Genomic DNA, 438,155 nt, shown 5'->3' on the forward strand with positions numbered 1-438,155 from the left:
GTCTATAAATAGAACTGAATCCTAGTCGATTTTGCCCTTTAGATTCTGTTACCTTTTTCCCCCTGCTTTTGCTTTCAGCCAAGTGCCTGGGATCACTATAAATCAGATTATGAAAAACCTTCTTCTGAGAACTGTAAAGCTGTTTTAAAGTTGAAATGCACTGAAGTAGGAATAAGTAAAATTGTTGTTATTTCTGATATTCTTAGAGAAATCTCAGCTACTGTCTCTGCTGTAATGAAAAGAAACCTTGTTATTGGTAACATCTTTTCAAAATTCAGCTCTATACAAAAAGCACGTGGTTCTATATTTAAGGCTAAATTCAGCCTTAAGCCAAGCCATTAAGCTAAGTGGAATTATAGTAGGGATAAATATGGCCCATTAGGTCAAATTCTGTTTTAATTTACACCAATGGAAATTCAAACAATCCCAGTAACAGTAAATTATTAAGGGCATAAAAGAAAAGCAGAATGTGACCCATCTGTAGATATAAGACATTGTACATACCATAACAACATAGTCTCACAGTCAGAAAACATTCAAAAAAAAAAAGAAAATCTGTAATACTTGGTAGAAACATATACTCTCCACAAACAGGCCCTTTAACATTTAGTAAAGTGGAATTCATATTGGCAAAACCTTTGAAAACTCAGAAAAAAGGATCTGAATCAAAGCCATAAGAAGGAAATCATCATAATGCACAGATTTTGTTGCAAAGAGGATATTTTGATCATTATTATTTATTTCCTTGTTTGTTTCTTTTTCAATCACAAATATTTCAGTGGAAATATCTGCACAAATAGCTTTCTATCAACAAGTTGTCCTTTGGCATCAAAAAGCACTAAGATGCTATAGATATGGGCATGGCATGGAAATTTTAAAAAGTACAAAAAAGTATAATTTGATAAAACTTACTACTTTTCTCCCCCAAGCCTTACCATGTTAGTTATAAAGTTGAGAGTCAGAATACATAATGCATTCCTCTTTTGACATTATAGCAATTAGAGGAAGCCACATCTCAGAGATTATTTAATAGTGTTGTTTACTGTTGCAGGCCAGTGTTCTTTCCTCCAGCTCTCTCCTACACCATCTGTTTTGCACTGCATTATCACCAGAAGCTCAAAAACCTCTTTATAACTAAAGGATGATAGCCCATCCTCTGGGAATTGTCAGCCGTGTTTGCCACAACCAGGTACTCCGTGCCTGAAATCTTCTCCTCCTTGTATATCCACTGGATTCAGTGTCTGCACACTCCAATGCATGCATGAGCTGCCTCCTTTCTCTTCAGGTTCTCCTACAGAGGTGTCTCCTAGGTCCACTTATCTGCTTCTTTGCTTATCTCTAGCTAGCCTCAGCTACAAACACTAAATCAGCTGCAATTTCTGTGATGATAACTCAGGAACGAGCGTGGGGTTTGTGTATGTGTGTTTTTCTTTTTTAATTCAGTAAGCATTCAGGCTTAAAAGTATTATCTCTTCAAATAGTTCTGTTAGTTTGGAATGAAAAAATGAAGGTATAGTCTAAACCCTCCTGAAAATAAATTCTGAGTGATAGTTCACTATTTCCTGAGCCTGCCCAAACAGGCCAATTTCTTTGGGGCTTAAAAATTTAGAATGTTCTATTCATTATCCTGGTGTTTTCTGCAGCCTGTTTTGTCCCTTCTTCTATCTCTAGAATGGTGGGTAGTCTTCAGTGGTGACCCCAAATAACTTAATAAAATCTGCTGTCTCTTCTTACAGCTTCTTGCAATAACCCCACTTTGTTAGGGTCCTATTCAAAAGCTATAAAAAAATTGCAAAGAACATTGGCATGTTCAGGCACAATAACCTTTTAAAAATGTATATTTTGCTAACATTCAATTAAAATGTCATGTACTTTTGTGCATTTCCTCTTCCATTACTGGTGATGTTCACCACAGAGCTATATTAAGCTTCCCTTTGTTTAATCAGTTCATTCAACTTCATCAACTATTTTAGGTATTCAAGAACCTGAAATTGCTTAAGATATTATTATACTAATATAACACAGGAGAATTTCATAGCGTTTTCTTGCCAAAAATCTCAAAAGTACTTTGTAAACATTAATGAGTTTGTGAGCCTACCAACATACATAAAGGTCTGAGTAAGTTTACTCCTATTTAATACATGAATTTAAAAGGTTAAAGCCTTGTCCTAGAGTCAAATATTCACTTTCAGTGCCAGCAGTCAACACCAGCTTTCCTGATTTACAGCCATCTGGACCGTTTTAAGAATGTTCCAATGTAATGTTACAATTCATGTTGTGCATCCTGTTGTGATCAATTATGGGAGAATCTCTAAATGTTCAGAAGTTTGAGGTTGTATCAAAAAGATCCATAAGGGATCTTTTTAGATCTATAGAACAATTTATATCAAATCAGGACCTGATTCCAGTTCCTTATCAAAACTGATGTGAACTTTCCAAAGTTCAGACTGAGCTGGACTCACTGATCCAGTCCTCTAGGACTAAAGTTGGCAGAAACATCAGTAAAATAATCAGAAATATTTTTTCAGAGTGGTAGTAGCTTTGGGCCTTTGGCAATTGAACCGGATAGAGAGTGTTATGAAGGGACAGAAGTAAACAGAAGATTTTAACTATTATGCCATACCTACAGAGCCAAGCTTCAAAAGAAACCAAGTCTTCAATATTTGTATGTTCTGCATGCGAGAAAACTAATTTGGAGGGTACTCTGAAGGCAACCTGTAACATGGGGAAGAATATTTCCCTAAAAGATTTTACATGAGTCTTTAGCTAATACTGGGACATCAAAGTTGTTTAAGAGCGTGATCATAGCCCCACCAAACCCAAAGAGAAAGCAGACTCTCGAAAGGAATAATCTCTATAACCAGCTCAGGTACATCTTCATACTGATACAGATCTACTGGTGTTGACTAGTCCAAAAATGTTAGCTCTTGAACATTATTTTCTGTTTGAACAGGCAGTCCCATATACCCTGGATATACCAGAATTACTGCAAATGTAAATTGCAGCTTGGCGTGCACGGTAGTCCAGGACATGGCGGATGCCCTGAGTGCACACAGTAGAATTGCTCTGCGCATGTGCTACAGCCCTTGGCCTGGGACTTCCAGATGCCCAACGCTTGTCCAACTCAATGCAAGGTTCATTCCCCACTGGAAGCAGTAGTTTAATCCAGTAAGGCTGTTGAATGTCTGTGTAGGTACAGCGTAGCATATCATGTCCCCCAAAACCATACGACATGAATCAGCTTACCTTCACTGAAAAGAACACAGCCCATAATTCCATGGTAAGGTCCTATAACCCAAGGGTGGCAGCAAACTGGAAACAGAGGGTAGAACTGTGAGCGAGTAATCTTTATAGAGATACAACAGAGTGTCTCAAAAAGTGTTTTCAGCTTCATGGTATTCCCTAACTGGAGATATGCTGATTTGACTATCATCAGTCTGAATTCTAGATAATTTTCACATCTTCAAAAAAACTGCTGAAATGTTGTTTTCTGCCCAACTCTCCCACTCCATCCTACAACTTAGATTAACTAAACAGCTATGAGACCATTTAGAAATGTTCTTACCATAATATTAATTTACAAACACAGGCGCATATACACACTTAGGTACATGGAAGATTTATTCAGAAAGGTTTGACAGTATACCATGTGCTGAATCATAGAATTATACTCATCTCTGCCTCACGTGTTAGATATCCAGTGGACAAATTTCTGTACATCAGTTATTTGTAAAGGTGATTCTAATTGTGTTTGTAAAATTATATTTCTTACTGAAAAAGCAATAGAAAATATTCAACGACAAAAAATATGCACTTGCAGTCAGGGCCAGTGAAGTAGAGCACCAAAATCATGTTCACGATTTCAGAATTCAAGTCTTGGAAGTCTCATCTGAAAAGTTGCATGGTATTTAATTGATCTAACTTTCAGAGATAAAAGGTGTGTGTTCACTTTGCCAGCCTAGAAACTATAGTTTTAGGGTGTTCAAACCTGTTACCACTCTACCTTATATTCCAGCATTATACTTTCACATAAATTTATCTTTCATATAGCTAATAAATAGGTTTTTATTTCAACACAGCTTGAAAACAAAATATTTTCTCCCTCCCAAATTATCTCATAGAGCTGTTCTGAACTATTAAAATGACCTTTTAAAATGGATTATTTATTCATTCAATTCCTTGTCTTATTTGTTCACATTTAGTTTCAGTATTAATAATGCAGTCCACTGCACAATTTCATTTTAATGGAGATTTTTTTCATATGTCATGTTTAATAGTTAGCTTTAGCCTTAGGAGACAGCTCCCATTTTCCTTTATGGCATACGCAAAGGTCTGTTTCTATTCAATATTGTCTAGACTTGCCTTTTTAATATCATGCTTAAAATAGATATTAATGTAAAATATTCAGTTTCTGGATATCAAAAGAGGCCAGCTTATTTTCGAAAAGCTAAAAGGTAACCCAAGATGGCAGCTGTGGGGATCACACCCTGATTTAAATCACATTCTCATTAATTTCAGTGTGCTGCAGATCACACCCTAGAGAACTAGAATATGAATATCTGCTATGTTTGCAAACACTGAATTTTCTATATGTGGCTAAAATCCTTTCCATTGGAATCAAGTGGAATCTGTTCAAAAGGACTGAAACGACAAGCTGGTTATGGGATATTAACTGGAAAAAAAAAATCTGTGTCAACTGGCTGTTTTGGATTCTCCCGCTCTGGCCATTAAGACATGATAATGAAGTGTATCCCGAACATCAGCATTCCCTAACGACCACCAGCAGCCGCGAGATGCTCGGAGCTGTGCTCAGAGCCCACCTGCGCCCTGGCTGCCCTGAGGCCACCGGGCACGTGAAGGAGCTGGGGGGCCCCAGGTTCTGTCCTAAGCGCCAGACTGGTTCTGGGCACCAGCTGGCTCGTGTTTACTGGCTTTGATTTTTGAGTAGTGAAAAACAGCTCGCTGAAAACAATGTTTTGATTTAACTCTAGGGGAAATTCTGGTCTAACTTATCACCACATTGTGGATGCTAACCCAGCCCAAAAAGCATCTTTGCTACATAGCAGCAAAACCAGATTAGGCTTAAGTCCAAATGACTAGTTTTATCTTTTCAGGGCTGCTAAAGCAAAATCATTACTCAGTGAGTGGCTAAGAGACAGCTCCTACCATTTTATAGTACTGCATTTATAGTATTTATTGTTTGTATCATCTATAGCATTGGATTTCATAGTATTGAATTTTAACATAAGGCAGCTGCTATGGGACAAGGATTTATTCTGGATCCTGATGATACAGAATTGAATTGCCTTGCAAAGTGCAACAGCAACAATAACAATAAAAAACCACTGTCAGAACTGATGAGTAAACTATATGGCTTGGGGGTTAACTTGGTTATAAAAATTCTTCATAATTCATGTGTTCATATACATGAGCCAGTTTAATTTAAATTTAAATTAACAGTAAAATGAAATCTTTTTATGTTTATAGAATGTTAATTGAACCACATATGACTAGGATAAACACATGACACTATTGTGACACAAAGTAGTAATCAATATCAAGACTTCTGGAGGAAAATCAGCCATTGGACAGATTTCTAAACTTTCCAGTACTATTTATGTGAGGATGATGGAAAAATAATGAATGAATCTCTTAGGAACAGTTTTTGTTGAAAATTATTCCTGTTAGATCACATGGAAATGAAAAGACATATTCATTGAGAAATCAGATACTCATACTGTAATAATACTGAATTTATGGCAATGTTTTTCATAAATTTTGGAGCTAAAACTTCATGAAATTGTGTGAATACTTTCATCAGCATTGATCTATCAGTTTGGTCAGGAAAAATATAGAATTGTTTAAAAATAAATCACTTAAAGAACTCCTTAACAACAAATTAGTAAGATGTTTTTATTACTTTAAATCATCATCATAATGCATCTAGTTATGTAATATATCTAATTATATAAAATTTAATCTCTCCAATCACAACAATATTTCCAGCAAGGTAAAATTAAAGGTAATTGCCCCAGTAGCTGATGCTGGATTTAATGTGCCAATTGTAATGACTAGCGGAAGTATTTAGTATGTCAGGGATGAGAGACAGGACATAATTAACTCTCTCATAGTTTCCTCTGGTCATTGTTTCTAAATGTGACTGTCCAGCAATATAAATACATTTGAGCCAGCAAAACGATTAACCCACACTCAAGTACAATTCTCTAACAATGTACACTGAAGAGCTTGAGACTCTTTTAAATGACTTTAAAAGATTCCTTTTTTCCTTTAAAACAATTCACATTGCTAAATGGTGCTTTTCATAATTGTACACTGATCAGTCCTGACCCTTATATAAGAGCATATACAAGAGAAGACAGCCACTGAAATTGAAAAGAAATAGATTTTAAATGGATGAAAGTAAACTGTAGTTTATTCAATATGCAAAGCCATGTTCTCCTGACCCAGTCCAAGAAGCTCTAAGTTTTCATAACAGGCTGGATTAACTTGATAGCTTGTGGTTTGTGACCTGCGGGACACACTGTCGCAAGCTGACAATGAGTTCAAAGAGTAGAATTAGATAAGTATATAAATAAGAATGATCATGATTGCATTAGATGTTCCCAGGTGAAGGATCAAAACTTTATATTGCTAACAGCGGATCAGGAAAATATGCATACTGTTAATATGTTATTCTACAACCATTTGAAGCAGGTTATCCTGGTCAGTGTCAAAAAGCAAATAACAGAGCACTGTTATCTTTTTCAAATTACAATTTCCATGTCCTGCCTCATTATCAAAGCATTCCTGCTAAGATTATCAGTGCAGATGAAGAGAAATTCATATTTACTTTGGAAAAACGCATGGAGCAGGCTGTGTCTGTCCTCACCACTATCATTTTTGAATATGTTTTAATACTTGGTGTCAAGGGTACTAAGTGTCCCTTCCCCCATGAAAATCTACACTTGAAATAGTCTCAGTAGACTGCTAGATCAAGCCATTAAGAGGAGTAAACGTATCATTAGGAGAGAGGGATAGACAGATGAAAGCAGTGGAGGATACTGTAATATGGACATTCTGTGGTCAGAATTCATTCTAAGAAAATATATCAAATCTTTTGATAAAAATTGTTCCAATTAAGCTATAAAAATGGAAGGGTTTATACATCTAAAAAAACTTTATGCTTTTTTAAGCATTGCATAACCATCCACATTTTTTAATCTTGCCAAATCTTTGGCTTTAGTACTGCTCCAGTTTCTATTAGAAATGTGGGCTTTAGCAAGGACAAAATAAATTGATATATATGCCTAAATCTCATGTACCAGAGGGCATGAAAGGAAATATTCAACTAATAAATTTCCAAAACCTGATCATGTGAGTTATCATTCTCTTGTCTTGCACCTAAGACGTCATGCCTTTAAAATCACTATGTCTGAGAAGATACAATTACAGAGATAACCCAGAGAAAATCTTATATTTAATTTTCAGTGCTCTTAACAGCCTTCCAGAGACTATGATTAGTAGGGGACAGAAGCACTGACCCAGGGCAATTATTTCTTCTGTGTGTCTCATTTATCCAAAAGGCAACAGAAAGACAGAACAGAGTTTTTCTTTTAGCAGTCAAATGTTCATGATCTTTATATCGTACAATGAGATCTAAGCTGAAATGACAAGAATCAGAGGAATACTCAGAAATGAACCACAGGGGAAAGTGCCGGAGAAGCCAGTAAATGATTCCTTTGCTTATACGTTCTGCCTCCTCCTCAGTTGCTGCAAGCCCAATACCATAAACATCCAGCAAGCCTCTTGCTAATGCTCACTATTGGCTGGGATTTTTCATGACCTCAACTGAAATGCAGCTCACAGGGAAACCGACAAGCCTGCAGCCCTTACTGCAATCTATAAAAAAGTGACTCCTTTAGTTTAAACCTCAAAAGACTATTGACGAATTTTAACAGTAGCAGCCTGACAGTAAACAAATATTAGACAACTATCTCTTCCTTCTGGCCACATCATTCAGATTGTCCAAGACTCCCACTTTTGTTCTCACATATATGCACATGCACACATACACACGCCTATAGGCATGCACCCAACTCTGCTAATGCTTGAAATTTGTTAGATCCTTTCCCCCTTATAGCTAGACATTAAAAATCCTGTCTAGTAAATGTCTCACAGAAGATACTCAACCTTTCAGAAGGCAGGACCATATGATAATAATGGCACCCCCAGCCTTATTAAACTGGTAAGTTTTTAAAAATCAAATTTTATATCTCAGTTTCTGCTGCTTTTTTACTCTCTTGCTTTTCTCTTACTTTAGATCATTAAAATTAGGTAGACTAATTTAACTCTTTATAGTTAGTTTCACTTTCCTGCTGGCAGGTCCATAATGATTGGTTGCAAGTTTTGCAGAAAAGTGTTTTTTCTTCACAGTCACGTTATTTTTTAGAAATACCTTTTTTTTTCTATATATATGTGTGTGTGGATATATATATGTATATCCATATATACATATATATATATCCACACACACACACACACACACACACACACTGTCTATTTTGAATTGATAGTGTCCACCGGTAAAAGGAATGAGCTATTTTTCCAAAGGATTGGCAAGCTTAAAAGAGTCCTCTGGCTGTAAGTGGTAGATCCATTTCAAGCTTCAGCATATTCCACTATGTCTATAACATGAGTCGTAGTGAGAGACAGACCGAGATGAGAAAGTGAGGTTATTCTTGTGCCATTTTGCAACATCATATGATATTTTCCTTTTTTGGTTTGTTTTTAAGGACAGGCAGGCATTCCCTGTCAATCTCATGCAAATAACTCCAATGCATACATACATGAGCAATAATTTTGCTATTTTTGTCACTTGAGTAATGCCATCAATGTAACTGAGAACTGAAGTGGGGATGACACATTGCTAGAAACAAATCCCTATGGCCAAAGGTTCCAACAAAAGTTTGGTGCTGGGTGTCCTCATTAACATAAATATTAAGCAACTCCATTCATTTAATTTGCAATGACAAAAAAAAAGAAAAAAAGAAAAAAAACCTTCCTGTGCTGATAAGATCAGGGTGAATCTATAGAAGGATTAAATAAACCATGGTGGAGCTGTTTCCTTAAATAATTTTGGGAACATGTTTAGAAACTGTTGTGCTGCATGAACATAAATCTTCCCTGTACAGTTACCAGGTCAAGATCTCTGCTTAAAGATTCCAGACAAAAATGGTTTTTCAGATATTCTCTGCTTATTATTTCAAACATTTGTAGGACAGCCACCACAGTATTAGCTGAACATATTTAACATAGCAAACCAGTGCTAATCTTCCAAATTTTGGAGTAAAAGCAACATCTACTTTTACATTCTGATTACTTTTTATATACTTTTCCATTATCAGACTCCCACTTTGGGCAGGTCCTTGATTCAGATCTGCTTCCTAAAACCAAAATCAAGGAGGACTTCACTTTTAGCTTCCTGTTAAAGTCAATCACAGAACAGAAGCTGATAAAAGGTTTGATCTAGACACAAAATTGATTTTAAGTGCATAAGTATTATCATGCCTTGACAAACATTTAGTGAATCATTAAGGTGCCTGAGATGCCAGCTAGGCCACCATTCACGAAAATCTAGTTGTAGGAGGCTCAAACCACTAACTTGTGCTCAAGAGAGGGCCCTTCAGCAACTGGTTGCAGGGCAGCCAGAACAGGAGGGCTCTTTGAGCTTCGGGAGGCTGGAAGGGAAGCCAGCTGGGGACAGCCTGGCAATGAAAACGGAAAGCACTCAGAGGCAGGAAGGAATAATAGCATCCAAGACCCTCCTCTGTATTTCTTCTGAGTTTTATCCAGTTACTATCTACAATGAAATACATAGACAGGCCAGGGAAGGAGAAAACCAAGCTGAGAGAGCTAAACAGAGGTAATGAGCTCCTGTTTCAGCCTTGAGGTACATGCTTAAACTCGTGCCAAAGACAGTTTCAGAGTTATGCCTTTCTTTGGTGTTTCCTGTATGCTGGTTTAGGTACCATAACATCTAATGCTGTGGCTTTGCGGCCTGTGTCTCCCCAGCACAATGTATTCAAAAATTATCAGCTTAGCAGTATGAAAACCTTTCCTGGGGCTGGGGCCATCCTGGTAAGTACTGCAGAGCTGGATGGCACAAGCCCCGGGTCTCTGTTGAATGCCTACTGCTTTGCTGAAGAAGGATATAAGCACATAGTTAAGTACTTTCCAGAAATTTGTGTATGATTAGATTTCAGATACTGAATAATTTATTCCTCATCTTTGCATGTAAACATTCTTAAAAGCTTTTTGATTAGGTATTTGAGATATATTAATAAATGGGCCAGTCTGACAAATCTGGAAAATAATTGCAGAACAGACAGATATGGATCTTAACGAAATAAGCTGCTCCAGCTATGGTTTGAACAAGCACAAACTGTGCTCCCATGGCCATGAGTGAGAACCAGAAAGAATCCACTGTGAAGAAACATTTCCTGGGGGAACAGGATACTGTTTCTTCTTCCAGGCTTTGGCTTTTTTCTAATTATCACTAATTGTCCTAGTGATCCAATTTAGTGCCTTCTCTGCTAACAGCTGGACTTCATTCATCCTTCTAAAGCCTGAAGTTTCATAGATGAAATTAAAATATTGCTGGGCTGGCTATTTGCAGTTCATTCCCCAGTAACAAAGACAATTTGAAATCTACCACAGAACTAGGAAAGCCCTGGATTCTGCAGCTCATATGAAAATGTAGAATATGCTACTCGATGCAGACTTAAAAAATGAACTGCACAAGTCCAGAATTGCACGTCACTTTTGTAAAGGTATGGCAGCCTGTCTAGCACTCATTGTTTTCTTTCCTTCACCTGGGCCTTTGACACTTCTACCCACTGCATTAGTCTAAAATGATTCAACATAAGGCATCAGCCAAGAATAGCTTCAGATAAACAGCCATTTTTTGAAGTTATTTTAAGATTGCTTTGCAAACCCAAACACTTCAAAGGCAGCATAAACTGTGGTTGTCCTGCACATCGCTGAGAGAGAAAAAAAAAAAAGCATGCACTGATGCTTCCCTAAATAGAAGTATTTTTATGATGCTCCAACATTTTAGTTCCTACCTACATCCTTTTGTTTTCTACTTATTTTGTTTTTCATTTCAAATTCTAAGGATCGGTCTTTGAAAAATAATTTAAAACTAATTTTCTTTAAAAAAATTATTTGCTTTTCCTGTTTTCAGGGAAGAAATCCATTTTTGATATTATGATCTCTACTTTAAGCTCTTATTTTAGCTTTGGAACATGACACCCAGTGGACTACTATGTGGTAGAGCTCTCAGATTGCCTCTCCCAAGCAAAAAAATACCTTGAGTCTATCTTTGACATGAGAAGTTTCCATCATCATGTTTACCTATTACTTTTAAGGAAAGGCTGAGCCAAAGAAACAAGTCTTTGAACCCATTGAAAAAAAAGAAATGTAAGGCCTTCCTGATCTTTCCAAGAAATAGTTCTCTGTTTTGGCCAACTGAGTAGAAAGTAGATTGATGATCTCTCAGGAACCTTACTCTGTGACCAGCTTGAGAATTGCTGTGATGCTACAGTTCGCTTTTCCAAGGCTGTTTTATTGTGGAAATGCTGTACAATTTCTTCCCTATTTTTGGAAAAATTTCTTCCTCATAGACACACAAAAGTGGCAATTCTAGCAATTTCTCATATCAGAGACTGAAGGTCCTTCACCCTTAAAAGAGCATGTAAAAGGAAAATCCTGTTTTCCTCTCTCATGAACTGATACCAGGTCATGCTTATCTTTTCTTTCAATGTGGCAAAATCCATGGTGACCATCTTTATATCTGCTAGAAACTGATTTGGCATATGTTCATTTGCTGTTGTCACTTCCCTCTCCAACATACCATCCATTTGGTTACCAGGTAACACATATTGCTAGGCATTTGCATTAAGCATTGATGCTTGTCATATTTTTTTAACTGGGTTTTTAAAAATAGCCAAGGTTAAAATAGGATTGTGTTATGGCTGGGAATCTTCAGATCCATTCTAGTGGCTTGTCAGGATATCAGCAGCATAAAATCCATCTGGTGACAAAAATATTACCATTTAATAGCATTGGGGCAAATCCCTGTGGATGCAGCTGACCTCAGTGTTGATAGCTAGAAACAATTTGATATAATGCCATATCACAGCATAAGGCATTATTCTCTTCTTTACTTGGAAAGAATAATGAGCCAACTCCAAGTTTACTTTCAGTAAATGAAAATCTGAAGTTACTAGAATTGAATTTATATATTTTAGGGATGAATTATGTCCATTAGCTCAAAAAATTAATTATCTACCATCAGAAGAAGTAGTACTTTTTAGGTTCTCTCACAGAACATAATCCATGATAAGGTGAACATTAAAGTCAATCAGAAATTTCCATTGACAAGTTTAGAGAAAAAGTTTTTTTACTGAACTTCATCTTTCACGATTTTTTGGTGGAAAATTGGGACTTTTGGACAAAACCAGAACAATTCTAAACAAAAGTCAACAAGTCAATGTAAAACTTTATTTATAAATTTGACATCTCGTTTGTCTATTTTGTTGGAAAGTGAGGCAAACCAGCTGTCATGATGCACTGTGAAAACAGGCCTTCCGTAATTCACTCGAGTAATTCAGCAAGAGGGGAAACTGGACTCCTTTATGAGAAGTGCAGTGCATCAAGGGAGTCTCATTGCTATGGCAGAGAGTATAGGTATGAACCATTCATTTGAACTATAACTCCCCTATGGCTTCGTAGTAACATTTGCAAAATTAAGCATTTTTTTGTACATTTCAAAAAATTTTAAAATGCCAGAAAGTTGATATTGCCTCAAAAATGCTGTTAAAGATGTATTTGAGTTCTTACTTATTAAGAAATATCATGCATAGGATTTTCCATGTCTTCTGGTGTATGTATCAGCTTGTTAGGCATTGAATGGCTCTGAGAAGAATGTACAGATGGAGTGGCAAGCACTGGGATCATTTTCAGAACTAAAATCTTACTTATTCTGAAGGGAGACAGTAATCAGCTGTTTTTTTGAGTGTCTGAACTTCAGGAGGGACACAGATGAGCTCTTTTCTGGTAATGCAACGAAAGGTTGCAGAGCCCTGCTCACTAATTAAGAGACAGGGAATTATTATTATTATATTGATTAAAAATCAGTGCAGGATTGCTGCTTCTAAAACCTCCAGTCAAGTTGAACTTCTATGGTCTTTTTGTTTCTGAATCACATAACAAATTCTGCAGTGTCTTAATTCTCGCCTTGAGATCTGGAATTAAACAAAACACACTTAGAAACAAAGTGCTTCATAAAATACTTCTGTATCTTATATACATGTCATAGATAATATATTTACTTGCTATTCAAACTCATTAATTTTCAATATCTTTTCATTTCTTCTTCTGGGATTCTATTATTCATCATTAAGAACTAGGAATCTTCCGAATCTGCTAATCACTAGCACTTCTACCATTTCTTCTTCCCAGTGCCAACTGGAGGAATTTTTATATAACTAAGATGTCAGGTTTTTCCTTCTGAAGTAATATTTTAATCTCCCAGATGGTAATTTGGAGGGTCTGTTTACCCTCTCAGTGTTAATGGGCATATTAACAACGACTTCTGTACAAGCCAGATAAGTCCCTGAAAAACATAAACAGCAATGTGTAGCTGATGATGTTTTGCTACCGCCATGATATCCGGTGGTGATGAAATTACTTGGTGAGAGTTCATTTTCATAGTTGGTCCCCAGCTGTGCCTTCAAAATGCTTAAAGCATGCTTGTGTTAAAATAAGAAAACTATTTGTGGTAGTGACAACCATGAAAAGAAGAAACAGGTGTAAATAACAGTATTATTTAAGCTCATGGCCTGCTTGAGTAACAATAGGATGGAGCTATTTGTTACTAATCACAATGTGTGTGTGGTGGGGACGATGACTAAAGAAAATAGTTGAAATGCAGAAAGGCATTCAGCCCAAGAAAAATTCTTCCACAGCTAGAAATGCCCTTTCATTGCATTACGCCATCCACAGGGTCCAAATGGGTGGTGCAATGACATTTTCATTCTGTGGTTTCATTCATGGCTGCTGTTTAGTTGCATGTGGAAAATGGAGTGATTATTCCAATCCACGAATCACTCAAGGGCATGTCAGAAATCACAGGGTCTTAATTACTGTGCTGCTTCGATATAGATTTCTCTTGTTACTGGCTTGTTTAGATTGCTGTATCTCCCATGGTACTCCTTGTACTTCACTAACAGCAAGAGCCAGAGATGGTGTATCAAAGCTAGGTGCTAGGGAACTGCATTTGTCTCCAGACAAATATTTTCATGCAAATATTTGCATTTCTGATTTGCAAGAGGAAATCAAGTATTTTGAAGATCTGCAAGATCTTCCTTAGCAAACAGCTTTTCAGATTATACTAATAAACAGCAACACCTTTGTTGGTGAGCTATGCAAATGAGAAGATGATAAGGAGTGAGAAGGGTGAAAACAAAAATATGGCATTACTTGTCTAAGTGTTTTAGATATGGACTATCCCTAGAAAATACCAGTATTGTCAAACAGTTATTGAAAATATGTTCAGACATTCAAACTAAGTTTGGGGACCACCTGTGCTTGGCACTTCTACAGATTTATAAGGGACAGTTTCATCTCCAAGCAGCTTCAGACATACACAAACAAGGGAATCCTGTGTAGCTTATTTCTCCCACTGCGTGTAAGTTTTATTTAATCTATCACAAATTGCAATTAATAGAACATTTGGACCCTCCATGCAGTACTAGCAGGTGGGAAAGAAAGCTGCTACTCAAAACAGCTTTAAATTCAGTAACTATAAGAAGATAATTTAGTTTGCTTCATGTACAAAGAAGACTCATTATTTCATTTGGTTTATAATATGTTTTTCCCCAAAGGATTACAAATTCCAGAAAGTAGAAACAGAGTTGCATTTAATGGTAGCACTCTCCCCTGAGGGAAGCAAAATGCTTCTGAAGCCTGAAAACAGTATTTATTTATGAAATGAACAAATAGCTACCAAGAGGTATATGTTCTGGTCACATTAGACATACGGAATTTGTATATCTGACTTGCAAAACCAGATATATAAAAAACACGGTTATTGAATTTGGCATTCAGAAGTTACTGCGTTCTACATCACTGTTTTCAGCCACAAATAAGTAGCAGAAATGCATTAAATAATACAAAAAGGTCCAATCTGATTACCACAAGACTCATGGCAAAGTTATGCTTGTACCAACTGTAAAAGTTGGGGAGGAGAAATCCTTTCTGATTGGCTTGTGAAAGCATTGATTGTGAAAACATTATTACCGGGCCATTATTGATGGGATATCTGCCGGCAGATGCTGGATTGGCAAAACACTCCCAGGGCATAAGCACAGCCAGTAGATGGATCGTGATGGGGAGAAAGGCAGGGTGTCTATTCAGTGTCCTGGACACCCAAGCTGAATTTAAAGCTGACTTTTCTCTATGAGAACAACAAGGGAGGAAAGGTGGTGATAGTACAGCCTGTCATCCATCAGATAAATTCCCCCCCCAGCAGGGAAGCTGGCATTTTGTTGGCATCAGCATGAAGGGAATCTGACCCTGAACATTTGGCTTCTTAATGACTCAGTCAAGATTTACTACAAGGAGACACTTTGTGTAAAGGATTGCTTAAACAAGGTCTGCATGTTCAGGTCCCTGAACACAGTCTGAATTTATGAATCCATTTTTAGAAATTTAAGCTCAAAAATCTCTCACAGTTTGAAAGAAACTGAATTGTAATGTATTTATTTGTTTTTCTTCATATAAGGATACATAGTTAAACCACAAAATAGTCTGATGGTTCTCATGTTTAGATCCACTAATTGTTAGGTTTCTGGGATGCTTTAAAAGATAATAAAAAAAGCTGACAGATCAGCTAGTTTCTCTTAATATTTTAAAGTAAGCAACAAGTCTATTTCAAATTTGGTGTACTTCCATTGATAAGAATTGGATATATATCAACAAGAACATGGTCCTTTTGTGTCTATGTCTTCCAGTGAGGCTCTGATGACTGTCTGATTTCATGAACCATTAACATCACTATGGCATGAGATAAGGATAATGTTTATCTTGAACTAGCAAGTTTCACAAGTTTGACAGTGCTTCCTAGTACAGACCCACAGGGTATGTTTGATGTCTTGACCTAACGGGCAGTTTCAATCAATGCTGTGCCATGTTTCACTAAACAATGTCATTCACTTGATGTACTGAATTTTATTATAGGGACAACATACGTTTGTTCTTTGGAAAAGAACAAATATTCATTGTAACTAGGAGCAAGTCTAATTTATGAAACATTTCAAGTTCATCTTGTTTTCAAAGGGAAAAGTTGAAAAGCCCATGGCAAAATATCTTCTTTTCTGCAGCCTCCCTCCTAGGAATTACACAATTTTTGATTATTTTTTGATACAAAGAGACTGATTTCCAGACCTACTGTGCATCCATAATTCCCACAAATTTATGATATGATGTGAGTAACACAATAAATACATCTTGCATTTTGATATCCTTATGTCTCATACTTAGACAGCATCTTGGGTGCTATAAAGGGAACCTAAGAAGAACTTCTCCCATCATTAGAAGAAAATGAGCCATGAGCATATATGCACATGATTTTGGTCTGTGCAAATTCAGCTGACCATCTGCAATCTAATTTCAGGGTTTTAAATTGAGAGAGATGGAGAGAAAATGTGTGTAATTGTTCCCAAGGAATTGTGGAGTAAAATGTTTAACACATACACACACACAATGAACTCTAAGCTTTCGGCCTGCTGCAATGGTTATGGCATCTAGACAACACATGAAGGTAACAAGAACAGCATCAGAAAGGGCACAAGTATGATGGCCTCTGCTTTATGTAAAGCACTGATAAATCCCTCCACTCTCCAGCCCCAGTTCAAGCCAAAATAAAGCAACAAAGGAAATTCCCTAAGGACACGTAAGGAGACCACCTGACTCCTGTTAACATAGGCGAATGGGATGATTAGCAATGCCTCTTGCACATATCAGCGGGAAAAAGGGAACCTTCTGGAGATGCATGGAGGATTATTTGTTGTGACTCCTTTTTTATTTTAAGGACAGGCTAATTTCCTGCTAAACTCCAACAGGTGGATATGAAGGATGGTGGTAGAAATGATTCATTACTAGTCTTGAATTTTTAGATTCTGTTTCACTAATGAAGTTGACATCTTTATCAGCACCAGCCATTTGGCAGATTGCACTTATAGCTGTATGTAGATTGACATGTAGGACTGCAGCACTGAGAGCGGAGTTAACCAAATTATTCTGCTTTCAGGTTAGAAAGGTTCATTCCACAAATTAAACTTTCCGTAGTTAAGCCTCTTTTTCTCGTCTTGCTATTGTCCATTCATTTTTCAGGGAGTTAAATGCAATAGGAGGAACCAAGATCCAGATCTTATAAGAGGTCCAAAAATCCCCAAATTTTACGTGGCACTATTATAACTTCTTTCATGAACACAAAGGAATTTTAAAGCCCTAACAGTTTAGGACACACTTACAAATTACTTAGAAAGACGACAGGCCTGGATCAGTCCTTCCTATGATACCCAACCATTTTATATCTCATAAAGCATTTCATACATCAGCAGTTCATATTTATATATATCCATTTCATATACATATATATAACCATAACATATATATAACTATTTCATATATCAAAAAAACTCCAGAAAATAGGTGCCTACATGGACACTTTCTTCTAGTTTAGTACTCACAGAACAGCTTAATGTTTGCCCAGATACACAGCTAGACATATTGAGCTCAATTCTCAGTTGTGTCCATGGAGTACACTCTACAACTCCAGTATACGCACGTGTGAGCATGCCAGAGTGACTTCTAGTGGCAGAAACCTCCATGCCTCTGGTCTCTAGACTAAGCCAGAACTGGCAAAAAGTACCTGCATTTATGTAGCTTGTCCAAAAACTTCAAGGCACCTGTGACTCATCATGGTACACACATGTCCTCTGTCCTTCGGTGGTGTCTCTAATGCCTGTGACCATGTCCTGGGAGTCAAAATGACAGCTTTCCTTTGCTGGAAGCTGTCCCTGTACTGTGTCTGCCTGTATCATTCATGGAGTGGCTTTGAACTGGTAGCATCCATGATGTAAATCAGGCAGAGCACAGCCAACAGCTCAGGCCCCAGCTAATAAATTTTTGCACTAATTTAGCAGCACTTGAACCAATATTCTGGTATAGTTCATCAGAGTGATAATATAATAAGGAAGCTCAAAAGAGTCATAACATACGTGATCTAGGAGGAGTGCTAGGTTATGCAGAATTGCTTGTCTAAATATAGAAAAGTATAACACTGTTTTTTGTAGGTTGAAGTCCAGCACTGAGGCTGGGGCAACTCAAGAAGCCTATTAAATTAAATATACTGAAAAAATATTTACTACTGTAGTATAAGGGGGCTTTTTCTGTAAGAAAGCTGATACATATGTGTAACCATTAATAATTAAAGAACTAGAGAAATACGTACATGCCTAACAACTGGATATTTTTAATGAACATCTGCCAATATAGCGTATTCAGAAATCTTCTTGATTTAATATATGGCTATTGGGGCACTTTTGAATGCTTATAGAATCATTAGTCATGATGGAGAACTTTAGGGTCATTTAATTAAGGTATTCATTTGTTCTAGTTTACATGCTCTGTCATATATGTCTCTTTTATAAGCACTTTTCTTTGTAAAAACAATCAGTGTGGCCCAGAAACCTATTACAAATCACTTTCAGGAAAATGATATGTTTTCATCAAGGTTAAAACGCTGAGTTTGCAAAATCCATGTTAAAAGGAAGGAAGGCAGTAATGCTTCTTATTCAGGAGTTCAGTCACGCTCTGATAAATGGTTTGATAGCTCCAATCAGACTAGCATTGGTGGCAACCTCAGTTACAGTGCAACAGTATGTCTGGTAGATGAGCAGTAGTGTATTATGCTGAGGGCTCTCTTGCTCACTGAAAAGCAATTTATTTAATCAAAAGGTAAATGCACTATCATTTAAATGATGATTTGGTAAGATTATACCTTTAAGTCTCACACTTATCCTTAAGAAGTACCATACCCCAGAACCACCCTGGATTATAGCTACACAGTGTATAAAATACCAGAACCGTTCCTCATACTGAAAGCAGTCTAGCCATGCTAATGCACCCCTCAGCATTGTGGCTATAGTGCTGCTACTATTTTGCTGCACTATGTAGATATATTTCAAGTGGACTTGAGATGGTCTGTGCAATCAGAAAAGGAAAAACAATCCAGCCTCATCTTAGGTGGGCTGTAACAGGTACAGTGCAGGTTCTGTAACAGGTCTGGAGACATGACAGATCTCTCATGCTGGACCCCATCTTTGCAATGGCCCAGTCCAAGCTGTCTTGTAGGTCTCAGTCCAAACCTCCCCCCCCCCCCCACTGACCAAATCAGATACGCAATTGCTCTTCTAGAGACAACAGAATGCATTTCTGCCTTATATTAAAAAGAAAAGCAGAAGTGGTGGTGAATACATTTTTAGGTAGGGATAATGTAGCAAACAATTATTCAAACACCAGACCCAATGAAACCCAATATCCTACAGATCTGTGTCTGATAGTTAATATTGAATCTAAATTGTAAGGTTCATCATAAGAAGTTTTTTATGTGACTGGGATATTTATAAGGACTTCTCCAAGGTGAATTTTCTGGTGCCTAATAGCTCACACTGCAGCTTTTTTCACAGTTACAGAATTTTTTTCCACTACCTGATGAAAACCACAAGATTTTCTTATAAAATTGGACCTAGCTGCTGCCTTAGGGCTTTTCACTCACTAAAGGATTATTCTGCTAAAAGGAGCTAAATAGAATAATGCATATCTGCATTACTCTGAGTGAACCTGCTTAAAATATTCAGATGATAAGAACCATTAGGCATTTTCAATAGTAATAACTGAAAAAGATAAAGTAGTTTCTGGGAAGCATTCTCCTTTTAAAGAGGTTCAAATGTTGCTCATAGTCATACTAAATAACCAGGAACTCAGAGGAGAAAAGGACTTTGTACTCATTCAGGCATCCAACCACAAGTCTAGTATTGTAGATTCTGACTTCAGCTAATCCAACTCTGTTTTCAATAAGTATGGCCTTTAAAATTACCTCTGGCTTACAGTGGTATAAGTGAGAATTAGAAATAGATCTTACTGCTCTGCTCCTTGACCTGCTTGGATTTATCCTTTGATTCAGGGAAAGTCAGTCCCTCACATATGCAAAAGAAGAGATGAAAATACTTTCCTACCAGAGAAATGATGAAAATTATCAATTTGCCTTCAGTTTATGTGTAGTTTTAAGTTGCGAAGTAGACTTGAAAGCACAGCTGCCTGTGAACAGACACACGATCCTAAAATGGATGGTTGCACCTTTACATGATGGCAGGAAATCCTTTGAATAATGGTCAAATTATCTACATAAGTAATTCATTGAGAGATGAATGGCCATTTGAGAGTTTATGTTAGGGGCCTGCCCCAAATATCCTAGCTTAATTCCACAGGTTCATGACCTAATGGCTTCCTGGTTGGAGAGTCACAAACATTCAGTAGTCTGAAGATGACATATATCCAGTTTGCAGTATCCATAGCAAATCCATCTATTGTCAGAACTTTGCATTTGCCTGCGAAATTCAAGTCCAAGAGCATCTGTCTTTGAGAATATAAGAGAGAAAGTATTCATTATAACAGCCAGGAAATAATGATGACAAGAAAACAGAAAAAAGATCTCTCTCCCCCATGGCTTGTGTCTGTCACTCCACAACACATTCTGTGAGCAGATCAAGCCAGCAGTGGCTTGCCTTAAAAGGCTCCTCCTTCTCCACATCAGACCTCATGGCCTCCTTCTGCCTCAAGTGGACACACAGGTTTTTAGCCTTCTTTGTTCTGATGAGTGGATTCACTGGCATATCCTTCTTATTCAGATCTTCAGTCCAGGCCAATAACAAATCCTCCATTTTCTCTATCACAGGCTTACTTCATAATTTGCTTTGGCAGCAATGGTGTGGCACGTTTGGTGCTTCTATGAACTTGGTCATCACTCTTACAGATAGTGCATGTGGTAGCTACAGGTAAACTTATGTCAAACATGAACTTCATGCTCAACAGCAATACAACAAACTACATCTAATTAAACTTCTAAAACAAGTTTTATACGGCCTCTTAGCAACAGACTTATTAGAATCACTCAAAGAATGCCTTGAACTCATGATATGTCTTATTCATACAGATACTTTCAAAATTAAAATCACAAGTTGTGGTATCAGAAGTGAGTTCTCAATAGTGTGAATGCAGAACAAAGGTAAGAGGGATGGTGCTTCATGGCCACACACAAGATGCCCCATGCATTTCTACTTGCATGTGTGACATCTAAGTACTGTGATTTATTACTGAAAGATCATAGTATGATACTGCAGACTACTGTATCTGCATTTGCAGCAGTTATTTGTACAAAAATACTCTACTGGAAGAAAACATGCATCTGCTAAAATACATGGAAAAAAACATCATGTAGATATTCCATGTGTCATCCATAAATTAAAGCAGTTCCATGATGTAAGTTACAGCTGATTGTGCTCACTTTAGCAATATGACAGAATGGCTCAGCGGAGTTTTTGACAGAACATGTGTGGTGGAAAATTGATGGATGGAAAAACAGGGTAAAGACAATGGTGCACAAGGCAAAATATTGAATGATCAATAACAGAAATTCAAAACTATAGGTAGAAAAGTGGCAGAGAGCAAGGTGTTACTTGGCTGGGATCGTGGTACCAACTTGAGTCTTTGGATGGTTTGAGAATTGCCTGGCGAGGGAGTGAAATAACACCATACAACCTGGTGAACTACCATGATCTCAGAACACTATGCAAATAGCAAAATATGAATAATGAACACTTTAAAGCAAAAGCTGTGCACCAAGCAAACAATTCATAAGCTGGGATATTTGCCTAAGCCATTCACAAGTGAGTTCAAATAATAAGCAAATTAACAAAAATCACCCAAGCTTATTTGTAGATAAGTCACTAACAAAATGTGGGGTCTGATTTCCTGCTAGTTGCAGCTTAAGCAGTCATCTACAGCCCCGCAAAGTGACTATAATATTTTTCAAATGCAATTTTGTAGGACTGCCTACCTTATTCAAAGTTACTTTGCAGTGATACAAGTGAATATTCAGACAGCAATGACCAACAGGGTCCACTGAACTCTTTTGCTTGCTCAGGTCTGCATGACAGTTTAGCCTGGCTTTGTAAGGGAAAATCTATGCCTCTGCCTTTCGGGTCCATTTTCATCTCCACTATTTCTTATCATTTCTGAATCCATTAGCTAATTTCAAAACATCAAGTTGCATGCAAGTTAGTGGTAGGAGAGGAGAGGAACACACATCAGGGCCTCTGCTGAGGCCCTTTAACATTATTTTTTTGGTTTAGTAGAAACACTGGCCATTCAGTGTATATATTCAGAATCTCCCACAGCATGTGTTACTAGGAACAAGAGGACCTGAAACAATGAATAGTGGAAGATGCAGAGTATTTCGGGAAAGTGAAGTGACAGATTTTGTGGAAATACATTTCAAGCACAAGTGGCCTGACCACATAAAACAAGAGCTGCCCCTAAAACAGCCTGCTTAACGTAAAGAACATGACGTTCCATAACTCTGCTTCCCACCTTGATCAGCTTCCACGCTGAAGTCACCATATAAGTTCATAGTCCTCAAAAGAGTGTGTTTCTGTATGGTATCTATGCAGTATTTTCTGCATTCTACCACTGATTTTTTCATGGGACTTACATGAACAATTTAAGAATAAAGGGTTTTTATTTTTTTTTAATAGGAACAATGAGAAATGTGTCCTAGTCAATTTAAGAAAATGTGAATACATAAGTTTACTTCTCTAAGAAAGGGTTTCTTAAACTTAATGCCATTTATCCTATTGCATTGGAATTTACAGTACAGTAATCATAAAAAATGTCTAATGAAATATTTTAGAAGAGATGATAGCATAGATAGATGATACCTGCCAACTGAGATTTGATATACTGCAGGAAAGCTTGAGGACTCGACATGTAGTTTTAAACAAGTCAGACTTCCTTGACTTCAGTAGCACCCCAAGGTACTAATCAAACCCCAGAGAGCCATTACCTTCAGGTTTGCAGAATCAAAAGCAGAGCAGCAGTACGTATTCACACAATAAGAATCTTTAAATCATGCATTACTCTTATGAAATTATCTCCAAAAGTCAATCCCTTACTGGTTATTATTTCTGAAGCTAATTATGGATGTAGGACTGCCTGAAATGTTCCAGAAAAGCCACTTTTCATTGGAAAATGCCTGTATGTTAATATGAAGATGCTCATTTAAATTTACTCAGGTCTAATGAACTTGTCATTCCAAAGCCTTGCTCCAAACAAACTCCACCTCCTGACAGGCTGCCTTGGCATCAGGCACCTTCTTGGTCTTCAAGGACCACCTGATGAAAAGATCACTGAACATGCTCAAGAGCCTGCCTCTCCAGGGCTGCAGTCCGGAGGCAGTCCACCTGGTAGGTCTCCAGAGTTCCTCATGCTAGAGCAGACCACCGTATACCTTCAGATGTCCCAGAGGCAGGACCCCAGCAACTTGGGAACCTTTCGTGTGCTTAGAGCTTTGCTCCAGTTTGCTCCAGTGAGGTGGAAATCAGGGAGAGCCTGCACTCCCCACACATTCAAGCTTGCACAGTGACGACTTGAAGCTTGAAAAAACTGGCCCGGGCTCATAGTGCCTGTGTCTGGATAGGGCTCTCCCAGCACCCCGATTCTGGGGTGCCTCTGCAGCTTTCAAGGGAAGCTGACTTTTTTTGTTAGTTGAGCTACTTCCACTCCAGTTTGAAACAGCTGGAGTTCTCATGAAAAGGAAATTCTGCTTTTCAATCAGCTTTAAAAAAAATGTATGGTTCTTTCCCCAAAAGAGTTTGCAAGTTAAAACCATTACCTGGTAACAATCTCGTCATTGTTTGGCTTCAGTGAGGTTCCACTTGGGCTAAGTGCTCCATTTACACATCACTGCAGTATTGTGTTCAAGACATTACAAAAGATAAAAAGACTGTAGGGAACTGCTGGGTATGAAGGCCAAAGAAGAAAACAATTAAATTATCCTATTATTCAATCAGATTAATATATAATCCCACAGGAAAAAAAAAAAAAAAAGAACGGTCTGCATAGGTCCTAAAATAATAGTTCAAAATATTTTTCAGAGTTTTTTTAGATTACTAGTTGTGTTATAATGCAGACTGGGAGCAGAGCTATGTTCTGTGGAAAGTGTTACTTATAAATGAAGAAAAATGGGCTTAATTTAGGGTCAGAATTTGACAGTGGTATCAAAATATTTGTTAAAAAAAGTAATGTCCACAGGTTTTCTGCATCTCAATCTTGAGTTTTAATCCATAGGAGACAAATGGAAAGGGAAAATAATGATGTGAGTTAGAGTTCCAAGGCCTAACACTCCACTTGTGAATATAAAAAGTTTTAAACAAATTACCCACATTTATCAGCAGCATAAACTTATCAGATTTGTCAACAGCAGCTTCAGTCTTAATTTCTGGGAAGCTCAGTCACCATTCTGCTGTTTTCTCAATTCCCTTCTGTAATACCAGAGCAGGACTGCATTATTCATACATAGCTCAGTGCCCAGATACCTACAGAATTGCCCTGCACAGGGAAAGTGATAACCTGTGTTTTGAGAAAATTAATCTCCCCATAGTTCCCCAAAGAGCCTGCTAGGATGAGAAATATGGAGGCAGCTCTCCTCCCAGATGTCGAGCCCTGTCTTTCAGCTCTGTGTCTCTATCCTCTTCTGTCAGGCTGCAGGGGAGTAGCATGGGGATTGCCCTTATAATTAGAAGCTTCATACCTCTCAGAACTAATCACAGTCTGATCCTTCTCTCTCTGCAACTGGCATCTTCCTATTTCAAAATCCTCTACTCCCGCTAGCGCTGGATGTTTCATTCTCCCTTGCTAATAAAGAGAGTTATTTAGGCAGTAATTCTGAATGGCTGCTGAACATTCCCTCTTCAAATTCTTTTCCACAGCTTCTGTTTTTTCTTTAGCATCACATTGCACAGAGAATGTCTCCTGCTTCTGCATAAGTTATTGTGACAGATTAGTTTTAATTAATCTATCATTAAATCATATTTGACATAGAGCAGAAATAATCTGAAGCAAAAAGTCTAAAAATTCTGAATCTCATTTCTTCAGACTCGGGAAAGGCAGACAATGAGCTGTCTGTTACATAACCCCCCCGTCAGGTATGGCAAACACTAAAAGGAGCTCAAAAACAATGTCTTCTATGACAGCCTGCCTGGAAGCCAGTGAAGGAGCACTGCAGGCGGGAACGGAGAGTCCCTGCTTCTGCAGCGCTACCTCCAAGGCAGCACAAGAGCAAACAAACCCCCTCAGACCTGTTCGCTCAGTGCTACTCACTGCAGCAGTGAATGACTTTAAAAGAGGCAGTGGACATTTCCTAGGAACAAATGCAATGTTCTCAGAGATGGTATTTAAGGAAACATATTCTTGCATACTTGCAGAGTTCAAAGCTAGCAACATCAGATCATCTAGACAAGCCTCACGTTATGTATACCACTGGCCTAAAAGTATCCCCTGGTTCTCCCTATATAACGTAATCAGGAAATACCAGGTCTTTAGAATGACAGGACTGGGATTTATTAGACTGCTCTTTTGTCGTAAACTTGGACCAAGCCACTGCAACTTCTAGAAAGCAGTAGTGAGAGCAAGTTAAAACTTGGGATGTCCCCTACCCGGGGCTCATGATCAAAGCTGAATCATTTCCCAGGTTGTGGCCTGGCATGGGGCCAAAATTAGGGATCTCAGTTTAAAGGTCTGTGAATAACACTGGATAACATTTTAATTGGCTGAGAGGATTGACATGCAGCTCATGTTAAAAAAAAATCTGTTCAGATTACTTTAAAAAAGATAATCTTTTATCAAAACATAAGCAAAGAGTAACTCATTACAAATGGTTAGAAAAACACTTTTGAGTTCATGGAAATCATCACTATCTTATATTATACATAGGAGAACATTATATCCAAATCTTACAGATCGGAGCTCCAGGAGTCACTCAGCAGGCATCCTGCCTGCTTGACAAAAAAAAAAATGTAGCCAGTAAACCCTATCTGCTAGACTTTTACATAAAGGTGATGCCCAAATTTGAAATAAATCAGTTTCCACAACTCTGATTCAATTGAAATCATATTGCCTTTATTTTGTATAAATTTGTTTTCTGATTGTGTTTTGTGTCTACAATTGATTTTAGCCTTGACAGCAATCTCTATTTTCTTGTCCAGCTTTGTCCAGAGTTAAAAAAAAATAAAAAATAAATTTCCACATAGAGAAGAAAGGAACAAAGAATCAATTTTTACAAACAGACAAAAAAAAAAAAAACCTGAAAAACCATCCAAGTTGTGGCTAATTTGATGCTGGCATCTTGCCCATGATCTGTCCTTCCTAGCTATGCTCTTGTTCAGTTCTGTTGCTGTCTTTTGTGATACCCAGCCCTGTAAGTTTCCACTTACTGAGCTAGGGAGGAAAAAACTGCCTCTATTGCCTGTGTGTGCAACATACCAGCCTTAGGCATTTCTAAAAAATAGCCTTTAAACACCAGTGAGACAATGCTATCCCAGGGCATCCTATAGAAGAGTTAGAGCCCCTTCCAGGAGCCCCCTATAGCATATATGAGACCCAGAGAAAGTGTGTCGGACTCTGTTCCATGGCAAGAGGAATGTAAAACATGTTCTTCTGAGTTGGAAAAATCTGATGAAGGGAAACCAAAACCTGAAAAAGAGAAAAAAAAATGCCCATCGGGAAAGAAGGAAAGCTATTTCATGATTCAGGAAGTCCCTAATCCAGACCAGACTTGGTCTGAGCTGTGGTGGGCTATGCTATTGCCAGATGCTATTTCTGATGTGTTTTATTTTAAGAGAATATCAGACTTGGCCCAGAAGCTGCCTTTGTTTGACTTATTTTCTTCTGGAGGTCTTGGATGACAGAAAGGATACTGGGATGGGGTTTGCTTTCCTCGTAGAACAGAACCTTTTCCTTGTTTCCCTTTGTTGGACTCATCACTGTGAAATTAGGAGACATTTCCAGGTGACCTGGCATTACATTTTGGCATTGCAATAACTATGGTGATTACATTCAAGAAAACGAGGAACCATTCAGACAGATAAGCCAACTTTGATGCTGATGACAGCAGCTCTCCTATTGCCAGTGCTTCTATAATAATACCTGTTTGGACAAGTGAAAAATAACCATGAAGCCAGCCCATAGGAGGATCATTCCCTTCTCCACAGAGAAAGGTGCTCTTTTCCACAGTGAAGATAAGACTTTTGTTCCTGAAAGCTTCTGCATATGTGGAGGGTCTTTGCAATCATTCAGAGATTTCTACTGTCAGGAAGTGCAAATCCTGCTCCTGATGGATAGGTGAGCCGGGAGCCACTGGTGACAGCAGCACGGGCAGCGCCCTCACTGTTGGGTTACTGCTCCATTCCACGATCTGCTGGCAGAGTTGCATGCTGGTAGCAGGGTCCATCTACAGGCCAGACAAGGCAAGCGATGAACTAGGTCCGGGGTCCAAACAGGGGCTCCAGTCCCTGGAGACAAAGGAGACAGGGACAGAGATGAGACTGGAGATGAACTTCAGTGTGCATACATAGGGCCCACCCAGGAGATAAGCTACCTACAGTGCTGGTCCGAGGTACTTCCAGGCAGCAGGGCAGAGACAGGGGCTAGGAGGTCCCAGGTGAGGCTGGCTGGGGCCAATAAGGCCTGTTAGTGCCCTCAGCACTGACAGCCACACGTCCACTCTTATTTCTCCAAAAGGAAGCAAAACTGTGGGCCATATGAGTTCACTAGTGTGGTCAAGATGGTTACCAGTGAAGATAATGATCATTTCTTATAACAGTTAGGTTGTGATTTTGAATCATCCTACTGCTACATGTCAAGACTTAGCTATATCATTCCAAATGTCTGCCCATCTCCATCCATCCATGCCTTCCTCTGCTCCCCCTTTTCTCTCACTTCCAGAAGGAGTGTGGGAAGCATTGCCTCATAGAGCACTAGTGGGCTAGTCTATGCAAACCAAGATGTGACGAGGCCCAGCATGTTTATGAGACTAGTCTTTGATTAAAGACGTTTTGAAGAACATCAGGGATAAAAATCTTGCAATAGAAAACTTGGTAGGAAAGAGATTTCTCTTTCATGCAGGCTGTGTCTTTCTTCCCTTTATCTTATCAACAGAAATAAACCTTCTCTGAAGTAAATCTTTCTCACACTATTTGGAAGAGACTGATCATCAGCATGGCCATATATATTGCTCTTTTTTTTTGGTAAATAGAGGACCCTCAGAGATTTCTCTTCAGCTCCCAAACACATTGGTGTAAGAGCAGAAGATGAATGCGTGTGAACAGAAAAGTTCCAAGCCTAGAAAAGGAGTGAGCCAAGAACAGTTAATATTTGTTTATGAAGAAAGAAAATTGAATAATGTAGATTTATGAAATAAACATATGCATCTAGGTATGGTAATGCATTTTTATCTGAAAAATAATTTTCCAGAATAAAGTTATTTTTACTTTGGACTCACTATGCTCAATAAAGTAATTTTTATTCCAGAATAATTATTCCATTGTGAAAGCAGAGAAATTGCTTGTTTTGGAATCGTGTCTATACCTCATGCATACCAGCATATAAAACTATAGAAACTCTCCTATCGACTGCACTTTCTGTCAATTTTACCCATAAGCCCTTTCTATTAGTGTCTGGGGGTGTGCATGAGAGAAAAATAAGAGATAGTGTCCCTTTACCAAAAATACCAAAAATACCAAGACTAAAATCTCATGAAAATATAGTCTGCTTCTATAAAACACAGCCATCAAAATCACTCACTGTATTATGGAAAACAATAGAGAAGCACTGAAACTTCTGAGAAACAATTCTTTTGTGAGCATCCAAATGAACGAACCCTGGTTTCCTATGGATCTGTACTGTGTGCTTTTTGGACTGTGATGTCTAAGAAGATACACGCTGCAGCTGAAGCTTTCTCACTGACGCATTTATGTGTGGATTTTCAGGTATTTAACAACACACAAACTCTGAATGCAATCTTTGCCATAGTTAGGACACATAGGGATACATAAAAAGCCTCTCCACCTGACTGCCTTCTTTTCCCAAACTTGTAGGAATTTAATTGTCTTTGAGATTTTTACCCATATGTCATATTCAGTACAAACTGATCAGCAGGCTCAAAAATGAGTAATGAGGCACATACGGACATATAGACACACATATGCGAGAGGTGGAACATACAGAATATATAGACACCCACATTCTAAATGGTGCCTGGACTTTATTTGTAGTTGGGGAGAGAAATGGGCAATTATGGAGCTTTGTTTACTACATATAAGATAAAGAAGTGAATTTCTCTTATTGACTATAAAGAGAGACCAGGGTGACTAGTACAGGCATGGATGTCTACCTCACAGATGCCCAAATTTCAGGCAAAGTGCATTGTGCTGAAGGTTACAACATAAATGATTATCTCCACAGAAAACTAATCTCGAAATCAGCACCACTCAGGACTACCACTGATAGTCTGTCTCAAACTGTGGTGCTCATTCGGAAAATTTCAGAAGCAAGGCCTGAAAAGGATGGCTGATTTTTTTTAACAAATCACACATCTGTACATTCCCAAGCCTGTAGGCAAGGAAGCAAATAAAACAGGGGGGAAATAATGCAGTAAATGAGCATTCAGAGTTTAACCTAATTTTTAGCTGGTTGTAATGAAACCATGATGGTAATACTGCCCAGTCTGATTCTTGGATGGCTTTCAAAAGAATAGGAGGTCTTTGAATTAAAAAAAGAAAAAGAAAAAGAAAAAGAAGCTGTGAAACACTATGGTGGAAAGCCTTCATCCCAGCAGTAAAATGTGCAAAAACGAAGGAGAATGTCTGAGCTATGGGGAGAGATGAAACCTGAGCAACACAATGCAGAGGGCAAAGCTACAGAGGAACTGTTATGAAACCCAAGCAAGAGAGGAGAGCTTGGACAGAAGAACAGCTTTCTAATCCAATACCTAAAATATAGAGGGGCATCACTGAATGAGGGAGAGACTTCCTCCCATTATCAGGAATGATAAAGGACTTTCCATTAAAAAGCAATAAAAAGGAACTATTAAACCCTTCGGAAAGAAGAAGAGGCAGCAGCAGTTGCAGAAGTCTTGATAACAACCTGCTACACTAGCACGACTTGATGATAAAAGCTGAGGACAGTAGTGTGCGACTTCCTGCCCTGCAAGGGGTCCAGGCTCTCTGCACACTACTACTTGCGTGTGTGTGCATGTGTGTGTGTGCATTTCCTGTTGGGGGTTAGTGTGTGTGTGTGTGAGAGAGTGTTGGAGGTGCATTTCTTGTTGGGGGTTTAGTATTTGTGTGTGTGTGTGCATTTGCTGTTGGGGGGTTGGAGGTGTGCAGGAGGGGGGAGCGAGTGTGTGTACATTCCCTGCTGGGAAGAGAGGGTGTTGCGTGGAGAGCGCGGGGTGTGAGGGGGTGTGTGCACACTCCTTGTTTGGGGGTACAGGTGTGGGGCGCACCCCGGCCCCAGGTTCGCGCGGGGCGTGCGCGCGCGCGTGTGTGCGCCCCGCGCCTGGGAAGGGGGAGCGCGGAGCGCGCGCGTGCGGGCGCGGCGGTGCGCGGGGCGGCGCGGGGGGCGGCGCGGGGGGCGCCCCGCGTGCCCCGGCCCGGAGCGGCCATGCCCGCCGCCCCCCGCCGCCGCGCACAGCCGCAGACACGGGCGGCCGCGCCGCCACCTCGCACGCGGCCGCGGGGGATTACGGCGGGGCGAGGGCAGCGCGGGCCGCGCTCTTATCCCCCCGCCGCCGCCCCGGCCGCTCGCGGCGCCGCTCGCTTTGCGGGTTTGCAGTTTCGGGAGGTGGGAGGGAGATGCCTCCGGCGCGGCTTTTCCACCCCCAGCCCCTGCGCGCCGGGGAGGGCGGTGATGTGGAGCCGGGAATGTAGAGCAGAGCCCTCCCCGCGAGGCAGCGCGACCAAAACAAACCTCTGGCCGCGGCTTTGGCAGCAGCGCGGTGCGAGGGGACCCCGCGAGCAGCCGCGGGAGGAGGCGGGGAAACCCTGCCCGGCCCGTGCGGGCTCCCGCCGAGCAAGGTAAGCGGAGGGGCAGCCCTCCTTCCCCGGCGAGGCTCTCGTGCTTTCCCCTTTCTTTTCCACGACTGACTCATCCATGCCGCTCCCACTGATGGGAGTTGCAAAGGAGGCGAAAACTGCCTGCTGGCCCCTGGCGGGCTCCGGGGCGCCCGTGCCGGAGCGGAGCGCGGCTCCGCCGCGGCCGCCCCCGGGCGCGCAGCGCTGCGCAGCGCTGCGCTGCGCTGCGGCGGCTCCCGGCGCCGGGCGCGCCTCGGCTCGGGGGCTCCCGCGCAGCGGGGCATGGTCGCCCCGGCCCGGCGCATACACGCTTTTCTCCCCGGCTGGCTGGGTGAATGTGAGGGAGAATAGCGTAGCCCTCACGCTGGAGCACTTCGGAAATCGCGACTTGTATTTTTATACCTTCGGAGCTTTTAAAAGGGGGGGGAAAGATGACATTTTGTAGTATTCTACCTCCTGCGGTGGGTGAGCTATATGATAAAGGCTCATCATTCGTTTCCGATGCTCTAGCAGTGCTTGTGGGAACCTGATGATATAAAACCTCAGCGTTCTCGGTAGATATCTGTCATTTGAATTACCCCGTGTACCTACTGACTGAAAAATTCCCTCTAAAAAAGCCGAAAAACTGTGGCATTGTGTTAGTCTAAAATATGCTGGCATACATTCTCTCTATAGATACATAGCATACTGTCATTCCCACGGATTTAAATACTTAAGTGTCTTTGCAAATGGGCATGTTCACTGCATGGTTTCTATAAACCATTCAGTACGTTTCTTGTATCAGTGTTTCAGTGCCTGGGTGAAGGTAGACTTATGTTTATGCCCTATGTATGTACTGTCCATATTTATAGTAGGTCTTGGACTTCATTCAACTCAAGTTACATAATGATTAAGATATAAATAAGCAGTATATTTGCAGTTTCTTGGACCTTTTAATTCATCACAGATGAAACTATCTCTAGCATCACTGCCAAAATTATCACTTTTTAAATGTTTGTGTAAAAAAAAGGAGGTGTCAGTAGCATCAGATGGAGGCAACATTCCTCAGCAAATACAAAGTCATCAGGACCTTGTGACTGAAAGGACACCTAAGAGAAAGATTTCAGTCAATTATCCCATCCCGTAGCTCCGAAGAGCTGCCAGCGTTGGTTTAGAGGAGGAAGAATAGCAGCAAGGCTGAACAGGTTGGGGAATGGGAAAAGCCTGTCTGCTGAGGTTTTGCTTTAAAAACAGTAAGAGTTCTCCAACTTTGCTGAGCTGGAGAGTCTTATCCAAGTTAGTGCAGAACCAGCACCGAGCCGGAGAGGCTGGGCAGGAACTGGGAAAACTGAACATGCCAAGCCTGGAGTGTGATCCTCCTCCCGGGGCGTTTTACTAGAAACTTTCTTGATAGCAAGATAAGGTCAGTACTTGCTGCTTGTGAGATTTGTTTGCCGTATGATCACCTGAGATTTACTATCAAAGCTCTAGAAATCTTTGTCAGAGAAATCAGTGCTGTGCAGAAAAAGTTTATTGCTGGTTCTTCTGCTGCTGCCTTTTCCGTTCTAAGACAAGCTGATAACAGTCTTACTGGAACTTGCAGCTGCCTTGACTTTTGCTTTTTTAATGATGCTTCCACATGCAGCTTTTAAAACTGTGTTCAGATTGCTCTAGCCTCCTTCTTTCTCAGCTGGATGCTGTCACTGGGGCTCAGCAGGTTGGCCTTATTCAAACATATGCAGACAGTAAAAATGAAAACATCTTCAGCTCAAGATGAGGAGTAAGTGATGTTTGGAGCAGCACTCTTCATTTTGAGCATTTCCATTGGCTTCAGCATGTTGAAATGTCCTGTTGCCTTAACACTGTATTTATTTATTCATGCTCAGCCTTTTGTCTAAGTGCAAGTTAATTGGCAAATTCTGGCTTGCCATTCAGGGCAAGGCAAGGAGTCAAGGTGTGCAATAGCTTCCTTGCCAGCTTTTGGAATTTCGCCAAACAGCTTGCCGTTGTGATTTTTATAAGAAAATCTCAATCTTAGTTGATTCCTTGAGCTTCATGTCAGTAACATGTGCAGGTAACATATTTTTCCAGGCACTACTATTTTTAAAGCTATCTGTTGGAGGACCTTTCCATCACTGTTTTACTCTGTATTTTGTTCTTATATAAACAACATGCTGGGGAGGGGCTGTCTGGTCTCAACTCTGTATGGTTTAGAGGAAAGTAGACATAATGCCTGAGGCAGGAGGTATCTGGTAAAGCGGGCAGTGACTGAGAGTGCTGCAGTGTTGTGGGATCCCCCTCCAGACCCCTCTGAAGGTGTTTGGCGCTCCAAAGTACAGACCTGCTGCTCTTGACAGTCAGAATCCAGAAGAGAAATCAGGGAGCCAGAAAGGGAGCCACTTAAAGTTGCTAGCCACTTTAATTAGCTTTGTCAGTTTAGACATACGTGCATTCTAGAAATGTAATATTTGGATATTTTCAGGGGTAATTTTTATTAACTCATTATACTACTGCATAATACGTTTTGACCCAGCAACAGTATGCCCACAGCTCTGCAGAGTGAAATAATGGCATGTGATCTCCTCTGAGTGAACTTTTGTTTTTTCTATAATATAGTTATGGGAGATTTTTTTAATTTTTGGAGATAAGGTTTTTTTTACCTAGTAGGTGTTTGAATATAGTAAACCTAGATATACAGTAGAAATAGACTGTTTTTTACCTTTTGTTGGCTCACATTGTTTCTATTCTTATCAGGATGTGAGCAGCATGAGACAAAATATTTTTGATTTCTCGTAAGTAGCAGGTATCTTTCTCATATGCTTATTGCTGGGGTAATAGCACTGGGAATTTCATTTCTTGGATTTTACAGTAAAGCTTTGGGACATCTTGTTTTCAGCATTTCAGCAGGTAGAAATGGGTATCTGCTTTCTAACTATAACTGTAAATCAACTTAATCTTTCCATTTTTTAATTGCAGAGTCTGAGATCTCTGAAGGTGTACAACAATGTTCCATGGGAAGCTGTGAAAATATATTGCTTGGGACATTATAAGCTAGGTTTTTTTCCTATTGTAAATGTACATTTTTATTCAGTTCCTTGGATTTCTAGGTTTCTTCATCTATAATTCTCTGGCTATATAGAAAGGATTTGGAAGGAATTTCATTATCTTGAATTTTTTTCCTGTATGTTAAACATTTTTAGGTATAACACTTTGTGTTATAATAAATAGATTGTTTAGTGATGTTTAAATAAAATCTAAGTAAAAAGCATCTATATTAAACCATATGTTTAAATACAAAAAGCAAAGAAAGAAACCGAACAATTCAACTTTTTGTTGAACAAAACTTGTGATTTTCTTGTCTTGGGTAGATACAGGTAAGAACATAGTCCCAGTATTGCTTCTCAGGTCACCATAAACCATAAAAGCTTTAAATATAATATGCATCAGTCAAGACACTTAAAATTTTTTAAGCTTAAACTGACTACATTCTCCATTAAAGGTGGAAGGACAGCAAAGGCTATTCTGCTTTCTCACCTTGCTGATACTGAATGACAGCACTTACTAAAACTTCAGTGCGAGCCACACAGCAGTGTCCTCCCGAAGTTAGAGTTCTCTTGTTTACTGTGCAGTACATGCTTTCTTCCAAGGCAGGAGTGAACTGAAGAGTTGTATTGCTACCTTTTGTGACCAGCACTAAAAGTATGATGATTTTTCACTGCATAATCATTAATTAATGAACATTATTTTGAATGCACTGGTTCTGTGGATTACGGTGACCACATCAAGTGGCATCTTGGAAGCAGTAATGAAAATGTCTTAGGCCACTAAAATCTATGGGGATTTTAGTTTATTTGTGTCTAATGCGGGAAACCTATATTTAGCCATAATGGCAGATCAGCTGTGACTTGGATGTCTGGCTTCTATATGGCCTTATTCCTCCTCCTGATGGCTGTAAAGGGCAGTCAGTAGCATCACTGCTGGCAGCAGCAAGAGAATCAGAACCAACAGTCTATTAGCTAATAAATAATATATGTCATGCTGGCATAACGCCGCTCAGAGTATTCAGGAATAGGATGTCATAAGCAGCAGCTATAGTCATTACAAGGAACAATGGCAGTCTACCAGTTTGCCTCTCATAATACCGTGACAGACAGTGTGAAAATGCACAAGGGCAGATACAGTCTGCGTCTAGATGGAGGGGCTGAACAGTTCTGTAATCACAGCACTGACACACGATAGAGGAGAATCCTCTCCACTGGTCAGTGCTAGTCTCCCTGGTAAGTCCCGCCTGCTATTGCAGAATATTCTTCATGCTGCCACCGTATGCGGGTATTAGCTTGTTAGGAAATAAACACCAGCTCTTTAGGTAAAACCATGTAACGAGGAAATGAATGCAAAGCTGTGCTGATAATTAACTGAACAAAGCTCTCAAACGTAATCTTCTTTGATGACACTGGAGATGAGCTTCTCCCCCTGATTGCCTAACAAGTTAAGAAATAGAAATCAGTTATTGCAGTGCAGTCCAAATACAGAATAAATTTGCCTCAGAGCATTAATAAGACATCTCAAGGCAGTTCATAAAATAGAATTTCACAGTATCTCATCAATAGTCAGCTGTTAGAAAATTAGCCATATTTTAAATATATAAAGATAAAATAATAACCAAACTCAGCTGCTCAAAATGAGGCCATAGTGCTGTTTCCACAGAGATTTCAGTCATGCCTTTTGCTCCTTTAATGTGTGAGGTTTTGGGTTTATCTGCAAGGTTGATGACCTCACCATAACTAGGTGTATTCTCACATGACTGGATAATACCACCATAATTTGCAGCCATACTTTTAGTGTAGATATGAATGTAGCAGAGAGATCATGGGACAGTTTGCACAGAAAGTGTTGCCATTCTGCAGCAGCTGGAAAAATCCCACTTAACGTATTTAAGCAGACTCAAAACAGTGAGCTGGACTAATTAGCCTTGAAATCACAAAGCTGTGAGTGACACTATTGTACGTGCTTATCCAGTGGTTGCTGAGATTAATAGCATACAAAGTTGATCTACCTTGATAGTCATGCCATCTAGAAGGTCTTGCTATCTAGAATATTTCCATCTCATGCTTTTTCCATTCTAATTATTGCTGACATAGTGTAAACTTCTTAACTGGGTAGGCATTGTGCTCAAATTTGTTTTCAGGACAAGCCTGGCTACCTAAAGTTAGTCACTTCAATTCCCATTTAGGTATTTTGGTAAAAGTAGCTCTAGCAGTGTTTAATATCTTCTGTTCCCCTTGAAGAAGGAATGGGAATGTTTGGCAGCTCTGAAAGTGAGGACACTTTTATAGCTCACCTAGTAGTAGCAATGTAGCTTTTGTTCGGTAGCCTTGTGGTTAGGGAAAGCGTCAGAAGAGGGAAATCCAGATTTTAGGCCTTTCTTAGATTAATGTAATTCAAACAAATATTTCACCTCTCAGAATCTAAGATTTCCTGCAGCGAAAGGATTGCTCACACCCGTCTGCTTACAGACAGGTTCAGGTTTGCTCCCTTTCAAGCCCTGTTTCTCCTTCCCTTCTCTCTCAGTAGGAATGGGGAGTGTGACCTTCGTTCCTTCAGTCATCCTGGGGCTTACTGCTTGCAGCAAGAGTCTACAAAGTATAAACCACAGGTTTGACTCCACAGGGACTAATGTCCCAGGACAGGCCTAATATTCCCTGGGTGAGTGTTTAATAACTGTGCAATTACACAGAAAGGGTGTTACCCCATCTCCAGGTGCATTTTGAAAAGAGTGGACCTTGCTCAGTTCTTTTGAAGGACTCTTTTTAAATGCCTCTTTTAAGAAGAGTTTTCCAGGCAGGCGGGCAGAGTTGTCCCCCTTTTGGTCCTGACTGCACATTGGGCCTGAGTGGGAGTTCAAAGTGTCTCTGAGATGTTTCCTTCTGACCATGAAGAACCCTGTTGATAGTGACTTAGAGCTTCCCACACCCTTCTTTGAACATGGGTCTTGCATGTTTAATATTAGAAATCCCAAACTAATGGCTATGATCAAGCACATTTTTAAAGAGGATTTTATGGTTCTTAAAAAATACATTTTGGCTTGATATAGGTAAATAAATTAATTTGTAGTGGCAGTTTTATAAAAAAAGATTCCTTTCAGCCTATCTTAATTTCATAATGCCTTATAGCAATGGCAGTTTACTATTGTGCCTGAAAGAGAGTGCTCACTTTTTTTTTTAATTCCCAGGTCAATTTGGGGGTCAAAATATGAGTACCTCTTCTATCAGTTGCCTTTGAGACTGACGTTTTGCTTTCTAAAACTCATGCTGTCTCCACTTGTGGTAGGACTAAGCATCAGCATGAAAAAGAAGCAAAGCCTCTTCACTACAGTGTTGAACTGAATAGCATTTCACTATCTAATCCCCAAACCAACTGTACCTTTGTGCAGTATGTGGAGTCATACCACTGTAGATAAGGTTTGGAATCAAAGTTTTCTACTTTTTGGATGACCTTTTCTCTCAGATGGGCAAAGTAAAATGATAGGTTGTAATAGGCCCCACAGGAAAACTTTTAGGGCTAGGGCTGGGGATTTCTGAGACATGCCATAAGATATTTTAAGACATCAAAATGTTGAAGAGTTTGATTCCTCAGAATCAAGCCTATGCTGACATTTGTCTTAATTTTTAATGATAAAAGCTTTTTTTTGTGAAGACTTGCTGATGCTATGACCCTGTGGACATTTCCAGCTGTGTACAAAGGCACTTGTCAGAATTGAGTCACACAGAAATTAAGGCCTTGATTCATTCCTGCCAGCTTCAGTGCTCTGGTGGAGCACCAGAGATAGGAACTAAGGCTGTAGTGTCATTGGAGAATCACTGGATAGAGACTGGAAGAGATGGAAGCATCTCTTGAGTAAATCAACCCATCTCACACTGAAATCTTTGCCATGTCTCTGTTGACAATGTAGGTCTGGGACTACCATGTTCCTTGCATGAATTCAGGAACTGTCTGGTGAGGGACTCTTCCACATGAAATCTTTGGCAGAGACAGAAATTGAATCCAAATATTTAAAGTTCCCAAGAAGTCACTTGAGAATAATACCATGCTTTCCTTAATTGTAACCTTGGGATGGTGTGTTTGCATGTTAATCATCCATTAGCAAATTCAAACACTGTAATAGGTTTCAGATACAGGATCTGGGTGAAGTGGCACAGCCATAGTTTTAGATGTGGTTTCATTCAAAAAGGAATAAAATCTGAGACCCTTCTCAGGGTGGAAGATTGAAGGATTATGGAAGATAACATCTTTAGAATAGCCCCACTGTTTTAGGACAACTAGTTACAGTAGTGTCTCTTGAGAACAAACAGTGTGTTAAAAATCTCCAGCATTTTAGTGCACTGCAGTGGAATTATGGAAAAAAAATCAAGTAGTGGATGCATAAGTGTCAGTTCAAAGCTTTAGCATATTCATGTTAATGTGTTTACTAAAATTATTATTAGCCTGTATATCCTCAAAGAATTGTATGAAAACATGGACCAAAACTGTGGATCCAGTGTGCTAGGCAGGACATAAATATATAGTCTGATTTAGCCCTGGTCTTACATAATCACATTTCTATAATATCTGCTTGTTTGAAATTAAAGAAAATGATTTGCCATTCATCCTTGTACTTTTCTGTGGCAGCTCATCCACTCTGAAATTTCCAGGGAAGGCTAAATATGCAGTGAAAGACAGTATTTTTGGCAAAAGCAGTAACTCAGCCCTTAGCAACCAATTGTAAACATAAATAGTAAAGTGCAGACACCACAGACAATTGCACCCTAAACAAGAGATGCTTCAACCTGGCTGCAATGAAAATGCAAGTTTTAGTAAACTGAGCAGGAATGCATCAAGATTGCTTTGTAAGGACCATGAAGCCACACTTGTCAAAAGCACAAACAGCAAAGTATTGCTAGTAAGGAAAGACAGAGAACCAGTTAGTCTGGAACAGAAACTTGTGGTGATCTTGATTCAGCACCGGGACAGATTGTGCACTGCCATATTACAGTATATCAAATGCCCCAAGAGCACAAAGAGGGCACTGGCATTCCTGTGCACAACCTTCACTAGAATTTTTAATACGGTAGCAGAATGAGCCAAATGCCTAAGGAATCCATGAAAAGATGAGACCTGTTAGTGTATGTGTTTGTGGCCCCAGGGCTGAGAGAAAAAGGATAGAGTAAGGGTAGATGTGATATTTTTCAGTTGTGACAGCAAACATTCGTCAGTGATATGGTGTCTGAAAGTTCAGGGGAATCAAAGAGCAGCCCAAGGGGTTTAGGGACATATTCAGATTGCCTAATTTGCTCATCATAACTTCTTGTCTCTGTTGACTGTACAAGAAAGCGAAGCCTGGCAGCTCTGGATGATAGACTGCCAAGTCATTCATCATGCTCTTGAGACCTCAGTTAAGTATGTAACAGGGTGCTCCAACTCTCAACTTCAGAGTTACAGTGAGGTACTACTCAAAAAGGCCACTTGAGGCCCAAATTCCATAAAAATCTTGCAGTGAAATTAAACTGAATGCTGTCAAGAGAGTTCAGCCTTTTTGTTTAAAACTGTCCAAATCACCTGTAGTGGAGCCTAGGGACCATCTACAAAGCTTTACTGGAGGAAAATTTCAGTGAGTAATTGCAAGTGCTATTGGGGTATTTAGAAAACTCAGATAAGTCAAAATTTCCAAGCTTTTGTAATTGCAAAGTTTTACAAACTTTTTATCAATTATACTTTCCCTCTTTTCGTTGTCTTCTGGCTCCTTAACTATTTCTGTATGGCTTCTCTTATCCAAGGTTGCTAAGAAGTGTATAAAGCTTCTGAGTGTGCTGCCTTGTTGAAGTTCAGCACATCCATCTAAGAGACACTTCTGTGCTCAAGAGGGTGAGAACATGGTACTAGCAAACAGACTGATATAGCTGATATGAAAGATTTGTTTATAAAAGGACCTACTTTCTCAGGTGTTCCATGCAGACTTCAGGCAGTGATTGTTTGGATATCAGAAATAAATAATCTGTGAGATCAGTTATGAAGTGGAAATAATCATCATCTTAGGCTACCCATAATAATGTCCCAGAGCTGGTTTTGCAGAATTATTCTCAGAGTGAAGTCTTTCAGTCCACAGGTCATCCTATCAGTAGCCGTAAGCAGAGTTCTCAAGGCCACAGCTACAATTTTGTTGTAGCTCATGGAAGGAAGTCGCCTTGTGCCCCAGCTTCCTGCTTGCTTCCCATCCACCAGCAACGCTCTTGCCTGGGTTGTGGTCTAGCATGAGCCAGCCTATTTGCACAGGGAAACCCTGTCACAGGGGAGATGGGCTCGGACTCCAGTTTTGCTCCTTCAGGTCACACAGCTTCAAGTGGTTTGAGCCACTTGGTTGTGAGGGCTTAAGCCTAAGTGCAGACACTGCTATCAAAGGTAATTTAGACAATCAAGCCTTAACTGCTTTTTCTCTCCTGTGCCTGCTTGTGCATATTCCTGCATTTGGATGTGTATCTGTATCTGGGAAATATACATGATGCTTAAGATATTGTCTGTTCACATGTTTCCTGACGCTTTTCAGCCTTTAGCTGTTTACAACTTTGCCAAAATTTTAGCTGTATGAGATGTGACTTTTATAAGGATGGGAAATGGAAATAACAAATACCTCATTCTGGTGGGGTTTTTCTCTTCAGAGTTTTAGCTAAGTTAGCTCAGCCATTTTTTTAAAGATTGAAATTAAGGGAAACACTATTAATAAGGATCCCACAGCTGTTTCATTAAGAAATTGCAGCTCTTCATACTTGGAAGCAAAGAAGGGAAATCTGGTAGTTGTGATGTGGTCACAGAGCTATTACAGCAAAGCAGAAGTTGGAAAAAGCAGAATCCTCAAGATAATACAATCAAATATGCCTGCTTATAAGGCTCTAAAATTTGTTTGCACATGCTCATTAGAAATGTGTTAGTCATAACTAAGTTGCTCTTTCTTGTCTTCACTGATTTGTTCTATCCCAGATTACTGGCTCTGAGCAAATGTAATGGGGGTCAGACACTGAGATGGCTGTCTTGGTGAGGCACAGGCTTTTTAAGGCTTTTTAGAAAGTTAAAGCTAGTTGTTCCAGAAAGTGTTAATAATCCATATTATATACAAACTGCAGATCTGATTTGTATTAGACCTTAATAAGTAATTGTTCATAGCAGAACTACTCAAAGCAATGGTTATCTCCCCAGAATTTTCTGGATTTCAGTGTTCCTTTTTGCTTGGAGTCTGAACAAAATTTTAATCTCAGATTTTCCAGACCAGAAAAATAAATACAGTGAATAGGATCGATCAAAATGTTTTGTTTAATAATTTCAAAATGTCTCATTTTGATCCCAATCTTTCTTATCCTTTTAAAAATTGTAATTGTTATCAATATATTTAGACCCCCAAATCCAGATTTAATTTAAAAAACGTTGTAGGACTTTCAGCAAATTCTGAAAACTTTTTCCATTTTGTTTTCAAAACCAGGAAATGAATTAATCTGATCTTTCCTTGCAAACAGCTTGACAAATTTTGACTAATGGTGATTTTCTGACAAAAATTGGTAAGGATGGTTAAGATCAAAGAAGTCCATCTCTCAGAAGTTATAGCAAGGGAAATTTGCTCCCTTTCCCGGCAGCTTTATGATATAGCGTGTCGTTATCTACCACTTACTTTTTTCCTCAGAAGTTTCCTGATGCCTTAAGTGCTTGTGGAGGACGTGTTCCCAAGAGGATGCGTGCTTGAGAAGTGTAGCACCCTCCCCTTCTGCAGTGCGGGTCGTACGGCAGAGACTGAGAGAGAAGTTTATGGTTAAAGCATGCACAAGTTGCCTGGGGACCTGGATTCCAGCTGTACCTCTGTTACAGGGCTACTGCCCATTACTTGACAACTCAATTTTACCAAACTTCTTGGAAGTATTAACAAATTATTGTTCTCCTTATTCTGGGCACCAGGCTGTGAGCTGTATAGGGCTAGTTTTTTGGAGATATTGAATTCCTCTGACTGGAAGTGAGTGGGTTTGGAGCGATGCTCCACACCTGCGGGTCCACCTCCGCAGGTCCCTGGAAGGTGCCTGGCGCCGCTCGCTGCCGCTCAGGCCAGCTGGTACCGTGACCTCTGCCCGTGCTGTTAAAACCTCACAGCAGATGGCTGCATACAAACTGCTTATTGGGAACAGACCTTGAAGCATGCTCACGCTCCAGCTGTGCCTGCAAATTATTTGGTAGAGTCCTAATTGGGCCATGCAGGGCAATGCTCTAACGATTTTGCAGCAGAGGCAATTGAGTGCCACTGCCTGAGTGTGTTCCCTGGCAGTCTTTAGTCTGCTCGCAGGGATGTACCCATCAAATGTGACAAAAACACTAAGGACTGAAAAAAAAATCCAAAATCTCAATTTGAGTAGTCAAAATTATTGGATGCTTCTGGCATCTGTGATCTTCATTTCTCCATTATAAAATAATGGTAATAATATCCTCATACTGATGTTGAGAAGATAAATTCTCAGATACCCTGGAAGCACTTGGATAGGATAGTGAGAGCACCCTGAGGAAAATTCATCTCTTTGAATGTCGTTTTTGGTTTGCAGTGGGACATACTAAACATCAGAGGCTAAATACTGAAGGAGAAAGACAAAAAGAAATGGTAAAAAAATTACCCATTCACACCATTAAAAACTGCATGCATGTGGTGGAGGGGAGAAACCTAGCCTTCGTTCTGGCTTTTCTTAACTTTTGGACTAGTAGTCTTTACAGCTTTAATATTTATTTAATGCAAAGAATTGACTTTGGTTTTGGGAGGACTTTATTCAATATTACAGGTATTTTCCTGCAAAGGCATTTTATCATTACAAGGAAACAAAACTGTTCTGTTGAGAGTTGCTCTATATCTGTATTATATGTGGTTGGAATTTGTGTCTTTCTCTACTGATTGCTAAACAGTGCTGGAGAGCAATGGACTGGCATTGCCTTTCTGATGCAGGCCCTGATGAGGAATAACTGCATTTCTCACTTTCCCAAGTGTGAAAGTAGTACAGTGGAATCACACACAGCCAAAAGGTTGAGGCAATAAACTAAAAGGAAAAATATTTTAAACCTTTTCAGCACAAAAATTGCAGTATCTGAAGAATTTGGTTGCAGCAGCTGAAGGCCAGAACAGTCATTTAAGGAATTGAAAAGGTAACCTTGACTGCATAATTTTGTTATAATGAAAGATCTGTGGTGATTTTGTGTGAAATTTATAATGTGGATTATAAAGTTAAAAATGTTATGTAGTTAAAGTAGAGGCTATTGATTACCTTTGTGTTGTAGGCACAGTTAGAGATGGGAAAAAGCTGCACAGTAGGGTATTTAAAAAAAATAAGCAGAAAACAGAGGGTGTAAAGAAAGGGTCTCATGAAGCAGACTAAAAAGATTTTTTTAAACAGTACTTAGCTCATTGCTTATGTGTATTTCGGTGAAAGAAGTACTGTTAAAAAGGCAAATACAGCCCTCACTTCTCAGAATTTTTCCTTTGGGAAGATGCTTTTTATTTTTGATCTTTTCAAAGTGCCACATATTGTGAATGCTGGTACAAACAGTAGTATAGGTGGACTTTGTGCGTAGCATCTTGGACCCAGTCCTCCATACACTAAACTTAATGGTGTTTCACTGCTGACTTCAGCATGACCACAATTAACCAGGTTTTTTAAAGCTTTTTAGAAAAGCCACATTTCCTGAAGTAGGAGGATGCAACCAATAATTATACTGTCAAATCAAAAAATGTTTTATCAGCTTTAGGCCAGTATTGGTGACAGTATAATTTTGCATTGTTTAACGATTCTGTGTGGTAATTACACTGCATAAAAGCTAAAACAATGTGTAGTCTTGCATATATTTAGTTTTTGTAATCAGAAAAGCAAATGAGGGTGTGGTTAACCTAAGATTAATCAGATCAGCTGCTTGGTTTCTACTGTGTTTTACTCAACATTGCTAATACTAGGGAGCACATTAACAAGAAAAGAGAAGGAATCCCTGGAATTCAATAGTGAATAAACCAGTGAACCTGTGTAGATATTGCTTGAAGACATGATTGATTTCATGGAGAATGACAGAACCTCGCCACGAATTTCTTAAATCATGTGTTTTATTATGTAAGACGACTGTAAAAGAGAATCACTGTTGTGTATTCAAGTCTGAAAGGATTTTTTTCATAAAAGGTTGTAAATATTTCTTCTGAGGATAAATATCCACTTGTAACTGATTAGTATTTATGTGATTATCCCTATTTCAGAAGATTGATAAATGCATCCCAGAGGTTTAGGAGATGCTTAAGTAAACAGACCTTGCACCGAAGCCCCAAAGCACTGAGTCCTCCCTTCCACTGAGATGCACAAGGGCAGTTGCTACATTTTTCTTCTGAATGAACTCGCATGCAAGGATTGTGGGGTTAATTCATGCCAGCCAGCTTCATTGTGATGAGAGATTTATTTTTGCAAGTGAAGTTATCAGATTATCTTTTTCATGAGTGAAGGTAAATGTTACAGGCTTAAACTCTTATGTTAATAGGCACAGAACTGCTCTGAGTTGCACTGGGAGATGAGGAGTGAGATTCGCAGTGCAGGACTGGAGGCCAAATGAGAAGAGGCACAATTTTGGTCCCTGTATTTTTGAAATAGGTTGAGCTTGGCAGTGAAACTGCTAACAAGGTGGTGTTTTGGGTTGTTGCCAATATGGGGGTTAACAAGACAGTGACTTCTACACTTGATAAAAAAATCTGTAAATGTATATATAAATTAAATATTACTTTGATGGGTAATTTTATAGGGTCATTTCCTTTTCCCTGATGTTTTGGAAGTTTGTCAATACCTGTATCTTAGGGGAATGAGCTTTATTATTACTTCATCTGCGGTGGACGAAACCTTTTGAAGTTCAGGTATAATGAGGTCTAGTATTTTTAATTTTATACTAGGCAACCCTGTCATAAGCATGTCAGACTCTGTCTTGAAATAAATCTTTGTTTTACAGAATGACAGAATCACAGAATCGCTGAGGTTGGAAGGGACCTCTGGAGATCATCTAGTCCAACCCCCCTGCTCAAGCACGGTCACCTAGAGCACATTGCACAGGATTGCATCCAGAATATCTCCAGAGAAGGAGACTCCACAACCTCTCTGGGCAACCTGTTCCAGTGCTCTGTCACCCTCACAGTGAAAAAGTTTTTCCTCATGTTCAGATGGAAGTGTCTGTGTTTCAGTTTGTGCCCGTTGCCTCACGTCCTGTCGCTCGGCACCACTGAAAAGAGTCTGGTCCCATCCTCTCGACACCCTCCCTTCAGATACTTGTACACGTTGATAAGATCCCCCCTCAGCCTTCTCTTCTCCAGGCTAAACAGGCCCAGCTCTCTCAGCCTTTCCTCATAAGAGAGATGCTCCAGTCCCCTAATCATCTTTGTAGCCCTTCGCTGGACTTGCTCCAGTAGTGCCACATCCCTCTTGTACTGGGGAGCCCAGAACTGGACACAGTACTCCAGATGTGGCCTCCCCAGGGCTGAGTAGAGGGGCAGGATCACCTCCCTCGACCTGCTGGCAACACTTTTTCTGATGCAGCCCAGGATACCATTGGCCTTCTTGGCCACAAGGGCACATTGCTGCCTCATGCTTAACTTGGTGTCCACCAGCACTCCCAGGTCCTTCTCCACAGAGCTGCTTTCCAGCAGGTCAGCCCCCAACCTGTACTGGTGCATGGGGTTATTCCTCCCCAGGTGCAGGACCCTGCACTTGCCTTTGTTGAACTTCATGAGGTTCCTCTCCGCCCACCTCTCCATCCTGTCCAGGTCTCTCTGAATGGCAGCACAGCCCTCTGGTGTATCAGCCACTCCTCCCAGTTTTGTATCATCAGCAAACTTGCTGAGGGTGCACTCTGTCCCTTCATCCAGGCGAGTGATGAAGAAGCTGAACAAGACTGGACCCAGTACTGACCCCTGGGGGACACCGCTAGCTACAGGCCACCAACTAGACTCTGTGCCACTGATCACAACTCTCTGAGCTCTGCCATTCAGCCAGTTCTCAATCCACCTCACTGTCCACTCATCTAACCCACACTTCCTGAGCTTGTCTATGAGGATGTTAGGGGAGACAGTGTCAAAAGCCTTGCTGAAGTCAAGGTAGACAACATCCACTGCTCTCCCCTCATCTACCCAGCCAGTCATTCCATCAGAGAAGGCTATCAGATCGGTTAAGCATGATTTCCCCTTGGTGAAGCCATGCTGACTACTCCTGAGCACCTTCTTGTCCTCCACATGCTTGGAGATGGCCTCCAGGATGAGCTGCTCCATCACCTTTCCAGGGATGGAGGTGAGGCTGACTGGCCTGTAGTTCCCTGGGTCCTCCTTCTTGCCCTTTTTGAAGACTGGAGTGACACTGGCTTTCTTCCAGTCCTCAGGCACCTCTCCTGTTCTCCATGACCTTTCAAAGATGATGGAGAGTGGCTTAGCAATGACATCCGCCAGCTCCCTCGGCACTCGTGGGTGCATCCCATCAGGGCCCATGGATTTGTGGGTGTCAAGTTTGCTTAAATGATCTCTAACCCACTCCTCCTCCACCAAGGGAAAGTCTTCCTTCCTCCAGACTTTCTCTCTTGCCTCCAGGGTCTGGGGTTCCTGAGGGCTGGCCTGAGCAGTAAAGACTGAAGCAAAGAAGGCATTCAGGAACTCTGCCTTCTCTGCATCCTTCATCACCAGGGCACCCACCCCATTCAGCAAAGGCCCCACATTTTCCCTAGTCTTCCTCTTGCTACTGATGAATTTGAAGAAGCCCTTCTTGCTGTCCTTGACATCTCTCGCCAGATTTAATTCCAAACAGGCCTTAGCCTTCCTCGTCGCATCCCTGCATACTCTGACAACATTCCTATATTCCTCCCAAGTGGCCTGTCTCCCTTTCCACTTTCTGTAGACTTCCTTCTTCTGGTTGAGTTTTGCCAGGAGCTCCTTGCTCATCCATGCAGGTCTCCTGCCTCCTTTGCTTGACTTCCTACTCATAGGGATGCACCACTCTTGAGCCTGGAGGAGGTGATGTTTGAATATTAACCAACTCTCTTGAACGCCCCTTCCTTCTAGGGCCCTAACCCGTGGGATTCCTCCAAGTAGGTCCCTGAAGAGGCCAAAGTTTGCTCTCCTGAAGTCCAGGGTTGCGATCCTACTTGGTGCCCTGCTGCCTCCTCGCAGGATCCTGAACTCCACGATCTCATGGTCACTGCAGCCAAGGCTGCCCCTGACCTTCACATCTTCCACCAGTCCTTCTTTGTTTGTTAGTACGAGGTCCAGCAGCGCACCTCTCCTCGTTGGCTCCTCCACCACCTGTGTCAAGAAGTTGTCACCAGTGCTCTGCAGGAACCTCCAGCACTGTTTGTGCCTAGCTATGTTGTCTTTCCAGCAGATATCGGGGTGGTTGAAGTCCCCCATGAGAACCAGGGCCTGGAATCGTGAGGCTACTTCCAGCTGTCTGTAGAAAGCCTCATCGACTTCCTCTTCCTCATCAGGTGGCCTGTAGTAAACACCCACAACAGTGTCACCCATGCTAGCCTGCCCTTTAATCCTTACCCATAAGCTCTCGACTCACTCTTCGTCCGCCCCTAGGCACAGCTCAATACATTCCAGTTGCTCTCTCACATAAAGAGCAACTCCGCCACCTCGCTTTCCTGGCCTGTCTTTCCTAAAAAGCACGTAGCCATCCATGACAGCACTCCAGTCATGCGAGCTATCCCACCATGTCTCTTTTTCCTGCATACTTTTAGTAGAGGACTATTCTGGATCCTCACTGCTCTGGTAAGGATCTAGTCTTAGCGACCTTCTAATTCCCATCTGATATTTCCACCTTTCTTTCATGGTGGATTTATAGCCATTTGTTCTTGTGCCATCATGGTCTAATACAAATAGTTCTTCATCCCTGGCGTTTACCCTGATGTTTTTGTGGGTAACAATCCCGTCTTGTCACAACCTTCATGCTTACTCTGTGGACGGGATCATATTCTTGATCTTGTTCACAGCAAATGCTATTAAAAAAATTTGATTGAAGGTATTTCACTTCAAAAGAAAGTGTAGACTGTTGAATGTTTATTTACTGAGAATGGAATGAGGAGAAGGTCTGTACTCGAATGGTGGAAATTACTAAGGAGAACTTTACTATATCATAAGAGAAGCCTGTCTAAGCTTTCTTAATATTCCCCCCTTTGGATCCTTTTACTATTGCTAGGATATTATTTAAACACTGTGTCAAATAATTGACCATAGTAGGGATAGTGGGTGGGTTTCCTTCCTGTCTGATACTGGTATTCCAAATTTGATGATGAACAGCTGCACTTTAAGAGTTTATTGAAGCACGAGACACAGTGAGTGAGGATGATCTTGTGGATTATTAAAACTGAGATTGCTGGTTGCTGTCACGCAATCAAGTTCCTGCAGCAACTTAAGAGGTAAACAAATGGGACAGCAAAGAGCTTTTCTGAGGAGCCGGGGAATGGTATGCACAACCCTTGCTTATGTGACACATATGACTGTTCAGTTGGCTGCAGAAGGATTAGAATTCTTTTGACCTATTTGTAAAGAAATTAGCAGTGTCTGGTATTGGAAATTTGACTTGTCATGAAGACAAGTTGAATTGTTTGGTCAGCAATGTTTGTCTGTGAAATAATATAGTAAAACGAGATTTGGAATGGGAGGTGGAGGCAAGTAGCTTGGTTTCTTGGGAGATTTTGATATGCTGTAATTGTTTCATTCAGGTTCAGAGCAACTCTCCCAGATTTGAAGTTTTCAATAAATGGAAAGTAGCCCTGGTTGCACTTTGTCCTTGTGGATATCCCTACAATCTTCCATTAGTCTACCTCACAAATGAATTGGTAAGTAATAAGATTTAGCTGACACGGCTGTATTAGAAACTGATAAAAAAAGAACAAAAAATAACCAAAAAACAAGCCTTCTGTACAAACTGTCACATTCTATTTTCATGAATTCAGAAGTTCCAGTGATTTTGTTTCTTTGCTTAAACATATTGCTCCTAGTCGTACTAGTTGTTCCAATGGTTCCTTACACTACCACAAAAGAGTGTCACTTTAGAGTGAGCAAATTACCATCATTAGGTTTTCATCTGCATATGAAAGAGTGGATGTGGGGAGAGAGAATCTTACAAGAAAATAGTTTGGGGAATATGTTGTTTGTTGCAAGATTCTAATTTTTTGTCTTTTCCAGCTTCAGGAATGGGTCTGTCTATCTGAAGAGGACTCTTCCCAAGTATTTGTAGTTTCCGAGCTCATTCTCGTAAAGACTCTGGCTTTACAACTGCATCCTTTTCACAATGGCTGAGAAGGCTCCACCAGGGATGAACAAAAAGTCTTCAAGGTCCACCCTTTCTCTGCCTCCAGAACCAGTGGAGATCATTAGGAGCAAAGCCTGCTCACGGAGAGTTAAAATAAATGTAGGTGGACTTAACCACGAAGTGCTCTGGAGGACTTTGGACAGACTTCCAAGGACACGATTAGGAAAGCTCAGAGACTGCAATACTCATGAATCTCTGCTGGAAGTATGTGATGACTATAATCTAAATGAAAACGAATATTTTTTTGATCGACATCCAGGGGCTTTCACTTCCATTTTGAATTTCTACAGGACAGGGAAACTACATATGATGGAAGAAATGTGTGCTCTTTCTTTTGGCCAAGAGCTTGATTACTGGGGGATTGATGAGATATATCTAGAATCTTGCTGCCAGGCAAGATACCATCAAAAGAAAGAGCAGATGAATGAGGAGCTGAGGAGAGAGGCAGAGACCATGCGAGAGAGAGAAGGGGAAGAGTTTGATAATACCTGCTGCCCAGAGAAAAGGAAGAAACTCTGGGACTTGCTGGAGAAACCCAACTCATCTGTGGCAGCAAAGGTAGGGTGAACAGTATGTTTAACACAAAAACATTAGAAAGTGGTGTACATGATGCATATATTTGTCATACATGATTCAATCGCTTTCCCTGAAATAATTAGAAAACAGAAGAGTCTAAAATCTACCTGTCATGAAGTGAATATACCCAGTGGAATATCTAAAACTCGCTGAAATCAGCAGGAGGAAACCTGGTGATTTCAGTTGATTTTAGGCAAGCACTACCTTTCAGATTTGTTGTATATAAACAGAAACATATATATCTATGTGATTGTTAATGGACTTCATATTTAACTCTTTGACAAAAATATGGCTACAGAACACTACTTACTTCCTTGTTAGAAAGGCATTTGGTTATGAGAAATATTCTATTAAGTCCATGCATGTTTTGGAGTATCGCTATTGATCCTTGTTCTATTACAGGCATTGTATAGGTGTGATATCACTGTCTCATAAGATTTGCTGAATTAGTTATCAGATATTGTCAACAGCTGCTTCCTGTCATGGTTTTACCCTGGTCAAGGATTGCAATATGCTATCTTTTACAATATGCTTTTGCAATCATGAATTAGTGCTCTGTGTTAAAGTATTATATTTAGTATGAAGAAAATTGTTGAAGTTTTTCCCCAGTAAAAGTGCTCAGTATTCTGATGATCATGTTAAGCTTAACTGTGGCTTTATTTTCTTCTGTCGTTAATTTTTTTATTGGTTGCCACCCTTTTAAGGAGTAAGGTAGGTATTAATATATAATGGTGAAATTCATAAGTGTTCTGGACAAAAAAGAAATCCTGGTAAGAATTTTTCTTGCAATAACAATTTCTTATTATTGAGATGCTACAAAATATACAGCATTTTTTATTTTTGTTTTTCACTGTGGACTGCAAAACTGATTATGCAAGGACTGACTTTTGCCAGAATTTTATTTGTGGTGCCAGAATATAAGGTTCAGAACTGGAGTAAAAGCTGACAGGAAAAATAAAGGAGGGTATTCAGAATATTTTAGAAAACTATCTGAATACATTTTCTGTTTCTGAGATCCATATTCTGGGCCATATGTTCCTCTCCAGGAGAAGGAGCAGAGGGGAAGCAGATGGGCATTAAGTTGTGCCAAAAAGGGTTCAGGGAGGCTGTGTTAGACGCTATGATCCCCTGGTACAAGTTAGCATCCATCAGCCCCCCCTCCAAGCACTTTTGTGACACAGCTGCCACGCAGCCTGCAGAAGTCAGGGACCAGCTTCTCAGTCCTGCACATCCTCAGTACAACACTGTTTAAAACATTGGTGATGTGATCTGTAACGGACCTCACCTCCTCCCGGACACGGAAGTACAACTGTGGTACAAAACAGCAGCTCAGCAGTGAATCTGGCTTCCCTGCTCGCGGTGGGAGTGAGGGGCAGTGATTGAGCCCCTCGTGGAGCCACGTGGGTGAGACACGCCACGTGTGAACTAGGAGACTACCTGACAATACGCAGTTCCTCATCACATCCTATGCCATACTTGCTAAACGGATTTGAGGGGAGCGGCCATATGATTTGAGGGGAGTGAAAACTTGAATGTTTGCTTGTAGGATCTTTTCTTATTTTCTTTTTAGAAGTGAAGTCTGTTGCCCATAGGGCTTAAGATACATGTTTAATTAATGATTTTTAAATACTATTTTAAATTGGGAATCAAGACAACAACATGAAACAGATGTATAGGGCAAAACTAAAATACTAATTCTTAAGTTCTTTGACTGTGGCTCTGATCAGCATTTGATCATTCTTGTGCTTGGTAGATAAATGTGTAAATACAGAACAGCTAAACTTATATGAGTTCTTTCCATTGACCTAACTCTTTTCATGCATTGCATGGAAATCCCATCATGGATTTACTTGAAAATAGTTAGGCCAACTCTGAGCTTTTAAGAAAATGCCTGTTTGGCCACTCAGGCCAGATTTCTTCTCAGGTGTTGAAAATGAAGGTGGCTGTTTCTTTCACTTCATAAGATTTCTAAGTATTTATTTTGTACCTTTTTATTTCCCTTTTGCCTCCTCTCCTGGTTTGATGAAATGTTACAGGTCTATGCTTTCTTGCTACAGGAAATTCCATATTGCAATGGATAGATAGATTTTTATTATTTAAATTGCCTTCTGTCTAAATTATTGCCAGTTCATGTGATTTCTGTGATCCTAGCGGTAGGAAGTGACTATATTGTATGAACTCAGTTTCTATTTCTAATGATCCTCTAAATATACTTAGGGGCCAAAATTATGCCCATGGCATCTCAAAGAAGACAATAACATGGTTGTATAGCATAAAGGATGCATAACATAAAGGAGAGCAAAAATTGTTGCAGCACATTTAGACTTTTGGAATATAAGCAAACAAGCAGAGTTTCATATAAAGCCAAGTATACTGGGAATCAGTCTGATGTACTTTCAAACACTTTGGTGTCATCACAGAACGTGTTAGGTTTTGTGGCAAGTTTCTTATCTAAAGTGTTTGGATAATTCCATTTTCAGATTTCTGTCCTTTTGTTTCATTATGCAGCAAATGGGTAGTTTGTCCTGAAACAAGAGGCAGAACCTTCTTCTTTCCTCTGTAGAAATAGAAATGCTCCACTGCGTCACCGAGGTGGCATGCGGAGTCCCCAGGGATGAGGGGGCTAGTGCTGCCACTCCTGTGGCATTACCTGCCAGCTGATGTGCGCAGCTGTGGTGTCCGCTTGGCAAGGAGCAGCTTGTCTATCTTCTAGTTCAAGGGTGAAATGATTCCTAGGAGGGAAATAATGAAGGGATTTTTAGAATGGAAAGCTGAGAACAAAATAGGGAAATATGATCGTGAAGCCTGGAACTCTAACGTTGCGCTATCTTTCCAACTTCTAAAGAAATAGATGAAAACAGAGCAATGTACCCAACTACTCTGCAGATGCCTGTTCAGACACTTAGATACAACCTAGCACGTAAGCTGTTGGCAGGGACAGATTGCTTTTTAATCCCTTTCACGGAAAAGATTAGGAATGTGAGATAAATGTTTAGGTTTGGTTTTGGGGGATATGAATGTGTTTTGCTACTTACTGATCCTGTAAGATCCCTTCTAGGTCTGATCCAAAGTTTACTGAATTAAAGTGGGAGTCCCACTTTGGATTAAGTACCTCAAGACAGATCCTGCTCTTTTTGATGTCAGTGAAGGCCTGCCACTGACTTCATTTACAACAAGGTGGGACACTTGCAGAGCACATTGAACAGCAGGTATTTCACAGTATCTGTGACAATAAATAGGAAAGAACAAGACGTTAGTATGACATGGAATAAAAACTATGGTTAGCAAGTAAGAAGGCAATATGATATACCAAGTACTGCTGCACAATGCAGTGTAGCTGGGGTGCATTTCAGTATTTTTTTTTTTAATTTTAGCAAATGCAGATGTGCACTTCATCTTAGTCACCAGTTAATATCTTCTAGGTATGACAATTCTTGGTTAGTCTTCACTCCAGCAAATCTCTCTGTGAATTCAGTAGAGGTTTTAACTGAGAAATGCAGGATTTGCATCCATTTTCCCATGTTCTTATTAATAAACTTTTAAAATCTGATGAAGACAAAAAGTGTCCACAAGTTGGGTAAGTTCAGACATGCAAAGTGATATGAGATGGGAAACAGTGCTGTGAATCAGAAAGAGGAATTTTGTGTGTTGCACATCCTAGAGCAATTCCTTTACCAAACTGAAGAGTTTGGTAAAGTCCCTCTTACATTCTTTAATTCCAGAATGACATTAGAGTTTATAGACTAGGTATTTAATTGTACCTTTCATGTAACCAGTATTTTGTGAAAACTCCATTTGAAAGAAGTTATTATTTTACCAATGCACAGTGAAGCAAAACCAAAACAAAAACACATTTTGAAACTTTATGACAGAGAGGTCTGGAACAGAATAGACTTCCTCCAGAGTAGGGTCAGGATACATACAATTTTTTTTCCAGAAATGTCTTCTCTTTGATATTTTCTTTCTGAATCTTTTTTAGATTTTGTTTGGGAGGTAAAAAGGCATGACTTGGCCTTTTAATGACAATTTCTGGACGTCAGACAGCTTTCCTAGAGCAATAGCAGCGCTGACCAAGCTATCAGTAGTCTGAAAGTCCTCAACAAATACCGGTATGAGCAGTGAGTTCAATGTAAATAAGTTGACTTGAGTGGGATTGCATAGGTCCATACACAGGTCCGTACCTTGCTAAACTGGGATATTAAGTATGGAGTTAACTGAGCTGAGGCCTTGCTAACTACATGTGTTACGATGTTCTGTGCAGTGAAATTGAAAAAATCAGCAGAGCTCTACTTTGGAATCACTATGAATCAAATGAAACTATAATTTTAATTTTTCTCTCCAAGAGTTAATTCATGAGCTCCTGCATTTATAGTCATGTGTATAGAATTAAAGAGCTTGATTCTTTTATCACTCTTGCTGTATATTGATGAAACTCACTTGGACTAAATCCTAAATAAATATGGAATGTTTCAAGTGCAGATGAGCTACTATAAATATAGAATGAATGAGGACAGAAATAAGTGGAATATCTAGGAGAAATGGAGAGCCTGTTTCTGCCTAAAGAGATTTGAAATTGACTCAATCATCTTTCACTATTACTGGGACATATAAGAGTATATTAAATACCTTACAGTGAAGTTGTCAATAAATATCACTCAGATTTTCCATTTTCTGTGCTTTGGTATTTTATATCACAGGATTGTCCTTTGAAATTATCTGAAGACTAATTGTTTAGGACTTATTCTACAGATCTTTCATGTGCAAGTAGTTCTTTCTCACATGAATATTTCCTTCAAAGCCCAGTGTGAATATGATCAAATATAAAAGATAGTATAAATAATTAAGTCATTAAAAAATTGCTAGTCAGTCACACTTTATCCCTGATTTTTGCATAACCCCTGTTGATGTATATACACAGGGAAAATACTGGTCATTGTCACCTTGCAGCATGGAGTTTACCTTCTTTAAAGTCATCTGAGACCTGATGGAGTTGAAAGTGTTCTCTGTTAACTGTCTGTCTTGCTTAATGGCTCATCTGTCCTTATTTCATGGCTCATCTGTCCTTATATTATTTTGTGTTTTGTTGATTCCTTTTTTTTATTTACTTTGCCTTACTGACTGTAACATGAGTATTCCTCCTTTGTGAAAAGCACACTAATTTATCAGCTAACTAGTGGATCGTTGATTACAGAAAGTATATTTATCCTCAGCCAGCTGGAAACCATGAGGAGTTTTTGTGCTGCATTCAGTAACTAACCGTGTAGGTAAAAAAAGAAAATCTTAAAAAAAAAAAAAAAGAAATGAGAGGGGGATTCAGGTCACTGACATTTATCTAACTTCCATATGCATTATGGCTAGGCTTGCCACACTGACTTGCTAAGGGAGGATACAGCCGTTATACATTTGGGACCTGATTCGTATTTTCCACAAGTCTGTTTCACATATAATTTGCACAGACTCTTATTTCTATTCAGACTTCCTAGAGTAGCTGAAGGCTGATCTTAGGATAAGTGAGAATTAACAAACTCCTTATCCATGACTTGAGAACAGAGCTGAATGTCATATAAAACACTCCTGCATTCCTTTGCAAGGCATTATAAATTAACCCCTAGATTGCTGCACACAGAGTTAATTCAGTGGCCAGCCCTAATTAATGGTACACCACTGATTCTTCTTGGGTTGAAGACCATATATGCTCAGAGGACATTAGGAAAACTGTTAGCTGGTTGTATGTAGTGCAAAGAAGAGTTAGGACACATAAGAAAAGAGACTGCTGTGAAGCGAATGTTTCCACTAGGTATATCAGATGCAGTGTTCACATGAAAGAGATACTTTTTCTTATGATAACATCCTTTGTTATGTTACATGAACAAATCACATTTCCTGCTTCTGTCTTTACTTCTGCTTAGGCTTGCATGTTCTGTGTCGTCCTGGTTTTGTTACTTGTTTCTCCCCACAAAATATTATATTTTGTGTGCTTTCTGGTCTAATTGTAGACCAAGGATGAAGATGACAGAGAATTAAGATCATGCCTTTCTTAAAGTGTGAAGTATGGCTTTTGTACTATTTGAATTCCCACAAGTGTTTGTAAACCTCAGAGCCTGATCATTTGTTCAAAATAAGTGGTATTTTCTAGCTGATAGGTAGGTTGAACTTTTGTTGACCTCTGGTTTCAACTTAATTTTTGGAAAATCCGTTATTATCTGAATATACTACTAGGAATGTTATAGCTTGGGTACTCCCACTACTTTAAAGACAAACAGCTGATAGAACTGAAGTTATGGAAAAGCATAGAGGATGGTCACTAGTAAAAAACATGTATCTCCATCCCACCTTCATTTCTGGCCAGGAAAATTATTATCCTACTTTGCTCTTACAGAGAACTAATTTTTTGTGCCAACCTATAAAGTCAGTCAATGTGACTGTAAGACAAAGAGTTTGTATTTGATCCTGGTCATTCATATTTAATAACTAAAGTGTTTCAATGCCTTGAAAGATAAGTGAATATATTGTTTTTTCAATAGATATCGTATCAAGGAACACAGTAGGTTGGCAGTAGTTAATTGATTTTGTTTTAAGAGCTTGTGTATGCTGACTGTTGAGTTGGTCATTAAAAGATTATTTACCTTCTTTACTTCTTATATGAAGTATCTTATAACTCCTGTTTCAGCATTTTTGGTCAGCCTAAGTATCATGGGAATACAGCTACGATCTGATCTGTCTTGCTCCGGAGGCATTCAGTACCTCCATTACATAAGGGTTCCTTCCAGCCGTGTGATGTTATCTGCGGCGTGCTGAAAGGTCTGATGTTAAAGTAAAACTTATTAAAAACTATTACTGGAATAAAATAAGTGAAATGTCCTTAAACTAACCTGTTTATTATTGAAACTTAATTCTCTGTAAATCGAATGCTTAAATTAGGGAAGCAGTGCCAGAGGCAAAGATACAGTGAATCATATTCAGTCAGCCTATCACTGGCTTCAAAGCGTGGCGCCAGGGAATATCCCCATTCATTACATGAACAGAGAAGAAGGATCTTTCTTACCTGGAGCTGTGAGAAAGGGCTTCATTGACTCTTGTTTTATTGATACACTGAAGAAAATTAAAGAGTACTAATGAGGAAGCTTGTGAAAGGGGAAAAAAAAGGCAAGAATAATTATATTTAAATTGGGGGAAATCCATTCTCCATATTTGGAAGTAAGATATGATTGGTATTATTTTGTAAAACAAAGTTTTAAAGAAATGACTAGAGTGTGTTTGTACTGGTGTCACTATCACAGAATCAAACAGCAGCTTGCTGTAGCACAGATAAATGTGCTAGGATTTAGAATACACAAGAATACTGGAGAGTACAATCTGCATGAGAACAGCCTATTCTCCAAAACAGGCCCTTTTCTGTAATAGTTAGGTGACAGAGCATTATTCTGATTTACCCCAGCCCCATATGAGCGTCTTATGTTAAGAACAGAATTTAAACCTATGCTGATTGTTTTTTTTACCACTCTTTATAACCTGATACTCTGATATTTCTGATAGTTGTTGTGATAAATTGAGCAGAGTCCAGCATCAATTGCATATACCTTATAAAATATGTATTGCAATATTTCTGATTAGGATGGTAGTGTTCTGTGCACTATGACAAGCCCCCCAGTGAAGTCAGTGGCATCTAGTGAGCTGGCTTTTCATCTGTGACATGTCACTTAAGCTGTGTCCTGCTCAAGTGGACACAGCAGAGTGTTGTGCCTTTCACTTCACTGAGAGGCAGATCACATGTCCAGAAAACGCTGCATTTGCCTTGCATATTTTCATAAGCAGTTGCCGGTGTATTGTCTTCTTTCATGTAAAATACTTGGAAACAATCAGATGACAAGGAGATACACTAATTAATTAAATGGTATGAAGGTGATGTTATCTGAAGGCTTATTCAAACCAAACCTGTTGGAAGCACAGACCTGTATTTATTCTATGGGCAAACAGGCTCCATCCTGCTTTTGTAAAGCTGCAAGCGTAAGAAGTCCATGTGGTATCCTGCAGGCTGGCCTTTCTGTTTAGCTCTCTGGTTCTGTTGTAAGATGAAGAAGAGCAAACGACAGCTCCCAAGCGACCAGAAAGCCAAAGAGATTCTCGCATGTTACTTTTTTCAAAAAAAGCATGATATTTGTCATGACATATGGTAAACTCACGAGTCTTCTATTTGATGGAGTTATGTGAATATTTGACACATAAGATTGAACCCCAGCTCCTCTGAGGGAGTATTTACTCTCAGGAATATTGAAAACAGACATGTGACAGTGGCACAGCTGTTTCAAAGTGGAGTCCCAGTGGAGTCTTTTTATGAGGACACCACAGTCTGTTCTTCATATGCATTGGTAATCTGGCTTTGGAGATGCATACAATAAGGCCATGTTCTCAGGTGGAATAAGTCAGGGTAATTCCATTAAAGTGTATTTGATTTACACTGGCTGGGACCCAGACAAAAGCCCTTCTTTTGAAGTTGTTTGCTTAAGCGTACAGTATACTTTCCACATGTATATTATGACATTATGAGTGAGGGAATATATATACCTCAAATACCATACCTGAAGCATGTCTTCTGGTATTTGTGAGCAACAATGGAAAGGGGCAAGTTGACTTTGAAAAGCACACTTAAACTCTGTAACAATTAGGTCTACATATTAACAAACTAGCTCTCATTTCCCAGAAGTGTATTAGTGGTTACAGGAGCTTTTAGTCAGATATGTCCTATGTGTAATATATTATATTGACAAATTTGTTTGTCAAAATAAGTTTCAACCAAGATTTTTTTTAAACTCAAAATATTGCACAATGAGAAAATGTGTGAGGTGGCAGAGGCAAGCAGGGCAGTGAGTTCCTCTGGATACTAAAGCACCTACAAACTGCCTGAATCGTATTTGCTGATTATTCTAGTCATCTTGTAGCTAGCTGTTACAAATACTGATAGATGGCTTGTTCCAAAGGCTGAAAAAATGCAGGAGCCAGAACATGACATGCAAACCTGAAGTCTGAGGAAATTTTGATCTGAATTATAGAGTGAATCTCTGAAGTTGGGCCAATCCTATCTGATCTTTGAGGTTCAGATTAATTTCTCACTAATAACATTTTTTGCATGGTGCTTGTGGGAAATATGTTCCACTAAGCTCCTACCTAAAAACTGGCACTTGCCTGGGCTAAAATAAAAACCTTCTAGGATTATCTAAGCTTTTCTGTTCTAGCCTCTAAAAAGTAAGTTAAATAAAAGTCCAACAGCAGCAAAGTTTTCACAAAACAGCTCTTAAAAGAAGATCCTTTCTCTCCAAGGGAGTAATGAGTTTTGTTGCAGAATGCCGGAGAATATTTGTTACCCATCGTTCAGTGTTTTTACTCATCTTTCATTTATTCCTTCCTGATGCAAACAGAAGGGTGAGATGTCGCTTTAAATAGCTCAAGTATGGGTATGTGGCAGAAGTATCCCAAAGGCAGCCAAGTTGCAGTGATAGTTTCGGTGTCACTGGTCCCTTGCAGAACGCCCCATTGCAAGTGACGTACTTTGTGACAGCTCAGTCCAGCTTGACTTGATTCATTGTATTATTTGAGGTAGTATTTTCAGTGAACTTCTGACATGATGCCATTTTTTGGACTTCTTCAATCAGTCATCAGTGACGACAGTTTCACAGTGTCTGTCACAGTGTCTGTGAAAAACAACAAAGGCATTAAGTTTTGTTTAAAAACTGATGTTTTATTTCCCAAGCACTGTAATCTCCTTTAGGATTGCTTACTGAAGACTCTTCAGGTGATCCGTCTGTTCTGCTTTACTGAAGTAGGTAGCAGTGTGTTTGGCTTTTTGGGAGCTTTTGGGAGAATAATGGGTTTTTCTAAATTAAAGTAGTTACGGTAATTCTTTTACAGACTGCAACAGATCATCTAATATATATTACAGGTTTGTTCTCTGAACAAACTTTCCATTTCTATTGTTTTCACAGAGCATTTTCGTATGTTATCCTTTAAAATTTTTGGTATAAATTATTTTCTGAACTTCAATGCAATTTGAAAAAACTGTTCCAAAAGTGTCTTGGTTTAAATTCTGTGCAAATACAGAATTTGTCTGATTATAGCACATGAAGACTTGGCTACAGGCTCTGAATTTTGTCAAAAATTTGACATTGACTTCAAAGAGTTTTAGATCATTCCTAGTGAGTTTAACACCAAAGGGCAAAACCATCTAGTATAAAAAGGGTACCTAGGTATATGGCCAGTCCTGCTTGATTGAACCCTTGTTTAGAATTTAAATAAGAGGGACAAATAGCCATCATTTAGAAATGAGGCTGTAAATTCTGAATACATCTGGTCAAAAGTCTGTTCTGTGCTTAGCTAACCCTTGGACCAGCATGGTACAGTTTAGTCTCTTTACCAGCAACACATAAAGTAGTTGCAAGAATGGCAAGTACTTGCAATATTATGGCATGAGTTATAACTAGCCACTTTTGAATCTCCAACTCAAAAGGCTAGAAACCAACTTAAAACTCTGTGGAAGCAAAGGCACTGCTCGTGATCCAAAACAAGGACCAAAAACCTGGAGCCATTTTGAGACACCTTTAGTGTTTTCCACTGTGCCCTGGCAGAACCCTTAATAATTCTGAGCATGCAATAATGTAAGCATGTAAACATGTAATTATGGAATAATAATACTGAGCATGTGTTTCTTCTCATACCTTCCCTTTGGCATATTACATGTATATGCTTAGCATCTTCCCAGGTTAAGGCCTGGAGTAGTCTGTCTCTTTGATAATGTGTAACTACAGACATATAACCCAGGAGTTTGGTTTAGTTGTAGCTGCCCTACACTGAGAATGAATCTGGCATGATTATTATATTTTTAGTCATATTACAGAAGTTCTTATAGGTCCCGGTATGGCTTGGGGTCTCTTTGAGCTAACTACTGTACAGACAGACATTGTTTTATGGTAATTGTCACAAAGAAGTAATCAGAAATGGCCTGGAAGATCATGGAATTACTTTTGTATGGAAAATTAGGTACGGAAAATTAAGTATGTACAAAGGTAGGATGCAAGCAGTTTTTTCATCTTACAATTCAAGATTTTCTGGGTTATTTTATAATCTATTATGTACCCACACATCTTTGCGGTGTGGTCTGCTATGTTCGATTGTGTCTGGCTGACACCAGGAGATCTGCGGTACCAGCTCCAAGAACTTGTTCCTCGGAAGATAAGCTGTGAGGCTGAAGGTCCTACAGCTCAACTTGATGAACAGCTTGTGTGGTGGAAAGAATGAGAAGGCTTCTCCAGACAGGTTTAGAAATCTAGATTTGTTTTCTTTTACTTTAATAAATGATAAATGAAGGCTTGAAGAATGAGGACAGAATAAAAGAAAGATGTGTGTCTTTGTGCTAAGGTTGGGTTCATGGCGAAAGACATTATAACCTGAGAAAAGCCCAGTTTATTTTTGAGAGGAAAGAGAATGGGAGGTCAGTACATTTCTGTTGTTTATTCTGTCAAAGGTAAATAAATGATCTAAGAAACAGAGCTAAACAATCAATTCAGAAGGTATACAAACTGAATCCTGTGAACTGAATTCTAAGTAGTATATTTTCCTTGGGTCTTGAAAATGATTTTTAAGTTGACCTTAAAAAGTAAATTATTTAAAATAATAAAAGAAAAGATAAAATGTTTGCAAGTTGATTTAAAAGGCCACTGCAGTGGCCTGTTAGGAAATATTGGAGAGATTGGTGCAAATGTTTGCACTTTCTTTTCATGCGCCAGTTAATAGGTTTCGTGGTTAGGATGAGGATGAGATGCAGTTACTGGAGAAAAATATTCCCCCCGCCCCCTCCCTTAGCTGAATATTAGGACATTGTAGTGAGAACTCATAACTGAATTATTTTCACTAGAGGTATTTTCCCTCTGCCAGCTGTGGTAGTAGTGGGTGTGTGCCCTGCTCCCGTTTTAATCTGATGCACTGAGTTTCCTGGTTTTTCTCATTACCGTATTTTAGCAAGAGGAAGCAGATGCACTGCAAGAAATGAAGTGAGGAATCTCACCCCAAGAGGAAAGTGAAGATGTGAAGTTCTGACAAAACAGTAAATGAGGAAAAAATGATACTTTTCACAGAGAACAACTTGTTTAGCTAAAAAAAAAAAATCCAGTAGCAACTTTCAAGCAGCCCTAGGACTGTTCCCTTGCAATCTTGGTCAAATCACTTGCATTTATTGTGGTTTAGTTCTGCCATTTTTAAATGGGAAAATTCAGCCCTGTATCACAGACCTACAGCTAGTAATTTGTTAATTGCTAGTTGCATTTAGTTTCTTATTGCAAATATTGATCAGTATTTTTGCCAGTCAAATTTGACCATCAAGTCAGCTCTTATACTTGCTTCAGTGGACCTGGCGTTTGTTTGTTGTACTCTGAATTTTAGACCAGTATATTCTACTGCCTGATGATGAGGCTGAATTGCATGGATTTTGTTCTAAACTACATGTGGGGAATTAATCCAACATACTGTAGGTGCTACAATAAGAATGAGATGGTGTATAATTCCTCTTAGTTTTTCAGTAGCTTTTTCAATATGTTGAATTCAGGAAGAGTTAATGCAGTTTGTTATGTACTTGTATGTTTATTTTTGGATGAAATGAGTATGTTGAAGAGAAAGTCTTTGTGGAGAGTAGCTAATCAGATGGGAGAACTGGGACCAAAAGGTGTTGTGTTTAAGTGTGCTATAAACAGAAGAGGCAAGGTTTAGACTGCATTCTTCAGAAAGCGTTCTCAGTACTAACAGTAGCAGTGATATAATGGCAGGACAATTCTTGTTACAATATTATGTCACTCTTGTTAATGACATCTGTGTGAAGCATAAGCTCCCTGTAATATTTCTCGTCTCTTTTCTGAAAGCAAATCAGCTTCCTTTGAAGAGAGCTGATATGTTTGAATCAGCAGTTCCCTTTCCTCTTTGGCTGATTTCTGTCATTATTCGAAAATAAAGATTTTGGTTTATGAGGTATGAAATTGAAAACATAAAACTAATCTTGGAAATATCCATTACTGCATTGAATCCCTGATAATGTGTCTGATACTTACCTTCCAGCAATATGGTTTCACATTAATGTAACTTCAGTATTTATAACACAAGCATCATCTGTTTTCTTCCAGCAATATGGATTTACATTAATGTAACTTCAGTATTTATAACACTAGCATCATCTGTTTCTTTCCAGATTTGATTTAAAAACAAACACTAACCCTTACTTAAGCCAGGTTCCTGAAAAGGAGGCTGTTTGCAACAGGGAAGTGGTTAACAGAGCACAGTTGCTAATAGACTTTTTTTGCTGCCCATCTTTCATAGATGCATCCTCCCTCAGGGCTTCTCTGGCAGGGGACGTGCAGCTGCAAACCGTGCTGCTCAGGCACAGATGTCTTCTGCTTCTGAAATCAAGCTGAAAGGTGGCATGCAAGCTGAAGGAGAGTCCATGTTAGTCACCACAAGTGGGAGGCAGGATTGTAATTCTGTTCAATGCCCTTTTTCCCTCCCTTTTAAAAAGGAAAGATGAGAAGAAAACCTACAAAATCCTGAACCTTTCCCCATGTTCCAGTTATGTAAAAAGGAATATTATCCATGAGCAACTAGGCTGAATTTAAGAGTATTCTTTGCAGGAGGAAAAATCCTTCAAAAGTAGGCACTAACCAGGGAAACCTTGTGACAGACCAGTTTGCATACAGCAATATACATATTAATCATTTCTTATTCTAACTTGGTGACTATTGATTAAAGAAGCAGTTCTCTCCTGCACTCCTGCCACTGTTGTCTTAGGCAAACATGGGCACAGAAATGGCACTGAACCTATACAGACATATCTGAATAAAACTCAGAAAAAGGATGTAGATTTTTAACAAAACTTCCACTTTTCAATTTCCATTCCTGTATGAATAAAGTACAGTTTTCTTTTCCCAGTTATGCATATGTGAAGAAAGGAGTTGAGCAAAAACCCACAGTGCTGTCTTTCTGTTTTCTGAAGGTCTAAATAGAAAACTTTCACAATTGTTTTACTATTTTTGCTAAAATGTATATATTTTTTAATATTACTATGTAACTGTTGTTTTAAAATTTCTCTGAGGTGAAACCTTATGTACCAAAGGTCTCCCGAGGCATTTATAGCAGGAATGTTAACACTCATTAACTCTGGTGGGCACTGCTGTTAACATTGATCCAGTGCAAAAGGAGGAAAGCAGATACATTTTTTAGTGGATGAAAAAGCCTGATAATTTGTAAAATGATGTCAAATACTTTGACATTCATTGCTTTGTGGGTTGTCACAGATAAGGTAGATTTCCTAGACTTAAGGGTACTATTTTGAAACACAGTTGCTGTTAAAGGAGATTCACAGTACTCAAAAACAAAATGGAGTGAGATAATGGATCAAAAAGAAGTAAAACAAGGAGGCAGATTGTGTCTGAACAACAAAAGTAGTCTTTTCTTCCCCGTCCCCTCAAAATCTGTAGTAGTGGTTGTGCCAACGAGTATGCTTTCTTTTTCTCCACCCCAGCCCTCTGACCGTAGGCTGTGCTCGGGGTCTTGCTTTGGGGGCGGCTGAGCCGCAATCCGCTTCGGAGATGGGCTGCCAGGGACGGGGCAGTGCCAGCACCCTGCCTGGATTGCCTTGTGTCAAGGCAGAGAAGATTATATCTGCAGCAAGATGCATGTTGGTTGGGATAACATTTGTAATTTGTGTAACTATGGTTCCTGTATAAGTAACCTAATATTTGAACTGTAGGGCTGGCATTATTTCACATAATACGGGTTCAGGAAAAATGGAATGGACAGTCCAGGTCATCAGATAATTTCCCCAAGGCTAGAAGTGATCAGCAGATGAGAAGACCGAGGCCAAGGTAGGGAGCAAGAGAGAAATAGTGACCAGGTGTCTTTATATGCTGAAGTCCTGAGGCGTAGTAGGTTTTTAGCACCTGCCATTTTGCAATGGCGGTATTGCTCAATTCTTCTGAAAAAAAGCTTTACTTTACCTTTGCTGATTCCTGCAGATTGGGAAGTTAGTTAGCCTCTTAAGAAAGTTATAAAGCACCATATTTTTTGTTATGTTACCTTTTTTTGTTATGTTTACAAGTGTAAATCACATTGTATCTCCTTCTCTGGAGATATTCAAAACCCGCCTGGATGCGCTGTGCAACATGCTCTAGGTGACCCTGCTTGAGCAGGGGGGTTTGACTAGATGATCTCCAGAGGTCCCTTCCAACCTCAACCATTCCGTGATTCTGTGATACCTACCTTGACCAGGCAACCATTTATTGCCATCTTTCCCACGGACTCTTGCCTAATGCTTAGTTTCTCAGGGACAAGAGTAGGCCAGAAATGCAGTACAAGCTCTGTAAAACTTTGGGGCTATTGAAGAAACTGTGTCTTCTTATTTTGTGTAATAGTATACAGGGTTATACAAGCCAAAGTGCTTCTTTGGGGCTAGCAAAAGATGTAGTATCATATTTTAATGTAGTTTCCTCAATGGCAATAATCATTTGTATTCTGAAGTCATCATTTAGTTTTAATCTGTAATCCAGTATAATTCTAAATTGGAATCCTAATACATTTTTTTCTGAATTCATGGTATTTGAATCTGTTTCTTTGCTAGGGCTTTGTTGTAATGGTGTCTCCACTACAAAGCTACTTTATTTTATTTTACATTAAAGCCCCTCTTAATACCCTTGTTATAATTAAATCTCTTTATAAGAGTGTAAATTAAAGGATATCAACAATTGTGCTGTAAAATACTGCACTCCATCATCTTTCTGATGGGTTTTACAAGTAGACTGAGAATTCACAGCTAAAGGAAACACAAATGAACTCCAACTCTCACCCAGACTGCCAAGACCTGGTTTGTAAATTAGCCCAGTGGGCATTCATTCAGGTGTTGTGCAGATCTAATGGCTAGATTACTTTTCAAGGTAAACCTCAATGTTCTGTATAGCTCAAGCATTTCTGGGGAGTATTTTGGGGGGAATTACAATTATAACAAGCTTCTTATAGTTACCTAGCAGTTATTTAACTTCAGCTGGAATTGATTCATATGGCAGCATATACTTTGGAGGCATACTGTGCCACAGATGAAAACCCGCTTTTGCTTTGCTATTTTGTTGAATTTTCTTAAAAGCAAAACACCTCCCTTTGCCTAAAGGAAGAGCACTACTGAATTACTAGTGGTAAACCCTTAACTGTCTCTTCCTCTGACTAACCCTACTTTGCTATGTGCAGTAGCAATAAATGAAAGTTGGCAACAGCCAAAACTTGTGCTTCTGAGTGAAAGCAAACTGTATTGATTTCCTTAGCAACAAATGCATTACATGAAGGATCTTGGAATACAGAACATTTTAAGTAAATAATATAACTAGATATGTTATGCAACTTTTTGGTTCTATCGTCAGGCCATTTGGTCAAAAAGAGAAGGCAGTTGCCATGTGATGTCATCTGATGGTTCTTGGGTTTGCTTTGTCTTAATTCGTAGCACAAAATGTCAGGATAATGACAGCTATCTAATGAAAGAGAAGGTCTGATAAGCAGTCTCCTTGTGAGTAAAATCATTCTTTCCGTGAATCAGTGTTTTCCCCAACTTTGTAGGACAGAATTTTAAACTGAGTGGGGGACAGCTGCTCCCTTTTGTTTACTGACAGTTAATGTATAAACATGCATATAATAGTTATTGCACAAAGTGAAGTGTTTTGCAGCTGTGCTAGGTCATATAAGCATGCCACCAGACCAGCTCAAATCAAGAGTTCCCCACTGAGGAGTATACATTTTGCTTGAGGAAAGAATATTGTGATATTGTTAGTTATTCTGTTGTGTAAATCACTCCTTTCAAAGATTTACCATCACAAGCTCACCTCTGTGGTGAAAACACATCTATTAAAGAAAGCATCAACATTTTACAGTATTTGGGAATACAGCTAATGAGCTTTGCTTACAAATTAAATGCAGACAAGTAGATGTATGCTGTCATCTGTCCCTGTAGTCATTGTTTTAGTACTGTGTGCCTTTTAATATGAAGTGAATTGAGACTTACAGTAGTTTTACAGAGCAGAGAAGCTTTGTTATACAAATGTGGAACAGAAATACAGAGAAGCTACTCTGAGGTCATACAGAAGGTCCGTGACAAAGTAGAGACCTGGATCCAAATCTCTCATGTCCTACCCAGCCCCCAACACCTGGACCATCTTTCCTTTCTGTGGAAATCTGGAGTTTCATATTTCAGCCTTAAGACAGCCAGAATTTGTCCTTCCATATCATTACTAATTAAATAATGTTCTCATTTAATAATGTTGGCAGAGATTTTCAAGCTTACAAGCCTAAGGGACTCAGATGTCTTGTTTCTGTTCATTTTAATGGGAAATATGCTATTTTAGCCGTTATACTGTGGGTGTATATGTGTAATGGTGTGCATATCAGTTGATCCCAGTCTCTTCTGACATGTTTAGTTCAGTGACATTGTTTAAAAGAAAATATATAGATTACACTATACTTACGGAATTTAACTGCTGCTTATCATAGTAACCTTTTGCCTTTGATCAGGTTTCTACAGTGTAGCTTGAAAAGTGAATTAATATTTAATATAAAGTCAATAAAATACTTTGTGGGTGGGCAAAGAAAAAGCAGAGATTAAAGAGTGAAAATGTCTACAGGTGGATCAAGATTTTAGATATTTATCCATAGCCATTGATTTTTAATTCTGTCCTGGTCTTTGCACTTGAAAATTCCCTTTGTTCGGTAAGCAGATGTGAAGAATCTCCTCTGAGAGGCTGCAGCCTGAGTACTCTTCCACTATACTTTGGACACACTGAAGTTGTAATCAGTGCAGTCATCTGCTTTTGGATTCAGAAGAACAGTATGTCCCATAGTATTTTGAACAGTCTGAAACGAGTTACATGATAAAAGCCTTACAGGTCATCAGATGGAATCAAATAATTGCTAAACTGAGAGATGTATTTTACAATCAGACAGGACCACAGTGAAAATACTTCTACAGGAATGAGTTCACCTGGATTTGATGATGGGTATGTCTGGGCATCCTGGAAGGAAAATAAGAGGAAGGTAAATGGGAAAAAAATAGTAGTCAGTGATGGAAGAAGTACTTGAGAAATACTAAGCTGCCAAGGTAGGCTGAACCGTTGACTGAGAGGCATTGCAGTTCAGGAGCAGGCGATCAGAAGTCTCTAGTCCTCAGGCTGCTGCAGTTCACAGACCTTCACTCAGTTATCCTTTGTGTTAGGGTCAGTGCTTTGTTTTGGGCTTAAGTATTCTTTCTAGAAGGACACCAACCTTTTGGAATCTATGTTGGTGACCTGGCCTCCATTCATGGCAATTTTGAATTGCCTCCACGCAGAGACACCTATTTTAATGGGGCCTGGTCTGGGTTGGACAGTCTGTGGGGAGGACTCTTGAATGCTCCTTTCCTGAATGGAGGTCAGAGCCTCTGACAGTTTGTCTCTCCAGGGTGTCGTGAACTGAGTATTTTAAATGCCAGATTTGGCAGCGATGTAAGAATTTCCAGCATGAAGGTCTTTCTGTTGCTTTCTAGACACGTTACCGGACCCAAACTGTTACAGTCATATTTAGGTGTGACAGCTTGGTGGTGCCTATTTATTGAAATATAAAAACATATTTTTGTAGCAAAGCTGAAACTCATTCTGATGAGAGAGTGAAAGTAGCAAGATTATTTCAAGCTCTTCTTGCTTCCCCTGCTTCATCAAATATTTCCAGCAATGCTTCCTGTAACCTATGGTTCCAAATGGAAAGTTGAAATATTGTTATTGTCAGAACTACCCATCAGAAAGGCTCAGAACTGCCAGCTATTCCTTTTTACAGACGCATTGATAATAAAATATGAGCAATAAAGCTGGCCCTTTTGCCTACTGGTTTTGGAAGTGCAAATATGACTTGCTGGTGAAAGTGCAAGCTTTCAGGGTTTAACCAAGATCCAAGATGCATTTGCTGTGTTGTTGGGAATGTTTTTACTAACCAACGGACAGCTGTGAATACAGAAAATGATAAAGCAATTTAACATTCACTACAGAGGCTGATGTAGCTTCATTACACACAGAGTGAGTGCTGCGTAATGCCAGGTCAAGATGTGGGACTGTAAAATAAGGAAAACAAATTTGCCAAGCAGTGAGACTACAGCAGTAGCACAACTAGCATCATTTCCATGTGACTGACAGAGAGAAAAGCATTGAGATAAAACAATGAACAGTTTTCAACAGCATTTTTAGGGCATTTTTCCATTTTGAAATGGAATGTGGGACAAAAATTCCTAAGCTGATTCCAGCTGATCTAACTCTGTAAGTGGAAATAGTGTGTCACCATTTGGTACTACTCTCATGTTAACTCACCTTGGTAAGAAGCAAGGCTTATTAATTTGGATGCAGTGCCCTGCTAAGGCAGCCACAGCATTGCTGTGCCTTATGGACCTACCAGTATGTTCAGTGGTATTTTGGGGATTTCAGCACCAAGTTCTATTGTATTGGATCTGCATCTTCAAATTTTTTGTTCAACACTTTTTGAAAGAAAAGAAACCAAATTAACTGCGGATGGATTAGGGAAGAGCAGGACTTTTTCATATTCCCAAGTAAGACAGCGATCCTGAAATTCACAGCAGTAAGTCACTTGCCAGACCTATCCTACAACTGTGATCTGAAATGAGAACCTGGGCCATTTGTTTCCTTTTGGCTGCAACTCATGATTAATCTTCATTACAGCAGTTCCCAGTAACCCCAGAAGCCAGTAGAGAATCACAGTGTGCACCACACCTTTATCTGAAAACTGATAGTCTGAGTATATGATGGGAAGGAGGGAGGAAAAACAGGTGTATGCAGCAAATGGAGCTGAGCAGCACAAGGTGTCAGAGATATGATTACAATGATAAGCTGCTGTTACAGCACACCAGCTGGGCTTCTCTAGGGTCTGTAACACCTGATGTTCTCCTGAGTGAATACGTATCAGTCTTCAAAGCGGTTGTGAATGGAGTTAACTCTCCTTAGTTTTCTCTTTGCCTTGTTCCAATTTCTCACACTTCAATACAAGCTAAACAGCAATCTTCGAAACTTAGTGAAAAAAGTACATGAAATATGTGTGTTTCAACAGCTGCTACTTTTTGTTCTTTGCTTGTAATATAGGAAATGCCTGAACAGAAATGACCAATTTCCTTCCAACAAGTTGTCATCCTCTCGGAGAAAGTAAGTGCCACCCTGTTCGGCTTCTGAAAACAGAAGAGGCTAGCTAGTTGTTTAATTGCTCAGAGAGAGGCAAAGCTGGGCATACTCAGAAACAGAACTGGGAAGCAGATATCATAGGTAAACTTGGATGACATGTTCACCTAGTGTTGCATTTGCTCATTTCTTTATACCACAAACAAGTGAATTGAGGTCATTATAGAAAAAAATTTAAACAAAAAAATAGGGAAAATATGGCAGGTCGCACAGGATCACACAAAATCAGGGTGATCATCCATTAGAGAGAAAGCGAAAAAAGCTCTCTCTTTAGTTAAAAGTAAGGCAAAGGTAATCAAATTTAAAGAAATAACAAAAAACAGTGTTGACAAGGTCCTATTTAAGCAAGATGTGTAAAAAACAGACAGACCAATATACATAAAGGTCCTACATAGATTATATAAATAAAAAAAAAGTATGGCACATCAAGTGAAATGCCTAGTTTTATTTGAGGATATTAGCAGAGTAAGTATTTCAGAGACTTGATGGAAGGAAACTCATCAACCTTAATATCAGGCTACAAAGTATATATGAACAGCAGAGTAAGTCCCAGCATTGGAGGAAAGTTCCTCTACATTAAGAGTTCAGAGAGTTCACTCGACCCGAAGGAACCCAGAATCCCAGTGGACTGAAATCCCAGATATAAACAGAGAAAATGAAATCCTACAGCTGTACTACCCACTGCTTGATCTGGATGAGGACAGGGATTGTGAATAGCTGAAGGAAATCAAAGAGGAAGGAAATCAAAGAGGCTGCAAAGGCAAAAAACATATGATAAGGTGTGTTACAAAGAACAGATGTTTAGACCCCATAAATGCATGTTTCAAAATATAACCACAGCAAAGCTATTAATATTGTTTGGAAATTCATCATCATTTTAAGATCAAAAATAAAAAATATCTGCTAAAGAAATACTTAATTTCAAAATGGAAGATTGCTCAAAGCTGAGGCAATTTGCTGGAATCAACTCTAAAGGAGCAAATATGGTAGAAAAAAAAGACTTGGTGCAATTTTATTACCACTTATAAAACAATTAAACCTACAAGCTGGAATGGAAAATCAGCAAATTAAAGGTTTCTATTACAAATAAAATAGGATAGCCTTCAGAAAGTGGACTTATGCCCAAACAAATAGAAAAGAACATAAACACAAGGAAAGACCCATTGAATGTTGTTACACACAGCAAGGCAGATGTAACCTCCAGCTCTGGAGGTCTGCAGTTGCAGATTGCTGGAAGTTGGGTGTACATACTGAGGAAAATCTCTCTCTGACTTCTTCCTTTTTTTATACTCTTTCCCTGTCACTGAGCACTTTGAGGCACATGATAAAGGACAACCTGGGCCTTTGCTCTGTCCCGGTATGGCCATTCTCATGTATGTTCTTACAGGAACATTTATCCTCTTATTTCATGTACCCTACCTCAGCGTGCTAGAATTTTTCGGACCAAGAGGCCATTGCTGAGTGAGTTTTAGATACATCAAGGTCAAGCAGCCTCTGAGCTGAGTTTTGTGTGTGTTTGCTTGTTTCTGGATAACAGTGCTATTTTGGTTGCTTGAGTTTATTTATTGAATCTGAGTGCTTGTGCTGTTTGTACCCAAACAGTTGATCCACCAAAGTGCACTTGCACTTGCAGTAGGGGCTTTTTGTCGCTTTGCAATCAGAAGGGGAAGCAGTTGCCCTGCACAGCTCAGAGACAAAGGTAATTAACAGAAACGTAGTTAGAAAAAGACAACCAAGGGAAATGTGAAGAGAAACGCACCACCCCAGCAGATCGCAGTAGCTGTGCTCCTTCCTGGGCCAGTGATAAAGCACAGCTGGGGCTGCTTTTGAACAATGCGGGAGACAATACTGCTTTGCTCCCTGCCAGCTGGTTAGCATCTCCGCTACATCGCTGGAGCTACATGAGATATCATTGTTTTTATTTGGTAAAGCCAGGTTTTGATCATTTGAGTCTGTTGTGTTTTCATTTTTTGTGGCTTGAAAGCTTTTAGCTACTAGGCTTTCTCAGGGTCATAAAATGTTTGCATTGAGAAATAAAGGAGACTTTTTCTTTTGAATGCCAGTACAAATCATTGACAAATAGCAAAGAAAGGAGCCCTCATTAGTCATAACAGTCCTTGTGGAAAGAAAATATTGAGCATGCGCATGTTAGGAAGTGTCTTATGTCAGAGCTGCTTTCAGGAAAGGCTGATGGGGAAGTTTTCCTTGTCATACCATGCAGTAGCGCTCATCGTGTTCTGTGGATGCTGATTTCATTAGGAGTTAGCTAAAAAACAAGATTCATTTGGAAGGCAATTACCCTTTTGCTTCCATCCCTGCAGTTTCTCAGACAGATGGGTGACTGGATAAAAGTTGACAACCATAACAAATGAGTCCAAGACCAGAGAAAATATTACAGTCCAGTGATTCTTCCCTGCTCACTATGCCAGGAGGTAAACCCCACATTTTTTAAAACTGTTTCATCAATAAAATTTGTGTTTTTTTGTATTGGATGCAGAGTAGATTAAATCCTGTAAGTACAAATATGGCTATGCTTGAACATTGTGAGTTGAGCTTGTATTTTTTGCATCTGGACTTTTGAGTTTGAAATTGTCTTTCTTGCCACTGATTTCTTAAAAATTCTGTTCCAGCAGTGTAGAAATACTGAAATAGAGCAGTTGTTACAGGACATCATTATATACTAAGCTAGTGGAGTAGAGGTAGTGTATGACTGGGAAATCTGCTTAAGAAAAATAAACTTTCAGTTATTTGTGCTTTAGAATCTAATGTCTTTGGAGCAAATTTTAGTCCCTGTGTATCCATAGAGATTTTTAGAAGGGTTAGCAAAGGAATATTTATTACCCCATAGATGTAAGTGTTTTAGCACAATGAAATGAAACAGAGATCAAGGTAACAATCTAAAACATAAAAGAGCAGGCTTTTTTCTATGTCTTGTGGCATTTAAGAAATGTTGCTTGACATAATATGCAGTGTTTTGGTTTCTTTAACAAAAGGGGAGAAGGTGATTCGTGTGAGGGAAATGACATGGTATGTGGCTCTGTAGGCTAACAGACTTGTGCAAATAAGAGGGGAATCAAAAGAACATTTCAGGTGTAAGCAGGTCATGTGTTAGGAAGTAATCCCATTCACTAATATTTTACAATCTCACGATACCTAGAGAGATTATATAAAACCAAAAAAACCTTCGAGATTTTATATGTAATTTTCAGTAGACAAAAGAGCTATAGAAGGCATGAAAGGTTTTCTACAACTAACCCAGAAGCAGAGCAGCAACGTGGTCCCTGTTCTGCACCCCTGCTACTATGGGTGACCGAAGCAATGACCGGACCCACCTCTCACACGTGGCCCATGGAGCACCAGTCCAGGAGGGAAGTCTTGAAACAAGATGTGCGTTCCCACCAGGTCCTGCTGTCAAAGCAACCATACTGGAAAGCATTGCTCCTTCCCTGACATAAGACCATACTATACATTATGTGACCCTGCTTTCATATTGCCTTTTGCAGTGCCAGATTGCTCCAGAGAGGTCTGAGCAACAACAAGCGTCAGGCCTTTAGATGAGAAATTTTTGACGTATTTCTGATTGAATCCTGAGTACTCCATTCACAAAGTTAGGGATTTTTCTACTTTAAAATTGATTTCCTTTTGGGTCTTTACTGTGCTCTCTCTTTTTTATTTTTAAGGGGCCTTATCCTATATCCCATAGTCAGAAAAATAAGCCTTATAAATAAGCCTTATAAACTTATTTATAGCTGGATGTGAATGTATCCCTGTTCTTTTGCAAAGACTTCAAGAAGTCTTTTATACATATGTAAATGTATGTTTGTGTGTGCATATCTATATCTGTGTATTTAGATATTATCCCTGTCAGCAGAGTTTCCAGCACTTATTTTATGGAGAGTGAAAGAAAACAACAAAAAATAAGCACTTCCTTAAGAGACATTTTTGAAATAAGCTCCAGCGAGTCCTGTCTTGTAATATTTTTCCTTAAGTGCTTGGGAACTGGAAGTTGTTCTTGACTGAGATCCTGTTACTCCAGCTTTTCAGTTGCTGCTGAAACAGCAGTCGGTGGAAGGAATGTCTTTTTCAAGTTTAAAAACAAACCTCATAAAAAAAATGTAAAGAGTGGAAGAGCTGAACTGTTCTGTAATCTGAACTTGTCCCAAATTGCTTACATTAACTGAGTTTTATTTAGGTGTCTAAAACATTTAGATACTGTGCTTTAATTTTGAGGTGTGCCATTTATTTTTGAAAATATTGGCTTAGTAGGATTACTCTGCAACATTGTTAAAAGAAGAAAATCTGTAGAAGTCTGAGCTCAGTTCTTCTTTCTGTCAGCAGGAAGTTACTGTTACTGGGAGCTGAACAGACTCTGCTAATCCCAGTCCTCCAAAGAGCACTGCTGCAAGACAGCTAAAGATTCATCCCTCTGGCTTCAGCATCCAGACCGGGACACTTGAGTTGGGAATCTTCTTGTCTCCAGCTCCCTCCCATAGTAAAAACAGGAGGTCAGCAGGGGCTCAAGGCTCGCTTACACAGAATTTTATTTCTAATTATGGCTGTTCTCAAAGCTACCTGTCGCAGATGTTGCAGCACTCAAAATACTCAAAAGATTAGAATGAGGTCCTCTGTCTCCTTAGACAGCTGACTTTCATTCAGTGGTGCAAAATCTGGTCATATATGCATCACAAAATGCAGCTCTCAAAAGCATAACAGCAGCAGGCCTGTCTTTACCATAGGTAAGAGAAAGGGAGAACAAAGCAGGTCTCGGTGTCCTGCCCTATGGTCACTTCGGTAGTTCAGGAGACTGCGCAGCTCACTCATCTCATGAAGCTACAAGGTCAGCTGTCTGCATAGCTTCTCCTACCCTCTTCTGTTTGGAGAGAAGCTGCAAATTCCTCAAAATACTGCTAGGAAAGAGCTGAATTTGGCACAAAGCTTTGAGGATCCTTTGGAAACAGTATCCCCAATTAGTGCTGAAAGAAATGGGAGTTAAATTTGTCTCAGTGGATATCCATCGTGTAATGGGCTACCATGTTTTACTTGGTGTGCAGCAGAAAACCAAATGCATTCCACAGAAACTTAGCCAGATATTGAGGGGAGGGGGAAGCCTTATTATTTCATTTCATGTCCTTAGCCTCTCAAGAAGAGGTCTGCAGCTAATCACAAGTAGACATGCTCCTTCCATAGAGCTGCTCCATTGCAGTGTACCAACAAAGGAATAAATTTGGTGATGTGCATATAAAATATCACCTCTTGGAAACTGTCATAGTTATTGTCCTTGAAAATGCACGAGAGAATATTAAAACTCATCATGACGTGGTCTGTAGTAGGAATAGGGAATCTCTTGTTCTTTTCACCACATTATGTTACTTGTGGATTATATATTGTGCATATTACTTGGCTGGAACTTAAGCATGTACGTAACTAAGTCCTCTGTTCAAATACAACGTTTAAGAACACTGGTTTGGCGAAAAGGAGATGAGATACAGCACTTTTTTGTCTCATGATTGTCCCTTCTTAAATGAGCAAACAGTGAACCAACCTTTTTTCTAAGTCCTGGATACCTCACTCAGGTCAAACTCACTTCTGTTGGCAGGTTGATACAGTTCTGACAGATTTTGTAATTCATCTGTCTGTAAGATAAGTATGTTTGAAATTGCCAACAACTGAGTCAGAAGTAGAATAGTAATGTTAAATGATCTTCTATGTAATCACAGAAATGAAAAAGAAAAACAAGTCAAAAACTTTTATCAGACTGGGGAAAATTAGAACAGGTTCAAAGACACTGTGACAGAGTAGATCATAATGTAAATGTTCTGCTTAAGAAGAAAACTGCCCAAATGCATCCTCATATATGTGAATGGTCTGGGTCCTCTGGTAAGACTGGAGACCTTATTCTCTCATCATTTTTCCAATGCTTCATTTTCATCAGGAATGTAATATCCAAGCTTTACGTTGTGTGATCAACTTAGGAAATTAATCTGCCCTACCCAGAAGTAGCTAGTAGGCTATTTCTATAGATCAAAGCCTGAACTGGGAATGGAAATGAAAAAATGCTATTTTCTTCTCATTGCTTATTACCCAGAAGTTACACCATGCATACAACATGTAAGTGGCATACTTTGACAATGTTATTCCTAATTATGGCTGTTCTCAAAGCTGCCTGTCACCATTGGTGCAGCACTCTAAGTACTCAGAAGTCCTATGTCCCCTCAGATGGTTGACTTTGATTCAGTGATGCAGAATCTGGTCCTAAATGCTCAGCTTTTCTTAACCTTCATTTGTGCACTTTATCTGAAATTAAACTGCTGTATTTAATTGAGTTTTTTTGTTCAGTTTTGCTTTCTCTGAGTATCTCACTAGCAGTTGCCACAGCACTGGGAGGGGAGCAGAAGCTTTTGGCATTGCCCATATGAGAGCTTGCTGATAGGAATAATAAGATGGTTCAGAACCTGCTGAAATGCTAGTGGGACAGTCAGCAAATCACTTTGACTGTTTAGAGCTCAAGCCAAGTGTTTCATATTTACATCATATTCATCTGTGGAGAATTAAGCCAGTACTCCAGAAGGGTGAAAACTGCTTAAGAATCTGTTACACTGGGTCCCAAACTGCCAATACTGTGGATGTCACACTTCCAGGAATAAAAGCATATGTGCTCATTTTTAATTCAGAGTCTCTAAATATGTCTTCTGCTGTGAGAATAATTTGCTAGTCTGCATAAACTTTTCTATTACTGTTTCTATTGAGCAACATAGGAACAGACAGTGTTCTATATCTTTCTCAAATGAATCACATCATTGCTATAACTTTATTTTATTAGCCATGAGATAGTTTAGATTAGATGTATTCTCAGCACTTAACACATGTACCATATATTGAACTGGCAGTACAAGATGTATAGAAGAAACAGTCTACTCCAACTAGAAGACCTTGGTCTGCTTCTCATATTGAGTCCTAGACTGAGAAGCAAAAACATTTCTGTATGAGAAAAGGCAGAACAATGGACTAAGATTTAAGGACAGCTGGCATAAGGAAAGAATGGTAATTGTTTTAGCATCGGAAGTAGCCCAACAATGATAATCATGTTCATACTTCTGGGTAAATCTTACAAATTACTAAAGTTTGCAAGTTGTGTTATTCCTAGCTGCTTTGACTAGATAAGGATGGGCCATTGAACTGAAGCCGTCTGCTCTAATCTTGACCCAACCTCACCATCAAAGATGGGTCCGAGGCACTGAGGGAGCAAAGTACTCTTCCCTGTGGACTAGCATTCTTGTTAAGGCTGAAAACATTTAAGCTAGATTTTGAGTTGTACAGAAATGGAGCAAATTCAAGTTCAAACTGTTAAATGGGAGGAAATTGGAACAGTTTGCCAAGGTTTTGAGCAGTAAAAACTAATTAGCCCCTCAGGGCTTGCCTTGTTAATTTTACTGAAAAGCCATTGTCATGAGTGCATACACACACATTTACCCATGCACAAACATGCACACACATGATTGTAGAGATGATGCACAATTGTTGTTCTGCCTTTTTAGTTAATAATTTAAAAGAAAAACGAATAAGCAGTGATATCTGTGATCTACTCTGGCTTTATACTGACTGAAAGATAATGGAGAAATAACACAGGATAAGGAGAAACTAAGACTTTACAACTCCAAAACTGCCCTGATAATTGAGCTTTGTTGTACTCTGGATTTTAGATGAATGGTTTCTCTTTATATGTTATCTGGGATAATGGTTGCTTTTCCTTTTATAACACGTGATCCAGCCTCTCATGAATTTCTGAAATTTTTCTTATTCTCTCTTAAGAATTCAGCACAGAAGTTTCAGCAAATCAAAAGAGTAGGTATTTTTCAATGGGCTCCTTATTCACCAAGTCACTCATAAGGCCATTTGAGGGATATCCTCATCATGGCTTTGTGTTATGATCCAAAACAACAGCATGCTTCTGATTGATAGATCTGGAACATGAATATCAGATTTCTAGACAGACAGATATGTCAGATAAGTGAGGAAGTACTCTAATTTTTCAGATTGATGTGAAATAGGCATCTGAAGGAAATGGAAGTATTTTCCATTGCATTTTAATATTGTCTTGCACCCATTTTTATAACATAAGCTCAGTGTAAGAGCTCAGTTCTGGTAAGACACAATGCATCTGAGTATCGTGAAATAGGATGCAAAGAAAATAACAGTGATACTGGGGTTGGATTAGATATTTGCTTCTTGCCTCCTTGAGTTTGCATTATACTGTGGGAAGCAGAGACTATGCAGTATGTTGCAATATGCAAAGCCACCATGGACATACAGGTCTGAGGGGCTGGAAACTAAACCATCGTTGTCTGACAGCTACACAAATCATTGCTGAGAACTGGTGTCATTACTAAGAGCTGCTGTTGCCTTCCTCCCCTATGAGGAGTCTGCCCATGGTTGACCGCAAAGGCTCAGGGCTCTGAGCTCGCTTTGAAAAAATCCCCAACTCGTTCCATTTGTCAACACAGTGAAGCATTCAGAAGTTCAGGAAAATCAGAAAATCCATCAAAAATTGTTACATCTAGCAGTGTTTTTTTATCTGTTAACTAGCTGGCCGTCTGTAAAGTATGACTAGCTAGAGTTAAATCATGTCTCAGTGCTGCAGTGTACAAGGTAAACTGGAGTGCTGGGGCTTACTGCTACTGTATGTTTTTTAGTCCATCAGTGATGTCTGATAACCATGTTCACAAGTCTGCTTTAGCTAATAGTATTACAAGACTCCAGAGTGGTTAAACAGCAGATTGGCAGATGCGTTAAACACATATGGTTTACTTGGTTACTAGTCATTCCCCTCCTCCCCACTTTTGCTTTCCAGCACCCATGTTTTGAGTTCATTAAAAAATGAGTCAAATGCTAAGACCTGAATTTCTGAGGCTGTCGCATTTATTCAGAATAGACCTCATCCTTTCTCTGTATATGCAGAGATTATGGGTTTAAACTCCCACACCGTTCCCAGGATAATGACATAAACTCAAAGCATAAATGTGGACTATCTAATTTTAGTCAGGTGGCAGTAAATTTTCCTGCATAAATGCAGCATGTCATCTTTTTGTGAGGAGAAAACAAAACAACTAAATATACTGCTCATATTAACCTCTTTGCTAATGCAGAACATCAACTGCTGCTTAAAGAAGTTTTCATTTTCTTTAGCCTCAGCTTTTCTTCACAAGGATTGAGTGTTGGTTACATATTATTCATCCAGAGAAAAGATACATCCTAGCAAAATGGTTGAAAAAAAAAATTCTTGTATTCCACACCCCCTCCCCCCACCCTGCCCCATCTAATCCTGATCACATATTCTGAGCTAATCCTGAAGCAACAGTAGAGCATTGACTAGACTGCTAATTGATCACCTTTATGTATATATGTATTCCTGCTAACTTTTCTTCCCCAGCAAATCCTGCTGAAATCACGATTCCAATGGAAAAAGAAGTGGCTGTCTAAAATAAGACAAACATAACTGCATTGATCACTGCAAATTTTATCCCAGGCATAAGCATGCAAAGTCATTAAGAATTATGCCTGTCTGAGATCTATGTGTACCTGTGTTCACTGGGCTGAGTTTCTGTACATTAATATGTCATAATGCTTTGGAGCAATATTGCAAATGTGGGGCCTTAAACAAGAGCTATATAAGTAAAAGTGATATTCTGCCATCTGTATTCATATTTTACTCCTTTGACATCAGTGAGTTGCTCACAGAGCAGAATGAGGAAGGAGTAAAATCTGGCCCTTTATGCAAACAAGAACTAAAAAGATATGTAAAACAGACTGGGTAATTTATCCTTGAAAGTGGCTCCTTTCTTAGTCCATCTGAAGGATTATGATGTATTTTAGAGAGATTTTGGGGTACAGTGAATATCTGTCAGATAAGGTGATTTCCTTGCTGAATTAAACTGCGCAGAGGACTCAGAAGACATGAACACTATAAGCGACTGTAATCTGCTTTGATGGGTTTAGAAAGTCAACAGCCAAAAATAATATAAGAGGTCATTAAACAGCAGTGTGCAAGGTTTGGTGTCATCAAGATGTCTGATGCCATGTGCTGGATGTCCTGAAGTATTCACTGTACCTAGGTCGTGAAACCCATGGCGGGATATTGACAACAAAAGTAAAGCTTGTAAGATCTATCTGCAGAAGCTTAGTCACACTATAAGATTATGTTTGTCAGTTGAAAGAGCAATGTCAAAGCCCACAAAGGCAACATTAGACATTTTGAAACAGTATAGTAGTTTCACAGATTCTCAAAACAAAATTGAATATTGGCTTTTCTTCTTTACCCTGCACAATGGTTTTAGGACAAAACTGCAGGCTTGGAAGCTGTGTACTTGAAATTGAGCTGGAAACTTTCTTGGTGTTCCTGCAGACTTTTATCGTATCAGTGCTTTCAGATGGGTGACATAAACACAAACAGAGCCTTACAAAGAACATCAAATTTTGATGATGATTGTCAAATGAGTGACTACATTTTCTCCCCTGGATAAGTCTCTCAAGGAAAGGGGGTGGTGATCTGGTTCTGGATTTATTAAATACAATTTAAGATTTCTCAACAAATCTCTTTAATGTGCATTTTGAAGTGTGCTCTCTGCTCTGAGAAGGCAAAGTCCAGCCTTCACTTTTTCAGTTTTTCAGTCACAAAACCAACAATGAGTATTGCACAAGTAACATTTAGAATGAGACCTCCCATGAACCAGCATCTTCCTATGGCATAGTGGAAATGATTGCCCATTTGAGGGGCTTCTGAAAGGTGCCAGCACAAAAGAATTTTCGCAATTCTACTCCTGGGTTATATATTGCATATTTGTAAAGCAGGGGGTGTTAATACATCAATGCTGTGACAGTAATATTTATCTGGACTGGTAAAAGGCAATAGTGGGAAGAAATAACTAAAAAATTGCAAGAATTTTTTTAGTTGTTTAAACTTCATTTTTTTACTAAATTCCACTGTTGGCATATGCCACAGAAATAAAGTGGGGGGGTTGGTTGTTTTTTTTTGTGAATCTGTAAATTTTATAATGTGCCTGCTGTAGCTCAGATCACATTTTCTATAATGCCCTTTAGCTTATGTTTATCTGCCTGATTTCTTTTCTTTATTATTAATTTAGTGTTTAATAATGTTTTCATTTTAACTATTATTTGTACTGGATCTGAATATTTTAATTTAGTCTCTTTTGACTTTCTGGTCTTTTACACACTTTTTTTTCCTTTGATAACTTTGGAATGGTATGTCTAACAAGTGTGCTGAATTCAACTCTACTGTGGCTACCAGAAGTAGCATTTAAAATATAAAAATATCTTCAGCAGTTAATTAGGGCTATTTCAACAATAGCCTTTCTAGTGTGTTGCATGAATAGCTGATTAAAAGCTATTGCTTAATCTTGAGAAATGTCTTCTTTAAAGGACAACTTGATGTGACATTTGACCAGATCATATTGACTGGTAGTGCACATTAACACAGTATGGTTGCATGTGTCTCTACTCATCACCTAACACTTCACTTATATGGAGAGCAATTACTTAGATGTTATGAATGTGACATAAATTTCACTTCATTCTAATCAGTACATTATTTTCTTCATTTTGTAAATATGCTATTGTACTTTTAGAGAAGGCCATCAAACTATTATACAGAACTGTCATAATAATTATCTGTCAGTTATACATGGAGAAAAGAGCTTTAGATAAATGAATTTGTTAGTTGATTAGTGCCTTTAAGTCTGTGGATTTTAATCCGTGTAGAGTTGATGGACTAGAAATCCTATCATTCCAATTGTTTTATAATTTTTGACTGATTATCTTATCAAGTAGTATATTAACATATATCATCCGACCCCAGTGTTTTACTAGAAAATCTGTGGCAATGCAGAAAAGCCTAGGTGCCGTTTCAGGTGACAATAACCTGAGTCTTCAAAGCATAGCAAACAGTTGGCAGTTCATAGTAGAGATTCCAGACATCTTTTAAAGTACCAAATTATGATGTGATATTTAATTCTCAAATCCTATATCTGATATTAGAAGGATACAAGAATTATAGAGAAAAGTAGGCTATATGTTTTAAATGAGAGGAAAAGGGTCAAAACTGAAGTGTGAGATTTCTTCCAGCAAGTGGAAAAAGCAAGTGGAAAAGCTGATCCTGTTCAACACACAAGCCAAAGGAGATAGTGTGGAGGATGGGGTGAAATATTTTGTATTTTACAACATCAGACCACAGTATATCTTTGGTTGTTATCATTTCCTCAGTAGAATTATATTAATCTCCAAAAGACATGAGTAAACCAACATGGAGAAATACAGCAAGCCCCTTTCTCAATTAAAACTGTTGGTGCTCACGTAGTTTATTTCTTCTGAACTTTGTCGTATCTAACTGGCTGCAGTATACCTATTTCGTAATGTCTGTAGGCAGACATCACGAACATTACGAACACCCAGACATTCTGGGCTCCCCAGTACAAGAGGGATGTGGCACTACTGGAGCAAGTCCAACAAAGGGCTACAAAGATGATTAGGGGACTGGAGCATCTCTCTTACGAGGAAAGGCTGAGAGAGCTGGGCCTGTTTAGCCTGGAGGAGAGAAGGCTGAGAGGAGATCTTATCAACGTGTACAAGTATCTGAAGGGAGGGTGTCAAGAGGATGGGACCAGACTCTTTTCAGTGGTGCCGAGCGACAGGACGTGAGGCAACGGGCACAAACTGAAACACAGGCACTTCCATCTGAACATGAGGAAATACTTTTTCACTGTGAGGGTGACAGAGCACTGGAACAGGTTGCCCAGAGAGGTTGTGGAGTCTCCTTCTCTGGAGATATTCAAAAGCCGCCTGGAGGCGATCCTGTGCCACGTGCTCTAGGTGACCCTGCTTGAGCAGGGGGGTTGGACTAGGTGATCTGCAGAGGTCCCTTCCAACCTCAACCATTCTGTGATTCTGAATACTACAACAAAGTGCAGCTGCTCGTGCAAAGAGCATGCATAGCTTTTTTCCTGTATTACAGAAGAGTGTGTATAGGGGAAAGACAAAGGAGTGTTATGAGGTGAAGGCCCAAGACTAAAACCTGTTCTGCCACAAATACTCTGTGCCTTGACCATGTCAAGAATATATCCAAATAAATCAGTAACATACGTCCTCTTAAGTGCCCTATGTTTTATTTTTGTGTATTTTGGATAGCCACTCATCAAATGGAAGCTAAACATAAGCGTGTTTTCTATGCAAGTTCCTTAGCATTTGTGAGGAGCTCAGAGATTTGGGTGATAGAAGTCATGAAAGTAGATTCATTAGATGATAAACTACACCACGTTATAAGGAGAAGAGGTGGGCAACTGGATATTTTTCTGTTCCTGTCATTTTGACTGTTTGCTCGAGACTATTTATGTGAGTCCATGGTAGATATTTTCTTCATTATTTGCATATACACATTGAAGAGTTCTACATACAAGCTGGCTTAACAAAAAGATAAAAAAGAAGCAAGCATATAGGTGGAGCTCATCACAAAGTTAGAACAGAATCATTAAAAACTTTACAGGAGAAAGGCAGGAAGGATAGCTAGATTGATACAGTTTTCAAGTAAACTTCAAGCTACTAGATGAATCTTAAATTGCATATTTCCTTCCCAAGCTCCACATGTGTACAATACAATATGTGTTTTTTCTCCTCTTTGCTTGTGTATCCGTATAGACCTTATTTAAAAGCTGTGGTGATGGAAGTTAATGGAAATATTCTCTGAGTAAGGACTTCAAGGTTGTTGAGTTCTTTGGTACAGTAGAATAAATTACTCTGCCTATCCTTTTTTTTTTTTTCACATGCTTTAAGGAGATTGTAAATTCGTAGAGACCTCCTTGCAAGCCCAGACAAAAATGGTGATACTAACATCTCAGGTCCATTTATTTTACATATAGAAAGATGATGCCTGCAGCCCTAGACCTGCTGCTCTGCAGTATGGCTGACACTAGAGTTGTAAGGAGATTCACTCCAGAGTATACAGAAACCTCCCCTTTCTTTTCGTCACACTGCATGCAGATTGATGAGCCACTTGAAAGTAGCATCATTCCCAGTGATCCCTGGTTGTACATGACACTTTTGAGGATGCTGGCAGTCACTGAAATTTAAGGACTGTTCTCCAAGCTTTTCTAGGTTGCTCAAGGGACTGTCTTAGAAAACAGAATGGCCTGTGATCGGGGAAACACGTTTTTTCCAGCCTCATCTAGAGTTGCCCTTTACTTCCTTACTTATTATTATTATTATATTATGTTATGTATAATATAGTTATTATTGCTTTATAATGTGGACATGAGGATGTATGAAAGGCAAAAGTGTGATGAATGTAGGATCTCTGTGTAATCCACTGAATTTGGTCACACGTGGGATACATTTTGATAGGACTGAGGCACTGCTTTTCTCTTAGCAGGTGTAAACTGCTCCCAGAAAATATTTGCCTTCATTTTCACCTCTGAGAAATACACTGCAAATGAAAAATCACTCCCCTCTGTGTTTCTAACTGTATGATCCACACTCACCATCAGGAAATAGAGGCTTGAGTACCTACATTTCAATCTCAGCATTCAAATTTTTTAGGTATAAATTCTGCCTGCAAAGAGATGTCTTTCTTCTCTAAATTAAGCAGTATTTCAGGCTTCTAGAGCACTCACTCACAAGCGCCACAGATTTTATGCACGTTAGTTTTTGTTTACCGGCTGTAAATGACAGATTAGCATTAAATTGCTTTTGTAGCAGTTATATCTGTTTTGGATGTCAAACCAAACAAGCCATTATGTCTCCCTCAAAATAACACTCGCTGTTGTTCACAGTGATTTCCTGCCATTTCCCCCACTCTACAGGAATGGCTGAGTAGGGAACATTTCACAGTACATATTGAAATCTAAATTTCTTCTGATATCTATCGTTCATGGCAAATTATGTCTAGCACACACTCAGAAAGCAGTGGCATGTTGAGAAGGCATGAAGGCATGCTCTGAGTAGCAGGGATTTGTCACCGTAATTTTACCCTATCTTTTTCTCTTATTTCCTGTCTTACTCTATCTCCTGATGCTTCCATCTTTTTCTTCTTTCTTCAGATCGTACTCTCCATCGTCAGCCCAGTCTCTTGTCTTCTCTCCAACACTACAAGTCTTCCTCTCCTTGACTTTCTCCAAGAGCTTCCATACCCTTTTGTTTTCTTCTCCCAACCTTGTGCTCAGTTTGATTTATTCTTTCCATAATTTCCCTGCCATTTATATCTTGTCCCCCTCTTCCGTCTAGTTTTCTTTCCTCCTGTCTCCACAGTGCACAGCATCCTATCGTATCAGTAGATGAAGTTGGAGGCCATCCAGTGTCTCCATTTTCTGATTTCCAGCCTTTCCCTGGTGCAGGGGAAAGATTTGGTAGGATGTTTGAGGGAGGCAGAAGTCCTCAGAAGGATTCAGGTGTGTCCTGTCCCCATCATGCAGGTACCTGAAGAGTCTGTTGTTGCTGGTTACCCTACTGTTAGCTCCCAAAAATGGAATTTGTATGTATTAATTCAAAGAAGAAATGTTTCTTTGTATGCAGTAGACAATCTCACAAATTTCAGGAAGTACCTTGTACTCAGTGCAAGTAATTCTTGATAATTTTTACTTTTACATAAAGGGAATTATTGTCTCATCATGCAGCCATTCCTCTGGCAAGAGCATACAATTTTAAAACAACTACATGACGTTTTTAATCAGTTCACAGCATTTTAGATCTAAACTCCAGCAGGAGTTTGAGAAATGCTTCCTTAAAAAGAGTGTGTGGTGGAGATGTGTATTTAAAACTGGGAACAACAGAACTGTAAGGAACTCTGCAGCACCTCCTCACCAGGATCTGTGCAAGATTTGCCTGCGGTTGTGATCCTCATGGCTTGCTGGCCCTCCAGACATCCTGTAGTTTTAGGTTTGAAGGAACCATAAAAAATATCAGTGTGACATCAAAGTTGAAACTCCCAACTTCCATTTGATTTGGCAGCAAACAAGGGAGTACTGTGCTTTTCTCTTGTTTTAGAGATGTTTAATCATCTTGAGAAGAGCTTTCGGGGTTGTGTCAAAGAAGGACTTTATAAATGCACTTTTATTATTATTAGACAAAGGTATCAGATTTGATTAGGTAAATTAGAAATTCAGATACCATCTCAAACTGATTTTTAAAACCAGTTGCCTTCATTCATTTGTATGTGTTTTTCAGCCTATTCGGTTCCTGTATGCCAAGCACCCGCTCTCCTGAGCACAGCCTCGCATTTGCTGAACTGCTTCAAGCCTTTCCCTTGCCCAAGTCTGAATTTATAAATAGACTTCTATAGTGGGCAAGTGTATAGTGGGTGGTCACTGTGTCTGGTCTCATCTCTGGGCAAACCCTTTGCCCAGAGCCAGTCAGTTCAAGCTTGCAAGACTCTCTGTCGGCACCCCCTCCGCGGACTTGGGTTTCTGCTACAAGGTGATTGGCGCCTGCAGCAGAATATGTAGGGAGTACGGAGAACACTGCATAAATGAATAATAAAATACCAACCCAATTGTGGCACAACACATTAGGCACTGTGACTTGACAGTCTGAAAGTATTTCTGATGACTACGTCTTCCCTCTGAAGGAACTGTGCACATGCACCTCCCTCTACCCTGTGTTTTCCCTACTCCCTTTCTTTCCTTTGTCTCACAGGGTAAACGTGTATTCTCATGGAAACTTGTGGTATTTTTCAAGGAATCCTTTCAAATCCTGATAGTGGAGATGGAGTCAACAAATCCAGTTTAGCTATGAGACTCCCACCCCACCTGTTACTGATGACCTATCCAGGAGCTGTGAATATCCAGTTGTTCCCAAAACGATTCCAGAAATGAACCCTGCTGTGACAAAAATTAAGCAATAAAACACTAAGGCCTAGCTCAGCTAAACAATATAGATATCTAATTACCTCTGAAACCACTGAAAGGTAGTGTGTTTGTATCTTTGGGATTCTGGTCATAGCCGTACAAAAAGATATCTGTTTACATTCAAGCTTGGAAACTGAAATACTGACTTCAGCCTCTGAAATACTGGCCATTGGTATCACAACAGAGTACTGTTCATTGCTAGTTCAAGTAATGCATACTCAAGACTCCGGAAACTTTTCTTGACCCTTTCTTTGACTCATCGTTTGACTTTAGGAAATTGTTCACTCTGTCCATGACTTAGTTTCTGTGTTTGTAAATGTTCTCTGTAAAATTGCCCTCTTCATTACCTGGCACTTGGTATCTGAGATTTCCTTCCAGGTTTGCATTCTCACAATTTAATAACAGGCTGTTCACAGTGAATGAAGAGAGGAGATATCAGCTATGATTTTATTCATAGGTGTCAAGTAGCTGATATAATAAGAGTGTTATAAGTATGTGAGTTTGAAAACCTGAGATAAGAGGTGCTGGTACGGTACCAAATATTGTTAGGTTGCATTTGGGGCTGGATAATGTATCTCTGTTCTCACATGTGAACTCTTGCTCGCACAAGTAGTTCTGCTGAAGTCACCATCCTATTTATATGAGTATATGCTTGCCAGCATCGGCACTTAGTGCTTTCTAATGTATTCCAGCCACCTCGGGGATGAAAGGAAGCGTGGAGATTTCCTGCACCGCTGCCTGATGAGCTGTTTCCAGGCAGTTAACTGCCTGCTCTGCCCCAGGTGTCTGTGTGTGTGACATTCCCGAAGGGGTTTGATTCATTTCTGTTGGTGAGCCTGTTGAATTCCCAGTTTGGTTTGATCATTCATAGGGTACCCAGCTTTGCAAAAGGGTTTTTGCCCTATTTCAAAATACTCTAATCTGTTTAAGTCCGGTATTTTAATGAAAATTATATAAAAATGTGCTCTGAAAATGACAACCTTTGAGCTGTGACCCTTGTGCAAATTTCAGGAATAAATTTAAGTTGCCTTTTAGCTTTTAAGAAGCAGTGATATCTTCTTGCTCTTAAGCATTACTGTTTGTTTTACAGGTAAAGAATTTCTTGATATGACAGGTCTCAATATGAAGTAATCAGACTTGAAAATATTACAAATTAGAAGCTGTAGGAAAAACATATTTGCTAAGGAGAAATGTTGGCCAAAATAAAAAAAAAATAGCATCATTGCTTGCGTGTATTGCCAGCTCTTGCTTCATATCTTCTGACCTCATAATCCTTGTTTTTATTTGGTGCCTAAAGCACTGCGTAGGCTCAAATATAGTACAGAGAGAGACATAGCCTGTCAGGAATACATACTGTATTAGAGATTAGAAAAATCCTGGCAAAATACTCAATACCTTTTCCCCTTGACAGGAAGGCAGTATAACAAAATTTTATACACATAAAAATGAATGTTCATATACATGTATGTATGTGTATATAAAATATTTAATATATATATCCATGTGTTAGGCATTTAAAATATTTATTATTTTAAAAATTGTAAATTTAAATATGTAATATACGTGTGTGTGTGTGTGTGTGTGTGTGTGTGTATCTCCTTATTTTAGGAAACTATGTCCTTAAGCATATCCAACATGCACACAAATGCTCGTCCTTTCTGCTTTGGAACAAATGAGGCAAATGATGCAACAGTTCTTATTTTAGGGCCCAAAATGGAAGTTTAGTGCTCTTGAAGTCCGGAGAGCTGACCCTTCAACAACCACCTCACCCAGGAAGAGCATAAACTTATTCACTGCTTCCCTGTTTGTCCAGGTAGTCTTTGGGTGCCAAATCTTGAGCACCTCTGCATGGATGGAAATGCTCTGGCAGAGGGAGGTAGGCACATTGCTCCCCCCTCAGCTTTGCTGTTTTCCAGAGCATAAGGAGGCGCGTCTTCTGAGTGTGCTTATGGAAGCAGGGGGTCTGTCCAGCATATCTTCATTTCTTTATAGTGCATGGGGCATGCTCTTGAGATAAAAGCCTTGTGAGCTTGCATCTTCTCGACCTGGGCAGGGAAGTGAAACCCGTTGTGCTCTGAAAACTGGATACCAGTACTACCCCAGGGAGTATCGCTTAGTTAGGCAGTTTCCTTGATAAGATGACTTGCGTTATATGGTAAACATAACAATATAATTAAATGCCCATTGATTCTAGCACTACAACTACAGAGAGGAGCCTGAGTACAGACAAGTGTATATATATATCTCCAGTTGGCTGGCTCTGCATGTCTTCTCCTCAGCCTGCCTTTCAGGGGGTTTTCACCTCATCATGATGATGTGGCTGAGACGCCAAACCCCAGAACTGTGAAGCACCATGTTGGGACAAGATAACTCAGTTTCAGAGACTGGAGTACCCAATTGGGGGTGCTTAAATACATGCTGAGGAGCTCCAGTCCAATTCTGCTAGGATGTTTTCTATGTACACGGACTTCAGAGTAGTCACCATGACAAAAAGACAATAGGGAAGACTTCCTAGATGGGGATCCATCCATCTTTACCATTGATAAAGTGATTCTGATGTTAGAGCCAAATTAAGTTTGCAAGTTTTAAATATAATTCACACAAAAAGAGATTTGAGAATTTACAACCAGCCTAGTAAATAATGCAGTCAAAGTGAAAGATGTTTTAGGATAGTAGTTGCATAACGCCTATAAAAATTTTGCAATTTTCAGCATTTCTAAGTGCCATATACTTCTCTAGTCATAACTGAAATGTCTCTTCTAACTATCAGCTAAATTCTCTTGTTAAACTAAAGACCTATTGAATCCTCAGAAATCTTCTGTTTCCCTTAGCCTTCTTTCAACCTGCCTTACAAATGTGTTCATTTTCTCTTTATATACCACAGACAACTGCAATCCAATTTAGAAGGATAATTTCCATTAAGGAAAATAATCAAATATACATTTTAAGAAGTCTACAACCTGAGTAAATTTTTTAAACCTAATTAGACCAAATACACATGTGTATTTATAATTCATTTCCCCAATGTCTGCTCGAAGTATGTGACCCCCTTTAAAATACCATGTAAAACTGGCCTTTTTACACCTTAAAGAGAGCTGTATGGAAGAAATACAAGCCAAAACGGGCAATATAATGATAATAACTATACAAGTATAGCTATATGAGGGTATTATTTTTTAATTTATTTGTAATAAAAGTTTGAATTGCAACATGCAGCTATTCATCATTTTCTCATTATTCTAGATATATCATATCAAAGTCCAGAGGCACTGGGACATTAGCATGTCAAATTTATATGGACTCAATTTAGACATATTTTCAGGCAAGCATGGAAACAAGTAGCGTTGCAAAAGTGAGCTATTGCTAGCCAGTATTTTAACCAGCCAGTGAGCAGGCAGCAGCATGGAGACCTTTCCAGCTGGGCACAGATCTGGGGAGTGAAGAGCTTTTCTTCCTCACCTGCAGCCCGATGCATCGACCCTGGAGCATGAAGGTGACATGGCCATCAGCACACAGGAAGAGTGGGAGGTGGCAGCAGCTCCTGGCTGCATTTCAGCAGCCCTTGTCCATGCTGGGCATATTGCTACTGCTCAAATATTTTTTCCTCTTCAAGGGACCTGTGTGGGATCACCCCATGTCTGCAGGGTGTTTGCAGCTCATGGAGGGTGAATATTTTAACCTTCCTCCAGCCATCTCTGAATACGTCATTGAAGCCTTGGTGCTAAAAAGATTAAAACACTTTCTCTTCCAACTTATACAACTAGTGCTAAAAAATGTGGACCTGGCCCAGTCTGCATAGAAAGCATCTCAGGAAGTACAGCATCTTGTGATGTGACCTCACCAAATTTTTAAAAAGTGTAGAGTCTTGTTTTTGGACAGCTTCAGACACCTCTCTACAAAGAGACATACATATGCAACAGTCTTACAAAAGAGAGCCTCAAAAAACCTAAAGATTCAAAAAAGAGGTGAAAAAAGAATAGGGAGAAAGGAAATCATTGATATAACTTCTACATTTCAATTGTTGCACTTAATGTAATTCTTTGTATCCGGCCATATTAAAGCATTCATTAATGAATCTTTACAGTACTCAGTGACTTAAACACTATGTTAGAGCTAGCTGAACATTTATAAAGAACAAACAGGAAACACAAAATGTCAGAGCTCTTTCAGATTTTGTTTTTAGTAGCTCTTTAATAAAATTTTATTTAGAACTATTGCAGTCTTATTAAAAAGGTTGTTCATATTTTAAATAAAACTCTCAGATTCAATGGAAATCAGACTTTCTAACTTCTGTAAAAAAAGAAAATATTGAAGTACTGCTAAAAATTCTGCAAAAGCTGCAAAGAAGTTTGAAATTTACAAAATCTGGCAGAAGATTAAGAAAATAGAAAAACAGATTAATCTGCTTCCTGCAATTTTAAGAAAAGTCAGATCAGTTTCCAAAGCTGCTTAATGTTCTATGGAAAATAGCAAAATCCTTTCAACATCACATTTATATTTCCATGGTCCTACTGCCATCTTCCTGAGTACAGAACTCCTTTCTACTATATAAAAATCAATAGCAGGTTTTGGATGGCCCTGTAATGTCAAATTCAGCTGCTCTGTATTATAACTGGAAAGAAAACTCAATATTTACGACCCTTTTAATTTCAGTTTTTTAATAAACTCCTGCTATAGCCTCAGAAGATGACAGCTGTCAAAGGAAAAAAAGAACCTAGTAATACAGAGGGGGTGTTACAGAAGTGTGTAGAGGGGAAGAAAAAAGAAGAAAAGGAAAATATATCTTTTTCTTCCCATTTAACACATCTCATGCTCTTATTTCTAAAAGGCAGGATCTTACAGTATTTCAAAATTTGAAGCAAGCCTGCTCACTGCCACTTTGCCTCCAATGCAGCATCCGCATCGCGTCTATAATGCAAACATCAGTGTTGGCTTGAATCTGTGTTTGACACTGGGCTTCTCGGATGTCTCCTCCTTGGGTGCAAACTCATGCTTATGGAGGGAGCCGGGGGTGCGTGCTGGCAGTGTCAGGGAAGTGGGACGTGAGCCTGTGGTTTCCGTTTGCTGGGATTACGGGGCTGCCCTACATGTGGCAGGGATGGCCCAGCCATGGCTTGTCCAGCACATACTCTGCAGTGCCTCGAGGCAGGACTTTCTACCTGACTTCAGGCTGCCGGCTGCAAGTATTTCTTCCTAAAGTTGCACTGCTGAGGCTTTCCAAGCACAGGGAAAATACAAATGCTACGTGCATCCACGCAGCCATGCACTGACCTTGCTGCAATGCTGAAACAGAGGTTTCTGTCAATGAATGCTAAACTCCAGCCTCAGTCAGACCCATATGTTCAGAAACAGTGTATGCATGCCATAAAATCTGGTCCAAAGCTTCCTCAAGCCCAGTGGCAACATTTCCCTTGAGGCTGGCAAAATTTGCATCAAATCTATGGTCTCCTATGAACTTACTCTGACATGATATTTTATTGTCTTTAATAACCAAGAAGTAATATGACTGAATCTGCGAAGAAATTCGTTTCTGTAGTGGCTACTGTTTTTCCCCAAATGTACATGAATGGCAGTCCTCCAAGTATATATAAAAAGCTTAATTATCTCCTAAAAAAACATTTACTGGGTTCTGGGTTTCTCTTGCAATATATTATGACAGACAAAAATATTTCAAGTCAGTCATTTTGCATTGTTTTAGTGTAAATGGCAGCATCAGGTACTGTAGAAGAAAAACACAGTCAGTCCCTGAACTGAAGTCATGATAGATGAGTAAATAAAGTATTGATTTCCACATAGTTTGTTTTAACATACAAAATTGCAGGCTTAACTTTTCAGTTAAACATAGATACAATAACAAGGCTAGTTTATGATTATGATTATGTTGTATTCCTAATTACTGCAAATGTAAATGACCACATAGATTGTCATTTGATAGTCCAGTTATTATTGCTGTATATGAAATTGTGGCCATTATATAAAATTACACGTGTGCTCTTTAAAGTTGAGCTTTTAACCCCGCACGTATTCTCAGCTAATGTTTCTCTATGTGAAACATTTCTTACGAACTTTTTGACTAAAAACATTTAACTTCACCTTTAAATGATGTGCCTTTGCAAACTGACAGTGTTTGCTGAGGTAATTTTTTTTAAAATATATATTATATTGCATAGTGCAGAACTTCAGCAGTGGATTGTTCTCCCTTGCCTAATTTGCAGTTACGTTAGTCATTTCTTCTGCACACTTTACTGCCTCTCACCATGAAAGCATGCATTTTTGAAAGTGTAACTAGCTGTAATCAATATGCAGACCCTTGGAGTTCTTGCATATTATACATTTAAGGAATAAGCCCAGGCATCTATAGACTTATGAGGGGAGTTCAGGGAAATCCAGATGTCATGCTGTGTACAGAGCTGCCTTGTCTTCACAGTTTATTACAGACCCTATGAAACTCAATGTAAAAATTTCAGAAACAAGTGATAGTTAGAATGTCTCCTGCAATTTTTTAAGTGAATTTCTAGTTCTCATGTTTGTGGGAGAACCTTAAAAGCATGGCCCAAATGAACAGAAGTCAGAAGGCCAATCTATGCTTTTTGATATCTTGTTACTTTTTTTTTAACTGCATAGTGAATTTCTGGAACTCATCTTACATTTTTGGGGAGGATTTGAGGTCAACATGCAAGATGGTTTAATTAACTGGAAAAAAATATGTCTGTTTTAAAGCTAGATCTGAGCAGAATATTACAATACTGATGATACCAGACATATTTAAGTTCTGGTTTCTGTCCTACCTCCAGTATTTTAAGTGGAGATTATCTGCTCCTTAAGATAGGTTTCCTTTTCGACCGAAACAGGCTTGATCCTGGAATTATAGCTAATTATATTAGTTTCAGTGCAGTTCTCTCCCCAGTGGTTTCCAGGTTTGCTCTGAGTAACAGCCAGCGATGGAAACTCTGGGGGGAGAAGAGGTAGAGTTTTGTACAGTTTTCCCTCCGCAGCAGGACCTGAGGGACATCAGTTAAAGTTTCATGCAGGAATAATGGGAAGTGTGCACAGCTAGAAATAAAATGAATGTGATTTAAGATCCACTTAAATTCTTCAAGTCACTCTTCTCTGGTTAGCCATTTTAAAAAATGTTAGAGAGATTTTTCTGGAACTTGGTTTCCCTCTGATGTTAACCCCACTTTTCCTTTCCTCCAGGTTGCAGCTGCATTTGGTGAGCTGGAATAATTGCTTACCTTCTTGTTTCACATTTGGAGAGTGAGAACAACACAGGATTAGCCTAAAAGTCCCTGGCTTGCTTGTAAACCTTTCAGCCCAGATTCCAGTGGCAGTGTATTGGCTCATTTTTAGTGGCACACAGCAAGACCGACACAAGTGTGGTCCCTGGAGAAAGGCAAGTCTCCCTGCTCCAAGCTCCTGCTGAGTTACAAAATCCTCCAGATCTGACAGCTACTGCCTTTTACAGCTGTTCAGTCCTCCTAGATGTTCAGGGGCTCCTCAGAGCTTTTGGAGCCTTATCAGTTTCTAAACTGTACTTTTCATACTATCTCACAGGGTTTCTGATGCGTGGCTGGAGTTATAATTTGCATTTGTATATCCTACATCAGGACTCACTAGTCCTCTGAGATATTTTTACCAATAAATACTGTAAGCTGACTTTTCTCGAGAAGGATTCCTCTTCCCATCATTGAAGCCTGGCATTCCGTTCCTCTACCAATTTTACCTCCGTTTCCTTCTTTGGAACAGAAGTATTCATAAGTGCTGTACTGGGATATCCATTTTCTTGTCTGCTTTTCACTGAATGGATCTTACCAGGAATTTATGAACGTGGAAAAAGAAAGGAAGAAAATGAACATGATTTGCATTTACAGTGAGGCTGTTTTACCTGGCATCCCTGTGATAAGGGTGCCTCACAGTGCCTGGGAATGTAGTTTATAGTAATGCTAAGGAATCCTTATGCCAATATAGTGGCAGAAAGTGATGAGAATTAGATCTATTATGTTCAGATTACAATCTTGCTGAACCAAACTTTTTCTGAGCATTGTTTCTGCTTTCAGTGGTTTCCAAGCTTGGAAAAACCTCTTCTGGTATAAACCACTTAAAGCTTATTATTGTTCTGAAAAGCACTTGCAGTCTTTTGTGAATACTTTTGTATAATACTAGTTCAGAATGATTTGCATGACAAAAAATACTTTCACCCAGTAAATTTTTTGTAGAAAAGCCACAGCAAAAAGAGTTGATTGGTGCCATTAATTTAAATAGCAGTAACCTCCTCTTTCTTCCCCGTTTTTCTCCAATAATAAACTTCAGTTTATTGGAATATTTATTAATTAAAATGTAAATATTCTCTGACTGTTCCTATTAAGAATATTTTGGAGACAAGATGCAGCAAGCCTAAAACTGCTAACATCATGGGAAACAAAATCATGAAGTCAGTATAAATGCAAATACTTCTATTTTAAAAATGTTAGTGTTATGGTCAGAGAGGTAGTTGAAAGCCACTTCCTCCCAGATGTGCAATATGAATATGCATGATTCTTCTCATAGATAATACTATTATATTAGACTTTTTTGGGCTATACCTGTCTGACTCTGCAACACATCTGGAGCTGAGAGGGAACTTGGGGGAGTCTTATCTACAATACTGCACTAAGGTACTGTAATGATCAGGAAAAGGGTATTTTTAATCTGGGTTACTATTTAGGGGAACCACAAAAGGTAGAGTGCCTTATGGATCTTAAATTTGCATAGGTCTAAAGTGTGTTAAATGCACACCCAGGCTGGCTTTAAGTAACTAGTTTAGGAGCTGCAAGGAGTGAAGCAGCAGTTCAGTGGTCACATTCTCAGTACTCCAGTTTTATCCAGCTTCTTGAATGGTTTTGCAGCTGGTGCTGATTTTCATGCTGCCACAGCTACTCTGCAAAAACTCATTCAGGTTTATCCACACAATTTAACAGGGACTGCAGTGAAGCCACAATAAGAATTTCCAAAAATCTCTATGGATCTTCTTGGATTTTGGTCTGTACCATCAGGACTAAGGGGAACGATGTGCTTGCTTACTCCCTGCTGTACAGCAGGAGCAAAGAGGACTCTAGACTCTTTGGCTCCATTCCTTCTACTTTTCTGATAACTTGTGATATCAGAAAGGATTTCCCTGCAAAACAAGGTCTTTGGAGCCTAGAGCCCTTTGAACTCAGCACAACCCATTGAAATTACTGGCTTCAGGAGGCTATAGATCCAACTCACAGAGCAGGGAAGTCAAATGTATTTGTGGGGCTGACATGGTATTTTCAAAACCCAGGCTGGAGAAAGGGGAGAGGAGGAGAAGAGATGGAATTACTGTTTGCTTTTACTTTTGGTTTTCTTTCTAATGAAAGTATCTCTCCATGTGATTCTTCCTGTATTTTTGTTGTGGATATCCTCTTGCATTTCCCATTCTCCCCAACCAGCCAGTTAGAGCCCTCAGGACCAGGCTTTCTCACACACAGCCCACATCTCAAATGGCTTCTTTGCTTTTTTTTCAGGATAGGCTGAGAGAAAAAAAAATATTCTGAAATTTATTCCAGCTATCATGGTTCGCTTTTGCTGAGTGGATTTTTAATTTATTTTTTTTCCCTCCTTGATGTTGTGAGTAGTCTCACAGTCAGAGACAAGCTAGAATGGCTGCCAATAGTGTAAGAAACTCCTCCAGAGATAATGAGGCACCAGAAATATGAAAGGCCTGTAATGAAACTTCCCAAACACCAGCCAGATGGGAATTCTGAATTATCTGACCTAGGAGCATGGCAGATAGTGATTAGCAATAGATTTCTTTATTAATAGTAGGATACACTTGCTCTGAAGCAAGAGAGGACTCTTTGACCCATCTTTAATATTCTGATTGCTTTTTAGAAGGAAGAATTTATGGGTTAGTTTGATTTGTCTTTGCACTGAGACAATATGCAACTGTTTTTCACTCTCTTTTCTTCTGGATGGGCTGTTGTACAGGACATGCAGATAAACTTACATGGCAGAAGTAGAAGTGCTTGTGGGAGCTTATTGCAGCACAAAGACTGCTGGTACTACTGTTGTTTTAGCCAGTTGTATTGCTGTCAGTCACTTCACATCAAAATATATTGTGTTCAAAGCCAAAAGGAGTTTTCCAGTGATCTTCTTCTGCATAGAGACTGGCACTATAGTTAAGGATGAACTACTTAGCATTTTTTGATGTGTGTCTCCATGCTTCAGTATGCAGACAGTTAAAATGAGAAACAGTTCCAACAACTTAGAAAGATATGTGAAATATATGCTATTATTTCAGGAGTTTGCACTTAAAGCCATTCTTTTGGCTAATAAGTATATTCACTTTTCAGTTAACTTGATCAGGTTTTGTACCTCTCAGAATCAGCCTCCCTTGATCATTTTTTGAAAAGTTTAGCAGTCAATACTTAGAGCTTAGCAAAAGCAAGTTCCATTTTTGGAATAAAACTAAAAATAAAACCTTGGAATCATTTTTTATTTTTCTTTCAAAAAAATCTCAGGTGTAATTTGCCTTTCTTGAAGTTTCTTAAAGGGTGGATTTTGTTTTGCCTAAGTTTCTCTGAATACAAACCAGCAGAATCCTCTGTGAAATACCATTTTCTAGTATTACTCAAATTAGTGTTCACAAAGTAGAAAACCTCACTTTAAAGTAAATGGCATTTTTTGAGCATGATAGGACCTTTATTTCCATTTTCAGTCCAGCTATTTAAATCGCTTCTTGTCTGACTGGTGATAAATATGTCTGGCTTGAGTCTGTAGAAAGGCAGAGGTATTGGAAAAGGTGCAGTTTGGGAAACGCAGACATCATCCACATTGCACAGGAATCTCAGTGTAAACCATTTTAACACCCCACCCTTTCAGGTTTTTTTCTACAACACCCACATATTTTGCACAGATGGAGAGATATGACAGGTCATGGTATTAACAAACCGAAGGCTTTTTTGCTAATTTTTTAATCCACTCCTTCCACACCTCCATATTTCCTTAATTTACAGTTTTATTCAAAATGAATGAACTACCAGACTCTGCTAACAGGCATTTGTTCATAGGATATGATAGCTTCTAGCCATGTTTGACCCTCTACTATTTCTTTTATTGTTCTTTAAGCAGGCAGGCATACAGTAAGCAGTATTTATCACCAGACTATCGCATCTTCTGTTCATTACTCTAGAAGTGGGCTTTGGCTAACAATAGTCATGTTTCTTTAAATCACCAATAACACTATCTTTACTTGAAATAATCACTGTTTCCTAAAAAGCAAGGAATGCTCACTCAGAGAATGTCTTTGCTCATTTCGTGAAATGCCTAGAATAATGAAGACCACCATAATAAATAGGATGAAACAGTTAAAAATGATTATGAGAAAATACATTCAGCCACTTATAACTGACAAATAATTATAAGCCACACTGAGTTCTCATAGTCTGCAGGATTCACATCCCTTCTCTACCTCTGTCTGCTTTGCCTACACAAGAAAGGGACATTGTAGCATCCCTAGCTACTTCTCTCACACTAAAGCATGTTAACTTCAGTCACTTCTGACAGAAAATAACATACTGACTAAATAGAAAATGTCCATGATAGATGAAGTGGAGGAGAAAGGGTGATTCAGAGGAAAAATAAGTAACAGATTTCACCTAGTATTTTAAAGAGAAAAAAAGAAGAAAAATCTTGATTTCCTGACCAATTTTGTCAACTCCACTACTTTCATACGGGCTTGCAGAAGGCTCTTTTGGGCTTTTAGTTCTTCCTGCTGTTTCCCTCCTTTGCCTTAGCTGTGGAGATTCACCACCAGTAGGAGCTGGGGCAGGAAGGTCCTGACCAAGCTGCTTAACTGGTCTCTCAAACTCCATCCAGCACTTTGGAAAAAAGCATCATTAGCTGAATTATCTTATTGTAGGGAAGGACCTTTGTAATGAATTTCTGGACGTTGAATTCTAACAACAAATGTAATTTGTTTATTAGGGTATTTTTCTGTGTTAATACTTGATTTCTAGAATTAGAAACTTGTTTGTTTAAGAGTATACAAGATGTACACATTTCGCAAAACAAACCAGAAGTATCTGCTTGTTTGGATTTTCTTTTCTAGTTTATATTTCTCAGTGGTAGGGACATGAAGCACATACTTGAGCTATTGAGAAAAGTAGCTCCATTTTGGAATTGCTCCTTATTTTGTGAAATATGAAATGCAAATTAATATCTATTGAATCTCTCTCTGTCTTGTACACCTTTAATTTGCTGACTTCTTTATGACTTGTTGCTGAGCCCAGTTGCTGCTGTGTAGATCCAGAGTAACTCCTTTGAAGTAAGAGTGTTACGACTTCTCATTTACGCAGGTATCTCTGAGATTATAAACTACCAAAATCTGAGATTATAAACTACCAAAGAAGTATTTCTGTTCTGCAGAATTTAAGCCTAAAGGCAAGAACATTTCTCCTTGTAGAAATACCTGTAAACCCTGGGAGAATTTCAAAGCGTATGCTGTTCTGATCTGTGGGTATAAAGGGACCACTTTGTGATATAAAATGTGCGTGAAATGAACATGTGATATAAAACTTTATTTCTTTGCTCTTTCTGGTAGAGATTTTCCTAGTGATCTCTGTTGTGTTTGCTTTTGCTAAGATTTCAGCTAGCTGCTTGGGAAGGCTGGACCTAGAGCTTCCTTTTTGCTCACAGCGATATGAACTCTGATCTTTCAGAGCATATTTTGCTCCTTTTCCTCCAAGGTGCTAAGCTAAGATATGACGTGGCAAGAGAATTTAACAAACACTAGATAGATGCTGACAGGCAGGGCAGGATGCAGCTGAGACAGCTAAGCAAAAGGATTTAGAGGTGCCAGCTTGGAAGAGCAATACTAATGTATATCTAATCCACGCAAGCTGCTCCTTTATTAGTAATTCTCTGAATTTCTACAGGACAGCTGATATCTCCTTGTCCAGCTCATTGTAGTGAATGTGACAGCACAGCTAAGAGGTATTAGATAAATTATCAGCAAGTAAAGTAGCTTGGTTGCATTTAATCTGTACAGAAATTAGAAACCTATTTTGAGAACAGTTTCCGTGCTGCAATGTGAAATATTAACCAGACAAGTTGAGCAAAGTATCACTTTACCATCCAGGTAGATGTAATCCATTAGTTTTGCATCTGTCATAGCAAAGGGCTTCCCCCCTTTGCCCATCTGTCATATGTTAAGGCTGAGGAAAGGCAACAGGACTCCGTGCTCACAGTTTATCCTGTGACAGCAGCAATGCTGTCTTAAGGGTCAGCCTAACTTTTCAGTTAAGAAAGAGCTGTTAGTGTCTAAACTTTGGTTCTTTTTTATTGATTTAAACATCATAGAACTGTCTCTGCAATAGGTTGTCGACATTAAATAGTGTAAGGCAGAGGGAATTAAACTCCTTTGTATGATGTTTTCCTCCAGGACTATCATGCCCCCCTCAGGGGCATTTTTGCTGCTGTGGCCACATAACCGTTTGCATTTATGTAAATACATTCCCTGTATTTTGGCATTTCCTAGTCTTCCTCCTCTGTGGTCCCTTGGTTCTCTGCTGCCTTTGTGTGCTCCGTTTTCTGTTGTCTGGCTCACTTTCCTGGCCCCTTCAGAGCCCACACAGTAAGAGCTGAATATTGTGGGTTTTGCCTTCTATGTGGTATGGTTTCCACTGTGAATTCACCTTTCCCTCTTGTCAGGAAAATCAAATTACATGATATCCCACATATTAAGTGAGTTTTCATCTCTCCCAGTTCCCTTTGGGGTTGCCCAGGCTAATATTGTTCCTTGTCCAGAAGTTTTATCTGGCTTTTACCCTAAATGTTTCCCTTCTTAACTTCATGCTATGATTTCTAGTATCACTCTAAGAAATTCATCTCCAGAGTCATATATTTATAGAGTACTACAGGGTTCACCACTCAGCTTGCTTTTAGCCTGCTATACATTTAACTCTTCTAGTCTTTCCTCATGAGTCAGCGCTTTCCACCACTTCTTCCAGAAGTTCCTCCTGTCACTCAGGATTTTTCTGACAGTGAACAAAGCTCAAGGCGATGTCCCTGGGATTCTCGCACCGGGGTGTTGCATAAAGGCAACACCAGGTCACCTCCCTGTCACCTATGGCAATTCCTTTGCACCATCAACACAGTTTTGCTACAATTTTACATTACAAAAACATGTTTCAACTATTGTTTATGGTTTTTCCAGGTCCTTTAGCATTCCTGCTTTCCTGGCTTTCTCTCCTGCTGGGCTTTGGGGGCTTTCTAAATGAAGAAGACCTGCCAGCAATGCTAAGGAGAACACTGATTCCACCGTAAGCAGGTTCATTCAGGGCATTGCAATGGCCTGCTGGTATAGCATACACTCCGATAACAGGGCCACTGCATAAGCCTCCCACCCGTTCCAGTCCACATCACATCTGCATCCAGTTATGCTAGCATAATTTCCCTTGGGAATGTGCTTTTCTGGAACAAAAGGACTTTATTCCAGCATGATTACTCTATTTGAAAATAAAGAAATAATTTATATTTCAGAGTGGAATGTCTGCATAAAGGAGGCATCCTCATAGTTTTACCAATATAATTATTCAGTATAGCTGTATAGGCAAATTGTCACATGTAGACAAGCCTTAAAATATGTTCCTAAGCATGTATGAGTCTGCATTGTACAGAGTAAATCATAATTCACTTGCACTCTGTTCATATTTCATATTTCTTCTATTTTGAAGACCACGTGTTACTTTATTATCAACACTTGGATACTTCACTCCACCCCATTTTGCATTATGTACAAATTGCATTAACATATGATTTCCTTCCTCTAATGGAGAAATTTAGTAATGCTGTGCCTTGTTCTGATTCCTGTGATCCTCAGCAGACACTTTCTCACTACTTGATACATTGTCATTCATCATCACCTTTTATTTATGTTCTTTCACAGTTTTCAGTCCTCCTGATAATGTTTATATCCAAGGTAATTTGAATTAATTAGGAAAGTAAGCCTTGTTTTGAGAGACTGAAATGCATTGCTTAAATTCAGATAGCGTCTGCCATGTTCCCTTCATTCATTAGTTTTATTAATCTCCCCGACAAAGTAATAGAAACTCTATTTGTCCAACAAGACATAATTGCATACTGCATCTTTCTCAAGTTGCAAATAAAGAACGTATTTCCTTTTAAAATTTCTTCTACTAATGTACTAGACTTCAATAGCATAAGGAGTCATTTCTCAGATAATGCTTACTTCAACCAGTGTAATCTAGTATATTCTCAGATGACAGTGAATCTTCCTTAAAGGAGTTTGATGTAGAAGAAGGAATCTAAATTTCATTTCAGCTTCCGATACAGGTGTGGTTAGTGTGAAAGATGGGAAGGGGTGTCTTAAATCAACATTTTAGACTGCCTTTACAATTGGTTTTCTTGTGGACCCTCAAGTGCAATTCAAAGTTGACTTCGTTGGCAAAGTTCTATTCCAAAAGCTGCCTCTTCTCCTAAATCAGATGAATCCTTTCTGCCATACAAGCTAGACATTTCAAGTTATTTAGACTCAGGTCCTTTGATTGTAATATCTTCGTACATGCTAAGTACATACTCTCTTTATAAGATGAGATGGGATGAGATGAGATCTTTCCTTCCCATGCTTCTGATACCCTCAAATTCCCCATATGTTATTATTTCTGCCTTAGCTTATGAAATAAGACTCATGCAGTCATGCCCAGGAAGCTGCAGAACACACATCTGTGGGAGACTGGTCTTCATTCATTCCAGTGCACACAGGGCTACTTGTTTTTAATGCACTGACATTCTGGAGTTTTGATCCTTCTGCACTTTGTCTCTGCTTTTGGCATGTTGTCCACCTTGTCACCATTAAGGAGAATGAAATGCTGTGAGAATGCTTATGAAATTGGCTCAGGGTCAGCCTTGTATCCTGTCAAGCATTCACTAATCCCTGATCTTCAGTAAGGAAAAACTACAAATGCTCTTTCTATGTTAGCACAGTTAAACTGAAAATCTAGGAAAAGTCTTTTTAAATTCCATTTTTCTGAAGAAGGATTTTTCATTCACATTATCTTGTAAGTGATTCTTAACTAGCCTAGGAATAGAAGTTATTTCATTTTCAAAAGAACAAGGAATAACGAAGCAGAAAACTTGAGACACGTGCCTTTTTGGATGCAGGAGTAAGTAAAAGAATATGGCACCTGATTTTCAGTAGTTCTCTGCAAAGGAGGATTTGTTCTAAAACAGAGTTGAAATGCCCTTTGAGGTATCTTCATTGACTACAGAGAAGCCTAGATAATGGATGCCTACTCTTTAGAGGACTAAAGTTATGTAAAATGAATTAACATCTTTTTTACTCAGCTCTGACTCCTTCAGCTCCCTGAGACCTCAAAGACCTGGGACCATTTAACAAGGAGAAATATGGGTAGACTCTAGATTTAGGAGAAGGTTGGGAGTTGTTTCTATATGCACTAGCCTGATTTCATGGTACAACTGTTCACAGCATGGTTAAAAGTGTTATGAGATGACGGTGGTGTCCAAAGACAGTGCATTGCAAACTAGAGCTCAAACACTGGTTTTGGGTATCTTGTACAAATGGTGAGTACAAAATTGCAGAGTTAGATAGGAGAAAACCACAAAAGCATTCATCTGTCTCAATACTGGTTGCTAGAAATACCAGTTCCAGCCTTTTACAGCCTGACACCTAACCCTTCCCTCATTTTTGACTGATCTTTCTGAGTCCCTCACATCACTTCAGTAGTCAAAGGAGTACTTGTCATGAAGTGGATATTAGCTAATACTAAACTGCTATAGGAGCCTGTAGAGTTACATTTTATAGCCACATGCAAATCAAAATGAGCATGATTAATGGCACTACTGTAAATGTCAGAAGACATAATAGTGAACCACTATCTTGAATATGTTTTCCATTCATGTGTAGGAAATTAGGAATGCAAGTCATTTAAGAGATCATTAATGGAATTTGTGTATCTAATTAATTCTTCAGGGTGCACTCTATGGAAAATTGATCTGGCTGTGTCATGTACTGCTGTGTGGGTCAGGTGTTGGAGTGACACTGTGGGTAACTTTTTTTTTTTTTTTGAAACATATCAGTCTGTCATCAGAACTGAAGACTGTATAGAAATTTGAAGGAGCAGTACTGGCAATAATTACTTTTGCAGAGGAGCTTACTTGGAAGGCATTTTATAGCCCTAGGCATTATATAACAGAGCACCCAGAATCAAGGAAGCCTGGCTGCAGGCATCTGCTCCCTCCATGACACCCTCCAGGAGTGAGGATGGGGTGTTTATGTCTGTGAGACAGAAAGAAGCAATTCACTGTATTGTAGCTGATGCTGTATCTCCTTTCATTTTTACATTCAGTGCTTGAAATAAGCTGCTGAGCTTTACTTTGTTAATGAAAACAGAGAAGCAGAGGCCGAATACGTTAGTTTCTTTACTCACTCTCTACCAGCTCTCATGCTGCTTTCCAAAATGGCTATAATTTACCCTAGTATGAAATTATTTTTGGATGTGTAGTGAGTCTTGGTGCAAATGTCACTAACAGGCTCTAGGACAAGATGTAGTTTCCATCCAGTCCTTCTAGGTGTCCTACAAGATATCTTACTGCCATCTTGCTAGTATTGGCCACTCTCTTCAGTTCAGCTGGGGTGTGGTTTACTGCCAGTTGTGTCCCTCAATGCCTTTTAATTGACCTCAGTGAAGGCTGAACTGGATTCCAGTTGCCAAAAAGTTCCAGAGAACATCTCCTGCCATCCCTTTCCACGTGGCTGGTAAAAAAACAGGCTCCTTGATAGTCTTGCCTTTCCGAAAGGCTGCTGCTGATTTTACACACAGAAGTCCATTCCTGTATTAGTCTCAGTGGGGCAAGATGTCAGGAGAAGCATCTCAGGTATCTTCTGTAAGCGGGTTTCTCACAGCCCTGGCTGCATAAGCATTGCCTATGTCTGTCAGGTTTAAGCACCTGTAAATGAGAAGATCTGATAGAGGCACTGTCAGATTTGAATTGATGCTTTCATCTTAACATATGCACAATAATGATAGTGTATTTTCTTTATTTCGAGTTGACCATATGATTACTACAAGAATAGTCTTCTCAATACTCCAGTAAAGAGACAGTTCCTACCTGTCTGTATGGGTGCAGAATGACAACAAAAATAAGCCTTTTATTCTCCCAGTAGGATAGCAACATATAGTCATTTTTTTGTTTTAGTGCTTAAAGTTAAAATTTTGGAATTGAATGTTCAACCACCCTCTGATTTTGCACCTATCATATCCCGTACATGTCCCCAGCTATCTAAAAGTGCTTGGAAATCCTCCCAAAAGGCATTCAGTTTGTGACCCACCTTGACAATGGCAGTGACCAAGAAATGGGTCTTCCCCATTTGCAATTCCTAGAAAGTCACCAAATCCAATATCCACCTGAGTGTAGACACCATGAAATAGGAGATGTTTAGTAGAGGATTTCCCCCCGCCCCCTTTCCAAAGGTCAAAGGAGACTTCCCAAAATCATATAACAAACTTAATATCTCTATTAAAAGACAAAAAGTCACAGCTACAGTATGTCAAAGAAAAACGGCAGTAGAGATCAAGGTTTTCTCCAGTGTGCTGTTTCACTAGGGTATTTATTTGCCCACCAGATCATCCTGCAAGAAAGGATTTCCAGTATGAAATAGTGGATGCACAGGGCAACCACTACTGCTTACAGTCATAACCATTTCCATTATTGCTGCTAATCATGGGCAGTCATTCTGGTGAGTTTAAACATGAATGGCATCAGCATAGTGTGGTCAACATGTGCTTCTGGTATCACTGTCATAAAGATACCTCCAACTTAGTTACCAATGGGAAGTGTAATTTTTGTTGAACTGTGCAAGCCACAGAGAACCAGGCACAAGAACGCAATGGATAGTGAAAATAAGCCTGCTCATCTTTGCTGGAAAGCCTTTCTGATTGTGCTAATGACTTATTCAGATATGCAGAAGTACTTTTTTTTTATGAATCATGTTAACCTCATTACATAATTAAGCACACTCAAGAAATGCATTCATTTTCTCCTTCTCCAAAGGAAAAATTTGTGTCAGTACTTTCAGCTGTGGGAATCTTCATTACGGAATTACTCTGTATGTACAGGTCTTGGTTTAATTATGTCTAATAGAACTCCAATTCAGATATTGAAAGAGATAAATACTTCACACAGAGAAGATGAAACAGTGCAAGTTACTGGATCATCAGTAGTGCAAGAGAGTCAGTTTTCTACAATGAAAGGACAATTTGTTTAGTATGGGACTGACAGAAGTTGTCACTGATTAATTTTTTTGACCTGTCCTGTCTAGGACATCTCCCTCATGGAAATATGGGCATCTTAGCTGCTTTACAGGTTATTTTTTGTCAGTCTGTTTCCATTAAATGTACACAAGAAAGCAGCCAAAAATCAGACAGATCAAGCACAATGTTCGAAGCTAATTTGAATCTTTCAAATGGGTTGACAATTTTGCTATGGGAAGGAAATGATTTTAAGCTAATCAAAGAATCTGAAAAATCTTTTGAAATTCCTTTGTTTTTCTTTTTATTTCTCTTCTTTTTCCTTGTTTCTCATTTTAATGATGCTCCCATTCCACTCTAACATACAGTTTTCAATACGGGGATTAGAAACAAAAGGACGTAGGTGTGTGGGGGGGCTTTTTTCCTAGCTGTAAGATAAAAGCCAGTGGCCACCTTGACCAGTTAGTGTGTGCATGCGTCAGCAAGGGCATCACATGCTGGGGCTGTTTCACAGATGACTTAGACACAGAAATAGCCGGCAGGTCACTGAAGGACTTCACCAATGGTAGATCACTTAATCAGACTTTCTGAGTCAGCTGTTGAACCAATCACTTCCCTGCTCTGCAGCCGCTGCAGCGCCCGCACAGGGACTGCACCCGCAGTCTCATTCTTAGGGCTGGTTTATCCAAGGATTGAGCAACTCAGCCAACACATAACAAAGATTACCAGCATGGAGAAGAACCCTTGTAGATTATGAGGCTTTGGAGTTTGCACAGCTGTGATGTGTATGCCTTTCTGTCATCCCTGTCTCTGCTTTTTTTTTTTCCCCTATGCAATCCAGAAATGCTTTGAGATATTCCTCAGAAATGTATATGCAGAAGGAGACATGTTTCTTATTACTTCATTGGGGATGCTCATTACAATAGGAAATGTCATGAGAAAATAGACTGAATGCTTGGATAATCCTCAGGGTTCACCATAGTTTTCTTGTGAGCTACTGTATTTATCCCACCAGAGGCTTAAGAAGTCTTGTTCTTGTAAAATACAGCCAAGAATCAGACAGACCGAGTCTGTTTGCTGAGCTTTTGTGCTTAGAAATGTAACTTGGCAATGTTCATTTGTGCCATAGCTGATGTCTTATAGCTGACACGTCTTATTCAGTATGTCTGTAGTGGTGTGCTGGAAAATAACCACATGAATTTGAAGATGCTCTGCATATGGTAACAACAAGAAAACTGGCAGTGCTCTTATCTCAGTCAGGCTGATAAAATGTAATAAGTACAGGAGAAGTAGCTATTGGATTCACATGGATTCACATGTTTGTTTGCAGTGAATTATTATTTGGTGCAGTAATGTTCAATTATCTGCATTACTTTTCACATACACAATTTATATTTTTGCATATTAAATGCATTTCCTTCTTGGATGAGCTCCCACATTTGTGACATCTGCTATCCTAGCTAACGCTGGGAACTGGAGACTCCAGAGCAATTAGTCTTAGTCTGTACAGCCCCTAGCCAAAGAGACAGGCTTTGTGTCTGAGGCTCCCTATCTACATATCTCAGGCTAGAGCAAAGTCAAATCCAGTGTGTCAGAGCACAGAGGGAAAAATAATGCCCAGTGATGAATGGGCTACATCCAGAACTCCTGCTGCATGAGAAGCAATTCCACAGCTAGACCTTTTGATCATGTCTCTTTAGCAAGTTCAGATTTGGTTTTCATCATGGTAAATCAGAAACAACTCCACTGCCATGCAGTTTGAAGAAGCAATCAGGCGAATCAAGTGTGATTTCTCAAATTCTGAGCCAGAATGAAAGGCAAAAAAGAAAACAATTTCTTTCTGAACAAAAATTAAAAACAAGCAAAAGGATAAAAACAGCAATATTATATCACTTTTTGATAATGACAAAATGGTGCAATATTGGTGATATATCAGAATCAAAATATATTCGCTGATATATTGATGTAATTTGATATAATTTATGTATCATTTATCATTGATACATCATTTCATTATATTTCAATCTAATCAGAAAGTTCAGATGAAGTAATTTGGAACTGGATGGATTTGGAATGAAACAGTTTTACCTAATCTACATTTTTTTTCCACTTAAGGATAAAAAATAGGAAGGATGCACAACAACCAACATTTTCTTTGTATTGCCACAAATTTGCAAATTCATCAATGAAGATGAATTTTCTGATACGGACTCTGTGCATTTTTGGACCCATCCTAGTAAATATCCTTCTATTCCCTATCAATCAATAAATAATGCTGCAATTTACTTTGCTAATGGTGATGACTTGGGAATGTAAAATACTAGGAAACATACTTTCAAAATTCATTCAAAATAAACAAACAAACCACTTTTGTTTTCATCAGCAGCATTCACAATCTCTTTATTTGCTTTTTACCAGAAATGTTATTCACCAAGAATGTTCGTGGAATAAAAAAAACCCACTGTGAATGTATTTATATTGGTGTTTAAAAGGTAATTTACTAAAGCCTTGATTTTGCATAGTTATGTTTAGTCATTCAATTAGAGAGAAGAAGCAATGTCTCATGACAGACGTCTGGCTACAGTTTAGCCTCTGCTAAGGTACTCTTGTACCTGTGATGCTCAGGGGCATGTGTCCTTGAACACTGTAGCTACACCAGTAAATAAACCCAAGCAGATACAGTGTTTTGCCTCCAAAAATATGCTTTCATCTATGTAAATTGATTCTATATTATGCTATACAACTAATTCTGTGACATTAAACACTTTTAAAGGGGATGGGAGCAGTCATACAGGCTGAACAGCAAACTTCAGCACGAACTATTTGGGCCACATACTTTGCACGCTGTCCCTCACAGAGCCCCATAAAAATCTGAGAAGTTTTGGGGGGATCCTTTAGAGGCTCTGACTCAGCAGCCCAGCAACGAGATCTTAAATGCCACCTTTTCCCCAAATACCAAAGGGAAGCATCTCCCTGTAAGAACAGCATACTAAATTTTCATTAATGAGGGCATCATTCAGCCATTTGTTGTCCCTCATTAAGCTGTCCTGATTTGAAGCAGCTGTAAAAGCAGAAGTCTAAAGGATGCCAAATCACATAAATATTATGTTAGCTAGAACAGAAGGCTCTGTTGCAGCTTCCCCGGGAGCCCGGTGTGCGAGGCAGTGCGCTGGGTTGGTGCCCCAGATGCAGCAGTCACAGGTTGTTTCTGACTTTCTCCCTGCTCTACAGGTGACCTGGGTTAGCGGTATGCTCAGGTCCGGGTTTATACTGGGGGCAATATCCCTTGCACCCATGGGTGGTGGGAGAGGGAGCAGCTATGAGTTGCCCTGCTGTGTGTGCCTACTGTGTGCAGGGGAAGAGGGCAGAGGGCAGGTGCGGGGGATCCTCATGGGCTGCTCTTCCTTGCGTTGAGCCTAGCCGGTATCTTGGTCATGAGGCAGCAACAATCCCTGAGTTACTCCTAGAAGCAGTTTTCTATGAAAAACCACGGAACTGTTAAATACAATGCCTGCCAGTGCACCTTTGCTTATTGCTTGTCACGAGAGGTTTTGGCAAATGGATTTACTGAAGAACGTTCACAGAACTCTAATTCTTAAGCCAACATTGGAGAACTTCACCAGACAATGAATTCCAAATTCATATCTTGACTTTTCTCATTGTGAACCCAATTCTGTGTTATGCCCATGCAGTCAAAGACCATCAGGCTATTATGTGGCTTATTTATAAAGGTAAAACAATTCACATTTAGAATAGCTAAGGCTTGCAATGAACTGCTTCAGATAAGCCTCAGCTATAGAGTTATTTTCTAAAATTATTTGATCATTTACTTTAAATAATGAAAACAGTTGAAAAATAGCAATCTGTTCACCAACAGCTGAAGGAAAAAAAGGAGGTATTTTTCTGAAGTAGATTTTTTTGTGTACATAGCATTCTAGTGCTGGCTATAAACAGAAGTCTACAAATTTTATTCATTACAGTTCATTTCCATTTCTTCTTTTAATTATTATTTTACAACTTCTTTATTAAAGGACATGAGCTTAGAATTTCACACTTAGTTAAACACCACTTAACCCCTTGACATAATCTGCATGTATTCCATTAAGTGAAATTTTTGCTAATACTATCCCAGTTAAGCAGTTGTCATTACTATTCACTATCATTAAGCTAAACAGGTTCTCTGGGACAAACCCTAATAAGGCACCGTCCTGATTATGCACATCCTGATTAAAAGAAGTATACTGTATTACACTTACATGTTTGTTTTGGGTAGAATAAATTATAGGAGCCACTATACTTTTCACTTGAATGGCTTGGTGAAACCAAAGGATCTTACATGTCAGAGTGGGTCTGAACTTATTTAATTTTAAATGCAAGGCATTCTTAGATCTCGTGAAACTATGCAGTCTGACAGCCCTTACTTTGTGTCTTCATAATATGAAGTTGTTGCTGTGTTTATCTTTTCTTAAAAAAATATATAATTTGCTTCATTTTGACTTTGGTCCCCCAGTTGTACTAGTGGAATTGTCCTCCTAACTTCTGGCATGAAAGTCATATTCTTAATGACACTTTAAAATTTTACCCACACCCTTAACCAATTAATTGTGATCTAAATGTTGTTACTTGGTTGTAACTAGTCACAGGGCTTAATTCATTGTTAATGGGCCAATAAATAGGAGTTATGTTGTTCAATGGAAGCTGTATAGTGCCTCTAGTAGATCTCTTCAGCCCAGATTTAGTGTGAGTATTTAATGTTTATTAGTATTTGTGATATATAGCAAATTATTAAATTCTTGATTGCACCTTCCAAATTAAATTATGAAATGAAAATAGCTGGAGTTATCTTTTCAAATTGGGTATCTGTTCTTTTTCTAATATGAGACGATAAGATGGATCCCTTTGTAATCTGAGGAAACACCTGAATTAGGTTTGTGTACACAGTGCTCTCAATATCAGTGCAGATTTTATTTGGCAAAAAGTCCGTTATGAGCACTTCACACTGAACACCTCACAAATTTTAAAGTATGGGTACACACAAATGGATGTCTGCAACAGCCATCCTGATAAAAAGTGCAAGGGTGCTTAGGAACAACTGGAGTCATTGCCAGTTGTTGCAGTACCTGCAGGTGTGTAGATGATGCAGGTTCTTCTTCTGAATGGCAGGTTTTTCCAAAGCTATGTCGTTTCATCATTTCTGTGGCACAAACCCCTGACTCGGCTTCGTACAGCTTCCCTGGCCCCATAAAGCAACTGAATGAATCACCCGTGCTTTAAGTCATTTTTACAATGTTTTATCACTTTGTGCATGGCTTGCCTTTGAATTGCTTATTTCAAGCAATTCATGAAATAAAAACGCTATGCATATTCAGAAATGGAGCTGGAGAGTGTTTCACCATCCCCTGCTGCAAGGGTAAGTTCAGTCTAGTGATTTGAAAGAGTTGCCTGTTATTCTGGAAAGGCGTGAGTGAGAGAAATGTTTTGCCTTTTGTCCAAGGTGAGCCATTCGCTCCAGCTTTGCAGAAATTTTTAAGAAATCAGTATTGTTTTTAGAAATGATTGGAACATCTTTGGTCACCTTTCCCCCCAAATGACATGTTGCCTGGTCATTAGCTTGCTGTTGGTGGCTAATTTTCTTGAAATTCCAATTGGAAGAGTCATTTAATTGGTGAATTTCTGTCCTCATCAACACATGCCAATTAAAAAGGGTCTGTTCCTGAACAGTAATGAGCTGGACTTATCCTAATTAAACACCTGTCATGATATGGCTTACTGAGTATTTCATATGAGACTGGTTACTGTACTTTCTAATTCATATGCAATTCAGTGAGAAGTATTTAACTCTGCAACTTACTGTCAATAGTTTTTCTTTTGAGAATCTGTCTTTCTCCATAAGAAGCAAGAATCCATGCATGTCTAGCAAGTAAAAAGTGAAAATGGTTCACGTTGCCTAACTCAGGAAGGGTGAAACTCTGCAAGTGCTTTCAGTTATCCAACAAATAGGTTGAATAAACCTGCCTGCGTTCCCTTGGTCGTGTTGAGTTCCTTTGGTGGCGCTGGGTGAAGGAAGGAAATGCGGAAGATGCAAGCGGGAGCTGCCCATGCTTTGGATTACGAGTCAGGGCCCCCCGACATTCCTGTTTCATGGAATCATGTCCTAGGGAACTGGTGAGAGGAATGCCTTCAGCTCTGGTCCCTCTGAATGTGGAGTCCCACTGGAAGCTGTGCGCACCTCAGTGGTGGTGCAAACACCTGCCCCCCCAGGTCCCATGGTCCAGGTCAGTTGTGTTTGCATGAAGATGCCCCGAGGAGAAAGGAGGCAGTGGTGCTACGCTGCCAGGGTATGTGTTGCAGATGTTACAAGGTCAGAGCCTGAGATGGAACCACATGAGTGTGTCTCACTCATACAACTCAACATGTCTGTTAAAAATCCTTCTTTCCTCTAGCGCCAGTTCTTCATTACAGCCATTTCATCCCACTCTCAGGCTGCCACAGCTGCACAGATTTTCAAGTGCTCCGCATCCTTTAGCTGAGTGGCAAACTGATACATTTCCATTCCTGAGCCTAATAAAAACAGTGGTTGTCATGGTTTACTAACAAAACTTTACTGCTAACACAGAATCATGGCAAAATGCCCAAATAGCCTACGCTCTGCATTCTGTACAGTCTCAGAGTAGTTATCAGTAATTGCATCTCCACCCCCTCCCTATTACATATACTCCATGTACCATCCAATTCTTCACATTTATTATTCAGGGCACCTTTTGTTGAAGATTATTGCAGCTAACTTACCAAAAATAATGGCAGTCAATAGCTTTAAAATATAGTGTTCTCTCTTGCTTATGTTATCTTTCTGCAACCCCACTTTGTAATGTCATTTCCTGAAATTCATTCCTAATTCCCCAAAGTGCTTCCACGGGGACACTCAAAAGATCAGCTGGTGTCATAAGGTCATTTTTCTAGCCTCATCTTATTCCCGGATATTTCTTGCACAGATAGTTTTTAACCTTACAGGCACCTGATATCTTGTTATCTGACAGGAAAACATTGCAATAAAATACAATTCTGTTTACAGAACAAATCAGAATTTTTTTTCCTGCAGACAAGAAGTGTATGTGGAACTATATTTGACTTCTGGTGCTATCTGTGTAAAAATGAACATCTGCTTCCATCAACTTGGAATATTTATGACATGAGGCTAAAAGAAGCAGTTGGGGAGTAGGATCTCATGGTTCATATTGTTCATTCTGAAGTCCAAGGCAAAAATGATAGCCTGATGTTTACCTCTGAGTCAAGGTATTCCTCTCTCTACTTTGAAATGTTTCTTTTCATTATCATAATGTTTGTATCTGAAATAGTTTAGGGCTAGGGCTTTTGTGTAATTCTCATTCAGCCTTTGGTTGAGAGGATCATTAATAAATAAAGAACATGTCTGTGTAGGAGCAACTTAGTGAAAGAGGGGGAAAGCTTTTTTGATTTTAGGAAATTTTCCAAAATTTACATTTCACTTCCAGGGAAGTTGGAATACTAAAGCTGTGAATGTAAAGTGGAATTATGGATTGAAGTGTTTACCATCCAAGACTAACATTTCTCATTAAACCCCCATTGTTAAAGATTACTTAACATTACAATCCATAGCGCCTTTGTGCCTGCTAAAGTCAATGAAGACACTTCTGAGCCACACAAGCCAGTGGTATAAAAACTGCAAGTGTAGAGTGATTTGGCAGAAGGCCCAGCTGTTGCTGACACATATAAATTTGACTAGATACTCTTCTCCAGTTTGAAATGTCTGTATCAGAATCCATCCAGTCAATTGGATGTCCACACAACTCATCTATTAACCTATTCCCATAAACTAAATTGTTAAAATGACCCTATAGAAAGTGAATTTGAATATCATCTGTTCCTGCCCGGTCTAGTCTAGTCTGCCAAAGGCTAGTCAAATACATAGATCATGCAGAAAAAGAGTGTCTGGGGTAAAAAGCATGAGGTGTTGTTAGTATTTTGATCATAGGAAGTAAACGTATCAAAATTAGATCTTTATTTTCTTAAACACTGCTGAAACCTGTAAGAACGAACACTCTGTAACTCTGTAACTCTGCCTTACATTAGTGAGGAGTTTGATGGGTAGTTTTTGTAAAGTCAGAGATATATATAGTACCACAGTTCACTTCTCTGAGTAAAAGCCTCACATTATGGGACATAATAGATAAAGCAGAAAAAAAGTAGGAGAAAATAAATATTCATAGCCTCTTCCCACAGACGAGAAACTGAGGCAAAAACCAGTTACATACCTTCTAACCATGACCCACAAACTCTGAAGCCTCTTGAATCCTCCAAGAAGTTTGCCTCCATAGCAGATGGTGCCACTCCTCATTTTTAGAAGGCTGGTACTCAGCCTAGTCCATTAAGTGGACTCCAAATCCCAGAGTTAGGTCCCTGACGTGCATCCAGAGTTGGTGGAGGGAGTGAGACACCTGGAAAAACAATGCAAAATGCACACATATCCAACAGGGGATGATTCAGGACTCAGCAGTAGCACTGGCATCAGTCACGCTCCTTTATGGTGTCCGAGTCAGGACAGCCTCTGGCTCTGCTGAAGAGCCAGAGTTCAGGCCTCTCTCCTGAGGAGAGGGTCTGTCCCTACTCTTAAAAAAAAAGTTTGTTTCCTTTTTCCTTTTAAAACAATCCTAGGAGATGTATCTTCGAATTGTAGCCTAGCCTAGGGAATAGTCACGGAGTCGGAGATTTAGGTGTCATGATCTCTTCAGCTAGAGCAGAGAGCACTTCATCCATGTCAGCCCATCGGCAGCACCTTCAGTCCAGCACAGTGGGAGACACGGACCAGAATGCTTTTCACATGAGAAAGATGTTGAACACAGCTCTTCCCGTCCTGGGCTGGTGCTTTACCTGCTAGGCACTGATGCAGGAGGGAGGGCAACCTACCCTTCTGGCCATACTTTGGCACAAGCCAGCCACAGCCTCCAGGTTTCTGGAGACCCAGGCACTGTGCTGAGTGATCTGATCCCTCCGGGGGAGCTTAGGGGTGCTATTCGGTGTTGTTTCTGTATCTTGCTTGCTTTCTGTGCCACTGCAGGGCTTAGCAGCCAGACGCCTCATTGCTCAAAAAGAGAGAGTACTGGGTATGTGCCTGAAGGGAGGGTGCCTAGCAAGTACAGGTACCTGAACAGTCCATGAAAGGGAAATTTTTGCATTGCAGTTCTGGATTTAGATAACTGAAATTTGTCTAAATCCTGTTTAGGGCACCCACATTCTTTTCAAGACTTGGTTCCTGACTTTCTATGGCTATGAAAGCTATACAGGATGTGATTTGGTGCTAAGATGAATCCCTCCCCTTGTTAACAGCAGTGTGAACTTCCACAAAAAATAAGCCAATAATCCACTTCTTAAATTTTCTTATATTTTAATTTTCCATGTAACATGAGCAAAACTAGGATAAATATTAATTTTATGCTGTACTATAATTCTGTGGAGAGAATAAGTGACTGGCTAGATATAAACAATGTGGCTCTGGATTCTCTTTCCTTTCATTGCATTTGCTATTAGCTTTATAACTGTGTCTTTACTGCGATGACATTTTATATTAAAGGAAGCTTTTGGATTATAAATTAGATTTAGCTAGTAAAAGCCATGTCATGTCTTTTATTGCATTTTTCATTTGTTGTTATTATTTTATGAGAATTCAGGCTGTGTACAAGCTTCCAGCAACTGTAGATCTCACACACACACATACCCAGTGTTGTTGGGAGAGCAAATATGAATAGAAATGAATTATCATCTGTATGGAAGCTACAGGAAAGTTCAGTGGGTCTCAGATCTTATAATTAAATTAAAAACCCTGGAGAAAAAGTCAGTCTGAGGCTTCTTTTTATGGTAATTTCAAAACAAAATCACAGTCACTGGAAGAAAGATTACCCCTGCTTTTTGCAAATTGACTAATACACCTTTTCGTAAAAGCAGCCACTGAACTGAATAAAAACAAAGCAGTCACAGCTGTCTCTGTGGTGGCTGTTTACCTCTCAATGAGACACAGACCCAAACCTAAACCTCTGTTGGAAGCAAACCCCTAATCCGAGAGCGTCCAGGATCTGAGCTCATATATCAGTTCTTCCTGGAGCCAATCTGTTTCAGATATGCAGGTACGTAACACATAGCTACAACGAATGCTGGGCTTCTTCATTCATACTTCTAATTTTCTTGCTGCAGAAAGCCCCCTATGGAAGAAGACAGTGAAATACCAGTGAGAACCACTTCTGTAACAGTCCTTCAGAGTGCCGGGATCCAGTGGGCAGTCACACAATTAACAAACCACCAGAGCTTTTCGTATAAAGTCACAAAACTTCATCACACTATAAGGAGCCCTTAGGTAAACTTTGAAAAGTTTTTTAATTGCAAAGAAACCTTGCACAACATGTCAAAGCAAGATGTGGAGAAAACTTCAGCCAAGCAGCTGTAGAGAAATCCAGGATGAAATAATAGGTTTCACCGACAGTTATTTGGCAAGGTTACACAGAAATATATATCATGTATGGATTTCTAACATGCATTTATTTGTTGTAGTCTGATATTGAGTCTTCTTAGGACAGTAACATGAGTTTATCATATACGTCTTTAGCATACAGGGAACCAGATTAAGTACTCCAGTGTGATTCTTCAGAATAACTGTGCTGCTTCTAGGCAGGTAAAGGAAAGTCTGTGCTGGCAGAAAAGTGGCAGAAAGATTTTGCTTAGACCTCTATACAGCCAAGACAGCTCTACACTGAGAACAGGAGGTGATGTAGAGGCTGTAGGCAAGGGGCTGTATGCATTAACTAGGCTTATACCTAATGGCAGGTGGGGAGTGAAAGAAGGCAACTGAGGCCTCTCTAATTTGTATTTGGGTAAGGTCCCACCTGCAGTGCAGAAGCCTCCAGAGCTGTTGTGAATGCAGATATCAATACATACAGTATTTTAAAAGAAGGGTTTCCTTTTCTTCCACTTCCTGCTGACACAATATAGAATAACACTTATTTTTATGAAGAGATATGGATGAGTCCAGGTACCTCTTTTTATCTCATTTTTCTGCTAAAGTGTCTTGAGGACAAATGATGTATTTTGTGAGATATTTTTGATGAATAAAAGTCAAATGGAAAACAACACTATTGCACGTATTGTCAGAGTTTGTTAGACTGTGGCTATATTGTCAATATATTAAGGCAGTATTCACTGTACTGTTTTGTTGGCTGGAAGACATCACTTCCTATGCAGTTTAATCCTGAGAATTTTGAGTGGCTAAAAATGCAGCAAGCGGTAGCAAAAGAGCAAGCACCAAATGTCACTGTCACCTTGCCAAGGTCTATCTTTGTCATTTCTAGATATGGTCCTTTCTGTATATATGAAAGGAAAATATCTTCGAAGCTCAAAGTGCAGGATATAAGAGTAAAAGATAGAAGTCATGAGTTTACAGCACTGTAGTGGAGATTCTTTGTCTTTTTCAAGAGATTATAAATGGCAGATGTCATCTTGGCATGAAATATAGGGCTTTCCAGCTGCCAAGGAGAACCTGTTTGTTAAAGCTGCAATCATTCAAACTGACAGTTTTGCTTAATAATACTTAGAGTAACCCTTTGGAGAGTAAGTATGTAGTGTAGATGTCAACATGGGTTTTCCAAAGCACTGATTTTGCTAAAAGCCTGGAAGTGCCAGTGTTTTAAGGGTTAAATAACTGTTTATTAGTTTCTATCTTTCTTGAGAATACTATTTCATAAATTAACGATGGGTTTTAGGATCTTTACAATAGAACAAGTTTCAAAGGCCACACCAATCTCTCTTAGATTGTACCAGTGCACCATCCTACCACTGCCCATAATAGAACAGTCATAGTATTGTTTAGTTTCCTGTAGGAAGAAAGTTTTTGCAAGGCTATATTTAGGATTTAATGAAGTTAACACCAATATGAGAAACCTGAATAAAGTTTTTGTATGTATGTAGATGCTATTTGCATCTATTGCAACAGACTGTTTCTGTGTGTACATCTTTGGTTTAGTCTGCTCAGTTGGTATATTCTGTCCCTTCGATGATCATAATCTTCTGTAGTCAAAAACAGGAGGTCATTCCAAAGACATTAAGCAAGCATCAAAACTTTCATATACATTGATCTGTCATGAACAGAATGTAACTTTTGTTCTTAATGTTTTTTCAATTTAAGCAAAATTATTACCATTTATTATTAAGCGGACAAGTTTAGAAGAAGAGTAAGCAAGGCTTGCTACCTGAAAACTGCCTTCTTTTTGCCAGAGCAAAGGGATCTTCCATGATAGAATTGTAGTAATTCCATCTCTGAACACGGAAAATCACCCAGCAGCAGTCAGATGTCATAGATGCTCATATCTTTGTCAACATAAACATTTTAAGGAGCTCTTTACTATTAACCTTCAGGTTACACAAGCTAAAATAAATTGTTAATAATTCTCATTCATTTTCAAAAAATGGTACTTATCTGAACTACATGCGATTTGTAAAATCATCATCTTTATTCTTATGTTGCCTTCAATATTCCAATATTATTTATTGTTTTAGCACTGTGTTGTTACATTGCTTCTGAAGGCACTGACAGCAGAAGAAAATCTGATGGCTTTTGGTCCAATTGAAATGCCATATACTTTATTATATTATCGTTTTCAGAATCAGGCAAGTGAAATAACAGTTCAGTTCCCCCTGATTTTTGATGGAATTTAATCCTCTGCATCACTTAGATATTTGCTTATTTGTTCTGTTGTACATCAAATATTATTCACACTCTTTAGTCGTGAGCTCTTAAAAATCCCCTTCCACATTGTTATTCCATTCCAAAAGCTGTCAGCATTTCTTATTCTTTTCTTCTAGGGACTATGGCTGTGGAGACTCACATATCAGGAAGTAGTCTTACTGATTATAGTGAGAATACCTGTGTAAAGATTTGCGGGATCAGATCCTAAGATCCAAACCTGCAAGCACATAAACACATTTCATTCTAAGCCTGAAAGCAGACCCGTTAAATATGGTCCTCCTGCAAAAGTGGTTGCAGGCACAGAGACCTTAGTCTTTATTTGGTCAAGCAATTTATTTGTGTTTAATTTTCCCTTATAAATCAATCCATATTTTCCTTTCAATTGATTTGTAATTAAAATCCACAGTAATTACGTGAAGGCCTTCAAAGGAGAATATACACCTTCCTTAATCTGAAATGAGTTTTTCTGTTGCCTTTTGATCAGGTCAATATACACATGTTTTAATGTCAATGCAGTCATTAGATGTGATTCCTCTTTTTTTTAATGAAATAAAGTTGTTTGTGGGCATCCTCAACCCAGCTGAAGTATTCTTTTCTAAATAAAAGATGAATTAGATTATCTGGCACCTAAATAGAAGCAATAAAGATAAAACCTGGCCTTTGGATATTTTGATTCACCCAGAAATTTGCTTCAAATATAACATTAATTTGAAATCTTGTCTTTTAATGTAGACATGTTACATCTAAACAGTAAGGTGTATGGAGATATACTCAAGAATGACTAAATAAGATGAATTAAAGAAAGACATTTCCATAGGGTAAGTTGTAGGATGGATTACAGAGCTCTACAAGTTAAGCATGAGACAATAAGTACCCTTATATCACCATTCAGACTTCCAAACCCATAGTTCAGAGACACAGGAATATGTATGTTTGGCATGCCACTAGCCCTCTTGCTGAAACACATAGCTAGAGACTGGTTGGAGTCCAAGCGACCCAGTTTTCAAGGGACTCTCCTGAAGCTGAGCAGCCCTGTACTGACTTGTATTGTATTACTGATTGTGTTATGGATTGTGTCCCATGACAAAATCTAGCTCTCAGAGAGCTGATATGTGGCTATTGCTAAATGTAAAAATGTGCAAATTTTGGAAACAGAAAGCCAGAGAACGATAAGTAAGGAGAGGCTAAAAAAAAGGGGTAGTAAAATAAAATACCTGTTCAACCCATCTAAACTTTAGGAAATATTTCTAAGGCAAACATAAAAGGCTCTAATCTTGATGTAGAAACCACTCTGCAGATCGGCAGCCTTTTTTAAACTCAAAAGAACATACTAATTCTATAGAATGTATATTCAGTCTTTCCTGGTTTAAAGTATTACTTTTTAGCAGACACAAGGATGTATTTAAATTTGCTTTGTTTTGTAGAAAACTAGGCCATATTTCCTTTCTTGCAAGTCTTAGTTAACATTCTGATATCTGGTAGCTGGTTCTCTGGATAGGTGATGTCGTCTGATTTTATTAACCTTTATGCTGCGCTTGCTGGCATTAACAGTATAAAATAAACAGTATAGAAAATTGAAAGATACAAAGTAGAATCAGAATTCAGTTGAATTTAAGTGATTCTGTCACTATAGTTGTTTGGTAAAAAAGTATATATAAAACATAAAAGATTTCAATATCTCACACCTGTCATAATGTTGTCAAAAGTGAGCAACACCTTTCCTCAGCTTTCCCTTCATGCTGAGGCTTGGTGTCCAGCTATTTCAGATGATGACACTTTTCAAATGCTGCAGCTGCTGTTTTTGTACATCTTAATTTGCTTGTCAGCGTCTTTGTTCCCAGTGTTTGTGCATCCAGAGTAACACAACACATCAGCCCTATCGATGTTCTCTGCTCTTTTCATTCCCATTCAGATTTCTGTTTTTTGTTCTGATCCTTCTTGGCATTTGTTCTGAAACAACTTTTGACAGTTTTTCTATGGACTTACCATTAACATTAATCCAATCTATTTATTTCTTAGGCTGGCCATAATCACTATCAAACTCAAAGCCATCATCATGCCATTTGCATCCCTGTATCAAATCTAAACATTGAGCATTTTAATAAACTAATCAATGGAGAAGGCAAATGAAAGGCTGTCACATGCAGCTCAGTTTTCTGATGTTGGCACTTTAGAAGGAAGTCCCGATTTTCCATTTGGACTCGTGTGGGTCTACTGATGTGGGGAAGGGTTGCCCTCACTGGTGCCATGCAGCCAGCGCTGGCTGGATCCCACCTGGCTGGCTGGGTCCTCGAGCAGAGAAGCAGTGGCCATATGTGTCCAAATGCATAATTGTGCCCAAGAGTGCTGCAGTTCAGGACCAAAATTGCTCTGTTTTTCAAGGCTTTCTTTTAAATGATCTGCTCACTTTTTTAATGCCAAAGTAGCCCGCTCTAATACTGCACATAGTCACAAGCTTTTATGAAGAGAAATGAATATATAAAAAAAAAAAGCTTAAGGTAAGCACAAATACATTGAATGTGTTCACATACCATAACAAATGAATTATGGAAGATAATCCATTGCTAACAGCCACCAGGGATGGTATTAACAGTGTTTGCGCACACTTTACTTCATGTAGCCCAACTTTATCAGATGTGTTAGTGCTAAAGCAATTCTCTTGCTGCTCCACCTAGCTTTTCACAAAGGATGGATCTAAACTACTGATTTTATCTTCATCTGGAATTCCTGTAAAAGCATCAAAACTAGCATTTACAGTTTTCACTCATCCCAGGTGCTGTGTCAGAGGTGATGGTCAGACAGGAAAAGAAGGCAAAGACATTTGAGGGAAACCTCTCTCCTGTAAATATATATTGACCACTATGGAGAGGAAATAACACATTTCCTCCAGGTAAGTGCTGCTGGTCAGCAGGCTGAGCAACCCTCACTCCAGATCATTTGTTATGATTACAAAAAAGGGCTGGAGTAGAGGAAACAATATTAACACCAGAAGACTGGATATTATCTGTAGCAAAAGATTAGATGAGGGAATAAGAGGACTAGACTTGGCACAGCTGTATGATGGCAAAAATCAGGATAAGCCCCAGACTGGGGCTCTGACCACAGGACTTCTACTGGAGAGGGACCAAATAGCAGAAATCCCTTACAAGCTCCCTGGCAGCCGCTGGCAGGGAGCAGTGCCCGCTCCACAGGAGTCCACCACAGGATGAAGGTGGCTCTGGCATGCAAAGGGAAAAGCCAGTTAAGGGATGATTCAGTTCACTGTATCCCACCTGGCAGCCTTCTGTGGAGCTTAGCCAAGCAAAAAAGCCCTAGCTGTTCCCCAAACCCAAGGTAAGAGTCCTGGAGCTTTTAGTGTTGTTGGAAATGTCAGTTAAGATCATTATTGGTGAGCTGTTCAGCCTTTGTTTTGCCTGTCTCAGTATAAAAACTGTCCTAAAAAAGCTTGTGTCCTAGCATATTCTCAGTGGTAAAAAACTTTCAGTAAATGATAACATTTTTCTCCTCAACTCTATTTTTGGTGCAGTGTTTTGGAGATATGTTTGAAAAATAAAAACTCTTTTAAGAGCAGGCAGAATTGTAGGAAGACATCATGTCTTGCATCATACCAGATGATGATAGTTGGAAAAACTGGATGTACTTGAGGGCACAGATGTCCTTCACTGCTACAGCACTACTATTACTACAGCATTTTCCAAGAAAAGAATTATAATTGGAAAACAAATGTAATTTTTTTTGCAAAAATTACCTTTTCCTAAACTTCCCACAAATAGCTCATATAAAAAATAGCCTAGCAGCAGAGTTTGAACTCAGACATCATGTTAGACAATTATGATTTCTTTTCTCTAACCAAATAGTTAAGAGACTGTGAAAAAGAAAAATATAAAAGTACATCTTTGCTATCATGAGCCAGGCTTGTCTGCAGGACAGCAAGCACTTTTGAGAACATTTGGGCAGTGGTTTGAAACAAAGATCTGATTTGCTTCTTCCACACACTTTGTATCCTGCTTTGAGAAATGTATGTGCCTGACTTGGAGGTGAACTACAGTCCTGCTCATGGATGTCTTGCTTGAATGTTTTTTATACTGTAGTGTGTCAGTACAGTCAGTGAGCTGATAAGAGAAAGATGATCCAAACAGTATGTGTTAATATGCCTTAAGATAGATACAGGAAGAGAGTACAACTAATTATGGCATAATCTTGTTCAATAAGCACTGGTCTCTTTACTTCCTGGATTATGGTGAATGAGGTTTGTAAAGAGAGATTTGTAGAAGGACAGTGCAGTTACTAAGCAGGTGTTTAGCTGTGAGTCAGAGAGTGATCAAGTAAAGAGACATGAAGAGAGCACTTAGCGCATGCCTGGGGTACCAAATCAAATACACCTGCTTGGCTTCCCCTTCCATTGCCAATAGAGAGTGCAGAGGTAACCAGTGTGGGTCAGATGTCTGTGGGTCAGCCGAGGCCACGTGAGATGAATTTCAGCCAGGACTCCCACAAGAGGTGGGGCTTGAGAGTAGGAGCAGAGGGAGCAGCTGGTAGTGAGATGACTGAGGGACCTTGTGGTGGGAAAAGGGGGCAAAAAGGCCAGAACTGAGGAGATCAGAGAGTAAAAACAGCCTGGGAAGGGGAGGAGAGGGCATGGAGAACAGATGAAAGAGAAACTGTTAGTTCTAGTGACCTAGAAGTCATTGGAGGGCTGGTGGGAGAGCGAGGGGAGTTGCAGGCTGAAAGAGGCCTATTCACAGAGAAGAAACCTTCTCGCTAGTCACAAACATTATTTCCCAGAATAATTTCTCCAGGTTTACTGGAGCAGTGAGTCCAGCAAGCTCACACCTGGTCCAAACTTTCTACCTGTTGAGACATGCTTACAAACAATGTGGTACAGTATTTACAGTGCTTCTGAATTACATTTAAGTAATGTTTCTTCCATACCACTGCATGTTAGTGACAGCGTTGCCAAGTTCTGTAAAAGACTCGCTAGCTAGCACAATTGAACTGCTACCCACACTGGAAAACCTCCAAACATTTCAGTAAACATGGGAAGATGTTGGCAGTCCTCTGTTAAAAGGACCCTCAAAAAGATCTCCTACTTCTCTGAGGAGATGGTATACCCAATATAAACACAAGTATATATTCAAGGGGAGTCAGAACAGCATGATCAGCTCTGATTGCTGGACTTAGAATTGCATTTATGATTTTAGAAAAAGGATCTTGTCATTCTTTAATGAAACCCTTGGGAGCTGTGAACAGAATGGCTTCATACTGCGATTGGGAAGATTTGTTTGGAAGAAATGAGAGTTAGCCTGGATGCAAGCCAATTCTTGAGCTATATTTTGTATTTGGAAGGGAAGCAGGCTTCCCATTTCCTGACTACCTATTAACCTTTTGCTTTTATTGACATCCACTGAAATAACATTTTGTTGGACCTAACACAAGCTCAGGTGATAACAGCAGAAGTACGTCTGAGCCGAAGGATCTAGGGCAAGCCATTTCATGCAGGCTCCAAGAGAGAGGACTTTCTAGGGAGAAAAGGCTCAGGAAAGTTTGAAGCCCTGTTAGACACTATTAGGAGTCAAAACGAGAAACAAAAATCCACAGCACTGGAAGAGGAACTGGTAGCGTGAGCCTTGTTGCAAATAAGCTTTTCAAATATGACACAAAATTCCTTTATCTATTTAAATGCACAGACCTTCATCCTCAGTAGGTCAAAACCTCCTCATATATATGTCAAAAGGACACAACTGAAGAAGCTCTGATGGAGACAGGGAGTCCTGGATGCCATGAGAGGCTTTCTGAGAAACGCTGAAGTTTAGGTCCTGATCTAACATCTACTTTGTCCGTGTTAGCTGCTTTAATGCCAGTGGACTTACTCCTGTGAGTAAAGAGACCAGAATCTGGCCCCGAGTATCTTATTTCTTTACTGTTAATACTCCATCTTTAATAATGTTTAAATAAATCACATCAAAACAAATGGAGGAGACTTCCTGAATGAAAGCAAAATTTTTACTGCACTAAAGAAAAGTCAGAAACAACAGGAAATGATTAAATACTATTAAGTCATTGCAAGACCCTGGTGGAATACTTCTGGCATTAAGCTTTGGAAGACTTAGAATATATGTTCTTTGGAAACAGTGGGACCCTTGCATTTTAAAGAAGAAAATGGCCACATTTATAAAATTCAGTTCATGTTAAGAAAAGAAAGCCATTCTTGAAGTCAGCCTGAGATTGTTAGCATAATGTGTTATTGCATATAACATCTTTTAATGTTTTTCTAAGAGAGGATGACAAATTTCTCAAAGAACTAGGCTAATAACTTGCAGTATTCACAAATAATCAGTCTAAAAAAAATCAACCTAAAAAGTCTAGCTGGCTCCTCTTAGAAGAATCTCATGTGTTATTTTGATAGTTGACTTGCAGAAACCAATAGAAGCTGTTTACCAAAAAAGCACCAAACCACAAACCCACCTCCTGTTTATTTAACAGACTCCCCATCTGGATTTCTCTTGATTTGTAGCTGAGCTTATTTCAGAATTCACAGCTTAGTGTGGGAGGGTAGCTGAAATCCTCTGTAAAATCCCTTAATTTTACTTGAAGCACATGAGGAACGTTCTTGTGCCTGACAGCATCAGTCGCACATGAGGCAGTGAGAGGCACATGGGAGGAAGCTGCCCTGCTACATTGCTCATCGGGACAAACGAGTACAGTTCAGCTGAGTTGGAAGAATCATGGCTATTTCAGCTGCCTAAAGATCACATGGTCTATCAAAACATTATAATGAAGTTGCTAAAAATAGGCTTGAAAGGGTTTATATCCCCTGGTGGAAATTAATTATCAATGTCTGTTTCAAATTGGATGAGTGCAGGGATTCAAATCTGAGTGTCTCTGGTGACAATACGGAACAGTGTAGGAAGGTCGAACCATGAAGGCTGGTTGAAAGGAAACCTTCCCTTACACATCCCTCAGCATTTTGGTGACAGGTTGTCATGACAGTACTGGAGCCGTGGAGTGCAGGAGGGTTTCTTCTGAGAAACCAGTTGGAGATCTAACACTGCTAATAGCCCTGGGAAAAATGCGATAGAAAGTGAACCATACCATACCAAAGTATGTTTTTATTCCCACACACATTTTATTTTTTCCATACTGTTATATTTAGAACTGTTCCAAACTTGACCTGCCATTTTCTCCAAGGAAGCATTGAAAAAGCTGTCTGAAGAGAATTATTGTTTATCGCTGTGAAAGAAGGGCAGCTCCCAGCCCATCTGCCCCTTTGAGATATGAGTGTGATATTTGCTTGTATAAACTGCTAAAGGACAGCAGCGCAGTAGTGATCACGTGGTTTCTGCCACAATCAGACAGTGCAGTCACTTCACTGTAGTTTAACCTTATAAAATGTTTAATTAATTGACTCTGCACTCTGTTTTTCAATTGCAAGTCAACATTTTAGGACTGCTCTGCATCCAGCTTTTGTGCCTGATTTTGCTAAATCACATCCTCTAATGTAGACATAGTTACTACTTAAGTTTTATGTCACTAGTGATATGATCATTTTATTGGATCCATGTCTTTACTTTTGTTCTTTGTGGACAGTATGAAATTACTGCACTATAGTTTGTTGCATTAAACCTCTGTGTTTATTATGTGGAAAATCTCCAAGATCAGTGTACTGTTTTAGAATCTACTTAATTTTATCAGTACTCCTTTCCCTTCCTACATCAATTTTCCCTGTTACTCCCATTTTGGTGTCTTTGGTATGAATTTATGCAGAAATGATATTGTAAACATGATGTTTTGAAACCCCTCTAAGTTTCCTCTAAGCTCCCCAGTGTGTTCTGTTTTCTTTCTTTTTATTAAAAAAGCTCTTGGTATGCAGAGAACAAATTCATTCTGTGCAAGTGCATTGTCTGTACTTGTCAGCAAACAATGGCCCTGCACCAATGTATCCCGACTCATAGAGCATTTGGAATTCAGTTCAAAACTCCCAGAGCTCAAACTTCCCCGATCATATTGTTTTAAGTCCTTTTTCTTTTCTTTCATTTTTAAGCACTTTGCTATGCATCTGCCTGGGAACATGCCTGAATCAGTCCTGTTGCGTGGAGTCCTGTATACATGGCATATCTTCATCAGGGCTGCTAGACAGCAGCCTCGACATCATGCAGTGTCCTGCAGGGACAAAAACAATTGTCTTCAGAGGTCATTCTGTCTGTGGAATCTGACCAAATTGGAGTGGATTTGGGGAAGTGAACATCTGTCCAGTGGAAAGCAGACTCCTTTTCCTCAAAGCTAATTTCACATTGAACGCTTTCTAGTCCGAACTACTCCATGCTGAGAGAGGGCTGAGGTGAGAGACTGACTTTCACTGGCAGTTTCCTGAGCCATGCCCAGTCCTTGATGACTACGTGATCGTCTGTCATTTTGCTGTTAACAGTAAGCATAAAGAAGCGCCCCAGGCAAAATCTGAGCTTTCTGAACATAGCCTGCTGAGTACCCTTTTGCAAAGCAAACTTGTGTGGGAGTTAAATAAAAGGCTTTTGTCTTGAAACACCTGGAGGTTGCCTTGGCACACACTTGTGCAGCTACATCTGACTTCTGACTCTCACCCTCTAAGTCCTCATATTTCCCCCAGGATGTCAAATACAGCCCTCTCTTTACCTCCTTGCCTACATCCAGCCAAGTGACCCAGTTCACTTACACAAACTCTTCAGCAGTTCCCACCAGGAAATCTGCCCCACGGTGCCCACTATTTCCACACGTGGGTAATCACTTTTGCAGCTCTCCCTCTAAGGGAGATGTGAGATGCCTGCGCTTGTTCAGGACAGACATGAAGACACAGTTGACTTGCTGTTTGACCCATTAGGGGCTGCGGGTAGGTGTGTTGCCAAGCCGTTTTAGCAGCACCTCACCCTTTGGGTTTGTATGCAAAACCTGACAATACCTTAATGGATCAAGTACAGCAAGCTTGCCTGTGCCGCCCCTGAACAGTACCACTGCCAGCTGGAGCAGTTGCGGAGTTGGCAGCTCTCTCCTGCCCTGATACGACAGTAGGGACAACCTCCAAATCTCATGATTAAATATGGTGGTTGTTCAGAAATAACTCTGGTTATTGTTCCTAACGGATAACCTGGTACTTGTTTTGCAAAGCACTAGTCAGTGCTGTATACTGAAGAGATGCTAACTCCGTAGGCAGATTCTAGGAAAGAAAAACACAATGAGAAATGGATTCTTGGCTGTGAAACTTTCTCCTGGCTATGTTAGAAATAAAAGCTGAGATTACTCTTACTGTATCTTTTCTAGAGCTTGAGGAAAAAGCCCTCTTGCTGAAAAACATCAGATTAATCCTCTTTTCAGCTCCTAGCTTGTGCTTTGGCTGCTAACCCTTTTTGTTATTTACTCACAGCCAGATGGAAGTTGCCCATCCCGTACTTTTGTCCGTAGCTGAATAAAAAGACCTTTTTCTCAGATTGCCATATTATTAATTAGTCTCTGACTGCTGTGAGTTTGCCCTCAGCATGAAAAAGTCCACTTTTAGTCTACTTAAATGATGATCTTTTCCCTAGGAAGAGAGAGAGAGGGAGTAGAAGAGTTTGTTTGTTTCTGTGTAAATTGTAGTCACGCTTTTTCTGCATGTCCACAACAGTGAACCTACTGCACAGCTATACCCACATATGCCCCTGGCTTTCCTGCATCAAGTCACTTCTTGTACTGCATCAACCTCCTGGCAAAACTGAGCTTATCACTATGAATGGATGGATGCCTCTCATATTGTTCATTGGGATGCTGGTTGGTAGCATCCCATCATTACTGCTTCAGTTCCTACTCAAAAAATCTTGGAGTCAAACCATGGAGTTCTGACTCTGGCAAAATTTCTTGTTGTTACTATTATTTATTAATGATAATAAAATAATAATGCATCATTGTTTATGTATTGGCTGATTTGTATTTAGAGCATGATTATGAATGTGTAGGTCTCTTAAATGCAAAATAAGAAAACCTACAGGCTCTGTAAAGTTTTACAACTTGAATAAAATGTATCTCATCTCTTCTTAAAGAATACGGGGAAAGAGATGAGACAGGAAGCCAAAAGTAGACTGTCCAATGAAAGAAAGTTAGAATAATTGTCTTTAATTTTATCTTTGTAGAGAAAGCCCTCAAAATGTGTTACTTGGAAGCAGGAGTGTTAAAAAATAACCCACTTGAAAGTATCCCCTTTTTTAATACATGGGAGATTATATTAAAAATTTTGGAGGAAAGGGAGAATAACAACTTGTTCTCTTCCTAATATTCATTTGAGGAGGAAGGTGCTTTGGCTCACAGCTCTGTCAGTAAGTTTGTGCAAGGCCATAGAGCTAGAAGTCTGATTAACAGTACCAGTGTCAGAGTTGTCTGTATCATCTTATTGTCATTCATCTAGGATTTCTGTGGTTACATTGGGGCGTTCCATATTTGACATCCTCAAAGGATACAAATAATAGTGTATCATTTATTTGGTCTTCTCCACTGAATGTTTTTCATACATTTTTCATTTATGGAAAAATTTCATTTACGGTTCTTTGATCCACAGTTCTCCGTGGTTTTTTTTACTGCCACCAGTGACAACATGTTCTACACCACTGGTTTCCAGTGAGCTCTGATATTGTAGCCCTGGTTATGAAATAACCTTTGATTGTGGGTAAAAAATGGCGGTTGCAATTTTTATTTCTTGGTAATACCCCCAAACAAGTGAACCTTGTTGTTCTTCCTGTCATTCACTGTTTTTCACAGTAGATACTGAACAGAGTATATGTGAGTTCTCAGAGAGAAGATATCTACCTTTAGACACTATATTTCCCTATTTGATTTTTTTCCATCATCACACATTGCTATTAGCTCACCTTTTATCAGCTCTTCTTTCTGAACCCACAAAGTGGCTAACAGTATATCTCCATGTTTTTTTAAGAAAGCATTAACTTTCAGTGAATAGCTTTCTCAAATATAAAACATTTGAGAAATCTGCTGCGTAGTAAATGGCCCAAGAACATCTTTTTCCCCAATATTTCATATGAACACTTTGCCTGGACCTCACTGACCTAAAAAGTAATTGATGCACTACTAGACCTGAGTCTCTTTCCTCATTATTGTAGTTTGCTTTCTATTCTCTGGACGGCTTGGGATTTCTGGCCCCTTATTTCTAGCCCATAGTAACCATATAGCAGATATCCTCTTTCTGTCATGATATTTAGCAGTTGATGCTCTCTCTTTGATACCAATGTGCTAAACCCCATCAGTGTTGGGTACACAGTAATGGAGAGAGAACAGGCTTCTTCATCTTGATGTTCCACCTTTGATTCACCCAGCAACTGGCTGCTTTTAAAAAAAAAAGTTTTGAATAAATAACACAGTCAAATACATCATAGTAACTTTGTGCACTGTATACCTCTGTGGCATTAGTAAAATTATGCTAGCCAACAATTTGGTCCAGGGAGTCATGATATGTTTTCCTGAAGAATCTATTTAAATCTGCTACCAGTCAATGAAAAACTCAAAAACTAGCTTCAGTGCTGGATGTAGCATCACTGTGGCTACTCTTTGTGAGGAGCCAGGTTATGCTTTTCATGATTTCTTCAGCCAAGAAGCTGAAGGGCAAGCCTGGAATAGAGTCTCACTGGCAAAATCCTGGGTGTCATTGCTCATTTGTCTCATCCAAGGGATACAACATCAAAGTTCTGCAATGTCACCTCCACTTGTCACCCATCTAGGAGGGAAACAGTTATGCTTGAAAATTAGACCAAGATAAGATTCCCTGAAGTATAATTTAATCCCAAATTGTTGCCAGGAATGTGAAAAGAAAATGGTAAGCATTGGCTGATATGCCAATTTTTAATTCTGCTCAGGATTTCTTCTAATCTTGTGAAGGAAATGGCTGTTTGCCATTCATTCCTGCTTTTTGATGCTCTGGGAATTCTTCTGTTTTTCATTCTTATCATCCTCTTATTTGCAGCACTAGCACTGGCTAACCAAGACGCATTCATCAGGATTGATTCATCTAGGTATCTAGATATAGCCCTGTGTTCCTCATGGTGAACTGGGGCTCCAGCTCACAAAAGCATCAAAGCCCATGCACAAGCCCAATCTCTGCCAGCATGTGGCTTTAGTGTGGGTTTGTTAGTTTTAAGTATGGGCTTAAACTCCTCCGACACCAACAAGACATAAACACATGCTGAAATGCTTTGCTAAATCAGAGCAGGCTGCTGAACTGGGTCCTGTTTACAGACTGTTGGAACAGAATGTGCCTGGCTATTGAGCATCACAGAGGAGCATGTGCACAGGCATAAATCCATCTGCAAAATTTGGAGGATGATTAAACATTGTCTTCCCGTAATGAGCCAGCCTTGTACTTAATGATGATGGTGGTGAAAACAAACCTAATGGACCATTTCATCTGTTAATTTGGTGTAGCTGATTGGAATTGGTTTTATGACCCTGTCATGTCTCACAAAAAAAAAAGGCCTCCAAAATGCAAATTTAGAAATGAAAAATGTGTGAGTATGACTGATGCAAAGAGGAACTGGTGACAAAAAGTTTTGAGAGGATATGGGTTCTGCAATAGGATTCAAAGAGGAAAGATAACATGGCACCTGAAATGTATTTTATGTTATGGGTTGCTCAAAGGCACATATGTTTTCTCTTTGTGAAAGAAAGCTGGCTGGTGTCTTTTCTGAACTTCAGGGTTTTTATTATTATTTCTAATTATGCTATTTATCTGATGACCTAATCAAACATAAAAAGTAAATCAGGCTAGTTATACCTCTGAATTTTAGCAAAGTCATAAAATGCATTACTCTGCCCTTGAATTTAGTCATTCCTAATTGCAGTTGTTCCCCAAAATAATTATATTGTTGATTTATTTTTATAGCCTGAAGTTTTGTTCTGGGTCAGTTTCACCTCTTGATTTTGATGTTGGTGCTTTAGGAGAATTTTTAAGAAGGATGCTTACCACTGAATTATAAAAGCTTTTATATGCTACAATGTAGTCTACAATGTCTCTGATGTAAACCTGAGATGTCAGTGAAGTTACTGAACAGATTAACTTGATTTAGTATGTTTGAATACTAACATACTGGAATTTCTGGGATTTATTTATTTCTATGAATACTGACGAAAAGAATGTGATAAATAACATTAGCAGTATGTATAGGATAACTGAATTTCCCCACATGGTACCATTCATGAACCATGAAAGTAGCCTTGAGTAGAAGTGTTTTTGTAAGTATCTGTTGTTTTCACAGATCATAGTTAAATGTAGCACTGATTTAAAGATTTTATAAAAGTACTCATTTATTTTTCAGCATTTTTGGCATATTTCTGAAGCTTCTATCAGTGCTCTGATTTGTTTTCATGAGTTATTTGATGATGTCCAGTAACCGTTTTATTTTTCCCTTTTATGAGACTTAGATCTGTTTTTAGATAGTAAAATATTTCTCTGCTCTATTTAGAAGCAGCTGCCTCCCATTCCTGGGCCTGGGGCTTGGATATCATTTAGTAACTCTTTCAATTATATGATCTAAATACTTTAACCAGTTATCTAGCTTAGATTTGTGTAGTGAAACACCAGCTTGTACAGCAGACCATCACAAGCACTGGCTGGAGGGAACTCAATCACCTTAGTAAAAACAACTTTTCTATGAGTTTTCCAGTTGTCCCAAAGTTGCCCATGTAGTTTCTCAGGTAACAGAATTTTATCTGCAGGATCTACCAAATGCAAAGCAACAAAAGAAATCACTTGGTCTCATCTCTCAGCAATGCAGTCTCACAAATAATAATATTAATACTAGTACCAATTATTTTAATATTTAATATTAACAGACACAGAAAAATCAGAGAGCAGCTGCCATGTTGACATCGTTTGCTGACTACTATTCTCATCAAGCAAAGCTTGACAACCCTCCTCGGGGATCCCTGCAGCAATTAAAGACCGAGCTCCAGACCTAAGCAGGAGAGTGTGTAGGCAGGCAGGAAGGTTGTTCAGGCCAAAAGAATAGGTCAAGACTCGTGGTGGTAACAAACTACACCTGCGGCAGGGGTAGGTATGCCCATGCAAGTTTTAAGGCACAATTCTGACTGCAGCCGCACAAGCCAGAGCAGCCCATCCAGGAGCCGTGCAGAATTCTTGCCCAGTCATTATTGCTCAGCCCCAAATTATTGCTCAGATACCCCAAACTACAAGACAAAAGGAGTGTGCCAATCACCTTCCAATAGCCCCTAACATAACTTTCATGAAAAATGAGCCTTTTCACTGATTTTAATAATAATTGCACCAGGCCCAAAATCTGCATGCTTACTTCTGCTACTTCAGAAAAAAAATCTCAGCAGGTAAATCTATTCCAGAAAGAGCCCAAGCTACTGTCCCTCAACCTTAATCCACCTACATGTATAGCAAAGATGATTAAAAAAAAACGGTATGTGTTCCTCTCACTCAGAAGAGAGCAAGGTGACATTTCCTCAGTGTATCTATAGAAGGGAACTACATGTTTTTGTCTCTCAGTCCTTTGGGACACACCAGGAGTATTTATATAGGGGAGTTACTGAGACTAGTTTCGATTGCTGGGGCCTTGTCCAGTAGTATTATATAATATATATACATATATTAAAACCCTCTGCAATGGAAGAGGTGAAGTAGCCACTTCTGAATTATTTAAAGTGGTGCATTGCTATTGGGCTTCATAAGAAACCTTGTGAGCAACTATAGGAGATGCCCAGAGTTTGACTGGAAAAGCATTAAGTCCAAGATAATACAGCACAACAGGGCTTTCCTTTAAATCAATGGCAAGTACTTGTTCTGCTGCAATATCAATTCTTCATAATACTTGTACCAATTATTTTAAATGACCTCTGCCAATTCTGTTTAGATTTACAGTGACCTACACTGCAGCTATTCCATGTTTAATCACTTGCAAGAATAATAGTAGCTTTCAGAGAGTGGAAAAATATTGAATAAATATTGAATTAAATTTCCCTAGTTCCAATGTCTTTATGGAATCCATCTCTTTCTTCACTTCTATCTACCTAAGCAAGTGTGGCTTTCTGATCACTGTATATTTTTGTCTGATTATAAGGAATGATGGTTTTTCTGGCTGATGCACTACTTCCTGCTATTTAGCTTACTATTTTTGTTTTTTACAACAAATATTTTTTTTCTTTTTGGTGGATAACCTTGGAAAGATTCTATATTTTATCTAGTATAAAGGGAATAATAATCTGAGGCACAGAATCTAAAAAGAAACCTCATGCCTTCACCATGCATAGCCAAGATCCAGGCCCCAATCTAGCAATACTTTACGAGCATGTATAAATGTTAATCCAAGTGGTGGGGAAAAAAAGAACTGTGCTATGTGCAGGATTTCTGTCACCTTGTGTAATTCAAAAAAACACAAGGCCCAGTATGCTAATATGAATAAGAGTAAGAATAAAAATATTTAATTTCAGCTTTGACGTGCCATTTCTGAGCAATGGAGTTCAAAGTGCAATGTTTCTTGGTTCTGGCTAATTACTATTCTTGAAAGCTGCTTTTAATTTGGAAGGGAAAAACAAAAGGATTTGGGATTCAAGTTTGAACAAAAGATCTCTGGAACATAAGGTTTTCCAGAGATCAGGGTAGCTTAGAATGGCTGGAATTGATCAGGAATATTGAAACTATAGAACCTGATCCAAAGTTGGCCATCATTTCTGATTTTCCTCCCAGATATTTTTATTCCCTGATTTTTAATCCAGTATTTCAGAAAATGTTGACAATATTCACCTTGCAACTGATATTAGTGATGCCCTTGACAAGCTTTTGCATCTGGAGTTGTTCTGGGTTTTTCGACATATCCCTAATCGGAAATAAATTTGAGTAACTGTTAATCTGCCAGGCAGCTATTGGTCTGGCTATCAGCCATTCATTTCATTGTTACCCAGAAGTATTTACTATTCAGTCTTGTAGCCAAGTGATCCTAAGTACTTCATTTATTTGTTCAGTGTATCTTTGCATATTAGGTTATAGGATGACAAGAACAACAGAATGGAGCAGGAGGTAATGTTAATAAATATTATCATAATGTCACAAGCAGAGGGGACATGGTAGAGCCGTAAAGCAGTTGTGTAAGAACTGGAATCCACGGGAGTATGGCTTAGGCCTTTTAGTATTGCATTCCATCTTTTTTTCATTAACTCAAGATTTTTCAGTTGTAGGAAAAAAACGTAAAGCTACTACTCCTTACAGTCCTTAGGAAGAGCTGGCATTTGGATTTAGGCAAACTGAAAAGCTAGAAGGAAAATCAGGGATTTTGCAGTTGCATTCATCAGTAATTTAGATTGCAAAAGACTCCTTGTATTCAATGGAATAACCCTGTTTTCTGATGATACAGTTGTACCTAGTGTCCGAAGATGTAATTTGGAATTGCATTTTGCTGCATGCTAAGAGCCTCCAGCCAAATTAGACAAAAAATGAAACGCTTCAGGACTTAACTGATGGTAAAGCTTCAGCCCATAACGAAACTGTGACTGAAATCTGGGTCCTACTTCTGCCTTAATAGTCAGATCTTAGACTGGGGCTGAGGAGACTTGTGTTCCAGGCCCAATTTTGCCACTGCCCAATTGAAGTGACTTTCAGCAAATCGTTTCATTTTCTGGTCTCTCATATTCCCTGTGAAACATGAGCAGGGATGCTGACATCCTTTGTAAAACAGTTGAAGGTCCACTGGTGAAAAGTGTACTCTAAACATAGAATAGCATCTTCATTATATGATTGCTTCTCATATGCAGAAGATATTATTAAGAGGTTACGTCTGTCTTTCCTAGGATTCAAACTGCTTCAGACTTGAGGGTCTTTCCTTCTTCTAACATCATGTTTTAAAGTCAAATCTCTTATGGGGGTCTCCCATCACTGTATATTAGCATTATAAAGTATTTTCATTTACATCCTCACTTTTAATGTTATACAAAAATAAAATGGCATTCCTTCTACATATTTCCAGCGATCTACTTTATGTTGTCTTCCTTCTTCAAAAGCTCAGACTCTGTTCTGCATGAAATTCATTTTAGAGCCCCTGGTACTCAACTCCAAGTAGATGAGAGAAATGTCAGTAGTAACTGGGAATGTGTATTTCCTCAGTGTGACCCCATCAGAGATCTCATACTGAGGATTACAGCTCAGGGCTCTAAAATGTCAAAATGATGATGTGAGGAAGGAAAGGCCAGTGAGGTTGTGATATGAGCAGACAAAGGTTTGTTTAGGCATGCATTGGGCTTGAGGCTTTGTTCCCGATGGGATATTGAAATTTGCTTCCCTACTTGCTGAAAAATATATGATGTGGGATTCTAACGTCCCTTCCTCACTTAATTTTAATTGAAATATATCTGGAGGCAGATGCTGAGATCAAACACAGCTTAGACACATAGAGGGCAGTGAAGGGGACCTTGACCAGCTTCCTCCCCTGCAAGATGCTCCCAGGATAAACTGAGAACATGCCACACTCTCATCCTTTATTAAAGGCCAATATGAGCCCAATCATGTGCAGGCATAGAAGAGCAGGCATAAGTTACTACATTTGCGTGCTTCAAATAAGTAGACTGTATAAAGAATGAATGACTATACTGGGATCACTAGAACCCATCTGATTTTATTGCATATGTAGATAGAGCATTAAGATCAAATCTTCTGCATGGAAATAATCCAAGGATTTGGGTAAGTATCATATTCTTTTAGTCTCTGCAATCTGAAAGAACAACAAAAAAAGCAACTAAAGGGATTACAAATAAATCACACTGGCCTCTTTGTTCTAAAGCTTTTTGTGCTTGATATGTGTTAGTATTGAAAATTGCAGAAACAATTCCCATACTTATCTGCCAAACTGTTTCACTTGACTAGATCAATGAATAAAGTTGATTAATTGTGAGAGCTGATAAGTTTAGCACACGTCACATTTTACTTCCTCTTTTTTGAATCTATCCTATGCATAAAAGCGGATTTTGTAAATCCTACACTGAGATTAATCATGTGTTGTGTTCAAAGACAAAACAGAGCCCTGAAATTACAGTTTCAGGAAGGAAACTATTCTGTATTTATTCATTAAATCCTATGGTATCCAATATTAGAATTAGCCCACAATTAAATAAGGCTTGTATATTTTCATCAGCCTTATTTGAAAAGTTTACACAAGGTTGTCTTTATCTCCAGGAAGATGTGTTTGAATCTAAAAGAAGTTCTATCTGATAACTTGTTGACTGAGCCTTTAGAAATCTGGACAGAAAAGCATACCATGCCTAAGGATGAAATCCTGCACAAAAATGCAGATAATCTTGAAGAAATAATACGGATATGATATTTACACATGGAACTGTTTAGGCTTATGATATTTTGGGGACAGCTTTTTTTTTTTTTTTTTTTTTTTTGCCAAAGCCTTTTTCATCTTATTTTCCTTTCTTTTTTTCCTCAGGGAGTTATTTGTGGCTCTCCCAGTCCCATGGATTCAGTGAACTATACCTCTTATGGACAAATACTAGAATCTCGAGAAAGGGAGAATTTTTTTCTATTAGTACCATTCTTCTCCCAGTCTTCCTTTTTATCCATATTCTTACCATTATATTCATATGATCCTCCGCTGAATCTTTCCATCATTCCAAAGCAGTGTTTGATATTTTTTTCAGATTAAAATGCCTTTAAAGTAAATGTGATTTTTCCAATCAGTGTTGTGACCATTCTTTACTGCTCAATATACAGTTACAAAACAAAATGGAAATGGCCACTGAAAGGCATTGGCCTTTTGGTGCATGTATTGGCTTTTTGAAATAGTTGTATCTTCCACTTCTGCTTGTGAACACGTTGCATACACTTAAATACAAATGCATAAATATGTTCAAATGACCACATATTCGCACTTTTTTAATCTCTTTAAACAGCATGGTCAAAGATCACTTTTATATATAAACCTGCATACATCCCACTACACACATATACATGTTAAATCAATGTTGGTCTTCATAAAGATCTAAAAGGCTACAAGCTAATACAGTGCTAGATAAAATCCAACAACAATTTGACTGTTAATATATGTACAGTTTCAGAATGCAAATCAATTTGGCAAGAAGAAGATTAATGTGACTGAATGGAATACAGAGAGACTTTGACCAGTTTTTGATTTGTACAACTGGGCAGACAGGTTTAATGTCTTCAGGAATATATCCTACTCTGCATAATTTACTGCAACCCCAAACTGCGCTCTTGCACAGTTGCTCCTCAGAAGTGCTTGCTGGCCACTTCAGCAGCCCGGCACAGGTAGTCAGAGACCAAATCCTCTTCATCCTTTGGTACATCTCCAGGTGTTTTCCCAGGTAAAGGTTGCCTTGCCTTCTGAGTTCTTTCAGAGAGGGAAACAACCATAGAAAGAAGGGGTAGGAGCAGGGAATTGGTGCTCTTGTTATTAGCACTTACCTCCACCAGAGTAATGTTATATGAAAACTTTACCCAACAATTTCTGCCCCATCTTCCCCATTTGATGAGACTGCTCTGTTTAAACTTAGTCATTTTGGTAATAGTTTTAATTATTCTTTTGGTCTGAAGTTAACATAGAGAAGGAAAACTGTATTCCTATCCTAAACATTTGAAAAATCTAAACAGGCAGTAAATAAATGGAAAGATAAAAGGATTAAAAGCAATATGATTAAAGACTAAAATTTGATGTGCTTATTCTTGGTGCCTGTCATTTATCTCTGGAGAAAATCATACATGATAAATTAACTAAATTCATTGTTCTGTTTCTTTATAGTCTTGGAAACACAAAGGAGAACAAAGCAAAACTAAAATAGAATATTTCCCAAACACGAAAAAGAATTATGTAGATTGAAAAGTTATTAGTCAAAATAGTCCTGGTAAGAAATTATGGTACATCTCAAAACTTGAAATATTCTTGTCGCTTTCTGAGCAGGAAAAAAAGAACAGGAGCAACTCATTTTGTCTGTAATAGGTCTTCTTAGAGCATAACTTCCTGACAAATGCTTTTCCTCACATCATTTCTCCAGGTGTAATCATCTTTCAAGTGCACGTTGAACTTTCATTTTTCCATTTCCTCCTATTGCTTCAGTGCTATATTAAGCTACTCTTTATCTTGACATGATGGTAAGATTTCACTTGAAGATCACTGCAAGTTTCATTTTCATTTTACATAACTAGTTAAATTAAATAGGAGGACCTAGAACCAGAGGCAAAACTCAATCTCCAAGTATGTTAATATTTCTGTAGGAGTTATACAGAGCTCACACTGAAGTCTACAAGAGATTTGTCTCGGAAAGGACTTTAAGACTCAATATTTATGTAATATGTGGTAGCTCGTGGCTAGAGATGAATAACAGAAAAATTTGTCTTTGTTTCCAAAAAACAAAATAAGGTATTTACCTTATGAATGAAAAAGAAATCAGAGCAAGTTGTTTGAGAACCAGAAAGCCCTGCTGGCTGACATATTTGATTATATTTCAGATAAATGTATTACTCAAGACAGTCTGTGAAGGGCAGAAGCAAATTACAGTTCATCTGCTCCTAATAGAATTAAAGGAACAAAAAAGAAGAATCTCAGAGAAATTTCAGCCCTCAGAAATCTTTCTCCTTGCTCTCATCTGCCCCAGGTGCCTGGTGGGCTGCCGGGCACCTCTCGCGCTGCTGAGCCAGGCACCTTCCCCAGGGACCAGCTCACCGAGCAGCCCATGGCCGTGGGACCAGCACTGGGCAACCCTGGGGGGCCGCGGGGAGCCAAACTGGGGCCGCTCATGCCCAACGCAGCTGAAACAATGTGGATCTGGTTCTTTAGCATCACGGTAATTAGCCGCTTCTGCCTGATGACACTGTAGTTGTGCTCCAGTTGGTAAATGTGTCAGAACAGATTTCGCTTTGAGGGGCACTTGTGTGAGTTCCTGCCTCTCTCTATATTGCATGGCAAGCCTCAGGATCAAGCCAATGGATGGAGATTGCAAATAGAAGAAGAATCAAGAACTGTCCCATTGCACCAAACTGTGGTTTGGACCTGTCAGAGTTAGAAGGTTGCATGCGTAAAGCCTGCTTGTGCTGGGGGTAATAAGTATCCTGCAATGTGCATTAACTGGCAGCGGCTTTGACGATAGCGAAATGGAACTGTTCTCTGCAGCATGCATCCAGTATTTGTGCAGACTTGACCCTGGCCTTTTGTTCTGAGTTTTCTTTCACTGAATTCTAAACAATAGAATAAAAGAGAAAGAGCAAGTATTACACACCAGCAATCGATGGACAGATAAGCAAATCCAGTATGAAATACACTGATAGAAATTTGGGGGTGTTATATGTCATGATGACACTCTGCTATAAGACTGCTCGATGGTGCAGAGAGATGGTTCATATCATTAACATTTACAGACTTATTAAGGAGGATCTTTATTCCTGTGCCACCCTAAGTCATAGATATTAGTAAAGGAAGCGTTTGCTTGCTTCATTATTAAAGCAAACAAGAATTTTTCCATCCATAGTCTGTTCCATAATCTTTTTTATATAGATGTATACAGGTGTATATATGTACATAGATGTATGCCCACTGATATATAATATTATATATAACATATATGTGGTATATAATGCTTTTTAAAATAAGTGCAATACTTACTTTGCATTAGTATTATATACATAATATTTATAGATAAGATAATCATATTGGCAATTCTTCTACAATTACAGGGAAGTAAATCACTGCAAGGTTAAAAATGTGTCTAAAGTATAACCAGACTAGTTGCACAAATGAGTGCCCAGATGCTGTGTGTACATAGCTGTACTGTAAAACATTTCAGGGAACAACACTAGTAAATGCTGTTCAGATGTTCACAAAGGTGAACAAGAGTTTTCATGGTGGGCGCCACTGGCAATCAGCTATAAGAAGAAAGGGTTTTGCTCAAATGGCCTGACACCTTCCTGCCGTCCATAGAGGAAGGCAGAGGTTTCCCTAGGTCCCTGGAGGCCTGCGGAGGATGGGCTGGAGCCCACAGCTGGAGCCCACAGCTGGAGCCAGCAGCCAGCTGCTGCTCTCAGAGCTGCACTCAAGCTACAAGCACCATCCTGGGAGAAACATGGTCCTGAGTCTTCCCTGTCTTTAGCCTAGTCGGCACCCAATCTGGGGAAATGTTTGCCAGCTGGAAGGAACATTTGTACCCCTCGTGTTTAGCACCACATGGCACCGTAAGGCTCACATCTTGCAGACGGTACTGAGCACCCGCTTCCCCATCCGCACCTGGGGACAGCAGGCAGCTCTTCCTGGGGTCTGTGCAGCAAATAGTTTGGACAGCAAAAAACCACATAAACTGCAGGGCCAGATTCCTTCCTGCTGTAGTGTCACTTAAACACATGGAGAGAATTTCTATATTAAACATCACTCTGACATTTTGCCACTGAAGTCAGGGGGGAGGATATCCTTAAGCCCTCTTGCCCTCAGGGTCTGCCTAAAATTGTCCTCACAGTGGAGAGGCTAAGAATTACCATGGAAACTCTTGCAGCAAACTCCTATGTCAAAGCAAATATCTCAGTGTTAACAGAGATTTAAAGAGATGCTGATTGAAAGAGCAGCACATTTTGTTGCCTTGCTGAGATCACTTGACTAAGCTGCCCACTAAATCTGCATGCTGCATGTGTTACTCTCTGCTGACCTTAAAAGTTCTTGAAAAAGATGGATCAAAACGGAATTTAGAAAAACTATTCTCAGCCATGGCCCCTGCCTACATAATAGCCATCAAGAAGAGGTGACCTCTGTCTATGTTTTTTTCTCTTGAAGGTAATGAAAATATTATGCCTGCCTAAGAACAGTTCCTGATCAGGAAGCTCATGACTATACAATGCCATCTATAGGAGACTGTGTTTGTCCTATAATAGCATTGTGATCACCACAAAAGATGTGTTCGGAGCTGAGCTCCCTGGCCTAACGCAACATAGACCTGTGCTCCTGTTTCTCCCACTGACTTACGATGCAGGCCTGGACATGGTATTTCATTGCTTAGTGCCACTCATTCCACCCACTGTTTCTTTCTTGTGTGTATAAATCAGACTTTTGAACAGGGTCTGTCTCTTGGTATACATCTAAATCATGCTCAGAACAGTGCGGCTCCATATCTGCAGCACAGTCACACAAATAGGAAGGGTATTTCAGCCTGAGCTATTATAAACAGAGAATAATTTAGCTTGTGCTGCTAATCACATTAAAAAAGGGGGAAACTTCCTGTTTTCCTGAGGGATAGGAGGACGTGACTTGCTGTGGTCATTGCTTATAGCTGCCTTGCTCCCTGCCTCTGTTACAGCCCACACCCGCTCTCTCTTTCCAAGACAGATACGCTATAGAGAGGAATTAAGTGGTGTCAATTGAGTAAAGAGCTGTCATTTGGCTTTAAGACCAGGGACTGGTATCTGGCCCTTTTTTATTTAGCAGTATAAATAACTTGTGAACATAACCTTCAGCTTTGGCATATTCCATTTGTCCAAACTGTGTTATTTAACAACATTCGGTTCTTTCCTCCAGGGTGATATTTAGATCCTTATCTGATGGACAATGCCTCCTGTTTTCATGTCATCAGCAATTTTCATTAGCATACTACTATGTTTTATGACACATTTATTAATGATAATTTTACAAGATGTCTTGTTTTTGAATTGGGGATCATCCTTCTCTCTCTTCTTTTTTTATGGACATATTGCTTATAAACATTTTGGCAGTGTTAGTGCAACATATGTTTTTGCATGAATAATTTAGTGGTTGTACTAAATCACCATCATCCTGTATATGTCTGAATATGCTGAATATACTGGGTGCTGATTAGTATGGAGATACTTGGGTAGAAAACAGCACTGTGATAATCAGTCTAACACAGGAAATATTTTACATGCAAAATGTGTTCAGTTTTCATATTCAAAAGTAAGAATAAATATACTGCTTATTTTTGAATGATTTCTTGTAAATTATTGTTCCTGCACAACAGCATAGCAAAACAGGATTTAAATTCAAGAGTTGTACAAATAGAAAATTTGCCAAAACATAGTTTCGTACAGCCCAAAATTTACATGGAGTCAATCAAATTTGCTGAGTAGTTTCAGCTGCAAACATGTTTAGGCTGTTGAGGACTGTACATATCTTGACAGAGAAACAGATAAGGCCCCTTCTTGCTTTTCCAGAGTCCAGTGATTAATGTAGTCAAGCAAACCGTGGGTGAACTAGATTCAGATTCTCATGCTGCCTACACTGATTTGAACGATAATTCTCTCACCTCAGCAGAGAGTCTTACCATTGGGGAAAAAAATATCCCGATGTGTGTTTCCCTTGATATTTACAGCTCTGAAACATATTTTTATTAATACTAAAACATCAACTGTCGAGAGAGAGAACTGCATAGCATGATGACTAGGTCATTTTGCAGGAGGTGCAAATTCAAACCCCTTTAGGCAGAGCTGGGATTTGAGTCTGGAGTTCCGCTTCCCAGAATTATCCCAGTCATCGGCTATTCTGTGCAAAGGAAGCAGTGATATAGGTACAGCTAGCCCTTAACTCCCTTTTGCTCCTTGTATACGTGCCAAAAAATGAAACATTTTGTTGCAGATCAAAGAGATGTTCTGATGCAAAAATAGTTTGATAAGCAAATTGTTTTGTTTTATTTTGCAGGACAAAATGGAAAAAAGATATTGTTCAGTTTGTTCTAACTGGAAGAAAAACTTTTTTTTTTTATTAGCACTCTTACTCCTTGTGTAGATCATTGGCTTTAGTGGGACAGCTGAGCCTATGCATACGTTTCTGCTTATTAACTTAGGGCATCCCTTCCCCCTGTACACAGTGCATATCCTATGAAGCAAAACAGTAGAAAGCCAGCTGCCAGCATCATCCTGATGCTCTCTCTCCCACGTGAGTGAGAGAGAGAGAGAGGCCAAACAATAGGTAAAGCAGGTAAAGAAGAGTCTGAGCACTGGAGGAGATAACTTGTATGAGGATGGAGCTGATGCAAATCTCTTCCTTCCAGTGCAAAGAACCGGACTGTAATTCAAACTGCAGTGTGGTTCTCTGCCTGCCTGTCTGGCAGTGCTGTTAGTCTCTGTGCAAGTGCATGGGAAGCTGTACCTAAGCTCTCCGTTAGCCCTCCGCACAATCTCAAAGCTGACAGCTTCCCTGACGTGCTCCAGGCTGCTCCCTCACCATGTAGCTGTTGCGTGACATCAACCTCCTCTTGCACATGTACGTTCATGCTTGTTGAAATGCAGGAAAATGTCCAGGATCTGTTCACGTCTCCTTGTAAACTAAGTAGCCAAAGCTGCTGCAAATCAGTGGTTGTGCCAGTTCTGTGTTCACAGAGTGCATCTCGGGGTTGCTTTTTGAAAAAAACGGAAACGTAGAGAAATCTTCTGCTGTCAAAATGCAACTATTCAGTTTTTCAGAGCCACTTTTGTCAGCTTTGGGGCTGTAAAGAGTGTGTGATATGAGTTACTGGTTTTCACTTCACTTGCTTTCCTAAAGGTCAGTTTTTTCCAGAAAGAACATCATGCAGGGTCTCAATTGTTCATTTGACTGCCATTTTATAGCATTTGTTGTGAGGCCAAATTGAAGAGATTTGCTTGCATGATCAATCTCTTCAGCTTCAGTGAAACTACTTATCAAGCAAATACCCTTTAGTAAGTAGATCAGCCTTGCTCCTGGAGACCATGTGAAGCAAAATATGCTGATTAAATGTATACAGGAGGCCAGATTTTACGTAAATGCTAATGTTATTAGGAAGGCTACTGTTTCGATTGCCTTGTTAAAAAACATGCCAACAGTCTAGCATCATTTTGCCTTGAAAAGCTGTCTTTCCTTTTTCTCTGCTATCTGTCTTCAATTAAAATGATGCCTACTTCTGTTTAAACCCTAAAAAGTCTGGTTCCCAGCAAAGAAATCAAAAGAGATAGTGTGCCTTTCATGCAAAACAAAACAAGCAAGACAGGAGGAAAACTCCACCACTGCACAGACTCATCTAAAAGGAATTTCCAGAGTGATAGAAGGGGATATTTCCATCCCATTTGATGCTTTTAATTACAGTTCTTATGAATGGTCTGAATCTCTCATACCTGAGTTGCAGTGCAGAGCAAGTTATTTTTAGCAGCTTGTAGCCCAAAGCTACTGTTGCTACTCTACAGTGGCATATCCATAGATACACTTTGCATCCTGTGGTTTCACACTCAGTAGGTAAATTAAATGCATTACCTGAAACAGCATCTTTAGTAGCAATTAACAAATATTAGACAAATATTAACTGAAAGGAGCTGGAAGGAAGATAAATGAAGCCAAAGAAATTGCCTTCTCTTGTTTAAAGCCTCTGTAGATACATAAAACTCAGAAAGAAGAGATTCTTTTTAACGATGGTATAGAGGAAAGCTCTTTGAGATTTATCTTCTTTCTGCCAAACACACAATAGGAACCCTGTTATTATTTACTTATTTTAAAAGAAAAAATGAGTTTTTGCCATTTGCAAATGAAGCTTAAATATTGTATAGAAAAATCTGTTTCTGCTTGCTTTGGGGATTTTATGGTTTTCGGCACAAAGCAGTTGGTTGAAAAAATAATCTCTGCTGTAACGAATTAGACAGCTTCTCCGTTACGGAGTGCATTTTCATTAGGGTGAACAATGGAGGCTGCTGGGTGGAATGTGATGAGTAGCTTTACATCGAAGGACAAGCTGCATTTATCTGAAGGCAATTCAAAGGTTTATAATGGACAGCAGGGCCTTTGTCTTTGGTAAGAGCCTTCCATGAATAGCTCTATGATTCATAGCCAAATTATACTTGCTTCCTACTATCATGGCCAATTTAATAGCAAGGTTCACAAATGACTGCCTTCAACTGTTAAGTGATGCTAGTGGGCTTGCTCCCATTTTTTGCACTTATGAGAATCAGATTAAATAAATAAATAAGAGTAAGTCAAATTTTTGATCCTTGTAAGGATTCCTTATGAAAAATTAAGTGTAAAGTTCAAGTATAGTGTTTAGAATCACTTATGTTATTCTCTGAATAAAAGAATGATAGATACACCAAAAAAATCTCTCTAGTCAAGGCCAAAAATCTTACAGATGTGCAATTGCAGATAAACAGTTAAAAACACTCTAAGTATTATGATGAATCTATTGTAAGTATTTTGAGAACCTCCAATGCAAACCGCTGTATATTGCGAACATGGGAACATCATGATGGTGCTAGTGATTTATAATGCAAACCTTAGCCTCCATAAAAGAAAGATCTTTAAGGTGAAGCAAAATAAATAATTATAAAATGATATTCAGAGTAGTGGTAAATATTAATCTCATAGTAGCATGGAAAGCCCCATCCAGACTAAGATTCTTTTGTGCTGTGCATGGCACAAACATAGAAAAGATACAGCCTCTGCCTGAGGTTGTACAGTTTCTGTCTCATTAATCCACCATTTTTTTCAGTTTAATTTGTCTAGTTTCTGGGGGCAGACTAACACTTGACTAATAACTGGCTTAGTAAGTTATTTGTCCAAATTGTGCTTTAATTAAAACCAAGCTCTGTTTGCCTTGGAATATACAGAGGGCATGTGTGATGCTGCAGCCTCCCTGTTTGCTCAGCAGATTGACATAAGCTTTAATCTTCTAGTTTACTTAAGGTAAATGGGATTATTGCTCTTATATGCCATTAAAAATATATATATTCTAGGAGTAGATGAGTTTGAAGTTCAGAGATTTAAGCCTATTTTAACTCAACTCAGGCTTGAAGAGAGTGCATTGAAATCTCTTCAATTTCTTTTTTTTTCCCTGTGATCTACCCTGAAAAGCATAGACTCCACACTCTTCATTCTTTTACTGGAGCTGGGCACCACCGGGGATTTTTGAGATGAGAAGAATAACATTTAATTTTGGTTTCAGTCAAATGAACACGGTGAGAAGCTGTTTGCTCCTTTCTAAACTGCTTGGCAGTAGCCAAGGGCATTCTTATAGCACAAGGACAAGATGAGAAAACCCAACACCCCACTAGAGAGTTACTGAATTGCTTCGAATGGAGAATTCATTTCAGGCACTGATTCAACCTAGCACTTTAGCATGTGGTTTTGCAGCAACTTCAGGCTTAAATATGTTATTTTGTAATCTGATGCTCTGTTCCAAACAGACTCCTGCAGAATATACACGTGGTAGTTTCCAGCTTGTGCTGTCCCCCATGTTGGAATGGAGTGTCCTCCTGACCTGCTGCAGTAGGTGAACACAGAGGGTCAAAGAAGTTTGCAGTGAATTACAAATCTCTGCACTGCATGGGGGAAGCAAAACTGTCTTGGATGCTGGTAGAGATGCAGTACCTGCTCTAGAGGATATGACAGAGAGAAAACACTGAGTTCCTGTAGAAGAAGGGGAAAAGTCTGGTGGCTGCTGGGAGAGCACTGTTGATTCTCCCTATAAGTAAAAATGGACATGGTTCAAAAATCATTTATTTGAACTATCCAAACTAGATAAGGTGTCCTACTTTTAAATCATCGTACCCAAAAGTAGAAGGAGCAACTGTCTTTTGACAATAAAACTTCGTCAGTAATAACAGGCTAGCTACTTTTTCATACCTACCTGAGTCTTGGAGGAGTGGAGCACAGCCCAGGCATGAGAATAACAGTCATCACCCCGTATTAGGAACGGCCAGCAGGGAACAAACATTTGTCTGCACTGAGCCCCATTGGAAAACAAGTGCATCCACTTTTGCAGCCATCTGTTTTTTAAGAGTTACATAACATCGGTGAAAGCGTGTGCCAGAGACTCCTTTCTCAGTGCTCAAAAACAGCTAAATTTTCACCTTTTGGAGGAAACTATGGGGATGCTAATAAGGATATCAAATTAGGTCCAAGGAGTTCACAGAATATATGTTGGCCTCTGCTAAACAGCCCAACTTCCCTCTTCTGACCCTTTGATGGGGCAGTTTGGTCTGTTGTTGATTATGTCCATGTACTGAAAACTGGCTAAGTAATGGTGCCTTCTGCTTTCCAAAGAGTTGCAGTTCTGCTTGATGATAAATGATGGGTGATCATTACTAGTAATATAAACAGTTGAGGTGCCTGACAGACAAAAGGTAAATAAAAATAAATAGCTCATGTTGCTTGATGAAATTGGCACTAATTCAGAATTAATAGGGACATAAGATTGCATTTTCATATCTGACAAGTAGACTGTATAACTAGATTTGTTCATTAAGATGCAGATGTAGAGAAAAAAAGTTCTACATTACTTAAAGTCTGATTTTTCTTACTTGTTTGTTCTTAGTGGCTCTCTTAGCAGCGCTAGACTACAGCATTGTCGTGGTCAGCAACAAGGTAATGTTTATTTTCAATGTTATTTTTAATAGGAAAGTAATTAAAAGATTTTTTCAGTCTTCCAGCACAAGTAGATGAAGAATGTACAGGGTCAGAAAGAAAAGGGGTGCAGTTTATCACAAAAAACATGGTGAAATAGAAAGATGGGGACTCATAAACAACAACAAAAATTACTACAGGAGAGAGATAGCAAGAAAGCAAACACGGATGGTTTTGACAAAGTAGGTGCACAGAAAAGTGTGGGAGTATCTACCTGCCAGGTTGTACCTGGCAAGTTAGGGCAAGAAATCAGGGCCACATTTTTACCATGGGAGCCACAGACATAGGAGCACGGAAATGTTCACAATCCCAGACAAGAGGAAGCTAACTTAGATGCCCAGTTAGGTTTGATGTCCTAAGCTCACTGTGTATTAGTGGAAAGAGGTACAGTCCTGCTCCTCACAGCCCTCTACAGAGCCCTGCCTTTGTCCCTTTACTATGCGAGAAGACTAATCAACACAAGCTAGCCTGAAAGTGGTAAGTGCTATGTACAGTGAATTTGAACCCACTTCAAAACATCCAAGACACTCTGTTCTTACTGCAGTTGATCTGTACATCTGCATCAGCCATTCATCTGGGATGTTCAACAGCCCGGCCTGTGTAACAGCCAGAAAATTGTAAATGCTAGGCAAAGAGCTCAGGCAGCCAATATGACCAAAAATGGTGCCCTCCCTCAGCATGCAAGGACTGGCAGCCATGGCTTTGAACCAGATTTAGGTACCTGTAGCTAGACGCCATAAATACTCCCCATTCCCACAGTGTCAAGGCATCACCATTAAACTGAAGTGGTCTTGATGTTGAAATGACACGAGCATTCTCTTTGTTCAGTGTAAATGAAATAATTGCAAATAGTCCCTTCTTACCTTAAAATATATTTTTCCATCGGAGGTGACAGCTTTCATAGGCAAGCTGGGAATTGCTGGGGCTAGATCTGGAGCCGGTGTGTATTAGCAGCAATTATTCCCACTTGAAGCAGTTTAATTTTTAGCCCCCCTTCATTATTAGGGCTCATTCTGCAGCATTAGTAGAAGTGCACCTCATAATCTGTATATTATCTGCACACCACCAACTGTATGTTTGGACAAAAATGTTAGCACATCTCACTGGAAAGGGAAAGCTGTTATCCCTAAGCTCCATGTAAAATGGCTCCATGAACAGATTTCATACAGAAATATGGCCTTAATAATGCAGACTGGACTGGACCACAGCCACAGGAGAATTTCTTCTTTCTAGTTATACAAGGTCCTATTCAAAGCCAAGAAGTTAGAAGTTACTGCCCATTGACTTCAGTGAACTTCGGAGCCTGTTCATTGTAAATTCTGTGCTCTGAGGGGAGTCTCATTGGGATCAGAGGAACCACGCATGGATTCAGATACCACCTAGCAGGAGCTGAGGTATCAGGATCTGGCCTCCTGCTTCAGCTGTTTCTTTGTAGGGGAAAATCACCCTGTCTCTTAAAATTTCCTATCCAAAGGTGCTCTTAATGAAATACATGAAAACCAAAATAGGGTTGAAAAAAACAGTTTTGTCAACAACATTTAGAATGTAGCTTCTTGCACTCTTAATGCAATTTCCACAGCACTCTAGAAATGCCTGGTGTAACTGAAATGATTATCCTTCAGAGATAAGGGAATCTTTGATTTCAGGCAGTATTTGAATTATACATCAGGATTTTTTAAATCTGGTCAGAAGAAAAAAAGCAACTGCAGTTTTTCTTTTCAGGAACAATCTGGTGCTTCTATCTTCAAAGCTGTTATTTACATATCAACAGCTTTGTTCAGTTTCTCTGTTCTTTGGCCAAATGTGAGATTACAATGAAAACCAGAGAAAGGGGTGGCAACTTGAGAGAATCAGATCAAAAGAGGCAGAAAAGGAGTAAACAGGGCCATTAGGAGAAATAAACAATGATGGCAAAAAGAGCACAACTATGTATTTTTATACTTTGTTTAATTTAATTTCACATTTCTTTGTTAATTGTAAAAATCTTCTCAGAAGTTGGAAAATAATTTTTCCCCTCTAACCAGTTTGGTCCTTTTCCTTTTGGCAAATACACTGTTGGGTTTATTTTTCCCTCCCATATGTTGAATGGTAATAAAATAAATATATATGTTTGTGGTGTTTGTGTAGGAACAACTTTTGCTGTGCCTTATTGTCGTAAAAGCTTTTGTTGCCCCATCATGGTATTTATCTGAATTTCATGCTCTGTATTAAAATTTGTTGAAGAACTATACCAGCAGACCAAATCTTGACAAATGGTCATCTCTCCTGGGGTTTCACCCCAAATTAACTTGTTCCCTTTTCCTTCAAGAACCCCAACTTTTGATAATATAAACCTTCTCAAAGATGGAATGGGAGAAGATAACAAAAGCAAAAACAGTGTTGGAGATCCTGTATGTCTCCCCCGAGTCCTTACTTCAGTTAATAATAGCTTGCCTAGCAAAGTACTAATAAACTAAAAACTGAGTATGCCACGATTTACTAGCAGCCGGTTTAGTACCAGAATAGCATTTGGTTCTGTGTTGGTATAATTTTCAAAATGTTGAACCAGGTTCAGAGATGAATTAAGACAAAAGAAAATGAAACAGAACACTGAAAAGGGGAGGACACTAATTCAAAGAAGATGATAGAGGCATACTGTTGTTTTAAATGGTACGGCAGTCGGACACCAGAGCACCGTGCTACTACTTCCACAGGGAAACAAAAATGCCCCCTTCCACATGCTGTGACTATACATCTTAAGACACTTAAGGGATTTAGAAGCCAACCACCCTTGATAATAAAACGAAGTTAAGAAATGATAGCATTGAGACAGAAAGCTCTGGCTTATCAAAGAAAAAGGGAAGGGAGGGTGACAAATCGAAGTGGAGACTTTACCCTTTGACTTCCCTCAGATACTATCCCCACAGGTACTCACATATTAGTTAGGGGTACTTCTTCTTGACATAGTTTGCCTAACACAGGGGTAGGCTGGACTGTAAGAATGCCACCTTGTACTACTTTGGGTGGCACAGGGGACATGCAAAAGTACTGAGGGAAATTTGTTGTCTCTGGGAGAAATAATTTATTATAAGGTTCTGTGCACATCTCACTGAGTGATGGCTGGGGCAGATGTGAGCTATTCTCTTCTTTTTGAGATATGGACACAGACATTGGCCATTATAATCTTGATCTCTTTTCCTTCCCCTTAGGCTTTCTCATTCCCTAACAGTCACATAAGGAATTAGCATTGCTCAGGTGATTCACTTGTTCTTCTGTGCCTCTCAAAGCTCTTTGCAAAAGAGAGTAAGCACCATTAAACAACACGTCATCTGTGAGTCTGTTCTGTGAAGTGGGGCAGAGTCCGAAAGAGAATACAAGCTATAGGCACAAGGGTTGTTTGAGCTATCGCCGAAGTGCAGCTGTCTCTGAGACTGGGTGCAGCTTTGAAATAATAGGCACCACCACTGTACAATGCATCAGGGTGAAAAGTGAATACATTATTCCACTGAAAGGAGAATTTCATATGAGCAGAATGTAATTAGTCAAATGGACCTTAGCCAGTGCACCTGGGCTCATTCAACTTTAGCAAATCCAAAATCCTAAATGGGAATTCAGGAGAAATGATCCATGGCGCTATACAAATTCTCAGAACTAATTGTATTGTTTATATTTTCATCTTCATTTTTAAAATTAAAGTTGCTCTTATCTCTGTCACCTAGTGATCAAAGGAAAGTGTCTCTGTGACTTTGTCAGAACTCTGCAGCAAATCAAACTGAGTGAGATATCAAGATAGCAAATCCTTTAATCCTTTTAGGTCAGACATTTCAACACTGCAAAATACAACGGGCTGCATACACAGCTGGTGTAAATCAACCAAAAAATGTATCAACTTGGTTAATGTTGATTTTTACCAGCTTAGGAACCAGTCCAGTAATCTGAAGCCTATCAAATTGCTGATAAAATTCTGGTTCCCTCTCCTCACAGCTTGCACAGAGGAAACTTGGTCCCACAGAGATCAGGCTGGCTACTCAGGTTGGAGCAGACAGATGTTTCTCCAAGCTGGCTAGAAAGGAGCCAGCTGTAGACCTGAAGACACCTTTGTTGTGTCTGGTAGTACTATATTAAGAAGGCAGTAAACTTTCCTGGGAAGGATCTGGCCAACACCTGGCCTTTTGGATATATTCTGCCACAGAACTGTCTTCTTCACCTTCTAGACAAACAGTGGCACCTACTGCTTTACCTTTGGCTACTCACTGTTGATGTTAGAAAGACCTTCCAAATGGATGGGATCCTCTCAGCTGCGAAAGAAAGAGTGTTCCTGATTGATAGCTGATAGCAGAGATGCCAGAAAGGATGGTCTTAGCCAAGGGATAGTATCAGGCCACAGCTCTGAAGTAGTACTTCTGTCACATAAAGTTCAAACGCTTATGTGCTGAAGTCTGGGGACAGATTTTCAGAGCCCGTTATCATCATCAATTACCAGTGACTTCAGTCAGATGGCTAAGCCTCTAAAACCTGGTTTAAAACCAAGCAGAAGAAATAGCTTGCTCCAGATGTGACCCTGAATGTGATTGCAGTTCAGTCTGATAAATGGCAGGGAAAGGTTGAAAAGTAGGTAAATTTATGAAATTTTCTTATGATAGTTACAAAACTTAAGGTAGTCATTTATTAGAGGAAGTAGAAGATCCACTACAATCATTTGTAAGGTAAAGCACAGGACACCAAATAATGTAAAAATCTCGCAGCCCTGAAAGTCAATTCAATGCCTTTTTGAGGAAGAAGAGACTGTGTTAGCCAGGGCTGCATTATCTCTAATGCACTCATTTCCTCCATCATTGAAGTCATTAAAGTACAGATATTTGGACGTGTACTGAAGCATCAGATTGGATTTTTAGCCTTTTACCAGTTTTCCCTTTATGCTCTTTCTTAGGATCAATCTGCAGCAATTGGCTTAGAGTAAAATACCCTGCTGTGGCTAGTCCTCTGCACAGACCCTGTAAGCAGCGTTCCAGCAGTATTGTGCTGGCATCGTATTTTCTGTTACTGTCCTAAGCATGAATATCTAGTACAAAATGGGAGAAAACAAACAGCAAACTGAGAAGGAGAGCTAACACATTTGCAAGGCAGCTAATACTGGGCTGTAGTAACTTTGTCAGAAAGAAGGATTCTCTGTCTGTGCCTAATAAAATTTTTACGTTTGCTACATTTTGCTGGCAGGTATTTAGGACTTTGTAGATGAACCACATTAGGAGTTCCTGATACTGTACAGTTGTACATGTTGTCATTGTTTTAAAAATATGTGTCACAATTATTCAGAATTGGAGAATAATATTAGATGAAACCAGTCTTTATGTAGTTTCATGATACCTGGATATACTTTTGTGGCATACTATAATGAAATGAGACTACTATCTAGCCCAGAAAACTAAGGAAAATCAATGAACCTGAATCAAACTAATTCAGAAAATTGGATGAATTAATGTATTTCTTGTGGATGATGACAATAAATCAATTCCCATATAGCATGTTGTGTTTTCACTGCAGTGGTTTTTCTAACACAGGTGGACACCCATAACACCAGACTGGATTCAGGTTGTGATGGCCAGAATATGATGTCAGTCACACTAGCCTGAGCCTGCTAAATTCCATTTATAGTTTATGGAGCTGCTCCACCTTTAAACCTCTGTATCTGAAATACACTGTCCCTTGGCCTTCAGATTAGTCCTTCTTTATCCATCTTTGACCCACTTCTGACCTCACAGCAGTTATTCATTATATTTTAAACTATTTATAGTTGGATTAACTTGATCTGCAGGAAAGGAAAGTGGAAAATGTAAGAGAAGAATTAGCATTTTGAGGAGGCAGCTTTACTAACATTACAGGTGAAGCTCTGTAATTTTACTAAGGTTGGTCAATATACTCCCAATATTTTTTAGTAAAATGTATGCATTTACTCTTCTTTTAATGCACAGAGCTTTCTATTCGGGAATAATAATACCTGATCTGTACTTGGCATAACCAGTATTGTAGGATATAATCTTATATTTTGTATATGAATTAATGATTATTTAACAATTGAAGCTGGTGATGTAACATTATGTATCCTGCACTGCTATCCATCTGAACCACAGCATCTCTGAGTGCTATTGATTCTTTGCTTTTTTAAGGAAGCTTTCAACCTGTTTGGTTTCAAGGGCAAATTTTGAACGCACCAAAGTGGGAGACTGTTTAAGGAAGTCTAGATGAGACTGTGATTCTGGCAAGTTCCTGTGGAAAACTATATCTAACTTTTAAATTAAACATCTTCATCATGTTCTCATTTAGTTCTGCTGTGAGTAGTCCAGCATGATCTAAACAACTATCTGAAGACCTTTTTATTATTATTTCAGTAATTCAGTGGATTCAAAATTGTGCTACAAAGTGTCAGGTAAATAGGAGATATTCAGTCTTGAACACCTCATGCTGAAAATAAGGAAAATTTATTGTCTGCAGGTTGATGCCATTGTTCTCGTGTCATATTTTGTGTATAATATTGGCTACTGGAATAGCAAAGTTGCAAACCTTGTGTTAGTTTCTGCTGTGTTTTCAGCTGCCTTCAGGTTCAATCAATCATATCAACTGTGCTTTATATATCAGTTTGTCCAGACTGAGCTTAGTACCAGACTAAACACCTGCGAGATCCTCTCTCTGTACTGGATAGAACAAAACCACAGGCACCAAATAGCCCTGGTTTGGGGAAAAACTTAGGCTCCAGATCCAAACGTTAAACCATTGGTTCACCTCTGACATGAGTATTCTATGAGAGAAATATGGGATTCAGCTCACCTCACTTCAGCAGCCTAAGACTAAGGCGTCTTAAGCCGGGTGTCTGTGGTTGCCTGATAATGCAGTGAGAGATGAGGGGCTCCAGAGGTCACTGACCCAACCCCATGCCAGGTATCTCAAACAGGTGCCCTCTCTATGGACTGTAAGCGTAGCCTAGAGGACGAGCTCTAACTTTCATCTGCCTCACTCTCCACAGTTGACGTTAGGTGAGATGGATCCCTGCCTTCATGATTATGCTGTCTCCCACACGGCTTGATAAAAGATGGTGGTAAAAAAGGCTGGTACAATAATCTGTGAGTCCCAGCCCTATATGCCATGACTAGACTGTGCTCCCTTGTCATTGCATTAGAAAGCTTTCTTTTCCTAACAGATTTGCTTCCTGAAGAAAATCACAGTACACTGGAAAGGCTGTTGTGCATCTCTTATCTATGAAAATTAAGTTACATGTGACTTTTCAGGCTTTACCATATAAAGTTTATGCCTCTTAATATGTTCATCTCAATAAAATATACTGCAGTCAAAGATGGTTCGTATAAGACACAGGGTAATTAGTTTATATAACTCACTTTCATACAAACCATATCAGCTTCCTGTATAAATGTCTAGACGGCACATTAGTCCTTTGTCCAGCCTTCCCAATGATATATAACTGGGAAAGATAAATGTATCCCTGCTTCCTAAACTCCTTGTTAGCACTTGGCACACTGTTCATTGTAATTTGTATTTTGGCATATAAACCCCAAATGTGCAGATCCCAAATATTCCCATCTGTCTGTTAACCAAAGTTCATATGAAGTTATATTTCCATAAGCCATATTGAAATCAGTATGTGTTTGTGCAGAGCACTGACTTTAGAGAGATTTCAGATGTCCCTCAGACCTGTGTAAAATTAAGGCCTACTCTATTTCACAGCATCATTATTTTAAAAATATTACCAAGTAGTTCATAGTAGACTTAATAGAAAACTGCTCAGTGGGTGTGATAATGTGTTCTTAGATTGGACATAGCATTTTATTATGTACATGGGCAGAATCATACACTCTTGGCAAAAAGTCTTAGTTCCAAATAATCAAATTCTTGCTTAAAGCAGCTATCTCATTAAGGGACGGAGTGCAAAAGCTTGACTCACATTGTGGAATATTTTACCAAAATGAATGAAGTTTCTTACAGAGAAAGGTACGACTTGGAGAGTAAGTGCACACAAGTGTCAGAATGCAGCTTGGGGGGCACATCTGTGTGACACAGTGCAGGGAGCTTCACCAAGGCCTGCAGTCGGATTAGCAACATTAACATGGCTTTTTGCCCCTGCATCTTAACATCATTTATCAGCACAAAAATGCTGGTGTGACATGGTTAGCACTGACCTGGTTCTTGCCTTAATTCATTGGCACCTCCCTAGGTATTATGGCATTAAACAAGGTAGGCATTTCCTTAGTCAGATCTAAATGTTGTTCGCTAAAGCAATGTAAATAACAGAATTTTTTGTTGTTGTTCAGTGTCCAAATCAAAACCAAATACCAGTCAAATCAATATGACAGACAAACTTTTCAGATTTTTTCACTCCGACAAAGTCCCTGATTCCATTCATTTCCAGCTGAAGGAAACTCTTCTTTCTGCCAAAAGTGGAGCATGGGTTTTCTTGTGCTTGTACAGCCTGTGGAAAAACATCTGGAGTCTGAAGAGTACTAGAGACAGAGGTGCTCTTTTTGCCCAACAGCCAAGTAATTATAGTCTGTGCTCAGGATATCGGAGATTACAGTTCTGTCCCCTACTCTGTCTCAAGCCAATTTATGTTGCTTCTTATTTTCCATCTGGTAATCAGCATTTGCCCAAAATTATTCTCCTCAAGAATGTATTTCCAGGATTAACAAACAGTTTCACTGTACAGTATTTTTTCAGCAGCAAAACCCAAGAGAACAAGCCCCAGAAAAAGACAGCAATCTAGGTATTAGTAAATATTAACAAAATATGGTTATAACTCAGGGAAGATTTAGCAGCACATCTAGAGTTTTGCTTTACAAATTCTACACCCACCTGTCATTTGCAGAATAGGAGTCTACCTTCCTGTGTCCTGCTGTGAATAATTAAAATTCAAATGAAATACTCTAAAAAATGCCTCTAAAGCTCAGAGGAAACAGTGGAAACTTTCTATCAGTATGTAAAGTGTATGTCTGGCTTTTTGGTGTACAGAGGTCAGAAATAAACTTTACATCAGAATATCTTCATTCTGCTGGTGACTGGAAACAAATCTGGGTCCAAATTTGGTTTGCTCAGTCCTATCTCTGTTCGTTCTCTGCAGATAGTTGAAAAAAAAACCCTGGCTATTTATCACACCGTTGCTGCCCACACATCCTATTCCTAGTTTGGAAGCCTTTCTAAATTCATTACACAGGCAAAACTCCCACTTAAGTTATTTGTTTGCATGTGCAGAGACCTAAAAAACAGATAAGAAAATAGAACTGCCCATCATTGTAAATACGTCAGTTATTGGCTTGCTGAAACCATGTGCTTTTGCTCCCTCATTCAGCAAAGTCCAGACAGGTCTGAAAATTCAGGGAGAAATTAGAAGTCAAGCCCTCTTGCATATTTAGTGACCACATCAGAATAATCAGTATTGCCAAGGACCATCGGTTTTCTAGGGTGATTAGGTAAGCCTTCAGGGGAAAAAGTGTTTATAATGAAAGGAAAATGGATTAATCAGAATGTTAGCCTTCAGCTATCAGCACCAGAATGCAATGTCAATTGGAATAAGAGTTGCCTTTCACAAACATATTACATTGCTTGTTCTTACCAGCCCTATTTGGAGTGACTTAAGTACAGATTTTTTACAGCAACAGAGGGATGCTTACCAGCACAGTCCATTAGCTATGAAAGTTGTTGCATTGATTTCAGAATAAAATGCTGCAGCAGAAAAAAAGAGCAGTACTCTAGTATCTTCACTGGTGTCTATACAAGGCTTTCTACTGATTTGCTTCTAGAGCAATATTCATCTCATAGGGTAAAAGAAGCTCATTTATGTGACAGGTCTAATAAGCTGCCAGTATATTTAGAAAAACATAATGTTCTCAGGAAGGTATCACATAAAAAATTAGGTAAGCTGCAGTACCAAGACTGTGGATGTGATTCTTGAGCTTATATTTTGATTTATGCTGTTAATGTTAGGGAAGGATGAGGTTCAGGAAACAGTTCTACTGATGCTTTGTGAGACATAGAAAACGAGGCTGGTAGCAATTCCCAACAGTTCTAAGATATTTTAAAAGATAACTTTTATGTTATACTCAGCTTAGATTAGACAGTTTAAAAAATTTTTGCTTTTGAAATAGGGAAATTTCTAGGGGTCAGTGGTAAACATCAACTGGTTCATGTCTTCATAAATTTTGAGATGAATGTGGCAGTTCACATGCTCTGAACTAATGAATCCACCTGGGTGAGGCTTGTTTCCACATATGTTGGAGATCATATTAGGAATCTAATGAGAACTGTCAAAATAGATGTATGAACCACATATTCCTTACTTAGTGCAGATGACTGCCACTTTGAAAAGAAGTTGCATAAATTAGATTGTTCCCTTCCTCTGTGTGCTGTCCACTTAATAAGATAATCAGGTACTATATTAATTGTATCTATTACAAGATTTAGAATACCTTGTTCAAAGTCCTTTTATTTTATATTTTTAATGAAAATGAGTTTTGCAGTTTTTTTCAAACTAGTGCTCCAAATTTCATGATATTTCGAAGGGTATCATTCTGGACCATCATAAGGGAACATTAGTGCCCGGTACTCAAACAGAGTATTAAGTGTCATTAAGAAGTCTGCTGTTTGTATATCACTGTTTCTGCCATTGGAAAAGCTATGAGATGGGCTGTGTGTGGGACAGGGGAGTGCTAGAGGAGATAGGATATTCTCATGCTTAAGACAGCTCTGGTCCAAGGAAATAAGATTCTTTCCTTAGTTCTTGCTGCTTCCTATGCATTATTGGTCAAATCACATAAACCAAACTTTACACAGTCGCTAAGTGTGGATTCCTCTGTATGTTAGTGCCTAGCTTGAAAACGACATGGCTCTAATTTGGAGAAGCGTGGGCAATGCTAGCCACAGCTGAACTTAGCAGAGCTGTTCTTAGAATATATTAATCACTGTACCAATGTTGTCTGTGCCGAAAAGTCAGTTCTAGGTTATCTCCAAATAAGTAACTAAAACTAGTAGGTACTAGTAGGTACTTTTAACTTTAATCTCTATTTGCCTCAATTCCCCAACTGCTGATACCTATCCCTTCACCTTACAGGTTGAGAAAATACATAAATTCAACTGGTAGTTCTGTGAGTTCCCCAGAACAACCTAGGAGGATGTCTTGTATATTCATAAGGGAGTTTCTCTACTGAAGTGTACACAATATATTGAACAAGGAGAAAACAGAACATGAAGTGCTATTTAGTGAGTGCACTGACTGAGATATGAGGCATATGGAAAAAATCATATGTGCTCAAGTCATTAAAAACTATTAGAATGCTTGAGGGAGGAAGGATGAATTAAGGACAAATGCTGAATAGAAAACATTAATTCTAGTATTTCCTAAGCTTTTATTGCTTGTTATCTTTACATTTATAAAATTCTTTCAGTGAAGCAGGGTGTAGGAGCGTGCAGGCATACCTAGCTTCCCCATTTTGTATTTTCTATTCTGGCCCATGTTTCTTGCTGCCGCTTCACACTGAGGTCCCACCAACTCTCACACATTAAGGTAGTTGTATTGGAACTTGGATGGAGGTTACCAAGAACTAATCATGGACAGTACTTGAGCTCATTCACTAGACCGTGTTCTCTCTGCCTGGATTCAATTAGCCTCCCCCCATGAGTCCAGAAAGTAGTGAGTGGAAGCTGCATTATAATTCTTGGGTCATTAAAAACGCCATGACATTTTTTTGTAAGAGTAAATTTGTTAGTTGCCATGTGCTGGCCAAGCTCCAAATTTGGTTAATTACTTGAGTTATGTAAGAAATGCACAAACATATTCATTGTACATATTACTTAAAATGTCATGGAACCACATTGAAAAATATATTCAGAAACATATTTGTGAGTGATTCAGCTAGGTCTCTAAGCTGGGCCGAAAAATGCCAAAAAGTTTTCAAAAATATTGTAGAATTCATCAGACTAGTTAGCTGATATTAATCAACTGGCTTTTCTGCATTCTATCTATGTAATTATCTCTGTGGTTTTATCTGAAGGATATAATATTTTTCTTTCCTTCCTCTCCAACCCGTTCTGTTGTGTTGGTCTATGTTGTTCAAAACAGGCGTGCTGGACTTCATTAGGCCTTGAAAGGTATCAGTACTGTAGAAAGTGATACTCACATGGGAGTGTTATTAAGTACAAATTTCTAGGTCTTCCTATGAATCTCGCATTCATCCTCCTTCATTCTATGACCAATCTTAATTTTTTTTGTTACATATTAATTCTTTTCTATTTGAGTGAGTCCCTGCATCTCAACAGCTCAACAAGCTTTAAAGAATTCCTGACCTTAAGCAGTGTATTGATTAGAAATTGAGTTGTTGAACTTTCAAGAACTCATAGAAGGCCTTTGTTTTCTAAGTGTGATCTGTGGGTGAGCTTGGGCAAGCTTTTAATTTCTATACAGTGCAAAAGAAGAGTTCCAGGTAGAGGACTGCAAAGAAGAAGCCATTTGCAGGGTGCAGTCAGGAGTTTTATTGATTTCACAAAACACAGAAAATCTGCTACTTATTCTTAGTGCTTTCTATTGGCATGTTATCAGTTAACCACTTGGAAATATATAGATATTTATAGAATCCTTTTATAACACAGCATTTGTCAACACTGGGTAGTCAATGTGCTGTGTTGTTCCCTTTTTATGTTTTTACACATGCATCAACAGGCCCATTTTATAGATGAGGAAAAAATAAATAGAATATTGATCCAGGCAATTACTTTCTATAGTCTTGTATCTTCTTTCAGCTAGCAACCACAAAATGAGTTCTTCATCTTATTTGCTTATGTGATGGAAGGCATAAATTACTCAAATTGACCAATCTAAAATGACTTTTATGAAAGTCATTGTTCTATGTAATTGCAATATTTCATGGAATGATGTATTTCCTAGCAGTGCCTGATTGAAACTTAGGGTAATATTTCTTTTCTTCACCAAATCTCCATATAGTAGGATAGTAACATGCAGAGACATATTTATTCCTTTTTAACAAAGATTGTCTTTTTCCTAAACAATAGCACTTTAAATGTGTTCTCCCTAGCTATATAACAGTTTATGTCCTGCCTACTGCATTGCTATTTTTTTCCTAAGGACCTGATTATCTGAGGTTTAGACAGCCAGCTATAATTTTCAAAGATAGTGCAAAATTATTTTCAATTTGATAAAGATTGTTAAATGGAAATTAAAACATATAAAGTCTCCCATGGAGACTTTATCGTCGTTTGCTCTTGTTGTTGGAACCAAAAAGAAACATAAGTCACATGCTGTTCTGTCTGAATAGCAACTGTATTTTATTGGCTGCTCTTTCTTCAAACCAGGATTACATTATATTTCTTTTGACTTAGGAAAAAAGCAATGGCACCTAATTTGTGTTGAAGGCTTGTAAAATACAGCTATGAATTTATGTAGGAAACTCTTCATGCTGTCATCGATGTACATCAACAGTCTGTGTTGTTCAGAAGAGTTCCCCAAAATTACTCTGAATAGGGAGTAGTCTTCTCTACGCCCTGGACAACATCCTCCCTGTGACTGTAAAGCAGCTGTTTCACAAGCGAATGTGTATACAGGGCTAGTAGATGTACCACCAGCTGTCAGACAGCTTGTAAAGAATTTGATCATCTCTGCGAGAAGGATTTTTTTAAGATTTTCCTGTCAGCATTTAAATGCTTCTGGATTTAATCCAACCCAATGTGCCACCAGCTTCGTTAGCTGTTTCTGGTCATTACTTAGTACAATCTGTTCAGCGGGGAGCTCTTCTGAGCAGCTGGTATAGGTTATTCATGCACAAATGCCTTCAGAGACTAATCCAAAACTGAGCAAAATGGCCTAGGCCACAATGAAGGGTCACAGAGTAAAAGTCTGTGTCTAATGAGTGATGCTCTCATCTCTACTTTTTCTTCTGTCCTTTCCTGAATGCAGACAAGGCAGATATCTGGACAGCCCCATTTTTCACCCATTGCTCTGTGTTGTGCTGTCCTGGTAATTATATTCCTACACTGCTTACAAGGTAGCTGCTCTAGTATTGACATTCAGCAACTGATTTTTATATCACTTTGGGATTGTAGTCAGTAAGTCAGAGACATGACTGTTTTAAGAAAGAAAGTAGTGAATCAGGTCTGCAGTTACTGAAATGAAACCTTTCCCTTTAGGCCAAAACTGAGACTCTGGAAACCTTAATATAAAGTGCTTCGAACTCAAATTGCATTTTCCTGACAAATTGCCAAGACACATTTGACCCATGTGAGAGCCTTTTCCAAGAGCTAAATGAAAAATGCATTCTTGTAAATATCATTGAAATTGTTCTCAGGTTTTCCTCGTGCTCTTAGCCATTAGTCCCTTCCAGAAAATGGTTTTCAGATTCTCTTTCTTTCCCTCCTACAGACATAACAGGTTTTCGGCCTCTGAAGATGTTATGAGATGTCTTTATAAATCTCTTTAAAATAACTTGGCAATAGCTGTAGCATTAAATTCCATATAGTTGAAGAAAAATATGCCAGATCATTGAGTATAAAAATAATATGGTACTAAATGTGAAATATCAAGGCTAGGTCACACCTAAGGTTATTTTCTTTATGTATAGTATCCACAGGGTGAAAGCCTGTATATAAAAAAACTAACATTTGATCTTTATCAGTAAAAAATATATTGTGATATACAGAGTCTAAAATGGAAGGGACTAGCACATAAAAGAGAAGTCTTCATTCCTGATCCAGAGAGTTGCCTTCAAGCTACAGAACAGACCTTTGGAAGATTTCTCTGTATAAGAACATTTTGCCCATAGGACTGACAAACATTCAAATATAATATGCTCTTCATGTGCTGAGACATAGCAAGATGCCAGGGACATGCAAGGGGAAATGAGAACTACTGAGGTGGAAGGGTGAAAGAATGTCTCCCACTTGGGAGCCAATGGTGCAAGCATGAAAAGTCAGTTGAGTTTTGAGACTGTTCAAGCTGCGCAGAAGATAAATGTGAAATGACATGAATTTCTTTAGTTTGGTTTTATTAACATAACTGTGAGTAATAAGATCAGATTTGCATATTCACCTTGGTAGAACTGGGACTGTGATTTGTGTGTGTGTATCTATACGTACACACCTACATAGACATTTCTATATAAATTACTGCAACTCAGCATAATTTACCCAAGAGTGTTGAATTCTCCTGAGAAAGCTTACCCATCTTTATCACACAGTTATCTTACAGATGTATAATTTGTAATTTGCATGTTCCATTTTGCATGCATGTATGTGATGGCTGTACTCCCAGAAAGGTCATGAACCTGAATTTTTTTACAGAAATGCATGTGAAGAAGTTGCATCCATGTCCCCTATGGACAAGTCAGAAGACGTAGAAGAAATGATAAACATTCCCTAAGAAAAAACTTTGTTTTCATCTGTGGAAGCTTATTTTCATTAAAAGCTGTTAGCAAAACTAATCAAAACCTTCTAGTTTGAACTGGAAATGTGGTGGCCCCTACCTAGTAGCACACTAGCTACAGACTTACCATTATTCTTTCTCTGCATGATAATGGAGACTCAGTTTAGCTTGATTTGCAATAATTTAGCCAAAATGAGACGGCCTCAACCAGAAAGACTAAGGGAGATTACTTGTTGCCTATACTACACATATGGTCTGATGGCTGGAGCCTTGTCTTCAGAGAAGAGAGATCTAAATTCCAATTACTGCTCTGAATCGGTGAGACAAAATTTGAACAGGATTCTCCAGTTGGCCAGGGAAATGTCCTGATTGTTGTTGTCCAACCTGATTTACAGAGCATAATGGCAGCATGAATTGGTTGCATGACTGCATCTTCTTTGGTGTTTGAAAGACAATTGAATCTTGTTATGAAAGCAGTCCAGAATTTCTTTATTTCCCATGCTTTCATCATAAATGGCCCAAAATTATTACAGTTCTCAAATATTCTTTTCAATTTTCCAAAAGAGAACATGCTGGAAAATGATTGCCTGCATCAGTTCAAATGAAAAATTTCAATTGTATTTACTTTTATTCAGCTGTGCATTTTGACTCACACAAGCCTAGTTTCCATGGGAAACTAAGGATGCTTGATGCCAGGAGCTCCTAGATATGAGATACCATTTTAGCCCTCAAGAAGTTGCATTAAGTTCCTGCTTTTTATTCTTTCATACCCTGCTGTTTTCTTCTCAGGTGGTAAAGCATTCCAGCAGTGGCCATAACTGAAGTACTGTAGCTGTCTGCCATCCAAAATGATTTGTAGCTTTTGATCTCCCCTTCATTTAGATTACCTGAGGAATAAGACATGACACCTTCACAACTGCTTAATCAGCCTACCAGCTGACAAGGTGCTAACTGTAGCTTTCTAACACTGCCAAAATGAGTGTTAATCCTCTGGAGAACTTCAGTAGCAAGATACAGTGATGTAAGTTGATTTTTTTTCTTGCAGCAATTTGTTTGCATTATGAGTTTTCCATCTCAGACATAGGGGAGGATTTAGTCTGAACCAGTGCAGATGAGATATGGATGGTGGGAGAGCAAGGAACTCTTTGCCCTAATTCTGTTGTTCTGGGTGAATGCTTACATCAGTAGTAGGGCTTTGATTAGTTTGACGCAAATCCCCTTATTGTCTCCATTTAGTATGTTTTGGTTTGGTTTGAAAAACAATTTTGGTACACATAAACTAGATTTCTTGTGGAGGAAACTAAGCTGGAAGCTCCCCACCAGGTGCTCACCAAATGCATGCCAGCTCCGAGAGGAGAATCCAAAACAGTAACTGGGCCTTTGAACGGCTTTGGGCTGCCTGCATGGTGGGGACTTCAGTCCAAGGAACAAGACAAACTCTAGTTCAAAGTAAATTCCCTGAACTACAGCTAGCAAGGATGTAGGAGCCTCAGCACCAAGTCCTTTGATCTACTGATCCTTTCCTATCATGCCAAATAACTTGCTAATGAGATACAAAAACAGTGTTTATTTCGAGTTGAGATATTGCCTAGTTATAGAATCAGCATTTTAAGCAAACTCTAGGTCACTGAGTACTAACTGAATAACAGTTTTGATCAAAGGCAGATGAGTTCTCTGATCTTCAAAAACCCTACTGAGTTCCAGAAGAAATAAGGGTCTTCAGTTGCAAACCTGCCGTGAGGAAAATGTTTCATCACTTGGTTGCACTGTTCAGCAATGTTTCAAATGGTTCCTTGCTATCCCCGTGATTATGCTGCTTTCCCACAACTGAACAACATGTTTCCCATCTCCTATATTTGAAGTGAATTAACTCCTCCTCCACCCAAAATAACTATTTCCTCCTCCATCATTTGCTGTTAAAAATGTAGCAAAATACTCCTCTAATCCTCATCTGGTCATGTGCTGAACTTGTTTGATATACAGCCATGCTGACTAGCTTTAATGATTCCCTATCATTTAATTCCTTGCCTGTTGAAGTCCATATTTTTTTTTTCCAAGATTTATATCTGTATAGATGCTCAGGTCATCCACTGCCATTTTAGAATGAAAATTATTGCAACATTAGCTCACTTCCAGACTTTGGATATATCTTTAAAATTACAGTGGTTAGGCTTATATCTCTTAAACACCTCTACAAAGACTGCTGGATGCAACTTTTCCAGGGCTAATGATTGAAAAATATTTAACCCTTATGCATGCTGTTTGATATTACTCTGGAAAGTACTAGAAAGTACTTCAGTGTGCTCCTACAATATTTCATCCTGCTCCTTTGCAGAACCAGAACAAATGTGTTAAATGCTTCTGTCTTTGTCACATCATTATTAGACACTTTTGGTGTAGAAATGGGTCTGCGCCAGTCCTGAAATTCTTCTGTTCCTCTTTTTTATTTTTCATCACTTGCTTATGAACTTTTTCCATTTGTCCATTTTGACACTGCATCTGGATGTGCTTTCAGCTAAAAATTGCTTTTTCTAGTCCTTAAAGTTTTCCTTAGATTAAGTTTCATCCATGGTACTCAACATCTAGAATGACAATGTTTTCATTACACTCCACTGCATCAAAGCTTGAGCAAACAATATTATTGAACGTATAAGGATTAATACTTTGCATTTTCCATTTTCCATTGTGATATCCTGTTAAACACCATATTCTTTGTGTGTGATGAATTTAATTTCTTAAAACTCAGAAATGAAGAATAATAAATTTCTTTTGCTTTCCTATTGAATTCCTATCTTTACCAATCTGTGGATAGAAAAAGTGAATGTGTTACATTAGTCTTTTTTTTTTTTTGTAGTTTTCTATTTATTGAAAAATCATCTGGAAAGAGAAGTGTTTGATTAAACTACATCTCAACCTTTTACAAAAATGTCTTATTCATAAGGTCCTTCCCTGCTGTTCAAAAAGGTATGAAAAGAAACTGAAAATCTATCAAAAATTCATCAAATCAAGAAACAATTCCAATAATCAGAATCACTGCCCTAAATTGTGTATTCTCACCTAAATTCTCACCTAAAGCTGTAGAACAGGTCTTACTTACACAGATATAAGTAATGCTGGGCCTTGTCCTTCTACAGTTGATTGATCATACTACATGGAAGGCAACCAAAAAGATCATCAGTAAAACATGAACAAAATTTGAAGTAAAGAACACCATGTAATTGGGAAGGGCAGACTAACTGAGACTACTACACTCATATGATGACTGGCTGAGCTGCTCCACTATCTTTCCCTAGCTTCTTTCAGCGCGTAGGAAATGAAGTGGTTGATGAAAGTTTCCTTTGAGTTAGCCTTCACAATTTTGCAATGAGTCCAGTGAATCAAATGAGAACAGATGTGCAGCCTCATTGATATCTGTTAACCATAGCAGATGTCATACACTTCATACAATGCAAGATATTCCCATGCAGTCTAACATATGCAATAGAAAATAAACAGTGAACCGCATTACTTTAAGGAGTCAACTGTCACGCTTCATTTCTCGATACCTCTGCCATATATATGTATATATATATATATATATATATATATATATATATATATATATCAGTGGTCTAAGGTATGAATGTAGCTAGTGTTTTTTAAGCCCATTGTTGTACGCTGACTAAACAGAGTAGTAACGATATTCACTTGAATAATAAGAACATAATCACTGAAATTCACAGCTGCATGATAGACACAAACTCAAATAAGAGGCAAGAAAAGACAAACTATTTATTATAGCTGATAATCTTAAAATATCTTCTCAGTAATCATCAAATCACTCAAAATGCAGCAACTGTCTTCCTGAATCAAAGTTATGAATACTGATGCAAATTAATGTGAAGAATCACCAAGACTTTTATTAATCAAGAGTCAGATTCTTCACTTACTACCTGAGAAAACGTAAAGGTAGTTTCAAATTAGCCTTGACTTTCCCAATCCAAGGACTGTTCTTGGCCAAATGTATTACTCCCAGTCAAAGCAGTTAGCTCCAAGTAAGCCAGAGAATGACTTAGCATTATATTTAGATTATTATAAATGTCAGGATGACAGAACTAAACTCAAATAACATACTTAAGCTTTGAAACTAGAGAACCAGATAGCAGCAATTCTGAAGAAGTATAATAAATGTGTATATTTTTAAATAATATCTTCACCTGCCACTCCCTGACATTTGCATCCTTTTTAGTCTAACATAAAGAAAATTATTGAAATGATAAATAAGATGAAATGGTGTAGGAAATGCAGACTAACACATTTTCTTCTAATTGAACTAGGTTTTCCCTGAGGGAGGGCAGTACCATTTAATCAGATTTTTCCTGACATTACATTTTACAAGACTGGGGTTTTATGGAGATTCATGTCATGAATAACAAATGTGCTGTTTTGTACTTGTGTTTCCATGAAATGTGAAAAATATTATAGTAGAGCTTATGTAATTCAGCCATTTTCCACTACATTAAAATCTTACACTAAAAACAAAATGTGGCATTTTATGCAGGATTTCTGTAGTGAACTTTAGAAGGCATCTTTCTTTTCCTGTGTTCATCCTGCATTGTAATATTTTTAATGGGACCAGAGTTGAAAGGGGTCTGAGAGCTTTGTTAGATGTCAAGAAGGAACAAATGTAGGTGTGTTTGAATAAGTTCTTTAAAGAGTGGTCCTAATCTGTGTGTATGATGCTTGTCCACATACCAGTTTATTTTTCTGAAAGCTAATTGTGATATGGCCTCATTTAAGGCCGCATTGCATTGCAGCCTCGTTTAGGATGGGACAGGTGGTCATGCTAACCATACTGAACAACTGCAGAAAGGACAGCAGAAACTGGAGGATGTCGCGGCGTTGGCTGGCTTGTTCACAGCCCGAGTCCAGCCAGATCTGTGTGTTTACAGAACTCTTTGGCCGTTTGCGTTTTACCCTCGGACTCCTTCCAGTTTTCTGGTTGTGTTCCTAAACTCATGAGGTAATTACTCTTTATGAAAACATGCTTTAGTATTCCAAAAAATCTCATCAATTTTCTGCCAAAACATTGTAAGTTCCAGCTATCTGTATGCAAGGGCAGAGTTAGCAGAGAAAAATTAAGCTGTTCAAGTTCTGTTCCTCCTCCCTCCCTATCACATTAGTGCTCTGCTAAAGCAGCACATGCTCCAGGCCAGGTATCAGCTTCTGTCAGGCTCTGCTCGAGCTAATAGCCTGGCAGCCCAGCTCTTGAGCTAAAAGGTCTGCTGTGTCCAACGTGCTAAAATGTTTGCCCTGCTCAGCTGGCAGAGGATGCCATCCCCACAACAGGCCTTATCTGTTCACAGTTTCTCTTGGCTTCAGCTGAGTACCAGTCTTGCTGCTTGTTCCTCATCCTTCCCCCCATTGCTGTTCTTTGATCCTAGCCCTAGCCCCTACTGCTAACAGGATCTCTAATCCTTGCTTCCTCCTGGCTTTCTGGACTGGTGCATCCCTTAGCATTTTTGGCTCCCAGCTTTGGCTCACATTGTTTGGCACCTGGCTCCCACTCTGGTGCCTGACTGCCCACGTTTTGGGCAAGATCCCCTGGCAAGCTGCACAGCTGGGAGAGCCGATCTCACTCGTGGTCCCAGTGCTCTTGGCTTTCAAGTGCTCTTATCTGGTGCTCTCTGTATTCCCTGGGCTGTGAGCTCTGATCTGCGCCCCACTTCCACACCAAGGTGCAGAGCAGGACGGATTCAGAGGACTCATGTACTGCTATATTACGAAGGATTTCTTAAGCTAATCTCTGGCATGTTCCTCTGACATGCACAGCAACATTTTGGTTTGTTCTGGCACAGTAGAAATAGAGTGAGGCAGTGTTGTCCCCTCTATCTGTAACAAGCAGAATAGAATATTGTTTTACAACAAAATAGTGGCAACTATTACCCCATAAAATGCAGTCAAATAGCAGGCAGTATTATGCCAAGAAGGGACCGCTTCATTACTTTGGTATAATATGTTGCTATTAAATAATTTTAAAATGATGCTCACTGTTCATATTGGATTTTGTTGTAGAAACAAAAGGAAATTGAAAAAAATCAGTCAGAAGCTTTCTCTTTTCCCCCGATATAAAATAGAGCACTTTTGACAAAAACAAACACCAGAACATGTGTTCAAGTGCTATTCTGCCCCATCTAACCCTCAGTGTCAGAGACAAGACCTGAAAGTTGCACTTTACCATTAATTAAAGCCAGTTCAACAGGCTATGACAATTCCTCATCTCCAGAGCATGCAAAGTTGCTCTTTTTATTGTAAGGCTTTCTCCTTTACAAGCAGAACCAAACCAAATCAGCACCTGAGGGGGATGCACACCACAGACTTGCAAGGTTTTTGCTCTGCCCGGATCTCTTTGTGAGCATTGCTGAGCAGCTGCAACATCTCCTGCCAGTTGTGGCTCAGCCTGTCTCCCAATCAGTTCCTCTGAGTCCACGTGTTTTTATAGAATGGATGCGCTCTAAAATCTGAGGATTAAGCTGCTTTCCACACATGACAGGTTAACCAGAGGACACAGTTTATATGAATCTTGATTTGTTTAATTTCCACCTGTCTTAGAACTAAAATCTTACTTTGAAGACTTACTTGGGGAAGAAATGAGGGAAATCCATAGCTGTAAAAATAATCCTGGGAAAGATAAGTCACTGTGGGGGTGCATGATTTATTTTAAAGAGCATAGAAGTCATATATTTGCCTCTTGCCAAAATCATTTTCCATCTTTCTTGCAGTGCCCAGATACCTTGCAGTGATCTTTTTGAGGATGGTAAGGGATTCACCTAATTGCTGTAGTGCTGGCCTGAAAATTGTTGGCAGCAGCAGTAGTACCTGAGAGTCTGCTGCAATGTGGCCTTTAGAAGATGACCCTGCTTCCATGTCTGGTGGCTCGGGGAAGGCATCCTACCTTGTCAAATGCAGTCACTCTGCTTTTCAGCTTCCCCTTTGGTTCTTCCCGTGCAACTGTGCAGCAGCAACCCCTCTGAGCCCCACAAAACCCAGGCACGTTGGTTAAACAGCTATTGTGGTACATTTCTTCCCTCCTTAAAGGTCTCTTTCACTTTTAACCTTCTCTGACACCTTACTACTGGGAACTCTATCTGTAGGTCTCATGGGCAAACTTTCATCTTAATTATACTAATGGTAAGGGGAAAGGAATAGAGGTAGAGAGATGACTGCGCTTTTAAACCACATGGATTATGTTACTGTATACAAAGAAACAGTAACTGAATCTAGTGCAAAGAGGAGGATATTCATTATAGATGAATCAGAGAAGAAAAGGCAGTGATGGAAAGTAAATATGATTTGGGAGTGCCTAAGCTGGCCTGTCTTGACTGTCACCTACGCTATTTTTGCTTGCTTTTAAGAAATCAGGCAGGCAGCTGGAGATGAATCTAAAAAGTGGGTTGTTTTATTTCTCTGTTTTATGAGAGAAATCAGTGGGCACAGACACAAAATTGATATACAGTTGAAATATGTAATTTACAGTGTTTATATAAATTATTGCAGCATGTCACTTTGAACAAAGACATTACCTTAGCAGAAGTCAGAAAATTATTCATACCACAAAATCACTGAATTTCAAAAAGAAGAAATCAAGACCAACTGTTGTGCATCACTGCTTTTCTTATGGAATAAACCTATGCTTTCCATCTGCCTGCTCTGCTAAATTCATGCAGATTTCAAGGTCCCCAGATGGGGCAAGACTGGTGCAGCCCTATTGCACCAGGGGCAGGAAACAGCTGCACAGATGGTCCATAACTTCTGAGTGCTGCCCAGGGCTTCTGCTGCAGTCAGGGCTGCTGTATGTGCAGGAATGGGAGCAGAGCCAGTTCAATCCAGCACCACTGTTATTCTTCCAACCCATCTTTGGAGAGACATACAAAGCTTATAGCCTGCAGATCTAATATCAACGTGATGCAAGTCTATCAAAGTGAGGGGAGTTACACCACAAAATAATTTGTCTCCTAGCAACCTTGGAAATATGGTAGCAGTCACTTCATGAGCTAGAGGCAAATGCCTTTCCCTCAGTATCACGCTCATCAAAGTTACTTCTACTATGGCCATATTTCTAGGGTGTTGATTTTCACTGCCAAGAGATTATGTACTGGGTTCCCAAAAGCTGTCAAGCCACAAAGCTCCACTGACCTGCGTGGACTTTTGCTGGTCTTATATCCACTGAGGAGTCCCTTCCCCAACAAAACTTTGGGTTTGAGACCCAGCTCCAAGGCAATTGCCACTTTGACTTGCACTGTGAAGCCTCCTTCTAAGTTGCTGGAAAAATGAACTATTGGCAACCACTTCAAACTTTGCTTTAATACTTTATCATTTCAGTAAAACTTCTGTATTGGCATAAAATGCCTGTTTTAAATACCATAATAACAGAACGTCTCTAACACTGCCAACCAGATCTTTGCATTACTGAATTTGGGGATCTGTAATGCTTCTAAGGATGCAGTCATTCAAGATCTAAGAGCTCACTTCTGCCAAAATTCAACAGATGAAATATTTTCCCAATAACAAGGGAGAGAGTTCATTCCGTTCCAGGAATGGGATAGGATTCAGAACAGGCATTTGAACTTATGTTCTGTCTTATATCCTGAGCCAGTGGTATAGTTGTTCTCCTATTATTCTTTGTATAGAGATTCTAAAACTCTGTGGTACAAGGACTTGACCCTTGGTTTCCCATGTCCCAGATGAATGCCCTGGCTGCTCTATTACAGAATGTGTCTCTTGCAATAGCATCTGTTGGAGCTATTCCATGTTTAAATAATTGAATAGTTACTAGGGCACAGCAAAAGATATGGAGTCAGTAATCTAGTAGTCAGGAATCCCAGCTGAGCCAGTACAATAGAAGTCTCTGGCACAAATTGGGAGTCAAAGGAAGTTCAGCTGAGATTATTTTCCATTTTAGATGAAAATCCCAAACACTTAGGTTGTCCTGAGATTTAGACTTTCATTGGAAAGGGTTTACTTTTAACCCAAATGGAATGGGAAAAATATAAATTTTTAAAACTTTTAAAGGTCAGGAAAAATATTTTCCATCAGGCTCTAGGAATAATCATAATTGAATTGTAAGGCAAGAGAGAATTCATACGTCAATACTGCATGTTTTATTTGAAAGAAAGAATTGCTTGATTCTCTAACGTTTCACAAAGTTCACTTTGTGAAAAGTTAATTATCAACAGACAAGGATCACACACTCATTTGACCTGAAGTGCCTGGAGGAGCATCACCATCAGCAGGATCAGGCCGAAAGTTTGTGAATTGCAGCCAGTTCTCCGATTCAAGCTGGCTTTTTGATATACACATTGCAGATAACTTCAGCAAGAGGAGCGATCTAGTCCCTAAAACACTGCCTTAGCTGCGGTAATGCTCTGGTAATCAGCTTTAGATGGACACTTTGTCACTCAGCTCTCATTCAGGTCCCCTGTTAGGAAATGCACAACAGAATGAGGAGCAGGGATTGTCAGCTCAATGACAGAGTCTTCTTTAATAGAGCCAGTTCAATAACTAAATCAAAGTATCATTCCTTTTCTTAATTTAGTGCTGTGTGCTAATAATTTCCTCATTAACTAGGAATGCAGAGTAATAGGCGATGTGCTGCTCTGCATGTTAATAAGGCTTCTAACTTTACAAGCTGTTTTCCAGTACTGTTATGAAGTGTATCAGCAGAGTTTCCTTGCAGTAGCTACCTTTATACAAGGATGTTCCTCTCTTTAAAGAAGGTGAGACACACTCTTAAACACACACTGGTTGGCAACTGACAGGATTTGGTCCCAAAAGTAATCTTTATGGACAACATTAAAATTAGTAGTTATGCAAATGAAGATAAGACTTCACCCTGTCTGCAGAGCAGAAATGATCACCAACATCTGTGAAGAAGAGAACTTCCTCAAACCCACCTGGAGAAACAACTAGATACATTACAGTGCTGCCTCTAGATGCTAAGGCCAGGACTGATCCAGCTACACACACAAAATGTAGTCATCTGAAGCTAAATTGCTAGTATAATAAAGATGAAGAAGAAAAAAAAAGGGAGATGAAATGCCTGGAAAAAAACAACAGCAAAACATGAAAGCAGATGCAATGCACAACCTGAAAGGACAATGTCACATAAATTGAAGGTTTGGTGAGAGTTTTTTTAGCTCCTCCATTTACCAAATAAAATCCCAGAAACTGGGATGGAGATAAGAAGTGTCTGGTATTGACTTCATATTTATTGGAACTTACCCCCAACCTGGCTTGCTTTTTAAAAAATTATTTCTGTAGAAGACATTTTATTTTAAAAGAAATAAAATGTATGTTCTTTCCCTGTTTTCAAAAATGATCAGAATTCCACCTCTGGGGAGTTTGCCATTTTCAGTGGAAAAAGAAGAAAACACAAATTTTAAGAAAGTTGAATTAAAATACAAGTTATTTGACCAACTACAATATTTATTGTACCATAGTGAAATAAGTGGTCAAGATATCTCTGCAACAGTGTTCTCCACATCACCTTTTGGTTGTCAATAAGATCCGGTTATGATTGCTCCTGCAGCTAGAAGCATCAGCAAATGCAAAGAAGGTAGCCAGGCCTTGTTATCCCTGCTCTGCAAAGGACATGTCAAGTGAGATGCTTACGTAGTTCTGGGCACTAACATGCCTCAGCTGGGTGGGCAGGGCTGGGAGGGTGGACTCTGCAGCTTTTCAAAGCTATAGCTGAACTTACAAGTCATCGCATTGCTACCAGCACCCTGGGAGGATTGCTTCATCTTCGCATAAAGCTTTCATCCAGACAAGCTGGTGTTACTGCAGGTCCCACCTTCCTACAGCTCTCTGGTTAGCCAGACTTTAAAAGTGTCCATTACTACTGTCAGAAACAAGAATAGTGGAAGTTGTATGTCTGGTTCAATCACGTAGGGCTAGATAGGATTTGACAACTTTGGGAAAGATTAAATTTAGATATGTCAAGTTAATATTAAAAAACACAACCCAGTCAAGTAATTTTCAAATATTTGCTTCTTCATGTCCCCTGAAAATTTCCTGTGGAGAGGGGTTGTTCATCTGGTCCCAGTTATTTTAATATTTGCTGATCTTTTTTTAAAAAATTGCATGCCATGCTATTTAAACAGCAACCTTTAAGCTGTTTAAAGGAGGAGAGTGCAAAGCACTGGATTAATCTGCTTACAGCCCATATGGCCAGATGTTCCAAGGACTGTAGAGGAGCACAGGTCACAGTTAACCCGCATTGAAATGACTTTCTCAGCAAGAAGTCTTTATTCCACTTGATGAATCAAACTGGATGGCATTTTTATCTTAGAAATTGGTTTCAGTATTCCACATTGTCAGGAAGAAAAATCAAGATGCAGTTCACTGTTTATGAGCACATCCTTGGATTACCCACCATGAGAGGTGGGGAGCTGTCCAATAAATTATTATGCTACTAAAAGTCAGCAGGATCTTGGCAAGAATGCACATATAAAAATTGCAATTAATATTGTAGTTAAAAGGGTGATGAGAAAAATAAATTTCTGCTTCACTGTGGAAGAACAGGGCATACAAAACTGAATTTTCTAATGTAATGAAAGGAGGCAGAGGGTGATGACTGAGGAGGAATGTTATTATAAATTAAAATGAGAGCCTTTACAAGCTGATAAATAGAGCATAATGAGTAACATTTTTAAGCATCAGCTAATTTATGAATGCTGTTAAGCATTCACCCCAGCCAATTCTTTCAACTTCTTTGCTTCAGAAGGATTTGACTTGCTGAGGATTGCTTTACAAAACTACCTCTTTGACAAGAGGCACCTTTGCTTTTTGTATGATCCCATTTGTGTTATTCTCACAGGCCCAGTCAAAATATTGACTACAATCTCTTCTGTAGCGTAGAACTAATGTTCGTGCTCTTTATGTGATCTTACTCTTATGTTGGAGGTAGAAGCAGTCTATAAAAAATAATATGTCTTTAGCTTAAAGAAGGTATAATGCTAATACTCCTGGTACTGCCTTTTAAAATGAATAGGAAATCAATACAAAGTTGTAATTTCTCAACGTACTGGACTTTACAACAGTTCAGTATAAAATGAATTAACATTTGAGTTTGCTGTTAAGGGGAATGTGGTGATTGCCAAGTCACCCAGAGGCACAGAGGTGACATCCATGCTGCAGCCATGGCTCTCCACACAAATTAGGTGATACAGGCATTTTGTATACAAAATTGCTTTTATGGCTCAGATTGTCCGTCCTCAAATGGAGACATTTTAAGCCTGGAGCAAAGCCAGTGTGTGTATTGCTTATCATTTCAAGGTCCAAAATAAAGGGCACTAGTGTACCGTTGCAAAGTTCCTGGGGTTTCCAGGCACTGTCGTTAGTTACTCTGTTAGCTGGTTGGCTTCAAAGGGTGGGTGAGTCGGCAGCCAGCAGCGACCAAGGGGATGGAGTGGAGCTGCAGCTCCTTTCACAGGCTTTGAAAGGACAGTTAGAAAATGTTTAAACACATTAGCAATTAAAAGAGTGTTAATTCTCAGTTTCTTTTGTGTAGCCAGGGTAGGGACAGTACTGCTAACTTTAAGTTAGTTGAGAAACTTTCATTCAAAATTTTAGTCTTTGGATTTTTTAGTCCTTGAATAGGCATTTGCAAATTTCTGACAAAGTGGCAATGAACACTGGTGAAGTGTTGCCTAAGGATAAACATGCTTGGCAGGGAAAAGGAGAAAATTCACACCAAGGCAACCTGTGATCACTAGATAACAAGGTTACCGAAAATAGACTAACACCAAATTTTGAAAACCAGGATCAGAAGAGCCAGGACATTGGAAAGAATTTTAAACATTGAAACACAAGATGGGGCTTGTGCTAATGAACCAAGATAAAGACATTTGTAAACTTGCAGATATTTTACTGGGAGAAATATAACTAGGATTAAGTGTTTGATCTGATTTACTTCAGTATACTAGAAACTGTAAAACAATCACACCATGCTAAATTTCCACAGAAAAAATCAAGAGTGCTAATCTTTGATCTGCTGCATACAGTAAATAAATTAGAGTATTGATTATATTTTTGTGATTGAGCAAACTAATTTTATGAGATGAGTTTGGAAAACTTGTAAACAGTATAATAGTGAATATAAAAAAGAAAAGTAAATACATAAATTTTCCATTGGTACTGAGCAAAATTGCCATGCAATTTTTGTGTATTATATCTACCACTGGAGCTGATTAGGATATTGCAGACAGAACATCATTCTATTGAAAACCATACATTTATATATATATAAAAAAACCCTCTTTTTAACCTTCCAGTAATGGAACATTTTCTATTTCAAAATGAATTTGTTCATATTTTTTACATTTTACATCATATATTATAAAGCTAAGAAATAGAAATGAGAACAAAATGGTTTAATTCTGTCTAAATCAAACATTTCAGATGATACTGCTATATTTATCACTGTGCAATTATAAAGTCACTGTATAATAGTCAAGGGTATAATTAGAACTTTGACCATGCCATTGCTGAAATTAATGGATTTTTACAATAGACTTCATCAGCAGAAACTCTATTGAAACAATGTATTGAAGTTATACAAACCACACTGTATACAGGATGCACATAACATTTTCAGAATGGAAGAGGTCATAGATCCACTCGAAGTCACAATAAAGTGTTCCTGTTTTCCAAGGGAAGCATATTTGGACACCATACTACACTATCATAGTCAGGGTGCAACAACATGTGTAAAACTGACTGAACCATTACTGGCTAAAAAGTACTGCCATAATGAGGAGACACAAAATTTGGCTTTTATTCTCCATGTTTATTATTCTTACCCAAATGCATATGTTTGTATGTATGTGGGGTTTTTTCCTACTGAAAAAGTGCAGTAACTGTTTATGAATAGCTCTATAACAGTGAATCGAAGGTCAAGCAAAATGAAACATTTTGCTTTTTTTGTAGCTACAATTCCAGATTTAACCTGGAATTAAATAGCAGCTTATTATATTCAAACACAGGACAAAAGAAATTCTAGGCCGCTTCATAGTTCTTTAATATTATTTTGCTGCAAAAATATCCCTTTTAACTGGATGTTGATATAAATTTTCACTTTCATGTGAAGTAATTCCAACAGGATTTGCATCTCTTCAAATTTCTTCTCTAATAGTGTTCCAGTAAGTGCACTGAGTGATTACCGAATGGTAAACTGTGCTGTACTTAATGTGCACTTTTCATGATGTAAACAACATTTACTGGAACATTTCTAAGACTCTGTTCCAAGTGAACTTAGTCATTAAAAACTCGTTATCTACACAATTTACAGTATTTTGCACTCAGTGGAGCAATATTTTTATTTGCATTATGTTGCTAAGTGAGATATACATGACATCATTCATTATGACAGTTGAGCCAAACTCATGACTGACCCCTGCTCCAAAAAAGATTATCTTCCCACTTTTCTTCTTTTATTCTCTTCATGATCCTTCAGTACCACTAACTGAGATAAGACAAGAATGGAGCATTAAAAATATATCCTTTAGAACTAATAAGAACAGTGGAAATCTGTTTGAAGTCTTGGTAATATCAGGATAAATGGCAAAACTCCCTTTAGCTGTGAATGTTTTTTTTTTTTTATTATTCACTAGTTTTTCTGGGTCTTAAGGTTTAATTCTGCAAGATATACAGTACTTCAGGATCAGTGTTTCACACCCTCAACTCCTATCAATGCCAATTTTCTCAGGTTGAAGATAACAAACGTACTGTTCTTCAAATACGTACGCAGACGCAGGGCTTGTAAGCGGTAAAAAAGTTTGCAAGATTGTATCTTTTCATTAAAAGTTTATTCTTACAATTATCTTTAAAATATGATGCATTGCTAAATGATCTGTAGAAATAACTATCATATGACCACAACTGGTACAGGACAGGATGATCAAACACCAAGAAACAGTGATCATCCTTAGGCAAATACTTCCCAATGACAGCAGTTCTTAGATGCTGAAAAGAAGTTCAAGCCGCAGAAGAAGGATTTTTGCACTCAAAAGCTTGCCCTTTTTTTCAAACTGTGTTGCTTGATCTAATAAAAGATATAATCTTTCCCCACGAACTTTGTGCCATATGTCTTTAGCTACAGTACCACCACTGCTCCATCATCATGTAATGCATTAATGGCTTCATGCCTGTAATATCCCAGAATAAGCTGTCCCAAGACAAAATGTGATTTAACAGTTAGCAATTGTTTTTTGTTGTTGGTTTTGGTTTGGGGTTTTTTTTGCTAGGAATCTAGTAGCAATAATGTGCAAGTCACTAAGCATTTACTGGGCTAGAAGACCAGCTGGGCTTAATAGCTGGAGGGGCCACTTCTCCCTGGATTTGCTCTCCTCCACAGGTGGTTGTGCTTCCTTCCAAAGCCCATAGCTGAAACTTCCATTTTGTCTGCCTAAAAGAACATGCAAGAAAGTTACTATTCCTATAGCTAAAAAGGTGTTTGGTCTAGGTGTTTCTGGTTTTTGATGAAATCATGCAAAGTGCCAGTGATCTTCCAGAGGAAAGAGGCATTAAGTTTGTGATTAAAGCCTGAAAATCTCTTCCAACATCTGTGAGTGCTGGGATGCTCATGCAGCGCATGGCTGCTCTGCCCGAAAACACCCCGCTTTCCCAGGCTTGCCTTTCATTTTGCAGAGCAGCGTTTTGTTAGCTCATTTGTTGGGGGAATGACATTCAAAGAGACTCTGTAGGTACCAGGAGTCTGCTTTGCAGACACTGCAGAGACATTTTGAACCAGCTAATACTCCTTATTCAGACAGGATTCCCATCCATTTCAGTGGACCCAGGTCTCATGTGTTGGTAGCAAAATGCCTTCTCATAAAAAGTTCTGGAAAACAAAGAATGCCTGTTTTTCTGAGCATCTGTGTTAATGAGTGTATGAATTGCATTCCCAAGCTGCTTGTCATATCTCAGAAGGGGCAAAATTCCTTTGCTGCTGAGGCAGCTTCCACAAAATGTTTTCAGAGGACAATGATAAAACAAGTCCCTACCTCCAAGATATGACAGTTTGTGCTGTGTTTTTAATTGTATGGTCTATGCAGATTTAGTTTTCATAGCAACCATGTGGACAGAAGTTCTTCTATTGGGCTGCAACAGATCTTTAAGAGAGAAACTAAAGGAGACTATCTCTTACTTTCTGATTCTTTATGGGGCCTAACACTGGGCGTGGAACTGTTCTTAATCAGTCGTATAATTTGAAATAAAGGAAACTGATCAAGATTTCTTAGCAGCATCGGGCCAATGGCACCCCCCAGAGCAGTTCTGATGGCAGTAGTATAGTGACATTAAAAATTAGTTGCAACAAGAAAACACACTGTAAGAATTGTTATTTTTTACAGTGGAAGGAAGAGGTAAAAACAACCTATTTGCTCAAAACAAGTGATTAATGTGATAGAGATGGCGTAGATCCATAGATACTTCATAGTAAGCATTGTTTACTATTCTCTGTTGTTGCACGGCCTAACATAACAGGACCCCATTATCAACAGTTCAAATATATACATTACTATCTTATTATCATTATTATACCTACTTTTACTATTGATACTAAGAATATTTGCAGTCAATTACTTTAAAAGTTTAATGAAATTTAAATTAAATTAAAACTTAAAATCAGCATTGGAAAAGTCAAGGGTGATATGTTCAAAGATGTGTTCGGTCACAGGATAGAAGTGAGGGCACCATATATTTTTAATGGGATACAGAGTCCTTGTTTCTCATTGTTGGGCTTCTTTTGATCATTTTAGAACCCCCCATCTGCTTAAGAAGGCTTTGATAGAGATTCACATAAAACAGCCTTAGCTGAGAAAATACAGTAAAGCTCAAACTAATCATAATTGGAGGCTGACTTCAAGCTGAACATTTGTACTTTGAGCTTCATTCCTCAGTTAGGTTGTCAGCTGTCTCATTGTCCAAGACCTCCTACTTTCTCCAACTTGCCTTATTTCTCCAGATCGCATTCTCTCAGGCCCTCCCTTCCTACACATTTTCTGCCTACAGGCAAAGCCTCCCTATTTTTGAAGGTGTGCTGGACCTCATCTATGAACAGAAAGATTTTCATATGAAGTCAGAAATCTACTGGTTTTATAAGCTCTTCACTAGATCTTGACTTTATTCCACAGATACATCTGTCAAACCCCATTATAGAAGTACTTCAGAGACTGCTTTCTAGACTATTTGTCAAGCACTTTAATCCATCAGTGAGAAAAGAAGAGGAAAAAACAGTTTGTTATTGAATCGTAAAGCATACATTTTTCCTGGTGTAGCTCAGGCAAAATGCCACTGGCTGTTATTAAACTAGGCAATTTAGATCAAACTGAGTTCCTAGGTTTGTACTGAGGTTATGACTGATGTAGCACTATTATGTCCTGCAAACTTCACATAGTATGACTCAGAAGGATACAAAGTGCTATATTTTATGGGAAGGATAATGATTATGACAAAAAAAGGCTTTGCATGCTAATGTAGTTCCACCTAAACTATTTTCTGTAATGTCTTTGGTGATTGTGTAGGAAGAAAGGAAGAAAAGCACTTTGTGCTGCTTCTCTCTCTCTCTCTGTCTTAAAAAAGACTTTTTTTAAATAAAGGGAAATCTGTGATTGACTTCTAGCAATGAGGAATAGAAATTTCTAGAAACTGGCTCAGAACTCAAAACTCAATTCTAGATCAGATTTGTTCAGCTTTGATCTTTTTCAAAAAAACAGATCTGGATTCAAGTTTTGATCACACTAAAATAATATTTCAAATATCAAACTTGACTCACCCCTATTTTGAAATAAAAGTTCTTTTCAACTTCCTTGCTTAGATTATCTTACTTTGAGAGAACTAAAGAAGCAGCTACACCTGTGCAGTGCATAAACTTATCCAGGAAAGCTAAAATATGGATAATTATAATTATTAAATATATATACATTTGGAGATACATGAAATAGATAAAAAATAAACTGGCTTAAGTTCTTCTGATAATAAAAATGCCCCTACTATACAATCTGATGTATTGAATGAGTTAACTCGTAACTAATAGATTATAACTAATAGATATAACTAATAGATTAAATCTGGTAATAGATAAATGTGGAAAAATTAATGATATGAAAAATAACTTCATTCTTGATACTGATTTTCTGATTCTTTCCTTCTGTCTTTGTACAAATAAAATGCTGGTATAAGATAAAAAGTTTTCATATAATTACACATAGAATATAAAACATAGAGAAAATATTAATCTAACTATACAATAGGATAATTTATAAAACCTGTGGTTAGGATCACACTGCTCTGTGTATTGTAATCACCCACAGACCTTGGGAGTCTTGGAGCATAGCCAGGATACTAGGATGCCATCTTGTATACCTGCACAGTAATAAACATATTCCTGCCATTAATTACTGTCCATCCTTCCCCAACAAATCCAGGCTGTTATCTAGATTTTGTCCATACCTTAACCAGAGCAATGAGTGCTCTCCTTGTATTGCTCAGTCCTCTGATGTAGAGCTTCATGCAGGGGGCCCCAAAATGCTGCTAGTCGTCCCGGCTGTGCGGCCTGGGCTTTGAGACCTTATCGCTTAGTGTTCTCGCCATTACCTGAGGAGCTGTGCCTTTGCTCTAGACTACTGCAAACAGCGTCTCCTGGGGTAAGGAGTTAGAGACAGCCTGTCGGCAGGAGTCCTGTACGTTGTTTGTCTTCCAGAGAGCATCTGGGCAAAGCCACTGGTGTCTGCTGTTATTACTGCCATAAATACTCAGTGAAGATGGGTCAAATTCTTGAAAAAAAAAAAAGGATATGGCAGGATGGAGACACTCCTCTCTACTTGGAATAAATGAGGAGAAGGCCACGTGGTTTCAGAGCTGGTGGGCATAGGCTTTTTGCAGCAGGGCCATATAATGGGTCAATGGTCACTCCATGTTGAGGATCACCGAGGGCCCGCCGGCCACTTCTGGGGCAGGCGTGCAGGGCGTGAGCCACGCTGACGCCCTGCGGCACAGGCACGGCACTGGGAAAGGGGTGGCCCACCCTGGGAATGAATGGTGAGAAGCCCTACTCCACCCTGGGTTAGGATCTGTGAACAGAAGGTTGGAGCTGAGATTTGTTGTATTAATTTCGGTGTTACAGAAACCACTATCCAGGAGTGAATGTCACTTACATAGATGGCATTTGAGCTCCAGTTGTGGTCACAAATTCTTTACTTGAATCGCAGAATCACAGAATCACAGAATTGCTGAGGTTGGAAGGGACCTCTGGAGATCACCTAGTCCAACCCCCCTGCTCAAGCAGGGTCACCTAGAGCACATTGCACAGGATTGCGTACAGGCAGGTTTTGAATATCTCCAGAGAAGGAGACTCCACCACCTCTCTGGGCAACCTGCTCCAGTGCTCTGTCACCCTCACAGTGAAAAAGTATTTCCTCATGTTCAGATGGAACTGTCTGTGTTTCAGTTTGTGCCTGTTGCCTCGTGTCCTGTCGCTCGGCACCACTGAAAAGAGTCTGGTCCCATCCTCTCGACACCCTCCCTTTAGATATTTGTATACATTGATAAGATCTCCTCTCAGCCTTCTCTTCTCCAGGCTAAACAGGCCCAGCTCTCTCTCTTTCCTCATAAGAGAGATGCTCCAGTCCCCTAATCATCTTTGTAGCCCTTCGCTGGACTTGCTCCAGTAGTGCCACATCCCTCTTGTACTGGGGAGCCCAGAACTGGATGCAGTACTCCACATGTGGCCTCACCAGGGCTGAGTAGAGGGGGAGAATCACCTCCCTCGACCTGCTGGCAACACTCTTCCTGATGCACCCCAGGATACCATTGGCCTTCTTGGCCACAAGGGCGTATTGCTGTATCATGGTCAACGTGTTGTCCACCAGCACTCCCAGGTCCTTCTCTGCAGAGCTGCTTTCCAGCAGGTCAACCCCCAACCTGTCCTGGTGCATGGGGTTATTCCTCCCTAGGTGCAGGACCCTGCACTTGCCTTTGTTGAACTTCACGAGGTTCCTCTCCGCCCACCTCTCCAGCCTGTCCAGGTCTCTCTGAATGGCAGCACAGACCTCTGGCGTATCAGCCACTCCTCCCAGTTTTGTATCGTCTGCAAACTTGCTGAGGGTGCACTCTGTCCCTTCATCCAGGTCATTGATGAAGAAGTTGAACAAGACTGGACCCAGTACTGACCCCTGGGGGACACCGCTAGCTACAGGCCTCCAACTAGACTCTGCGACGCTGACCACAACCCTCTGAGCTCTGCCATTCAGCCAGTTCTCAATCCACCTCACTGTCCACTCATCTAACCCACACTTCCTGAGCTTGTCTATGAGGATGCTATGGGAGACAGTGTCAAAAGCCTTGCTGAAGTCTAGGTAGACAACATCCACTGCTCTCCCCTCATCTACCCAGCCAGTCATTCCATCAGAGAAGGCTATCAGATTGGTTAAGCATGATTTCCCCTTGGTGAAGCCATGCTGACTACTCCTGATCACCTTCTTGTCCTCCACATGCTTGGAGATGGCCTCCAGGATGAGCTGCTCCATCACTTTTCCAGGGGTGGAGGTAAGGCTGACTGGCCTGTAGTTCCCTGGGTCCTCCTTCTTGCCCTTTTTGAAGACTGGAGTGACATTGGCTTTCTTCCAGTCTTCAGGCACCTCTCCTGTTCTCCATGATCTTTCAACGATGATGGAGAGTGGCTTAGCAATAACATCCGTCAGCTCCCTCAGCACTCGTGGGTGCATCCCATCAGGGCCCATGGATTTGTGGGTGTCAAGTTTGCTTAAATGATCTCTAACCTGATCTTCCTTGACCAAGGGAAAGTCTTCCTTTCTCCAGACTTTCTCTCTTGCCTCCAGGGTCTGGGGTTCCTGAGGGCTGGCCTGAGCAGTAAAGACTGAAGCAAAGAAGGCATTCAGGAACTCTGCCTTCTCTGCATCCTTCATCACCAGGGCACCCACCCCATTCAGCAAAGGCCCCACATTTTCCCTAGTCTTCCTCTTGCTACTGATGAATTTGAAGAAGCCCTTCTTGCTGTCCTTGACATCTCTCGCCAGATTTAATTCCAAACAGGCCTTAGCCTTCCTTGTCGCATCCCTGCATACTCTGACAACGTTCCTATATTCCTCCCAAGTGGCCTGTCCCCCTTTCCACTTTCTGTAGACTTCCTTCTTCTGGTTGAGTTTTGCCAGGAGCTCCTTGCTCATCCATGCAGGTCTCCTACCTCCTTTGCTTGACTTCCTACTCATAGGGATGCACCATTCTTGAGCCTGGAGGAGGTGATGTTTGAATATTAACCAACTCTCTTGAACGCCCCTTCCTTCTAGGGCCCTAACCCATGGGATTCCTCCAAGTAGGTCCCTGAAGAGGCCAAAGTTTGCTCTCCTGAAGTCCAGGGTTGCGATCCTACTTAGTGCCTTGCTTCCTCCTCGCAGGATCCTGAACTCCACCATCTCATGGTCACTGCAGCCAAGGCTGTCCCCGACCTTCACATCTTCCACCAGTCCTTCTTTGTTTGTTAGTACGAGGTCCAGCAGCACACCTCTCCTCGTTGGCTCCTCCACCACCTGTGTCAAGAAGTTGTCACCAATGCTCTGCAGGAACCTCCAGCACTGTTTGTGCCTAGCTGTGTTCTTTCCAGCAGATATCAGGGTGGTTAAAGTCCCCCATGAGAACCAGGGCCTGGGATCGTGAGGCTACTTCCAGCTGTCTGTTGAAGGCCTCATCAACTTCCTCTTCCTCATCAGGTGGCCTGTAGTAAACACCCACAACAGTGTCACCCATGCTAGCCTGCCCTTTAATCCTTACCCATAAGCTCTCAACTCGCTCTTCATCCACCCCTAGGCACAGCTCAATACATTCCAGTTGCTCTCTCACATAAGTCACATCGCTTTCCTGGCCTGTCTTTCCTAAAAAGCACATAGCCATCCATGACAGCACTCCAGTCATGCGAGCTATCCCACCATGTCTCTGTAATGGCAATGAGATCATGGCCCTGCGACCGCACACACATCTCTAGTTCTTCCTGTTTGTTCCCCATGCTGCGTGCATTGGTGTACAGGCATTTCAGGGAGGTGATCGAACATGCAGGTTTCCCAGGAGGGGTAAAAGAGGGTCCTCCATAGCCACATCCCATGCACACTTCCCTGGCTGCATTCACCTGTTGGAGGCATCCTGACTTGAGCAGTCTTTTGCCAACTACCCTGGCACTATAACTCTCCCCTTCCCCCTTCTTTCCTAGTTTAAAGCCCTCCTTACCAGGTTGGCCAACCTGTTGGCAAAGACCCACATGCCCCACCTCGTGAGGTGGATCCCATCTCTCCCCATTCAGTTGTCGATCTTCAAACAGGGTCCCATGGTCGTAGAAACCAAAACCCTGTTGCCAACACCAGCGGCGCAGCCAGTCGTTAACTTGGAAAGTTTGTCTCCTCCTCCTCTCATCCATCCCCCTCACTGGCAGGATTGAGGAGAAGATGACCTGGGCTCCGAGACTCTTGACCACCATCCCCAAAGCTCTGAAATCCTGCTTGATGGTCTCCAGTTTGCCCTTGGTGTCATTGGCGCCCACATGGAAGAGCAGCAGTGGGTAATAGTCCGAAGCATGGACAAGCCTTGGCAGTCTTTCCACGACATCTCTCACACGAGCCCCTGGCAGGCCACAAACCTCTCTAGACATGAGGTCAGGTCAGCAGATAGGTTCCTCCGTCCCCTGCAGCAGGGAGTCCCCCACAACAATCACCCGCCGCTTCTTCCGGGTGTTCCGGCAGGGCACAGGGTCTGCTGTTCCAGGTACTTCCCTTGCAGCCATGCCCATCTCCTCCTCATCCCGGAGGGCACTAAACCTGTTCTTCAGCTGCAAGTCTTTGGGAGGAGTAGTCCCTGTTCTTTCATAAGACTACTGTCTCACCATCCTGCTACTAGATTACATGAAGGAAGACCTAAACTTATCCAAAATTGATTAACTTCCCCATCCTGATTAAATTTAGGTCTCCCTCCTGAACTCTAGACCATTTTCTGAAGATTATGCATTATATTTTTATGTTTTCCACAGGCATGTTATGCATGCCACAGATGTGTTCCTTTCCCCTCTTTGTGAACAGCACATTATTGAAGTAAGTATACAGTCTGCTCTTCCCTGGGATAGGCAATAGCCTTTTGTGTAAGGCAGAGATTTGGTCATCTTTTTCCCAGTTTTCACCATGGAAAAAACAGCATGTATATCTTTTCTATATCTTTTCTGCTCTGGGAAATGAGACATAATTTCTTAGGAATGGAAATTTTAAACAAACGAGTGAAGCACTTCTGTTTAAATTATTGTTTTAAATGATTTTGCATTTTCAAAGTTGCTAACCACTCCTTTTAACCACTTTAAAAATATATCAGCAAGATCTGTGTGTTATGCTTTGCCTATTAAAGGATGTTTGTTGCTCATTGTCCTAGAAAGCTCATGGCTCAGAAATTTTAAATGACAGTAATGGCATTTGCTTTTCATTTTCATTAATATCATGTTACAAGGAGGAACTACTGCCTTTCCCCTGTAACATGTAACTACCCTTTCCCTTGGTATCATAGTGCACCACCATAAAAGATATCGCATAACTCCTTATTATAACCACATTAAATGTGGATCATGAGTCTAAACAGACAGGTTGTAAACCATAGAGAGATTTTACACTAAAGAAAGTACATACATTAAATCCATGATTCATACTGCTCCCAGCAGAAAGTCCCATTCAGTGCACCAGTCGGGAAAGACTAATATCTCACGTTGTCAGAGCCCCAGGAAATTGCTATATTTAGATCCCTAAAATACAGAATGCTGCTGTTAACGTGAAATTTATTAACATTAACATTATGATTAATATTAAAAGTTAAAACTGCTAAAGAATTTAAACTACTTGTCAAGAAGAGTTTTTCCAGTTCCAGCGACTGGATATATGTTAGAAGTTCCCTACATAACATTCTGTGTCATGATTGGCATTTGTAATATAATTATGACACTAGAACCTAAGTTATAAGTTATTACTCTCTCTTTCCACCCGAGGCACTTCTTAGGCCTAACTCATCAAGATGTGAAACAGTGATTATAGTGAAAAACTCCTTTTCTGACTGCAAAATCTTTGAGATGATGCTGTTGTTTCACTACATGCTCACTGCATGTAACACCATGGGACATCATTCCTTCAGTGGCCCTTAGGCATTATTACAATACACAATGGCTCATCAGTCATGCCATATATGAGAGTCTATATGTCTATTTTGTACTTCAGCTCATGAATTTGTGTTTTTTTCTAGTGCCCTTTTCAAAATCAAACAGAAAATTTTAGTGTCATGGAAGAGTCATAAGCAAATGAGCTTATCCTAGTGGGATATGATTCTGGGCCAAAAAACAGTGATTTGACCTATTTTTATCTTGCCATTTGAAAACTCTGTTTGAAAAGCTGTAGGATCTGGCTGCCAGAGATTTGCCCACATCATTATTTAATTGCCGGGAGCATAACAAAAAAATGCCTTTTCATTCAAGTAACACTTATCAGCTAGGGCCTTGCTAACTGCCCCAGGCTCTAAAAACTTGGAGGAAGTCATGTTTATCAAGAGCATTATGCAGTATCAAGACAGATTGCATTTTAAAGTTAACTTTATCCTGTTCAGAGAAGAAGGCAGTGTTCTGCAGGCCTGACCCAGTGTATTCCCGCAGCCCTGGTGTCTATGTCCCACTGACAGAAAAACTTCTTAGAGCGGACAGAGCCTTTTTCTCTGGATTAATGATGTCCCCTAAGAGCATAAAGCTGGCCGAGGATGAGGGGGAAGATGGGCACTGCCCCAACAGAGACTCCTTGAGGTACTACATTTGTGTAAGAAAGAGCTTTGATCAGGGACTTGCCAGTGAAGCAAATTGAGCCCAAAAAACTTCATTTGAAGCATCCTAAGGCCCATTAACTTTTCCTGACTCCTGCTTGGGGTCTTGGACAAGTCTACCAGAGGGTCGGTGGATCTGGTAATTGCAGGCGGTACTGGGTGCAGAGAAACTTGCTATACTATGGAAACAGCATGTATTTTCTTCAACTGCACCAAAACATTCTGGGGCACCTATGTTCCCAGCCTGAGTGCGCAGCCTCGTGTCAGTAACTGCTTCATGTGACATAGGGTGCATGCTTCACTGAGCAATGAAATTCAAGAGGGGGTGAAAGTTTAAAGCCTTTATTCCTTAAAACCAGGCCCACGTAAGCCCCTTCTGCTTTTAATCCAGAAGTACCACATCTGGATCTGCAGAACATCTTACCTTATAAAAAAAGTCACTAAGGCCAGTTTGCAGGCTGTAGCGGGACAGAGGAATATTTCTTGGGCTTCTCAGTCGCCTGAAATTATGATCCTTTTAGCACTGGATATCTGCAAGGAAGTATGGTCCTATTGTTCTGGTTGTGATACTGGAAAAGAGATGTAGGTACTGAATATAGGCATGAAGCAGTTAATGCTCTCTCAGCACTGAGTTCTTATTAAAATGCTTCCATTCTAGTCTTCAAGGTTAATTTTGACCACTGGAAAAGGAACTGTATGGTTCCAGATGTACACCTTGGAAAATACTCAAATTCTGATTTCTGAAAATAGAATTTTCATGATGCTTTAGATTAATATTAAATGCACAGGTCTATAAAATAATAAGTCTAAACAGAAGGCTTGTGGAAGGGTGGAAGCTACTGGCAGGTACTATGGGATGATAAGTGCACTCTAAAGCACAAAATGTGCCTGGTTTTGTCCAAGCCAGAGTCAATCCTGAGGGGCAGGACCCAGGGCAGGGCTGGAGCCAGCACTGCTGCAGCCAGAGCTGCCCCGGACTGGGCTGAGCTGGGGGCTGGGGCTGGGGCTGGGCAGGGACAGGGAGGGCTGGGAGGGCACCCAGGCCCTGGCAGTTTTATTCAACCTCTGTGAGCATTCAACCTCTGTGATAAGCATGTCAGGGAGAAAATATTAAACAGGCAAAATTTGGAGTAAGCAGAAAAGTTCCACTGTGAAATTTAAGATACAAGGAATCAAAAGCAATACGTTTCTTCAGCAATTCTAGAAGTTAAGAATTTGGTATCAAATTGCACCTCCTACATCTATTAATATTAAGCAGTTTTACCACTGTATATTTGCAAGGAAAAACACAGTGTTTGTATTCCCTTGTAAATTTGCCTAAAGCCTACCTCAATATTCCTGCCTCAGTAGCAGACGGTTTGGATTTTTCCTGTGAATAAATTGTCTGTCAAGAGACCATCACTGAAATTGTAAGAAGCAGGACTAGACATGTAGGAGAACACATCAAAAATTAATGGTGTGAGCCCTGGCTGCCTTGGACGCTGTGGTGTCATTTAGACCTGGGGACAATGGATGTAAGATAGTGCTTTTACAACCAGAGTTTCAGAGGCAGATTGCACTCTTTGCCAGGGTATAAATGGCTCCAGATGCAAAGCAGTTGTACTCTTAGACCATATTTGTTTTGGCTGATATGAAATGAGACACTTCCACTGTAACCTGATCTTAAGACAAAGAGCTGGAGAGGAAGAGCTTTTGTTTCCTTTACAACTACACCTTAATGTATGGGCTTGTGCAGAAAAAGCGAGTGCTGATAATTTGCAGAGAATTCCCAGCAGAACAGTTCCCCACAGGACAATACTGAAATCCATTTCATGGGCATGGATTGAGTTTGTCAAAATATTTGACAGGAAATTGTCTGAATATTTTGGTTCTATTTTATTTTTATATTTGTCTTGACTCATATCATACCTGTCTCTTAAACAGCCGATAACATTAACAGCATCTAAGTACTTTACACAGGAAATCATTATCATCATTTTACATACAAGGTACCAGGAAAGGGAACATGAGACTTCCTGAGAGTTTAAAGTTTTGTAATGAAACACTTTGGGATGTTTTATTTCAAAAATCAGATTAAACATTTTGATTCAGAAGCTGGGCAGCATGAAAGACCAATGTCTCAGAATATCCCACAGGACGCAACTCAACCCTCTCATAATGTCTATCTTCAGGAGAATGCCAGAAAAGCATAATCCAACTATTTCTTCTATCCTCATAGTAGCTAGCTCTCACTGTGTCAGTGAAAGGTTTGCAGTGATAAATATCCCCTGCTAAAAAAAGTCCTGAACCTGGGTCTCTTTCTCTCTAACAAATGGCAGAGCTGCCAAGCTTCCAGTCTGGGTTTATTTTATCAACATTTCCAATTTCCCTTTCAGTCAAAATAAGACTGTGGGACCATCTGAGCAGATAATTATGTAACTGTGAAAGTTCAGAGCACGCTGAACAAAACAAAATATGTTTTGCCTCATTTATGCAGACTAAACATATTGTCAAGGTTTTGAAGCAGTCAGTCCAAAATTTTCACAAAATACTGCAGTTTCCCAAGCAGCCTGCTAGTGGAAGGATTGCACCAAAATACTGTCCTCTCCATAAGCACTCGTCAGAGGGAAGACTTTGCTGAATACTTCCAGTACGTAATTAATTGCAGACATCTGAAAAATCACTTTGCACATTCCAGTATTGCCAGCTGAAGAATTCTGAAATCACTGGTGAGCTTCCCATAATTATAACAACTTTAAAATAATTAGGGATTTGAGGAATCTGTTCTGGATCCCCTTGCTTGTATTCTTGTCACACAGAGGACTCCATTCGGTTGCCTATATATAGTCATCTCGTATCATTTGAGATGCCCTCAGGGATCCAGAGCATCTGCATGAGTCTCGCAGATGTGACACTGGACCAAGAGAAGACCTGTGCCCTTCTGGAGCAGCAGCTGGAGGCCAGTCAGGGCCCTGTAGGGCATCTGGACACCTGTGTTTAGGTCACTGAATCAGGCTCCAACTCTCACGTTTCCAAACTGTTCTTTGCAACTGTGAAGGTTAAAAAGCTAATGAAAGCTGAGATTCGTATATATTTGACTTGCATCAAAAGTTGCATCTTTACATCAAACATCTTGAGACGTTTGGTAATTCTTGCTGTTCAAAGCAGCAGTTTCAAGACTGTTAGGCCCAAAAGCTGACCCATCTGGAAAACTTTCCATAACTGTTCCTATGGAATATCCATGATATACTTGCTTCTAAATCCCTTTTTTTTCTAATTGAGAGAACAGTCTTATGTTCTTTCTTGAAATGAGAGAACAATGTTTCTGAAATGGGATTTAAAATAAAAGGGTTTCAAATCCAGCCATGCTGAGATCTTTTTCTGAATCTGCATTTAAAATGGTCACTGTTTGTATGTTTCAACTTCTGAAAGCCCAAGACAAAATTCCCTCGTCTGAATTTCAGAGCTGCTGAGGCCTCTTAACTTCAAGGGCAGGATGAAAGTGTTTTGTATCTCTGAAAATCAGTACTTTTAATGGAGGGTTGAAAATATGGTATTTATACTTTCAAGTTTGAAAATGCTATACTCTATGGACTTTCCTGCCGTCAAAATGTCAGACTTGCAGATTACTCTTGGCTTTTGCAGTTTCCATCAAATTACATCTGAACCTTTGTGAAAAACATAAGAAAATCCACAAAGGACTTACAAACTCCTACATCTCTGTATTGTATTAGACCTCCAGCATTTTGCTGAAATGTGTATTCTGGGGATGGAGTTATTCTGGTGATTTCTCCAGTATATCTTAATGAACATTCACACAAAAAAAATCAGTTCTACTTTGTAACTTTTGCTTATAGCTGACTTCTGGTCCCAGAACATTTCTTGGTGCAGGGAGGGCAGGAGAGTGCTGAGGGGGTTCAAAATCTGTTTTCCATTTCTAGTTGTTTCTTCTGATAATTATGTCTTAATCATGTTCGTGCTTAAACAAAAACTGAAATGAACATTTAGTAAGTGACTGGGTTTTTGCTCTACTTCTTTTTCATGATTTCTGTAATATTCTCAATGTTATTCCATGCTGCACGGCAGAATCCAGCTCATGTTTACTAGTGAAGAAAGACAGGGTCTTCATTCAAAGTTGGATCATACTTTTCGGTTTAGCCTTTTATGAAGCTCTTGTTGACTTTGTTGTATCCCCTTTATGACACATATATCACATTGAAAATTTTTCTTCCAAATTTTATTCACTCAGTCAGTTTCTGGTTCATAAGATTAAAAAATGGGAGCTTTACATCAAATTATATTATATTGACATAATTAGGCTCAGCAAAGAGGAAGCCTTGTTAATTCTATTATTCCTTCTCACGTAGTTAATATAGTATATTAGTAGCATCATAGTCTTATCCTTAATATAGCTGATACTGATTTTTCTTAATGTAGCAAAATTGGCCTCATTTTAAACACTCTTGGGCTTTGCCTTTGATAAAGAGATAATAGCTCTAGAAATGATATTCCTTAAAGATGTTTAGGAAATTCTATTAATATGGGGGTAATCTTTTTAAGGGTAAAATACACCACATATTCAACTTAAGACCCTCAGTCACAAGGCTCTAATGAACTAATGATAAAACTTCTCTAAGCAATACTTTCTTTTATCCCTGGAGAACTTAGAAAGAGGATATAGATTTTCTGCTAAGCCCAAGTGAATTAGAAACCTAAATATCAATGACAGTCATTGGAAACTGAGTATTTCAAGAGTCCTGTTGCTGCATTTTTTGGCAAACAAAAAATGTGACCAATGTATTTAAACCAGATTTATTTGTAAAATGTTTAAGTTTAATACATAAAAATATTTAGGCACAGAAGGATGTAGATAAGGGCCTTGTGATTTTTACAAACATGTGTGAGCAAGTTATGTCTCCAACTCACAATTGCATTTGTAATGGATATCAATGAAAATGCCCTTAGAGCAATTTTCTGCTTCTTTGTGCATTTCCACCCAGGTCACTTACAGTGTACCCCAACTATAAGATGCAGAAGTTTTTAAAAAATGAAACAAATATTTGTTGTCACAGTGCATTAGAGATAATTTGAGTGCAAATCCCACACGCTCTGAAATGATCAAGTGAATCGCATCATTTTGTCATGTTAACTAATATATTGTTCTCCTATGAAGTGGTTACTGAGGTACAGAAAAACACCTGTAACTTGAAATTTTAGAAATTGTTGTAACCAAAGAGAAATATACTTAAAGTCCATCTTTGAGGACTTGGGGCAATTATTTTATCTTTCACTTGGCCCTCATAGAATGCTTCATATTGGATATTGGTTTCTAAATATTGACCTTAATCTCACAAGATTTTGTAAGACAAAGGATAGATTTAAAGATTCAGGGTTTCAGTGGTAGTTACAGTAAGTAATGCTGGACATATCACAAAGCAGCACATGGACCTCCATCTGCTTGCCCTTTCTATGGATCTATAAGTTACAAAAGAAACTTATAGATTTATTATATTAAACACTGTGAAGTACACCTAAGAGCTAATGCCAAGACATGATAATTCCCTTTAAATAACAGTGGCAAAAATGCTTAGAGTGAATCACTTATTTTTATCTAGAAATAGTCTCGGGAACTGCAAAACATCAGACAAAAATGTCTCTCTCTCCTAGTGTTCCCTCTCCAGCAGACTTTAACGGCACCACTAATATAACACTAATTGCCTCTCACCCCTGTGCTTTTAAATGAATCATCATCTCTGGTAACAGAACAGATTGCCTGAATGTGCTTGGTTCCCCAGCAGCTGGTGCTAGTGGGGACGCTGAGGGATTTTCCTGGGAGATGGCAGTGGTGGGTGAGGAGCCGGGAGTGAGCAGAGGTGGAGGCAGCGCGGCGCCCAGGGCAGGCTGTGCTGAGCAGGCACGTGCCCCAGCAATGTGGCTGAAGGATCTGTGCTGCAGCTGCTCCTGTGGCTTGTTGGCCCTTCTGGTCCTCTGCAAAAAAAGCCAAAGAGTAGAAAATGCCCAGAGGAATACCACTCTGAAACGATCAGCTCAGTTATCTGAGGAAAAGTTATTGGCAGAGAACTGGCTACTGTAATAGAAAGTACTTATGTACTAAAATTGCAAGGGGGAAATATAATTTTATATATATATATATATGTATAAAATATGACATAATAACAGAAATAATTATTTTGCAGCAACACCATGATCCATTCTTTCTCCTTCCAGAACTTTTCATGTTCTTCCAGCATCTCAAGCAAAAAACAAAACACTTAAAATTATGTGAGTGAACTATTTCTATTGCCTTTGTGCCCCCTCAGTTCTGCTGGTGCTTTTCTGAAAGCTTTGGGCTGAAAGGTTTGGCAAACCTGGTTAAAGTTAGCCAGAATGGATTTAAATCTCTACTACAACTAGACCCTCATCTCATTCAACCTAAAAGTATAATGAAAGGTTACTTAAGTCTGGGGGAAACCTTTTTTCTGTCTTGTATAGTGTTAACATGAAGTTAAAATGTGTCAGCATCAGAAGAGAGGTTGTTCTTGCATTACAACCATCTTGGAAAGCTTTTAACTATCTGATTTTTATCATAATTTGGTAGAAATTAGAAGTTAGAATTTTTGCAGGATCCCTGTCTAAACCTCTGAAAAATCACAAGTTCCTCCAAAGAAGTTACTTCATGAATTGGTATAATTTCCTCTCTTTTCTTCATTTCTTCTTCAGTAACTGTTGCTCTAAGGTGATAAATTCTTGTTGGGGAATATTCATCACTTTAGATTTTTATCTCCCAGTCTTCAGAGATGCAGTGTAATGCCATAGATCTTCCCAAATAGTGAGATGCTGGTCTTTTCCTAAAAAGTGTTGAGTACCTTTTGTACCTAGTAATATGTAAGAGAATTAATGACCTACAATAAATCTTGTTTGCATTCCCTGTCATTTCTCTATTGATAATAATAACATCAGTTTCGAAGTTAGCATTGGCTAAACTCCAAGATCATCTCACCTGCTCTCATAACAGAGGATTAAAGCACGTTATGATCTTCTGCCAAAAGCTTCATTCCACAGGTTTGCAGGTCTCAGCCACTGGGCATGTAGTTGGATGGCCCTGCAGAAACTGGGTTTTTGGAAGAAATTTGGCATTCACAGAATCACACCAGTAGCTCAGGGTGGGGTTAACTGCTTTCTCCTTAATTACCAAAGCTGGTCCCCTTGTAAGTACCATGGAAAAGAGGTTGTAGGATCATTGTGATTTCCTTTGCCCTTAGCTATCCCACCAAGATGAGCCCCATCTTAACCCTCACTGCAGGAGAGCTGCTTAGGTACTTTGCCGTGTAGCAGTCTACAGAGTCTTCCTATTTTCTTCTGATAATGACCGCTGTTTTGGTCTTCTTCAAGAGGTGGTTGGATTCATTTCAGGATTCAGGTGGACTAATTGTCACTGGACTTGTAGACTTTGCTGGCATGTAATGTAGGACTACCAATCTGCCTCGCTCTGGTAATAAAACATATTGAAGAATAATATGGCATTGCTCAGTGTTCAGAGATATCTGGCCCTGCATTAAGAAATGAATAAACCATTTTTAATAGACGTGTCTAACCAGAGAGGGCAAAAAAACTACCCACTTATTCTTGGTAATTGACACTGAAAAACAAAAGACAGAAGTAGGTGATTTTTTGTAACTGAGAGTATAATTCAAGGGCACTTTTCTGTGCTCCTCCCATTCTATGTTCTGCTCAATCAAATGCTTCTTTCATCAATTAAAAAAAAAAAGGCTAATGAATGGGAAAGCACAAGGTTGGGGAAGGACAGGGAAGCTATTTAAAAATGCTTGCCTTAATCCCTTCTTTCCCTCTTTTTCTTCCCTCTTTGCCCTTTTACTCCTCTATCCCAATACATTTGCATATTATATTCTTCCAAGAGTTTTACATCTTAAACTGCTCTTGATAGGTTTTCAGACTATGTTTATCATTGTATTGAAATACCTTATTATCTTGAATTAAGCAGTGTACCTAATACCCGACAGGCAGTGTTTGTTCTTCTATCCTTTCCCAAGAGATAGAAGTGAGTACTGTGAGTTTTGTTTTGAAAACTTATATATGTTAACTAAAAGGCATTAATACCCAGGTAAGAAGTCAAGGTGAAGGAAATGTGATTTCTATTTGGGGTTGGAGGTGTCTGATACTCTTTCATCTGAATGTCTGGATGCGCCAGCCCTATTCTGTGTAGAGAAGACCTTTAGCCGTATTATTCCTTTGCACCAGAGGAGAGAAGTTGTCAGCAAAGGTCCTTGTGCTTTAGTCAGTCTTTTAAATACTCAGTTTCAGCTTGGAGATGCCTTGAAGATGACCTTCAGCTTGGTTCTGCGTTGTATGGGGAGCAGTGTAAAGCACCGTGGCCAGGCTTGACTTGTTCGCTGTGGCACGCAATGCTGAGGATATATGCTTTTGTGTTCTGCCCTAAACAGCATCCTTCAGGCTAAATTCAGGTATCAGGCATTTCTGTAGTCAGGGCCGGTCAGTGACAAAGCCTTGAATGCTGAGGCTGGCCTGTCGCTCATAGATCTGGTCTCCTAAAAACTTCCAGTGTCTTAACTAAACAGCTTGTTAAGCTTCAAACACATCAAAATACGTTTTTATTCATAAACTTTCATTGTTTTAAGTGTTTTTAAAATACACTCTTAAATTTGACCAGTGAGAGTTTGTTTCTACAGGAGGCCTGCATCTGCCATTCCACTAACATATTCATCACTTTTAAAATTCCCTCTGCTTTTGTCTCAGGTCACTGATTTCCACATTGCCCTTAGTATTTTCTTTCCTTGCCGTATTCCTATGCTGTATTATTACCAGACTGAATCTTGAGTATTCATTAGTTCCCAGAAAGCTATTACCTAGCCGAGGAGATGCGCTTTTTCTGCATTGAATGCATTGCGAAGCAATTAAATTGTTCTAATATCTTTATTTTTTATTCTTTTTCAGTTAAGAAATAGGAATTAGGTCATAAAAGAGAAAACTAAATGAAAGTCTCATCCATCTCAGTTCAAGATTTACATTTGTCTAATTGCCATACTAAACAAAACAAAATGCTATGCCAAAGTTATGAAAAGGCTATAAACTCTCAGCAAACTGCTGCTTCTTTTCTTTGTCATGGGCAGTTACACTGAATTACACAAATGGACCCATAAGGACATAAGGGAGCAAGAGATCACTGAGCTCTTGTTTCCCCACTGTTTTCATTATCCTGTGTCCCTCATACCCTTTAGTCCTTTTTGTTTGAAATTAATTTTGTGCTTTCTCAATATTGCTTTGGTTGAAGGATTCATTAAGTATTTCTTGTGCTTATTACCCTAGGCATAAAGCTGTCATCTTATTCATAATTTCATAATTTATAAATCATATGTCCTCTCATTTTCATGTTCTTTAATTGTATGGGAAGAGTTTGGATTAGTTCTATCAATCCTCTTTACAATGTTAAGTACTCAAATTAGATAATATAAAATCTTCACTTCCAGTGAATATAAGCTATCATCTTCCTCAACCTGTTGGTTGAAACTTAAATATTTAAAGCCAGTTACCATCCTGGTCCCATTATTGCTTACCCCTTTGCAATATATTATGGCTACATTTTAGTGGGTAACTGGTACAGTAGACTGTTACTTTGGATGACTATGCTTTGCCATGGGAATGTGTTCTTTAACAAACTGAAAGACTGTCTTGCTCGCTCCCCTTCCCTTATCTGCAGTGTGCATTTGTCTCAAGAATCTTCTTGACACTAGCTCCTATACTGTCAGTATTAGCTTAAATCTATAGCATATTTGCTTATAGAAAATACACATACTCTGGTTGTGTTCAGATTTGTCTTAAACTAGCTATACTCATCTGTTGATGAGTTAAGATAAGCTAGCCCTTTAAGATACAAGAAGACAATATCTGTGACTGTCATACTTCAATCCAAGATTGCTGGGTTTCTTCCAAATGCAAGGCTGAGAAACAAAGGAAGCAGATATTAGAAAGAGGAAGAGCTCCCCAGATGCAGCTCCCTGCTTATAAAGAAATGAGCTTGACGGTTCTCCTTGACCTTGCTAGGATGTGTAGGCATCTCTGTGTAGGCACATGGCAGATGATATACACTTATCTCCCTAACTGTAGAACATGAGGGTGAAATTAGAGGCACTGGTAGTGTCTTCTGAAGCCACAGAGACTTTGCCCCTTCCATTTCCACCTGTGTTGTTGCTAGTCTCAGGAAGAGGTGAGGAAGATGAAGGATATATAGAGTATCTCAGGAAGCAAAGCTGCAGACAAGAGCAGTTTTAGAACAGTCCGACTCACATTTTGCAATACAAACTGATCAGACAAAAACAACTGTAGCTATCAGGGTGAATAAGGACCCCTTGTGCTCCTCACCTTCAAAATATTTGCTAAACACTTTTATTAATCAGTGCTTTCAAAATCTCTGTGACATAGATAAAAGAATATCTATGAATATCTGTGCTCTGCAGGCTGGGAAACAGAGAGATGTCATCTGACATGGCCAAAACCACACAGAAATAGTGCCGGGGGGAATCAGAATAACACTTAGACACCTTGGTTGATGGCAACTAGTGTAAAGGATGAACATAGTTCATTTTCCATGCTGAACTCACACAACTAGAAAATGTTTCTCTTTCTCTCTGTGGTAACTGCATTTCACTCTTTTGCCTTCACTCTTTTAAGTGTTCAGGCGTGGTGGTGAGGTATATATAACTTATCTCACCCTTTGGAAGAAGCTGCTGGGCTATTTCTTAGCTGACAGCACAAGGGTACTCACGCTGTTTACGTAATGGCACTTCATCCAGTCCCTTGAGTGGCTGGGCTAGAGTATGTGAGCTGAAAGATGGAGGATATCTTTATAAAATATCTATTATACCTTATTTTAGCAATTTTATCTAATTTTAGTATTCAAGAGTGAAGTAAGCTGGGACCAAAATTCCTTCTTCACTTTCTGTAGACTTTGGTTTGTCAGTGTCTTCCATATGACCTGAGACACATCCCTCTGCCACAGCATCCCACCTTTGAGCAGCATTTGGAAAGTAGCTGTTAGTTTACATGTCTTAACAATTTGCCCAGTCTTGTGCAATGTGTCTCTAAACAGAAGGCTTAGACCACAAGTGCCAGATTCCTCTTTACACCCTGGCATACCTCTTTGAACAACATTTATTTCTTGATCTGATTCTGTTTCAGTTTTGGGGAGCCTTTGAGCTTTCTGTAAGCGCTTCCTTTACTTTTAGCCAATAGACTGTAACACAGCAATGATGTGCTTCAGATCACTTGTATTTTATTAATTTTTATTACTGCATTAAGGATATATGAAGAACTTCTATTCATACCATCACTTGTTGCAGTTTTAGTACATTTGACTTCATTTTTAAAATCCCCTTTATAAAGCATATTAACATTTATTAAGATGCTTTAAAGGTAATAAGTAACTATAGGTAGAAAATCAAAAGCAATGTCTTCTGGAGAAACTGAAAGGGATTAAAAAGGTCATCGTAATGAATAACTACACAGAGAGAGGACAAGAACCTTGCAAAATCTGGACTGCCTATCAAAATATATTTATTTTCAGGGGGTAAAGTGAGCTTTCCCAGTACTTGAAAGGTTAACAATTCTGGAGCAAATGTTTATCCCTGTGGGAAGAACATTGTCACATTTACTTCAGCTCAGTTATTGCTGTAGGGATTAAGTTATCTATAATGCAGAAAGTGCTCTTGCTACAATAATTAGCTTTTCACGGAACATAGCTTGCACCTTTTTGGAACCCATGTAATTAGAACTGAGGAAATAGGTTCATCATTACTGCTGCTATTTCATTACTGAGTAATCATTTTTATCTAAAAACACAACTCTTAGGAGAATGGCTGTCTGTGGTCCGATATGCTAATTAGTCCTCTCATTTACATAGCAGTGTTTTTAGTAGTATATTTTTTAAGATGGGTGAATAAGTGCAGTTGAATTTTAAATTACTTGGATTATTAAGTAGTTGGTTAAGCTTAGCAAATCAGTGCTATGACAAGCTACCCCAAACCATTTCATCAGTTTGTAAACAGGAGATCCTTAAAAAGGGAGTTCTCACCCGGTGATGTACCTCTGCTCCTCTAAATGGCTTGTATCTCAGAGGAGATGCCTCTTGTTAGACTAAAGAAAAGCTGCCTGGCAGCCGGGGACCTCAGACTACAACTCAGCCGTGGGATGCAGAAGCACTCCCCTGCTCTCAGGTTTGGGTGTGCATCCCAGCTGCATCCTGACTATGTATCAGGGTGAGACCGGGATGCATGCAGCCTTCCCCCCCTCTATGTCATGCATCTCCTGTGGCCTTGTTTCCACCAAAAATAAAACTCCAGTAGGTCTCGATCTGGATAGCCGGAGAGGTAGGACTGCAGGACATGTTGCAACACTTATCCTGAAGTTCAGACCTGACTTTGGAGGTCTCAGGCTTTGGTCTGTCTAGTTTCCTTAGAGGCAGCTTAGCATGTAGCAGTTCACACAGGGTCATGCTGCCCATATGCAGTTTCTCCAAAGAGGGTTTCAATTGGAAAGGAAGAAACTGAGGTTTTAGGCACCTCCGCGTGGTTTGTTAAGCAGTGTATTTTTTTAATCATTTTGGACTCCTGTGACTAATGTCTACCTAAATCCAACTACAGGTGCTTTCTGCACCCGAACCAAAAGGGTCTGGCCACGTGCTCTAATTCACCACTAATACTCACTAATATCCGCTCTCACACACAGTCCAACTGCGTAAAACTCTTGAGTGGATTTCACTTTGGAAAAAAGGTTACATGTCATTGATTCTAGAGGGACTTAAGCACCTGCCTCACACCGGATATGTGCTCAAGTGCTTTACTGAATTGGGACTCCATTAACATTGAGGCACAATGGCAAAGATTAACACAGAGATAAAAGATGAATAACCCTTCAAGAGATAGCTATAAACCTCTGAGGCTTAAGGACTTTGCTACTATTTTAGAGGGTGTGAGTATTTTAAAGGGGCTGCTGAGGGGAATTTGCACTTCATTTGGAACACTTGTTCCTACACTGAAATTTTTTTACTAAAGGGTATTTTCCTCATTGCTTGTAATATTGAATGTCTACTGTGACATTAATATTATACAAAATAGAATTTAGCATTTCTGATCCTTAGAACCCTTAATCTTATGTAAAATAATGAGCTTTGCTGAAAAGCAAACTTTTACCTTTTTTTTTGTGTACTGATAAATATGACATGGACATGGGAACTTACAATGATTAGAACACTTATTTCCATTACAAGATATATAATTTTTGAAGAGGCTTGCTTTTTGTTGTTGTTCAATACAGTGTTAAGACTTCAGATAGCCTCTTCATAAAATAGCTGATTCTCTTTTGGGAAAGTCAGAGGCTTAAAAATTAAATGTTCCTTAAATTCATGTATTAAATGTTCAAATAAAAATGATAATTTTTAATAGGTGGCTACTCAGCTATCTGTCCTATGGCAACTGCAGCGTCAACCTGCACTGTAACCTTTGCTGCACCTGACTCAGGGTTAGTCATCTAAATGAAAGTTTCCCATTTCCCTAGTGCTGCTCTTACAGTGCTTTATCACCCTTCAAGAATACCTGCCTGGCACGGGGCAAAAAGACAGGTGATAATAAGGGCCAATAACAGGAGACAAAACAGAGTCAGCTACAGATGCTTCTTTCAAAGATACAGGCACAGAAGATGTTTTCCTATCCTAGGTCTGAAATGAAAAGCGCAAGTATGTAATATTTTGTAGCAGATGAGGAAAGGGCAGAAAACTGCTGGGGTTGGAAACAAGGTTTTGCATATTTTTTAAAGCTAACATGATACCATGATTTAGCTAAAGAGGCAAATCTGATTATGCAAAGTAGCTGAGAATCTGTTATACCCACTAAGCAAATGAAAGCTATGCTTTCTTACAATAGCACATTTCCCACCACCTCCACTGAATAATACTCAGGAGTGAAAGACTTACATGCATAACCAGCCCAGAGCTTTGAATTGCACTTTGGAAATGAGGGGGAAACTCACTAATGAACCAGCTCACATTATCGTGCTTTGTTTGTGTTTTCTGTCTTTCAAGCAATTAGTTCTGTTCTTTCTCAGCTCTGCTGCATAGTAGTACCTGCCAATGGAAAACTGAGGAGGTGGATATTAAGGCTGTTAAGGAACCTTACTAAACAAGAAAATTAAAACTCTAAATTTCTGTTCAGGGTCCAGATACCTGAACAGGAAAAGGCTTCTCAACAAAAAGGTCGAATGCTGAGGATCTGATTCCTTTCTCAAGTAAGAGTAATTGAAACAAGGACAAAGAAGGATAACGATTATAAGCAGAGAAATAGGCTATTTTATTGCAAGAGACCAAAGGACTTGCTTAGCATTAAAAAGGCTGGCTAGACCTTCCAAATTGAAGACTGTCTGTAAGTACAGAATAATAGTAAATGACAGGGAAGGAAACAGTTACTTTAACTAACAGACCATATTGGCACAAGAACAAGTCGGTATGAACTGCTTGTCAGTGAATTTGAACTGGAAATTAGAAGAACATTTCTATCAGAGCTGTAATGTTCTGATAGACCATCATCCTAGTAGGAATGGTGGGAAGAAAGAATCTGCCCTGGTGTAAGTGGAGCGTGGTGACTTATTGAAATGTCATGTCTGTTGCTAGCTGTAGCAGATGATCATGCTGAATGACTTAGACGGTGTGTTTCAGTTCTGTAGTGGAGGTTCCTCCATCCCAGTGAAAGTTCATTCAAATCAGTCAGCCACTTCTCAATGACTTAAATGCTATCTGGATCAGCCTCTGAAGTTTATTCTCCTCCTTCCTTGCTTTCTTCTTCACTAGCATCTATTTTAAGACAGAAACAAACCGAGTAGTGCAGCACTTCTTAACACATGAACACCCACTCCTTTACTCATTAACATAAGAAGCTGTTTTTCACAATATTCTGCTGCCTACAGGAAGAGCTGTGTCAAAAGCCATTTTCCTGAGATTTCAGGTTCAAACAAGTTTGCAGAAATGCAGACAGTCATCAGTAAGTGTACACCTTCTGCCTGCGTAAGAGGAGAATATGGTTTGGCTGTGATGGGCCTGCACTGAGTCTTCCTTGGTGGGACAAGGTCTCACCTTGCCAAACAAAACAGAGTCCCTGGACAGCAGGTTATGGAGAGCTGGAGAAGGGTCTTTCAGCTGTTCTGCAGTGACTGGTTACGTGACAGAGCAGAGCAAGCCAGGGCATTATCCATAAAGCATGTAGGAGAGTAGAGAAAAGGGGGAAGCGAGGAGAGCAAAGGCAAGAATTAAAAGAGGGAGGTAGCAACTATTCCTTATGTGTCAGATGGTGGCAACGATAATGCTGAGGGGAGCCCATGAATTCCAGCAGGAAAAGGCAACAGGATCCCAGAGGAGGGGAAAAAGAGCAGCAAATTCCTGATGGAGAGAGAAAGCAAACAGCAAGGCTTGCCTGGCATGACAGGCAGGAAGCAGAGTGTCTTGGACATGTGGCTGAAGAAGGGAGGAGGCAATAAAGGAGGCCACAGAGTTCAGCAGGAGCAGTTTAACTGGTGCTGTGCCAGCTTGCCAGCACTTTCAAGGATTTCCAGTTCAAACCAAGGATGATACTGAGGTGCCAGCTGTGGTTGTGGATCCCTGAACTTCTCCTGCAACAACCACCCTCACTCGACAGTGGAAGCACTGCCCAAGAGGAAGAGGTTCAGTAGGATGAAGGCCCCACCCAGTCTAGGAGGATCAACCCCATGAACACGCAGCCACACTGCTGTCAGAGCTAACCACAGAACTTTTTAGTCTGCCAAGCAAAAGCTCCCCCAATCATTTATTTTCACAAACAGACATACAGATTAAATGGTTGATTTCTGCTACATCCTGTAAAGACGTAATGAGAGCTTTCTACCATTAGTGATTGGGAAGTACTAAGTACTATTAGGATGGAAGACAATAGATCAAACAGAAAGGACTTTCTCTGCTGCAGTTTTCACCCTTAGAGTGGCAGTGTTTAGCTTCATGAAATTGTTCTTACATATATCTAAGCACACCAAGGAGGTGGTAGCTGTGCTTTCCTGGATGCTTAGAAAACTAGTCCCATGTCTTGATGATGGCAGAAAGCTGTCCATCAATTGCCAGCTCTGCCTTGAAATAAAGAATAACAGAGAGCAGTTTTGGAGAGAGATAGCAGAGGGAAACTTGGAAAAAGAACAGTGTATTTTCTTTGAGGAATGATCTTGTATATAAGAAAAAACTTCTTAAGAATATATATACATTCTGGGGAATTTTATGTTAGTTAATCCTCTTCTGAGAAAAGCGATGATTCACCAGAAAATCACAGGGTATCACTTAGTATAGAATTTGGCCTAGTGCCATTTGGAAAACCAACATAACCTGATGATTTACAGCTAATGTCTTAGAATTAAGATTGGCCATGCATATATTTTAGTTTCATATCTTGATTTTTGAAAAATATATTAAACAAACCCCAAAGTACTGAAATAGAATGACTAGATTCAGAAGGAAGATAAGAAAAATGTATTTTTTTGGCAAAGATCACATATCATTTCCTTAGCCATTAAGATGGAATAAGAAGAGACTGGATGCCTGCCAGTCCTAGAAGTGTGGAAAATTAGATGCCATTTTGCACAAAAATCAATACAGTAAGTGGGAAATTTCAGTTCCCCCAAACTGTCTGCAAATCTATCTGCTAATTGACTCAATTAATCTCTGATCCTGTTTCCACAAAATTATATGCTTAGAATAAGGAGAGACTGGCAGTGTTGTGGATGATTAGAGAATATTGCTTTAATGAGTCTTGCTCAGCCATGAGCAGTTAAATGACTGTTAATCTTGGGAAGAAAAGGGACTGACTCTGCACTTACAGTGAGGGAAGAAAAAATTTTGGCAACACAAAAGGTTTTTAAAGAACTGTTAAAAATGTGATTAGATGCACTGATGATTATTATAACTGTTATCCATCTGTGGCAAGTGTTATCATTCCTTCACTAAAATCTACCTTCATTCCTTATGCAGGCCATGAGTTCTTCACAGATTTAATTTCTGAAGGTATTAATGTTGCCCAAGTCCTTTCTGAAGACTTTGTATTCCTAATATGATATCTGTTAATGGAAAATGCTCTGAGCAATAGTTCAGTTGACAAAATGGAAAAACAGGTATAGTATAAAGAACTGTTATTGCACATACAAACTGGGAAACAAAGGTGATGAAGCTAGTATACATTTGCTGGGAAATGAACTGTACACTGAAAGTGTGTTGGGATTTCCTCTGCTTTCTGTAGTCATAGACAAAGCCTGGCATCTTACTGTGTTTACCCTGTGGAGATATGGAGGACACAGAGAGGAAACTGCTACAGGGAAGCAAGGGACAGTTAAGGGTAATTGTAATAGGATGTCTATATATAGTAAGGATGTGAAGCCACTTTTAGCACTTATTCATTCTTTTCTGATACAGGATGACAAACTGTCTGATGTTTCTTCATGAACATTTTAAAAGAGAACAATTTTTAGGCTTTATTAGATTATTACTTAATTGAATGTCATGCATTAGATCCTAGGCCATTAAAATAAACAAGACATGAGCATGAATAAAAACAGTTCAAAAGCCAGAACCTAAAAGTTTAAAGGTAAAGCAAGAGAAGTAAAGCAAGTTTTTTGTATGAATAAAATTTTCAGTTATCCCAAACCTGTAAATTGAGTTATTTGTGATTTAACTTCAACTGCATAAAATATGTTTTGGGAAGGTGCAGGATTGATGGCTCTTAAAGTGTTGCGTTTATCTGTAGAACAAGTGGCAAGCTTCCCTTCATTGCAGGTTTTTTTCATATTCTGAAAAAGAGCAGTCCCACAAATCTACTTACACCAATGATAAATATTTAAGATACAAGGTCAGAAATATACTGTAATTTGTCTGGTGACAATGTTCTATTCCAGTAACTCTATATCTTTCATATCAGATGATTAATGACTTGGGGCTCTAGGTTTGTGCTGTAGAATGACAGTCCTGCAATGTAAATATATTCAAAGGCTTATCAAATGATGTGTACCTTCCAGCCAATGGCAAGCAAGCTCATTTATAAGTCCAAATGCTGTAGGAAAATAACATACTCCACCAGTGACAGTTGAGAAATGCCATATAATTATTTTTCTTACCAGAAATTGCTAAAAGGAGCTGTTTAGTGAACACAGCGGTAAGCAGGCAGCTTTTAGCCATGCTTCAGAGTGTACTTTAATCAAGCCCATTTTTCCAGCAGGTCACTTTTGCCTGTATCTCAAAGAAAATTAAGATATTGTTCTAAGATATCCCACCCCTCTGCCCCAGCACATCTCTTCCGAATGTTTTCTCTTTTGAGCCTCATCTGCTCCCAGCTCATGATCTTCTTCGCCCTTTAGCAACTGCAGTCAAGGCCCCTGCACAGCCCAGGCTGCGTTAATAGCTGTTACCCGCTGGCATTAGCCACTGTTGCTGGACAGCAGGAGGAAAATGGAAAAGCTGTCTGTGACTGTGCAGAAGCCTTGTACCAAATTCATTCCTTTTGCACCTTCCCCACCCAGGCAACCTCACTTCAAAAGCAGTTTTAACCCAGTTCCCCAAGATCCCTGCTGCAGGTCTGCATACTGGAAAAGTTTGCATTAAGTGGATTTTCAGGTGGCTGGTAACTTTCTCTGTGTTCTTCTGAATATGGCCTCAAAATCTTTTTGAGGTTTGCCCATCTGTGATTTACTTCCCACCACATCAAGAAAACTTAAGAAAAGTAAACATGCAAAGTTTTTTTGTTTTTTGTTTTTTGTTTTTAATGGTAGGATTTCATTCTCTTGTTTAAACTTAGAAAAGCTCAGAACAAATCTTTGCAAAATATATATTGGTAAATATACTTTTCATTGTCTGATGTAATATATTCTTCTTATCAGTTTTGAGATAACTAAAGTGAGTGAATGGTGTCAGTAACGAAAAGAATTTTGTTAGCACTCAGCCTAGTACAGCATGGAAAAACTATAAAACAATCTCAGCAAATTTCAAAAACTAGATATTTCCTGAGTAGTCTTTTGTATTATAGTTCTATTTCATTGTTATTGTCATTGTGGCCTTTCTCAGTTCCAGGAAATCCTTTCAATACCTATTTGTCTCATCTGGTAAATTCTTTTCTTCCAAAGTGCATTTGAATTTATAACTGTATTATCACTTGACAAAAAAATGGTCATCTTCAGATACAATTTATAGTTATGATAATTATGCTATGGCTTTTTGCTTTCTGTGCTAAAATCGATTTCTGCCATATCTAGCTAGTCATAAGGTATGACTCTCAGTACTTCGTGATAACAAGATGTTCTTTACATGGAACATAAAACTGCTCTTCAGAGTGGAAGTTTTTCAGCACTATAATAAAAACAAAAAAGTTATGGTAACTGCTTTCCATGTGTTATTTATTTATGATCCCATTCTCCTGCTTTTACCTGCTTTTGGGGGAATTTTGAAAAGTAGTGGAAGTAATCATAACGTGTAAGGATATTAGTAGTTTTAATCTGGTTAATTCAGAGATAATAACATTGAAGACATGGTAGCGTGGGTTTAAGTTTACCAAAGAACCAATTCTCCAAAGTTGCTGTGTATAGCATGGGGTTACTAGCGCTGCATCTTCAGTGTAATGCTTAAGAGTTCTACATGCAAATCTCTGCTGGTAGGTAAAAATACGGCTTTTCCAACCAATGGTTACAAAAACTGAGTCTAGAACTTAAATGTCAAGAAACATTATTTCTAGTCCACCCACTGCTAATATAAAATTGTGCAGTACACATCAGAAGCACTCAGGCTGCAGCTGCAGCCAGCACAGAAGGCAGGTATCTTTGCCATACTTGTTTTAGCTCTACTGTAGTAGATGTGGGCATACCTCCAGTTCAAACCTGGCCTGGTACTGCTAAATCTTTGCTGTGAAAAAGAGAAAACCACCCAATATCTGCTGGAAGGACAACACAGTAAGACAGAAGCAATCGAGATTTCTGGAGGGCATTGATGACAACTTCCTGACACAGATGACTGAGTAGCTGACAAGGGGAGATGCTGTGCTGGACCCCATATTTACAAACACGGAAGAACTGGTCATGAATGTGAAGTCTGGGGGCAGCCTTAGCTGCAGTGACCATGAGATGGTGGAGTTCAGGATCCTGAGAGGCAGGAACAAGGCAAATAACAGAATCACAGCCCTGGACTTCAGGAGAGCAGACTTTGGCCTCTTCAAGGATCTGCTTGGAAGAATCCCATGGGATAAGCCCCTGGAGAGAAGAGGGGCCTGATGGGATGCATCCACGAGTGCTGAGGGAGCTGGCCGATTGCCAGGCCCCTTTCAATAATCTTTGAAAGGTTGTGATGATAGTGGAAAGTTCCTGAGGACTGGAAGAAAGCAAATCTCACCTCTATCTTCAAGAAGGAAAAGGAGGAGAAGCTACAGGCTGATTTGCCTCACCTCAATTCCTGAGAAGGTGATGGAACGAATCATACTGGAAAGCATTTCCAAACATATTAAGGACAAGTAGGTGACTGGGAGTAGTCAGCATGGATTTATGAAGGGGAAATCATGCCTGACCAACCTGATGGTCTTCTACATTGAGATGACTAGTTTGGTGGATAAGAGGAGAGCAGTAGATGTTTGTTTACCTTCACTTCAGCAAAGCTTTCAACACTATCTCTCATAACATCTTCATAGACAGGCTACTGAAATAAATGGACAGTGAGGTGGACTGAAAATTGGCTGAACTGCCAGGTTCAGAGGGTTGCGATCAGCAGTGCAAAGTCTAGCTGGAGGCCAGTCACTAGTGGTGTACCCCAGGGGTCGATACTCAGGCCAATATCGTTTAATACCTTCCTAAATGACCTGGATGATGGGACAGAGTAGACCCTCAACAAGTTTGCAGATGATACAAAATCAGAAAGAATGGTTGATACACCAGATAGCTGTGCTGCCATTCAGAGGTACCTCAACAGCCTGGAGAAATGGGTAGAGAGGAACCTCATGAAGTTCAGCAAAGGTGAATGCAAGGCCCTGCACCTGGGGAGGAATAAACCCATGCAGCAAGACAGGCTGGGGGCCAAACAGCTGGAAAGCAGCTTTGCTGAAGAGGATCTGGGGATCCTGGAGGACCATGAGCAGGACATGGGCCATGGTCATGCGCCCTTGCAGCAAATAAGGCCAACAGCATCTTGGGCTGCATTAGGTAGAGCGTCGTCAGCAGGCTGAGGGATGTGATCCTTCCCCTCTACTCAGCCCTGGTGAGACACACCTGGTGTCCTGGGTCCAGCTCTGGGGTCCCCAGTACAAGAGAGACTTGGACGTACTAGAGCAGGTCCAGCAAAGGAGCTGCTCTAGCTGACCCTGCTTTGAGTAGGGGGTTTGGATGAGATGATCTCCAGAAATTCCTTCCAGCCTCATCCATTCTGTGATTCTGTAAAATGCTAGTTCTGACATAGCTCAGTGAGCTTTTTTCAACTTTGCTTTAGGGATAATGTGGAAATGGAATCGATTACACATATCTGGCCTGTGGGTACCCCACAGAATAATACAAGATCTCCTTGCAATTAGAAAGATGAATTATATTCTTCCCCTATAGACCATCTACAAGCTAAGAGAAGGTTAATGTTCTGTGCTTATTATTTAACCTATTCTTTTTATATATAATATGCAATAATGAATATTTGAACTATTAGGAATGTCATGGACATCAGAATTCAGATTCATTCCACCTAAACTTCATACCCTTAATTGTGATGGACTAATTTAAAAGTATTTTCAAAATGGGATAACCCTAAATTTGATATGGAGAGAAGATAGACACTCCTTCTTTGTGACTGTGGTGGTACCTCCGTGCCTGAGCATGTGCAAGCGCCCTAGAATGTGATTTGCTGGATATACTGAGACAGTCTTCTTTTCAAGGATTTGTGTATTACTTTGTTGCACATTGAAACACATGGCCATTCTGATGGATCTATTAAACTTTCATGCCCAGATTCATCCACTTAAGTTGAGGCAAAGTGGTAGCTAAATTGGGAAGGCAGACTTTGGCCATTCCAACATGTGATTTAGATCTCCACAGTCAATGAAGCAATGCAGATACCCCAGGAGTATTTCATTGTTTTGTGAAGGTACTTAAGGCTTAATTTTTAGTATCCAGTGGAGATGGTCAGAGATTTACTGTTTGGAATTTTTTTTCAAAAAGCTTTTCCCTCTGAATGAAAAACTTCACATGGGAATGGATATCTGAGACATGTACAGTTTCCAAAGAAATTTTTTTTTAATATTAAAGCAAAAGAAAAGTTGTGGAGAAAATATTTCTTTCACTCAAAATTTTCCTCAGTAACTGTTTACCCACCTGTTCTAGTTACCAGTATTTATGATACATAATGAATGTTAAACAACTGGGGAAGTACCTCTGGGCATCATTCTAAACACTGTAGATACTCCTAGTTTTGACATATCAATGTGAGGTGGGTAAATCTAAGATACAACAGTCAATCCTGAGACTCCTTTATTTTGTTTTTCTGTAAAAAAGAGTGGTGAGGTCTAGTAATGATTTTCTTCTTTTCCTCTTTCTCTCAGTTCTAATAATGTTTTGACTTTCTAAATGGGTATAAGTCACACTGTAATATGATATTAAAAATATTTCTGTATAACTGAATTAAGAGCAGAACTGAAAGTGTTAGGGTATTTCTGTTGTATCTTCCTCACAGAGGACTGGTGATATGAGATCAGGTTGGTGAGCAAATGAGGAGATACTGTGAATTTTCAGAAAAACACAACAGATCCTGGGGTGGGGGAAGGGTTCTACGTATTTCATCATATTGGCTAAACAAAGAATCAGGGTATATGTATCTATTATATAAATATCAATCTGAAATCCCTAGAGACTGTGAATTTTCAGCATGGAAGAGATGCATTTTCATTGTTATTTTTGAGCTGTCCTTACTTCTTGCCATTCTTCCATAGCTGGGATTCTTGCAGAAAACAGTGGGGACTGAGAACATTGAAGAAACTGGAAGTGCAGGTCTGAGCACTATTAGCATATGTACTTGGGCAACACAATATGCAGTAAAAAAAAAAGGAACTCAACTTGACGCAATGTGGAAAAGATATGTAACAAAACTGTATTTTCAAATAGAGTATTTCCAGCCCAGATCCAGTCTATTTGCTAACTGTGTGCTCTTAATTACTTTAAAAAGCACTAGCAGTCCAAATTAAGCTCCAGGAATGTGATGTTTGACTCAGGCTCCCATAGCTGACATAAATTCATTAAATCTTCCAGACCAATCCGCTTTGTTACTTTTGGCACATCTGCAATTTTTGTATAATAAAACATTGCATAAAGGGCTTAATAAATTGCATTTAGCACCATGCCAACAATGTAGCCCAAAACTCTAAATGCTACTAAATTAAGCCTTTTTCTTTCAATGAGATCTGAAAATCTTTAACAGGGCTCTTTCTCTGTATAAGTGTACATAAATACATACATGTGTGTATATATATATATGTATGTATATATAAATGCGGACAGGTGGTGCTTTACTTGTTCTTCACTTCAAAACAAAAACAAAATGAAGAAAAAAAACTTTATAACTAATTTTGGCTTTTGGAAATAATGTTAGAATCATTCTAGAAGGATACTTATGTTTCTAGAAGAAACATTCTAGAAGGACAAAAAGAATTCATCCCACTGCATAGAACAGAAATGCATTAGAAATGTATTTTCACCATCTGCTGCTCTCATGAAATCTAGGGATTTGTAAATGGCAGTTTTGTGTAAGACTAAATATGAGATTTGGTGACTTTGCTGCAGAATCTGTAATCTCGAGACACTATTCTGATGTTTTAGATGTACATTTCTTACTTCTTAGATTACTCTAAGTATCTTTGATAGACTATGAGAGGTAAGTAGTCTGAACAGATATCTTTGTCCTCATCTGTACACACATGAATGTATGAACAGCTGTGTAGATCTGGAGTAAAATCTTTGTAATAGAGAGTTGAAATGGAAATTGCAGGTAGTCACAGCCAATACTCCATCCTCTTTCTTGTGATTCAAATGCTCCCTATAACCGCAAAATATTTTCACATACAGTTGCAAACAGATGTCTTTCAAAATTAAGCTCACATTGAGGGAATGTATTAACCACTGTGTTACTAGTGGTTACCACAAAATCTGCTATGAGAAGTGACTAGCTATATGTTCTTGTTTCTACATTGCGTAGCCTTCTGAATATGTCCTGGAAAGATACTGCCCATTGTTCTGAATTGCATAGTTTCGTGTGTTACAAAACATGAAGGCTTCCAGCATTTCCCAACTTTATTTTTCTCATGTACCATCTCTTTGGTAATGGTGGGAGCAGCAACAGCAGTTTCCAGTTGGATTTCTGCTCAGAAGGAAGCTATTGACTTTCCAAACACTATTTATGCATCATTCATGGCAGCTAAGTGTTCTACATTTAAGAACTCCTGGACCAAGCAAAGTCATTTTACTTACTTCTATTCATAAACTAGTATAATATTTTATTATTGTTTTGTTCATAACCAAGAAGCTTATGTTTGCCTCCAAGAACCATTTTTCAAGTAGGGTAATCAACCCTAAAAATGTGCTAAATGGAAACCAGTAGAAGCAATGCATGAGCTAAAACTTCCATCTAACCAGTATCTCTGATGATCAGGAGCTAGTTTCATTTTTCACATGAAGTCATGATTGTTAAGACCAGTGTTTCCTGTTCTACAGCTGCTCAGGATAGTCCTTCCTGCTCCAAGTGAGAGTTAACTTCCACAGTTGTGGAGGTTATATAAAGAAGATAGTTCTTCATGGAAAGGCTTGAGATGTGACCTTCCCTAGTCCTTGAAGTAGCAGCAGCATATTTCATGTACTGTAATGCAGCCCAAATCATTTGGGATTTGGTGAATGTTCCAGAGAGAAACTAGCAGAGGAAATCCACTTAAGTGGCCATTAATATTTAATAAACTTTATTCAAATGACATCTGTCAACCAGACAAGCTTTATGGGCATCTGTTGTCCCCTCCTGGCATTCAGTTTGCTTTATGTATCTGAGATATGGATCAGATACCAAAACCCTTGGTTCACTACTCAACACTATAAATAACCATGCATGCAAGCAATTGCTTAAGCTTTCAGCAGTAACATACATGCCCCTGTAGGTATTTAACTTCTTGTCTATCAGCATAATATCACCTGTTCTCATATGTTTCAACTCAGCATTCTGCAGATCAGCTGTAAAAGCTATTAATAAGGCATTTGTATTGAAAGGATTCAGAAATTCCTTTCCTGATTGCGTTAAGGTCATTAAGGTGACTGCTTTTATAGATGCTGTAGTTAGATACCCACATGCACGTGCATATTATGTCTTCATGCACATTTCTGAAGAGGTAGCTTATAAGCTGATAAATAGGAATTTTAACGATTTAACAAAATGCAGTGAAAAGATGCACCATTAAGAATAACTAATAATGTCAATCTTCCAGCTTGACTGGCTAGGGCAGGTATCAGAGCAGAGAAAAAAGTTGAGTTTTTTTCATTTCCAGTTTGTTAATAGGCTTTTCTTCAAATGGGCTACTTATAGCTTCTTTCTCCCATGGAATGTATATAAAGTAAATGCATTATTCATGTTTTCATAATTTTGGCAGAATTTCTGCAAACAAGTGCCTTTCAGGAGGGAAGGGAAGGAACAGTCAACCATTTGCTGGAAATGTTATCCACTATTTTTTAGAGATGTATGAAAAAGTGAACAGAATCAGTATAACCCACCCCCACCAACTGATCTGAGCAAACTCTGGCCCAGTGTTTTATCCATCTCAAGCCTTTCCCTTATCTTTGATGATCACGTTTATTTCATTGTGAGGAAATGAAAATTATTATTAATGTGATAACATAATTCTCATTTAATCTAAAGCCATTTTTTTACCATTCTGATAGTTGCAAAGAGGCCTTACATATATAAATCATACATAAATCTAAATGATCATTGAAAATAATAAATTATCTTTCGTAAACATGTAAAAAGGCACTTAGAGGTACACAATGCTGAGAATTCATAAAGGTATTCCCTCTGAAGGTGTGCATATAAAAAGCATAGATAGTAGATCATATACTAAGCTTTGACCAGCAAAGGTAGTGTTACCACCTTCCCATCTTTCCGTTACTACTTACTGTGCTCATTCTGTATCAAGTTTAATCTAGATCTTGATATCCCAAGTCTGCCAATTGTCTGTAAAGAGCCCACTTTACAGTGAATTGCATTCTTCCAGCAATGCAATGTACATAGTTGTAAATAATAAATTATAAAGAAAAGAAATTATCTAATGCCGCAAATCATGTAATGCAAAACAGTAATTTGGAGAGGTAGCACAGATGTGGTTAATTCTAACAGTTGGTCCAGTGTGGTATCATTTCCAGAACCATTTAAAAATTGATAGTAAGAACATCAGCTCAGATCCTTAGGTTGTGGTCAGCACAGCTCTGAGTGCCTGTGTGACAGGACATTAACAATGACATCCCGTCTTTTATTCTTGTGTAAGAAAGATAGCAGACCAGGTCTTAAAAGGTGTATAGGTGCTGTGATTTCAATGGGAACTTATCTCTGAAAGATGTGTGTATTTTATGGAATGTAAGCATTAATTAATTGATTCTTAAAAGAGTAATGTAAAAATGGCAGCTATTACACAGTAGTTTATGTGTTTATACATAAAGGTGTTACATAATAGGAAATCTGTATCTCAGAAAAGTGAGGCTTTAAACATGATATTCCAGTCTTCCCCAGGAGCTCTTTGCTTTCAATTCTCTTGAAAATTAAACCTCTCCTATCTAGAAAGGCTAACTTTAAGGACCTGTTTTTCAATTCCAAAACCTAACTGTAGGTCCTGATAACTCACAGGTCATCAAAGCTTACGGCTACAATAATAAAGAATAATTCTTTCCATAACTTTATTCCCATGAAACTTGTGACATGTTTAATAAATCACAGAAAACGTTGATGTTTTATATAAGATGTTTAAGCCTAAATATTTGCTAATTCTTTTCTACCTTGTAACATCTAAATACTATTTCAAGAAAAATAAATGATAACTGTTTGAGGCCACATACCTCACTGACAAAAAATGGTTCAGAGTCATAACACTTAAACAAACTGTACTGCTGGCCACCAGCTCAAAATCTGGTCCTATAATTCTACCAAATCACTTTTTAAAGTTTTTTTAGAAGATTTTACTTTAAAGCAATGCAGCTGTTGCAGCTAAAGTTACTGTGGTGATCGAATTTTTGAAGGATAACTTGATGCAAAAATTTTGGGTCAGAAAAGTATGTGGTATTATGGTGGGAATGTTACAGCCACAAAAATATATTCTTGTTTGAGCTATTTTTAATCAATTCCAGCATTGTCAGTCAACAAAAGGCATACTAATTCCTGTGGCAATGTCAGAGCAGCATACCACGTGCCTTAGTAGGTCTATCTTTCTCTAATTTCCATGCTTCAGTGCATCTAAATAACTTGAAGTTTATCACCTGGTGCAAGAGCCAGTAATTACTGTACAGAGTACACAGAAAGGAAACTTAAGAAACAGCTATGGTCTCAGTCTTTAGAACTGATTTAAGATTCACTAAATTTAGGTAGGATTTTGATTCCTAACACCTACTTTATGGGCCAGAGCTCACTGATGCTAGTGGGGATTTTCAAACTGAATTCTGTGAATCTGGATAAGGATTTGTGCACTGCAGAACATACCTATGACCAGGTATAGTAAATTGATTCACAGCAGGCACAGCATGTTACCATTTAATCTCTTGTGACCAATGGACCAAAGCTTACGTTGCTTAAGCGATAATATGGTAAGCCCAACTTCTGATAACAAGAGGTTAATATGATGCTTCTGCTTTAGTAATTATCACTAAGACTGACTTATACATTAATGCAGAATTGATGAATCTGTTTAGCAAATGCAAGGGCCTCTGGAAAAAATATACAATTCATTCTTAAACTAAATCTGATAAGCAAATAATTTAAGTCATTTGTCAAATTCAAAAGTAATTGGGTACTCCAAAATAAATATTGCTTTTCTTTCCAACTACAGAGTTAGAACTAAATGAAATTTAATATAGGAACAATAGTTAGTATTGGAGAGGGGACTGCAGATTTTTCTATTTGAGAAGATATTTCAGTCAAGTCATCTTTTCCTCTGATGTGAAAAAAAAAAAAACAAACCTAATCTCTTTCATCCCAGCTTCCAGATTTGCTGTGCAGCTAGTCAGTGACCCTACTAACATTGCTTATGTTTAACACTTTAAATATAATTTTATTTGCGTCTTTTCATATTAGCAATGCTCTTCCTTGTATTGAAAGACTAAGTGGAAGTGGAAGGAACAGAAAATTAAAGTGCATCTGTTACTCACTTTCTCTACTGGCACCATTTTACTGTTTGGATCTCTGATTTCCACTGAGAGAGATTTGGAAACTATTTTTTTATGATTTGGAAACTCTTTTATGATTTCTCATGTCTTTAGGGGAATTTCTTACCCAAACCATGCTGCTCTGAAACAAGCCTCCTGCTGATAAAAATCCATAGAAATTGCTTTTTATCTTGTTGAGTTATATATAGTGTGTGTGTCCCCCAACCGATGCATTAAATATGCACAGTAACATCACACAGTTGCTATGAGTCCTTTCTCTCATAAATCAGATTCAGTGTCAGATTCTAGCTATAATATGTATATTAGAAAATGTGTTTGTGACACAGAAGAAAATGTGCGCCGTGGCTCAGCCCAAAGTGCCCAGAGAGGTCACTCAACAACACCTCCATCTGCAAGTGTCAGTAGGGGCCCCTCCAGCAAAAGGGGTCTGTGCAGAGGAGGGGTCTGTGCAAAACTGGTCTAAACATCCTTGTCCCTGCTTTAGACTTCAGTGTTTTGTCTGTACTGCTATCCTGAATATATCTTCCAGAACACTGGCTTCATCTCAGAGAGAGGTGATTACCTGCCTCCAGTAAGAGCCTGGAAAAAAAACACAATTTGGAAAGGAAAAGGGGAGCTCAGTCATTCGAGTATAAATGTACCCACAGACTGTGATGTTAGCTAACCTGGCTGATGCGGGATGGTATATTTTCCTGAATCATTGTGACTTAATATAGCCCTGTATTTCTAAATGATCCCAGTCTCATGTCAAACTAGATTTATCTTGAAATATTACAATTAAGGCAGAAGTTGAGATATTATGGAGTCTGTCAGGTAAAGATACACAGGAGCTCAGAGATGAGGAGTGTTTTCTTAGATGCTGTCAGTTTACAACTCAGATCCCAAATTTTGAATAGCACCTCAATTACTGCTATGTTCTGGCTCCTTAAACTCCACATCACATGAATTTCTGCATCTGGTATGACAGTAAAGGCAGTATTGCCATTTATTTGCTTTCAGAGTAACATTAACTTTTCTGTCATAATGTCAAGCTTATTGTACTGAAGGCAACAAATCACCTCCCTCCCACCTCTTATCCTTCAAAGGTGCGTGGGACAATTATAGGAGTATGCACTTCCGTGACTACTAAGATAAATCATTTTGCAAAAAACAAACCACAGCCGCAGTGCCACTGCCATGTTTCTATTATTAGCAGTGAAATATATCAGCCTGTTTGCTTACAGATATAATAAAACAGGTATCTTCCCATAAATGTGTTCCTCATTATTTTATTTACAGAAAAATCATTAGGCATGAAGCACCCAGAAAAAGTAGAAGTAATCATAATCTGCAAGAGCAGTAATAAATAGTCCTTTAGAAAGAACACAGCTTATGTTTATATCTCAGAGAAATCACACATAACAGTATATAGTGATATTACATGTATTCCTTGCGCTTTTACACAGTGGATCTTAAGTATTGCCATAATTCTCTATCAACTACTAGAAGTCATATGGTTTTGTCATACTTTTATCCACAGTAAAAGATTTTTCAGAAAGATTTGCTATGTTTTAATTAGTACTTCCAAATACACAAATTTTGTCTTTATGGCTTTCTCAAGTTCTATCCCCCATCATAAAGATGTTGCAAAACATAGGATCCCACTATCCTTACAGTAAATTCTTTGTTTTCTCTTGGTGCTGCTGGTGTTTTTTTTTTCATACAGCTTTCAGGAAGTGGAAGTAGGCCTCTGCATAATTTCTGTGTAGAGATAAGCAGTGTAAATACCCCTAAGGCCTCCATTCCAATGAACCATTCTAAATCTTTATCATAAATTGCCAGATGCTGGCAGTTAAAAGAAAAAATATATATATTATGAAATTGTCACCTACGAAAGATACTTCCTGAGGCATAGCCAGAGTATAATGTATTTGTTCCATGTTCAAGGGATTTTTTATGATGAATTTTATTGTACATAGCTTTGCTGCAAATAGCTGCATTACAACTGTAACACCTGACAGATTTATTTTCATGTTCATTTCTTGGCTTGAGCTTGATTGAGATGTAGACACTCTTCTGCATAGCTGCAGTCTCTGGTGTTTCTGTGGCCTGGCAGTAAGTTTGGCAATCAGGAAGATTCAGCAGGTGTTTTGGTCCTTCTTTTGCAGCTACTCAACACTGATTTCCTCCTCTGCAATCAGCTCCTCATTGCCCATACATCTGGGGAACAGTTGTGTCTGATAATAAGTCATTTCAGGCCTTAGCCTTTTATTTCCTGCTAATACTTCATATTCTGCTTGGCTCCTAGAAATGGCCATACTGTGAGGCAGTGAGAGTAATGACATGGGACTAATGACACGGGACTGATGACACTTCCTTGTCCTGTGTGGTTATCAAGAGACTGGCCTTCCACCACTCTCATCACAGTGCATTTGGATTGTAAATGGGAACTAAAAAGCAGCTGACCTATGGCTCTGCCAGGCTCTGCTTAACAGCAGAAGAACTGTCTGCAAAGTGAAAATCGTGATCACACAGGAGAATTCAGCAACATGTCATTTTTCCTTGATGCAGAGCTGTCTCCATCTAGAGCAATTCTGCTTCCAACACAGACCTGGGTCTCAATGGCAAAAAAAAAAAAAAAGCCCCAACACATTGATTTTGTTCATTTGGCACAGCTATCACCTAAACTAGGCAACATTTCTCTCCTCTAAGGTAATATGCTTATGCAATTTAATTATTAAGAGGCACAATCATAAATCCTAACAATTTCTGCAGGGATTTCAACTGAGAAGGCGCATGGTCTGCATGGAACAACTCACAAACAAAAAGCTCTGCTGCAGTCAGTGCAGATCCAGCTTAGATTTGCCATTGGATTTGTCTCTCTGATGAGCTAAACCAGGGTCCCAAATGTAAAGATCTCCAGGAAAACAGAACCAAGAAACTAGGTCCTGATATCAAATTTATGGACTATTGCCATAGGACAGGCAAGGATAAAACCGGGAAACAATTCATAGACATCTATCTATCTACATTCTTAGACAATTGCTGAAATTCGAGAGGTAATAATGTCTGAAATAGTATAGCTTACTTCTATATCTATTTAAAATAATGTATTTTAAATATAATTCAAAAAATGCTGATCTCTTCTGTAAAGATTTTAGCATGGCTATTTATAAATATCTTCTTCTATATTTCTGAAATGATGAGGAAAATACCAATGTCTGAATAGTATTGCATCACATTGATATATTTCAGTTGGGTTTAAATGTTTAAAATCATCTACGTTATTACTCTTGATAGATATAGATACAGAAATTATGCTATTTTACACATTCATGGAGCAGAAAAGATCTCTCACATCATGGAATTTTCCTGAGGCATTGAGCAGAAACTGAATATTTCCCTACTGTTCTGTAAGCTGCTTCAGAGTGCCTTTCCATATGACAAACAATGCTGTATTAAGTTATTGAATTTTTAGATAAATGTCCATAGAACCCCATCAATTTCTCTTTTGTCCTTTTAAAATCCTATGGGATACTTCCATAAGGATGATTTTCAAAGGTGCAGAGCAACTGGAGCCCTCACTGAAGTTTTCAGGGACTGCAGTTGGTCAGATAATCTTCAGGCAATGCAAAAAGTGTTATACAGGCATTTTTACATTCATATATACTCATTCCATGAGAGAAAAAAAAATGTGTTTTAGTAAATATATATTGTTACAATAGGAATGTTGCATCTTTGTCAACAGCTGCATGATAAAACAGAGACATCTACTGGTTAAAATAGGAAAATATCTTTGAATTGTTTTGTGGAATTCTGGAGTTAGGCTTGTAAGACTTCTTTTCTTTACTTCCGCACACCACCTTGAGGTCTGAAATCTGCTTTTCTTTACATAGGCAACCTTTTTCCCTTGGTGATCAGCACACTCCAGATAAAGTTTACTGGTATATTCAAACTCCATGTGTTCACTCTGGTTGAAGACAATAGCAAAATTTTCTTTGATTTCCTGAGACAAAAAGCAGGCTGTGTGACACGGGTAGACTAGGAGTTCTTGAAGCATAATAGTCATTTATAAGCAACCAGACAGAACTAGTCCTTTCTATAGTCTACTGTACATTCAGTCCTGCCTCTGGTTGCTCCACAGTTTAGGAGAGAACAGGCATTTCTTGAACTGTTCAAGCTGTACCTGCTAAAAACTGAGTCTAAAATATGGACCTAAATTAGGAAGGTTCACATAATTTATAGGCATTTTTTATCTAGTATGTTGTTCATTTGAGCTCACAGCAGGACGAACAGTGCCTTTTAATAATATGCATGTAATATTTTAATAGATAATATATTTTGAGCATTAGATCTTCATTCGGTTACAATTTGACTTTTCTAAATGTGATCTGAGGACACTTAAATATTTGTTTGAAGGACATAGGTGCACTGTGCCTGTGTTACAGAGCACATCACACCTCAGCAAAGGCTCAAAGTTGGAATATTACAGATGAAGTTACAGAAGTAATTCTGGAGAGACATCTAACATAAGGAGAAGTTTCTAACTGAAATCCTGGATCTGAACTCTGTTGCTCATATTCTGGTTCACCACAGAATCAATCTTTGCATTTTTTCCCATGTCTAGGTCATTTTTTACCTGGGAAATGTTTATTACACATTTAGAAAATACCAAGTTCTAACTGGCTTAACTAAATTGTCTAGTTTAAAACAAAATTTTACAATTAGCAAAATCAAAACATTGACTAGCGTAAGAACAGAGTGTGATTATCCAGTAAAGCCTCTACATACCCTACTAAAGAATCACAAATGCATAGCTATAACTTGATACTAACTTCTTGCAGCTTCAGGTACATTCAGCCTATATAGGAGAATGCAAATAGTTAAGGGAGTAAGTCAATCTTTCCTGTGCTATCAGACATCACTTGGGCTCTACCAGCCCTGACTATCATGCTGGTTGCTGTAATAACTATCTCTGTATGGATCTATAAATCTTTTCTGAGACTACAATACTTACTTCATTGCTTATACTCAAATAGGCCAAAGGACTGTTTTTAATCTTTGCAAATTTTGGCTACGTAGCCATAGCAGGAGATAAAAATCCCAGCAGCATAGCTTTCAAAATCATTGGAGAAAACAGATATTCCTACCACATCAAAGACAAGCTAGAAAAAGAAGGTAAGGAAGTCTACTCAAAATACAGAGCTGTTTCCAGATTCATCCCATCAGTCTTGTCCTGGAAGCTCTACCAGCAGTGTGTCCCCAGGGTTAAAACAAGTCCAAAACTGGAGCACTCCACTCTGAAGCTCCTAGTTCTGAATAAAGGTTGGCTATCCTGTGCATAAGCTTACAAAGAATCTGACTCCATGTTTTCCTGAATATTTGGAATTCCAGGAACTGGTGAGGTTGAAAGATTAAAAAGTAATAGACACTTAATTCCCTACCAGTAATAGCAATAAGATCTGACTGTACCCTGCTTACATTTTCAGATAGGATCAGGATGTGCAGGATGGATATTTATTGCACTGTCAGAGCGTCTCTGAATCTGTGGCTGGTTTAGGCCTTACTTAAAATATCCTGTTTCCACAAAGCTGCCTAATGCTCCAAAGCGTCATTGTAGCCATCAGTGGCAAAACCCATTCTTCTTGAACTACACCCTTTCTAACAGGGACAAGAATAATGTGAGAATATTATAAAAGATTTATCATCCAGGTTCCTCAGATGATTTGTGTTAGGTTAACTCTCACACAGCTAATTTAATCAGCTCTTCAGCTGCTTTAGACCATATGGGGTAAATCAAAGGTTGAATTCCATGAGTTTATTCATGTTTATAGAGGGCAGACTGCTTTCTGCTATAGTGTTATTCCAGACAGCACTGCAGACTGCTTTCTGTTATAGTGTTATTCCAGACAGCACTTACTCGAGTCCTCCATCTGATTTCTGATGATGCTGATACTTAAGCTGCTTAAATATTTTATGTAAGAAAGACAATTTCCATGTTGCCACAGCTACATTAGTATTGATGGTTTATTTAGAAACAGTCTAAATAGGTCTACATTTCACCTCAGTCTGCAGTGTAGACATAGCCTATGAATGTTACCTTTTACTTTATGTTTGCAGAATACTTTGGCTTTACTAACTACTTGGTTTCTTCACCTCCCCTTGCTGTAGCTGTCATTTTTGCCTCTGAATAAATTGTCTTTATGGTACTGAAACTGGTGGGGAATTTTTACAGTACGTCTACATCTAACCAAACCAATTTTGTTTCTTTAGCGATTGAATTTAGATTAATATCTTAGTTAAACTGCTGCGCATTTTTCCATCCTTTAGAATTAACATTCCCTAGTGCTGTATTTAACTAAGGGTTTTATTTAAGAAAAGATATCGTAGAATTAAAAACTTAATCAAGAGTAATATGCAGTGAACCATGGACAGAAAAAGTGCTTTAAAATGTCAGTAGGAGTTTGAGCAGTTGAGGAGTTCCACAGGGAAGCTATGAAGGGATTATCAAGTGATCATCATATTATTTGATGACTATGCTATCAGAATGTTTTTGTAGGATTTTTATGTACTTAATAGAATAATTAAAGTTATTATAAAACATCTTTTCAATAAAACATACCAAAAAGATTTAAAATATTAATTATGTGGAATTGAATACTGCTTAATGATTTAGAACAAGAATGGTTTAAGCATAAAATAAAAATACTATATGTCAGGAATTGGCCCTAAAGTTAAGTCAATGCTCTTTTTTTAGATATATTTATAATAAATTTTATTAACTCAAAGAGCTGAAAACCCCATTGTGAATTATGCCATTTGGGTTATAAATAGATGGTGATGTCTCCCATTGCACAGGATTAATTTCCCTCCAGGAAATGCAAAGGACTAAAAGTCCAATAAGCAGGTCTATCTATTGTCTTCAGTTTGATCTCTCTCTCTTTTTTTTTTTTTCTCCTATTTATTTTAAGTAAGTCCATAGTTCCCATGGTTATGGACAAAATCTTTGAAGCATAAAATGAGCGTAACTAGTAAAGCAATGTCTGCTAGAATTTGATAGCATTCTAAATCACGTGATGTGATAGGAATGGTCTGTATATTTCTGCTGGAACTATAGCTAATATTTTAAATACCATAAACATGAGTTTGTCTAGTAATGAGAAGAAGTATAACATTATGTATATTTTCAGCATAAGTCTAAAATGGTTATGGAGAAAAGGGAGAAAGGAAAGTCACCTACAGTAAGGAAAAAAAAAAGATAGATAATTTAAGACAAACAAGCCTGTAACTACACATGATTGGTTTGCATAAGAGAAAGCAACAGATTGGATTCATTTCCCAAACAATTTCTCTGATTCCACAAGTGTGGGAAATATTGGCATAAGCTCTATACATAAAACTACATTGATGTAGATGTTTTATATAGTGCTGCAGTTCTGAAATATATCTGGAAATTGACATGAAGCCAAGACAGGAAAGTTATTTTAAAAGTATGAGTGAGGATTATGATGTCTGACTTCTGTGCCTGTCATAATTTAAAATAAGGCTGAGTAGCAAATCTCTTCGATAGCTAACTGTAGTCTTCAGGTGGGAGGTCATCCTTACTAATTGTATTATATTTCTAAAAGACAGTCTCAGTCAATGATAGGCAAAGATAATAGAATGAGAATAGTTTAACAATAATCTTAACATGGGTGTCAGCAAATTAGACTTGAGTGCACAGTCCAGGTTAATAATCTGAGATCTCAGCTGTAAACAAACTCCATTAAAATTATTAGAAAATATGAACAGTCAAAATCAAGAAAATGAATTTCTAATTTTTTTCATAGTACTTTTTGAAATCTGTTGCATCCAGCTTTCCATTTTAAGTCAAATGATAAAAATGAACAACAGGTCATGATATCAAAATGAGTAATGTCAAAACAAATCTGTGCATCAGGTGTATTGATCAGGTGTATATATTATATTTATATATACTATATATATATTTATATTTATATTTATTATACTATATTGATCAGGTGTATATATTATACCTATTCAACAGCCCATATTACAAGTAGTTAGAGCTAAAAATTTGTTTTTGTTTAATTTTTATTGTTCCTGATTGTTTATCTCCACTATATTTTGCCAGCCATTTTTATAACCTATATAATGGCCATCAGTAAATATAAATCTCTGACCTCTGGAGATTTTTTCCAGCCTACTTCAATGGTATTCTGTCTCAGAAAAAAAAGTAATATGCCAGTATTATCTTTATTGTGCCAGTATTATCTTCATAAAAGATTTTTCTTTTCATATCCTCATTTATTTAACTTCATATCTTTGTCTATTTGAGACGATAGCTTAGAACTATCGCGTCTCCTTGTCCAACGCGCCTCCTTCAGCACTGCGCCGGCAGACAGCTCCGCGCCCCCACTTCGGCGCCCTTCACTGCCTGACGCAATGGAGGGGTTTCCAGGCGACGTCACAGGCTAAAACTGCCGCTTCTGCTCTCTTTTAGTCTGAACTGGTTCGTATTTGACTGTGAGCATAATTATTTGCTGGAAATAGCCTGTCTGGTTTTTTAATAAACTGAATTTCCTGATAATGTAGTTTTTATTTTGTACGTGCAAGGAATGCAGAACAGATCTTACCTACGGTCTATTCTGCAAAACAGGTGAAATTGTAAGCTCTTTGTCATGACTTACATGGAAATTTTGAAGAATCCTGTACATTCTTGGCAGTAATAACAATCAGCTTTCCCTCCTTCTGAAAATCAGATGGACAGTGCAAAACACAACCTAAACATAACATGCCAACCATGATCATCAAAAAGTTTAGGAAACTTCTGAATGAGGACAGACAGGGATTTTATTAAAGACATCTCATTTACTGTTTGATAAATTTGGAAGATTTTTCTCATAAACTCTGAGGAATTGTTTGAACTGAAAATAACATTTAGGGAGGTCAAATGTTATTTTTTTGACAGACAAGAAAGTATCTTTTACATAAAGGCTTTCACATGTCTCTTGAAACTAACTTCTGTGTTTATCATAATGTGTAATTAAACCCCTTCCATACTTATACAGAAAATAAAGCGTTAGCTAGATATACTGTTTTCATTTTTCACTGTAACCTACATTATATTGACTGAATTGATTAAACTAGGTACATTATAATTACGAGCTAGTACTAGCTCCACTTTTGTCAATAATGTGACAGACAGATTCATGGGCTTTTCCAAATTCTAGTGAAATAAATGAAGCAATTCCCATTCACTTCCACTGATTTTGGATCAGGTTATTAGACTGTCCTGCCATTTCTTCTGCATTAAGTATTAATGAGCAATTTGCTACTGATCATGAAATAATTGATTTCATGTCTCCAGCTGAGATGGCCTATTGCCATTCAACAAAAAACATTAGAACTGACTTGATACGGATTTTAATCCATGTTAACAAGTCCAATGTAACACTGATTAGCTTTGTGCTAAATAAACTTCAGCAGGGTTGTCTCCATTTAGCCTGTACTGAATAAATGTGCCAGGCCACAAAGACTACCTTATTCTGTGATTACTTAAGGTAATCACCTTCACCCAGGCTAACAGGATCCCCCAGTATCATCCTCATCTCTTGCTGATAATTACTTACAGCAGGTTTCTTCAGGCATGTGCTGGTCGTTGAAGATGCATCCAATAGCCACAGTCACAATCCATTGCTTAGTACTTGTCTTCAGTATGTCCAGACTCCAAGATGTGTCATCACTCTCTGGTCACAATATTTGGTAAATATGTCCTATAAATTTTAGGGATGTTGTACTTGATTTTCTAGTATGTACTAACATCCCACTAATAGATTATAATGGCGCCTGTGTTCAGATTCCTACAGACTCAGTCCACATTCTCAGGGTTCATATTTTCCCATATTATCCACAGGAATAATGCCTTATACCAAATTACTTTGGCCACAAGTGGATGCTCCAACCCACATTCTGCTAAATCTTGATGCTGAAATTCTAGATGGTGTAAATCCCAAGATCCTCCTTCCCTAAATGAATAATCAAGACATTAAGTAAATGCAGTGTGTCCACCAGCGTGCAGGAGAGATGTATTCTATTGCTGTTATCATAATAGAATAAATATAGAAGGCCGTAATTCACCTATCATAGAGTGCAGGAGAGATGTATTTCATTACTGTTACTTTTAAACTATAGGTATGCCAGGCTGCTCTCAAGGGATGTAGGGTCCTATCCTAAACAGCTTTACCCCCTCTGAGGATCTAGGTCTTCTTAGGCAAATATTACTCTATGGTACAGGAAGGTCAGTGAAAAGTAGAAGATGAGTAGACATGGGAAGGCTTTGTGAAAAAAATGGAGTTCGTGCAGGACTGTAAAGCAGGAAGGATATCTGTTAGGCATATAGGCTTCGTGACAGAAGTTCTGTGGTGAAGAATATGCCAGGATAGTAGCAGTCTCTCAGTTCAAGCAGACCAACAGGAGCTAATTTTAAGGTACCTAGCTCAGGTGTAGCTGTGCTGGCAGAAGTCTGGGTAACCTGGTGGTGAAATCTCAGCCAATTCCTAAACTGCCTGTTATTTTCCCTTTCTGCTTCACTGCTATCACCAGTAGTCTCCCATCCATATTTGACTTGGTATGCAGCACATCGTCACCTCCCCTCGATCTCTTCAGACACAGACCTGAAGGACCCCGCTTTGCAGAAGCAAAGGCAGTCCCTTTGACTGCCTGCCCCCAACTTAGCTCCTACACAGGTTGGTTTCCAATCTAGGTGATCTTGATATGACAGCACACCCCTGGACATATGTCATTTAAGAAGTGACTCCTTAGGTGGAGCCACCACTGGACTTCATGGTTCCCCAAATAAACGTCCAGAAGTACTTGAGTTCACTAGCTTAACTTGGGTGTGTCAAGCTGAGCTGAAGATGGAGCAGTGGCTAATCATCTACTGATGAGAGACGGAAGAAAATAGATGGCCACTTCTCATGTCTAGCACGTCTGCACAATTTCTTTAAGGACAAGATAGGGAGTGTCTGTGGAGCTAGTCATGAAGTCTTCAGTGAAAAAACACTAAATGAGCATTTCTGTGCTAAGCTTTTAAGGTGACATTCATCCCAGTGCAAAGAGACAAAAAGAAAAGTCTGTGCACCACTTAGGCCCCAGATAAGTACAACATTAAGAGCTTAGCCTTCACACATGAAGGTTAATGTCAGGCTTAATAAGTATCCCTGAAAGATCAGTGCAGAAAATTCAAATAGAGTCCTTAAAAAAATTAATAGTAATGATCTAGGGAAAAGTGGAAAGGAAAGGTCAGAATTCTAAATAATGTCATCAAGGAAAGAGATCAAGAGTAGCAGCAGGAAGCTGTTCAGTGATTACACATACTGTCAGAGCCATTATCACATGTGTTCCTGAAAGGGCAATTGCAATAAAGCTGTAAACTGGATTAAATTTATGTTATTCTCTTAAATTATTCCCCTCTCCTTCATCTTATTTTTCAAAAACTACACATTTTATGCTATGTGGAGCTGTTAGACCTGTGTCAGGAGTCTGCAGTCAGAGTTTATGCTAGCGAAGTAAAAAGAGATTAAAAGCATACTCTGGAAGGGAAGAAGGACAGTAAACAGTGGTAAATTTCCATTTGTAATGATGGTTTGCAGGCACTGTAACATTATTACAAGAGATGCCCATTTTGAAAGTTTATGGCAGAATGATATAAAAGTCTTTCTGACTGTATGGTGCAATTCTGTCTTCACTATTGCAAGCACTGACTCAGCTCTGCTAGTGATAAAGGGGATCGTGGGGAGGGGGGTACATAGCTTGGCAAGGCACATAGCCTGACTGAAGGGTGATGTCATTTTTATTTCTCAGCAATACTTTTAGGATAAGCTTAAATTGGTACATAAGTCTAATTTTCATAACTGGCAATAAATTCTTCCATTATTAAGTGTGCCAGATTGTCCATGATATGAGCTGTGATGCACATACACATTTGGAATATGCAACTGCCAACAAGCAAGCGTGAGCTGAACGCTGTCCTCTGCAGAGCAGCACAAGGCAGGACCATGGGGCAGAAGCAAGAGGTGATGCTCATAACTGGGACGTCCCAAGGAGACAATGAAGGGAGGCAATGAAGAGACCAGGAAAGGAGATGCTGCCTCATGACATCATTCTGTAGAGTCTAACAAGGAACAGTGGTGCTGCTGCTGAAGGCAGTGCCATGTTGCTGCACTGTTAAGTGCTATGATTGTCTGATAAAATGTCCTTGTACTTGTCCAGTTTGTACAAATGTAAAAATGTGCTTGTCCTTGCACTGTTGAACCCAATTTGTAGTGCTGCCTTTACTGCTCCAAACAGTTTCCCCTTTAGGTAGCCCCAGACATCAACAACAGGACACATACAGATTGAGGCAGATGTACAAGGTGGCTATTGAGCAAAACCTTTCATTTTGTTCAGTTGCAAACTCAACATCACAAGCTGAAGACTGTTGACAGTAAAGGATGCAGCTGATTTAAACTGATTTCCATAAGCTTTGCATCAAGCCTATGAACATATCTTCCATATTTGTGGGTATATTACCTTGGAGAGATGAAAACTTTCATGAATTTAAATACACTTTTACAAGGCCAGCCAGAAAATTATCCATAATACAGAGGCTGTAATATAGCCTCTGCATGTTTCCATTTTCTTTTTACAAAAATGTTTCCTCGACTTGTGCCTGCTCACTCACTTTCAGTCTAAGTGAATATTCTAGATTGTTTTAATCCTGCTACAGACTAAGTGTGGTTGCCAAACAGTTAGCACTGGCAGAATGATCTCTGTCCATAGATGAGTACTAGGAAGATAGTATCAGCATAGGGCTGATCCTGTCCCTACTGTAATGTATTCCTCTACTACAAAAGGCATTCCAAAGCAAGTATTGGCTTCTGTTCCTTTTACTCCTTTTTCTTCTGTCCCATAAGTGATGCAAAACATGATGGTTGGTTTTTACCATACAGACCAGATAGAAAACATGAGTAGGGATGAAAGTGAGTCAGCGCCATTTGAAAGCCTAATGGAAGCACTAGTCACTAAAAAATAAGGATCTTGTGAGTCAGTCCCATCAGCCCAGACTTGCCCTATTGACTGTTTAGGGCACATATCCAAGGGCAGTCCAGTCAGCTTATGCTAGGTATCTATTCCTTCAGTTGACAGTATAGAAAACATCAGAGATAGATAGGGAGATTCAGTGTGCCTGCCGCCTTCTGAGGATGGTAGCAAAGTGGAACAGGAGGTTGTAAAGCGCATCTTTCCTCCCATGTTAAAGCAGACAACTCAGAAACAGGATATGTGTATTTTACGTTCTACTTAACCCAAAAGAAAATGAATTATCACTTTCAAGGTCCCGGTTATGAAGCGCTGGGTTAAAAGTACCCTGCACCTTGTAGCTGAGTCACTCAACAGCCAGAAATGCAAATCATGGCTTCGTAATAGATAGATGTGGCTAGATGCTAACTTGGTGTCCGGACACGGAGTTTGGAAGTGAGGGTGGAGTCCTAGGATTCTTCTTCCTGCTTAAAGGGCTGTTACCTTTCCTAAATTTATGGACTCTTGCCTATCTGCATACCCTGACTGTCAAAAAAGCATCATGCTCTTTCTGCTGTTTCTATCTGGCCTCACAATTCTTGCATTACTGCCTGCCCAGCAGATCAACTTCAGGAAGACAGGTTAAAACACTTGTATGGAAGACACAGCATGGCCTGCTGGTTACAGCAGTCGGTAACTCTCAGGTTTCTCTGAGGAACTTAGACCAACTTCAGCTATCTATCTGTCCAAATCCAGAGCTAAACACCTATTTCCCAAGAGCAAGCACTTCTGAGAATATGTGAGTAGCTACAGCTACCTGGGAACAGATAGCTACAGGATCAGAAATGGGTAGCTACAGCCCACGGACTTAATTCAGTTCTGCAGAAACTGTTGTTTGTTTATCAGAAACTGTTGTCTGTTTATTATTAAAAAAGTTGGACAATGGCTATTTTGTCTCTTTTGTTTTTCTAAAGTCAGACCAAAATTTACCAGAACAATTTATTTTAAAAGAATTTAATCATTTTAAGTGCAGAAAGAGAAGAATATGTAACTGCCCGATAAACATCAGTGCCTACAGAGCTGAGAGATTTGAAAAATAGACAGCCTATATTACTGCTTGTTACTTAAATGGTCTAGATCCTACTCTGGACCAAAAATTAAGGAAGCAGCATTGTTAATATAGTTTTACATAAATTAATCCAATATCCTACATCGGCTATTAGATGTGGCTCAGCTGAACTTTCCCTGAGCAGCTAAACTTTAGTGTGAACCTAATGTATACTTCATCTCTGCTTTATACAACAGTTCCACTGGCATGCCAGTTATCTCAGAAATCTTTTTACAATGATAGTTTTTGCAGAACTGCAAGGAGCTACTTGAACCCTATTGCAGTGTGTTACAATTGCATCATTAACTCAAGGGAAGTTTTGCTATTCATTTCATCAGGAGTAGAATCAAAGGTCTCATATTCAGCACACAGGGAAGGACATTCTTTTAGAAACATTTGGCAATTCATAAGGAAATATTTTTTTAACAAGTTTAACAAGAGTTGAATTTTTTGTGTGATCAAGCCAGCTGTGTTTTTTTCACTCCTCTGTATCAACGTAGCTAGCCTAGCAGATTGCTACAGGCCTTTCTTATAAACGCCATGCTTCCACTAGTATAAGCTGCATCTGTTTTATGACAATTTATCAGCATAACACTATCTGCAAAGTGTTCTTTATGTAGACTTAGAACAGGGAATCACTTTGTTTTCTTCTTCTCCTCATAGTTGCTATTGTTCTTTCTGCTGATCACCTGCCATTCTTTGCCTAATGACTTGTAAAATCTAATCAATTGCAGTAATTAAAACAGACTGTGTGTGGAATGATGCACACCTTTAATTACACACCAAAGTCCCAGGCAAATAAAAGCTTTACATTCTTACATTAGAAGAAGCCAAAATACTTTCCTTTGCTCTGAAATTTTTTCACCCATAACACACTCACGCTTGTAGCTGATATACATAAAAAAATAAAAATTTCAGGCCTGCTATTCTGCGTACTTTATTAAAACTGCTGGCAGTGTTTAGATTTGTGTGTGAAGAAATGGCCTGAACAAACAGATAGATAGTTATTGTCACTATAACTCCCTGGGTAGCAACTCTGGACAAGAAGGTTATGTATTCAAGACCTATAAAATGACTTGTCTTGCATGGAGTTTTAATATTATCACACACCGTAAGAAGGAGTGCTATATATCAGCTCACCTCTCTTTTAATGGGCTCTTTTATTTTCTGGTGAACACTGAGGCGTAAAATAAATTTCCTATGAAAGATTTTGAAAAGTCAGTATTTCTTAATTTAAAACCAGTTCAGCTGATGACAACCAGGCAGATATGTTGTCATGATTTTATTTTCTCAGAACAATGTTTGTTGTGTAGTTGTGTCTTTGCGTTACACAGCTTTTTTGTATGCTATTATTTACTTTCTGATGCAAGCTAAAATGAGGAAGCAATTACTTTGATTGACAAAAGCTGCAAGCTTTACAATTCAGATCTGTGCCATGCTTAGTATGTGTTTATTTGTTCATTGAATTCTGAAAGTGTAATTATATTATTGAGTATATTAGAGAATTCGGGCATGCATTAGTTATTTCACAGTAATTTCAGTAAAGTGGAGAACCTTGCATACTTTATTTAAGCTTCAAGCCTTACAGTGAAACCTGATATAACCAACTTTCACAGTTTGGAAGGTAGTCATTGCTCTACAGTAGTATTTCCTTTTGTCTGACTTTTGTTCTAGCTACAGGCCATTAAAAATTTCATTGTTCAGCCCTGCCCGGGTGTGCAGTGCTATTGCCTTCATTCTCCTTTCTCATCTTAGCAAACACTTTACTAAGATTGGCTTCTTTTTCTGTTGTGGGTAGCAGAAGCTTTAAAGAGATGTATAATGCCCTAAACAGAACAGATTCACCGGAGCATGTCTTCTGGTTGGGCTGTGTGGAGAATGAGTTGGTCCATGATTCATTTAGCAGGAGAAAGAAATGCATCTTATTCCCATAATAAAAAAGACTCACATCAGAAGCAGCACTGGTAGGGAGAGATACTTATCTGTTTGGGATACTTCAAAATATGAAAGGGGCCAAATACACTTGTATCAGTGCCCAGGACAGTTTTCTAATCAGAACATTGTTTATTTTGTTTTACAGATTTTGGCCATCGTATCCATTCTGTTCATCGTACTGTCCACTATCGCTTTGTCTCTTAACACACTGCCAGAGCTTCAAGAAATAGATGAATTTGGGCAGCCAAACGACAACCCTCAGCTAGCACATGTTGAAGCTGTGTGTATTGCTTGGTTTACCATGGAGTACCTTTTGCGTTTTCTATCCTCACCAAATAAGTGGAAGTTCTTCAAAGGCCCATTAAATGTTATTGATTTACTGGCAATTTTGCCATATTATGTCACCATTTTCCTCACGGAGTCCAATAAAAGTGTACTGCAGTTCCAAAATGTCAGACGTGTGGTTCAGATCTTTCGTATTATGAGGATACTAAGAATTCTTAAACTTGCCAGACATTCAACAGGCCTTCAGTCTTTAGGTTTTACTCTCAGACGGAGTTACAATGAATTGGGCTTGTTGATATTATTTTTAGCCATGGGAATAATGATATTTTCAAGTCTTGTATTCTTTGCTGAAAAGGATGAGGATGCTACAAAATTTACCAGTATCCCTGCATCATTTTGGTGGGCAACAATCACTATGACTACGGTAGGATATGGCGACATTTATCCTAAGACTTTATTAGGTAAAATAGTTGGAGGACTATGCTGTATTGCTGGAGTGCTGGTCATAGCTCTGCCCATACCAATTATTGTGAATAATTTCTCAGAGTTTTACAAGGAGCAGAAACGACAGGAGAAGGCAATTAAAAGGAGAGAAGCACTAGAGCGAGCTAAAAGAAATGGCAGTATTGTCTCCATGAACCTGAAAGATGCCTTTGCTCGCAGTATGGAAATGATTGATGTAGCAGTAGATTCAGGTAAGCCTGAAGAACCAGCCAATCCAAAGGAGACACCCGATGACAACCACCTGTCCCCAAGCCAGTGGAAATGGGCCAGAAGGACAATGTCTGAAACAAGCTCAAACAAGTCTTATGAGAACAAATACCAAGAAGTTAGTCAACAAGACTCTCATGAGCAATTAAACAATGCCGCAGCATCCTCCAGCCCACAACACCTGAGCGCCCAAAAACTGGAGATGTTATATAATGAAATTACTAAAACTCAGTCTCAGCCTAATCTTAATTCTGGTTACCAAGACCAGTCAGCAAAACCACCTGTGTATGAAGAAGAAATAGAAATGGAAGAAGTTACAGGTCAGAGAGATCAATTGCCAGCTGGACCTACAGACATAATAACAGACATGAGAAGCACATCTAGTATTGATAGTTTTGCCAGCTGTGCGACTGACTTCACAGAAACAGAGAGGTCTCCGCTTTCTCTGTTTCCTGGTTCTCATCACTTGCAAATGAGATTTCCATCTGATTCTGTTAACCTAGAAGACAACCAAAGAGTAAAAAGTTCTCACTTTATACCATTCACAAAAGATAAAATGTTTTCTCCAACTGATATCACCTTTGACTATAATCCAATTGACAGAGCTGTAATCAGTGATGGCAGTGGATCCCAAACTGTTTTACATGGTCACTTGCATTTTGACACTGCCATAGAAAGCCCCAAAAGTTCTCTGAAAGGTAGCAATCCATTAAAATCTAGATCCCTTAAAGTTAACTTTAAAGACAATAGAGGTAGTGCTCCACAAACTCCACCAAGCACGGCAAGGCCATTGCCAGTAACGGCAGGAGCAGACTTTACACAGTCCACCCCTCAGCACATCAGCACCATTCTTCTAGAAGAAAACTCGCCCCAAGGTGAACGACCTTTACTTGGTGCTGATGCATCAGTGCTTTGTCAGGGACCTTCTAAGAAATCATCCCCTCTGTTTCCCAAACAAAAAGTTTTCACTTTCCCTTCAAAAGACAGGAGGAGCTTCACTGAAATAGACACTGGAGAAGAAGAGTTTATGCAGTTACATGGTATAAAACACAAAAAGCAACAGGATATGAAGACAAATTGCTATGGAGATAAACACAGTGATGGCAGCCATTTAACAGAGGAGCCACAGGTCAGCTCTTCTTCACCCAAAAGCATGAGTCACAACTGTACTCAAGACATTTACCATGCTGTGGGTGAGGTAAAGAAAGACAGTAACCAAGAAGGTTACAAAATGGAAAACCATTTGTTTGCCCCAGAAATTCATTCAAATCCAGGAGAAACTGGTTACTGTCCTACACGTGAAACTAGCATGTGACTAGTTACAAAAGCAATAAAAATACTTTTTCTTAAACAACAGTTAGCAATGCCTACGAACTAAAATGTGGGAAGCCTCAAAAAAAAATGCATAAAATATTATTTTTGCATGGCATGAAGAGTTGTTTAGTTTAAATACTGTTTAATTTAAAAAGACTGCTTTTTGTAACAAATCTAAAAAAACAGGAAAAAATGATTCAAGAACAGTGAATAAAATAAAGAGAGCTCTATTAGGAGCCTGTGTTCTGCAACATCTGACATTTTTGATCCTTTCACTTATGATTGTAGACAGATTTTGAACTCTTTTAACTTTTTTGTTTTCTTGGTTACAATGAATTTTAGAATTTGCACATGAAAGGATGAAATGTCAATGCATGCATTCATAACGATGTGAAACAAGGTGCTTTGAGCTTGCAAAATGCATATATTTGTAAATAGTTTGGGGTTGGGGGGAAAGCTACTGTTAACAAGGATTTATGGAAAAAGAGTTTCCTGGGACACAGGTACTTCCTTCACAGCGTGCTGCCTGGAGGTTCTGTACAGACTTATGTTGCAAAATTGCAACTTCTACTTAAAGCATCTCACATATCTTGCTTTCTGTTAAAAAGCTCATGGGTATATCTGTTAATTAAGGGACTACAGTACTTTAATTAATCTGTGCTGTAAATCATAGTAGGTTTTTTTTTTTATTTGCATAAGTTTACTTATTGCATTTGTCAGTTTAATTAATGATCCTGCAAGGAGAAGCAAAGATTTAATGACCAGAACTTGAAGCATTTGATATTTTTATAGAATACTGCCAACATTTCATAACTAAGAAAAAATGTTCCATTTTAAAATAAATAAAAAAACATAGACTTATTTCTGTGGCCGTAAATAGTGTCAAATGGCTATATAGACATGTTCAAAAGTTCTCTCTCTTTTAATATATCTCTTTTAACTTGATATTAAAAGAAATATTCCCCACATTCTTTTTTCCTATGACTTAACAATATTTGCTTCTACACGATCTTTGTGAATTCTTGATAACTCTCCTTCCCCTCGAGCTATAAATCCCCTTTTCTTTACATGCAGTGCCCATATGTCAATAGTGGTAGTGTTGTTGTAGCTATTATGGTGTAAGGACATAAAAGAGGCAAGCTTTTGTAGGGAGAGGTAATACCTTTTATTATCACAACTGATATAATTGGAAAAAACAGACAGTCCTTCAGGCACATAATAAGACTTGCCCCATGTCTTCAGTGCCCAGAAGCACGTCTGTGTTTTTCAACTCAAACATTTGGACTGGTAGAAGATATTACCTGACTCACCAAATTTGCCTCAACCCATATTCCAAGCTATTCCGAAAGCTGAGACCATTCCACCCTTGTATTAGTGAAGGAAGAATACTCAAATATAGGGAAATGTCAATAGCTCCACAGACCCCTGCAAAAGCATCTTCCGTTTCTCTGGTACTCTCCAGCTATATATCAGCTCTGTGAAAGAAAGATGCTGAACCAAAGCCTTCAGTACAAAGTACTCACCTAACCACTGTCTGAACAAAGCTATTAATTTTTTACTCAGCACCAATAGCTTCCTATGCTATAATATAAAAAACTCCTATAAATCTTTTTTAATTTCTTGACTCATAAAAGGTTTATCCAATTCATTAATCCCAGTCATAGGCAAAAGTATGCAACTACACAAGCATGCCCCTGTAAAATGGCCTTTCTTTTAGAAAAATAGAATTTTTTTTTTTACTGTCCTCTGATTTCTGTCAAGATTGGATACTCCCTTACAACAGCTTTGTAAGAGCAGTAGTCCTGTCTCACAGCTAATGGCCAGAGGTTGAAAGGCTGATGAGGTGTTCAGAAATTCTAGTATCAGTTCCCTGCTGCTCCACAGGCTTGCTGTCTCCCTATGCGCAAAACTGAGAGAATGCTGCTTCCAGATCAGAACTGTAATAAGCATTGTAAAATCTGCAAGACAACAATAATGGAAGCCTTAAAAACACTTTAGACCAACACGTGGTTTATAATACTAGGTCTCTACTCCCCACAGTGGACCTACGCTAATTTACACTTATGTGTCATTTTCTGTCACTGAAATGAGTAAAAAATCAGGTGCATAATGCATTCAATGTAAAAGAACAGTTATTTTTATAGCAACATTGACTTCTGCTTGAAATAGCAGGGCTGATTCCACAGACATTGTGCAAGTCTGGCCCATAGAAAAGAGGCAAGTTTGAAAAGCCCCAAAATGTGGATTCCAGTGGCTGGACCAAATAATGAGCACAACATAATCCCTTGGTCTAAAAAAAAAGATTGTTTTCTAAGGGTAGTTTTTTGTTACAAGATGACACTGAGGTGTTTCTTTAGTCATCTGAAACATTGGAAGTATAAGGTTATTTCTTCAGAACAATGTCTGGTCATTAATTCTCAAAAAAAAATTAAATTTTGTCCTTAGTTGTAGTTCATTGCAACTTGTTGCTACATATGATTTTACCTATGACATTCTGTTTAACATTCTTCAATCATGTTATGTCTCACTGTTCCAAAACTTAGCTCTTGAGTATTTTATAGTCATTAACCTTCTATATTGACTTTTATTTTTTCTTGCTAGATATTTTCAGTGACTCAGACTAAATGCCAGTGAATTTTTATATGCCTAAAGTGTTGGTCTGTATTTTCTATGTGCAGTTTTATGAAATCACACAGGCCTATTTGATCTGCCTTTACGTCCTAGTGAACTAATGAAGACCAAATAAAGTCCAAATGGGACCTGATCCTATATTCTGGATCCACAGAAAACTCCCATTCAAGATAATTGTGTTGTTCTGCCAAGACTGAGGTTTGTATCCTGTTCCTACTCTGTGCTTTTGCTCCCAGCTGACCCTTGCACTTTCTAAAAGCCCTCTCAGATCTGTGGCACTTTGTAGAAAGGCAAGAGTCCAGCCATAGGGAACTCGTTACAGGAGCAGAAATTTGATTCTTAAAGCTCTTGAGCTAAATCAGTACTTCATGCAAACCTGATTCATTTAAAACATTTAAAACACTGAAAATTCAGTAGTGGTAAAATCAAAACCTCAGTCCTTATGCAGACAAATTCCTCCGATGGGAGTTTGCCAGAAATTGGGACTGAATGAAAGGTAAATGAGGACAGCAAGACTTTCTCCCAGTAAAGCCAACAGGAGCTTTAACTATACTAGTCAGGTAAGTGAAGATCAGACCCTTATTGACTGCCCTATTTTAAATGATTTCAGAGAAGCATAGATATTTTGAAACTGTACAAGCAAAACAAATGCAATTTTCTTTATTAACAGATATTGTAATTTTAGAAATCTTGGAGGCAAAAGCATCAAGCTTTAGAAGTTCTTTTGTTATTATTTGATTGATTTATTATATAGTTTTGACTATGCTGAATCACGGGTTTGGATATTTGATGTTTCCAGTCTTCACTGAAAACATAGGATCCACTCCTGAATATCTAGCTCATGCATAACTCCTAATCAAAATATTTACCTGAGTGGAGGTGCAGGACTGGACCTAGCTTTTATTCCAGTACAGCATGTATAAGAAGTGCAGACCAGAATCACTTCATTCATCATGAATTTGAATTGCTATGTAGTAAATTATGCAAAACTACTCGAAAATATTTTTCTGTTTTTCTAAAATCTCAAAGCCATTTCAGACCCATTCACCCATTCACTACTGTAAGAGGAGACTTTTCTGAGTTCTGGAGCCAGTTTCCAAAAGTTCTGGAATTTCAAAACAACTTAAGGAGTCTTAAGATGAAGTTGCTCCCCTGTGCACCCAAGAGGAGTCTGACTCTTTGTATCACTGGAAAATGAAGATTGTTCAGGGAGATAACTTTGAAATTAAACAATCTATTTTTTATATTTTATACTAACTGCAGAATCCTGAATCAAAGTTTTAATTAATTTTCAGTGATGAAACCAAATGTACACATTTAAACAATTTTCACATAGTCATCAGAAGAATTTTTGAGTTAAATAGTCACATTAATCCAAATAGAGGGTGGGGGGAATAATGTATCGCACAAACTGAAAAGTAAGTACATACAGGAAAGCTGTTTACAGGGGAATCATATAATGTAAAGAATGTAACATGGAGTAGGAAGTTATTGCACTACAGAATTTATATAAAATACACTTTTTTAAATAAAAACACAAAAGGCCTTTTAATGCTTCATTGTCTACAACATAGGAGCCTCTGTGTGAATGCAGCAATCTCATGCAGTGTCCTCACTTCAAAATTGGTCTCAAAATTCAAACTTTAATGATGTTAAAGAGGTGATATCTGATCCAACACTAGAGCAACTGACTTGAAGAGCTGTTTCTTTTTAATACAATATTACATAAGTTATTACATACAAAAGTGCATACAGAAAATGGTATTTTTGCTTATAACATACATAGATCAAAATGACGATTGGTTTCTTGAGTCCTTTCATAATAGATAGCGTCTGGTATCATATTTTTATTCCTTGCTTACTCCTGTAAGTGAAAAACTACTTGTTTTAAAAGTAGGTCTCTTCTCGTACATGCAGCTGAAGCTTGCTTATATTTCTTTAGATCTGTCTGAAACAAGGTTTACCTTCCAACTAGACTCAGAATTATACAGTGAAAGAATACACATAAATCAGCTACTTCTAGAAACAAACTAAATTGGACATGAGAAATCCGTGAATACAAGAATCAGAATTCTTAAGAAAATGTTATGGAATATGAAGAGTAAAACCTCTTGAAAACTGAGGTTTCTGTTCCCTTTAATTATTTAATTAACTCTTTCAAGCCCTTCCTTTTAAACAGCAGTTCAGTGCAAAGGCCTATTTTTTTTTCAGGGGCTTTTGCAAATACAGTCAGTTAGAAGTTAACCTGGTAAAAATGTCCAAGACCAAACAGACTTATTTTTCATTCATGCAATTTTGGGATCATTTGGACAGAAAATAAAATTTATTATTTTGATGATGTAAAAAACATTTTAAAAGCAAAAAGTGCAAGAAATATGTTTTTTCATAGTAGCCAGCACAGATTCAGCAGGAAATGCAAATACAACAAAGGGGGAAGAAAGGCAAAAAACCTGCAAGTAAACAAGGCACTCTCTCTCTATATATATATATACACACTGTATAAACTAGAGATAAAATAAAACATGTATAATATAGTCCTTGTTCACACTTAATGAGGCAAAAATAACAGTTGCAAAGATTTAATTCCTGCCCTACTGCATCTGCTTTCTCCAAAGATCCAACAGGTCTCTCCAGAGATTCTCAGTGATGTTACTACCCACTTGTCTGCTACAGGAGCATCTGATCTGTAATCGTTCTCCAGAATGCTTTCCTGAAAAACAAGATACTGTGTGCTCTCATCACTGTTGATCTTTGGATCTCTTCCCCTAGCCCTCCAAAACACCAACCTCCTCTGCCACTTGGGAGCAGTTAGAAGGCAACTCACTGAACAAGATGACAGGAGTGTCTTGTTTATCAGGAAAGTATTTTGGTAGTCTGGTGCAAATGGCCAGATAGATACGAACTCTGGGACTCTATGGCATTTGAACTGAGGAGCTAGAACTGAGAGTCATTTCTGTTATTGTTGCAGTCATACCATCTCACAACTTCACAAGTTTTCTGATTTTGAAATGCTGTAACTCCTCCAGTGTCTCTATCATCCTGTGTAAGATGTCTCAGTGCATTTGTTCAGTGTTTTTGCAAGAGCTTTGTTAAAAGCAGTTTCTGTTTGACTGTTAAATGCTACTGATAGAGCCATCAGTATGGATATTTGTCTCTTGTCCAATAAGTTATTATTATTTAGCAGTACTCAGTTTAAACTCCAGCTGAAATGCTTTCATATTCTAAAACAGATCGGGTGTTCTGGGAGCCAAATCTTTCCCAGCTGCTCTATCAGTTTTCTTAATGAAGAAAGGTTAGATGACTGGCAGGCACTGATGATATTTTTTTGTATCAAGTGATGGGTTTCTTGTTCAGTAATTATATACCATGTGACATCTACAGATGGAGTAACATAACTTGTCTTTGTATTTCTCCTGTTGCAGATAATACTGTTTGGAAATGTGTTATGATATTTAAGCAATATTACCCTTTAGCTGCAATTGAGATTTATTCCAAAACAGCAGTGGTACCCTATTTATAGACCTATATTTTTATTGATTGCTATTTAACTCTGTTTTATGATGTCTAACACAGATCCAGATGGATCCCATTGTAGAATTAGGAAATAGCAGGAGTAATACTGCTCTTTTTAGTTAAAAGTAGCTAAAGAACATGATATTAGCTAACATTTAATTCAGAAGATAAAATTATCCTAATTAAACCTATGACCCAAACAGAATGGTGACATGTCATCACATTGGACATTGACTGTGCTTAATATAAAACTTGAACCTAAGAGCAGTCTGGGTAATTAATTTCATTAGGTTAAATTTGGGGCTCAAATTAGCATTTAAATCCATTTTTAACTTCAGCAAGAATAAAGCACACTTAGTAGAAGGAAAATTTTGCTATATAAGAAAACTTAAAAGCTGTCTTGTGTTACATTATCTTTCAAATTTATTGCACCAAAGTGAACCTGAAGTACTTTCATGAAGTATTTCCTAACGAGGGACTATCAGTAGTGCAGCAAAAGTAATTCACTGTCGAAGGAGTTGGGCTGTTCAAACATCCGTATCTATATGCTTCTAAATCTGGAAGTCTATGGCTATGTCTACACTGGCATCTTAGTAGAAATCAGGAAAGCTCTTTTGAAGTGAATCTCTCAGTCATCCCCACTTCCTGTGATTTGGTTCACATCACAGAGTAATCTTAGACTACGCAGACTAGACTAATTTTGGAAGGAACTAGACTAGAAGACTTGTTCCATGAAGGTATCTCATGTGCTGCAACCAGTACTGAGCACTCAGGGCTTGGGACCAGACTACAGCTAGTCCAAAACAGTATCCCTCAAACATACAGTGTAAATGTCGTGTCCTCAGCACAAACTGTTTTCCTCAACAAAACTGCTTCTGTCATGTTGTACTACTTGCTAATGTAGACATAGCCTATCTCTAGCACAGCTATTACTTCCAGTACATCTAGTCCTTGATTGTGCTATTATCATCAGCAATGCTGCATAGAAAGAACAACATATGTCCATTTATAAAGATGAAATTGTCCCCAGTCTATTATCCAACTTAGTCCAGGTGGAATCAGCTAAACAAGAAGCTGTTGATAATCCTTGGATAGTTGTGGTTTGCACTTTGGACTTCACTCTTGAATATTTCATATTACTATAGTCAATTTACTCTAAAGTTGGTGTTACATTTGATTAAGACTTTGCAGACAGCCCTAATTCCAGTCTCATTCCAAAATCATTAAATCAGTGGAATGATTAAACTGACTGAAAGCAGCTCTATTTCACTCAACAAAGTGACTTTTAACCCATATTGGTATGAATAAGAGCAAATAGTGGTGCACATGGCTAAGCAGTGATGGAGGATCAATACCCCAGCTTGAATATTTTTTGCCCATCTATGATCTTTCCATTTGGATCATCTGCTGAAACTGATTTAAATTGGGGGGATGAGCAATTTTTGATCTTCATGTGCTTAGTTGCTCTGATCTCTAGGAAAAATCTCGTAAAAAGTAATGCAAAAAACCAAAAAGCCTATTCCTTATTTTACTTCTCTAACAATTGCAAGGTGAGGGACAGCTGTTTTATACTGACATTTTGGCTCTAAGTTTTGCTCAGATAGCATCTCTCAGTGGAAGTTCAGAATATGAACATTTCTGCCTGTTCTTGAAGCCCTTAAGCAGAAAGCTAATGAGAATTCTGCCTGTATAAAACCAAAGGATGGAGCAATATATTACAGGTTTAGGCAAAAAGAACAGTTTCTAACACATATTGCAAAATGAAAATAAGAAAAAAAAGTAGTTGGGGACAATCATGGGCACTTCTGCTAGGATGCAGAGTTCTGGATTTATACCTCTAAATTTACAAAGAGTTATGCAGAGTTTTAGCTATGTAACTCTTTCAAAAGATAAAAGGTAGCCATGCTGATAAACTGAAATATGGGGGAATTAGTGTACAAAGAACCGGAGAGTTGACTACATAGCCTATTGCTTTAAGATCACTGTAAATATCAACTAAAAATATGTAACAATTCATAAATTATTACTGTGTTAGTTTCATAGGTACAGTAGCATGACTATTATTAGTTCTACTGAGTTTAATGAACTTTACTTTGTATTCCTCTGTGAATGCTCTGAATGCTGCAAGAAAAAAAGCACAACAGTATTTTTTCAAGTTCTCTTGGCGCGATAGCAGTGTCTTCACTATTGTTCAATTTTACAGAATTCGCAGCATTTCATCATAAAATGCTATGTTAACAACATATCTTTCTTTAAAAGAACTGTCACTAGGAGATACAAGCGTATGTGATAAGTCTTGTCTAACATCATTCATCTGCCTTTACAAAATGCCCCAGACATTTTGTGGGAGAATATGCTGCTTTTGCTTCATTCATTGTTTGTATTTGGGGGTGGGGTAGGGAAATAGAGGGCATTTTGCAATGGTAATTGCATCAAACATGCTTTGTTTCATTGTTATTGTATCTGTTAGAAACATTTTGATTTCATTTCTTTCTGTAGATAAGACTGTTTGACAATAGTTTTTTCAGCTAACCATCTTATGCCATTAGAATAATAACTTCTCACATTTAATGGTATTTGTATCAATGTCTCCATATCAGCTGCATTTTAACTTCATAAAAAAAGGAAATGTGATTATTATTTTTCATTACACTAGATTTTGCTGATCAACTAAATATTTCTGCACCAATCAACATATTAATATGCATGTTGTAGTCTGTACAATTGTTCAACATCAAAATACCTGTTTAATTTATGTCAAATGTCTGTAAAATAAATGCATTGTTCTCCATTTCAGTCTGATAGAATAAGCAGGATAGTAAATAAATGTGTAAATGAATCATCTGTGTCTCATTTCAGTTCTCTGCATGAAACCACTTTACATTGAACATTGCATATATACCAAAACAATAATCCATAGTGTCTTTAGATTTCATTATTTGACAATATTATACAGGGATCTCTGGCAGACAATGTGTAAAGAAATAAATTATATGGCTATGCAAATAAAGTCAGAATCCATTATTTTTCTAAAAATGAAATACAGTGCTTCCACACCTTTTGTTCTCTCTGTATAACTACTACTTGCACTGTCATAGATACAAGACCTCAAATCACTTTACAAGGATGAGTGAACTCTATTGCCTGCAGGATTGGAAAGCAGAAGCATGGAAAGATTTAACAGCTTTTTTGAATATTCAGGCTGAGGTCCCTCAGCCTAATATTTAGGAGTGGTGAATACACAAACTCATTTAGTTTACTAGTACGCAACAACCCAGCTCAGACCTCAGGAATTTTTGCTTAAGGTGGACCAATTTTTTTATAGACCCAAAACTGTAAGAGAAAGCAGGTGTAAGTTGTACTAGGAATATTTTTTCCTTCAAGATGAGTCATGGAAATAACTAATCTTTTTTCTGTGCAAAGTTTGATGCAAATGTAGCAAAAATAGAGCATATGTATAGTTCAGAAAATAAGGAATATGATTTTTTCATCTTCCAAATAGAAAGCTATTTTTAAATTTCTACATCTGAACTGTAATACAATGAAATAAAAATGCAGGACCAAATACTGCCCTTTGGTGAGCATGTTGATTACCGTTATGAGACAGCTTAAAGGCACGGTTTAGGTTCACAACCCCATTGCGTTATACATACATCAAGGTGCAGTTTGTTGCACTGCAGAACTTTTTCCTTTCCAGCTTTTAATCTAAGGGTTCCTTCTCAAAACGTGCAGCACTGCTCATAAATCTAAATTTGATCTGTCCTCTGTTCTTCTTTACATATATTCCAACCTCTTCTTTCCTTAAAAGCAAACCCCACATCCTTCTTATTTTTCTCCCAGTCTCTTCTTCTTGGCATTGATCTGAATCATTGCATTTAAAATAGAGGAATTTGTGTTCTATATAATATTCAGTATACAAGCTGTCTGCAGCCCCCATATCCATCCACAGCACCTGAATGCATCTGCAAAAAGCACAGCTCTAAGTGCATATTCTGGCTGCACTCTGACTGCTCTGGAGCAAGACCTGGGTCTTGTGTAAGCAATCCATTATATATATATATGTGTCCAATGAAAGCAGGAGAAATCTATGATACTGAACCAAATAACCTAGTTAGGAATGGCAAAATAGGAACATGTTTTTTAGATGATCCCCTATTCCTGAACAAGGTCCAAGAAACTCCACACATTTTCTCTTACAGTTTTTCTATTTAATTAGTCAGAAAGTTCTTTTATTCCTACTGATCAGATTCTCATAAGGAATCTGTCACCTTAGAACCAAGAGACTCCATCCACAAAGGGGCCATGTGCTTCTGCAGTGACTTCCAGGTTTCCCAAAAAGTCTCATCACATATAGAAGTCTTGGCTTTGTACCTACCTCACCAAAGGAATTTCCCAGCACTCACTTGGCATGTGATGGTACACAACACAGTCATCAGTTCAAACTTGCCACTTCTACCTGCAAAACCCAAACCATTTGAAACCACAACAGACGCATTTCCAGAGGATTAAGGAAAGAGAAGACACAGCTGCAGAGCTATAACTATTTCCTATTGCAGATCAACGTCACCTATCACAGCTCCATCATATTTTTCTCCTTTCAGGAATTTATTGCATCTAATTACTTCTGTATGATTGGCTAAGTAATAATACCAATAAATCTATGAAATTTCTAAATGGTATCATCCTCACAAAATCCTGGGAGAATCATAAATAAAATCCTTCACTGAATGAAAAGCTTCTGTTAGTAATTTCTAGACAGATGTGATTTTCCAAGATCTGTTATCTCTGACAGTATTCCATCACATTTTGGTCTGATTCTTTATTTCTGTATATGTTGAATAACTTCAGTAATATTCTTTTAACTGAATTTTGAGGCTCTTACTTAGATTTTTTGCTCATTCTATATTGAATAACTATTGCCATTAAACTGATTTAATGAGGTACATTATAGTAAAACAGCATTTTGGCTGAATAAGTATGTATCAAGAGCATAAAACCATCTCTTTCACGTTTGTTCCAAAATAATTGCATACAATACTGTATAACCAGTATTATAACTATATTTATATTTCACATTTGTAAGGATTTAAATGCATCTCATTCTAGTCTACTCACTCAACCAGTCTCATGGCTCAGCACTGCCAATAAGGTAAAACAAGAACCTATGAAACAGCATTCAGGAAAAATTACAATTTTTGAAGCAAGAAGAAGCTTTGTCATGCAACAAACATTGTCACATAACAAGCCTGAAAAAAGTCAGCAACTTTGAAAGTGTGCCTTTTAGGGAACGAAGACAGCTAAGGGGATAAACTGGACTAATATCACAAAGACTTCTGTATGGGCCCTGGAGTCTTTAGTGTACATTTTTTCACCTCACTAGCTTCTTTCATAAATATTTTTTAACAGAACTCTTGATTCTGTTTGGAGTAAGGCAAAAATGTGTAAGATCTCTTCATACAGGGACCTAAAAGAAAGGCCTCCAACACAAGGAAACCACTACATTTTTGTATTTTTTGTGGGAAGAACAACAAAGAATGTTTTGTGAGGACTCTCAAACTCCTGAAGTGGAAGAGTGTATTCTAAGATGCTGTATCTGGAATAACAGTGCAAAATATAATTAGTGAAGCAAATAAGAGAATGGGATGCCACTGGATCACAGAATCACAGAATGGTTGAGGTTGGAAGGGACCTCTGGAGATCATCTAGTCCAACACCCCTGCTCAAGCACGGTCACCTAGAGCACATTGCACAGGATCGCGTCCAGGTGGGTTTTGAATATCTCCAGAGAAGGAGACTCCACAACCTCTCTGGGCAACCTGTTCCAGTGCTCTGTCACCCTCACAGTGAAGAAGTTTTTCCTCATGTTCAGATGGAATTATCCATGTTTCAGTTTGTGCCCATTACCTCACGTCCTGTCGCTCGGCACCACTGAAAAGAGTCTGGTCCCATCCTCTTGACACCCTCCCTTCAGATACTTGCACATGTTGATAAGATCTCCTCTCAGCCTTCTCTTCTCCAGGCTAAACAGGCCCTGCTCTCTCAGCCTTTCCTCATAAGAGAGATGCTCCAGTCCCCTAATCATCTTTGTAGCCCTTCGCTGGACTTGCTCCAGTAGTGCCACATCCCTCTTGTACTGGGGAGCCCAGAACTGGACACAGAGCTCCAGATGTGGCCTCACCAGGGCTGAGCAGAGGGGGAGAATCACCTCCCTCCACCTGCTGGCAACACTTTTTCTGATGCACCCCAGGATACCATTGGCCTTCTTGGCCACAAGGGCACACTGCTGCCTCATGCTTAACTTGGTGTCCACCAGCACTCCCAGGTCCTTCTCCACAGAGCTGCTTTCCAGCAGGTCAACCCCCAACCTGTACTGGCGCCTGGGGTTATTCCTCCCCAGGTGCAGCACCCTGCACTTGCCTTTGTTGAACTTCACGAGGTTCCTCTCCGCCCACCTCTCCAGCCTGTCCAGGTCTCTCTGAATGGCAGCACAGCCCTCTGGCGTATCAGCCACTCCTCCCAGTTTTGTATCGTCAGCAAACTTGCTGAGGAGGCACTCTGTCCCTTCATCCAGGTCATCGATGAAGAAGTTGAACAAGACTGGACCCAGTACTGACCCCTGGGGGACACCGCTAGCTACAGGCCTCCAACTAGACTCTGCACCGCTGAGCACAACTCTCTGAGCTCTGCCATTCAGCCAGTTCTCAATCCACCTCACTGTCCACTCATCTAACCCACACTTCCTGAGCTTGTCTATGAGGATATTATGGGAGACAGTGTCAAAAGCCTTGCTGAAGTCTAGGTAGACAAAATCCACTGCTCTCCCCTCATCTACCCAGCCAGTCATTCCATCAGAGAAGGCTATCAGATCGGTTAAGCATGATTTCCCCTTGGTGAAGCCATGCTGACTACTCCTGATCACTTTCTTGTCCTCCACATGCTTGGAGATGGCCTCCAGGATGAGCTGCTCCATCACCTTTCCAGGGATGCAGGTGAGGCTGACTGGCCTCTAGTTCCCTGGGTCCTCTTTCTTGACCTTTTTGATCTCAAACTGTTTTCAAAGAAAGCAAGAAAAAGACTTAACCCAAAACTGTTGCAGAGTTTATGAGCTTTGACCAACCTGTCATGCCAGCTTAAAAATGTCTAAATTCTGTCAGGGAATTTTATCAGGCCCATTTAAAGAAAAGTTCCAGTTCAGGCTACCTATATCTACATCCTTCCTTTCCCCGTATTTTTTCTTTATAAAATCCAGAAAATAATTGTAAAAAATGCATTCATGCAATGTTAATAGTTAATGCTCAATTAAAAAAAAAACAAAAGTAAAGTTCAACAGCAACATAAAGTAAATGGACACAATGGACAAAAAAACTGATTTCCCTGCACATGCAATTGCACAGGCATGGGGAACTGATGGTGAACTCTTCTATACTATTGAAATCAACACTGCAAGGGCACAGGCGCCATAACTGTTCCAAGACTATCACACTGATAGCACACTCCTAGTTGTGTCCTGTACTCTTCCAGGCAGTGTGCAAGCACAGCTGAGGGAACAAGTGCAGACCGGGAACTGTTCCCAAAGGGCAGTATGGATGAGGCCACCCTGTTTTCAGTGGAGGGGAGAGGAAAAGTTAAGGTATGTGGACAAAAGCTGTGCCATGCCACCTGCCCTCACAATCAAAGAATGGCCACAATCACTCCTTATTTTACTAATATTGATGTAGCCCAAAGTACCTTAGAACAACAGAAGGGCACAGGCTACAAGAAGGATGAGTTTCAAAAAGACATCAAATTTGTAGTTTCCTGGCTGTAAAGTTAGTTGGAGCTGAAGCATCTTTACACCAAAACTCCATTCTGTTCAGGATCCACATAAAGACACGCTTCTTAGGTGAAGTCCTTTGTTTCAAACGTGTATACATCTATCTGGTCTTTTAGTCTCCCAGAAGCATCGCAGCTCTCACAGCTACCTGCTCCAAGGAAGACATTTCCTTCAACTTATCTTCCAGCACCAACAGACGTTTATATCCACATGACTATGCCAACCATCACACGACGGCACGGTGGAAAATGCTTACAACTGCGGGGCCCGGGCTACATCATTTACTCAGCTCGAAGTAAAGGCCCTTAAAAGCGACTTCTGAAGGCTGGTGACGCACACACTAACCGACCGGCCCTGGGCGGCTAACGGGCGGCGCTCGCGCCTTCTCCTCACGGGCAGGGAATTCACCTCCCCCCTCCCCCCCCCGCCCCTCTGTCTCCCGCCCACACGGTCAGATCAATCCACCCCCTTTGACTCGGGGGGGGGCGGGACGGGACGCACAACGTTACCCCCCCTCCCGCTCGGAAACAGCGCCGTGGCCGCTCCAACCAATCGGGGATCCCGCTCTCGCCTTCCTCAGAGAATTGACTTAAGCCAGCCCCCGCCCGCCAGCGGAGGTGACGACAGCCAAGGCGGGGGTGAGCCGCGCTGAGTGGCTGCCGCGCGGGGCAGGGCGGGGCCGGGGGAGCGCGAGCCGGCCGTTGGCGATGGGCGGGGCCTGGAGCCGTTGGCGCGCGGGTTGAAGATGGCCGGGTCGCCCGGGAGCGGCGGAGCCGGTTGGGTTTCTTTGTCTCCTGCGCGTCTGGCGCAGGCGGAGGTTGTGGTTGGGGACTGGATGCTGGAGTTCGCCTGTTACTGCCTGTGCCGGCACTTCAGGGAGGGGCGCACGGCGGAGTTCAGGCGGTGCAGGGACGTGGCGCAGGGTGAGGGTCTGGGGGGCGGTCGTGTCTCCTCGCTGCGGCCTCCGTGCGGGCCGCGGGCTTCCCGCGGCTGGGCACCGCCGCTGCTGGGGCTGCTGCAGCCACCTGGGCCTCCTTGTCTGCGTTAAGCGTGCGCAGCCCTGTCTGTCCGCTCGCGCGCCTTGCCCCATCCCTCTCCCTTCTGCGGCTTCTTGGGGCGACCGGATTCCGGCAGTGGTTTTTAGGTTGTTGCTGGAGCCGTTTGTGTCCAGTGCTAAGGGTTAACTGTTAAATCCATCTCTCCACACATTCTCTATGTCACTGCAGATCGTTTCATCTCTTCTGTCCCATTTCCCTTTTAATACCAGTCTCTTCCTCCCCCAGGGGTATCTTTAATGCTCTTGTCTTGAGCTGACTGACAAGCATTTAATATCACATAGTGCATTTGAGGAAGCTCTTGTGTTTCTAGGATAACTCTTTTAGTTAAAGAGGAAGTTGTAGTTGTCTAAATTTTGCAAGTTGTGGCTTTCAAATAGCTACAACCATTCTGAAAGCAGTGCATCCATGCAGCTTAATATAAATATAAAAGGGTGGCTTTCAGGGTCATCTTTTCTGTAGCACCCTTGCCTGTTTCTACATTTAATTTTTGGCCTGTGTAAGCAGGTTTAGTACACCTGCTTAGCCTCCTAGTGATCATGGTCACTAGATTTGTGGATGTTTTCAGAGTTTCTGAGAATTTCAGAAGGCTCCTAGAATGATATGGGATAGTTTGTTGAGGTTTTATAACAGTATTGGCAACGGTTGCACATAGTGGAAATAAGACAATGCGGGCTGAACCTTCTTAGTTTAATCCACTGGTATTTAGTATTAATATGGAATGGCAGCTGTTCTGGAGCATTCTATGATAACAGTTCCTTGAGTGTAATTTTTATGATCTTGATTCTATGAAGCTTGAATAGGCTTGGTTGTATACCGTCTTCAGCTACAGAGGTTGTGACTTCAGCTGCAGAAAATTCAAGGCTATTGAAAAGTTGAAGAGGTTTTAGTGAAGAGCTACAATTGTGACTTTAAAAAAAAAAAGTATAGAATGCCCTAAATACATTGAGCTCATTGTTTTCATATTCTGAATTCTGGCAGAATGCCAGAAATTTGGCAAGGGATTGCAGTCTAGCAGACAAAGGTGTAATAAAGTCTAGTAGTTGAATTTTGAATGGAAAAATGTGTATTTGGAATGAGGAATATTAACAGAAAGTAACAGAGTTTCCAGCTAACAACTGGAAAAAAATTGTCTGCATCTTGGATATATTGGGTTGATTTATGATTTTTTTTTTTTTCTTCTGTTACAAATCATTTTCCTGAAGATATCAGGTTAGAGGGGGGCTTTTGGGGGAGATGTTTTCTTGACCAAAGTAAACGTGACAGTACTGCTTGTTTAAAATTTTGCTAATAACTGAATACAGTGTCAAACAGAATATGACTAGTGAGGAGATTGATATGAGGAGTTGAGAGGTAAGCAATTTAAAGATAAAATGATGTGGTATGTTGAATGGGGGCTGTTAGGTTAAATTATTAATGGTGCTCATCAGTGGTCTTGGGACTGTGGCTCAGTGGGAGTACAGTAATGAAACTTCATGATGATGTTGGAAAGCAGAGACATTATCAGCACAGAAGCTGACTGAAATATCTGACAAGAAGAATGGGAAGACTTTTGAGGACTAGCAATAGAAACAGTTATACAGAATGCAAGGTCACTTGGAATTACAAACTAATAGCGAAGTTCCTCTAGAATTTCAGACCCCAACAGAGGAGAGTTGGGAATATTGATGCTATAAGATTACTAAATCATCAGCATAATAGTCTGTGGAAAAAGCAAAGTACAGAAATAAGATTGTATTGGAAAAGTTTTTCAGTAGAAATAGAAAAGTACTGCTTTTACGCAATGCAAAGTGAGACCCTACTGCATGCAGTTCTGATTGCCTGTCAGCAGGAAGGTTTACTCAAACTGAAGCAAGAGTGGAAATGAGATAGTAGGAAGAAGAAGGAAACAGAGGTGCTATTTTGTTAGATGAATGATATTTCTGTATAGCTCAGTAAACTGCCAAGTAGAAATAGCTGGGCTAGCTCTTAAATCTCAGGCTAGCTTTTATAAAAGCAGGATGGCAAGGTTACATGCCTTGTGCCTAACTTATCCTGCTTAGGCAGGATATTATGGTCTATTACCTGAACTACCTTGTTTAGGTATCGGCATGGTAAGAAACTGGATTTCTAGTGTTTCTAATGAAAACTAAGAAATTAAATACATTTGTGACCATAGGGAGGGAAGCAACTTAACACCAGTTTAAGGATACTGTTAACAAAAGAATGGATAGTTATAAAATGTGTCAATCTCACTGGGTTTTTTTTTGTTGTTGTTTTTGTTTTCTTTTTTTCCCTCTAGAAGAGTTTACTAGGGCTACATCTACTTGTGTTAGTCTGCACTAATCGTAAGCAATTGGTGCTTAGGACCTGACATCCCTACAAATGTTTCAGAGTTCTTTTTCTTTAGAACAGGTCTAATTTGGTCCCATGAGCTGAATGCCTATTTGCAGCTGGAGCGCATCTTCCAGTTTAGTTTCATGTGAAAGGAATTCCTTCTGTGTACTCAAGACTATTCCATTGTGCAAACCAAAGCACAAAACATTTGCTTTAAAAATGCACTCCTGATCTGGATTAAAACACTAATGTATGTGCACCTTAAGAGAAGAAGGAGGAGCAAAGAAACCTGAAAGATTTCAAGCTACTTGCCAACATGACAAGTTTTGTTCTGTGGGATCTTTCAGCTGCAGTTTTCTGCCTGCTTCAAAAATTTCCTAGCTCTGGCTCCATCTTCAGGACATGATGATAGCACTTCTCTCTATCCATTGAACTCATTAGTCAAATTTTTTCTAAAGCTGAACTCTATTGTCTGGCCTGAAAGCTATATGAATCTGTGATCATAGAGGCACTTTACTGTTACTTTAAACAATGTTCTTTTACTTCCTATTTTAGCTATTAAATTTTACCTATTAACAGCTGTTGTATCTCCTGTCCTCACTGAATAGAATTGCAATGGGGTTCTTTGAAGCCGAAATGACAATATCCTGCTTGATGCTAGATTTTGTAATCAGTCAAGGGTTTCTAAATTAGTTTGTAAGTGCATACTTATCCACTGTTCCTAGGAGACTATCATACAATACTAAGCAGGTAGACTGAGTACTTCCGAGTAAAACAAGGTGCTGTTTGTGTTAGTGCAAAACTTGAGGGTCTCACATGCCGGAATTCTGGTTTTTGCTAGACTGAGAATGAAACACATACACAAGCAGTTACTGAGCTAGGGTGTTCAATCTGCAGCTGTCTTCAGCAAGTCACTTGACATGTTCTTCACTTTTCATGTTTGAATGTTTCTCTATAATGCTGTGAGGATAAATTACTCACAATATGCAGCACATTAGAATATGAAGTGCATAGTAATCAGTATGATGAAAATAATCTCATGATAGCTCCCATTCTAAAATATATAATAATACTTATGACCTTCCAACATTGTGAGGAGGATTTCCCTTGTAGGTTTACATTTCTGACTAAGCTTTCATTGTAGCTTTTACTGGTTTTGGTCTGTCAGTTGCCATAGCAACATTTAAGTGAAGTGTTTGGAGCCTATGTGCTGCTGGTGTTTTGCAGACGTTCCATGGAAATGTTCTCTGAAGCAGACAGTTGTCTGTCTTTCATCATAAGCTACTGAGCAAAACAAGATTTTGTTTATGTATGATGCTGTGATATTTTCCTAATTTAATGAGTATAAACCTGTGATGCACCTCATTGCTTTTAGGTTGCTGTTGTGAACCAGAAGATGAATACATTATTCTGGTCAAATTCTTAAATGTGATTTAACTTCTTGTGACACAGAAGAATATTAACTAATAATCTCCTAAATTTCCAATTCTTTAGAAAACTGATGAAGCATTTTTAAAGTCTTACAACACAGAATCTGGTGTATCTCTAGCCACACTGTGGCATTGCTGGAGCAAGAGTGACTTTACTTTTCTCTTCTTTTCCAGCTGTTATTAATAGCCTCTCCAAAATAGCTACACATCAGAAAAAAACAGTGTATCTCTGCCAGCTTTTGACAAGAATTGCAAAAGGAAAAAGACTTGGTAAATATTCTGATTTTTTTTTTTCACTTCACTTTTGCTGAAGTAGATTATTTCCATGAACTTGTACAAAGATTTATTTGATATGCTGTCATGTAGCTGTTACTAAGTAAATAAAATGACTGAAATATCTACACTTTCAAACTGTTTATATTCCACAGGTGACTGAGCTGTATGCAGTACTGGTGATAATCTGTGCTGACTGATTTAATTGCTTTGAGCTTGAATGGTTTTGTAGTTTTTAAATTACAGGACTTTCTGTCACAATAGCATCAACAGAAGAAATATATTGAAAAAGACTGACTACCTCTTAGTGAGCAATATCTGCAAATGTAAAGTGTGGAGTCTGCATTTTTTTCTGCATGTGTAAATCTAGAGATTAAGGTATGAGGGACAGTAGGTGTAAGAATGTGGATGAAAAGGATGACTGCCTCTCTTCTGTACAGAAAGTCATAAGAGATTCACAGGCGGCAGTTCCTTCAGACTTATTCACTACCACGTCTTCTGTGTGGCCATGTTCACTACCTACTGGTTTGGCCAAGCTGATTCTGCTTTTGTGCTCAAGTTTCTGGCAGACTTAACTTTTTGTCTGCTAGTTCTCACTGCTTGATAAAACTCAGTTGAATTTAGGGACTTCAGAAACAGTCTTTTCAGCATAAGCAGGGAATAAAAAAATAAAAAAATAAAAAAATGTATTCTAGCCTAGCAGTTTGGCAGAGGCTTGTGGTCACAAAACAAAATTTCTTGTGTTGATTGTCAGGTAGTAACACTGTACTTGATTTAGTTCAACTTCAGAATCAAATTATATTGTTTAATTATAGTGACTGTTCGTCACATACAAATTTTGAAAAGTCTCTGGCATTGCATTAAAACTGTTATTCTACATAACACTTGGGAATATGACTTCAATGTGAATTTTTATCTGTTGCAGTATAGGGCATGTCCTGTATGGGGAGGAAGACTCCATGCATTTATATCAGATGTAGTTGCACAATGTACATAGAAAGTTTATATATTGTATGGTAGCTTTTCTAATTAGTTTCTGATGATTAAAATAAGGTAAAGATTTAATGTGTATTGAGCCTGAAAATAGAATAACTTGTTTCAGATGCCAGCTCTTTAAAGCAACTCTAATTTAAACACTTAGATTCTTACAATATTAAAACAAACTTTCATGAACATGTCATACCACTTGAATGAAACAAGGATTAGAAAAATGCTGGAGTGTGTGGGGGAGTTTTATATGATACTATTTAAGTTTTCACCATTTGAGTTATATTGTAGCTGGTATCAAATACTTCTGATTTTTCAGTCTTGCTGAAATTGTTTGCCTTCTGTCAAAAAAAAAAAAAAGAAGACAATCCTTACTGTAAGGAATAAGGAGAAATAGAGATTCTTCTATGGTGTTATATAAAAGGAAGGAATAAGAGTGGCTGTAGTTCAGTGAACACCTTGAGCTAAGCTGGCACTGTCATGGAGAGAAGCAGTTCTGTGCACCTGCCAGCTTCTCCTGCACCTGTGTTTCTTCAGCGCACCCATTTGTGCAAATGTACAATGATCAGACTGGAAAATGCTTGTAGAGTGAGGAAGGGAAGGCACTTTGGCTGGGCTAGATTTCTCCCAGATCTGGTCGCTGATCCTGCTTGCTGGGAACTTCTATTGCTGGGAACACTTATGTTGGCACAGCAGATGCGGTGATACGGATGGTTACTTCTACTTTTTTTTTTTTTTTTTTTTTTTTTATGGTAGTGCTGTGTTACGTTGCTTGAATTTCCCCCTCGGCATAACCTGCTAAAAAAAATAATGAAAAGTTAAGACAGACAGTAATGTAGAGATATACCCTGGAAAATGAGAAATCCGAAAAGCAATTGTATTACAGAATCTATAGCAGTGATAGCAAATGTTTTGATATCCCATGCCAAGCTTATTGTAAAAGTATTATTAATGCCAGCCCAAATACATGATGTTAAACTCAGCACTATTGCAAATGGTATTTTAAATGAACAATAATTAGGAGACACAACTTTTCTTAAAAATGAAACAGTATATTTACTTGCAAAGGTAGGAAGAAAGTCTCTCTGAAAATGAGGAAATTAGTTCAGCTCTCTTAAATACATCTGGAGAAAGACTAAAAATTCTTTGAGGAAAAAGCAGTCGAAATAATGTAAAGTACATATGACTATTGTGCATGAATAATTAGATATATTTAGCTTCATTCTTTAAGGTTTTTTAAATACTAAGTGCTTTCTAAATTTTTATTTTCTCTCTAAGATTGTCATTTTGAAAATGATCAAAGAATTTCACCTTTGGAATCTGCTCTGTCAATTTGGACTTTACTTGAAAGGGAAGAAAGTAAACCTAATAAGCTTCATGAAGATATTCATCGCTTAATTCAGATTCAGGTCTGTGTGATTTGTTCAAAAACTGTTAAGGATGCTACCTATTCGTTTAGCTAAAACAATCTTTTTTTCTTGTTTCCCTCCCCCGCCCCCCCCCCCCCCAAATCTTGGCAAAAATGCATTTCAGCATATCTTGTAAATGTAACTATCTTGGTTTTAGGTTGTAGCGGTCCATATGGAAAAAGGATATTTTAAGGAGGCTGCTGAAGTTCTTGAAAGGCTGTTTACAGATTTGGAATCAAATAAGGTAGTAACAGTACTTTGCATTAAGTTTTTTGTTTTTTTTTTTAACTAAAACTTTTTTTAAAAAAGAAAGTGATTTAGTGAAAATTTTGCTTGCTATATTCACCTTGGCAGCTCATTTCAGGAGAGTGGTGTTGAAAAGAACTTTGCCTGGACACAATTTGGTTAAACAAGGTAAAGATTTAAAGGTGATAATTTGGTTATAACATTCTGTTATATGTTATATATTCACTGTACCCATGGTGTGTTCTGTGCTGTTGCCCAGTATTTCATTATCCTGTTTAACACATGCTAAAATGCAGTTTGTTTTGAATGGATTCAAATGGCTAATATGACTGAATACTGCATTTTCAGTTTGTCTTGGAGGCCGGTCAGTTTGCTCTAGGCTGGATAAAAATATATTTGTTTTGTAAAGAATCCTTAAAGCCACATCTTGTCCAAATTAAAATTCTTTTAACATATTAAATTGTTAATAAAAATCCTTGATAATAGTTTTCCTGAATGAACCAGCCTGTGCAAACTGCCAGCCATTGGATGTGTTTTCATCTGGTTGTCAGCCCCTTGAGGAGGGGAATAGGTTTCTAAGGTAGTGAATACTGCCCACATGGCTTCATTCTAATTCTTGCTTCTGCAGTCACTTATACACCTGTGTCACCTATCAATACAAAAGGACATTTGGGGGTAAGGGGTTGATAGAGGTGCTGGGTGATTCAAAGTAGTAAAATGACTGCTTCTAACAGCAGTTGTTCTTCATCATGGGCAGCAGCAGTCCCAGCTTTGTCTCCTTTCCCACTCCATATGAGAAATGAGTGAGGTGTTGAGGTGTCACTACAGCTTCTGGGAAGGTGGTATTGCTGTCTTATCAGAGTAAAGATAGTATAAACATGCTGGTAGAGGAAGGATGAGTCCCACTGCTCTAATCAGGCTCCTGACTTTTTCTGAACCATTGCAGTGTGCTCTCTTTACATTCTCCCTTGGTTAGTGTTCTGCTGATCGAAGCATCAGAAGGAATGAAAGCTCCTTAGTATAGAGTGGATGTTGTTATATCTCTATCTGGAAAAGATAACATCTGTGGGTCAGGATGCATCCTGGTTTCATGTTCATTGCTGCATTAAGATACAAGTTTGAGCACGCATCTATTTATAACAATAGCTAGTGCACATGCTTGAGTTTGCTGAAACCCATAAACCTACTTATAGTAACAACTTTATTGGGAGCTAATAGGGACTGCTTCTAGGACGCTGAAAAAGGGTAAGAAGCAGGTTTTATATAGGCATAAGAGTTTTGGCCTGTTCTCTGAATGTGTACCGTGCCTGTGTGGGTCTTTTTATACTGCATTGGGTTAGTCAAAAGATAGAACCTCTGACAGTCCCCCACTTTTTCTCTTCATAATGACATTGTTTCATAAACTGTAGAAACAGGTGTAACTCTGACATTTTGTGGAGGCGGCAAGTGATGTTCTGTACTATATTACACTTTTGAGAAAACCAGGATGGAAAAAAGAGCAAGGGAAGGGTTGCAGTCAAAAAATAAAAATAAAAATAAAAAAAGGTGCTGGGCCATATCTTCCTCTGGTATACTAGGACGTGTTCATGTAAACAATGGCATATGTGTATAGCATTCTTCAGGTATACTCTTCATTCAGAGGATTCAACTATTCAAAAAGTGTGGGTTATAGTAATAGTATAGTAAAGAATATCACTGTGCACAAAAGTTAATTCCTGGATATATTGGTCTCTATTTAGGATTCAGAGTGATTGGTGGAGAAAACTCAAGCTTGTAATTACAGTATAGATGTGCCCTTAATGCTATTGTACTAAATAGTCCTTTTCCTGAACTTTGTACTCAGATTTCAGTGGTGATCTGCAGAGGCAGCAAATGAGAAAAGAAAACTTGCAAATGATGGGCCATTTCTGGATGTGCTTTTTGTTCCGTTGATCACACAGCTTTAAATGTTATTCATAACAGGGAATAAAAATAGGGAACTCTGGAAAGTTACAATCGTGATTTATTGTGTGCATACTCAGAGTAAACTCCTGGTGTTACTGCTGGTTAACTCTAGAACCATTTCAAACTGTAGCATGAAGATGTACAGACATATTCAGAAAACTGCTATAATCATCTCATTTATCTTTGTATAACTCTTTCTCAGCACAGAAGAATGATGCTGAGTACTGTAAAATATATTTGTGTGCTGTGTAAAACTGTGCATTTTTTTTTTTTTTTTTAGCCTTTAAGGATGAAGCTGGCAGCCATAATTAAGAGCAAGGATCCATATGTTCCCTTTCTTCAAAACTTCAGTTACAATCTTTTGATAAGTAAAATAAAGTCTTATGTTGAACTTTTCATGAAAGACAATGAAACTAACTTCTTAATACAGGTATGTCAAAACTGTTTTCAAAACCAGTTTCAAAAGAGGGTACATAATAAGATTGCTACTTTCAAGGCATTGTTTAGATGGCGTTCAGTTATTGCATAAGATGAAAGGGAAGCTTTATCTTCCTATCTATGGTTTTATTAATAAGAACTTTGAATGTATATTTAGGAAAGCTAGTAGGAATAAGACTCCTCTAAAATTTCACAAATTTTTTCCACAGCTGCTTTTCATAGAAAAGTAGCATGAAAAAAGGCATAATTAAAACTACATCTGTCATTTCTGTATGCTTAAGAGGACCAATTCTGATCTGAGACTCCCTGAAAGATAATGTATCTGTATGTGGGTTTTTTTGTTTTGTTTTTTCTTAAGCCACTAAAACTTCATATTAAAACTAAAAGATCTAGACCGGTTAATTTGGCTAAAAGCTCTAGGAATGTCAGAGTAGTTAGAGATTTAAAACTATTTTTGCTTTTTTTTGTAAATAAAAAGCTCCTTACAAACTGTATTGTTCAAAAGTGATTTAAAGTTGCTAAGAACAACATTCCTCCTGCAGTTCATCTTCAGGAGGATTGTAAAGAATTTCCCTCATGTTTATTTGCTATAAAAAAAATATTGGATTACTCAATTACAAAAGCACAAATACCTAAAGAATAAGAAGTAAATTTTAAATAAACAAACCTGAAGTTCCTCTGGGTTTTTTGTTTTCCTCCCAGAAAGAGGAATTAGCGTCTTTTTTTTCTTTTTTTTATAAAGTATTCAGAGTCTTAATATCTATATATTTAGACTGTTAAAATTATTGTATTGGGCACATTCAGCTGTCACTTTTTCATGGCAATTTCTTTGAGTCTGAGAAAGGGTAGAGGTTTGGAGGTGTCAGAGAAGGCTCAGAACTCCCCACTAGCATACCTATGCCCTCTGTGTTGCGCCGCCACTGCCTGCACGTCCTTTTTGCTGTCTTTATTGGCACCAATGTGGCAAATCTTTTTTACATTTGAAATATTTTTACTTTAGTCTGAATTACTCTGGGACATGGAGACCACAGCGTGAAGTTTTCCAGCTTCCTCTGTACAGTACATATCACTATTTCCCAGCGTGTGTACCCTGAGTTCTCTACTATCCAAGCATGGAAAAACACTATACCTTTAACTGTTCTTTCCTCTCCTGTTCTTCCTGGATGCCATATGTGGAAGTATAGAAGTCACACACTGCCAGACCATTTCGTTGGCTGCCTTTTCTAGGTTACTATCAATCTTGGAATCTACAAAAGTGCAGCACCTACTGTTCATGAAATTCTTGAGCTTCAAGAAACATTTAGGTTAGTTGCCCTGAATACAGTCTGCAGATACTGCAATACAAAGAAACAGGATCTACACCAAGTAAACATCAATCTGGTTACTCAACAAACAGGGAATACTTTTTAACTTTTTTGAAGGTGTTACTTATTCTAAAAAGTAGATGTGAGGAATTTGGAACAGTACAAATCTTATGGTACTTGAGAAATTCAATAGAGAGTAATGACCTGTTTCTTCCCTTCTGCTCCCCCTGCCCCAGTGGAGGAGAAATCAGTTTAGTTTATGGCTAAAATAGTTTAGGCAGGAAAAGTTACCTTATAAGCTTAAGGTCTGGTAAGACGTGTCTTTTGAATATGTTGTAGGTTTTCTTGATCCTGCCACACACTGCATTGATTGGAGCAAGATGGACTCCTGAGATCTGTCAGTGTTCCATTTCTATTTTAGTTATAAAAGACTGTAAATACTGTGAGAGTACTTCAGTCTTAATTACTCTCTGCCATATATTTCACATATTCTCTGTATGTTCACTTGCTGTGCAAGTATTTATTTTATTTCTCTGGGTGTACATATAAAGATTAGCTGTGGCTATGCCCAAAGTTTCTGAGTTTTTAGCTGTTTAAAAAAAAAATCTGGATTTCGGCTTCTCATTACAATTGCCGTTTTGAAACCACTTATTTTAGTGGTAGTGCTCTTCTGTTAAAGGGTCTGGGAAATAAGCACTGTTAGTCCTAATAGAGGGTACACTTAAATAGCTGCTTACAATGATTATTTTAGGTACTGGTTGGTTTTAATTTTAAAGTATCAACTCCATTTCACGCAGGCAGCCACAAAACAGGTGGAGGCTAAAGAATTAGGAGCAACAATGTTGCAGAACGAAACTGTGGATGTCAGTGAAACAAAGGAAGAAAGTAATTTGGAAACAAATCGGAGGTTGGTATTCGGCAGTGTACTGCTGAGGGACAGCTTGGATATGACTGAAGCTTGTAGAACTAAGAATAGGTAGAATAAAGGATGATAAATTCTAAAGTTACTGTCCAACAGAAGATGGAAATTACAAACACATTCTCTTCTATTTTTTAACTTCTGGATTTTTGATTGTTGCTCTTGGCATTTACATCATATAGCTTGGCATTAACTTTAAGTATTTGTTGGAGATGCACATTTTTCAGTTTAAACAGTTGTCAGTCTTGTATGACAATAAAAACATTGAAATATTTCAAGTTTTCTCTTTATGCTTTTGCTTGTTTTAGTCCTATCTTTTTAATTTTGGGCTATATAGGTCTTCTGGAGGAGGAAGAGTACAAAGAAAGAATCAGTCTGTTCTTTTGTTTACAGTTAAACACTTTATCCACTTGCTTAATGATGCTAGTATTATGGGGAATGTTGCTTCGTAGGAAAAAAACACAGAGCATGACTGACAAGAAGCCTCAAAAAAATTACACACTTTAAGAGATGCTGAGGGAAGTTGGAGCCCCGTTACTGTTTTTGCTTGTTTTCCTTTGACTTTATTTTGGAAAAATAATATTTTAGGTTTATCACTGTTTATCACTACTTGTTTTTTCATGGGTAATAGATTGTGGTTTATGTTCTGGATAAAGTCTGTAATTCTGCAATTGTATACTTAGAATATATGATATCATTTAGGTAAGGAAACTGACAGATGCAGATAAGAGTATACAGGAAGACAAATCATAAATTTTCAGAAAGGACAGTGCCTGACACAATTACATCTGAAAGAGGCTTAATGGAAGACTTGGTCAAAAACCTATAGAAACAATTCTTAGATTGTGAAGAAGTAAAGTATGAAAAATAAGTGTTTGAAATGCCTCATCTCTTCAGCTTAAATACATGTAATGTCTTGTGTGTTTCTTTTCCAAGTAGAGGGAGGGAAGTTTGAATGGGTTTTGCAAAGGAAGGAATTGCTTCCTCTGTACAAGTTCCATGTTTTTCAAGGCCTTTGAGATTAGCTGATGGTAGACTTGTAAATAAACATCAACTGCTTGAATATATTTATATGCCACTGGTTCCATAGCAAAATCTTAGGTTTGTTTGTCTTCTATTTAAATGTTGTTGTTCTATGTGTTGTCTAAAAATGATTTTCTGGCTTTTTTTCTTTTAGCTGTATGGAAGAGCAGAGTATTACAAATCAGTCGTCTGGAGATGCAAGAAAACCCATAGTAAGGTAAAATGAATTTTTTTGTTGCTGTTGGTCATACACATTCATGAAAGTTCTATGTACTTTTTACTTTTTACTTCAGTTATGTTTCTTGCAGGCCTCACTCAGGACAGAAACACAGAAAAAAGAGTGCTCTTCAAAGTGAGTATTAGCTAATTTTTATGCTGTCAAAATAATGCAAATGCTATTTTTCCAGACAAAAAGAATTGGTGGTTTGATAACTGCTATCCAGATAATGTGATTGAATTCATATAAAAATGATTATGGTGAAAACACCAATTGTTGTGTGTAATGTCTACACAAATCAAAATTTTGGGGATATATGCCACATTTAGGGAAGTATGAAATAGCTTAAGATTCCCAGGCAACTCATCTTTCAAAATCATTTACTATTTTCTGATATGCTTTTGTTTTTTATTAGGGTTATGGTATTCTGTCCTGAAGAAGGCGATCAGTATAGTAGTATTGAAATTTGTCTCTTTTGGGCTTCTGACCTAGGTAATTCTGGGGAGTAGAAACTAAGGATGCTGACTGGTTCATGGGGAAAAAAAAAAAAAAAATCTAGTGTAAGATACTCAAAGTTAGGATGTTAATGCCTAACTTTCCTGGTAGTATTTTTAAAATACTTAAATATTGCATAATCAATGTTGTACCTAGGTTCTGAAAAGCATTAGTACCCTATTACCACAAATAGACAACGTTATAGCCTCTGCATGTGGCCAGCTGCTGACTGAAATAACTAACCATCTGCCCACAGAAAGTGGGGATTTATGGTCATTTGTTCATTATGATGCACTCGAGGGAAGAGCTCTGAGATATGTTGGTTACTTGCCTCAAGTAGAAGTAACATGTTTTGTGGAAATGATGGATGCTGTATGCAAAGTATCAGATCTCTGACTTCTGGTTAGTTTCCATTTTCTCTATTTAAAATGAGTGTTATCTGTAGTAAAGATATTTTCACCAAATGGAAAGAATGAATATATCATTGTAAGGTACCAGTTTTTACTTAATTGCTTAAAACATTCTTTTGTGAGCTCTGTCACATACAAAATACAGACTTTTCTTGAAAAAACTGTTTGAGTGTTTGAACTTAGAGGAGATTATACACAGCTTTCACTACATATATGCATGAAGATGTATATTCACATACACAGAGACATACTGAAGTTATCTCAGTCTGCCAAAGAATATCAAAATAATGTACATACTTAATATTGACTTCTCACTGGTCTGGATGTACTTCAATTGTCTTCTAGGTCTGAACAGCCTGCAGAATGTAGAAAAACATGGAGATGCTTGGGCTTGTGGACGAAAAAGGCAGGTTTGTATTTGTTCTCTAATCTAAATGGAGATAAAACGCATCTGCAATGCTTAACAGTATAACTTTTTATTCCAACTTTTATTTGAATATGGCTCTAGGGGTACAATCAAAAATGCCTGGGTTTGGTAATCTCTCCATTACTCAAACTGTGCTACAGCCCCTAAGGTGAGTCTTTAATTTCTAATTGCTAGCATCAAAAAAAATTTTTGTGCGGCCTCAAATATTGTTACTAATGCTCATAAGCCTTTAATTTGTTGAAATGCACTGTTACTGAAGCTTAGTCTGGATTTTCTTTTAATACAAATATATTTTCTGAAAGTTGTGAATGGACAAATTTTTAAAAAACCCAAAACTGCTTCTACTGTTTAGATTGAAGAATTCAGGATATCACTTGCCAATGGGAGTTTAGGGCAAACATCAAAGGTTTCCCCCCACACACACATCCTGAGGTGAAAACATGTCTTTACTTGGGAAACTATTCTAATTTTTATGAACTAAATAATAATGTCTTTTCATAATTCTGCATTTCAAATACTTATTTGCATTCTCTTCACTTTTTTGCATTACTTTAAGATAACTCTAATAACATGAACTAATGCTAGAATTCCCTATAAGTGCAAAGAATATAAATGTGTGCCCTATTATGGAATTGGAAGTTGATTTGACATTAGGGAAGAATGGTTACAAATTAATCTTATGGATTGCCAATTTTATTTGTTTGTTATCATGACGAAAAGCTGAACACTTCTAAACAAAGTTAGTATAAATAGATGTATTCACCTTGTTGAATTTCTCTTAGGAATATCTCTTAGGAAGTAATATGGCATCCCTCTGATAACTTGTGCTGTTACCTAAGCATACTTATATACATTTTGGTGCCAGCTGTTTCTGACATTTTGTTCTTCATACAACAGGGGAGGATGAGCCTACATATGTTTTTTTTCAGATAGTCTTCAAGGAGAGTTGTGCTTAGTCCTATTCCTTTAAAGAATGTTTACTGAAGTCAAAGTACTGGTTACATCTCCAGTAACATGCTGTCCTCAAACTGGTTGAATGCCTAATGGGAGCTGCTGTTAAGATATTTTTACCACCCTCTGTCCCTGGAGGTTGATACAGCCCCTTGCCACATATAAATGCAGAGTTTTTCAGTCTCACAAATCTCAGAAATAGTTACATCAGTGAGAGCCTTCTAAACAGCTGCCAATACAGCCAGTGCCCTAAAAATATTAGCAGTGCTCACTGGATTTGTCTGTTGGCTTCAAAAACATAATAACTTTTTTTTCTTCTTCCTTATACTTGAGTAGGTACCTCATCAGCCAGTAGCTAACAAGCATGCGCATTTTCTTTGACCTTGATTTCAACATCAAGATTTAAGCTAATTGGACCACAGCTGACATAGAAATAAGGATAGCTTTATATTTACCTATTTTTTCTATTGAGGTAGTCTGTATGGGGTCAGCTACCAGCACTGTATCCAGATCTTGCACTCATGCACAGATCTCATTAGAAAAAAATAGATGCTGTGTGCTTAATTCTATTATATTTTGAATTCATTATTTGAGATGTAAAGATTCAATTTACAGAAAAGGACAACATTTGATAGTAGTGAAGAACTGAAAACTTTATAAAAAAAATATTGAAAGAAATTAAAGTTCAAAGCAATGTACTTTGAACATTTAGTAAAGCATACATTTGCTCTTTCTCTGCTGGTATTTATGGCATGATCCTTGGCAGTGAGACCTCTCATCTAGATATTGTATAGAGAGCAATGATATTGGCCTTTTAATTAAGCAGGGGAGTAGATTTACTGTTTATGTGCGTTATGTAAGATCATCTGCATGCATGAAAGAATGCTGTGAATGTCAGAGCTGTTGACTTCTAGAACTTCCTTCTCCATGCAGCACCTCTTTCAATGTTGGCATTGTTTGCTCTTGTTTTGTAAATGGCATTTCATTGCGATGGTTCAGTGCCTGTTTTCAGCCCTTTCATTGCTGTGTTTTCAGTTAGCTACATGCAAACAGTCTGCAGTGTAATTGAAAGAAAATGAACTTTATTTTCTCATTCCTAAATTAAACTCCTTTGGGATGCAAGTGTCACTGACAATTTAGAGAACTATTTGTACTGAAGTTATATCTTGTTTTTGCATGGCAGGTCCTTTGAGTTGTCTAATTAAAATCTGTTTGTCTATTTGCTTAAATAATGTCTGAAAATCCAGGTTTTCAGAATTCAGTCAGACTTGTGTGAAACTTAATTGCATATATTTAAATTTGGAAAAATTCCAGAAGAAGGGTCCCTCTTCTTGCATAATTGAATGATGGTGCATTGCTAGTGGAAAAACTGATTCTAAGGATTAACAAGATCTTTGGATATGTGAGGATACATCTACAGTCTGTCTGGCAAACCAAGGTTTGTTCTACCAGCATTCTGTGCTAGCCAAATGTCAAACAGCCCTGGACTAGACACTGTCACTATGTTAGCTCAAGCACAGTGCTATATTATGTCCAGTGTGTCCAGCCAGTCTTACTAGCTGATAACAATGCAATGATAGAGTCCATACAACTGCCTTCCTAGAAGGCACAGGCAGCTTTTGCGTTGTGTGGGTAGGGAAGTTGTTACTGTTTTATATGGTTCCCATTGAAAAGAGGAAAAAAAAAAGTCTGATTTACCTGTATGTAGGATCCTCATTTGTATGTTAAACTGAAGAAACTTATTTAAAAAAAACTCAGTGTAAGCAATTAAAAGCAAAACAACAAAAACATTTTAACAGCAAATAATTAATCACTGCAACAAATTGACAAGGGTTGTGATTTTCTCTGCTGCTGGAAATATTTGAATTTTATCTGGTGCTATAGGTCAAGCATAGCTGTGTTACTTGAATAAAGATTTTATTTAGGAAGTCTTCTGGCATGCTGCAAAATAAGTTGAACGAGATGATGCCAAAGGAATCTCTGGCCTTTTAAATAAAAAAAAAACAAAAACAAAAACAAAAACAGAAAACTATTTGCTGCTAATATTGCAAAAGATCTGTGTCACTTATTTCTTAATGCAATACTTGGATTTCCAAGCATAAGCAATTACATGAAGTGTTTTTCATAAACTTCTCTAAAATTGTCTATCTGTAATGTTTCCAATTGCTTACAAAGACTGAACTACTGCCACTGGTTCTACTAATGCCACGTTCTTTCACTGGTTAGTGAGTGAGGCGCATCAATGATCACTGCTTCTTGTGGCAAGACTTCTTGATCAGTTTAAGACATGCTATTAGTTGTACTGTTAGAGCAACTCGGACTTTCAGATGTGAAGTCTGTTGGTCTTCATGTAACCCAGTCTGCAATTTTTTAGAATCCACATTTTCACTGAGCATGACTAAATAACAGGGCTTTTGCTAACTTGCTGACTCTCCTGGTGCTTTTATTAACAAAAACACTTTCTGGACTTCTTTGCTGTTTCAGAGCAACTACAAATAAGTAAAGCACAGGCAGTGGTTAAATGCAAAAATAAAATACAGCTTCTTGGTTGGATTTTCAGCAATCTTTTGGTAATCACATGCACACACATGCACATTGGATCATCATGTATTTTACAGAATTGCAGTAACTAATGATTTTTAATAGAGAATCTGCTGGTACTCACAGAAAAGCCCACTTGAGGCCAAATTGACTGTTTGTCTCCTTTCATAATTTTCTGTGGTCCATGAAAGCATCAGAAGTAGCAGGATATCTCTGGTGCAAGCAGCAGAAATGAGCACAGATGAATTAAATGCAACAAACAAACCCCATTCTTTGTATAAGTCTGGGCAAGCTCATTAACATTTTTGAGTTAACGTGTTTTCTGTAAGCAAATCTTTGCCTTTCAGATTTCTGGGAGTAAATTGGAAAAAACGTGCTATCAAATGCATTTTGAAATAGAAATTGATACTTTGTTTTTAAAAACAGTTTTCCTAAACAGTCGTTTCAAGCTGGGACATTGTCCTGTTTTTGCACAGACGATGGACAGTTTTCCTAAGGAGGTGTACTAATGGTACATCAATATGGTTACTGGTGTTTTAAGCAAGGATTCGAAGACAGTTGTGGAGAATTACATTCTATTAGAATAAGGGTGTGGTGTTTTGTTTTCAAATATTTCTCATTAAAATTCTTAACTGCTACTCCAGAGTAAGGAAAAAATGACCATATTTTAAGCACCTGTATTAAAAATGTTTGCAACCTGATAAACTTTTTTAAAAATAGGCATTATATATATATATATATATATATATATATAAAATCTATAATCTGTTGTTACAGATACGTATTTCTATAAAGCTACAATAGAAGAAAGTTGATACTCATAAGTTACTGTAAAGTTAAATTTAAGAAAAATCAAGTATTACATTTCAATTCTCTTTTACTGTGTACAGTCTTATAATCAAGGGATAATAATTGATATTTGTATTGAGAACCTACCAAGGAAGAACTGGTACACTAGACAGTGTCATCAGAAGAAAAGTTGCTTACAGATGTATAAATATCCAAGTAAATCACTCTCTTTTTATAAGAGATATAGCACCCCTTGAAGATTAAAAAGCTTTTAAGGCATGACAGTGAGAATGTAATGTGCTCAATAAAGTGCCAAAAAGTGTGTAGTTATTATCTGGGGATATGGCTAATCTCCTTTTAAATGCAATATGTATAATTTTGCCTTTATCAGCATTTAAAATATTGGGTTTTTTTTTTTTTTTAAGCACATTGAAATTCTATTGCTGTTGATAAGCGGTATCTTTATTCTCAGTCCCCAGGTTGTATCACAAACTGCTAGAGCTTTTGTATTGCGTACTATGTTTTATCAAGGTTAGTGTTGGCTCAGTTAGCCAATAAAGTAAAATTTTGGAAAATGTGTTTTGATTGAAGTGAAATTTTGTCCCATGTTTTTTTTCCTCCTGAAAAATGTGGAATTTGAAGCATTTGGTTTTTGTCTGCTAATGTGTTTAAAACACTTGAGTTGGTAACACTTGTTGTGTTCAGTGTCAAGTTATGATGCTCAAGAAAATCAAAATAGGCCTACTGACAACTAAAACATCTGTGCTCTGTGTAATAACTAGATAGCTGTATAAATATTTGCTTTTATATTTTTTTTTGTAAGGTTAACTCTTAAATTCTTTGTTCATATATCCTGTGGTTTTTTTTCTGCTCTTCCCAAAGCGATGGACACATGCAGAAGACCTGCAACTGAAATCGGGAGTAAGGGAGTTTGGAGTGGGCAATTGGGCTAAAATTTTGGTCCATGGTGACTTCAACAACCGAACTAGTGTCATGTTAAAGGACCGATGGAGAACACTCCGCAGGATTGACCAGGTCTAATTTGGACTGCAAGAATCAACTCTAACTGTTCTTGAGCCTTTCCTACATGAGGACAAACCTAGCTTTTCAGAATAATTTTGACTGTACATTATGCTGATGACTTAAAATATTACAAAAAATGTTTTTGTGGAGTTAAAATACCGGTACAGCCATCAGTCCTATGATTCTAAGGATATATATATTTTTTCCAATCCTATTATTGAGCTTTTTCTGCCTTCAATAGCTAATGTTTTGAATAACTTATTTCCACAGAATGAAATACTCAAGGTCCTGCGATATTAGTCCCAGAGTCTCAAAATTGTTGTTATCCGAAAACGTGGAAAAAGTAGTAAAAAGTATAAAACATCCATATAAGCTCACTTGCTCAGATAATGAAGTCTTAAATATAAAGTCTGGCCTTTATCTACATGCAATAGGTGTCCTATTTTCTGAAATGGGAAAATATTTTAAAAGATTTAAGAAAGGTTAAGTATGTATATAGGAATATTGAATGCTGGCAACGTGTTTAGCTTGGTATAGGCTAATGGTCAGTGCTCTGTATTTTATAAAGGCTTGTATATCTAGTCAGACTGAGCTTTTGATTGTTTTGGTTCCTGCCATAGTCTAGTCTAATCTGATTCACCTTGACATTCCAGTCAGACTTGTCACCTCTGTAGGTAAGTTATACTAGAAAAATCTGTATTTCTGCTTTGGCAAACTCTCAAATTCCTTTTCTTTGCACTTAGGAAATATAATGCTCCATGTAATTTTATATCTATAAGTAATAAAGGTGCTGTATATGTACTGGAGGTAAAACATAAGGGAAGAATTAAGTTCTAGGAGGAAGATTATTCTGAAGTTACCTATATTGACATAATAGCATTTTTATCTTGCAGAAGAGATGGAGAATAAATGGGAAGTAATAGTATGATAGTAGCTCTTAACGTCTCTTACCTTGTGCCACCTACCTTGTCTTAAAAAGGCTTCCTTCTAGATCAACAAAAAGAGGAAGCTTGAAATGTGTGGCCAAAGCGGGGCTCAGTCGCTTGTCTACTTTGGCACTGATAGCACAGACTAAGACATGTTTCATCCATGCTCCCCAGGGTCTATAGCTACAGCACGAACAAGCAACGACCAGCTCTGAGGAGGGTAACTAACTGCATCAAGGTGTCACTTGGTCACTGTGAATCTCCTGCTCATGAGAGGCTGTAACAGGTGGTTGATGGTGCTGTGCTGTCTCTTTTGCTTTAGATTCTATGGAAGAGGATTCCACAGTCTCAGAAAACATATACTGTCCACTCTGTACTAGTATGGATCTAATAAGTTGAACTTGCATGTTATGACACTTTTTTTGAGTGGAATATCTTCAATTCAAATTGTGTTTTCTGTACTGCTGTCCTTGCATAAGGTATTTATTTTTATTTTACAAGAACCTTTCAAGGAAAAGTGTCTGTCTAATGATAATAATAAAATATACTTTTCTCTGGGGTGTTTTTTTCCTGGCTCCAAATGAAAGATATTCTTGAAGGCTGAAATGTTCAGAAAATATTAGGATGATCATCTTGCTACTTTTGGTCTTGGAAGTCTGCTTGCATTTGAGGTAAAAGGGTCAAGTACAGTTACAAAGGCTTGTTTCTTACTGTGGACAGGACCTTGGCAAGACCATGTTCCTCATTCTTGCCACCAGAAAAAGGTTTCTTCTTGCAACTGTTAGAAATAAAGGCAAACAGCAGTTCTTAGGTTCTGCAGAGATGTTGCATGTCTTCACTGTAAATTTTCTCAACCTTAAGGCATCACTTCTTTTTAGTAAACAATGTGAAATTTCAGAAGTTTGATAAAAGAGGGATTAGGTGCTTTAGTAAGGAACACTGAAGCAGCTGTAAACAAACAATCTTAAAATAAAGAATCTGGTATCTGCAATGTAACAAGGGAGCAAGTCTGCAGTGTCCTGCAGTGTCCTTACTGCTGTAAAAACAATTAAACAATAAGTAATGAAACAAGGTTTCTTTTTTAATCATTCTAGGTGAGCAGGTTTACATAGCAATAAGTGATTATTTCCTAAACGTTAACCAAGGCTTTAGTTAACCTCCTGCTAGATGCAAAATTATTTTATTCGGGTTGTAGTTTATTATAATGCTGTAAGAAAACTTCCTAGGTAAAGACAGCTGAATTTATATCACCACTCATTAAGAAAAATATGCCTTTTCAAGACTTTGTTTGCGAAAATCTTATTTATGTTTGCCTGCCATAAAAGTTACTGTGTAGTATTGACATGAAGACTACTTCCTTAACACTTTGGTTAGTCTCTCACTTTTATGAGGGTGACTGAATCTGAAAATGGCTATGTAGACAAATATTTATGCCCTTGTAAAAAGTAGTATAAACAACTGTCTAGATGATATTGGGAAGGAACAAAGGATCTAAACTGAAATCCACTTTTAGCTCTCAAACTTCCATTTTTATTCACTCTTGGTATTTAATGATGACAGTAAGTATTCTCAGACTTAAGAATCTTTGGCTTGCCTACTACTGAGTAGGATCAATGCCTGTAAACAGGACTACTGCCCATAAAGAACAAGAACTTTAGGAACTGAAGCTACTATGGTTAGAAACATTAGTTCTTTAATTACAAAAGAGAAACATGGAAACAGGCTTACAGCGTTCTAAGGTACAAAGATCACTCTCAACATTTTGTGTTAAGGCAGAGACGCTTGCCCAAACTGCTTCCAAAGTTTTGCCTCCCTTAAAGTTCAATTAGGACCCAGCAAAAACAGTAGAAAGGTGCAAGTTTCTTGGCATCAGTGTTAATTTTCTTAATATTTTTGCTGCTGTTTTAAAGGTCTTTTGAACTTTTATGTAAAAATAAAGCTATGCACAGGGGGACATGAACACTTCTCCAGTTGCCGAACTTTCTTCCAGGTTCCTTGGCACCGAGAGTTGCCAACTGCTTCCCAGTGTAAGATTTTACCTCTGAAAATTGACAATAAATGAGGAGTAAAGAGTGAGTTTATAAACACTAAGAACCATAAATTTCATGTTACTAAGTTGTGCTTTATGACAAATTATGCAACAAGATTAGATTTGCTTAATAATGTAAGACTTTAGCTCATCTAGCTTTTATAATTCTTTTACTGTGCTTATACTTGTAAGCTCTCTAGAGCAGGCACTATATTCATTAGTATACAGGATGATGGGAATAGCCAGTTGCATAGGTATTAAGCAGCATGCACATTAATAGATGTATGGACTAAATAAAAATTTGTTCTAAATATTAAATGTCTTATTTCAAAATTACTGTTCTAGGAAGCAAGTTTATAGATCTGAGAGGACAGTTCCAGATCAGTATCTGGCACTACTAAACCTGAAATCAGACTTAGATTATGGCAGGAGGTACACCTGTTAAGTAACAGTGTCTGTAACTGCTTAAAGACCTCATGCACTACAGAAGTTGCATCATTCCTTCACAATACTGAATAAAACTTTCAAAGCACTAAACTGATACTGAAGTTTACTGTACCAGTTTTATCTAGGTTTTAAATACATTAGTTCAAATGCAATTTCTGTGAGAACTGAAAGGCTGAATCTTCTGAGCCCTGGAGGTGATATGAAATGTTTCCCTTTTTTTAGGTATAATAAATGCAGCTTTTAATGTGACCTTGAGAATTCTTAAATTCTGTGTTAGGTTTTGCTATAGAACAGACAGCAGAAAAAATGATTTCTCTCTTTACCCATCTGCATTATGGCCATCTCCAGAACAACGATGAGTGTCAATATTCATAGCTGAAGGCTGGCAAGCTACGCACACAGTATGTCCTTCTCGTAGGTACTGCATCCATTGAGCATATGGCCGATTCTCCAAAGCACAGTGGGGTGAAAGGGATTCAGTTTTAAATTCCACACAATATCTGCTCGGAAGGATAAAAGATTTTATTGACACATAAGTATTAAATTAGTTATAATAGTTAAAGCACAAGCTAAATTTACACTTAATGTACTTATCACATAGGTGGTGTTTGTGAAGTGCAAGTTAGACCTATTCATTGTTAAGTCTATTTGTGATTCCTACCCAATTAATGGATTCTTAAAAGCATTAAGCAAACTATTGCTCATTCTATGCCCAAGTCCTTTGTATCCAAGTGCTTTGTATCTCACTCTCTGGTTGTGTTCTGCATTCTTAAATTATGTTGAAAAGCACATCTCTTAGAAATCTTAGGACCTCTTCTTTTTCCTTCTATGACTGCTAAAAGAGAAAATGAAAAAGAAGTTTTTAAGAATACCTATTGACTTTATTGTTCTGGGCAAAGTAGCACAGGGCAAAGCGTTTTGAGCATTACAGAGTCAATAGTAGCTTCATTTAAACAAACTTCATAACGTATTGGTAAGCAAATGATGTTTGTACTGCTTTTATCAATCAGTGTTAAGAAAAGCCCTTGGAAGTGATCACATTCAGCCAATCTTGTTTGCTCAGAGATCTGTCTAACTTACAGATAGATTTAACTTTGGTTTAGCTGTACTTATTGTTGGCTTTCAAAAAGCAGCTGTCCTCAAATTTTTCATGACCCCAGTAAATATCTAATTCAGGGCAGTTAGCAAGTAATAAAAAACAATATCTGGAAATGCAAATGAACTACAGAAGAGCAAAACAGTAGAAGCTATAGCTTATTTTTTAATTGTTGCAAGTTTGTTAATATTTTTGTGTGGCCAGCTATTTTATTTTGAACAAGATGGTCTGCATGTATATGATAAATAGATTACCCAACTTCTTCTTTTTCTGAAGACCAGAGAGGAGATGCTGTTCGTTGTTTTCTTTCTTTACCGTATTCAGAGGTAGTTATGAAAGCAGGGACTGAGGAGGAAAACAGTTATAGTAAGGCAGCAAGGCATAGTTCAGTCATATTTTAATTACTGTAACAGTGGGTGAATGAATCTCTCATGGGGTCGTATAAGCTGATTCTGACTGGCTTCATTGAAAAAGTGATATAGCATTGGCAACATCCCCTTCAACCCTGTTCGCTACATCTGAGTTCTCTCCTTATTCAGAAGAAATAGAGGAATGAGCACAGTCTAGACTCTGAGGAAATAGGATGTGCTGGAGTTCTACAAGAGCTGGGTTTCCTGTTTTGTACTGAATTTGTGTTCTAACTTTGCACAGAAATAATTTGATACTTACTGAGGGGCTTAAATCAAGACATTGAAGGAATGTGTGCAGCTTAGTTGTTTACGTAATAGAAATTCATAAAAGCCTGAACAGGAAAAATAAGTAAAAACAGAAGAGCAAGTAGTGTGATCTGACAGTAAAAAGCAGGATTTTGAATTTTATTTTTAACCAGCTAGCTACAGATAGTTGCTTATTTTCTGTGCTTTGACAGTGAAAACTTAAGGCTATAATGGCAAAAGGTATCCAGAAAAATCAAAGAGACTACCATGTTCATGTCCGCAGTCCTTTCCCTGGTGAGTCAGGTATTCCAGGCAGCCAGCCTTCTCTTCTAGAGCAGGACAAGGTTCACCACTGTTTTTAGGTTCCTGTTGTACATAGCGTCTACGCATTCTCAAGTCAGGTTTACATTGTTCTGCACAGCCACTCCAGTGACTCCACTCCCCCACAACGCATGGAAGAGCTGCAAAGCAATATTGAAACATTACTAGCAGTGAAGCCTTATATTTCTTTCCTAGTTTCCTTTCCTAGTAAAGGAAACCATGTTTGGTTTACCTTTCTTTATATATATATACTTTTATTCATGAGGTTTTAAATGCTTTTCTAGGAGTTTGCATCTTCAGGTTTAACATCCCATCCCTTGTCTGGGGAAAGAAACAGTTCCTTATGGAAATTTCTTTCCTTGTTCTCTCCTCCGAAGCACATGGTATTTGCCACTGAGAAAGACCAGCTCGTGGATCTAGGTCAGCAGGCTGACCTACTGTGGCAGTTCGTGAACTATTACGTGAAGTAGCAGAATTCAGGAAGCCTTTCAACCTTCTTGATTCCCCTCAGATTGATTTCTAAACCCCTTTCCTCAACATTGAAAGAAGTTCCACTGCTGTAGCTTTAGTTTCCCAATTTTAATGCAGACAGTCCTGCTCCACTGTCCTTGTTGTGAAGGCAATTTTGGTAAAAATTTTGGGTTTGTTTAGTCTCAGAGTAATCCAGGGATGTGTGTAGGGTTGTATGTATATCTATGTGTGTGTGTATGTACAAAAAATACACATTATATACACATACATATATATTTGAATGTACATTAAAAAAGGTCCTCTTTTGCTTATTCCCAACTATAGAATAGTCCATTGATACTGAAATTTTAGTTTTCACATATCACAAGCTTCCTCTGAACTTCACCCAAGTGTGTTCTAAATTGCTGTAGGAAAAGGGCCATTATTTTGAAAGTGAACTTTGAACCATAAGAAACTATGATTCCCTCAGGTAGAGCACCAATAGCATAGGTACCACGTACTAGTTTGTATCTTTGGTCCCTCCTAAAGCTGCCTAGTAGTTACATGCATAAACAAGTTCTTCTTTCATCTGTTAAACTGGCATATTTTAGGTCAGCTCATTGAAGGTCTCAGATGAAGAAGAAAGAAAAATGCATTGCTTTGTATTCTATGCTAGTTTTCTGACAACTTTTCTAACTTTTGGCCCAGCTATGGCCTTTCACACCTTTTTTGTTAAAGGACGTGCAGATTTATGTACATATTCCATAAAAAAATTAAATGAATCATCTTCTCATGTAGAGAATGAACCCTAATTTCATATTTGTCAATTTTCATAACCTTCAAGGAGAAATGTAGATGATACAATAAACATGTTAGCTTAAATACTGTCTTGAGATTCATATTTAGAAATGCTCAGATCTATCATATCTGATATTCACTAGACATTTCCTTCCTTATTTTATTCTCTGCAGTGCATCTAATAATGATGCTTCTTGTATCTCTCCTATATTCTCTCTATTCATCTATCCAAAAATGCATGCTCCTTATATCTCTCATTTATATTAATTATGATAATCATTCTTCCTATCTATACTTTTTCATTCCCTTGCATTTCCCCTTTGTATTCTGGCAAAACGGTAGCTCTGTCATACCTTGCAAATATAAGCACAGACAACATGTCAGACAGACATCTGGAGATATTCTCTGGAGATATTCAAAACGCGCCTGGATGCAATCCTGTGCAATGTGCTCTAGGTGACCCTGCTTGAGCAGGGGGGTTGGACTAGATGATCTCCAGAGGTCCCTTCCAACCTCAACCATTCTGTGATTCTGTGAGATGTCCCAGGTGAATACATATAATCTACTCTGGAAGAAAAGATTTTGCAGCCTGATTGCCAGAATACAGAAACAGGTGATGGATAATTTTTCCTGAGTAAAAAGCTGCATAACAAACAAATCTTTGTTTTATATACCCATTAACCTTACAGTATAAAACACAGTCATTTGACATGTTTCCATGAGAACTGAACTTTCCTTCCCTGAACTTTTCTGGTGTTCATCTACAGGAACACTAAGCCCCAGGTTTTGAAAACTGTATGGCCTACTGATTTCACTTTTAATAGTCAAAATGTATAGTACAGTTCTTCAAAACTGTACTCAGTCCTGTCTGGCTGAAAATGAGACCTTCATATCTAAGCTGTCACATGATTCAAAGCATTCCTGCCACAGCAGGCAATGCTAACCACTGAGGAGCAAAGTGTCTTCCAGTCTCTGTCATGGTCCTAGTAAGTCTGTGTTTACTTTTCAGTGCTCTCCATGTGGCACTTTATAGACATTACAAAAGGTATTAGGGGAGCATTTGCAAAAATATTCTCTGCAGCCATGGGCAGAAAAACAGGTCACATCTCCTATCTCTAGTAATATTCATAGCATGCATTTTTCTGTGAATTGTTCCTTATCCACAAAACCCTGTGGTGCTTATCATAACCCAGGCAATGTTCCTACTGCCCAATGCCTACTGTACTGCTGCTTTTGTCCATAAGGATGTTTTTATACATTCTGAAAATGAGCAAAATCCAAACATTCCCTCAAGCTTTGAGGTTCTACAGCTCGTCTTAAGAAATCCCTCTCAACTAGGGTCCCAAAACTAGTACTGTATTTCCCAGACTCTTTAGTAGCTGCCACTCACTTAAGAACTATTTTGTGACTAATGTGTTATACAGAGAGTCAGAATATCTTGGCGCAGTCTCACCATCTAGTGTGACCAGCTAGTGTGACTGTGAGGAAAGTCATTCAATTCACATCTGCTTCAGCTCCTTACTAGTAGAGATGAATTCCTTTCTTACTAAAACCTAATCCTAGTTTGTGCCTCTGCCTTTGCCATATCACCTCTCATTACAGTCCTCTCATTTCCCCTGCAAGGCTCTTCCCGCACTGCAATTCACTTTCCGATTCTTTTCTGATATTCCTCTGGTTTCACATTTCCAGGCTGTATTCTTAGCTGTTTGGGTATAAGAGCCAGGTTGCCTTATTGAAAGCTCTGCTTGTCTTTTTTTCTACAAGTGTTACATCCTATTCTTTGGGCTGCTGTTCTGCAGCAAGGACTCCTCAAAACTCCTCAACGCTTCCACAGTGCACTTACAAAAAATATCCCCTGGATAAAATTGTTACAGCTTGTGGAGATTTGACAGAATCACAGGTGTTTTATTTCTAAGCAGTGACCATTGTTTTAGAAGCAAATGAATGCAATGTAGAAGTCCTACAGGGCATATGTGACAATTTAAAGGTTAATCCATTGGGTCACACACAGGCCATTAAGGTAAAAAGCCTGTGTCTGCTTCTTCAGAGGGTTTGAACTGAAAAAATACAAAAGGAAGTTTGTCTTTTATAATCATTACCGTGCTTACAAATTTTTCTGTAAGATGCAAAAGAGTTGTCAAAAGCAAAGATTTTACCTGCTCTGGAGTACTGCTTAGGATCTTTTTAATCTCATTCCCTTTTACAGCTGAGCAGATCAGCTGAACAGATCTACAAAATCTGCTAAGCAGATTTTTAAAGCAGTTGAATAAATGCATCCAAGGGAAAAGCTTGGCCTTTGATTGAAAATAGCAATATTTATATTATCATTAATTAAAGCTACTGCTTAAGTAATAGTAATACCTGTTTTTCTTCTTGGGTTTTTTGGAATCATTCCTTCATAAATAATTCTGTAAGCACTAACAGCTGAATTTTTAAGACTCTGCATCTATATCTTATTCATCAATAATTTAAAACCAAGGTCTTTTGACTGTGTTTATTTTCATGGAGGTATCTCCTAGAGGACTGATTCAGAGCCCTGGGAGGCTGGATGAGGCTCTCTGGGAACCAGTGGAGTGAATACAATCCCTCCAACAAGGAGCTTGAAGCCTATATAGCCTAGGCAGGCAAAGCAGTAAAAGACAAGAGAAATGACTCGCCCCTGGCCATCCATCAAGAAGAATCCACTGAGGATAAACAGTCATTTCTCTATCCAGGGAATCCTGGACCTAGCAGGCCATTTAATTTGACAGGCAGTTCATTCCCAGTTCATTCCCCTTTTCCTGCAAGCCATCTGGGAAGGCCTGCATTGTTTCAGACTGAGCCCCATCTTCCCCACCTGGCAGTGCCCGTGTCCAGAGGGAACCACCCTGCTCAGGCAGCAGCGGGAGCCCCAGAATTACTGTATGCGAGCAGCGCGCTAGCGGGTGAGCGGATCAAGGCTGCGTCAGCCACATTCCCCAACCATGAAATAAGAGAAGCAGTCAAAGCCGCACAGCACTGTGTACTAGTCCATGCTGCTTTCCTTAATATCGTTAGATGCTTTTTGTCCTGGTAAGCTTACTTTTTCAATAAAATTATGATTTAATCTCATGTAATTGAAATACTATTACAGATAGCCTTAAAGAAAAAAAGGTAAATATTTTAGTTTCCTATTTCCTGATACTGAAATACTTCAGTTCTTCAAAGAGTTGTTTTCCTTGCACATTGCAAATAGGCTTAAAATTATTTTCTATGTAGTATGAAACACATTTTACTTTGCATTCTCCCTCCTTTAAAGGTGAGTCTTCAATATGGTACTTAGGGAATGAAGCAAATTCTATGTTATAGTCAATGGTTGTGATGCCTTCTGAATTTTTTTGAATTATTCCTCTTGTTCTAGTCAAAAGAAGCTTTTTCCATTTTCCAGTATGCTGTTTCCCATTAGCTTGTAATGCGAACATATCACATGTTTTGGATCCTATTTTTTTCTATATTTTCTGATTACAGTTTAAATCCCCGGGAAGCTTTACAGCTTAACCCCTAGTTATATTCCTTTATCAGTATTGAAGATAACTGATGGGAGCAAGCTAGTCATTCAGAAAAATATTTCATGCCTTCTGGGATTCTGTCAATGTGAAACACTGGGAAGAGGGACTAAAACATCATAACCTCTTTGGTGTGTGTGACTTTTTATAAGACACAGAAATTGCTGGGTTTGCTCTCTCACTAAATGTCTAATTTCTTGGGGCACTACAGACAGAATAAAGCAGATAGATAAAACCCCTGAAGAAGGCTGCCCTGAAGATACACTTATCACACTATAATAATTCCCCTCCTTTCCTCTCACTCTGCACCTGTTCTCACCAAACTTGTACTTTTTAAGGGCCTGATAGCAATAGGAGTACAAGTGACCATGGCTGCTGTATCCCATGTTCTTGGCCACTCTGCAGCTTTGCCTACACTGCCCAAATAAAACAGAACCAAGGAGCAGCCATGGGCATTGAGTCACTGACTGTCTGTGCTGCTTAACTGTCATCATTGTCTGGCATTTCCTCCTGCTTAAAGATAAGCACCTTCCCCGACAGCTCCTGGGCACGATTTGTAGAACAGCACAAGAAAATACTACAGAGAAGACCGCACCAGGTCTGGCTCCCTTTGCCATATGGCGATATCCAACATTGTGCCATCAAGCATTGCGCTCAGACACCTCTGTATGCCCTCATGCTGTACCCCAAGGCACATAACACATACTCTGTGGCTATGAAAATACCACTCTGACATGTTTCATCACAACCCTCAGACACTTGTTTCAGACCTTTTGAACTAAAAAAGAAAAACAGTGATAGTAAATATATCTTAGGGCCACCCATGGGAAACCCTGGACAAGTGCTACATATGGCATGGACATAACAGTCTCTGCCACCTGGCCTCATGGCCACAGAACAGTCCTTGTCCCATTTTATATGATAGTACAAGTATAGACATTGATGCCTTGTCACACAGCTTAATTTTACCTAGAGCACCCAAAAGACAGTGGATCTAATCTAGCCATTTTCCAAATCTTTTGACTCTGTTCCAATTTGGCTGTACAAATGATCTGCAGAAATAAAAATTTCTATGTAATTTTAATCTCAGATTAGCACCTTGATATGCAGATAATATCAGGTCTACATCACACTTTCCATGCAGAAAACTCCCAAAGGGATTGCCTAGTTGCATAATAAAGGGATGACTTCACATCTTGCTGAAATGAACTCAAATTGACAGTCAAACACTGGTGGTCTGCAGAAATACATGGCAATTTTATGATCATAAAGATTTAGAACGGGAAGTATGAATTGGCTCAGTCATGCGAAATAAAAAGAATATTGGGTCGCTAGAATGGAATTTAGCCAGTGGGCTGATAATGTCACTCTTGCAGTCAGTACCCACAAATCATTAAGGGACAGTACATTAGTTTGTGCCTCTTTGGAAAGATGTCAAATTCTCCAACATGACAGAGAATGGATCCCAGAGCTGACATAAAAGGAACAGTGCCATCTCTTGAAATACAAATTAATGTATCAGGAGACCACTACCTATTTCTTTATAGCCCTCTGTCCATCTTATTAGTGGTCCAGCCCAGTTAACAAAATGATGGTAGACAGCAATTCATTGAAAGAATAAGGATTGATTTGGAAGAGAGACATGAGAAGCCAAAAGACCCTGAAGGACAGGCATTGCGCTCAGGTGGCTGGGACCAGGCTGTTAGGTGAAGACCCCAAAGAACATGAATCACAGAATCACAGAATTGCTGAGGTTGGAAGGGACCTCTGGAGATCATCTAGTCCAACACCCCTGCTCAAGCACGGTCACCTAGAGCACATTGCACAGGATCGCGTCCAGGTGGGTTTTGAATATCTCCAGAGAAGGAGACTCCACAACCTCTCTGGGCAACCTGCTCCAGTGCTCTGTCACCCTCACAGTGAAAAAGTATTTCCTCATGTTCAGATGGAATTATCCATGTTTCAGTTTGTGCCCATTACCTCACGTCCTGTCGCTCGGCACCACTGAAAAGAGTCTGGTCCCATCCTCTCGACACCCTCCCTTCAGATACTTGTACACATTGATAAGATCTCCTCTCAGCCTTCTCTTCTCCAAGCTAAACAGGCCCAGCTCTCTCAGCCTTTCCTCATAAGAGAGATGCTCCAGTCCCCTAATCATCTTTGTAGCCCTTCGCTGGACTTGCTCCAGTAGGGCCACATCCCTCTTGTACTGGGGAGCCCAGAACTGGATGCAGTACTCCAGATGGGGCCTCCCCAGGGCTGAGTAGAGGGGGAGCATCACCTCCCTCGACCTGCTGGCAACACTCTTCCTGATGCACCCCAGGATACCATTGGCCTTCTTGGCCACAAGGGCACATCGCTGCCTCATGCTTAACTTGGTGTCCACCAGCACTCCCAGGTCCTTCTCTGCAGAGCTGCTTTCCAGCAGGTCAACCCCCAACCTGTCCTGGTGCATGGGGTTATTCCTCCCCAGGTGCAGCACCCTGCACTTGCCTTTGTTGAACTTCATGAGGTTCCTCTCCGCCCACCTCTCCAGCCTGTCCAGGTCTCTCTGAATGGCAGCACAGACCTCCGGTGTATCAGCCACTCCTCCCAGTTTTGTATCGTCAGCAAACTTGCTGAGGGTGCACTCTGTCCCTTCATCCAGGCGAGTGATGAAGAAGTTGAACAAGACTGGACCCAGTACTGACCCCTGGGGGACACCGCTAGCTACAGGCCTCCAACTAGACTCTGTGCCGCTGAGCACAACCCTCTGAGCTCTGCCATTCAGACAGTTCTCAATCCACCTCACTGCCCACTCATCCAACCCACGCTTCCTGAGCTTGTCTATGAGGATGTTATGGGAGACAGTGTCAAAAGCCTTGCTGAAGTCAAGGGAGACAACATCCACTGCTCTCCCCTCATCTACCCAGCCAGTCATTCCATCAGAGAAGGCTATCAGATTGGTTAAGCATGATTTCCCCTTGGTGAATCCACGCTGACCACTCCTGATCACCTTCTTGTCCTCCACATGCTTGGAGATGGCCTCCAGGATGAGCTGCTCCATCACCTTTCCAGGGATGGAGGTGAGGCTGACTGGCCTGTAGTTCCCTGGGTCCTCCTTCTTGCCCTTTTTGAAGACTGGGGTGACATTGGCTTTCTTCCGGTCCTCAGGCACCTCTCCTGTTCTCCATGACCTTTCAGAGATGATGGAGAGTGGCTTAGCAATAACATCCGCCAGCTCCCTCAGCACTCATGCGTGCATCCCATCGGGGCCCATGGATTTGTGGGTGTCAAGTCTGCTTAAATGATCTCTAACCTGATCCTCCCCGACCAAGGGAAAGTCTTCCTTTCTCCAGACTTTCTCCATGGTCTCCAGGGTCTGGGGTTCCTGAGGACTGGCCTGAGCAGTAAAGACTGAAGCAAAGGCAGCATTCAGTAACTCTGCCTTCTCTGCATCCTTCGTCATGGAAGCTAATTAGTCCCTTGGAAGTTCAAAGATGTACAGAAGAATTACATCACTATCCTGTGAAACACAGCTTGAGTGGTTGGGTTTTTTTTTTCATTTAAAGCACTGAGAACTATAGAATTTTTCTGAGTCACCCTGTATTTAATTTTTTTTCCATGAAACCACCTCCAGAACAAAGAGGATTACAGTATCTTCACTGAAGCACTGCACAACATATGTTCTAATGTATATGAATCTGCAGATTTTCTGAGTAATCACTTTCATTCAAATGACAAGGTCATTCTTTTTTAAGGCTTTTTTATTGTACAACATTTTCTATTTAAAATGTTCTCTATGTACAAAAATGCTCTTTCTTCATTGTTAGAACTGTAAGGAAATTTATTTTAAAACCTTTGGACATAGGTTCAGCATCCCACAGACTTATGCCAAGCCATCTATTTATAAAGTATGAAACATATGACAATTTTTAGGCATGATGGAATTTAATCATGGTGTTGGCAGCTTTAAAATGTCCTTCCTGTCATTGGTTTCTATTATTTCAGAGTGTTGTTTTTGTATTATTCCTAACACATTTCTTGATTATTTATTTTTGAAGATATGGGCATGTTACACTTTCCCCAAATACTTTGTCCTGTTAAATATTTGCAGAAGGATGAAAAGCTGGTGCAGAAATCACACATGGTGACCAGGATGACAATAAAGCTGTAGTACAAGAACAATTTATCTATCACCTTACTTCACATTTTTGTTTTCAATTTTTGAACCACATTTAAACAATAAATTATTTCAGAGTGAACTATGCACATAAATAGACACCCTTGGTTTCATTAAATGCACACATGGGCAGAACTTAGAAATGCTGAAAGTGAAACCTCAAAATCCAACAGGAACAAAAACTAGCCTAAAATAAAAGTATTTTTAGGCCATACTTGTCTATGTTGATAAAAACTCCCATTGGAACTATTTAGAACTTCCGTTTATAGAAACTTACTGGCAGTTTGCAGTAAAAAGTATATCTGGTCATGTGCCTCTAAAAGGGTAACTTCTTGTGATCAATTTTGTAGCTGTTGGATGTATGAGTCATGGGAGCCACTCTCCTAGACTAGGAGGGTCAAACCTAGATCAGGGCTGCCAAAATCCTGTCGTCCCGCACTGCACCCATGCAAGAAGTGCTGCTCCCCTTGCTGCGCTCCCCCTGGCACCGGTGCTCACACCGCCAGGCCGTGAGCCAGTTCCTGGAGTTAAACCAGCGAGAAGCTAACACTACAGAAAGCACAAATAGTTTTCCTGCTGGTTTAGCTCCTGGACTGGCCCACCGTAAGACTGTCCAATTCCAGTGCTGGTGCCGGAGAGAAAGAGGGAAGGAAAGAAAGAGAGAACATGAGAAAATGATGGATACTCCTACAGGATGGGCTGGGGATTTCAGTGAGAGACAGAGGTACACGGCAATCTTAAAATGAAGCCCTTTTGGTTCCTGGTGGGCAGCTTCTTCCACGATGGGAGAAGAGATGCACATGGGCAATTCCCTGAGAATTCATCTTCCTACCCGTGTCTAGAATACTCACTGTCCACACAGTGGACAACAGGGAGACAGCGCAGACACTTCATATATCACACATTTCTAGGCAACTACCACCATGCTTGAGACAAAAAACACCATTGCAATAACAACAAGGCATCTGATTGAAGTCATGATAAGAAAAGTGTCTAAACTGGCACCTTTCAGACACAAGATTAAGCTTCTTTTCGGAGTTCATGGAATTCTTAATAAAATTTTCTGTGCTTCACAGCTCTGTTTTAATGCTAGCAGTACATATCTTTATTAGTTTTCTCCTGTTATATTTGAATACTATTTGATTTATTGCAAAGATGCAATATGCTATGACTCTATGACAAGGAATTATCTTATCAGTGCTCCCCCTATTGATTTTCCTCACCAAAAGATCAATACATAAAACAATGCCAACTTTAAGAGATGCTACCAGGCACCCTCTGTCAGATCTTGTGGCACACAGCTTCTTCCCTTCTGTTATTATCGAAAAAAGATGGTCTACGGGTCAGAGGACTGACCTGATTTTCTGTGGAGACCTGGCATCAGAGTCCTGCTCTGCTCAGTCTTTCCGCGCAGCTTCACATCGCTTAGGACAGGTCTACGTGGCCAGACAGCTGTATTCCCCCCCCTCTGAGCCAGGTGAAAGCCAGCCTGGGTCCCAAAGCTGCATAGCTCAGTACTGTGCTGAGCCTGCTGATAAACCCTAATTCGCAGGACTGTTTGGCCGAGACTCATGGCATTTTGGATCTAGACTGGCTTGCATCCAGCCACCTCCACAGAGATGTCAGACTGTCTGAGGACTAGTTCTGCACCTGTAAAATGTCGGCAGTGTCCCACATTGCAGGCAGAGGGAGAGAGAACAAATATTTCAAAGACCGTGAGACATAAAAGTACAATGAAAAGAGGGGGTGTAAATGCCCACAAGGCTGCTTGATCCAGTTTGGTAGAAGTGACATGTAAAATCACAGAATCACAGAGAGTTAAGAACTGTCTTCAGGGAGCTTTCTCCTATCCTTGCCAATGCTCATCTGGGAGCCAGGCCTTCCCAGGCAGGTTGCTGCGGGCAGGCTGCCAGAAGACCCTTCTCACTCGTCCCCTGCCTTCCATGCGGGCCAAGGCCTCGTCCTGGCTGACTCCTGCCCCTAGAAATGAGAACAAAGTCTCATCCTGGGGATTTCCCCAGTTATTTAATTGACAGTCATTTGGCAAGACATGAGGATGCAGCTCAGCGCGCAGATGGAGCTAAATGCATCTCCCCATTGTCTCTGTAGTCCTACATCCCTATTGTAAGTGATGAGATTAGATCATCAGGGAAAAGTAAGGAACATTGCTTTTTAGAGGGAAAATAACTTCAGGTCGGCAAACTTCAGGCCGTGCACTCCTGCGGACCCAGAAACCTTGCAAACATCTAGTGTGGGAGCACTGCGAAAAGAGTCAGTTCTCACTTGTGTGCTTGCTGCTGTGTTCACACAGCACCAGCCCGGTCCCTGCTCCTGCCCCTGACCCAAGGCTGGTGATACCGGTGAGGAATTCATCCTCCTGTGGTTTACAGGCTGAAGAAGTCCCTCTCAGCTGAGACCATCACCACACACCCACTTTCCAGCCGCAAAACCCAGGACAACTTTCAGCCTGCAAACCACCAGCAGGCAACAAACTGGTAAAAGGGATGGGAGCGCCCAGGGAGAACCCCAGCCCCAGCAGCAGCCAGCCCCAGGCTGCCGCCCCCTGCTCGGCCGACTCGTTTGGGGCTGCGGACGAGACCGACCCCGCAGCTCGCCCCGACGCCGGCCCCCGGCCCGGGCGGGGGCAGCTGCGGCCCTACCTGGGCACGCCTGGCCGTGGTCGTGGCAGCAGTCCCCGGCGCGCCGGCAGCCTTCGTCGCAGAAACAGGTCCCGTAGCCCCCGTCCGCCCTCCAGCCCCTGCCGATGCAGGCGGCGTCCCTGCCCTCGCAGCACTTGCCGGCCGCCGAGCAGCCCGCCCCGGCTCCGGTCTCGGCCCCGGTCTCGGCCCACAGCGGCCAGAGCAGCCCCAGCCACAGGGCGCCGGCCAGCGCCGCGCCGCCCATGCCCGCGCCGCGCCCGCCCGCCCGACGTGCGGAGCCGCCCGCGCCGCGCCGCCCCGGCTCCCGGGCGGCACCGAGAGCTCCCGCGCCGCGTCCCGCGCAGCGCCGCGCAGCGCCGCGCCGCCCCGGCTCCCGGGCGGCACCGAGAGCTCCCGCGCCGCGTCCCGCGCAGCGCCGGCCGCACCCCCGCCCCGCCCCGCCCCGCCCGCCGTCCCGACGGGGCGCGCTGCCGCCGCGCGGGGAACAGGCCGCCCGGCGCGGCGCGGCGGCCGCAGGAGCCCCGCGGGTGCTGCCGCCCGAAACGGCCCCGCCGCGGCCGCGGCGCGGCAGAGCCCTGCGCGCCCGGCCCACAGGCTGGGGGACCGCGACGGCGTGTCCCCAGCAGTGACCCGCGGTGCTGCCCCAGCGGCGTCCCCAGCAGGGACCCACACAGCGGTGTCCCCAGCAGTGTCCCCAGCAGTAACCCGCACATTGCTGTCCCCAGCGGTGTCCGGCACAGCAGTGACCTGCATAGCAGTGTCCGCAGCAGTGTTCCCAGCAGTATCCTGCCCAGTGATGACCTGCACAGTTGTGTGTGTCCCCAGCAGTGTCCCCAGCAGTGTCCTGCACAGCAGTAACACGCACAGTGGCCCCAGAGCATCCCATCCACCTCCACACAGCCCAGCAAGCAGAGATCGCCCCAGGATGCCAGTGGTGGTTTATTCGTTCAGGTGCTTTCTAATTCTGGGGACATTCCAGTGACTTCATTAGTGCCACACTGGATAACAGCACAGAACTGACCTGCCTGGATTTAAACAACATTTTAACATCAGTGTTGCAATAGCTAGAAGAAATTAAACTCTGGCTGTCCAGGGCTGGCTCAGTGTGTCCAAGTACCCACATGTAGCAGATAATATAATGTTACCTCCCATCTCTAAGTAGCTTTGGGAGAGTAGGCAGGTCTCTCAGCTACCACCTTAGTAGCTAAGTATCTGTAAATTGAAGCATACAAAGCTAACATAATTTTGCAGTCATTTCACTACTCGCTTTTGGGATTTGGTTTTGGCTAAAATGATCAGGTCCTATTAAACTTGAAGACTTCTTGGGACTGAACTCTTAGGACTGAGCTCTCTGAGGATAACTGAAAACCAGAGTCAATATCTTTGTGTTTGAAGATGTAATTTGGGGATCCATCTTGCTTTCCTTGTGCCCCTGCAAGCACAACTTTTTTTGTCTGTTTCTGGTTTTTGTTTGTTTCTGTTTGTTTGTTTTGTTCTGAACAAAAAGAAAAAGAAAAAAGAAAAGGAAAAGGAAAGAAGGAAAAAAGGAAAAAAGGAAAAAAGAAACAAGGAAACAAGGAAACAAGGAAAGGGGAAAAGGGAAGGGAAAGAGAAAGAGAAAAGGAAGGGGAAAGGGAAAGAGAAAAAGAAAGGGAAAGAGAAAGGAAAAAAGAAGAAAGAAGAGGAAAAGAAAAGGAAAAGAGAAGAGAAAAAGAGAAGAAAAAAAGGAGAGAAGAAAGAGAAGAAAAAAGATAAAGCAAGCAATTGCTCCTGGCTGCGCGGGCGGCTCCGCATGGCGGGCGGGCGCGGCGCGGGCATGGGTGGCGTGGCGCTGGCCGGCGCCCTGTGGCTGGGGCTGCTCTGGCCGCTGTGGGTCGAGACCGGGGAGATCCAGTGTGGCACTAACGAAGTCACTGGAATTTTGCCAGCCCAAAACTTGAAGCAGCAAATAGGGTGAGATGGGGGAGTTCCTGTGGTGGGTGAGAGGAGAGCAAGACTTGCAGGCCACCTTCGTAGAAAGCTGTGTGAGATCAGGAATGCCTCTTTACGTTTTCTTTCCTATTACTGGATTGCTATGATTTACTTGAAAGGCAGAATACTAGCAAAATAATGTAGAAACTACCTTTATTATACCTACTGTATTTATATTATTACCTACTATCTGTAGGATGTCACCTGCAGATGACATATGCAAAGGGGGTAATTCATTAAAATTTGGATGAGTTTAAAATGGTTGGTTGAGTTTGGAACAGTTTAGAGAGCAGCTTTCTCTCATTGGACATGTTTAGAGAAAAAAAAGAAATTAGGTCTGCAACAGTATATTAAAAGACAATAGAATACAAATGGAAAGTATTAAAATTTCTACTGGATGCAGCAAAGCAAGTCCTTTTAAGTAACAAGACAGAAGAATCATAATTATAGGAGAGAACAAGCTTACGCAGTTTGTTCCAGGAACTACCTTGCTTTTTTTCCTTTTCAAGCTTAGTTCCTTGCTGTCAGGAGTATTACTCAATAAATTCTGAGTGAGAAGAACAAAGAAACATGGCAACTCATTCCTAGATGATGAAGCAGCATTGAAACCCTGACACACCATTCCAGCAAAATAGGCAGAGATTTCTTTCTACTTTGGTGTGAGATGGTTCACAGGAAGAGCAATGCCCTGCTATTGGTTATCTCTTTATCATGGAGATATCTTTAACAATGAGGAAAAGCAGTTTTTGGCAAGGCTGGTATACACGGGAACCTTGGGGAATGGGCAGAGCTCTTGCTCTGTCCCGCTCCCATACCCCGGAGGAGAGTGCCCAGGGTGGAGGCAGTCATCTGTTCCACACACGCCATCGGTGCCAAAAATTTCTTCTGAATCCCAGAGGTGAGGAGAAATCTCAGGACTGTTGTAATTTTTTCAAAGCCAGGTGCTGCCACTAACTATGAGATTTTGACTACAGTCTAACTCAAGTTGCCAGCTATTTTTGTATTTTTCTGCCATATATGCGCTGGTTTAGCCTTTGCTGCTCAAAAATCAAATTCCTGATAAAACACGCACCTTTCAAACTAAAACATAACTGTATTATTATGTAGTAAGAGGGGAAAAGAAACCAAGGCTATGAAATATGTTTTTCAACTAATTTCTCTGACATGTAACTGGTTCCAATGAGTCTCAGTCCATTGTTTTCTTTTTTCCAACCAAAGTGTCTCCATTGCCTTAAATAGCCTTCTCCTTGGTTTTTATTACCACAAAGACAAAACGGAGCAAAATGTGTTCCAACAGTGAATTAAAAAGAGAACTAGGCTCTATTATTTACCATGCTTACCAACTCTGTTATTTATTGTGCTAATTTAGGCTTGCTGTAGAGCATGTTTTTCCCAAACTCTGATACTCTCAGTCTGTTCCCGTGGTGCACCTCTACTCATAATATTAGGCAGAAGACTGAGAACACCTGCAACTGGGAAAAAGTGTTAATTTGGGAATAAAATATATGTTTAATAGCAAAATACTTTTATTTTCCAAGTTTAAATTATATCCACAGTAACTTTGCAGGCCCAATATGAGAACTATTCAGGTCAACTTCAAAGTGCTTTTCAGATATATTATCTGTCAGTCTGGAGCATTCCACATGCCCACACCTCCTCACAAGCAAACTTTCTGGAAGGTCCTAACTTGCACAAATAGAGCTCATTTTTGTTTGCTGCTGGGAGGTTAATCTGATGGCAACAAAATGAGGAGACTTCAAAGATCTTGTAGGGCATTTCTTTTTCTTTCTGTTTGCACACAGCTCTTTATTTACTTTTCAGAAATACCCTTCCGAAAGCAACCCGCTTAAATTTTGAATTGAGGCAACCCAGTGAATGATATGACGACAAAAGCTCTACCTTTCTGTCTCCCTCCTCCTGTGCAGGACCAGGCTTCCCGGGAACACTGTAGTCAGCTACAGCTTGAGTTTGCCTTATGAGGCCTTTGTTCCCATTGTTCTGAAAAGGTTGACTTTCTCCTGATAAGAATTAATCCCTACTAAGGTGAATAATCAAATCATGGTGTTTGCTAGTGCTGCTGACAGTTTAGAGCAACAGCGACATTTTGTATTAAAAAAAATGACTAATTTGTCTTCATGACAATCAGTCTATATAATAATACACTAGATATATAAAAGAAGGTTTTTAATAGTTTCATAGCCCTTGCTGTTACACAGAAACACTGTGCTGTTTCAATGACCAGCTCAAGCTGTTCTACATGGGTCACTCGTAAGAGAGCGTGCTGAGTACCTGGCTATGTTTGACAAAGGGCATTTGCTGCAAAAACAGCCTTTACCTTACATCCATTTCACCTTAGAAGTCCTGCCAGTGGACCTCTGCCATGGAAGCCATATTTGCTAGCTGCATCTCCATTAAAACTATTGACTTTAGTTGCGGATGGTAATGGTGCATGAAATTGCTTGAATTCTAGAGGTTAGTTTGAAGGCAGCAGAGTTATTCATCAGTGTATTATTAGCTGATTTTTAAAGGCCTTCACCCTGGAAGCTATTGAAGAAATGTCCAAGTATTGGGATGAGCATAGAGCTGCTGCTGAGTTTCCATGCAGAGAATGCCAGGCAGTTTTTGATGCCCGACCTAAATGGATCAGTGCTGAAAAATATTCTTTTCCTTTTTTTTAAATGCACATGATCAGTCAGAGTAAGAGCAGAAGGTAAGAGTTTAACTTCATCACTTGTCAGAGCAGAACTGCCTCTTATAAAATGAGCATCCCAGGTTTTTATTCCACATACTCCCTGTTTCTTCTGCTGTTGGGTTATTTTGTTTGGTAGCTAGAGAGCCCTCTTTTCTGTAATCATCACTGAATCAATTACTTCCCTACTTGAGGAAAGTATCTTTATTACTGTTTTAAAGATAAGAGAAAATAATACTGAGAAATTAGGCCCCTATCCAGCAAAATGCTTGAGCACTTGCATAACCTGTGGCACGTAATAACCTCATGGTAGGACACTGCTAACTTGTTCCAAGTTATGCAATTCTGGAAGGATTTACTGAACCTGGACCTCCCGGTTTGCCGGAGGCCTTCCCGAGAATGCAGCTCTCTCAATCACGGCTGTGTGATTTGCCACCAGCCTCTTCCTCTTCCCTCGCCGCCTACGAGCAGCACCCTATTCTGTCAGGCCCAGGGCAAATATGAGCCTTGATTTAGGCCCGTTCAGCTTCTTTTTCATCCAGCTGTAAAGTACTGAGTGAGCTGAAAAGATGAATAGCCTATCCTCACAGGCATTATTTAAAATGATGCGAAAAGTAACTAAAACGGATTATTTCCCATTATTTCCAGATCAGATCTGCCCTGCTTACTATTTGAAACTGTCCCCAGTATTAGCTTGGTCCAAAATGCAGTTTGTTTATCTCTTTCTCCTGTATCACCTCCAGTAACAAAGATTCATCATCTTGACGTTTGTGAGCAATTTTGATGATGGTGCGTTTTGCAAGGAAGAATGCAGCTCCCCCTCCTGATGCTGGTGAGCATGCTGCGTTAGCAGGAATAAACACCCTTTTTGTCAATGAAGGAAGCAGGAATGACAATGAGTTTATGAAATCAAGGCACTGAACTGTTGAGAAAGAGAGTCATTTTTCTGATCATAATCCCACTGTTAAAAGCCTCTGCCAATCTTTCCACTGGCCTGATGAAAAGGTGAATTTTGCTGACTTGAATAATTTGAAAGTAAATGATGATTCTGGTGTACACTGGCTGGCAGAGGAAACTGTTTATATAATTTGGAGCTTGCTAATAACCCTCTTCATAGCTAGAAACGGTGCCAGCGAAGCTGATGGCTATGTAAAAATGCTTTCACATTTCCTTGCTTTTATTGTTTTCTGTCACAGCTTGTTTTTTTTTAATTAGTACATGAACTATTTTTAGTGTCTGTAGACAAAAATGTATTGTTCAGGCTAAAATGAGGCCAGGTACCATGAAAATGTATTCAAGGGAAAAACATTTAGAGGCAGAGTTTGTCTTTGGTTGTGTGCACACACCAGTGAAAGTTTGCGTGCTTAGCCCAATTAGTTACAGCTTTGTCATTTCAGGGAAGTCAATGGAATCGTATCAGCATACAGGGGCAGAGTTTGGCTCTTAGGCTGCAGAGAAGTATTCTGCGCTGCACACATTGAGCATGTGCAGCATCTAGAATATTCTGAATTATTTTGTCCATCCAAATTCCATACATATCTTGCTATTAAAGAACAGAACAATAAACAAAGCTTTTCAGTCAGAAGATGGACTTAATCAGATTTGATTTTCGATAAGGCACCTCTTTATAACTCATCTAATCAACCTCTGGGGTCCAGAGACCCCAGAGCCACTGCTTTGTATGCAGACCGTATGCTACCCAGAGCTCTACCCATGCGTGTAGACCCCTGCGTTTGCACCATGCAGCTAAAAGCACAATAAGATTTTATGAGTCCTGACTCAGCCTGAAGGCAATAGAGCTTTTCCATATGCAACAGTCTCAACTGAGAGGCAAGATGTGGAGACCTTTTATATCAGTTTCTTATAGAATTTCAAATCAAGTTCAAAGTCTTGATCCTTTGTCTTCAAGGTTGCCCAAAGCCCAGTCCCACACTATGGCTCTAGTATGGTCAACCATTAAATTCCTCTAATACAATGAGGAAAGGGAAAAGCTCATCTGTGTGGAAGTTGTATCATTACTGGGAACCTGTGGGAGGAATTCAGCAGAACTAAAGAGCTCTCCCAAAGAAATGAGTGCCTTCTAAACTCCAGGTACAAGCCTCATTCTTTCATTTTGCCTAAATAAAAAGAAATATATATATTTACTCAAAACACCTCCAAAAAACTACCAAGACAAGTCATTCCAGTGTGCTAACTTCTCGCCCTGTCACAAAAAAAGACATATATTACTCATGTTGTTAAACACACCTGTGGAAGTTCACCAATACTGTGATGACAAGCACAGTGTAAGCAGCTGTTCAGAACAGCAAGGCATGTCAATTTTAGGATCAGTCCGAGCTGTATGAAATGGATCCTGATACTCTTTTCAGGAAAAGAAAATCAAATATTTCAGAGAGAGAGAAAATAAAAAAGATTATTTCCAGTCATCTGTGAAATGTAGGCTTTTAATACTTCACCAAATAATTCCCATGCAGAGGCAGAAAACTTACAGTTAAACTCGCTCTACTTTAAAGAGGCAGGCATTTTCAACCTTTTGCAGGTTATAGGTCCCTAAAAATGTTGCAATAGAGGCACAGACCTCTGCAGAAATCTCACAAAATCTAGCATATAAAAGTTTACTTTTCTCAGTCATCTTAGAAGTAGTCCATAGAAGGACCACATAGATCACAAGCTGATACCCATTGAAGTAGAGAATCCCTTTCTGAAAGAAATCAAGCATTGGTTTAGAAAAAATGGAGAAGTCACCAGATTCTATGGTAATCTAAAAAGCTGTGTTTGAATATTTCTAGCTTCAATCTCCCACCCCTGGATCTTGCCAGCGGTGTAAATACCGAACCTGCTGCAATACACAAGTGACCTTCAGCCAGAAAGGAGTGGGGAAGGATTACAAAGAGAAAAGAGAGAGTGGAATGAGCCCCGGTGCCTGGCTTGGCTGGAGACTCTGCTTCAGCCTTTGCCTCATGGCCCACTCTGGCCTTCCAGCACCATTGGATTTGAGTATGTCCTGCATATTCTTATAACCAAATACTACCTGCAAGTGGCACAATCCCAAGAACTTTGTCCTGGGACCTCCCGTAAGCAACAGAGAGGAGAAGGCCACCTCCACAGTCAGGAATCCTGCACAGCTATCACCACTCCCCTGTGTTTGGACCTGTAGGTCCACAAGGCATGTGTAGGTACTTCTGTACCGGTGGGAAGCACAGAACTGTGGGGTTAGACCAGTCATTTTTGCTTTCTTCTTGCATTCAAATTTGTCTTGATGGCAATGTCCTTTGACTAAGCTATCAAAGAACCACAAAATGTGCATATGACAGAAACTGAGCCTTGTCATAAAAAGCAGAGAAATCACTTAACTATGCTGATTCACTTACATCAGTGGAAGATCTAGTCCAGGATGATCACTCCATTCCCACCATAGCCCTCAAGGCCTTTCTTATTGTTTCTTCAGGAGTGCCTTCTCCCATTGAATATTATTTCTCTCTTCCTACTACTGCCTTCTCCACTTTGTTTCTTGTGCTTGTGGCATGGCCAGGAGTTACCCAACAGCCCTTGGCACTCATTGTACTTGTGGTACATGAGAGGTTTTTGATATGTGAATAGAGGCAGTCAGCTGAATTTGGAGATATTTTCAACAGGGACCCTGAATGACTTACTGCCTGGTGAGCCACTCCTGATTTCCAGCTGTAAAGTTCTCCTTATGGAGTTAATTGAAGCGGCCCCTTCCAGACCAGCAGAAGAGTGCAGATGAAGGACCTTGGAGAGAGTTCATGTTTTGTTAGCACTCACTACACTGTGAGAACTATTATGCTCTTCCTTTTTTGGATTAGCAGTACCAGATACTTCCTTATTTGAAACACTAGCTACAAGCACAAGCAGAAATAGTGATCACAGAATCAAAAGGGCCCTCTTGCTGCAACATAAATGTCCTCTTACAAAATGTGGGCATTGTTTTAAAGATAAATAACATAATCTTTAAAGAAGAATACAAACCCCAGTCTCTGCTGGAGTTGCTCCATCTGACCTCCATGGAAATATGCTATTTTACAGTGAGGTCTGCCCTTAAATGTTTTTGAGTCATTCATGTACTATGAACTTCTCTGAATGCTCTGCACTTCATAAAATCACCCTGAACAAATTTGGTGTTCTCCCTGGTCTAAATCCTTTGTGGTATTACCTGCATTTCCTCTACCCACTTCAAAAGGCATTTTCAAACATTGCTAAAGAGTGAGGGTGCCAAGCACGGGCAAGCACGGAGGAACAGTCTTTTCCACTGAAGTGTTGAGTTTGCCTCCAGTTCATACTCTAGATGCTGGCTGTGGACATGGGATGAGTGAAACCCTTTCTACTACTACTTCAGTAGCAATAGCACCAAGTCTGGCTCAGTGTACATGGGTTCTGGGCACATCTGTACTCACCTTTGTCATACCCCTCACAACAAGGGAGACTACCCAGAGCATACAGCAGTTTTTTAAAGTACCGAGCACCTCTAAAGAACAGAAACAGACTATGCAGTCTGAGCCAAAATCTCCCCAACAGAAACTTACTGCTATGCCATTTTAAAAAACTTTTGCATTTTATTTCATATGAAAGGATGACACCTCATTTCATTCAAGGGTAGTTCAGAAGAGATCTAAGTTGGTAGTGACTAAGTCTTAGACTGGACCCAGTTTCCATTCCCATTTCCAGCCAGTTTTCCATGAGGTTTTGGATAGGCCAGACAATCTGCCTGAATAACTACAAGGTATTTGGGGGTCAGTTCCTATCCATTTTAATGAGCACCACTGAGCATCTAGGCCACAGTGCCTTAGCTTCCCAGAATAATGTTCTTTCTAGGTAAAAAGAGGAATATTCACATATCCTTTCCTCTTTGGGTGCTAGCTGATAGGTTCATCAATAGTTTGAAAGCTCTATAGGGTGCCACTCAAATACCTAGAACTAGGCTTCTGAGTATACCTGCTGTCAAATCAGTCACATCAAAACTAATCTTGAGTTTTTAAACTAAGCTTTGGCTCAGCCTGTATTTAAGTTTAAATTATCCCATTGATTTTAATCAAATAATCACATGCTTCAAGTTCAGTGTGTGCTTGTGTGTTCTGCTGTATTCATGCTTACTTACTTACTGCTCTTTCCACTTCTGCCTGAATCTGCAGATAAAAGGTGGGACTGAAAGGAGCTAAGGACCCTGCAAGCACTGGACTTCCGCTGATACCATGCAGTTTGTAAATAAGAAAATTCAAGCAAATTAAGTCTAACCTGTTGACAGATAAATTATGTTATAAATTAAGAAAACAGAAAGTTACACTTTTAAAAAAATGATAACACCATAGTGGAGGTTATGAAGATTCTTTTAAAAAGGCAGATCCTTATATGACCCTTAAGAATGAATTTACAATTTATTACCACTTCATGGCTGAAAGAAGAAAGTGACTGTTTCTGCACAGGGGATAAATGTGGCTAGGATTTACATTCTGTTGAAGTGGAAGACAGATACAGCCCTGAACTAAAGAGGAGACTGCTCAGCTTTGACTGTAGCAGATGAAGCAGAACAGACATCTCATCAGCTGATGCTAATAAATGTGAGGGCTTTCCCCACTCAGGACATCTGCTCATCCATGAGCCTGAATTTATCCCACTATCTCTGCATTTTAATGTGTTCGTTATATCTATAATAAGTGCATATTGTTAAAGAGAGAGCTGATTTTAGGGCTGTGCTGTCTCTTGATTTTTTTAGATCTTTCTCTTAGATTCCTTGTCTTGCTATATAGCTTGAAGATGCCAGTATGTCAGTTTTATTTTTGTCTCTCCAGATTCCCATACTGGTACTTATCTTCATGAGTAACAAAACAGAGGTCTAGAGGGCAGAGGATACCCACAGTCAGGCCTCTGTGTCTGCAGCTTGTTTATCAATGCCTCGTGCAGTTATCTCCACTACAGACAAGCACAAGAACTATACTCTTTTATTTTATTTACACCAGCACAGCACTTCTACAAGTTTGATGCTTAAGTTCTTTACATCAGTTTTGTGTTCAGTTATGGGTATAACAGATCCATGGAGAGCAAAACTAGATATGCTGCACTTAATGCATGCAGAGACTTATATTTCAAATAGGAGATCAATGACTTTTCTGTTGGGATCATATTCTGTCTTTATCCACAGCTTATAAAACTCACATAACCTTTCTCCTGTAGCACTGAATGTATATCAATGTAGAATGGACAACCTTTTTTAAAATCCAGCAATCCAACTCTGTATATCTCAGCATGAGGATTTAAAATTTATAAGTTTTTATAAACTTATAAATCTATATTGGCTCCAGGAAGAATATATTGTAGATACCCTTCAGTGTGACTTTTGAAGATCCTGAACAACCACACTAACCAGGCCACCCATTCATACCTATGCTTTCTAGGAAAAAACACCAGTTCTATTTGCTCATCCAGAGCAGTCAAAAAATACTGCAATTATTCATATGGGAAAAAAAATCTACACCCATTTGGAAGAAATGCCTTCAGATTTACTAAATTAGAAAAAGGTTTGACAGCACCAAGTGTTTAATCTGTAAAGGGATTATAGTTATCTTCACAGCATGCACACATCATTAATGTTAATGGGAACTGCACCTCCAAGACTCAACTTAAATTGTTGGCTGTAAATAGTATCCCAGGAGGAAAATTAAAAAGTCTGGTAGAAATACAGCAAATTCCAGCAAACATTTTCTCCCAGGGTAAGTGATCATAGAATTTGGAACTGAAGAAAAATAATCAGAAGTTTGCCTAAAATGGACAGTGTATCAGTTTTACTAATAGGGTATATTAGTTGGTATATTTTGTTCTGTTTCTTAGCCAACTTATTTTTCCTTCACTTCCATAATCCTGCTTGACCTGAAGTTCAGTGCTGGGCTATGTTTGCAGTCAGTATTATATTAGGATTGCTCATTCCCATTTCTATTTCTCCCACACTCCAAACTACTGGGGAAAAAAAAACTGTTAGAAGAATTACATCTTTTTTCGCTCTAATTAATTTCTACTCAGACTTAACTGAAATCCATGTTTCATCACTGAAGTACAATTGCTGGAAAAGAGTATCTCTTCTGCCAAAATTAACTCTATCTTGTCTGATAGAATTTGGGGGATCCCCCTGAATTATGGGTTCCCAACAGATATGTGCAGCAAAACTGATCCAGCTCATTTACTTATTTTGAAAAAAACAGTGATGAAGGTGCAGCTAGGAAGGACATCAAAATAATCATTTGATCCCCCGTGAGGATCAAATTGCACTGTCAGAAATAAATAGCTTAGTGTCTCTCAACTTGTAATGTCCCATGAGTTATCCCATTTTAAGATGACAATGCTTGCTCAAGGGGCAAAGCAAGTCGTGGGAATGGTTTTCCTAATCCACAGAGGTTTTAAAGTTTCTGGGTAACATTATAGAGCTTGACACATTCCCAGGTGATTTAAGATGCTCACACAGAGGCTCAGAGCTTATTCTTTGAATCTCCATCACTGACAGCGAGAGACTCAGGACTTGGCCTCCATCCTGGCCTCAGAGAAAAAAGTCTCCTAGAACATTCCTGCGTGTGCATGTTTAAATGTGTGCATGAGGCAAGTGCCTTAGAACAGGATGCAAGATGATTCAAACACTGACATCATTATCTATGAGAAAAAGAACATGGGCTTGGAAGTAATGCCACAGACAGCAGCTAATTATGCTGCAAAACATGAGGCTTTTAAGCAGATTTTTCTATAGCTTTTCTAAAGAAAAAACAGTGTCTTGAAATGGAGGTTTCCAGCCTGGCATGCCTAAAGGAACCTCTAGCCTCTTTATTGAAAACATTTAAGAGAAAAAAAGAGTTTTGTTCCATTGTGTTATTTGGTTTCATGACCTTCTTACAAATCAACTCCCATCACTTCTGAAAGTGTCTTGCTAAGATGGTGAACACTTCCCTTTAACAGGTTTTCATCTGTCTACAGAACAGGACTTACTGTGCATAAAAAACAAGGTAAGCAGATTAATCACTTGTACAACTCCACTGACATCAACAGACCTTCTTAGGTAGGAACTGGATCAACAAATTTGATGAAAATGTGGTTCTACTTCTTTCTACATCATCAGATTTAAAAGTATAGGATCAGTATTGCCCTCCACAGGTCAGTGCAGTGGAACTAAACTGATCCCTTGAATGAGCAGCATTTGAACTTATGATGTGCACAGAGCAAGCCTAGCTGAAGGCAGACCTAATCTCTAGTTGTGCCCTAAGGCAACGCTGTAGTACAGATAAATAGTGATAGCATGTATGTAAAGAGGACTGAATTATTGGGGGTAAGAATCAATCAGCCAACAGCAGACAGACACATACCTATAATGTTACTGCTGTGACACAGTGTCAGGAATGAATGTCTGCAGCACATAGCGTTATGCTGGAGAGCTTGAAGTCTGACCATAAGCAAGAGATAAGGCTCCCCAGAGCAATTTAGCAGGCCATATCACACCTTGGGTGGCACTGCAGGCCCACTAATTCCCAGGAATCTCTCCCAGACCAGGGAAGATACTATAAATGCCTTTTCTGTCAGGCAGTCCAAAGTTTTTAAGGGCCTTTAAAATGATTTTAGCTGGCTACACAAGCTCTTTACACAGCGCTCATCACCATGCAACACAATATGAGCTACAGAAGTGCTTGAGTACTATCTTGGCCTCCAGATGAACTGGCTTCAAATGGAAGGACACCTTCATTTTCAAAAGAACAGAAGCAAAAACTACTAGCACTGTGTTACCCTACTGCTTGCATGACCCAGATATCGTCCTCCAGCCCCACACAGCACTAGTGCTAACGCTCCTACCATCCAGCATGTGGCCAAAGAGACCTCGCAGCTCTGGGAGCTCTCCTCCATGTCTACTGTGCCACCTGCCCCTCCAGGGTCTGCTTAGCAGCTGTGCTGCCCCTCTTCATTAGCCGCTAGCAGTTGGTGTAACCCCCTTCTTTTTTCTGAACTTAATCTCTAGAGAAGAGCAAACACAGCAGTATTCATTAGGTATTTGCCTGTCTTAGCAAGTCAATGCCCATTCTGATCCATGGGAGAGTTTTGTGTTATATTGTAGAATATCTTCTTTCTTAAGAATATCTTCTTCCTTCTCTTTTCAAGCACTGATTTTTGTTTACTGCCAAGGAGGGTAGTGGGGAATTTGCTTTGCAACATAAAAATTGTTAAAGCAATGGCTTAAAAATTTCAATAAACTGTATACAACTCTGCTACAGTGAGTTACAAACCTTGTGTTGGTAGCTATTCCAGCCTGCTAATTTGATTCCTAATAAAAATTCTGTCTTTTAATATAAACATTCATTTGATTTTATGCAGTAGTAATCAAATAAACAAAGGCTAAATGATCACCTTAAACCTCTATAGATGTAAACTTCTGCACTATGGTAGCACCAAGAAACTAATGCTGAGGTAGATGTTGTCATAACTTCCGAACAGGTTTTTGCTTGGATCATTTATTTTTACTGCAGTAGTACAAAGTAGTTTGAAGGAAGTAAAAATGAACCCAGCCCTTGGGCCTTCTGCTTAGCACCTGGTGGGGTGTTTACACCTGCAGGAAGCGGATATAAAGCACTGCTAAATGAGAATTATCGGTTCATCTGCCCTGCTTTTTAAGCCCAGTTTGCAGAGGTTGGAAGGGTTACCTAAAGTGCAAGGCAGCAATAAGGCAGTACAGTCAGACCTATCCAGGCCTTGTTAGCCTGGACAAATTTGCAATGTCAAGGTCCAGTTTCACGATTAGCTAAAGCTTTTTTGAGACCATGCTTCTGCTGAAAGGGTAGTCCTATCTTTCTGCCATCACCACGTGCACATTGCTGCTACCACCCATGTCTGATGTTTGTGACACACAGAGTCAGGTCAGATTACTGATTCAGCTGAATGCTGATCATTTTTCAGGGGATGATTTTCAGGCAGCTCTGCCAGCAGACCCAACAGCTGTGGGATTGCACAAGCGCTAATGCCAGCAAGAGAGACATGGTGGACATCTACAATTGGGGCAACATAGGTGATGGCACACGCAATTTTGGTGGCAGCATGACCTTGCATTGGCTTAAACTAATCAAGACACTGTACCTCCAGAAAGCATGTTGTGATGTTGAATACAACTTGGCACCAGCATTAGCATCGTGTTTTGAAGATGTTAATTGAGTATATAGCTTTAAATATTAATTATGGTGCCACATTTAACCTACCTTTAACCTGCCTTAAACCTACATTGTTTTAACTTAACTCATCCTATTAGGTTTTTTCGTGGTGCCCTTCACCCAGTAAACTCAGTTTTTTGAATATAGATAGTTGCTAAAGTCAGCTTCTCTTAAACATGAATAGAAACACAGTATTCAATTACACTTTTGAATATTTCACAGCAAAGCCAGCAGCAGAAGTTTATATCGGCAAGGAGAAAATACCAGTAATATGTTTCTAAAGCCTCTAATGATATACAGACTTACCAAAGACCAATAATATGCAAATTTCAGTTTGATAGTAGAATACCCTATCTTCCCTTGAACAAACCACTTAAGTGAGTACATTATTTTAATGCTGGGGTTAGTGAGAATTCATTTTGCAATTTGACTTCACTGGAACTCTGAGGAAACGTTTTACAAGATGCTTGTCTTTCATTTCTGGAAAAAAAGCTGACTGTGCAAGACTGTTTCCTGCTGGTTTATCACTTCTTGCACCAGGAGTCTGGTTTTGGCATTTTTCCCCTCAACTTCAATAGAAATGAAGAACAAGCTTGATTGAGCTGTTGCCAACTCTCACAATTTCATCACAAACTTTACTACTTCTAATCTTTTTTCTTAAAGCCTCAAGATTTTGGCTGAGAGAGAGCTAAACTTTTCTGTTTCATAAGAATCTCCCCTTTCGTTAAAAGGAAAGCTTCCATCTTTTTTATTACAGAGCAAGTATGAACAGTGTGAGACAAACACATTCTCAGAATGGAAGAGTCCATAGTCAGATACAAATAAGCCGCCTTTCTTTTTCTTCTTCATGATTTTTATGCCATGGGGATTACATTTATGTTTTCTTTAAGTCTGGGGTTGGCAGTATTGCAAATATAGCAGGAAAAAGATAAACATCTTTTATCAGTTTTCAGTGTGACTGAAATAAAGTAGGACTGAGATTTGCAAAGTTGCCTCCAAGATTTGGATAGCTAACAAAAATGAAAAGAAATGGTTCAGGTGAGTGAAATTGCTATTGTGTCAAGGGAATTATGATGTTTAAGTAATATTCAAGTTGTTGATATTTTTGTTTTATTTCAACTTACTATTATTTTTTTAACCCTATGTCATTGAGGTTGGCAGCTTTTAAGTAATATAAAGCACCATTTCAAAACCAGCTTTTCAGAAGTTAAATGTTGCTATTTTTTCTGTCAAAAGTACTTCATCTGATGCAAAACTTTCATATTCAAGGAATCATTTTGGAATACTGAATGTAAGGATGTCATCAATTCCATTTATTTATAGATAGATACACAGCCTGGTAAAGAATAAACGTTTATTTCCTGTCCTTAGATATTCCCAATAAGCTATTCAGCATGAAAATCCAAAGAGCAATTTGCTTATCACAGAATGGTTGAGGTTGGAAGGGACCTCTGGAGATCATTTACTCCAACCCTCCTGCTCAAGCAGGGTCACCTAGAGCATGTTGCACAGGACCCTGTCCAGATGGCTTTTGAATATCTCCGAGGAAGGAGACTCCACAGCCTCTCTGGGCAACCTGTTCCAGTGCTCTGTCACTTTCACAGTGAAAAAGTTTTTTCTCATGTTCAGATGGAGCTTCCTGTGTTTTGGTTTGTGCCCGTTGCCTTGCGTCCTATCGCTGGCACCACTAAGAAGAGTCTGGCCCCACCCTCTTTACACCCTCCCTTCAGATATTTATACACATTGATAAGATCCCCCTGAGCCCTCTCTTCTCCAGGCTGAACAGTCTCAGTTCTCTCAGCCTTTCCTCATTAGAGAGATGTTCCAGTCCCCTAATCATCTTTGTAGCCCTTCACTGGACTTGCTCCATGTCTCTCTTGTACTGGGGAGCCCAGAACTGGACACAGTACTCTAGATGTGGCCTCACCAGGGCTGAGTAGAGGGGGAGAATCACCTCCCTCGACCTGCTGGCAACACTATTCCTGATGCAACCCAAGATACCATTGGCCTTCTTGGCCACAAGGGCACATCGCTGCCTCATGCTTAACTTGGTGTCCACCAGCACTCCCAGGTCCTTCTCCGCAGAGCTGCTTTCCAGCAGGTCAGCCCCCAACCTGTACTGGTGCATGGGGTTATTCCTCCCCAGGTGCAGGACCCTGCACTTGCCTTTGTTGAACTTCATGAGGTTCCTCTCCACCCAACTCTCCAGCCTGTCCAGGTCCCTCTGAATGGCAGCACAGACCTCCGGTGTATCAGCCACTCCTCCCAGTTCTGTATCATCAGCAAACTTGCTGAGGGTGCATTCTGTCCCTTCATCCAGGTCATTGATGAAGAAGTTGAACAATACTGGACCCCGGGGGACACTGTTAGCTACAGGCCTCCAACTAGACTTTGTGCCACTGAGCACAACCCTCTGAGCTCTGCCATTCAGACAGTTCTCAATCCACCTCACTGTCCATTCATCTAGCCTGCACTTCCTGAGTTTACCTATGAGGATGTTATGGGAGACAGTGTCAAAAGCCTTGCTGAAGTCAAGGTAGACAACATCCACTGCTCTCCCCTCATCTACCCAGCCAGTCATTCCATCAGAGAAGGCTATCAGATTGGTTAAGCATGATTTCCCCTTGGTGAATCCACGCTGACCACTCCTGATCACCTTCTTGTCCTCCACATGCTTGGAGATGGCCTCCAGGATGAGCTGCTCCATCACCTTTCCAGGGATGCAGGTGAGGCTGACTAGCCTGTAGTTCCCTGGGTCCTCCTTCTTGCCCTTTTTGAAGACTGGAGTAACATTAGCCTTCTTCCAGTCCTCAGGCACCTCTCCTGTCCTGCCTGACCTTTCAAAGATGATGGAGAGTGGCTTAGCAATAACGTCCGTCAGCTCCCTCAGCACTCGTGGGTGCATCCCATCGGGGCCCATGGATTTGTGGGTGTCAAGTCTTCCTAAAACATCTCTAACCCAATCCTCCTCAACCAAAGGAAAGTCCTCCTTTCTCCAGACTTTCTCTGTGGTCTCTAGGGTCTGGGATTCCTGAGGGCTGGTCTTAGCAGTAAAGGCATTCAGTATCTCTGCCTTCTCCATATCCTTTATTACCGGGGTCCCTGCCCCATTCAGTAGTGGGACCACATTCTCCCTAGTCTTCCTTTTGTTGCTGATGTATTTGAAGAAGCCCTTCTTGCTGTCCTTGACATCCCTTGCCAGATTAAACTCCAAATGGGCCTCAGCCTTCTTAGTCCCATCCCTGCGTACTTGGATGATGTCCCTGTATTCCTCCCAAGTGGCCTGTCCCTGCTTCCACCTTCTGTACGCTTCCTGCTTATGTTTGAATTTTGCCAGGAGCTCCTTGCTCATACATGCAGGTCTCCTCCCCCCTTTGCTCAACTTCCTGCTCTTTGGGATGCACTGATCTTGAGCCTGGAGGAAGTGATTCTTGAATATTAACCAGCTCTCTTGGACCACTCTTCTTTCTAGGGCCCTAACCCATGGGATTCCTCCAAGTATGTCCCTGAAGAGGCCAAAGTTTGCTCTGCTGAAGTCCAGGGTTGCGATCCTACTTAGTGCCCTGCTTCCTCCTCGCAGGATCCTCAACTCCACCATCTCATGGTCACTGCAGCCAAAGCTGCCCCCGACCTTCACATCTCCAACCAGCCCTTCCTTGTTTGTTAGTACAAGGTCCAGCAGTGCACCTCTCCTCATTGGTTCCTCCATCACCTGTGTCAAAAAGTTATCATCAATCAATGCTCTCCAGGAACCTCCTGGGTTGCTTGCTGTGTTGTTCCTCCAGCAGATATCAGGATGGTTAAACTCCCCCACCAGAACCAGGGCCTGGGATCATGAGGCTACTTCCAGCTGTCTGTAGAAAGCCTCATCTACTTCCTCTTCCTGATCAGGTGGTCAGTAGCAAACACCCACAACAATGTTACCCATGTTAGTCTACCCTTTAGTCCTTACCCATAAGCTCTCGACCCACTCATCATCCACCACTAGGCAGAGCTCCATGCATTCCACTTGCTCTCTCACATAAAGGGTGACTCCCCCACCTTGCCTTCCTAGCCTGTCCTTCCTAAAGAGCACGTAGCCATCCATGGCAGCCCTCCAGTCATGTGAGCTATCCCACTATGTCTCTGTAATTGCAATGAAATCATGGCCCTGTGATCGCACACAGAGCTCTAATTCTTCGTGTTTATTCCCTATGCTGCGTGTATTTGTGTACAGGCACTTTAGGCACTTCAGAGAGGTATTTGAGCATGCTGATTTCCCAGAAGGGGAGCAAGGGGATTCCCCATAGTCTTGTCTTGTAAGTACTTCCTTAGCTGCATGCAATTGCTGGAGATAATCCCACTTGAGCTCTGTTTTGGTGACTGCATAGTCCCTATAACTCTCCCTTTGCCCCATTTTTCCTAGTTTAAAGCCCTTCTTACCAGGTTGGCCAGCCTGTTGGCAAAGACACGCGTGCCCTGCTTATTGAGGTGGATCCCATCCCTCCCAATCAGTTGTCAGTCCTCAAACAGGGTCCCGTGGTCGCTGAAACCAAAACCCTGTTGCTGACACCAGCGGCACAGCCAGTTGTTTACTTGGAGTACCCGTCTACTCCTCCTCCCATCCTTCCCCCTCACTGGCAGGATCAAGGAGAAAATGTCCTGGGCCCCAGACCCCTGACCACTGTACCCAGAGCTTTGAAATCCCGTTTGATACTTTCGAAGTTGCCCTTGGCAGTATCAGTGCCAATGTGGAAGAGCAGCAGGGGGTAATAGTTGGACGGGTGGACAAGCCTTGACAGTCTTTCCATGACATCTCAGATTCAAGCCCCTGGCAGGCCACAAACCTCTCTAGACAAGTGGTCAGGTCGGCAAACAGGTACCTCTGTCCCCGCAGCAGGGAGTCACCCACAACAATCACTCTCCACTTCTTCCAGGTGTTCCTGCATGGCACAAGGTCCATCAGCTCAGTTGCTTCACTCGAAACCATGCCCAGCTCCTGCTCAGTTTGGAGGGCACCAAACCCATTCATCAACTGCAAGGTTTCAGGAAGAGCAAGAGCCTTTCTCTTCCTACAAGAAGTGACCAGTTTCCAGTCTTCATCTTCTACAGAGTTATAACTTACTGTTCCACATAGCACAGAGCCTGCCTGCATCTCCACTGCTGTTGGGGAGTTGAGACTCTTGAAGCTGTAGGGTCTCTGAGAATATCCTGTCTACCTCTTGCTCATCTTCTCGGATGCTACAAAGCCTGCTTACTTCCTTCTGTAACTCCTTTACCTGGCAACACAACTTGTCAACAATAGCACATCTTCTGCAGAAAAGATGCCTCTCAGCCTCAGGCTCACGGAGAAACCCCAGGCGCTCTCTGCAGCCCGAGACCTGCAGAGCTGCATCCGCTGTCAAAAGCTCTGTCTGGGTGGAAGCCTCTGACATGGCAGATCCAGCAACTCCAACGCCTGCTGGAGAATGTGCTTTGCAGCGTGTCATAACCATACTGAGGAAATGTACAATACTACGACTAGAGAGAAGGGCCCCTTCTCTGCACCCTTCTGCATGAACTGCTGCGCAAATTGCTGTGTCTGTTCGCTGCCTCTGCTGGCTGCTTATCCAGTAACAGGAGAAGCTTCATCAATGGAATGTTTCACATGGCTGCCATAAGACATCTTTTTTCTCTGCCATTTTATCTACATCAAATGAACACCAAGAAAAGTTAATGACACAGGCAACCAAGCTAAAAAACTTATTTATCATACACTATTAAAAGTGCTAAAATAATAGGACGTGCTCATGGTTCATAGTTTATTTAATTCAGGGTTTGTAACTCAGGCAGAAATATGAAAACTGACACACATACTATCAGGCAAAAAGTGAACTATTATGCAATTGAACATGCTTATTTAAATTAAAACCTGGCAAACATGATTCTGCTGGAATTTCAGACTTTTAGCTTTTAAAAATCCCCAAAATAAAAATGTGGGTCACTCAGGCATGAGTCTAACTGCTCTGTCATGCCATAGTTTGGATCTGTAAAAAGCGGTTTTCAAGCAAATTGAACGGCCTAGTTCTCTCAGAGGGTAAATGGCATAAACTGGCACCAAAAGAGGCAGTTCTCTCCTCTCCACAGCCCCCTGCATTTCTTTCTCTCTGTGCACCATCGCCACCTCTATGCCAGTTCAAAATGTCTTGCAATTACAGTATCAAGGCCTGATCCTACTGCTCAAGCACGTAATAATAGCCTATAATGCACGTCAGCAATCCACTGTGTTAAACAGATCATTTCCACTTGCAAGTCAGGGATTATGGAAACTTTGGTCTAGAACCTCAGCAGAACTTGTTCATTTGGAAATATGTGCCAGTGCATTCCCTGGGGTCTCCCGCTGGCTCTACCCCAGCCAGACGTTTCTGTCCCTCCTCTATGAGAGGAAACAGCCTGGTCAGGGACACTGTCCTTTTGCTTCCCGCTTGGTCTTCCTCTGGCTACGTCTGTAGCGCAAGAGGGAGACACAGGAGGATGGCTGGGCATTTTCTTCAAGGGCAAGAATTCTTAGGACAGGAGAGATGAGAAAAGAGACCTTGTTCCTGTAGTTTCTCCAAAACCATAAGCAGCCTCTGGAACCTCTCTGATCTGTTCTCGTCCCTGTCCCCACCCAAAGACTTTCTGGGTCCTCCCAGATCTTTGCAGGCTGCGCCCCAGTCCACGAAAATCACCCAGACCTGCTTCACGTCCCAGCTCAGCCTTACCCGATCTCACTGAACCTGCTCTGCTCTCACCTCCATGCCATGTCACACTAATCCAAGGGCAAGATCAGGTCTGCAAGGCAAATCACAGGGTCCTATGAAGCCAGGAGCAGAGGAACTCTCTCCCTGCTAACCAGAGAGCACTTTCAATCCTGTATGTTAACACAACATTTCAAAACAGGTTCACCTCCCTTTTGCTTTTTACACTTTTTGTAAGGGGAGTAAATGGAATGGGAATCCCTCCTACAGGAGGATCAATTGAACCTGCATTTTTAAGCACTCTGGAGGCTGCAAAGTTGGAGCACACCTAAAACAATATATTGCTTGCCTTTCTACCAGGTTAATATCTCCCATTTCCACAGACTGGGCATACCTCTGAGGTGAATGGGATTTGTCCCCTGTCCTGCTTGGTGTGCAATATCATCCTGTCCAACACAGCCTGTACTTTATTTTTATTGAAGATCAAAATGGGATTCATGTAAATAAACTATATCTCATTTAGCCTTCTTGGAACAGGTTCTCATGAAAGGAGTAAAGTTTTTCATAACATTTACTTGGAATATTTATTTAAACTTTGGAGGCCTTCAGCACATACAGTTTTACTGTTAACATTTCCCAGGCATTATCTGCAGATCACCTACACTAATTTTATCAGTTCACACCATATGTGGTATGAGATTGAGGCTTTTACAGGCTGTTATCCATTTTTATATATTTTCCTCACTGGTAAAGTAAAGCAATTTTAGTTGTATGGTTGCCTCCACTGTAAGGTTTGTGGGTTTTTTTAATTGTTTTGTCCGTACAAGGAAATGTTGAACGCTTTAACTCTGAGACCAAAAATAGAGGGAAGGGAAAAGGGTTGCCAGATTTGTGACCCACTTTTTCCTTCACTTCATTTATATTACAGTCTTCTTAAATACATGAGAAGAGCTATGCAGCTCTTTTGATTAAGCTCTATAAACCAGATTCAGAAGGCTGTGGAGTTAACTCTAGACTTCCATTAGTATAAAGGAATTTGGAGCTAAAAGTTCATGTTGTATTTAACATATGCCCTTCATCTGAAGAGAAAATCCAGCATGATCCCTGGTCATAAAGAGAGAAATGACATTCAAACAGGCTGCAAATGAGATGTCAGACCACCTCTTGAAATATGCTTTCCCATGCCAACAATGTCTCTTTTTCTCCGCTGGATAGCAATTAACCCCTTTTCTTCAACCTTACTCTGGCATATTTTTTGTGCCAAAGTGTCCTGGACTGATATGCATGAATGCTCTTAGCCCAGATGCAAATACCTTCCACCAACAGTGAATGGTATGCAGAAAGGTTCCTGCAAAGATTAGAAATGCTGAAAACATACCCACTGCTTTCGATTCTAGTAGTGCAGCAAACCTTTGGAAAGAAGTGCTCGGTCCAGCTATGACTGGATTAGCAATAGCCCACTTTCTCCTCAGCAGGTTCCTGGCAGGTTTTCCATAGCCCTACTCCTTCCCAGAGCAGCATAGGGGACTGATGTGTTCTTTCTCCTCAAAATAGGTCCATTTCTGCATTGTGTTGTTGGCAGCAGGAGGTTCCCCTTAAGACCCAGAAAATTAATTTGCAAAGTTTACTGGAAAACTGGCAGAGCAAACGTCTTAACTTAATGTTTTAGAATGACAAGGAATCACTGAGGGTTCCCAACTGCAGTTCTGGACTGTTTTATGGGGCAGTATTGCAAGACTTCAGCTGTGCTGAAGCCAACATAATACAAGACCGTGGCCAAAGATGGTAGCAAAGAAACTTCTTGTCATAAATTACTGAACATCTTGCACTGACACTGCATTTAATTTAACTTTTTTTTTTAATTGAAGAATAGGCATGTATTTGTGTCGGTTTTGGTTTGGAAATAAAAAGTGGACTAAGTCCCAAATACTTCAGATGAAGGTGTCAGATGTTGAAATGTGTTTGCCCAGTGTTAAAGAGTAACATGAAAAACTGAAGAGAACATGATATGACTCCAAGTCATATCTTGACAGGACAGTTTAAAAATGTGACTTAAGAACTTAGTAGATACATTCATGCAATCTCCTGCAAGAGTGGATAAATACCCACTCTTATCCAGGTTTTGCAAGGAAACAAGACTTACTCAAACACACTGCCTGTCTGTGTCTCATAATTTTTAAATTTGTTTGACTAAGGGGTAGAGCTATTACATATATTTGACAAAAGGATTGAGACCTTAAGTACATTTAACAGAGAGATGGAAATCTTAAATACATTTAGTAAGTTTTAGGAAAGTCAGAAGGTGTAAAAAAAGACCAAATTAGTTCTCTTACTGAGGAAAGGCAGTATTAACACAGCTGTGTTTCTACTCTGCTGCAGCATCCATCTGATCAATGCACCCTGCTACTACTTGTTCAGTGAAACAGCAGATAGTGAAGAAACTGGTTATATTGCAGTGAGGAAGGGAGACCGAGTAAATGAAGGGAGGTAGCACACAAAGCCATGGGAAACCAGACTTCATTTTTTCCACTGGTCATGGAATAACTCATTTTGTTTGCAATATGTTAGGACGTGCTCAATGTTTTCTTTCTCATTTACTTATTGAAGTGTGTTGAGGGACCCATTCAGCACTAGTAAAAAATACTGTAATCCAACATTAACTGCCAAAATGCTTATCTAAAAAGGACCTCCCAGTTGTTTCAGGTGGGGCGTGGGTTAGCAAAGACTAAGTTTTAGCTATTATGTAGTAAAATGTTGCTTGAAAGTTCTCCTGAAATACAAAGTCTATTTAATGTCCGAAAAGAGTAGATAACTAACAGTGCTGATAGGCCAAAAACAGAATAACTGAGAGATGGCTGAAAAAAGCAAGCAATGAAAAGTTAGATTTAGAGAAAGGAGAAAGAGGAGCTAGAGGCATGTAGAGAAGAGTTTAGATGCTATTGAACTGGGACGCCTTAGTTCCATTGTGTCTCATTTGTACTGTATTAAATAGGAGTTCCTTGCTGTCCAAATGTACAGCCATCTGGTTGCAATGAGAAGAACAAGGCAGATAAAGGATGGAGAGGAAACACATGACTTGACAAAGTCACATAAGTGGAACAACCGATAAGAATAGCACACTGTAAACAAATGCTGCCCTAATAAAGGGTTGAGTTCAGAGCTGGGGATACCAGCAGGGATGAAATTAGCCTGTTGCATTTTCCATTCTAAGATCCCGAAGTGAGTTTATGCAGTAAATGGTGGTCAGCAGTCCACCTTTTCCGCAGTCTTACAGAAGTGCAACAGAAAGCATGCATGTACAATCATTTGCGGACAGTCCTGAACTCACACTGCCTACTCACCGAGAACTGTGTGACGATGGTAAATGTATCCCTAAGCCAATGCTAAAAAATACCCTGTTTGTTGGCTGGCGTTCAGTGCCACAATTTTATAGTCACGAGGTTTATGGTCAGTGAGAGCACAGGGAGAAAACGTTCATGTTTGTTTGTGAAAAGCTCTGTAGACACTCCTGCAGGTAGCTATTGGCACAGTCCATCAGTTTTGGCTTCCTTTCCCTAGACTACATTTCAGTGAATATAACTAATACATGTTCAACATTTTTCCAGTCAAATCACAAAATGCAAATGCACAGAAGGCCAAACCCTGCACGTTGTTTGTTAGTGAAATGATTATGCTTGGCATTTAGCAAAAATAAAGCACTTAGACCAAGGTTGTAATTTGTGCAGTTCCACTGGTTATGTTTGAAAGCAATGGGAACAAAAGGAGTTTGACCATGAGCAAGAGAGGTACGCACAATGCATTGTGTTACACTATTATGTTTGAATACAATAACTGGTGCCAACAGTTCTTAGCATTAGTAGTCACTGTATCTTAAACAAGCAAGATAATAAGGGGAAGAGCCTCTTATGTTCTTTTTAGCTAAAACTGCTTGCAGGACAAACATACGCTCAAATTGCCCCTGCAGTTTACCAGTCTCCGTTGCCCGCCGTGCTGTCTGGTGGCTAACCAAGTCACTGGGGAGTGGAGCCAGACTGCTCTCCTGAGTATTTGGATGCTCCTTCTGTGTTCATGCGGAGAATACCTCCAAGTGCCCTTTATCTTTCAGATTGCAGTCTGTAGTCTTTGAAGAAATATATCATGTCCCATCTTTTACTTCTTTATTACATTGCTTTTTCTCAGTCTTATCAAACAGCATCACTCTTTCTTAATCCTATTAAGAGCATCACTCCTGTGTGAGACCAGTTGTCTCCTGAAGCTCTCTATCTTATCTTATGCTGAAGGTTGGACCGGCTGGACGCTCATGAGACCATTGTTCTTCAGGCAGATCTCACAGACTGTAGCTGCTTAACACTGTGCACAAACATTCCCCATGCGTTCTGTGAGCGCAACGTACATACAGTCTTATTAACCATATATTGGCCCTAACATGCCAAACAATTTATAGGGACCCACAGTATTGCTCAGGCAGGAAATGATGTTTGAGTAGTAAAGGAATTTCCTTTGGTAGCTTATTATTTCTCCAATGAGAATCTGTCCAAAGCTTTTTCTTAATGAACATGGGCTGTCACAACTTCATTAACTCATGTTATCCCATATGAAGGGTCCGGATGTATGTTATATACACTGGGGAGAGGGAATAATCTGTTTAAAAGCCAAAAATATAAGAATCCAATCCTGATACCTTTGTAGGAGTTTTGCTGTATTCTCCAACAGAAACTGGGCCAGGACTTAAACCAGTACTACAGTCATTTGTAATTTTGAACATTCCTCTGCAGACTGTTGAAGTCAATTTTTCTACCTTTTCACTAGTTCTTTTTTTTTTTTAGTTACATCATCTGCTGTTTTGGTAGATATTGACACTGATTCCCCAGTCTCTCTGAGGATGTGTATACCAGCTGGGTACAGCTACAAAGGATGACTTTTCATAAGATTACATAGCATTTTTTATAAGAGTACATGTTTTTATAAGATAATACATTCCAGTCAAAGAATGCCTTTGGCTGAGTAATTTAGATGAAAAGCTTAGGGAAATAAGCCTTCTTTCTTCAAAGTATTTCCAGTAAGCAGGCTGTATCTTTAGGAAATATGAATCAACATGGTGCCACAGAAGTCAACAGGGTAATATATCAGCTGAGGATCATGTCTTTAAGTGCTGTTCACATGCATAAATTTGGTATATAAAAGCAGCTTCTAGGAATGTATGCCACTTATTAACCAACACAAAGAAAGCACTAACCATGCAAGTATAGATACCATGAGATTGTCACAGCCTGCGAGCATTGGGAGGCATGAACTTCAGTCAAAGGGCTCTGGTCCCTAAGGGAGTGATTACCTTAAGACAATGGACTTTCTCTCTCCTTTCTTTTGCAAGGGGAGCATTTGCACTTCGATGGTGAAAAAAAAGTGGCATTGGCACTTTAGAGTGGCTAATCCTTTGTTTGGACTCAGCATTTCATGCAGGGAGCCTAATATCCTTTCAAGATACCCAGCAGTCCATCAGAGTGCTCCCTCTGTCCAGACACACCATCTGCATTTAGAAAAAAAAGTGATGGCTTTGACAGCTAGATTTTTTGTGTCAGGCACCAGATGGGTGTACTTACCCACCACACATTGGAGTCACTTGGCAAGCAGGGCTGAAACAATTAGGCAAGTCCTCAGTGAAGGGCAGAGTGAAGGAACTCCTCATCTGACTAAGCTTTTCTGCTTTTGTACAGATTCAGGGATGGACAGTGTAAAATACTAACTCCCTAAGCAGCTTAAGATCTGTGAATTCATTTAGCTTGAGTAAATTCTAAAATCCAGTGTGGTTATACTCCAGCAGTGACTTCATTTTTCATGAAACTGATCTTGCTCCAAGATACTCCCTGGAAACTACACTTCTGAAGAAGTAAGAAAACAAGGATGTTCATGATAAAGCACTTGTTTGTTGTTAATTTAGTAAGGACCTTTGGATCACAGCCTAGTATGAATCAGTCTTACTGGTTCTCCTTATAGCCTCCAGTAAATAATAGAGTTGGAAGTAGCTTTGCCAGTGGCTTTCATCTCAACCATTTGAATATAGTTCTGGTGCAAAAATTACAGTTTTCCTTTCTGAGATGTTTTATATGTGCACAAAACTAGCAATGACTCTTCCCCCACGGGCCAACAGTGTGTTTTAACCTTAATCTGAACAGACTTTCCACACTAGTTGGTATCAATTACTGTAGGATCATATGTCCACAATAGGTGCAACCAGAGAGTAAGTTTTTGTCAAATGGGACATAAGCCAGACACTAGGACTTCAAGCCTTTAGCTAACTAGTCTACGATAGAATTAAGAGTCCTTGGGAAGATTTTCTGTAATCTAGTAAGGAAACTTGAGTGACCATCATCACATATTTTCCTTTCTTTATTTTCCTCTGAAAAATAATGAACTCCTAATAATATGTCATGAAATATTTTCGTTACCTGTTACTGCTTAGACGTGCAAGAAGTTTCCAGTCTATGCACTACTTATGCACTATTTTTAATTGAATGGCAACTTGTAATTCTCTTCTGCTGTGAAATGAACTTCCCTCACATCCATAACAGGAATAGATAAAAGCTATTTGTGAGACTAGCTGCTCCAGGGTAGCACCATATGCAATTTGTTCATCCTTTCTTCCTTTCCCTTCATTCATATTTATCTTATTTAAGAGATTGCAACCTATTTTTTTAATATCATGCAGTTATGCCAAAAATGGCATCAGCTATCATCAAACATGTTTTATATTCTCATTTGTAAACTTTAGTATTGCTCAGTTTCCAGAGTCAGACTCAATAACATTCAAAGATGTTCTTGGTTCAAAAGGTAAATACTTAATAAATGTGCTTAGAGAGAACTGAAATGCTGATCAGTAATGATTTTCTGATATCTTCCTGCCATTCAAAATGCAGTTCTCCCCTCTTCAGCAACATTATGAAAGAATTAATTTTTTCATAAAATAGAAAAATAACTGAAAGAGGAGTTTTACATCCAGGATAGTGGAGTTTCTACCCTTGGCTATGTCTGTTTAGAGTGCTAAGAGAATGGAAATTTTGCTGGTCATAGAGCTAAGGAGATTATTTTGGGAGCAATAATTTGTTCCATAAATTTCATCTCTTTTTTTCTCAATGTGGAGTGTGCACAAGCAGATGGTTATTTCCTTATTGTTTTGATTATACTGGCACTTTTATATCTATCATTTGCTTTTGAAATCATGACATTTGAACTGTGTCATTTAATTGTTATTAGTCAGATACATGCCATGGTATTGCTTATACTTCTTGACTTGTGAGCTTAGGTTTTAGAACTATTTCTGCAGTAGATATTCATGGAAAGTGAATATAGTTCTTGACAGAGTGTAAATCAGCAACCATTGCAACATTATAGGAAAAGGTGAGGCTGGGCTTTAATGGCTTTTGACTGCCCCGTGGTTCTTCCAAAGTAGGCAGGCAAATTTGTATCTCAACAAATCATGGTAGGAAAGGAGCCAGGAAAACAAAAATTATTTTTATCCAGTGCTTTCAGGGTGAACTCTCCTAAAAGTTGGAGCCATTAATTGTTAGTTGGCTACTGCATGTATGTTTGCCCTCCAAATTCTTAGGAAAAAAAATCCTAATTAAATGTAATTCAACGTATCTCCTTGCTAATGCAGCTATTAAGGAAGACTTCATAAAAGAAAATAGTTTGTCTTCCCTTTTACTAAAACCCACAAAAACTAAAATGTTCAAACTATTGAGATAAAATGTGCATCATGGAAGGTATTCACACTAGCCAACCATGGGATCTTACTGGAGTGACTAAATGAAGAAGCTAATCTCCTTTGATTTCCAGCAGAGTCAGGAAGAGAGACAATCTCTGGTGGGGAACCATTCTGCACAAGGGTCCATCTTAAGCAGTCTAAATCCCTACAAGTCCTATCTTTCTCCATTGGGCAAAGAAAGAGTGTAATGAAATGTGATGCCTAAAGCATGATCATGTACACACTCCCTAGATTGCTTGTTTGTTCCAGAGTGATGGTCTTTTATCTGAATTGGACCTTGGCCCATAAAAGCCTGTACTAAGATAACATAAGATTTCCATAGCTAGTCTAATCCTCACTAAGTTTAATTGTGATGCTGTCCCATTCCAGAGATATCTGTTCTTGTGGGGTGAACAAATTTGATCCTTGCCATATTTGTCAGGCCAGGCTTGTATTTTCTGCATCTTATGACACAGAAGTGTAGTATTATTACTGCTAGTGCTGCTGCCATTGCATTACTCAAAAGGGCATCCACCACAGGCCCAATACTACACAAACTGTATAAGATAATGGTTAACATATTCAGTACAGAGATTTCTTTTCTTTATATGTAGATAAAGGGGCATGCACGGCAGTAGAACCTTACAAATTCCAAACATTTTGAGATTTTAAATGATGTTTGGCAAGTTTACAAAGCTTAAATTTAATCACAGACAACAAGTGGATTCCAGTGATTTCCCTCTCCCAAGATAATAGCTATTCATTATAATGTACTTCAGAATCCCTGTGTACAGGGAAAACAATCTTAAGCTAAGGGTGTATAATAAACTGCCGTCCTAGCTTGGTGCACAAATGAAAAATTCAAATGTAAAACACACGAGACAAATAATAAAATGTGTAAGACTCATTCTGAAAAGACAGGTATTATCAGTGATATTTTTAATGGTGTTCTGGTTCAATGAGAAGGCTGTGAAGACACATACCATTGGATTACCTCCTCTTGTGACAGAACAGCACATACTCAGCTGTTCTCTATCACATTTGGATCAGTTATGGGTCTAAATAGCACCTAAAAAACAAAGGCCTCCCTTTCAGGTTTAGATGAGAGATTAGATTCACACCTAAGGATCTAAACTTCACCCTACATTTTTGAGTCTAGGTCAAGTACAAACTAAAAAAAGTTGAATTTGCCAGATTTTTTTCCAGAAATCACACTAGAACTGAAGAGCGAGCTGGATTTTCACCATCTGAGGTGAAATCAAATAATTCTGCCTTGACTGAATTTGAACTTTGTAATATAAATGAATCTGGCTGGCCTTTCTTTCCCTGCCTTCTACATTTCAACATGCACTGAACTCCATTTCAACCTGCAAAAATTTGAGCCAATCCGTTCCTGTTTGCTCCTGCTTTATTGTATGTGAATTTCACATCTGAACACCTGAAAGCAAAAATGAGATTAGCTACCACACTGCACCTGGGTGGATGTTAAAGCCCACCAAATCACGTCTGGTTTCTCTCAGCGTGAGCTCACTTCTATCTCCCCTAAGATCCAGGTGAAGCTTCACTAAGCTGTGGCTGAACCCTGGCCCAGGCTGGAAGGGGCTCAGCTATGAAGTTTCCATCTGATGGTGATTTATTTCTTTGCACCATCTGGTGGCTTTTTAGACTAAGTGCAACAGCGATTCCCAGAATTGCCTTGCTCAGTGTTGTGGTGTGGTTGTCACAGTGTACCTTGCAAATGGTTTTGGGATAATGCAGAAAATAACACCTGTCACCGGAGTAGTTAATAATCTAGAATGACACAAATCCCTCTGGTATGACAGCAATCCTGCTTTCTGCTTCGGGTTGCTACTCCATCATCCTGATCACAGGCCTCTTCACGAAAGCATGTGGAGAGTAAAAAATGAAATCTGACAAAACTGTATTTATAAGAGGGAAAAGAATTCAGTCAAGGCTTAACAAGTGCTTTAATCAGGATATTTTATAAAGTCTGCCAGAGGTATGTGCCAACTAATAGCAACTTTTGACCCTGATTTTTGGCTTCATTGACTCTTGGCACTCAAACAACATGCTGGCTCAGCACTCCAACACAGCCGACCAATTGGATCAGATTGTATTTAAGTGGTTTTGGAGGAGGATAGCCATCATCATTAGATGATTAAAAAAATCTTAGGCTTAGAAGTAGTGTAACAAATGCCTGTCAAACTATTTGACTATGGAGCAAAGGTCAAGGGATAGCCTGAGGAACTGAAAAAAGCAGAAGGCCATGTATTTTTTCCCTATGGGAATGTGTGGTATTATTGAACTAGTCTTGTCTTCATTTTCTGCCTATGAATCCTGGAGCTGATCACTGCAGTGAAATGGTTCAGTGTCTCAGCTGTTGAAAACAGCAGATCAGAGTGGCTCTGATTAGGCAAGTTCTGCAAACCCTGCCAGATGCTGAAAGCTGCTCGGTTAAAACCTGGACTAACTCCACAGAAGCCAGTGAAGAAATTAGGAGCTAATAGAGTGCCATCAGCCCAGAATCAGGTTCTTCTTGTGCTTTGTGTTCTATTGAAATAGCAAGATACCATGTCTTGAAGCTTTGGAAAACTTCTTTTGTGACTCTAGGGCCATTTCTGGATACCCCGAAAATCTTTGTAGTTTTGGAAATGGGCCACAATACTAGTGGGACCTGTCCTTGGAGGATATTCCCACTGTAAAGTGCACAGCTCTCACAACAGCAGCTTATGGCTAATGTCCCTGATACAAGGGCTGCCTCAGGGAGGGGACAGGTGAGACTAAGGGTAAGTTAGTGAAGTTGTTAGACTGCTCTTACTGTGACAAGGATAGACAACAACCCCTTGGACAACCCAAAGTTGCAAGAAAACTCATACAGGCTGAAAGTCCTCCACTTCTCTCTGTCCTCTGCTCCCTTCTCCATACCCAGATCCACATCCCCACAGTGAGTGAAGGTTTGTTCTTTTTCCCTTCCAGATCAATTATATTTTTGACAAGAAGCAAAAACAATATTTAAACCTTCCAGAATGGAAGGAAAATCTCTATTGCACAGTTTTTGCTGAGCATCATTCTGATATTAACTGCCAAGCCTATTCCCCATCTGGACATACGTGAGAAGGACCACACACAATCAGGTTCCCCCTCATCTGAAAGATTTTCCAGTGAGACACACCCTTTTTGAACTACATGGGACACAGGGAAGGTTTTTCAGAAAGTATTTCCTCTTTCCCTGCTTCTGACTTGGACAGCTGTAATTTCCTTGGCCTGCCAGCCACTGAGCCTTCTTCCATGGAAAATGCTGTATAGATATTGCTTGCTGGAGGAAATATTTGAGCTCTTAACAAAATTAATACACACAACTGAAAACAGTTTTTTTTTTTAAATAAAGTTCTTAATGGTAATAGGTGTTTCTACCTGGTCTACCCATTCAGTACTGAAATTCCCACTTAAGAAAAACTGCCATTGAATTCACTCACATGAAAAATGCAGATTGCCTAGCTATTCTTAAAATAGTAATGCATGTTTATACATTTTTGTTGAACCTTATTTAGACCCGTATCTTTTTAGGCTTATTTTTTAAGCTGATCCAGCACACAGATGCAGGGCATTATATGCCCTGAATCCATCTTTAAAATACCTTTGCTCACATTTAGGATTGTGAGCGGTCAACTTTAAAAACAGATTCATTTATCAAGCTTGCATCTACATATGAATTCAGGATAAGGGTTTGGCTCTGATAAGAGCATAATTTCTGCTCTACCAGTCTTGAATATACTGGCAAAGACTTTCTTTGTTCTCTTATAAAATGATCAAGGCTCAATAGTCATCTGAAAAAGTCTTGGTTCATAAGTCATTTTTACAATTATCTGATTTCTTTTCATTTGTTTTGCACTTATCTTGGGTATGAGGCCCTTGAAATAATTTTAAGCTTCTCCACAAAACTGAATGTAAAATCTTCTGTGAAGCAATGCAGTTTCTCTGTTATCATGATTAATCAGATTGTGATTCTCCAGCAAGGCCATCCCAAGGCCACTACAATTAAGGAACCTGCATCCCTTTCATGATTCCTGTTTTGTATTTATTTTTATATATTCTCAGTAACCACCTAGTCATTTCAGTTTAATCACTGCAGTTCTTTAATGTCCTTCCTTCCACCTCCAAAAAGGAATTCTTCATGAACTTTTTGTCCCCATGCATTTATCTGTTTTCATGACCTGAATAGCATTTATCCTCTGGTCATAAATGAAATCTGTATTTCATCACATTCATCACTCTGTTCCATGCTACAGCCAAATAGCTGCACTCCTACAGCTTCAAATGATGGCACAGAAGAGAATTGTTAGATATGCACATTCCAGCTATTCCACATCTGCCAGGTCTGTTGTGGGCAAAAGCGGGAAACCAGAGCCAAAAAACAACCCTGCTTTGTGTGTATGCTTTATTTTAAACCATTTTGAAGCCAAGAATGTGAAGATCAACCAAATGCTGACATGCGAGTAATATTTTGTTTTACACAGATCTATAAATATACTTATCACTGTTTAAACTAAAACTGAATATACTGTAGTCATAAGAAACGCACATGTTCTGGAGGACAGACAGAAATAATTATATGAAACAAAGACTGGAAACACTTTCTTTTTCTGGGTGGGGTTAGATTTCCTATAAAAATTGACTGGGGATAATTTTCTGTTCCTCGTGCAGGTGAGTTCAATGATGTGAGCTGTCTCTAGTATTGGACCCAAACACAAATATATTATCAATGCCCTTGGTTTTCAACTTTCCTGCATACTCCTTTCATTCCAGAGCTGCTTCTAAGCCATCTTCAGCTAGGAATAGCAAATCTGTTATCAGTAAGTCCAAATTCACTACATCGGAGCACCTCTACTGGAAAAAATTTAGGATCCCATAAGTTAACAAAGAAATTGTTCAAAAGGAACATAGAATTGCCTCAGCTAGGGATCAACCAGTGATTAATCTAGTCTTTCCCGCTGTCTCTGACAAAAACCAGCACCAGACACAGGCTAGAGTACTGGTAGGGAAGGATACAGTGAGATCAAGAAGAAAAGGATAAAAAAAGGTAATAAGTAAGTTATATATTGCACGGCCAGAATGTACATATTGACTGTCCAAACTTTCCTGACACTGAAGTTCAAGGAGAAGGAAGAGGCAGACTTGACTGAATGCCTTTGAATGAAAACAAAGGGAAAAATGACAACAGTAGCATAATAAAGAGTCATAAGCAATGAGGGGAAAGAGATCTCTTTTTTTTTATTATTTTTTTACTGTCTTAGAAGGCACAGGGCAGGCAGGAGTGGAGTTCAGTTCCTCTGATGGGAAATGCAGGATCCCCAGTTAAGTTTCACTGGAATTCTAATCCTAGCCAGGAAAGGAAACACATTTACCTGCATGTTTTGGGGGATGGCAATACAGTGGGACACAGACAGACTGACAAGTGAGAACAACCTTGTGGGTGAAGTGAGCGATGTGGTTAGATGGGGACCAGATTTCCGAGTAAGAGGATGAATTAAAGATGGAAGGTTAGTTGTTGAAAATAGCCACAAAGCAATGAGATTCGTTATTGACTCTGGACTTCAGAAGGCAGCTTTTGATAGCCTCAGGAAATCAGTAGGAAGGATCTCTTGGAAAGGAATTATGAAGGAGAAAAGATATGGTAATTACTAAAAGAAACTAAAGGCAAATTATCCCAGAGGAGAGAAGATAAGAAGCAAATCTACCTTTGCTAATAAAAACCACATTCACAGAAACCTATTTGTTTGTTTTCGAAAATAAGGGTAAATAAGCCCAAATAAGCATCTATTAAACTTGGGAAATTATGAACTTACCAGCTTTCAAACTCCAGGTCAAGTGAAAATGAAGTGGAAAACAGAAAAAAAAAAAACACAGAAAACTTTAAAGTTTGGGACTGGATAAAAGGTTCATTTTGATAAACTAAGAGCTGAAATGTCTGATTCTTTAGGGATTAGCTAGAACTTGTAGCTTGAAAATTAAAAGACTAAGCTGTTCCTGTTGTGAGGTAGGTACAATATATAACTGTTAATAGTACAGATGATAGAAAATAACTGGTTGTTTTATTGATTGAAGGGGAGACTAAAGTTTGTAAAATGCTGCTTTTCCAGAGAGCTGCCATCATAACAGCAAGTATCAACTGAGATTTGTCAAATTTTAGAGGAATGCCTGTCTCAGTATCAGTGACTGGAGAGCGTTTTCATTTCATAAAAAGAAAAGAAAATGCAGTATCTCCCGAATCGTTGCCTGAATTGGCAGAGTGTTTCAAGGTTAAAGAGATCTGAATTCAGAACGGTGCAGCTTCCCAAGGGCAGTGCACCCTTTAGCAGCTCCGACTCTAAATGCATGCACATACCAGAGGAGATGTCTTCCCGAGCCTGTCCCCTTCTCTGTCGTTCATGCAGCACAAGTGGTTGGCATGTGAGCGCCTGGCCGCTCGCAGGCCCTACAAGAGGCAGCTGGTTGTTAGGGTCAGAGAACCAAGCTGCCCTGCTCTGCTCTGTCGGAGGAAGAGGCAGCAGACTGGAGGGAAGTTTCCAGCTACCCTGAGCTGACTCGTATGCTGCTAGTTGGACCACACTGTTTTTTGCATATGGTGCATAAAATGAGCAGATCTTAAAATGGGTATTGATGAAGTGTGATTTCACCCTTAAAAATGCAGTTGAATTCACTGCATCAGTACAGACAAGTGCCAAAAATGTGAGGGAGCTGCAACAGCATCACATAATCTGTGCAATGAATAAACTGAGTGTTAAATGGACCTCACAGCACGAATGTAGAGACTATGCCTGTCCACTGTGAGAAAGTGTCACAGTATAAATAAGATTCAGAGATAATTCCTGCAGGAACTGCAACAAATTGGGATACCTACAGAAATGTCAGGTTTGTGCAAAAAGTATCATTGCCACCATTTAATGGCAGTAGCAAGGGGGTATTGAGTTCATCAGTTTGTAGATAGCCACGGGAAAGCCGAAGGGCAACCTGTGTTACTTTCAGCATATGTAAACTGCTCAGTCCTTGGAAAATTGACATTTCTGTGTTCTATTTATTCACTTGGCCTTAGCAAAAAAGTTGGTTGGGAGGGCATGAGTGACATTTTCTTCCCAGCAGAGAAGCAAAATAATCATTATTTTTTTCACTGTTGTATGCCAGCATGCTGAAAGATGGGCACATTATCAGACTGCAAATTTTTCCATAAGAATTCTGGAGGGTTGATCTGAACCAAATGTAAATACTAGTAAGGAAACTCTTGTCTTTTTTTGCATTGAGTGTGGTTACAGAAAGCATTAAGGCAAGTAGGGCTTGGACTGAGATCTGTAACATTTTTTTCAGTGTTCATCAGAGATTACTAAATAACTTGGAAAATGTTCTTCGTATCTTAGTAAACAAAAACAAAAATTAAGACCAAGTTTTTCTCTATACCATTCCAAAGTGACACATTTTAGCTTCCTCTGAGATTTGTCCTTCTCTCGAAAGACATATTATAGTTTAAAAAATGCCACTAGACTGACAGACTGGCCTGTTGCAACTGGTGGGGCTATTACTGATCCTTTATGCTCTCCGGACCATGATTGCTACACTTATTTGGTTCTCAGTTAAATGTTTGTGTGCATAATTCCACTGCAGTCTTCCAAGGAGAACACATTAAAATACATAGGGAATTATGCTCTTTCTGATTCCTGAACTGTGATCTGGAGACATCGTTTGTAAACCACCTGAAGTTTATTAAAAGTGCTTTGTGTTCATGGGCATCATATCTTTTTCACATAGCAGCATCTGTCTACTGTTTATCAAAATCTATACAGATCTAAACATATTAAGCCCAAGAATATATCATCATGACAGACAACTACAGAGGAGTTAACAAAAAAGTGCTAGCTAAGTCTCAGTTTGTAATTAATAATTAATGTATGTAAGATTGCAAACCCTTTACTCCCACTGGTAGGCTGTTACTTATCAAAGCATTCTCCGTGCAGTCAATGAAAGGTGTGCAACTGCTGACAAACACAAACGTGAGTCTGCAAGTCTTCAATACTTTGTGTATACTGTAGAGTCTTAAGTTAAATCTTGCTCTCATTTATTCAAGACAAACTAGATCCACTACATGGCTGTTATTTCAAGAACATGTCTTCTTTTATTTCACCATCCTAGCAGGTCTTTCGGAAGAGTCTGCAACTTTTTTCCTCAGGTGGGGGTAGCGCAGGCATGTCCACAGCATATGTGGCTAACAATTGGGTAGCACGTGTCAATAAGTCAGGCCAGTGTGGAACTGGCAGGGGAAACTGCCCTCGCTTTGTATGGAAATAAATCTACTGTAACTGCCTTTGATGTCTGAAACCACCTGTGCGTAAAAATTGTGCCAGAAATCTGACCTAATGTATTACAATGGACATATCCTGACACTGAATAATGTTGGCTACATCCTTAGCTAGCCTAAGAGGTTGAATTTCTTCCCCAGCCAGTGGAGTCTGCTTGCTTCATTTCATATTTCTGGCCCTTTACTTGATAATTCGCGTTAGCTGAACAACTACCAAAAGCAAAAAGAACAGTGTAGGGGAATGTGCGAGCATCGCCTCCTCTTGCAAGCAGTGGCCACAGAGATGCTGTGACCCCCCCCCACCTTATCGTACTTGCAGTGAGGAGCAGAAGAGAGGCCTGCCTCTCTATTTTTGCTACATTTGCACACTTTTCTTCCAAATATCTTATACTATACCGGCTACTTAAACTCTTGTATTACCTTGCATTGTCCATATGTGTGAACAGCTTCTCCCCATACCTGACCACCCACAGCTAAACTGGTTCCCAGGTGTGTTCTGAGAACCCCAAACCCCATAAGGAAACTCCGGTGCTGGGTATGAGGGAGGGCAGAATCAATTGAACCTTACATATGACGGATGCCTGTGGAAAAACCTGGGTACAATATATTCACTGGAACAAAAACACTAGGATAGCCAGTTGGTTAAGTTCTCAACACTCTTCAGGCTGAAAAATTCTTGTGATTTCTATAACTTCATGTTTAACTTTCTCCTGCATGTAACAATCCCCAATTGTATCACCCTGTTTCCCCCAATTAATTTCACTAATAAGGAGGTAGATACTGAAATTTTAATTTTAGCTGCTGCATATTAATAGAGTAACATGAACAAACTGTGAACTCAGGTGCAGATGTTTTGATAGCATTTAAAGGGATGATGGACTATGACAGAACATAATACAAAAATTATGCTCTTAGTGAGACACCAGTGTTAGAACCCTGGTGGCACAGTGGGCTGTAACATTCACCAGAAATTGCCAGACTTTCAAACTTTTCATGTCTAGAAAACTTCCCTATTCTGCCAAGTACTGAACATTTGTCTTCTGTGGAAAGCTGTTCAACACATTTCTCAAAGTTGAACAAAAGCATACTACCTCCTCCCTTAAGCCATTGAGAGAGATAACAAGTTGTCAGTATGTTATACTTCAGATGAATGAAGGTTTAACTCTGGTTTCTTAGAGTTTTGGTAAAAAAGACATCTTTCCTTACTAATGGAGATGTTGCTCTTCACCTGCCATGTGCTATTGCTGCTGTTCCATACAAACGCAAACTATTGGACATGATTTTAAAATATATTAAGCATCTGAGACTCATCCTAACTTAATCAGGAACTCTGAGTTCTCAGTACATCAGGTCCTCACTCAGTATTCCCTTACTTCATCCTCTTGGTAACACAGAACTGTGCTTTCTTTCCATGAGTTTTCCATATCCTTTAACTTCTCACACTGAAGACACTATTTTCCTTCAGCTGAATACTAATAATATATAGCTTTTGAGGACATTTTTCATTTCAGCAGTTAACTATTAATTATTAGCTATTCACCTGAAAAGTAGATGATAGGTATTATACCCAGTTTTAATAAAAGAAAACTTGAGACTTGTGGGCAAAAGGGCAAAGGTTCCTCCTTCTCATAAATCGTCCCATGGAATCACATTCATCCTAGTGAGGATTATACGAGGTTCCTCTTAAAACTGGAACTAACACTTTCTAGCTGAAATTAGCTGCTAGATGAAGAAGCAGCAGGGAAAAGATTGCAGTGATGCTGGTGGGAGGGCTACTGGATTGTCTGGTGAAACTGGTAATTACCAAAATTTAATCTTGACAATTACAGTGGGAGAACAAAATCTAAGAAGCTTGTAGGTTTAAGGCACATATTGTAAACTGTAAACTGACATTAAAATCCTCTAAATCAGTCATTTCCTTGCCTTTAAATACATTTTCTAAGCAATTATTAGAATATCTTTGGAAGGAAATTCTTGCAATTCTTGCACCTACTGCTTTTTCCAGCTTTCTCAGAAAGCCTTATTGACAAAACCATGGGGGTCCGTCCACATTTGTTTAAGTGTGTAATCTAACTAATACTGCTTATATAGTAGTGTTTGCACAGCTAGACTGCAATTGATGAGAAGAATGGCCTAAAGGCCACTGAATGCACTTCAGGTTTACTGAACAAAGCTCTGAAAACACTTTTCTTAATAAGAATGAAAATGTCTTTATTTCAGACTTTCATGCAACACCTATTTCTGTCATGCATTCAGCATGTATCTTATACATTAGTATTCTGGGGAGCTGTCCTGTTTGAATGCATAGGCCTCCCAGGGATTGCCTTGGATGGCTGAATCTGAATATCTGGGCAGCATCTCCAACAATTTTGCCTCTCTGTTTCATGAGAGAGAATCTGGCTTTAGATTTTTTCCCTATTTAATATGCTGGGTATGTGCATGGTTTGATGTGCAGCATAATATTTGTTTGGTTTTATTTCCCCTCTGTGACATAAAATCTAATAAGCAAGTCTTTTTCTTTTGTTGCTATGGCAGAAAGATTCTTGAAACAGTTAATGATAGAAAATAATTTAAAAAAATGGAGTGGCATCTCACTTCTATTTTTGGCAAGTTTGTTCACATATGTGTTTACAAAGCCAGAGCTCTGAAATGCTCTAAGCTGAGAGTTCCACAGTGAAACTAAGCCAACCTCATAAAATTCAGTAACTCCAGAGTCTAAATTCTTATGCTAAATGTATTATTGTTCAAAAGGAACTTTTAAGGATAATTTACTGGGAAGGCATGCCTTTCTAATAATTTCCAAATAAAGCATTACCTGCTTGCCCCAATGAGGCAACACATAGGGACCATTCTTTACAGACCATAATTCCAGCTCTGCAGTTATTCAGCACTCCAAAACCCCTTTTATATACTTTTCAAGGAATTTGTTTGCCCAGCTCCATCCAAAGTTTCAGTGTTTTTCTAAGTGTCACTGTTAGGGAAATTTCTAGCAACATTTATACTGCTCACCTGGTTTTAGGTTTCAGGAGGTGTAGCATAGGCTCATGGTATCAAAGGAATAAAGTAGCCTCTCACGAGGTGATGTTCTTGCAAATAGCTGGTAAGGAATTGTACCACTTCAGTGAGATTTCCTGGGTATACTCTATTTGAACTGAGAAGATGAATTTTGATTTTAAATTGCATCTGATAATTAAGTAGGGGAAGAGGAAAAAGCTTAAAACTTACCTGGACGTAATACTTTCACCTTTTCCCCCATACATACACCCTTTGCCTTTTTTTTTCCTGTTTCTTGACCTCATTTCCCATATTGCCCAGTACCCCCAGAAACTCACGCACGGTCTGGTCTGTTCTACCACAGCCATGTTTCGGTCAGCCTTACCTGTCCGTGCTCCGCATCCGCGCCCTCCCGCTGCCTCCAGGGCGCACTCACATGCCATCGACCCCCTGTGGCTTGAAAATATCAAGAGAGAGCAGGTGTGCAAGGGAATGTTTGGGGGTTGCAGAGAAAAGCTGTAGCAAGAGCAAGTCCTCCTACAGCAGTGTGATCTTTCTGCTGAGTGCTCTGTGGTATTCTTGCTTCCCACAGGACACTTTCTGAGCTCTCCACTTAAAGAAAAATGTGATAACCAAGCTGGAGCATTTCAAAACAATTATCATTTACAAAGTGATAATAAAAATACCAATGAACAGATAACGACTCTAATTCCCATAAAAGAAAAAGCTCCATCTCAGACAAGAAATAGTACATATGCACTCCTCCATACCATGCAGAGCCAAGGTTTTTGCTGGCATGGAGGCAATGAAAGTTAGGGAAAAAGTTGAAAACTGACAGGCAGTAGTCTTTTTTTCTAAGGAAACACAGACATTACCACTGTGACAACTGGTTGGGAGCTGTGTGGTCCTTTGTATCTTTTCCCACCACCTTTTTGCAATGGCAAGTAATTTTGTCCTAAATGCTTTTAAAACATGTGTGAGGCCTACGTAACACTGGATTGCAGATACTGTACTCATTTTTTTCCTCCATTTTTTTTCTCCCAAGTATTGGCACTGCTCCCATAGGATTGATATTGAGCAAAAATAAGCATTAAGGAAACAGAACAGTGAGAAGCTCTTGCAGATTCTAAAGTGAAGGCTTGCCAATGCGTAAGTATGTAGAAGCATGGGCCAAAAATGTAACACTGCTAGTCAGATCAGAAAAGAGAAGTAAAAGCTTTGTGGGACCTTATCACAACTGCATTATGTTAATGTTATTTACACACAGAGGGAACGCACTCACAAAGTTTAACTTTAGGCACCAAATTTATGCTCCCCCTGGACGCTCAAGTAGTTTACATAGTAAGTGCTTAATTAAGACAACCAAATTAGATACTTAGGGTTACATGTTGTAAGCAACACCAAGATAGTTATATAACTTTCATTTGTTCCCACACACACATTTTTGTAATGTTTTTTTCCCACTTTAAGAAGATTGCCAGAGCAGTAGTTAAGCACTTGAATAACTCAAAACATCCCTGATGAATGTGCTAGCAACAGAATTAACAGCTTCTTAAGTAAAAGCAAAATTGTGTGGCAGAAATTTTTTCAACACATGTCCACCTTAGGTCAATAAAATGTATGTGTCTGGGGTAGCACAAAAGCCCAGCAGAGATCCAAGGGTTTTTTTATTGACATACTTTTGAAGAAAAAAAGATTAGCCTGCAATATTGTTAAAAGTAATTTGTAACCAGTGACTTTTCACGGTATTGCTAAAAGCAACTGATTACAGTAACATACTATAAAGGTATGTATTTGTTCTCTTAGTGCGATCCTAGCTGCTAATGTAGTCATATAAGAGTATTTGCACAGGGGCAAGATCCCGCAGCAGACAGCTTCTGAGGCCAGGACCCAAGAAAGGAACAAGCAGAACTTGGTATTTCTTCCAAAGGGCCCTAGGAATTGCTGATGCCAGGGTAAAGCAATATCCTTTTTAATGTAAAAATAATTTTTATGGGTCAGAGGGACAACACTGATATCATACAAAGATTTTTTATGGGAAAATAAGGAATTACAGTATTGTGCTGAAACATAATCTGAGGAAATGATGTAATTACATGCTATAATGAGAACCTGTTTTCCATTATTTTGCTCAAACTTTCTCCCTGTCCCAAGTGTAAGCAACACCTCTACTATAACATGCACAGCAGAGCAGAACAGCAAGATAAAAACTAGGACAAGAACGTGCAACCATACACAGAAAACAATGATGTGTTTCACTAGCTTGTGAATTAGGAGATTTTGGTTGGAATTCGGGATCTCACTCTGGAATATTTTTGTCACAGTGGGCACATTGTTTAATCTATATGTAAGCTGCTATAAATCTCTTTGATATCAGAAAATGGGGAAAGGAGGAGAAAAAAAAGCAGATTATTGGGCCTTTTAAAATTGGATAATGAGTCTTCTAGTAATATTTACCAGATTGTCAGCACATATCACTCCAACGGTGCCTTTGACACTGTCTGTAGCCTTACCTCAAACACCATTATCCTAGACCTAACTCCATTCCAGCATCCCACCGCAATTCTTGCCTTGCAGTTTCCATAAAGGAGGATATGGAAGCCCCATCAGGATCAAACCCTAGCCTTCACTTCCTGGCACTGACACTAACTCAAACCCAGTGTGGGGATTCATGAGGCTCACTGGGCTGATAGAAGTTTTGGGGTGGCATGGGCAAGTATGCTGGATATAGAAGGGACCACTGAGTTAGGGTAGCAGCGGTAGCTGAGCTAGGTTAAAAGCTAGGTTGACAGTGCAAATCAAACAAAACAAAAAAAATTTGGGCAATGCAATGTTGCAACGGTCTTTCTCAGTGCGAGGTACCACTGCTGCCTGGTACCATTTTGTCACTTTTTAGAACATGGAGCTCTACAGAGGTCCAACTTGTGAGAACTAGAACACGCAAAGGTGAGATACTCATCTGCACAACTTTAACGCAGGGCTGGCCTAATATGCCCATCCCATGCAAGCTCTCAGGACACAACTTGTTATGTACCTGAGTATATTAACAGCGCACTGCTGACACTAACACCTAGACCTTGTGCCCACGTCCAGCGCCCATGCCCCTGATGCCCACACCGGCACAGCATCTCACCCAGGAGGTGGCCGGCGGGAGAGAGGCACTAGGATCACTGAACATCTTCCGTCCCACCTCCTCCCCCTGCAGCGGGAAAGAAGGCAGACTGGTATTTAACCAAAACATGCTGTTTGACTTGCCTCTGGAGATGGACAACAATGCTCACCGGCCCTTCACTGTGCCGCTGAGGAGAGAGGAGGGGCGACTCGTGGGGGTGGCTTGGTGCCAACTTTGGGGTCACTCGGGGCCACACAAGTGGCCGCTCGAAGATGGCCACACTGGTGGCTCGGGGTGGCCCAGTGCCTGAGTATGGGAAGGGGCACAAGGGTCGCCCCTTCCTGGCAGCCCCATGCCAGCCTGCCAGGGTGCCCCTGGCAGGAGGGCATTCCCACCTCGGAGGCCACAACAGGGTGTTGCCTCCTGTCAAATGTGGTTACTAGAGCCCAGGAATGTCTGTAAATCCAAAGCTGAACCCTTGCTTTGGTCCATGCAGGCTCCCTGTCCTTCCTGAGATGCATCTCTTTTTAGTGGAAGGGCTACGTTTCCTTCAAGCAAAAGGAGAGTGAAAAAAAGCAGTTGGTATTGAAAATGTACTGCACATACAGCTATGCTTACAAACTCAGAATACTTTAATATGAGTGTTAAATAAGAATAACTGGAAATTCGACCAACTACAGGAGTATGAAACATGATGGTGGTACATAGCACACCATACAACAGGCATCCTAGAAGGCAAAGCCAAGAATGGACTGCTTCTATGCAACTGAAAACCCAGGGAATTCGAGGAAGAAATCAGGATTCAGTCACTGGAAACAAATCTTGAAGCTTTTCAATAGAAGAGATGGTGATGAATTGGCGATGAGTTCACTTTTAAAATTAACTAACATTTACATTTTGTTTTAAATATTAATAAAACTAATGTTTATTTTTATATTTAAAAGTGTTTTTCTAGATTTTGTCTTTATTGCCCTTTGCATTTCAGAATTATGTGCAAAACAAATTAAGGACACGGGGTCTTCATTTTTTCTTGAAGGTAAGCCTTTTATTATGGTGTGTAGTATAAACAGCAGGATACCCTCACACAAAATAAGCGGGCTTAAAAAAACAGCAAAGAGAATCTTCTTTTTTAATTAGAGTTCCCACTCATGTCAGACTAGCTGTATTGTAGTAGAAGTGCTTTAAGTGCATAGGGTGATGAAAGGTCTGGTGTGGTAAGGACAGATACTTGCAGTTTTCTGAGTTCATCAAGCTACTTGCTCTGCTATGGAGCACTTCAGTGTGTGAGAGGCAGTTTTCTATCTCAAATAAGCAGAAGACTGGTGTTATTATTGTTTTGTATTACGGTTTAGTCTTATTACAATGTTCCATCTTAATGTCTGGAAAGGAGAATTGTTTAATGCTGTCTCTTGTTTTCAGCTCAATGGAAAGCAGAGGTATGTTGTTCAGTTCTTTTTCTTTTCAGGTTCTCTCTCCTTCCTGCAATTTCCTTCCCCAAAAGTACTGATTCAGGTCTAGAAATTTAAGAGGCTTCTATTAGAGATGGCTTGTAATTTTTTCACTGTGATCTTCAGGCCAAGGTTGTGGTTTCATGTTACGATTAAACAATGTAAGTGTGAACTGTTGCCAGAAGGAGCAGTCACACTATTTGCCTTCCATCTGCAGTTTCGTGCTCTGGCCTTAGCTGCTAGTTCTTCTATTTCCCTTTTATCCAGTCTAGTGATTGTGTGGCTTCAGGATTAGTCAGTTTAGCTGGCTCATGCAATAGAAAACCAATTCTGCTTCTGCCCCTAAGGGTTTCTGTTGGATCAGTTCATTCATGGCTGCCCATTTGCTAGATCCAAAACACAGTAGTGTCAGGCTGAGTGAGGTTTCATGTTTGTTTTTTAAGAAATACTATAATAAAGTTGAATTCGTGAGGAGACGGAATCTTTAGTTCATCTAATTATGTGTGTGTGTGCGTACCTGTTTCCAAGAACATTAATGTAAATGCAGTCTTGATCTTGTGGCATTTGTTCTGTTGAGGTGCTGTGCAAAATTAAATAAGTAGGGAGCACAATGCTTATTAAAACATGGAAGAAAAATGCTACCTATGTTGTTGTCATCACTCTTGTCTCCTCTGTAACTTTTTTGAGATTTGAGAAAATAATAACACAACATTTCAAAGATAGTGATGAAATTTGGGTCTAATTAAATGAATAGAGCTCTCACAGACTTCGGTATACCCCAGAAATTTGCAGTCTGCTGCAAAAATTACTGCTTTGCTTTGTTTTGTGGATCCTTGCAATGTTGCAATCAGTTAGGCAAACTTGGAATTTAGAAAGACAGAAAGTCAACCCTAAATGATCTGACTCATTTCTGGCTGCAAGGGCTCTGTGTTACTGTATACATGGATCATAGGCAAAAGTTCCTGTAATATAGACAACAGGATTAAAAATACAAGGTAAGACTCATTTCTAACAAAAGTAGCAGGGATGCTGGGAAGAGGAGATGGAGCGCATCCAGGTCATACCCACAGTTCAGGCAGGCACGCGTTGTTGGCAATGACACCTGACTTCTTCAAAAGTCCACCTCACAAATACAAGATGTCATGACAGCCTTGGTAATGGAGACCAGATCTCTTTATAGCTGACAGAAACATTTGTTTGCATTCCACTGGACGATTCTGTTTCCTATCACAAAGAGCTTAAAGAATTTCTTGACATTATGAGTTTTTTAATAGCTTTTCTTTTTATTAACTTAAACAATTTTCCATTAGTGTGCCAGTGTTATAACTATTTGTTTAATGTCTGAGGGTGATGTAAAATCACCTTAATGGCTGCTAAAACACCATTTTCTGTGCTAGTCTATTCTTTCCCTAATATGTAACTGAAGTAATCGTGTCTTTCAGCATCCTATGTTCTTGTTGGAACAGTATGTTGCTGTTTCAGTAAAAACAATATAAAGTCCAGTCAGCCTCACACAACTTCTTACTTTTAAAGAATACAAAACTGCTATCCAGAAGGTTTCAAGATGTAGGTTAGGATAAGAAGCTGGTTTCAACGAACAACTGGTTTTGTGTATTACTTTACCTACTTTTGAAGGTTTTTTATTGTTCTTTGCTGAAAGCACAGACCCTTCCTTGCAGCCTCGCATTTCATTCTTGTAGACTATTACACCAGTGTCCTGCCACTCTGAACCTTTTCTTCCATGCTTTTAATACCAGCCTGTAGTGACAGGAGAGAACACTTTGTCGTTATAGAAAGTTTTTATGGGAAGGGTTGTTGTGGTTCTGAATCAATGCAAATCATTCATACTTGTGGTATATTAATCATATAGTGAATCATGCTTCATTTGGATTGATGGGATATAAGTGACTTATCCAAAGGGTACTGATATATACCGGAAACCAGTGATCTGTAGAAGGAAAACTTTATTGACAAGTTCAATTGTTTTTTTCATTTAAAATATGTCACATTCCTCTCTTGTGCACTCAATACACTCTGATTTTTATATTTAAAAATACGAAATCAATCGCCCTTCAGTGTTTTCAGACTTGGGTACTTCTGATCCAAAACTCATTTTATTTCTTGAGACAATTTATGAACTTTAGCCATTGGAAAAAAAAAAAAAAAGAACTGGATGGATAGCAAAATAAGCAGACATGGGTGTCTTGCAGAAGGGAAGGGATTTGGGTGCCTGTTAGCAATTGACATGCTCACTATGTTGTGCATTGTGAAACAGAGTTTCTGTCTGTCCACTGTATTTATTCCTACTGTAATGTATCATATTTGGAGTAGATAGACATATATATTTTTTATTTCGCATTTAGTAAGCAAAAATTCAGGGGAAGAATAATTGATTCTTCACATACTTCCCACGCCTTTTCCTTCCCCTTAGATTTTACTGACATTGATTGTTTCAGAAAAAAAATCAACACATTTAAAAATAATCTGAGCTTTGAGAACCCTTAGCCCAACATGTCTGCACATGTAGGCAATATGCCTACATTTTCATAAAAAAAAAATAACAGGTACTTATAAGGATTTCTATGTATCCACTGTATATTTCTGAATTTCATATCCGAAACAGCAGGTCACTTTTATCTTGGGCACCTGAAGAACAAAAAACACCATCGGGTCTTATATCTGATCATAAATATCTGACTGAAAAGGCTACATCAGGAAGATCATTTGGGTGTTTTCCCTTTGCGAGTAGCTGGGGGAAGGCAAGAAAGATGCAAAGGATAAAACAAGGGAAATGCCTGAGCTTGTCATCTTGTGGCCTGGAGCATGGTTCCCTTTCTAAAGGAACTGACCTCTTCATCTGGAGAATTTGGTGATTAAAACTCAGTGCTGTGCTTCTCCAAGCTTATTTCATGTTATTAAAGAGCCATTTCGTATGATTTTTTCCTTCGCCACAGACTGATCTGTCTCCCTATAAAGTAATGATGTGGCTCTGTGTGGGCTGGCTGATTACCTGTCTTCAGTTGCAGTATCACTAGCTTTCCTGCTGAAGGTTGCCACACTCTCACATCTGCCAGCTGAACTGCTCATATGAACACTCCCTGAGTCATCAAAACAAGCTAGTTTACCACTTTAGTTTAACTTGGCTCACTTTTTGTTGGAAATAAGTCAAGAAGTGATCACAAAACAACTCTACTCAGAGGGGAAGTGTGTTTGGCATGAAAATAGTGGCAAAAAAGTGGACTACTGCACTTTCTAGGACTTTAGCAGTTGAGTTCAGAAGAAGCAGTATTTAGCTTCAAAAGACAAATAAATCTTGCATTTCTGGTATTTTTAAAGCTTTCACATAACTAACCATCTTAAAATTGTAAGGCCATTTCATGAATGATCTTTCTCCAAATAACACGCCTCTGATTTTAAATTTACTAAAAGGAATTTAATAGGAGTTGGTTGATTAATGCTCTTAAATATATCAGATGGCTTAATCATAATCAGATGCTGATGTTCTATGCATGTTTCTGTAAATATTTATTTTAAGCAGAACCTACTTCACCCTTTGGCTTGAGACAGTGTTGCAATACCAAATTTTACTCAGAGAATCCAGAGCTACCAAGACAACCCATCTCCTGTTCAGATGAAAAAAAGATTTGGTGCCCCCAAACCTTTTCAACACGGTATGCTATATATGCTAGGTATAAAATCCAAAACAATGGATTTTATAAGGATAACATTTTTATTTAACACATCCATTTTTTACAGACAAAGTGTAGTATGTATGGTATTCCTTTGCCATTTGTCACAACTCTGTAGAGGTGCTTAATCAGTTTGTCAAATGAAATCCTGCTTTCTTGGTTATTTTTACTTCTAGAGAATAGCAAGCTAAATGTATAGGCTACATTATCATATTACTCTTGATTGATATTTATAGAAGAATAGTACTTACAGTGTATACATGATTCTGAAAAGTGCATTTCTATTGAGCCAGTGAAGAGACAAAAGAAGATTACCTTTCCCTACCAAAACAGAACAAATTCCATAGTATGTTCTACACACTAATTTACACAGTAAATTAATGTTCAATGTCACATGATCCAATCTCTTGCCATGAGATTGTCTCTTCACTTTCCTAAAGCAGCACTGCTACATCAACGAAAGCCACTGGTACAGCTGCAGATATACTGCCAAAATTGCACTGGCTGCTGTGTGGGTATGTAGGTTTGCTAGTACAAAAGAAGTACTTTGTTACTATTATTATAGACAGTTTACACAATAAAGTGCTTTGCTGGAACAGCATATTCTATGTAGTATACCCTTGAAGCATTATCCTGACAAAAAAGTAAAAAGTAGAACTGGCCTTGGAATAAGTCTGTTTGTTAGAGCATTGTCAATAATTCTTTCATTCTATCAGAAACTTAGGAAACAAAGGTCTCCTCTTAATAAGGTGCAAATAATTGTGAATGGCAGTAATGTTTTTGCATTATACTGAATGAGTGATTTGATCAAAGAATAAAGTTTCTGCTTTGACTACGTGTGCGAATACACATACCTACCCATCCTTAGGACAATCACTTTCCTGATGCACTTCTGCCTTTTAGTTTTAGAGTGGTTTGTTATTCTTCTTCCAGATCTTTCTCTGACCCAATTCACTGCACTCACTTTTGTCATATCAACATGGAGGAGAGGGGGCAAACAGCAGGTGTTAGAGAGTAGGAGCTCTTTTAGCTACTTTTGCAGTCTCTAAGACATCTAGAAGCATATTACTGTTTTCCTTATTTTACCTTATTAGAATTCATGTTCAATTAAATGCAAGCATCTCTCAGTTCATTAAAATGTCAGTCAGGTTCATGTGAAGTATATAAGCCATCTTCCTCCCTCTTCTGAAACTTTTCCATAGTCTCAACATCCATACAAAACTGAGTGCTGGCTTGGCATCTAGTTCTCTAATTATCAGACTACCATTTTCCATATTTTAGCTGTTTTCTAGAATGGGATGTTCCCATGACTGGTTGAATCCTGTTATGGAGCAGGCTTTTGTTTTTAATTTGCTGTCCTTTCTGGCACTTGGCAGAAATATTCCTTGCTTTTCAAAAGCAGATCAGATACATTTGTGAGGCCGCATGTGTTCTGTATATCAGTGAAATAACTTCTCCAGCACCCTCTATACTGACTTCACTATCCTAAGAGATTCAGCTCCTTCCTTCCTCTGCATGCTCACAACAAGAAGCCACTGCGTGCTCGTAACACTTACCAACAAAATCCAAATAGCTGAGCTCAGCCCTTCTATCCCTTTGCACTGCTGCTACCAGGAATGAACAGGTTTTAGATAATTTAAAGGCAAACAAGTCTTCAGCTATCTATTCATTCAGATTTCTTTTAAGTCTGAATTCAGAATTACCCGTTCCTTTGAAACGGGACACGCTGGCTTACTATTCCTTTATTATACAGGCCTTCCCCTATGGGCGTTTCAGCTCCAGTGCATGTGTTGGGTTTTCTTAAAATTGTCATAAAATCTCTTCTCTTTACTTGTTCATTTTAAGCATTACGTAATCTAATGTTGACTTCATCTTCCGCGTCTCAGTTTTCACCCACTGAAACAATAGAACAGTTCACACTTCAAAGTTGCTCTTTGTAATATCTTTGTAGCAAACAGCATGGAATAACTGACAAGTCTGTGCCCTTACAAGTCATCTGTTTTGTCTCTGGTGGAAAGGGAGTAATGGTGAAAAACAGAATAACCATGCGCTTGCTTCACAACAGAAGCTGAAATAAAAATCTGGTGCTCTTGTATCACTTTCCAAAAGAGGACTTCTTTCTGCAGGGGAGGGGTGTATCTTCGATAGCTCTGACGATGAGGGGAAGAAAACCTTGGCACTTTGGTGCTGAGAAGATTGCAGGCGTGCAGGGTGGAGGCGCAGAGGCGGAACACTGCAGGGAAATAATCTGTAAGAAAGGAGCTGGGGAGAAGAAACATTCTACTATATAGAAAGGGACTATTAGATATTGGGACACTGCAGGAAAGTGGAGACCAACTACTAGAGAGGAATAGCGAATGGGTTTTTGTCAGTTTAATTCTCTGGACAGGCTCAGCATGGGATCCAAGAGTGCCAGTCAATCTCCTCTTTAGCTGTATTGCATAGCTGCATCCTAAGACACAGTAAATTTTGAAGAGGGTAAGGTAAGAAAAGAATCTGTATAAAATATAATAGAATTGTGAGGAAAGATGAATAAAGAGATCAGCATTTAAGGATGCTATTTTTCCCACAAAAATAGTAATACCCATGAGCTTTTGTTATTGCCATGGTGATGCTTTGTTTGCTAATACAAAACATACTGCAGAAAATACTGTCATCTTTGGTTTGGCTTTTACACTCTGCTTAGCAATACAGAAAACACTGCAATTTGCTGAAGTGTAATTTCCCAGTCCGGAATTTGACTAGGAAATTGGTTGCAACTTCATATGGGTAAGAAGCCACACTGAACATCAAGAGATATCCTTGATCTTCTAGAGTGCAGACCACATTGGAAAAATAAAGGAAATGAAACCTACCCTGAGAAAGGTAATGTGACTGTTTCTGGTTTATGGTGTGGACGCACATTAATGAAGAGATTGTCCAAGAGTGCTGGGGAGACTTTTTTAAACCATGTTAATTTAATTGGCACCAGGGTTAACACTGGCTCACAGATTCAGCACATACCTGAGAAACATCAAGCGTTGTATAGGGTGGAATCCCTTAACTAGAAAGGAGGGAAAAGAGCAACTTCTTAAGTTGCCATGGGCGCTGGAGAAAACAGTGGAACTACACCCAGAGAGTCCACTTACTTCTATTTGTACTTTATGTGTAAACATGATGCTGTTACACAGTATATTAAATTTAAGACTTCTTGTTTTAACACAACCATAGGTCCAAGAAAAATAATAAAATTTCTAGATTGTACTCGTTTCCAGAAGAACTCTGCCACAAGTTTGATAAAAAACATATGTATAGCATTTCTGTATTTAAGAGTGTCTCCTCTTTAAACTGCTCCCTTTTTTTAAACAGAATTCTGTCATAACTGTAATAGCAGTTGATTTGTGCTATAGGCTTTTTGACATTGTTCCCTCCTTTCTTTTAATATTGTTTCCCTGATTCTAATAATTACATTTATTCATTAAAGGATGGTGTATTTTAAAAAGTGTGAAAATGCACATTTTCATATAACTTTAAAAAAGCTTCATCTTCCCCATTTTGCATATGAGGTAGGCAACATTTGGGAGTGCATGTAGGAATTCATATTAAAATGTGAAAGTTATTGGTTACTCATTGTGAAACTTTAATAAATAGACCACTACAATCTGTATGTTCTAACAGGATCAAAGGAATACATGTATTGCTGAATATGAAGAAGAAGAAAAAAATACTAGCAACAGCCTGAAATGGTTGTGTTACTCATTCTTCATTAAAACTTTCTCTTAAAGATCTTATTCCTAAAACAACTAGACCAAATAGGCTTGTTAAGCTTTGTTATATTCCAAGTTCTGTAATTGCCATTTTTTGGATGTTGCAAAACATCCAACAAATTCAAAAAACATCCAAATCAACATCCATATTGTTGGATTCTGCTAACTAACCGTACAGGTGACAAGTGACACTGTTAGTACTACACAGTTAAATAAAAAACATCTCCAAGTAAAATGGAAATTGTTTTAAAGTTTTTTTGGCAAAATAATAAGCTTTTTCTATGTGGTCATAGATGACTGCGAGGCAGTAGAGAAAAAGGAGAAAACAAAATACAGATATATCAAACCTAACTCTATTTTGTCTGCAGAAAAAAAAAATTTTTTTTCATAGTAGTATATTTTTTAAAGCAGTTGCTTGTCCTCTGTCTTAATCTCAAGGCTCTGGAGAGCTTGTCTGTTGAGATGATAACTTAATTAGGCTCCCTAATTTTTGAAGTCCAGGTATCTTCTGTCAGCCTTTCTGTAACTTAATTTTCCAATATTAAGGTTTAGTTTAAAACTGTAATACCAAACTTTAGCACTCGATTAGTCATTCATTAAAGGAAGAATATTCAAGGTAAGACTAATAAGAAATAGTTATTTCTGCAAAGTACTTGATTTTGTATGATATAATAAATAGTTCTTGTTTGGAGGTTTTCCCTTTTAGATAACTACCATTTGACAGATCCTTTAACTGGAGCTGCACCTGAATACTTGCAGAAGCTTCCTGAATTGGCTTCATTAGAATGTGAAACTGTGTATCGGGAAAGAAACAAAAAATCAGAAAAGAAAAAGAAAAGAGAAATGCGGCCAACCTAACAGGAAAGAAGCAAGTTCTTCAGGATGTTACTTTGTGAACTAAGAGTTTGTTGCCACTGAAATCCAAAAATTACTTTCATATTCAGTATGATGTTCAATATTTTTTTCTTTAAAACCCTATCAACTGTAAGTAATTCATAAATACCACAATTTGGTATTGCATGTTTTATATTTATATAGACTGTGTGCAGTGTTCCTTTTAGCAAATCATCCTGGACCTGTGTGGAAGCCCTGGATATGATTGTGAGCTGCTGGGTCTTGATTCTGTATTGTGTAGGGAACCACGCTCGCTTAGTCATCTCTCTCTACCCTCTTTTGATTTCCTTGGAAGGGAAATCCTAGGCTAATAGAAGCTGCAATGTATTCCAGCAGGTCTGCGGTGCCAGATGAAATGCCATTACAAAGTCTTAATTAACATGAAGACTTGCTTGTCTAGTGTCAGTTTGACTCCCTCTCTTCAAATAATGGAGAGTATGGATTGCATTAGCTGTCAGTGAAAATCAGCCTTCTGTATCATAATAAAGTTTTTTCATATCATTTTATCTTTTGCTGGTATATTTACTCTGTAATAACCTTATATTTGTTGGATAAAAAGTTTTTTCATAAGTTTCATTTCTGAATTTAAAAGACCTCCTCCCCCTCGCCTTCTCCCCTATCGCTTTTTAGTCCTTAATTTTAAACTTCCACTGGGTGGCATAGTTTCTCCCATGTGAAATCCAGTATGTGTGATTTTACAGTAAACTTCAAGCTTTGAGCTTCCTTACCTCTTGCACAACTCTGGTTATCACACGGATTGCATAGATGGTAAGAGAATGCTCCCTCTCTAGTGTGTGCCTTCTGGCTGTCTATTTATGGCAGTCTGCAGATGGTCTGTGACTTGAGTTTTCAAGACTTTACTGAGAAGAATTGCTAGGTAGGTTTCTTTCGTTTTCCCCTTTTATATCCCAGATATCTGGGGAAACCTTACAGATTTATCTGTGCAAGAGAGCTTGTATTTTATGACACTTTGTCTTGAGATGATAGTATTAGTGAACATGGAAACAAAGAAATCTTGGGAAGCACTCTCCTTGTAAAATCTGTACTGTACAAGAACAAGACAACAGACATTTGAATCTTTTTCTAATAGCTCCACTGGCAATCACTGGCACCCCAGACTGGTTACAGAACACGATAAAAAAGTCTGCATCCATTTTGGAAGAATTCTTAGAAATCTCAAAGGGGAAGCAAAGCCTTTAATCATCACAAAAAAAGAATATTCACAAAAAATAACTTAAATGGATTAAGGGGGTAGGGAGGGACTCCTGCTTTGAATTGTCTGTGCAACTTGAAATTTAATTCTGCAAATGTATCTGTCTCTTCACCAGCTAGAGCAAGTAAGCTTCTGTGCTTAAAGCCAGATTTTGTGAATATCTTTATATTGATTATTTTAAAAACTGATCCTAGCTATATCCCTAACTTTCTACAAAAGAATTATGCAATCTTCTTGACATGAAGTTCCTATTCAGGCACAAAACTGTTGGTGAGAAGGAACCGAAATTTTTAAGTCCCACTAGCATCTGCCAGTGCAGCATGTTCAAGGGAGACATACTGCCCTAGCCCTCTTTAACAGCCACCAATTGTCTAGAAGTTGCTCTAGTGTCAAATGTTCTTCTAAATTCATTAATGAAAACTAGTGAAGTAATACTCAATATTGTGCATAACTAGGAATCTGGTATGTTCTGGTTTGCTTACGGGTCTTTGGATGACCCACTCGCCAAACTCTTTTAACATGCAAAAAGACAATTCCTGGCATATAGTGTTCGAGTGGCAGCCATCATCTCATTTTTAATTATTGGCATTCTTTTTCCTCCAAATTTTCTGGTTGTTGGCGGCAAGTTCTCCCCCAAAAAATGTTTCCAGTGTTTTATCCAAATCTAATGTATGGACCAGTTCTCAAAACCAAAAGAGGTAAATATTTAGACTGTGAAAAAAAAACTTCTCACTGTAAATTCTCTTCTTTCTGTATTCAGTTTAAAATTGTAAGGATGATATGAAAAGAATATGAAAATCATAGTAAATTAGTCCCTTTTTCATTCATGTATAATATTATAGTAATACAAGGTTAGAAGAAGGGATCCCTCCACAAAATAACTATATGATTTTTTAACACATCAGTACAAAAAGAAATACGTAATTTGTGGAATGCACATCCAAAGGACATCCCAAAGTTAGACACAAGCCAAATTTTTGAAGTGGGTGGGTAATGTGCTAATTAAAATGATCTGTAGCTAGATAATTTAATTTTGGGGAAACTGATCTCTTTCTTCTCCCTGAAGTACTGGATGCCAACCTCTGCCAAAGGAAGGAAATGCAGCTGACAAATCATTAGGTCTTGCCCAGTGCAGAAGTTGTTTTGCTTGCTAAATAGTTGTTCTATTGTGCAGTTAGAAAGTATATGTTTATTCCACTTCAGGTCATCTATTGGTCATGGAAGTGAGCAGGACAGGTAAGAGTACGTAAATTAAGCTGATCATGTATAAATTATGCTGTGATACCTAGCAAACTATTCTATAAATGTCTATACAATCTATTATTTGAACCTCATTATTACAATAAAACATATTCAGGAATCAGACTATGAACCTTCTATCCTTCTCTAAGAGAGTATCTTGATGGCTCAGCTGTTACTGTGCAGGGTTTTTTTTTCTTTTTATATATTTTTCTTTCCCCTTCTTAATGCAGCTAAATGGAACACTTATGGGTGATATTCAAAATTAGTCTTAGTAAAGTTTTGCCAGTAAAGGGAATTGACTGGCTAACTATGTCAGGATTTTATAATTTGAAAAACCTGCATTTTATGGTTTTATTTTTTTATCAACTGCCTCATATATCTCAAGATTTTCATGTACTTTCATCTGGTTTTGTTTCAAAGACAGTGAATCTTCCAAGCGGATATGGTCATTCTCTAATGTGTTGAATCTTTACTTGTATCAGTCTTTGACAAGATTTTTTTGTATTTGCCTAGATTGCTATAAAAGTTTTCCTGCCATTTTGGTTTTGATGTCTTGCCAATTTGTAGTATACACAATGAATTCCGTTGTTTTCCCACAGTATTTCCTCAATATAACAAATTATTTTGTCTAGTGAATTTAACATGAGAAGACCACTTCTTTTGTGACAATTCATCACAACTTTATCTGGTCAGGTCTCTGTTTTCAGAGCCCTTATCCAAGATTTTGTTAACTTGTGCAGTTGTAGCTGAAGAGCAGGTCTGTGTAGATCCAAGGACTTGAATAGAGCTACTGAACTGGTACTCAAAGAGTCTAGAAATTGAAAGACATATTCTTCTCTCCCTCTCTCTCCTTTCTTCTTTTCATAGGGAATGCTTTCTTGCATTTAATTTAGATGGATGTTGACATCTTTCTGTAGGCTAAAATCCAAAACACCAATTGAAACACAGATCATTGTGTTAGGTTATGTTCCAGTCCAAGTCAAACATATCCTCTCTGTTTAATGTTTTCTAATAATGTTTCTTTGAGCTTTGAATGCATGACTTCGAAGACTTGGTTCAGAAAACTCTTGACTATGGAGTCAATCTTTGAATATATGGCCCATGATATCACTTCATTGCAGCAATAAAATGATGTGCCTTCTCATATATTTCATTCTGAGAGTGGAACTGTTCTTTCCTGTAGTTGAATTTTTTATCATTTTTCACTGGTTCTTCAGAACTTCAAATGCTTATGTAGTCATCTTTACCCTTATTGTGCTGTCCAAAAACAGTATCTGTAGTCTAATCTGGAATTTCAACCATGATCAGGTCATTTTGTGGATACTCAGAACCATCTGCTTCCTGAAAAAAAATTGTTACTTTTTGACATGGCCATCTTTATTAAATGGATGTGCAGAAATCATTTATCCTAAATGCTGCTCCTGATCTCCAATGCATAAGCCTAAACTTGTGACAAGTAGCCAGGATTTCAGTGACCCCACTTCTGCACTTTTTTCAGCCTATTAGACTTTTTCCTGCATTTGTGTGTCTTCACTTTGTTTGACAGTATCAGTCCAGCAGTTCTGATGTTTATATCAGAGCTCTTTTAACCAGAAAATGCAGCTATTTGAACTTAATGTTCTGTCCTGGACTGGACCTTTCAACTGTTTCCATATGATACCGAAGAACATTTTTCTAGCAATCCTTCCTAGGACTTCTAGGATACAAATATCGAGGTACTGTTCTCTAACTACCCTTAAGCCATCTTTAAAACTGAATGCCCAGGAATATACTCATTTATCTCTTTAGGCTGATATCTGAGATAAGCTAGAAAGCTCTTTTTGTTGGTCCCATAGCTAAAAGCCCCAAGGCCTTTACCAAGGCCCGAACACCTAGAATTTTGATTCGTAAGAAAGGTGTTTTTCACATTGCCCTTTTTGGTGGTTTGGCCTAATTTAAAACTGCTGGCTTTATAATTTAAATAATTGCTGTGCTATAATCATTATAGACACTATGAAAAAAAAGATAATTTTTTTTCCTACCTTTCTTGCTGGAATCCAGAAAATTGTGGAATATAATTATGAACAGTCGGCTCCAAGTATGTCAAGTTTCAGTTGATTGAATAGCTGTTCAATAATATTGAAATAAATGGCTTATCTCAAAGAAACTAAGCCATCTGCTGCCTTATTTGGTAAACAGTCTTGAGTTTGTGAAAGCTAGAATTAGGTTTTGCCTTAAAATAAATATTTAAGTCTCCAACAGCATTTTTAATGATTTTAGTTTTATGATATGCTCAGAGCTCTCATGCTGATTCTTTTGTTTAAAGAGCACTAGCTCTAGCTTCATGCATAAGTGCTGTGACATGTCTCCTGTTTTTTGCTAAACAAGGACAATCTAGAATTGATAGACAATACATTAATATCCAAAAATAACTTTTTCTTGTCATTACATGGGCTTTTGCATTGACCTATATTAGGCAAATTGCTTTTTAAAATATTTTAAAATGCTTAATATATTTTAGCTGGTGAAAATCTGATCAGGTTCAGCCTATCAGTTTTCCGGGATCTGTGCCAGCTGCTTGAGCTGAATCGTTCTATTTTGAGTTATTCCCAAATAAATAACTGGCAACAGCATTTAGATTAAGTTGGATAAGAAAGACAGTGAAAGTGCTTTAGAAAGTCATCAATGTATTGATTTTCCAAAGCTCCATTTTGCACTTTATCTCATTGAATAGACAGCAGCATGTGTGAAAGCAGAAAAGGAAGGAAAAGATGCCAAAAAGAGAAACTTGGAATTTTTCACTCCCAAGTTCAGAATGTGAGGGAGGGAATACCTGGGATGGGGTATCTTCGGGGAAAGTGTATTTAGAAGACCATCTCATGACAAACCATCCTGAATTGCTTTGCTTTGGCCTAAACAGGGGGGGGGGGGGGGGGGGGAGGAAGGGAGGCATCAGCTTGTGCCTCCCTATGAAGGGTCTTCTGTCAAGGATTAGAGCAGTTCAGTTTGTTTTAATGGAAAGTGGTTTCATTGGAAAAAAAGGCTTTTTCAAAAACAAAACGGTTTTGCAAAGAACTGCTGGCTTTCCATTTTGACAGCTGAATAAAACATTATTTGAAATGTCTCAAATAATCACGTGGTGGAAAAAAAATTAAAAAATGTGAAAATTAAAAGAAAGAAGTGTCTGTTTCTCTCTATCAAACAAACAAAGTAGATCTGAAATAGTTCCTTTTTAAAATATTATCTGTATTCTTCAGTAATGAAAGATGACAGTAATTTTCTTTCTCTTCCCAAATTTGTCTTCTGAGTAGGTTAGTATTTAGAAGACCATCTCTCCTTCTTATTCTCTCACAGTTTTTCTCCCCATCCTCTTTTTAAAAAATGATCAAAATAACACTTCTACCTGGTTATCTCTTGTTGCCAGTCTTTCCCTTTCTTCCATCAAAACTGTTTTCTGTTAGGATCATTATTTCCTTTCATCTTCCCAGAAGTATTCTTGATACACAATAGCTAGACAAAGTTTGTCTTGATGAGCTCTTGTTAAAACAAACAACTCCTTTCAAAGGATAATATGGGGGACTGCAGGTGGGATATTGTAGCTGGGTTTCTGGAGCTCCAGGGATTAAGGTCTTGAGAATTGGCCATAACACCAATATAGCCAGGCTGGCACAGTTCTGTCCTTAGTTAATAAATCCTGCTGGTTTCAACCAGTCTGACACTTGTTTATGGTACAGTTAATCTGCAACCAGAGAAACTACTCACAGATAATTATGAGCTGACTGTAAATATGTGTTCATTCTCTCTTACCATATCTGCCCATATAAAGTTGACCTCACTGTGTCTTGATTTTGCAGATGGCAGGTGCTGGTCACACCAGGCTTCATGCAAGCCTTGAATTTACTGGCATCTGTAGCTTTACATGAATAAACTGCAGCAAAACACTGGTAATATTTTAAAGCTTTTCACAACAATATGCAACACTTATCATATTAATTGTTGGATTTCAACATTAAGTCAACCTTCAGTTATCCACGAACAGGTTATTTGTGCTACAGATTTCAAGCATGCTCCAGATGCAGAGCTGGCTTCATTAAGCACCAACCTATTTCTGGCTGTGCTGACTAGTGCCGCACTCACACGAACTAAAACAGTTGCCCTGTTTCCAGGACCATCATGGTTGCAGATGTGGCCTAGCTGTTCCTTGCTGGCACGGCCAGGTCAGTAGGTTCTGTTTCACTTGAGCTGGCTCCATGCACAGCCAGAGGTAGATTCACTCCATGCACTGCAAAGGTAGGTTTTATCAGTGCAGAACAGTTCTGCATGAGTCCAGTTTGGCTGCACTGGGCTTTAATATATTGGGCTCAGCATCAACCCTGCTGGGCTCCCAGGTGAGAGTCATTCAGATACCTCTGTGCTTTTCTCCCCTTTAGGTTCCCAGAAAGCTTATTTACTCATGCTGTGCAAATTTCGGAGCTACTCCTGGCCTGGGATTCTGCATGAACTAGTAAATCTTCCCAGCAGTACTGGGGAGCACGAAGAAGAGCCAGCAGGGTTTCTGTACAACAGTTATTTACAAGTAGCACTGTTAAGCTGGAGTTAACACTAAAATGTTCAGTTCGCCTTGAACCAGCTCCATGCAGAGACACTTAGAGGTCTCTGCATCGTGCTTTTCATAACCTCTTGATAACATACCATGTTATCAAGTTTTTTCACTGCATAATTTGAGGTAATGCAGCCCTTATTACTTCAGATTCTCAGATATGGTTATATATCTCAGTATGAAAATGTCAAATTTATTATTTTGGAGGAGTATCTAACTGTTTTTTAAATACTTAATGTTTCCTGTGTAAAGTAATGCAGTATTTAAAAGAAAATACTGAACAAGCAAAAGGAGTTAACCTGATTCCAGTGAGGGAGAATCTGCCTGTGAGAAATCTCTACAGTGGACTGAAATCTGGCTGCAGTTAGCTTGTTTGCTGGAAGGAAACCAAACCATCATTTTGCCCACTTCCTAGAAGTGCATGTCTGTGGGCGTTCTCTTTTCTTTCTCATCAGCCCTAGAGATGAAAACTTGCAATAAGACCTGACTGCTAGAAAAGCTTCCTCAAGCAAACTATTATTATAGAAAACACTAACATCAGCTCAAGTTCTCTGTTGTTGCTCTTGCACCCTTTATAAATAGCTCTTCCTGTGGTGTGACAACAGTAAAGGCTCAATTGCTTCTTTCTTGGAATGAGAAATGCAATAAGAATTGCTAAAGCTAGTTCTAATTCTTTGCTGGGTTATCCTGTTTGCTTAAAGCCGCCTTTATCCTAACCTCTAATTACCCTTCTCCTGTCTGTATATATATAGGAGAAAAAAATGTTTACAAATACCGAGTTTTCCAGAAACGTGGTGTGAAGATGATGGGAATTCTTCTATATGTGTGTCCCAAAATAAAGTATTCCTTTGTCTTGAAAAGGCATTTATAACTGGTATTCTTCCTTTATCATATATGTGAGGGAGCCAGCAAGACCCCACAGCACTGTACTCTCCTATGCTAAAGGAAAACTGGATTCATGAGTTTTTGTAACACTCATTATAGTAGCTGAGTACCCTACATCAGCACGTAAAAACACAATGCCTTCAGCTCTCGTCTCTGGACTTTTCTGACTCTATTAAGAAAAAAATAACCTAAATTGGGTTTATATTCCCCTTACAGTTTTTTCTGCTTCCTGCTAGAAGAAAAGGCCAACTTTAAAGGATCGTTGCTATAAATCCTTAGCCATAGCTATTAGCCCACTTTCAGATTTAGTGGTACTGCCCTTGGCTGGTTGTCACTGCCTACCATGTGGAGGTTACTACCTCTACAGATTTCTGCAAAAGCATGTGTGAGAGTACTCCCTACTCCTCTGGCAAAGTCAAGTAGGTGAGCTGAAACCAATTTCACTAACGGATTAAACTGGTCAATTTTGCTTGAAGCGGATTAAGGATTACTTAATTCCTTCTATCAGCAGAGTTAGGGGGGTGATGACAAATAATTTTGTAACATGGTCTTCATCTACCCCAGTTTCTTAAAGCAGTTATCCTTCTGGTACTTCAATACAGCCATATCCCCCCCAACCCCTGCCATAAAGTGTGTGCTCCTGAAAAGTGTGGTGATTATCAAGTCAACAGATGGCAGAGCAATTTTTCCCATAAGAGTTAAGTACTAGAGGGGAGGATGACTGGACTTAGAGAGATATACAGGGACAGTGTATATGGTGTGGAAGGTGGAGAGGCAGAAGCCGGATCAACAGCTGGAGGAGATGCTGGCTTTTCAGCAGCTGAGGTCTTTCAGAATGATCTGTCCCTGATTGTTTAATATCCTGCTCTGTTAACTATCATCATTACTCCATTTTTATATTCTTCACCCTTGATAGATAAATCAAGTTCACTCAAGTCAGAGGAAGATGATGAAAATGATGAAAACGTAGCCATTCAGAAGTAGACAACAAGAAGGCAGACAGTAAAAGATTAAGGTCAGGCATTCGGTTTCATAAAAGTGACCAAGTTTGACAGATACAAAGCTTTCTCCAAAACAGCTCAGCCACAAATGCCAGCTCCCCAAAAGCCAGCATCTCCTCCAGCTGATGAGTCTTATGATCTTGCCGCCCCTTTCTGAATACTTTTCATCACTGTCACAATCTTCAGATGAATTAAGGTCAATCAAACATGAAGGATGGAAAAATGAATGGGGAAATGGCGGTTAGCAGAGAAGGGTATTAAACAGCGATGGAACTCCGAAATGATGGCTGAAACGGTGACAGCGCAGGGTGTTGCTGTACTGCATACTGAGAAAGTGATAGGAAATACTCTGGGGTTCATCTGCATTCAGCAAAAAAGCAAGAACTTTTTTGATGGTAACTGTGGTTGGAAGTTTCTGTCTAGTTTAAGCTCTCTATAACGTATTATCACTGTAGTTTACATCACAGAAATCATGTTCTCCCTTCACTGACCCCTTAGAATGAGCTATTAAGCTGTAGTGTCATTATATGATCACAAGCTTTTTATTCAGCACGACTCGTGCCTCATTTGGTGCATCAGATGAACAATGCTCACTTAATGAACAACAATCCAGTACCGCTCTCCCTTTGTCACTCAGTGTGTGGCCCTCAAACTGATTTATTACATATTGTTCTGAAGACAGAGCTAGGAATTCCCTTAGGAGCCTTCCTCACTATAGTGCACGTGTGTGTCTCACAAAGCAAGTTATTTTATTGTTTTTAAGGATGAGGGACAACACCACAGAAAGACCAAATTCGAAATTATCTGCTAATTTTGGATGCCTAATCTGAGACATTCTGGATCTGGTTTATTCAAAGTGCTTATAATGAACAGCACTTCATACGCTAAAACACAGCTCCCATTGCTCTTACTGTGAGTTCTCCCTGCTTTTGGAGGTTAATAGCCTGGGATCTCTGGCTAGGCACATAGAACATTAGGAACACACAACTGCAACAACTGAAATGCAATGGAATTCAATTCTTTAGGGTAGAATTAACTGAGACCCTCTTTTGTCTCCCTACATTTCCATCTTATTCACTGTCATTATGCTTCAGCAGTAAAACATGTTGTGGTTCTAAAAACAAGAGTGTCCTTCCCTACACAAACTTGGTTCATTCCTAGAGGCACAGGGAATAAATAGATTAGAGAGATGAGAATAGCACTCACAGGGAAAAGGGACAAGAGGCCACAGAGCAGAAATCTGAGAGCCCTTTGATGAACTATGACAAGCAGTTGTATGTCATCATGCACTTAGGAGTAACACAGTTCAAAGGGGGTGAGGTAACCATCTACAGTTATGTGCATAACATGTAATCTACCTCCCTAGCATGAGAAATTGAAGTTATGAGGTGCATTTGTGGAAGGCCCACACTCAGACAGAACTCAGAAGGATGTGGCCATGCAGGTCCAAGGCTGCAGGGAGTGGCTGGTGTTCCTCGCTGAGCCCAGGACAATCTCACCTGCTGTAGATATGTCCTGGTCAAGTCACCGAGCCAGGCAGTGAAGGAGCAAGAGAGGTGCTGAGCGGAGTGCAGCATCAGGGAGGATGAACAGAACACAGGACCTTTGCGGAGACAAAAGCCCAAGCCCCATGTTGCACAGAAGGAGGTAAGCTATGCTCTAGTAGGAAGACTGGGTGGAGGCTAGAAGCTTGTGACTTTCACAGCAAGGTAGGGCTCTTTCTCCACCTGCAGCTGTTTGGCTGGAGAACAGTGGCAGGAGAACAGTTATAAGGCCCTGGCAACAGGAGAGGAGGAGCAAGCTCCACCAAGGGAGGCACCTGGGTCAACCATGTCTGCCAGATGGGAACCAGAGTCACAAAAAGGAAGCAATAATAGTGCTTGGGGATTCCTTTCTTTGGGGGAAAGAAGAACCTGACCATTGATTGGAGCTGCTGTCTCAAGAGGGTTGCCCAGAGCCTGGATTTGAGACACTGTGGAGAGATTGCTGGGTCATCTGGTCCTTGGTCTACTATGCTTTGCTGCTCATCCACATGGGCACCAATGATACTATACTGAGAGAGCAGACCTTGAACAGATTACTACAGGGGTCTGGGAGTAAGAGTGAAGGGCATGATGGTCCAGGTGGCGTTCTCCTCAGCCCTGCTGGTCAAGGGGAACAGTTCAGGCAGGAGGGAAATGATGAACAGCTCAACATCAGTCTGCATGGCCTGTGTCACCAGCAGGGCTTTGGCCTCTATGACCATGGGACCCTCTCTGAAGAATGAGAACTGCCAAGGAGAGACAAGATCTATCTGAAAAAGTGGTGCAAGGGCATATTTACCAATAGGCTTGCTAATCTAGTGAGGAGGGCTTTAAACTAGGTTTAAGAAGCATTTCTGCAGAAAAAGATACGTGAGTCCTGGTGGACATGAGCCCACCAGTGTGCCCTTGCAGTGATAAAGGCTAACTGCATGCTGACCTGCATTAGCAAAAGCATGGCTAATAGACTGAGGAAAGGAAATATTCCCCTCTACCTGGCACAGGTGAGGCTACATGTGGAGTATTGTGTCCAGATTTTGGCTTCCCGAGAGTTATGTCAAAAAACTGGAGAAAATCCAGAGGGACATTAAGATAGTTAGGGGTATGTTGCATATGACATGAGAGACTGAAGGAACTAGGTTTGTCTGGCCTGCAGAAGAGAAGGCTAAAGGGGAAGGGAGAGGGGACTCTAGTTGCAGTCTTCAACTACCTAAATGGAAGTTAGAAAGACTGTGGAACTAGACTCTTCTCAGAGGCACACAGCAAAAGGAGAAGAAATAGGCAACTACCACAAGCTGCAAGAGGTAAAATTACAGTTACATGAGAGTGGTTACATGAGGAATGGAGATCCCTGGAGTCATTCAAAACTTGACTGAACAAAGCCCTGAGTGGCCTGACCTAACTTTGGAATTACCCTACTTCGAGCAGGTGATTGACTTTAAGATCTCCCTTCCTTTTTTTTTTTTCTTCTTTTGTATCTATGATTTATATCTATTAGCTATCCAAGTCCTCATTTACTTTAAAGTCAACTCCTTGTCGGAGCACATCCTTTTCTTTCACATAAATCACATTTCACCAGTGCTTTGGGAGCTAGAGGTAGTGTCCTACTATTTGACATTCACTATGAATGTTCTTCTGGCTCTTAGTGTTTTGCCAAGGGTCATCCAGGAAGACTGTGGTAGACTAGAGCTGCCATATCACCTAATGCAGGCATCCACATTCAACAGGAGATAATGGTGAAGACGGCCTCTGCATCTGTTAAGAAGATCTATGACATTCCCTCTTTGCAGGTGACTACAGTGGTAATGTATCACTAAAGCAGAATGTGTTTTTACTACCTGGACAAAGTTCCTATAACAGCTTTCATATCTTTTATCTAATGGACACCTTTCATCAGCGAAAGACTGAGCAAAGGAGTCTGCAGAGAGATGTACGTAACTGTAGCTCTTCTCCAGTCACCTGCTAAGAGTAAGGATCATTTACTAGTTTGGTCAAAAAGTTTCTGGGCCACTCAGATTGTGGTATTGCTGTCTGAAATGAGGCGTTAATTCATGCAATAGGGACAGAAATAAAATAAGGTGGTGTGAGAGTTTTGAGTGAGCATCTACAGGTCACTTGTAGTCTCTGCAAGAGCCAGTGCTGAGAACCAGCTGCAGCATCACAGGGACAGTCACCATGAATTAGTGCCAGCTTTGTTCCAGGCAAGGCAACACTCATGGTTCACAGCTTGCTTTCCTGGGTATTCTGCAGTGCCTGAGCATGGACACTGCTGGGATCTTAAGTTTTTGCTGAGGTAGAAAGGAATTGCATGGCAGGGAGCATGCAGCAGAGATCATGCAGCCAGAGCAGTTGTTCAGGGACAGTGCAGAAAGCTAAGGGAGTTGTAGCTTTCTATTACTCTTACACAATATGGCATGGATGGACTCACTACATTTCGATACAAGATTGGCTGGAAAGGCCCTGTTGTGCAGTGCAACTACCTTCAGCTCCAGTGAAACAGGAGGACAGATGAGGTTCTCTGCCAAAGAGGGCCTTAATAGCTCATAAAGTTAGGGTTTAGTTTGGTTAATTTTAACATAAATCCTTTTTTACTCTTCCAGATACAGCAGGTACTGTTGTGGCTCTCTGAAGCCATGCACTTTTATAACGTGGTATGAGGAAAAAATGAAAGTGAAAGCAATTTCAAACAGTCTGTTCATTAAGATGTGGTCTATACTATGGAAATAATTAAGCATTACATCTAAAAGTAATCTAGGATTATTTTACTTAGTGTTACATTTGCAGTGTGCTTTTCTTTTTTTAAGGACAAGAAGTGTTTCAAGTATTAGTCTGTCTTAAACTATCAATATGCACTGGTGGCAACAACAGGGCTGGAATTCTTGAGCTTGTATACACACCATAGGCGGTAGGTGTTTTTCTAAAACAGCAGGCAAGTAAATGACCGACAAACTAGAATAAATACAGGACCAAAAGGGAACATGCGTGAGTGGCACCAGTCAGTGCTACCAGTTCATAAAATCATTAATGTTTAATCCCAATTCTGGGATTACCATACTGATTTTGGATATGTAATGGATGCACAGGGGCAGATTTACTCTGAGATAAGGGTTTCTAGCAATCCATTAATGTGTTAAAGCAGTGTGTAGTAAAATGCCCTGATATGCCATTATTTAGCTTATGAGAACTTCAGTCCTTTGGGCTTCAAAGTCTAAGAGAATCAGTAAGGAAGCTAAGTAGTTTTAAGGTAGATATAAAGATCTGTTATGGAACTAGATGTCTTTTCATTGCACTACGTCTTCAGTAAAAAATATTAAGGTCATTTCTTTGTCTGCAAAACACATACATTAGATCTGTTTTGGCTCCATCTAGAGATTCATTTACAAATTGACTGTAGTACAGTCATCTGTCACTTCCCGGTAGACATTCTGTTAGAGACCAAAAAGTACATGAAACTGAGTATCTATCTGTAACTACTTTTTAATGCAGAGATTACTACTGGTTCTAAACAACTTCGCATCTCTTTCCCAACCATTCCTAAAAGGTGGATCCCACAAAACATGCATGCTTAAAAGGGACTGGTTTTGCCTAAGCTAGTTTTAAGAGAGTTATCAAAACTTTCTGCATAGGTTATATCTTGACAGGTACATTCTTGACAGGTACATATATCTTGACTGATACATTCAGCTTTATAGGGATTCACCAGCATACAAAACTGTAAATTGATTACAGGAACTGTACTTCACTTGTGAAGCTAACAGCTGGATGACAGTCCTGCTAGATAACTTGGACTAGGGCTATTTTTTCTTCTCCCCAAATCCTGCTTTGGATGCTATTCCAGTTTAGTTTCGTGTAACTAATATATTAGTAGTATTGTTGGGTCTCGGTTTGTGCACAATTGCTTGAAACAAAACAATTACAACATACTACAGCATTTGCCTTTGTAGCCTTTGCCTATGTGTAGCTTTGTATAGAGATGTTACTAAGAGGAACATTTCTGTAGCATGTTACCGCAGAAGGAGCCATTCTGTCAGACAGAGCTATCAGCACCATGAACTTTGGCATCTCCATGGGATCCTGAAGGTCTTAAAGACCCAGAAGCTACTCATGGTACACACTGAGCTCACTCCCAGGTTTAAGTTCAGCACTGCAAGAGAAGGCATTGCAGGTGGTTATGTACAAGGAGTCCCTAGCTGTCCAAGCTGAACTCCAGCCTGAAAAATAATCTGTGGAAGAAGAACTTCACCATCCTGATTCCAAGATGAAGAAAATCCTGCTTTTCCTCAGGGATGCACAGACTTTTCCTACAAGAACTCCTTTAATTTCCCATTTATAATAACTGTTATCCACACACATTTGTCTATACTGTTGAAAGCCATGTCATGTAAAAAACAGGAAAAAAAACTGAATATCTTTACTGTTTTTTCAGAGGTGACATCTTACCACCAAAAAAAAGTTATATTTACCTCAAAAATTCAGCTTATGAGGAGAAGGTAAGAGAAGTTTATTTCCATCTCAAAGTCTTGTTTCAGGAACACTCAGATTAAAAACATGGGTAAAAACTAAATACTAGAATCAAGATTTACATTCTGAAAAGCATTACTCAGGCAGAAAATTTGGTAAAGCCTGCAAGGTCTGTGGGATCTAAGTTGTAAGACTCTTTGGGGTAAGAGACAAGGAAACTTGAAAAGAAAACAGTAATAATCTAGGCATTAAACAAAATGTGCATTTAAATCTGACTACACATTAATGTTTTTAATGTAACATGGTTCACTAAGATTATATTTTAAAGATCAAATGTATGTGCCATCACTTGATTTATAAGCTCCATTCTTTTTAGTTTATAGATTCCCCAACACAGCAACAGCCTTCCAAAAACAAATGCTAGTACAGCATCCAGAACAATAGCCTTTTCCTTTTCACTTAGTTATTCACAGCTTACGTGTTCACACAAGCTAGGAGCAAAAACAATACAAAAGAAGCTAATTTAAATAAGGAGAATCAACTAATGAGTGACTTGCTTTCCAGCTGTGAGTAAAAGAGGGTCTTGCTCAGTTGAGTATATGAAACGGAGCAAAACTAGGAGGGAGCAGCCCTAGAATACTGCCCCTCTGCCTTTCCAGCCCAACCCGCACTTCAGCTGAAAACTTTTCTGATTCAGACCTGGCTCTGGATTCAGTTCTTTTTGCAGAGAGGTACCTGAGCTGGTATTTAATTGGACATACATACCTATAAGCTTAGTCCTGGAGGACTACAGGATCCAAAATTGTCACCTAAAATTCTGCTACTGTGCCTGTATGGAACAACGAACATTTTGGCAAGGCTACGAATCTCAGTATTTGTATCAAGCCTAAATTTAGTTAACATCCACAGTAGATGTCTATACACCGAAAAGATGCTCAAGACAGTAGGGTAACTCAGACCATATGTAATGCTGAGTTTAAAAGAAAGCACAGCCATCGCTCAGAAATATGCACTTTAAGAACAAGTGTTGGTCATTTTCCATGCAGGCTGCAGAACCTGCATCAAGCACAGAAGGCTGTACAGTACATACAGACATCCGCTAACCGCATAAGTGCACTGGACTAATCTGTTAAAAAGAGGATGGCCTATTACTACCTTTCCAGTTACCTTCCTTTGCAAACCTGAGTCAGGCTTTCACATTCAGGAAGACTAAATCCAGGAAAAGATTTTGGGCTGTGAGTCCGAAACCTGCCTGTAAGGATAGTTCATCCTGGGAGCTAGGGGGAGGGAGAAGGCGATCACAGTTCTATAGTAGTAGATTTTCAGGTATATTTCCCCTCATTTGTACTTTTAGTGAGCTGGCTTAAGAACCTTCCCTGGTCACACACATCAGCTGGCACGACTCCACTTCCTCGCCACCTGCTCTCCTAAGGCACCACACAGAAGCTTAATTCCAGATTCCTCTCCTGTTTTTTCAGGCTAAGTGTTGGCTCAGCTATGGTCTGCCAGGTAAACCTTGGCAAGTTATGTTGTCTCTGTAAGTCGGTTCTCTTAGCAGAAAGAAGAAAGTATTGATGTCATGGGTGAAGCACTTTGAAGACTGCTAAGAAAGATGCTGTCATACAAATACTTAAGAAACAGAAGCTGTAGAACTGTAGTTAGAAACATTGACTATAGATTTGGGAAAGCCAGTGATTCCAACTCAAAAGAGTAGAAACGAGCACTTTGATAGCAGAAAGCCAGCTGTTAGGATAGATGGGCTAGAAGAAAATTAACTCAGTCCTTCTTCATGAGGTACAGGAAACAAGTTAGTCTGGAAGTATTATTCAAAATACATATCCTCTGGAGTCATTCACTTCTTTCTACATTGAGACAGCTGATTTTCAGTTAAATAAAGTAAGTAAAATAAAGTAAGTAAAAGGATTAAAGGAGGTTCCTCCTCCACCCCACCCTGGGACTTTCATGCCCTCAAAACACTTCAAAGTAATAGTTTCAGAGGTAGTCATGAGAAATGAAACAGCAAAGATCATGCAGAAGCCTCATGAACCACCAGTATCTAATCCAACAAAGCAATAATCATTAAACCTAAAACAGAAGATTAATAAAACTAACATCATCTGCCAGTTAACACTGTACTCAAGTCACAGCTAAACCCCCTGTTCCCCTCTCCCAGTACTTGCTGTTATAAATAAATGCAACATATACATCCTGGCTCCTCTGTAACAGTTTTGTAGAATAAGGTATGTTATAAACACTACTACATAATCAGGTTAATTTTTTCTTAACACATAACCAACACTTCCTATACCTAACTAAAAAAAACTGAACAGTCACTCACTAATTATGCTGCTTCAAATCATGCCAGCTCCTCCCACAAAGGGGGAGTATATTGAGTATATCAGTAGACTAGCTATATAAAGGAGTGCCTCACCCAATTTTCCTTTCTCCTTTCAGAAGAACATCTCATTAGCAGAGGAAGGTTACAGCAAATAAACAATTTTAGGTTAATAAAAAAAAGAGATGCTTAGAGCCTTGCTAGAATCCAATTTTCTTACTTTTGACTATTTTTTATTTCTTTTTAACTTCTGTCTTAGAGGCCTATGTTTTAATGATGTGTGATGTATTAGTATCAGAACTTTAAATATACACGGTGCTAAAGTTATTAGATACTACTGTGGTATTCTGTATATGAGATATTCAGAATGATCAAGACTTGAAAAATTAATTTAAGGCTGAGAGAGCTGAGACTGTTCAGCCTGGAGAAGAGAAGGCTGAGGGGGGATCTTACCAATGTGTATAAGTATCTGAAGGGAGGGAGTAAAGAGGGTGGTGCTCAGTGACAGGATGAGAGGCAGCAGGCACAGACTGAAACACAGACGCTTCCATCTGAATATGGGAAAAACTTCCTCACTGTGAGGGTGACAGAGCACTGGAGCAGGTTGCCCAGAGAGGTTGTGGAGTCTCCTTCTCTGGAGATACTCAAAACCCGCCTGGACGTGATCCTGTGCAACATGCTCTAGGTGACCGTGCTTGAGCAGGGGGGTTGGACTAGATGATCTCCAGAGGTCCCTTCCAACCTCAACCATTCTGTGATTCTGTGATTTACATGTCTACTAGATGGAAAAGGGGGGTGTGTGATTGCTGACACACCTTCAGAACAGCCACCTTGCCCACCTCCTTCTAAGCAGGGCCTCGCAGAGCACAGCTCCTAGCTTTCCCAAACTGAAACCTGATGGCTTTGCTCACTGCTTCCAAGATACTCTGCAACACGTGCTGCATGCACTGAACGACAACAGGCTTGCACAGACACCTCTCAACATAGCAGGGGACTCCTGTCAGCAAATGGCAGTCATCCATCCCATCCATCCACCTCAGGGGACCACTTCTATTTACCTAGGATGGATAGGCCTTTCTGGCAATACATTCGTAGGTTCCTAAAGCAGAGCGCAATGCTCCTGCTGAAAAGCAGAAGTAACCACAGGAACCCGCTCACTGCTTTCAGGCTGCCACGTGAAATACACTGAGGCTCGCAAAGGTTTTAGTTCAGAGCAGCATTAACTACTCTTGTCACCTTTGTCCGAAGAAAGCACATCAAGGAGAGAGCACACTGCTTTTTGTATTTCTTTCTTTAGTTCTTTTTTCATCAAAATGGCCTGATCACATAGGGGAGGCTACGTTCAGTCCAATCTGAAGATACTTTGCAGGAACTTCTTAAGAACCTCTCTGACCAGAACCTGCAAGAAGTAAGCATTAGGAAAGCTGCTCATAATGTTTGAAGTGAAAAGTCTTTGATATTGGAAAAATCTGACTTGAGGAAAGTAAAATACTTCCCATTACAATTCTGACATTCCCTCCTGCGCCTGGAAGGGTTTCAACAAAGTCTATGCTGGCATACCCACAGAAAACAAGCCCTGTGTCTGTGGAATCTCCAAAACCTTCCTGACATCCAAAGTCAAAGTAGGTAATGGCAATTAAAAAAAAAAAAGAAAAAAAGAAAGCTTAATTTGTGAATGTCCTCTGAAAGCTTCCCAGCATACTTGGGCCTTGAGAAAAGCAGCAGGACTTGCTGTAGGAGCAACACATATACTCTTAATGACAATAAAGGGCAAGGTAACATAGATTTACAGTGTTGCTCCAATACTAAAGCCATGTCCTGTCGCTGAGGGCATTCTCACTTCTCCTCTGTTCTCCGTGGCTCACTACTCCCTTGAACCCTTGCCAGCCACAACATGAGGGGGCCGCACACTTCAAGAGAAACAACTCCAAAAGCAAGCAACAGTACAAAACTATCCTTACGCAGCAATCAATGTTCTGCTCTCTTTTACAAGCGTGTGATCCCACAGTGCTAGATGATCTCCTGAGGTCCCTTCCAACCTCAACCATTCTGATTCTGTGAAAATTCAACTGAAAATTTTATTGTAAAGTAAAAGAAGAGCATAATATTTTGGATAACTGAGATGCCCTCAATGTGGCACAGTGGGGTAATCCTTGCGTAGCTCCTAGCAAAATGCAGTAGGAGTGGAAACAGGTTCCATGGGTAGAGCTTGCCAACACTGCTGCAGTGCCTAGGTAGCTTGCATTCGACCAAATGCCATCTTTGACCGCTGGAGCAGCTCAGGATGGGAAGCACACAAAGCATGTGGCATGCTGGCCAGCTAAACTGGATTTACAGACTCTCTACATTGTCAAAACAGTGCCAAGCAGCGAAGAGTAATACTGCTGCTTATACCTCCCTGTGCTCTCCTTTCCTCCTGTACTCCAGATTTCATTTTTGTGGGGCTTCCTCCCCACACAGCCCTATGACCATACGCTCCCTTATTTCTCATTGTTTCCCTCCAGCTAACTGCCTAATTTCTTCATAACGGAAGATATTTGGTGCAATGAGTCATTTAATGTGAAGAAATACTTAGCAGATAAAAAAAATTGCTTTTGTGAAGGTTTTTATTTTTAGAAAAATAATTCAAAGAAACTTGCTTAGAATTCTGAACTTTCAAAATTTGCTCTTATTTGCAATCTGACCAAGGTCATAAGTACTTCCAGCTTTCATGGGTAAGGCTAGAAATGGCTGGTATAATCATCTAGGAATAGACAAAAAAATGATGGAGGTTTGCATGGAAAATTGTTTCTGAACATCCTTTTCTTAGCACCCACAATTCATGAGCTCAACTTTGATTTTTCAGACTCTTCAGTCATGGAAAGCTGTACTTCTGAGTACATGCAAAACCACACTATATAAGAGCCTACCAACATCTAAACTGTATTTAGGCAAGAAAAAGCTGCTTTGGGGATCCTAGGTGCCTGGAGGAGTCCACTATGGTCCATAAGCTTTTAGAAAAACAAGTATGCCAAAAAGAACGGAATCTTCACAAAGGTAATTGTAAAAATCATGTTAAACATCCCTGAAGAAAATCCCACAACTTGCATGTAATGAAACTAGTTGAGCAGAACATTTTGCTGAGGATTTGTGAGACTAAAATTTTGTTCCTTTTTAAGCTTGACTGTTTTCAAATCTCTGACTGCTCTGGAGTTTCCCAATATAAATTAAAATCAGGGTCTTTTCCCTGTACTGGACTTCTGCACTTCTCTGTACAATGGCATAGCCTCAGTAAGGAGCAATGTGCAGCAATTTTCTCACCTACAGGTCTGTGCAAAGCAGCATCTTGAAGCAAATTGGAGATGGAAGGACTGGTTTGAACCTCTCCATTAGGGTGAACACAAAACACATGCATCCAGCTTCCTAGGTGAGCATGCTAATTATTTTATGAACCAGGGACAGTACTTTGCTTGCTGGGCACTCAGTGCTGACAGCAAGCCCTGCTTAATTCTCTAAAAAAACTCATCAGCTTCAATCTTCTAGAGAGCTGTGAGATCTGGATTCCAAACAGACAGAAGCAGCTAAGCCCCCAAAGGGTACATGAAATCCTACCATCCTTCTCCTGAACACAGCTTACTGCTTAGAAGTAGGTGACTTTCTACTTTGCATGTCATATTATTCTAAATTTGTTTGTGAAGCACGTAACATCTACCATTTTCCCTGTAAGGGAGTATGGGTCCATTCAGAGTTCTGAATTCCACTCTGGGTGGCCAGATCCTTAAAAACAAAGTTCTGATTTATAGTCTTTAAGTACCTAAAGAGCCTGAATTGGATTTAGTAACTTCTGTTGAGCAAGAGAGACTCTGGGACTGTCCTCAGCAAATGTTATATGTGTAGCATATCTTTTATGGGAGAGAAAAAACCCAAACCTCAATTTCAAAATGACCACTGACAAAAAATCAAGCACACTGTTGGTTAAGTGTTCCAGTGGCTAATTATCTTCCATTAAAATTGTTTACTTCAAGCCAGAATTTATCTAGCTTCAATTTCAAGACATTTCATCCCATTACACCTTTGCTAGAACAAAGAATTCTCCATTATCAAACTACTTTTCTCCATGGAGGCAATTATAGCTAGGTACTTATTTCATAACCATGTCTGTGTTTAAACTGAATAAATTAAGCTCTTTGAGTATTATAAAGCATGCTCCTGATTCTTGGCACAAGAACTGGATACTGCATTTGGCACTGGTGTAAGCACTACTAGAACAAAAGTAATATAACCTCCCCCATACCATTTAATATTCCCTTTTTAATGCATCCAAGAATTGCATTTGGCCAAGTGGGAGCTTATGTTTAGCTGACTATCCATCACGTCTTCTTTCTCTCAAAACTGATTCTTGGGATGGGCTCCCATTCTGTTTCCAGATGTATTACTTTACAGTTGGTGATAGTGAAACAGGCTGTATGAATTGGACACCAGCAAAGAATGGAATACCAATTACCTGTAAAGCCTATAAACCTTAGCATGCCTGAAAACTTTGGGGTTTGTTGGTGTTTCAGAACAGTCTCCTGTTGCCTCCCCAAATAGCTATTAGGTAAAGCTTCTGGCTCCGGGGGGGGGGGGGGGGGGGGGGGGCGGGAAGGAAGGTGGCCCTTCTGAAAGAGGATTAAGTTCACAAGAATTTTATTCCAGGACACGGCAGCCCCTGGCAGTTAAGAACTCAACAGTGAGAGAGTAACAGCACGTCTGCAAAAACCTGAACTTGATCATGGAAGCTCAATAAAGCATTTGTATTATTTATTCTTTAGGGACCAAATGATTATTTTCAAAAGCTACATTTTTATCTCAATTTACTTTTTAAATGCTCCAAAATGTACTCTTTGTGCTTTGTCTAAATGGATTGTGCTTCAGTTGCAGTGCACATTCTGCCCTTAACTATTACAGCATGAACTTTTCCTCTAATCGCACATTATAGGCCATGCCTGAACAGTAACTAAAATCTTGAAAGTTGTGCCAGCATAAAAGGTGATCAGCTCCTCTAATCATGCAGGAATACTAGCTTTAACACAACTACACTTTAACATGTGTCCACATCATGTCTTATCTGCCTCTGAAAGGCACTCTCAGATAATGTTAAGTAAAATGATTTACTTGAGCACCATAAACATGATTAACTTTCTCCTCAATAATGCTTTAGCATAAGTCCGCTATCCATTTGTGCTGCTTCAGTATATGCAAACAATACCTTTTTGGTAAGATGTTAATTCAACATTTTTTCACCACTAGAAAATGCATATAGGTCGGGGGGGGGGGAACCCTGAAAATCTTTTAGCAAAGTAAGAGAAATGCTCTGCCAATCTAAAAGAGTGATGATATCGAACTTTTTAAAACTCAAAATTTTTTTTTTTTCCTTTTCAGAGACATCTACCAGTGTCTGAATTTCATTTCTGGTGGGCACAAAGTATTAAGTGAAAAGGATTAAGATGGTACTCTTAAAAGATCAAAACAAGAACTGAGTTTTCCTGTAAAGATAATAGTATAAAGTGTTATCTCTTGCACAGTAAGATTTTTTTTCCTTTCATTGAGCAACTTTATGATAAAAAGGGTTTTCTTGGAAATGATAATGCTTATCACTTTACAAAGATGCTTTACATCTAGATCACTTTACAAATGAAGTACTTAAACAGTTTCACCTCACTCACTCGCAAATCCATTTTCCAAGCTTGTATCAGTAACATCTAATTACTTGCACAAAATATTTGTATGGAACTGCTAAATTCTTCTGATCTAGTGCAGCAATTAACTTAAATGGACACAGGTACTACTTTCATATTTAGACACAAGAATCTTAAGTGATTTAGGAGCACCAAAGTCACAACATTGGATTTGTCGCTTAATGGTAGAATTTGTCTGACCCATTTGACACTCAAGTGTTTTGCCAAAGTCCTAAAACATTAATAAAAGTACTCAGCTATTTTCAGTAAAATCACTACCTTTAGTTTTCTGAGTTCGGTTATTTAAACACTTAAAACTAAAAAAAGGACATTTAACAGCAAATGCTAAAGTGTAGAAATAAGGTTTTGCATAAATTGGCAAAAAAAGTGCCAGGAACTCTTAAGTGGACATCCTTCATTGATGAAATATGTAAACACAGCTCATCTGTAAGTGCTAACAAGCTTCTGTTGTCAGAAAAATGTCTCCAGTCAGAACAGATGCAGCTTGTTCATCTGTTCTACGAAATGTCTCAGCAGGTTATGAATCCTTTGGTGAAGTGCTTCCAAGGCTAGAAGTCGGTCTGAATGCAAGCCAAGCGTGCTTTTTTACCAGTCCCTGGGTTTCTAATCTGCACTCTACTAGACCTGCAGATTAACAACTATTGTTCACATCCTCATGAATCCTGTGGCTTCCACTGCTAAAATATCTAAAATAAAACACTGCAAACATTTTTGTAAAGCTGAATTACCTAGCATGTTTAAGATAAAATTGGTAAATGCTGTAAACCTTATGAAGTGTTTCACATTTCCTTTGTTAAAACAAACAATTTGAAGTCATTCAAGCTTGACGCAATTACTATGATCTGTCAGAATCTTAAAATGCTAATAGAATCGATCTACTCTTGACTACTCTTCACATAAGACTGCAATGCTTTCTGGAGCGGTACAATTAAGTAGGAATCCTGTCCACTCAGCAGCATGCAGCTCAGTAGAAGTTTGTCATTTACTGCATTTTTAATCTCAACACAACTAAATACTTGTTTCCACTCAGAAATTAACCCTTGCCTACACACATCTTTCTATGTTCCCTACCCCTCCAAGTAAAGGTGAAACAGTATTCTATACATAATGTGAATTCAGATAGGTATTTAGTTTGAAATAGGTTACTCTAACAAACATCACTATAAAAAAGGATCACAAAAAAAAGAGACCAGTTGAGATGACATTGTTTTGTGCAAGATGGTTTTATTAACAGACCAGAATTGGAAAGATTGCAGCTGGGCATCTGAATCTAAAAGGAGGAAAAACAAACAAATAAAAAAGTATAGTTAGACCCGTAGAGATCTGAAACAACTTTAGCAACCTGCAGAGTTCATACATTTCTAAAATACAACGTGGGCTATAAGCATATATACTAACCACAAGTTTTATTTCATTGTGCTTGAGACTTCACTAGTCTTGCACACAAATATCAACTTCAATGCTGACATCTCTTCACTCAAAACACCAATTAAGTGCCAGAACTAACAGGAAAAGCCTATTACCTTGAATTGCTGGTATCTATTTTCCTATTTAACAGCTTAACAGGTGGGAACTTGATATTTTAAGACATACTAAGGTACTGTATGTTCTGATCTTCTGCTATTTTCAATAACCCTATTTTCAGTAAGTTTCGGGGACTGTTTACATACAAGAATTAAAGCAAAAAGCAAACTTGAGGCATGTCCCTTTAAAGCTCCCTTGAGAGCTAATGAAGTTCAGTACTTTGCCAGTACAAAGTTGTCAAAAAGCAGTATCGATTACTATGCCTTAATCTTTTGCCAAGCTACATGAAGGAATTAGTACAAGCTCTTTAATATTGATGGGTCTGAGACTATCGCTTAAGTGATAAGAAATAAAGACAAATGGCAGGGCAACCACATTTGTATACGGGGGGGGAAAAAATTGTTCATCTTCAGGTACACGGCCCTTCAGAAAGGCAGAGTACTTAAAATACTGAGAATACCTCATCTGTGTCTACTGCTCTAGCTTCCATTACATCAGCAGAACATGTAACATTCTGTTGTAAATAAGTAATGTACATTTATACATTTTAAACATATGATCAACTCAGAACAGTAAGAAAATAGCAGAAAAAGAAGTGCAGGAGACAAGAACAGTTAATGTATAAGCTTTAGAGAAGTATGTTTTTGTTTGCACCCCAAGCGAAACAACTGCTTATAAGCAGAATCTGCAAGGTATTAAACTGAAAGATAGAGTAAAGCTGTGATCTCTGCTACTTATATGGGATGCTGAGCTCAAGTTCAATCAAAATCAGGAGCAACCAGCTAAGTATGCCTACAAATTCTCTACCAATATACTACTCCTCAGAGACATTTATAACCACTTCAATAGTGAACTATAAGCTTTCCTCCTGTATCAAGGCTCCTGAAAACTCAGGGTTGCTAATATATTTCACAAGTTTCTCAGTGAAGACGGATGGGAAAGGAAGCATGGCTCTGCTGAGAGGAAAGCTGCAGGATTTCAATTAAGGATTGTAGTTTCCATCCTATGCTGGGATAGGAACATTAAGCAAAAGTAGTTTTGCTCAGTCTTGGTTATGAAGTCTCATGCATTAACTTTTAAGGGAAACATTTGCCAGCGCTTACAACATCTAATAGTTTGCACTACCAGCAGCAAAATTTCTACAAGAATGCTAGCATGAATAACATAAAACCACCCTAGACATAAGTGTTAGAACCCTGTTTCTCAAGGTTATCCACTTCTTCCCATTGACAAGCTATTTAATCTTTACAGGAACAGTGTCTTCAGCAAGCCAATATTTTCCTAGAGCACGAGTTTCCATGTGGCATGTACCCAGCTCTCAGACTCTGCAGCTTCATAGATAGAATAGACAAAGCAATATGCAACAAGCTGGGGGAAAGGGAACACGGGAAGAACGGTCTACACAAAGAGTATTTATGACTTCAAGGAAACAGCTCAGTCACTCAAATGAAAGGATGCATTTCATAGGTCATCTTTAGCTCTTCGAGACAGACAGAGAGCAGACCTGAATTGGCCCTATTTGCTATGTCCTGTTGGCTATAAAAGAAACAGTATTAAGGTGGCTTCAAAAAAAGCAGAGACCTCCCTCCAGAAAAATAAACTTCTGAAAACAACTCATCCAAACAACTGAATTTATTTTAAGCTGTAAAACCTTACCACTACCCACTATCTGTTTAGGAAAAATTGGTCTTTGCCTGTTAGCCTTTCCAAATGTCAACAGATGAGGCAATTCTTCCTAAATTCTAGTTTATTTGCCTTATCAAAAAAGCCTTCTATGCTTGACTGAAAATAGATATGCGCACAGTAAACCAGGGCAAGGGCGGGGGGGGGGGAGGGGGGGACACAATGGGAAGTACCAGAACCCTGCAAAACAATTTTGGGACTGAATGGTAGAGATTTCTCATCAAAGCAGGAAAGGCAGAATGACAACAGATGATAGGACAGATTGTTTGAAGCAGATACGAACTTCAGAACTCAGCTGTCACTGCCAAACTGCTGCAAGTGAAGTGTCAAGAAACAGGAAAGAAACATTCCCATTCCAAAAGGATATCTCAATTCAAATGGGCAAATTAGTCTTTTGAAAAGGCAGTCTTAGTTGTGTTATGAAAGTTTAAATTGAGTAGTTTTGAATGAAGCTGGAATATCTGAAAAATTACTCTACTAAAATGTTGTAATCTGAGAATTTAGTCTCTCATAATCCTACAGAAGCACTTTTTGTAGGGTCCATACAACCTGAAGAAACACTGTACCCATAGTCACAAAAGACTTATGACCATATGAAGAGTTCATTAATTGGGACTGAAAATTTTAGCCAGTATCAATGTTCCCCATGACAAAAAAAACAAGCGTTTTAAAACACATTATTGGTAAGTTAGACTATAAACATATCAACTATAATCAAGATTAAATTTATTTCCAGATAGTTAAGCTTTCATAAGATCTAAAAATAAAATTTGGACACTGTAGTGTCCAAATAGCTTTACACAGAAGGGACTGTCCAAGTATAAGCGCATACATATTAAATGTGATTCTTCAACCAATAAAGGCAGCAGTCCACATACCAGAGATGGAACAGTGGATATTAACTTTTGGTAATATCTTACCTTCAGTTCATTCTCCTTATGAGTCTGTTTATCTGATCTTCCCTGTTACCAGCATCTCCACCCTCTACAAAGTGGATGGTTTTCTTCTTCATTCCACCCCGAGGAGAGGATAACTTGAAGGGCCATAGAAAGTTGTTCACAACTTTGAACTTTTTTCCAACAGTGTAAATTTCATGGATCACATCTTCCATGCAGATGATGCCATGCTTTCCTAGAATTCAGGAAAGTTATTTTCAAAATAGTTAGCCAGTGTCAATGACAAGCTAAAAATTATGAAGTTATGATCAACGTCATATTGATTCAACTTGATAAACTTGAACAAGTCAGAAAGCAGCCACTTTGACAAGACATACATGACATACTCTTCCAATTAAAATGGATTAGCTCTAGCTAATTCAATGTTATTTCCCTGTTACATTTGGCAAGGGTCATCAGGTCCAACTGTTGAGTATTGGGCAATCAGGAGCAAAAACAAAGTTAGTGGAAAACAGGTTGTGTTCTTTGAAGAAAAACTAAATTAAAATACTTGAATGCTAGTTATATGCAGCTCAGGGAAATTCAGTTAACTATTTATGCTACTGAATAATCCAAAAAGCATTTGTGCTTAAAGCCTTTCTACAGTCTTTAGTGACAAGTTACACAAATGAACAGTTTGTGAACTACAATTTTTAAGGCAGCAGGTGATTCAGATACAGACGTGCTAGCATTATGCTGGTACCTTTAGAATCTATCTATTGCACTGGAAAAAACCACCAAACAAAATGCCATCTAATTTGAAGTGATACACAAAGCAAGTGCCAAAAATGGTTTCAGTGCTTGCTTTCCAACATAGCTGGAAAAGGAGCCTCCCTAGAGCAGAGTCTATTTCCTGGCTACAAGTGACCAGCATGTTTCTTTATTTATAATATATATTATATTAACTAATTTTTTTTCCACTGGCTAGTTGTCCTGATAGGAATCTAAAAGCCAGTTCACCAGAGCATTAAGATATAAGATGCAAGAAATATTTAATACTAAATTTGAAACTTCAAAGCTATTGATGAGATTCTTTCCTGTTGCAGCACCTGCTCATTACTGAAAGATGTATTAACTTGTTAAAGATCAATGAGTTTCATATTTAAAATTACAAATGCAAAAACTTAAAATGCGATTGTTTAGATTCTACACTTTGATTTTCAATATTTTAAAATGAAATTTACTTCCAGTCTGCTTCGCATTAAGCTAAGAGAGAAGCAGAGATGACTAAAAATCACTATTATTCTCCAAAGACAAACTGGGATAGTTGTCCAACTTAGAACTAATCATCCAAATGTAAGAAGTTTTTTTTTGTTTGTTTTGTTTAAGTGAAGTTGTATTTACCAAGGCGCTTCTGAATCAGGGAGTTATCAGTCAGAGCAATGCGCTGCTTGTTGATCTTGCCATAACCACGCTTGTAGATCAACTCATGTACAGACTTCAAATTGGGATAACTGAAACAAGAGTCAGGTAAAAACAGGAGTTACTAATCTTGCAGTTTACATTCCAAACTAACATCCCAAAGTCAAATTTCAGTAACAAATGATTTTGGCATGTCTCAAAGGTAAATATAAAAGCAACATGGAAGTAAAGCTTACTTGCACTGAAATCCCAACAACACTGGTATGAAAGTGTAACCATAGGTAGTAAACCATACCTTTTGTTGTACTTAATCACATTTTCAGTTCTAAGCAGGGAAAGTACATAGAACATTAAAAAAACATTTTGAACACAAGGGAAACATGCAAATCTAGTGTAGCAAAGTGCAAGACGCAGTGAACACCTGCATCCCGATTTGATAAAACTGACCATTTCACTCACCCCCAGGCAATGTAGGGTTCAACAATCCGCAACATGTTGATAGAAGCTTTGTTGAGTTTTACGAATGTGCCATTAAAAATCTGACGCAGGCGAAGAAGCTGCAATACCTTACGGACCTTGGGGCTAACACCATTGGTACTAAAAAGCACAGAAGTCTCATTTAATTATCTACATCCCAGAAAACACTAAATATCATCAAAGCCATAAGATTAAAAAAGCAATAGTGCATCACCATCCTATGAATTACAGAAAGCAAGTGTAGTAAATTATTATTTACTATCTCTACATACTTCAGCAGTAAGCTTAAGGTTGATCTAACTTCATGAAGAATAATTTAAATTAACAAATACATTGAAACAAATTATTTAGAACCAGCTATCCTTGTGTTCTCCTGAATATATTTCTTCCAAACATGTCTTTCCTTGGTTTCTTGGAACGCTTTCCTAGAATACACTTAACCAAGCACTTGAGAAAAACTTAATGCTACTGTGCACTGGTATATAATTTTATCAAGCTTAAGGTGAAACAAACCAATTGCCTCACATATTTGCAGTCTTGCCTTTTTTTTAAACCAGTATTCCTAAAGGAGGAAGACATGCCCAGCATAATAATTTTACACCTAATTATTAAATAATTCTCTGATACATATTTGACATTACTGCCAACAACCTTCCAAGATTTATTTACCTATGTAAGTGCTCAAAATAGACAGATAAAAGCAACAGCATCTCCAGTGCTTTTAAATACAGAAGTGTTTCTATCTGTATTAAATAAATCTTACCCTCTTATCCTGATCACAAAGGCCAGCTTTGGTTCAGCTGGTACATAGTAATTTCCAGCTTTTCGGGCCATCCTGGCCATACGGATCTCCTGTCTATACATGTGCCTGTATTCTTTGTGATAAGCTTTAGCTCTTGCATAGATGAGTTTCCTTTGTGCCTTACGAAGCTGAAATTAGATCAAAGTTACTTAACATTACATAATGCATTTTAACACAAGGTTAGCTTCAAGTAGTGTAGCATCTTCTGGAACACCCACAGTAAAGGAACATCTGCCTGTATCATGGGACTCTGAATGACTTTCAATAATATTTTGGAGAGTTAGGACTCTACTACACAGCAATTCTCCTTTACATCAAACACAGTATCTTTATATACCACACCTACCCTCATAAAGACTGCAATCTCTTGCCTTATAAACAACTCACTTTAAGCTTACAGACAACTGTACACTTGGCGTTCACTCTGCCCGCAGCCAGTTTGTTATACACCATTTTTTCCCACTTGGTCAATATTTTACACAAAAATGCTAAGAGAATATGAAGTTGCCAAGCCTAAAACACTTCTCTATTACTACTTTATCAGAAGCAGTAGTATTCCACTGACCTGCCTACAGAACAGACAATCGATTCATACAAAAAGTCATAAAAGATTCACCTTCTTTTGAGCCAACAGTCTCTTCAAACGTTTAGCTTTTATAGCTGCATAAGCCTGCCGCTTTTTCAGGAGGCTTTCTGGAACAGATGGCACCTTCTTTGCTCTAAATTACAAGAAAGAGACTCTTTAAAACCCACTTTCTTTAGACCAAGTAGAAGTAGCACATTAGAAACACCAATGTACACAGATTCTTAATACAATACTTATACAAGCCTCACTATCTTAACCCAGTTCATTACCGCATCTTCCTTGTGTTCCCTCTATTACCAGTTATTCAAGACCTCAATGTAGCTTCAAGAGAGCATCTTTTACACAAAGACAGGGAAATCTGACCAACCGTTGAGCTACACACTAGCACGCATATATGCGGTTACAATGCAGTTTCTAGGCACTTATAAAGGACTTGCTTATTTTTTATAAAATATACCAACTATGCAGTTTGACACAACTCAGGAGACCAAAATATTTACTTTAATGACTTTCTAGTTTATAATCAGAAAAGGTCTCTTTCCAGCAAATCTTTTTCAGATTAATAAACAAAGATTTCAACAGCTGGTTTAAGGGGAGGACCAGGCCGACAGTAATCTGAAATTTAATTCAGAATACACACGCTTAGTTTAGAAGTGTTTTGTAAACGTCGTATAACATACCAGGCTTGCAAAACTGGCATTCAGAGAGAAATAACTGACGTTAACTTTTACACCACACACACCCAAGCACGATTCTCCACTCAGGCCACGTACCTCTTCGCGCAGCTTAGCGCAGACACTACCAAGCTCTGCGGCCAAGCTCTCCTGCCTGCAAGGCCAGGAGGAACTGAGCCGCCCCTCGCCCACGGGGCCGGCTCAAGGCCGGCTCTCCCTGCCCACCTCTCCTCCCCACCCGCCAAGGCAGCAACAGCCCGCGGCCGCCGCGACGCGAGGCGGCGGGCTGCGGCCGCGTCCCCGCCGCTCCCGGCCCCAGGCCATCCGACCCCTCCCGAGCGCCGGCGGAGGCCTGGCGGCCGGAGGCGGCGGGAGGCGTGCTCACGGACGGCCGGGCGGCGCGGGCCGGGGGCAGCGGCCGCCGATGGCGGCGGATTGTCGCGGGGCGGCATCACTACTCACTCCTTGTCCGCCATGGCCAGCGCCGGAAGAGAGAGAGCTTGCGCATGCGCAGCGCCCACTTTAACGCACTGCGCCGCGCAGGCAGGGCTCCGGACGCCGGGCGGCGGCAGGACCCCGCGCTTGGGTGCCCGCGGCGGTGCCTGGCCGCGGCGCGCCGGCAAGGGGTGGCCGCGGAGCGCCGGAGCCGAGAGCGGGCTCGGAGCCACCCTCCGCCCCCCGGCTCGGAGCCTCGGTGGAAATCAAGCCGGTGCCGGCGCCGCTGCGCCCCGCTGCGCCTTTGCGTGCCTCCAGGCAGCTCCGGTGCGCCCCACCGGCGGGCGGCCCGGGCCGTGCGCTGCTGCCGCAGGGGGGCTGCGGCAGCGCCGCTTTGCCTCAGGAAGAGGGTTTTTTTTTTTTTTTTTTTAAAAAAAGCCCTCTCAAAGTAGCTAAAACCTTTTTTTTTAGTTTTTTCCCTCGTCGTAATTGTCAGTTTTGCATTAATTGCGCGTGCGGTGTTGGCTGTGTTAATGTATGCAGGATGCGATCCGCAGCCAGCCTCGTACTTCATTTCGGGACTGTGGTAGGGTTGCTAGGCATTTCGCATAATACAGGATTTCCCGTATTTCAGCCTTAAATCCTGTATCCTGTATTAAAAGCATATGGGATATTACCTTTCACCGTATGCTTTTAATACAGACAGAGGATTGAGGCTGAGATATGGGAAATGCTACTTCTGCTGGCTCCTTCCTCTGCCCCGGCGCTGGCGGCCTCCCCCGGGAGCTCTAAGTTCTGGCTGGGTGGCGGCGGCATCCTGAGGAGCCGGGGCGGGCGAGGGGGGATGTGGATGGGGCAGGAGATGCCACAGGGGTGGCGGTGCGCGGGATCTGCTGCGCGCCTGGCGGTGCCTGCCGCCGAGGAAGGCTGCAAGGAGCAGGGTGTGAAATGGCAAACAGGACACGGGGGGACGCTTTGTGCTTTATACTTAAAATCTGGCAGCCTAAATGCTGAGAAGAGCGGGAGGAAAACCTAAGGAAGGTCTAAACCTGCTAATGTTTATGTGCGTTCTTAACTGTACTACTTCTGTTAATCCCATGGACTCTAATGTGTTTTAAGTGTTTCCAGCAGAAGAGTCCAAGTTTCCTGGGTTTATTTCCATTTCTGCAGCTGGATGAAGTCATGTATGAGAAGCACTGATTTCAGCAGCAGCGCTGACTTAAACAGCAACCAAACCACTTACCTGTTCCCAACTCTGTGTCATCCCCTAAGTTATGACTATACAATTCTTTACTGGGCCATATTATGAACTAGGGACTGCAAACTTGAAGTAACCTTTTTATTAGGTTATTTTTTATTAAGTTGTGTTTCTTTTCAGCTGATCGTACAAAGTTGTGTAGATCCAGATGAAAAGAAAGTTAAGGAGGCACTGCTGCTAACAGAACTGCTTGTCAAACAATTTTTTTTGGGTGGGGGGTTGCTGCTAACAATTACTTATTGGCTCTGTTGGGGCTACTCTTGGGCCATCATCTTATGAATACATACCTAAGTTCTTAAAATCACCTTCTCAGGAACCCGTCATGAAACATGATTACATATGCCTGAGATGAAGTGAAATCAGTGGAATTAGGAGAAGCAAAGAATTACTGAGTTTAAGAAAAAGAGCAAATAGTTGGGCTAAGGATGATGAATTCTGATTTCTGTATTTCTTGGTTTTGTTTATATGTTTTTTATTTACAACATGAAACATGCTAGGTAGCACTGAATAAGTAGCCACTTATTGATAACACTTTCGTATATGAGTAATGTTAATTGTTGTAAAGTACCCTTACTTTAGGCTAATATAGATGCTTATATCTCTAGACCCCATTAAAGCGATAATAAAAGGAATAATTACAATCCAGAGCAAGCAAATGTACAATAAAAGACCTACACCATCCAGATTAGGACATTGTCTGCACTTTCTCTAGTTGGAAAATGGATCAGAATATGGGCATACAGGATTTTTTTAGAAATTAGATTTCTGCAATCATGCGTTAGTCTGTTCAATTTCCTTTGTTCCATCTGTTACCCCCAAACTTTTGAACTCAAATTTCTGCTAAATCTGAGAGAAAGTGTTCACAAAGTTCCTGCAGCTTCTGTGAAAACTGGCAGCTGCACGGAAGAGGAAAACACAGCGTAGTGCTCTTTGGCATACTCCTACAGATGCCTATCTCCAGAGGAGCAGGCAGTTGGATGAGTATCACCCATACGTGGGAAACAGCAAGGGCACATGCTGCTACTTGTCTTCTGGAGTGGATAGGTGACAGGGGAGCAGCTTGCTCCTGGTATTGGGTGAGAGGGGGCCATAGGATGTCAACCTCCAGAAAGTGGGATTTGTTGTCTCAGGGAAGATTACATTCCACACAGTAGCACTTCTAAATTTTCATTTTAATCTATAGTTAGTTATATATTAATAGCCTCCACATTTGGAGGCTGACAGACCCCCCCCTCAAAAAAAAAAAAAAAAAAAAAAAACTTGGTGTTTTGTTCAACACTTTCTCACAGCTCAGCAAAGAAACCCGTGGCCCAGCAGAGCTAAGGGCCAAGCACGGGAGAGGCCTCCTGGAAGCCGCGGGCCTTCCGCGGGCATCGCCTAACGCCGCCGAGCCGCGGCCTTCTGCAACTTCTGCGCGCTCCTCGCCGCAAGCACAGCCCTTTGCCGCTTCTTCACGCCCTCCTAACCAAAACTCCGGCACCGTAAACGCTGCCGCAGACGGTTTGTCCCGAGGCGGCGCCCTGGGGACAGGCTCCGCTCCCCTCCGGTGAGGGAGGCGCGGCAGCGACAGCTGCCCTCAAGATGGCGCTTGGGAGCGCGGCCGCTGTGCACCCTGGGACATGTAGTCCGGTGCGGGGGCGGGGCTCCTCACAGCCCTGCCCAGCGCCGCCGCCGCCGCTGCAGGAGCCTCCGGGACGCCCCGGCGCGGCGCGGGGCACCGGTGACGGGGCGCCCCGCACCCGCGGCGCCGCTCCCGCCAGGGGCGGCCTGGCGCGGCGGCGGCGGCAGCGGCGGGGCCCCCCGCGGGTGGCGGCGGGGCGGGGCGGGGAGGGGAGGCGGGGCGGTGATGGGGGTGCCGGCCGCGGGAACGCGAGGCGGGCCGGGGCGGCTCGGGGGCGGGCCGGGCCGCCCGGGGGAGGGCCCCGCCGCCCGGCCCGGCCTATATAGCGCGGCGGGCGAGTAAGATGCTCCTTGCGAGTAGAGGGGCTGCGGGCTCGTCGCGAGGTGGGGGGAGTGGCGGCAGCGCCGCGGTGCGGGTCCCGGTCCCGTCCTCTGGCGGCGGCGCGGCGGCCTCGCCCGCGTGACAGGGGCCGGCGGCGCTGCCCCAGCTCGCCCGCCCGCCCGCCGGGGCTGCGCCGCTGCTTGTTTTTGGTGCCCCGGGTGCGAGCCGCGGGCGGGGGCAGCCCGGCGCGGGGCCCGCGGCTCCCGCGAGTCTCCCTGCCCGCGCCGCGGCGGGCGGCCGGCCGGGAGCGGCCCCAGGTGCGGCGAGGAGGCGGCGGCCGGCGGCGGCGGGAGGCTCCGCGCGGGGCCGCGGGAGCCGCCAGCATGAACATCCTCCTCGAGTTCTTCGTGGTGGCTTTCAAAGTGCTCTGGGCTTTCGTGCTGGCCGCCGCCAAGTGGCTGGTGCGGCCCAAGGAGAAGAGCGTGGCCGGGCAGGTGTGCCTCATCACCGGGGCGGGCAGCGGCCTGGGCCGCCTCTTCGCCCTGGAGTTTGCCCGGCGCCGGGCGCTGCTGGTGCTCTGGGACATCAACACGCGGAGCAATGAGGAGACGGCAGGCATGGTGCGGCACATCTACCGCGAGCTGGCCGAGGCCGCCGCCGCCCCCCGAGGTAAGCGGAGGCTCCGCCGGGGCTGCCCGGGGCCGCCGCCGGCTGCTCCCGGCCCGGCGTCCCCGGCCGCGCCGCTTCACGCAGCCCGCGCCCCCAGCAGCGGCTTCAAAACCTGCCGCTTTAAAAATAAATAAATAAAAAATAAAGAAAAACGTTGGCAGGGATAGTAAATAGACGAGTTCTTGTGCACTCTGGTGACACCAGAGTAAACAGAAGCTTCGGTGTAATGGAAACACATTTGCTGTTTCCACTCAACGATTACTTATCAGAAGGTTGAAATCCAAGTAAGAATCTTATCTCTTTTTCCTCCTCTGTTCCCTTGTCTGTTCTCTGTAGTAGCTGGAGATGGAGAGAAAGAAGTGCTGCCCCACAGCAACTTGCAGGTCTACACGTACACCTGCGATGTGGGCAAAAGAGAAAACGTCTACATGACAGCTGAGAGGGTCCGCAAGGAGGTTGGCGAGGTTTCCATCCTGGTCAACAATGCCGGTGTGGTCTCTGGGCACCATCTCTTGGAGTGTCCCGATGAGCTGATCGAGAGGACCATGATGGTCAACTGTCACGCACACTTCTGGGTAACTATAAACTTGTTTATGCTGCCCTTCTTGTCAGTTAACTTTGAAAAAAGTTTGCAGTTGCTTAACCCCTGTTTTATTGGTTTTGCACTTGCTCCCTTTTATTTGCAAGCTCACCGCTTTGTGAGTCTCTCACTTTTAATGTATTGTTCTGATTAACAGGATCGGTTGGTATTAAAACTATCAAAAGTTAGTTTTTAATCAACTATATCCTCAAAGAATTCAGAGTATAAAATCTCATGCCATTTTATGTAGCCCTCGGTATGAAATCCTTTGCTAGCATAACCTCTGTATCTGCTTAAAGGTTGCTACTGTTAATGAATGACTTCCCTCCCCTCCTCCCATAGTCATCTCTCATCTTTTAGCTTTAAGATGCTGTTTTAATGATGATTACAATAGTGCGTTTGCACTTTTCTGAAAAAGAACTCAAAAACCCTGCTAGAGATGTTGCTGGAGTTGCCCTGGAGGTAAATTGTTCTTTCTGAAGGCTTGGAGGGAAGGCAAAAACCTCTCAAGAAAACAAGCCAAGACCACTTTTTCAGGAATTCTGCATATTTGTCCTCATAGCTTTCTCTCTGGGGGCTGCCAGTAGAAGCAAGAAAATCTTTAATGTGGAATCTTGGGTGATACTGTCTTTAACCAACAGATACTAATCAAAGAAAACAAGCTATGTGGTCTTACTCTTCTTGTCTATCTGAATCTTGTTTTCCTGTGTTTTATTTTTAAACTTACTGTAGTGGAGTTATATAAACTGGAATGTTGAAGGAGGGCATGATGCACGCTGGGGTTAGCATTAACTGTCAGACTGAGCCTATTGTTAATATTAGAACTGTTCTTTGGTCCTTCAAATAAAGTTATGAAATACACTTGCATAACAATCAAAGGATTAAGCAATCTGAAATATACTCCCACTTAAGCCTTCTTTGTTCTTATGTTTGATAATAAAACTCTATAAAATGCCTCATGTTTGAAACTTAAGGACCTCCCAAACATAACTTTTTAACATGGAAGTTAAATGCTGTTTCATAACCCTAAAGGAGCCCCTTCAAATCTATGCTGTGAAACACTTAATGGCAGAGCAGTCTTTTTCCAATATATTGTAAAGCTTGCTGAGAGAGTGCATAAATTTCAGTGCACATGAGATTGTGTTCAGAAACTTTTTATCTTTGCAAGTGTATTAAGGCCATTTGAAAAGATCTGAAAAGGCCTGTATTTCTTACAACAACCAAAAGCTCTGCATGTTCCTCTTTATAAAAGTCAAACTGATGCTTAAACAGAGATGTACACTAGCTTTAATGACTTAGTGATGTGGCTTAAATGCAGAATTGACAATGTTTCCAAGGGCTCTAAATTATGACATCACTGTAAATTAAAATATGGGAGGATCCTAAATTCTCCAGCTGTTCTTTCCTCAGGCTCAAATCACACATTTATAACATTGTTTCGGAGACCTTTTTAAAGCACCCTCTGTATGTTCAGTCTCCTACAGCAATAGAAAACTAACTTAGTCTAATGATTGTTATTAGTTTTCCATAAGTTTCATTCATCTCTAAATGTTACATTGTGAAGTGACTTTGGATATATATTATATATATATAATAATCTCCCAAAAGCTACTGTTAATCTGAACTGTGGAACTTGAGATCTTGGCTTAAGCTTCTGAGCAGTTAACACCCTTTATATGCTCATGTGTACACTTCCTGCAGATTCTGTGTCCTGCTTTGCTTTTCCTTCTATTTATTTTTGCTGTAGGCAAAACATTTCTTCCTTGTCTTCCCCTTCCTGATCCCAGAAAGGGTTGGCTTGACCAAAAGTGGGTGGACTTCTATTAAAAATAATAGTACTTAATTCAAAGATATCATCTGAATCAGCTGATTCAAAGCCAATTTTTTTTTTGGTGTAAGGCAATGCTGGCTTAAGTAAAACAATGTGTCTAGATGTGTGAAGTCTTCTACAGTTAGACTTCTGTGTCAGCTAAACTGGTGGTCCAAAAGCAAAGCTAATACTCTGGAGCATTATGTAGACTTTTAACTATTCTTGGAGGGTGTTTCATCCAAAAGAAGCTGTAAATGGATTTCATAAATACACAGATCTGAATAATATTGCTCCAGCAGTTGGGTGTCTGTGCTTTTGTTTTTGGTGGTTTGTTCCCTGCCCCCAAGTATAACATGCAAAACTTTTCCCTATGTCTCAAGCACTATTCATACTTCAATATACTTCTATATAAACAAATAAAATGGGACTCTAGTATCATCCCCTTGAAACTTCTGAAATAGGATTGCTGCTCTGCTCTTTGTGCAGAATGCAGGTGAAGTGAACTTATGTTAGCAGCTACAATCTGAAAGCTGCCGAACTTCTGCAGTATGCAATGAACTGAAAGTCTGTTGCTGGTTTGCTATTGAGATTCCAACTGGGCCGTGTACCATATCACAAACTGGCAATAAAGAGACCTTTAGCAGCATGCCACAGCCTAAACAGATGCTTTCCATTTTGCTGACATTAATGATTTATATAATCCTTTCTATGAATGTTCTATATAAACATGTCACCACTGCATCATGTAGCAATTTCCACAGCATAAAATCCATTGCAGTATTAAAAACCTGTTATTTCATGCTGTGATAATATTGAATGCTTCTGATATTGAAAACATAGGGAGAAAATCCATTCTCAGTTTAAAATGAGCCAGCTCTGGTTTACTGTAATTCACAGATACATTACTGGCTAGGCAGTTTTATGTAACATTATCTTTCCTGCCAGTCTACTGCAAGAATAATTTATTTGGTTGTACTTGTTGTCAGTTATTGGAACTGAACTTTTGCAGACCACTGAGGTTGTTCTTTTCCTATGATATGTCAGGATTCCGATTTTGAAACTGTAAAGTCACAGTACAAGGTTTGGCTGTTGATCCTTCAATTTTGAGAGAGAAACTGGGTTATTTCTATTCTGGCTTATGGTTTTACCTCAATTATTAAGCTTTTTTTGTATCAGTATACTGTTTTAGATTACATAGAACTGTATTTAATAAAATATTACTGTACAATTCTCATCTTGGGATTTTTTTGAGATGCTTGTATCTAACCTGTGTACTGAAAGAGTATTGCTATTGCCAAATAAATAGGTATTAATATTGTACATCAGCATAGTCACTGGCAATTCCTTCTAGGCTTGCTGGTTGAATGGGACTTACTGGGTGGTGGGGATGCTTAGGCGCTGCAAGTCTCTGATGTGAAGGTCCTTCTGTACAAGATATCTTCAGGGTCCAGCCCTGAGAGAACAGTGAAATTGCTTCTGCATTTCCTTGTCATGTGGATCCTCCAAAACTTTCAACTTTCAAGATCTTTCAAGCTCTCATCTCTAGATGAGTTCTTCTCTTCAACTTACCAAAAGGGGGAAGCAAAAGCATTTAGCTACAGCTGTCATACTTGAAACACATAGTGAGAGACTAGGGCCTAGACTTTGAAGACTGCTATACAGCTTTGTTACTCGGAGTAGTTCTGTTCCATTCACCTACAAACTGTTCAGTTTGTAAAGTTATGCATGTACATTTATTTTTGTAGGACTGCAGTGAAAATCTAGGCACCTTAACACTGATAAAGGGCAAGATAAATATAGAATGCAGAAGGAATTACTGTCCAAGAAGTAACTTAGAAATTTTAGACTATAGAATTGCCTGAACTTAAAACTGTCCTGGAAAGAAAGTTAATGAATGCCACCTGAATGAGTTAATAAAGCATACGTTTTTGTGTACAGTAGTTGCTGTGAGTTTAGACTAAACTGCTTACTAAAGCCTTGGGAAGTGTCTTATCTATAAGTAGTGTGTTATACTATTGAGCTTGAAAAGACTTGTATTCATTAAATTTCTGTTATAGCTGCACTTTCTGTTCATTTTAAATGTGAAAATGTCTTTTCTGCTGTAAAAGAGTGGGTCTGCATGCTTGAAATGCAACAACTTAGATAAGTAATATATGACCTGAAACTATATCGGGGAAATCTTGTGTGGACTGTTGGCATAGTAGTTTGTTATGATTTTTGGCTTCATCTCTAGAATTCTAACGTTTATGTCTAAATATAGAAACAGTATTCTATTGAGATGCCAGATAAATATACTTAGCATTTTGGACAAGTGGAATTAGCTGCTTTAATTGATTTAAAGTTCATGATAATATATCCTAAGAACTGTAAGTTCAGTTAGTTTAACCTACAAGTTCTTGATATGGGTTTTTTAAGCTTTTAAAAATGAGTTGGATCAAGTTTAAACCCAACCAAGTGCATGTGATCCAAAAAGTGTCATCAAAACTAACACTTCTTGCAAAATGACTCCACCTACATGCCACTGGTGGAATAACCCTGGACAGCACATGTTTTTAATACTGGGGTAGCATGCTGGATAGTGAACATGAAGCAAAAAGCGGTCAGATAGTTAACTACAAAAATAGTAGTATTGGTAGTACTTAAAACTTGTGTTTGAGTATGGTTCCCTGGTTTCTATGTTCTTGGCCCCCTCCTCCCCCCCCTCCAAGAAAATAGAGGGAATCTTCTATCAATTGAGGAAAATACTGTCTTCCAGATGTTTGCTCTGCAAAACTACATCTTCCTATCTTATGTGAAGATGGACTTAACTAGGAAATAAATTGGTGGATGCATGTATCTGGAGTTTGAGTGGCCAGAAGACTACTGGCTTAGAGTTTTTTCTCAGATTTATTTTATGGATGACCAGGAGCTTGTCTACCCTTGTATCAAGCACTGTTGTCACTAGCTTGCAAACTTCTAATAGGTAATAGTGGTTGCCTGTATTCTGTAATCTGCATATATGTGTAACCTAGTCTTCTGGTCACATTTGATCATTTTTTGAAAATGATCACTACCACTCAAACTGTTTTACTGAAGGTTTTTAGTTTTCTGATCCCTTCTGGGGAAAAAAGAGTTCTAGGTGACTAACTAAATGTTTAAGCTTTGACTGTAAAAGGAATCTTGTGGTAGTTCCAGAATAGACATGAGTGGGGATAAAAACTAATTTTTTTTAAGATCATGTGCTCAAGCATAGCAAAAGCGTGCTTGGATGGGGAGATAGGTGGGTCTTAGTCTTATGCAAAAAGCCACCTGCCTTAGTTTGCCATGCAAACTAATGGTACAAATTTGGGCGTGCATAACTGATGTTCCAGAATGCTGTCCCCTGAACTATAGCTCTTCTACAAGTTACTGAACTCTAGTCCCTGAGGTCTATAGAGGCTGCTCAGTCATGGTTTTCTGTTGTCTACTGCAGTACACCTTAGTGATAAACTTGTTACATATCAAGGAATCTGAACAAAAACCTTATGGCCCTCTTGACTTGTTTAATTACCAATACATCCATCAGGGCAGTGAAAAAGCATACTGAAGACTCTTTGAACGTGTTAAGCAAAAAACTTGCTTTCTGTTGTAGAGAATCTTACTTGCGTGCTGGAGATGACTGAACTTTTTTGTTCAAATAGCACTTCAATTCATGGACTTCCCTTCCTCCTCTTTAACTGTGTAAAGAATTTGATTTTTGGCCCCATTAACAAATATGAAGGGACCATTCAGAATGTCTGTCCTAAACTGTTTCAGTTACACCCTAACTTTTGCAGTACTCGAGCATACTTTCAAAATAAATTTTCTGGATCATTTGAAAGGTGCATGGAACTTGGCCTCTCGGGTGATTAAAAAATAAAAATAAAATAAAGATTCTGAGTGACTTGTGGATTGTTTCTGGTAGATCAGAGTGTCCAGAATGGTAGCATTCCCATGTGATCAGCCAGTTATTTCCATGTGCTAAACTATCAAGTTTGAAAAGTGTAGGCAAAAACTATAATGCTTTTCATAGGAAAGCCCTGTTAGGGAGAGGGAAAGTTGTCTTGAAGAGAACATGCCAAGACTTCTCAAACTATTTGAAGAATATTTGCAGTATTAGTCAACTATTAGTGGCTTGCAATTCTGCAGCCTTCTAAAATAGAGCTGAAACTGCAGTATAGCCTGCAGAGGTAAGGCAGTTGGGATAATCTGGCTCTTTAGTCTCCTGTGACTTTTTTTGAGGGTTAGAAACCTGTCAGCAAACCATATGAATGCTTTCAGGATTGGTAATCTCCTCAAGAAATTGTCCTGGATGAGTGATCAGTGTGATTAAATTCCTGCTTCTTAGGGAATGAGTTAGGTCAACTGAATAAGCAAAAACTTCTGCGCTGGCTTTGGTTTGATATTATGGTGTTACTTGTGAAGAATTTGGGGAAGCAGGAAAACCTTTACTGGAACTACAGTCTTTTACCAGTGTGGTGCCTAACTTTGCTAGCAATGTAAGGAGAGCCTTTTCACTGTTTTAGTGTAATACTTGGTCTGAAAGATAATGTATATGGCTCCCTTCTCCTGGGGAAGTTAGAGCAATGGGGTGATCAAGTGCGGTGGAATCTGGAATTGCAGAATTTTTTATCTATAGGCAACATCTGCTTTTATTTTTTGAAGAAGCGGATATGTTAATGACTTTCTTACACTATTACCTTTTTTAATAGCCAAGTGACTGTAGCAAGTTTCTAGAAGCCTGACTTGTTTATATTTTCAAATATGGTGAAAAGTAATCCCAATTAGGATGTGGCTGAGTGTCCTGCTAACCAGTTTTTACCATTGCCTAAGACATGTCTTAACTGAGCTATGTGAGTTAGCAGTCCTTTTCTTTAGCTGTGTCATCAATTACTCTGGCTAGACAGGTTGAGGAAAGATGAATGTTGTGTTTTCTAGCACTATCCCTGCCATTTTTACCACTGCACTCTTTTCTCTTCTACTTTTATCTTTATCAGCTGCTAAGTATTATTCTTTCCCAATTTCTCATGCTTTGATTTCACTTCTGGGTTTTTTGGGGGGAGGAGAAGTCTTTGTTACATATCTATAGTACTCAACCTTTCCACAGTCCTCTGTGTGTGAAAGCCAGAGCATCGCTCTCCTGCTTAACCTTTCTCCCCAACCTTTAAAGCTTTCTGGCTATTCACAATGATGATAAAATTTAGTTATTGATATCCATCTGTCTTTTGTGAAAGATAAAGATTTCTCTCCCCAGGCAAACTGAAGCTGATTAAGAAGTGATGCTATATGCTTTTACCTGTGATCTTAGGCTTTTTAGTCTGTAAAAAGTCTTTTAAAATGTAGCTATAGCTATGTACAAGAACAGGCATGAACTGGTAGAATCTGTTTCCAGGGTTTAGTTTGAAAGAAGATATTACATGTCACAAGTAATGGGGAGGGATTTACATCTGTGCTTAGGCTTCTGAATGAACAATTTGTTCATGTAAATAACTATAGTTGTATAATGATTTATATGCCAATCAAATTAACATTTGACATGAATGAGCTATCATGATTAGAGTTGGAGGGCATCATAGGGCAAGGACTGCAGGCACAGCTGTGGAGCAGAGGTGACTATCTTAGTGTGAGCCTTTTGAAATTCAAGTTTGTTTGGCTGTTGAATTCTGCACCTAAATGGGCCCTGAGACTGGTCATTTCTGCCATCTGTTTGAACTTGTGTGACAGCTTCTCAAATGTTCCACTTAGGGCATTGCTTTGTAAAAGCACTTGAGTGTATGCTTAGAAGTGATATGTCCAAAATTTCTGACTTACGATGAAACTTCAAGGCAGCTTAGTGGTGGCAAGCTGTCAGATGGGAGCATCCCTTTGAATCTATGCCTGCCTTTGCATTTCCTTCCTCTGTTCCTGGGGTGAGCCAGTTTAGCTCACTAACCTGCCAGGAGAGTGAGGAGGAAAGCTATTCATTGTTCTTGGCCAGGTCTCTAACTGTTTAGAGACTAGAATCAGCTCATCAAAGTTTCAGGAGGAGGGCTGGAGTAGAGCCATGCAGCTGTGAGCAGGAGCTTTGTGGCTGTCCAGTGAAACCTCATTCTTGGAGAGACTTCCTAGAGTAGTCTTTACAGGCTCTAAGTAGTTGAGCAGTCATAAATGGTTCTGAGCTATGGTAAATCTGCCACTGCCATTATAGCCTGAATGTAACAAAGCAATTTAGACAGAACACAATATTTTAATTGTGTGCTATCTAAAAACCCTTAGATAAAGGTAGGTTAGTCTTCTGAACACACCAAATAATTTCATTGTTAGTTGTTAACAGCTCTAGCCCACTGCCTTGCACTGATACTATGACTGTTGTTGTGTAAAGTGGAAAGCGATGATCTCTATGGCTATTGCAGTATTTGCCTTTGGAAGTCAGTTGTACTGATGCTGTTTGAATATGGAAAAAACAGGCCATAGCTGTGTTTCAGCTTGGGGAAAACTAGCATAGTTTCCACAGGCAAGCAAGGGAAGGAATTTTCTCTCCATTTGAAAGATCACCTATGAGAAAGTGAGTAACTTGCTGGTTTGGGGTTATAACGCCTGTGCATGTAGAAGCTTTAAAAGCTGTATTAGCCACTGCTTTGGTCACTGTATTAGCTGGAGATTTTAGTCATGTTAGCCTTTGGTTTATGAAGTGAAAGATTCCCTGGTAAGACTTTTTTCCTTCCCCTTGGGAGGGTAGGGGAAGTACTACTGACCACATTCTGTTTCTTGAAAACCTCTAAGCTCCATGTGTTTTAAAAGTGTCACTTTTCAGCTGGAGTTACTTTATAGTAAGTTAGTCTTCTACAGTCTAATTGCTTCCTAGGCAAATTTAAAGCTAAACTTCCATTGAGCTGTAAAATCTTATGCATTTTTCTGTTACCAGTAAATCATGTGAAAAGGGAAGCTTTTCTTCTAATCTTATTCCTTTTGTCAGATGTTCAGTGATGGCAAAATCGCATTTCTTTTATAAGGTAATTGATTTAAAACGATTTAGTGACTAAATTTAGTAGGATGAGTAAAGTGACTCAGCTTTCATCTGCATGCAAATACTGTAGCAATCATAGGGCAGTGAAAGTACTGGCTTTAAGGTATCTAAAATCAGAGACAATCTTTTTCTGTTTAGCCACTTGAAAAGTGTTATGTAAATCTTAAAAAATGAAGGATGACTTAATATTTTCCCTAAGCACTTCTGACAGTTTTGTTCTCTAGTAACTTTTTGGAAAGATGCAGGCTAAAATATGATATCTTACTAAATATTCAGGAGGATGACTAAGCTTATTACAAGCCGAAGAAAAATGTGTATTTAAAAGTTGGATTGTGTTCTTATTTGTTGAACAGAATATTCTGAGCTCTTATCTAATAGCAATTCTAAAATGATTTTATGTGGCTTTTTCACTGACTCATAGCTGAATGTTTTAATTTTTGTCGAGATTATCAAATAGCTGGCAATAAATAACTGCTCTCCAAATGGTTAGACATTTGCTACAAACTTGTGCTAATGAAGATGAGGGTCTAATGTGTGTGTTACACTAATGTCAACATAGCTCTGAAATGCTGCAAATCCTTTACGCAGCCATTTGTCAGTATATAAACAAAGCAGAATCTCTAGTCACTTCAACAGGGCTTAAAGCTGCTTTTGTGGAAGGAGTAGCCAAGTGTTACCTTCTTACATCACTTGACCAGCAAACTCTAAAGTAATTCTGAATTTGACATTTGGATAAATGCAGGTTAGGTCTTCATCACTGAGAGATCTACCTAGGGAAGAATAAGAGTTTGGTGGTGCTAGCTCCTGGGATGCTAAAGGAACTTACATGAATGTAAGAGTGCTGTCACAACAGTGTTGGAGCACTATGTTAGTCTTGGATATATGAATTTAAGCTTCTGTCATCCGTTTGGAAATATGTGATATTTAAATGAAATACGCTTGTAATTGTAGTACTGATTAAATGAAACCTTGAAGCATACAGCCTCAATTTTGCCCCTGTTTGCTCAGTAGGGTAAAAGAGGAACGAGATGTTCTAAAGTTTTATTTCTGTGGTATAAGCAGATCACAAGTATTTCCTACATAAATTATTTTAAGGTTGTATTCCAGGAGCATTTAAATCCAGTTGGAAGGAAGGAGGGGAGATGTACTGATTAATGTGTTCAAGCTGACATGACAGATTTAAGCAGAAGGGTTCACTTTTTTCAAACTACATACTATTCAGTGGCTGCTGCCAACTGTGTAGCAATTGCTTTAAAGTGAATAGTAGATGTGGTTTGGTAGATATGATAGTCTGAGAGTATAATGAGACAACATTTGTAGAGGATGAATACCTTATGACACAAATTTATATTTTGGTGCAGGAGGGAAGAGATGAGCTTTTGATCACAAGTACTATATCTGAAAGCTTCAGTTCTCATGCTTAACTTGTGCTGGATGGAGAAGCCTCTGTGTATACACACTTGTTCCCAAGTTCTGTTTCTGTATGTATCTTTACTTGTATCTTGCTTTGTAGTATGAGGCAGACTGAACACATAGCTGGGCCTCCAATAGGCCTCTTACCATGCTATCGTGCATCCTACTAATCCTTCTCAGCTTTTAGATGCTACTTTGGCATTTGAAATCCACAACATATACATCATTGATGTATGTTCTGCACTTCTACACTGCTTAACCAGAGGTACTGTCTTCCCCCTAATCGTTGCTAGCTGTTAAGAATCTAATGGCTGTTCTGTCCAAGCTTTAATTCAAAGCTGGCAGAACCGTAAGTCAGGAGTGCTTGGAACACCCCTAAGAAGCTGGCAAGGAAGTGTAGTCACTGAAGGGCATTTAGTGTAGGCGGGGGCATTAGTTTTTTGAAGGTGAGAGCATCATGGTCTTGTTGTTTTTCAGGAGCCGGCTGAAAATGTTAGTTCTGCCAGAAATTTAAGTAGATGCTCTGCAGTGCCTCACTGGGCCCTCTCTTTCCAGCTGATAGGACGTTAGACCAAAAAGAGCAGAGGTAGGACAGACACTGACTGCTTCAGGCAAAAGCCTCTATAGGGGCAATACAGGAGAGAAGTGACAGAGGAATCAGCATCTGTTCCAGTTAGTTAAGATTTTGTACTTATAAACTTGCCTGTAATGTAAGGACAAAGATTGCGAGGTCTCTGGTGGCTTATAAATGTCTTTGTAAGAGGAGAAGGCATGGCTCATTGAGCAGGGAGTTAGTGTGCTTGACTTAAGAGCTGAAGGTGCTCCATTTTTTTGTAGCATGTGAAATCAAAGATGAATTGCAAAAAGTGGAGGGAAGGGGCCTAAATATATAATCAGTGATTTAAGCAATGATATATACTGCTGCATATATATGAAGCAATTGTACATCAGCAAAGCAGTACCTGCAAGCACAGCTGAAAGTGGACAAGTTGGTGTGCACATATTCTAGAATATGTCTGTTAAAGGCAGATATTAGATGCTTTCACAGAAATGTTTGGCCTTTAGTCCATAGAAAGGTCAAACCTGCCCTGTAAAGTCTGATATCTGAGGGTAGAAGTAATTTATAAGCTTTTAGATTTAAAATCTGTTTTCTCTCAGGAGAAAAGCTGATAAAATCCATCTCGGGCAAAAAGATGGAGACTGTGTGGCAATAACATATAAGCTCTAACTTCCCTTTGCTGGTATAGAATTAACAAGGGTAGTTCAGCTTGAATGCCTGAGCTTCCTCATGCCCAGTAAGCATGTAAAGTAGTGACCCATCTAAGCAGAAGTGGAACAAGCTTAAGGAGAAATTAGGGCCACCTTTGACTGTGGTACATGTGCCTCAATCCCTGCCCTAGGTAAAGGGGCACTCTAGATTTGGTGTTGCAATGGTGGTGAATGCAAAAAAGCTATATGTAGGGCAACTGGGAGTTTGATTAGCATTAGCCCATGCTAAGTCTTGGGTAATGATATCTTTCCCCCTTGATTCTCAAGAAGAAAGTTTCTGAAGCAGGAATTGTATTGTAGCATTCTTGAGAACTTACCTCCCTTCATAGGATGGGGGGGGGGGGCTGTTTTTTTACTCCACTCTTCTGTTTGCACAGTTTGGGGGTAAGATCACAAGAAATGGAAGCCATTTTAAAGAAAAGGGGAGGGGACAATGTAGTGACACACTCAAACTGCTGTTGCCTTGTCCTTTTCAGAGCACTTTCCATATTCCACTCTCTGTAGACCACAACCCCTTTTCAGTTGAGCCTTGTAACAAAATACACAAAGACAATTTAGCCAGGCTATGTTCAGCTGCCTTAAATGTGGCATAATTACTTCTAGTAGTAAAGAATGGGAATCAATGATTAATGTTTGAGAGATAACTAGTGGTATTAGTTTCCTGTGACTTTTTTGAATAGCATTACTTATCTTATCTTTACTGTCTGCCCATTGTAAACAGCTTTGTGGCACTAAGTTCTGATTAAGGAAACTACTTAATTCAGTTTCAGTTTTCCTCTGATATGCTCAACATGAGTTTACCCAATGTAAGAGGAACTACTGCAACAAGAGGCATTCACAGGAAACAATGGTAACTCTTGGTACTGAAAACTGAATTTTGTAATTGAACCTGAAATACCACAAATACATACCTGTTCTTAAACATCTATGTAATGCCATTTACTAGGTACTACTAACAAACCCACTCACAAACTTCAAAAAATAGGATTTAACCTAGTTTTGTGCAACTTTGATACTTTCAGCTGCTTGAGTATGCCTGTTCTCAAGCAGGGGATATTGTTATGTGTATGGACCTGTCATGAGGGAGAAGAAAATAGGATTAATCACTGACATGAATTAGCAATGGGTTAAAACAAATGATTTGATGGCTTCTGTTCTTTTTTAAAAAAAAAAAAAATCAGACTTTGTGTACTTCAAAGGAAGTATATTTCATACAAAGTGTGTGGGGGGGGGAGAAGATGCTTATTTCTCCTGTGTGGGTGAAGGATAATTTTAAAATAACAGATGTTGTCTTTTGTTGTGACTTAATTCTTTAGTGTATGTACTTTGTTACCTTCACCTCTTAACCTGGATAGATCTTATCTCTAGTTTCACTCTGTCTCCAAGTGTAGGACGTATGAAGTATTGGTGTGTGTGTGTGTGATTGTGTGGCTTTGCTTCCTTGTTGCTCATCATTATAGACTTCTGTTTAAGTCCATTTTGTTCTTTCATGAGCTTCTGGTTGCAAGGCAACTCTAACAATATTACTGTGCATGTATGTTACGCATTAACTGCTGTTGCAGTTCAATATTAAAGGAATCCCCATGGCCTCAAAACAGTAGGTTTTTATGTGAAGGACAAATAAAGCTTTAGTGAGAAATTGAAGGTTGTATTGCCTGCCAGGAACTAAATGACTAAGGGACTCCTTTTGAAATGAAATATTGGAAGGTCTAGCTTTTTTGCCTTGAAGACAAGGCCTGTTCCAGGCACACTTGAGGGCAATTCTTGAATAGTTTTCTTTCATGCCCTTAATATAGCTGTCTATGTAAGCTTGGTTTAAGGAAAAGTCATAGACATCTCCTGATCCTTTCTATTCCAAAAGGATCTGGGTAGACTCATACACAATCAAGAGAAATATTTGGGTTTAATTCATTGCTTTAGTAAGACTGGATAACCCTGGTCTATTTTTTCATCATAGTTTATTGAGAGTAGCAATTGATCAAAATGGTACCAACTTCCACAGTTATTTGTAAATATTTACTTAGCCGGTGGCTAATTATCCAGAGGGGGCCCAGCACTTCTTGAAAACAGTCAGCAGAGATATCTGAGCTCCTTTAAAGTCAAGGGACAGTTTTGGTCCCTTAACTTAGCCAAATCAACCATAGTTGTGGACTCTGTCCACCTTCTCTGTTCAGCCCATTACTGATGACTGTGCACTCTCTCCAATGTTCAAAGCAGTACTTGATACTTTAATGTGGTCTTAGTGTAGTTACTAATCTCACCTTAAAATAATATTCAAATAATATTATTAAAATAATATTTCAGAGATGCTTATATGATGGAATTTAAGAAAGGATGTGGAGATAATATAGAAAAAGCTATTGAGATGATAATGCAAATGACAGGTTATTAGCTTGGTTCTGACTGGAACCAAATAAAAAAGCCAGGAGGGAAAATAAACAGTTAAACCCAGGCTTGTATCTGTAATATATCTAAAGTGATTATCTTCTGAAATAAGCTGGGCTATATGACTATACCTGAAAATAATTTCAGTGTATTTACCAATAAGCTTGCTGTGGGTCTGTTTCTGCCTTTCTGGCACCTCCTTTTTAACACAGAATACTGCATTAGTGCTTTTCTACCTGGTTGGGGTAGATTTACAAATCTACTTTGAGGTAAGGCTGCCACAGCCAGTGTACAGAAGAGTTAGAAGTCTCTTGTCAGAACTTCTTGCCTTCCTTCCCGATTACTGGGATGGAAAGAGAAATTGGGACATGGGCTAACTTTTAAATTTAATTTGGAGATGGAATGAGTGGTCACTTCCTCCCCTACATGGGAGTAGGAGAACCTGCAATGTGGCCTACTGTGGTCCCTGAGGAAGAACTGGAAGAAAGGAATGCTGAATGTCCATGTCAAGGTAGAGAGGATATAACTTGCATTTTAAACAAAACCAAGCTTTTTTTAATTATCAAGTGATGAAGCTGGTGACAGTAGCTATATGACTAGCAATCATGAAAGGCAGCAGGCTCTTATCTCTGTTGTAGTTCCAGGCTCTGCCAGAGTTGTCTGGATGAGCCTGGTGTCTGGTGACTAATCACACCAATTTTGACTCTTGGATCTGACTGAACAGTGTTTAATGTGAAGAGAAAGCAGAGGGTATGGTGACCAAAACATTGCATTCATTTATACTGTTATCCAGTTGGCTGTTCTGGAATGGCTAGTGCTTGGGGGAAACATGCCTGTTATACCAGTACACCACCTGTAAAAACTCACCTGTTCTGAGCAGCCTCTTAAAGATAACTGTGCTCCATCCCCATCAGATGAAGAGGCTGTATGGAAATTAAGAGTAATTTCTTTGGAATTACTCCTTTACAGTAAAGCAGCTCGTTTATGCCATTCAAATAGTTTAAAAGGGCTGAGGATTGACGGAAGGCAGAAAGTATGAAAAAATGACTATTGGCAAACTTAAAGGACCTTACATGTTGTTACCTGCTTTATTTGCTGCTTTGATAAAAAGACAATTCTATAAATATGAAGTAGCATGTCCTTTTCCACTTTGTGCCTTCTGCATTCAGTATTCATTGTCTTGAGCTGCATACAGCTAACATTGTTTTCTGTGGATGCTTGCTTTCTACTTTAAGAATAATTAATCCAAAATTTAATTTAAAAAATCACTTTCCCAAACACAGTATTTCTTCATATTCTCATTTGCTGTATTTAGACTAATTTGTCTTGACATTGCAGCTGTGCTGTTCTTTGTGTTGCACAATCTTTTGAGTTTTGTTTCATTAAGAATGGAACTAAAGAATTTGGGAAAGGGGAGGGAAGAAGTGCTAGACTGTTAGAAGTTAATTTGCCGTAAACCAAAATGTTGAGAACAGATTACGAAAGCTATGAAGTGACATGTAAATGCTTGTTCAGTTTCACACTTGTTAGAAATAAGTCAGTAAAGCTGTGTGCACATGAAATACATGTTTGGTTACAGCTACTGGGAATAGTTTGTTCTTACCAGTGTATTCAGAAGCATGAATGAAATTGCCTAGAAGGTTAGGAATGATCTTAAGACCCTAAAAACTTAAAGGGGGAAAACCTAGCTTGAAAAATTAACTTATTTGCTCTCTATTCAGAACAGCTTCATACATTCTGTCTAAGGGGAATTTTGTCCTTACCTAGCTGCTTTATCTAAACTGTTCTGCAGGTTAGAAAGCTGTCTTGTTTGTACAATGCTTTTTGTTTGGGGGTGAATTTGTTTTAAACCTAGTTCTGAACATGAAGAGGATGCTTAATTTAACTTTTTTTAATGTGCAACACTGCATATCTGCCCTTGATTCCTCACCCTGATTCATTGCAACACAATTTGTTTCATCCACTATACTTACTGTTTTTTTCCTCAGTGTTGAAAAGTGTTACTTTTGTCATTGATAAAAGACATCGCTCTAACTCTACTTATATGCTTTATTTAAATGTTGTCTTTGCAGCTGTGAGATAAAACTGAAACCTAAAGTGTCAAATCAGAAGGCAGATAGTTTAATTAAATCACTTCAGTCAGTTTGGATTATTTTGGGGACCTGGTTCATGACCCCTAATGCTTTGGATGGGCAGTATCACATTTCTTGCTTGGTATCTTCTAATATTTTTTTGTGGAGGATTAGTATGTCCATGTACCACCTCTGAAGACTAATGTGAGCTGTGCTACCTGTTCAGACAAACTCCAGATGGGAAGGCCACCCAAGAGGCATCTTGCCCCTGAACCAGTCTAACTTTTAACTAGTTTCTCAGCAGCACAACAAGCACACAGACTGCAGGTCTGGTAGGCAGATGTAGCTGAAGCTGACAAACTGGAAACAAGAAACTAGGTTGGTCTGTTCTATGCAACAGGAAGAAACTGGGGACAGAAGTACAGAGGAAGCTGCTTTGATCAAGGAAGTAGGTTGTGCCAGGAGCTCAGTAAGAACACAGATTTATTTGAGGATTGCTTATACCACAGAAGAGAATAACTTCACTTTGGGATTGTTTTTTGCAGTAAGAAGAGGCTGGGAGGAGCAGTGGTCAAGCCTTTACTCTGAGACTGGAAATGTGTCCCCTGGTAGGGTGTGGTTGCATCTTACACTGCTTGTTTTTAAGTACAGATTCCCAGCTGCAGCAGATGGCTGGAGGATGGCAGTGACTGAGAAGACTTTTATCCATTTAGCTGAGATGTGTATAGTTGACTTCTAGGTTTTGTACATGTGATAGCTGTACTGTCTATCTTCATAGGGTGCCTTAGCTTCAGCTTTAAATGGATTTGCAGGATAATAGCCTATGACAAGTACAGGGCCTGCTCTGAATAGGCTGTTTCAGAACATGGAGGTCTTGCACAAAGTTTTTCATGAATTGCTAATTGGCTTCAGAGCAGGGCATTTTTTTCTTTGTGGCCCTAAATGGCCTTTTAAGAGATGATTTGCATGAAGTGACTGTTGTTCCATTGCTGGAAGTGTTTGGTCTGCACTTGAATTGCTGAAGACATCACCCAAAAGTGTCCTTAACAGGGTATATTAATCATGTGTTGATTTCCTCTTGACTGAAAACTGGTTACTTTAGCCACAAGCTCTTAAAACTCTCCTTGTAATCTTTAAGCTTTGAAGGAGTATAACATGGTTAAGAGTAGACTTTCTAAATTTAGTGCTCTGTAGTTGTGCTGGTTATTTTTCTTGTATACATGCTTGTGGAAATGATGGACTTTTAGGTATAGATAAATATAAACACTTATGGACACCTAGTTATAATTCATATTTTAAAAACAGTCTCATAGAATAGGTATTAGAAAAGCTGGTTCAATGAAACTTTGCCTGTGCTCTTCTAGTGGAAGAAAACAGTGATTTGTGCCTTGTAAGCGGCAGGGGAAAAAACTTGTTACTACTACTTTCCCCTCTTTCTCTCTGCTGCCTTCTAAAGAGACAAACTCCAAGGCCAGTGCCCCTTCGTTTCTCCAGTGCCTTGCAGCCAAAGCTTCAGTCTGCACTATCGGGCTTTCTGGCAATGTGAGGTGGCAATCGGTCATCCTGGTGTAACATGGACAGATAACTGAGATGTAAGAGGAGGCTGCTGGTGAAACTGGCTAGTGCTCTGGAGGAGACTAAATTGGTAGCAGTACTGACCTGGGAGTAGGCTTCCCTTACAAGGATGACCTGGCGCATCAGGGCTAGTATGCACACAGTAGATGTTGGGGAGTATGATGCAAGCTTCGGGTAAAGAACATAGTGTAAAACTTCAGCACTATCAGAGAGAAGCCTCTTAAGACTGCTGCCCTCTGACTAGGCTTTGCCATGTAATGTGGGAAGAGAAGTTAAAACTTTGTGTGCCTGGCACAGATTAATGTAACGAGGGATCTCAATTCTTGTCTGGGACTGTAAGAGGTTTAAAGATGCCTGCCCTGAGCAAAGAAACAAATGTAAGGGAGCTTCCTCTCAGATTATCTTTTGTAATTAACTTCTAGATTCTGTCGTAACTGCATAATGAAGTTATATGAATCAACAGTAGAAAAGGCAAGGAGTCAGGAGGTCTGTTAATCTTCTATCATCTGCCAGCTGTCCAGTGAAAACACTCTTTTGTGTGGTGTTAGGAGGTCTGGATTAGTCATTTAACACCTGCAGGCAAAAATGTAGCACAAGAACATGTGAAAATCATTAGAGCAAAACTGTCCTGATGTCTGTGATTAGAAAATGCAGACAGCATAAGAGTGGAATTAGATGGATTCAGCTGTAGCTTGCATGTCTTTTAAAGTATGCAGCTGACATGATTCAGACCAACAATTAAGCAAGTAGCAAATACTTAAGGGGCATTTGCATGCTCTGAGCTTGGATCCAAGTTATATGGGAAGACTTGGTTTCTAGAAGGATTAAGCATTTGTGGTACTAATGAATTGGAGTAATAGCTCTATCATATACTAACTAGACATGTTTGCAATGCTTAAAAGGCATTGTCTGAAGTTCCTTGGCAGTTTTAAAAATGATCTAGTATAGTACACTAACCTGGAAGCTGAAGTAAATCGTAGTTGTCTTTTTAAAAAAAAGACTTACTAAATTGATTCTTTTAGCATATAAGGTGCTCTGCTTGATACCTACTTCAAAAATAAAGTTTTGAGTCAGCTTCAGAGAACAGATATGACATAGCTTGGAATTCTATCAGAGGTAGTCTAGTTACAATAGTGAATGCCTTTAATTTATCACTTAATTTTTAAAGAAGTTAACAACAACTCTGTGTTTAAACAGAAACAAACTTTGATATAATCAAAGCATAAAATTTGGAGGTTAAACTCAAATGTGTAAAGTTTCAGTTTGAGGCTTGATTCTTTTCTTTTTTGTTTTGTTTTTATCTTTGAAACCCTTAAAATGATGGTTTATAATAGAAAGGTATATCTTGTTTTTTGGTTAGAACTATGCTTATGGATGCCAATATACATGCAGAGTAATTACACTAAACATCTGCTAGTCTATTTTGTTTTGTATGTAAAAAGTAGCATCAGTAAAAGCTTTCCCTCCAGTATTTCTCTTATAAAATGCCCAAGATAACTAGTAAATCAGATAAAACCTACTGTATCTAACTTACAAAACATAATAATTAGATATTGATAATTAGGTAAAATAATTAGAACTGATAATTGGCACTAGACAACTTGGATGTGCTGGATGGCATAGTTAAACATTTTACATTCCTTTTTCTGGTTTAAAAAATGTGACTTCCATTCTAGGGTCCAATTATCTCTTTCTGATAACTAGACTCTTGCAGAAAAATAAACATGTCTGAGCAAAATTGATCTTTAACCTTAGAATTTCTGCAGATAAAATCCTTGCTGTCTTAATTCACAAACATGCTGTGGATTTTCTATTGGAATTTTGGAAAAAACTCAGAAGTTCAAAACAGTGTACCATGATCTTGCTTCTAAATTCTTGATAATAAGCTCCGATAGAGGTTTTAAAGACTTATCACTAATATAGTCCACTTGTGTTTTTTAACTTTGTAGACCACTAAAGCATTCCTCCCGAAGATGCTGGAAATGAATCATGGACACATCGTAACAGTTGCAAGCTCCCTGGGATTGTTCAGTACTGCTGGAGTGGAGGTTTGTTAGACTATAATTAATAACAAATTTTGTATTTCTTGCTTAGGTTAAGCTTTTTTGTATGATCAGCTGGAGAAAATAAAGCCAAATCTTCAAAGATGCTTGGAAGTTATGGTGCTCGGTAGCATATCACCAGACCACTCCCTATGAGTGGGATCCACAGGACTCAGGCAGCCACCTTATTTATATACTTTGCAGGTGGACTTGCCACTTGAAGTAAAAGCCTCAGACAGCTAAGGAATTCAGAATGCTATATGACCTTTGAATTACCTGGTAACTTTTAAGAACATGGAAAATGCCCACCCACCTATTCCTGTCAAGAGCTTTAGTGCTAGGCTTGAAGCCAAAGGCAAGGATTTTGAAAAGTAATTAATGTTTCCTACCTCTGTGAGGAAATGGCTGGCTGCCATGCTGGCTTCCTTCCTTAAAGCCCTTTACTGGGCTTTAAGCTATGGGCGTTTGGTCATCTAGTTGCTAGCAGTCATTTGAGAACACCAGTCTCGTGTGGCCCGTTTGGTACATAAAACTAGGATTAGAGCCTTGTCTTACTTTTTGGGTCATTAGCACAAACCCAAGTGTGAATTAAAAGCATTAAGTTAGTGAAAATGAATCCACATGTCTAATGGAATAATGGCCGTACTGCCCCATAAGGCATGGGCTTCTTCAAATTGAGCCCAAGTTACGTGCAGGACCTTAAACTACGTTTAGGATAAGCAGCAGTGTTCCTCAACAGAAATGACTTAAACTGGTGTAACTTGAGGCTTTTTTTGATGATTTATGGTCTTCAGAAAGCTACAGAGAATTTCCTAGACTGCATGTGTGACCACCAGCAGAGGTAGTGGCACATCCAAATGAAAACTTGAATGTTACTGCTATCTATCCAATTATTTTCAAATTTTGTTCAGCTTAGTATCCTTATGAGATAGGCAAGGTATAGCTGCTGAAAATTAAATAATATGCTCAAGTCTCCATAATATCTTATGTTGAAACTAATATTAAAGATAAAGAATTTAAGATTCCTACACCTAATTTTCTAGGTAATATTAGATATCTCAGTCCTTTTGTTCTAACACTTAGACTGATAATCAGAGTAACTTGCTGTATGAGCCTGCCTGATTCAAAGACCTGAATCCAAGGTCATCTCCTCCTACGTTCAACTTTCCTGCTTTCATGAGTCTGTGTTAACTGCCTTAAAAGTACAGTGATAAATGAGCTGGTGTGATGCTATGTTCAGTGGATGTCTTCTGTTGCTTTGAAAATCTATGCAGAATCACATGAACTATGCCTTGGCTTTGAAAATAATTCATATCTATCCTTTTTAAGTAACTTTTTTGCCTAATTCGTTGCCAACACAGGATTATTGTGCCAGCAAATTTGGAGCTGTAGGTTTCCATGAATCTTTGAGCCATGAATTGAAGGCTGCTGAAAAAGATGGAATCAAAACAACTTTAGTCTGCCCTTATCTAGTAGATACAGGAATGTTCAGAGGGTGCAGGATCAGGTAAGAAAATTTCCTCATCTGCCCTGTATTTGTAGTGTCTTGAAAGTACTTGAAATCTAAACATTTGCAGCTGGAATTGGGAATATCAGGTCACTATTTTACTGGCCTAGATCCCTGCTTAAACTGTTAACATAAAAATATCAATGTATATATTATCTCTGCTTTTCTGAATTCAGTGAGTTTCTTCTGTCCTATTGTAGACATAAGCAACATAGGTTTTTCCCTATATTCATTGTAATTGAACAGTGAATACAAAAAATTGGAAGTCTTTGTCCCTTTTGAGGAATTCCAAGGAAAATGAGCTAATGAACTCTTCAGTGAGGCCTGTAGTATTTATGCACCATATTAATCTGCTGAAAATCACATCTTTCAGAAAAGAAATTGAGCCTTTCCTTCCACCCCTGAAACCAGAATATTGTGTGAAGCAGGCTATGCGAGCTATTCTTACAGACCAGCCGATGATCTGCACGCCTCGCCTGATGTATATGGTAACCTTCATGAAAAGGTAATATCTGAAATGCCAGTTTAACTGGCTGTATGACCTACCCTTGTATTTTACTAGTACACTGTATGTCCACTTTCTGAATACAAACATTCTCCCACCTACATTAAGGCCACCTCTGAATGCAGTTTTGTCAGAATTCATAAGTCTCTGCCTTGGCTTGCATGAGCTTTCTTGGTTGCTTTCTCAGTAAGTGCCACAAAACCAGGAACCTGTGTATTAAGCATCCTAATTTTGCCCTTTTACTATCTTCCATCTTTAGGTTTCTATTCTTTTCAACAGACTCTCAGGCTGCAGGAACTTCTCATTGTTCCTCTTGCATTCTGTGGGCCACTCTTTAGGAGCAGAGTGTGAGGAAGCTTCCAGCAAAGGAGCCTCACAGAATCACAGAATGGTTGAGGTTGGAAGGGACCTCTGGAGATCTAGTCCAACCCCCCTGCTCAAGCAGGGTCACCTAGAGCACATTGCACAGGATTGCATCCAGGCAGGTTTTGAACATCTCCAGAGAAGGAGACTCTACAACCTCTCTGGGCAACCTGCTCCAGTGCTCTGTCACCCTCACAGTGAAAAAGTACTTCCTCATGTTCAGATAGAACTGTCTGTGTTTCAGTTTGTGCCCGTTGCCTCGCGTCCTGTCGCTTGGCACCACTGGGAAGAGTCTGGCTCCATCCTCTTGACACCCTCCCTTAAGATACTTGTACATGTTAATAAGCTCTCCTCTCAGCCTTCTCTTCTCCAGGCTAAACAGGCCCAGCTCTCTCTCTTTCCTCATAAGAGAGATGCTCCAGTCCCCTAATCATCTTTGTAGCCCTTCGCTGGACTTGCTCCAGTAGTGCCACATCCCTCTTGTACTGGGGAGCCCAGAACTGGACGCAGTACTCCACATGTGGCCTCACCAGGGCTGAGTGGAGGGAGAGAATTGCCTCCCTCAGCCTGCTGGCAACACTGTTCCTGATGCACCCCAGGATACCATTGGCCTTCTTGGCCTCAAGGGCACATTGCTGCCTCATGCTTAACTTGGTGTCCACCAGCACTCCCAGGTCCTTCTCTGCAGAGCTGCTTCTCAGCAGGTCGACCCCCAACCTGTACTGGTGCAGGGGGTTATTCCTCCCCAGGTGCAGGACCCTCTATAGCAGTTGGTCTCCAGAACCAGTACATAGGAGGCCCTGGCTGCAGATTATCTAGGACTTGTACAGATATGATAGATAAAGGGAAAATTTGTACTTTCAGAACTAGTCTTCAGATTCTACATCTGTAGGAAGGACTATTAAAGGAATATTCCTATTAAAGGAATATCTCCTCCCTGTCTAACACACAACAGGTTTTGTATGGGAACTGTTCAATCCATAACCAAGCTGCCATTCCAGTGGTGCAGGGTAAGAAGCAGAACTGACCCTAGCAGTTAATTATAGGGAATTGGCTCACCTGTGCTGATGCAATGTCCTTTGCATACTGCATTTTAGGGAGCAGTTACACAGCTGTCCAGGTTTTTGTTTCAATCTCCAGTATGTAGGAGGAGCCTTTACACTGTAGGATATTATTTTGTTGCCTCCTATGATGGATGGTTGAACTGAGAGCCTTGGGGATTTCTACTTCATGTACAAAGCAGTGGTCCTCCTCTGCCTCAAGTCCATCGTGGTGGACAGGGTCACCAAAGACTTGAGCCTTCACTGTTCACCTCTTTCCTGGAAGAGAGTATGTATCATCTTTTCTGTCAACAAGTAGAGGACTTTGTCAGCAACTTTAAGAACTAGCTTCTTCAACAGGAAGCTCAGAGGCTACTTCAGCACTCTCTGTGCAAGCAGTACCTTATGCAGCAGCAGTTGGATCAAAGGCCCTTTGGGTTGGTTGTCTTGCATTCAACACTCCTGCTTCTAATGGGGAAATCAAAGCTCCTGCATAATCCATGCCCCAGGCACTAGCAGCTAGATCAAAGGCCCTCCAGTGGCTCCTGCACAAGCAGTACTACTGACAGCAGTGACACCTGTACCAGTAACATCTACTTCCCAATGCTTCAGTGGTCCTTGCTTCTAATGGTTAGGTTCTATGCATCGCTTTGTGCTAATTGAGTGTCTGTAGTTCCAGGCACTTAGAAAATCCCATCTTATACCTTCACTACAGCTCCTGAGTACTGTCCTTGAAATAAAGTAATATTTTGTGGATGTAGGAAGGAGGGGAGGGTCTATAGCCAGGTGTTCATCCCATAGTCACCTCTTGGACTTTTATCTGGGGAGAAAAAAGGAAATTGCTTTCCTTATTTCAGACCTCCCTTTCTGAGTCTGGATGATTGAGGTCAGGATGTAAGTCAAGGTTGTTAGACATCAGGTGATCAAAGAATGGCATTAACTAACATTAATCCCAAATTAAAGAATGTCTTAAATGTCTGATGATTTCTGCTGATGCTGCTTTGAGCAGAAGCTTTGCTCTTGGTAGGCCTTCTGTAATACTCTTGCCCTCACTACTTCTTTAAAGATTGTGCTGCTTGTGAAGAAGCAGCAGAGCACCTGATCTTAGCTGGAGGCATGTGAATAAGTAGCTTTCTCCTCTCTTCTGCCTGCCTTTATGGTGGGGACTGTCTGGAATTTCTATCTTAGTAAATATCCCTGTGAAACAAATCCTCCAAGTCTCTTGGGAAGCCCTGCAATAGCTAGTATGTTGCTTTTAAGGACACCATTGATAAAGTAAGATTTTTGTTTTATGTTGTCTTCTAATAATTTTGTAACCTTTTTTTCTGCAGTATTCTGCCCTTTGAAGCTGTTGTATGCATGTACCGGTTTCTGGGAGCAGACAAGTGTATGTACCCTTTCATTGCTCAAAGGAAGCAGGCTACAAACAACAATGAAGCAAAAAATGGAATTTAACACTGTTTTGGATGGACTAACGTTTGTAGGTGAATACGATGATGTTACATGACTGAATTGTGAAGTGCACTTGCATCTAACTGATGCAAATGTTAACATCTTACTGTGGCATTCTCTTGGATCTTAAACCTGTGTATTGAACTCTAAAAAAAAAAAAAAATCAATGTTTTTTTATATACTGTAAATAAAACTGACTAGAGTACTTGGAAAATGTGATAGGTAAGCAAAGTGAATTTATGATGTAGCTGCCACCATTGTCCTTTAGAATATTACTGTATGTACAGTAAACTAGTCTTACTGCTTCTTGTAGGGATGCACTGTGTAATATCTCTTCCTCAGCCTGCCAAGGTTTATAAGAGCTGTCTACAACTAGAGCAGTGTTTCAGAAATTGTTTTATTTCCCTATGGTATTGGGAAGGGGGGGAGGGAGGGAAATCTTGATTCAAGCTACTGCTTGTGACCTTTTAGCAAATTCAAGGACAGATTATGAATGCATCTCAACTTGTTAAGCCAAGCTCTAAAGGACACATGGCCAAACTGTGGTGTAATTCTCTTTTGTAGCAATTGTGTGTGTTCTACTTAAACAAAGATAAAAAGAAATTTGTAAATCTCTGCCAATTCAAAGGCAAATGAATGTCTCAAAATACTCTCCAAGCAAAGTTGTACTGGGCATCTGGTTTTCTAGGAATGCGGTCAGTGATTTAAACTGACTTTTTTCCAAGTCGCTTGATTTCAAATATGCTCTGTTCTGTTCCCCTCTCTACTTGTCAGTCCTATCTACCCTTATGGACTGCATGTTTCTTTTCTTCCTCCTTATTCTTGCTTCTGACAGTTCTCCCCCACCCCCTGAGGAAGTTGTTGTATTAAATTTCTTTAACTGGACTTATGCCTAAAAGACAAAGCAACTCAGCTGAGATACAAACTGTTTATGTAAGTGCTGGTCCTATGCCAACTTTTAGCAAAAGGAAAAAAAAAAAAGCCTGATGCAACTTTACATGTGGAATGTGTAAGGGTGTAAAGATTTTGGGGGGGGTTTCTACTCACATTGTAGAACAGCAAATAACATTTTACAGTATTTTTTGTAAAGCAAACAATTTTGTGCCTTGAATTTGGTAATCTGTATTAGTAAAGCATTGTAAAAGTGAACTTCTACCTCTGTATCTTAATGTATACCATCCACTTGTAAACTACTATTGGACAAATTATGTGATTACTTTTTTAGAATGTCTTGTTAAATAGTGACCAATGCCTGTGGTTATTAAAGTGAGCCACCTTTTCCTTAAAACAATGATTGGAATGTTTCCTTGAAAGACTAAACTAATTGAAACTACTTACTTGTCTGTTCTTCAGTGCTCTAGTATCAACACAGGTCAAATATTTATTACTCAGTTCCTGTCCGCCTTGTCAACTGCATGGTTTGCTGTGTAACTTCTTAAGTCTATCAGTAAGTACTGTGAAATTGGGCTTTAGGAACTGACAGTCGCTCTTTAGTTTCTAAATTCATTGATGAAGTAACTGGTCACAGAGCATCTTAAGAGTATTAGTTTTGTTTTTTCTAAAGTGCTTCAATTAGATCAACATAAAAATAACCTAGTGTGGATGCCATTTTAATGGATTAAAAAGTAAATGTAGTTTCAGTGAAGTTGCAGTTATTACAGTATAAAATTTCAGTATCTGTATCTGAGAATAGTATCGTTAACTAAGCCTGTTCAGAAGTTGATCTAAAGTAGAAGAAATGGTTTACTTTAGCCCATGTTCTGTTGAAAAAGACTCTTAATTTGGCCCTGGGGATGTCATTAATTCTATGTTCTTACAGCAAATTAAGAGCAAGTACAACAAATTTCATTGTGCTACACGGCTTCACTGTAATGCACGTTTTTTTCCTCAAATGTGTCTCTGTTGCATGTTGTTTCAGACTAAGAAGCAGCTTTTACAGTTAGTACATTGGTACCCAAGATGTTATACTGAATTCAGTTCTTGCCTCTCATCATGCCTTAAAGCAGCAGCCCTTAAAGATGATTATCCCTCCAGGAGGGTTTTGTGTTGACATTCTAGTTTCCCAGTTGCATGGGTGCAAGGGAGGAAGTGGAGACCTGTAACTTGGGATGGAGAAGGAAGTGGGATTTCTCGCATTTAGATAGCCCTAAATTGCTGTAACTAGCATGTGATACTGAGGGCTCCTGTAGAGTGAGAAACTACTGAAGTCAATACATTTCCTGCAAATGCTGTGGTTCTTTTAGTTGTGTACCTACATGAGGATTAGATATTTTCACATCACAGGAGCTGGCTGCTTCTCTCTTGCTACAGAAGATGTTTGGACAACTAGTTCAGACACTACTGTCCATGTTTGGTCAGAGGACTGGCATTTTGAAGGTCTACATGTGTTCTTTTTAAATCAAAGCTTGGAAGCTGAGAACACTCTTTCCCTCTGAGAGATGAACTTTCTCACATGCGTGCCCCCCACTCCTCTCCCCCAGTAAATATACTGCAGCAACTGTCTGTACATGTATAACTGGTACATCAGAAGTGTGTTCACAACTAGGCTTATAATGCAATAGCTTACTCTTGGGCTTATCCCTTATGAGTTTGTCTGTGGTGGTCCTGAATAAGTGTCTATGCAAATAGTTCTTTAGGAAAAAAGGAAGCCCAGTTCATGGTTAGTGGATATGCTATGAATCTCTTAAAAGCTTGCCTGTATAGGAAGTAAGTGTAAAGCAATCTGAATTCACATCTTGGAAAGCACCAGTTCCTTATGTGGATGGTCCAAATGGGCTGTAGGGCTCCTTTCCTCTCACATAACTTTATATGGCTTAATAGGAGCCTATGAACTTAGACTTTGTGTCTATCCCTCTGACAGATCTCTGGGAGAGAGCAAACCTTTGTCTCTAAAATCTGAATTGTTCTCAAAGTAAGTGTTCCATTCCTTAGTCTTTAAAGGGAATTGAGGGTTGCCAGGTTCCTAAATTGGGTATACCCAAGTAATTGTAGCAAGATGAGACAAACCTGGGCTTTAAAGATCTTTGCTTGTGGTTTTAGTAATTCTCATACCATGTATGTGCTGGTTATTTTATGTATTTAGTTGCAGCTTGGAGCACCTAAATTAGATGCCTGATACAGTGTAAATTGTTCTTTTCCCCCACACCCTCTAAGGCCTGTTCCAGTGGTGTGCGAGAGTGGCTAATGCACAATAAGTGCATACCTTAGAGGTTTTCTATGCAAGTCATTATGATGCAAGTCGAGTGAGGTAAGCTTATCAGGAACAAAACCCGTTTGCTTCATAATGAATGAATAATTCGGGGGCATTATCATAGTCTGTCATAACTTCTGTGTGTAGGCAACCAACAAGCCTTGTCTTCACAAGGAACTTGGGAAAATTCAGAGAAATCAAAGATGATGTATTCAACATACATAAATGAAAGGATTAAAGGACCACTATAATTCTAAAAGTGTGCATCTGTGCAATGGTTTAGTGCATATAAATGCATTAACTTGACCCCTGAAGCTGATTCATAATTTTTCTTTGTTTCTCTGAGTAGACAAGTCCTGAGCATCTGTTCAACAAAACCAGAGGATCATAGAACAAAACCAGGTAATTCATTAAATATTTAGCCTTTAAGTCTGCTTCTGTCCATTAATGCTTTAAAACTAAGTTTTCCAAATACAGAAACTTGGGTCTCTGAATAGTTTTCGACTGCTGCCAAGTTCATACTGCAGAAATGGGAAATAAAACTGTCTATAGCAGAGATAAGCTCAACTAACAGCCCCCAAAACAGGGAGTCAGATGGAACTGGTTGATGAAGGAACCTGTTTTAAGGCTGATTTTGTCATGAAACTCCTAATGTTAAATTCCAGGTGTTTAGTCACAGCTGTTCTCCTTCCTTGCAAAAAAAGCTGGACAGTCTCGGGACAGTCCCTGACAAAACCCGGAAATGTAATTACATTAATAAAAAAAAAAAGGTATCCTAATTAGCTGGGCATGCTTCAGCTTGGCCATTAAATGCTGATGTGGTCAGAAAGTATGGCTTTATCATGCCATCAAAGAAATGAACAAATTCATTCTAATTTTATTTAAACATAGTGTAAGTGGACAACACAAATATTTAAAACAACTTTAGAAATAACATTCCAGCTTACATACTTATCTATCTGCTTAATGCTGATAATATACAAACAATTCATTTCTGCCACAAAAAAGCTTTTGAGCTAAAATATGAACGTGCAGAAGTCAGGATCAAGCATGCGTAAGTCAAATTAGCAGGATGTTTGTTTCCCTTTTCCTAAACATGTCAGTCCTAACCAATAGCCAAGGAGCTGCAATGTATTTAAAAAAAAAAAAAACCTTTATACACAGTACTGTCCATACAGCCTGACTGAGCTGCCTTCTGATTGAGCTGCCTGTTCTCATTGAAAACATCTCAGCCAGCAATATGCCTGGCCCAGTGGCTATGGCACTTGGATATATCAGTGGTGCCTTTGTTTCTTCATCCGGTTACTGATAAAAGCTCCTGTGGCAGTGAGCTGTGGAAAAGAGCTAAACCTTAGCCATTAGGTGAGCTAGTAGCTGTAACCAGGGACAGCTTTTTAGCAGGAGAGGAAGAATGGGGTGCTAAGATGGCTCAAGGAGATCTCTCCATGCCCCCAGGAAGCAGCTTCTGTTGTAGAGTGTGTACATGCACAGCGTCCCAACTGTGCTGACATCCATCCCTCTCGTCTGATCACAGCTGCAGCCACCCATAGTCCTGAGCTCATTTATTAGTGCTTATCCACACGCATCCTTATTCAAAAGTTATTCTGGAATGACTGCCCTTAAATAAATGTGTGCCACTGTGTGTGCCCTTATATTTTGCAATAAGCATAAACTTGGTTTAATTTAAACAAGAACAAGGCTCTGGAGTAAGAAGTTCTGTGCACTGGGAATTATTCAGGACTATGCAGTGCATTTTGAATGCCTATCCTACTCTCATCTGCATTAACTGTCACATCTAAACAAGCCCATAGACAATAATTACAAACTTACATTGGGACATGTCCACTTAAGTGACGGATAAGCAAAGTTAGCTTAAACACATTCCATTTTCTCTACAGGCAAGAACATTTTCAACTAGTGTTTAGAAGAAACCTTACTTGATACAAGTGAAGTTTTTACCAATATCAGTAGTTAATAGACAGGCGGAAGCATGCCAGGATAGTTAAGATGTTAGGTTTTCAGACTGCATCCCTGACTCTGAAAGGACAGGTCCAGGAATATCAACCTTTCCAGCTTTTTTAGAAAGGAGTGCCTGGCTAGTGAAACCTCTCACATTTAAGGCTAGGAGTTTCATGTCAACAGCAAAAATTCTTGAGAAAGAGAGGGTGGAATTAAGGTCTCCTAAGTATCCCCAAATCAAGTTAGTGTCAGTGTCAAATACATTTTGTGGGTGTCTGCAGAGGTTTCATCACCAATTCTTGTCTTGTTACTCCTGCTAGTTCAGCCTTGCTTCTGGGAGCAACAGTGGGAGCCCTAATGCGGATATGGCTCCAAGGGACCAGTGTTACTGCAAGGCCTCAGCTTTCCCAAGGCAGGCCTGTGAACTGCAGTACTTAAAATGAGGATTGCCAGCTTCTTGTCTAACAAGTGCTCACAGTTGTGGGAAATAAGTGCTAGGCAGATGAGACCAAGGCTTCCAGTAGAGGGATCATACACTAGAACAGTCCAGCAAAAACACTGATACATGGTTTTTCTCATCTCTCTCGTATCCGCAATCCAAACAACCTGATAAGAAATGCCGGCTTTTCTCTGCTTGCAGTAACTCAAAATAAAAATCACATAAACAATTGCTCTCTATATTTTATTTCTGAACTTACAGAAATGACTATTTCTCTGGTTGTTTAACTGACAATTTTGACATTTAAAAATAATGTGTGGCTCACACACGACATCATCTTTTAACACATGCAAAATAAGGCACTTGATTAGTCATGGAGTAAACTAGGAATTTCTGAGGAATACTAGGATGGTTCTGAAAATACAGGTTGCTCAGGTGATAGTTCAGTCTGGTCTGGTTTTCTTTCATTTCCTTATTTTATGTAGCAAACCAGAGCAAATGGAGCAATTAGACATGTAAGTTTCCTTACCAGATGGGGGAACAAACTAAGCTCTTTGTAGTGCTCCCAGGTGTATGAAAAGGTTATCAGCTTTGGGAGTAAGTTTTTAAAAATAATTTGAAATAAAATTTAATATGGGATCCTCATTTATAGGCTAAGTCATACTTATGAGCCACAGCTGTTGGTGAGATGGAGTTTTCTCAAAGAAATAATTTGTTGCACCTTTACTCAAAGAGAACAGTAATACCTTTCACCTAGCCACTGTCCAGGTCAGGTTGGGGCTGGGACTGGGACAGGGACTGGAGCTGGAAGAAAAGTTATGCCCAAGTTCTCCGTTCCTGGAAAAGACACAAAATTTTGTCTGAAATTAGCAAATACAATACATTTGGAGGTAAGTGTTCCCAGAGTCTCCAACACACAGTTTTTAACTTTCTGCTGGCTTTTTGGTATTATAAACATTTGCAGTCCCTTGTGAAGGTTCTTCTCTGAAGACCTGGAGCATCTAATAAGAACAGTTAGGTCAGCCAGAGCAGCCCCTTTCTATTGAAGGGGCAAAATTACACATGCAATTCCATGACCCTTAAGCTTGTGAGACCCAAGTTTCTTGTTTTCTCAAAAATGCATATTTTCATTTTCGTCTTCCTCCTGATGCTTGAGTGATCAGATGTGGAGATGCTGTCAGTGTTCCTGGGATTCACCTTGGGAAGCTGAGCCTTCGTTACTAAATATTTGGAATTGGACCTAAAATTATTCTCTCACTGGGGACTCATAACACAATCTGCTGCCTTGAAAATTCTTACACAAAACAGCTTGTGGGACCGGGATGGCTGGGAAGTGGAGAAACTAATACAGCACTCTGGGCCAGAGGGAACAAGACAGAGCAAAAGCTAAAGCCCCACTGGGAAATTCATTAACCACAGCTTCTACAGCTGCTGTAACTTCCTGTTCTGTCACTGTCTGGAGTTTTTCCTCAAGTCCCACTCCCTGAAGATAATTCCGATGTCATGGTTAAGGCTCTGAGGTTTCTCACCTGCCAAGGTACTGAATCTTCGCCTGTTCTCCCTGTTGGGGATGACCGATCTGACCTAGGGAAGTCAGGAACTGAACCAGATGGCAACACAAAGGCTTCCATGTCATTTTCAAGAGGGAAAAGGATGTTGTTTACCATCATCTCTGTGCTTTTGCTTCTCTCCCAGCTTATACTGGGAAGTTTCAACTGCCCAAAACAGAGTGGGAGAGATTATTCTTTTACTACTTTCAAGTTTGTCCATGCCCAGGAATGATTTTTCTAGCCCAAACTTCTGATGTTGTTCCAGGGGTAGAGAAGTTGCTCTGTGAGTTGTTGTGTTGCATTGTCCATCCACAGCCCTTCAGCCAGACAAAAACATCTCCAGCACTGGAAAAAAAAAAAAAAAAAAAAAAGACCAAAGGCAGAGAGCATCTATTCTGACAGTCACCTGGCAGAAAAAGGAGTGTGAGAATATGTGTGTGCACAGAAGTGTACATAGATACACAGGTCACTGAATGAAGCAATTTCAGGGATTTAAACTAATCTTTCAGCAATAAATATATGTATTGTCTTCTATCCTGTAAGACAAAGGGCAGCCATTGTCCCACTTTGTTTTAAACCCGGAATCGAGCTAAGGCCTTTGGTAGGGCCGGCTATGCTGCTGTGTGGGCTGAATCTGCTTTGGCTCTCTTTTTCCTTGAAAGAGCCAAAAACAATATTCCTGACACACCCAGCTCACAATAAACACTCAGGCTGGCATTTCACACGGGTGTGGATGAGTCAAATGGCAGTGGTGGGGGTGGGGTAAATTCCACACCTACAGTGACTTAATGAAAAGCTCCTGAAATGCATCCACTGCAATGAACAGGAATCTCTACAGAGCTATGGATATCTACAGATAACTCAGATGCTCCTGTTTGCAGTCATTTTTTATCAAATGTCTTTGATTTCTCCTCAGACAAGAGCAAATGATACATTCAGCCTTTTCAAATAGAGAGCAACCACATGTGCAGAAAAGAAAAAAAACCCAAAACAGGAAAAAGCAATTCATCAGTTGCTGAAACACAAATATGAGCACTTCCCAGCCTTGCAAGCACCCTAGTCTCTGAATGGCACATTTCAGCCTGTGGTTGTTATCAGCCGTGTGCAGTGTATCCTAGAGGAATGGCTCCAGATCAAGTTAAGCCATTCCAGACTGTAACCATGGTTGAACTGATTACTTTTTGAAGATCAAGGTTTTTAGGCCAGATCCAGACAGACTCCCATTAAAATTAATGGTACTTATAGGGAGGTGGGGGCTTTTCTGTTGAAATAGCCATTATCTGTGTGCCATTAGCAGGAGAACGAACTCAAAGGCTTTCTCTCTCTCTGTGCAGATAGCCACCATCTTATTAGATGGCCTGACAGCAGTTTGAACTAGACAAATTGTTGACTTTCCACCTTGTGTCCTGCAGAAGGGTCCTGCTGCCATTCTGTCTTACTGCTTCACACATTCTGCACCAGTGCTTAAATCAGCAGTTCACAATAACCCAATCTAGAGTTCAGGTTGTAGACTGCAATTTATCTGGCTTAGCAGAAGTGATGGAGAAGGACAACAGAGATATAAGGAAAAGGTAGGCATAAACTCTTGTAAAAGACTCTCCACAACTGTGCTGCGAGGTGTTTCTATGTTTCCGTTTGTTAAATCACTACCCACTGTGTGTCTGAGCATTGCACTGTACTATTCAGGCCACAAATTCCTAGTAAAAATTGTTATTCAGATCTCACACAGGACTAAACAAAAATGGTTTGCATGTCTTTTTAACAACAGTATCAACTTGTTTCTTTGTGAATCCTTGTTGCATGGATATTTCTGCCTCCTTCCTTAGATAGTCATACTGTAGCGGATCAAAATGAAATTTTGATAGCCTGGTCTAGTTCTTTGAGTTTGCAGTTTACCTCACTTGGACACTTCACTTAAGCACTAAATCATCTTCACAGATCAGATTTGTAGATGTCTAAGCAATGAGTGTATTTGCAGAGCAAGCACACACAATACAAGCTGGCATTTGAAAATAAAGCTCAAGCACTGAGAAATAGAATTTTATAGCTGTGTCTACCAAGCATAAAAAACAGATCCAGAACATGAAAATAGCCCCCTAGTTCTTAAATTTGTATTTTGAACTGACTTTCAACCAGGTGTTTCCACTTTAATTTGATCCCAGGCATACCTAGAGGTGATGTAAGATCCAGATCCACAAGGTAATAATGAAGTCAAGAGTTGAAAAATTATCAAGGCTAATCTGGCAATTTAGTCCCTTGTAAATCATTGCGGTTAGTTATTGCTGAGCCATTCTTACCAACCAAGTTCTCTTGAGACTTAGCATTAACTTCGCCACCTGCTTGACTGTCAAAGAGATAAATTTCCTTGAAGGGAATCTTCCACTCCTGACTTTATTTATGACTGGGGGGTTGAGGATGGATTGACTGGGAAACCTCAACTACAAGGGTCTGCATATGCTGAATCAGGGAGTGATGCAATTCATTTAATCTGCTTGATATTACACATAAGGTCCCAAAATGAAACATACAGGATTAAGAAATCCTTCTGGCCTGTTTGCTGGACTGAATGCTCTGATGAAATATAGTCAACTGCTTCTTCTTCTTCTTCTTCTTTTTTTAACAATCAGACCCAAAGTCAAAAGATCACATCAGAGCTATTCTGTAACCTAATACTACATGAAGTCTTTCACAGCACCTGTGTACTCAGAGTCCCAATGGCTAATATACAAAAAGTGTATCGCTGAGTTTGAAAAGCTCATCCACTGGGAGATAAACAAAAAAACAGGATAATATGAATAGCTCAATGGGACAGATCCTTCAGCTAGCTCTCTGAGTTACAGGAGCTGACCGTGTGATCACTTGCAGGATCTGAGCTGTTAGTGAACTGAGAAGTTTGTGTCTTGAAACAAAGATAAAGCAAAAATGCTTTCACAAGCTCAATCATGAGACCTCTACACAAAGACTAAGCTCAAATTGCTGCTCAGGCTTTTTGCCTTTTTTTTTTTTCCTGTTCTTTTAGGAAGGGTCTTTGAAACAACTGAAACTTGAGTGGAATAGAAGTTCAGGATAAAAAAGAGATTTTAGGTTTTAAGTCTGTTATTTCCTGCTTATACCAGTTGCTTCTGACAATAATTTCTTGAGTCATTTCTTTAGTTTGAAATGATACTGCTTATAAGGTCTGGTTTGTAAAGAGAGGCACAGGGTATGGACACACACACACACCACAAAACTTTCAGCCTTGCCTTCTCTCATTCAGTACCCTGAATATGCATCCAAACCACATGGCATGTTGTGTGTAAAATCTGTCCATGTGGCAAGCAATTTTCTACTGCTCACAGCAATTTTGCATATATTTGACATAAGCAGTACTATGTTAAACCCAGCCAATTGATGTTGCCTCTGCTGAAAGGCAAGAAAACAGCTACCGCAGCTTTTCTACCCAGTCAGTTTTCCTGACCACACAAAGCAACTAGTGTAAAGAAGCCTTTTACCTGAATTTACACAAAATGTCTCATTTCCTATGTTCATTAGATGGATTTGTTTTTTACTCTGTGTTCTTAGTGACCACTGACAATGCTGGAGGGGAGGCTGTGCCTCCACTGTTACGAGGGCATCCAGCTCCTTCCTCTAGGCTCATTTACCTGGCAGTGTAGTGAGAATAATCATCAAGCAGCTCTTTATCATCAGGTAACAGTTTTTTAAATATTTATGAGAAGATTTTGGGTTAGCAGGGGCATCCTTTTAGCCAGAGAGAATATCTTTATTGAGGGATGTAAACTGAGGAATATATAGATGGAAAGGAATTGGCAAAGCTCTGGAAGACCATCATAAGCAAAGCTGGGAATATAAGTCCATCTTAAGAAGCTGCACAATGTAAAATGATACGGGGTTAAGGAAATACTCAGGATATGATTAGGAGATGTTTCTGTTTAGGGTGTGAATCCTGGATGCTCTTTATGTTCAACTATTCAGTGGGCAGTGCCAGGACTATGGTCTTCAGCACTAGTCCCATACTCTTTGGTGGGAAATGGGAAGGACAGAGGGAAGCAGAGCTGAAGCCCTAAAACACCTCTTTTAAGTGTGCTAGAAATGTCTCCATATGGGTACAAGCCTTGCTAGGCACCCTCTGGGATGCAGGGTCAGTCAAGCCGTCAGGGAAGACATAATCAATACCCACTGCAGGGTCTGCTAATACTTCTGGAAAAGACCGACAAGCTTTCAGGTTCAGAGTCCCAGAAGACCCTGGGCTGTTTAGAAACCCTTCACTCAGTTAATTTCATTACGTTACTTTTGATTATATTAATGTTACCCTTTTTCTGACCCAAACTTCAGCCAAATTTGTGGAGCTGCAGGTGTTGCAGGGAAAACCAAAGACGGAGTCAGCTGTCTCTCTGAGGCAATCCTGTTTACTTACAAAAAAAAACCAAAATTGTGCTTTCCCTGGAGGTCTCAAACTGCAGGTGACAGTCCTTTTGCTCCCTGTTTCACATTGCTGTCAGCCAGTGCTCTGCTCAGGATGCTGCCTTTCCCCAAACTTTTCCCAGAATCATGTTTGTGAAGAAATTTAGCAATGGAGAAATCACACAGACAGTAAGGAAGGGCATGACACTGCAGCCTATTTGGGGGGAACTGTGGTTACATGTTTCTTATACTGGCTAGTCAATGAGTTAAAAAAAAAAAAAAAAAAAAAAAAAAACAGAAGAAGAGACCAGAATTCAGCTGCTTTCTAGATAAGTCTCGTAACACTCAGCTGCAGAGCCAAGGTCTTGTCTGTGCAGTCTTGCTGGCCGAAGAGCCTTGCTTTCTTCTGGCCTCATTTCAGCAAAGGAAGGCTCTGGGAACTTGCATGGTGGTAAGGGCCTTTTCTGATGCAGGCAAGATGTAGTTTTGACTACTGCTTCCTACATGTGAAATCTTTCATGGTTGTTTCCTAAAAGAAAGGCACCCACCCCTCGTCAGGGATCAAGTTTTCTTAGCAGATGCCTATTCCACCAGTCAAGTGGGCCCCTCAGGGCATCACATCACCCCCTCCTCTGATTCACAGATACCAAAGGCTCTAGGCAGAGGCTAGGAAACAGCTGCAGAGGCTTGGGCCTGTGCAGAGCAGGGCCCAAGGGCGAAATGAACATTTAAATCAAGCTGAGAAGGGAGAAATGCCTGGGGGAAAAAGCAGCTGGGGAGCATGGCTTGCAGTTTTGCTTACTTGCTTATTGTCTAAGTTAGGCCTGCCAGACCTCTAAGCCTCCATGCTGCCAGGGATCTTCCAATTTCTCAATGCTGAGCAGCCTAGGCAGCCACATGTCCAGAGTACCCTGACATATGGCTACAGTACAATAGCCCTGCTTCCCTGCAAGCGACGAGGTCTGTGCATGCATATGGTATCTTACGTGTCCAGGCTGCTCAGACCAGGCAAGTGTCCCAGACTGCCAGGCTGGCTTTAAACTCTCACTCGTCTCTTGCCCTTAGCCCCTGTGGCCTTCCCTGCAAACTGGGACTATTTGCACACTTCAGCTGAATTGGGCAAACTGCAGGCAAGACATGCTGGAGACCGGCTGATAGAAATTATATTTGTGTATGTGCAAAATAACTGCATGACCTATAGCCAATTTCCCTCCACCACTACGTGTCAAAGTCTTCAGTGAGAACTCTGCTAGGAGGACTGGGATAAATCTCTGGCTTTTGCAGGCCAGGAGCTTAGGAGCAGCATGGAAAAACAGGGTAAGAAGGGTGAGAGGTTGTGATCTGACGAGTACTTTGGGGGACAGGGCTTGGCTGGCCAAGGTGACAGGGACCCTGGAGGATAGTGAGGGGAGAAGGAGCTGATAAAGAGCAAGTACCAGAGCAAATTGGGATTGACCCTAACTGGAGGCCATCTCCCTGTAGGTCAGTGTAAGAGAGGTGAACAGGGTTGTATGAGCAATTTATTTTGGCATTTCTTTACTGTTGAGTGCTTGTACCTGTAACAGCTAATTACAATACTTTTCACTGTGTTCATAAGAACATGTAAAACATGCTTAAGCTATATTAAAATGAAAAAATATGCCATTCTTCCAAAATAATATTGATCCTATGGAAAACTAAGCAATCCTTTCCCAATCATTCTTTTAAAGTGTTACCTTTTGAAAAATGAACGGCAAAGGCAGTAAAAGACAAATCTGAAAAAGAAAGAGCCAATATAATCAAGGCTACACAGAGAAATTTGGGGTTAAGTCCCACTGGCTATTTTTAAAATATAGTCCTATAGAGAGAAGTGTTTGTGTGTTCAAAGGTATGAATTTAGGCTATGTGAGACTGAACTCTGAATTTCCTGGCTCATGTCAGTCTAAGCCATTATAAAAACGTGTGTATAGGGGTGTGGGTATTTATAATTCATGCCTTTCAGCTATCTGGGATACACTTCTGTGTTGTTAGTGTATGAAATTTCAGAGGATTTGGAAGAAGAAGGCATGAAGAAGTAGATCTTCAATTATAATTTGAATACACACTCTTAATCATAAGAAAAGAGCCAAATCAGCCATTAACTTTCCAAGTGTGTGAGTTTATGATGATTTACTGGCAACTGGGTGTGCGCACATGTACACACAGTTGCTTGCATCCAGCTTTACAAGAAATCTCGGAAAATATCCCAGTCTGCTTTACAGGATTACAGTAAAAAGAATGTGACACCCTTTGCCATTATGTTTGCTGCCAGTGATTCAGGCGGGGGTGGTGGGGGAAGGAGAAAGGTTTTGGCGTAACAGTTAAGGTCCCTCTACACTTGAACTTTGAATAAGCAGTGACTGTATCTTCAGGAGAACTGTGGGTGTTAGAGCAGGACAATGAGATAGAGTAAAAATACCTCAGCAGGGGTTTTCCTTTTACTTTGTGGAAAATGATGCAAAACGATTCATGAGTTCCTTGTAATGCAAGTAAAAAGGGACACAGGATTTTTTTTATATTAAGGCAGACAACTGTTTTGTGAGGTCATCATTCTTAGTCACAGTTGTCTCAAAGCAACTCAGCAGCTCCTACGTCTTCATCTGGCTACATTGCTCATCCAGTGCCCTGGGAGATTCTCCTTCTGACCAGGTCTGAGAGAGGTGTTTGGTTGAGAGGAGTTTTTAAACACAAAATGTACTTCCTTGTGACTAAGTCCTTCCTGATTTCTCTTTGGTGGTGCACAGCCGTCTACAACAGAAAGTGTGGCTGATACTATATCTGCCAGTCGCTTGAGGGAATTGCCCATTCATCTTTGCCCTGGAGAAATAGCTTAAGAAATGTTTGAGAGGGTTACAGCCTTTCCCATCGTCCTTGCACATGTGGGACTACAGGAAAGTGGGGGTTAAAGGGCTGCTCGACCCTGGCATAATTCCAGGATCCCAGTCCCTGCGACAGAAGCAGGGCTGGGAGCCTGCCACTCCGTGGGAGCACAACCCCTCCTGGGGTGTCCTGTGCTCACCTCCTGCAGCTCAGAAGTGGTTTGCGCTGAGGCAGGAGGGAGCATAGCCATGCGTTAAATCCGTCCATCCTCACCATTGCGGGGCTTTGCAGTAACCAGGTTCTTAAGGAGCCCAGCGGAAATTTAAAGACATTTCCCCCCGCGAAGCCCCAAGGGGGGCGGGGGGCTGTGAGCAGTTGAACACCAGCCTGCATTTGCGTCACACTTGCATCCACCCATGTCTAGAGCACTGAGAACGGTGGAAATCAAGAAGACCCCATTATCTCAGTCTTCCAAATGTTTGAAATGAGGGATTAGGAATCCTGGCGAGAAAGAAGAAACATTCACATCCACAGCCAACTGACACTATCACATTTCTTCAAAATCGGGAGAAAAAACTGTGTCACAATCAACAGGTTATGAAAAAGGAACATTGCCCACCAGAAAACCATATAAACATTTACCCAAACACACACAAACACACACCATTTACACATCCAGAACCCACTGGAGTCTCTCTCTCCATGCCTGAACTTAACTAAAAACATAAATTTATTTTCTAAGTAGATTTTGATAAAGCTGTGGGTACTTCAAGTATATCTGGCATATTATGCTTAGGACCTATGTTAGACCAACCCATGTTATAACTAACTTAAGTCTTTTTACTTACTCCAATAGCTATTGGATCAGACTTGCAGCTAGTATCCAAAAGCTTCTGACTGCCTATAATTAAATTATATCCCTGAAAATATCACTAAATCCTATCAAATTGCTTCTCATGTTTCCTTCCAAAGCAATGCTGCCCTTATGAGTTGAGAATTACGTACTATGCCTCATGGCAGGTTTTTAAATAATAGAACTGTGCTTGCCACTTGCTAGCCCTAGTAAATTTGATATTTACACTGTCATCAGCTAAAGTGTGTTGGGCTCCTGTTGTGTGACTTTTGGGATTTGCTGGGTTTTCTATAAAACACAGTCCAGCTGCAACAGTGAAGGCAGTTCAGTTTAATAAGCTAATAAATATATTTAATGACCCTCATTATGTCTCGCAGTGATATCTGGTATTAAAGTGCAAGCGTTAGTCCAAGTAGAATGTAAAATAGAAAGTCCCCTGCTGAAATCGTGCAGTGTGTGTATGCATGCACGCGTACATAAATACACACACACACACACACACACACGTATGCATATACACATGCTGGAAGTTCCCTCCAGAAGAATGCTATGGCATTTATTTTTCATTAATTCTTGAGAGATTTCATCTGTCTTTTCAGCTTAGAAAGAGGAAATCATTTTAAGTTGCAATGGAGTAGAGTAGATAGGAGCCATGGGATAGATCTGCTCGGATATGAAGGCAAATGGCTGCTCTAGCTGGCTAGCAAACAGACTGTAACCACGGCTATGCCACTGGTGGGCAGCCAGAATCATTTCACACAGGAGTCATTGTCTTTTCCAGTGAATTAGGGAGGTGTCTGAAACACCCATGACTTTGAGCTGCAGGGTGGAAACTGGACCAAAAGACCAAGTCAGTGTTGAGTGTGCATACCAAGAGGCTTCCCTTGGGGCTGGCAAGATAAGAAAACAAATCAGTTATGTTCACTGACAAGACTTGGAAATAACGTAGATAGTGGAGTCAGTGTGTCCTGTACTGCTGACAGAGCTGTTGGCTTTCTGGGTGCTCTCTCAAGATGACGCCATAGAGAATCCAGCATTTTCCAGTCCAAGCTTCTGTCCCATGGGGGTGAGCCTCGGGCAGAGTGCGAGACCATTCTGCTGCTGTGTGAAGGATTGGGCCTTACTATGGAGCCCAGAGTGGCTGGAGGTCAGTGCATCGGTTTGGTTAGACAAACATGAATTTGCAGCAGAAAAAGCCAAGCAGGAACCATGATCCTGAAGTAAGATAAAAACCTGCATGTGCCTGAACATCCATTCGGTTAAAGCCACACAAGTTACAGCATACTGGTACCCAAGTCAGCTGTAAATGAATTAATTCAGAAATTAGAACTGGCCAAGCTGACACAGCACGTCTCAGAGCCGGACACCACTGTCTGGTGAGGGATAACTCTACTGCTCTGTTTAGATTGCTTCCAGGTTCTGATCTTGCTCAGTCACTACACTAGAACTAGTAGCAGGAGAGTATGGAGGTTTGAAATTTTAAGCCAAGATTACTATAGAAGGTTTGAAAAATCCCCTCCCTGATTCATTAGTTTGGACGGACAAAACGAAAGGGAGATGCTATATGGGAAACAAATGTGAAGTAATAAGTTAAAAAGATCAATTTCTTATTTAAAGATAGAACTTATGGTTGAGTGTTCAGCATGTAGTTGCTCCCTGAAAACATGCCAATTGTTAAATCATCTGTATCAGAATGTCAGCATGTGTTCTATGCAGAGACATGTCTTTTTTATGCACAACATGGAGAAACTCGTGAATTAACCAACTACCATGAATTTGGGAGCCACAGCTCTACAGAAAGCACAGGAGAGAGGCTTGAGCAGTTTCTGTCGTCACAAAAAAAGTGAGATTATCCTAGAATTCCAAATATGTCCAGTCTTTATTTTTAGTTAATATGACAATCCACTTAACAAAATCTCCCTCTCTTGCAATGCCTCTCTGCTTTCCTGCTTGTGGGACAGAAAAATGATCTTGATTATAAAAGAATTCTCTCAGGCTTTGCTTTTGGTCATTATACTATAAACACAGAAACTCTTCTATAATGCCCTGGCATTACACTACCACTGTGGCCTTCCAAGCAAGGCAATATTTCTGAAGCCCCTGTATTGTGAGTGTGCCAGAGGGAGCACTGTGTGTGCCCATGTGCACCCTCTCCTCTGGGCTGTCCTGCTTACCGTTTTTGATGAACTCCAGAGGTGCTAGTGTCAGCTCTGCATTCATTCATTCTTCCACTCTCTAAGCAACCGCAGTCTCTCCTTTTTCTAGAGAGTCCCAGCTAAGCCCTTTTTTTACATATGCCTGGCTACTGGGCAGTACACAGCTAATTATGATTTTGCTTAGTTCTGCTGCTGTGAAGACGGGTGCTCACTTCAGATATGCTGTGAGATTCTGTGATACTGTCAAGTGTGACAAGCCACATTTTTGCTTTGATCAATGACTCCCTTCAGAAGCAAGCTGAGGAATGGTAACTTCTGGAGAGAGATATTTGTAGCAGGTCAGGGAAATGTGGGATGGGCCTTAGAGTTCTGGATCACGGGATTTCAGAGACAAGGAGAATGGTCGGCCTGGGCTCGGACAACAGACTGCAAGAGGTAAGAGCCAGAGATGAGGCTAGGACCTGTAAGACTAGCAAGTCACTCAGTGCCAGAAAAGTGCCCTACTGGGAGTTCAATAACATTGTTAGTCACCATAAAAATATTGTAAAATGTAAACTATGAATGAACTTTTCTTGGGCTAAAAAGTTAAGCTGACTCCCAGTGTGTTCCTTCTGAGCTAGAGATGGGAATGGTATGTAACCTAAGGCTCTAAAGTCAGTGACCCATGTTCTGTGACATGGTCCAAGCTTTTGTGTCCCCAGTCACTACTTAGAGACTAAGGGTAAGAATTAAGTTCCTCTAAGCAGCATTGCAGTGTTTTCCTTTGTTTCACAGTAGAAGTCAGTGAAGCCAAGTGCTATGACTAGTCTTGGGAGAGCTGACATATTTTCCTTAGAATCCCTTAGAGCAAAGAGAAGCTTTGATAAACACAAACTTTGAAGGGTCAGGACCTCAGAATGCAACAGAGAAAGAGACCAGTTAAACCTCAAGGAGTTTTCTGAAGGGTGATTTTGTGACTCCCAGACTGGCAGTAGGAGCACTGGCTTTGTTGCTTGTTTCCACAGTTTTCCTTTCTGTAGGTGGACATGGCCATTTACAAACTATTTATTTTCTTCAATTCCAAATGCCCAGAGTACGCTGTTAGAGTACAGCAACTGTGTTTGGGGGGGGCTGATGCTGACAGTGCTCTGAGTGCTCCTTGGTAGAACGTCTGGTGGCTGGTTACATGCTAAGGCGCTCCTGGACAAGCCCTGGAAGGAAAGATAGCAAGAGAGAAGAAAACCTTCACTTTAGATTTTTTTCCTTTTGCCTTGACAGATAATATTCCACAATCTTCGAGACTGCACGATAGACTGAACTGACAATACACAATCATTCCAGAGATTTGGTTGCTGAACTATGTATAAACTTGTGCTCAGTGTTACTATCCCACACAATACTCTCGTGATTCATGTGATACCTGGCATGTTCCTTAAACCCCACTGGTTGCTGCAGCACATGATTCTGTGAGAATGTCAGGGATTTTTTTTGTTGCTGTTGGTTTTGTTGCTTTTCCCTTTTTTTTTTTTTTTAAAGGATGAGTTTCCCTTCCTAGTGGACCATTACAAGTAAGAGATGGGTGCGTAAGTGGGCCCAAATGTGACTTGGTGATGTTAACATCAGCAGACCTGCCAGCTCACTGCCTTCCACAGTGGGCATTTCAGACTATTAAGGACTTCCCAAATCAGCATAGCCACACTGCTAGTCACAGGGGAGCATGTAATGGCATTCAAACCAAGTGTGGCCCAAAGAGCATGTGTTGGCAATAACTAAAAGCTTCCCAACTCTGTTGGACACAACAGGGTAAATAAAGAGCATTTCCTTCTTCTTCTGCCACAAGAGGTTCAGTTGCATTTTCCTGAACAGAAACATGCTCCCAGCTATACTTTGGGGAATGTGAGTTACCTCCAAAGAAGGGGGCTACATTTAAAGGACTTGGAACACACTGCACCCTGCAGTGGCACAGCAAAGCTGCCGTACATATTACAGACTGAGGAAGAATGAAATGCTTGTTGGTGAATTCACTGAGGCCGATATGGCTTGGCAGTGCTCGTTAGTGTGAAAGTCACAAACTAGCCTCTTTTTCCACAGAGACTTTGAGGGTCTTCTGTAGGATGAATAGTAACTGGGTCTGTGGAAAAGTGTAATAACTTTTTTTTTTTCCTTGTCTCAAATTGTGATGAAATCCAGAGGTTTGAACCTCTGTGTGGCTCCCAAAGTCCCTACTAGCTTTACTTTGGGAATAGCTGCTCATTTGCCCTTGAGAAAAACAAATCATTCTTGCTGGGGAACTGCCTGATGTTTTGAAAATGAAAGGTGCTTTTCTGAGTACATTGCAAGACAGAAGTCCTGAGCCCATCAGGGAAGCTACAGGGGAACTGAGTGAAGTGGGCAGACAGCTGGTTGAGGCGACAGGCAAAAACCCAGACATGCAACACTTCAGTGACATGGAGTCGGAACTGATACATTTCTATTTAACATTTCAACTTCAGCATATCCATGTTTTTAACAGAAATAAAAAACATTTAGCTAGAAAACATCTAACTAGCTCTGGTAGCAGTGATGGTGCCATTGTCCAGGCCTTGGCTACAGCTTAGGGAAACCAGTGGAAATCTTTCCATTGTCCTGAATCAACTTTGAAAGGGGCTCTTCAAAGTCATCAGGAGGAGGACGTGTGGTTCCCTATACACTCATCAGATTACCACTTCCAGACTTACTATACATTGCACCATTTGCGGTGGCCTTACGAATCTAATCTTTAAAAATTAGGTGTCTGGTATTTCTGGTGACTAACAACCAAAGAAGAAACGAGCTTTTCATTACCACTGCTTACAATGCATTTCCCAATTTTTATTCATCTTGATATCCTCAGTCATTCTCTGCTTACTGCTTCTGGGTGAAAAGCTGTTGGGTGAGTCTTGTCGAAACTATACTCTCGCCACTCTGACAATGAGCTACACCACATTGTTATGATGACAAGAATATCCAAGCTTGGGATATTTCAAGAATGGGGAGCTTGTTCTTTCACACAAAATGCAAGGGAGGTGATTGATTTCTTTTTATTCCTTTAAAAATGCCCACTGAGAATACACAGACACAAATCGGACTCAGCCTACATGATTCTGAATGACAAGCCTCGGTGCTGGATGGGTGGTGATACTTTCCTGCTCAGTGAAACTAAGATTACTTGACAGAAGCATCTCTGGAAGGAAAATGCAACATTGTGCCAGTCAGGAAAAACAAGGTGTAAGATATATCAGTGTCTGGCCTGCCTCTTTGGTGCTCTTACCCCACCTTAATTCTTCCTTGTATGTTTTCTGTCTTAGACTAGTAAGTCCAAGGTGTTGAGGGTGAAGAAGGCTAATTGAATATTCATTTCCTGAAAGTGTTTCCTGTATGATGTAAGAACTAGAGTGGGAACAGCAAACAGCTCCTCAAACACTGACTGTACCAGGTCGTTTGAGATTGTGTGAGGCAAATCATACTCAGAGGCTCTAAAGAAAGGGTTTTTTTTACTGTTGAATAATCACTGAGGGATTTTTTTTAAAACTTTTCCTTTTCCTCATCTCTACTAGGAATTTTTAGGTTAAGCAGGGGCCCAACAAGCTAAAAGGAAATGTCCCCTCTCTTCAAGTTTATTATTGCAAGTGGCCAGATGTTATTTGTTTGTGACTAGAAAAGGGAAGTTATATTACAGAATTGTATATTACAGACACTTCAAACCCCATGATAAAAACAAAAGTGAAAACGGAAAAGCATTCTGCTGCAGTCATTTACATTAGTGATCTGCAGTCTGGGGCCCTTCAACATGGAGATAAGAACTGAATTTTATTGTGCTTAGGTACATTCTGAGTGTTTTGTGTCCTGTACATTCAATTGGAAGTTGATCCGAGAAATCTGAAGCCAGCTGGGATAGTGGGTGGTGGAGCACTAGAGGAGGAAATGAACTAAATGAACAGGTTTTAAGTAATCTAATGTTAATGTTTTTTTCCTTCCTAGTCCCAGCTGGAATGCCCTCTACAGACTTGCACTCAGAGCTGTGAATGAGTGCCTTGTATGGGATACGAGATCTGCTAAGAAAAGCAATATGAAGTTCTTCAGCAATGAACTAAGTATATTGGCACTCGATTCTAAGCAATAATTAGAGGGAGGTGGCAATACCATAGCTTATAGATATTCTACTAATTTTAATAAAAAAAATGCATCAGGCATTCACCAGTGGACTCATAGTTTACAACAGAAATTATATAGGCTGCATAACAGAAGATTCAGGTTCCCTGGACCCAACCAGTTGGTATGAACTTCTCTAGTGAAAGAACATCCTGGAATAAAAGACAAACTCATGCTTCAAGTATGATTCACCCCAGCTTCTCCATATGCCTGCCAACACCCAGTGACAATTTCTATGCTGTGAATAGCCAAAGAGTATGAACAGAGGGGAGACCAACAATTCCTGTCCCGTAGGCTTCCAAACATGAGCAGAATGTCATGACTTCCAGCCATATCACTAAGTGCTGGATGCAACCCAAGAAACAAACAAAAGTCTCTCTCAGTGCTGTCACTCAAATTCTCTGCAAATTCTTTTCTGATATAGGACCACTTTCTGCACATATACATGAGACCAAGCTTTGCTAACACAAATGTTTACAGAAGTAGCTTTGGTGGCTAAGACAGTTCAGGAGTATGGGTGTAGCTAGAACATGCCTCTTGAACTCAGGGTCAGAGACTATTTCTTGGCAGAGTTTAATTTACTAATATAGATATAGGTACTGGGGACAGAAAAAGTGGAATTTTTTTTGCTAATTCAATTACACAATTTATTTGTCATAAAAATAGTGTTTTTTGGAAAACTACTTGAGAAACACTGGAAAAATGTCTGTTGTGGGGAAAACAGAGGATAGGGGGACAGAGAATCCACCCAAGCACTCTTCAGAGAAATGCACGTGTCTGAATGGGCAAAGGTTGGTCTAATCCTGAAGATTCCCAGGTGTGCTTTCTCAGGTGCCACTAATGAGAATTTGCTAGCTGTGTGTCAGGCCATGTGGAGGAAGAAGCATTCAGCTGTTCAGGCCATATCTGTGTACGATTTCTAAGTAGTTTGACTGCTGCTAGTGACACCTCTGCCACAGTACAGGCTTCCTCCTGCTCTAAGGTAACTCTCCACAAGAGGAAGCTATCTGAAAGAGACAGAGAAGAGGACTCAGAAGTCCACCTAAAGGATTGTTTTCTGATCATACTGTCATCAAGAGAAGGAATATTATCAGGACTTTCATAAAAATCTTCTCAGATAGCTAGAAGAGGAAGGGTTGATAAGCCATCAGCAGAGGGATATGCATCTGCATTCACAAATTGATTAATGGGATGTCCTTCAAGAAAGACACACTGTGCATTTTCAGGGAGATACGTAAGGTAGTGGTAAAGAAGATAGGTACTTGCCTCAATATCAGAGTGAACAAAGCCACCTGGGCTGAAGGAGTAGGAAATGTTCCTTACTGTATTCACATATGATTATACAGAAACTGCAATGGTGATGAAGAGTCACCAACAGAGCTGTACAAACTGATTACCTGTGTACCAGCCACAACATTCAGAGGTCTACAGACAATCACTGTGGATGTAAACTAAACTGTTTTTCATTAGAATAAAACCAGGATGGATTCAAAGCCTGTAAAATGAAACAACACCTGTTAGTTACACTGACTCCTGTTTCTGTCTGTGAGATATAACTATTGGCTCTGTCTCATGTGTGTCAGCGTTATGCATCCCAGCTGGCTGAAATATTCTGCATTGCTTCACAGATCAGGTATAGATATGTTCTCTCTGAGTCAGTGAACTGACAGGTCACAGTAAAAACAAGCTTTTCCTCTGTGCTGTCTCTTTCTTCACTAGTAATAATCTAATTGCTTTGGAATTTGACATGCACAGGTTATGAGTGATTTTGTACATTTTAATCTGTTCAATTGCTCATGGTAATTTGTCTTTTTCCAAAAGTGAAGAAAGGAAGGTATCACAAAATGGAAGTCCAATTCTTAAGTCTTCCATTTAATCTGCACAAAATATAAGAACTAAACCCTTGCCTTAAATTTGCAATTACAAAACACATAAGAGTGGTGGACCTGGTCCAAATCAGATAAGACTTGATCTAGTTGGGGCATTTGCAGAATTTTTTTTAATTTGCCATGAAGCCTAAGGTCAGACGGTTCCAAATATAGATAATACAAAACCCTACTACAGATGAGGGTTAAATCTTTGGTAGGTTCATTTGGCTTAGTTTGTTTTAATGTCAATACCAAACAAATGGCTGACATAGAACTGAGAGGGGATCACCCAGCAGCCAGTCTTCAGGACCAGCTCTGACTGTGGTTCAGAGTTCAAACCTCCTCCCCACAATGTGTGATTTATGCCTAGATGGAGCAAGTCCTTGATATACTGTTTGGAGCAGTCATCAGCCTAAGCTGGCCAGGACAAAGCTGAAAGGTAAGTGAGTGAGTGAGAAGAATCTGTTTCAGCTAAGAGGGGATCACAAAGATTTGTGTTCCTGGCATATTCATTTATTCATGGGGCTTTTCAGCATAAATTAGCAATGGACCAATTTATATGTGCTCGGAGGATTTGGGCTCACAGACCAAGAGCAGTTAAAGGATTCCAAGAACATTCCTAGAGGAGCAGTATTTGCCATGGAACTGGACACTGTCCTTACAGAAATACACCAGAAGAAGCAGCTGCTAGCAAGGTTGCAGCAAGCTGGCTGTCATGAACCCTGCACATACTGCTCTGTGTCTAATATCCATGAGGAAGAGGGGATTCTCATCTGGCTCACGGTTTTATTAAACAGCTAGAGCAGATGATGAGTTTGCCCTGCAAAATAGGGAAAGTGACAAAATATGAGGGAAAGTTCAACCATGTGGAAAAACGTCAGTAGTTCAAAGGAGTACTATGAATACAAGGCTGGACAGGTCAGAAGGAACATCGTCAGTGTCTTCTAACATAGGACGTGGATGGATACCAGCCTGAAGAGATAAAGCCTCAAAACGAGAATCAAGACTACCACTGAACAGCACTTGTTGGAGTTTGAATGACACCAAACGGGAAAGGCATAGGTCTATAAAGATCTGGGTGAAATATAAATAATCAGACCAAGCATGTTAAAAGATAATGGATCAGAGGGTCCAAGGCTGGGACAGCCAGTAGCATATCAACCAGATATAGTGATGAGGGAATACGGACTCATCCACACAATGGTTTTGAAAATGGGACAAAGTGAAAATCTGAATTAATACAGTTAGTGCCCAATTATTTGTGTAACAGGGATCTGGGATAAGGAGCAGAATAAGGTGGGTACAGAAGAACTCCTGCAGAGACACTTCAGTGATTGCATAGAGCAAGCCTGGCTCCAATCGCAGCAGAATTGTGTCAGGCCAGGTCAAGGCCCTCTTGAGCTGCTGTGTGGAGGTCTCTGTGCTGTCTTCCCTTGCAGTTCAGGGAACACAGTGCAGTAATGCCTGACCTGGCCCTGAAAGCAGCCAGCTTAGGCTGAGCAAGACTTGTTAGTTCAGACTCCATACTACACCAAAATGGTTAACCCATTTTCAGGCCCAAGCTGATTGTGGCAACCATATCAGCTTCATAATATCACTAATCTGCAATTGTCCGCCAATAATTGAGAAGAACTGAGTGAAGTGGGTCTTATTACAGCTGGATAATTACAGGCAATGGCAGCTGAGTATATGTTTATGCCCCAGGAAGTAGGGCTCCGTCTAGTTATTGTTTGGTGACCTCTACATGCTGGTTGTAAAGACAGTTGGGATCTAGAGCAGGTCTCACTCATATTTAGTTTCCTCCATAGCACAGAGCTATTAAGGCCAAGGCAGTGAAACAGCAACCATGAGTATCAATGTAAGTAAAAAATGCAATGTACTTGCAACAAGGATGTATCCTGATGTATTTAAGTTTTCCCTGTGTAGCCGCTATTTACAGTTTTATCACTGAGGTGCTGACTGCTAGAAGGAGGTTCAGACTTATCATGTTCTTTTTCCTTATATGTAATACAAGCTGCCTTGCTGGGCAATGGATTAATCCTGAAAACTTCCATTAGCTCTAAGCCAGGGTATAGAACTCCAGGAGTCCTTATTCTCTTTAGGAAATATATTAAGTCAAATATTTGGGATGATCATCTTTGTAGATTCATAGGAAATTGCTGCTAGCATGTGAGCCTGTCATCATAGCTTGAATGTAAACCATTTAGAGACAGTGATGGTCAGGAGGAAGGTTTTGTTTCAAAGTGGTTAGAACTGTTTAAGTATGGTGTAAGAAGGGTTTGCTTAAATAATTTCTAAACAAACATTCAACTTAGTACAGGCCTAGGAAATATCAGTCTCGATAGTGAATTTTTCAGAGTTAAGTGTACAGATTATAATGGAAGATGTGTTGTTCCTTAAGCTTAGAAAGTTGGATGAACTTTACAAAAATGCCTGAGTGAGTTTGGTTTGATCCCTTTTGAATGGGAGGCTGGGTTCCCGATTCCCTGAAGTACTTTGGAAATTCCTACCCCTTCTCTTCATGATCTGTAATGCACTGTGCATGTGTGGATTTGGAACAGTTTCTAGTAAGTCCTTTCTTGCATGTAGCCTAACTGAGATTTGACCATGCTGCTGAGCATTTGCTACACGGGCTGGTTAAATAAGGCAAAACACTGTTATATTCTGACACTGTCAAACAACATGTTGAATTTTCTTCAGTGGTCTTGAATCTCTGCGATTACATCTTTAACACATCAATAACTTAGCCTCTGGTTAGCAGGATCACTGAAGCATGACTAATCAGCAGATGAAAGTGTCTTTGTGGGGATTAGCTTTAATGAAAAGAAAAGGGATAGTTATTTTGGTAGTTTGAAATCTTCCATAAATCAAAGTGAATACTGACAAAGCAGGTTCATACGGTAAGAATGAAGCTATTGTGAATAAAATTAAGGGAACGGCTACTTTTATATAAATCACAGGCCAGGACAGCATTTGTAAGAGAGTTCATGGGAACAAGATCATTTAACTTCTTCAGGTGTAAATAAGTGATATTTAGCTAATGTTAAAGCATCCCTAAAGAAAAACAGATGGATGAGGGTCCTTCTTAGGGGGTTTCTTTTTTAGTTTTCATTTTCTTTTCTTTTTGCATGCAAAGAATATCCAGCTAGTTTATCTTGGCCACTTTGTTCTGTGCGGGGACAAACAGCCAACATATAACTTCTTTTTTACCACTGCCAGAGAGGAGATCCTAGCCAGAGCAACTTAGGTCTGGATAACTGATTGTGCTGTTTCTGGCTTGTGCAAATCAAAATGTTTCTTAGTCTTCTATAATGTGGCTTAGGGAGAGCTTAGAGGAGAATAGGGGATAGAATGGCAAACAGAAAGAAATACAAATTCCACACCTTCTGGGGAGTATTCATGCTCAGCTTCTGAACTTTAGACCTCCTATGTACCCCTGTACGGTTAATGTGCTATACAAGTAATCACCCCTTGAGCTCCTCCAAGCAGTGACTCAGAGTACCCGCGCTGAAAGCTTAACCATCTCTGATGACTATATAGGAAGCTGTATATGGGAAGTTAGACTGCACATGACAAGCCTAACAGCTTCCTTCCCCTTATGCTTGCCTTTTGGTTTATGCTATACCTTCACCATTACTTTCCTGTTACTTTTTAATTTAATCCTTGTGGATGTGAGAATGAGCCCCAAACTCATAATATTGGAGTGGATCTCTCTGCCTCTGGGTTAACCGACCTTCCCCTCAGGCAGTCTGAGGCAAGTGGAAACCCTGCTCAGATCCAGGTTCCTTTGTTTTCAACTATGCTTTCCTCAAATACCACTTTCTTAATGTATGTTTAGAAAAAAAAAACCATTAAAACACTTGCTCTGCATGCTGCAGCAGCTGTTACTAAATGGTTGATTGGAAATCACAAATGCTTGCTCATCACAGTCATTTTTAAAGAAATCTGGCATTAAAAATAAGGAGCTATGTACAAGCCTCAATTTATGGCACTGCTCATTTACCACACCAGAAGACTTCCATACTCTGGAGTCTTTCTGGCTTTGTTTTTGTTTTTTGTTTTTTTCTTGTATGCTGTCATTGAGAATCTCTTTTTCTTACAGTGCTTTCATGGAACTACTGAGTGATAGCGCTCCATTGAAGAGTAAGTAAATTAGAGTCTTACTGTTAGACTAAAAGCTTTTTAGGATGGAGTCCTTCTCACATTTTTAAGGCAATTTCCACATAACTAGTGCTAATGATTAAATAGTTAATATGGATCTCTTTTTTAACCAGTGCCAACTTTCCTTCTTTCTATACAAGCATACTTGTTATTTGAAGTCCATGGGAATGTGTACATGTGTGTCTGTGTGTCTGTGTTTTAAAATCATAGCTTGGCTATTGTAAGTTTTCTAGGGAAATTGAAGTAAATGACTGTGTGGTTGCATTATTCCATAGCAACAAGAGTAGGATTAAAAAATCATTATCATAGAAGAATTTATCGTGCTGCCTGGCATAATTACTCTTCCATTACACAGTTTTAGGGTCATGATTAAAAAAAAAAAAAAAACACAGACCAATAAAATGTGTAATTCATGATGTTTATAAGATTCATAATTTACAATGTGAAGGAAAAGGAACATTATGTGAAAAAAATTCTACTCACATTTTTGCACAACATTCTACTGATATATGAATCATGCTTGTCTTTGGTTAACTCAAGGGAAATAATCCCAGTAATGTATGCAAGGAAGGCAGTCATGCCCACATGTTTGGGGTTTTTTATATCCAGATTTCAGTGGAAAGAGAGATACTTTTTAAACAGATGGCAAACAAGCCCCTTCCCCCCCCCCCAACTACTTTGCAAATTTAATAACACACCTAATTATAGGACCTTGCATGTTAATCTGTTCATATGCTTGCTCCATATATTTAATGTCATGAATCAAAGGGATCTATGGAATTGCTGGGCAATGGCAGCTAAATTACATCCAGACAATATTCCCTCTTTAAGAGACCTTTTTGAGACCTAGTCTCTAGAGGTTTCTGTTGGTAATTCAGTGCAAAAGCTAACATAAAATTCTGTACCTGCAGTCTGGCAGGCGTGTTAAAAGAAGATGACATGCAATTGGAAGCTGCATCTGCCTGGTCTAAGGTGATGTCGCATGTCACCATTATTCCCAGGGTCAGAAAGAAGAGGGTGAGGAAAGTTGTTCCCTGTGAATTTTTTCCCCTTGACTGTCGGCTGAATCATGGGACAATGTTCTCGGGAGAAACATGAAGCCAAATGGAATCCAGAAGAGGGCTAGAATGAGGTGGGTTTCTACTCCAATAATTTAAGGCTTTGCCTAGAGGGAAATAAATAGGACATTAATCTCACAGGAAAGAATAAGTCAGGTCCTGGCATCTGTCAAATAAAGTGTCCCAGGTTCTGCAGAAAAGAACTGTTGCTGTGGCAGGGTAACATCTCTTCTGTGTTAGTCTTGCTCAATGTGCTGCTGCCTAATTCCCCAGAAATAGGGCTGTTGGAAGTAGCACCACAGCCTTCTGCTGAGTTTGAAGGATCAATCCCTTCCTCACTCAGAGCTACTGCATCTGTTTTAATCTACCTGGACACGCCGCTCCACTGGAGAGGATCAGGTCATAACTGCTTAAATACTAGACTGAGTCAATACCGATTCAAGCATGTCAAGCACCTACATACTACTGAGGATTGGGTTTAGCTGTCTGTTGATTGTCACTGAGAACTAGGAGCCACCACTTGGACCTGTGAAGAATCTGCCTCGTCTTTGACTGCAAACAGGAGAAAGCATGAGTGTTTCTTGGCAGTGCATCTAATTTTATTTTGCATACGTTGCAGCTAAAGAATGTGCGACATCATTCACGCTGGAGATCAGAAGCTAGTATGAAAATGTCCCTCCAAGAAGGGAGAGGCATACTAATTATCTATGAGGACAATGGCTCATTGCGCTGTGACAGACAGTCTGGTGTATCTTGTACCAATAGAAGCTAAATCTCAAGTTTCAGGTGTACTGAGTCAATATATACAGGGTTCTTACATCAAACGCTGTCTTTACAGGAAGGAAAACAAGTTCAGAACTGGACCGTATCTTTGTTAGTTTTATGTTTGTCGTACGTAAAAGATTTGTCAGACAGGAAGATCTGGCTGTTTACATCACTAGCTCTTTTTATGTAGAATTCAAAGCATATTACTAATAAAATATAAAAATTTAGGTTAAAAAATATGAAACTTGTAAGAGAAAAGAGGAATACTGTCTGGAACAGGTTAAATGCCAAAAAGAGAAGAGAAAAGTTAAGAGTATCCAAGTTCCATAGTTTGTGGGTCTGCCTACATGCATGTGTTTACTTCAAGTGCTGTTTGTGATCTGTCAGAATTATTTAAAAACTTTAAAAAGGTCTGGAAACAAATTTAGGCCACTTATCATGGACTAGTTCAGGAAAGAGAAGAGAAAAGTCTCACAGACCACAGAAGGATTGTGATGGGGGAGGACTCTAAAAAGTGAGGTTTGGTGAACTCTGTTTTCATGCAAGTGCCATCGTTCCCCTCCAAGTGTAACTAGTAGGTGTCTCTCAGTTCTTTTAATCATTGTGGCACACATTTAGGTTCCATAAAAGGCTGAAAACTCAAAATATCCATACTGCATTGTTATAGAAAGCAGCAGAAAGCTACTATCCTATCTGAATTTCTCTGCTAATTTCTGCTGTTTTGATACTTCAGTCATTGAAATCATTTTCATCCAGATTTGAACTCTTGGATTTGTGAGAAAAAATAGCTGTAAAGGAAAAGATGAGAAAAAAAGTGCAGGTGCTTCACATGGAGTTTCAGGCACTCTCCTGCCACTTCTTCCTCCTAATCCTGCTCATCTCCTGGCTGCCCTTTCCCAGTGGCCGTGGCTGTAAAATAACTGAGGCAGCTTGAACACAAGGAACTGGTGGTGAGGGGAGGAGGAGGACTCATGCCTTAGGAAGGTCCAACCCAGGCAGGTCAGACCAGGGAACTCTCTAACAACCGATTTTTGTGCTATTGTTCTTGAGGGCCATGAAGTCTCCTTCTGGGGAGGGGGCAGGTGCGAGGAAGGGAGCTGCACAGTGGCCAGCTGGTGAAGGTCTGCAGTGTGGTGGCAAAGTCCGCTCAGTGCCATGGCCCCTGTGGCAGTTGCTCAGTGGTGCTGCTGGCTGTTTGTTTTTTTTTAAACTGATTCCTACACTGACCCCAAAAGGTAGAGCTTTTCCCCAGTCATTTAGGACATTCCTAAAGCTCTTCGTGATGTGGAGGTGCCACCATTCAAACAGGAGGGAAAAGGTGCTCTGACTGGCTGCTCGCCCCATTTCTGCTGTGGGCTTATTACTGCAGAGGGGTAGGACCACACATCCATGCAAAAATCATCCCCAGAAAAAGCAGAAATCTGCACGGGCAGATTGCCACTGACACCTGGTCTTTCTGCTACCATTGGCTTTCTTCAGGCCAAAACCCAGTCCCATGACTGGTTTGTGCCTTATTCCGGTTACCCGTAAGACAGCTTCCTCCCCAGTGGAGGTGTTTCTGCGAAGCACTTGGAGATCCCGGAACAACAGCCCTCCGCTCAGCCCCCAAGTCCTGTGTCCTTGCTAAAGGCTGTAGGTTGCTTTTAAAAATAGAGCATGCCCTGGCTGCGTGTCTTGCTGGGCAGAGGGCCTGCTGTCTGTCATCCTTGATGTCTCTCTTACTAATTGTTTCAGCTGGTTGTTTTCTTGTTATTTAACGGCTCTGTTGTGTTCCACACTTTCAATTAAGAAGGAAAAATGCTCTCTGTGTTGTAAGAGTGAAACTGGCAATTGTACACTTTGGTTTGCAGCATAAACAGTTGCACAAGGATTCATTGGCAAACTTCCCCTTCACTAAGGAGGCTATCAGCTAAATGTCACAGATGCGTCTGGGTCTTGCCAAGAGCTGGAAATGTACTGGGAAACTTCTGAAAATGCCCTCAATTAAAAAAGAAAGGCTCTTAAGGAGCTGGTGGACGTGTGCTAGCTGCAGTGAAGGACGTAGATGCTCAGAGCATATGGTTAGTGTTTCTCCTGGTGCATTCCTCCCCACCTCCGGAGGTCACTTCCTAACAGAGCAAGCTGTGCCCCTCTCCCCATCCAAAGCTAGTCTTCCTTCTTGAAAACTTGCTTCTTCCATGTGGCCTATAAAACTGAGCTTTTCCTTCTTAGTAACAGGATCATAAATAACATAAAACATTAAAAATGCCCTAACCCCTTGACACCTTCATTATAACCAAAGCAACAGCATGATCTTATTGCTGGAACACTTGCCCTCCCTTCCCTCATCACCAATGATCACGTCATGTTTTAACTACAGTCTAATCCTGCAAACACTTCCTACCCAGTAGAGCACTTACCAGCGTATAAGTAGCCCACTGACATCAGTGGATTATTCCAGGTAGTATGTTCTAGGAAAGCTAAAGAAGTGTTTGTACCACTGGGCCATTTGGTTTGCAAGCTCTTTGGGGATATTATCTTTTGTCTATAAAGAATCATGCACACGCATGGTGCTGTTTAAATAATTAAAAATAACAAAACTCACATCAAACAAGCACATATGGGAATTCATACCACTGGCTTTCCTGGCTGCTAGCAGAAATATCACAGGATTATAGAGCTTGGAGAAAATCTCCTGATAGAATCTCTAGGCTTGTGGAATTCATCCCACTTTGGGAAAATATTTTTTCTTCCTCTGCACCAGAGGAAACATTGAAAGATCTTCACCCAGCAAGAAATGCACAGGAAGCATATTTTCAATTAGTACAGAATTTGATGAGCATTTCCCAAAGGTAAATTAAAGCCCTTATCAACCTGTCTAAACTTTAACACGAGAGGTCTGGGTTTTTTTCAAACTATTGACTTTTTTTGTGTTAAGATTTCTTTAGCTTTCAGCAATGTTGCACAAATTGTTCCTTGGTGAAGGTCTTGACCAATAAAATAAAACTGCTAATTTTATTTCCAATGCACTGGCCCCTTCTATTCAGAAATATTGTTACACTCTTCTCTCTCTGAAATAAGACAGAATGAATCTGAATGAATCCATATTGACAAACAAAAATAAAAGATTAAATCAAAGAAAACAAATATGCAAGCCAGAACAGAGCTGAGAGGACATAGAAGCTTGGAGCTCTTTGTGATGCTATAATACCACTTTTGGATTAAAGAAAAAGCAAAAGGCTCCCAGGTATTTTTCTTTAAGAAGGAAAAAACAAAGGTAGTTGTCAGAACATAATTCTCTCTTGACTTCAGATGTAATAGACAGTTTCTAAATCCATTGGAAAAAGCCTTACTCAGAAGAGATTGAATATGTTGTGGTCACAGGTTGCTCTGACTTGTATCACCTGTTGCTCAGAGGGAACTCCAGCAGTTGTCATGAAGAAAGGTGGTTTCCTTCTCAATAAAAAGACTTCTGTTTTCTTATGGGGAGGAGGACATATGTACATCTTATTAGATCACTGAACTTTCCAAGTGCTTTTGCAGACAAGATCAAATTGTAAGATGCACAGTGCAAGAGATTCCTATGAATTTTCATCTTGGTGAGTATGTATTGATTAGCAGGTAGTATATACTTTTCCACCTTCAGAGAATGCTCTAACCACCAAAATAATGAGGTCACCAGGTTACTTTCAAGCTCCATGGAAACTTCTACTTTGTACAGAATATTTTAATATTTAGTGGTTCAGAGAGCACAAAGGGGAACATGAATAATTGCCTGTTGATTAATTTATATTGATATTTCACTATTTTATGGAAGAAAAATTGGAACAACAGTCTCCTTCCCATCCTCCCTTGTAAGTACCCTAAGCACTGGGTAATAGGAGTACTTTCCTTTTCTCACTGATTCAGTGAATGGTGAATAGATCTATCCAAAGTGAAGAGGACCAGCTGGATGGATGACACCTTGCTTCAGAACAGACTGTAGCCTCAGGGCTCAGGGCATTCTCCAATGCAAGGGCAGGAGGAAGAAGTTTAACTCTGGTCTCAGCTACTGAGTAAAAGGCGGGAGGAGGGGTTCAACAGCAGGCATTCCTCCTTCAACAGTATTTTCTGTGTTGCCCAAACTGGTAGGAGCTCTTGAACATGTATCAGCTAAGCTATTCTCTCCCTGTGAGAAGGGAGGAATCCAGTTTTGGAAACCCAAATTGCACAGAGTGGGAAGTAGTTTACATGGCTAAGGTTAACGTGGTTCTGAACTTGCTCAGAAACAGACACTAATGTGGGGGAATCCTCAGTTTTGAGAAGTTGTCTGTCTATGGACTTTAAGACCTTTTGTGTTAGCTCCTGGGTGAATGGAGATTTTTGCATACTTGGCTTGCCTCCAAGTAAGACGCTTAAATATTTGTGTATCTAGAACGTAGGTGCTTCTTAAAATTGCATTCTGTTTTTAAATAGGCAGATGTATATGTATAAAAATATATTTTCACACACACACATAGACATACATGCATATACATAATTTAATTTCATTCACACATGCACACACATATAAAATATATGGTATAGGGTATAAGGTATGGGATACATGATATAGAATATGTAATATGTAATGTATATAATTAATACCATTCAAAAAAGCCCAACACTGTCGCCTTTTTCAGATTTTTGCAAAACTGCTAATTTGTATTTATTCTTTATCTGAAACAGCATGTGAAAGACTTCTGTTTGTAGAAAAAAAGCAAATCATGATTTATTCGGGAAGAGCTTGTTGGGGGTTTTTAGTAAAACAAAATTAAAAAACAGTAACAAAAGAAATCATAGAAAATATTAAGTATATGACTTCTCGAAAAATTCTGTTTCACAAAAATATTTTCATAATCTTTTTGACATTTGTGTGGAAACTTTTGCCTCAGCTTTTGTGCAGAGGCAGCACTTAAGAATACAATTGCTGCAGAGGCAAGGGCCAGAAGTTTTCTGCGCTTTATCTTCAGATGCCCTCACTCAAGCTAAAAAATCTGCAGCAAAATCTTCTACATAATGGTGTTAAGACCTTCATAGCTTCCTTCCTTCTCAACAAACAAACCACTTGCTTTTTTCTAGAACAGCATAACAGACTGCTAGAACAGCTCTGTCTATATTTGGAAAGCAGTTACAAAATTACTCCAAAAGTGATATTCAAGATATTCAAGCCCAGCTGGGATCAAATTTTCAGAAGTCAGCTATCAAATGCTAAAGCTCTCCTGAAAATCTTGTCCTTTTTTGTGTTTTAAATGGGTCAGTGCTATTAAAATTCTGGCCCTGGGTTATTTAGTCTATGAGGTAGAAGAAACACTGAAATAGTAGCAACATCTTTCTCTGCACTGTGTTGATCACATGCAACAAATATTTCACAATAATAAGAGCAGCATTGTTGAAGTGAGCTGAGCTGCATAAAGCAACTTAAGAGCCTTAGGCTTTGTGACTTTTCTTTTGTAAGGAACTATTTCTCTTCTGGGCGCTTGTTTATTCCTACTGTTTATTGTACAAGGGAACTGTAGTTTCTGCTTACCAGATACCTACCTACAGTACTTATGAGTCTGTAAAACATTCCCAGCATTATCAGTCATTATTGGGGTTAAATCCTGATTCAACAATAGCACTAGTGATATGAAAATCATGGATTTTATTAATAATTCTGTGTATAATAAGTGGTCTGACTATTTTTACTATGCTGTACTCTGGATTGGTAGATCTTCCTTGATAAGAAAAAACCCTGCAGCCTTTTGCTTTACATTTTGTTCCAATTGAGGGTGAAATCAAGTTTGGTTGCAACAAATTGTGTCATTTTATACTAATGTAAGGCAAGAAAGTTCCATTTAGGTACTTCTTGGCTTATCACAACTGTATTTGATCTAGCTAGCTACATGGCTTAGGGGGACAATAATTAAATACAGGTTCTGTTGAAGTCAATTGACAAACTTATTGTCTTCAGTAAGGTCTAGAGTTCAGTCTTTCAGTTTCAAAAATTTCAGGTATATTTTAGACACAGGTAAGGCAATTTCTGCACCTAAGATAGATGTCACATTTTGATTTCATTTTGCCTATCATTTAAATATGCATGTTCTTTGTTTTGACTTACATGTGAAGACCCCCACCTTAAGCCTAAGTAACAGAAGCGAACACAAAAACAAATCTATCTATCTCCAGCTCAGTTCAGCCACAGTGGATTGGAGTGGTGGTGGAAATGGGCCATTGTAAAACAGGGATTTGGGCTATGTTGATGTTATTATTGCTGCCCTTGAACATTTTTACAGTTAGAAAGAAACAGTTAGAAAAATTGCTGCATATATAATCATGAACAAAAGTGAATAAGCAGGCCTAAGTGATCTGTTTAAATGCACAAAGGCATTGAGAGGCATAAACTGCCTTATCTGGGCTAATTTTCCTCTCATTTATTGAGTGCTATTGGATAAAACTTCACTGGCATTCATGCTCTCACCAGATCCTGGTGATCATAAATAAAAGGAAAGTTTGGCCCTTAAATATGTGGTATTTTCAGGTTAATGCCCATTCTGCTGTGCTTTCCCTCTTCTTATAAATCAATTATTGAGGGCTATTTAATTAAGAACAGATTAGAAACATTTCCATTGTTGTTTTTTAAATTTCCTTTGTACTGAAGTGCTACAGAGTTAAAACACCAAGCACAAAAGTGCACAGCCAACCATGACTAACAGCATAAAGCAAATAACAAGCTGTATGATCAAAAATGAAAGCCAGTGCAGTTCATGTGGAATAATAGAAATCATACCACCAAAACACTTCATACACGTCCGATCTACCAACATACACACGTGCTCAGCTCATATCACGCCTCAGGAATGCAGTTACAAACCAAAAAAAACCTGTACAAGAGGTAAATGCCCAGAGGGGAAGCTGCATTTCCCTGTACCTCATCCTGATGACACCTTACCCTTCAGCTTGAGGTTCATCGGTTACAGACAGTGAAAGGTAGGCGCTAGCTGTTACTCAGGATACACTTCTCCCCTTTCAGCTCTTCTGGAGATGTCCTAGGGGAGCTATGCCAAATATACATGCTCATCACTATTGTTCTAGGTGTGGTTCAACGCAGTTAACTTCTTGTGCTTTAGTAAAAAAACTGATGAAGGACAATAACCATCCATTCCCATTTGCCATGGAATAATGTCAATTATGCAATGTTGTATTGAGGCCTCTGACAACTCCCTGTCCTCATTGTCATTAAAAATAAGCTTCCATCCTCTGCTGTTTTTTCTCTGTTACAAAGGACATATTTTTATCTGAGCAAAGAAAGACAATCCTCTCTGCTTTTGGGATGCAGCTAAGAGCAGAGAAATCCTGGATGTTTCTGGGAGAGGACAAAGAGATGTTACCAGGAGTATTTATTTTTACATAGCCTTTGAAAACAAACAAACAAAAAAATCTTCTGCCTGTTAACTGGGAAACAAATTCAGCTTAAAAACTTTGGTCAACTCTTACTGAAGGAAATGGGAAATTTTGTGCTGCTTCACAGGAAATCGAAGCAGGCCAAAGAGAAGGGAACCAAAACAAGCAGCCACCCACCAATAAAATACATGCAGTAAAGTGCTGTCAGAGAGATCAGGGGCTTTGCATATACTTTAGGAAGGATTTGTTTGCACTGTCATTTCAGGCCACAAAGAAGAGGATTCCATATTCCTGGAGTCATTCATCTAGACTACTCCCATATTGATCTTTAAACTCTGTTGTGGCGCAGCCCCATTTCCTCATGCTTAAGA

The 438,155-nt window shown here is 39.6% G+C and overlaps 5 protein-coding genes across 9 annotated transcripts; 3 read left to right on the forward strand and 2 right to left on the reverse strand.

The window, feature by feature from the left end:
• Positions 1-31,124: 31,124 nt before the first annotated feature.
• Positions 31,125-236,183, forward strand: KCNB2 (potassium voltage-gated channel subfamily B member 2). The gene is made up of 4 exons (XM_067290549.1): positions 31,125-31,316; positions 49,065-49,181; positions 49,531-50,215; positions 233,804-236,183. The coding sequence occupies exons 3-4, from the start codon at positions 49,637-49,639 to the stop codon at positions 235,967-235,969; spliced, it is 2,745 nt and encodes a 914-aa protein (XP_067146650.1). The 5' UTR covers positions 31,125-31,316; positions 49,065-49,181; positions 49,531-49,636; the 3' UTR covers positions 235,970-236,183.
• A 14,479-nt stretch (positions 236,184-250,662) lies between these two features.
• Positions 250,663-271,603, forward strand: TERF1 (telomeric repeat binding factor 1). Of its 4 annotated transcripts, XM_067290553.1 has the most exons (11): positions 250,665-250,848; positions 254,901-254,996; positions 257,265-257,395; positions 257,553-257,639; positions 259,866-260,015; positions 262,125-262,234; positions 263,424-263,486; positions 263,563-263,621; positions 264,737-264,801; positions 264,900-264,966; positions 269,982-270,060. In XM_067290553.1, the coding sequence occupies exons 1-10, from the start codon at positions 250,671-250,673 to the stop codon at positions 264,963-264,965; spliced, it is 1,005 nt and encodes a 334-aa protein (XP_067146654.1). In that variant the 5' UTR covers positions 250,665-250,670; the 3' UTR covers position 264,966; positions 269,982-270,060. The 4 variants fall into 4 exon arrangements, with proteins under 4 accessions (XP_067146655.1, XP_067146654.1, XP_067146651.1 ...); XM_067290554.1 differs by lacking the exon at positions 264,900-264,966 and having other exon boundaries at positions 250,663-250,701; positions 269,982-271,603; XM_067290550.1 differs by lacking the exon at positions 264,900-264,966 and having other exon boundaries at positions 269,982-271,603.
• A 1,116-nt stretch (positions 271,604-272,719) lies between these two features.
• On the reverse strand, positions 272,720-287,449 carry SBSPON (somatomedin B and thrombospondin type 1 domain containing). Its single transcript, XM_067290555.1, has 5 exons — positions 287,192-287,449; positions 275,543-275,737; positions 274,875-274,965; positions 273,848-274,024; positions 272,720-273,089 (listed from the first exon to the last, which is right to left on the reverse strand). The coding sequence occupies exons 1-5, from the start codon at positions 287,433-287,435 to the stop codon at positions 272,972-272,974; spliced, it is 825 nt and encodes a 274-aa protein (XP_067146656.1). The 5' UTR covers positions 287,436-287,449; the 3' UTR covers positions 272,720-272,971.
• Positions 287,450-364,858: 77,409 nt separating this feature from the next.
• RPL7 (ribosomal protein L7) lies at positions 364,859-372,258 on the reverse strand. 2 transcript variants are annotated; one of them, XM_067290557.1, is made up of 7 exons: positions 372,160-372,258; positions 371,054-371,156; positions 370,399-370,565; positions 369,618-369,755; positions 369,141-369,250; positions 367,782-367,992; positions 364,859-364,924 (listed from the first exon to the last, which is right to left on the reverse strand). In XM_067290557.1, exons 1-6 carry the CDS (start codon positions 372,171-372,173, stop codon positions 367,784-367,786), a joined length of 741 nt encoding a protein of 246 aa, XP_067146658.1. In that variant the 5' UTR covers positions 372,174-372,258; the 3' UTR covers positions 364,859-364,924; positions 367,782-367,783. The 2 variants fall into 2 exon arrangements, with proteins under 2 accessions (XP_067146658.1, XP_067146657.1); XM_067290556.1 differs by lacking the exon at positions 372,160-372,258 and adding an exon at positions 371,797-372,153.
• A 3,356-nt stretch (positions 372,259-375,614) lies between these two features.
• Positions 375,615-402,544, forward strand: RDH10 (retinol dehydrogenase 10). The gene is made up of 6 exons (XM_013942837.2): positions 375,615-376,001; positions 376,338-376,576; positions 396,058-396,156; positions 397,512-397,657; positions 398,031-398,162; positions 400,897-402,544. The coding sequence occupies exons 1-6, from the start codon at positions 375,716-375,718 to the stop codon at positions 401,018-401,020; spliced, it is 1,026 nt and encodes a 341-aa protein (XP_013798291.1). The 5' UTR covers positions 375,615-375,715; the 3' UTR covers positions 401,021-402,544.
• The last annotated feature ends 35,611 nt before the right edge of the window (positions 402,545-438,155 follow it).

Source organism: Apteryx mantelli, chromosome 2 (assembly GCF_036417845.1).
Source record: "Apteryx mantelli isolate bAptMan1 chromosome 2, bAptMan1.hap1, whole genome shotgun sequence".
NCBI lineage: Eukaryota > Metazoa > Chordata > Aves > Apterygiformes > Apterygidae > Apteryx > Apteryx mantelli.

Excerpts from the sequence above, each read along its gene's own strand:
- TERF1 (XM_067290550.1), top strand. The coding sequence starts at position 250,671 with ATGGCCGGGTCGCCCGGGAGCGGCGGAGCCGGTTGGGTTTCTTTGTCT. Across the intron at positions 250,849-254,900 it reads GTGCAGGGACGTGGCGCAGG|CTGTTATTAATAGCCTCTCC; the intron begins GTGAGGGTCTGG and ends CTTCTTTTCCAG. Across the intron at positions 257,640-259,865 it reads CAGATTTGGAATCAAATAAG|CCTTTAAGGATGAAGCTGGC; the intron begins GTAGTAACAGTA and ends TTTTTTTTTTAG.
- SBSPON (XM_067290555.1), bottom strand. The coding sequence starts at position 287,435 with ATGGGCGGCGCGGCGCTGGCCGGCGCCCTGTGGCTGGGGCTGCTCTGG. Across the intron at positions 274,025-274,874 it reads TCAGAAAAAGAAGAAGTTGG|ATATTGTGTGGAATTTAAAA; the intron begins GTAATCTATTTA and ends CCTTCCGAGCAG. Across the intron at positions 273,090-273,847 it reads GATGGCCATAATGCAGATGG|AGGTAAAATCTTACACTGGG; the intron begins GTAAAGAGAGAA and ends GTCAATTTTCAG.
- KCNB2 (XM_067290549.1), top strand. The coding sequence starts at position 49,637 with ATGGCTGAGAAGGCTCCACCAGGGATGAACAAAAAGTCTTCAAGGTCC. Across the intron at positions 50,216-233,803 it reads ACTCATCTGTGGCAGCAAAG|ATTTTGGCCATCGTATCCAT; the intron begins GTAGGGTGAACA and ends TTTGTTTTACAG.
- RDH10 (XM_013942837.2), top strand. The coding sequence starts at position 375,716 with ATGAACATCCTCCTCGAGTTCTTCGTGGTGGCTTTCAAAGTGCTCTGG. Across the intron at positions 376,002-376,337 it reads GGCCGCCGCCGCCCCCCGAG|TAGCTGGAGATGGAGAGAAA; the intron begins GTAAGCGGAGGC and ends TGTTCTCTGTAG. Across the intron at positions 376,577-396,057 it reads ACTGTCACGCACACTTCTGG|ACCACTAAAGCATTCCTCCC; the intron begins GTAACTATAAAC and ends TTAACTTTGTAG.
- RPL7 (XM_067290556.1), bottom strand. The coding sequence starts at position 372,149 with ATGCCGCCCCGCGACAATCCGCCGCCATCGGCGGCCGCTGCCCCCGGC. Across the intron at positions 371,157-371,796 it reads GCGCTAAGCTGCGCGAAGAG|AGCAAAGAAGGTGCCATCTG; the intron begins GTACGTGGCCTG and ends CTTGTAATTTAG. Across the intron at positions 370,566-371,053 it reads GACTGTTGGCTCAAAAGAAG|CTTCGTAAGGCACAAAGGAA; the intron begins GTGAATCTTTTA and ends ATCTAATTTCAG.